General features: G+C 41.5%; 25 protein-coding genes, 7 long non-coding RNA genes and 6 other non-coding genes across 82 annotated transcripts; 24 read left to right on the top strand and 14 right to left on the bottom strand.

Moving 5' to 3' along the window:
- The first annotated feature begins 8,050 nt into the window (after positions 1-8,050).
- Positions 8,051-12,459, top strand: LOC112557390 (ovalbumin-related protein X-like). The gene is made up of 7 exons (XM_025227206.1): positions 8,051-8,416; positions 8,619-8,809; positions 9,122-9,273; positions 9,579-9,765; positions 10,725-10,967; positions 11,776-11,997; positions 12,214-12,459. The coding sequence occupies exons 1-7, from the start codon at positions 8,368-8,370 to the stop codon at positions 12,385-12,387; spliced, it is 1,218 nt and encodes a 405-aa protein (XP_025082991.1). The 5' UTR covers positions 8,051-8,367; the 3' UTR covers positions 12,388-12,459.
- Positions 12,460-14,674: 2,215 nt separating this feature from the next.
- LOC112556111 (nascent polypeptide-associated complex subunit alpha-like) lies at positions 14,675-22,881 on the top strand. Its single transcript, XM_025224790.1, has 7 exons — positions 14,675-14,754; positions 15,281-15,416; positions 16,185-16,278; positions 16,549-16,679; positions 17,099-17,230; positions 22,407-22,529; positions 22,786-22,881. Exons 2-7 carry the CDS (start codon positions 15,282-15,284, stop codon positions 22,798-22,800), a joined length of 630 nt encoding a protein of 209 aa, XP_025080575.1. The 5' UTR covers positions 14,675-14,754; position 15,281; the 3' UTR covers positions 22,801-22,881.
- LOC112558421 lies at positions 16,766-16,857 on the top strand. Its single transcript, XR_003098157.1, has one exon. It is a non-coding gene; the product is annotated as a small nucleolar SNORD12/SNORD106 (small nucleolar RNA).
- Positions 17,408-22,399, bottom strand: LOC112556112. The gene is made up of 2 exons (XR_003097624.1): positions 20,595-22,399; positions 17,408-18,645 (listed from the first exon to the last, which is right to left on the bottom strand). It is a non-coding gene; the product is annotated as an uncharacterized LOC112556112 (long non-coding RNA).
- On the top strand, positions 18,063-18,153 carry LOC112558426. Its single transcript, XR_003098162.1, has one exon. It is a non-coding gene; the product is annotated as a small nucleolar SNORD12/SNORD106 (small nucleolar RNA).
- LOC112558424 lies at positions 20,798-20,887 on the top strand. Its single transcript, XR_003098160.1, has one exon. It is a non-coding gene; the product is annotated as a small nucleolar SNORD12/SNORD106 (small nucleolar RNA).
- LOC112558422 lies at positions 21,247-21,337 on the top strand. Its single transcript, XR_003098158.1, has one exon. It is a non-coding gene; the product is annotated as a small nucleolar SNORD12/SNORD106 (small nucleolar RNA).
- Positions 21,691-21,781, top strand: LOC112558423. The gene has a single exon (XR_003098159.1). It is a non-coding gene; the product is annotated as a small nucleolar SNORD12/SNORD106 (small nucleolar RNA).
- LOC112558425 lies at positions 22,143-22,233 on the top strand. Its single transcript, XR_003098161.1, has one exon. It is a non-coding gene; the product is annotated as a small nucleolar SNORD12/SNORD106 (small nucleolar RNA).
- Positions 22,882-24,690: 1,809 nt separating the features above from the next.
- On the top strand, positions 24,691-77,414 carry LOC112556109 (arf-GAP with GTPase, ANK repeat and PH domain-containing protein 1-like). Of its 9 annotated transcripts, none has more exons than XM_025224780.1 (25): positions 24,691-25,185; positions 26,718-26,776; positions 30,596-30,683; positions 32,024-32,109; positions 34,877-35,018; positions 38,843-38,977; positions 41,104-41,294; positions 41,606-41,812; positions 42,495-42,593; positions 46,774-46,866; positions 47,518-47,616; positions 51,425-51,514; positions 52,847-52,921; positions 55,916-56,017; positions 56,364-56,508; positions 56,914-56,982; positions 61,863-62,012; positions 62,340-62,413; positions 63,470-63,547; positions 63,705-63,789; positions 66,356-66,473; positions 66,774-66,878; positions 67,227-67,314; positions 68,497-68,664; positions 69,028-77,414. In XM_025224780.1, exons 1-25 carry the CDS (start codon positions 25,005-25,007, stop codon positions 69,223-69,225), a joined length of 2,925 nt encoding a protein of 974 aa, XP_025080565.1. In that variant the 5' UTR covers positions 24,691-25,004; the 3' UTR covers positions 69,226-77,414. The 9 variants fall into 9 exon arrangements, with proteins under 9 accessions (XP_025080565.1, XP_025080566.1, XP_025080568.1 ...); XM_025224781.1 differs by having other exon boundaries at positions 25,005-25,185; positions 61,914-62,012; XM_025224783.1 differs by lacking the exon at positions 47,518-47,616 and having other exon boundaries at positions 25,005-25,185.
- Positions 77,415-106,629: 29,215 nt separating this feature from the next.
- LOC112557143 (sonic hedgehog protein A-like) lies at positions 106,630-210,399 on the top strand. 4 transcript variants are annotated; one of them, XM_025226798.1, is made up of 6 exons: positions 106,630-108,335; positions 157,052-157,585; positions 158,987-159,241; positions 161,419-163,287; positions 192,075-192,336; positions 203,934-210,399. In XM_025226798.1, exons 4-6 carry the CDS (start codon positions 162,976-162,978, stop codon positions 204,692-204,694), a joined length of 1,335 nt encoding a protein of 444 aa, XP_025082583.1. In that variant the 5' UTR covers positions 106,630-108,335; positions 157,052-157,585; positions 158,987-159,241; positions 161,419-162,975; the 3' UTR covers positions 204,695-210,399. The 4 variants fall into 4 exon arrangements, with proteins under 4 accessions (XP_025082583.1, XP_025082585.1, XP_025082584.1 ...); XM_025226800.1 differs by having other exon boundaries at positions 159,089-159,241; XM_025226799.1 differs by lacking the exon at positions 106,630-108,335 and adding an exon at positions 118,844-118,977.
- Positions 208,684-209,259, bottom strand: LOC112556066 (ribosomally synthesized cyclic peptide ustiloxin B precursosr-like). Its single transcript, XM_025224680.1, has one exon. The coding sequence runs from the start codon at positions 209,257-209,259 to the stop codon at positions 208,684-208,686; it is 576 nt and encodes a 191-aa protein (XP_025080465.1).
- A 7,143-nt stretch (positions 210,400-217,542) lies between the features above and the next one.
- LOC112557237 (poly(A) RNA polymerase, mitochondrial-like) lies at positions 217,543-227,348 on the top strand. 2 transcript variants are annotated; one of them, XM_025226977.1, is made up of 8 exons: positions 217,543-217,750; positions 217,943-218,127; positions 218,232-218,450; positions 220,602-220,811; positions 221,349-221,563; positions 221,998-222,224; positions 222,594-222,686; positions 224,289-227,348. In XM_025226977.1, the coding sequence occupies exons 1-8, from the start codon at positions 217,582-217,584 to the stop codon at positions 224,621-224,623; spliced, it is 1,653 nt and encodes a 550-aa protein (XP_025082762.1). In that variant the 5' UTR covers positions 217,543-217,581; the 3' UTR covers positions 224,624-227,348. The 2 variants fall into 2 exon arrangements, with proteins under 2 accessions (XP_025082762.1, XP_025082763.1); XM_025226978.1 differs by having other exon boundaries at positions 217,574-217,750; positions 217,893-218,127.
- A 1,204-nt stretch (positions 227,349-228,552) lies between these two features.
- Positions 228,553-231,173, bottom strand: LOC112557239 (prefoldin subunit 5-like). The gene is made up of 5 exons (XM_025226979.1): positions 231,013-231,173; positions 230,698-230,832; positions 230,447-230,521; positions 229,832-229,937; positions 228,553-229,431 (listed from the first exon to the last, which is right to left on the bottom strand). Exons 1-5 carry the CDS (start codon positions 231,100-231,102, stop codon positions 229,346-229,348), a joined length of 492 nt encoding a protein of 163 aa, XP_025082764.1. The 5' UTR covers positions 231,103-231,173; the 3' UTR covers positions 228,553-229,345.
- Positions 231,174-231,368: 195 nt separating this feature from the next.
- On the top strand, positions 231,369-240,571 carry LOC112557047 (putative malate dehydrogenase 1B). Its single transcript, XM_025226637.1, is given in 11 exon segments — positions 231,369-231,409; positions 231,626-231,738; positions 232,204-232,416; positions 232,977-233,210; positions 234,228-234,461; positions 235,046-235,198; positions 235,450-235,602; positions 235,604-235,706; positions 238,850-238,980; positions 239,263-239,473; positions 239,724-240,571. Coding segments are annotated over 11 exon segments (1,611 nt in total). The 5' UTR covers positions 231,369-231,387; the 3' UTR covers positions 239,768-240,571.
- A 1,358-nt stretch (positions 240,572-241,929) lies between these two features.
- On the bottom strand, positions 241,930-250,782 carry LOC112557046 (FAST kinase domain-containing protein 4-like). Of its 3 annotated transcripts, none has more exons than XM_025226635.1 (9): positions 250,637-250,782; positions 249,786-250,367; positions 249,304-249,504; positions 247,325-248,009; positions 246,608-246,735; positions 244,426-244,543; positions 243,465-243,543; positions 242,764-242,878; positions 241,930-242,305 (listed from the first exon to the last, which is right to left on the bottom strand). In XM_025226635.1, the coding sequence occupies exons 2-9, from the start codon at positions 250,323-250,325 to the stop codon at positions 242,195-242,197; spliced, it is 1,977 nt and encodes a 658-aa protein (XP_025082420.1). In that variant the 5' UTR covers positions 250,326-250,367; positions 250,637-250,782; the 3' UTR covers positions 241,930-242,194. The 3 variants fall into 3 exon arrangements, with proteins under 3 accessions (XP_025082420.1, XP_025082421.1, XP_025082419.1); XM_025226636.1 differs by having other exon boundaries at positions 250,653-250,733; XM_025226634.1 differs by having other exon boundaries at positions 249,786-250,738.
- A 138-nt stretch (positions 250,783-250,920) lies between these two features.
- Positions 250,921-266,151, top strand: LOC112557049 (decaprenyl-diphosphate synthase subunit 1-like). Its single transcript, XM_025226638.1, has 10 exons — positions 250,921-251,121; positions 252,511-252,705; positions 253,719-253,852; positions 257,033-257,171; positions 259,047-259,158; positions 259,923-260,032; positions 260,698-260,778; positions 263,443-263,556; positions 265,359-265,439; positions 265,786-266,151. The coding sequence occupies exons 1-10, from the start codon at positions 250,960-250,962 to the stop codon at positions 265,924-265,926; spliced, it is 1,269 nt and encodes a 422-aa protein (XP_025082423.1). The 5' UTR covers positions 250,921-250,959; the 3' UTR covers positions 265,927-266,151.
- LOC112557050 (putative hydrolase RBBP9) lies at positions 265,936-271,547 on the bottom strand. 4 transcript variants are annotated; one of them, XM_025226641.1, is made up of 4 exons: positions 271,293-271,327; positions 269,570-269,680; positions 269,073-269,233; positions 265,936-267,601 (listed from the first exon to the last, which is right to left on the bottom strand). In XM_025226641.1, exons 2-4 carry the CDS (start codon positions 269,673-269,675, stop codon positions 267,320-267,322), a joined length of 549 nt encoding a protein of 182 aa, XP_025082426.1. In that variant the 5' UTR covers positions 269,676-269,680; positions 271,293-271,327; the 3' UTR covers positions 265,936-267,319. The 4 variants fall into 4 exon arrangements, with proteins under 4 accessions (XP_025082426.1, XP_025082428.1, XP_025082425.1 ...); XM_025226643.1 differs by lacking the exon at positions 271,293-271,327 and adding an exon at positions 271,051-271,282; XM_025226640.1 differs by lacking the exon at positions 271,293-271,327 and adding an exon at positions 269,927-269,949.
- Positions 271,548-271,590: 43 nt separating this feature from the next.
- Positions 271,591-292,578, top strand: LOC112557045 (enhancer of polycomb homolog 1-like). Its single transcript, XM_025226633.1, has 15 exons — positions 271,591-271,782; positions 273,463-273,619; positions 274,557-274,702; positions 276,495-276,590; positions 276,842-276,949; positions 277,218-277,285; positions 277,435-277,515; positions 277,747-277,870; positions 278,266-278,445; positions 278,823-278,909; positions 280,463-280,608; positions 281,897-282,016; positions 282,152-282,972; positions 284,311-284,671; positions 284,995-292,578. Exons 1-15 carry the CDS (start codon positions 271,630-271,632, stop codon positions 285,065-285,067), a joined length of 2,721 nt encoding a protein of 906 aa, XP_025082418.1. The 5' UTR covers positions 271,591-271,629; the 3' UTR covers positions 285,068-292,578.
- On the bottom strand, positions 291,608-312,328 carry LOC112557044. 4 transcript variants are annotated; one of them, XM_025226631.1, is made up of 12 exons: positions 312,152-312,328; positions 309,185-309,494; positions 307,139-308,811; positions 305,317-305,434; positions 304,668-304,898; positions 303,889-303,995; positions 303,583-303,716; positions 303,136-303,298; positions 302,505-302,738; positions 302,138-302,251; positions 301,516-301,710; positions 291,608-301,101 (listed from the first exon to the last, which is right to left on the bottom strand). In XM_025226631.1, exons 2-12 carry the CDS (start codon positions 309,421-309,423, stop codon positions 299,699-299,701), a joined length of 4,611 nt encoding a protein of 1,536 aa, XP_025082416.1. In that variant the 5' UTR covers positions 309,424-309,494; positions 312,152-312,328; the 3' UTR covers positions 291,608-299,698. The 4 variants fall into 4 exon arrangements, with proteins under 4 accessions (XP_025082416.1, XP_025082417.1, XP_025082414.1 ...); XM_025226632.1 differs by lacking the exon at positions 312,152-312,328 and adding an exon at positions 311,894-312,117; XM_025226629.1 differs by lacking the exon at positions 312,152-312,328 and adding an exon at positions 311,821-312,117.
- A 4,132-nt stretch (positions 312,329-316,460) lies between these two features.
- Positions 316,461-320,347, top strand: LOC112557984. Its single transcript, XR_003098046.1, has 3 exons — positions 316,461-317,283; positions 317,707-317,826; positions 318,831-320,347. It is a non-coding gene; the product is annotated as an uncharacterized LOC112557984 (long non-coding RNA).
- LOC112557983 lies at positions 318,266-323,062 on the bottom strand. 5 transcript variants are annotated; one of them, XR_003098045.1, is made up of 5 exons: positions 323,015-323,062; positions 322,208-322,339; positions 320,676-321,800; positions 320,222-320,298; positions 318,266-318,716 (listed from the first exon to the last, which is right to left on the bottom strand). It is a non-coding gene; the product is annotated as an uncharacterized LOC112557983 (long non-coding RNA). The 5 variants fall into 5 exon arrangements; XR_003098042.1 differs by having other exon boundaries at positions 320,112-320,298; XR_003098044.1 differs by having other exon boundaries at positions 320,222-321,800.
- Positions 323,063-323,171: 109 nt separating this feature from the next.
- Positions 323,172-335,169, top strand: LOC112557981 (glutamate-rich protein 2-like). 6 transcript variants are annotated; one of them, XM_025228157.1, is made up of 12 exons: positions 323,206-323,257; positions 324,035-324,155; positions 324,618-324,688; positions 325,100-325,157; positions 325,432-325,539; positions 325,872-325,993; positions 326,147-326,186; positions 326,815-327,004; positions 330,304-330,361; positions 332,218-332,289; positions 332,423-332,523; positions 334,156-335,169. In XM_025228157.1, the coding sequence occupies exons 1-11, from the start codon at positions 323,239-323,241 to the stop codon at positions 332,488-332,490; spliced, it is 927 nt and encodes a 308-aa protein (XP_025083942.1). In that variant the 5' UTR covers positions 323,206-323,238; the 3' UTR covers positions 332,491-332,523; positions 334,156-335,169. The 6 variants fall into 6 exon arrangements, with proteins under 6 accessions (XP_025083945.1, XP_025083943.1, XP_025083942.1 ...); XM_025228160.1 differs by lacking the exon at positions 334,156-335,169 and adding an exon at positions 323,580-323,757 and having other exon boundaries at positions 323,172-323,257; positions 332,218-332,479; XM_025228158.1 differs by lacking the exon at positions 334,156-335,169 and adding an exon at positions 323,580-323,686 and having other exon boundaries at positions 323,173-323,257; positions 332,218-332,479.
- Positions 331,365-367,770, bottom strand: LOC112556067 (cytoplasmic dynein 1 intermediate chain 2-like). Its single transcript, XM_025224682.1, is given in 20 exon segments — positions 331,365-338,050; positions 338,293-338,418; positions 338,705-338,845; positions 339,828-339,972; positions 341,752-341,885; positions 342,209-342,322; positions 345,633-345,779; positions 348,144-348,269; positions 349,753-349,852; positions 350,256-350,415; positions 350,941-351,093; positions 355,035-355,118; positions 356,152-356,187; positions 358,441-358,464; positions 360,916-360,945; positions 363,766-363,841; positions 363,843-363,885; positions 364,423-364,513; positions 364,781-364,871; positions 367,580-367,770. Coding segments are annotated over 20 exon segments (2,046 nt in total). The 5' UTR covers positions 367,679-367,770; the 3' UTR covers positions 331,365-337,924.
- Positions 367,771-368,081: 311 nt separating this feature from the next.
- LOC112557982 (peroxisomal membrane protein 11A-like) lies at positions 368,082-373,727 on the top strand. Its single transcript, XM_025228161.1, has 4 exons — positions 368,082-368,259; positions 369,577-369,692; positions 369,801-369,964; positions 372,753-373,727. The coding sequence occupies exons 1-4, from the start codon at positions 368,186-368,188 to the stop codon at positions 373,098-373,100; spliced, it is 702 nt and encodes a 233-aa protein (XP_025083946.1). The 5' UTR covers positions 368,082-368,185; the 3' UTR covers positions 373,101-373,727.
- A 2,350-nt stretch (positions 373,728-376,077) lies between these two features.
- On the bottom strand, positions 376,078-387,219 carry LOC112556068 (methionine synthase reductase-like). Its single transcript, XM_025224683.1, is given in 15 exon segments — positions 376,078-376,527; positions 376,836-376,959; positions 376,961-377,075; positions 377,203-377,417; positions 377,564-377,780; positions 378,731-378,773; positions 379,517-379,697; positions 380,307-380,466; positions 380,905-380,987; positions 381,159-381,314; positions 382,155-382,773; positions 383,883-384,000; positions 384,281-384,431; positions 386,276-386,431; positions 387,087-387,219. Coding segments are annotated over 14 exon segments (2,412 nt in total). The 5' UTR covers positions 386,426-386,431; positions 387,087-387,219; the 3' UTR covers positions 376,078-376,447.
- A 220-nt stretch (positions 387,220-387,439) lies between these two features.
- LOC112556416 (limb region 1 protein homolog) lies at positions 387,440-411,784 on the top strand. The gene is made up of 15 exons (XM_025225407.1): positions 387,440-387,656; positions 388,975-389,068; positions 391,053-391,083; positions 391,610-391,749; positions 391,967-392,070; positions 393,249-393,375; positions 396,890-396,958; positions 398,427-398,491; positions 398,923-399,007; positions 399,532-399,618; positions 399,843-399,919; positions 402,140-402,217; positions 402,649-402,722; positions 403,523-403,680; positions 404,140-411,784. Exons 1-15 carry the CDS (start codon positions 387,594-387,596, stop codon positions 404,397-404,399), a joined length of 1,512 nt encoding a protein of 503 aa, XP_025081192.1. The 5' UTR covers positions 387,440-387,593; the 3' UTR covers positions 404,400-411,784.
- Positions 411,785-414,013: 2,229 nt separating this feature from the next.
- On the bottom strand, positions 414,014-415,748 carry LOC112556417. The gene is made up of 2 exons (XR_003097728.1): positions 415,006-415,748; positions 414,014-414,909 (listed from the first exon to the last, which is right to left on the bottom strand). It is a non-coding gene; the product is annotated as an uncharacterized LOC112556417 (long non-coding RNA).
- A 4,902-nt stretch (positions 415,749-420,650) lies between these two features.
- LOC112556127 (bone morphogenetic protein receptor type-2-like) lies at positions 420,651-461,090 on the top strand. The gene is given in 11 exon segments (XM_025224824.1): positions 420,651-421,606; positions 435,621-435,833; positions 447,673-447,849; positions 449,237-449,472; positions 449,851-450,169; positions 450,928-451,097; positions 451,591-451,657; positions 451,660-451,737; positions 452,079-452,215; positions 452,421-452,553; positions 452,880-461,090. Coding segments are annotated over 11 exon segments (2,475 nt in total). The 5' UTR covers positions 420,651-421,548; the 3' UTR covers positions 453,767-461,090.
- LOC112556128 lies at positions 421,616-434,609 on the bottom strand. Its single transcript, XR_003097627.1, has 3 exons — positions 430,216-434,609; positions 423,596-423,713; positions 421,616-423,324 (listed from the first exon to the last, which is right to left on the bottom strand). It is a non-coding gene; the product is annotated as an uncharacterized LOC112556128 (long non-coding RNA).
- A 4,311-nt stretch (positions 461,091-465,401) lies between the features above and the next one.
- LOC112554985 (zinc phosphodiesterase ELAC protein 1-like) lies at positions 465,402-471,854 on the top strand. Of its 4 annotated transcripts, none has more exons than XR_003097373.1 (9): positions 465,402-465,809; positions 466,861-466,976; positions 467,718-467,906; positions 468,071-468,165; positions 468,433-468,528; positions 469,343-469,442; positions 470,390-470,570; positions 470,958-471,104; positions 471,402-471,453. XR_003097373.1 is itself a non-coding variant. In XM_025223082.1 (9 exons), exons 1-9 carry the CDS (start codon positions 465,725-465,727, stop codon positions 471,519-471,521), a joined length of 1,077 nt encoding a protein of 358 aa, XP_025078867.1. In that variant the 5' UTR covers positions 465,403-465,724; the 3' UTR covers positions 471,522-471,854. The 4 variants fall into 4 exon arrangements, 3 of the variants coding, with proteins under 3 accessions (XP_025078885.1, XP_025078867.1, XP_025078875.1); XM_025223082.1 differs by having other exon boundaries at positions 465,403-465,809; positions 471,010-471,104; positions 471,402-471,854; XM_025223090.1 differs by lacking the exon at positions 465,402-465,809 and adding an exon at positions 465,817-466,415 and having other exon boundaries at positions 471,010-471,104; positions 471,402-471,854.
- On the bottom strand, positions 471,599-497,516 carry LOC112554973 (peptidyl-prolyl cis-trans isomerase 1-like). Of its 2 annotated transcripts, none has more exons than XM_025223070.1 (20): positions 497,450-497,516; positions 496,061-496,133; positions 492,385-492,459; positions 491,436-491,543; positions 490,830-490,874; positions 490,446-490,533; positions 488,139-488,168; positions 487,513-487,658; positions 486,720-486,930; positions 485,347-485,487; positions 484,644-484,773; positions 482,338-482,582; positions 482,119-482,187; positions 480,861-481,817; positions 479,188-479,289; positions 478,633-478,990; positions 477,538-477,612; positions 477,314-477,417; positions 475,778-477,028; positions 471,599-473,643 (listed from the first exon to the last, which is right to left on the bottom strand). In XM_025223070.1, the coding sequence occupies exons 2-20, from the start codon at positions 496,119-496,121 to the stop codon at positions 473,448-473,450; spliced, it is 4,392 nt and encodes a 1,463-aa protein (XP_025078855.1). In that variant the 5' UTR covers positions 496,122-496,133; positions 497,450-497,516; the 3' UTR covers positions 471,599-473,447. The 2 variants fall into 2 exon arrangements, with proteins under 2 accessions (XP_025078855.1, XP_025078846.1); XM_025223061.1 differs by having other exon boundaries at positions 477,314-477,420.
- A 225-nt stretch (positions 497,517-497,741) lies between these two features.
- On the top strand, positions 497,742-513,006 carry LOC112556655 (ankyrin repeat and MYND domain-containing protein 2-like). The gene is made up of 11 exons (XM_025225854.1): positions 497,742-497,896; positions 500,485-500,549; positions 500,910-501,048; positions 501,731-501,904; positions 502,643-502,728; positions 503,310-503,518; positions 504,699-504,834; positions 505,793-505,918; positions 508,041-508,113; positions 508,258-508,368; positions 511,394-513,006. The coding sequence occupies exons 1-11, from the start codon at positions 497,830-497,832 to the stop codon at positions 511,558-511,560; spliced, it is 1,353 nt and encodes a 450-aa protein (XP_025081639.1). The 5' UTR covers positions 497,742-497,829; the 3' UTR covers positions 511,561-513,006.
- A 975-nt stretch (positions 513,007-513,981) lies between these two features.
- On the bottom strand, positions 513,982-517,602 carry LOC112556657. Its single transcript, XR_003097801.1, has 2 exons — positions 517,446-517,602; positions 513,982-516,324 (listed from the first exon to the last, which is right to left on the bottom strand). It is a non-coding gene; the product is annotated as an uncharacterized LOC112556657 (long non-coding RNA).
- Positions 517,603-517,672: 70 nt separating this feature from the next.
- LOC112556656 (cyclin-dependent kinase 2-like) lies at positions 517,673-534,013 on the top strand. Of its 6 annotated transcripts, none has more exons than XM_025225861.1 (9): positions 517,673-517,935; positions 518,321-518,398; positions 520,575-520,695; positions 520,977-521,147; positions 522,620-522,721; positions 523,307-523,376; positions 524,380-524,513; positions 525,208-525,315; positions 533,461-534,013. In XM_025225861.1, the coding sequence occupies exons 1-8, from the start codon at positions 517,817-517,819 to the stop codon at positions 525,310-525,312; spliced, it is 900 nt and encodes a 299-aa protein (XP_025081646.1). In that variant the 5' UTR covers positions 517,673-517,816; the 3' UTR covers positions 525,313-525,315; positions 533,461-534,013. The 6 variants fall into 6 exon arrangements, with proteins under 6 accessions (XP_025081646.1, XP_025081642.1, XP_025081644.1 ...); XM_025225857.1 differs by lacking the exon at positions 533,461-534,013 and adding an exon at positions 527,081-529,515 and having other exon boundaries at positions 525,208-525,336; XM_025225859.1 differs by lacking the exon at positions 533,461-534,013 and adding an exon at positions 528,465-529,515 and having other exon boundaries at positions 525,208-525,336.
- Positions 534,014-540,538: 6,525 nt separating this feature from the next.
- On the bottom strand, positions 540,539-545,609 carry LOC112558163. 2 transcript variants are annotated; one of them, XM_025228438.1, is made up of 2 exons: positions 545,221-545,609; positions 540,539-542,808 (listed from the first exon to the last, which is right to left on the bottom strand). In XM_025228438.1, the coding sequence occupies exon 2, from the start codon at positions 542,560-542,562 to the stop codon at positions 541,144-541,146; it is 1,419 nt and encodes a 472-aa protein (XP_025084223.1). In that variant the 5' UTR covers positions 542,563-542,808; positions 545,221-545,609; the 3' UTR covers positions 540,539-541,143. The 2 variants fall into 2 exon arrangements, with proteins under 2 accessions (XP_025084223.1, XP_025084224.1); XM_025228439.1 differs by lacking the exon at positions 545,221-545,609 and adding an exon at positions 544,451-544,647.
- An 8,204-nt stretch (positions 545,610-553,813) lies between these two features.
- On the top strand, positions 553,814-555,752 carry LOC112556508. 3 transcript variants are annotated; one of them, XR_003097748.1, is made up of 3 exons: positions 553,814-553,960; positions 554,591-554,793; positions 555,548-555,752. It is a non-coding gene; the product is annotated as an uncharacterized LOC112556508 (long non-coding RNA). The 3 variants fall into 3 exon arrangements; XR_003097747.1 differs by lacking the exon at positions 553,814-553,960 and adding an exon at positions 554,226-554,372; XR_003097746.1 differs by lacking the exon at positions 553,814-553,960 and having other exon boundaries at positions 554,402-554,793.
- Positions 555,753-557,602: 1,850 nt separating this feature from the next.
- LOC112556506 (WD repeat, SAM and U-box domain-containing protein 1-like) lies at positions 557,603-570,147 on the top strand. 4 transcript variants are annotated; one of them, XM_025225585.1, is made up of 12 exons: positions 557,603-558,031; positions 558,623-559,048; positions 561,094-561,293; positions 561,642-561,740; positions 562,735-562,828; positions 563,513-563,546; positions 563,766-563,806; positions 564,180-564,286; positions 565,181-565,399; positions 565,958-566,053; positions 566,505-566,576; positions 567,499-570,147. In XM_025225585.1, exons 2-12 carry the CDS (start codon positions 558,630-558,632, stop codon positions 567,651-567,653), a joined length of 1,536 nt encoding a protein of 511 aa, XP_025081370.1. In that variant the 5' UTR covers positions 557,603-558,031; positions 558,623-558,629; the 3' UTR covers positions 567,654-570,147. The 4 variants fall into 4 exon arrangements, with proteins under 4 accessions (XP_025081370.1, XP_025081369.1, XP_025081368.1 ...); XM_025225584.1 differs by having other exon boundaries at positions 557,603-557,934; XM_025225583.1 differs by having other exon boundaries at positions 557,604-557,754.
- Positions 570,148-572,854: the final 2,707 nt, after the last annotated feature.

Consider the following 572,854-nt stretch of genomic DNA (forward strand, 5'->3'; position numbering starts at 1 on the left):
GAGCTGGAGTGACGTAGTGAGTGGTGAGTGAGCCTGAGGCTGAGGTGATGAGGTGAGCGTGGTGCTGACGTGACGTGAGTGAGTGAGTGAGTGAGTGTGAGGTGCTGAGGAAGTGAGTGTGAGGTGAGGAGTTGAGTGAGTGTGAGTGAGTGGTGAGTGAGTGTGAGGAGTAGTTGATGAAGTGAGTGATGAGTGATGATGAGTGTGATGTGAGTGAGTGAGTTGAGTGAGTGTGAGTGAGTAGTGAGTGAGTGAGTGAGGTGAGTGAGTGTGAGTGTGAGTGGGTGAGCGTGAGTTGACCTGGGTTGAGTGAGTGAGTGAGTGGTGAGTGAGTGGGTGAGTGAGTGAGTGAGTTGAGTGAGTGTGAGTTGAGTGAGTGAGTGAGGAGTGATGGTGAGTGAGTGAGGAGGGAGTGAGTGGAGTGGTGAGTGAGAGTATAGTGAGTGAGTGAGTGAAGTGATGTGAGTAGTGAGTGATGAGTGAGTGTGAGAGTAGTGAGTGAGTGAGTGAGTGAGTGAGTGAGTGAGGGAGTGAGTGAGATGTGAGTGAGTGAGTGAGTTGCGTGAGTGAGTGAGTGAGTTGAGTGAGTGAGTTGAGCTCAGTGAAGTGAGTGAGAGTGAGTGAGTGACGTTGTGGTGAGTGAGTTGAGTGAGTGGATGTTCTAGTGAGCTCGCTGAGTGAGTGAGTGAAGTGAGTGGTGAGACCTGAGTGAGTGAGCGTTGAGTGGAGTCCGAGTGAGTGAGTGAGTGAGTGAGGGTGAGTGAGTGAGTGAGAGTGAGTGAGTGAACGTGAGTGAGTGAGTGAGGAGTGAGTGAGTGGCGTGAGTGAGTGAGTGAGTGAGTGAAAGTGGAAGTTGAGGAGTTGAGTTTGAGTGGAGTTGATAGTGAGTGACCAGTGCATCCGATGAGTGATGATGAAGTGAGTTGGTGAGTTGAATCCCCGTGTAGTCGGTCTGGATGGTGGATGAGGGTGAGTGAGTGAGTGAGGTGATCGTACTGAAGTGAGTCACTCTGAGTGTATGGATGAGTGAGTGAGGAGTGAGTGAGTGAGTTGAGTGAGTGAGGAGTTGAGTGAGTGAGTGAGTGAGTTGGGAGTGAGTGAGTGAGGAGTGAGTGAGTGAGTGAGTGAGTGAGTGAGTGAGTGAGTGAGGGTGAGTGAGTGAGTGAGTGAGTGAGTGAGTGAGTGAGTGAGTGAGTGAGTACGTGTGAGTGAGTGATGAGGGATGAGTGATGAGTGAGTGATTTGAGTGAGTGAGGTGAGTGAGTGATGTGATGTGAGTATGAGTGAGTGAGTGAGTGAGGAGTGAGTGAGTGAGTGATGAGTTGAGTGAGTGAGTGAGTGGAGTGAGTGAGTGAGAATGAACGGAGATAGCTGAGTGAGTGGAGGAGTGAGCTGAGTGAGTGAGTGAGTGAGTGAGTTGAGTGAGTGAGTGGTGATTGGTGAGGATGAGTGAGTGAGTGAGTGAGTGAGAGTGAGAAGTGAAGGAGTGAGTGAGTGAGTGAGTGAATGAGGAGTGTGAGTGAGTGTGATGAGTTGGTGAGTGATGTGTATGAGTGAGTGAGTGTCGACGTAAGATGAACATAGAGAGTTGAGTGAGTGAGTGAGTGAGTGAGTGAGTGAGTGATGAGGATGAGTGAGTGAGTAGTGTGAGTAGATGTGAGTGGTGTGGAGTGAGAGTTGAGTGAGAGTGAGTGAGTGAGTGAGTGATGAGTGGAGTGAGTGAGTGAGTGAGTAGTGAGTGAGTGAGTGAGGTTGAGTGAGTGATGAGTGGTGAGTGAGGAGTGAGTGATGTAGTGAGTGAGGGTGAGTGAGTGTGAGTGAGTGAGTGAGTTGAGTGGTGCGTGGTGAGTGAGTGGAGTGAGTGAGTGAGTGAGTGATGGTGAGTGAGTGAGTGAGTGAGATGAGGAGTGAAGTGAGTGAGTGAGGTGAGTGAGTGGAGTGAGTGAGTGAGTAGTGAGTGAGTGAAGTGAGTAGTGATGAGTGAGTGAGTGAGGAGTGAGGAGTGAAGTGAGTGAGTGGAGTGAGTGATGAAGTGAGTGAGTTAGTGAGTGAGTGAGTGAGTGAGAAGTGAGAGTGAGTGAGTGAGTGAGTGAGTGAGTGAGTGAGTGAGTGAGTGAGTGATGAGTGAGTGAGTGAGTGAGTGGAGTGGTGACTGTAGTGATGAGTGAGGTGAGTGACGTGAAGTGAGTGAGTGAGTGAGTGAGTTGAGTGAGGAGTGAGTGAGTGAGTGGTGAGTAGTGAGTGAGGATGGTGAGTGAGTGAGTGAGTGAGTGAGTGAAGTGGAGTGAGTGAAGTGAGTGAGTGAGTGAGTGAGTGATGAGTGAGTGAGTGAGATAGTGAGTGAGTGAGTGAGTGAGTGATGTGAGTGAGTGAGTGCGTGAGTGAGTGAGTGAGTGAGTGAGTGGAGGTGAGTGAGTGATGAGTGAGTGAGTATGAATGTGAGTGAGGTGAGTGAGTGAGTGAGTGGTGAGTGAGTTAGGGAGTGAGTGTAGTGATGAAGTAGTGAGTGATGAGTGAGTGAGTGGAGTGAGTGAGTGAGTGAGTGAGTGAGTGAGTGAGTAGTGAGTGAGTGAGTGAGTGAGTGATGAGTGAGTGAGTGAGTGAGTGTAGTGAGTGAGTGAGTGAGTGAGTGAGTGAGTGAGTGATGAGTGAGTGAGTGAGTGAGTGAAGTAGTGAGGTGAGTGAGTGAGTGAGTGAGGAGGTGAGTGAGTGAGTGAGTGTGAGTGAGTGAGTGATGAGAGTGGAGTGATAGTGAGGTGAGTGAGTGAGTGGGAGTGAGTGAGTGAGTGAGTGAGTGAGTGAGTGAGTGAGTGAGTGATGAGTGATGAGTGAGTTGAGTGATGAGTGAGTGAGTGAGTGAGTGAGTGAGTGATGACTTGAGTGAGTGATGAGTGGTAGATGAGTGAGTGAGTGAGTAGTGAGTGAGTTGAGTGAGTAGTGAGTGAGGAGTGAGTGGAGTGAGTGAGTGAGTGAGTGAGTGAGTGAGTGAGTTGAGTGAGTGAGTGAGTGAGTGAGTGAGTGAGTGATGAGTGAGTGAGTGAGTGATGAGTGAGTGATGAGTGAGTGAAAGGGAGTGGTGAGAGTGAGTGAGTGAAGTGATGAGTGAGTGAGGAGTGAGGAGTGAGTGAGTGAGTAGTGAAGTGAGTGAGGAGTGAGTGAGTGAGTGAGTGAAGTGAGTGAGTGAGTGAGTGAGTGAGATGAGTGATGATGAGTGAGTGATGAGTGAGTGAGTGCAGGAGTGAGTGAGTGATGTGAGTGATGAGTAGTGAGTGAGTGAGTGAGTGAGTGAGTGTGAGTGAGTGGTGAGTGATGAGTAGTGAGTGAGTGAGTGAGTGAGTGAGTGAGTGAGTGAGTGAGGATGAGTGAGTGAGTGATGAGTTAGTGAGTGAGTGGAGTGAGTGAGTGAGTGATGAGTGAGTGAGAGTGAAGTGAGTGAGTGAGTGAGTGAGTGATGAGTGAGTGAGTGTGATGAGTGAGTATGAGTGAGTGAGGAGTGAAGTGAGTGATGAGTGTATGAGTAGTGATGAGTAGTAGTGATGAGTGAGTGAGTAGTGAGTGAGTGAGTGGTGAGTGATGGAGTGAGTGAGTGAGTGAGTGAGTGAGTGAGTGCAGTGGAGTGAGTGAGTGAGTGAGTGAGTGAGGAGTGAGTGAGTGATATTGAGTGAGTGAGTGAGTGAGTAAGTGAGTGAGTGAGTGAGTGAGTGAGTGAGTGAGTGAGTGAGTGAGTGAGTGAGTGAGTGAGTGAGTGAGTGAGTGAAGTGAGTGAGTGAGTGAGTGAGTGAGTGAGTGAGTGAGTGAGTGAGTGAGTGAGTGAGTGAGTGAGTGAGGAGTGAGTGGTGAGTGAGTGTGAGTGATTGAGTGATGATGAGTGAGTGAGTGAGTGAGTGAGTGAGTGAGTGAGTGAGTGAGTGAGTGAGTGAGTGAGTGAGTGAGTGATGAGTGAGTGAGTGAGGTGAGTGAGTGTGAGTGAGTGAGTGAGTGAGTGAGTGAGGTGAGTGAGTGAGTGAGTGAGTGAGTGAGTGAGTGAAGTGAGTGAGTGAGTGAAGTGAGTGAGTGAGTGAGTGAGTGATAGTGAGTGAGTGAGTGATGAGTGAGTGAGTGAGTGAGTGAGTGAGTGAGTGATGAGATGAGTGAGTGAGTGAGTGAGTGAGTGAGTGAGTGAGTGTGAGTGAGTGAGGGTGAGTGAGTGAGTGAGTGAGTGAGTGAGTGAGTGAGTGAGTGAGTGAGTGAGTGAGTGAGTGAGTGAGTGAGTGAGTGAGTGAGTGAGTGAGTGAGTGAGTGAGGAGGGAGTGAGTGATTGGAGTTGAGTGAGTGAGTGGTGAGGTGAGGAGAGGAGGGATGAGGATGAGTGAGTGTGTGAGTGAGTGAGTTAGTGTGAGTGAGGAGTTGAGTGAGTGAGTGAGTGAGTGAGTGAGTGAGTGAGTGAGTGAGTGTGGGAGTGATGTGAGTGAGTGAGTGAGTGAGTGAGTGAGTGAGGAGTGAGTGAGTGAGGGGTGAGTGAGTGAGTGAGTGAGTGAGTGAGTGAGTGAGTAGTGAGTGAGTGAGTGAGTGAGTTGAGTGAGTGAGTGAGTGAGTGAGTGAGTGAGTGAGTGAGGAGTGAGTGATGTGGAGTGAGTGAGTGAGTGAGTGAGTGAGTGAAGTGATGAGTGAGTGAGTGAGTGTGAAGTGAGTGAGTGAGTGAGTGAGTGAGTGAGTGAGTGAGTGAGTGAGTGAGTGAGTGAGTGAGTGAGGAGTGAGTGAGTGAGTGAGTGAGTGAGTGAGTGAGTGAGTGAGTGAGTGAGTGAGTGAGTGAGTGAGTGAGTGAGTGAGTGAGTGAGTGAGTGAGTGAGTGGACGGTTGAGAATAATAATAAATGGAAAATTTTAAAGCGCATACTCACACTCCTAAGGAGCATGCTTTTAGCGGATTAGAACAAGAAAGAAACATGGACAGTATGCAAGGAACAGGAAAACAAATAACAAATCAACTATAAAAGAATAAATAACCGTACTAAACGGAGAATAAAAATCAAATACAGAAAACACAAAGAGGAACCAAAGAACAAGAGCTGAGACTAACTTGATATTGCAAAAGGAAGGGTGTGACAAAGGACTAGCATTATGGGAAAGGTTGTTAGGAGTAATGTTTACAGAAGAGTAATGTTTACGTGTGTTCAGTGCACGTGTAAAGAATTCAATAGTGGGGGTAGGTGGCGGGTATGGTAAGGGAGAGAGTTCCATTGTTTCGCTGCACAATAAGTAAACATCCTGTGTCTATATATGTTGTTCTGTTGACAGGAAGATTCAGGAGACGATCATCAGACGAGGAGCGAGTTGTGTAGCTGGGGTGCAAGGGAAGAGCAGTTCAGAGAAATAATCAGGCCAGGTGCCAGCAAAAACAAATTAAAACACATTAAAACACAGCACGGACAGTTTGTACTGGATGCCAGAATGGATGGGAAGCCAGTGTAGACAACGAAGGAGAGGAGTGGGTGGTCACGTGTCCTGCTCTAAGCACCAGACGTGCAGCAGGGTTCTGTACTTTCTGAAGTTTGTGAAGAAGGTATACAGGGCAGCCAGCAAGCAAGGAGTTCTAGTAATCGTCTGGATAAAACAAACACACAGACAAGATGTTGGTAGCTCGCGCAAACAGAATGTGACGGACGGCGATGATCTTGTTTAGCTAATAATAGACAGACTGACAGGCAGTCGTGACTTGTCTATCATAATAGACAGACAGACAGCGGTGACTTAAATTGTCTATCATAATAGACAGACTGACAGCTGTAACGCAAAGGTGATGTTGGTTTCGCCAGCCTTGATGTGACTTGGTGGACAAACGAGTGAAGATGGATTTCTTCTTCTCGATTATAGGAGGACTTCCGTTTTATCCTCATTGAGTTTAAAACACTGAACATTGAACTTTTGCGAATAACAAATATTCAAAAGAAGAAAAAAAAAAAAACCAGATTAAAAGTGAAACTACGCTTGAAAGTCCCTACTGTTTGTTTTTACTCGTTGCCCTGTGGAACTACTGCCTCTGGGTGAAGACTTATACTCTCTCGATCTAGCATTGTCCTTATCCCTGTCCTCACTCTCACTGCATTCTCATCCTTGGGCAGAAATCAGCACCAGCACGGTCGATCCGTGACACAAGTACACCCTGAATAATCGGTGTCCAGCGGCATTCCACCAGTGCGGGAAGCGTGACGAGAACGTGACGAGAACGTGACAGCGCTACTTCCGCCTCCTTAGCACCTGTACGCCATGTCACTCCTTCCTCCCATCCCTTTCGCCGTACCTGGGAATAGCACACAGCTGTCTTAAGACGACATTACCAAGTCTAAAGTTTTGATATTTTTCATAAACATTGGTAAATAAAAAACAAAAAGCAAAACAAAAGTTAAAAGCACGACAAAGTAATCTTGCTAGATTATAGCCAGGCCTCCCCTGTATATGCACTGTGCGCATGCACTGAAGCTCATCGGACTCGCAGAAATTCATCGTGCCCAATGATCATTGGGCATTTGTGGTCTTGTGTAGACATGCAGCTACGTCAGGTTGATGTATGTTTGTGATCTGTGTTGAATAGGTTGATGTATGTTTGTGATCTGTGTTGAATAGGTTGATGTATGTTTGTGATCTGTTTTGAATAGGTTGATGTATGTTTGTGATCTGTGTTGAATAGGTTGATGTATGTTTGTGATCTGTGTTGAATAGGTTGATGTATGTTTGTGATCGGTGTTGAATGGGTTGATGTATGATTGTGATCTGTGTTGAATAGGTTGATGTATGATTGTGATCTGTGTTGAATAGGTTGATGTATGATTGTGATCTGTGTTGAATAGGTTGATGTATGTTTGTGATCTGTGTTGAATAGGTTGATGTATGTTTGTGATCTGTGTTGAATAGGTTGATGTATGATTGTGATCTGTGTTGAATAGGTTGATGTATGATTGTGATCTGTGTTGAATAGGTTGATGTATGTTTGTGATCTGTGTTGAATAGGTTGATGTATGTTTGTGATCTGTGTTGAATGGGTTGATGTATGATTGTGATCTGTGTTGAATAGGTTGATGTATGTTTGTGATCTGTGTTGAATAGGTTGATGTATGTTTGTGATCTGTGTTGAATGGGTTGATGTATGATTGTGATCTGTGTTGAATAGGTTGATGTATGTTTGTGATCTGTGTTGAATAGGTTGATGTATGTTTGTGATCTGTGTTGAATGGGTTGATGTATGTTTGTGATCTGTGTTGAAATTTTTTTTATCTCTGCTATTCGCTCTTTACTGCCACCTCGCTCTCTCTCTCTCTGTACTTCTACTTCCCTGTTTCTTGATGTGTTGCTGTCACGGCGAAAAACATTTTATAAGAAGAATAAAGCAACAGAAAAAATTGTATAACACATTATGGAGTATTAATAAGACTTGCATTTGTGATCTTCCTTCTGTTACATACCTTTTCTCCGCATTGAACAGCAGACTGTGATGTGAGATCGCGCACGCACACACGCACACACACAAGCACACACACCATTATTATCAGTACTACATACCAAAGTCAAAATCTGCTCTCTAACAGTAACATATAGTTTAAAGTGGGGATAGGGAGCAGTTATATTTCGATGCTGCTGCTGTTTCACTTGAATTCAGATTGCAAAATACACTTCGCCAAGACGTGGCACAACCCTAATGTTTATTATTAAAATTGTGAGGAAAACGCTTGAAGCCATAATAATCCTTTTAGTTGCTGACTGTAAACTTGTGACCTCAGAAAAGGTTTAGACACAAATATTTAAAAACAGTATGAATAGAGGGTCTTTAAACAACTGACAAAATTATCGAAGAAGCCTATCAAAATAAAATGTTTATAATTGTTAGCGTATCTGATTGGAAACTACGACCTTCAATACAAATGCTGTTGCTCCTGCGCACTTTGTACTCTCCAGAAAGGCTGTGGGATATCTGGGATGCAGATGCTAGTGCATCTTATTTTCTAAAGATATTTTGATTCTTTTATCACAGGAAAAACAAAGTAATGTGCGTAGCAAGCGTGGGGGCGTGTAAATAAACAAGCCTGTTAAAAATTTCAGTGTGAGAACCAATAATACAAATTCTGCGAATGCGTTGTTAGCGATATGAATATTGTCTTTCTAACTTATCAGATGTTTATGAGATAAAGCAATAATGAGAAAACACAGCAAGAAACAGTCCTCTGCGTTCTTGTGTTTGCGGCGTCAACATGGACCTTGAGCGCCGTCTGTCCTTTCCCAGGTTATCGCGGGCTGTCCATGACACCGGCCTGTGGCTGCCTCTATATAACCTTGGCAGCCGACCCCCTCATCATCAACAGTTGACCTCCAGTCATACTGTCAAGCTTCCTACATCATGGCGAAACTCTTTGGCATCTTCGTGCTGGCCTGTCTGTTAACTCTAGGTGAGTCTTTGGCGATGACATTGGTGGAGCTGTGGAAATAACTTGAGCTGTTGATTATTGAGTTTTATTGCTCAGTTTATACTAATAGTTCACTATGATCTGAGCTGTTGATTATTGAGCTTTATTGCTAGACTAACAGTAATAGTTCAATATAATCTGAGCTCTCTCTCTCAAGTTGTCTGACTGGACTCTTGTTTCGCAGGTGACTGTCATCTCAGTGTGCGTCAAGCATCATCGTCTCTGGCGCACTCGTCTGGTGACTTCGGCACCAAGCTGTACAAGAAACTCGTGGCCGACAACAAAGACAACGTGGTGTTCTCCCCCATCACCGTGTACACTGCGTTGTGCATGACGCTGCTGGCGGCCAAAGGCGACACCAAGCTGCAGCTGCAGGTACAGGCCACACCACACGTGCTGGTGTGCGCGTGGTCACACACTTGCCATGAAGAGATGGCAGAAGATGGATTTCCTTTGTTATTATTAATAACACATTAATAATAATAATAATAATTCTTAAAATATCTGTATTTGGCAGTTTGGACATCACCTTCAGAAACAAACAAACAAACAAACAAACAAACAAACAAACAAACGGCTTTCCTTGCTGAGTCTTCTTTAACCCTTTCTTTTTTAAAAATTTCTGTTACTGTTGCTACCTCTGTAAAGCTCTCTACGTTTACCCTCGTTTTGGATTTCTGTGAGCAGAAGGCCTTGGACATCAAGCCCGATCAGAATATTCACAGTGAGCTGCGTGATGTGCTGACTTCCGTCCTGAGCCCTGACCAGAACAGTGACGTCAAGACACGTCTGGCCAACGCCATCTACTACGATCCAGCCAAGATCACCATCGGTGACAGGTACAGCACGTGCGACACAGAAACAAGACGCAAGGCGCACCTGTCAGAGTCTGCGTCAGACGCATGCGCAGTTACTGGCACGCATTCATTGCCAAGAGGGCGGAGCCAACAAAAGTGGATAGGAACATTTGAATCCCCACTTTTTTCACCCTTCTCGCTTTGAACGTATGGACACGGGTCTGATCATTCTGGTTTGTTTTTAGAAAGTGCAGGAAGTTTATGGGGTCATATTGTAAAGTCCGACATTGAAAAATAGGAAAACAAAGGTAAAATTTTTTTATTAAGTTTTGGTTTGATTTTTACAGTTTTAGGGACGACATAATAAACTACTACGGATTAAATGCCCTCAAGCGTCTTCAGCAACAAAATCGAGAGAGAGACATCAACGCTTGGGTAAACGACATTACCAGTGGCGCCATCACCAAGCTGGTGGAACAAGGGGAGATTAGTTCGGATAAAGCGATTCTTCTTCTGAATGCTATCTTTTTCGAGGTAAGGCTTTGCGTCTTTTTCTTGCGGGCCCTTTTATGTGGGCAAATATAGGGTATTTAAAGGAATTATAGTCAAGTGGTTACTATTCCAAGATGGAGATTTATGAACCCCGAACAGAACAAACTTTCTTTGCCGAGGCCAGCAACGGATGACCCATTCGACCTAAGTCATGTAAGACAAATGGAGTGACGAAAATCGTATGATGTCACGTCGTCTGCTTCGTCCAGTGAATACCGTAACCCTAAACCCTATACCATTCGTTTTTAAAGCGCCACCTACAGTCACTTCCGCCAGACTTCAAAGCGCGCCATCAAACTGGTGAAGGGGTCCCTCCCTGTTAGCGACGTTCAGGAAAATTTATTCACCATGGGCCTTTATCCCAGACTCCTGTTCGTTTGTAAATCGTCTGCTTCTAAGCAGCAAGCCGCATTCATCTTCTCTGTTTCTATCGCTCTGTGACTGGTACCTTCCCACAATTCACGTGTCTAGCTTTTCCTCCGCTTCAGCTCACTTAATACTTCATATCTGGACACGTGATATTGTATCGATGGTCAAGGCTTTCATGCTGGTTGTGCACTTTTGTCTCGAACATTCGAGGTTTATAGGTATTACCCTTTATAGGTATTATTCATCAACCCTGGTCGCTTACATCTTTCATGGGTTTACTAGTAACCGAAAGCGTCCTGTCAATTAATCAATCAGTCCTATTCGGTAAATAATGTCTGGTTCATGTATTGCTTTTTTCCCACGACCATAAACTAACTCTGGAATGTCGCGAGGTTTCAAGTGACTTTTTCTTTATAAACTTGTAATATCTGCCACTACGGTTTGCTAACACTTGCCTATGTCTAGCAAGCCCACCGTAATAACTCAACCTGGGAATACCTTTTCCCCTCCGACCTCATTTCCATTAAATATTAACACATGATCACTCAATCAATCATGAATTACTAATACAGGGTTCGTGGGAGGCTATGTTCCCTGCGGAGCTGACGAGAGACATGGACTTCCAGAAGTCAGAAGGTGACAAAAGGAAGGTGCGCACGATGCACCAGGAAAACTTCTTTGCAGTCAAGCGCGTGGAGGATGAAAAGGTGCGGGTGCTGGAGCTGCCCTACAAGGGCAACCGCTTCAGTCTCTACGTCATCCTGCCGGACACCAAGGAGGGTCTGCAACACCTGGAGGGTCATCTCGATGGCCAGGTGAGACTTGAGACAGGTGGGCAAGGTGCTGGGAGTCTTCCACAAACTTCACTGCAATGCTTTGTCAGGTTCGCCTGGGACATCTGTGTGTGTGTGTGTCCATTGCAATGTTTCAGACTTCAGCTAATCAGGCAGCTTTTGTTGTCGTCATTGCTGCGCGTGTATTTCATGTTTCCTACTTGTTGTTGTGGTGCTGCTGACTGGTCTTCGTGGTGTTGACGCGCATGCGCTGTATACTGTTGCTGTTCTTGGTGGTGCTCCTGCTGCGGCTGTTGAATTTTAATGGCATATTAATGGTATATTAATGGTCTTGTTAATGGGACCGAAGTAGCATTTACTTTTGTTGTTGTTACTGCTACTGTTGTTGCTGCAGACACCACTTCCATTTACCGTTAGTCCTGAGTTTGATGTACTTTTGTTGTATCTTGGAGGACTTGCAGCGGTAGTTTTTTACTAAAGAAGTATAGACTCAACGGAAACAGCAGAGGCAGCTTTAGAAGTTCTGGCGACAGAGATGAAAGAAGAAGAGATACGGCTCATAGAACTAAATGAAGACGGTTGTACTAAGCAATATGCTATAATGAGCACTACTGTACTTAACATGTGGTAATGCCAGTGATGATAGTGACGATGACTGATATGTTTTTCAGGGCAGCATTGGTGTCGTCAAGCTCATCAAACTTATTAATTAAAAAAATAACGTTACCATATTTATTCAGAAATAATGTGGAGATACTCAGTTGAAGACCCATTAGATGTGACTACATAGCCAGGAGTAACCGCCGTGTTTTCCACCTGCTCTGCTTAGGTTCTGGACAAGATCGTCAACTCCATGCCCCAGCCCCGCCTACACAAAGTGTACCTGCCCAAAATGGAGCTAAGCTACCGAAAGAAGCTGGACGACAAGCTGTTTGACATGGGGTTGGACAAACTCTTTGACAACCGTGCTGACTTGTCAGGCATGCAGCGTGAAGGGGAGATCAAACGTGACCTGTACATCAACGGAGTTCACCACAAGGCCAAGATTGAGGTGAGTGGGGGGGGGGCGATGTCACGTGACTGCATGCCTGTTTGTGATGAGTGGTCTTCTTACTATTTTGGTTTTGATCCAGAGCATATGACAACACCAAGCTGAAATTTGGATGGCTGACCTTCTCACATCTTCTCTAATGTTTATTTTACCCTCGGCGAAAAGAACGCACAGGCACAAATGATTTTTAACTCCACGCGACATTTTCCTTCTCAGGTGACTGAGAGCGGAACCAGGGCAGCACCTGTGACAGAAATCAAAGATTCCCGCAACTTTGCCCTTCCTGAATTCAAGGCCGATCGACCATTCATGTTTGTCCTGCGAGAGAAGAAGAACGACATCAACGTCCTCATTGGTCGTTTCAAGGGCCCCGCGGCGAGGGAAGAGTAATGCGAGCTGCAGACACGTCAGTCGCTTCCAAGTCTTTGTCAGTGTTATTTTGAAGTCTAATAAACTACTGCGCAACCAACAGGGTGTGTCAGTGGATTCAATGTCTGTACCTGCATCTGTACACGGAGAATACTGATATAAACCAAGATATAGAGCAACACACACGAACGCAGGCATCCACGTTAACAGTGTTACATTGGTATGTTCAGTTAAATCATCTGTCGATCTTTTGTATACTGCAACACCAAAAAAACAACAACAACCACGACGACGAAAATATCAACTTCATTACTCCTAACAACCTTTCCCATAATGGTAGTCACACCGTTCCTCTTGTAGTATCATGTTACTCTAAGCTCTTGTTCTTGTTGTTTCCTCTTTGTGTTTTCTGTGTTTGATTTTATTCTTCGTTGACTACGGTTGTTTATTCTTTATAGTTCATTTGTTATTTGTTTGTTTTCCTGTCCATCGTATGTTGTCCATGTTTTGTTCTTGTTCTTAAGAGCTAAGAGTATGTTTCTTAGGAGTAAGAGTATGCGCTTTACAAATTTTTCATTTATTATCATTATTAAACCATCACTCTGCACATTTTCTCCAACGATTCGTTCCTGTACCAAGACAATATAAATTGTGTAATAGCTTAACGGATATTCATTATTCATACATTTATTAATATATGTCTTTTGCTCTCCGCCCACTGATATTTCACAATCAATGTCTGACCCATCTTAAACGACAGGGGTTTGGCAGGTTTTCTCCCAGAGATTGCACACAGCTAGCTACTCACCATCGCCAATACCCTCCATCTTCACATGGAATCAAGAAGAGCAGTGTGGCAGTCTCCAGATGCCCATAACCAAATCGACTTCCTGCTTTTGCCAAAGTGTTTCATGTCCAGCAAAACAAGGCGTTGATAATAACTTTGATTCAATAAGCCTGAAATTGAGGATGAAGGTAAAATATCACCCAGCTAACGAATGAATGCTCTTTGACTAGGAAAAGCTAAAAGACCCAGACTAAGAAGATGTTCAAGCCCCACTTTGGATGTTAATTCGCCGCCCTCCGCATGGTTGATGAAGGCAGCCTCGCAGGAAACATCAAGGATGCACTTTCAACAACTGAAGAGGTTCTAGGAAAGCACAGGAAGGAAAAACGTATGGTAACATATGATATCTCTTTGACCAAAGGAAAGCCTCGGAGAAAGAGAGGAAGAGCAAATCACAATTAAGCAGTTGCCAAGTGCAAAGCAATGAATTACGACATCACGAAGAGGATGAAGGCAGCAGAATTTGGATCAAGCTCACATGCCAAACCATAAAGGAAGGAAAGGCGCGAGGTAACAGCAAAAAGGTCTATCAGCTAATAAACAACCTCATCAAGACAGATCAACACAAGTCGTCTGTCATCAAAGACAGAAAGCGTGACTGCATTAAATTAATGGGTTGAATATTGCAACCAACTGAAAACAGACACCATAGTTTTTCAAAGCAACCAGACTAGAATCAGCGAGCATGCAAAGAGGCCAGTTCTATGAGAAAAGGCCAACAGACTGCAGGAACTCACATGGGAGACTAGCACTTACCAGAGCAGTCACGGTTAACAAACAGTGCAATAACAAAGCAAAGATGGAGTGCAGATCGAGGTCAGCGGCTTGAGACCCAGCTTTTTAAAAGTAGCTGTACTTCAGCCATCTGCATCAAGAGTGCAACAGCCACAGCGGTGTCTGCCAGGTTGGACATTATCTGGTTCAGTAATGGTTTTGATAGCAGAGGATACTGACACCTGCATTCTTTGCGAGCTTCTGTTATAGGCTTCATGCAGATTTGGATAAACAATCTCTCCGACATTGTCACTGAAAAGATAATCCATAATGACTCATATTAGTTATTCAGAATATAATTGATTAAAAAGTTTTTGAAAGCCGAGCAAGCGTGATAAGGATGAAATAGGGTTATATATGAGAGCGTGAATATTATTGCTTCGCATTAATGATCCTCAGGCGAGACTTTAAACTGACCGAATATACGTACGGCTGCGGTCTCATAAGATTATAGTGGAGCTGAACACTTGTCTATGTATTAGTACATTCTATGACATTAAAGTGCATCGCTAAAATCGCCTGACGACGCGTTGAGATATTTTCGTTTAGTTTGCTCATCATTCAACATACATGTAATTAAAAATCACAAAAACATCAGTTAAACAATATTGATAAAAAGCACGCTCGAAAACAAATAATATTACAGTTACTGTATGATATAGGCTGCAGTATTTTTTTTTTCTGCAGGCTTCCAGAGTTCAGTCCCTTGCCGGAAGAAGCCCCGGGAAGAGTCTTTTGCATCATTGTCGATCAAGTAGATCGAACATGTGAGTAGAAAATCGTAGGCATCCGAGCATTTTATGCTACAAATATATAATAATTTTGTAAAATGTTTATATAAAATTGGTTGTATATTTGATATATTTTCATTTTATAGCCGTAATACTTATATGTAGCTAATAATGTTAATATTGGTCTTTGCACTATTGCTCAGCGCTGCATTTTAGTGAGCATACCGATTGAGATTTGATGTGAATTGTGTATAAACTGTGAATTTAAGAGACCTATAAAGGAATACTACAGTTTTTGTAGAGGCATAAAGCACAACGATAGGAATTTTCATAGCCAAGTATTCGTCTACCGATCGCATTTGGACATGAAACTTGAATAGATGATGTCAAGTAAGGCATTCCCAAATAAATGAATTTTTAACAAGTTCACGTTTTTATTTTCAGTTCATTAAAAGTTTCAGATTTGAATAGCTTTGCTTCAGCCTTTACTGGTTGTAAACGTAGATTTTATTTCACCTGAAAACTATATTGTGATCAGATGTCTTAACGTTCTTTATTATAGCATGCCTACTGAGGCAGTAGAAAAGCCGGTTGAAGAAACCAAGCCAGAGGAGTCTGCGTCGTCAGATTCAGATGATGACGACTCTCTGCCAGAGCTGGAAGAGCAAGATGCTGCAGCCTTGCAACAACAGAGCCAGGTATAGCAAGACCTACAAGTACAATGCAAAACAATTCTTTGCATGTCTTTTTTTCTGAAGCCTCAGAATCACTAAATATCTATATTTTAGTAAGGAAATACTCGCTGCTGCACAAGCTGCAATTCAATTGCTAAATATTGTGCTTTCACCAGCAATTCAGAGCATAATATAAGGGTCGCCCTGTCGATTTGACCATGTTGGAACTTAACTAAAAGCCTTCAATAACCGGTTAATTCATGTTATTGGTAAATGTCCAGTGGTCAGATCAACTGGCTCGTTACTAGAAGTCAGCGATAAAGTTAGCAATACTGACATGATTGATAACCAACACCAGTATGATACAGATGTGGCATTTAAAAGGAGATGAGATACCAAATTACTAACTAGCCAGTCAGGCCATTATCATCTGAGCAATGGTCAGGAGCAGTCCTGCCTTTCAAAGCTGCTATTGAGGGTTTTTCATCCATTTGTTTTGATCAATACATACAAAACCGATTTAGGTGTAAAAAAAAAAATCTAGATAAGTAACCTGCTTTGTTTGCTACTTCCATCAGCTTTTGAAATTTTGGTGTGGAACTTTGTTTTGGTTTTTCTCTTGCAGAACTAACATAAGTTAAACCAGGTATTTTTAGTGATGTACCTGCTTCGTTGGGCTTGTGCTTATTAGAGCATATCTCCTATTGCACCAACATTGTGTCCTGTGTAAACCATATTGTCATGTTCCCTCAGTTTGCCACTGGTGTAAATTAGCTTTGTTATTTTACACAGGTGGCAGCTGCTGCTGGGTTATCTGAAGAGCTGGTTTCCAAAGCAAAGCAAAGTCGTAGTGAGAAAAAAGCAAGGAAGGCGATGTCCAAATTAGGTAACCTGATTTTTTTATGGGTTTGTATAGGTGATCACTGGCCTGTTTTACTCTGAAATTTATAGCTGGTTCTATTTCATTTTTGTGTGTATGTTATATATTTCATTCAAGGTAATATAACAGTTACTCTTTTAACACTTAGTCCTTTTTTATTCTAAAATTGATTGTAGAAGTGTTTAATTAATTTATAGTGTTTGGTGCATAGGTTTATAGACGTTAATCCTTGTTTTTAGTTGGAGCTGCTTGTACAACTTTGCTTGCCTCTGGCAGGTCTTAAACCAGTGACTGGGGTAACAAGAGTCACCATCAGAAAATCTAAAAATATTCTTTTTGTCATCAACCGGCCAGACGTTTTCAAGAGTCCTGCCTCTGACACTTATATTGTATTTGGTGAGGCCAAGGTATGCCTGTCCAGAAAATCTTGTGTGATTTTTCATTTGTTGATTCTGTTTGATTGTCATTCCTGAACTGTTTTTCTTGGATTAAGGTTGTGTGCAATGATGACAATTTTTTTCCCCGTCATATCGATAAATGCTGAAAAATCTAATATTTTCAAGCCAGTTTCACTGAGCACACAACCACAGGGAATTATTGGTCTTAGTCCTTTTGTTTTGATTAGGAAGATAATTTTGACGACAGTACAGAAATGTAGACTACACCTTTTTTAACACTACAATTTCATCATATCTACAGTGCTGTTTATTATTCTAGTAACATCTTGCTTCTGCAAACTTTGATTTTTAGAGACTAAAGTAAATGGGGATAACTGTGATAAATTTTTATCACCATGTCTTATGCCAGAACTCTGTTCTATTATTAGATAGAAGATCTGAACCAGCAGGCACAAATGGCAGCTGCTGAAAAGTTCCGCGACAAGCCACCTGCTGGGCCTGGTGACTTGCCTTCTACAGTATCACAACCCATACCAGAGGAATCAGAAGAGGAGGAAGAGGTTTGTTGTGATTTTATTTTTTTTTTAACTGATTTGGTTTGGTGTTCATTTTGTTTTCAGAGAATGTTTATTAAATAGTTTACAAATTTTTTATTTTACAACGGTATGAAGCTTGATTACCCCTTGATGGTATTTTCTTTGTTGTTTGGGGTATTTCTCTGTTGGTTTTTTTTTTTTATAAATTATTTTCATTAACATAAAGATCCCGTAGAAAAGGTGTATCGTCTGATGAATAAGTCGTCTGATTTTTATTCCTGTTTCACTTTAGGTTGTCATATCTTTATCAAAGTAGGATCATGTGCTTTCATAAAACTGTCTTTCAACACACGTTAAGCTAAGAGGATAGACAGCAAGTTCCGTGGCATGAACTGATGAATTATTGTGTCTGTTGTGATGACCATTTTTTCCCCGGCATATCGATAAATGCTGAATGACTTTAGTATCGAGCCAGATTTGTCTGAGCGGACATTCACAGTTCCTTGGTTATAGTTTTGTTAGTTTGGCTTGTTAGAATTTGTTTATTTTAAAGCTTACAATTTTTTTATTTTACAACTGTATAAAGCTTGATTACCCCTTGATGGCATCTTTGTTGTTTGAGGTATTTCTCTGTTGGTTTTTTTTTTTTTTAAATAAATTATTTTCATTAACACGAAGATCTCATAGAAAAGGTGCATCGTCTGATGAATATGACATCTGATTTTTATTCCTGTTTCACTTTAGGTTGTCATTTCTTTAGCAAAGTAGGATCATGTGCTTTCATAAAATTGTCTTTCAACACACCTTAAGCTGACAGGATAGACAGCAAGTTCCGTGGCATGAACTGATGAATTATTGTGTCCGTTGTGATGACCATTCTTTTCCCCGGCATATCGATAAATGCTGAATGACATTAGTCTCAAGCCAGATTTGTCTGAGCGGACATTCACAATTCCTTGGTTATAGTTTTGTTAGTTTGGCTTGTTAGAATTTGTTTATTTTAAAGCTTACAATTTTTTATTTTACAACTGTATAAAGCTTGATTACCCCTTGATGGCATCTTCTTTGTTGTTTGAGGTATTTCTCTGTTGGTTTTTTTTTTAATAAATTATTTTCATTAACATGGAGATCTCATAGAAAAGGTGTATCAGTTGATGAATATGTCATCTGATTTTTATTCCTGTTTCACTTTAGGTTGTCATTTCTTTATCAAAGTAGGATCATGTGCTTTCATAAAATTGTCTTTCAACACATCTTAAGCTAAGAGGATAGACAGCAAGTTCCGTGGCATGAACTGATGAATTATTGTGTCCGTTGTGGTGACCATTTTTTCCCCGGCATATCGATAAATGCTGAATGACTTTAGTCTCGAGCCAGATTTGTCTGAGCGGACATTCATAGTTCTTCTTTGTTGTTTGATGTATTTCTCTATTGGGTTTCTTAAGGTGGGATGCCTATACGGTAAAATGTGATTTTCTGGTGCCATGGTCGTTTTTGAGTTAACACCAGATTTGCGTACTTTGACATATATTAAAACAGATCCTGATGTGTTATTGTTTTAAAATTTGTGTTTTGATGCTTTATAAAATATTTTTTCACACCTACCCCCACAGATTTTGTCTCCAAACCTCGTGCTGATACGAAAATGGCTCTTGTTTGAGCCTTGGTTACGCACAGTTCGATCACGCGAAAGCCGACATGTTTGTATACCGTTTGAACCGGCATTCTCTCCCTAGTTCGCTATACAAGTGAAAGCCAATGGTAACAATAGTTTCTAAGCTATTTTTAACTAAATGAGTCACTCTTTTTTGTATTGTCACTGCTATTGGCTCACACTATAGTTTCCGGTGCAAAATTTGAAACGGCGCGATCCGATTGGGTCTTGACCCTAGCAATGAACACTTCCGTCGACATCAAAATGGCTGACATTTGTCGATTCATTCCAATTCAGTGTGATCGGCGCATAGTTTATTAAATATCGTTGAATTTATGAGTGAGAAAAATAAATCATGCCGTAAGAAACATTCTTTGGAGTTGAAAAAGCGAAATACAGCGACTACACAACGAAATAACACGAGTGTTGGGAAGTAGCACGTGCCGAAATGACATCGCGATGATGTGCAAGTAACGACAGTCCCTGACAATTTAATAAAATTCCGATAGTAACATCTTTTAAATGTGGGGAAAATTAAGATTTTAAAAGGTTTTTATTATAAATTTTGAAACGCAACGATACGGCACACTGTAAATTTTATTTAGCGAGTCCATAAATACTTTTTGTTCCCCGACCCTCCTCCATGCCTCGCTTACTGAGTACATTTGTTGTACGATATAATAACATTTCTGGAGATTTTTGCCCAACCTGTTTTTTGTGGCAGAACGAACTATAAAAGTTTTCTGATGGATATTTCCTGCCCATAACCATTTGATCACGATTACATAGAAATGGAAACTGAACAGTAGCGTCACTATCAGGTAAATCTTGGAAGTTTCAATAAATTTGGCTATGCGGTAAAGAAATATGGTAACCTCATAATAATATTGTGATGATAAACGACAAACCATTAAAATAAATAAGCAAATGTGCATGAACTCTTAAGTAAAATAGTGCTTAATCTAATAAAGACAAGCAGATTATAAGGCTATACCTGAAATCCAGGCACCGAGAAAGCAATAAAAGGAACAAAAAAAAAGCTAATGGTTTCCGAGCTAGAAAGCTGTTAAATTTAAATTATATAGTCCTGGGATACTGGATAGACTTAAATTACATAGTAGGATGCCAATTGTAACATATAAACTCAGTCATATATTTTCAAAAATAATCTGATACAGGATATATTCATTTTCAATCTTTAAACTTGAATTTTTCTGATTTCCGTTTTCGATGCAACGGCTTGAATTAAAAACACCAGATCTCAAGATAGGATCATGCTACAACATTCAAATTTTGCAGTTTTATTTAGAAATGTATAAACTAAAGATTCACAGAAGGGATATCCTGATAGAAACATTAATTTGGCTGATATTGACTTTTGAAAAGATAAAAAAGTACAATTGCCGAGTCGACAGGTGGGTACCATGTTCGACTGGTTATATCTCCTACACCTCTTAAGATAAGAGAAAGTTTCTTCTGTCAAGCTTTAGATTACTGTCTCTAGTTTATAAAAACACTAAAAGTTTTGTTGTATGACATATGGTATTGTGTGTCTTGATTTTTGAAATACTTGTACGTTTTGAATGAAAAACGTTGATTAAAATCAAAATTTTCATTGTAGGTACCCAAAAACATTTTTATGTGCGACATATATGGTATTTCAACACTCTATGGTCTAAAACTTAAAAAAAGATTAAAAACAAATATTTTAGTTCATTGGTATAGGCATCCCACCTTAATTACTTTCATTAACACGAAGGTCTCGTAGAAAAGATGTATCGTCTGATGAATAAGTCATCTGATTTTTATTCCTGTTTCACTTTAGGTTGTCATTTCTTTATCAAAGTAGGATCATGTGCTTTCATAAAACTGTCTTTCAATACACCTTAAGCTGACAGGATAGACAGCAAGTTCCGTGGCATGAACTGATGAATTATTGTGTCCGTTGTGATGACCATTTTTTCCCCGGCATATCGATAAATGCTGAATGACTTTAGTCTCAAGCCAGATTTGTCTGAGCGGACATTCACAGTTCCTTGGTTATAGTTTTGTTAGTTTGGCTTGTTAGAATTTGTTTATTTTAAAGCTTACAATTTTTTATTTTACAACTGTATAAAGCTTGATTACCCCTTGATGGCATCTTCTTTGTTGTTTGAGGTATTTCTCTGTTGGCTTTTTTTTTAATAAATTATTTTCATTAACACGAAGATCTAATAGAAAAGGTGTATCGGTTGATGAATATGTCATCTGATTTTTATTCCTGTTTCACTTTAAGTTGTCATTTCTTTATCAAAGTAGGATCATGTGCTTTCATAAAACTGTCTTTCAACACACCTTAAGCTGACAGGATAGACAGCAAGTTCCGTGGCATGAACTGATGAATTATTGTGTCCGTTGTGATGACCATTTTTTTCCCCGGCATATCGATAAATGCTGAATGACTTTAGTCTCAAGCCAGATTTGTCTGAGCGGACATTCACAGTTCCTTGGTTATAGTTTGGCTTGTTAGAATTTGTTTATTTTAAAGCTTACAATTTTTTATTTTACAACTGTATAAAGCTTGATTACCCCTTGATGGCATCTTCTTTGTTGTTTGAGGTATTTCTCTGTTGGCTTTTTTTTTTTTAATAAATTATTTTCATTAACACGAAGATCTAATAGAAAAGGTGTATCGGTTGATGAATATGTCGTCTGATTTTTATTCCTGTTTCACTTTAAGTTGTCATTTCTTTATCAAAGTAGGATCATGTGCTTTCATAAAACTGTCTTTCAATACACCTTAAGCTGACAGGATAGACAGCAAGTTCCGTGGCATGAACTGATGAATTATTGTGTCCGTTGTGATGACCATTTTTTTCCCCGGCATATCGATAAATGCTGAATGACTTTAGTCTCAAGCCAGATTTGTCTGAGCGGACATTCACAGTTCCTTGGTTATAGTTTTGTTAGTTTGGCTTGTTAGAATTTGTTTATTTTAAAGCTTACAATTTTTTATTTTACAACTGTATAAAGCTTGATTACCCCTTGATGGCATCTTCTTTGTTGTTTGAGGTATTTCTCTGTTGGCTTTTTTTTTTTAATAAATTATTTTCATTAACACGAAGATCTAATAGAAAAGGTGTATCGGTTGATGAATATGTCGTCTGATTTTTATTCCTGTTTCACTTTAAGTTGTCATTTCTTTATCAAAGTAGGATCATGTGCTTTCATAAAACTGTCTTTCAATACACCTTAAGCTGACAGGATAGACAGCATGTTCCGTGGCATGAACTGATGAATTATTGTGTCCGTTGTGATGACCATTTTTTTCCCCGGCATATCGATAAATGCTGAATGACTTTCGTCTCAAGCCAGATTTGTCTGAGCGGATATTCACAGTTCCTTGGTTATAGTTTTGTTAGTTTGGCTTGTTAGAATTTTAATGTGTTTAGTGTAATGCATTTTACTGTGTTAGCAGTCTAAAGTATATGTCTGTTAATAGATCCGTAATTTGATGTCAAAGAAAGTTTTAGCTGGCAGCTTATGTCGATTTGCCTATCTGTGCAGGAGGATGAGACTGGAGTAGAGCAGAAGGACATTGAACTGGTTATGTCACAAGCCAACGTTTCTAAAGCTAAAGCAATCCGTGCCCTCAAGAACAATAATAATGACATCGTCAATGCCATCATGGTACGTGAGCATATTTATATTTTTCTAAACCCTTTTTTGATATGGGTATGGTGTGTGTAAAATGTGAGATGTAGGTGTGAAATTTGTTTCCAGTTGAAGACTTTTGTGTAATATGTAAATCAATGTTAATCTGATAGGTCTTTCAAATTTTCTTTTTGAGATATTTTCTCAGACAGTGCCAAACGTAAGTGAACAAACTGCTTGAGTTGCCAAAAACATTTTGTGTGTGTATATATATATACTTTTTTTGTTGCAGGAACTGACGATGTAAAAAGGATGCGTGTTTTACCTGCTGTCTGTGTCTGCTTGTGTTTTGTGTTAGCTTTGTGATAATAAACATTTATTTACAGTTTGGCTTTTTTCTTCTTCTTTAGAAAGCTGTGGTATGAAATCTCAAAGTATTCGGACATAAAAGCACATGCTGCACAATTAGGTTGTTCCCACAATTTTTTCTGGCTGCTGTGCATGCTTATACCGCATGTTATAAATTTTTCCATCCTTGCATGGATAAAAGTCCCATTCGAAAGCACAGTAGACCGAACGTGGGAACACATCTTGGTGAAAAGATGTCATGTTCCACTACCATTATGTAATATGGTTAACACTAAAGACTTCTCTCTGTGCTAATGTCTGGCTTACTCTCCATTGAACCTCGGCCTCTGGCCTCCCAACTACTGCCCGTTTCACCAATACTGTTCCATTTCATTGGTTCTGTTGCCTTGGTGCACTGCTATGTGTGGTCATTACATGAACCAATAGGTCTTCTTTCACTTGACTTTGAAGATTGTTGGGCTCCAGTAGCACAATCTGGCTGTTTACAGGGCTGGCTGCCATACCAGGATGTAGTTGCTAATTCGGTAACACCAAACCCTTCACCCACCACAAGGCTATGGTGGCAGCTAGAGGACAGTGTTGCTGTCATCTAAAATTCATGGTTAGTGGGGGACAAAAGCGTAGAGGTAGCACCAAGACACTTTTTTTTTTGGGGTAGGAGAGATGAAATTATGCAGAAGTGTTGGGCTGGCTGCTGGCAACAATATTTCAAATCGTAAATGGGTGTACGTTCACAGATGTATTGTCTTCTAGGGCTTAAGATCTATGTGGATGTGCCCGCCCAAGCTCCAATACTTTTGAACTTGAAGATTTATAATGCATAATCTGACAAATGTAACCAACTTTTAATCCAAGTAACCATTAGTCAAATTTTGTGTTGACAGTGTGTTGTGGTAAAGCAGATTGTTCATAATTTGCGTGGGAAGCGAAGTGTGTAAAAGAGCTATTTTTTCAATCCTGATAAAGCGAGTACCCATTAGCACTGGGTGAACAAAGAAATTTTTACCATTACAAAAATCATGTGTCAAGCATATCAACCATGAATACTTAAGGTCTCACCTTTGATGATCCTGCCAGTGCACTGTACACTTCACATTCTTTTGACTGATGACAGCATAATGAAACTAATATCCCACAAGTATAAAACAAGCCATAATCAGCTTTGCATTAAAACTTGGCCACAGTGACAAGCATCTCCAGCAGCATTCCATGATAAGATGTTGCCATATTGAAGATAAAGATGGAACTTTTACTATCCTGGGTCTTTGGATTAAAAGTCCAAAATGCCTCCTACTACAGGGAGGTGGAGATGTAGCATGACAAATGGACATCATCAGAGAAAACTTGGCAGCACTGCATTTTGATCTTGAAGGCTGCCTGATAGCATGGGGCATGTTGACCAAAAAATTAAGTGTGATACAAAAGTTAAATTCTAATAACCTCAAAATGATACTGAACAGAGGTCACGTGGGCTTTTTCCCGCTAAGAACTTCCAAATAAGCGGTCAGTGATAGATCACTATAGATAATATTTTGCCGAATTTTATCGAAAAAGTAAGAGGTTTTAAGGTAGTTTTCCCGTGTAACCATATACGTTATGAAGTCTATTCAAAAGTTGACGCTGGTTTAGCGTTCACGGCTTGCTGTGATTAATAATCTATTTAATTATTAATACCAAAAAAACTTTCAACACCGGCTCCACTACTTAAAATACGATTAGGTTTTCAAAAGTACTGGCTGTTTGTGGACGTTGAAGATACTCAGGAAACTGAGTCTAAGATTCATGAAGCACTCGATGCAAACGCTACACACAGAGAATGCTGTAGCCAATTTAGTGTTAATTGTTCAAAACATGCTGACAACGACGGGAGGGTAAAAAGTGATAGATACGTGTGGCTCAAAGCACTGAACCTGACAACTCGTTGGACACCAACCGCGGTGAGGGGCACATCGAGCAAAAATTAATCAAAGGGAAGCAATCAGCCTTTTCTGTTGCGCATGATCAAGGATCGGTGCGCGCACGCGCAGTGGAGGCTTATCAGATGGCCATTTTGATGAAAGCGAAATAGTGTGTAGAGTTAGTTTCGAGGAAGATGTCTTCTTTAGGGTACGTTTGGTGCTGAAAGGATGACTATAACAAATCATGAAAATGAATGTGCGGAGCCCGATGCAATCGTACTGGAGTAATTCCCTGGCAATTCGTCAGGAGATCCAGCGATTCGAAAGCGTTCATCCCAGTATTTACGCTATTTATGACTTAATAGAAGCGATTCCAGACCCCCTGATTCAGCAGCAGATTCGCGAACATGTTGTATGCATCGAGGGTGAGTCATAATAAAGATAATTCTTAATACCATGTAAATATTATTTCTTCTGTGAATGCGTGCCATCTTTGTTAAAAAATATGTGTTTTAGAACACTGCAAAAGTAGGTGAGGTTGTGATTCCTTGATTGGCACCAGTACCTCGGCTTCCGTTCTGTATAGATTGGTAGCTTGTTTGACGGCTGATGTGTTTCCACGATATGTCGAAGAGTAGATATGTGATCATGAGAGAAATTATAACAGTAGATTTATTTAGTTATTTCTTTGTTCTTGGCTGGAAAGTAGATATTTAGTCTAACTTAGGGTCGAATTACAGAACTCGGAAGAAAACTGCTCCACCTCCCACTAGTTTATCGTTAAAAAGTGGCGATTCCTCAAAAGCTACCTATCACGTGACGTGGTTATGTGATCTGTTTTAATTGACTTGAAGGATAGTTCAATTAGTGACAGCAACTGTGTCTGGCAGAGTTTACATAAGTGTTATTTGGGAAAGGGTTCCACTATTTATGAATTAGTACAGGTTTGTGTGCCCATGAAGTGTGTATTACGAAATAGCAATCCATCCTACACAAATATTTCACAATCTTTCGCTAGTGATATTGAAATAACTATGATTACACAAAACTGCCTTCCTTAAAAAATACATTTGAGTGACCTTATTTTAGAACAGACAGCGAAACCTTTTTCTGATGGTAATATATAATCTTTCCATCTCAAATTAATAGGGATAGAAAGTTTGTAACATTGCTGTTTTCTTGTCTCCAAAAATCTAGACAACTCAGTTTTCATGTACTGTTTAACCATTTTTACAACATTGTCTGGTTCACAGTGCACGTAAACCCTTTGATTGGAGCCTGTTGATTTTTAGATCTTTCTGATTTCTTATTTTACAAGTTAATTTGACACACTGTAAAAGATAATAAAACATATTTGAACTGGATGTTTTCAACTTAGAATTGCCATGTTATACATGGATGTATTCTGGCTAGTTCATTTAAATTAATAGAAACATAAATAGAAAATATTTCATCATCATCATCACTTCTTTTTGTGTCAGTTTCTTGACTCGCATCTAACTATATTATTATCCTATTTTGTATTTTGGTTTTCTGCCATTCTCTAGTATGCACTGATAGGCCAGTCCACTTTTAGATTCTGTCCACCCATTTTCTTGTCTGCCTTTGTGTCTACCTCGCTATATACTGTTCCCAGCAGATCCTGAAGATCTTAAGATGTGCCCATGCTACTTCACAGTTTGTGCCTTTTCATCATAATTAGGAGATCTTTAAAGAGTCCAATTATGTGCCATATTGTTTTTTTTCCTCATTGCTGACATGGTGTTTGTAGGAGATTCATGTGTTAAAGAGTTTCCTTTAGTTTCTAATCCCCATATACTTCTTTAAACTCAGAACATCACGAAGTCACAAAGCATCAGATAAAGTCTTCAGGAACTGTATATCAAATAATTGTTTTCTTAAAATATGTTTGTTTCTTTAGTGTTGAGATCCTAATTCTGTCTTTGGTTTATTTCAGATTCTTTTGTTAATAGTCAAGAATGGACTCTGAGCAGAGCTGTTCCAGACTTGAAGCTGGTATGTAACCATGTTTGTCAATGTCTTTTGACACGCATGCTATATCACAGTATTTTTGACACATTTTAAAATGAGTTATAAAGTTGTATAATTACCTACAAGAATTGATGCACATTTTGTGTAGTACTGATAGAAGCTTAATGGAAGTTGTTAAGTAGTTGATAATGATATATTTTCTTAATTTTATATTAAAATGATGAACGATATGTAAATCTTCCAGAAGATTTTATTTTGGTTATAATTTGAGAATGAGCAATATGAAATTCATCACGTCTTTTTCATTTAATCATAATAGCATCGATAATATTTAATTGGAAGAAACATACCCAGGGCTTCTGCTAAGGCTAAATTCTTTGGGGTCTCAGGGACCCCTTCTTCAGATTTCTAAGGGGTCCCAGGCTAACTCTAAGGGTCCCTTTACAATGTGAAAAAAAACCCCAACAATCAACTACTTTCTTCAACTGCCTTTCACACACAAAGCACTGTAATGTCTAGTCAGAAACGGCGAGATTTCTGTGCCAGGAAGAGTGAGCAAGCTTCTGTGATGAGCTTATGCTCCCTGTGCTTGGGGTGCTCACTTTCTTTCCGTTTCTGAGACGATGATTCTAACCAACGACATCTTGGAAATAGGTTAATGGAACTCTTCCCGGTAAGGGAAAAAACTCAGTGCAAGAGAAGTAACTCTCACCTTGTAGCAGACAACAATAGATTAGGCTACGATGTCAGACACTACAGTCACCGTATTTTGTATCTGTTCTTCGCTCAAATTTGAAGGGGTCTCAGGGGACCCCATTGACGAAAATTGAAGGGGTCCTCCGAACTTTTAATGCGTACTGTACGCAATTTTTTGCGTAAGCAGAAGCCCTGATACCTGTGGCTATTCAGGCATATAATGTATATTATTAAAAACACTCAAAATGAAGAAATGATTACAAGTTTGGATAACCGTGTTGGGTAAGGAGTAAAACAGAAAAAGATTGAAAAAGAGCTTTTGTAAGTTATTTGGGACATTACCTCACTGGGCAATGAACCCGGTGTGCTTTACAAAAAGAGTAAAGCATAAAAGACATAAAATTGAAGAATTTTAATATGATAGCTTTGTGGAATGAAAGGACCATGGATTCCCAGCCTTGTCCATGCAGTCTTGTGCTACTTTTGTGCAATTTAAGATTCCAGACCTGTGGTTCATGATTCCATACGATAAATAATGTTATCAGATGACAACATGAACAATTTATATATATGCATAAAATGTCTAAGTTTATCTTGTTTAAATAATGAAAATGCATGCAAGATAACCATGGTGTCTATTAACACAGCAGTAAAGCACCAAGATATTGAACATCATAGGTCATGGGTCACTGGTCAGATCATTTAAGCTCATGTTGGTGACTATGTAAACACCAACAATAAATCAGATGTCTGTTCTGCATGTCAGTGCACTTGTATTACCGTTTAGGTGATTTTAGTCTTAAAGCAAAACAACTGCACTGTGCAATTTCAGTAGATTATTATTATTTAAATGCTGGTAGATATTAAAAATGAGTTAATGGGATTTTTAAAGGCTACTTTGTGAAAACGATCATTTTCTCTTTTATTCCTGTACTTTATCTGTACCTTGTGTGTGTTTGTTTGAGGGATTAACTTAACAATCATATGTGTTTGGAAGTGCATGAATCCATAACTATTTCATTCATTTTCTTTCTTTACCTCTCAGAGAACACTTACACATTCTTGCGCTCACATATATACATCCTAACACAACGATAAGGCTGTCATAATCTTAGCAATTTAAGTTCAGTGCCTGCATGATTGGAAGTGTTCAAATGAGTTAGATGTACGGACAACATGATCTCACTAAATTAAAAGCTCTAAGACATACTGAAATAGGAAGTAGAAATATGAACTGACTACAACGTAAACCATTCCTACTCTTGAATGGCAGTATTATTTGCCACTAGTTGAAGAATACCCAATGGGACATACCTTAAGTAAGCAGACATTTCTGTTTTTGAAATAAATCTCCCATTGCCTCTTTCTGTTTACAGATTGGGTATAATTTTTTGACTGAAGCTGGAAAATGATACCTTTTATTTAAAGCTTTAAAAAATGTGCATAGAAGTAGATTTTTAAAAACTGTATTTTGCATATGTCTGTTGCATTGTGCATTGTTGAACACATATACAGCCATATAGACGGTTTCTCCACCTCCCCTCAATTTTCTTTCTGCTTTCTATCATTGTATCTGTCTGTGCACCTGTATATTTACAAGCTTACAAGGATGCGTAGAGGCAGGGAGCTTCAGCGGCTTGACTTGAGTGTTGATCACTTCCTGTTCAGTGATGCGTTTTCAGGATGTCAGTGTTTATCCCAAGCTTATCACCCATGATATTGCTGCCAATCCCTTTTCACTGTACTGCTACCAGTGCTTCTCACTCAGACCAAGCTCAGGCAAAATGAACTGAGAGCTTGTCTTACACAAATATTTTGTGTGTGTGTTATACATGTTATGTATAGTATAGAAAATCTACTCTGTTGTAATGTGATATCACATGAAGTTTTACTTTGTGAAGGGAGGAGAATCAAAAGAATTTTTTATATTTTTTTAAATACATTTTGAAGCACAAACCAAGCATCATTTTTAGGTTTTAATATTCAAAAAATAAACACCAGTAAAAGAAAAACAAACTAGCAGGAGACTTGTATTACTATAGAATTGCAACTCTTAATTGCAAAAAGTTTCCGACTTTTGACAAACCCTTTACTAGAGCAAGCGTTTAACTATTTAAAGTGTAGAACAAGTTTTAAAACAGCCAAAAATAACTTAATAGATATGTAAATATAAAAAACATCATTAAAAATACAGTCCATGTCATATCAACCTTCTTGGGAAACCAGAAGTCTAACCATTTTCAGATCTGCAGCAGTGGTACACACCCTGAGGCGAAGCAGCTTCTGTCAAATGGCAGTGAGGATTATTTTTGCTTATCAGCTCAGCATGGCATCCTAGTTTTATCTCTGTTTCCAGAGACATGTTGCCTGGTCAAATTGATGCTGGCTGCATAAATTTCTCTGCCCAAATTCTTTTATAAACCTTCAAGTTTAATAGGAGCTATTCTGGTCTGAATTTTGGACTTAATGTTACTGAGGAACTAAGTTACTTTAAGTGACCGTTAAGAATTAACCATCTTCATCTTATAACAGTCATCTATGTGTCATTACACTATCCTCTTTTTAGAAAATGCAATTTCTTACATTATATATATAACCTGTACTTTTAATTTGTGATTTCAGTGAAATTTTTCTTATTCTACCCTGATTAGTCTTTGGATTGTTTGTGTGAGTTTCACTCTTAGGTGTTCAGCTATGTAGACTGTCTTTAGTAGGTGCTGAGACAGTATTATTCATTTCCTCTTTTTTTATGAGAAGACAGAGTAACTAGAATATTAGACAGCTTATCAGCTTTATCCAGACATGCAGAAATTGCACTTAATATCTGTAGATGTAAAATCTGAATGCAAAATTATTACCTGAATGTGAAAGACTACATTTAAAAAAGGAATTATATCAATAAGAAAAACATGCAAATAAAGAAAAATTGTTAGTCATGACCGTTCTTTGGGCTTTACTATTTATATTTCAGAGACTTTATGTAGTGTAACTTTCTGACTGCTTTTATTGTGATCACCTCATTACACTTTTTGTTGACTAGATTGGTGTTTTGTTTGCTGAACCTGACTAGAAACATGGGAATTTACAAATTACAAAGCTTTATTATTTATATGCCGATGTACAATTTGATGTCCAATGTTGGACCAGGGCATACTGGGAAGTGTTCAGAGTGGCAAGTCAGCGCTCGTCCACCGTTACCTGACTGGCTCCTACATGCAAGAAGAATCTCCCGAAGGTGAGCAGTGGTCAGAATATCTTGTACCTAGATCAAGCCCTTGTATTTACAGATGTTGTATTTGCCAGGTTTAGACACTGAGTGTTTGATTATATAAGTCACTTTGATCTTGTATGGCTAAGGATTAACCCTATTGCTGCTGGACCTAGGTTAGGTGATGTTGATGCTGGACTTTACTGATTGTATGTTGTCTTTAAGATTTCACTATCTAGGCAGTACACATGAAGTGATCGGCAAAATAAAATTTAGCTGCACCAAAAACGTGACAGTTCAACAGACCCCCCCCCCCCCCCCCCAAAAAAAAAAAAATCAAAGAAATGAGAACAAGACAGCAGATCCCACTCTGGCCGCAGCCTGGTAAGATGGCACCACATTGGTCAAAGTTTGTTTGCAGAGCCATATGTCAAAAATGCACAAACAGTCCGTTTTGTTTAAATGACATCACTGTGACCATTGCCCTTCAGCTCCAGTTCTTTTATGACAAGGTCACAGGCTTCAAATACCCAGTTCCCATCAGTTTCCTTTCTATTAGAAGGTTTGCTGTTTTCCCATAGTTGAGAGTTTGGTTCATGGGAATCAGTGCATGTTCACATGCTGGTGGGCCTGCCTGTCCACCCTATGTCTGGGTCCAAACATGCAGTAAGTTCTTTGCAGTTTAGCTTAGGGCCTTGCAAAGTCCAATTTATGTGTGTTGCCAAATGGAGGCACTGCAAAGGACTTGCTTTGGAGAGGCTTGCATTGCTGGCAAGAGAGAGGCTTGCATGCCTTGCTGTCCTTTTTGCAGTACTGTGAACAACAATGCTAGCTAGCTGTGAAGGCTGGGAACAAGATGTGGCAAGCATGACAGCACTTTGCTAACACATTAAATTTGTCACAGGCATTTTATGGGTGGTATAGCTGATTTAAGCACAGGTACATTTCTGTTCATTTTGTGATTGACATGTGGGTGTATTATATGTATACAAGCATTTTAAACAATCATATTTGTGGTACCTGTGAAGTTTATCCTTGACATCAGAATTAATAACTGATGTCGAACTTTGAATATCTAGTGTTAGGTGGGTAAAGAAATGTACATAGAATGTTGGGGAAAAAAGGTATTGCTATCATACATATTGGAGGAACTCTCTAGGTGTCTGGGATTTTTCAAAAGTTGACCTACACCAGCCTGCATATTTTAGGAAGGGATTAGTTGTTATTTACATAAGTTTTAGTTTTATCTGTTATCTTCATCTCTGTGGTTGCCATTTTCAACAGATTGTAAAGGTGTGTAGCTGTTAATGCTCTTAGAAAAACCACATTTGAAGACATGGAACCTCCTTCAAAGAAACATGTTACAGGTGGTCGGTTCAAAAAAGAAGTTATTATTGATGGGCAGAGTTATCTTCTCCTGATCCGCGATGAAGGGGGTGCCCCAGAAATGCAGGTTAGTGTTTTTTGGAGTTTTTCTTTTTTGGGAAATGGGTGGGAAGAATATTTAGAATATTTTTACTTTATAGCTATCAGGTTTTGCTAGTATATGTAAGCATTCCTACTACAAGTTGCTGGGTTTGTTTTTTTTTACAAGCTAATACAGACTTATAAAAGAGAGTGTAAATACACAAGTTGTCTTTTCATTCATTCTTTTTTCTGTTCTTTATAAAAAAGAGCAACGTAACCAGAACTTTCTCTTGTGGTTTATTCATTACATTGTTCAGATTTACTGATGTGCACAGTACAACATTCCAGTTTTCTGAATAAAATAGTGTGTGCATGTGAGGGAGAGGGGAAAAAAAACTAATGAAAGTATGTGTGCATGCATGGTCCAGTCCCTGCAAGACTCCCTATGAATATGTATCTAAAGTCATTTTTCATGCTTAGTGACAAATATCAGTACTGTATGCCTTACTGTTTTTTGTGTTGTTAAAATATTTGTTTATACCTATTGGTAAGTCATTTGTTGACCAGTTCAGTGCAAAATAAAACATCAGTACATTATTAAAGTCCTTTCATTTCTTTAATTACATAATATTTTAAAACTTGGATCACACCACATTGTTTATCATCAAAATAAATATAAGACTTCTACATCTTAAAGTATCAAATGGGGAAATCTGTCTGGCAGCTAATATGGTCCTGGATTTGTACACTTTTATCCAGTGCTCTAATATTTATAGTATTTAAATGGTTGTCTACCATCTCTTTTTATTCCATTTCTTTTAAATGTAATTTTTAATAAGCGTGTAATTTTAAATAAGCTTTATTCAGAGGAAGATTTCTCATTGCTAGAATTTATGACCAGACTTGATATTTGGAAAATTTATTTTGCTTGAGCTATGATTCAAGAATGGGCAGATACTCAGCACATGACATACTTCTACCAATTTATGGAAAGTGTGAAATGAAGGGCATGAAAGTTTTGCATTTGATGATAAGCCTTTCATATAAGCCACAGCAGACTTACCATGATCTTAGAAGTAGTTTCTTGAACCCCAGAAACTCATCATAGCAGGCATTAACTGTCAGCCATCATTCATCGAGTGTATGTTATCCATGCCCTCCCAACATAATTTTGGTTCCAGAGAGCAGGCCAACTTGGTTTCTGCTAAACTTTTCTTAAGTTTGTCTGACTACTTAAATGACACAAGTTGGGCTCTAAAAACACAGGTACAGGATGGGAAAGTGACATGCAGAATATGTTTAGGATGTTTGCTAACTTGTTAAATCATACAGGATTGCACAACTTCATTAACTGATGAAAGAAAATGCCAACCTAAGCAAAGTTAATGCCATTTATCCATTTACATCATGTAAAAGTAAGAAAAGCTCTTGAGACTCAATGAAAATCTTTTGACAGATTTGTTTAAATGTTCGTTAGCATATGATACATCACTTTCTTTAAAAAAATCAATACAAAAACAAGGAAAGAAACCTTAGCTTGAAAAACGTGGGAACAAATGGAAAGGTTAATACAAGTGCAAAACTATCACCAAAGTAATGTGTTTAGTTCATTGAAAAAAGTTTTGATTCCCAAGATCTGAGTGAAGAATTCTGTACTTTTCACAAGCCTTTGAACATTGCAGTTCTTTTATGGGTTTCGTGAATGAAGTCAAACCTCATTTCACATGAAGTCACAAATATAGGCCTGGTAATTGAGCAATATTTGTTAGTATATGCTCAGAGCTCATGCATCACCTATGGCCTTCACTGACATTAGAAGTACAGGCTTAGGTCAGCTCTGTGTGTGATTTTCCAAAAAAAAAAGTAAACATTTAATGTACATTTTTGGAATAAACTAATGACCACTTTATGTTTTGTGAACTTAAAAACAGCTTTGAGCTTCAGACAGTGAATAATATTTAGACAAAATAGGCAGTATGAAATTCACATACTCTATTTTATCCATGTTTGCCACCTAGACTGTTAAGATCTCAGCAGTTACCTTGTTACTGCTTTACAGCAATACTATGACATGTCTTATTCCTTTTCACCCCAAATGGAGCATAGGGCTGCAGCTACACACTATGACATATACCTCATCTGAAATACTTCACACAGTATGCAAGGCAGATGACCATGTGCCAGACTTGACCATGCAAGAAACTTAGCTCACTGTATGCGAGTACATATACTAAAGGGGAATGCATCACAGTGGCTAATGCTGTTGTGAGAAGCTTTAATAAGCAAAGGGGCAGTTTGCATCTCTGGTAAATGCAGGGAAAGATATGTCGCGTGTGACCACTTTGTAAAATACAGTTTAAGTTTAGGTCCCAATCAGTCAATCTGGAACAGAAGTTATAATCAGTTTGCAATAATTATAACGTTTTAAAGTCTGAAATAAAAAATATGTATTATCCTGTATGAAAGTAATGGTAAGAACAAAAGAATGTTAGGATCTACCAGTTAATGAAGTGTAAATAAAAAGGAAAACAAAATCCAGGTTTTCTTTTTATAGTGCCCAGATAAATCTTACCAGGAATTGGTATACGGTCTTAGGTTCTTGTGTGTTGTTTTTAAAGGTGGAGAGAACACTTGTGTTTGTGGTGTTGGGCTTGCTGTTCTTAGCCCGTCTTTGTTTTTCAACTTTCTTACTACAGGGTACATTAGGACTGGTAACGAGGGAAATGTATTGATAGTGAACAAGCCTGCATCACAGCTGTTCAAAAGAAGTCAGCAAAATAACATCACTGTCATTAGTGTGCTTGCCATTTCAGTTCACCCACTGGGTGGATGCAGTCATCTTTGTGTTCAGCCTGGAGAATGAGATGAGTTTCCAGGCTGTATACAGTCATTACGCCAAAATGGCACAGTACCGAGATACCAAAGAAATACCCCTCATCTTAGTTGGCACACAAGGTAAGTGCCATCTTCTGTTATTTTGTTTGCATTGTTCTGTTAGCCCATGTGTTTTAAAAAGTTATTTGTAGTCTCGTGACAGATGATGGCATTTTTGCTCATAATTTGCCATTCTGTAGTGCTTATAACCTGGAGTTGCATACATAAACACACTGAAGAATGTCAGCCACTCAAAACATTGTGGTAGAACAGTGTCATATTCCGTGGGAGAATTTTTTCTTGCATCTATATGATTTGCTGGAATAAGCATGCATTGCAAAGTGGCCAAGTCTCACTTCGCAGGAAATGATAACCTTGATAAGATCAAAACAGCTGAAGCTGAAAAGAATACTTTACAGAGGTTTCCTCCCTAACCTTAACCATGCTACTTGCATTACTTTGATGCTAGTGTTTCTAGCCGAAAACTACGTATTGTACATTTTCCTGAAGCTACATTCACTAGTAGCAGTTGATGGATAAGCCTGTAGTAGACTGTCTGTGGTAGCACGTGTTTACAAGGCTATCATCTGTCTCACCCTGTAGACCAGAGAAGGAAATTAGGATCCCAGTTCTATAGTCATGGTTGGGGATGGATAAGGATGGCGGTAATTCAAGCAAGATATACTTGACAAACTAAGAATCGCGAAACCAACAATGAAAAGCGTGAAGCGTTTTTTACTTCAGTAAACCATCAAGGGATGTAGCATAAAAACATTACACCCTCTTGGTAATAATAATGCTTTCATTTCTCTCTCGCGTACAAGCGCGCGAGTGTGTGTGGGTGTGAGAGTATATAATGCTGACGAGAATAAAATGTCTCATTGTCTGTTTTCATCGTATGCATTTTTCTTTTGTGGTTCTTGCCTTTCCATTTACTTTACCTGCCCGACATTTCTGCTACGTCCTCCTTACAGAAAGGAGGTGCTAAACACAATTCATTGTAAACCGCGGTAAGGATGGTCCACTTTAAGGCTTGATATGCAAGCATTTCCACCAAGAATGTTACATTCTACCTTGATTTTCACTTTCTCACAATCTCAGTCAATATCCACGTAAAGAGGAGATGCAGAATAGCCTTTCATATCTTGTTAGACTTGCAAAAGTTCCTCCTAGTTGGTATTTCTGTCACCCCTGAAGTGCCTAGCAGTTTTCGGGTTATTAGTCAAACAGCTGTCTGGAAAATGTAACCTACCCACTTGTGCTGGTGGCAGACCTGTCTAGGAGCACACTCCATGCAGATTTCAGGTATCAGCTTTATGCTGGGGAAACAGGCGTGGCTTACTCCCGCCTCCCTCCATACCGCCCAGACCGCGAGGAGATAGGAAGTGTTGCCGGGGGAGGGGGGGAAGAGAAAGTATCATGTAAGACAGACACCTCTTTGATGATAAGGCAAGGCTACCGCCATGGCCCGCCAGTGGTGTGTGCTGACACCAAGCAGTTAGTAGTATGTTAGTCTGTTAGTCGCAGGGTGCAGGTATGTGCTGATACCAGGCATTAGATAGTACCTAGTCTGCTAGTCACTGGGTGCAGGTATGTGTTGCCACAGGAAAAGGTACCATATGCTGCAGCCAAAGGTGAGTCTTTCTTATGCAGCATGGACCCAGCCACCAGATGCAGCCTTTGGTTTTGATTTTTACCCCATTCTTGACAGGAGGTGTGATCGCTGAGATTTTTGATTCATTCCTATATACTTAAGAACCATTTAGTAAAAGTTACTTAGAGAGCAGTTGGTTGTTGTGTACAACCGATAAACAAAGGATTACATTTCCTCCAGAGCACTTACTGCATCCTTAGAAAGATATGTAGTTTGTGGCCGCAGGCTGGGTGCACAGGTTACTGTGCGTGAGAGGGTGGGAGGGATGTTGACAGAGAAATGGAGATGTAAGGAATAAGCTGCCATTTAACCACTTTCAGAGGGAAGTGAGTGAGTGCTGATAAGGGCCCTCTCTTTGGATGAGGAGGGTCTCCTCTTGATGAATACAAAGCTGAGGATTTGATGGGCAACTCGATGGCCACCTGGGCAGTAGGAGGCAAGGAAAATTGTCAAGATCTGCCTCTCTCTTTCATACACACACTCACTCTCACACACACACTAACACACACTTTCTCCCCTCTTTCCCCCTCCCTCCTGTTTGCATTCTTCCTGATTTAGCTGCTGGCAAAACCTCATAGCTAGAGAGACTGCATTTGCTTGGCATTGTTATTAACCAGACCTGCAAAAACTGCCCAACATGTAGTAGCTAAACTACGATGCAGATTTCTAGCGCTTGCATATAGAGAAGGGTATTTTATTATTTAGTAAGTCTGTACTGACATAAAACAATTTATTTATAGTAGGCAGGAACCTTGTTATAAGATATTTTTAAGTCATTTTGTAAGTGTTAATGATGCTATTGAAACCTTGTAAAATGTTGATGAGACAAAATCTTTACAAGTTTGTGAAAAGAAGAAAAGAGTAGAAGGCCAAACGAAATAATCACAGTTTATGTACCTCACACTTTCACCTCTGATCACCCAGTCATAAACATTCCCACTGCAAAGAAGAATAATTTATGCTTTGACCATCCACCCAACATCTAGTCAGAGAGTGATTTTTACCTTGGATTCAATGCTTTTAATCAGGATTTGTGGGCTTTTTATGAAGATATTTTTATGTGTTTCATCACAGATGACCAAGCGTATAGTATGGTAAACTGCTGTTTGCTCCATTAGGATTTGATTGAGAACAGATACTTAGAGGTGCTACCAGAGAAATGTTTGACAGGTATGATTCAAAGGTGCATACTTGTTGTCAACATTATCAGAGGTAATGGCTGCTGGCCCTGACCTGTTTCTTGAATGTGCTCATCACATGAGACCTGGTGCAAGTCTTATAGCTGATTCCTTTTCTGCTGAAGAGAGCAATGGTGTCCGTGGTTCTAGGCATGTGTCTGCTTATAAGATAAGCATCTAGCAGGCGCACCAAGAATTTTCCGCCTTCAGACACCATCCTTTTCTGTGCTAGTTATCCACTACTTCTATATGATGTCTCACATCATAGGATGTGGCACTTGTTATCAGGGGAGGACTACCTTTGCCATGTTTACTGCCAGACTGCAGAAAATACTAATAATTTTTCAACCAGTAATCTTCAGTTAAATGAGAATTCCATTTTTCACTGATGGTTTGTCTGTTTGGCTGTTTATCTTTAATGTATTTATTTGTATCTATAAATTTCCCAAAATTTTTGCAAAGCTTCTTTGCTTCTTAAAATATAATTAATAATATCTGTAGTTAAAATATTTAAATTACTCTTAATTTTGCCCATTTCAAATTTATACTTATACATCTATGCTTCTTACCTTTTGGGGCTTAAATGCCTTTTAATTTTGTTTTTGCCTTTTCCTCAAGATCTTTATATTTAGGAAGGTTTGTATTTTTCACATTAGTGACCCACTCATCCCACATAAGAGCCAAGCACTGTTAACCACAACACAAGACTCAGGAGAACAGAGGCAACAACTGTTCCTGTGTAAAAACAGTTGTGATTGGGTCTTGTAGTCATCATGCAACCTTCAATTACTCCACATTAATGCAACAGCAGTTAAAATTATACAGTAAATTGCCAGTGTCCAGTGAGCTAAACATTGTGTTAAGCAGATATCCAGTGACATAGCTCATACTAACATACCTTTTTATCTACTTTTGTCAAATGTCTTAACTACAGAAATGATAAAAATGCATTTGCTTACACAGAAGTCAGTTCTGTTGTTGTCATTGGTAAATAAAGATGAAATTTTTCTGCCTGTGACTGCTGAGACAAGAGTGTGATGGATGCCTGCTGATTTGTTTTTTCTTTCCTTCAGATGCTATTAGTGAAAGCAATCCACGTGTCATTGACGACACACGAGCACGAAAGCTAGCCAATGATCTGAAGAGATGCTCATATTATGAAACATGTGCAACATATGGGCTGAATGTAGAACGTGTGTTTCAGGATGGTAAGAGACTTTTGGATATCAGCAAACTGATATTATTTATGTAATTGCCATGATTTAGTGCATGCAACAATTGTGTCCTGACCTTCCACAGCTAGTTATAAAGCATAAGCCATCACATGCCTGGTTTTGGGGTTGTTTTTTTTTCAGGTTGCACATAAGGCCTCAACCAGAGTCCGCCACCGATGTCGATCGGCTGAAACACGCTCTAGGTGACCCCATGTCCAGCGGGGAGGGCTGGTGGGTGGTATGTAAACTCTTCCTTGGACTTCTAGCCAGATTATTTATACCCCCTGGCTAATTTTCTTTACATACTCTTTTGCATGAGTTATACATTTTAATGCAATGGCGAACATTATACCATATCATATAATTTGTGTGTGTGTGTGGTTCATAAGAAGACATCAGATATCAGTTGCTACTAAATGTTCTGTTTTTAAAAACGTTATAAAGTGTTGACACTCATATAATTCTTTTTTTTAAACCCTCCTTTATATCATTTATGAATGTTTCAAACATGAAATTGCAAGGAAAAACATGAATCTTGAGAAATTAAATATAGAGTTTTCCTTACCTGTTCAAATCTCTCTCAGGGTGAAAAACTGTGTTTATGTTGGATTATGTGATTGTCCATTGTATGCTTCTAGTAAAGATGGCTAAGCACAACATCTGTGTTGCATAGAAAATACTGAATCTCAAAAGCAAAGGTGCAACAGAATCATGTGGCATTGCTGAGTTTGCAGGAAAAAAAACTGCACTATGTTGTGTTGGAGCAACACTAGCTGCTTTTGATTGCCAACCTGTAATACATAAGACACAAAAGCAGAAGAGTCTCAAAGTATGTTAGTGCTGTTCCCCTCCCCCATCCTTCATCTCATGTACATGAAGTACACTGGTAATAGTAAATATTTCCCTGGGTGTATGACAATGCATTGTGTACATTGCTATAAAAGGAATGCATTATATGCATTTATAGTGTAAGCTACATGTGGTATATGTAATTATTATTAATTTCATACTGTACTGACAGTTTGGACAAAATATTGCTTGAAGTTGTTTCCCCCTTGAACTCAAGTGAAAACACTGTAGTGCAAGTGTAAGCAGAGACAGGGATAACTAAAGAAGACTTCTGTCCATCTAAAGGTTGCAGCATCATTTCTGAATCTGTCTTTTAAACCCAGAGCTGTCTAAAGAATGCTATGCTTGCTTTTAAGTGTTGCTACATTACACAGTGATCTGTTTGAAAACCTGATGTTATCTAATTGTAATAATTCACTATTGTCAGTACTAGATGTGAACATTTGCACGGCATTTTCAGATGTTGATGGTGAGATGCATACAGATCGCAATTTACCACTGTTTTTAGAGATTGCTGAATGGAAGTTTCATCCCTTTTACTTTAAGATTAGTTGCAGTTTGCAAAATTTTACAACTGATGCTAACATTGATAATAGTATGAAGTCATTCTTCCTTTGTATTCTTCCTCTGATGCCTCGACGTCTACCTCTGGTAGCTTATGTTTCTGAACCCTCACAGTCTTCAGTCAGTATCTTGGGTTTCTAAACCCTCACATTCTTCAAATTCAAACATGTATGACTTAGTACTTTAAGATAATCAGAGTTTCTTCGCTGGAAAATAAATTAAGATCTTCCAAGGAATCTGATACATGGCTGTGACTGCTGGATATCATTTAATTGCTTATTGTGAGAGAAGGATAGGATGGTCATCACATGACACATCACATGACTGGTATACTAGTACATGCTGATTACAGACAGTATCAACTTGTAGACTGCATAATAATTAAGATAATGTAGAAATAGATAATATACAAATGGTTGTATTTCAAGCATTCATGTTTACACTATTTATATATATTGTCTCTATCACCTACAATATGTGTATAACCAGGGTCTTCTTCTGCCTGATCTTTAAGGAAATCTTTGTTTTACAATGGTCCTTCTAACTATTGAAGATGGAAAAATGGGCATGTTGTCCTTTTACTGACACTGTGCAGTTAAGAAGAAAATTGTTTTTTTTTTATTTGTGTACATTTTAAAGTATAAAATGATACCAATCATGATATGTGAAGAACTTTAGATTGTAAATTAGCAGATATTTTTCTACAGCTTGCCAGCGAATAGTGCAGATGCGCTACCCTAATGCTCCCAGTCTGCCAACGGCTGTTCCATCTACTCCCAACCATTCGCAGCGCTCATTCTACGCAACTCAAAGTTCGTCCAAGCCTTATGATAGTCACAGTACCAGCAGTCAGTCAACATCAAGCTCGGGCACTCTCACAGCTAGTCACCCACCAGGGGTAGGTCTGGCTCTTTTCCGTGGATACCAAGCAGTTAATGGGCATTCTACGAGAATTTATTTAATGTCACATGAAATATTGCAGGAAAAGGAAATAACAAAAATTAAGGAAAATTAAAAGAATCCATATTTGTCTCTATATAATTTGGACCAAAACCAGTTGCTTTCTTGTAAAATAGCATATCAACTGCACTGATAGCTGTGGTGCAAAAAATAAGAACATTTGTTCTATGTTTTTAACATGCAGACAAGAATTTTTCTACCTAATCAGTCAGAGATGAGATATGCTGACAAAGACATTGTATGCTGCAGCCAATCAAAGACAAGGAAAGCAGCCGCGAACCCAGAGAGAGCAGTGGAGGCAGCAAACCTGAGAGAAAGAAAGAGAAACACCTTCCACATCATATGCAACCTCCCCAGCCTCAGCCTCCTCCTCCACCCCAGATCCCCCCACCCATGCATTCTCATTTGCAACAGCAGGCCCCCCAGCCTGAACCTGCGGACCCCCCTCCACCTCAGGTAAATTTGGCAGATATGGACAGATACAGTCGTTTTGAAGGTTATTTTTGCTTCTAGTCACTTTCTTAATCTCACTTATTAGTGAGAAAATGTGTGTATTCATGTGCATGTGTATGTGCATTCATGTGTGTGTGTGCATGCATGCAAGGAAGCGAGAAGGAGGGAGTTGGTGAAAAGGAGGGGTACTAGGTGTTTATGTCAGGTGTATTTATGTGTATTTGTTACTATTATGTAGTGGTCAGCAGGCCAGCACCTGTCATGCTTAAAAACTTTGCTGTTCCTGTTTTTACAGTAAGGGATACTTATTGTGAAGACAGATCTTGTGTATAAGGGAAAGATAACAGTGTGTTTTGATTTTGCTTTGCATGCAGCAGAGAATATTGGGCTGTTAGCTGTTTGGTTGTTGTGCATATATAAATGCTTGTTTGTTTGTTTTCTTAAGTTCTACAGAACTGATATGTTTTTAGATGAGAGATTTTTAATAGGAGGCATGTTTCAAATATGGCTATGACTATTAGATTGGTAAATCAATCAATCAGTGGAATGACCATAAGATTTCTACTACAACTGCCTGTAGAGACTATGAATTAAATGAGACTGTGGAAAATTGTGACAGCCCTTGGCACTGATCATGAACTAGCCCTGACAATTCACTCTGCATGTGTATGTCCCTCTTGTGTAGGAGGACAAAGTGGATTTCAGGGATGTCATGGCTTCCACGCCATTGGCATCTCGCAAAAGCAAAAAAGTCTCCTCAGTTCACAAGTCAAATTCCTTCAGTGTAAGTTTTCAAGCCATTTTTTTACTCTGGCTTTGGGTACCGGGACTCTTGGTTTGGTCTTTCTCTTTTTGATCACATTACAAAGGCCTGAGACATTGACAGATTCTTAGAGGCGTAGATTTGTGACTGCTGCTTGTCATAGTTACCTTGCTTGTAACATTTCACAAAGTTCTATGAGCATTTGATCTTATCATATACTTACTACTAATTCTGATGCCATAAATTATCAGCTTTTCTCTCTCATTCTCTTTCTCCTTCACACATGCACTTTGATTTTGTTTTTGGGAAGAGCTTGCCAAAGAGCAATATGCTATTTTCCAACTAAAGACAGAGCTGAGATTCTTTGGAGACATAGTAAACATGCTCATTCTCATATGAATGCCAGATGTGTGGCAAGGAGCTTTAAATGATGGGACCAGTGATCAAGTCTTGTAAAAGTTGCTTTTTATGATCAAATAAAAGAAAAATGAAAGAGGTTGTGTGGGAACTTCATCTACAATTGCAGTTTTCTGGTTTAATATTTCTCAGATAATTTATAACTTATGTCCTTGTTGCATTGTTGCGTGACATGAATTGGTCACAACCTAGGTAAAGCTCAGCTCTGTCGTTCCATCAGAATGAAATACTTCTTTCAGGCATATACTTTGATTTATGTACACACATATACTCAGTAGTTGATTTTTCATGCTTTCTTTCATTCTCTTCTAGACTGCACATAATTATTTTCACTCACGTGCTAAATTTTAGTGAATGTAGCCTTCTCTGCTTCTTTTTATTTACATTTGGCTTACTTTTCAATGGATGAGTGAAGTAACTTTATTGAAAAGTTTACTTATCTTGTAAACTGCAGCTGTTTTCTCCAGTGTTCTTTAAACTCAAAAAAGAGTACAATTTATTGTAACAGTTATTGTAATCAAGAAATGCATATCTGACTCACAGGGGAAATTGGTAAATTTTCTGCTTATACTATATCTACACATTAACAGCAGATCCAGTGAATACTTTTGGTGAGGGTAATGATTAGTTTTATAGGTGTTTTAAATGTTGCTATCACTTGAGAACCATATGTTCTTTTAGCAAGCTAATCTCCTCTTTTGTACTGTATTGTGCTGGCCAACATTTTTTTCTGATATTTTGACTGGTGTGGATCTGAAATACCAATGAGTAGTTGTTTAATCCACTAAAGAAATGATAAGGAATACATTTTTTTAATTTTTTTGCCTCACTATTCCACCATACATAAAATTATTTATGCTGTATAAATAATTATATGTTAAAGATGTATAGCTATATCTAGACCAGTTATATATATAAAAGCATGGATATATTATACACTACAGTATAATTTATAAAGCAGTTTTATCATATGAAAGTGATTCTTAAAGTGAGAAGTATATTGCATATTAATATTTGTTACACATGTTCATGATTAGATTTGTTCTTTTATTTATTATGACAACCAACAATTATTACCTGAAGGAATGGTCTGGCATGAAAAATGCCTTAAGCTTATTCCAAAGGTTTTCCTCCATCACTCATCCACTGTATTTGCATACCATGTTTTGCATTTAAAAGAAAAAAATTGGATAGTAAAATTTTATAAGAGGTATACCAGCTTGCAAGAAAAGTCCTGAAGTAGTCCTCAAGTGATTGTGCCACCTACCTAAATGATATCCCTTATCTTTCCCCAAAAGAACATGAAAACACTATTTCCAATTTCTATCTTCAACACTGCACAGTACTTTTTCTAATAGTAGTATCATCTGTATAACATTGGAAGCAAGGTCTTAAAAATGTATTGAACACAGAACTCACAGACTTTGTACAGCAGAGTATAGCTTCATGTATCATCATTGTATTTCATTGACACAGAACTTGACACTTAGGAATATGATTTATAAAAAAATCAACTAGGTAGAGTGTATATGAAATATAAAGCAAGAAACAGTTTATTATCACTGTAATTGTGTATATGTAAAAGTATACTTGTGCATTTATGGACAGGAGTATTTGTACTTAAGTAGGAGTCAGAGGTCCTTGGAAACGATAAAAGTAAGAAATTTTCCTGATGCTTTGGATCAATTGTTTTTTTCCCCCAGTGCATCAGTCTTAGTCCTAATGCACCAGGGGATACATTTTTATTTGCATAAATCAACAGAAAACAGTTGTTGAATATTTATAAATGGGTACAGAACAGGCAGAAATGGTAGATAAAAGCAAAATATGTTTTTCGCACATATACATGATATACAAATATTGTGTTGTCACTATAAATACATGTTTTGTTAAGGAGTGTCAACACTTTCACCTTAACAGTTAGCATGGCAACCTAAAGGCAGCAACTAATAACATATGATTCAAAAATAATAGTGTAGTTCCGAGTTAAAAGCATAGCATAGAATGAGCCTACTATGTTACTATTATGTGTACTGAGTCAGAAAAATAATCTCCCTAAAGGTCTTTGAAAAAACGTGTACATCTACATGTATCCAAGCAAGCTTTTGAGGCTGAGTAAAGCGAGGTTAGGGTCAGATCAATTTATGATTAATTATTTCAACAGCTTTGATGTGCCTGAAAATAAATCGGTAAACATTCAAACTGCTGCCTGATCAGGGAACAATAAATGCATGTCACCAGGTGAGGTCAAGTATACTGGGTTCAGATCTTGTCTCTGACACACTGTTTTTCTCTGGATGTGGCATCTGTTTACAAAGTTGTGAAGGCCACTGGTTGATTCGACCATATGCTGGTTCGACCACAGCAGTCTAAACTCTGGTCTCAGTTGATTCACAGCCCTTAGTCAATTCAACCTCTGAGTTCAGAAGTTACTATTCAGTGTAATGACACATAAGTTGCTTAAAACGAAACTTCATTTTTTTCTTAGTCATGTGATAGACGTATGGCAGTCACGATTGTCATCAAATGAATAATGGACACTGTTTGAAATAATATTGTGTGTCACCCTAAGCGTGTGTGGGAAAAATACATTTCTGGCTTAGTTTAACTTGTGAAATAGCAGAGCAGTTGGCATGGCACAGCTGTATGGCAGCATAATGGTTGACTGAATATATGCTGTGTAGAACAGTCACCAGGATTGAGGATTTAAAAGGTGTTTAATTCTTGTTAGCAAATAGGTTTTCTGTTCTATAGTTTTACCTATAGCTGTGTTGGGACCAAGACGTTATGAAGAAGAGAGCAGGATTGATGTGTGCATGTCGATCAAGGGAGATCACATCACAGTTCACTTCATGGCTGAATTGTGACATGGATGATGATTTGGTTGAATTGACTTATGGGAGTGGTTGAATTGGCAAATGGTTGAATTGACCGGCCACCAGTTGCAAGGGCTGGCTGCTACTTTGCTCTTATAAAGACTTTATTACTGGGTATGGGTCTGGGTCAAATACTGGACCTCTTTCTCTTTGTCTCTCATATACAATATCTATGTGTTTTTCTCTGTCTGTCACATGCAGTTTTTTTTTTTTAAATGAAATTTCCTTCACTCATTTTATTTTGAAAAAACATTTAAGAATTTCATTGATGAAGTATGCTGAGATTTTAAAAGTGAAGGCTTTGCATTGTGGACATTCAGACACTTGAGTAATGCATAAGTGCATGCAGATGTGTATACACACAGTCATAAACAAGTGCATGCACACAGATGTAATGCAGTCATAAGCACGTGCATGCACTTAGATGATGTTCAGCTTTAAAAAAAAATCTACCACTGATGAATGCTGGAAAATTAGAGCACCTGTGTAATGGCATAATATTTTGTGTTTTTATTTAGAAGTAATTATTTATCAACATAGGGTTTTTAGAAGTATTTATTTTTTTAACATAGGGTTTTCTTTTCTTTCTCTTTCTTGCTTATGATAATGGAGTGTCTTGCTTAGAAAGAGAGCTTTGTTACCTTCAGTTATAACTGCATTGTTGAAGCAAGTTTTTAACTTAAAGTTTGCCTGGGTTTTAGTGAAGTTTTGTAATTTGTAACTATAATTATTCTGTTGTAAATGATTTTCTTCATTTATTTGCTTGCATCAGTTGGGAAATTTTGTGACCCTCCAGTGCCTTGGCTGCAATGGTAGCTTTCCTTGCTGATAATGTAAAATGGTGACCTCAGACCTTTGACCTCTAGCTTGTCTTTTGTTGTGCATGCATACCCCCTTCTGTCCTTCAGGGTGCCATGGACCAGCGACATCATGCGCATAGCTACCTACCCAATGCAATGGCTTGGAAAAACATACAATTTTTCAGGCCTAGTTTTCTCAGCGTAAGTTCTCAATCTTAAAATACACCCAAAATCCCCATAAACCCTCACAGCCAACAGCTGGTTGTGTGATACACCTGCCTGCATATATTATGCTGTAGACTTGGTACCTTTATTTGTATGCCATCTGTGGTACATTATATTAACCTTCTATTTATCCTGGAGACTTGGAATCTGTTGTCCTGCTGCTTTCTTATTACAATAACTGTAAGTGTATTAGATGCATATATTGCCTTTCTGACATGTGAAAAGACTCTAGATGTTGATTATGCCTGATGGTGTCAGTCCATATTGACATAATTGTCTTTATTTTTTGTTATTATATTATCACACATAATTAACCACTTTTGTTACAGTGCATTCTGTACGGTTGATTGTGTGTGCACACATGCGTGGGTGGGTGTATGCTTTCACCTGAGTGTTTCTGTGAGGGCATAAATTTAGTGTAAAACTGTAGTTATGCCATGATATGATCTGGCAACTAACCTCTTCACCTCTAGCTGTGATTCTTTTATTTGTTTATTTCGTTTATATTGTTCATTTGTTTTATTGGTAATTTGTGCATTTTTTGGGGGTGGGGGACCTCTAAATTTTTTATTTGAAAAAATTTCCTTAGTTCTTTCTTTCAGTTTGTATTTTGTTTTGGTATTTTAGGACCAAATGGATAAATGTTTGGACTTGAGCTTTGAGGACAGTGTACCTTCCACCCCTGTTTTGACTAGAATGACTCGCATCAGATCAAGCCTGGTCCTTGTAAGTTGGGTTGCCTTTCCTTGGGTTTGAGTTCTTTTTTGTCTGCCTGCTGCAAAAGAGTGTCTCAGGGGTTAGTGTCCTACCCATGCACAGCATGTTGTACAGTGTGGAGGACAGTCTGGAATGGTAGTGTGACCTGCTTCTTTGCTAGACAAGAGGCTCTTTCTCTGGGCCTGAGTGGTTTCTTGCAAGTTTCCTCCTGTACATACCATAGATGGCTGCTATGTCTTCTTTCAGATGGTCAGACTGTGTGTACTTATTTCCTAAAAAAAGGAGGGACTTGTATCCTTTCTTTTAATAGCCAGGATTGACTTAATATTTTAACACCAGACTTAATATGACAGCATGTTACAGTCTTAACTGTGCCTCTCCTGAATCAGCCGGGCATTGTCTTTTACCTCTAACTGTGACAGATGCTAGCCCAAAAAGAAATCTCTGCTTTGAATTTAGTTCTTTGTTGGAACTTTTTGAAAACAGCTGATCTTTTCTTAATGTTATGTATAAGTAACATAGAATCTTTACAACATTCAGTGGTGCTCTGCAAGTTCACAGTTTAATATAATATTAGAAGATGAAGGTCCATGCATGGATTTTTTTTTTTTACAAGAACCACAACCAAGTTGTTTTTTTTCCTTGCATGTACCTTGACATTTTGGCCTTTGGCTCTAATGCAGGCATGGAGAGATTCAGATGGGTGACTGCACATTTCTGGCAGTATATTCAGTGGTGAACATTTTCTGGAATCTGCCAAGTTATATATGTAGTGTAAATGAGAAGTATTTCAGAGTGGGGAAAAAACAGCATGCTTTTATTGTTGATCTGTCCACCCTATTTTTCCCATCCCATTTCTTGCCTATGCCTTCAGCCCTCATACTGAAGATCCGATGGCTCATATTTGATGTTAGTTTTGTCATTTTAAAAGCCACATTTTACAAATTAAAATGTTTGTTGTAGATCTGGACATCTTGAAAAGTCATTGTGAGCACTATATCAGATGAAAAGAACCAAAGTTTTGGCAGTAGATTCAGTAGTTTTTCCAGTCTGCAACTGAAATGTAGTATACTATTCAAAATCAGGAACTTACTACAGTGTAATGGCATCATGCTTATGAACTTATTACAGAAAAGGAAATAACTCAAACTTTGAATGTAATGGTGCTGTGCTCATAAAGTCACAACAGATAATGAACAAATAATTGTCAGTGAAATGGCTTCATGCTTCTGCTTTCAAACTGTCTTCCCCCTTTACTGTCAAATGGGGACATGTACATGAGATGTGTTCACATCATGTGGGGGCAGGTATGTGAGATGAGTGTGTGCACACACTTTCTCTCTGCATATATTTGCTCATTCTCGGTCATTTTCAAGGACTTCTGTTTTAAAATATGTGAATGCATGTTTGGAGGCTACTGATTACAAGCAATCATTAATAAAAGAGCTTGATGGCTTCATCATTGGTTACTGTTATCTGCCAGCATGACTGGAGGTTTCCAGTTCTCATGGCACATCTGTTTGTAAAACTGTATTAAATATGTATTAAAAGTAAGTAGCTGACTTTCTTTAACATGTCTGTTTTTGCTTGAGTATGTTATCCTATCATTTCTGCATTTCTGATTCATCAAAGTGTTGCTATATTGCCTTTTTCCTCACAAATTAGTTGTGCATAGGCTTTGAGACCATTAACTGAAATGTCTCTGGGGCTTCTCGCTTTTGTCTAAAATGATGTTTCAAGTATCAAGCATTCATATTTCTAATGAAATACAAGAGCTTTCATGAATGGCTAAAATAGTGATGAGCGTATGTATGTGTGCGCGCACACACATGCTTTAAATGATATTACATTTGCTTAGTGGGTAGTGTTTGAGATTAACTATGCTCAACTAAAGGAATTGTTCTGCAAACATAGGAGTGCAGAGTGTAATTTGGATTCTGATAACTTTCTCAGTCTGTCCACTGTAGTTTATCACCCACTTCATTATTGAGGAAATTAGCATCGAAAGACACTTTGTGTGCATTTAACGATTCATAAAAATGTACAGTAACACCTATTTCATGTCATTAACTTAGAGTTTAATATTACCTGGTGGAATGTTGCATTTATTAAAAAATACAGGAACAATATTTGTGTTAGCTTTAAAGCTATGCTTTGTAAATGAAATACCATTGTAATCAGCCTTGTATACAGGAAAGCACATCTACAAAGGTGTTAAAAGTATCAATATTTTTAATCTTTCGATTATATTGATAAATCATTTTTGATATGCACATTACTTTAGAAGGTAAGTTATTTCTCTTACCTTCTCTTATGAGCTGTTAGTACACTTTGGTGTTGGTACCTTTTTTTAAAAAAAATTGTCTAAAGGAGAAACGAGTTTGAAAATTGAAAGAATTTGTTAACGACATTTTTGCCATGTAAAAGACTTTTTTTCTTCTCCCCACTGTCATAGCAAAACATAATTTGGTTTCATTATAGATACAGTTGTCCAGTTCTAATGATGAAAAAGAGGTTAAAGTGATTTCTTGAATGGAGACGAATGTTTCGGGAAGTACAATATAAAGGATGTAAGCAGTATAAACACCTATAAGACACCTAGGTGTATGCAGTAGAAAAGTCAGTTTACATCCTAATAAATTGTTACTGTCTTTTAGAATATGTTGGTGTTGATAATAGGGCTTATTTAACATCAGCGTAGATGACAGAGAAGTCTGAGGTGAAGTGACTTGTGGCAGACATAAGCTCAGTATTTGATTTTATTACAATATTTTGGAAAATATCTGGAACAGCTGTGTACTCTGGCTATTAAACCAACAGCCAGAGATTTAGAGGCAAAACAGAAATAGTGTTTGGGGAAATAATAATAATTGTCCTGAGAGTATTGCATTCATGTAGCGGGAGAGGGGATAAACTGAGAGTGTTGTTTTCATGTAAAGTAGTAATAGTTGTACTGAGTGTATTGTGTTCATGTGTGGGGAATAGGGATGATTGTACTGAAAATATTGTGTTTATGTGTGGGGAATAGTGATAGTATTACTGAGAGTATTGTGTTCATGTAAGGGGGAATTGTGATAAGTTGTTGGAAAAAGGGATAAGTTTAGTTATGTTCATATGGGGGAAAATAGTGATATACTGAGAGTATTGTGTTTATGTGGGGATGGGGGGGATAGTGATAGTTGTGCTGAGTGTATTGTGCAGAATAGTTGTAGTTGTATTGAGAGTATTGTTCATCTGCAGAATAGTGGTGGTTGTATTGAGAGTATTGTGTTCATGTGTGGGGTGGATGGGGTAAATAGTGATAGCTATACTGAGAGTATTGTCTAATGGTGTGGGAGAGGAACAATGATAGTTGTACTGAGAGTATTGAGTTATTGTGTTGCGGAAATAAAGATACACTGAGAGTATTGCGTTCATTAAAGGGGAATAGGGACATTTGATCTGAGAGTAGTGTGTTCATGTGTGTGTGGGGTGGGGACAGTGATAATTATACTGAGAGTAAAGCATAATGTGGGGGGAATAGTGATTGTTGTACTGAGATTATTGTGTTTATGTTTCTGGAAATAGTAACAGCTGTAAGAAGTACTATGTTTTATATATGGCAAAGTAGCAACAGTTGTATTGCAAGTATTGTGTTAATGTCTGGGGATAATAGTGATGGTTGTGCTGAGAGTATTATGTCTGGGTGAAGTGTAATCACAAAATCAGTTTGTGTTAGATCCATATACACTGTACTCCCACAAGTCCATATTTTATCAATGTCTCTTTCTCCATCACCTCTGTATCTTTCACCAAACCTCATTGCCTGCTATTTCAGGACAACAAACCAGAGAGCAAAGACTTGCCTACTCCAAGCAGTACTCCAACTCAAAGTAGGAAAAACCGACGTCGGTCAAATCTTTTCAATGTAAGCATCATCATCATACTTGTCTGAGCAGTTTTGTGATTGTTTTCAGTCCATCTGTAGAGGTTCCTAGTTCCTCACATTAAGTTGTCAATTTGTTTAAGAGTAGTGTATGTTCACTTCCCTCCCCCCATTTGCTTTGAGTACTTTAGAGTAACATCTGCTTCTCAGAGTAGAAAATGCTTTCATTTCATGAGTTTTATTTTCATCAGTTTTACTGGATACCAAAACAGTATTTTGTCCTGGGTTTCTTAAGTTTAAGTATGCAGAGAATAGCTGTTTTTTCTGGATGATTTGAATGCAGTGTTATTTGGACAACTTGCTGTTACTTCATTGCTGTCTGGACAGCTAGTTCTCAATACAGTATTGTTCTCAGATCATGTCTGCAGTTGTTTTCCTATTTGAATCTTTCTTTCCAGTGTCTGCTCTTTGTTGAATTTTGTTTTTTATTATTTGAACTTTTTTGTGTATTTTTCATTTGCTCCAGTTCTTTAATGTGATGCCTTATTGTTTATTTGTTGCCATGATTTTTATTTTCCTTTTATTTACAACCTATATATATGTTAATGCATGACAAAGCTGTTGCAAAGAGTGTTTAAAAATTGATTTGCTATGTCCTTCACAAAACCACTAAAATACAGATACATGAAAGGCTTTTTTTTTTTTAAGTAACAAGTGTTTGAGAAGGGCCATCATCTTCTCTGGTATGCTATCTTGAACTATACTTGCTTGTTGCTGTTTCTGACCTGATACATGTACCAACTTTTTTGTGCATCTTACCATTATAGATCTATAGCCATATAAAGAGTATTCTAGCATTGAGGTAGCAAGGGATTACAAGCAGACTAGGCATTTTCACACTCAGTCCAGATGGGGAATATCAGGCTCATAAATTGTCTTTCATTTTTCTATAAATACAGCAGTAGTCAGCCGCTGTGACTATAATTACAGCTTACTGGTAAAGCATCATGTAATCATGGTCTGTAGCTATGGCTCATCTTCTGTGATGATGTCATAAGTACACAGATTTTTTTTTTAAATGGTTAAGCATGTGTTGTATTTAAAACTGTTTGATTTAAATAGAGCTGTGAATGTTTTCCACTACAGCCTTTGTATTCTTTGTCATTTCTATCCTTTATAACTTATCCAAATTATCTCCCTGTCTTCCTGGATCTTCTTGTGGACTCTGTGTGCTTGCGAAAGAGAAAAGAAAGGTCAGTCAAGGTAACACCTATTGTCCTTTTAGCCATTGGTTGACCTAACTGTCCCAGTGTTAAAGCTACATTATACTTTGGTTGAAGTTTGTGATGGCAGAGATGATCAATCTTGTTGCAGCCAAAAAATAAAGATGATGACAAGAAACAGGATGGAGAGAAGATGGGTAGTGGTCGTGCAATACCAGTTAGACAAGTAAGTAGTTTAGTTGGCTTGCATTTTAAAGTATTTTCACATTCAGACATGAATGTGAGAGAAAGTATGAATGTGAGATTAAAGTGTGAATGTGTGTGATACTTATTTGGCTTTCTAAGAAGTGCATTGTGTGTGTTAAAAAAAAAACACCTTTAACTTTCAGATTCTGTTGCCTTTATACATTTTTTTTTTTGGGGGGGAGTCGTAGATCATGTTTACAGGTGAAATCAAATTAGTGTCTAGTTGAATGTTCTCACATAGTTCTGCTGGGAAGTAATTACGAGAGAATGTAGCCTAAGGGAGAAGGGAAAATTATCAGGAAAAATACAGAAATATAACATTCTGTCATGTTTTTGTTGACGAATAATACTACTACTATTAGATGCAGATGTTAAATATACATAATGCATTTTTATACTGAAACATCTTGCAGGATATCATCAAGTTGAAACATAGTTTTGCTGCCTTTTTTTGTGACATTTGAAAATTCCTGCATTTCAGAGATTTGTTATATTTAGATATTTATTGTTTTAATCTTTCAAATTTGTAAAATTACTAGGATCTCGTAAACTAATAGCACCATTATTAAATCATAGTAAAACCTCATCATTAGGTCTTTCTGTATTGCGACCTCCTCCTCGACACAACCACAGAATTTTTCACTGATGTATTTGGCTACATAAATGTCATCTCTGTAACTGTTATTATTCACCAGACTGTATCACAACTAGGTTGAAATTTCCAAGGTGGATAACACTTTGCAGTTGACCATATGGTCAGCTTAGTCTCAAGAACTAGAATATTAATGTATATACTAAAGAAATTTGCATCAGTCAGTTGTCCCTTGACCGACACCTGTTGTTGGGAGGAGCACATGGATAGACGCGGCAGCTGACAAGGCCTGGCACTCTTGCTTGTTTTGGACGATAGTCAGCAGGTCCCGTACAGGACGACCAGTCCAGTCTTTCATGTTCGTAAGCCAGTTCTTCCTCTGGCTACTACGGCGTCGGCGTCCAGGGTGCCTTGAAAGATAATCTTCGACAAGGTGTTGTGCCGGGTCACATGGCCAAAAAAGGCCATCTTAGGTCGTCTGTTGAAAGTAGAGGTTCCTGGTGTCCTACGAGTGAAGCAATCTTGTTTTGTACAAAGTCAATGTTTCTATGTTCTTTGTATGAGATCCAGAGCAGCCTTCTCAGTCATTTGTTCTCGAATACCTGGATTCTCCTATGCAAGCAGAGTCCACATGTCACATCTGTAGAGCAGAATTGTTACTACCAGGGATTTGTACAGCTTGTACTTTGTAGTAAACCTGATCTTATGGCTATTCCAGATCCTGACTAGTTTACCCATTGCCGCTGTTGCTGTCGTGATACTGATGCAGATAACCTGGCGTGGAGCTTCCATCTTGGAGAGTGCGGCTCCCAACTATTTGAAGCTGGTGACCTCTTGGAGCTGTACCCCATTCATAGAGATCTCATCTGTACTTCGTGGTCTGAAGCCAACCTGTTCTGCTTGCAGCTTTTCTGTGGTAGTTGTGATCCAGTTTTGTTTGACTTTCAGCATGACTTTGCTTGGGTAGCTGATACATGTATGGTTCTGTAGTTCTGACACTGTTTGCTATTTCCTTTCTTTTTTTTTTTTTGGAAAGGGTATGATTAGTGACTGCGTCCATTCCTTGTGCCATTCCTTGCTTTCCCAGACTCTTTGGCACAGGATAGTGATGACCTTTGTAGTTTCTTCCCCACAGATCAGCTGGCACATCAATGCCTGTTGACTTTCCTCCCTTCAGGCTTTGAAAAGCACTTTTGACCTCCTCCTGTAGGACTGGTAGGTCTGCAGGTTCACTGTCTCTAGCCTGGTTGCTTTGGAGAATGTTGACGTCAGTCTTCAGCAGTAAGTTGTACAGGTCTTTGCAGTACGGCATTGCTTACTGTTAGAAGGTGGCCATTGCTGTCTTTGATGACTTGAGATCCTATGCTGATCTGTCTTAGTAAGGGTCCTTTATAGCCGGTAGGCCATTTTGCTGTCACCTCGTGCCATTCATCATCTGTGTCCCAGCATTGGCCCTCAGTCCGGTTACATCACACCCCACCAGGTTCAGCATGGAACATTTTCATCTTACTGTGGCCTTGAAGACTTCTGCAACGTGTGGGTCTTGCAGTTTCTCAAAATCAAAGCTAATTTGAGGCGGGGGGGGGGGGTTGTTTAAGAGTCGTTTTGCTTTCAGCTTCAGTTTGTTTAGAAAAAGTTCATGGTTGTTTCCTTTGTCAGCGCCTGCGTATGTCTTGTCTTGGCCTTGTTGATGCTGATTCAAAGTGTCTTTGCAGCAGGATATAGTCGATCTGATTGTGGACCAATCCATCTGGTGAGAGCCACTTGACGATCCTTGATTTCTTGTGGGGGGCATAAGGTGTTGGCTAAGGTGAACTTTCGGCTCAGTGCAAGTTCTAGGAGTCTAATACTCCTGTTGTTGGTTTCGCCAAGGTCAAATTTGCCCACCATTGCTGGTAGGCATCTGGGGCGACTTTGGCATTCCAGTACCAAGTACAACGAGGATGTCCTTTTTCAAAACTGCATAAGATCCTTGTGACCACTGTGTGCTTTTATGAAGAGTTAATTCCACTGGACATCTGCAGTCATGGCAGAAGAATATAGCATGACTTGGCAGAAGTGAAAACAAAATCGGTAAACACTATAAAATGGTTTTAAGTGCTTTGTTTTCAGCATTTAAATAAATTAACTTTAATTTATAGGTGTTTGAATAGTTTCTGGAATGAAAGCAGACTACAATTTCCCTATGACTCCTCTTAGTTACAACCTGATTTTGATAGGTTTTAGCAAGTCTTACTATGGAGGTTTTACTGAACAATATTAGTTCAAAGTTGTCATTATTTAATCAAAATACTATTAAGCATTCTATTACATACTGTCATTAGTTTTACCAGAAAGTTTATGACAAGATATAATTTGGCTAACATAAGTGAATTTTTGTAGGGTTATCTATACAAGAAAAGCCATGGTCTGAACAAAGAGTGGAAGAAAAAGTATGTGTCTTTGACCGACGATGGTCGGCTCACATATCACCCAAGCCTTCATGTAAGATTTTATACCACTGGTAAACTCGTAGTGTACATATATCATGACAAGTTTGTTAGGATTTGAGGCAGTATATTTGCCTTGTAGCATCTTGATTTGCCCTCATGGTTCTTTTAATGTTCATGCATCATTTTGATACGTTGTCTAGCTTTGAGAGATTTAACACAACAGCTTATTGTGTCAGAGATTTTATTTAGCTCTGATCCTATAAAATGTTTAATTGCCTGCATTATACCTTATGATCTTATTGCTTTATGCTCATGTCTTTGACAAAGAACACCTGGCTTACTATCAGGTAATATTTGAGGCTTTCATCAAGCCTGATATATCTGTACTCTGTTGTCAGGATTACATGGAGGATATCCATGCAAAAGAGATTCCTCTAATTCACACTACAGTCAAGATCCCAGGCCAGCGACCCCGAGGATCACGCACCACATCAGTTGGTTGTACCAACCAGCCTGATGGTGGTGATATGAATAACTCTACAGGTGTGTTGAGACTTTTTCTTGCATGTATCTGTGTATGCAAACAGGTGTAATAATGGGATTTGATCTTTAAAGTTAAGATAGAATATGATGGCTAGAAGTCTTCATTGTGATAGATTAAGTCTGGAAAATGGGTTACTGAGCAATTGCAATTATTCAGTTCATCCAAAAAAAAAAAAAAATGGAATTATATGCCAGTGGGTCAAATTTTTTCTCTTTCTCAAGAGCTCTCACATATTATTTAATATTAATATGGAGGCTTTGTATTTGAAGGAATCAGTGATAGCAAGGGATTATAATGATATGGAATTACAAGCACTGCTGCAAATGTTATATATATATATGTTAGTGATAAAGATTTTACTCCCTCTTTTAGTATCATTCTAAAAATAAAGTGGTTTGTTGTAGCATTTGAAATCTCACAAGAGGGACCCATCGACAACTCACTAGTTATTCAGAACACCTCCATCACTCCAGGTACTGTAATATACCCTACTCCTGTCTTTCTGCATCCAAATGTGTGCAAAAAATGTGTTTTAATGAATGCGTGCATTGTTTGTGGTTGGCAAATTTTTCAGTGTCCTGCTTTGAGTGTGCATGTAGGGTTTTACGTTTCAGTTACTTTTTACTGCATTTTTAAAATTGTGTATATGTATCAGCAGTGGTGTACAACCGTTTGTTTAACTAACCATTTAACAGTCTGTTATGAATTGTCAGTCTCTTGTGAACTTCTAATCAAACTGGTCTATACCTCGAGAATAGTTTCCTTTGAAATACTGTCAGAACAGGAAAAAATGTCATTTTACAGAAGATAAAACATCACCGTAGATTCCAGTTCCAGTTCCAGATTGGAAGATAGGTATTTGTGAGGGACTATCCATTTATCAGGGTTCATATTCATGAAGCACATTTACCCAGCCTTCTTGCCGAAGCTGGATAGATAGGCTACACAGAGATAGCTATGAAAACCCTGCATTATGAACATTGAGCCCAGTCTTTTTATTAGAGGTGTACCATTCTGATAACTTTCTCACCGTTGGTAAATATGATAGAGATGAGTAATTTAGTTCAATAAAGTGAACACCAAATTTTTCTAGACCTAACACAAACTGGACAGATATAATGGTGTACAACTATTTTGGTAAATACCATTTATATTGAATTCATTGTCAGAGTAGCAGAAACCATAGAAACCGAACATCTTGTCCCTCAATATTTTCCATTGGTCATTTATTTCTGAATAAAAATAAATTAATGCTTAAGCCTGTGATCCAGAAATGCATTTGCAATCTTTTTGGGGAATTTTTGACTTTGATCTGTAAAGTAACCTCACCCACTCAATGGCTTATGAATCAAGAGCTAGCTTGCCTGTCAGGTTGACTGCACCAATTTCTTATCCAAGTTAGGGCAGTTTACCCATGGGTAAATTTCCAGTGAATATGAGCCCAGAAGGTTTCTGCTTTGGGTAGAGCATTTCATTGCAAAGTATTTGTTTATTTTAAAACTGCTGTTTTTGAAGTTGAGATAGTCAGGTGGGAAAATCACTGAGGTCTGAAGCCAGAAATCACTCACACTAGCCGGTTCAATAACCATACTTGCCACAGTTAACCTAGCTGTTGGTGGGGTACCCACAAAGGGTTGAGGAAGGGGAGGCAACAGCCATGCTAAAAAACGTCTCTTGGCACCTTACTCTCCAACTACCTAAAGTTTTCATTACTATACTTTTTTTTAATTGCGATGTCCTTATAAACTACAATGTGATTATTGTTAATTGATTTATTAGAGACTGTAAGTCAGCATTTATTTATACTTCTCACTTGACCGACTATTGCCACATCGATGTGGTTTTTGCTGTCCACATATGATACACATCACCTTTGGTTCTGTGCAGAGTGCATGCAGTGCAGTATGCATCCTTCTCTTAACAGAGAACTAGTTCAAACACAGGTGTGTGTAAGTAGCGTTTCAGACCTGCCAGTGATAATAGAGTTCCAGCAGGGATAAGTCTTCATGACAGCTTGATATATATATAGACTGTCTCAGGACTAAAAATCTTTTGTTCTTTCATAAATGTAAGATGAGACATTGTAGCAGGTCAGGGTTGATGACTTTTATAGAAAATATATATGTATAAACTGATCTGCAACAAACGATTAGAACATTATTTTCCTTTAATTTTTTAATTTTTTATTTTTTTGGAAATTATTGCCTTTTTTCCCTACATTAAAGTACTTAAATTTGGTTCGTGCATGTCCAGTAGGTGTCACACATTTGCTTAAAGGGTTTTCCTTCAAGTAAACATTGACTAAACTCAGACTATTAATAATTTGTTATTGAGACCAGGTGGTTGTCATTGAAGGTAATGCTTGTAAATAAAACTTGTCACCCCACTGTTGTCAAGTTCACATTGGTGTATGAATATGTTGTGTTAGTATTTGTATTTGCATGATATTTTTATAAAAAGAAGCTGTAAGATGGGGGACCAAAGCTAAGAACCTCTTATTTCATTCCATCGTTACTAGCTGACTTACAAGGCCACCTGCTACTACTACCACCAATGTAGTGCTGCATGCTTCCAGACAGTGGCTGTTCTATTTAATTGGCTCTCATCACTGTTTGACAACAATCTCTTGTCATTAGGAATATGTGATCTGGCAAGCAGTTTTAAGAAAGCAAAGTTGAGAAATATTTGTAAAAAAAGAAAAACTTGCAGAACTGAGGATAAAGAGAAAAGTGGCAGTGATGGCTGTGTGAAAATTTTAATGCAGGAAAATTCAGGGTGGATGAGAGGGTTAGCAGCAAGACAATGTTAATAGTGGGAAAATAACCCAAGCCAAAAAAGGGCAAAGACAAAAATAAAACTGTCAGTTGCTTTGTCAAAGGGTGAAGGGTCATAATTTTCATTTGACTGCCCATTACCAAACAACTTGAACTCCCTGAGTAAATAAATATTTTTCAGCTGTGTACAGAAATTAGCAATCTTACACAGCTATATGCAGTATTTAAATGATTCAGTGGTAAGATTACTGAAGGCCTCAAGATATTTGATTAGCAAAAATAAATTTAACCTGCTTGACCTTCATCTTTAAGTCTCAAGATAGTTTATTAACAAAAAGAAGTTTAACTTGCTTGACCTTCATCGTTAAATCTGATATTCCGTTATATTTTCAGAATGATTTCTTCTCTCAAGCATGGGTTTTATTAAAGGTCTCACAAAACATTAATCTGTTTTATTCAGTTAAAACTGAAATTGACGAAATGGTATAATTTACATAAATTGAAAAAATGGTATCATTTACAAAGTAAACTGTAAATCTTTCGAAACAAACACCTGGCCATTACTCTTAGAAAATACCAGCTGATGTGTGATTGCATTACAATTTTTTTCCATGTGTGTGGCACTGACCTGGTGTTTTGACTCTGTTCGTGTACGGCTCTTGCCATGTCTTCGTATGGTAAGCTTTTTATGTAATGCTCAGCTTACATATGCATGGCATGCATTGGCTTGTCTCTCTTGGGGTTTAGTGGACAAAACTACAGTCATCTCTTGCTCTTCAGAGGCCTAGGATTCCAGACACCTGGAAGAGTGAAAACCATCTAGCTCTCCTTCCAGAGCAAAGTTTTCTTCAAGTTCCTTTATAACGATTTTCCCCTCTGGCACAGCAACACTGTAATAATTGCCTGTTCCATCTTATCATGTGGATTTCAGCATGCCAGATGGGCTGTAGCCAAAACCAGCTTTCTTCTTCAGTTCAGTATCCTACGTTTTCTTAAAAAGTGACAGCATTTGATTGTTTAAACTGAAGTGGACAGGGAGAACCATATTGTTGTGCTATTTTACTTAACCAGCAGCATAATTTCTTTGAAGCATTCAGAAATTCCAGAATTTTCTGAAATGTTCAGGAATTATTTCAAAGGCTATTCTCTATGGTGTAGCATTGCTGACTTAGCTGCTAAAATACATAGCCTGAAAAGCTAGGGATGACTATATGGGGGTAGCAGGAATTCATGTGCCACTTTTTATGCATTTAATTTGTATTTATTAAAAAACTCTTATTTTCTTGGTGTAAGATTTTTCTCTTTTTGTTATGTCTCTATACCTTTTTTGTAAAACAACATTAACCATACTTGGCTTGCATTCTGACGTAAAAGAAACTGATCCTGTTATCAAAGACATACCAGTATTTTATTGTATCTTGTCAACTATCTCCACACTTATTTTACTTACTATTCATTTATGTTTAGTATAGCATCCATGTGTACATCTTACAAAAGCCAATCAGTATTCACTGTTCAGTAGTGTTCCATTATGGCATCCATCAGAATCACATCACATAGTACGGCTGGCTCTTCCTTTACACTTTTCAGTATGAACCTGTTTCTCGCATCTTTTTTTACACACTGACCTCTTTTTACCTTTGGCTTGTGATGACAAGGGGTCTGCTTGATTTTTGACTTGCTATAGCAGGACAGCAATAACATTGACTTTATGGTGTCTTTCCTAATAAACAAGTTTTTTCTAAAAATAAGTAACCAAGATTTGTTTCATTATTAACAGAAACATTTAGTTTTGTAGTTTAACCAAATTTATGATCTTCAAAAGAAACGGAAGTAACAGTGAGTTCAAAAATCCACCCAAGTCAAAAATATTTACAAGGACTGTGTGTAGTTTATTGTAAAATACTATTTCCCAAAATTTGAGTGAACAAAAGGCAGATTTTAATGAGGTACAAGCCCTTAAACATTCACAGCCTTGTCTGTACAAAAGAGGAATAATTTATGATAAAATCTTAGCCATGTCTTGCCTTTCCAAAAGAGGCTTAATTTATTATATCATCTTAAACAGAGATTTGATATCTAAATGACAAAGTTTCCAGCTTTCGTTCATGTAGCCTTAATGATAGAATTCCATCCATGCTTCAGTATGGCAGATCAGTGTTTGAAAGTTTGTGGAAGAAAAACCTGTTCAAGAAATAGTTGGACTCTGAAGGGTTTTCAAGGGACATATTTTGCTTAATTCACCCAAAAGCACTATGTTGCTTTGCAGGCATTGTCTATGTGTTAAAGGTACAAACTTCTTTTTTAATCACTGCATATCACAAACTGATTGCAATGCTAGAAAAGTTTTAAACTAGGTGTAACAAAGTCTTCAAAAGAACAGCTTGTGATGTTTCTGAAGTTTTTTGAGGATCATTTGAAAATGGTCAAAATACTTAGACTATGATGTATTCACTGTAGTAAGTGATGGGCACATATGCATGCACACAAACACATATATTTATATATGCACACCCTGGCAGAGAGAGAGAGATTTATGGGATTACCACCTATGTTGACAAGAGTGCATGAATTTCCAGGTGTTATGGACCGACCTTGGCAATCCAACACTCCCAACATGCCAAAATTAGGCATCAACAGTTCAAACAAGGATACACCAAATGTCAAGAAGAGGCATAGACGGGCCAAAAGTGGGGGAGTAAAGAACGTGGACCAAGGAGCTGGTGACGGTAGGAAGCCAACACTCTTGTGTACAATTGTGTCTCTTTGTCTCACCTCTTGGCTTATTACCAGCAGATTTTGTGTGTGTGAGAGAGAGAGAGATAACAGAAAATTGCAAAGTGTGTGCATGCCAGCATGCATGCTGATAAAATATAAGGGAGAGAAATTTTCTTTTTGGTCAGTCCATGTTTGCAGTAACCTAACCTAAAGCTTATTTTGCATAAGTTTAGGTCTTTTTTTAAAAAAAAAATTTTTTTAAAAGCGAGGAATATACTGGCAGTATGGAATAGGTAAATGGATTGTGAAGTTGATTAAGTGTAAATTTTGTTTTCCAGAATCAGACGGGTACGAGTTTGTCATTGTTTCACTTGAGAACAAGCAATGGCATTTTGAGGCTCAGAACAACGAGGTAAGACCATTGAGAGATCATCCTAACCATGGCCCAGTAAAAGTAGTTGGAAATATATGGACCTGATAGTAAGGGCAGTTTTGTATTTAGGCTTCTATAAATTTGAAATCCTTGTTGAATTGTAACCTTTTTCTCCCATTTTTATTGCTTTGAAAATTGCTTGTGCTGCCTGTGCATTTTATAAAAATATGTAATTTTTTTAAATGATGGTTTTGTCTGTTTGCTTGTGTTTGTTACTTGTTTGTAGAAACAACTATGACACGGAGCTCTCCCCCCTCAAAAAAAATCTTGAATCTGATAGTGCAGGACTACAGTAATTAAAAGAAATAGCTGCTATATTCATTAAGCCTAGAAATTCTTCTTACATCCTCATAGTTGAGACTTTTGACATCGCTAACCTAAAGTATATCTACAGTTCAGTTTTGATTTTTGTATTTGATTTTTTTTCTTTTCTTCTTTTTTTGATACTTCCTATTATCAAGTCTGTGTCAGTTCATTGCAGGTTTTATAAACATAGAATTAGAAGCACCTTTCTGTACATGTTAACATGAAAAGTGTCTTTTAATCATATGCCTTGTCTAAGCAAGATTGTCATTAAACTGCTTTATAAAAGAGTCCTAAGAAGCAAAAAGGTCGGTGGTAGATGTAACCTCGTATTGCTTTTCTTAAACATTCTGCCCTGACAAATGTTGTCTATGGTAATTTCTGAATGACAGCAGCAACACAGTGCAGCTGGCAAAATCTCCTATTCTGGTAAATCTCTTGAAAACTTCCAAAGGAAATCATTAATTTTTGCAGTGTTATGGGGGATATGTTTGCAGTGGTTTTAGCACTGGCTAAGATAGGGAAAGTCATGTTCTGCTTATAGAGAGTTCATTCCCTTCACATCCTGAACTTAAGACCTCGTTTTTGTTGCAGTCGTATCATTTTTACCAACAAATTAGCTCTCTTTTAAAATATCAGCTATGCACAGTGGTATCTAGTAGTCAACATACAGAAATCCAGTTGGACAGTGATCTGCATTAGCTAATACATGATCATTTATTTTCTTTCCAGGACCGAGATGGTTGGGTAAATGCAATAGAGCAGCAAATTTTGTCAAGTCTTCAAGGAAATGACTTGGGTAAATCAAAAGTAAGTATCAAACCTTTTACACAACTTAACCTTTACATCTTTTTTAGGTCTGTTTTAGGAATATAGAAATTTTTGCTATTATGAGTTGCATTAGTTATTTGCCTTTAATCTATAACTAAATGTTGAATGGTAACTTACTAAGGAATTTGTCCTTCAGAAACAGCAAACAATAGACCATGCAGGGCTTCAGGGCATTCGAACAACAAGAGGCAATACAATCTGTGCTGACTGTGGAACACCTAGTGAGTCACTTTTTGTTACAGTGTTTGATATGTTTAGGTGAAACATTTTCTCACTGGGTTGATCAGACCTTGTCATATTTATGAGACTTTGACAAAAGTTTGACCCCTAAAATGGGTCATGGGCGGGGGAGTAAAATTAATTTCAAGATTCTTGTTTTTTTCTATATATGTTGAAAGTATGTGGCATGAAGTGTCCATAAATTAAGTTTTAAAAAAAAACCCTGCTAATCTGGTTCTTATGCTAGTACATTTTTAGTGTGGCACCCAGGCATCCGCTGTGCATTGTGTGAGGACAAAAATGTACAGCATTTACGCAGTACTTCTATCAAAGAAAAGCCACAGCACTGGTTTATTAATACTGTTTATCTACACATTTGAAAAGGAAATATTTAACAGCAGCCCATTGCATTGGAAGCATAATGAAAATTTTTTTTTGTCTCTGTGACAACCATCAGATATCAAAATTTATATTTTTCTTTCAAGTTCTCTGGCTCATTCCTGATTTGCTCCCAGAACCGACTTGCATATTTAGCATTTCTTTTTCGCCTTTCCCCCTCATCACCTTGAAGCTTCATTCCCAATGCTAGCATCAGTAAAAGAGAAATATATCGATGTAAATTTTATTTGTACAATGCACACTTTTGGTACTGAAAAAACTTTCTTTGACTACCCCTTCTTTCATGAGGGGAACACATAAAACATGTATTGCCCTGCTCCTCCTTTAAATGTCAGTTTACATTTGGTCTTGTGGCCAGCTGTACTTAACCTTAATCCATAACTATTGCCATGGGCCCCTTCTAAGTACAATAATAAGTAGCAGACAAGGGGAAAAGGATTGTGACAACAACAACAAAATCAGTGGTTTTAAATAACATTTTTCTTGTGCTACAAATCATTACTTTTTCAACAAAATATTTTGCAAACAAATTTAAGTTTTTATAGAATAAAGAGATAAAAATAAAACTTTTGAATGACAAAATTAAACAATTCTGAATCACCACCAAAGGGAGAAATAATGTTTAAAATTCATGATCATAACATTCTTCCTAGGGTGAGGTAGGGCTCAAAAATTACACAGATGTTCCCCTACACTAGATGACTAAGTAAGAGACAAAAAAGAGAGTCTGCTCGGATGGACACCACAATATACAAAGTTTGGCACTAACGGTCATCAGGTGGGAAATATTACCAGAGAGGATATATACACTTCCAGTCATCAGTAATAGTTTTCATAGGGTGTACGAAAAAGTGTACTATTGTACTGTTACAACAATAACTTTTTATGACCAGTTCTCTAAGTAGAAACATCCAACCGTTAACACAAGTTCACACAGCCATAGTGAGGAAGGTGATTATCAGTTGCAAATGAGGAAATTTAATGCATTTATCTTGATGGCCATTATAATCTTATGGTTGTCTTCACTACAAAGTAGTAAAAGGTAAGGACAAAGCGTAACACACTTACCACGCCATCTGAAAAGCGCCATTGTTCATGTGAAAGATGGCACATCCTTATGCGACATCACATTGTCAAGGTTACGCACGTGTAAAACATTGAAATAGAATCAAACGGTAGTCACCATTGGACAAAATCTTTCAGTTTCAAACAAAATTTATATATTGCTTTCAATCTGTTCATGTTTCTCAGATTCATAGCAGATGTTTAATAAAATTAGCATTCAGACAACTATTTTTTACACATGATTTGCGTTGTCTGCTAGACAAAAGCAATTATCTTGGTCAAAGTTTCCGCAATTTTGGGGAAAAGTATCATGACGCTCATCCGTATGAATTCAGATTCTTTTTATTTTTTGCAGGAATATGTTGTCAAATCCTTTGTGCGTGGAAATTGCAAAACTTTGTTTGGTTAAAAGTTTCACTGCACCCTGAATGTTCGAAACTTAGTAGTGTGAAAAGAGTTTGCATCAGATGTGATGCAACCCCAACTAGCCATTTATTTTTGTAGGCGATTACCCAATTCATGCATTGAAACACACAAAACAACAACACACAGAAGGCCAGTATTGTCATATGTATCTCCTGAAACCTTTATTCATCCATTGATGTAGTTTCAGGTTCAACCAAGAAAAAATACAGATGTTGTGAGCAATCTAAGTCTGACTGTATGCCAGAGGCGAACTTTTGTCAGTGTCATATATTTTTACTGTCCATTGTATGTTACTCTCATCTGTAAAGTTTTGACCACCCTGCTGTTGCCTGCCTGATTTATTTTCTCTAATCACACTTTATCACATCATGTCATTTTAAACCCTCAGTTTGTTTGTATTTTTTAGCACAAGGGGAAGTCACATTTGTTTCCTCATAATATGTGATCTACTAATATGTAAATATCTCCCTAATTAGTTCTATCCGTGCTTGATAAGCTCTCTGCATTTACAACATTAAAATCAGGAATCATACATTTGTTTTCTTATCAGATTTTTTTCCCCACCATCGTATGTTCTTCCCATCCATCACTCGAAATCCTTATTTAATCTTCTAAACCCTCTTATTATGGATGGTATCTTACTATTGAGATTTTTTTTCCCTTGACTTCTTGCTTTAGGTCCAGATTGGGCAAGCATAAACTTGGGTGCTGTAATATGCATAGAATGTTCTGGAGTACACAGAAACTTGGGGACACACATATCTCGGGTCCGCTCACTTGATCTGGATGAGTGGCCGTAAGTATGTAGCTTATTGTGAGACAGTTCTGAAAACGCCTTAGAGTATTGGGTACTTGATGTTTATTTTGCTGAGACGTATGTACAATTCAGATATATTTTTGTAAACTCATTCATACTGTTGATTATGCATTTTGATTGTTAATGTTCTTTGCAGTGGCATGCTACCTTGATTAAGACATTAAGTTAAAGATTCCTAACATATGTAAGAGTAAACAGTGTGCCAGAAACTTGTGAGCCAGTATTATCCATAGCGTGTTACCAGCAAAGTTTCTTGCAGCTATCTGAATATTTCCACAGGAGCGAAGTAACAAAAGTCATGACCTCCATTGGCAATGCTATTGCAAACAGTGTATGGGAAGCCAACACTAAGGGACGATCGAAACCCACCTCATCCTCCACACGGTAAACAGACATTAACACTTGTCTTGCTTGATCAAGCCCCTTATTCACTGTTTGGTTACTTTAATTTCATAGCATCTGACTTTACCATGTGTGTGTTTTTTCCTTATTGTTTTGCGTGCATTGACTGTTCGCATGCTTTCTAAATCTTAATAAACTTAAAAAGAATATGAAAGATGAGTCAAAAGTTATTTTATTTTAAATAATACTATACAAAGCTAGCAAACCCTATATCTTGCAAAGATAATTGTTGGTAATGGTGTTGTTACAAGAAAATGAGGTTGACAGAGAAGTGAAAAATGCCATCCTTGAACATGATGGCACCAGCTCAGTTGTGTAAATCTGTCACAGTGAAGAGAAAGAGAAGTGGATCAAAGCCAAGTATGAGATAAAGGAATTCTTGCCACCATTGCCCTATATAGACATCCCTGTCAATCAGGTGAGTGGGTATAATGGATGTGAGAAGAAGAAACTGGTCAGTGTTGTTTATGTGCAGCTCTTGTTGTGGGTGAGCAAGTTTTTTGCAATATCATGAAAACATTATAGTTTCTCTGCCATGCCACACTCAGAAGAAGTGAAACAATGTCTTTTCCTTTAAACAAAGCTTCATTTTATCCATAGAAATGAGTGCATTGAAAACAGTACAAAGTGCAGTGAATGACAGGAGAAGCAGAAGAAACTTTAGGTAGAATAGCAGTAGGAGAAAAAAAACGATGTAAAAGCAGTAGTAGAATATTAGTGATAGCCTTAGGAGTTTACCCAGTATGCAGAATAAAGTTGTTAAGTGTACTTGAATACCTCATTAGGTAATACATGGCATGCAAAGAAATCGAGGGCAACGTGGGTTTTTAATCCTAATACAATCCATCATTCTTACTGACAGATAAGGCAAATTACATATCTGCTCAAACAAGCACCATAATAGGCATACCATATGTAGAACCATAAAGTACTGTGCCACATCTCTTCCCATAGTGCTAGGTTTTAGATAATTTTTAGTAGATGAAGATACACCAAGTGCAACAACCCTGCCTGTTTTCTGTATGGGATTAGTACTTGCACATGTGTTTTACCTGATAAGATGATAATGGAAAAGATACCTAGAGTTTAAAGACAAAACAAGATCATTTGGTGTCCTCAATACAAAATACCAGTTGACTCAACATTGTATTATAGCCATTTCAATATAGAACATAAGCATAAAACATTATATCCTTTTTAACAACATTGTTAATTTGTCTTGTCCACCATTGCAGCAAAGATAAATGAAAGAAGAATCAATGTTTTGATTTGATGCCAAGTGCATAGCCATCATTAAAATAAAAACCGAAGTCACTACATATCTGGGTCATCTTAGATGAGAACATGACAATGTCTTACTTTCCTCTCTAGACTTCACTCTCCAGTAATAAAATGTCTAGTTTCCCCCATGTTAAAAACATCATACACCTTGAAGTTTGAAGTCTTTTGTCCATCAAATTCCCTCTTCTGCACATAGCAAAATGGGACACATTTTCTCCTTGGCTTAAAACTAACACTCCTCTCATGGTGTACCATTTTTGAATCAGGTCTGTAGGATATCCATCTGAGAGAAAAATATAATGTGGAGACTTTATTTCAGCAACTGATTGATGCTTTGGTGCGAGAGGACATTCGCAACATTGTCATTATCTTGGGTCATGCTGTGCCAGATGACATCAATGCTCCCTACAGTAAAGATGATGGTCGCACTGCCCTTCACATTGCTGCTGCTCTAGGCAATGTTGTTTATGTGCAGCTCTTGTTATGGGTGAGCAAGCTTTTTGCAATATCAGTAGAGTACTTTGTCATGTGGCTGTGTTTAGTACAGTTATCCCTCTCTTGCTTTCTTCCTCCATTTTCCTTCAGGCCCTTGCAGTGCTAACTGTACCTGCTGAATGGTATTAATAGCTAGAGGCATCTATACTTCATGTATTGATAGATGATATTGCTATGTTCCTCAATCTTATACTTCTTATAATATTTTAGTAACATTAGTAGGACAGGTTAGGACAGTGTGGTAATTTTGATGTCTTTTACCGTTGTACCATAATTCTAAAATATTGCTCACATTTTGTTTTTAGCACTGCTTACATTCCTGTAATTCTGACTTCTGATTGTTCTATATCTCTAGTACAATGCCAATGTCAAGGTCATGGACCATGAAGGACGCAACGCTCTTTGGTATGCACGTACCTCAGGGTCAGCAGAGTGCACAGATTTATTGAGCAATGCTGGCTGCCCTGATCACCCAACATTGCCTCGAAGACGTGGCAGTCTTCAACCCAGCAAGAATGATGTGTTTGACAAACTTCCTGCCAGCGTCATCTAGTCCAGACTTTCTGGACCGCAACTGTGTTTTATTTCAACTGCCATTATGAGCTGATGGAGAGAGGGTTAATACGGGCTTCTGCTTTCTTCATCTTGTACCACCTGCTCTATCAGGCATGCATGGGATCCTGCTGCTGTACCTAACAGGAAATAGAAACAGTGGGCTACCCAGTTCGCTGGCCTGATTCTTCCCCCCTGGCAGTGTGGGTGGATGGATGTGGAAGATGCTGATGGCTGTGTGGGTGTGAGTGGGTGGGTAGGTGAGCAGGCGTGTGCATGCATGTTCTTGATTTTAGTTCATGTACATTGACATGATCTCACCACAGCACCTGTAATATAGGCTCTTCAGCACTACCATTTCACAGGAGACTGTTTGGTTATCTCCCAGTAGTTTGATGAGTTTGATACTTATTTTATACTGACCAGCTTCTGCACCTGGAGACATACATGAATGAGTGCAACACAGACACATCTACTGTCATAACGATTTTAAGTAAAGATGTACACATTTTCTTGTGTTCCTAGTTGAAGTGTGCAAGAGATGTTAAAATAGAGGATGGTAAGCCTGCTTCTCTTCATCATATCATATCAAACTGCAGGTCTGCCAATTATGTTGTGAGTATTCTGAAAACTCCATCATACTTAAAGCACAATTCTTGCAGAAGTTTGAAGCATGATCTTAAGGTGTCTGCGGACCTTTGCCACTTTGTTGTCGTTGCAGAGGTGGTGGCTTAAGCTGGCAGTTCTGCATCTTGTTGATCTCGTGGAAAGTTCAGAAGTTCAAGCTACTTTTATTAGAGAGTATTTCTAGTCCCTCTTGTACTGGCCATATTCAGTTAAAAGTCTTTTTTCTGTACTTGCACACTGTTGGAGTTAGCTGACTTTTTTAGCATGGGACTTTTTTTAATTGAATGGGAAGACTTGTATGCTTTTTGTTGCCAAGTAAACCACAGGAAGACACTATCAGAAATGAGATTACATTAAGATTTTTATCATTATGCCCTGCAAATTCTGTGGGTAGAGATCATGTTACGCTGGGAAATCCTGTAGCTTATCTGCAGGCCAAAGCTGGAAAAGAATAATTCTAACCACGATAATTGTGCAAAAGAAATCTTTAGCCTGATGATCAGGATAATTTGCAAGTTTCATTGTCAGTCTGCTGCCTCCTGCTGTTCCATATCATTTTTGCTGGGTTTTGTTTGTTTGTTTTTTATGTTTTTGGTTTGGTTTGGTTTTTGTTTGTTTGTTGTTGTTTTTTTTGGGGGAGGGGGGGGGCTGCTTGGGTTTTTTCCTTTAATAGGAAGCAGAATTTCTGTGATCTTTCAAACAGAGAATTGATGATTATGCAAATGTAGACATTTGAGTTTTAAGATCCCTCAGTTGCTGACACACTAGTTTTTGATCAGAGTGATGTAAATATTTAACCTTAGTCATGGACATCTTATCATTTCAGTTTTAAGGAAACCAGACCATTTTTAGTTGATGAGCAAGCTGAGGGTGTTTGTTTGCTATAGAAATTATGGAGTCTGCAACTTCTCTTGTGTATGGACTACTAGTGCATCTTTCAATAGCACCTCATAGGGCAATAGTTGGGCATGAATACGTACTGTGTTGTTTCACTGTGGGTCCAGGTTGTCTGATATCATGGCTCAGTAGATAAACTGTTTTCAGTAAGAATAAAAAATAATTGTCTTCAATTTAGCTTTTGATGGTAAACTGCCAGTAACACAATCACGTCATTAAATATCATAACTTTTTTTTTAAGTGTCAAGATTACTTTGTCCAGACATCAGTACAGTCCTATTTGATAAAGATCATCTGCATTGTCCAGACAGTAGAGCCTTAGTTGTTACATAATTCTTGCATAGTGAAGACAGGATACTTGTTTTGTCCAAAAATCTGCAGATTCCAGATATTCCTGCTGCAGGCTCTTGCTTCCATCGGTTTGATATTTTTAATGATGGAAGGAAAGAGGACATTTGTATGCAGGAAGATAAGGGGTTAACTTGCAAGGAATGCTTCAGTTCTTCTTTATCATTCCAACAGTACAACCACTCTTTATCATGTCAGCAGTACAACCTCTCTTTGAAATGTCAGCAGTACAAGACCTGTGCTGTAGCAGCAATGTTTGATCTGGCATCATAAAGGCCAGAGAGGCACATGATCACTGCAAATTTTAATTAATTTTTTTACAAGAGAAAACAACTTTCTAGAGTCAAAATTATACAAATTAATTCCGATTTTTAAACGTTTTACTGTAGTGTGATATATTGTTTGTGATATATTGTTAATCAGTTAACGGTAGTGCAACACAAAGTGAATTCCGTTATCAGCTCCTTCAGCAAACCATAGGGGAGATAACTTCATATCATAAGAGACAGGTCTTTCTGTTAGATAATCTCCCCGCAATCGCTTTGCGTCTCTCGCAGTTAAATCTTTTGAGTGCAAAATAGAATTGTCATAAATATGGTGGCTAGTGTTATGGTGTCTGGTTTTATCTGTTTATACAGACAGCATTATATATTTAAGTCATGTACACTTTTATTTTGACTAGCAGAGTTTTAGAAACATTTCTTTTAGTGGCTGCACATAAACCGTGAGCCAACAGTGACTATTTGATTGTTTCTGATTTTATGAGGATGCTTCAGATAAATGTCATTTCATAAACAGCAAAGTTTGTGCCAAAGTTACATTTAATTACATCTCTCTGTAGAGGATCTTGACATTGAGAATCTTACTCAAAGCTGGAATCACTATGTACTTTTTCTGAGAACTCATCAGCACCAGATGTCTTGTCACCATTAGGAGGTCTCATCTGGATTTCATGTTTATATGCTTTTAGCATTGTTGTATCTCCCAGCTGTTTAGCTGACTGCCAGGTAGTTATGGCTTATTTTGTGGTGCTTACATTACGACATCTGTTAGGCAGATTTTTAACTTTGATGTGAAGTGGAAATTTTCTTGTTGAACATTGCTGTAAAACAACTATGTTGCAGACACCAAGATTTCCATTTATCTTATTTATTGTGGGTCCATGCAATTAAAATTTATTAAAACTAAATAAAAGAGTTGAAGCAATCATGTCCGGAAAGGTCCTTGTCAGGACTTGTTTAACCCTGATGCGCTGTTATAAACCTTTGCAATTGTTTTTTTTATCTGTCTCAGTGAAATTTATTGAGCGTGCAAGACTGCTAGACCTAGAACAGCAGTGTTGAATTGATGCTACAAATGCTTTACCATTGGTTGTGTTTGTTATTTGAGATCATAGTGTCTTGTGACCATGGATGTTGACACAAGCTGCAGAAGTGCTAGAAACTTCTTCCATTAAAATCAGCAAATGCTGATGAGCTTGAAAATTCAGTCACTTTTTGTGGTTTGCTGTATAGAAACAATAGTTAAAATTTGGTATTGCTGTTTATTAAGCAGTGGCCCAGACAAAATGGCATTTTATTAATAGAAATAACAAACAGCTAATAATTCCATTGAATGCTGCAGTGACCTGAAGGGCTGACACACAAGCACAAACTCTGCCCTGTACAAATACTGCATTTTAGCTTCCTTCTGGGGGTTTGCTGAATGATTTGGGATTTTTATGTATTTATTATTTTTGTACGTTATCAGCAGGCTGTAAAAGTGAAGATGTGTACATTTTGTTCAAGCTTGAAGAACTAAAATTATGAGATACACCTTGAGAGGCAGAACATTGTATGTATGGATATATTTTGTTTTTCTTTGTAAACAGGTCAGATGTTTTCTCAGTTTTATTGTTTTAGACCTAAGTTTATTTCCAGTGTAAAATACTTGCACAAATGAGCATGTCAGAATGTTGCACTTGTGTTTGTTTTCAGTAATGATATCTGGTGATATCTGTAGATTTTTGTTTCTCAGGACATATTACAGGTAAAACTGTAGATGTTATGAACAGAAAGCAGATGTGTATAAGTAGTTGATGCACTGAGTCGGGCTTTAGTATTTGATGTGCATATGTGTATCATGAATGCTGACCTAGCTGTTGTTGTAAGAGTGTGCAAGGAGCAGTCGATTAAAGGTGAGAGTGAATGAGAATGTGAGGTTGCTTGAGGCACTTGATGCAAATGTGGCCCAGGATGCTGGCAGCAATGGGTTAGGTTAAATTGTAAACATACTGCAGACTGTTTGTTAACCATTCGTCTGGTAAATATCATTGAGACCGTCTTGCATGGCATTTTGTCCCCAGACTCTGTGGCTGACCTGTGAACATAGATTGTTTTAGGATTGTTTCCTGATTGGAAGATAACACTGTATTGTGAAATGCAAGTGCTTTAAAAAAGCACAAAAGTTAATACTTATAATTGCAGAAGGTAAACTCAGATAAATTTGTATACTTGTAATCAAATACATTGACAGTTTGGGTTCCCCCCCCCCCCCACCGTTTTTTTTTTTTAATATCAGAAGCGAGATTCAAAAAACGTGGTTTTTATTTCAGAAGCGAAACATGTGGGGGAACTGAGCTGTCATGAGATGTGACGCACAGGCGTGTTTTGTCTGGATGCTTTAATATTGTATGAAATGCTGAGGCATTGTACAAAGGCATACACTGTCAGTTGCTGCTGTGAAATGAAGACCATAAAATTTTACAATACATAAGACTTTTTAGATTAGTTTTGGTTATGGCCCACAGCAATACAGAGTACAGAGCCTGTTTGTGCAAGTTCCCCTGCACCCTTGGTTTTCATCATGACAAGATAAACTGACATTAAGGTCGGAACGTATGTGTAAAGGTTGCTGCGAAATGCTATGAAGGTTTTTTTCTGGCCAGTTCCAGTTGTAAAAAGCGGTGAGTCGCTCTCCCTATGTAGTGCAGATTTGTTCCTCGCATAGGGTTTAAGGAACTAGCCAAGTACTATAGGGGAAGACGCAGGGAGGAACTAGGGGCCAGTGACTAAATGACAGCTGTCCTCCCACTGAGCACATCTTCGGTCATCAAAGGGTGAAAATGCGTGGACAGTTCCTAGTCAAGCAGTGTGTACTATATGTCTGTAGCTGTTATGTTTGTTGCATGTGGAAGTCAGCTTAGATGTTTGAGATCCAGAGCTGGAAGCATCCACTATCGGCAGTGTTACTGGCCACAAGTCTACAGCAGAGGTGCGTGGTTGGGACCTGGATGCGGTGCTGTCCATCTCTCCCAGTGTCATGCGATTCATCTAACGACCTAGGATCAGCAGTCTTCGTGACTTGCAGACAGCTGCATTGCCGGGAATTTCCACGCTGTGCTTCTGGCTTACAAGTCTAATGCTGTTACTGTAACATAGGAGGAGGGTGGGGTGGGGATTCACATTGAGCGTCAAACGCTTTCCGGTCTGAACAATCCGAGAAAACGGCGCCCTCGTGAACCCTCGTCTGGCTCGCATGATAAGCATCAGTACTCGGGTGACGTGTGTATGGTGTTATGGTTCCGGGCGACAGTTGTCTGAAGTCAGTACCTAATTGTGTTTTGTTTTTTTGTACAGTTTCCCTTTTGTACTGGGATGTGAAGTTGAGGACGACAGATAGTCGTGTTGCGGTAAGAGAGAGAGAGTGCCGTGCGTCATTTGCTTGCTTGATGATAAAGTAGAAGTCATGTAGGCGTCCGGTATCAGTGCAATGTATTTCTCACCACCCTGGCCCTTCACTACTCAGGCTGGTGATGAAACTTTTCTTTTTAATTGGTTGGCTGCCTTTTTTGGGTAGGGCGTGGGGATAACCTGGCGTTTGTTTGGGTTTTTATTATTATTATTTGTTTGTTTTGTACATACCGACATTAGTGTTATTCTTGCTCCTGAGTGCCATGTCCACAATTAAAAGTTGCGACAGGCGGGAGTTTATATATATACCTGGTGGACCTGTATACACGGAGAAGCGGATAGCGCACTGGCGTTCGAACCCAGAAGCGCCGGTTCGTTTGCCGTATGGCGTAGCAAGCTCTTTCCACACCACCCAACCCCCATCTCCAGTTGACCCAGCTGGCAGGAATGGGTACCTGACATCAGAGAATGTTGGGGAAGATAAAGCAGCGAGGAAGATGAGTTGGGTATCGTCCAAACGTAAAGCTGGCCCCGAGAAAAGTGAGGTCTCGAACATCTTTCTCCCCAGCGGCCACAAAAGGTTAGGGGGCGAACTTTATTGCCTTGTAGTCCGTTATCAGTTGATTCCACTTTTTCTGATCCTTCTTTGTCCGACGTTTTTTGTTTATTTCACTCCAACGTGTTTTGGTTTCTGTGGCAACTTTCGCTTGTTTTCGTTTTTCCACAGGTTATTGAATATCACGTGCAAAGGGAAGTAGGCCGTGTGATGTTACATGAAGTTGATACTGTGTAGCGCCACACAAGTTGAGACATCGCCGATTAAAGATTAAACACGGCAAGTTATCTATTTAGAATTCTGATTACAAAACTAGTAATAGTTAATGGCATATTTTTTTCTTAAGACGTTTTATAAAAATTGGGCGTTTTTCCCTTTTAATTGTGATGAGTTTCACGGAGGAGGTTTTGTGTAGGGGTAACAGCGACTCAAAAAATGTCAGTTTGGGAAATAAGCGCGAAAGCATGGACCTGGAGCACAGATAACATCACAGAAGAGAGAACACAAGATGATTTGAGGGAAGAAGAGACCACAAAATATTAGTTCATCAGCTGTGCGAGAGCACCGAGACCAGTTGGCTTTGGTGCATTACCCGCTGCTCCTGTGCCAGTCTATTGGAGCGAGTCACATGTACCACAAAATGAAATGGCCTCGCTCCAAGGCTGACTTGTGACACAGTAGTCTGTATTTCAGTAGAATTTCTACAACAATGGCGTTTCCTTTAGTTACTACTGAAAGTTTATATTTTCCCTGTGAAAGTGAGGCCAAGCTTCAGCCATTTCAGTAAGGCCCACGTAAGTTGTGGACGTGGCGTTTGACCATTCCAGTGTGGTCTGTTGTGAAGTTGGATCCAGTTGAGGAGATGGCGAGCCGAGGTGCCTCTACTGCCAAACGAGGAATCCCCAAGTCACGCATGATCCATGCGGTGCAGACAGAGGCACCTTCATGAGTCGACCCTAACTTTGCTGCCATTGTCGTCAGCAACTCACCCTTATACAATCCACAGTCCGCGAGGCTACTAAACACCAATACCTGTCAAAGTCCACCACGTCAATGTCTACACACCTTGGTCCATACAGCTGGAGCTAGCTGGCACTAGGATATAGTCTCGACATGAATAACAGCGGGCAATTACATCAAAAGGTAATGGACTTTGAACTGTCTTCATAGTATGTGTAATGTCAGCTCGTCCGTCTGACGCCAGCCACATGGTAGTCTGGTCAAAAGAGACTCGAGTACACCAGTGGGCCTGAATTTTTATGGCTCATTGGCTTTACTCGATGATTGTTGTTATTATTTACGGTTCTCGGCAGTAGGACGATCTCTTTGTCTGGGTATCTCAAAGTCTTCACCACCAGGCGTGTACGCTATTGGACGCGTGCGATGAACCACTGTCACTCATGATGCTGTAGAAATCTGCTGCTGTTGCCCTACGAGGACAGCAGAGTACAGCAAGCTGATACTATTTATCTTTAGAGACATTTTTGGGGTTTTGTTTGTATGTCTTCTCTCTCTCTCTCGCTCTTCTTCCAGTATGTACCTCTATCCGTTCTTCCCACCGCCAACCAATTCTACCACATATTTTAACTTTTTGTGTAAAAACACAGCCGAGTGGTTAGAGCAATGCAACTGTATTGGGGTCCAAACCTGGAGGCGCGCTGGTTCCATACCCGTATGGTACTGGGAACCTTTCTCCTCCAGTCGACTCAGCTGTCGGAAATGGGCGCCGGACTGAGGGTTGGGAAAGGCAGAGCAGCGACAGACTAGCTGGCTTAGAGAAAAGTTTGGTGTCTAACACCTCGCTCCCCCCTCTCCTTACCCAACGACCTTTAGTAAAATAAAAGCAAATGGTTAGGGGACGACCTTTACCCTTTTTTAATATAGAGAGGATTAAACATCTCAGAAGTTGAAAACAAAAGGTAGGATTTTTTTTTCTTTTTGTGAAACAAGATGTTCTGCCAAAAATCCAGTCATTCATGTTTTTGGGGTCATTGTAAGATAAATTGTGCTGCCTTTTACTTATAAGAGAATCGCCATGGAGCATGCTTCTGTCTTGCATACCAACAGTAATAAATACATCATTTGATGCAGTGTCAGTCTGTGTGTATGTGTGTGCGCTATAAACCCACACTCGGAGGTACATGGCGAGGTGTGAGATGGGAACCCAAAAAAAGGCATTCTGTGGCCTCTGATCAACTTTCATACACGGGTATGAAAACACAGCAAATCGCCAGGAAACAACTTGCACAGTGTCACCTTGCTTAGTAAACAACCTGCGCGAAAATCTGGAAATTCATATAATCTTTCTGCTCAAAGATTGTTAACATGTACACAATCTGCTGTATGAAGCTGTACTACATACCCTTCACCTTAAAGGTAATGCAAATGTTTGGTTGTTAGGGTACTGACAACAGTTGAGACGACATGCGCACCTAGCAGCTGCTGCTATAAAGTATTCACTTGTTGAAATTGGAGAAATTTGCAGAACAGCCCTCAATCATACACACAAATTTCACTCAAACCAATAGTCCACAGTCACCTCGGCCTAAGTCATCGTCATCACACGAGAATGCAAGACAGCGACACCAACTCAAATTTTAACTGAAGATGCCACCCTCAATCCTTCAGATTCAAACTAAAGATGTCACCTTTCTACCCTTCCGTGAATGTAAGTGGTGCGCACTGCCTGCCGACGTGGTCATGCTGTGTTGTCGTGAATGGCAGTCGGGTACAGACTCGCCTCCACATGGGCGACAGGCAAGAGTACCTAGGGAACCGACAGGAAACCCGTGGACGAGGTGTGAAACTCTCCAGGTGAGAGAGGGCGCAGGCTTGGTTCGGGGTGCACGGCCTGGCGCCGCTTTGTCTGGGTGTTCGGAGAGAGGTGTTAATCCACCCGGGGTACGGGGCATGTTCGCGGAGAAACTCTAGAAATACGACAAGTGTCGCTTCTCTCTTGTCGACAGTGGTGTCTGCTGCTTCACACCTAGCAAAAGGTCCGATACGGTAGACAGGCGAGGTGTAGATGCCCCCAGCCTCACCCAAGGCGTCACTGAGAGTTCGCCCTCATGCTGCAAGCAGCGTCACGTGTCCAGGGTAGCTTTCACTTCTTAGTCCATCTGATTCAGAACACGGGGACTATGAGAATAAAGCTCATAATTTGAAAATCGGGTAGAAATCGTCTGGACATAACAACTTATGTAACAAATGTTTCGCAGCTGTGTGAATGCCAGCCTCTTCGAACTTACAGATAAAAGCTCAACTTCTGCTAGAAGATTGCCTACCTTCTGGTAGGATAATGAACTTTTTTTAAAGCTGCTTTCATCCAACATACCGCACCATTTCTTCCCCTACTCGGGACAAATCGTCCAGATGAATGTCGTGGCCATTTTACGAACGAGTCGCTTGTTCTTGCCACCCGAGCCGACGAGCTGTTACTCAGTAAATGTGCGCTGTGACGGGTAGAGGCCCGAGGTGTTGAAACACGGGCTGCGCAAGGTCCCTGGCGAGACTTGGACGAGTAAATCAGACCGTCTTCTGCGTCTCCCTGTCAGTTCAACAATGGCTGCAGGTCGGTTTGAAGGACAGCCCAGGGCTATCAGCAAGGCTTCCCTCAAGGAGAAGAGCGAGATGGTGCACAGGAAACCACAGACCCGCCCGCTCAGCTGCTGCGTGTTGGAGATGATCGCGGTGACGTAGAAATCGAGAAGGACGAGCGAGGTCTTCTTCCTCCTCCGGCGGAGAGCGAGTCGTTAAGGACAATTATAGTGCCATGAATGCGAAGCAAGTACAACAAACCCTGTTAAGAATTTTCGCTCGAGCTTTATCGTCGGTGTTGTGTGCTGTCTCCAATGCTCTTGTTTCACGTGAGCTGAAGACATTGTCCAGGGTAATTTGTTCTCCAGACACTCGCTCACAAATAACTTGAATATTCAGCAGAGCACAGCGCCAATTTGCCACAAATCCCATTTTACGTCGGTCAAATACCACAGGCGCGTATTTGCATAGACTTTAGCTATGGCCGCGACCCGCCCTCAGTTGTTTGGCAAGACCTTTCAGCCTCAGGTTGCAGTTGTCTGGATAGGGTGGGGATATGGTGTACGCACTTATCCGCCCTTTGCTTGTTTGAGGATTAGTATCCTAGACAGTGACACAAGTTTTGTCAAGTAATTAGTAATACGCTATCAAGAGATTAGGTTCGGCTGCAGGAAACAGTGTTAAGAGAAATGTAGACAAAGAAATGACCTGTTGTCAGGTCGGTATCCGGTGTTTATAAGAAGGCTTGGAATCCTGTGAAAAGCACTCCACTTTGTAAGTGTTACAAGATTTACGACATTTTTAACAACACGAAACTTGAGGTTTCTTTCAGCAAATACATTTCGTTTCTCGTCACTCATCCGTTGGCCAGAAATATTCCCAGGGAAAGCAGACATGAGAATGAGGAGAGGGTGTAGCTGCTGAATTAAGGACGTCTCCTTAGAACGAAAGGGCAGAGGTCTGGTGTGCCAGGCTCCGACTGCCTGCATCCCTTACGACTTTCCTGTTTTTTAGCTTCAAGGAGCCAAGACCAAAGACTGGCACAGGGAGGTGCTCCCCAAACCGTATACCACAGACTGAGCGATGAAGATTCCACTTATGAGCGCAGATTACAGACGGGACAAAGAGTATCGCTTATTGAGGACCCAGACTACAGACTGGTCGATACCGCCTGCACCACAGAGGCCAAGGAACATCCAGGATGAATGTTTTCTGGAATAGTGAAGATGGATGTTTTCAGGAACACCGAGGTAGAGCCAGATCATGACAGCTCTGCGATTGGATTGAAGACGCCTCAGACTACTACTGAAGTCTCCTACCGCACTGCACATTCATCTTTTGAATATTAAATCTTATTATCTGGCAGAGAATTACTGAAACTAGTTGAGCTAAATAAAGCATATTTTTATGTCAATCATTCTTTACTTTTTGCCGCATTTAAGAATTCATATTCATCCCACCCTCCCACACACACACACCTTTTCTAATTCCTGTAAAACTTACTGTAGTGTGTATGTGTGTGTATATATATATATGTATAGATGTTGTAATGCAGACGTTGAAACTCGCAAAATGTACACAAAAAAGTCTTGAGGGGAATAATTCCGATCTCGTTCAGACAGATTCAAATTACCCTACCAACATTACATAAATTATACTTATTTCAATTTTTATGATAGCTATAAATAGACGCTCTCAGCATAAATCAAGTTACAAAGAAAAAAAGTTACAGAATAATTATCCACTAAAGAAACTTGAAGTTGAGATATTCAATTAAAGGATGGAAGAGAAGGATGTAGGTGGAGGTAAAGATCATAGTCAAAACTGGGTAGGTAGGGGCAGGAATTTTCCTCCAAACAAACAATGTCGATGGTGAAAAGTGCTTTTCGGATTTTTTCTCTTTGAAATACACTTTTCTACTAACGCACATCATATGAACAGATTTCTGCACAGCCTTTCTCAACCAGGTGCAAATTTTTGTTTTTGCCATAGATCGGGTGGGGAATCCTTTTTTTCTTCTTTCTTTTTTGATATTTATAACATGATCGCATGCCGTACAAAACTATCTAGTTAACAAATAGCCTGTTGTATCTGGTCAAGCTGTAGTTTTGCCGCAGTATGTTAACACGTTTTGCAACGTGTACAATCCCAGCCTGCCTTGCACGGCTGTTCTTCAAGTCACCTTGTGAGCGAAAACTGTGCTCTGTGAAAAACGAAACAACTGTTCAGTCTGTAAAATACATCTTTATAATTAAAAAGTTCCTAGTTTGGGGCTATTTAGTACACAAGTATACCTGATGGAGGAGTTCATGGCATTTACGAAGTGTCCACACACACTGACACACAAACACACACACACACAGATACATGCTTGCACATGCAAAAATGAACGAATCTTTTTCCAGCCAAAGCTGTTTCGTTTGCTTATCGTTTGGAAATCCAAGAAAATTGGACATTGTACACATAACAACGTCGTCGAACATTAAAAACATATTATTCTATAAACCGACATGGTTGAAGATCGCTACCCTTATCAACATCGGATATCAAACTGGAAGTGGTCTACCCTTGGTTTGAGGTTAAGGTCACATGCATACATAACTCTCCAAAATTTACCATAAAGACTGCAGGCAGCTGATGAGAAGCATACGTGTCCGTCTGCTCAACTCGTGTGAGTCCTATCCCGTAGTGGACGTTCCTTGCTTGTCCCTCAAAATTAACATTATTATGATTATTCACAATAAAAATTTTAATTGCTTTGGAAAACGTTTGTAGATTTCCTGAAATGAGCTGGATTAAATGACTTCGCGGACCTTATAGACGTTCTCCACCCCTGCCTTAGAGCATCAGAAAATCTACCTTAAGGATTTCAAGAAGCTAGTTATTCAAGAGAAACAGCAATACTCGGTAGATTGTATGTCTGCTCTAATTAGTCGGTATTTTCCAGATGGACATGCAGGACATGCAGGACATGGCGGTAGTCAACCAGCCCCCGGCATGATGTACTCACTGGATGGTCCCCCCCCCCCATACCACCACCCCCGTTGTTTACCGCCTTTCGCAGTTTAGTTAAAACCAAAAGATCAAAGTGTATACGATAGTCACAAAAGTCCAGCAAGATCGCGATTTCTAGAAGAGTTATGGTGAATAAGGCTGGCGAGAAAAAGAAAAGGCCGTCTTGTCAAGGGAGTCTACTCCAGGATTAGAGACTGCTAATGATGGCGCTCTAGAGTGCTCCCCCTTGGGAACGTCTGCCGTCGGCGGAGAAAGGTGGCGGCGAACATGGGGTCACACTGCGAGACTTGCTGAATTTGTAAGCGAGTGACTCAGGCGTGAACAAGTTCTACGGCTATCCTCTACCCAGCTAGTGGCTACAACAGGCCGCCATGTGCTGGCTGCACCCACGAGGTACTTTTCACAATCTCACAGTTTATTTTTCTCGCTTCCAATGTCCTGATAGCTTTCTCTAAAATTGAAATGTAAATCTTCAAAATCTGTTAAAATCGTACTAAAATATAGTTTGGTTAGATGAAAATAAAACTTACTCTAAGTAATCTTTCTCTTTTTTTATAATGTATGAAGTGTGATTCTTTAGTATGTTACTGAATATATAAAGTAAGGATCAGTGCATGCAAAGCAGAATATGTACATATGTATATGTATGTATAGTAGACTAATATGTAAAACCTCTCCGAACGTTACAAAGGGTCGAGAAAGAATATTAATTCGTCACAAAATGTTTGAAACACATTACCAACACCTGTTTACTGAGAATAATAATAATACTGCAGCAATCTAACCGCGACAACACACAAACAGACTTAAGCTTTTTGTGAAGCTCAAAGAAAATGGACTTCCAGACTTCCAGACTGCACTAAAAGGAGATTCAAGAGATAAAAGATGCATCGAAGATACCAGCAAGGTCACGGACAGTCTTGGGGAGGGAGGGAGGGATATGTTAACCCCAGAGATAGTAAAGGTAGTAGAGGATGGCAGGATGCCACACATTATTTCAGTTCATTTGCAGAAGTCATTGAAAGGACCTTCGTTTTGTCATAATGTCTTCTCAAGTTCACAGAGACATGTCACCAAGACCTGGACGCCTCCACACCAGTGCAGGCTATCTCTAGTCAAGACAGGCTGCCTATAGGTCAACCGCGTCCAAGAGGCACCAGCCCAGGAGAAGATCATCAGACCTGTAACCTCAGTCTACTACCCCCTGCCCCTGAAGATGGAGGCTAGAGACAACATAGCGACCTCTGTCAGCCTCGTGTGCAATGGAGACACGACGACAACCCACTGCATATTCCAGGGTGTGAGGTACTTTAAATGTTTGAGTAGTCTACTTTGTGGAATCAACAGATTGGAATGGCGGATCAAAGAATGGCAAACTCAGAACAGAGGGAAGATGGCTTTTAGACTGAGCCGTCAGAAGCCTGAGAAGTGTTTTGTAGCTGAATGTGTAAAATCAAGAGTTTGTGTTGTATGCTACATGTAACTTTGGTTGTGTATGGTTACACCAAGACTGTGCAGTCTTTACAACCTTCTGCTACTTGTGACACAAATCATGAGAGCTTCACTTTCGGAGGTCCACTTCTCTCTCTCTATCTCTGTCTTTTCCCCCTCCCTGTCCTTTCCACACTTGCCCTTCTGTTTCAACCCCATTAGGATTGACATGTACATCAAACATGTGCCGACGCAATGACTGCCTCAGAGATGATGTCCGCAGAAGTGCTGTGGCTGCTCCTACTGGTCTGGAAATCCAGAGGTGTATAACTAGAGTCGTTATGTCTCGGCCTGATTCTCGCCACTTGATTAATCCTCTGATATCAATCGAATCGCCCCCGACCAACTAGTTATTAGGACTGACCTGTGGTCACAGGCTGCTTTGGGGCAGGTGACCTCCACGATTGTTCGTTTGCAATTCCCCCCTCCCTTCCTTCACATCAAGTCGTTAAAGATGGCGTGGAAGAAGTGAAGGTGGATTAGAGTAGAGTAGGCGTGTCACTGGCGCCCTCAAACCATCTTACACAGGTACGTCACGCCCTACACGTGACACCCTTGTGACGTCAGAGTGAAAGCGGCATCGACACTTGACTACACTGACGTCATACGTAACGGCAAGTCATGTGACACAACAGTCACAGTATAGTGTAACGACAACATCCAGCGACAATAACATGCTACATTCAATGACTCACTGTTTTTTTTAAAATACATTCTGTCTATCCCAGAGCACTTTTTCCATTGTTTTTAACTACAGCTCCAGGGGTAAAATACCAGTTTTGGGATTCTGGACACCGCTTGTTGATTGTGGAAACAAGACGCTTGCCCTTGAGTTTTCCATGTTGCCCCAGGACAGCCACTTACCCTCGCGTCCTAAGTACCGCACAAATAATCATAATCATAATCATAATCATGGTTTTACGCCGTCAGGAACTAAAACTATATCATGACAAGGCAGTCAGCAGTGTAAACAGATGCCACACTCAGAGAAAGAACAGCGTGCCCGAGACGAGATCTGAACCCAGGAAGTCAGTCCTCACTGAGGTGGATGCAGGCGCTGACCGTGGCGCCACACACCGCCTAAGAGATGCATGGATCACCTCGCTTGACTGAATTCCGATCTTCTTGTCATGCTGACTGAACCTGACACAAAGTTATATCTGCCGACAGAACACTTTCTAGAATGTTCTAAATATTGTTATAGAACAATGTAGAATGCGCTGTTAAATACGCTATACAATGCTATAGTAGACTCGTGTGTGTGTTTGTGTGTTTGTGTGTGTGTTCATTCTCTCTCTTGCTCTTATGTTTAAGAGACTGACCTAAACGTAGAACAAAACTCAAGATTCAGTGGCAGACGAATGTTGGAGGTTTGACCGTCGTTGTATCTTCAGCCCAACCTCCAACCCTCCGACTGGTTACTTTCCATCTGATCATCGCTGCCCTGCCCTGCCCCTAGTCACGTGTCCGTCTGCCCCGCCCCTATAGTCTCGCTGCATCGCTTCATTTTGCATGCACATGCATGGCATCAACATTTGGCAGCAACTTTGTTTATGACTCTCCCACAGGCTGGTCCTTCCTCACCAGCCGACTTTTCAGTCCGTGAGTAGGCCTCACCCACCTCCCATCCTTGAAGTCTTTGTTTGGGTAGAATGGTCGTGGTACAATGCAGGCACCCATGTCACATTTGATTCCAGAAGTAAAACACATGTCAAATAAGTGCAACATACATTTGGTCTTTACTTGGTGCCACTGCTATAGTAACGATTACAACAGAAGTAAAACCGCCGTGGAACTAACCTGATAGACATATATCTATACTTTGAACGATTGACATGATATCAGTTCACAACACGAGGTTTTACTCTCAAACCTGCACTACAAGGTTTGAACACCCCTGCAAGACAAATATCAGACCTTGTGTCTCGTATAAATTAAACAAATTCTATATAAAACAAGAATAAGTTTTAAGAAATAGTTTATAAACTAAGAAAATGTGATCTGAAGGATAGTGGGAAACTTATACAAGAGTGAGAGAAGTGGGGGAGGAAGGAGATGAGAGAAGAATTGACAGAATACTTCTACAGACAGCAGGAACATGGCGTGGAGACTCCGCCCACTAACTGTCCTGCAGCCTTTAGAGATTCTGTTCTAGCATCCTGAACTCGCACGAGGCCTTCTTCACGCGGACGCAGCAAAATATAAGTGCCGGTGGATATGAAGGCAAGACAGTGGGACCCCAGGCTCGTGCACGCATGTGCCAGACTCCGAGTGGTGCGGGTCAGTGTTGGCGGGTGGTGCTGCACAGTCCACGGTCATCGCACGGATATCTCACCGAGGGTGGAGGTCCGAGGGAGCGAGTACTAAACTGTCGGAGCGCGGGAATATGACGCACAGTCCTGCAACTAGCACCAGACTACAACCAGCAAACCAGCCTTGACTTCAATCTCTGACCAATCTCTGATGTCAAGTCGACAATCAAACTGCGATCGTTGTGCCGCTGCAGCATTCTGTCTGCCGACAAGGAGGACCCGACATCGCAGACGACACCTCACACTTTGACCTCTGTAACCTTCGCCATCCGCCTCATTTGTGAGTTCAAGAACATGGAGGCGAGACTCCGGCACCAGCCGCTGGCATCGATTCTGCGAGTTTCTACAAGGGTGTAAACTTCACCGTAATCCTGGACACGTTGACAAGTGTTAATCGTCGTTGCCGAGCGCTAAGGTAAGTGAAGCATGATGATTATAAATGTCTGCCAGTGCTTGTCAAGTCTCTACTGTCCTCCCTGCAGAGAACACCTACTGGACATGACCCTCCGCTGCTAGGTGTCACAAGCAAAGCAAAGGTAGAAGGCGCCAGCGGACACACCAATGTGACGTCATCGACCCTCCCGTGTTACGAGATCTCGCGTTGACGTGAGTGGCTGCGAGAGCTGACGTGGGTGACCGTCGGAGGCTAATCATTGACTGCAGCACGCCGCGGCAATAGCTGCACACAGGTGCGCTGCGTCAGTCAGTGGATTAAAAGCTGAAAGTAATGGCCGCCTCCCCGCGAAAATAGACTGGCCTTGAGAAATCGTGACAGTTCTGCGTGGCTGCCAACACAAAATTTAATTTTAAACATGGACGTCCCCACAAAACGCTTTCTTTTCGATTGCTTGAGGCTACTCACTGCCCACAATACTCGAATAAACCTACTAGAGAAAGTCATCTGCCCACGATGTCGTGACGTTTTAATGAACTCTAAGAAAAGGTTGAGCTTCGGCCTAAAATTTCCCAACACGCACCCTATTCCCGGCGAACCACTTACTGTTCATTAACTAACTCATATCACAGAGAAAACGAAACACAGAAAATATACAAATCGCTTCAAAGTATACTTCACCTTTGCCCCCAGATAGTTGTGTCTTTGAGACATCAGACGCGCGTGCATCCTTGGACGCTCAAGTCGACGTCACGTGCGTGTGCGCACGCGCGCGCTGGAAACGATTGCGTCAGATATTTTCTGATAAAGAAAACAAGAAACTAACGACTTTGACAGTTACTGCAAAATTATTTTGAACAATACAGGGTTGAGCACAGTTCATTACAAGATGGTGGCGGGTGAAAGATGAACGAAAAACTCATTTTGTTGCCGTCTGCTCGACTCTGGGAACGTTGACAAGTCGCTGGCGTTTGAAACATTGACGTCACTAACGCTTCTGATGCGTCACATGTTGCTGCCTGTAACGTGTACCACTCCAATGCTTTGTTTGCTGAACATTGCCTCAATAGACAGCAAATAAACACAGTGGACAACATTCAAATGAAATAAAAATGAAATTCTTGAAAAACTTGACAGCAGGTAGTTTCCGTATTTTACCTTTTTAAAAAGTTGTTTTATCTCTAACTTTAACACCTCTCCTCCACCTTCCTTCTCTCTCGTCTCTCTGAAAACATCAGTCAATCATGTCTTGGCTATGTTTTAATTAGAGTGTGCGAGCAAATCAGTCAAGAATGTCAGCTGATTATTTACAGGAGGAACGAGCCCCTTGTCACCAGTTCTCACGCCCATTGGTGTAAAGGGTGTCACGTGACGTGACGTAGGCGCTAGGTGAGCGTGAGTCAAGCTGTAGCCACAAGAACTGGCTGAGGGAGGGATGAGAGACTAGTCATGGTGTTTGGGGTGAGACTTGTAAGCTTCAGCAATCATGTGATCGCTTTACTGTCTCGCCTTTCCAGTCATTCAAAGTGTTGTTGTTGTTGTTTATTCTGTTTGAGGGAGGGGGCTTTGTGGTAGGAACCGCTCCAGCCGTGTATGTTATTGCTCAACGACGACAAATCCGTGAAGCAAGTGACAGGAGCATGTTTGACAAAACAAAAGCCAAGTTCTCGGCACCAGACCTGAGGACAGATGCTCTCATCACAAACGAGACTTAAACTCGTGCACGTAGCACGTGATGACAATGGGGGCTCAACCTGGAGGCTTCAACTATCTCCGCGCTTACAACCGAAAACTTGGGTTAATCCCGATTTGATGTGTGTCGTGGTAAGTTTAGCTTTGTCTTCCCCTCCATTGCCTCTTACTTCCCCTTGCTGGCACGTGATGTCAACAAGGGGCTGGTGTCACGTGACGCTGGAGCCTCAGGGCTGAGCCCGTTGTGTCAGTGTGAGCCAGTCGTGAGCCTCTTCGCGTCAGCACACAACTAAATGACTAGCCTGCACACTAACATAAACAACACACTAACATAACACAGAGTAACATTAACAAAGGGCAGAAGTCGAGCTTGAGGACGATCACGTGGCTGCAGGACGACTTCTTCCTCCAACTCTCTCGTCGACCTCCGAGACTGACAGACTTTCTCTAACTGCCTCATCCTGTGAAGTTCAGGTCAGCATTTCACTGATGACCACTGGCTGTGACGGAGACAGAAAGACTGATGTAACGAACTTGCCTGCAGTGTGAGGAGGACTGTGATGTGGACCACAACCTCCTCATCATCACAATGCGCTCAGCGTTAGTGGCGCTCGTCTGGCTGCTGCCCTGAGCTCACCCACTCTTCTCCATGGCCCAGCGTACATACATAGTCTTTCACCACAGTCACCATCGTCAGCCACACAATCAACCTCAACTATAAACTAAATCACATAAAAATTAGTATTAAACTGACTCTTGTATTATTCTGTGGCTGAATTTGACGAAGTTGGGGAACAAAATCTGCTTTTCATAATTTTCGGGCTGATAAATCTGAGGTAGAGGTAGGTAGAGACAACTCTCCTTCCTAACCATTTGTCTTCTGTAAACAATCCCTCTGGTTTTTGTAAACTATCCTTATTTACTTGTAAACAGACCTGTATTGTCCTTGAAAACTATTGTTTATTGCTCTTGTAAACTGTCTTGTACTTTGCTTGTAAACTATCTTTTATTGTTTACGTCCTCTGTAAGTCACGTTGTTGTTTTCTGTTAGCCATCACCTATTTGTCCTCTGTAAACCATCCTTTATTGTCTCTGTAAACTAATCTTATTGCCCTTGTAAACTGTCCTGTATTGTCCTTGTAAGCTGTCATTTTTATTCTCATTTCTTCCTCCCCTTTCCATCCTTTTTTTTTTATCCTTGCTGCATTTGTCTGGCCGGCCGGCCGGCTGGACTTGTTAGTGTGCGGATGTACATGGAGTCTGCACACGACAACAACAAAGATGTGTTGTGGGGTCCGTGGGGTCGTGGGGCGACAATGGGGTGGTGGTGGGCTCACCTGTCGCAGTGTTGTTGTCGCACGACTAAGGTAAACAGTTGCTGACGGCCCACGTCACTCACGGCGCCGAACCCCAGCGACGACGACAGCGCCTGTGACAGCACGACGACTTTGTGCAGTGTCCCAGCCTCAGCAGCCCACAGACGATGCAGATGACATGCGCGTGTGTCACATGATGGTGGAGGAGGGGCTGCGAGTGTAACAGTTGCAGGGACAGACACACAGACAGACAGACACACACACACAGACAGACAGACAGACACACACACACAGACTGACAGATAGACAGGGGGAGGGGCAAGAAAGGGAGAGTGAGTATTGAACTCATTCACTTCTTCACAGCTCGCATCGAGATTCACTGAAACGGATAGAAGGACAAACTACGGTAGTACGGAACAGACTTAAAAATACAGATTTAAGCCAATAGATAAACGAGATGAAATTAATGGCATGCAAAATGTTTATCGCCAATTGTACAATCTTGAAAAAATACACACAATTTTATCAGGCAAACCTGGAAAGAAAGTTTGAAAGAATGTTTGTTTAATTAATTATCGATGTAACCCTGTGCTCGTCTGGGAGGAATTATGGGTTTTTGGTCTCCAAAAGCTGACACAGGTATTCTGTAGACGTCCAAGAACTTGTGGAGGTATCAATGTCCAAGAAATTAGGGAGACATCAATTTCCAAGAATTAATTGTACAAAGCAACCTCTAAGAACTGATATCATTAATGTCTAATTCGTCAAGAAATGCGTGCTTGTGTGGCAATGTTGTCCAGGATACCAGTCGGCCTGCAAGAAGTTTCTTGAAGATTGTGAGACCGCCTGTGGACTTCTGCTTCTGCTTTAAGGCAAACATGACACAGGCGTACGTTGGTGGGGAGTATGGTAGCATGGTAACATGTTTCATAGACAGAAAAAAGTTCTCATAGACTAAAGAAAGAGCTGTCTAGTGGCTGTAGTCTCCCCTGTCTAGGACACACGCTTCCTATTACCTCCCCTTGAGAACTCAGAAACACATTTCAGGCGCAGATGAGACTCGAACCTGCCATTCCGAAGAGGAGCAACTAACCTGTGCAGACAGCACCGACAGAATCCAAGTTAAAACAGTTAGCTCCCCTGTGCACCCTGGGTACACGTCCAGGAAGTAACCTCCAGGAAGACTTGAGGCTGGTCCTCGCACCGTCTTGCCCACCGTGGGCTGTCGGTCCTCTGCAAGCAGCGAGTCTCCTGCCCTGCGACACCAAAGGTTTGTCAGTCATCCTCCGCAGCAGTCTCCACTGAGGTGTGATACTGCTGACCCTGACCTCCCCCCACTCCCCACACCCCCGCCTTGCCGTGACACCCAGCGGTACCGGTGTCGGGTGGCCAGGGACACAAAACGGATCCTTTCAGGCCTGGACTCCGCGCCGTGTGACAAGAGCCGCTCTCGCCCTGTGCTCAGTCAGGAGAGGAGGCTGCAGGCAGTCGTCGTAATCCTCCGCTTTTCATCCTGTGTAAGCAATCCCGTGCTCAGCGCGCGGTCCCGCCACGCAGCCATTGTTACCTGGGACAAAGCCGCTGATTCTGTTGCCATTGTCGGTGTTCCGCAGGTAAACTGGGGAGGTGGGGGGAGAGAACAAGATGGCCAAGTGTGTGAGGCTGAGAGTGTAGTCATGGTGACCAAGGGGGGGGGGACAGGAGTATGTGTTAACCTCTTCCCAGAAACCATTCCACATCCAAACAACTGGAAAGTTGTTGAGACAAGAGGTGAGGACATCACACCTGAGTAAACTACAGAAGGTTACCTGCATCACGGCATTGTGAAATGGGACTTGTACCTGCGTCTGGACGAAAGTCCGAATACCCGAGAAGAAAATCACCGAAGACTGGAATGTCGCTAGGACCAGTCAGCACAAGGCAGCCTCTTTATCGTTGGTCTGCCTTCGATCCCAGAAGGAGGCTGATGAATACGCAAGATCAGATTGGGCGATTTGGTCCAATCACATCTTTGCTGTGTGCGCGGCATAAACAGTGCGGGTACCGTGTACCCGATCTGTCAGTCAACCCTCAAGTTCCAGTCCCGTCACCGCAGCTGGTCGTTGGTGGAGGGAGAGATGGAGGCATCAGGCGAAAGTTTGGAGTGCAACACTCTGTCTATTCCTTTAATATTTGCCAGTCATGTCTTCCTCTATCATCTACGGTACCCAAAAATGATCTGAGTGTTGTGCTGACCACATGGACAAACAACCTAACTTTGTGCCGTGTTGCTGTTACAGGAGGAGTTCTTGAGGTCTCACCTGTGAGGTGACCGTACTCCGTGCACCATTCGCTGGTGCTTCGCTAGTTTGGAAGAATTCATCATCGAGTCTCCATTGCCTGCATTCCTGGGAGCCTGCGTGTACGTCTCCCATCCACAGCTACCCGGGGACTAAGGGGGACTTGAATAGTCAGTACTGTGTAGCATCGTGTTCAGTCCACCCGTAGCTGCTGTCGCTGTTTGTAATCGTGGAGTGGATTTCTGCTATGCAGCTACCTTCATCAGACAGGGTGGCACCCAGGTAGTGGAAGCTGTTGACCTCTTCAAATTCTGTCCGTTTCTGTAAATGTCTGCTTTCTTGTCACCATCAGTATTCACCCTGACTTTGCTCTTGTCGTCGCTGTTGTCCAGTCCACGTGCGCCTGAAGTTCGACTTTGCAATCAGTCGGTCTCGACAATCGAGAAACTGCCGCCAGGGAGATGACAACCTCACAGCTCCTCCACTCGACTGTGGTGCCAGACAAGTGCACTGCAGCCAGTAAAACAAAAAGACAAAAGCCATTTGCTTTATCATCGTCGTTGTCATCGTGGGCTTTAGTTTGTCATCATGTGAGTTCAGAAAGACTTACTGGCAACTCCTAGCGGCAAAGTCCTTCACATAAAGCAACCATGGGGATCGCAGGTAGCGGCAGAAGCTGAGGAAAACTCTTTGAAGAAATACTGGGAAAGCTCTCGTAACTCGGTCCATTGGCATCCATCATCTCACACAACAAACACACAGGGAGCTTAGCCTCCATCATCTCACACAACAACAACAGGACCACTAGTCTCATCATCTCACACAACGCACCAGCACGTGGAAAACAAGAGTTGTGGATAAACACTTCTCCTCACCCGCCTCCACAATACCCACAATTCCTCCTCTCTGGCCTTCTTCTCTTCGTTCGTCCATCCCCCCTCCACACCACACCCTCACCCACGCTTTCAGACACAGATACTAATATGCGCGCACGCGCACACCAACACAGAAAGTACTCTATTGCAAATGTCAGCGGCTGACATGGCTGACCATCACGTGACCAGTGTATCTGTGTGAGTGGTTGGTGATAACAGATGAGGCAGCATCACTCAAGGGCAGGCTACCCATTACGTCTGCACACTCCGCTTGGTTGATTTTCAATTCCAGCAATTACGTCCCCTGCCGCCCACTCGCCCCGTGCTTCCCACTGCCGGCCATGGAAACGAGTCTCACAACAACTTCCTCCCGCCACACGACTGCGGTGCTGGGCCCTGCACGCGTATTGACATGTCTGCGCGCTCCAGTCTCGTGCGCCCCTAGAGGGCGCGCTGTGTCTGTGCCTTGACCTCACGTCACCCTAACGTCTAGACGTGGCGGCCATTTTTAGCACACGTAGAGGCGGAGGATGAGATGATGGAGGTAGGGGGATGATGTAGGGGGTGGACCGAGATCTGTGCGACACTCGGCTCGGCCTCCACGGGTGCCGGGGTGGAAGGTCAGGCCGGAAGTGACGATACGGCGCGTGGGCAGCTAATGTGGCGTGTGAAGCATGTCACAACCTCTACTGTCTGTCTGCTGGCCCGCGCACCACGGCTTCCGCTGACGGCAGCATTGTGCGATCACATCGAGGCTGGTGACCTCCAATCAGGCAAACAGTCATGCGCAGGACAGCTGCCAACGGAGCAAATGACGGAGACACACAAATGTCTTGTCTTGCTTCCGGCACTTTAATTACAGCGAGCGGCCAGCACCTGCTCAAGTGTGGTACATACTCTAATCTCTACAGTGGTCATTCACAGTTCACCTGTGATCTCACTCACTCACAAACACATAGAGTTACACGGCAAAGACACCAGAAACAATTATATCTTTCTTATTTCATTCGCACTTTTCTTCATGCATTCTTTCTTTTGTTTTTATTTATTTATTCTGTCTGTCTGATTAAATGTAACGTTTTGAAGCTAATTTTGGGCGCTCTTCTTATTTTCTGTTTTATCTTTTGTTTCCAGTTCTATCGTTAGTTACTCCATGGATGTGTAGAGGTGAATCGCTGTCTGCCGAGACCAACGCCTCTTGCCAAGTGATCCGCCGTTAGTCTCGGCGAGCCGTAACAATGACTGTGACTAAACCGGAAGCTATCTAGTATCATGCCTCGTTTTAGTAGTTATTCCGAAATGCGAATAAACCGGAAGCTTTGTACCCACAGCCTCGTTTCAGTAGCTAACTGAAAACATGGTGTGCCAGCAGTCCAGTCATACAAGTCGGTGGTTGCTCACGAGTTAGAGAGAGAGAGCGAGTGTGGCAAGCTGTTGATGTTGACGTTGGTGTGGCATTGTGATGGTTGTGTGTGACGGCGACAACATGTCCGTATCCCAGGTAAACAATCTGTTGCTACAAGTGTAACACAAGGGCGAGAAATGGCGAGAGATTATGTCCCTTTAGTGATTCTCTTTTCAAAGAACGACACCGGAGGCTTCGACGTCTGCTGGCGTCGTCGCTGTTATCGGAATGGAAACCATCACAGACCCGCAGTCTGTCACCTCTAGCGCCGCCTCCTGCAGGCGAACGAAGTGGGCGGTGAAGGGAGGCGGCGATGATGGGGGGACAGCGAGTGTCAGAGGTGATTACAGTCACAATACTGTGCTAACATGTCACTGCGCACTGACTGTCATTAGTGTCACGTGATGAGGGCAGTCGAGTGTTTCATTCACTGGCTTCCATCCCTTTCTCTCTGTTCGTGCTTTATTTTCCAGACATTCTCAAAGGTCAGGTTCCAAAAGCTTGCTGCATCTCAATTCACTTTCCGCATTTCTTACCTGAGTCTATCTTCTCTCTAACACGTCGCACCTGTCGTTACCTGGCCTGAACGGCACCTTTACTTTGACAGGTAGCAGTTCAGTCCAAAGGACCGCGACACCCGTGAATGTGAACATGTCATCCCCCAGTCAAGCAGTGCGTGGTGTCGGGGGAGCACGAGCAATAACTGTGATGCTACAGTCTTCCTTTGCTTTATTTCCTTCTTTCTTTTTATCCTGCCTTCCTTTCCCTCTTTCTTCTATTTTGCCTTTTTATGTTTTTATTATTCAGCCTAGTTAATGTGTGAAATTTAATTTATCAAGTGCAATGAGACAGTCGCTAACATTGTAACAGACAATGTACAAAGACAACAACAACAACAGCTGACATGTCTGACGGAGTCGATACACAACATCGGGGCGGCTGCCTTCAAAGGAAAAGCTGGTTTTAAAGTTTTATTTTCAGTGAATTCAAACAACTTGACTTTACAAATACATTCAGTAGGTAAACACCATTATCTTCCTTTGTTGTCCACTCCATTATTTCTCGATGTGTTGTGTAGTCACGTGACCTGGGCTACTGGTGTTTGACCGGCCCGCCGGATACTTCTGTAATGCAGTAGCCCGAGACAGATAGATGATAGATAATAGAGAGATGATAGCTAGATGATAGCTAGATAGATAATACCAAGGTGTCGAAGTGTGTGTCGGTTATCGCTAATAAAATGTCCTGGTACCCAGCAGTCGCTCCGCCTCTTATCTCGACAGCATCAGGGTAGAAGTGTTTTGTGGTGGGCAGGGGTTAGGTGTCTGTCCAGCCCTCTCTCTCCCTCCTTTTCTCCTCCTCTCTGGGAAATGTGGGGCGGTCTCCTTGCACCTCGCCTCAGCTCCCCCACCTCACCCCACCCCACCTACCCAGTGGTGCCCCAGTCGGTCGATTGTCTCCCCGCATCGAACACAGTCTCAACATTGCAAGAGGCACCGGAGATGTCTATCTTAGGAAATAAAAGTTTATCTCTTCTTTGTGGCTTTCTCATTAGAGTTTTAGTCAGTAGACAGTAGTCAGTACTTAGCAGTCCACGATAGACAGTAGTCAGCAGTCAGTAGCTAGCAGTCTGTAGACAGTAGTTAGCAGTCCAATAGACAGTAGTCAGCAGTCAGTAGCTAACAGTCTGTAGACAGTAGCTAGCAGTCTGTAGACAGTAGTCAGCAGTCAGTAGCTAGCAGTCTGTAGACAGTAGTCAGCAGTCAGTAGCTAGCAGTCTGTAGACAGTAGTCAGCAGTCAGTAGCTAACAGTCTGTAGACAGTAGCTAGCAGTCCAATAGACAGTAGTCAGCAGTCAGTAGCTAGCAGTCTGTAGAACAGTTAGCAGTCAGTAGCTAGCAGTCTGTAGACAGTAGTCAGCAGTCAGTAGCTAACAGTCTGTAGACAGTAGTCAGCAGTCCAATAGACAGTAGTCAGCAGTCAGTAGCTAGCAGTCTGTAGACAGTAGTCAGTACTTAGCAGTCCAATAGACAGTAGTCAGTAGTCAGCGAAGTCCAGCAAGATTATAAGTCCCAAAGCTCAACTGTTAGCGGGCACTAAGTTAAGAAATGACTTTTCTAACTGGTCAAAATCATCATCGTCGTCATCTCGTCATCATCATCGTCGTCGTCGTCGTCATCATCATCATGGTATTTCGATAGAGTGAAGACGCAGTAATTAAGACTTTGATTTGCCAGTTCAGTGCAAGTGCCAGTCAGTGTCAGTGCCCAGTGTACAGTGTCAGTGCCAGTGTCGCCAGTGTCAGTGCCCGCACTGCTCGTGTCCCTCCCGACTGTCACTTGCAGTTGTTGTGTCTGTCGCGATGTCGGACATGTTGTGGAAGTGCTTTGAACACGTGGACTCGGTGACCAGACCACAGAGAATTCTTGTCTCAGACACTTGCGCCCCTCCTCCTCCTCCTCCTCTTCCCCCGTCACACACGCTGCCTGCGCTTTGTCCAGCATCACTTGATCACCGGCCAGCCTCAGTCTCCTCCAGCCTCAGTCGCCGGCCCCCGCTGGGCAGCACATTCTCCATTTTTATTTGTACGGGTGGCCGTGGGTACGTTGTGCAGCAAGAGGGTGCAGACTGTAGAGGGTGGCTCACCGGCCACAAAGATGCTAACAAGTCTCTAGAACGGAGCCACGTTGACTTCCATGTTTATTCAAGCACTCTCTTCCTCCTTCTGTTTTCTTGTCTCCTCGTGCGGTTGCCTTTCATGCCGGGAGACTGAGACAGGTCACGGCTCGGATCTCAGGCCGGGGTCAGCGCGCTGGGTGTGTGGGGTGGGTGTCCGACTGCGCTTATCTGCCATCAGTCCTTAATGTCTTTACCAGGCTCCTGTCTTCTCTGGCTGTAGACTTAATTGTGAATATGAACACCGTGTTTGTCTGTTTACCATAATATCTGGATCGCATTCTGGGAAGGTGGGCGTGTGGGGTGAGAGAGTGGAAGATGCAGAAAACATGTTTTATGATGTTGTAGCATTCTTGGTCGCCATCAGGGCTTTGACACAGAAATGTATTCCCTTGACCGGAACTGGAGGACCTCTGCTGTCGCCATATTGTTGTGGGTCGACACAGCGACTGGACGACTCGCCCACAGAACGATGGTCAGCAAGTCCTGCATGGTGGTCACACCATCCTCCATGATCGGTCTACTTCTTGACGACACAGTTAGACATTCCTTTATGTTTATTCCTTGATGTTATTATATTATTCCTTGTGAGAGAACCGCGTACAGTCGGTGTTGGTAGCAGGCCTGATGGGATCGCTGCAACAAACACCTTTAAAAAAAGTGTCGCCCAGGTGCTCCACGCTTTGCTTCCTCCACCTGTTGTCCGTTCTCTGACTTGGTGTCGGTCTGTCTGTCTGTGTGTGTGGCAAAAAGGCGTTTGCGAGCAAACAGAAAGCAGAGCGAGGGGCAGAAAAAGGAGAAATGAACCGTTTTCATCTCAGTGACAAGACTGCCTCTGTCACGTGACAAGGAAGCTGTGACGTCACAGCAGCATCCTGTGGTGAATGAAGCAATGCTATTTCTAAACCTCGCCTTCCATTAACTCTCCACCCGCCCACGCTGATCGGCTCGCTTGATCGGAAACGGGCGGCAGCTAATCAAAGGCCTTGTGATGACCCCAGGCACGACAGTCCTCGGTTGACAGCGGAAACTGTCTGTAAACGGTCGTTGAGTCTGTCACCGCCATTGCGTGTCCAACACAGTGGAGCCCGAGTGTCGCCGCCGCCGTCAGCAGCACGTTGCGCAAGACACTGTGCAGCCGTCGGTGAGGTCACTCGGACCTCAACACCTCCACATTCCCGACAGGTGCTCGTGGACTTCATAGGAGTACTTTCACCTTTTAGCTTCATGGCTACTTGGACAAGTAGCTTAGTAAAGGTCAGCAGGTCACTGCGGTCGCTATGCTATCAGTTGGTTGGTGAAGCGCATGAACAGGGCTGTGAGAGAACTTCTCCCTGTGGAAACACCTTGCTGCAGGAGTACACAGGCACAACTACTTTGTCAACAAACAAATCACACATTTCACACAAAATCAGTGACTAGTGCTCTTGTCATGCATGCTACACATTCGCTGCCGTGTAACGTGGCGCCCTCTATAATATTTAAGCCACGTGCTCATCAAAGTTCTCTCGCCACCCTCCCTGATGGAATGTTGTGTCCCTTGCGATAACTGATCTCTGTTATCACGTGGGTGGCAATGTATTTTGCAGTCTCCCTCCATGGAATGTAGAGCCAGTGACCTCCGATACAGCGAGGCCCAGGTACTCTCTCTCATTCCTGTCTTCCTTCCTTTCTGTTGGACCCCGAACACAGCTTGTATATACATCGGAGAGATAGAGAGAGTGTGTATGTGTGTATATGTGTGTGTGTGTGCGGGAGAAAGAAACTGAAGAGAAGAAGATATACAGTAGACAGCTGTGCACAAGACAGAGGAGATGCCGGGTACAGACGCCATTTGTGTGATTCTGTGGCTGTAACACAATGCCCCCATGCACCAGACGCACAAGAAAGGTTGGTCATAGATTAGTCCAGTTCTTTGACTCATTATATCTACGTGTTGCTGTCTGCGAGCCTGGTTCGCTCTTGCTACATTTGCATTTATTTTTAGGTTCAATATTTGTTTACACTGTTACTCACTTTAAAGACCTTTCGTTCGTTAGTTTTCATTAAAGTGTTTGTACAGCATGTGCATGGCTGGCGTGTTCACTTTCTCTGTCGATTGTTTAAAGAAGAGAGGTTAACTTTTATTTTATTTATTGTTACCTATTTTATGTTTTGTTGTTGTTCTGCTTATGAATAAATGAAACTGTTTTTCCGCTATTGTCTCATTTTCTTTTGTTTTTAAAACATGAATGGCTGCCTCGTGACGTCACAATTCCTGGAGTCAAGGGGAGGCTGTGACGTCGTGCCCTGACGTCACTGTATAACGTCCAGACTCGTGACGTGGCCTGGAGGACAGTCCCCTGGAGATGAGACACTGCATCCATAGGTCACAGGTCACCGTGTCTGCCGGTCACGAGGACAGTGCAGCTGACGCCACGAAAGGGAGGAGGTGGATGGGTTGGTGGGAGGGTCACCCTGATAGCCACTGCAGCAGACAGAGAGACAGAGACAGAGAGACAGAGAATACAGGCAGGGAGGGGAGAGGGATGCCGGAGGACACACAAGCCCAGCAGCAGTCAGACGACATTAGGATAACTCGTCCCGAGTCGCAGGAAATCAAGTCTCGCGACTAAAGGGACGTAATCGGGAGACGACTTTTCTCAGCGGGGGGGGGCTGCACGTGGGGGGGGGGCTTTTGTGTTTTCTGTCTGCTTCAGACAATAGTCTGTGCGTGCACACGACACCACAGGAAGTAACAATATCATCTTGTGCACACGACACACGGGAGACTGTACCTTCACTCACACCCATTCTCTCCCCTCGCAATGTGCCGCCGACTGCCATCAAGACTATGTGTTGTTGTTGTTGTTGTTGTTGTTGTTGTTGTTGTTGTTGTTGTTTTGTTGTTGTTGTTGTTGTTGTTGTTGTTGCAGCATTCAATTCTGAGTTTTTCCTCCTGGGATACAGCAGCACACGACTGCCAGGCTGTTAAGTGTTGGTTTTTATGTGGCCAGAAAAAAAAACTCGGTTGAGACCAAGGTTGATTGTCGACAACCAGGTGGACATCTTCGCGCATGCGTAGAATAAGTCAAAGCCAAAATGTGGAGAAAATATAGTTTCAAGCGGGTATCCAGGCAGGGGGAAGACTACCCGGTTCTAGACCCGTGTGGGGCAGCGCACCGAATGACCTCGCTGTTGACGGTGTTCCCGGGTGGCATGTGATGGAAATGAGCTATTCACCTCACAAACAACTGGACACAACAAAGCTGCGGCGGCTAACACCTCTGTCCTCTATAGTTTAAGGAACTACCTTCACCTGTTTAACTGTTCTGTTTATAAACAACTCAATAATACTGGTAGCTGTATGGTTTGTTACAAACCTCGCGGACATCAGCTTCCATCGGGACAATGGCGACTTCACTGCAGCGAGAAAATAGAGACATAGAAGGCCGCATGTTCATTTGTGTTGACCACATTTGGACAGTTTCTTGTTAGAAATAAATAATCTGTTTTCTCGTCATTTGGCTACACGTGTCCGTGGCGGGTACATGGGCACCAAGGGTGGGAAGGAGCGAGTCAGGGTAGGTTAATAACGAGGAGTGCTAAACACCATCTCGACAGGTCCACTTGTTCATCGAAATTATAGTCTCCTGAGTTTACTGGGCTTCGCTGCTTCTGCTTCGTGTTTAAATGGTTTCGCTCCACTGACTTTTTAACTCCCTTTACAAAATCGTCTGATGTCAACAGAAGGAGAGGAAAAAGTCATTTGACGGCGCCTGTACCCGTCAGTTCTTTGCCCATGATGAAGGGAGGACACTCTTACGTACCGCCACCACCGGGCAGACAACTGTAACTGCAGCAAATTACTCCAGGCGCGTTTTGCCGTCTTTCTTTTTTCTTCTCGTCGTTATTACACGTCTTGTCCGCCGACCACTCGCGGCCTGTCGGTGAGGTTTTGCATTCACTCGAGTGGTTCTTGTCAAATCCACTTACGAACTTTCTTCTCCGCAGCCCACCTCGAGGTGAAAGCTGTAATGGGGCAGAAGGTGGTGGTGGTGGTGGTGGTGGTGGGAGGGGATCAGGTGTCAGCACTGGTGTCTGTGGCAAGCTTGGCGCCTCCTGTGAGAACAGAACATCACTTGTGTTCCGTGCAACCCTCACAGTCCTTACACTCAGCCCTTCTTACGAATTATATTTCTACTACACACCTGTACAGCGGACTTCTCTTACACCTTCTTGCAGATTTAATAATAATAATCATAATAATTAATAATAATGGATTATTTACCCTTTTTGTCACAGAGTTGGGTGCAATGAGTTTCACAGTCACCTACCCACCCAACACCACACACAGCTGCCAATGACCAAAGGACCAAGAAAGAAGTCCAGATTATAGTGGGGGGATCATAGGGATATTCAAGAGCTGTGGGTGTCCAGCAATATTCTACAGTTCTACACCAAATTGTGCAGAAATATTTGGTTTTCTACCCTAAAGACGGGTGAATGTTGGTCGGGAACATGTTTATGTTTTCATGTTTATTTTCGCCATTCTATCAGTGGCTTGGAATCAATAAACTCTAATGTCAAAGAACATTCCGACAAGCATTTCACCTACACCACACAACAAACTCGGACAATGTTGTACTTAGAGAAGGAATGAGCCTCGAGCAGCTTGACAAGCTTCTGCTCCAGAGGAGAGTAGTAACGAGCAGGTTAAGGGTGTTACCCAACAGCAAACACCACATCCCCAGACACGAGTGGCCACATGTACCCGACACAAGAAAGAAAAGCACCAACAGCTTGGTCTGTTGGGAAAGAGAGAGGGAGAAAGAGGCGAGAGAAGAAGAGAAGGAGGACCATCAGTCCGCGTGTTTAATAGCGGTGTGGCATGAAGGTGAGCATGGCGACAAATCGTTCTGTCACCATCCGCCGCAGAAGCGGGTGGCGCTCACCCGTAAAAAGGGTGGCAGGACGGCGAGGACGAGGTGAGGCCAGGTAGCAGCCATTCACCTGTAGGCGCACACCGCCAGGTGCTGGCCTCCCTGGCGCAGGTAGCGGAGGGGTGTGAGCAGGCGGAGACAAATTTCGCCGCCAGTCGCCGTCGTGGGCGCGCGGGGCTTTGTGTGGGGCTGACAGCCGCCCCGCCGTGTGTACACAAACATCACCGGCCGCCATTGCCCGCCCTGCTATTACCCAGCAGGAGGACATTGCACAGCACAACGGGGCGCTGAGGGAGGGCGACTAGCTGTTGACGAGCAGTGCCGAGCGAGAGAAAACACAGGAATTATAGGTTCTGATCGTAGTTTGCGTCCTGACCACACGAGCTGGCGAGGGCCGTGCTCTCCGTGTCTCCCACAAACCCCTCACCCACCCCCACAGTCCTTCGGCCGCCTTCAGAGCCACAAGTAGTCCCCCAGGTCATAAATATTCCGCATGCCTTCAAAATTTTCTAAGTCCCATAAATATTTATCATTTCCAAAAAGAGCCCTGATAGTAATTAGCAGCAATCATATTTACTAGCCGCTGATACTCAGTAACAATACAGTTTGTAGACTTTCCCCGCAAACACTCACCAGAGGGACATACTTGCCTGCAAAGCCAACCAATGAAAACGTCGGACGTAGCCGATGAGGTGAAGAAACAATCAAGGCAATCACAATCACTGTTGACTGTCCGACTGTGTCGGGTGCCAGTGTGTAGCAACTGGGTATCCGCTCTCCTGATCACACCTACCTAATTATCTGATACTAATTGTCTCAAGCCCAGCCACTCATTTCCTGGTGTAAACAACAAGAAGTCGCGGACAGACATTCTTGGCATACACTTGACGACTACTTGTCTCTGTGAAACTCTCGTGAGACAGGTGAGGACAGCAGGTGAAAGTCCGCTCACACGTTCATGTTCGTGTAGCCTTCATCTCCCTTCAATCGTTTCCTCGCTCATCTCATCTCGTCAGAGTGCAGCAGCTCTGTGAACTGAGTGTTTATTTTATAACTTTCATCGCTTCCTAAAACTTCCATTACATTACTTTAACTCTCACCAGACGAAGTCAGCGCCAAGGTCCGTGCTCCTGTCCGCCCCTCCATGTTGTTGAAGTCTTGTTATCCTGTTTATCCCTCAATAATTTGTTTACAATTCTGTACCTAGACATCCTTCATAATTTCTTCTGTCTTCACTCCAGTATCTGCTTACAGAGTCTGCGACTTTTTCTTCGTCCATTTGATGTTAGAAAACTTTATATGAAAATTAAATAAAAAAGATTTTTCTGTCAAGAAAAGCTATGTTTAAATGCAGGGTGCTAAATACCGTGTCCACGACCTGTGACATTTTCAAAAGATTTATGTTCAGGGACTCTTCTTCTTTCTTTTCTTTTCTCTCTTTTTGTTTTTTCTTTCTTTTTTTTTTTTTGCATGTGTGTGTGTGTCAAATATTCGTGTTTCACCCACTCGGTTCTCGGCTTTGCGAGTGAGTTGTCGAGTGAGCGGGTGCATGTACCCGTGTTTACCTCACTCTGTACCCCATACAGTCGCCAGAAGGCCCCAGTGCTGGGTAGTGAGACAAGGGGTGGCAGCAAGGAGCAGTGTTTGTGACTGGACGAACAATAATATTGGCTTTAATGAGATGAAGCACAAGTGGGTAAACGATGAACACTGATGGATAAGAGATGATGATGACGACGACAACGTAGATGATGACGACGACGATGATGATGATGATGATGATGATGAGTGAGTGGATCAGTTCACCGGATTATGAAAACAAATTATATGTCTCTCTCTATATATATATGGGTGCGCCCGCCTACCTGCTTTCTAAAGAATTTGCAGTCGATAACAACAACAGACCTGGGAGCAGGCTTTGTAACAGAGGAGGGCGAGGTGACTAGTGGATGTCGACCTGCTCGCCAGTAACAGGCGCTAGTCTCTGACAGGTGTTAGTCTCTGTCAGGTGCTAGTCAGGTGCTAGTCTCTGTCAGGTGCTAGTCAGGTGCTAGTCAGGTGCTAGTCAGGTGCTAGTCAGGTGCAGGCCCTGCTAACGACTAACACGTGTTTATGCCGCCTGGCAGCAGCCAGGTAGACAAAGCTTGGGAGGGAGGGGGACAGGGTGATCTCCGGGGGAGGGAGAAAGCGTTGCATAGTTGTGACGAGCACGATGACAACATCACCAAATCAACAACGATGTTGTAACAGTGGTAAGGCTCCCATCATGTCGGGGATGTCGACAGTCGCTGTGACCGGCACAACGCCTCATCCCCTTCACGATCATCCTCGCTCGTGCATTTCCTCCTGTTAGATAAGGAAGGACAAATAAGGAAGGACAAATAAGCAGTAAAGAAGGGAATGGCATCAGTTGCACTTGCAGCTGACGATGACGGAGATAACACGCCGACCCTCGCTGCGCTGAGTAGAATGTCTGCAGGAGTGGCTACGCCAAGCAGGATGTCTGTAGGAGTGGCTGTGAAGTAGCATTTTGTCGACCGTGTGATCCTGGGGCAGGGGGCACTTAGCTGGTGATTATACGCACACACACACAGAGTCACTATGTCCGTGTGTGTGTGTGATTGAGAGAAAGGGGGGAGGAGGAGGAGAGAACCTGATCGTTCAGGGAGGTTTCTTGTTTTTAACGAGCGGCAGAGAGCGGGGCCCGTCATGAGGAGAGATGTAACAGATTAGGACAACTGAGACTTGAAGGCCTGCGCCTCCTACAAGGGCTCGGTGGGGATGAGAGGGGCGGGGTGCGGGGTGTGGGGTGGGGTGGTGATACCGCTGTAGCAGCAACAGACACTCAGCCCTGACCATGACCACCAGCTCCAGATGGAGAGCGGACGCACCTTCAGTGGAAGACTTGTTGTTTTAATGTGTAGCTTCCAATAAAAAGACAGGAGCTCTCCATTACTGTGGCCACCACGACCGAGGAGTACACGAGGGAGCTGTGATGGAAGGCTGTCCCTTACAGGGCCGACAACATCTGGCAGTGGATGACGTGTCAGCAGCGGCCGTCTGTTGTCTCCCAACCTGTTTTCACCTTTATTGAGGCCGATTTGTTTGTTTGCGACCTCCGCCAACCTGCATTTGTGATTGTGATTGTGATCTTGCTCACCCCTGTGTCGGGCACTGCCGCCATCACCCAGTCACGTGATTGCGTCTCGCTCGTGCGAACCATTCGAGCTTTGTTGTCGAGTGTCTGTGGTTATCAAACAAGTGACGTCAGCAAAGTCATTTGCATAGAATTCTACGTGTGGTGCTGGTGCTGGTGTGTGTGAGACAGGATCCACAAACAGCAGACGTCAACAGGAGGTTGCGAGCAGCCAGGGGTTGAGACCACTCCATGCACGGGGCTTTGCGTTATTGTTTCCCCTGACTGCAGTGCGCTGACCCGCATGAATAATTTCGTCTTTTTATCGTGGAACTGAACATGCGACACTTCAAGCGTAAGCAACAGGTTCCGCCTCCCTGTCCTCCTCTTACGACACCAAACAGTAGCGAGCACCTCCTGGGGACATCCTAGGCTACCAGCGGCCTACTTCTGGGGCAGCCTACCTCTGATGTCGACACAGCTGTACAGCAGCCTACCTCTGATGTTGATATAGTTGTACAGCAGCCTACCTCTGATGTCAACTGAGTTGTAATGCGGTGTACACATGATGACGACTAAGCTGTAATGCTATCTACCCATGATGACGTGTAATGCAGTCTACACGTCATGACGACTGAGTTGTATCACTATGTGTGATACTACGTGTGATGGCGACTACCGAGGTGTGCTGTCGTCTGTATGCGTCTGGAGTTTTCGCTGTGCACAAATATTCTCCAGGTTCCACGGCAGGATATGAATCTTTGCACGAACGTGTTTATAGTTTCAGCAGAAGGGTTTGAACTGAAGTTTTATCCGAAACCAGATACGAGCCCTGCGGCCCACGAGGGGCGAGCACTCAGCGCCTCGGCCTCTGCCGTCGTCAGGAGACATTCCTCCGAGCTTTGCCCGAGTCTCGTGCCGCCGCCACACAATCAACTTCGCCAAAGATTCGCTCGACGGGTCTTCAGCTTAAATCGAGAAATCAAAGTTGATCCCGCACAGATAGCTTGACCTCTCACCTCCCAGCGTCACGTGCATGCAAATGAAGACACCTATTCATAATTTAAAATTGGTGTTTTGTTGGGGCGCGCGGCACGCAGAAGCTAAGGGCAGTCATGCATGACAGATGGGAGGATAAGCGAAACGACATTCAAAGTGCTAAGTAAAGCTTGCCAAGAAATCATTTATGTGCTTTTGTTTTATTGCCTCCTTCATCCTCTCCGGGCTTTCTTTTCTTATAACCGCCCTTTACGGCATTTTGATATATTTTTTCTTTTTTCCTTATTTATTCTTTTCCAAACCATTTAAGGTATGTCGCTAACATTTTTGTAAAGGTCGCCAGTAATTGCGTGGATTGTAATCCTGCGCCATTTTGACTGCTCCAATTGTCTCCTTCTTCTTTTGTTTATATTTGTTTCCAAACCGAACTGGACTTGCAGGCAAGAGGTCTTAAAAACTCTAACAGGGTATCGTCATTGGGCAAAGCTGAGCAGTTAAAGCCAAACCATTTCGTGCACATTTCTAGAGAGTGGCAAAGGGAGGTTACTCCTCTTTTTTTAAATAAAAGAAAGTGTCAGAAAACGGCTCCGTCGACTTTCCTCAGGTACGCGAGCGACACCTGTAACAGAAATGTTTTTCCCGAAAGTAAAAGCTTTTTAACAAAAGATACTTTTTTACTTTTCTTACTATTTATTTACTATGTAGCTAATTACTTGCCCTTGTCGGTAAACTAGTGAGCATTCTTGCTACTCAGCTAATTTCAACTCAATGAGGTCGTGACCTCAGTGCTGAGTTGACCTTTCATCGCAGTAGGTAGCATGGCCGGAGACCTTCTACACAGAAAAGCTTTTCAACTTCGCTTTCTTGGACGAATAGCCAGGAGGAGGAGTGAAGCACAGGGGCAATAGTCTCCCCAGCGACAAGCTTCCTCCTTGCTCCACCATCGTGGTTGTGGTCGTTGTTGCGGTGTTGTTGTAGTCAGGACTGCGACACCTGTCACGTCTGCTACAACAGTCTGTGAGCACAAACACATTTCAGGAGGCAGAGATGATGTAAGGAACTGATGAGGATGGTTCTCAGTTGGTGCTGACCAAAGATGTGAGGCAGTGTGATGTCACCCACTTCCTGCCATCGTCTGGGCTGACAACAGTGACGTATGAAGGCTACTTTCAGTTTTATAATGTAGAATTTCTCCTATAAAATGTAACTGTTGTCATGCTACAACTACCAAATGTAACGTACTGTCTCACGACTCATCGTGCAAGTGGATCAACCTACTTTGTGTGGACATTGCTTTCGTTCTCGTGTTCACAAAAAGAAGAGAGAGTCCCTCCATGGTGAAAAGTCTGGCATTGACAGGGGAATTGCAGACAACTGCATGGAATAAATAAGGGAATCTCAGACAACTGCATGCTCACTCAATCAGCAGTCATCGATCTATTTTTTCCCAACTCCAATTTTCTGTGGACGTAACATCGATTTTACGCTGAACTTTGCCCTCGGCGATGACGACTGTTCAGAGGAGGATGTAAAGTCAGTGTGACTGTGGACACTACACGAGGACAGTCTGTGCTCGTCATGCCGCCCCCTTAAGACATGCTGCTTCATGTATTTTCTGTCAGAAATCCGTCTTAAAACAAAAAGTGCATCTAACCTTTCACTGGAAATCAGCGGAAACAATTAAAATGGCTTCCGCGTGTCGCTATTTCCACCAATCAGCATTCTTGTTTCTGTAATTCCTACCACCGAGTGTTCCAGAGAGGAAGAACACCAGACCCACACCCAGCCTGCGATCGTCCACCCGACCCTCGTGAGGTGGCGAACAGTGCGCGTGCACAGTCCGTGTGATTGGTCCTGACCGCCCATGTCCCACCCAGCCACCGCCTCCTCGCCTGACGTTGGCTGTCGGCGATGTTGTCGTCGTGCTGTGGCGTGCACCACAACGTCGTCTGGCCAGTGCGTGCACCTCAGCATGGAGGCACTGAAGGAGAACCCCGGACGCTGAGATCTTGGTCCCCCCTCCGGTTCCACCCCTTCCCCGAAACCTTTCCCGAGTGAGTGTTTCCTCCGGGTGGAGAACCCGCAAACCACCGGGTGGCTGGACAAGGCTGGGAGTCGCCAAGGGTGAAGGCCCAGCGGGTGGGGTGTGATCCTTATCGGCTACTCCAGGGGCCTCGTCTGGCACGCCAACCCGCCACTAACGGCGCTAAAACAATTAAGGACAGCAGGCCACGAGGCTCGGGGTGCACAGGTCCCTCCCCTGGGGGACGACCAATGCAGACTCGCTACCCACGTGCAGGTCATAGGCTGGCTTGTTGACGTACAAGATTTGAAAAGCCATCGGGATGTGAACCTGAGAATGCGCCATAAATCAGACTGTCGCTGGTGGAGCTTACGCACGCGGGCGGTTAGTTAAAGCGACACAAGATTAAAGAACATCAGGTGAGGAGCCACCTCATTGTGTGTATCAGTGCCGAGCTCCGGGTGGACCCCAGCCACCAACAGTCTACGTGTCAGGGTTGGACCTGGGTGGCTTTGCCGGGTGTCCCTGGGAGTGCCTGTTCGCCATCAGCGGGTAGCACGCTTGTAAACTAAAAACAACATCTACTTTGAAGCGGGTGGGAGGGAGCCGGAGGGCACGCGTGTGATTGACAGGAAGCGTTGGGGGCGAGGAACCTGCTGTTTGTCCTCCTGCTTCACGACACAAGCTTGTGGGCGACTGGCGACACCCGGTCACTGAGCAGACACAGGTGAGTGGCTGGAACAAGCAGCATCCACAGGCTGCAGGCCACGTGTCGGTGAGTGCAGTCCAGTCCACGGATCCTCCGCAAAGCTCGGGAGGACAGCCTGGGGTTTGTCTCCTCCTCACACGGGGCTGGCGCTGGGGCTGTGTTGTTGTGTTTGTGTCGACTCGGTCGTTAGTACGGATTATCGTTGTCACCCGTCAACCTACCGACACACAAGTAAGTTTTTTTTTCTTTTAAATTTATGTTTTTCTCTTTTCTCTCTGCTTCCGCCTCGCGGTTATTTGCAAGTCTGATCAGCTCATATCGCTGTAGCAGCCAGTGGTATGGAAATCTGTTTTGACGGGCATTTCTCCTCCACTTCTGCGCTCTCTCTCTCCTTCTCTCTCTCTCACACACACACAAATAAACACACATATATACATATATTAATTTTAGAATGTTTTCTTTTTTTCTTTCTGTCTCATTCGGTCTCAATCGCTCGCTCAATTTTCCTCAACTTCTTTCCGCACTCACTGTCCTCCCCATTCTCCTAGTCAGTTCTCATGAAATTTTATTTATTTATTTTTCATTTTACACGCTCTTAAAACTCCTGGTTTGTTTTTAGTTTCCTTTGCAATGGTTATTTTGTTGCACAGCCTAACTGTTTTTTTAAATATCACCAAAAACACAAAAACTGCAGTTCAATCCCTCGCCGCGCACTCAACAAGAAATCAGACGAACTGCTGAAAAGAGAAATCATTTTGTCACAAGGATAAAAAGCAGTTTTTCTACAAAAATCTTGTGAAATCAATAAATGTATCCACCATTGTGGCCAGGATGTGGCCCGTTATTTGCGGTAAAACACTGGAATTAGATTGCCGGCCAAAACCTACAAAGCCTTCGCCCTCGTGTAGTCTTAGCCAGCCTCCCACAGGTTCCTGCAAATCTTTGGCCAGAAAATCGTAGATGCCATCTCGTCCCCGCTTTTCTTTTTCGTTCTTTTTTCCTTTTTTTTTTTTTTTTTTTTTTTTTTGCGATTTTAATCTATTTCTCTGTAGGGGTGAGTGGTGCGTGCGAGGAGGTCGTACTTTACGGGTGTCCCCACCCACCCACCTCTAAAAACAAAGCAACAATCATAAATCAAATGAGTTTATTTTTCAATATTTTATTTATTTTATACTCATACTAATTTTTGTCGTTGTTGTTGCTTAAGCAGCCGGAACATTTCTTGAAAAATTATTTGTTCGCTTGCATTACATTTAAAAAAAATATAATTCGAATTCTTTCGGGGTGAGGGGGGTGGGGGTGGTTGAAAAGGCAAACAGCAGTAAAAGCACGATGGCTAGTTGCTGCCCCTGTGGTTGGACAATACACTCGGGGTAGATGGTAGATGGTAGATGGTAGATGGTAGATGGTAGATGGTAGATGTAGACATTTGTCATGTCTAGCGCAGACCTCCGGACTACAACATCAAACAAGACCAGTTTCCTAGGTAACACTGTTTGTTGCTTACCTGTAGCCATGGCGACTGCTGTCACCTGATGTCCCGCCATGAGTGATGTTCAAGGGAACAATTTAAAATTAGAGTTCAAATTAAAAAAAAAAATGTTTTATAATGCATTTCACAACATTGACTTCGCATAATTGCAGACTTTTACAACCTTCTATTACAAAGTAGATAAAACACTGCAGTACTGTACACCTGTATACCAATCAGGCAAACCAATCAAGTTTACCTGTACTTCTGTATGGCGGACTGAAAGCTACATCATCAAACAACATTCTCAGAATTGTCCAGACACCCGGCATGTCGCCAAACTTAATTCGTGCAAAATTCTTGATCCAGAATAAAATACAGACAATGCCCACTTCAGAGCAAAGGACAGTTTCACGGCAACAAAAATACAGTTGTTAGAGTACATCACACTGTCACAACATTGTGAATCACACAATTCACAAATCATGGCAAAGGTCAGGTGTAGGCCAACATGTGTGAAGACACCCGTATACAGCAGCAAACGAGAATATTGCGAGGAACATACAACATTGTGACTAATCACACTGTGTGATTGTGTGATGTACTTCACGTGATGTAATGCAGTGACGTGTGCAGACTTGTAACCCTCTGTAACACTGTTACATTGTAAAATGGTGAGAAGACAGCCAGTCTATCACACACACACCGCACACACACACACACATACACACAAGATGCGGGTCGACAGACTGACAGACACACGTGTCACTGTATTGTGTTGACCACTTTGCCTGCCCTCATCACCTGTTGTTTGTGCTGCACTCATCGCCGTTATTGTTGACGACATCGTCACATCGCCCTGCATCGGGCCGCGACTGGTTGGGGCGGGGCGGGGCGAGGATGGGCGAGGCGGGGCGAGGCGGGGCGAGCGGATTAGAGATATTAGCGGGAGGTCCTACAGAAGTCTGCGCTCTACACTTCTACTTTCTATTATTAATGAACTGCTCAATGAAATACCTTTCATTGACTAGTCAAGATACCCCACGTACCCAGCATTGCACCGATCGTGTTGTCTGATGTCAGTCACAAATGTTGCCCACGTTGTCTGGCAGGACACCACGCCTACTTGTCTAGGGTCCACCCACGTGGTACCACCTACACTTCGCTGGGCGGAGCAAGAGGCGGGGCTACCAGCTGTTAATTGCCCAACTAATAATATGTTTAAAGACGATAACATTCAATTGCTAAGTGACAATTAATGAGAAAATAGAAGAATCGGCTCGGTCTATCCCCCTGTCAAGAAGAAAGATGTTTTTCCCTTTATTACTTTTTTCCCTACTTTGATGTGAGAGAGAGAGAAGGGGGTCGAGTTAGTGTGTGAGAGGGCGCTAGTTGTTGTTGAAGCATTGGTCCATTATGTTTCAGCCGTTGTTCATAAACCGTCAAAAAATGGTTGTATGTGGGTGAGATGAAATCAGTCACATACAAGACGTGCAGCAGTTTACATTGAATTACGTGAATTTTACGTGCTGCTTGACATGACGTACACTCCCTCACTTTGAAGTCTTTGTATCTTTTTGTTACAACCATCTCTCTCTCTCTCACACACATACACAATGTATATAATTATATATATGATCATTTTCTTCAGATATATCTGTGATCGCTCTTCTGTATTTGTGTATAAATATACATGAGTAAAATCATTTTCTACAGATACTGTGATCGAGCCTTAATATGTATTTATATACATGAGTAAAATCATTTTCTACAGATATTTCTGATGGTGGTTATCCTCTACAGAGATATAAGATTGCGAGAATCATCTACGGATATATTGATAACCGTTATTTACAGAGATATATATTTATATCGTGTGTACCCACTACACATGTCTTGTTCATTTCCACACACCTCCGCTCTGTGCGGGGGATGTGCAGGGGTCAAGTCGCGAGTTCTGTTCTCTTGCACTCAGAATTTCATGCAGCTGACCCCACGCCGGACAGTCAGGTCTGTAGAGTATTTGCTAGCATTGTCTCACCAGTGAACACCTGCAGCACTCAGGTATATTATATATGCACCACAAATATAAAATAGCTGGTGCTGGTGTTGATACAGTGTGAATTATAAGCCATAAATATCTGTTATGTTATGTGCGATCACATAAATAATTGCAACTATTGTTTGCAGAGACATTATGATAATAACAACATCCGTTGAATGTGAAAATATTATGTGCGATAATCACTAAATGAACACCATTGATAAAATGACAATGTTAATGTTAACTCTCTTCCAAGATAAAAATCGTTAATTATCTTCACGTGCAAAACATAATTATTAGCCATGCTTCCAAGGTAAAGTAAAATTGCTGATTAGCTTCACATGCTTGCAAGAAGCTCGCGCTGTATTCAAGTTGCCCTCAAGAGTTCATGCTACGCTCATTCACCTGCCAGGTAGAGTACCCCATGGAAGCTGTCGCCTACCCTACCATCCCCTACAAATAGAAGACGAGGGGGACTCCAAATATTCATCTCTTGACCACGTGATAAACGATTAGACTGATCCTCCAGTAATCGCTGTCGGGGGAAGGGGTGTAGGGGTGGGGAGGAAAACAACTGGGAAATGGCAGCGACTGGAGCCGCCAGTTTGGTCTGTCAGACGACAGTCATCGTCCTGCATGGAACCACCACCCCGCTCCTTTACATTCACAAGCTGGTCTCCCTCTGTCCACCCCTGCGTCTGTCCCCACCCGCAAACACCACCCCATCCCCGCCCCCTGAAGCAGGGCTTTAGTCAGAGTGTCGTGCCGGGTCACGTGGTCCAGCCAGAGAAGCTCGTGTCGTGTGACTGTTGCAAGGTGTCCTGAGGCTTGGTCTTCTGTTCCCTGCATGAGATTCACGGGAGGCCCTGGGGAACTCGTTCTTCAATGCGTGGATCCTTCTGGCTGCACCCGGGCCTCCCACCCACGGTAACACAGGCGCGGTACCTTGAAGGGTTTCTTACATAAAACTCAAGCAAATGTTGATGAACAGTTCTGCAGACAGGGAGGACTCGATGGAGGTCCACTGCCTTGTGAGAGACAACTCCATTTAGTTGTGAGTGGTGCTGCGCTCCTGGAGGTCGTGTAGAGAGAGTCGATGACCTGAACTACGCTCTCCTCGTGCTGAGCGTTCGCATCACGTGACACACATCTCGTGCACGATGTTTCAAATGTCTTTTCTGAGTCGATGAAGTTGCAGTACATGCCTGCTGTATGCTGTATTGTATTGTATTGTTATCAGGAAACATTTGAGGGTTTGATTGACTGAGCTTCAGCCTGTTCCTGCTCCTTGTTTGTCCCTCAAACTTGTTATTCACCTAATGTACGTTTATGTTGTTATGACAACAGCTGACAGAGATACTGAGACCTGCCGTTGCCTTAGCCGACCCCATACGACCCGCGGGTCACACGTGATCAGACATGTGACCACTTTTCACGTGCTGTTGTTGCAGCTCATGGGTGAGTTGCTTCCCCTCGTGGCACCGGTGTGCTGAGTGCACGCTGCACGTGTGGCTTTGTTTAGTTTTTCAGTTTTATAACTAGCTGACTATCGCCACAGCACACTGCTCACTGTCCCTGGACTCCGTGGTGCCCGGTCGCTGCTCAACTGATGTAAGACGTTCCTTGTGCGTCCATTACCCAATTACCCAATTACCCTCCTTTCTCACCTCATACACAGGATTGTACACGTATAAAGACTCTTGGGCATCCCTGGAAACAGCACTGGCTCTTTGACCTCAAAGCAGACGATCTGCAATGATTCATTCGTCACCACCGCGAGACTAGTCGTGACGTGTTGCGCCACCACCGCGAGACTAGTCGTGACGTGTTGCGCCACCACCGCGAGAGAAAGACTGAGACACGGTCCTGTGTTATATCATATACATTGTGTAATTATTCTCGTTCAACCGCTCGGGGATGGCGAGGGTCGGATGGCTGTAGGTGTGGTGCACTGGGTCACCCCCAGGAGACTTTAGGAGATCCTGCACGACAGGGTGAGACCCTGAGGGTGTGACAGTCTGCGACAAGCTGCTGACGACTGCGTGACAGGTCACACGATAACCCTGTCACGAGGCTCTTTCTCGTCGCCCCGGACGCTATCTCCGTCAATCACAAAACGTCACGTTACGTGGTGACATTCATGCGGCCATCTTGTACAACATCGCCTGGCATTAACTCCCCTTGTTTCTCTTTTGTTTCTTTCTTATTTGTCTTATTTGTCATTTTCTGTGTCGAGACGAGGGGCCGACGGCAAGAATGGACGTTTTTATTATTTTTTTCTGGACACAATTCATCTCCGGATGTGTCCTCCCTGCAGACAAGGCCTCGAATTGTCAAAGAAAAGTTATGATTGATTCGTCAGTTCCGCACACGCCATGTTTTATTTGGCCGCTTGTCCTGTCTGCGAGGCATGTCAGAGTTTGAGAGTAATCTCCCCGTAACGGACACAGTTCACTGGATTGTGGATCACACCGGAAATGAGGCTTGTAGGTGTCAGGCGTGACGACTGAGTAGTACTCGGCCCACTGCTCACGTGCCTCTACCAGCCCGCCCCCTGCTCCTCCCTGTCGCCTGCTCCGCCACTGTCTGGCCTGTGCAGCATGCTAGCATCTTGCCAACATCTTGCCAACATCTTGCCAGTATCTGCCGCCTTCATCCGCGCCTGCAACTGCAGCACTGAAGCCTGTGGTCTGGACGATGTGAAGGGTGCATGCCAGGGGGTCAGATGCTGACCTCTGATGACGCAAGATGAGTTACTGGTTTGGGGACAGCAAGGGTGGGGGTGACTATAGGGTGTTGATGTCTGCTTTTCCAAGTAGTATGAGGCCTGCTGGGCAACGACTTGATCTTGACATTTTTCTCATCCGAGCCTGGGAATCACATGAAATACTGCTGTCGTCTGCATCCATGTGCTTGTGTGTTGTGTGTGTGTGTGTGTGTGTGTGTGTGTGTGTGTGTGTGTTGTGTGTGTGTGTGTGTGTGTGTGTGTGTGTGTGTGTGTGTGTGTGTGTGTGTGTGTGTGTGTGTGTGTGTGTGTGTGTGTGTGTGTGTGTGTGTACGTGTGTTTGTGTGTGCGCTAGCTCGCTGAGTATGCTGCTGATCCACTTTACTTACACAACCATACACTATCAGCGCTGAGTGGGAAGGCAGCGAGCGAGGTGGTTGGTCTGTCACTAAGTCCGCGACACCTGGCGGTTGATGACGAAGTGGTTGTCGCCGTCCGTCCCCCCAAGACGTGGTGGTGGAGGTCGCTGCTGGCCGACGCCCCCGTCACCACGTGGCCCGCTGTCCTTCAGCGACGTCGACGATGCGCCCGCGGCGATGTCATAAAGTCGTTAACGTGCGATGAGAACACGGATCGCTGGAGCGGCGACTGATGGTTACGGCCCTTGTTTATGGCGCTCGCCTCTTGTTTATCGGCGTCTTGCAGCCCCATCATGTCACGAATGGAAATCTGCTCCTTCCTTTGTGTGCCAGGGGCACTCGGTGCACCTTGCGTGTGTCTGCTCTGTGTACCTCCACTGCCTCCCTCTCTCTCTCTGTCTTTGTCCTTCTGGTCATTGCTTGGCATTCACTGCACCAGGGCAGGTCAAAGGGCATGCTGTAGCTTTTATCGTTCTAATCAAATCTTTACTTTCTCCCAGGAAACAGTTTAACCTTCTACTGTTACAGAGGTTGGTCGGCTGCTGAAGCGCGCGGACAGGACAGTTGTAAACATCTCGTCAAGTACTGAGGTCAAGGGTCACGTACAAACGCTGTGTGACTAGTGTGACGCATGTTCTGGCCGGAACCTACAGGTGTTTGTTTCTCCGAGGTTTCGCGAGACTTTCCGAGGTTTCGCGAGACTTTCCGGGTTTCGCGAGACTTTCCAGGGTTTCGCGAGACTGGCTTTAGGAAAGTAACGAGGACGCGAGGACTGACTGCTCGTGTTACTGCTCGTGCGTGGTGTGTGTGTGTGTGAGTGGAGGACAGCTACAGTACAAAGTGCAGAAGCTAAGAGTACAGTACAACTGTGTGCAGGGTACAGGAGACGGGGGGAGGGACAATTATCTGCGAGTCAACTGATCGTAAGGCAGGGAGGGGATGCAAAATGTCGGTTTGGAACAAGCAAGGAGGACAGACATCAGACACCCATGAGGAACTGCCGGCTTAGTTCCACCAAGACGAGAGGAACCAAGGCACGCACGCACGCACGCACACCACACGAGCGCGCAGCTGCAGGGAGGAGGTCAAGAGGGAGGGAGGACATGAGGAGAGAGAAGGGAGGGAGGGGAAGAGACACAAAAAGCGGGAGACAGAGACAGACCCACAGACCTACAGAGACAGCCACACTCACAGACACGCAGACCGATGCTGCATTGACGTATCCTACTATTTATTTTATTATTTATTGTGCTGTTGCCCTGTGCATCCTGTCTTTGTGTGTCAAAGTTCACACAGGATCATTTATGCGAAGTTTCCAGACTTTTTCTTGCTGGGCCGAGGCTGTGGGGTGGCCGTCGCCATCTTAGTCCCTTCATGTTAATCTTCCAGCGCCTTCACCAGCTTTGTTGTTTCAATGGATCGCACATAAAATATCGGTTTCCAGGGATGCTGGCGTGTTTTTAGCTGCTTTATGGCGAGGGCTCTGATACTGTGCTCACTGCTGGCGGGGTGGGCGCCGGGGGGTGTGCTGCACCAGTCTCAGGCTGAGTGCTTCCATTGATCCGTGACATATGATGCCGAGCCCGCCATGTTGATACCCGGCCACGCTGATAATCACAAACTATTATCAATATTATCAAGCAGGTCGAAAGCGTTCGTGAAATCTAGACGAGCGAAGCCTATAATTGAGCCTTGCTTGGCTGGTGCTGGTCACTAGAAGCATGGAGGCAAGAGCTATCAAGCAGCATCCCAGCAGGGGATACAGGAGTACATACAGGAGATAAATGAGTTACAGCAGATACAGGAGATAAATGAGTTACAGGAGATACAGTAGATACAGGAGATATAGGAGATAAATGAGTTACAGGAGGTGCAGGAGATGGTAACAAATTCAGTGTCAAGTGTAATGACATACTGTGTGTGGCAACTGTACAGTAATGGCAGAGTAATGACAGTGACTGTACAGTAATGACATACTGTATGGCAAGCAGCACGTGCTGGAGGCCACGTGGTCAGGTACCACAGACGTTGACCTCTCTGTTGACCTCAACGTTAAAATGACGTCAGGCTAAGAAATCCAACCAATGGAGGGAGGACAGTGTGACGTCAACATCACGAGCAACTGCTTTGTACCCTACAGGTGATTGTTTCTACTCTACACCCACTACAGAGCATCAACAAGCCGACATGTTAAACTCAAGATAGGTGTCCATAATGTTGCTCTGTCTATCAACCCTATTCTTCAAGAAGTTGACAGATTTTTCAAGATACCCGTATTTTAAAAGAGAGTTCCTTTTCAACAGTTATTGACTGCGAGTTTGCGCTTGTTGTTTCTCCCCGGGTATGTACCCGGCCTGCTGACTGGAGAAACAGGTTGAAGTCAGTGAAGGCGGATTGTACTCAAGCTGTAGCTAATCCTGTTTAGAAGAATGGAAAACAATTAGAGATTTCAACCCTCACACTTAGCATAGAACGGACCTCGCCTTCATTTCTTGAGGGTGGGGCCGGCCGCTTGCACGAGACGTGTGGCCGCTAGCAGGGTAGGTCTCCTATGTTGTGTGAGTCAACTGTCGGGTGGAAACACCATGTGAAGGCAGAAAGTCCTGTCCTCACCTCGCCAGGTACGTGTAGCGAGCACGGAGTGGGGTGGGGTGGGGAGTGGGGGAAGGGAGGCTGTCCAGGTGTGTGGAGTGTGCGGGGGCTCATCATATCTTGTCTTGGAGTGGTCCTCGAGGTGACGAGGCCGAGTGCCGTTTGCAGTCAGGCTGCTGACAACTTCAGGCGGACCCTCCACCATCGCTAAGTGCCTTCGCGGAGATTTCAACGATAACGATGTTTCCAAGCCAGGACTTTCTCTAGCCCCACACCACAACCCTCCCTTCACTTAGTCACAGAGACTTCATTCGCTCGCATCTACCCGTACCCGTAACACAAACAAACGGGTAGCGTTTAGCTCACATCCACACCCAGTTTTGTACCATTCGCAGTAACTTGATTGTAAGTTTTTAATTACCTAGACTATTTCACTATTTGTTTATTTGTGTAGAAACCGGAAGTTGTAAGAACACAAAAGCGTCCGTAGATCCACGTGTCCATCTGCTGCTCGTGCCCTCACGTGCGCCGCACACTCCTGGGGTAGCAGCTACTCTCGTGGTAGCACGCGGCGAAAGATAACTCTGTCGTGTGTTGACAACACCGGCACGCCACCTAGCGCCTGACTTGTTGTGACGGCAGGGGCACTTCCGGTTGATACACGTCACCTGATGACCACAGTGTTTGCGTAGCCTTATCTTCAGTTCATTGTCCGTTAGTCATTACGGACTTTGACCCCGGCATGCAAGTCTCGCGCTAGAAGCTGTCAGCGCGTGAGGACGTCGCCCACAAGTTGTAACAGTTGCGAGTTTGTAATGAAGGATATCTTTAGTTTGTTTTGTGAAAGTAGATGATAATCTCACCTGTGATTATCGCCTTAGCAATGAGTAGAAGTGAGGTTGTCAGAGTGGCCGTCCACATGCCAACAGGTGTAAACTAGTAATGGGCGACAAGTGCGAGCGCGGGTGGATTCGTGGTGAGGGTGTTTGGTGGGGTGGTGCGTTCTAACACGAGACATTGTTAAATGCAAAACTGAAAAAGTCTGAGACTGCAGACTGTTTGTTCTTCAAACTACCGGGTAGCCACATACAAGCTACTTGGGTAGCCACATATAAAGTATCTGGGTAGCCACATACAAACCTGGGTAGCCACATATAAACTACCTGGGTAGCCACACACAGAGGAGAGAGCCCCTCACACGAGAGCGCGTCCAGGTGAAATGCGAGACCTTGTTACCAAAGTACCCGAGCAGCACTGCAGCACGATAAACGACAGTGCACCCAAAGTCTTGCACGTGAAACATTTTTTGTGCAAGTAATTAAACAGCAAAGGGTATTAACTTCCAAACTGCAAAAGAAAGTCGCCGTACCTGTGTTTTGACGCACCTGAGTAACGACACGTGCTGACGGCTGAACAGGTGCACAAGAGACAGCCGTCGCCTGGTTTTAGTGCGAAGATATCCAGGTATTGGTGTGACGATAGGTGGCAGGTGAGTGTTTTGTGTTGTTGGTGTGTGTGATCGGCAGAAGCTAGCTGCCCGAGGTCCTCACCACATCCTGTGAGTGAGTCACCCACACCAGGAGCAAGACATTCTGTAGGTGTGCATCTGGACTGCTGTACAGGTAAGTCACCTGCTGTGTGTCCACCTGCTTTGCTGGACCCTCGGGTGGGTCTGGCCCTGCATGGCTGACACGAGTGTTTATAACTGCCTTCCGTTGGAGCTTTGGTGGGTTGGACTGAGTGTTGTGAGTGTTGTTGTTGGTTTTACGGCCAACACGATGCTGATTACAACAATCTTTGTAAGACAAGCAACAACCTTTGTGGCTGCTGCTGGGTACAATGGGTATTCTGGGTGTTTGTGTTTGTTATATTGTCTACTGGCTGATGGCAGTCAGCTTCGTGTCACATCTCACTCTTTAATCTTACTTTTCGCTTTGCGCGGCTCTGAATAATTCGGTCCACCCGATGGAAACATTATTTTAAATATTACCATGGTAAAAATGGGGAAGGGGTAGCATCATGAATTGGTATTGAATATTGTTTATTTTCCTTTTCATCTTTCATTTTCTCCACAAGCTGTAGTTTTATGCCAGACGCATTTTCACTCTTAAAGATTTGAACACCGGGACTCGCCCTAAGGAAGGTTCCTTTGATTGTTACTGTTGTTATGATACAAGTGGGAAGCAGTTATACTCGGTTCAGATCTCGACTCGGACAAGCTGTTCTTTCTCTCCGTGTGGCACTATTTTACAGGGTACCCTGCCCTGACACACCCTGAATGTTTGCCCTGCTTATACCCCTAATACCCCTTTCTGCTCCACCCGCTTCCCCTCGGACCCTCGGGGCTTGTGACTGGACAACTGCACAGCAGACAGACACCTGGCTTATCAGGCAATGTCCTCCACATGCCATGCTTTAGACACTGTGAACCACTTACATTTCATTGTCCTTACTGGCTCAAGTAAGTGTTGACCTTAATACTAAACTAATCCACACTTTGTGCTGAGTGCAGCTCTAGACAAGGAACGAATGAGAGAGAGAGACTGAGTGAGGGGAAGCTATTTAGAGACGGTTGACAGCTTTATTGCTAGAAATATAATAAAATAATAAAGTTGACACTGATGTTGGTGTTAGCACAGTGATGTCAGTGTTAGCACAGTGATGTCAGTGTTAGCCCATGTTAGCACAGTTCCTGTGGAAGCTCTGTGGCCTGGACTCAGTTTACAACTTGGTGTCCGACAGTAAATTTGTAAAGAGATGAGTGACATAAAAGAGAAATCGCTCAAAGTTGAAGAAAACAAAACAAGGGAAGACAACTCTGGCGACGAGGAGCGCGAGTTCTGGTTATTTATCTGCATTACGACTTGCCTCCCCTGGTGGTCCGCAGGCTGTCGCTGGTGTAGCCCGAGGGCGTGCTCCCGGCAGACAATGGCGAGGAGAGAATTTATTAGTTTTACAATTTTCCTCGGGACCCACGAGGCGGAAGGGGAGACGGATGTTGTCAACTGTCAATATTGAAGAATTTCACGATCCACACAACTCGTCCCTGGAGCTGATGACCGCAGTTGTCCGGACTCACTGCAGGACGGATTTGCCGCAGTTCGCCCCGCATTGCCCGCAGGAAAAGAGAAGAAGGAAGAGAAATGAGTTGATAAAGGCGGCAATAAATGTACGTGTCATTCGTTTCTTTATTTCTGCTTCTCTTCCACTACCAACAGAAGCGGGACACAGGAATGCAGCAGGTTTCTTTAAAGTATGTTGCGGCCTGAACAGTACTTCCTGTCGCGCTAATCCCCGCCATCCCTCACGCTGGTCACGTGACGTGCACCGTAGGACTAGCGGCCGCTGCTACAACATTGACTTGGGTGATGGCGACCCAGCCTCTGATGTCAGAGAAAGACTCAAGCTGATCGTCAGCATGGGTGAGATTCCCGAGATACCTTGCATGGCGACCGTATGGTGACTGATTTAAAGTGTGTTTACCATGGTGACCGAGAGAAATTATGTTCAGCATGGTGACCGAGACACCTCTCCTCTCTCTCTCCCCTGTCTCTTTCAGCCACGTGACACCAGAACGTTAATAAACACCAGTAGGTAGTTAACATTGTAATAAACACCAGCAGTTAGTTAATATTATGATAAACACCAGCAGGCAGTGAAGCAGTTAGATAACACTGTAATAAACACCACAGGAGTGTAGGAGGTAACAAGACCCGTATGTCGCCATCACAGCGATGATCATAAGGTCTGAGTTCACATCTTGTCGCAGGACCGTCAAGGCCTTTTCTCCAGTTACCGTGGAAATACCTGTCTTAATCCACCAATCACGTCCATTCTCTCCTCAATTCTTCCTGCTCGTCCTTCACTTCCTTCATGTCTGCCAAAGTGTCGTCTGTGTGCTGTTGCTTGGTCCACTTTGTTGTCTAGTTCATTGTCGGCTCCTTGGTAGTCTCGTGCACACCACACTCAGCTCCCTTTACATGGGGAACGCTTGTTGTTGTTGATGTTGTTGTTGTTGTTGTTGTTGTTTGTTGTTGTTGTTGTTGTTCCAGCTTGCTTTCCTTCATTAACACCACATGACTAATCTACAGGTAAAGGTAATATTGAATATCAACTTCTCTGATTATTTATCTGTATGTTCAAGTACATGTAGAAGTAAATATAAGATAAGCACAGGTTGTGTGTAAACATTCAAATAAAAGTAAAACTAGCCTGCGGTTTATCTGCGCTAAAATAAAAGATTGAGTGTGAAATAAGAATGAGACTGGACTATACATACAATATAAGCGTACACACCAACGGGTGCACACAGTGCTCGGAATCTCACGATGGTGAACACAACCTGGTCCTTGTGGCCGCCGGGTGCAGAAGTTGAAGCGAGTTTAGATGTTAGCGGGATGTTAGAATATCTAGATATCTACATCACCTCTAAACCACAGCAGCTGAATATCTACAATATCACCTCTAAAGCCGTGATGGATAATTAGTTGACCTCGTGGTCGTCGTGGTTCGTGGCCGATGTCGCATTCCACTCCACGCGCACCACTGACCTTGTCCTCCCATCTTGCATTTCACCCTCAATGGCTCGCTGTCCACCCCACGCCCACCCGTCGTCCTCCTTGCTGGAGGTCGCATATTTGCCGCGTAATACTACTGACCCCCACACCACCACCACCATGACCCACCTACCCCCACCCCAACACCACCATGACCACCATACCACCACCACCATGACCCCCCTACCACCACCTCAACACCACCATGACCACCCCACCACCACCCTACCCGCGTTCCTGGCCGCGCTGACTGTCGTGTGTCTGTCGAGGTGCCAGCCTGGAGTAGCGGAGCCTCGGTGTGGTCTCAGCCTCCTGACCAGCGGAGGAGCACTAATGTGACGTGACACACGCATCACGAGCGCCCCCCGGCGAACAATGGAGGCCATTAAATGGCCGCCCGGGCGCTGCGAGAACGACAAGTCTGGTGCGAGAAGCTTCTTTGTTCCCCGCGGACAGCCCCACCGCGCGCCGCCATTGGTGAACAGTCGGTGAGCGCGGTGACTGCGGCTCCTGGTGTGCGCAGGCTGTGGTGTAGGACGACATCCACTACTCCACATTTCTAACATCGACCTCACGGTCTGACATTTGTCTCCTGGTTATCAGACATTTGTCTCCTGGTGATCAGCCATTTCTTGTGGTCCGACATTTGTCTCCTGGGGATCTGACATTTGTCTCCTGATGATCAGACATTTCTTGTCGTTTGACATTTGTCTCCTGGGGATCTGACATTTTCTCCTGATGATCCCACATGTCTTGTGGTCCGACATTTGTCTCCTTGTGATCTGACATTTGTCTCCTGCTGATCCTAAGATCTCCTGCCAACGATGTCATTTGTGTTGATAATATTGTAAAATCTCTTATGTTTATAATAATGTAGAAGCTATTATGTTTATTGTTTCACATTTTTAATATTTATATTATTATATAATCTATTATGTTCGTTGTAAAATCTTTAATGTTTATAATATTATAAAATTTCTAATATTTATAATATTGTAGAATCTTTAATGTTTATAATATTATAAAATGTCTTATGGTTCTAATATTATTGAGTCTGTTCGTGATGTTGTGTGTAGTATCTGCGTGTGTAAAGCTGTAGTCATGTATTTATAACATAAAATACATTTTTTCGTTTTGAACATGGAAGAATATATTGTGTTTGTAATACTGGATCACTCGGTTATGAGAATTATACTGTGTTGTTATTCAAACTTACTTCACAGCACACTGTCCACCACTACAGTCTCAGTCAACTCATTAACATCTCAAACTCCAACTCACAAAAGCAATAACGGTTTTCTATAAAGGCAAGAAAAACTGTTTTCTCTTACGATCTAAAAATATCCGAGACCAAGCTTCAGACAGTCCACCTTACCTGAACACAGCAGGTGTGTTCATCTCTGTGTTGGTGTGTTGCTGTATTAGTGTGTTGGTGTGTTGTGTGTTGGTGTGTTGCTGTATTAGTGTGTTGGTGTGCTAGTACTTACAAATCCACAACCCAAAACTTTTAATGGACACTCGCCAGTACGATAATTAATAAATGTTGTCTCCCTTGGCCGGAAGTGGACGCGGTCTCTGACAACTGGAGTGTGGTCAACATCGTTGTTGTTGTTGTTGTTGTTGTTGTTGTTGTTGTTGTTGTTGTTGTTGTTGTTGTTGTTGTTTTCGCTTCTCACCTTGTCTGCACCACGTGACTTACCTTCTGACCGTGTACACGTCTCTCCTGTAGGACAGGCAGGTCAGCGCTGACTACTTCTCGTCTGGTGGCCATGGTGACCGTTGGTGCCTTCAGCGGGAGGTCACACAGGTCACTGGGGTGGACAGTCCGTCAGCTTAGTACACCCCGGCTCTCTGTAACCGGGTGTCCGTGTCCCTTACTGTCTTGGGCAACTGAAGCTTCGAGTAATGTACACTTGCATTACAAGAATATTTACAGTTGTGTCAAACGACAGGAAAATATTGTTGTTGTTGGTTTTAAGTCAAACATCATACACGTCACGTAGTCTCACCTGACACTCGGATACGTCACAGAGTGCCACGTGACACTGGCTTGACTAGCTTATCTCTATGTGTGCGTTATAATTGATTGATTGGAACGTTTGGAGACACATTACTGTCATGACTGACACGTCAATCATAATCACCAGACAGGCACACCAACACGTAGCATGCAGGCGTCAGATTCTGGCATCATGTCGGCGCCATCATAGTTGCTGCCACCCCTACCCTACCCCTACCCTCCCCCTTCCCCAAGTGTAACCGCTGCGCCTCGCTCTGGCTTCGCAAATCAAATTATTCTCCCCCCCCCTCCCCTGTCCTCGCGAAGCCGCTGGGCAAAGACGTGGACTGGAGGGCGAGCTGGCGAACACAGAGCAAGGGTCGCCTCTCTTGGCTTCCTGCTAAAGGCTGGAGGTATTTGTTGCTGAAGCGCCCCCTATGTAAGTGGGCCGCCGCCCACGGTCGCCCTAAGCCCTCATGATGGATCAGGGGGACTAGTGGTGTGGGACTGTAGCCTTGCAAGACAAGCAAGCTTTTCCGCCGCACTTGTCTCCACAAAACACGTGGCCGGAGAAAAATACATTTAAGATGCCGGCGACACGACAGCGGATCATGGCGGATTACTTGTTGTTTAGCCGCGGACGTGGGAATCTGCGAGTGCCTAGCGTGTGGCTGACGATTATCTGCTAGTCTCGCCAAGTCTCGTCTAGTCTCGTCTAGTCTCGCTAACTCTCGTCTCTCTCTCCACCTCGGCTAAGTTTCAGGCTTTCGTCATGGATAGACTAGAAAGTCGATCCATTTTTTTTCTTTCTTTGCAAAAAGCTACAATTGCTGCTGGAGTTGAAACGCGAGAAGTCAGCGAGCTTGGTAGAGATTTGTTTGGGAGCCAAGCTGCTTCTCCTCCTTGTCAGCATGGCGAGCGCGTGATGGACGTGGTCAGACGACATGAAGGTGGCAATGGCTGAGGTCAGAGACATGCCACGTGACTGACATAAGCAGTACCTACATGAAGTAGGTGTCACTGCCATCACAGAGGGCAGCACCTCACTGTCCCTGTTGCTGAAGTCGGACTTAATGGCAGCGGTGGTCTGGATTAACCAGGAGAAAAAGGTGAATGTCCAGGTGAGGCTGCCACTGACAGTAACTCACTCCTGCACCTGGCATTGTAGTTGTGTAAATATTAAATATCAAATATTAAATATTAAATATTTACATTTACCATGCTACGATGAGTCTCGAATCACCCACCGCTGACTGTAACAACGCACTGACCAGACAAGTAACAGCAACATTTTTGTCAGTCTAATAATTTTGTATCTCCTTCTTGTTCCCACTCACCCCCAGTGGAGCGCAGGGCGTCACTAATATGTATAAAAGTCACTTAAAATTCTGCCTTAAAACTGGACAGGTACCAGGTTACTATGGCAACCAGAGTCAAGTCAGGAGAACCGGTGTTGTTGGCAGCCTCTTGTCCTGCTGCTGTCCTTCGGGCAGAGTCATGTGACCAGTCATCTGACACAGTTATACAGAAGCAGAACATAAAGAATAATTATATCAATCATCTTTTTATTTAATACAAATTTTTTTGTTGGAAGTTATTGCGCATAATTAATTAAATCAGAGAACAATTAACTGAGCTAAATCATGGCGAATAGTCATTTCAACTGAGTGAAAGAGACTAATCAGGTGAGTAGAGAAACAACTGGACAAACTAGAATTAGTAAACGCTTCGCATCATTAAATAAACAGAAAAAAGCAAAACATAAAAAGTTGGTTGAATATTCGTAAAATAAAACATAAAGTTAACCATAAAGACTAATTGATGCCTTAATCATAAAATAATTTTAAACTAAGCCATAAATAATAATTATAAAATAAATAAAGTAAGCCATGAATAATAATTATAAAATAAATAAACTAAGCCATGAATAATAATTATAAAATAAATAGATAATCTAAATCCTAAGAATTAGTGAACTAATCATAAAATATACAGATAGTGTAAGCTATACTAAAATAATCGTTTCGGCTAACCATCCAAACCTCATCATAAACAGGATTACGAAAAAATAAAAAAAAGGCCCGGGTGGCTGGCTACCCAGACAGAGAAGTGGGAGGAGAAACGGCGAGCGTGGCAACGCAGGGGGCGGGGCACATGCAGCTGTCAGTCATGGGGACTTCATTACTGTTACAACTCCCTCCCCTCCCCCAACCGCCTCACCCGCCAACCGACAGGAACTGGGTCACAAGATGTCTGACAGGACGGAGGGGTCCGTGTAGTTTACCTGCGGAATCTCACCTGCTGTCCCACAGTCATGGCGGCATTGTGACAAGGTTCTGTTTCAAGACTTTCAATCCACTTCATTAGTTTATTTATCCACTTCATTAGTTTATTTATCCACTTTATTAGTTTATTTATCCACTTTATTAGTTTATGTATCCACTTTATTAGCTTATTTATCCACTTTATTAGTTTATTTATCCACTTTATTAGTTTATTTATTCACTTTATTAGTTTCGACCCTTGGGACTCCAGGCTCCGGCGTGTAAACATCTCAAATAGTTTTGTGTCCATGCTGGAGGAGTTGCTGGTAGACATGCACCTCCGTCTTTACAAGGCAAGGAATGGTCAAGACTTCTGTGCCCTCCGGTCCCTGACTGGGTGTGGTCAAGTGTATCTTTGAGTAGATGTAGTGAGTCAGGCAGTTGTAACACTTGGCCTGGTGAGTCAGTGAGTGAGGTTCCTGCCTGCTGACTGTTGTTGAGTAGGAAATGGTCTATTCGGCATCTCACACAGGGAGAGAGAAGGGAGGAGGAATTCGACACACACACACACTGTTTTTTTTATTCACAAACTGAACCAATACTAATTTCAAACATTTAAAAACATTCAACAAAATCATTGAAGCCCTGTAGGACTTTCAGAATGTGGCTCAAGTGCTCTGTTGTTTAGTTTTCCTAAATAAAGTGATATCATATAATTTAAATTAGTCATCGCTTGGATAGATTGGAGTGGTGCTGGAGTCCTACAGCAAAACTATTTCCCACGTGACGTATGGAGAGGTCAACCCACGGAGGTCAGAACGACTTTCAACTGTTCTTGGCTATTCTACTCTTGCCCACCCTCCTTCTTGTGTCTGGAAGATTCGTGACAGACAGGGTCCGGAGCAGCTGATGGCGACCTCGGGCATAAAGACGGTAAAGAGTCCAGTCAGACTGTTTCCATGACTACCAGTCTCAAGACAGGTCAAGTGTCCAGTCAGACCGTTTCCATCACCCCTGCAAGTCTCAAGACAGATTATTTCGATTGCAACTTGTGGTTTCGACTGACTTACAGGTAACCATTCTATTAGATTGTTTGGATCCGGATCGCTCGTAACGACTTGACTTACAAGTAAACCTTTGAATCCGATTGTTTCCATAGCAACTCGACTAAATTACAGGTAAACTTTCCAATTAGATTGCTTTGATCGCGATTACTGGTCTCGACCGATCCACAGGTAAAGTTTCCAGCAAAGACGACCTGCACGTTAAGGCGTCCACTCTAGATGTTTCGATCGTGACTATGTGCCTCTCGACCAATGTGATCACGTGACCCGTAGGTGTGCGTGCGTGAATTTTTCGTGCTCCACCCACCCCATCCCCCTTCCCCACGTACCCTGCGTGCCGTAGGAGCTTCTGTCCGTGAGCGGCGCCATACATTACAGCCTTTGTTCCTGCAGACACCCAAGACGGAGCAGGCGACGTCCTCAGGTTTCCCGTCAGCCATTGTCTTGTCGCCATCTGCGAGCCGGCGCCGGAAGACGTGGAGCAGAAAATTGCTAGGAACACTGGAGACACGTATGGGCGGCCTCTGGGATCGTGCGGCTGATAGGCAATCACTTATTGGCTGATCTCCTGGCTACCTTACCCAGGTCAGTTGTTGCCAATGAGAGGTCACGTGACTACCCGATGGTGGCTGGCTTGGATTCCAGTGGGCCAAGGACCAGCCATCTACGACAGGTGAACCTGGGCTGCTGGAGTCTCCTTGGAGCAAGGACAAGGACTCGGTCCCAGCCCAGAATGATCCCTGTACGTGTGTACGTGTGTACATGGGGGAGGGGAGTGTGTTTGGGTGGGTGGGTGCCTGTGCACTGAAGATGGCTCTGGGAGACCTTGGAGGATGGGTTACCCTCTCCTTCCCGATGCTAGTTGAGAAATTTGACGAATCATTCGCATGAGACCGATCAGCACGACGGGGATCTGTAGACTTCAGGTAAAAGGAATGGGGGAGGGGGATACAGTAAAGAATAAAAATATTTACAAACCGGCAGCTCAGATTCACATATATTTATCACACTTTTCCTCACAGTCCAAGCATCACCATGATGAGTCAGGCCGATATTGCGAGGACGTGCTCAACGTCCCCAACGCTCTGTCCCCGCAGTTACTTCCCCCTTAGCGTAATTCCTGTAATTGGCTTTCTCTGTTCTCCACTGAAGGGAGACCATCTGTCAAGCTTTTGTTGCGTGTGTCGAGAGATATGTACGTGGGTCGCGGAGAATGAGCGATCTGGGGCGGGCAGCCATGAGAGGTAATTTCATAGGTGGCACTGACAGCCAAGAGGACATTCAAGACGAGGCTTGTGATGCAGGCAGACTTAACAGCGTGTCACACGAGGGGTTAATATTCCCTCCCTAAACACTGTTTACAATAATGATGGCGGGGTAAATACAAGTAGACATTTCAGCAAGTACTTCACCTCAGCCACAAAAATGTTGTTTACTTTCAGGATGAGAGTCGTACTGATGGTCGTACATAAATCACAGCCATAAACAGTCGTACATAAATCACAGCCAGATATAGCAGTCTTACTAATTTACTTTCCTCCTTTAACAACAAGAATAATTATTATTATTAGTTTATTAAATATTGTATTATTAATAATAAATGCGGGATTTGTATAGCGCATACTCACACACGCACGGAGCGAGCTCGGCGCTTGAGACAAGGAGACACGGACACACATGTGAAGGATGGACAACAGCAATAAAAGACAAACATAGAAAAGACAAAGAGGAGGCAGGTAACAAGAACATGTTGTGACTGAGGAAGACAAGGAGGGAAGGAGCAAGAAAGAGTCAAGGGGTGGGGAGGTTGGAGAGAGACGACGACTGTGTGGACTGTGGTTACCATGGTCAAGGATGAGGTTCTTCATTCAAAAGATTCAATGATGGGTGGATGGTGGGTATGGAAGGAAAGACTTCTCTTTTTCTCTGTCACTCCTTAACGTGGACCTCATATAGAGAAAAACAGATGTTTTATTTCCTCCGTCAGTGCTTTTCCTTTTTCTCCTTATTCTCTCTCTCTCTCTCTCTCACACCTCAGTTGTCATTCGTCGCATTGATGACAGTCTTTAAGGTGGTTACTAGTTTGTTGTGTTAACTCACCGCGTTGTTGTTGTTTGAGGTGTTTACACATGTGTTTTCTATTGGCTATTTTTAGTTTTATAAACTGTTGGCCGTGCGTGACTGTCGTAAATTTTGCGATTGTTTTTTAATTTGTGGCAGGAGACCTTTTCTTGGAATTGTTAAATTATTAGTTGAGCAGGAGTGTCGGCTTTGTGTTGTTTTCTCCTGTGAATTTATCCTGGGAAGTTTTTGTTAGCTTCGGGCCTTGTACTTGATTCAAGTTTATTCAGTTCAGTCAGTGACGTGGGCGGCGATACAGTGAACACTGCTCCCGACAAGTGTTGTTGTTGTTGTTGTTGTATACTTGGTGTTATTTCTGTTTTGTCCCTCCACTTTCTCTCTCCTCCCTCTGTGTACCTCCCACTTCACTCTCTGTTTCTGTTGTTTTCTCCTGACACACACACACTCTCTCTCTCTGTGCTAAAGACACCACACCTGGGTCACCTGACCACCTACCACCAGGAGGTAGTCGTGATGTAACCAGTGCAAACCTCGTCTGTCGAGAACAGGGATATGATCGGTCATTATGTAATATCATATAAACCTTCCTCTTGTGGAATGTGAGCGGTCTGCTGTCAACATTTCACACAAGGACTTCCTCTCATTTGTGTAGTGAGGAGGTTTATTGAACACATGAAGCCTGACACTAAGTGTTGTACATTAATAACAGTAGACATGTGCTCACCTGTCACACACCAGGCCATGGGAGGAGTGGGGCCTCATCAGATCCACCACACCCTGTTAAATAATTAAGTGTGAAAGCTGGGAATGTTTGTTTTTGATAGAATATTATTACCCCTACTGTTGGTGATGGAGAGGAAACTGACAGTATTTACTGTTTACTATTTACTAACACCTGTTTAAGTTGTTCTCCTGTTTTGTTTGTTTGTTTTCATGACACTGCCAGCCCAGGTGAGGTGGTAAGTCTGTCACACACGTGCATGTAGGAGGGTTTGCAATCTAGGGAGGTATTTTCTGTTAAGCTTCATTCTAGTTATTTTGGTTTGGTGGGTGCTACTTGATTTAAAGAAAATCAGGATATTACTAATATTGTGTCTAATGTGGGGTTTTGGTTTGTTTTGTTTTTTGTTTTGTTTTGTTTTGTTTTTGTTTTTGTTTTGTTTTTTTGGTTTTTTTTGGGGGGTTGGGGGGTATCTATACACTAAACCCATTCAAAAAGAGGCAAAGGTCCCACTGAATGAATAAATAAATCTCTGACTGCTGTTATTGTATTACTTTGTTCACAATTTCAGTTTTCCCTCATTAAGAACAAGGCTTCTGCCCCACACAAAGTGCTTTCTCTAAACTGTCTGCCATCAGATGGTGGACACAGCATCACGACCTCGGTCAGAGGGAGATCATCGTTGACTATTAATTTTACCTGTGTTTTTATTTTAATATCTTAATGTCATAAACATCTGATTTTAAAAAAATAAAGAACTGGTAATATTGTGATTTATAACAAGTGTAAAATAGAATTAAACCATGGACGTGTGTTGATGGACTGCTGTCTGTAAGCCGAGACTCACTCGGCCTCTTGTGAAGTGATCCGCTGTTAGTCTCGGCGAGCCGTAACAAGCAATGTGAATAAACCGGAAGCTATGTCGTCTCATGCCTCGTTTTAGCAGTTAACTGGAAAAAATCGTCTGCCAGCAGTCCAGGGATATTCGTGGTTAAATGTAAACACTAGACCCTGAAGGAATGAATACAGATTGTGTATTGTGTAGGTGAGTCTACTGTGTAGGTGTGTAGGTGAGCAGATTGAGCAGAGTGTGTAGGTGAGCAGAGTGTGTAGGTGAGCAGATTGAGCAAGGTGTTTAGTTGAGCAGAGTGTGTAGGTGAGCAGAGTGTGTAGGTGAGCAGGCTGTGTAAAGTTGTATAGGTGAGCAGGCTGTGTAGGGTTGTGCAGGAGAGCAAGGTCGTCAAAGTGCAATGAAGTCTCGCCTCACTTTGATTGTGGACTGTGATGTCATCCTCACTCCTGACTCAGGTGCCTGGGGGGACTGATGGCCCTCGTTGTCTCCAAATCCTGTGCTTTGATTGCTTCGTTGTTAGAGTCGATTACTGTCACATCAGCTTCAGCAGGAGGACTCGGCACCTCCATCCACACCGACCGTAAATATGGCGGCCGAGGATAAAAGTCTAGTAAATGGACATCACCCTTAAGCCCCAGCCGTCCGTCTGCGATGTTGCGGTGACAGGGGCATGTCAGGGGAAATCCGGGCCGCATACTTTAGGTGGAGGCCTCTAGAGGGCGCTGAGTACACGCCAAGCAAAGGTTTCAGTCCTACAATAGATTTACCTGTTTTACCTGTTGAAAAATAGCTCCCCCCAAAAAAACCCGAAATAATTGTTGTCCATTGGCGGCCTTCTGCTTTATTCTTCTTTGGCAGCCTGGTAACCTCCCAGGTTTTGTTGTTGTTTGACTGCTTTGAACGATGTTTGCGGGGATGACTGGCACTAGCATCCAAGTGAAGACCACAGCAGTTGCAAGCGGAATCTTTAAAGAAAGAATACAACAACGACAGCAGGGACCTCTACCACAACCAATCCTCTCAAAGCAGCAGAAATAATGTCTGCTCATTTCTCAGTAGCTTTGCTTCATCGGCAGAAGTGTCATCATGAAAAAAGTTTTCTGTGGTACGAAAAACATTCCTCAAGCTTCATTTTCCTTTTGCCCGACAAGTTCGATGACAGATTTTGTGGCTGAGCGGAGCTGAGGGCAGAGGTCATTGACTTGGATTGTTTAGTCGATGATGAAGTGTACAGTGTAAGCTGTGTATGGGGACATCAACGACATCCTTGTCACTACTTCAAACAAACTCACCGACCTATTCCCTGTTCATTAAAATCTGTTGAGACTGATGAGCAAGTGCGAGCTGTGAGCCACGTGGAGCTCAGGCAGGCGAGTAGAATGTTCTCTCCACACTGACGGTGGCCACAGTCAGTCCCACAACCCTCCCTGCTTTCTTCCCCCTTTCGGCCAACACAGAGGTTAAAGGTGAGATCGATAATCTCTTGCAATCAATCAGTGGCAGGTGATGTGTCTACCGCAGCCAGTGTGTCGTGTGCACCAGTCTGTCCATCACCGTTGCCAGAAACTTCTTTCATCCTTGTCGTCAGTGTCCTCGACGACAGATGACAGACCGACGACGACAGCCTGCGCCCCGCTACTAACCCAAAACAAACTGTGTTTCTGGTGTAGAAATGTTGTAGCTGTTGTCCGGCTGCTGTGTGTAGTAAGACTATTGTAGCTGTGATACAAGTCTTGTACACTTGTTACACTGAACAGTTTATGGCTGTTCACTGTTTACCACTTGCAAGTACACAACATTTTTAGATATTCTCCGACTAAGCGGTTTGTTTCCAATTGTTTTCCCCAAGAGTCGCAAATAGTCAAGAAAGTTTCCAATATATTTACTGGCAAAAAGGTTCGCGTGAAAGGAACAATGCGCGGTTCAAGGGTCAACTATAATATTTATCAAATTCAGTCAACCCTTGCGTTCATTCAACATCATCATCAACTCTTGATTCTCGACAGCACCTTTATTTTATACCGAGCACACACACAAACACACAAACACACACTTCAGTAAGTCCCAGCTGCACAAAGAAGCTTTATTACATGTAATATAAAGAAAAAAAATTAAGTGGTCACGTGAGCTGCACTGGAAGTTTAAAGGTCATGATGAGTTGATTGCACTCTGAACATAAGTGTGAATTTTGCGCCAGTTTGCGAAATGCCCATAATCCCAGAGATTTCAATTTGTCACAGAAATGATACCAAACCTACAGGTGGAGATCGCTATTTGATAAATTGTTATTGTTTTTGTTATGTGCGAGCCTTCTTTCACTCGCGAGCTCAGGAATCTTTAAAGTGGTTTTAACGGTCGCAAATTGCAGAGCGTGAAACTGTTTGGTGATTGGGTTACCTCATAAACCTGTCTTGATTGCACTCAGACCATTTGTGTTGGACTTTGTCAACTGCGCCGGCTGTTGCCGTAAGTTGAGAGGCCAGGTGAGAGGCCAGGTGAGAGACGGAGCTACGACTTCATGGTCTGGAGCAGGGGCTGTAATAGCCGCCAATTGTTCACAAATGAAATTTTTTTCTAATCTTCTGTGGATGCACATAAATACATGCAACAAAAGGCATTCAGCCGTGAAAGGTCAAAGCATAGGCATAAACACCTTTCTGTAACACGCACGCACGCACATACACGCATGAATGCACGCACGCACGCACGCAGGTAATAAAAGGAAAAGAGAAAAGACAGACCGGTGGACTGACAATAAAAGATCTTTGTAAAAGAAACATGAGTGGTCGTAGATCAAATCTCACAGGGATTTATTTATTTATTTATTTATTTCACTGTATTTCTTAAAACTGTGGAGGTTGTGGTAGCTGTGGTTGTTGTAACTGCTGGAGTGGGGATAGTTAGTCTTGTGATGTAACACTGAAGTCCGAACTCCAGGCGCTTACAGGCCACTTGACACACCGGGCGTCCCTCGGATAGAAACTGTATCTCTCTCAGATAATAAATGATAATAATAACAACAAAAACAACAAATTACAACAACAACAACAACAACAGTTGGCTTGTAGAGCGCCTTATCTCCCCTGTGAACAAGGTCCAGGCGCGTCACAACTGACAGTAGCAGTACACTAGCACGTCACAACAGCTGGCTGTGAGGTAGGTGAGGGCACCAACACGTCACAACAACAACCCTCTACCACCACCACCCCCACCCAGGTGGTGAGAGAACCTCCCCTCCCCAAGTTTAATTGTTCGCTTCGCCTTCGTTAAGACTGGCAGTGATTGGAACTCACGCGCTGCTAATAAACACGCCCTCCTGTCGCCTGAACACATCCAGTCTCTACCCACAATCCACATCCCCTCCACCCCTCCACCCCTCCACTCCCCTTGTCCTCTTGTATTCACAGTGTGTGCAGAGACTACTAGTGCACTATGTACACAGGCATTATTACACAAATAGATAATACCCATAATTGTATAATATAAATGTACGGACATACGTTACTAGCACAAGATAAATAGAACTAGTACATACTGTCGGTTAGTACAACATTACACAGACAAGTACAGTGTACACACCGACATTATCAACACTAGTACACAGTACAATATATACACACCAACCTGACAGTGTAATATACACATGTTACTACCTGTACCCAGACAATGTATTGTTTGTATTGAGTACCCAGGCTGCAGCACAGTTGTTGTGCCGGGTGTACACGTGTACACAGTGTACTTGTACTTGTACAACCTGTACACGCCGCGAGGGAGGAGACAGATAAACACACAGGAGCACAAATACACGGAATCAGGGTCATTTCCTAAGTTACATCAGAACTGACCTCTGAGGTCAGTGGAGGCCCCGAGGGCTCAGTGGAAGGACTGACTGTCCAAGTTGCGTTACTCCTGCAACACCCGTTTGGTATCGATCGACAGTTATTTCCCCTCAGTCGAGGCTAACCTCGCGCCACCATTTACACATTTTCATCGTCAGAACACAGGAACTGTTTCATATCATTGACAATTTTCTTATTTTTAAATCTACTCTGTCATTTTCTCTAAAGCCAAGCATCGGTTCTCTGGTCTGAGTTTTACTGAAGGCGGATTTTTAAACCTGACTTTTCATTGAAAATCAGTGCAAAAATCACGAAGGTTTTTTTTCCATATTTTGTGGAGTAGCAGTCGTTTGTAGAGTTGTGTCTGACTCAGGCAAGAGACTCCACGGTCGTCATGAGATGATCTCTTCTGTGAAAGTTGCTGAGGAGACAGGCTAGTCCCAGTCGTGCGAGTGTCACCAGAACAAGGAACTTTACAAGCCTCCCCCAGTTTACATACAGCTCCCCTCCCAAAGTTTGTGGCCAAACTGTTCGTATAAATGCTAAGTATTTCTGGCTGAGGGCTCTGTTTCCTCAAAACAAATTTTCTTGTTAGCAGCAATAAGCCTTTATATAGGTAATAATATAGGAGTTTCATACAACCAGTCACAAAGTGTTGCTATGGAGACTTGAAGAATTAACAGTTGTCCTTATCTCCGATCCGTCGAAAGATGTGATAAATGGGGGAGGAGTCTTATCTTGGCCCCACACACATTCTCAGATGAGTGGGTACAAGCTATTTAATTATCGCCTTCTATCATCTTGTACCCAGATATTCCTACAAACTGACCCCCGCCATGGTGTAGAGCAGAGATGAGTATTAGTCTTCTCGTCTAACACTTCGCTCTGAAGGAAGTGATTATTAAACACATGTGTGGTGAAATAGTTCTAGAGGGTATGACTAGAGGTATGACTAAAGGTATGACTATAGGTATGACTATAGGTATGACTATAGGTATAACTATAGGTTGTATAGGGTATGACTATCATAATTACACGTGTGGCCTGGTATTTAGCTGTAAAAGCTATGATGACTATGTGTACTGTATTTACCTGTAACCTAATGTTTCTCTAATATCCAGACATTGACTTTTTCACCTGAGAGATGGAGGTCTAGCGATAGCCCTGTAGACCCTCACTGTCAGGTGTGCCACTTACATCCTGTAAGATAATTGTGTTTTTTTTAATTTCGGCTTAATTGCAGGGTGGGTGGGTGGTTGTTGTTTTGTCTTGTGGTACCCGTACGACACAATCAGGGTACATGTGCAAGCCAATACAGCGCCGGGTACCTGTGCGATCCGACACAAGCACCCGAGGGTGAGGAGCACAGGCGGAAAACATTTCACCTGCTGCTTGATAATTATCGCCTACCTTGTCGTTCTCATTCACCGTCATCGCTGCCGGTCCTCTGTGCCCGTGCGTCAGCTTTTTTTCCTCTTCTGTATTTTTTGTAGCGGTTTCATGTGTCGTGACACCTATGGCGTTGACGAAGCCAAACTATCGGGTATCGAGGTACTGTCAGTCTGCTCCCGGACCCAGACACCCTGACTGCGATCTGTGAAGGGTACAGGCGGCTCCTGGCCGCGGCTTCCTACCCGGAATCTTTTCGCAAGGACATCCTAAAACTCGCACCTTCCCTTTATGGACAAGGCGTCGCACATCTGTACACACCTGTACACCCGGGGTGCGAGCTTTGGTGTGGGTGGACTCTTGCAATATGTTCTTCTTTCCGCTAGTCACCAGACAGTCGACTGGCTTTGGGGTCGTGGTTCCAAAGTTTAAAAGAGAAAAAGGTATTGGTTTAGGGAGCTATTACTCCTTCGCTTGAAGTATTCGTTCTCTTGTCTGTTCACTTGTCAACGGCTGAAGTCAGAGAAGAACGCCGGAAGTTGCTAATTAGTTTTAATAAGGAGTATGTCATTCCACGTGTCCGTCTGTAGTGGAAAGTGTTCTTTTTATCTAACCTTTAAGCCGAGGGAGCAAAATGTAAAAGTCAATAGACTTTTCTCCGATTCTTTAGTTAGCATAATGTTGGTCATCATTTATTTTCAGACTTTAAACAATGGCTGCATGTTGGAAATTCAGAAAGGTGTCAAAAAGTAGTGCTAAGTATTCTTCACACATGGACACCTCTATGTCCTACAATAACATCATACCTCTCCCTCCCATTTTGCGCAGGTGAACATGTCGACTGGAATGTAAGCTAGCATCCTGGCAAAGAAATGTGGCGATGAAAGGAAGGAAGGAGAGGAGGAGGTGTTAGCTTGTGATGATCACATCTAGTCGTTGGGGAACCTGCCGCCTAGCGGGTCTCTAAACACCTCAGGGTGGCTGGTCAGGGAATTCCGTGTACACAGCGAGCTAAGGGTGGCCGCCAGGGAGCGGCTCATGAGAAGCATTTAACGGTGACTGGCTACCGGGTGTCGCGCGGAACCCAGGTGAATACCCGAGATCGGGGAGGCAGCGTGACTATCTGAGGCAGATACAATCCGAGTATTAACAAAACACTTCGGTGATCTCCCTTCGTTTGAAGAAGGTGAGCGAGGAGAACGACAGTGAAGGGCGCCCTCGATTAAGGGTCTTCTTACAACAACTGCTACCTTCACACGACGTGTTGTCGACGGCGAGGACGGGGTGCGGAGGATATTACCTTCCCGGCGATAGCCATCGGACGAGCAGAGGTTTTGTGGAGGACTACTTCGACGAGTACATGAAATGAAAAACAGATACAATAAAAGTCAATTTGCTTGTGTCACGGGCTTGTCAGCCCCAGCGGGTTATCGCTCTTAGACAGCAGTCGAGAATGATCTCCCCTTACCCTCGCTTGGTCACACCGGGTGGGATGAACCACTCTCTGTGTTGAGACATTGGTCTTGCTGCCAGTGTCACCGGGTATCTTTGATGTGTCTCGGGAGACAAGTTTTCACTCCAGCATGCTAATCGCTGAGTGGTGCAGGAGGTTGGCTCAGAGTTTAAGTTAAACACAGCAACTGGCGCAGAAATATGGAAACACTAGTCAGAGTTAGCGCTGTCACTGGTCACGTGATGTCTTGAGCGTCTTGTAAGGTTTTTAACTTTTGAGTTTGTGGTTCGTTCGTGTCCCGCTATAGGACTTTATACCTGCAATATTTTACTCAGCTCATAACCGCTGTAAAGATTAAGAGGTAATTCGGCTTTCAACCAATCTCCTTGCTTCATAAATGTCAGTAAGTCAGATAGAGTTCAGGCAAAAACAAAAACCAAAAAAATGTTATAGCATTGTGTGTGTGTGTGAGAGAGAGAGGGAGAGAGGAGAGAGAGAGAAATACATAAACTTCAGAGTGATGTGAAATATTACCTTTATAAGTCGGCTAAAGAAATGTTCCGTTTTCTATTGTCGCTTAATGAGGTATATACCCACCCACCCACAAATGTTCCCCAAAATAAATATTAACATGCTCTTAACAGGCAGGGGTGGCCTTTAACAAGAGGGCAGAGGTCATTTATTGCACGAGTGTGACGTCACTTCTGTTCCCAGACCCTGACGTTGTGTCGAGCTCTCACGAGACATCAGAGTTTTAACATTCTCGACACCACGTGAGCCGTCACCAACAGCTAACCCACCCAAACCACGGGAAATAACTGAATTAACCCACTCACTTCTCGCAACTAAAAGATTTTTGAAATCTATTTGGATGTAGTATGTATATTTACTCCGTGTTTTATTTCTTCGTCTCTTTGGTGCTACTAGGTAATGTATTGTTCTGCGTGGTTGGTGTTTCTCTAACGGTTCATTTGTGTTGCACGGTCACAAGTGTTCTCCAGAATGTTCACGCCCTCAGTGTTCACGATGTCGATGTTCAAGTCCTCAATGTTCACGTCGTTTATGCTCGCGCTCTCTCTGTTCGTGTTTGCTTCTCGTCTGCTAGTCTCACCCCTCTCTCTCTTTTCTCATGTTCGTGAGTTATGTCTGCTCATTCTCTGCGAGTTTAACATCGTAACCGAGGTGACGGATGCGGGAGGACGCCATCTACTCGTGGTGCAGCGACTGCAGCAAGACCCACACCAAGCTCTGTAACAACGGTTCACAACTAACTGTCAGTGGAAGCATCAATAGTCCTGGGTCACAGCGACACGGACATCACAGTCGTCGTCGTCTGACCTCTGATCAAACCCGCTTCCCAACCCCCCTACCCGCCAAAGATGAAGGATGATATTCCGTCCGTTAGTCATCGCCGGAGAGCCGGCAATAAGATTCTGTAGTCTCGGCTAGAGCTCGTACGTTGCTATGTCTTGGCAAAGAGGCAAAAGCCATTACCCAGTGTCTATGCCTCCGTCTCGAAAGCTTTGCCAGCAATATCGGAGGGCGAGAGATGGCTGGCCGGCAATCAGGCCGGCGGGAGGAGATAGCGGGGCCATGGGAGCTTGTCCAGGGCGTAAGCGGCTCACCTCGTGGTCGCTCCTGTGGCGAGCAAATGTGGCGAGAGGGTGACACGAGGACATGGAGTTCACGGCGACAGACAGTCGTTAAACTCTGGAGTCCGTGAAGTCTGAGTGGGATTCAGGGACTGGGAGCCCCTCGTCCTGTCAACAACCAGTCCACTTCCTCCCACTGACTTCCGGTCTCGTGATCGCTGAGGTGCACTCACTCTTATCTTCACCAACACGACTCACTCTCTCTCGGGGTGAGGCTCAGCTCATCCTACACATCCGACAGGACTCATGGCTGAAGAATGATATTTTAGCAATAAACCGCACAGCTTAACGAAAATAATTGTCATTTCGCTTGCTTCCGAGGCGAGAGGCGAGCACTTGCGCGATGCCACGTCTGAAAGTACAGACTGTAGGCGGGGGAAGCAAGAAAACATAATTGGTGGCTTCAAAGGGCAAACAACTCGACACACGTTTGCACTCCTCAGTAAGAGGAGTCGCTCTCATCCCCTGCCTCTATCACTTCACACAAGCTTTCACACCCTGGACGCCCTCGTCTTAAAACTTTCAAGCAGCTGGCGGTCCCCTCCTCGTTTCATCGTTTTCCCTCCCTTTCCTCCCACCTTTGTTACAGGAATTTGAAAACTGTTTGTGTGTTTGCTTCTCGTGATGCTCTTAAGGCGCTAGATAATTACCAGTGTCCACTTCGCCCACTGTCAAACAGGAAAAGAGGCTCTCTAAGTTGTTGTTGTTGTTGTTGTTGTTGTTGTTGTTAATTTGACTCGCGTCTACTAGTCTGTATAAATTAAACGTTATAACGACAGCTCCAGGGGCAAACAATCATCTGCAGGGTCTGGAGACCTGGACGCTTCATAACCTCGAAAACAAAAGGGACAGGCATTCAGCAGACTCTAGAATTTACAGTCGAGAGATGTCGTAATATGCCCTTCCAGGTTTTTGACGGAAAGTAACACAAAAAAATGATGATGATGATGATGAGGAGGAGGAGGAGGAGGATGGAGGAGGACAAAGAGACATTGCACTGTGGTCTGTGAGAGTTGGGATGTGAGAGCTGTAAATGATGAGTGGTGAGATGGTCCTGCCCGTGCCAGTATCCATGACGACGTGGTCAGACAGTCCGGACAGATACAGAGCGAAACACACGCGGTGGAGCGAGGGAGGGAGGCGAGGGGTCAGCAGACGAAGGAAGCCAAAGGTTCGGGGGGATGGCAGCGGCCGACAGAGAAGATTACGCATGGTGGCGACACCGTCGTGGGGCAGTGGCGGTGTTTGAAGTTCGCAGGGAGCAGCCGGTAAGTTCCCGTTTTTTTCACGGCGCTCATCATCCCGCGCGCATTTTTAACTTCGGCGGGTCATGCGCAGTCAGTCGGCGAGCGCGGGGCGGACGGGAAGTCAATATTGGACTTTCTCACTTCTCCCAGACCCTGTTTGGAGCAACTTGCTGACTCCGGTGAGCGGAAATGTCAGGAAAAACAAACATTCAATCACAGACTGCTCTCATTACTTGTACACGGCTTTATAACACCTTACACTGATGCCCCACACAGCACTGATAATAGCCGCCTTCATTAGTGTGTGCGCGCGCACTCCCCCTCCGTCACGTGTGGTCACGTGCCGCTGGCGTGCCCTCAGTTCTTGTTGTTTTGTCGTCAAGTGCGTCTTCAGAACAGAGACGATGAAAGTGTAAGAATGTCAACAGTGTCTTGCTGCCATGAAAGTCCTCTCTCACCAGCGTTTGTACACCTCGCCACCCTGTAAACAATAAACTGTCATAAACATAATCTTGTGTACAGGATAGAGTGCATAATAACTTGACATTACACTTTCAAACAATCGTCTTTATTTCTTTTTGTATCAATCGTTGGATGACACTTATTATCATGTTATTTGTAGTATAACAAACTGTCTCAAATTTTTTTAAAAATCTATTAAGTTAAAATAATCTTTAGTGGGTTTTTTAAAACTAAATAATAAATATTTAGCATAATAAATCATTATCCCAAGAAGCAATGGAAATTATAATTAAGTAAATTATTATACAGCTAGATTTTACCTCCCCTGATAAATCGGTGTGAGGGGTCAGGGGTTAGAGGCCAGGGGTTAGGATGGACAACTCCTGGGTAGGCTGAAGAAGTTTTCAGGCCTCTGACTAGAGACTTCTTCTCCACATCGGAGGCACCAGAGGAGGGATCATGGCCAAGGCTCCTAAAGAAGGATAACTCGCTTTATTTCAGTCTCTTAAAGAGCCGCAACTCACAGTTCAGTGCCGTCCATGTCCGTCTCTCTCTCCCATGCTACTAGACTGTTGTGATTATTCTCTAATGTTATCGTCTTCTGTGTTGCTGGCTTTCACTATTCTCTAACAATGTTGTTATGTTCAGTGTTGCATTTATTTACTGTTGTTATTGTCTTTGCTTACTCACCACTTTCCTCGGTCTGTGGTATTGTACAGACACGTTGACATCCAAGTTGTCATAGTTGATATCCCCTTACCTGTCCCTCCAGGTGACACTAGCGTATCAATAGACCTACCGCCGACTTGCCACAAATTTAATGTTTACAGCAATTCTCACAAGAGGACTTGCATGGCAAAGACCTCAAGACAATCTGGTAAGTTGTGATTGCAACAGCACGAGCTGACAGGAGGAGGAGCACACTGGACTCATCGCAAACCTTCAACACCGTCAACAGCAAGTGGCGCACAGTGAATGTCGAGATGCTGCAACTTGCTCATAACTCACACCCACCCCATCCCACCCCACCCACCCACCCCCACTCACTCTCTCCCTCCTCCTGTCGACGAGCGCGCGAACGCGAGGATGTCTGAAAGTCTGAGATCGGTTGTCGACAAGACTGATACTTTTGTCGGATTATTACCGAACTTATCTGAACAAGACTATCATAGCACTTCTGGAATGTTCTTTGACATTCTCAAGAGAGTAATGAAAACAGTGACCCCATGCTCGACCCCAAGCAAGGCGGTTCAAACATTAAGCAACCCACTGTAGGAGCCAGAGAATGGATGGCAGAGAGTCTGTTGTGTCATGACACTGGCTTCATGATGGCAGAGTTGACTGATGTTTACTGCCATAGTTTACTTTATAATGGCATGAAGAGGTGGCTATGTTATAATATAGAGTTATAATATAATTAATTATAATATAATGAAGAGTTGGCTATTTCTACAGTTGTCTGTTCTCCCCGCCACCCGCCTGTCTACATGTCTACAGTCGGAGCTGGTGCGTGCGGTTGTGAAGGTGAGAATCTATATTTGTGCAAAATGTGGGTATATACACTGTATGTATGCTGGTATATACACATCTGTGCACAACACAGGCGAGTGTGCTTATTTTGGGTGTGATGAAGCGTGGGGTGGTGTGACTACTTGTGTCAAATGTGGGCTGTGGGGTGTGTCATTGTGTCCTGACCCCTGCGATGCTCGTGACACCCGACTGCTCGTGACAGCAGCTCGCCCTCGCCATTGTGTGAGCACATTCTTGACACGGCAAGGTGCCTCCACAAAAATGCCACTTATGTCTTACAATACACAGATTAGCTCCCCCGACCCGCTGCTCACTTCACAAGCCCCCTCCCCGCCCCCAATTATCGTTCTTAGTCGCTTGGCCAGGGCCAGGGGGAGCCACTCTCCACACGGGGCGGTGAGTGGCGCGGGCAGCTCAAGCACCCGCTTATAATTGGTCCCGGCCACTGCCGACGGTCGCTAAGAAGGACTCTGTGACGGTACCAGGGTACGGTACCTCGGGTACGCACACGTTTATTGGCCGAGATGAAGGAAAGTAAATTTCCTGTGTGGGCTTGGCATCCTGTTGGAGTAAAACACTCGAGTGACTGAGCACACACACACACCCCTCTCTCTCACTCAGACATACCCGACCGTGAGGCTCAGACAATAGCAATCAACCACCACACACACACACAATCACATTCATATTCACTCAAATCAATTCAAAGAGAATGATGGGATAACGAGAGGTACCTATGGTGACTTCAAAGGGCGAGAGCTATCAGTCGGTTTGATTGCTGACTCGGTTTTTATGTCGGGGATAAAACGATATGGACGTCAGATCACCTGTTCGCACGTGTGTGCGCATACCTGGTTATGGCTACTACAGATGAAAGGGTCGCACACTACCTGCCGGCTGCCTGAGATGAAAAGAGACCAACCGTTCCTACCTGCGCGGTAAAATAATTAACAAATGTCCGGCAAGGGAGGTGTTAGCGCGTAATCTCCTCCACCCTGACCTTCTGACGGGTGCCGCTGGCCACCCTGGCCTTTGTGGCTGCTAATAGATTCATACTCGGGGCTTTGTGCCAAGATGTTGGACCAATAAAAGCTCCCATCAACAGCGGGGAGAGCCAGCAAATGTTTGTACAGTGTGTATACAATGTTTGTACGGTGTGGTATGCAACTTACGCTTTGTTTGCTTCTGGGGAGTCCACGTCATAACGGCCAGACTTTCTTCTTTCCTTCTCTCCTTCTGTCCCTCCTCCGTCTCTCTCTCCCTCCTCCATCTCTCTCTCCCCCCACTGTGGGACTGGAGGAGTGAGGGGAAGGCACAATGACCAGTTGTAAACATATTTGTTGACTTCTTCGCCCTGTGAATCTGTTCAGACCGTTGCTGGTCCCCACTGTACAGTGTTCATAAACTACATCTGAGCTGAACTTTCAAATGTAACAACTTCACACAGCTGATGTCGCTTGCACTGACTTGTCTTGAGATGTTCAGGGTGCAAAAACTGGAATCTGAAATGCTGCAAATCGATGAGGTACCCGTTATCTATCGCTGTCATCAGGGACGGAGGACTCGCTGGGGTCCTGGTGTAGCAGCTGCAGGCGATTCTATTCTCAATCTTAAATTTATTTTGACAAACAGCTCGATGGAGGGGAAGACAAATGTTGCGATGTTAATGGTTAATGAATGTAATGGGGTAGACAACTGGGGAATAAAACTGTCAAAGGTTGACCGTTCGTCCACCCTACCCACCCTCCCTACCTTACTAGCCTGCGGTCTGTACCTAAATAATAATGACACACACGTTGTATGAATAAAAATAGTTACCATGGAAATGATGCCAATATTTCTGTGCAGGGTTTTGTCAAGCCGTGTATTACTCCACGTCTGTGGCTTTAATTAATTTGTCTTAAAAGGGGTGGATGTGTGGGGTGGGCAAACCCACGACTAGCATTCTATTTTTAGCTCCTCAGACCGTGGGTAAAGTTTCCCGAACTACAATTCTTCCTCCTTTTATTAAAATAATAGACAAAGTAGCTTAAATAAAATAATGTTCATTTCAGTTTACGAAAAGTTACCTCTTGATATTATCGTTCGTTTTATTTTTATTTATAATTTATTTTTGAAATCCAAGATGGCACTTTAAGGCCCCTACAGTCCAAGTGTGAACAAGGGCCTGACCACGTCTGGCAGTTGTCATACAACCGTTTGAACCTCCCGGTGTAAATACCATCTGTCCTGATGGTCACAGGGTTGGTGTTGACACCACTTACACCTGAGACTTCAGGGGCAGCCTGCGATGACACTCGGAGCGAGGGTGTAGCAGCCCTGTTCACAAGTCCTGTTCACACAGCCCCAGCACGCTCACACAGGGCCATCCAGCGTTCACAGGAGTCCAGCCAGCGTCCACAGGGTCACACAGTGCATCGGCAGACAACAGGCGGAGGACTCAGTTCACTGAAGGCTGAAGACTCCATCCTGTAGTCACTGACTTCGTCTGACAAACAGCGAAAACAGACGAGAAGACCAAGCAACTGATAAAGACACTTGCAGACAGACAGACAGACAGACAGCAGGCAGGCAAGCAGGCAGAGAGGCAGACAGACAGACAGACAGACTGGCAGAGAGGTAGGTATGCAAGCAGACAGACAAGCGCAGAGACTGTAGCATGTTCAGCGTGAGACAGAGATGGAGGGAAGGAAGGAAGAACTGATAGCCCGCGTACTTGTATTTCCTACATTCAAACGTATTTGTGGCCTTTTCCCTCCTTTTTGTAACAGGCTTTTCCTGGCACTCTAACGAATCTGATCTGTGGCTTTCTCAAACGCAACTCAAAGGCTAAAAAAAATGCGCGTGCAGACATTTTTTCTTTTTCTTTTTTTTTTCTTTTTCTTTTTCTTTTTTTGTGCGAAGAAAGCAGCGGGGTTGAGAGTCACACGCCGGGCTTTAGTTTATCTCCCCGTTTCGCTGCCACTGCCCGCCTGTCCTACCCGGGAGCGGATTTTGCCAAATGCTGGCAAAAACTATTTGGCGGCGAATTACGGAGTTACGGCCAGACTTTCTCATCTTCCGGACATATCTACACGCGAAACAATTTATAAGCCAAGTCGCGTGAACAACACTCACCCCGAGTTCAAAGAGTTCACCTGCAGCTTGTCGAAGTCGACCCTCGAGCTGGCGGTGCCGGAGGTAAGTGAACCGTTTGGCGACTTGTTCTGTTTGCAGACGAGACTTGTGCATGGAGCTTTGTGTGTGAAGCCAGAGGTCTGCGATCGTATCTTTACATTTCCATTTCCGCACGTTCGTGAAACTAATAAACACGCAAGTCTTTCTGACCCAACACAAGCGGGTGGTCACTTGCCGACACTATGGGATGCCGCGCTCTCCTTCCTGTCTGCCTGCAAGGGGAGAGAAGTGAGTGTGCACCGCCAACACGTGCTACTGATGGCACGTGCGAGGCACGCGGGAGGTAAACAAACTGCGCGCCATGATGCCAAAACAGCCATCCCGACCTAACGAGGCGTACCCGCGACAACAAACTCGTCACCGCCTGACCCGCTCTACCCGGCAACCACCTCCAGCCCCGCGCACGCGCAGGGGGAAGCAATCAGCCAAGAGGCGATAACTGCTTTCCACGTGCGGCGTTTGTGAAGAGTTGTCAAGTCTGAGAGTAGGTACCAGTCAGTCGTTAGACTGGCCTGCGGGAAAATGACTGTTGGGGAGGAGGGAGAGGTTGTGGGGTGGGGAGGGCAGATAACTCTGGCTACCTCTGGGCTCAGCGCACCCCTATTATCAGCTGCCATGGCAACGAGACAGTGAAAAGCTGGTGTAGGACTGGGCTTTGGTTGTCGGCGTGTTCACTTTGTGATACTGAGTGGCGTTGACAAACATCACAAGTGTGTCAGCTCACGTGGACAGTGTAATGGTGGAACCTGCCTGTCGACGTGGCATGTTACATTTTGTGTTTGTACCTGTACAGGTGGGACTGTGGAGAGAGGAGTGGCACATCACTCGTGTGAGAAGAGGAGGAGAGGAGAAGTGCTGCACAGCATGTAGCTATGAGGATGCTGACTGCTGACCTCTTCCTGTCCTCATAGTCTACAAGCTGTTTAGCTGATTGCTAGCAGCACGTGCGCACCTGGCCTCGGGTAGCAGAGCTGTAGGTGACAGCCACGTGTACAGCGGAGTCCGGAAACTCGCTGCTGTGCTTACACCTGAACACCTGAACACATGAACACCTGAAGGTGCTACTGTATTACCTCACGCCCTCTACAGTATTACCTCACACCCCGTTACCCCTGCAGGTGCAGGTAACACATTCACGCTCGCAAGTACAGCGAAGTGTACAAGTGACGCACAATGTCATACACATAAACAACATACACACATGTACAAACACACCGATGTTGCAGTATAAAGCTTTTAAAAACATCTGTCTATCTGTCTATCTGTCTATTCCTCTTCGTGCATCAGGTTGTACATAAGGCCTCAACCACAGTCCGCCACCGATGTCGATCGGCCGAAACCCGCATTCTGTGGGCGCTGGTAGATACGGGTACATACTGGTAGATACAAGGCATCGTGGTGGGCGCTGGTAGATGAAGGTGTGTAGAGAATTTCACAAGGTGTGGAGCTGTGGCTAGCTTGTGAAGAGTTGCCAGAGAGCCGTCAGACATACCCGTCAAGCCCGTGAAGGAGCGACACCTGTCTTTATGTTGCTGAGTCCCACACAAATATATATCCACCCCACCAAACATAAAGGTAGATGTCGCAGACGATATGAGAGTTAAGACGTCAGTGTCTGGTCGGAGCGGTTACCGGACACCTGATGTATGTGTAGCTGATAGGTGTGCAGGTGAGCGACACTGAATGTGTCACGTGACATATATACACAGGGGTGGCTAGACTAGTGGTCTGTGTGGCTACTGCCATATAAACCCTTGTGTATGCGGTCTACAGTCTAGTGAGGTCATTATGGGATGCTTGTTTTTCCACGTGCATTGGTGTACATGATGTAGATTCTAAGGCGAGTTCTGCACGTGCACTGGTCACGTGGCCGCTGCTTTGTGAGCTTGGTGATGCTGCGTGGTTTATGTCTCCAGCTCGCGTGTCCATGTGAGTGGTTTATCGTGCCAAGCACGCCAAAGGCTTCTTAGCTCAGATATGTCCGTCTTCTGTCCAGGGGACGATCTGGGAGTAGTCTCCCTTTTTTACTTTTCTGAGCGAAATTCAACTTTCGTGTGCATCTCGAGAGCCAGATCATCATGCCACATTTTTAGAACTGTCTCGCGTTGTCTCGCGCTGTCTTGGTGTTCGTGGAGACGACCTCCATCACCCTTACAGGACGGCGGCTCGAGAGAGTGACGTGAGCTACTTGTCTCCCTTTATGGTCGCCATGCTGTTTCTTTGATATGGGGGGCGTGTGTTTGAGCAAGGTTTACGACACCTCAATCAAAACTCTCGTCTTTAATTTACGGCGGGCCAACCATCGCGCTCACCTCTGGCCTCCAGTTGTCAGGGACCGCCGAGGGGATATCACTCTCTTGACCCAGCAGACGTTGCTGAGGAACAGAGAATAAATAATTAAAGCCTCAACATAAGCACCGGAAACAACAACTGAAGCTTTCACGCCTGCGCAGTCGCACAGAACATTTATTTGTGCGAATTTGTACATGTCACACTCACTTTAAGTTTAGACTGTGGGGGTGACGTCTTATGAGGAGTGATGTGACGTGCGTGTTATGTCGGTGACGTGTTGTGTGGTACGTGACGCGTGATGTGTGATTTTGGTGATGTGATGTATGATAAGTTGGTGATGTGAAGTGAGATTGGTGGAGTGATTGGTAGCATGATGTTGGTGACAGGTTTTGTACATGCAGTAGTCTTGATGTCCTCAGCTTCGTGCGTAGAACTCCAGTGACGGGCCAGTAGAGATGACTAGTGACGTCTCAGTCTGTGTAGAAACCAGTGACGGGCCAGTAGAGATGACTAGTGACGTGTCAGTCTGTGTAGACCCCAGTGACGGGCCAGTAGAGATGACTAGTGACGTGTCAGTCTGTGTAGACCCAGTGACGGGCCAGTAGAGATGACTAGTGACGTGTCAGTCTGCGTGGAACCCCAGTGACGGGCCAGTAGAGATGACTAGTGACGTGTCAGTCTGTGTAGACCCCAGTGACGGGCCAGTAGAGATGACTAGTGACGTGTCAGTCTGTGTAGACCCCAGTGACGGGCCAGTAGAGATGACTAGTGACGTGTCAGTCTATAAAGAAACCAGAATGCCAGGCCAGCATGGAGGGCCAGTGACGTTTACCGTTGTGCGTGTCGAATGCGCGTCATGCATTGTAGTGACCAGCCATCGAGTCGCTGAAGACATAGATTCTCGACCTTTGACCCGGACCTTTCGCCTTCTGCGCGATGTTTGTTCGGTGGTTTGTAGCCGACCTTTTGGAGTCTGTACGCGGTCATACCCTCGGATAAATATTCCTCCTTCTTAGTGTCAACACCAACACGGCGACGTCACTACAGGTCTGAGGCACAATGTCATCTCACAGCACTATGTACACTGTGTCACTGACGTGATGAGGTCACATGACAACCCTATGTCGTCTGATAGGATGTTGTATGACAGTGGTGTGTCATCTGGTAACGCGACGTACAAGTTGTCATAACAACCAACACCTACAGACCGGTGAAAGATGTTGCCCTGTCAACCATTTTACTGACAAATGTTAGCTTTGATATTTGTGTTTCACGTCTGTCTGTCTGTCTGTCCGTCTGTCCGTCTGTCTGTCCGTCCGTCTCACCATTGACAGATGCGAGGCTGAGTTGTCCCACCTGTACGCCTCTACGCATGTCTGGGGCTTGTATTTTTATATTTTCTATTTGTTTACGATAGCCTATAAAATTAGTAATATTTCATTTGTAGTTTGTGTAAACAATGTTGACTGCTGTACTCAGCATGAGTGAAGGGACGTAATTAAGAGCTAACTGCGAGACTAATCTCCCTTTGTTGTCTTTTTCCCTCTTCTGTGTTCTGTTTGTACACCTTACTCAGATGCTACAAATCTTTAAAAAAAAACACTTATGACACATTTTTATTTGGTTTGATGAGCCTGGCCCATCTCTGCTCAAACTCATTTAGTGCAGCCAGCAGATAATTGATGGCATCAGTAGTTAGAAATACGTCAATAATACGGCAAGTATTAGAAATACGTCAGTAATACGTCAAGTAATGTATCTGGTACTAGAAATACGTCACGTACTTACTCTAGTACTAAAGGTACGTCAGCAATCTGGATTGAAGTGATTGAGGGGCGGTGTAGCGTGCCGTGCCCTTGTCAGTATATGCATTCCGGAGAAATACTTACTGATATCCCTTTAATACGTCACTGATATCCCTTTAATACGTCACTGACATCTCTTTAATACGTCACTGATATCCCTTTAATACGTCACTGACATCTCTTTAATACGTCACTGATATCCCTTTAATGCGTCACTGATATCCCTTTAATACGTCACTGATATCCCTTTAATACGTCACTGACATCTCTTTAATACGTCACTGATATCCCTTTAATACGTCACTGACATCTCTTTAATACGTCACTGATATCCCTTTAATGCGTCACTGATATCCCTTTAATACGTCACTGACATCTCTTTAATACGTCACGGATATCCCTCACATACGTCACGGATATCCCTCACATACGTCACGGGCATCCCATGGCACGTGACGATGTGTATCGACTGTCTACTTGTCTGTCTCTCCCCACCATCCCTGCTATCAGCAAGTATCTTACGAAGGCAGACCGAATAATGACAGTTTGAATGTTGTCCTGTCTGCGCGGTTTATCTTGAGGCAGTTCTCGCTGTTTGTCTGCGCGTGCGTCTTCCTCTCTCTCTCTAACGAGTTTAGACTTTTGTCAATGGGGCAGACCGGTGTCTACTCAAATCCCCATAAGTGCGACTAGTCTGGCCGAGACTTGCCGAGGTTTGGCTGCGCTGCATGGCGTGTTTATTTGTCTCCAGTTGACGCCTTTACTGCTCGCATGGCATCTGGAGAGTATTTTGCAGACACAAGGGGGAGAGCGGTACCAAAGCTGCCCGACACCTTGGCAAACTTTTTATTCTGATCTAGACGCCAGATTTTCAGCTGCAAATAAATCGAGGATCAACTGCACTCAAAGCCCGATCTCTCAAAACCTAAACTAAAAAAAAGATGAAAGTTGTTCACGAAGATGGCAAGTTGTGAAAGGAATGTAGCATGGATGTCTGCGTCTAGTCGCCATGGTCTCGTCCTCTGGCCTCACGGTCCGTGTTTATCCACAGCACCTCGTCTGTCTTCATCCACACATGCGGCTCTCGTGAATCCAGCTCATGTCGTCCGTCTTCATCCATCAAACTTTGTCCGTCCTTCATCCATGGCACCTTGCCCGTCTTCATCTATTGCATGTCGTCTGTCTTGGTCCATCACAAGGGTTTCCTCTGACTCGAGCATGGTCCATGCGATCAGGGTGGACAAGCCTGGGTGCATGATGGGAAGTGATGGACAGGTGATGCTGCATTGGTCAGCACGTGCAGTTCTCTCTACACGTCATGTCCATCTTTCACTAAACAAAAGGTTAAATGTTAAGGTGAAAATGTCCCTGTCGTATTTTTCTTTCTCTTTTCTTTCTTACTCTCTCTCTTCTTTCTTTTCGAAGATGTAGGGGCACTTGACCACGTGATCTGTTGCAACGTTTAATTGTATTGTGCGAAAATAAATACTATTTGATTTAATTTTTCAAGTATTTGCATTTATGCCAATTTTTTTTATTAGAGTCCAGATTTATCTACTTTTTACTTTGTACAACAAAATGATCAACAATTTTAGAAAAAACGTTGTTTTTTTTTTTTTAATGTGACTGTAGTATTGCCGCTTGCGTGGCTCAGTCCAACACTGGACTTGTGACCATTGTCCGCCCACACCCCACTAAGCTGTCAAAGGTCCCCACTGTACCCACTGTACCCACTGTACCCACGGCACTGTACGAACGGCAAGCCCTCGTCTTGTTTGGATTTTCCCACTTTTACGATCGTATTTCATGAGGGGAAGCCCTACTGGACACTAAAGGGATCTGACTTGTCGCGGCTTACCCACCGACACTCGTCTGCCCACCCTGGTGGTTTGAGATGTGAGGCTCACCCGGGTGTGTGACCGGGCAACTGCGCACCCAGGAGCAATCGGCATCTGATTCAACAGGAAAGTCCGAGTGAAGGAGAACTTGGCGAGAGGATTGGCCACAGACTATCTATTAAATGTTGTGCCCTAGACACAGTGAACCACTCGTATATCGCTCCCTATCGCACACTAAGTTATAGGAGAGGAACTTTATTCACAGAATGCGACAGCAGGAGGTTCTTTGCTTTATTATTTATTCTATACAGTAATGTACTCCACTCTGTTTTGTAAATTTGCAAATGGGGTGATCTAGAACTAGGCATCACATCCGGGTTATCATCCAAGTTTCGTCAGCTTTAATTTAAAAAGATAACTGTCTTCAAATGGCAGGACAGTCATCTGCTAGCGACGACTGTGTGAACTTATCCAAATTATTGTCGATTGTGTCAGGCCCTAATGTTCTTGTTGATTACATCATAATGTCATTGCCGACTGTGTCACATGTCATTGCCGACTGTGTCACATGTCATTGCCGACTGTGTCACAACATGTCATTGCGACTGTGTCACAACATGTCATTGTCGACTGTGTCACAACATGTCATTGTCGACTGTGTCACAACATGTCATTGTCGACTGTGTCACAACATGTCATTGTCGACTACATGTGACAATGGAATCCTATTGTCCTGCAGGACTTAGAAACAACCAAAGTTGTGTCAGAAGTTTGACTTGATTGCAGGTTGGTGTGTCGTCTGGCAGGTTGTCACCATCTTGTCTGGAGAATAATGTGGCGGATCACACTCACTGCATGCGATCTCACCTGCTGTCTACCTGACTAGCTTCTTAATCCTCCTTTTTCTGAACAAATTGGCGAAATGATTGTGTTCCTGACATGATAAGTGGTGTGAAAACTTGTTTCCTGTAATATTGTTTTCACGATGTCGCTATTCAGCTTTGGTGCGACAGTGATGCGACAACATTCTCTACAACACTCTCTCCACTGTCATCGTCTTGTTGCTACAGGCGGCAGGCGGGAGGAGGCCGCAGGGTGACTCACAAGCTGAAGGTGTTGAAGGAATATGTTTCTTGGACATCAGTCAAAATACGATGCCAGGAACCTGTACCATCCACAAAAACATGCCCTTTCCTCTAGCACCATCACGACTACCACAGCTCCCCCCACAGCCACCATCACTACACCCACCCGCCACCACGACAGCCACCACCTGCCAATTAAGAAGGCGATCAACATTCCTGAAGTCTCTTTCCGGGAAAGTTGAAAGCCAAGAGCAGCAGCCCCTCCTTGCCTGCTGATGGTCGCCGAGATCATGAAAATCTCGCGGCGTCCAGGAACTGCGGCTACAGAGGCGAGTGGCGCTAAGGGGCACCGATACCCGGCAAATGAAAAAAAGGAATGTTGTTGGAGGGTAAAGGAAAATACTGCCGTAACCTGCTTTTTTCTCACTCTGCAGTGGAGCCTTCAATGTGCACAGCATCCTTTGTTCCCAGGGAAAGGTCATTCGCCTGAGTCCACCAAGTCTTGTCCTCGCTGACCTTTGCACTCGAAACCAAAGTGTCATTCGTGCACACTTTAAAAATGGGGTTTAGAGTGTTGAATATGTTCCAGTTGGAAAATATGTGTATATATGCAAATGTATTTAAATCTGTAGAAGTGTTATTGGTCAGCGTTGGTCAGGCACAGAGTGCGGCCTGCTTTAATGAAAGCGCTCGATGACGACGATGACAGCGACGACGAGGAGGAGGGCATAGTTTAACACTCTAAACGACATTCATGAATGCCAAAGGATGTGTCGTGCTGGTAACAGAAAAATGTTTTTGTAGAAGCTTTTGTATCCGAACAAAAATGACACCACAGCACGTGACCAACAGTCGTCCTTCCTGTTCCATCTCTGTTTGTATCAAGAGGTGACAGAGTTGTCTTACCATTTGTGTGTCAGAGTTTTCTGTGCACTTTATGGAATTCTTTTCCATCGCTGTCATGACTCCACACCTCAGGCGTCCTTTGACCTCAGTGTCAACGGTTTCTTGCGCTCTGTCTTCGCAATGATGACGTGGCCACAGAAGGGACAACTCTGGCTTCACGCGGAAAGTTCTCTGGGACAAGAAGTGGCTTGTGGCTTGACTAGGTTTGTTTTGCGAGACAATTGACAAAATGACAAAACATTTCTAGACATAGTTAAGGCTGCAATGCTGTCTGTGCTTTTCTGAGCCTTTCTTGTCAACACAGGCTGTGTACAGCAGTGAGTGCAGCTCACTGTGTGTCTCTCTGTTATAGATGTAGTCAGTGGACCAGTGATCAGGGGATGAACAGCACAGAGTGAGGTCCTGGTGGATGTCCTGTGTGTGTGATGTGCAGCAACACCCAACCACCCAACCCATCCATCCAATCTGAATTAACAAACCACTTTACACCCAGGAGACTGACCAGCCTGATGGTTCACACGAGCACAGTGAACGTTGATACAGTGTTCAGCTATATCTGACATGCAATCCCAGAATGCCTGTGCTCACATTTTCTTTCCTAAGGTGACCAGACGTTTCGGGGGCGAAAGCGGGACACGTGGCGATGATGGTGTCGTCACCGTCAAAGAACGCCGAAAAAAGTGATTTTTAAAGAGAACGGGCACATTTGATGGACTTGTCAGAAAGCCAGAAAGCGGGACATTGGGCGTCCCGCCCGATATTCAGGCGGGACACGAGGTCAAAAGCGGGACTGTCCCGCCTAATGCGGGACGTCTGGTCACCTTATCTTTCCTTTCTTTATTTCGGTCAAGGCCCGAGTAGGTCTGAGAGTTGTCCTCCCTCCCTGTCCCCACACTGCAAATAACGACAACTCCGCAGGTGAGTGGGCAGCAGGAAGCATGTCAAGCAGACGTGAAGCAGTTGGTCAGTCTAGTGGCTCGCGGCTCATGACCAATATTTGTCCACCTTCTCTGTCGGTGTTGACTGTGCTGACCGCACCGGGCGGCGAGCTTTGTCTCCTCGGTGACCGTTGTGTAGCGGCCAGTGTTGCCATCTTGCCTGTCCTTTCCGCCGCCGTCTACAGCTCTTACAGCCCTCCACAGCCCTCCACAGCCCTCCACAGCCCTCTTCACCTTTACAGCCCTCTTCTCCCTCTCTATGGTCTCCACAGCTTATCGTGTTCACAGCTCGGTGCTGGGTGGACATACACACGTAACTCCGGCATGGTTTGTACTTTCTACCCCTTTGTGTCTTTCGCTCTCTCTCTCTCTCCCACCCCATCTCATTCGCTACAAATAAACATACAAAACCACACATTTATATACGCATTTACACACACGCACGCTACACACACAAACACATATGAACAAGCACAAAATGCACATACTAAGCAAAGACACATGCATTCACCGCACGCACGCACCCCTCCCACACACACACACAATATTCAACGTCCACAAAATGGTGATCCGGACATCCCGGGCAACTACAGAGGAAGAACATTGTTAAACATCTGCAGTAAAGGTTACAGCTCTGTACGAAACAAACGATGAAGTAAATAGATGGACGAGAATTTAAAACTGAGTTTAATTCCATTAGAGAAAAACTTTAGAGGACCTTAGAGACAAATAAACTAAAGGGTGGAATGTATCAGTCAATAAAAGGAATGTATTACGTTGTAAAAGCTAAGGAAAGGGTTGGAGACAAGGTGACTGTTATTTTTATGTGCTAGGGGTTAACACAGGGTGAAGTTTGTTGTCCTCTTCTTTTTGCTTCGTTCATTGACGAGTTAGCCTTTGACATTATCAACGGCGGCAAACAGGATGCTCAGCTTCCCTCTGATATTATTGAAATTTGTATCTTAAGTTGGCAGGTAATGTAGTGTTAATCTCTGATACTGTTAGTAGTCTTCAGAAGCAAACTAAATGTAAGAAATGCATAATATAATTTAGGTTTAGTCCAGGGCTTCTGCTAGTCCAGGGACCCCTTCTTCAGATTTTTAAGGGGTCCCTGTTCTTCGCCCAAATTTGAATGGGACCCCATTGACGAAAATTTAAGGGGTCCCAGGGCTTCTGCTTACGCAAAAAATTGCGTACAGTACGCAGTAAAAGTTCGGAGGACCCTTCAATTTTCGTCAATGGGGTCCCCTTCAAATTTGGGCGAAGAACAGGGACCCCTTAAAAATCTGAAGAAGGGGTCCCTGGGACCCCAAAGAATTTAGCCTTAGCAGAAGCCCTGCGGTCCTCCGAATTTTGAATGCGTACTGTACGCAATTTTTTGAGTAAGCAGAAGCCCTGGCGGTTTAGTAACTAACAGATAAATCTCATATTGTTATATTTCGGAATGGAGGCTCTTTATATGCTCATGAGAAATGACTATGTGACGACCACGTTTCAGCTGTTGTTAATATATACAAATAATCTTAGTATGTATCTACTCGTCTGTCTTCCTCTCACACTTGCCCTGAGCCTCACAGTCAACTCTGTTGCTAGGGATCGTAACTGACCGTTGTCGTGGTGTCGAAGAACAGAAATATATTTTACTTTTGTTTTCGGGATTCACAAGTCTCCAAGAGAAATTAATATTCATTAAGTTTCATAGCCAGCCTTCTAGTTTCCAGTTAGCTTTGTTGTTTAGCACTACAAACGCTAGAACACTGTCTGCCTGTCGCTGTTCGTGTTTTGAGGGCATCTACAATTGTCTACAATTATTGTGGATGTTTCTGGAATACGAATATTGTCTGTTGGCTTGTTAGCTTGTGATAATTGTTAATGTAGTTGTTGTCAGCTTGTATATGTATTGATTGGTGTTGCTATGCCATTCATGACTTAAGAGCTTATCTATTATGTACCTGTAAAATCACACGCGCGCGCACACACGCACACAAACACGCACACTCACGTCACCGACCATCGGGAAAATGACAAGCGAAAGTCTAAATAGAAGCAAAAAAGGAGAGATAGAAAGAAAGAGATCTACAAAGAAAGAGAGCACGATGCATGCAGCAGAACAGGAGGAAGGAAAGTGTTCAACATGAAAAGAATTATCACAGAAGTAGAGGCGCAGGGAGGAAGAGGGAAAGTTCTCAGCAGGTTACCTCCTCTTCCATTAGTCAACAGACCAGAAACTGACCACACACAAAACATACGCAAACACAAACACACCAAACAAACAAACATGCAAAATAAAACAAAGCAACATAAACAACAAATAAACATACAAAAAAAACAAATATAAAACAAAATAAGCACAAAATAAAACAAAGAAACACACCAACACACAACAAAACACATATCGCCCATACACAGCCAGCAGCCATATTTGTCAACACAGAACAGTCCAGAACCATCTTGCGAGACAAGGAGACAGACAGCTAACTAACTGCTATATTTTCATCTTTGACAAGGAGACAGACTGCTAACTGCTATATTTTCATCTTTCAGATTCTCTTCCATCCACGAGCAGAGGAGCGCAACTTTCATGTCGTCTTCTCGGCGATGACAGCCAGCACGTGCGACCTTTGTTCATCGAAGTCGTGTCCTGGAAGACAAGACTGCATTTCAAAATGTTTACAGAGAGCTAGACAACGAGGAGGCACGTGGCAACTGTGAATTGACTGTCATAACAACTGTAAACATGGCCGCCATGTAAGAATGTTCTTGCTGTCTCCACCGTGTCTCCAAAAGGAAATCGTGAAAAGGTTGCTGGAGGATGCTCACCTCTGTAGGGTGCGCTGCCACCTTCAGGCGGCTGTACCAAGCTCGCAGGCCGTGAGGAGATGCTGGACACACCGGGCATCTGCTTGGTATCATCACAAATTGCTGCTCACCTGTGTTTTTCTTGGAGACGTCTGCGTCACTGCAGGGGACAGCACTCTGTCTGATGCCTCCACACAAGGACTTCCGGAAGCTGACGGCAACACCAGCCCCTCCTCTCTAGACGGCACCATGGCGATTCACTGACATTTACATGGACAAGTAGGGAAAATTCAATACTTTATTTCTTCTCTATGAAAGAATGATTTCACGCAGTGTTCACAACCTGTCTTGCTAAATAAAGTGGACTGCGAGCCTTGCTAAACCCTTTCTCCTTACAAAGTACCCCACCCACCCCAGAGAGAATTTCAAAAAGTGTGTTGATGATGTCTTGTTGGTTGTCTTGTTATCTAACATTACTTATCTTTCTTCTTTCACGATTCTTGATACAGTAGCCGCGTTGGTTCTCTTAACAGTTGATTTTGTCATCTACTGTCCTTTGTTGAGAATTATTTTGTTGGATACCCGTACCCTTCTTTAAGTGAAGCTCTCTACAGCGGGTAGACCACATGGGTTGGGTAGACCCAAACGTCAATCGTTAAGCACCCGGTTTGTTTGGCTGGCGAGTACGAATGAAGTCAATGCAAAGTTTTACAAACAAATTTGCGGAGAAGGTGTGCTTGATCTTTATACAGCTGTCAGAGAGGTGCATTTTGACCTTTCCCCTTTTGCACAGACGACTGATACGAAAAGCGATGTTAACGCGGGATTAGCGGGTGAGTGGTGAGTGGAGCTCAGTTCTAAGACAGCGCGGAGAGGGAGCCACGAGTGGAGGTGAATCACCGCCCTGCAGTTTCACGGTCGACATAGAAGGGAAAGATCAACGACAACCTTGTGTTTGACAGAAAAGACACGAGTTGTCCTTCCCTGCTGTGGTGTGCCTGGTGGCGCTCACCTCCACTCCAGTAGTTTGCCTTACGGGAGGAAAACTCGGAGGATCGCGTGGGCTTGACGAGGAGTAGTCCACATCGTCTAGCGCGTGATCATAGTGCAGCGTAGTTCACACACAGTTTACTAGTGCTGTCCACAGGGGACAGAACTGTGAGCAAGACAGAGCTAGACAGTCTATTGGCAGCTAGACTAGCATGTACTAGATAGTCAGCTATACTAGACTAACATGTAGTAGACAGCTATACTAGACTAACATGTACTAGACAGTCGCTTTTACAGAAGACATGCGAGCATGCCTTCTTGATTTTGTTTTCCTTTTCGTGTGGTCGCTCTTTGTATGAACATGAAGCTTGACCCTGTCCCTTCATAATACAAAGTCCACAACCAAAGCCTCCAATTTATAAAGAGCCTGTAGTTTAAGCTCAACCCTGGAGCTTGTACAATTCTTGCACTCTGGATTCCAATCCCACTCCCCTCCCCCATCCTAAAAATATAATTTCCATAGACCCAAAAATTTCGTAATAAAATGTAAGAATTTTTTCTTTGAATGAGGACCAACAAAAGTGAAGTCCCTGACACAGCCCCTGCTTGACGTGTAATGAAATCTTTGATTACTTCCGTTTGAAAGGCAGACAGACAAAGATTATTCTAAACGAGAAGTTTGATCTCCAGAACAACTCGCCAACAATATTTGTGGCTGGACTTTTATTGATGAGGCTGAACCTTGCATCCGACTGCCGTTACACTGGAGATTCCCTGTGTTTTTATGACCAGCGGGAGACCACTCCACGATGCGTCCACAACAAGAGTTGTGCCGCTTGAAACCCTTGTTTTACCCCAAAGATGACGAGACGTGATGTCACGTGATTTCTGACGTCATCCCACGTGACCTGCGCTCTGCACACTTGACAACTACATTTCCAGAAGGTGAGTTTTTTTTCTTGGGAAATTCCTTCTAAAAAAGTGTTTGTTGTTTACTTCTGAACACTGTTGTTGTGGTAAGTTGTACGATGTAACGATGTACAATGTAACGATCTTGTAACGATCACTAAACCGTGACAGGCAACGAATTTAAATTCCTGTCTCTTTGGACAGAGAGCCAAGCGCTGTCAACTCTACTGTCACCTCAGACACTATCGCAAAATTACTTTCGAGTTTTTCTTGCGGGTTTTTTTAATTATGTTATTGTTTACTTTTTAAAAAAAAAATTTTTTTTTGCTTGTGGTTGTTTTTTATTTTATTTTAAACCTCCCCCTATTTTTATTATTTTTGTGAGTAAATCTGGAAACTGCGTACTTTCAAAAGCTAAGATGTCGACATGCTGTGTAATACCGTTCAGCTCCATGTTCCTGTAGCCACAGGTTGAGTCCGGACCGTTGAGCCTCGCACTGGTCTGTGAGCCACGAGGTAGTTGGAGAACCTTTCACGTGACACTTGAGCCTCAGTCTGCTCTGTTAGCCCCGTAGTAGCTAACGAAGCTGTCACGTGACACTGGAGCCTGTCCCGCCCCCCGGGCCAGTGGCGGTGTCGCTGTGGTGGTTGTTGTCAACTCCAGTGGAGTGCAGGCCACGCCGCCGCCGGCTCCCAGCCACCAATCATAAACCTCCATAACTTTTTTTTGACACACCCATCGTATCAGCCCAGCCCCCTGCTTGTACCAGCAACCTCTTCTGTCCCGTCTACTACTTTATCACCACCCTCCTCACCCTCCCTCTCTCCCTCACTCCCTCACTCCTCTCTCTCTCCGTGTGTATGTTGCTTGGACTCCTGCCATCTCACTTTCGCCAATGATCCATTTCTAAGCCGTTGTGAATGACTGGTACATTTGACAGCTCCATTTTAACCATCTTGAGTTTACTTCTGTTGGCACATCGGGCCTGTTGCGTCTGTACCTCCACAGGTCGTGAGCACGACCCCGTCTCCCTCTGCCCTTCGCTATTTATTGTCTTTTGTGCGCGGCGATCGCTGTAGTGTGACCTCAAATAACCTCGTCGCAGCCGATGTACACGGATCGTCAATGTAAATGTCGCTTTTAAGGCTAAAGTTAAGCAAACGAGCCCCCCCCCCCTCCTTCTCCCCAGCCCCCTCCCTCCCCGGGGTGCGTGCGCAGTGCTAACGTCCATTCCTACACACGCACGCACGTACGCACAGATATGCTACCCCCTCCCCTTTCCTGCGCCCCCCTCCGCCACTAGCGGTCCCGCAGCCTCCTTCTCCTCCCCGCCCCATGTCCTGCCTCCCTCCCCTCAGCTTTAAACTGCGGTCAGCCGTTAGCCGCTGCAACTGTCTGCGACCATCGCGGCCTGCAGTGCTCCCCCCGTCTTGGAGTGCAGCGCCGGCCACCGCAGTGTAAGGGGCAGCGCACTCTTGTGTTGGTGTCGCTCACACCCGGCCCCTCACATCTCCCTGGACCTCACCTCACCCTGCAGACAACCACCAGCACCACAACTCACCCGGGTAGTCCTCAGCAGCGGGTGGCGCTGACGGACAAGAAAGAGATTACCTAACTGTCGTCCCCAGGCTACAGCCACAAGCAGCACGGGCCGGGGTGGATGTGGATGTGGTTGTGGTTGTGGCTGTGGTTGGCCAACACCAGGCCGTCCCTGTGTTTGACTTCACACGTGGACAGAGCTGGTCACAGAGAGGACATCCTGCTCCAAGTTCCACCACCGTGTGGAGTGTGTACCCGTGGCACGTACGGCTTCAGTGAACACCTCTGTCCGAGTTCACGGCAGTGGCAAAACTTTCTGTGAAACAGAAAAAGTGAGCGAGTAATTTCTAGCAGCAGTCCAAACAGTCGTCGACTTGTAGAAGTGAACTTGACACTTAGAGAGTTTTCTCGGAGCGGTTCCTCTCTGAACATGGCCGACAATGTGAACATGAGCAAAAACATTGCTTTTTAAAGTGAACACGGTTACAGAAATTCCTTTTCCCTGTGGGTTCACTGGGTCGGGTTACTGTCACATCCTGTGACATCATTTAATTACTTGATTTTTTTATTTCTTGGTGTATTTCAGTTTTTTCTGGTCTCTGCGAGATGTTTGAACACTTGCATGTTCTCTGTAAAATAAATCTTCTCTGAACGCTTGTGTTTCTCTCGGCAGCCCCCTCGCTAACACCCATGACGTCACAGTGCGGGACACCCGTTAGACGGCGTCGTTGACTGGAATCACACCTGGCCACGAATGGTTGGTGAAGAGAAGTTGGAACTGCCCCCCAGGTATTCCATTTGCTCAGCCAAACACTTCGAGACGAGTTCGGAAAGTGAACCCCCCTCCTTCGCCGCCCTGTCGGCCAGTCCAGCGGTCCTGCACAGCGACAACGCCCCCCACCCAACGCCCCACCACCTAACGCCCCCACCACCACCAACCTTCCACAAAACGCGTTGACAAGTAAAAGGCAGCTTTATCGTTGGAGGAGGAGGGGGGAGGAGAGAGGGTGCTAGTCTCTTCCACGTCACCTCCCCAAACACCAGCAGAGGGCGGAAGGTGCGGACGGTGCCCAACTCTCCAAGTTATCAACAGGCACTGGTTGTCGCCGTCCACTGCTGCAGTACAACCAGTGGCGACGTGAGCAGACGACAGAATCGTGTGAGTAGTCTAGAAATGGCCGCCTGTCGGTGAAGGAGGGTGGAGAGAGAGCTGACACGAATGGACGCCATCTTATCGGCACGGTCCTCCTTGCTACACCTGCGCTGGACGCCGTTCTGGACTTACTGGCTGAAAGGTGAGCAGGCATTTTCATCTCGAGTTGTATCGAGGGTTCTCAGGTAACCACATTTATTTTCCACTATTTATCTCAAGAAGCCTGACTTGTCTTCATCGCCAAAGCCGTCGTTGATGTCGACTTTGCTTTTCTACCAACAAAAACAAAAGCTTTTCTCGTTGTGGTTGCTGCCAACAAAAGCAGCTGAGGTCGGTCTCCACCTAACGAGCCAACAGTGACGGTCATTGGCAAGCTCGCTACTTCAGTCGGAAGACAACTGTTGACGTTATACCTCCGCCAACAGAAAGTTGTCTGTCCTTGGGATCAGTGTACTTTCTTCGCTGCCTCCGAACGAATACGAGATGCCAGTCAGTCACAAATTGTGTGGTTTTATTTCCACTTCTTCAAACTGAGCTTCGTGCAACTTCGCGCCTGGGACTAGCGAGGTCGGCGAACTTGAAAAACAAACCACAATCCGAGTGAGAGTGTCTCTGCCAAAACAGTCGAGCTTCTAACGTGTCTGTGATAAACATTATTGCACATTCTGACATTCACCTGACAGAAAGTTTGGAAACCAAGGACCCGATGAATAAAGGTGTAATCGTACGTTTATTTGTGAGCGCTGCTGTCGTCCCTGCTGCAACACAAGATCGTGCGAAGAGTGTTGCTGATGGTGTGACGCACACAAGTTGTTGTTGCGATATTGTCACGAGGGTGATCTCGGGATTCAGCCACAACTAAGCTCCCAGCGTTGTACAGAAACTCAAGCTTCACCAGAACACGTCTACAACATACCTACATGTAGTAGTTGGGGGGGGGGGATAAGTTCCACTTTGGTTTCCGTCACGTGGACAACAGGCATCGGACCTAGCGGCACCAGAGCTCGACAGTAGTGCTCGCCGGCCACTCGCCAGGAGTAGACAAGTGTAGACGTGTAGACGTGCGGCCAAATCACCATGGTGACCCCAGGAGCGCGTTCTCGCCACTTGGTGGCCGTGACCCTGCTGGTCCTTCTACTGTCCACTGTGACGCACGAGTGTGGCCCCGGGCGGGGGTCGGGCAGACGACGACGACCCCGCAAACTGACCCCGCTAGTGTTCAAACAGCACGTGCCTAATGTGTCGGAAAACACTCTCGGTGCCAGTGGCATTGCAGAGGGCGCCATCACCAGGACGGACCCCAAGTTTAAGGACCTGGTGCGCAACGACAACCCAGACATCAAGTTCAAGGACGAGGAAGGTACTGGGGCTGACCGCATCATGACACAGGTAAGACCTCTCACCGCCTTCATCATTTTTTTGATCATCATCCTCATGATTAGCGTCACCTTCCTTTTCAACGACACCATCGCAGCAGCAACCTGTAGAAACTGTCTTCTACCCTGGCTGTCAATGTCTGCTGTGCCGCTGTCACCGTGTGTGTCTCCTTCGCTGATATTACTGTAAATAAATATATAAATACTAAAATATAAATATATAGATATATAGATATCCTTCACTGCTATTGCTGTCAATGTCTTCTGTGCCGCTGTCACCGTGTGTGTCTCCGTCATCCTATTACTGTAACTAGAAATATAAATACATATATAAATATTAAAATATATATATGTCTCCTTTGCTTCTATTACAGTAAATGTCTTCTGTGCCACTGTTACCGCGTGTGTAACTTCACTGATATTACTGTAATTATAAATATAAATATATATATCGCCTTCACTGCTAGTACTGTAACTAGAAATATAAATATATAAATATTACTGTCAATGTCTTCTGTGCCGCTGTTACCGTGTGTGTCTCCTTCGCTGATATTACTGTAAATGTCTCCTTTATCTATAAAAATATATATACTGCTATTAGTGTAACTAGAAATATAAATCTATAAATATTAAATTATAAATATATATGTCTCCTTTACTTCTATTACTGTAAATGTATATATATCCTTCACTACTATTACTGTAACTAGAAATATAAATATAAAATATTAAAATATACATATATATCCTCCACTGTTATTACAGTAAATGTCTTCTGTGTCACTGTTACCGTGTGTGTCTCCTTCACTGATATTACTGTAATTATAAATATAAATATAGAAATATATATATATCTCCTTCACTGCTTTACTGTAACCATAAATATAAATATTAAAATATATATATAAATATTAAAATATAAATATATATATACATCGCCTTCTCTGTTATTACTGAAATGTCTCCTTTACTAATATACATAACGCCTTCAGTGCTATTACTGTAAATGTCTCCTTTGTCAATAAATATATATATCCTTGACTGCTATTACTGTTAATACTTCCCGTACCAATATATATATATCCGTCAGTGCTATTACAGTAAATGTCTCCTTTGTCAATATATATATATATCCTTGACTGCTATTACTGTTAATACCTCCCGTACCAATATATATATATCCGTCAGTGCTATTACTGTAAATGTCTCCTTTGTCAATAAATAAATATGTATATATCCTTCACTGCTATTACTGTTAATATCTCCCTTACCAATATATATGTATCCGTCAGTGCTATTACAGTAAATGTCTCCTTTGTCAATAAATAAATATATGTATATATCCTTGACTGATATTACTGTTAATATCTCCCTTACCAATATGTATATTATATATCCGTCAGTGCTATTACTGTAAATGTCTCCTTTCCCACTATAACTGTTTATGTCTCCTTCACTGTAAATGTCTTGACATATTACCTTCAAGATTTTATAAAGCTTTACAACATCAAAAATTATTTTTCGCCTGTATTTTTGATTTTGTTAAAAAAAATGATTTTCGGTCTGTTGACCTACGGTTCTAGTCCACTGCACACACTGTGGTAGTGATGAGACAGTCTGTCCGTGTCCCCGTGTGTAGGGAACAAGTGTGATACTAAAACATTTATTTGCTTAAATAATTCATCAGGAGTATTTCAGAAAAATTCGGCAGACTTTTTCTTCTTTGTTTTCGTCGTCTTGGTTGGCTTTTTTTTTTTAATTTGTTGGTTTCTTTGGGGTTTTTTTGTTTTTGTTTTTAAGTGTTTATATTATCATTCTAGCAATTCTCGCTATTATCGCCTTATTTGTGTTCACTTTCTGTGGCGACATCTAAAAACGACTTCGCTGGACCTTCGCCGTTGCGATGTGACTTCTGACACAACAACCTTCTGTGTTAAACAGTCTGTGCGCTTGTTACTTTAAAATATTGTTGCGGGTATGTCACACCTTTGCAGTCGCTGATAACTAACAGCCGTTTGCCACAGATGTTCAAACATTTCGCTAGATATGGCAGTTTCAATTTTGACCGTTATCTATTTTACCTGATACCGTGCTAAAGGTGCGGGTACAGGCAATGAAACGCGATGTCTAAAATTGTTTTCCACCTCCATTCATTCAAAAAGAGTTTTTAATCCAGTGGGCAAAGATCAGCAGGTTATCGTCAGGGCCTCTTGCAAGGCGGTCGACGTTGGGTACGCGAGTGCGTGTGTCCATGTCAGTGCGTGCGTCTGTGCGTGCGGAGAAAGTGCGGTTGACGCTGTGTGGTAGTGTGTGTGTGTGTGTAAGTACCCTACATTATACATTTGTAGTAGCTGCCATCGCATGGCCAGCTCACCCGGGGTAGCTGTGGTGGAGAGTAGCTGTACACGACAGAGTTGCCGGCCCGTGGCTAGCCGGACGGTGTCGCCACTGACGCTGTATTTCGTGTCACGCCGAGGTTTACAAGCCGTCAGCAGCGGCCGGCGGTAAACACGGGTTTTACAATCCCCCCGCGCCTACCCCCCGATAAGCGGGGCACATAAAGGGCAGCAAAGGGGCCGACGCCGACAGGAAAGCTGTCTTATCGACTTGCAGCAGGAGAGCCACCCTCAACACTTGCTGCCAACCCAGCCCTCAGCCCACCCGACCTGTTGAGCCCTCGCGAGCTACTGTCACGCCGGTCGTCAAGGTGCGTGACGCCATTGACGCTCGATTTGACGTCAAGCACCGAGTCAATCATGCGGTGACGTCAGCTTCATTTTCCGTCACGGGAAATTGCGTCACAGTTCCTGTCTGTCGTGACCGGAAGTCACGAAACCTGAGGAACCGTCTTGTGTCCGCCACGCATCGGTAAACAACGCACAGCCTCCGTGTGATGCCACGTCATACAAGTAGACAAGTGTCTACACATACTGGCTTGTGATGTCGTCTGATCGGCAGTCAGTACAGGCACGTGCCGACGTCACAGCGCGTGAGAGGTGGGAGTGAGTGAGAGGAGGAGTGATTGAAAGTTGATCAAGTATTTTGTTGGGTCACGTGCCGTCACACGCTGACTTCACGAGGTTTAACGAGGGATGTGAAATGTGTTTATCTGCACTCACTACATTATTTATGTGTGACTCACGTGAAGCCCAGGAGAGAGATTCACGTGATTTTGTTGTGTGCACCGTCAGCAGACGATAAAGCAAATGTTCTGGATTTATATGTTTTTACATTAGGAAATTTGCGCGAAATAGGAATTTTTTATGTCTCTTTCCCAAATTTATTTTATTTTTCAGTAATTTTTTTATTCATTTATTTTAGGAGTTGTTCATAATATTCCTAGCAAGAGCTTTCACCTTTTGATATTTTAAAGCCAAAAGACAGTTTTAGCTTTAATATGAACATGCGTCTTTATGGTAGTCGGAGTGCAAACCGCGGTTCACACGCACACGTGCGCGCAGACTATTAAAACTAAAATATCTGCTGGTGCTTGCTACAACGTCTGCGCCAAGAGAAATTAAACGAAGACATTTCCAGTTCTTTTCTAATCGCTTGTTTTCCATTTCTCTCACCATTTTTTTTATTAGTAGTAGCAGTATTCAGATTTAGAGTCCAACGAATGCTAAAACTTGAATAAACACGCATTTTGTGTGCACACACACACACACATACACACTATTCTATCGTCTGCTGTAGGTGGACCTGACGGTTTGCAGTTTGTAGCAGATGACTGTGTCGTCCGTAGCTGTCAGTGCTGTGTGTAACACCTTCCTTTCTAAACATTTTCCGTTGGATGATTTTGTCAACAAAGAAGACGTTGAATAAAGAGAGTGCTGAAATGTCATCGCTGTCTCTGTCATCACTCATCACTCGCTGACTTAGTTGAGAAGATGGTGAAGACACAGTAGAGACAGTAGACATAGTAGACACAGTAGACAGTAGACATAGTAGAGACAGTAGACACAGTAGTAGACAGAAGCAGCTTTAGTTAGATATTAATTTTTCTCTATTGCTAATCACGTGGCTGGCTCTCTCGTCTTGGTGGTAGTCACAAACGTCTGTCTGTCTGCCTGCCTGCCTGCCTGCCTGCCTGTCTGCTGTCTGTCTGTCTGTCTGTCTGTCTGCCTGCCTGCCTGCCTGTCTGTCTGTCTGTCTGTCTGTCTGTCTGTCTGGGAGGAGGGTATTCAGCACAATTAATCTTGACAACTTTGTGATTTTAAAAAGTCACAATTTTCTATTTGTGATTTTTGTATAAAGCAGTTAGCAATGTGTATTCTGTATTCATGAAGTCTGTTTATTCTGTCTCATGTTTACAGTTGACCAACTCACTTTTTCCTTCGTTCTTGGTTTGGTTTGTCTTTTCTTTCTTGATGACTTGCTTGCTTTCTGTCGTTACTTTTTTTTCGATATGCATTAATATATTTCTGAACAATGCGTGATCACTTCTGTTAACAAATATAATTAAATGTCTTAATGTCATCTTGTTTCACTTTACCCGACAGACAGTTACAGATCAGAGGACACGGTTCACTTACTCACAAAATTCTTTTTCATTCATCCCATCATTGCATAATAATAAAGTGAGAAATTCTTCCGAACAGTCCGCCGTCTGCTTTTAGCGAAAATTTCTTCTATACTTCACGTGAATCCTTTGTGGACAGGTGAATGTTCAACTTGTCTATAGTTAGTCTCACAATTACCCAAAAGCTGACATTTTTCACTCTTCACGTAACACTACACACACACACACACACACACACACACACACACACACACACACACACACACACACACACACACACACACACACGCACACGCGCACACACACACACACACAGCTCTCAACTGCTTCTGTTTTGCTTGCACGCTCTCCCTGTTGTTCAGAGGAAGTGAACAGGATGCAGTGTTCACTGCTCAGGTAATTCAGGTAATTCAGGTAACCCAGTCCGTGGACTAAATGTCGAACACGTTGCTGACGGTCCGATCCCCTCCAGACGATCATTCAGTCCAGCAGGGCCCCCATCACCCTCCACTTGTCCCACCAGTCCCTCCCACACCCCAGTCCAAGTCTCGCCTGGCCGCCATGTTATCGGCCAGCGGGAGGGTGGAGCAGGGGGAGGGGATGTAAGGTGAACAAATGATGTGTTAATTGTACACAGGGCCCCGCTGGTCAGTGCCACCCGCCCGGCCCCTACATTGTACAATAAATACATCATTGTTAAGGGCCGTGTCCCGAGCGGGGTGTAAATTTCTACCCATGTTCTCATATTTGCTCAAAGTCGGGTGAAGTATGGCAACAAAGTCATGCCAGCTCCCCCCGGGAGATTTAGCAGCCTGCAGTCCGCGCCAGGCAACATCAGGAAGCCCGGCCATCAAAAGAGGATTTGCAGGGATTAGGGTTAAAGGGGAACGGGTGGACCAGATAGCTGGCACAATATGCACTGGCTGGGCCGGGTATCAAGCCTCTGTCCAAAGATTACGGGTGTGAAGACGTGAGGTCAAGACGGGAGGGGTGTGAAGATTTTGGGTGATGATGGGAGGAGAGGAGGTTAGTGTGGCTGCTGGCGAGGGGAGGGAGAAGGAGGGGAGGACATTGTCAGAGGTTGCACTTCTCCTGCCTGTGCTGTCAGGAGGCGAGTACGCGTGTTGCTATGTTTGCTGAAAGCAACCTCTGACCCCATCACCACGTCACGTGTCTTCTTTCCTTCCTGTCTCACCCTCACCTCACCCACCCACTCTCCTCCTGTAGAGAGAGGGGGACAGTAAGATTCGAGCTTTGTAGTGAGTAAAAGTGTGAAGAACTGTGAACAACAACAACATCATCATCATCATCATCATCATCATCATCATCATCATCATCATCATCATCATCATCATCATCATCATCAAAGATGAAATCGTTAAAGGGAAAGTGAAGTACAATCATATAAAACACTAAACAACAAAAATAATTATCAGTTATCATAAATTAGTGTCGACACGAGCTGATGTGCCTGCCAGCGCTAGTAAATTAAAATGTTTCATTAGTTGAGTCTATTTGTACAGCGACACGTCACTGATGTAAACATAGACCAAGGTGTACAACGTCTGTCACGTGTCTAACTAGATGCACGCGCACACACATAGAAACAAAGATTGTTTGAGTGTTAGTCGACTGAACCTAAATCTTCGGACTTGTGTGTGTCTGGGGTGGGGTGGGGTGGGGTGGGGAGGACAAGTGGGGCTCAGAAGGAAGCCAGTTGCTGACACGGTCATCTCCCCTAGCCACCATCACTCAGTCTGGCTGAGCCCCCACCGTGCGTGCGTGTGTGAGTTTGAGTGTCCGTGAGTGTGTGTGAGTGTGTGGAACCGTGTGTGTATGTGCAAGTGTAAGAATGTGTGGCTCGAGTGTAGGAGAATAAGTGTCTGTGTGTGTGAACATGCGTGTATAGATATAAAAAGGTGTGTGCGTGTGTCGTTACGTAATTGCATGTTTGTGTGTGTCTGTGTGTCTGTGGGTATATGTCTGGTCAGCGGGTCAAAGGCCACGTGAAGGATCCTACACAAGACTGTATGGGTCGCACCTTCATACGATGATGTCGAGGGTCAGGCCAGGAAATGTCGCCATGGATGTGACACTCGAGTGACCGGCGCTCGACACGATCAGGGGCAGCTCACTCTGGCCTCAAGGCACGCAATCGTCAGCTTCCGGAGACATGTGCGCATGCTCCGGCACCAGTGTCCACATGATTTAGGGTAGTCAGCTTCCGGCACCAGCGTCCACGTGACGGCTGTAGAGTAGTCAGACTCCGGCAGTCACGCGCTGTCGGCTTTTGGCTGACAGACTGGCAGACGTGACTGGGTTTGTCGTGTCTTCTACACAGAAGAAAGCAGTGCCTCTACCCGGCATTTCTCGTTCCGGTGTTTTCTCCGAATAATTTTGCTCGTTGTCGGCTTATCGGTCCTGCGCTTCTAGTTTCCTCTTTTTCCTCGAAATTCCAGTTTTATCTGCTGCATGTCCTGTTGCCCTCTGACCCCGCTTTGCTTTCCGTCGTGCTTGTCATTTTGTTCCATTCACCGTCCTCCACTTTCTTTAGTTCCGTTTCTCCTCGTTCGTCTTCTCCTACTTTGTCTCCTTTCTCCTACTCGTTGAGATCTCTGCAGTCTCCTACTAAATGATATTTAGCACACTTTTCAAATGCTGGAAAAATGAGGCAGCAATATTTTTGAGGAATGTGTCTATCCAATATTTACCAGTAAAATTCAATGTCCTTTGAGCAAGAGGTTAGTGTCTTTGTTGTCAGGATCAACAACGCAGACTACGGGGTTGTACATGAGTAGGTTTAGTTTGTCAATGCTGGTGCCAATGGTGGAGGCGGGACTACATGTTAATCAGTCGTCTGTGTGTACAAGCATGACGTCACGTGTTTCACTCTTTTTTGAGCACGGTCTGTGTCTCGATAACAGAAAGGTTAGGTCATGCACCGAGTCATTAAACCAACAAGTGCACCTCGCTAGACCTTCACGTTTTTTTATGGCCAATGATTTGATATCTACCCGGGATGTGGCAATAGTCGCTGTCCTCAGCTCACCAACCTTGTGGCGATGACCAGCTGCCGATCAGACTGAGTGTCTGGGCCCGGCCATTGTCACTAATTTGCCACCTGGATTAGGGCCGTGAGTCGCCGTGGACATAAAGAGATGCTATCCCGACTCTGGCCCTCTATCGGGTAGGTACCCCGTAGTCGGCATCAGCCCACTGAGTAGAACTGCTAGGTGCCAGCGGATGTTGCTGTGTATCTGAGTGCACGTGAATCTTCGGTCTCAAACATCTGCCAGTGCTTGCTTATTTACTCATGTGTAAACCAGTTTTACCGACACCTACCTGCGCTGACATGTCTGTGTGTACTGTATACATACATCTGTATGTCTGTCTGACGTGGAGACACTAAACCTACTATAACATCAGACATCAGACATTAAAACAAGATACTAAACACGCTGGAGGTCGATAAAAACAATAACCGACGAAAGAAAGCATATCATTGATTATGGGAGTGTCTAGTGCTACCGGACTGCCGCCGGCCAGCCAGACAATGGTTTCTCTCTCTGTCTCTGCTATCACCCACGATGGACCGCGAGCTCGTGGATGATCAGAGCCGAAGACGATGGTTGTTCTAACGACGATGGTGATGCGATGAGGTGTCGTATTGTTTGTGGATGTATAAGGCTACCGGGGTACATCGCACGGACCAAAGGTCCAAACACTCGGAGCCGAGGTGGACTGAAATGGGAGTCTGCCCACAGGTCAAGGGAGGAAACTCTTTGACACTTTCATTTTGGGACAAAGGGCGCCGTCTGGCGGCCAGTGCACGAGGCTGGCTTCAAATGTGAGAGGTGGAGGAGGGGGATGAAAATGGATTTGGCAGTGTCAGCCCATACCCATAATACATTGCGGCTTGAACTCGCTGTTCTCTTGTCACGCGTGGGCTGGCTGCTGCGGATGATAGGTCTGTGACATGGCAATCTCTTACTTTCTGTCTGCAGCGCTCTTACCAAGTCTCCGAGTTCGATACCAGACGAACCGACCGACCTTCACACTTTCACCTCTGACCTCCACAATATCTCTCTGGACCCTGACATTAAAGAGACCGTCTCTGACTTGTTGTTGTGTCTCTCCACCCAACAGGTGGATTAGCTCGTGGACATTGCGATAAATCAGTTTGTCACTTCATGTATTTGTTTTCTCTGCCAGCAAATTGTATCAACGCTGTTTATTTAAAAACAATCAATTGCAGCTGTAATTAAGACCAGGCCGTATATTCCCACTTCCAAATGCACACAACCTCGGTGTTAGTCACCAGAGTCCGGAGGTTTGCTACAAAGTCCAGTCACTAGTCCTACAGGCAGCACCTTCAGCAGGACAAGATGCTACTTGCTGTCCGTCACGTGAATCCTTTGTTGTTTATAAATCATCTTCTGTGAATACTTTTGATGTAAGTGCATCTCATCCCTGTGAATACCTTCCTTCTATTGTTATAATACTTCTACTTCGTCTGCGACTACTTCTGCATGTCACTGAATTTTCTTGCTCACTTTTTTTTTTACTTCTTAATTTTTCAAAAATTTATATTTTGCTCATTAATTATCTCGTGTTTACAATCTGTTTACAACCTTTGTGTGCCGATGTTCTGACGCTCTTCGTCGTCCCGGCGTCTCACCCTCCACCACCAAGACGGCTACCCCGGGTGTGGGCCTGTCCTGCCAGTGCAGGGTAGATTTATGTCTGTCAGACGTGCAGCGTTGTAAACGCCGTTGAGTAGTTTTATTCTTCCTAAGTTATTGCATCTGTTGATTTGAGTGAGCGCCGCAAACACACGAGAAGGAGTGCTTCCATTAAGGTGGGAGACGATGACGTAAGTCGAGTGGTCAGCCGGAAACAGGACAAGAGTTACTCCGCGCCACTGCAGTTGTGTCCCTTTGACACCGGGCAGAGAGAGGGCGCTGGTCACTGTGTCCGACTGTCTGCAACATGTGCTGTGGTGCACCCACAATGCTGTGTTTTGTGTGTAGGTTGTGTGTAGGTGTGTTTATAGGTGTGTAGGTGTCTGTGTCTGTGTGCTGTAGTGCTGTAGTACTGTAGTAGGTGTGTTGTAGGTGTGTTGTAGGTGTGCTGTAGCCAGTATGTAACATGTAACATGTTCGCATGTAACAGAACGTAACCAGTTAAAGGCCAGCGGCAAAGTTCCAAGACTCGGGACAGGCCCGTTAACCGGCCGCCGCCGCTGTCTCATGGAAAACACTTTGGCGGATAATGTGCACCCGTAATGTGCACCCGCTATGGATTTTGTCTCGGATTTAGGGGTTACAGACAGCCACGAGGAAGAAGAAAATATTGTAAAAACAAATCGCCTTTGATCTTTAACCTCAGATAAAAAAAAAGTTCAAAAAGTACAGGCTTCAGACTTCTCTCCCCTGTGCTTCTCTTGTAGCCTCCCTTCTCTCTCTCTCTGACTTCTTAGGAAAAACATTTTCTTGTCTTCGTGCTCTCTCTCTCCCTTTCCCTCACTCTGTGTGTGAGTGGGTGAGGATGGCGAGGTTGTGTGTGAGACAGAGCATCAGTGTGTGGACTGTGCGTGGTTGCATTATTTCAATTGACGATAGTCGTGTACTTCCCTGTGTTGGTTGGTTGGTTGGTTGGTTGGTTGGTTGGTTGGTTGGTTGTTTGTTTGTTTGTTTGTTTGTTTGGTTGGTTGGTTGGTTGGTTGGTTGGTTGGTTGGTTGGTTGTTGGTTGGTTGGTTGGTTGGTTTAGTGCATGTTAGTTTGTTTGTCACTGCAGAATGAAAGTCAATGTGGATCATCATCTACCTAATAACCTGCTCAACATCACCCAAAGCTCTCGAGCTTGTGGATTAGTTTGGGACGGCGACAGTCTAAATGAGTTGGCAGTAATGGCAGTAGTTGCAGTAGTGGCAGTAGAGGCAGTAGAGGCAGTAATGGCAGTAGTGGCAGTAAAGGCAGTAAGGCAGTAATGGCAGTAGTCAGTAAAGGCAGTAGTGGCAGTAGAGGCAGTAGTGGCAGTAGTGGCAGTAGAGGCAGTAGTGGCAGTAAAGGCAGTAGAGGCAGTAATGGCAGTAGTGGCAGTAATGCCAGTCTCTAAACTCACTCCCAGTCTCTTGTTCATTTTGTCAGCTGACCTAACGGAACTCACGTCAGTTTGTAACGCCACTGTGTACGTCACTTCCTCCGCGCGTTGCCTTTATCGACCCGGTAACACCGCGGACTGATATTTATGTTACGTAACTTCCTGGTGTCGCTCTGCTCGTCACCTCTGTACGAAGTCAGTGGTCGTGACACTGTACGTCACCTAAGCAAACCAGTGGGTCACGTGACTCCTCTCAAGTCCCACAATGCTGTAGTCCAAGCTGTAAGGTTTGACATCGCGAGCTCTTGTCTTGGCAAATAATTATTTCTTCTATTTTTCTCTCTATTTCTTGTCAAGTGTCTGTCGCTTGGCGTTATGCTTCAAATAATGTTTCCGTACAGAACTTCATTTCTAGTGTGAAGCTGCGAGCTTTGCCAAGTAGCAATTCTGATTTAGTGTTTTAGTGTGTAAGTTTGGTTTTTCTGTAGTTTTTCCAGTATCTTTTCACTCGCCGCTACACTTTATTGCTGTTTATCTGTAGTTTGTCTACATCACTAGCCTGTGTGATATCTGTAAACACTAAAATGTGTTTATCTGTAGTTTGTCTATATCACTAGCCTGTGTGATATCTGTAAACACTAAAATGTGTTTATCTGTAGTTTATCTATGATATCACTAGCCTGTGTGAAATCTGTAAACACGAAAATGTGTTTATCTGTAGTTTGTCTATATCACTAGCCTGTGTGAAATCTGTAAACACTAAAATGTGTTTATCTGTAGTTTATCTATGATATCACTAGCCTGTGTGAAATCTGTAAACACTAAAATGTGTTTATCTGTAGTTTGTCTATATCACTAGCCTGTGTGATATCTGTAAACACTAAAATGTGTTCATCTGTAGTTTGTCTATGTCTCTATGATATCACTAGCCTGTGTGAAATCTGTAAACACTAAACTGTGTTTATCTGTAGTTTCAGCACCAGGATGCTGTCAGTGCCTACAATACACATTACTGCTTACAGTAAATATTTCCCTCCCATTGTCTGGACCTAAATAAGTTTGTCAGAGCACTACAACAATGACCATTCATTGTTCCTGCATCCTCCGCTCTTGGAGAAAAATACAGACAGTTTATGGAGGATGGGGGTGGCGGCCCGGGAGGAGAAGCCGCAGGGGGAGATCAATATGATGCACTGAGGAGAAAGGATGAGCAAATCTCGATGTGCTCGACCCTTTATGTCTCCCCCTGCTCCTCCATGCGGTAACGCCTGTCGACTGGACGCAGGGTACTTACTCTGTCCCTCCCAGTGTCTGCCCCTCCTCTGCTGACTGACTCACACACACGGGAGCAGGGGGAGTAATTACGCATGGCGGAGCAAGCAGACGACATCGATCAATCTGCAAAATGGCGACACTTGGAGCGCCACTTGTCTTTCTATAATTGGGTTTAATGTCGTCTGCTCGGACACCGATACATTGGCTCGGGGGCTGCTGGGTGGGTGGGTGTGGGGATGGGGGGTAAGATGGCGGCTCAGTGCACGGGGTGGGGGGGAGGGAGGAGCAGTCTGCCAGGGAGGGCATCGCGATGACGAGGGCGGACGGCATCACTTCAAGGGTACGTCCTTCATAACAGCGACTACAACTACAACTACAGTCCAGTGGGCGGCTGTCCGGCTCACACATACAGACACACATGCATATATTCACACACACATACACATACACCCGTATCTGATGGTCTCAGACCGTTGTCTAACAGAAGTGTTCAGTGCTCAGACTGTGGAGACTGTCAACTTTAAGAAGACAAAACACCGGACAGTGGAGGTGACGGGTGACAGATGACGAAACGGTTCAGTTGTTTCCGTGGCTGATGTGCGTGCTACTGACTGTGAGTTGTAAGAGAAAGCAGCTGAGAGGGGAAGATGCTGTGAACAAACACCAGCCTGTCTGACGCAATTTCCGGGGCACGTGACAATATGCAGTGCCGAGCAAAGAAAAGGTCCATCATCCCTCACTTAGGAGATGTGTCTGTTGATGTTGATTTGTAAAAGAAGCATGCCTGTATTATTTAATTGCAGCCTCTCCCCGCTCTTTGTTACAGTGAAAACACTGTCTTCATCCTTTATGTATGATTAGTCCGGTGGTGACGTCAGTGGTGGGTGTCGGACAACCGACAAGCGATGACACGGAGCTTGGGGTCAGAGGTCAGTCACCTCGCACACGCTCGGACAACACCTCGGGTCTCATTCAGCTGTCCACTGTCTCAGTCAAACTCAATAAATCGTCAGGTCACACACCAGTGAGGGTTGGCTGTCCTGGGTTCAGTTCTCGTCTCGGGCACCCTGTTCTTTCTGTTCATGTAACCTCTGTTTACAGGGCTGGTTGTTTTTCATGATACAGCCGTAGTTGCTAGGTCGGAGTAAAACACTAAGCACCACCACCATTGTCATCAGTTTACAAACCATACCTAGCGGTTTTCTTGATGTGTATTCTGCTGTGGAATTGTCAGTGGACAACGACTACAAAGCTGGTTGAAAGCTGGATTTCAACAGCGGCACTGAGGATGGAGAAGTCACAGCTGGATTCAAACAGCTGAACTCGTGTTAGGGAGTCAAATGGGATTTAGACAGCTGCACTCAGGGAAGTCAAGGAATGAATATGAAGTCACAGAAGTCGTGAAACTTAATGAATTATCATGTGCATGTCAATGTCGTACGGGTAGATAAGACTCCACGTGAGTAATTTCCAAACAGAACGGTTTTAAAACTGTTGTGCTGCTCAAATACCTCAGTAGTGTGTGAAAACACGACTTGTTTACTGTCGCTCTCCCAGTGCCCAGCGGTGTTTGGAGGACCGGGTACAATGGGCTCCTGGCCCACCCGACTTCACGTGCTCACAACGGGCGCTTGCGTCACCAAAGAGGGTTTCAGCCTAATATTCAAATTGTGCGAGTTGTGCAAACTTGGTTTCCCTGAAGGCCGAGGCATTGGCACGTCAGTGTGCATACATAATTCAGGCCGGAGCTATGGGCAGAGTGAGTAACGGGACAGAATGTCACAACCACACCTGGTCTGGAGCCCCCAGTCACGTGACATGGGATGTACGTACAGACGCACTGTTTGTTCATGTACTGCTATACTGCACTGTAAGGGATTAAAGGATCTTTTCAAACTCTGTCAACAAAAAATACTTGGAAGACAACACACCTGTGACATGACACAGCACATCACCCTCCGTCACACATTCCTCAAGCCTGACTGTCATCGTACAGAGGCTGCGGCAAGTGACAGTCAGTTGGACAGATGTGATCATTCCAGTAATACAAGTAACAGAAAACTAAAGTAGTCCAGTGTTTCAAGTGGCGCCATTGATGAGGGAAGTGTTGTGTCGACCTTAGTGAGGGTTCCTCCCTGTCCCCCCAGGTTAGTGCAAGAGACGTGGCTTTTCATTCGCTTCCTCCCCCTTGACCCTCAAAACTGTTCCACTCCCCTCCACGCACACCCTCCCGCCTTATATTTAAAGAAGTGGATTTCAATCTCTGGATTCGCAATCAATAGCTTTCAGCGATCTTTTTTCTCCTTTCATGCACGTGCAGTCTCCAAGTCGTGGGGCTGTTTGCTCGTCCGCAGTCGTCTTCATCCGCCAGACGCAATCACGTGACGAGAGCGCGTGCGGACCAACAGCCGTCCTACCCACACATCACGGCGCTGAGGATGCACTTGGATGCCTGCATGCATGCGTGTGTGTGTGTCCGTGTGTGTGTGTGTGTGTGTGTCCGTGTCTCCCCGGTAGATGGCCAGGATGACGTGTAGACAGGCAGCACTCCAAGACCGGTTGCGCCGCTTGTGTCTGGGTGTCCGCGGGGTGGACAGAACAAGGGGCAGCACTCTCGCACCCAGCACCCACCCCAGTGCGTCGCCTGGAGAACTGACAGTTGATGGCGGCTGCTGCGACTGCACGGGGTTAACTGCTGTCCTGTAGGGTCCCCCTCCCTCCCTTGACATCGTCTTCAACCTTTTGACGCTGGCTACGTGCGGACTTGACCCCGTGGCTGTCCACAGTTGATATTGCAAACACCACGCGCCGCTTGTGTACTGCAGCAACTGCCAGTCCGGACAACTAGGAAACCTTTCTTCTTTTCTTCCTGCTCCTGACAGAGCGACAGCAAGTGCACATCATTGTCAAGTGTGTGAGCTCAGTGGAGGACATTTGTGGACTGAGACTGGAACCTCCGGCACCGACTGCAGTCACGTGATGACAGTAGTTACACTAAAGAAGTCCTCTAAAAAACTTAAAACTGACATTCACCATGTATATTGTAAAAATGATGGCTACACTATACAATGCTAACTCTTCAGCACAACTTTAGCCTTATTGTAGCCTGAGCTGACTAGTCTTACAGCAAGATGGAGGTGACGTGGACATCACTGGTCTTCATTTTGTTTGTTTAGTCAGTTCACCGCGCACACCTTCCTTCACGAATAGCCTGGGTTTACATTTCTGTAAGTTCTCATCACGACCATGCTTTATTTGATCACGAGGACCACAACATTGTCTACTCACCACAAACACACCACCTCTTGACCTCAAGCAAAGGTCAAGGTCGCGAGTTGTTGCGGACGTTAACCTGGTCCTCGAGAGCTGGGCAAGAGGAGAGGTCGGCAATAAACAGGATTGTGGATGGGCGACCTGACCAGAGGATGTATCTAAACAACAAGAGACTGAAAGATGAAGGAGGCTTACAACCAGCTGACTCCTCTGTCTGACGAGCTCCACGTTCATCTTGAATCGCTGTTGTTGTTGTTGTTGTTGTTGTTGTTGTTGTTGTTGTTGTTGTTGTTGTTGTCTTGAAACTTTACGTCTTAAAGTTGTTTTTCCTCGATGAAAATAAGTCAATTTGTCACGTGACTTAGCTTTCTTCAAGCTGCTGCTAGAATAGAGGGAACACAAACAGTCAACCTTTCTTTCTCTCCTTGTTTCTCAAGTGCTTTTTTTTCATTTATTACACTCATGTGTGTGAGTGTATGTGCGTACGTGTGTGCGTACGTGTGTTCGTTGACTGGTTGGCCTGCTGACTGGCTGATGCTGTGTCTCGTCGTGTTGGTGAGTCAAGTTATGATATCAACCTCATATCGCCTCTGGTGTGAGATGAGACCACAGACGACGACGAGAGACAGTCGTTGTACACGTCACAGGGCGCAGTCATCATTCTAGAGCAAGACAGACTGTTTGTTTGTTTGTTTGTTTGTTTGTTTGTTTTTGTTTGTTTGTATATTGCCTATATTCATGACACATTGAAAACATGGAAACTCCCGTCTTCGCTGATTGTATTGAAGCGGAACTTTTTATAAAATTCTGTGAAGGTCTGGGTATCTATGTCTCCGTTATGAAATGTTCACCTCGCTGCACCGCTACATCACGTGACCTGCCAGTCGTCCCCAACTAGTGTCGAATTGTCGGTACATGTGACAGTTTGTGTGACATGGACCTGGCTGTCTCTGACATCAGACGATGTTTGGCCAGTAAATCACAGTCACGTGGTCGGTTCCTGCGCTTGAGCAATGCTCTTCACCTCCCTGACCTTTCGGTGAAGCTTTTCGCCCAAAAATAAAACTTGAAAAAAAAAGAAAACTGAAGGGTAACTGTAACCAGAGGCTGAGGTCCGACATCACGAGCTGCTTCTGTCGGGTGATTGTCATCTGTGCCGTCAGAACACAAGTTTCCCTCAATCCACCCGGCTTAACTGCTCGTAGTCGGGATTCCATCAGCAGCAGGGTGTGTCTAAAAATAGCTGCAGCCTGCGGTGTCACGAGGCGCACGTCACGACCACCGGGTGGCCTCGGCGGGTGTGTCGGCGTCACTTCTGTTAAGTGGGTGTTTGTTTGGAGACATTGTGACATTAACGGGTTTTTTCTTGGGGATGATTCCGCTTTTTATGGGATGTTAAGAGCGAAGGTAAATTTTGTTGGGTGGAAATGGGTGCAGCGAACCTCGGACCGCATCAATGAATGTTGTTGAGCTGAGGAAAACGGTTGTTGAGACTCTCATCTACTTTTCTCTCTAGAGAACAGCAGAGTGTGTTCACTCACAAACTCACAGCTTTTGATCAACTCAAATTAGTTGTCTGCAGTGTGAGGATGCTAACACCTGTCCACCCGGCAAGGCCCCTGAAGGCGGTACTGAGCGCTCTGCCGGACATGTGATCTCTAGAGCCTGGTAGGACAGGTGTGGCTGGTCAGCTGACCCATGAACTTGCGTTAGGGTCAGGTCAGCTCTTCTTGTTATCGCAAGGGGATGAAGATCAGTGGACCGTCGCGGGCCGTCAGAGGTGGTGTCGGCGCGTGACAAGGCATCGACTACTTGTGCTTACAAAATTCTTCGATCGCTGGAAGTTGTCAGCGCGACAACTGCTCCTTTAAGTGACCTTTTGAAGCTCAACTGTCCCTTTAACCTGGAAACCCGCTTTTCCACTTATTTATTTATGAACTTTTAAAATTTTTGTTAATTTCTTGGAAATGAGTTAGTGAAGTGATGAGGGCGCACACATGTGTTATCGATCATGGTCTCAGACAACATATTTATATATTATCTTTTTTTCAACATGGCGCCCGACAACAGGTTTCTGTCTCGCACCTCTCTCTACCAACCCAAGCTGTCTCCCTGTCTCCCTTCCCTCTATTTCTCTCTCGTTGTCGTCAGTCTCGCATTTTGTCGGACACATAACGGCCAGTCTTTAATGAAAACCACTGTATCTTCGTCTCGGCAGATGTACGGCGGTTACTTCGCATGGCCCACCCTGGGTGGAGGCGCAATCAGCATATTTCAATTGGTCGACACGTTTATTAGTTTGAGTATCGGCTTAACCTCTCGGGGTACGCGCCGCCTCTGAGCTTCGTACCTTGTCCTGACACCCGATCCCTCACATTGCTTCCGCGGGTGGCAAGAAGTTAAGGAACCGATGGGTGCAGAAAACAAAATGTTCTTCGATGTTTTCGTGTTTATATACGTGTTTATATATGTGTGTTTGTGTGTTCGTGTGTATGTGAGAGAGAGAGAGAGAGATGGAGTGAAGTAAACAGAGAGAAATTAGTTGTGGCAGATGCGAGATACGAACTCATGTCGCCAGTTTGTTACGTTGCAATGTCTTCTGTTTGCTGCGCAAACGTTTTGTCCGTTGACGGGTCTGGAATATTTGATATCAGTTGCTACAATCTCGATATTCTCTGAGGCCTGGAAGACTAGAGAAAAGGGAGATGAGGGCTGTCAAAATAACTTTCCCAACTTTCATTCCGTTTATGGTGTACTGCGCAGGGATTGGCTATTCAAACAGGTGCCGCTAGAGGGCGTGTCATGCCTGCCACAAGATGGCGTCTGTAAAAATTAAACATGGCGGAGTGCGGCGTGTCAGGTACAAGTTGTTTACTCGGCCACTTGGAGTCCCGGAGATGTACAAACTCAATGGCCAAGCCACAGTCTACCACAAGGGGAAAGGACAGCTCTTGGAATGAACACAAACACGAGATGTGGACGGCTGACCCGCCGCCTATTGCCGCAGCCCCTCGACAAAGCCTCCAGTGCTGACTCTCACCCTCCCTGCCGTCCCATCCCACGCTCCCTGCACCGCCTGACGTCGCGCCAACGCATGGCTACGCCTGTGACGGTCACCAAGTGCGAAAGAAAAAGGTATGAAAACAGTTTTAATCTGTTAACTGTCGGTGCTGGCCGCGCCTCCATCATCAGGAGGTGGTGTGGCGTAACCACGTGATGACGATGCAGCCAATGGCAGTGCTGTCTTGCCTTGCTGCTTTTCACAGAACAAGCTTTCAGGAAATTAAATGCCAGACCTGCACAGGATCGTGGACTGTTGTAGCAATAGCTTACCTGTCACAAACTACAGTATTTCCTTCATCTTACGACTGTAGCATCTCATCCTAAAGTGTATAGGTTAGGGGTCACGAATATCTACTGTCCTTCTCTCTCTTACATCTTGATGTAGACCTTTCCTGTAGTTCTCCTGTCACAGACCTCTCCTGTAGTTCTCCTGTCACAGACCTCTCCTGTAGTTCTCCTGTCACAGACCTCTCCTGTAGTTCTCCTGTCACAGACCTCTCCTGTAGTTCTCCTGCCACAGACCTCTCCTGTAGTTCTCCTGTCACAGACCTCTCCTGTAGTTCTCCTGTCACAGACCTCTCCTGTAGTTCTCCTGTCACAGACCTCTCCTGTAGTTCTCCTGCCACAGACCTCTCCTGTAGTTCTCCTGCCACAGACCTCTCCTGTAGTTCTCCTGTCACAGACCTCTCCTGTAGTTCTCCTGTCACAGACCTCTCCTCTCCTGTCACAGACCTCTCCTGTAGTTCTCCTGTCACAGTCCTCTCCTGTAGTTCTCCTGTCACTTCTCTCCTGTCACAGTTCTCCTGTCACAGTTCTCCTGTATCCTCTCCTGTAGTTCTCCTGTCACAGACCTCTCCTGTAGTTCTCCTGTCACAGACCTCTCCTGTAGTTCTCCTCTTACCACCCATGTTAGCATTGCTAGAGTCTAGCACTTGCCGCCACTAACTACTGTCACGATTACAGCTGTGTGGTCACGTGTTATGTCAGTACCTGTCGTGTGACAGTCCTCTTACCTGTGTTGACACGTTGCTGTATACAGGCCAGGTGTGCTGACCGTGTCTGGCCGCTGCCATACCTGACCTGCACTGAGGTCCTCGCCATGTATCGCGGAATCTCGCGGCTGTCCTGCTCTGCGCGATTACAGAGAGGAAAACAAACAATCGTGGCGTTCATGGCCGCCATAAAGCTTGCTGGCTAAAGCTCGTCTTAACTCCTCACGTCCACCTTGTCAAGGGCGGTCAACATGCAGGAGCAGGGGACATAAATCGGAGCGACTGGGAGACAAGGGAGTTGACTCAGTTGCTAGACTTCATCAGTACCCGCGTAATCCAGTCTTTATGTCGTCAGGACCAGGCGGGTAGGAGTCACAATGGAGAGAGGGGACAGCTGTTGGGAGATCGAAATGTGAAAAGACAAATTTGTTTTAATAAAGGTTTGATGACGACTCGGCGAGCACAGCCACCGTTTGTTCTGGCATTAGGTACCAGGAGCCACCCGTGTCGCTACAGGGGGAGAGATAGCCGGGTGTAAGCTCTCTGAACAACACGGGTGTCCCTGGCACCCACCCACTTCCTGCCACATTGGGTGTTGTACCCAGGATCAGAGAAACGAGCGCCAGTCACACTTCACCTCTTGTCCTCCCTGTCTTCCTCTTTCCTCCCTCGGACGTTCTCTCGTCTTTCATTCACAAATTGATTCATGATTCACTTTCACGCACACATAGATGCACTAGCGCGCGCACACACACACAGGCATACGTGTATTTGTGTGTCTGTGTGTGTGTGAACAGACGAGAATGTACATTTGAGCTACATGTTTATACAGTGCAGTGTAGTGCTGTGATTTTAGTGTTAGGAGACTGTAATAGCAGCTATCAGACTATCTATGAGACTATGTGTAACAGTAGCTATGAGACTATGTGTAATAGTAGCTATCAGACTATCTATGAGACTATCTGTAACAGTAGCTATCAGACTATGTGTAACAGTAGCTATCAGACTATCTATGAGACTATCTGTAACAGTAGCTATCAGACTATGTGTAACAGTAGCTATCAGACTATGTGTAACAGTAGCTATCAGACTATGTGTAATAGCAGCTATGAGCCTAGTGCTAGGAGGCTATCTGTAAGGCTAGTGCTGTGAGACTTGCGGCTAACAAAAGTCGAGTTGCCGAAGTAGAGTTGTCATTTTGTCTTGTGAACAGTGCCGCCGTCATTTCAACTATGTTTTGTTGTTTGTTTGTTTGTTTGTTTGTTTGTTTGTTTTGTTTGTTTGGGATTTTTTACACGGTTTCCTAGGAGAGGCGGCCAGGGACTGGGGAGGGAAGTGTTTCTCAGGGCTGAGGTCTAGGACAGCTCCTGTCGTCAACAGATAACACGGCGACTCATTTTGCGGATTCTCAAACAGTAGACAAGAGGAGGCCACTCTGTGGATGTTTGCATTGTATTAACGCTGCTTACTCACTTATCGCCCCATTAAGTGCCGCTCGTTGGGCCCTGAGAGGGGAAAGGGTCGACACCGGCACCGGTCTACCCGCTGCTACCCGCCTGAACGAGGACTGGGTACACTGGGCTAGTGCTGCTAGTCCTGTCGGCTAGTACGGGGCTAAGTCAGGAGAGGGTTGGCGTGTGGTCCACCCCTCTGGTACCCCTGCTACCCCTGTGTCATGTTTGTGGTCCACTCCTCTGTTACACCTGTGTCATGTTTGTCATGCAGCTTGTTATTCTGCTTTCGTCGTTTGCGTTGACAGGTCTGCCATCAAATTATCCGCTTCTCCAATCCTCTCGGACACCCTCGGCGCTCAAACCAAATGGTCAAACCAGAAATGGTGATGACTTGGTGGCGAGGTCAGTGAGTCTTAGCGATGGTCGTCGTCGTCATAGTCGTCGTCGTTCCCCTCCCCCACCATCACCACTCTTCCGTCTCGTCAGGCATCGTCTTTCTCTCGCAATACCGCGTGACGTGTATCCTGCAGTATCCTGTAACCCGTTGACCGGCGTCACGTGGTGTAATGACCAGCGACGTCATTTCTGACCGTTATTTCCCAGGTGATTGCAGCTAAACCTTTGAGCTCGACTTCATCAAAACGCGCTTTGGACGCCGACTGGCAGCGTGGAGACCAGTGGAGGTCAAAGTGCATGAGCAGGCTACTACGTCTGTTACACGCACGAGCAATGTTCACTCAGACGGTTTTCCCTGGTCACGTGTTTCTTCACCGCTCACCTTAAGCCGCTCTCACCCTGGGTACCTCCTCTGGGACCCATGAAGAGGTTTTTTAAAAATAAAAAAAGGTCAGGCGGGTCATCGGCAGGTTCGAGGTCATGAATGAAGTAATTAGACTAAGCGAACTGCTGACACACGTGGTTCCTGACACTTATGTCACGTGACAGTACCACGAGGTGATGACGTCACCGCACTGTCACTGCAGGAAAATGGCGGCCACACTCTGGCCCTCGTCTGACGAAAGGGACTTTCATTACGGAGTCTTGCTTTCATCTTTTAGTTTATTTGTCTCTTTCTCGTTGTTCAGCGTCTCGCCTCTTACATCAGAGCATCGAAATGCCGGATTCTGAGTGTTGAGATGTTAAAGTACTCACAGCTAGTCTGGCTTGACATACAGTACTCTCACAAAAACAAAAAAAAAAACGATGGTGAAGATGCAGGTGACAGTCTGTAGACGTAGGTGAAGATGCAGGTGACGTGGATGAAGATTTAGGGTGACGTAGCCGAGTGATGACAGCGAGTTGTCAGGTAAGCTGTGCCAACCCAGTTCCCAGCGTGCCACGCGGCCTGACATCAGTCGATGACCATAAAGACAACAGTAAAAACATTGAGAGGCTGCTCGTCGTTTTATGATCTACTTCTCGTGTGGTGGTGGGTGTGTGGCAGGTGCTCTAACACATCCCCCACCCCACTGATAACACCCCGCGCATGTACGACTACCCGGGTGTATAGGGGAAAGATGGGCGGGTAAATACACAGATAGGACTTGGTGTAAGCCAGAGCACTAGCAGCATGGCCAGGTAACTACAGGTAGACATAGCTGTGCAAGTCCACATTCTTTTCATGTGAACATCTTTTGCTGCGACTTTGTTGTGGCTGCATGCCGATGGTGATGATGGTGGTGATGATGATGTTTATGCTGAGACATTTTTGCGGCTTGGTCCTCTGCAGTTCTTTGTTTTCTTTTGGTTTTTATTTTCTCCCTTCCATCTTTTCTATTCCCTGCCTGATGAGACCCTGGAGACTACCTGCTTCCTTATCTCGAGTCTTATTCCACGTGTTTTGACATTTTTATGACGAGCAAAACAACAGGTAAAAACGTGTGCAGGTGTCACCGCGTGCACCAAGACGATCGGCAAGACTCAAGTGCCTCCGGGGTAGTTACCACACCCACTGAGATGAGCACTGCCACGGCTCGCCCACCATCTGTCTCGCGCCAGAAGGAGATATTAAAACTATAGTTACCTGGCAGCACATTCCTACCCCAACCTCACCTTGATTCGAGTCGGGGGAAATCTTAGCATCTCGAGGCAAGCGAAATATTGTTGCTATGCCAACGTATCGCCAACTCTCACGAGACGAGACTATCGCCAGCTCTCACGAGACTTGCGGCGGCACTCGGCTCACCTCGGACTGGCGTGACGTAGGCGCGTCTTGCAAGTGGTCCGACGTGCCAACTGGACTTGCACTTGTCCTCAACAAGGTAGCATCAGCGTGGTCTCGCTTCGCTGGGTTCGTCTTCGGGTTACTGTCCGGCCAGTCCAAGACTGGACACAGTTGAATGGCAAAAGGTGGGGGTGGGGTGGACTTTGTGACTGTCCCGGATGATTGTAACGAACATGTAACTGTGCTCCATACCATGACATGAGCAGCTATCCGTCACATGACATGGCCAGGTGCTCACATCGAATTGTAACCTCCTTAAAGCCAGGTTGAGTCAAAGGTTAGAGGTTAGTCTCGTCGGTATGTAAATACTCTGCTTGATTTTGTTTGATCTTGCCGACAGGGGAGAGGGGAGGAGAGCTTGGCTCAAGGGGCCTGTTGTCCTAGCCCGGCCCCCTGTCCCTCCATCATTCTGTCCGTCCTGTCGTCCTACGGGGCCGTTGGCTGGGTCTGCACGTGCCGCGTGTCATGGTGACGCCGACCTGTGATGAGCCACTAATTGCACTCGTCACGAGTAAGCTAAATGAGCCTAAAATAGCAGCAGTTTAGCTAATTGTCTGGCGTTAGCCAACAAGGACGCAGGCGACTGGCGGAGGTTGTCTCAAGGGGAGGGAGTCGGGGTGGGTGGGAGCGAGGTGTGGAGGTGTCGGACACCAGGGGCTGTGTTGACCAAGTGAGGGTAAATCCTTATCCGCGGGCTGCAGGTCATCAGGAGGGGTGAACATCTCCAAAGTTTAGATGATGTACCCGGACCGAGCGGAGACTGTGATACAACTGTGATACAAGTGTGATACAAGTGTGATACAACTGTGATACAACCGTGATACAGATGGTGGTTAGATTGTTGTTAGACAACATGGGGGGGGAGGCAGTCAGGTACCTAGGAGGCTGAGATGTGTGTGTGTGAGTGCGATAAGAAGTGTGTTTGTTGACAAAGTAGTGTGTCCTTTAGCTGAGTGTGTGTCACTGTGTGTGTGTGTGTGTCACTGTGTGTGACTGTGTGTGTGTGAGTGTCACTGTGTGTGTGAGACTGTGTGTGACTGTGTGTGTGTGAGTGTCACTGTGTGTGACTGTGTGTCACTGTGTGTGTGAGACTGTGTGTGTGACTGTGTGTGTGTGTCACTGTGTGTGGGACTGTGTGTGTGTGTCACTGTGTGTGTGTGTCACTGTGTGTGTGACTGTGTGTGTGTGACTGTGTGTGTGACTGTGTGTGTCACTGTGTGTGTGACTGTGTGTGTGACTGTGTGTGTGTGACTGTGAGTGACTCTGTGTGTGAGTGTGTGTGTGAGTGTCACTGTGTGTGTGTGTGACTGTGCGTGTGAACTGAGATGCCGTGCACGTTGTCAGCGCGTGAGAGGGAGGCGAGCTGGTGTTCACAGCACACGTTCATGAGCACGTGCTCAGACACATGAATGGAAAGGCGCAGTGAATGGGTGAGCGGGTGGTGGAGGCATTAGTCCCGTGCTTGCCGGGTGTGTCGTATGTTGGCCTGTGGAAGCTGTGGAGGCTACGGTAGCTATGGAAGCTGTGGAGGCTATGGAGGCTATGGAGGCTACGGTAGCTATGGAAGCTGTGGAGGCTATGGAGGCTGTTGAAAGCTACGGAAGCTGTGGAAGCTACTGAGGCTACGGTAGCTATGGGGGCTATGGAAGCTGTGGAGGCTATGGGGGCTACGGAGGCTAAGGTAGCTATGGAAGGTATGGGGGCTATGGAAGCTGTGGAGGCTATGGGGGCTATGGAAGCTACGGAAGCTGGTGTGTGTGGGCCTAGCCGCGCCGTGAAATCAAGTGGCTATATATAGCCGCGATCATAAATGTAGTCTGATATGAAATGGATTTTTCCGTCGCATTACCGCCTGATTAAAACCTTGCGCCGCTTATCGGAACTCGCAAAACTGCTGATGTTAGCGGCAAGCACTTCTCTACTTTTTTTTCTTCTTCTTTTAGAGGTAGGGGGGGTGGGGCTCCTTTCTCTCTCTCTCGCACTCTCTCTCAGCGATAGCGTCCCACGCACACCTTAATGGGGATTGTAGATCGCTTTGTGGCGGTTAGTCGGGGGCAATCAGCGGAAATGCACTGTGCACATGGGCGTTGTGCTCACCGTGGAGATGACTGCACCGCTTGTCGCTCCAATCACGTGACCTTTATTAGCCACTGCGGGTTTCGGCATGTCCGTCGCCATATCCGCCTTGGGTGGCCATTGTCGGGCGCCGGTGGCCGCCGGCCTCATCAAAGGCCAAATTATCGCCGGCTCCTAAATTAGCGCCCCCGCTGACGTCACCAGCCCAGAGAAACCGCCGAGAAAAGCCGGCTTCCGGTGCTTGCGGGCTCAACTGTAACCAAGCAGTGGGCGCCATACAGGCTTATCCTCATGTCGGGATGTTGAGAGGGACGAAGCCACTCTTCCTCAATTACTGGGAGATGCGAAAGCTTCCGTTAAGTAAATCGGATGCTTAGGCTATTTTTAACCACAGGGGCAATAACTGAAAGTGTCGCACATTGTGAGGCCAAGCAGCGTGAAGAAAGATGCAATCGATGATTTCCCTTTTTTTTTCAAAGATCAAGTAATGTTATAAATGTTCAGAAAACATCGTGTTGCAAGGCGCGGGTCTCATCGGGCAGCTGACCTCCCCCACCACCCCCGCCGCCATCGTCCGTGCACTGGGAGAAAATGGTGGAGTAGTCCAGACTGAGTGTAGCTTACAGACCGACATGAGTGAACATGGAGTTAAAGATGCTGCTGTCTGAATAGTTCATAAAGCTTTCAGCTAATCAACCCTTACCCGATCAGTTAGCCATGTTCAGAGACTTGCGTGACATGTCCGCTCCAATTTTATGAATGACCATCTTTCAGTGAATGAAGGCCACGCACTTTCACATAATTTGCTCTCGGGTTGGCCTTTAAGGGTCAGCACCCTCGGCTTGAAACGAGGTCGGTAAAATAACGGCGCTTTAAAAGTAAAAATAACTTTATAAAACAGAATAATTTTTAAAAAGAAAAAGAGAGACTTTTCAAGGAGAATCTGAAACAGGGAATCATATTGAACTGTTTTGAATCCGCATCTGTCTCTTCACATCTCTCCGAGCCTATCGTTGTTAGACGAGACTTGCGATGCTAATATTTCTGTCATCGTTGTGATTAGTCATAAGGCCATCCAGCAGTCTACCTGCTGCAGGAGCTAAGCCGCTGTGGCCGGCCACCAAGCCACTCCATCATCAAACTGCATTAGACATCACCTGTGGGTATATATGTGTTTGTTCGTTGCCTTGGTGACCAAACGTCTTGAGCGCGCGATGTGTGGGGCTAGCGTAGGGCGAGCCTGGGTTGCCATAACTCTCGCACTTTCTCGCGGCAGTCACGTGGCGCCGGGCTCGCCTGGCAGGCTGGAGAGGCAGGAATGCCGTGACAACCATGTTGATGTCTAGCGCCAAGCCTCCAGCTCCACCGTTTGTGCAATCCATCATCTGCCGGCCTGTAGTCGTCATTTCTCGCTCTTTCTATCATCTCTTTTCTCTCACTCTCCATATTTTGTCTTTTCTCTCTCATTTTCTTCTCTTTATCTCGCTCCAGCCTCCATCCCCTCATCCTCTCTCTTACACACTCCCGCCTCCTCTCTTCATCCTCTCTCTCTCTCTGTGCTTGTTATGTGTGAGTGCCTAAGTGTAAACCTGTGTGTGTCTGTGTAAATATGTATGATTATGTTTGAAAGTCGTTGAGTGTGTTTGCTTATTTATTTAATGTGATTGCTTGTGTGTGTGTGTTGGTAGAGGAGGAGGATGATAAGAGAGGATAAAACACGGCGCTTAGTGAGGATGTGCTTAAACACCTTACAGCAAGTGACAATTTACATACTATAGTGTTGTAATATCTACAGTCAGTTGTTGTTTACATACTATCGTGACTTACAGTAAACTACTGTTTACATACTCTAGTGTTGTAATATCTACAGTCAGTTGTTGTTTACATACCATCATGACTTACAGTAAACTACTGTTTACATACTATCATAAGTTACAGTAAGCTACTGTTGACATACTATCATAAGTTACAGTAAGCTACTGTTTACATACTATCATAAGTTACAGTAAACTACTGTTTACATACTATCATAAGTTACAGTAAACTACTGTTGACATACTATCATAAGTTACAGTAAGCTACTGTTGACATACTATCATAAGTTACAGTAAGCTACTGTTGACATACTATCATAAGTTACAGTAAACTACTGTTTACATACTATCATAAGTTACAGTAAGCTACTGTTGACATACTATCATAAGTTACAGTAAGCTACTGTTGACATACTATCATAAGTTACAGTAAACTACTGTTTACATACTATCATAAGTTACAGTAAGCTACTGTTGACATACTATCATAAGTTACAGTAAACTACTGTTTACATACTATCATGACTTACAGTAAACTACTGTTTACATACTATCATGACTTACAGTAAACTACTGTTTACATACTATCATGACTTACAGTAAACTACTGTTTACATACTATCATGACTTACAGTAAACTACTGTTTACATACCTCACTTTCAGCCACTGTTTGACCCATTCGTACTTTTCACTCCTTGCTGACTTTTACACTTTGACCCGCTGACCTGTAGTTGAGGTGGACAGGTATTTGTGGATGAGACACAATTTGTGGTTTGTAAGTGTGATGACCGTCGCCTAGTCTGTGGTCTTCTGTTGCCTGTATGACATCCTAGCAGCCTCCAGACACTTGTCCTCCAAGGCTCGAGCTCGTCTCGGTGTCGGCGAGCACAGTCCGCGGTTCCCATCCGTGAGGTGGAATCGATTCTGTGAGGGACTTGTACAGACTGCACTGTGTAACCCGGATGTCGGGGGCACCAGACCATGTCCAGTCTCGCCATTGCCGCCCTGCTGCTGTCGCGATGCTGGTGTGGATGTCATGGAAACGCCATGTTGGCGAGGCTGGCTCCCGAGTATTCAAGCTACTTACCTCCTCCAGCTGAACTCCCTTTCTGTCCATCTCTGCTTTGCCGCTGCCCATGACTAGGACTTTACTGTTATCAGAGCTGTCTGTCTGTCTGTTCCTCTGGATGTCTGTCCCTCTATCTGTCAATCCCTCTACTCCTTTGCAAAGCAAACCTTTCACCGATAGAACTGGAAGTGGTGGTCGTGGAGGCGTTCACGCATGATGCTGTCCAAGATGTTTAAGGTGACACCGTGGACGTGTGCCTACTGGAGTGCGACAGTGAGCTCCCATTGGTTATCTTACATCACTGCACTCGTTAACCTGACATCACTGCACTCGTTAGGCTTTCCTCAATGCTGAAGTTTGGCATCACATGCCCTAACCCCTGTGTCAAGGCTTGCATGAAAGACATTAAGCAGACTTGAATTCATGCTGATGTTAATGAAGAGCATTGAGGATTGCGGTATCTCAAAGTCAGATACTATTTCATGCCATCGTCATCGTCATCGTCATCGTCTTCTTCGTCATTTTTACGTTTCGTTGCGCTGCGATCAAATCTTGTCCTCAATGTTTAAGTAAAAGACTTCTTAATGTCTCTTCCTCACGTCTTCCTTCGTCCTGTACAGTCCCCTCGTCATCGTGTACTATGAGGATGTCAGGCGCTGTTCTTCGCTTCTCTCTTTCTCTGCTTTTTATGTGATCATCCCTGTCCAAGAGCAACATTTTCTCTTTTGGGGCAACAAGAAGTGTTTTTACTAGAGTTCTAAACAAGTGTTTATCATCGGCCCCCAATATTTGTCTGTCTGTCTGTCTGTCTGTCTGTCTGTCTGTCTGTCTGTCTGTCTGTCTGTCTGTCTGTCTGTCTGTCTGTCTGTCTGTCTGTCTGTCTGTGTTGCTGATCACTCACTAACCATCTGTCTGTCTGTCTGTCTGTGTGCAGCGGTGCAAGGACAAGCTGAACACGCTGGCCATCTCGGTGATGAACCAGTGGCCGGGGGTGAAGCTGCGCGTGACGGAGGCGTGGGACGAGGACCACCTGCACGCGGAGAACTCGCTGCACTACGAGGGCCGCGCGGTGGACATCACGACGTCAGACCGCGACAAGGCCAAGTACGGCATGCTGGCGCGCCTCGCTGTGGAGGCCGGCTTTGATTGGGTGTACTACGAGTCACGTGGCCACATCCACTGCTCCGTCAAGTCGGGTAAGTAGCAGACTGACGTATTTGATGACGTATTACTAAGGATGATGATGACGATGAGGAGGAGGAGAAAAAAAGACAAAGGTCTGCCTCGAACAGGTCATCACTCTACCCCTCTCCTTCCTACTTTCTTCCCTCGTGATATGAAATCAGCGGTGGGAGGACCACGTGGTTTATCTGTGACATAAACCATCTATATTAGTGACTGACAAACGTATGGGCGGTGTCGTCGCTGTGACTAACACTGTTGTCTGTCTCGTGGTGTACAAGCACCTACAGAGGGTGGCTACACGGTGACTCGGTCTGTCAGCCACTCTCTTGCCGCCATACTTCAGTCACACCCTGCTCACTGCTTGTTCCCTACAAAAATATTCATTAGTTAGGAGGATAGTTCCACAAATACATTCATTAGGAGGATAGTTCCACAAATACATTCATTAGGAGGATAGTTCCACAAATATATTCATTAGGAGGATAATTCCACAAATACATTCATTAGGAGGATAGTTCCACAAATACATTCATTAGGAGGATAGTTCCACAAATACATTCATTAGGAGGATAGTTCCACAAATACATTCATTAGGAGGATAGTTCCACAAATACATTCATTAGGTGGATAGTTCCACAAATACATTCATTAGGAGGATAGTTCCACAAATACATTCATTAGGTGGATAGTTCCACAAATACATTCATTAGGTGGATAGTTCCACAAATATTCATCTATCGTCACTTGTACAGAACGCTACTTTCCCAGTGAAGCTCTCGGGTACTTTTCCTCGTATAACCATGAGGCACACTGAGCCTCGTTCTGGAAAGCCGGAAAGGCCGGATGTGAGCAAGGTCCGTGAGGACCTCAACGAGAGCTTCCTTCAACATCTGGTGATTATCTCCCCCTGGTGGCCTGACAGCGCCGCGAGGTTGCTTTCTACCGCCGCCCCGTCCTTTCCAACACCCCGATAAGCGAGGATGTCCACCTACCCGACAACATGAACGCCATGCCCGCCCACCCCTTTAACCGAACTGCTACCCGCAAATCCTCTTTCTGAGGTCTGTCAAAACACAGTCCGTTTGCATTTGATCATTTCTAACCGCTTCAGCGCTGGCGTCCCGAGTGCTGACAAAAACAAGAACACCCGTTTGTTCGCTATCCGCTTACCGCCATTGTGGGGAAAGGCCGCGCCAAGTCCCAGTGTCAACACCCAGCGATTAGCGCTACCCGTCTTCGTGCTGTTGCCCCTATTCGGGGTGGACAGAGAGATCGTAAAGTGGGGGAGAGGTGAAAGGGCAGGAGACGCTCGCGTCACGTGACCAATCCGTGTTGGCCCAGCAGCACCCACCTGAGCTCAGGTAGAGCTTCGTCTCACGCATGCAGGGTGTGTGAGTGCGCGCGTGTGTTTGTGTCTGTTTCTGTCTGTGGATACGTGTGTTTGTTTACGACTTGTGTGGTGCAGGTTATGGCAGTAGCGGCAGATCACTCTGGTCACTGTTGCCATCCTGTGCATCACCTTGTCGCGTGCCCAGGTCTTGTAGAGCGGGGGACTGAAAGGTTGGGTTAGCCACAGAGTGCAGCTACCTCCAACACCTCACTGCAACACCTTACTCCAGTCCCTCACACCAACACCTCACTCCAGCCCCTCACTCGAGTGCTTACTTCACTGGACACCTCACTCCAACACCTCACTCCAACACCTCACTCCAACACCTCACTCCAACACTTCACTCCAACTCACCAATACGCCCACCCGCTTGCCTCGTGAGGTCACTGCCCCTGTGGCGCACGCCGATGTCCGTCCTCGATTGACCTTCGGGGTCATCCAGTGACATCCATCTTGTGGTTGATGTCTGTTTACAACAGTGCAGCAAAGTTTGACAACATCCTTGTGCTTTGTTGTTTATTTGTCAACACATTTACAAGGGTTACCCGGTGCGCTCAGTGCTATGTGAGGATGTTTGCTGATGATGTGAAGTTTACGGGTGTTAATATGCTGACAGTTGTAAATGACACTAACAGACTGTGTCACCTGTTGCCTCAACACCCGACAATGGTGTGGTGTATGTGTGGCTATCCAACAACAGCAGCTATGATTAGCTATGATCATGTCATCAGTATCAATGATGTAATTTCAAAATGAAAGTCTTATTATTTGAAAAAGATTTAGGCGTTTATTCTGATTATGCGACAGTCATGTCCATAAATTATGTTGGTAAGTAATCAAGTTTTTCACAGGATAGAATTCATAGAAAGACTTTTGGATTATTGAGAGAAAACTATTTTAAAAGTTATGTAAGTCTTTATTGAGGTTGTGCAGCTTTCATCTATAGTCAAGTAAGTCTCCCAGAAAAGACATCAACAAATCAGAAAGTTATCAACACAATGTTCTTAACAAAAGCTATATAAACCAATGGTGTCTGATGTCTGATAAACATGTTTATTGTGTTGACTGTGGAGCCCTGGTGTCTGATGTCACCACTTCTTATGTGTACACAGTACACAAGTGCTTCATTCACTCTCTCTTCTCTTTCATGTCCGTTCACAGCTTGCCCAAGTTTTATATTTCGATGCCCCCCCCCCACCTTGTGTTCACTCAGCTCACACTAGTTCACTGTGTTGCTTTTCTCACGTGTTCACTCTGTCCACGGTCATGCACGTTCACTCTACACTGTTCACTTTTCTGTTGGCTCTGCCGCTTCAAGCGTCTCTCCCTAAATAGATGTTTGTGCGCGCGTCTGTGTGTGTGGCTGTGTATGTGTGGTTGTGTGGGTGTGTGTCTGTGTGTGTGTGTCTGTGTGTGTGTGTCTGTGTGTCTGTGTGTGTGGTAGCCTGTATTGTAAGTGTCGGCAGTGAGGTCTGTGTGTCTGAGCTGAGTGAAAGCCCAGTTTTTGTCAGTTTACTTAACCTTTGTTAGCGAGAGGTTGGGGCAAGTCTGTGATGGTGTTGTGGTGGTGTTTGTGTATTACTGAGCCCCTGCCAGACATGTAAGGTGTAGGGCCCACACTGTACTCCCCTACAAACCCTATTTGCTGTCATAGAAGCATTTAGCGGCGCTAGAAATGGCCGCCACACACTCCAGACCTGTGGACCCTCGTCCGCCGCGCGTTGATGGCGAAGATGGGAGCAAACATGGGCGCCGGGGGGGAAGCTCTTGTGGTCGGGGCTCCGGGGCGCAGGCTGGGAGCTGGGGCTCACCTCGCCCTCAGTCGTCTTCAATGGCCGAGTGTGGGGCCACAAAGCTGCGGGCAGATAGAGATCTCACTGCCGACTGAAGGTCTGGGAGGCCGCAGGCTGGGGGACAAGATTCAATACGACAGACAACTGCGTCCGTCAGAGTTGTGTGCCCCTGACAGGGACGTGGGCATTGGCGGCGTGTGACCTGAGCACGCGCACATGTGTGTGTGTGTTGGTGTGGGTGTGACGAGCACGCGCACATGTGTGTGTGTTGGTGTGTGTGTGACGAGCATGCCCACATTTATGTATGTATGTGTATGTGTGTGTGTTGGGGTGTGTGGCTGATGCTGTGTGTGTGTGTGCTTACGTGTGCGCTTGGTGCTGAATGTCTGGTGGTAAATAAGAACATGCCCGCACCAATGTGTGCCGTGTTCTGATGACTAATTCAAATCTTTTTTTCACGTGGGCCGGAGACAAGCACAAGCAGTGTAAACAGACGCGGAGTAATATCCACACAATAAGCTCACGAGGTTTGCACAGTCACCGTCCGTGCGCCATGGAGGCCTTTTGCCGAGAGTTTAGCGGAGACCACACCAAACATTCGCAAGTTTTGTTGATAGCAGGCTTTTCATAAGGCTGGCTTTTAAATTATAGAGGGCGGGCTTTCAGATTATAGAGGGACATTAATTTAGTCCCTGCTTGTGCGTGTAGCGTGTACCAGACACGAGTTGAGAGTCGGAAGGCCTCACGAGGACACTGGGGGCAAGAAAAGTTTAAGCTGAGTAAGAAACTAGGTCCCGACTCCCGACTGAAGATGTCGCCACATTCGTCCAGCAGCTGTCCACAAGTGAAACATCTGCAACATTGTCCAACGAGTCCTAGCCGTAGTCCATCAGGTCTTTGTGTGGAACATGTCCGACAAGTCAAACACTTTTTCCAATCTTTTTATCCCGAACACACTGACCAACAGTTCTTTGTCTAGAATATCTTGTCCACAAGTTCTTTGTGCCAACACTGTTTCTCAGGAATCTGCACTCTTCATTCCGTTTGTCGAATTCCTGGAGGCCGCAAGAGGCAGGACCAACAGGTGTAAGACCCAAAGACCCAACAGAGTGGACGGCTTCTGGACAATTTTCTAATTTTGAGAAGGTCAAGTCTTTGCGAGGCGCGTATGTGTTTTAACGGGGCGAGGGTTTGGAACAGAACCACATCTGTCCGGACCGCAAACAGTCGGGTATCTCTGACCTGACCTACCCTGATGGTAAGAATGCAAATAGTCCTTGAAATGCGAACAGTGCTTGCCTCACCCTGACTGTTGATGGAAGTGAGAAAGTAGAGTATTGCTGAAGCAAACAATGGCGAGGGTGAAGACGACTGTTGATGACGTGGATGAACGTTTGCTGGACATTGGCGAGCGATCGTTAGACATCAACATGTCCTCGCTGAAGCTGAGCTTTTCACTGGTACAGAGGGAAGTGGGACATACATCCGAGGTGCCAGGTCGGGACTGAGCCCCGGATGTTTTTTCTTGACAATTTCCTTTCGATTTGTTCCTACCTGTGACCTGCTGGCTGTCCTCCTGTTGTCCTCCCCAATCCTCCTAAAGCCGAGCACTGCAATGTGAAGACCGTTTACTTCTGGGTTTTGTAACTTGTGTAAGTAAAGCTGTACTACCACATAGGTTATAAACAGTTTTTGTCGAGCTGAGTCTTCAGACGGTTGTAACCGTGGGATGGCGGCGCTGTGTCAATACAGTAATCATGTGGCGGACGTCAGATGCCGAGTGTCGGGACCGAGGAGACATTGGTGCCGACTGTCCTGTCACGACACAGCCTCATAACTGTCAGCAACGAGTGGCACGCGCTGTTTGTACAGTCCTCTGCCCTCCAGTATTACGACGCCGTGTCAACACCAGGTCAAGTGAGGTCACAGGACACCGGCAGGGCGCAGTCGCTGTGACGTCACGAGGGGTCCAAGCTGAGTGTGACCCTCGTGCAGCTGCCAGGCAGCTGCAGCCTCTCGGCACCTCGGGCAGCTGTGCTCTTCAAGTTTAGTTTATTCTTTGTTGCTCCTTGAGGACCACAGGGCCGCGTGCTCTTCAAGTCCGCCTCCAAAACTGTTCTTGAGTTTGAAGATCATCTCGGCGTACGACAATAACGGTCATTTCATAAAAAAATTAATCACTGTCTCAGGTAATTAGCTAAAGCTTGTGAGCTTAGTCTTATCGAAAAAACTCGATATCTAGGAATGAGAATGTTATTTAATTCGTTACTGGCGGCTACGAGAATGACAGAATATTGAGTATAATTATAATACGGTTAGGTGTTACTGTAATGATCAGTGACAAGTGTACAGTCAGCCTTGTAACAGAATAAATGATTATCTAAAGCGGTTACATTGATGGAGGTCCATTTACTTGATAGATGATGGATGATGTGTTAATATACACGATGAGCGATCTTATCGTGATAAATGCCGGTGTGAGGGCTTAACATCAGTTTAGTCTACACTGACACAAACGCTACTTGCGGCAGGTAGTCGCAACCCCCGGGCTACCTTATCGTGACAAATGATTGCCCCCGGTGTTATGGCTGAAAATTGATTGCAAATCTCGCGATAACTTATCCTCCACAGGGTTCGCGGCATTTTCTCTGTCTTCCTCTCACTGATGTTATCGTGAAAAATGACGGTGACCGAAGGTGTGCTGCAGTCACTTGTTATTACCTGTGCTCAGTGGACAAACTGCTGCGCATGCGTAGTGAGCATATGGGGTACCCGTGTTCTCGCTTGTCGTGTTCTGACAGGATACTTTCTCCACCTTAATCACAATACTGAGAGCAGTGGTGAGGTCGGCACCACCAACACTAACGTGCGCAGCGACTACAGCCGACAGTGGGAGGTCACTGAGTGCACTTGCAGACATTTGGTGTAGTGATGAGTCATCACTCGGTACTGCCAGCTCCTGGTAACGATAAATACTAATCCTGACACTCAGCTGGTCAGCAAGAAAACATTTTGTGGCACATAGCATGCCGACAACCATTTCCAGTAACTCAAGTTACCGGGTATCCTGGTATCCTTACGCCATGGCCTACACCCGTCCACAGCTGGCAGTAGAAGGTCAAGCCATCACTCGGGTATGCAGCTACTTTACAGTTGACTCCTCATCGGGATCAGCGCTCGTCTCAATCTTCTCTGTTTATAAGGCTAAAGGCGGTCGAGAAACTATCTTCTGAAAGGTATTGCAAGGTTAAAGTGGAGGAATGGCGGCAGGACACGTCATCTTGTGTGTCTCGTGTTACCTTCCAGAGAGAAATGGCCAACTGTCTGTGTAACCCTGTAACCCTGTAACCCTGGCGGTGTACATCCCCACAGAGAACAGGTTCTTGACCTGAACAGTCAAACCCTCGACTGAAACACTGCAAACAACACTCGTGTACATCAAACAGGACTGAAAGGACAGGTCAGCTGTCACGTCACGTGGTACTGAGAACAGTGCTGGTGACATTAAATTACTGTAATTACTGTAATGCGACTAGCCGTCTACGTCAGATTCTCATGTAATGCGACTAGCGGTGAACGTCAAGAAGCTCAGAGGTCGGATGACGTCACTAACATCACGAGAACAGAGGTGACGTCAGGTGGGGAAAAGATGGACAAGCACCTGTTGGAGGAGCGATGGAGAAATGACGGATGTGTAGACCACGTGACCAGCAGATCTCGCTAACGTTTTCAGCTCGTGCATCTCCCTCCCTCCACAAAATCAAAAGCCAAGGCGGTCACAAAGGTCGCGGCTTCTGGAGTCGGGTGGCGTGACGAGCTTTTCGTACTGAATGTCGCTGACGGTGACGGCTAATCATCGCTCCTTAGAGACGATGTATCATGTAGGACAAAGTCGGGTACCCTGGCGTCCACCCGAGTAGTGCCGTGAAGGTGACCATGAGTGACCTCAGCTGTCCGTCCTGTGGCCCTGCGGTCAGCTGCCGGGTGTTGCGTTCTCCGGGTGGACGTGTTGCCAGACCTCGTCAGTCTGCAGGCGTGTGATGACTGTAGATAACATCTGTGTCAGGCTGACACTCGCGACTACAGATGGCGCTGAGCACGCGTAAGGTGAACATGGTGCAGTGAGCACAGCTCACACATTCGCCTCCTCTTGTCTTTTATCCAACGCTTTGCCTGATGCACTCACAATTAGCTAAGCCCCATCCTCATTAAGCAAACATTTTTAATTTTTCCATAGTGTGGTTCGTCGGGTAGCTGGTTACACCCGCACTGAACCTCTTCCCATCTCATCATAACAAAAAAAAACCATTTCCTCTCTTTGGAACCATGGAGATGCGAGTTCCACTGATGCCTGCTGCAAGGGTCAGCTTACACTGGTGCTAGCAACCTGCAGTCACGTGACTTAAAGCTCGCCGTGTGGCGGCCACCTCGCCCTGCTTTCCCCCACCACTGGGAGGGGGACACACAGACAAACACACACAGACACACACACACACACACACCCAGGCCTGGCAGATAAGCTCGGCCACACGAGGCAGACGACAAGATTGCGGGGCCTTCACCTGAACGAGACAAGTTAATCCCTCGCCAAACATCTGTCCTGTGCCATTCCCACACCGTCAGCGGCCCCACGACAGGCGAGTTGTCGGCCCTCGTCTGACGCTGCACTGACTGTGCTGCTGACGTCGTCCTCCCACACACACACACGGCGAGTGAACAACGGTACTGCGCTGGTCATCACCAACAGATCCCCACCCCACTCCACCCGACATTGAATCACAGAAGTCTACAGTGTGACCGCTAGTCCGCCATCTGACCGCAGTCCAAGGAACCAACATCCGCAACAATCAGCAAACCGTGAAGAGCCATGAAGGCACACAATCAATGGTTGTTGTTGTTTTTTGTTGTTGTTACAAAGGGTATTTTTATTACATATATTCAGGGTGGGATGGGTACTGAAGTAGACATATACATGCATACACAGGTACACAGGCAGACGCCTACACAGGTACATGCAGACATAAACAAGTAACTAAGCGCATACCTAGGTACATACACAGGTGACACAGGTCCATGACTAGCGGCAGGTAGACGGGCATCTGCCCTGGGCCCCGCGCTTGTGATTAAACTGTGGGGTGGAGGGCCCCGCGGGGGCTGAGAGCGGGGCTGGGGGTGCATATCCTCCCTTAGACAGCTGCAGGTCAAGCAGTATTTTAATTTCCCAATGCATGATGTTTGTTTTAAGTCTGATCTTGATGGAAGTGTTGTGCAAGACGAAACTTTAACTTAGAAGTGTTTCCTGTCAGCTGGGAGACATGGCTGTCCTGACGACTGTCCTGACGACTGTCCCTCCTCCCCACGCGCACCCACTGACCCTGGAACACCCCCTGGCTTCTCGACAAGATGTTTGCCTCCCCACCAGCAGTGTACATGTACTTTGCGATGTAGACAGCATCAACCGTGCAGCACAGTTACCTCCACAGAACAAGTCAGGGTCGCTTTGAGTACCCGGCCGACACCCGGGTGTCACGCCTGACCTGCAGGCGACAGGTGTCGCCACTGACAGCAGCGGACGACAAAGGTACCCCCGGGGTAGCTCGCTGACCTGTCCACATCGCTTCACGACCAACATGCTAATTGACTAATTAATTAGTTGTAAAGGGCAGCTTACTCTACGCTGCATGTCACAACCACTGACACGTCACTGTGACGTCACTGTGACATGTGACGTGCCGAGTGTCACGACCAGTTACGTGTGACTGAACAAGTGTTGCAGGCGTTGCTGGGCTCAGGGGCTTGAGAGGGAGGGAAGGGGCTTCGTGTCCGTTAATTCGCAGCATGCAGTCGATGGTGTGGCGGTGCACTGACCTCCGCGTGCTTTTCCTGCTTGACTACAAAATAAAAATAAAAAAGGAAGAGCGCAGTCTGAGAAATGCGAGAAGCGAACACAGAGCAGTAAGAAGTCGTTGGCCACACAAACACTTTGTCATTATCGCGCCCAGGTGTGAGAGTAGCGGCGCCTAGCACCTGGAGCAGGGCTGGGGGAGGATGATCGCGAAAAATGAACATTAACGAGCTGGGGGTAAAGGTCGGCCTCTGTGAGGGGAGGACAGGGGAGGACAGCGGAGGACAGCGGAGGACAGCGGATTGTTTGTCATCTCGCCGTCTCGGTCAACACAGGCCCCGCTGCCAACAGGCCTTCAGTCGTCTGCTCACACACTTGCACGTGCATACAAACACACACGCGCCTGCACGCGTGCGAACTCGCACGTACCTACAGACGAACGAACATACTGACTGACATACCTACGTACAAACGAACATACTGAAGGACTGTTTGATAAGAAGTAAAGGTCGTGATACGCTGGCACGTCAGCGACAGGTAGGAGACAGTAGGAGACACTGCTGCATCCAGCTACTCATGCTGCCACAACTACACACCAGGTGTTTAGTCGTGTACAATGTACGTATATGTACGTTCTGATGATTTCTTGTGACGTCATTCACACGCTCCGCCTCCCAAGCTGACCCCATGTCTGGGGTCAAATCAAACATTAGCAGGTCAAATAATCGTTTAGTCGCAAAACGTTTTTAAGAATTAGATAGAGTAAAGAAAAGATCGCACGTAAGATCCAGGCCACCTGATGACCGGAAATGACCTTTACACCTCTGACCCAGCCAGTCACCCTCACGTTTGCGGGTCAAAGTCCTGCAGGAGACCAGCACGTGGTGAGCTGTGAGAATGTACAGGTAGCTGTCTGCTGTGTGCTGTCACCATAGTCCACACTAATCAACTACACTTACTACAGAAGCCTCCTGACTGAGGAACTGGCTGCATCACCGGCAGGTCGCCTTCATTAAGAAACAGAAACTCGCAGGAGGCTCACCTGATTAGAAATTAAATTCATGTCAACTTGTTCATCGTGGAAGTGAGTCGGTGAGGTACAAAGAAAAAGAACAACAAATAGTCTGGACATACATGTCACGCATACGAGGATGTTGAAGTGAAAAAAAAAGTCTAACTAATCGGGTAGGTGGGGGACTGTTTACTCAAACACAAACACAAACAAAAACGATTGCTTGCTTCATAACGGAGGAGGGTGGACAGGGCGAGAAGACAGACGAGTACAGAATGTCTGTCAGTCTAACAACGGCACATGTAGTTGTGGCAGTGTTGTGTGAAGGTGGCTGAGAAAACTTGTTAAAGTATCAGTTACTTCTGTTATTAGTTTTTAATTCAGTTTTCCAGAACATGTCATCCACAAAACCATTCATAAATGAGGAAGAAGAAAAAAGATGACGAGGAGGAGGATGAGGATGAGGATGAGAATTCAAAAGCTGTTAGGAAAACTGAAGACAAATACAACTCAAGCGACAAAAGGAAAAGAAAGACAGTTTTCTCTTTGATGAAGAGTAAAAATGCGACAGCTATTCTCAGAAAGACACGAAGACAATCACCTCTACCCTCTGTGACCTGTGGCCTCAGGAAGCCGAGAGCAAACGTGTGGCTGACCACGCCGTCGACAACCAACATGGCGGCCAGTTAGCACCTGAGTGACAGACGGCGTGGCTGCTCCATTCCGATGTTTCCGTCAAAGATTGGCGGTTGGCTGACCTTTGAGGCTCCCACCTTCAGTGTCGGCAACAACCTTAACAGCGACTCGCCGGCAACCATCTCCACCAACCCTGTCCTCGCGACCTGTCATCTCACTGAACCTGAAACTCACGTGTCAACCGTTGTGAAGTCATGGCGGCACATCAAAGCTCGAGCATGGCCGTGCTAATAGTTCATCACAAATGAAAATATTAGAAAATATTACACCACAGAGCTCTCCGAGGGCCACCTGAAGACTGCGCATGCGCCATAAATCTACTTTGCGGCTGTTACCTGATTGTTGTTTGATGTTAGAAGGTGGCCGCACTCTGTTTTTGATGTTAGTCATTGCCGTATGAGTGTAAAATGACCAGTGTACAAAACGCAGGAATTAACCCTTTCCCCAATGAAATCTCAAGCAGTGAGCGAGAGACAGAAAGTGGTTTTGCCACGTGTCCCTCGACAAGTTTGTGTCCAGCAAGTGCACCGGGGTATTGCTGCTGCACTCTGCTCTTGTATCCAAATAAAGAAATTAAAATCGTTCTTCGTGGGATCTGCTCCTTGTCTTTCTCACTTTCATCACGTGTCCTTGCAGACAACCGCCTCCTGCCCTCTCATGGCTCAAAACAAAAACAAAAACATTTTAGTGAACGCAGGTTGACACGTGTTCACGACACTTCTAGAGTTCAAGTTTGGCTGAAGCTCTTCACACTCATTGTTGTTGTTGTTGTTGTTGTTGTTGTTAATATTATTATTGTTGTTATTATTGTTGTTGTTGTGATACAAACTGCTATTGTGACCTCATCTCGTGCTGTGCTGTGTTGTTGACAGACTCGTCAGTCGCCATCAAGATCGGAGGCTGTTTTCCCGGCAGCAGTGACGTCACTACCGCCGGGGGCGTGACCAAGTCCATGAGTGACCTGACGGTGGGGGAGCGCGTGCTGGGGGTGGATGGAGAGGGGCGCCTGGAGTACACGGAGGTCATCGCCTTCCTGGACCGGGATGAGATGGAGGCCGGCCACTTCTACACGCTGACCACTGACTACGGGCCGGCCATCACGCTCACGTCCAGACATCTGCTCTACGTCGCGGAAGGCAACGCCACGTACGGACCACGTCACGACGCAGTGGCAGGAAGTGACGTCAGATTCAGTGACGTGGTGGAGTTCTCGCGCTACAAAACGCTCTTTGCCGAGGACGTGAGGGTGGGTCACGTGGTGCTTGTTGCAAGAGACCACGGGAGGGTGGCGCCGCACAGCGGGGCGGTGGCAGGAGGGGGACTGCATGCTGCGCGTGTGCTGCACGTGCGAACTGGCGTGCGGCGAGGCGTGTACGCCCCTCTGACGTCGTCGGGCCGCATCGTGGTGGACGGTGTGGTGGCGTCGTGTTACGCCGTCGTCAGCAACCAGGAGCTGGCCCACGCCGCTTTCGCCCCCATGCGCGGCTGGCACGCGCTGGCCACCCGCCTACCCTGGTTGACCACCCTGGTGTCGACGGCGGGTGGCACGCTGCCCCAGCAAGGCATCCACCCGTACGCGCAGCTTCTGTACCGCGTGGCTTCCGTGTGTCTCAGCGTGCTGCACGTGCCCTGACCTCGGCCATAGACCTCCCCGCCACCCCACCTACCCCACCCCCCTGACGCTTTTGGTGTCGAGACTTTGTAGCTGATACTCTCGCCCGTCCTTCACCTTGTGTTAGTACGTCATACCGGTTGGCAGTCGTTAGAAGCACGGACTGCATACTACACACCTGTGACTGCACCTGTACTCCAGGCCACGAGTGCGAGAGAGAGCGCGTGCGTGTGTTCCTGTGTGCGTGCGTGTGTCCGTGCGTCCAGTGTGGGAGGATGGCAGACATCTCCACCATGCGCCACGAGAGACGAGTACATCTGTCGTGGCTGTCGTCTGTTGCTGATGTCGTGGATGAGTTTGTTGACGACAACAGCTAAGTGTTCAGTGTTGGGGAGCTTGAAGCTTTAAATGTCTCCGTCGTCTACACTCTGTCCTTGCGTTTGAACACTCGTCAGTCTCTGAGATTCATCAACCAAAGTTTTATTATTTACTGTACTGCCTACGACCTCAGCAACTTTTACAGCTTGTTGTAGCAGTCAAGGGTAAACACAGTTGTACAACTATTTTAAATATTTATTGCTTCCTTCACCCACAAAGGACATTCCTCGTCTCTGGAATGTCATTCATTAACCTCTGACCTTTCAATCAAAAGGACCTACACTACCAAGTCACGGACAAGGACTGACCATCCAATCAGAAGCAGAGACGAGCAGGAGCACGTGCAGCTTGCTGCTAACGAGGTTTCTCTCTGCTCTCGTGCTGATGAGGATGGAACTACCACACCTGAACAAATAAAACTGAAATAACAGATGTTGACTTTCCTGTTAAACAACAAAGTTGTCGTGCAAGTGACATTGGAGACAAAGTAGAGAAGCTACATGCTCTCAACACATTCTAAGTTGGTCTTGCTGCCTGTGGTCCCCACTGACTCGACTCTCCTCCTGTGTAGGCAGGCTAGGAGGGAGGCCAGGATGGCGGCAACACACTTTCCTCTCAAAGAAAGATTTCATTTTCGATCGATGCTAACTTTTATCGTCAACGAAGACTTCCTAAAAACACACACAGGCGATGTGTAGTAAGTGGTTATCTGTTACAAACTGACCTCTGGTCACGTGACCCACGAGTTCAAGCCAACTGTCAGACCAGCAAGGCCAGCGCCATCTTTGCTGTTGTCTCGCGAGTGTATCACAATTTTGCGAGTGCATCATAGTCACACATTCTGTGACATCCCAGCTTTGCAAATAATCTCAAAACCAGATTTTGTGAGACACTGGGAGACAGGAGCTGCTCCTGCCACTCGTTCAAAAAGGTCCCAACTACTACATCAGAGTCTGAGCTGCTATGAAGGCAACGATTGACAGTGTTGGTTTGTGACAAACACTTATAACTGACTTTCCGCACATATTTATTTTGTTTATATTTATGTGTCAGGACTGGTGGTCAGGTGATCCACAGAGAGTCGGAAGTCTGATGAAGTCGGGCATCCAATGGTCCGTTAACCAGGTTCCACTGAGTGTGGACGACACCCGGGCGAGGAGACTCATCTTGTTTATTGTTAGCACACATCAACTTGCTGCTGAAACCCGCAGGCTCGTCCCACCACGTGACCACAGCAACAGTTGTGACTGCATGTGACAAGTGTCAGTGACAGACACACTGACCATGGCCACCACTACCTGACTGTGGTGACACCTGAGGTTTGTAGCTACTTGCCGACTACAGGTGTTTGCTAAAACAATCTGGACACGGAATCCCGCAGGTGTAGGACACCTGTACGCATTACCTCTCATTACCTGTACCAAAGATTAGCTGCTGCACAGTGCGAACTACACTGTCGTGTACTCAGTAGAGGACACCCGCCTCTCCACGTGTACCTGTAGAATATTGTGTCCACGTCAACAGCTTTTGTACATTCGAAATCTTGTTTTACTTGTACTTGTATAATTTTGTGAAAGAGTGTAGAAATATTTATATGTAGGAATATATTATAGGCCAGGCCTATAGTCTATACACATGTCTCCACGTTATTTGCGGTTATTGTATCGGGTGGGGGAGGGTAGGGAGGGGAGGAAGGGGTTTAGCTAATCCCACAGACGGCAAGTGTTGACACCAGGAAGGTCATCAAGTCCCAGAGTTTTGCTGAAGTCAACACATGGACTGAGGTGTGAAATAATAGCTGCAGCAACACCAACATCTCTCGCCATCACCTCAGGTAGGGTTCAATGGCGGAACCTTTTCTCTTTGAAGACGTGAGGCGACGCGTAGTGATACTGCTGACTGTCATGAGTGCTTGGCATTATGTCATGTCATGCCACGTGACACATTCATATCGCACTTTGCGCAGCAAACTTCCGTTCTGGAGCCATGGCCACTGGGACTGTGAGCTGGAAACAAAATATTTCTGAGAACATGGCGCTGACTACCTGTCGAGGGATGTAGCGTTTATCTGTCTACTCAACGCCAGACCGTGGAACCTCAGTGTGCGGTTACATGCTGTAGCAGTATGTACATTATACTCTCTGTCTATGTCTACAGGTATGTCAATGTTCTACTTGTGTGTAAAGGTATGCCGGCATGTAACGGTGTACCCTGTGTCGCTAGCATAACACGAGTGCACCATGCCTACTAAACTAATGTCGGCCATTGCTTGCTGTAGACTTGTTCATGGATTTACTAGCCGCCCATCAGTTTGTGTGAGAGAGACCTAGTACACCTCTCACACCTTTCTTTCCCGTATTTCTCCACTGTTGGCATTGACCGCAACATCGTGGCTCAGGTGGGGAGCGAGGAGGTAGATGTCGGTGTCAGCTGATCACCTGGTCCTCAACATTCTGCCCTCTTCTTTCTCTCCGCACTGTCCATGTTCATTCTGAACTGCAGTGAGCGCTTGTTCATCCAATGTCTGTGTATAGGATTATTCTGTTACAAGCTGAGTTTAACTGATTTTTTCAAGCAGGATTTTGTGCTACACGCGTTGTCTTTTGAACACCCGGCTGACCCCAAGAAGCGACGACAGCGACGACACTCGCCAACAGTCGGGTACGTGCCACGTGACCAGGCCACGCAGTTGTCGTTGTCCATGGAGTTGTTATCGCTTGCTTTATCACCCTCCACCTGTAACCCCTGCAGCGGCTGTCGCTGGTCAACCAACACGTCTACCTGTGGTAGTCACACAGGTGCAACAAATAGCCATAGTCCATAGCAACAAATATTCCAGCTACAAATGCTGCCGACAGAGATACACTGGATACAAAACTCCCCACCAATGACAGAAATACACAAAATTACCAGGTGAGAAGATTACCTGCAGAAATACCCGGGGTCCACTTGCGTCGTCAAACACCCGTCACAGAAAACACAAAATTGTAGAAGTTGTAGGAAAATTATAAGTTGCAATCACATGTGATTGAAGAGGCTACACCTGACTACACCTCCACTTTATGAGTGCCAGATATTTGTTAAATACTTTCAAATAAAGGCTTTTTAAATTTCGATAGCTGCCGAATTAAACTCTCGACAAAGGATGTAGAATAGTGAAAGGTAATGTCACAACGAAAGTTCCAAAACCAGAATGAAATAGAAGATAAAGCTTAGCTTGTAGAAAGATTACAATGAGCGAAGACAACAACGAGTTTTGTAATTTCTAGAAACCATTCCAGCTATACGAGAAACCAGCTGAATAGGTTATATCTAATTGGCTGACAACGGCAACGGTAGATGACATCCAGAAAAGTCAACTGAAACATGACTAACAGTAATTGTTTTCCTGACAAACAACAACAAAGTTATTGTCTACCTGGTCTGTGTCCTCCCACCGCTGGACCAGCACTCAATATGTTTTGTTATGCTGCTAAACACTGAAGTCCAACTGGTATCACTGTCAGTAGTGCCGGGTACTGTGGCACCCGACTCGTGGTGTGACACCATCTGCAGACAGTCGCAGGCTTGCTGTAGTCATTCCAGTCCTGTGGGGCTGTGGGGCTGTGGGGCTGTGCTAATCCTGCTAGACATCAGACTCTCATCTTCCACTTATTTTTGTCCTTTTGTGTTGTGTCAAAGTTGGCATCACAAGTGTAGTCCATGGCACTGGTGACTGGTGTTATCACACCTACAGTGTAGTCCATGGCACTGCTGACTGGTGTTATCACACCTACAGTGTAGTCCATGGCACTGCTGACTGGTGTTATCAGACCTACAGTACAGTCCATGGCACTGGTGACTGGTGTTATCACACCTACAGTGTAGTCCATGGCACTGCTGACTGGTGTTATCACACCTACAGTGTAGTCCATGGCACTGGTGACTGGTGTTATCACACCTACAGTGTAGTCCATGGCACTGCTGACTGGTGTTATCACACCTACAGTGTAGTCCATGGCACTGCTGACTGGTGTTATCACACCTACAGTGTAGTCCATGGCACTGGTGACTGGTGTTATCACACCTACAGTGTAGTCCATGGCACTGCTGACTGGTGTTATCACACCTACAGTGTAGTCCATGGCACTGCTGACTGGTGTTATCACACCTACAGTGTAGTCCATGGCACTGCTGACTGGTGTTATCACACCTACAGTGTAGTCCATGGCACTGCCAGACCTCACGAGGCTGCCTCACGTGCACTGGCTGCTCCACCTAGCGGCGATCGAATGCACACATCTTCTACTTATTTCTGTTCAACCTGAAGAGTGTACTGGGGCAATGTGAGGTTGATGGACTAATGTTCGACACAGTGTACACTAAATCCTACACTTCCATCACTATCTACCCCTACAAACCTGAGCCACCCTTTTACCTTTGACCTGCTTGCACCCTTACCTGTGGAACCTGGGCGCGCGGCATACAACAGGTGCAACCACATCTACGACGATTCTTTTATTTTGTACGTTCGGTTCTTCGTATGTTTTTTTGGTTTGCCTTTTCGTTTTTTTCTCTTTTTGTTCTTTTATTTTTTCAACTTGGATGGACTGTGTAATGTAGGTATTGTTGAAGACATGGCCATAATGTTTGCTGTAACATTTCAATGGATTGATTTATTTATTTATTCTTTTTTTAATTCTTGTCTGCAGCTTTGTGCTGTTATCCTCTTTTTCACTGAGATCTTTTCCTTCCATCTCCCCGATCCCCATCCCTCCAGTCCATGTAGCCCTTCTTTCATCTTCTCTTGTCCAGCACCCACGTGTTGAAAGTGAGCCGCGTGTCGGATGAATGTTCTCGAAACCAAAGAAATACCTTCAAGGTGCTCACGTGACCTATGTTGGACTGAGGGAGAGCTGCGCCCGCTGTGTGTAAGATCTGCAGTCAGCAGCACATCCCAGTCCTTTCCCTCCCTCCCAAACCACGTCGACAGAATCATCAAAGATGACTTTCAGTTTAGTCTGTAGTCCGCCATGCTTGCAGCTTGCGTACAGAAGTCAGTGAGTCACCGAGCCACCGCCACACCAGACCCTGTGCGGGACTCAGATACCTCCATCCCAAGTATTTGTGAGTAACAGGGTCTGCTGCTTGTGTACAGAATACAGATGTCAGTGTACAGTAGTGGCTGTCAGGTGTAGAGGAGCCACGTGATGCGGCATCCTTACAGACGAGGTCAGAAACTACCCGAGAGCAGGGTGAGGGTGCAGGATACTGGTTATGGCACAAATGTTCTGTTTCCTTCATGTTCGCCTTTGAATGCTATACGACTGCAATTTTTAATAAAAACTTGATCATTTTGGCAGAAAAAACATTTTTTGCCTTGAAACATGTGTGCGTGTGCGTGTGCGTGTGGCATTGTGGGAAGTGTTGTGTACAGTCGACTTCTCCTTCATGTCCATTCACGGACATAGACAATCACATTATACACCTCCAGTTACTCACAGTCATACCCAAAGTAGACAAAATCTCACGGGTATATAAATATATATCTTCGGACCTCGTTTGTCTGCATTTACCTTTGAGGTTGTCTCACCTGCAGTCTGTAACTACCTCTTCAGCAGATTACTGAAAGACGAAACAAGGATGTGGTAGTAGTCCTCCGTCCTGATACACCACATTGCAAACTTATAGCAACTCCCACCCATGCTACAAACAATGTGAATCAGTATTTGAGTAGTATGGTAGTTTGGATAGTGCTACTGTAGTAATAATACCAGTTACAGTAGTCACTTTGTCGTTTTCTCCTGATACTTTGCCCATCCACAAAGACACAATGACAAAGGCAATGCTCCATACACTAGACTGCAATTAAAACTTGTTTACAGACACAAAAACTGACACAAACATCTATTATCACCAATCGTCGTGTCTGACCCTATGAACTGATCAGTTGACTTTAGTACCAACGACACGCATCATTCTTTCAAAATGGCTGACAGAAATGTCCGTGAGTGTATTGCAGTAAAGTACATGACTTCTCATCTTGCAAACACTTCTTTAAAGACATGGAACTGAAACATTCCGTTGCAGACAACGAAATGAAGACGCCCTGCTAGCGATATGTCAGGACAAAGATGCCGCTTGTGGTGTGACACATGACACATGACATGGCCAGACACATGACAAGTGTAATAACCACGTGATCTAGTCTCACCCTGACATCTTTGCTCGCAAGACTTGTGTTCTGCTCCCTTCAAAACACGAGGTCAGAGGTCTGCTGGACAGATGCGGTGATAAGGCGTTGGTCTCTGAGGTGTAATGGTACTGAGACAGCAACTTCTTTATCTTCAACTTACACCAGTCAGGCTCCAGGGGCTGTGAGTTCAGATCTTGTTGCGGCACTGCATGTGTCACGTGATTACAGGGTCACCGTGTTCACTGGCAACCATCCCTACAGACCACCCAGCCAACTTGAACCAAGACTGTCACACAGCACAGTGAAGATCATTATGGTCAGCAATATTTCTCTTCATAAATATACAAACTGCACATACGGGTATGTCTGGCAACTTCCGGTCGGGTATGAAGCATACGACATATTACTATGGCTTAAGGGGCTGAGATAAGTAAAGTATGGACAACAAAATGAGAGGCATGGCCTAGCTGCCCTAGCATATCACTGTGGACCCTGAACAAGGGTGTGCAACCTAATCTAAATATTAATCCATAAAAAGAAAGGTAAATACTTTCATGAAAGGTTCGGGAGGGGGTCACTAGCACTTCTCCCCCTGACAATGAGGACTGGGCTGCAGGCCCTGAATGTGGGGCCTGATGATAAGGCCTCCAGCTGCTGACTCGGGGCAAAACACCGACAGCCACCCGGCCATCGTTAAGGGGCTCACGGGCACCGTTGGGAGGACGGCACCATGCACGGCTGCACCCGCTGACCTACCAGTCTGTCACGTGGTCATCAGCCGCTCCACGCGCGATGCACGTCACGTCCGTCTCTCTGCGCACGCGCAGACCACTCGCGTCCGCCATCTCAGAACCTATCAAATTGCTGAGTGGTCCACCCCTGACGTTTCTCATTTCGTGATTCCGCCGATTATAGCAACCCCGAGACTTTAAGGGCTGGAGTGGGGGTTGACATCTCATCGTCCTCCAAGTGCTGCAAGTCCATTTCTATCTGGCTGTGAGACTAGACGCCGTCCACTGCAGGGATTTGGCATAAACTGTTTTCCCATTGTGAGCACACTGCTGTCTTATTATAAGCCAGACTTCAAAATAAATCTAGACCACCTCCCTGGAGGGTGCTGGTCACATGCATTTTCATCTTCTCCACTCACCCTCCGCCTTCCCCCTTCCGCTAAGAAAGGTTAGTTGCTCCTTGTGGCATCGCCGGGCTTCTGTCGAGAGACGTCAGGGTGCATGTGATGTAATCACTCTTAACAGCTCTTCCTCGGATACCCGCGCTCGCAAAGGCCCTCTGGGTAATGTTTTCATAAAAATTACTCTGCCGCTTACATCGTGACAAAAAAGAGTCCCCAGGTCTGTTTTTCATCTTTCTTTTTTATGTTATTCTTTAAACTGCTCTGCCTGTAAAAAAGTATGAATATTTTCTGTTTTAGACAAATTTTTATTCTGCCGAACTAAAATTTATTCAATCTTTCTTCTTTCCTTCTTTCGTTTGATCCAGAATGAAGGCGCCTCTGCTTTTCCGCAACAATTTAGCCGAGAGGGCGCTGTTCTAGTCGGTTCTCGCTCGGTGTCCCGTCCAGACCTGTCTTTCCCAAGCCTTGCTCTGTCCTCAGACTAGAACGACATCAACTGAACTTACAGACAAAATGTTTGGTGCTGCAGGACTCAGCACACCAGTTCATATGTACTCATCATAGATGCTCATCATCTTTGGTTCTTATGCTCCACCCGTGTGTCCAGGATGACTGGCATTGCTACACCGTCACAGCTGCAGCTGGTCCCACCCTGTAGACAGGTGCCACGTGCAGACGAGACAGGAACCTACAACCCACCCCCTTAAATGATTTGGTGACACCGCTGCTCGTACAGCCCTGAGGTACCCTGCTCGTACAGCCCTGAGGTACCCTGCTCGTACAGCCCTGAGGTACCCTGTAAACATTTCTAACAAGCTAAGCCTGTGGTATCCAACTCAACATTTGATCTCAACGCTTTACCAGCAGTCTTGAGGTTTCTGTGATCAGATCCTGAACACGATGTTCATAAATGCCACCAAATTGGGACGACAAGATCAGCTTGGAATTTTCTAGAAATTTGAGCCCATTTCTTGTTCCCCAATGATGATGATAGCCTGGTGCAGGAAGTGCCTTTAGAAAAAGATCCCCCGGCGTTGAATACTACTCAGACATCGTCTGACATCGCTGCCGGACTAGCAAGCCTCAATCGGAAGTAGGGGTCGCTGCCAGCAGAAGCAGACGACGACTGATGAAACTGACAATTGACAGACAGGGGATGATGAGAGGATAATGAGCCGCCCTTTTTAAGGCAAGGAGCGGATGGGGATAGACAGAAGTGAGAGGAAATTTGCAAGAACGAACAGGGTTAAGTTAGAACTGGATGAGAAGGGGTGAGACGGAGAAGAGCGGTAGCTACAAGAAAATTGGAGACATACAGGGGCTTACATCTCTCTCTCTTCTGTGTGTGAGCGGGAGAGAGGGTGCCTTTGCTCCTTCCTGGGAGGCCAAGGTTTCCTTAGATATATCTTTATTTCTTTTTATCAACACTAAAAGCGCCTGCAGCGATGAAGTCTTTCTTTCTGCCTGACTTCTTCTTCATCTCTGCGTATATTTCGTTGTCCTTTTTTTTAAACGTTTTATTGTCTGCCTGAGAGATTTCAGCCTCACCCATATCTATTACACAGTCGGTTCGTTCGTTCATTCGTCTATTGACTGATCGTTGAGGATGTTGGTGAGGTGGAGGGACACCTGCATAGATGCAGCTGTTGACAAGACTCGACAGTGAGGTCTATCTCGGTGAGCAGGTCCTGCATGGAAACCCAGTCCCGTCTTTTAGGTTTACAAAGCCAGTTCTTCCCTCTGTCCCCCTACAAGCTCGCCTGAAGTGTGGTTTTAGACAAGAGTGTCGTGCTGGGTCACGTGGCCAAACCAGACCATTTGATTGTTGAAGGGGAGGAGAGGGTCCTGGTGCTGCCCGATGGTGCTACGTATAAAGTCATTGCAAACCATCACATCAACCTTGTCTAGTAGAGGACAAAGCCATCACACAGCCCTGTGTAGTAGAGGACAAACCATCACACAGCCTTGTCTAGTAGAGGACAAACCATCACATCAGCCTTGTCTAGTAAAGGACAAACCATCACATCAGCCTTGTCTAGTAAAGGACAAACCCCGGCATCTTCCCAGTGAACTGCTTCATGTCTCGCGCCCTCTCGCCTCGACCACGTACGCCAAGGGACTGAACTCACTAAACAGCAGTCTGCAGTACAAATGTGATTTACTTTCTTCGAAATTGGACGCAATCTTCTGGGCAGACGCACAATTTGGCTATAGTATCGGTGATGAGGGAACGATTGTTGTAATGAGATCAAGTCCGCATCGCAGACGATCGCTCGAGTCCTGGACAATGACTTACACTCCACCTCGCCGTCTGGTGTCAAGAAGGCTGTCAGCCGACATCACAAGTGAAATTAAGCTCAAAGTTTCTAGCAAGTTAATTAACAATGAAGTGTCATTAGTTGGTGAAAAGTGGCTTTTTAATTTTAAAAGTACACCTTGACGTTTGTAAGTTGTAGCTTCTGACCCCATTGAGTTCAAAAGGTTCCAGATAATGAGGCGTTGCCCCTGATTACTGTGAAATGAGGTCATGACCTCTTTCCAAAACACACGTGACAGCGATATTCATGTAAGCAAGATTGGAATTTGTCACCAGATTTGAGAAATTCTTGTCTTTCAAACTTTAAATTCGTCTAAAAATAATTTTGCATTTGAGCTTTGCATGCTCGTGTCGTATTGGTAAAATGCAAAGTTATCTTTATCTGACCATGTGTTTTAACATTTATTTCTCGTCGTTGAAGTCAATATTTATATGTATGTTTAGTGTCAATATTTTCGCCAATGTTCTCCATTATTTAGGAAAGTCCCACGCGGACAAGTTTCTTGTTACAAACGTGCTGGAATGAAACACTTTGGTTTTATTGCTGTGTATTGGGCTCGAAGCTACTTATTCACAAGCAACAGAAAGCAGTAATTAAAAGCATAAATATTCTTTCGATATTTTATACAAAAGTGCATTCTAATACAAGATTAAAAAGTAAGAAGATAATCATGTTTCACGAGACCTCCGCAAGATGACGACAGCTATTTTTAGTATCCTCGTCAACCAATTCCCAAAAAAGACTTTCTTCTTTCTTCTGCCGGACAACACAACATCAAAGGCATTGTAATTAAGTTAGCGCTCCTTTCATGCCGCCCAATGGAGCAGCTTACAAACTCATTATCTGTAAGTCCCCGTGACCATGCCATATTCTGAAAACCTGAAAGGGAACCAGCGTGAGATTTATCTGCCTTCGCTGGTTCAAGCGCCAAAGACACAGAAAATCGTTTCAAGCAACATTGTGTGTTTGTGTCGGCTCCACATCTGCTGCTTTTCCTTGTGACCAGGCATAAACAATGCGGATCTAGGATCTAGTAAGTTTCTGTAGTGAACAAAGTTATTGGTGTAATGTCGAGACACTCTCCGCTCCCACTGCCGTTCGCTTGCTCGCGACCTTTTCACGTGGGGTCAGCTGGTGGGCTTGGGGCGGGTGTCGAGTGCGAAGTGTGTTATTGCACGTCCGAGTGAGCGCACGTTGGCGCATAACTTTCTTAGATTGGAGGGGTGGAAGGATAGGTATGAAGACAGGGGCGGGTAGTTGTGGTGGGGTCAGTGATGGTGCTTGGGACCTCTGTTCCTCTATGCCCTGCGTTGTTGTCGCTGTGGTTGGGGTCACTAGGTTTGTTTGTTGGCAGCTGGTCTTCCTGATGCTGAGGCGAGATTTAAACATCAAGGCATCGCGCTATAGGATGATGTGCCAATGTCCTGTGTGGCTGCGTGCGTGCGTGCGTGTATGTGGTGTTGCGTCGTTTTTGTGTGTGTGTGAGTGAATGAGTACGCCCATGCATATTCCCAGCTCCCGTAATCCATAGCTTCTGGGTGGTCCGGCCCAAGGCCTCCTATGGAATGAACTTGTAGTATGTTCACCAGTCCATGGCGATCGTGTCGTAGAAGTGAATGATGGGTACGTTGTAAACGGGTGAGAAAGGAAGAATCCTAGAGTCCACTCATACAGCAACTGAGAAATAATGTCCTCACGTTCAACAAATTTTAGCGACTTTTTTATTTCATCTTAGCATTACTTTTATTGTTGGCATTAACCGAAATCCGCTTACATAACACTTCAAATACCTGTGTCTTCGAGTTCTTTACTTTGTGTGACTTACTCAAAACAAAAATTAAGTGTCAGTAATTAGTAATTACCGCTCTCGTGCAAGCTTATTCTTTGCCAGTGCATTCTGACCTGCATGTGTACAGGAAAGAATATGTTTCATTATTTGAATTTAATTTTATTTAGTGTCCAAACTGTATATTTTAAAACTTAAATAGTATCTTAGTAATACACTGTAGTACTTTCACAGCATTCCCAATACAAATATTACAAAGGGAACGATGTGGAAAAAAGGTTTAACTCGGATTCAAATGAACACAGCAAGAGCTATGGTCCAAGGGAAGCAATCTTGCAATCGAACTGATGGCTCACGTTGATGTTACTTCCCTTGATAAATAACCTCCTCAAACAAGCTGACCGCGGGGATGAATTTAAGTGTTTAAATATAGTCTGCAACGCGAGCTGATCGATTTACAGTGCAACATGGTATTGAAGGATTCTTTTAATCCCCCGAACCTTGTCCAGTTCTTCAAATCGCTAAGAAAGAATACTTTTCCAAATTTAAAAGCATTTCCCAAAGGAATGGTGGTGATGTTAAATCGACATGTGCGTTTTTTTGCTCATAAAGCAGAGCAAGTCCCACGTACCTGCGTTCGCGGATGACAAACGAGCATCTTGTTGCATTTCTGCAAATTTCCATATCAGGAACGCGGCCAGATTTTGAAAGGCTTGTAAGTGAAATCAAACAGCTTCACCTTTCACATGAAGTTCGTTAAGTGACTTCCACTGTACGCGTGTTTTCACCCCATTTTCACCGGGTTTGTTGAATATAGTTAAGGACGTGGGATTTGGGTCTGTTACTGGCCCGCCCCATAGTTTAGAATGTTGAGACCGGCCCGCGAAAAAAAAAAAACCTTTGCCCACCTCTTCTTCTCTTCTTTAGCTGCTGGTTCGGTGTAACTCCCACCCCCCACTCCAACCTTAAACTTATACTACTGTACAGGGTGGATTGTACCTCCGAGCTTGGAGCCCCATGTAGCATCCCCACCCGCTGCAGTCAGTTTAGCGCTCGCTTCAACAGGGGAGCGAAGCATGAAACAAGGAAAGTTACCTACCTTTGCTTACACGTAAAATGGCGTCGTCCTTGCATCGTTGCTGTATATTGAAATTTCGATTAGTGACTTTCATTCCTAGTCCTCATCCCGGTCAAAATTATTTAATTAGACATAAACATGGGATTAAAGAGAAACAAAAAAAAGTTCCTAATATTAAATCCATGTTCAAGAAAGACACTGCTAACGGTAAGCCTTTTTGTCCTATCGGATATCTTCAGTTAGTTTGGTTTCGTTCTCCTCTGCCAAATTATTATAGTTCTTTGTTTGTTTGGTTTTTTTAATTAGGTTATAAATTGATTATGTTATAGCTTTTATTTCTACCTTTTAGCTATTTGTAGCTAAACGAGGTGAGGCTCAGCTTTTGGTCACTGTCAACAGCAGTCCAAAAAAGCAAGGGGAAGCAAGCACAAGGAGTGTCATCATACCAAACAATGCTAGACAGCCGCAAAGACGAAGCTTCACGATCAGTGATCATCCGCGCTCATTCCCCGCAGACTGTGTCGTTCAACTCTTTGAGAGCACATGGTCATATAAATAGAGCAATTTTCTACCAAGGAGTTAAAGTGAGTGACTTACCATACAGGGAAAATTTTGGTGTGAGTTACAAGATTTTTAAATGCGCTCTGATGGCATATGGATTCTAACACAACCCCTGTTATACTTGCAGAACAATTTGCTGGTGGAGTTTGAACACAAGGACAGTGTCAGGCACCTGCTGGAGCAGGTGTCATATTTTTCAGACCCTGGTCAGATGCCAGTGCAAAGCCGACTGCTGTATGCTGTGCATAGTTCCAATGTCTACCAGCAGCATTCGCTGCCACCAGCGTTCATACATACTGTGGGTACAAAGAACTTCACACAGCAGCAGTATCAGGCTGCAGACAGTGTATGTGTAAATGCTTTATGTTACTTGCTAATTTTTTTTACCACATCTTTAATAGTTGCACACTTAAAGATTTTAAGGCAGTGACTGGACAACAAATTTGTCAATCTGTGGATACAGAGATGAGAGCTCATACAAACTGATGATGGTGGCCTTAACCACGAACTTGTATTACTGGACTGCTGGCAGACGATTTTTTGTCCAGCTAACTACTAAAACGTGGCATGAGACTACAAAGCTTCCGGTTTACTCACATTCTTTGTTTTTGCTCGCCAAGACTAACAGAGAACTTCGCAAGAAGCTGTTGGTCTTGGCAGACAGACAGCTATCCACCCATACACATCCTTGCCCTAATGGCAAAGAAGATGCCAAGACCTGCATTGATCTCATGAAATAGCTTGTCAAATAGGACACAAAGAAAGAACAAAACATCACTTGATTCTTTTTTTGATCTCCCTCCAATGTTGTGAATAGACTCATGCTTCTCAACCATTTTGTGATCTGAAGACTTGAGTGATAATCTTCCTTTTAAGTACTATAAAAATTCGTTGGAACAGAGGACTTATGGCTTCTTGTCTTCAAAACTGGTTATATGGTAATGCAAGCAATAATTAGTATTGTTGCTAGTGAGTGATCAGTGACAGTTTTAATATGACTGGGTAAGCAAATATTCCTTTTAACCAAATATAAATGCAGTTTATGTGATGTTTAACTGGCTGGCAATTAGATCCTTAAACAGATTACTCAGACTAAACATATAGACACATGCAAAATGACAAAAGGTAAATGTATCCTGATGATAAGATGTCTCTAAAACTGGGCATTATAATTTGCTAATGCCAGTAATGATTGGTGGTATTGGTAGTGAACAGTGACATTCTAAGTGAGAGTAATGTTTCAAAATTCATGTGCTACAAAAGCTTCCATTATGTTTGATAGTGTCATTTTTAAAATGTGCATGCATGAACTATTGTTCTAGAGTCTTCAGTCTACACCTTTTAGAAAAGTTTTTTTTTAACACAGTGCACATTAGAGAAGTGATAAAGCACAGCTTAGTAGGCACAGCAGCCAGCAAGCTATAGTTGTCACCCTTTGCCTTCCTTTCTTTGCTGTTTACATTTTGCAGAACCATTTACCTTCATTTCCATCTGCAGACAGATGGCTCTCTTGTTGTGATATATTCCTAAGCATAATCCTTCTTGTTTTGCAGATAGTTTCCTCCGCTCAAGCAGACAGCATAAATTAATTGAATTTATTTAAGAAAACAGCAGAATAGGGACTCCATTTTTACTTAATTTTCTGTGTTATCTCTGCTCATTCTATAATGGAGGATTGCAGAAAATGAAGAATGGCTAACTACTTGTATTGATGCAACCTGTTATTTATCTGTGCTAAACTACCAATGTTACACTTTCTGTCTCTACTACATTATCTCTACTACACTGCTAGTGCTACACTTTCTTATATTTACTCATCCTTACTACATTGCAAATGTTACACTTGCTCATCGCTGCTACACTACCAAGATTACATTATCTTTACTACTACAGTGTTATATCATCTCTACTACATGGCCAGTGTTTTGCTTTCTCACCTTAACTACATTACCAATGTTACATCATATCTACTTCACTACCAGTGTTACACTTATCTCTACCTCACTACCAATGTTACATTATTACATTGCCAATGTTACACTTTTTACCTCAACTAGACTACCAGCGCTACATCATCTCTACTTCACTACCAATGTTACGCTTATCTCTACTACTTCCAGAGTTACACTTTCTCATCTCTACTATCAATATTACCCTATTGCACTGCCAGTGTTGTATCATCTCCCAACCACTTGATGTATTTGGTCATTAAACATTAGACTCTGGATCTACCTGTGTCAACAATGTGAACTGAACCCTCTGATGTCTTGTGTACTGTTTTGCACTGCTGTTGCATGGTAGATAGAAATCAGACCCTAGTCTTCTGCCACACGTTGCTTTTCTTGATAAATCAGGTGGCCACCTAGTAGATCCTGGTAAGCTGGTGACTTGCTCTGAAGTCTGGAACCAGCTGTCAGGTTCTAGTTTCTCATTGTTTTAGTGGGGCTTTTTAACTCGTATTTTTCAAACTGTTTCATGATAAAATGAACTGTTTCAGATCTCAGCCCAGATGAAAGGCCTTCACAAAATGAGGAGTTTGTCAGATGATGGTTCACGCTTACGCTATTTCATGTGTACTCTCATAGAAGATATGTTACGTACCACTTTGCCTCACTGCAGAGTTGACCCTTTTGGGTCATCAAGCAATGGTTTTGGCTGGGAGGGCAGTGACCTTGACATGATGCTGACTTTAATGCATAAAAAACAGGTCACTAGAGGGTTTTTTCCCATTTCCTTCTTAATTATTTCAGTAAATACAGATTATTAACAAAACATTTTAAATATATATTTTAGTCCAGATATTTTTTACATGCTTGTGGAGTTAATAAGCGTAGGTCTCATTAATTTTTATGAAAAAGGAATTATTTTTACAGAATTTTCAGGTATTTGTAAAAGATCCACCTGACACTTTAACCCCTTTAAATATACAGGCCAGTTTCCAGCTTGCCACAAATAAAATAGTTTTTTTATAGGAGATAAAAATGAGCGTTAAAGTTCTGGAAGCCATCTTGTATTATTTTAATTTTCAAGTTTAAGGGATTTATTTTTCCTAGACTTTTTGTATAACACCAGGAACCCCTTAGTAATGCAAATGAAAGGCAGTTAAGCCCAGTTTGAAAAGGCTAAGAAGCTTCTGGCTGATAAAGCTCTAAAACTCTTTTCTCTTCGTGTATATGTGTGTGTGTGCTCACACACATGTGCACCTGTATGCATACAAATATATGTTCTTTACTGTGTTTGACAGCAAAACCCTCAAGCCAACTTCTGGTTCCTGACAAAGCGTCATGCAGAAGATGAGCGCACCTTTGCCCAACAGTGCTTAGATGTTGTTGGAGACATGATCCGAGTACTCATGCCATCCAGTCATCGAGTCTCCAAAATCCTAAACGCACGCGTGCCTATTGTAAAATTTCATCATGATATCACAGACATCGAATGTGATCTATCCTGTGTAAATGTGTGAGTTGGAAGCAATTATTTTATTCTAAATGCATGCCTGCCTATTGTGAAATTCCATTGTGATATCACAGATATTAAATGTGATCTGTCTTATGTCAATCTGTGAGTTGGAAGCAGTTATTTTATGGTGTCAACACCTGATACTGGCTACACAAGTGCCGTTTAACAGGGTTTAGGATGGCATACTTTTGCCAATAACGATGTTTTGTTCTCTATTCTGACTTACTATCAATCCTATTGTCTTCCTTCATCATTTTTAAGGTTTTTTGGGGTGACATCCCTTATGTGTGGTGGAAGACATGCCAGCCAGTTTGGTGACTGTTTTTGGTCAGAATCCAGTGAGACTTGTACCAATAGTTTATGCTGTTTTCCATCACCATTCACTAATAGATCCACAAACAACAGCAAAATTCATTTGAATTTTTATTTTCAAGGTCTGGTGCAAAAATGTCTGAGCTGATGTTTTTGATGGGAGAAATGGATTCGCGTGTCCGTCTGCTGATGACAACAATTAAGCAGTGGGCAAAATCTTGTGAAGTAACTAGGAGCCATCCAGGTCCCTGGCCATCAAACTTCATGTTGTTATCTCTCCTGATCTTCTTTCTACAGACACGGTCAGTGCCAGTCATACCGTCCATCCGACATCTTCAGGCACTTGCTGGTAAGGTCATGTGATCATTGCAGCATTCAAATGATTTTAGGTTTTGTTAGGTCAGTAATCCACAATATGTAGAATTTATTAATAAAGTACAGGGGTGTTAAAATGGTGGGAGGTGGGGTCTGTTGCCAGTAACAACACACACAGACCCATTCTACAAGACTCTCATCTCTGACATAGAAGGTATCATGAGGGAGTTATTTAGATAAATACAAACATTATAGAGATATGTTCAAATATTAATGAGTGTAAAGAGTCCCTTGGAAGAGTTCAGGAATAGAGGGTGTGTAGTGTGAACAACATGTCATCAGATCTACATGTGAGCACCCTCTTTATTCATATTAGTCAAAATCAGATGCTTTTTTCTTTCAGAACCCGAGGATCACTTCCAGGTTGATGGCGTGGACTATGCCTTTGTCACGGATGTCCAGAAATTGACCCCGTCAAAAAACAACCAGAAGCCAGGTGAGTTTTACATTTCAACAATGAATATTGCCCAGGAGACCAAAAAAAATGCAGTAATGCTAGTTATTCATGTAACCAAGCTCTTTCCTCTGGTTTAATGTTTTAGCAAACATATATAAGCAGGGCTAATCATAAGTGGCTGTGAGATATGTGAGACCGTCAGTCATAGCTCCTTGGGATCTTTATTTTAGAGCAATTTCATGAAAAATAGGTAAGAGAAAACAATAGAAGGCAAACTTTCTCTGAGCAAACCAATTAATTTTTTTCTCCCCTGTTCACAAAGGCCTTTGTCGTACAGTCAAATCTCCTTAATAAGACCTTTCCTGAAACAGGTGACACTGCTCAGGCGTTCATGCCTGGATAATTCGATTTTTGGTGTTGAGACAAAGTGGTTTTACGTGGGATGGTATGGTCATGACAGGGTCAATTGCGGAGGCCAATATAGTTTCTGGTGAAAATGACCAGCCCCCATTTATTGTTCTTATCATCACACATCAGTTGATTGTGCTTCATTAATGACCTTTTGAGAATTCACTTGTTACCTATAAAAATAAAATTTTTGTGCTTGCAAATTTTTTTCAGAAATATAAAAGTATATTTAAGAGCACGACTTTGATAGATTGCTCTGACCTGCTGTTAGTTCCTCTATAAATCTTCAAGTATGCAACAATGGAAGAATAAGCATGACCAAGTGAAAGCAAAAATAGTAAAGAAAAGCATCATGATATAGCTTTTAAGAGCTTTAAGATTTAAATAAAATTCTTTGAATTTATAGGTGCGGTTGCTTGCATGAAAGCAGACTTCCTAATACAACTTATCTGAGTTAGGTTCTAATTTTGGTGGATTTTAGCAAGTCTTAATAGGAATATTGTACTGCAAAAAAAATTCTCAGATTGTATGAATGTGTATATAGAAAGATTTCAATCACTGTAAGTTTTCTTTTTTAAACATATCTCCAACAGTGCTTCTCTGTGACTTAATCCATTTGTTCCTTGCCTCTCCTTTTGCTGGTGTGACCAGAAAATTAAACTAATCCACTAGAGGCTTCCATTTGAACAGCTGTCCAATTATTGCATATTCATGCACAACAACCCTTAGCAGGCAAAAACATGGCCTAAAAAAATGCACGAGAAAATTACCCAATGGGCTTCAGTAAAGGAGGATTCTTGATATTCAGATATCAAGAAAGGCACACTTCTAGAGCTCATTTCTGATCTTAAATTCTGGTCTTAATTGCACTGGGTATCAGATGTGTTGCTACATAGAAAGATCATGTTTGCTGTTTAATGTGAGTGCTCTGTATGAATGCAGGATATAGCCAGGTAAACAATCTCTCTAAATAGTATAAAAATAATGTGCACACTCAAGGAAAGGGACATTAATTCCATCTTTGCAGATTTTATATAAATGGAGAAGATGCTGTGTAAACTGTTTTCATATGGGACAAACATTTTCAACTGTGCTATGAGTTGAGATGTCCTAGTAGGTCAAGACATCTCCCTAAGGTTATCTTCTCTAGATTTTTCTGTGTTATGTCCAGCTAATATGTCAGTCTTTTTTTTCCACTTGTTTTTAACATTATAAAACTCTTGATGTTTCCAGAGGAGCTGCTGCTGGAGTTTTTTCACTACTATGCCCACTTTGACTTTGAGATGAATGGCTTGTCACTTATCGAGGCTGCCACATTTCCCAAACCAGACTCTGCTGCTGTCTTCATAGAGAACCCACTAGAGGTGGACCACAACATTAGCAAAAATGTTTCTTCATCCTGTGCTGATAAGCTTAAAGACAGCATGCTGCAGGCTTTACGCTGCCTGGAAACTAAAAGTGTCCCAAACAGAGATGAACCATGGGGATTGATGTGTTTGTTTCAGCCACCTGTCAATTCTGAGAAGAGTTGGTCCTATAATTTGATGGGTTTATTTGCAGATAAGTAATTCTGTGTCAGAATGTGATGAGGTACATTCAGGCACTTAACTTAACCAGACATCAGGAAATGATTGAGCTCTACAGACCCGTAAGACACTACTTCATGTTTCTAGACCCCAGGACACCTTTGCCGCCGCTTTCTAACAGCTCCAGTAGTAAAACGTCTTTGGGGTCTAGATATTGCTTTATAATTTTGGAAACAAGACACTCATCCTTAAATTCCCCAGACTGCCCCAAGACAACAACTTACTCTCGCTTCGTACGTACTGCTTCTGGTGAGGTTGAGGTTTAAAAGGTTGCATCCTGCGGGTACAAGCATGCAACCAAAGATTCACAGCATAAAGATTTATTAAGCAGAGAGCATGGACACAGAGTGTATTGTGGCTTTTTGCTTTAGTGTGGCCAAGTTGCAGACTTCAAACTTAAAGGAATCGTGATTGTTATATTACACAGCATTGAATTTAAATGTCATTTTATCATCTGTAGAAAGAAGATACTTTCATATTTTTGGTGACTGCAGTGTTTCAAACAATGCACGAATTTTGGTAGTTTGAAGGCGACGTAAACTTTTGTTAGAGGAGTACATCAACTGTTTTGTGACTACATAACCTTGGTCATAACAAAAGTTGTCGGTAAAACCATCATACAATTCTTATCACTGTTTTTGTGGCATGCTTGTGTACAGCATTCTATTTTTATGTCTGTTGCTATGTCACCAAAACAGAAAATATTAGTATGTGAAGATGTTTGGAAAGAAAAGTTTGGTGAGGTGCAGGTTAAGCTGTATGCATTACCTTCACTATTTGTTGAATAGGGTGATAATAATGAGTGAACTGTGTATATGTGTTTGAGAGAGAGGCATAAAGACTGCAATAGTAAACAGAAGATGGCACACACAAAACTTATTTTCAACATGCAAGCAAGGTGCATCCCTAAGCTCTCTCTCTCCAGCAAAGAGTAACTGGAAACAGAAGTACAAACAAGCACACCTCTTTAAACATGAGAACCTTTTACAGGTTTAATTTTTCTTTTAAACACTTCTCAGGGGAAACAATTATTGTAGTCTTTCATGGTGAAATGAAAACATGATCCAAATTTTAAAGTGCATATTTAACTTTCTCTTTGAAAATGATGTGTCCAATTTTGGTTGTGAGGATCTTCTATATGCTTGTCAGTCATGAGTAAGTTGCATTTCAAGCCCTTTGCAACACTGTGAAGACTGCAAGAAAGATCTACTCAGCCTCCCTGCATCCCTGTTGAATTGACCTTCTTCATAATAATCTTGTCAGTAATATACAGAATGACATTGTCACATATCTTTTCAAACATTCCCTTTTCTCTTTGATGTGGCAGTGAGATTCTGATTTCTCCCATTAGCTAGATCAACCTTCTCTGAGAATTTTAATTCAAAATTTCTCTGTTGTTGCATTTGTACAAGTGTTTCTGGGGGCTGTTCTTGCTGCTGAACTTTAGGGTTATTCAAAAATTTGTCAATATCCTCTTCACAGTTGCTGTTATTTCTGCCTACAAATGTTGGATATTTGATTTTCAAGGCAGTCCTGATTTTGCCTACTTGTGAGTAGAAAGGGGAAGCCATAGTTTTTGTTCAAATTTGCCTATTGAGGCAAAAGTGCCATTATAGCCATCTTCCCACCAGTGAGACAGACTATAACCTGCTTTGCTTTCTTTTGCACAGCATCCATCTACAAAATTGCTTCCATATATCACATCTAAACGAACACAAAACCGGTTTTCTTGGTCTGACATGTCTCCTCTTCCACAATACAAATATTCAAAGCAAACAAACGAATTATACCTTTAAATTCTTATAGTCATCATGACATAATGGAACATACATAATCACAAACATCAATCCCAACACTGGGCACAATCTTCATAACATGGTAACTTAGATTACCTCACCTCCCTTGTGATCGATGCTCATCTGCTCTTTTAAGACTAATTTTGCGAGAAGTCCATCGCTCAAGACTGCATGCAATAAAAAAAGTTTTAAACATGTTTATATGCAACTCGAAGCCTTCTCTTCTATAGGTCCCTCATAGACCAGAAGCTCTGATGAGGTTACAAGAAATCTTTCATCAAGTCTGCCCCAACCTAAGAATTCGCCCACACTGGAAGTATGTGGCTGCCTTGTGTCTCTCTTCAATGACAAACCTGTTGTCGCAAGATGGTGCTGTCTTTACGGTTGTAACCTGGCAGCTTTCACAGCCTGGCACCAGTTCACCTGGTCAGCCTTGATTCTGTCTCAGAAATGCTCCCATGGTCTTCCTATGTCTCACCAGAGGACCGCATGTTGTCATATCGTGATGGATGCTCATCTAGCAATTTTGCTATCAGACTGGCTGACATTCTTGTGTATATATATGCTTACTGACACCTTAGTGAGCAATGCGCCAGACACATTTAAGGGGGGGAATTTCAAACCATCTCCACAAATGAAAACCTACCTTCACACTGTACTATGAGCAAAGGCTATTTTATGAGTGGGTTAACTAGATGTCATTTTCTAGAGGGCCATCTATACATTTACCTGGCGATACATGCCGTGACACAGCACTATGTACATACTAATGCTAACTACAATGAAATAACTCGTCATTGAACATTTCTTAAGCTGTCTTTCTGTACCATCCCAATTTGTTCCCTTCACGGTTATACACAAACTTTCACTGTATTGAACATAATTTGCTCAGTTAAATGTTTGAAAAAGTATTCACATGTACCTTGGCTAGTCCTTTGCAAATCTGAAAAGTGAGATTCCTTTGCAAGATATTTTGATACAGTTATTCCAGAACAATGTTTTCCACATGCTCTTTCATTTTGGGAGTTGACAATTCGCTTGCAAAATGATATGATTTGAAAGCCAGTGTCATATCATGCTATAAATAATCACTGGTACATTGCATGTACATAAGCTACCTGCTTATAATGGGCTCCTGGGGATTAGCAGCATCTGCCACCTTCTCTCTCCACAAAATAACACTAGTGTCTATTCATTCTATCAATGCTTGATTACTACAATTCCTAGCTCTCGGGCTGCCATGCACACTGCCTTAACAATCTTCAGAAAGAACAGAACTCTGTTGTGCATCTGATACTCAAAGCAATCCTTTGCACATGCTACCCATTCGTGTTCGTATTCAGCACAAGTTACCTGTGTTCAGCCTTAATTTCTTTGAAAGCACTTGTTTTGCCTATTTCTCTAAACTTCTCTTTTCCTACATCCCAAGCAGAACCCATTCAACTTGTTTGTCAAAGTCAGCAGTGATGACGAAGACAAGATTCCTAACAGAGAGTTCAAAGGGAACAAATTTCAATATTTCTTGATGTTTCTTCAACTCTGGGTTTATTTATTTCTAAGTTCATCAATGAATATGTTGGTTTATGTAAAGTCAGCAAAATAAAGTTCAATAACAGTCAAAAAATCAGCATGCACTTTAAAAACCCCTGAGAATCATAACAAGAAGACCTTAATTTGCCAGATTTACTCAGTTGTGATGATGTTAAAAAAAAAACACTAATCTACAGCACATCCACTATGCTTTCATTTACAAACATTTTTCATACCTAGATATCAGAAATTGAAAAGAGCAACTGTAAAAGGGGAAACAAAAGTTCAAGCTCAAAGTCCAAGTATGTGTTCATGTATATTCACCTGTCTGTGTCAGAATGGACATGCGAGATAACCAAGACTTCAGATCACTCCCCATCTACATCTTTTATGGCCCAATACATGACAAACAGTAAAATTTGGTCCTTACTGGATCATCAGGCAGTCCTTTTGTTTGCTGCCATTGACAAGAAAAGAATACAAAAGGGAAGAGATGTGTGTGTGCATGTCAGAGTTTAATAACTCCACTGAAAATATATATAATTGTATTCCCAGAAGCCAACTAATTTTTAAAAAAAAGTACAATTTCACTTGCTCATTGCACATTTATTGACAGATGTACATTACAATGCATACAAAGGTGACGCAAAATGTTCTGTACAATATATGAGTGACGGATAAACAGGACTGAAATGATAAACTACACAACTTTAGGCAAAGTAGGCAAGAGGGAGACAGGGCACACACAGCATGTTTGTTGATCTGTCTGATCACTGGAAGAAGAACTGGGGTGTGGGCATAACAGTCTAAATGGCTGCCAAGAAACTTCTATGTTCAATGTGCTCCAAACATAATTCTTGGGTCTGTACATGTTTTAATGGATTTCCAGCATGACTTTACTACCGGGTGTTTAATAAGTTATAATAATTTTTGAAAATTGAGGCTTGATCACTCTTTCATGCTTAAATTTTAAACGTCCGATTTCTATTTCTCCTTTAATTAAAATAACCATTTTTGTTAAGAGTAAACGAGCATTGTTTCTGTTCTGCTGTAGCGTGTTCCAAATACAAGTTCTCACAAATGTTTGGACCGAAATTTATCAACAAGAAAAGAAGTTTACCATACTGAAAGAAGGGAGGGGTGGGGTCACAAAGTTTGTCAAGGGGAGTTTCATATCAGTGCACCTTCTGATCATTACTTTTTACATTTAGTCCAATATTTTGGAACCAACACTAAGGATCAAAACAGTCCCCATTAAAAAAAATTGTTCTCTAACTTTTAAAAAGCAAACTATGCCTATACAAAGAAAGCTGCTGGTTTTCCTGGACATGAGAGGTCAGAACATGACAGATTAGAAGAGGACTGTACAGGCTGAAGATCAGGACTGTGCTCCACTTGCCCCCTGAGGCTGCTGCTGCAGTCCCAACTGATGCTGCACTTTGACCTGAAGTGCATCCATCACCACTGGAAACATTCATTGATACTTAGTTCTCATTTTCCAATATCATCTTGTGACTGAGCTGACCCATTCTACTCTACCAGGTGTGAAAAGAATGTAAGCAATAATATAATTAACTGCAGACTTGTGCCCCCTTCTAAACAACAAAAGCTACTGACAGTTATGTTGGTCCACATGAACTTCAGTTGGTTTAAATTCTACCGAAATTTCCACTTTATAAACAAACGTCATATCAACTTTAACTCTATCAAGCTTACTGTTTTTCTTCATACATAAACTGTTATGCATAACTTACCCAGCTAACAGGTACAAACCTCTTTCTAACAAAATACAAAGCCTCATTTTCAGCCAAAGACATAGCTGTTTATGCAGAAAACCAGCTTAATAGTTTATGTTCATTCTCACCTTGTTTTGTTCTGTACTTCTCCTGCAACAAAGGCTGAATTTTCTCCATTTGTTTAGTGATGAATTCCACCTTTCTATCAAAGTACTCCTTTGCTTTTACAGGTGACTGCAAATAAAAGAATTCAGTATTGTGAGTTAATCAAAATGATAAAAACATTTCACTAACACCAAAGAAAATTCAGTTTTATGCCCAGGAGTATTTAACTAATTCATTCAAGCTACCTCAACATTGTTGAAAAGGTCACCAGATGTGACTTGTTACACTGCTAGCACTAGTGACAATTCTTTCAATGATTTTGCTTGTATGAGTTCCAATTCCATAAGTATCTTCAAATGTTGTAAAGGAATTAAACAGCACAAGAGATTACCACCATCATATCACCATTGTATTGCTTTTGTTGTGTATTTTTATTAATAAAATGTGTTGTTCATCTCCTAAGAGTACTGCTCATGCATGACAAAAGTGAGCAATCTTAAGAAGACAAAGTTTTTATAAAATAAGGGAAACTATCAGTACAAGAACATTAATAAATATAAATGCAAGAAAAAGTTGTTAAATACTACTTTTTATGCACCCTTAATTGGAATCTCACAAAGTGCAAGAACAAAACTCACCATTTCAACATAATAACCAGTTCCAACATCAACTAAAACTGAATCCACATCTTGAAGCTGACCTGGAACGTACATCTTGCTGGGTCAAGGAGGCAATATTTATAATAATTATTATACAAATATAGTATCTTTTGCTTCTACCCCAAAATAGTGGATAGTTATTAAATCCAATACAATGATGTGATAGTTATGATATAGTATATATGCGAATATCTCCATATTTATTATTATTTCCAGGTTGAAAAGGATACTGAGCTGGTGAGTGGCACAAGGATTTCCCTGTCTTCGCTTTCCCGATTCATTCTCCCTAAACATTCTTCAGACTCGACGAATTTGCTTTGAGCCATCTTTAACTGACTCAGAGAGTTGGTGAAAAAGTCTATCTCCTGTATTAAAAAAAAAAAGGAACACTATGAGAGGTATTTCTGAGTACTATGAGAGGTATTTCTGAGTACTGTTAACGGTAAAATCAGGTAACAAACAACTATTAACGAACAACATAACATTAACTCGTTACTTTATTCAAGGATATCATCGTCATATCTCTAATAAACGTAAGATTATACCTGCTCCAACTGCTGCGACAACTGATTCAGCTGGGGCAGTGGTAGCTGATAAAGATCGATCTGTTGAACACTGCTCTTGCTGGAAGCCATGCCGAAACTATGATACTGCTGAGCTAGATGAGGTTTCTGAGTAAGAAAAAGCCAAACCAGGGAGATAACTCTCTATAGCCATGTGGGAAAACTAAAAGTCACAGAATTAAAAACACAAATTAATGGTAAAAGACTTTATTAAAAATTACATATATAAAATATTTACATTTATATTGATGTTAACTTAAATATAAAATATAGAATATTTGATATTAGTTTTTTTATGTTATGTCTACTCTATGGCTAATCCTACTTTTATTAAAACGCATAGCAACCGTAAACAAGATGGCGACGTTTGTGATTGCAGGTGACCAATTTTCTTTCCAGTTTTTTTTTTAAATAGATAGCTAGGCATCAATTTATTAACATTAAACATCAAATTTAATTCTTTTGTTTTATCACTGTGAACACAGTTTAAAAATAATTCATTTGTTATTTTCGAAATTACGAATTTTCTGGTATCCCAATTTAAAGGCAAGAAGATAATGTTGATGAACGTTAATGCATTAGCCCATTTAAACAGGGAAATGCAACTGTCCTTATTATGCAAGAGTGGAACTTCTTGGAGACAGCCTGGTCAAAAATTTGCCTTCTTTTCGCTTGCATAAAATTGTCAAAACATCTTCAGAATGGCAGGTATGATTAAAAACTGTTACCAGTTTCGCTGTTAACATTACTTTTTAACTTTTCGTTAAGAAATGTGCGTCGTTCTGATTATTTTCTTTTTATTATACAGTGCAATCATGGTGTTTTTTTCTTTTTAAGTTGATATAGCACTTGTGCTGTCCACACATTAAGAGGTATATATAAATTCAAAATTTAGTTTACATTATTTACACCTGCATGTTAAAGTACTATTCTACTAATACAAAGGACCTGATACTAATAGCTAAATTCTTCTTAGTAAATATTGGTACATAACAACTAGTACAATCGGTCAATAACAACTGGTACCAGCAGGTCAATTTAATACAATATTAATATAACTGATGATAATATAATATTAAACAATAATTTGCAACATTCTCATTTTTATGAAGAAATGTAACCTATTCATTAGGTTTTAATTTGGGATTTTATTTGTTTGTTTCTTTTTTTAAGACTTGGCTGGACAAAACTTGTGAAGATAATGGATGGAACCACAAGACTTCCCCAATTATTTGGCGAGAACTGATTGATCGTGGAGGTAAAGGTGTACTAGTTGGAGGTGCCAGTGATTTTCAAGAGTATGTGAAAGGATACTATGGACTCGAGTCCCACCTTACAAGCTATGACATGAGACTTATTGCAGAGGAAAATTACAAGACAAAGCTGGTATCACAAATTTCATGTTTTCTTAAACAGCATATTTTTAGCAGCTTAATTGGCTCTAGTTGATACTAATTTCATGAAACTGAACTCAGATAACTCTTAATGTTATACAAGACTTGACAATGTACTGCTAAGTCACACAGAGTCGAAGTTAATAAAGCAGGAAGAAAAATATAAGGTTTCAATCTCTGCTGGGGCTGAATTTGTTGGATTTGTTTGTGTAATATTGAAAAATCAGCATGTGTAGTGGCATGTGTAAAGGTTTGAAGGGCATAGACAGTGTGTATAAAGTTGTTGTAACTAGAGACAAAATGTGGATTTTAATGAAGGGTTGGATGCCATGATGACAACATAATATTTTTACTTTCTTTGTTGAACAATGGTAAAGTGACTGGGCTGTGCAAGTATCACAATAACTATACATCCGGTATGGTTTAGGATTGGACAATGAGCAGTTGTCATAGATTAGATGATGTGGTACACTAGAAAAGGTTATCAGGAGCTATGGGTGCTTTATTTTAATCAAGAACTTATAAAGAGTATTTTGCATTTTCTTCTGTCAGGAAACAGATGTACAAAAAGCTGCCATCAAAGCACTGTCCCAGCCCATTCACATATGTTTCACAGCAGCATCCACGGTTTATTCACTCATCAGTTTGGTTGCCAGTGGACAAGTTTTTGGTCCGAACACAGAGATTTGCATCCATTTGTATGATGATAAGGCTGACTTATCAATGACTGAAGGATTGAAAATGGAAATTGAAGATTTGTGCTATGGTATAGTGCGAGACATAAAGGTAATGTCTTACCTCTTATAAATGGTCTCCCTTTTGTTGCCTTGTGTGTGTGTGTGTCACGTCATCATTGTAGATCTAAAACATGCCTGTCCCTTAAGAGGGCTATCAAGCACAGTATAACATGAAGTACAGTACAGCAAAAATGTTGGGAAATGTAAAACATTTCTTTTCTTGCTTTTACTAATGTGCTTCATATCTTATTCTCCCATAAATGCTCATCACCTATCTTAAATTACAACTTAGTTGACCATCATTTTTATTTTACTATAAAGAAAAAGATAATTTTGAGATCCCACCAGTGAGCCTTAACACAATGTCTTATAAGTAAACTAAAATGTTTTTCAAAGGGAAGGTCATATACTGTTTAGTTATGCATTTAGGTGTGATTTTTTTTTATATATATATTTGCTTTACATATTGTAAGATGTTTCTGCTGGCTCCAAATGAAAAGTTACAAAGCAGCTTTGACATCACTCTACTAATACTAGGAGACTTGCATACCATACTGATGACATGAAACAGTTCAAGGCACTGTACGTCCTACTTAAAGCAAACTTTGAAAATGAAAAAATTTGCAAAGGTACCCAAAATGAGATAAACTGAAGGAGAGGGAGGGAGCGAGCTAGAGAATCGTATTTTATCTCCCCTTTCACTAGATGGCAGCATATTTATGTAGTTATTGTGAGCAAAAGAAAAATTTCTGTTTTGGACTTCCTCGAACAGACAAGCTTGATTTGCTCTTTTTCATAAAGTACTTATTGTATCTTAACAGCAATAACTTGCATAATGTGAGGCTGTGACTACTCATGTTTGTTAATTATTTTCTTTCTTTTGACACTAGCATATGTTTATTTGTAATGAATGAAGACTAATCCATTGATTTTTGCATCAATGAATCATTGATCAGTCTTTATTTGTTTGATAACCCAGTTATTTAATTTTATCATTACTACATTCAAGATCGTCAGGAAATAAAAAAAAAATCTGGTATTTTTTCTGTGATTATCATCCTTACAGATTTCCATGAACATTGAAGAAGCATTCAAAGACTGTAGCATAATCATTCTGACAGATGAGTTGCCTAAACAAGAGGATGAACAGTTCAAGGAGTGGGTTGAACGTAATGCACAGCACTTCACTCGTTATGCCGCAGCCATCAACAAAGTGGCCAGAAAGAATGTGCGTGTGTTACTGGCTGGGTCAGGTCCCATCAATTTCAACACATTCATCATGATCCAAAATGCTCCAACAGTGAGTTCTTATGTGATATAAAATAAAGAAAATTCCTTGGTGGAAAAAGCATAGGAGGGTTGCTATGAATGGAAAAGGGGGCAATGTTTCACAAGTGGTGCCTATAAAAGGGAAGTAGCACAAGATATTGCAAAACAAATTCCCCGAATACATGTGAAGTGTAAATGAAAATTACATGCATTGCATGTAGATCATAGCTAATAAAATGAATAAGTATTTCTTTATAGCTTTTGCATAACAAATATATTGTTTAGATGTTCAGTTTTGTGTATAATGAAAATTCATAACATTTAAGACCTCCACATTAGTTAAATTTTCACTTCTCCTCTTATCATGTAGAAATCTTTAAGTGTTATATCTTTTTATTAAGTCATAATTAGGATTTTTTTTCACTTAACTTACTGTGTGACTAAAAGAGGGAAAAGTTTATGATGCCATCAGATGTATGTAGGGCCCATCAGATGTATGTCAGAGACTGATATGATGATAAAGGAAGATGACAAATACTGTGCTACAAAATGTGTAATCATGTACAGCAACTATTGAAAAGTAATTACAGAGTAATGTTCTCCTGGACTGCACAGATACCCAGACAGAATTTTGTGGCATCAAGCCGACTTGTAGAGAACCAAGCAAAATCTGTCCTTGCTGAACGTCTGAAAACTAACACAGCAGGAGTTGTTGACCTTATTGTCTGGGGCAACATTAATGGAAATCATTTTATTGATGCTAGCAAGGTAAATTTGTTGATACATTGATTTCCCATTTTATCTGTTTACTGCATCATCAATCAAAGCAGACTGCTTAATTTTATTCTTTTCAAAATGTTGCAAATAAGTTTTAGTCAACGTGACAGTGAGCAGGCTGTTTTAGGGAAACATTCAGAAAACTGGGGAAGATGCTGGATTTCAGTTTTAAGATTGTAATATGTCACATTTAAGAGGACTGCACTGTTTTCTATGCTACTATAGACTCTGTTGATCATCAGACACGAGTGCATGGTTATGATGGTGCGATATGGGGCCCCCCATCCTACTCTGTATCTGCTGTGGAGATGGTGCATGACAACAAGTGGTTGGACAAAGAGTATCTTGAGATGCTTCATCAGCGCAAACAAGTTTTGGAGGTTGCTATAAAACACGAAACCTGCAGCCAGCCAAGCCAGAGCCATTGCCACAGTGCTGGATCACTGGTGGAATGGATCACCATTAGGCCAAATTTTTTCACTAGCTGTCTGTTCAGAAGGTGATAAATCCATCTAAAAATAAAATACAAATTAACTTCTTGTTTCTAAGCCAAGCATTTTAAGTCGTCTGTTAAACACATAAGATTACGTCACAAGCGTCCTACTCCATTCTAAGGGATTTACAAATGCGCTGTCAGATTTGGGTTTACATTTGCAGTACTGTAGTTTCGATTTTTCACCTTCATTTACACCTTTTCTTCCTAAAGTTTCCACTACTACACTAGAATCAAACAGACCATCAGAATCTTCTAAAATTGCTAAATCTCAAATGAAAAAAATGACATTTTTATGTAATTATTTTATTTAAAAAATAGCATTACAAAACAGTATCTCAATGTTATTATTAGTTCTTAATTGTTAAATGTTTTCCTGTGACTAAATTTGGGATATTTCAACTGTCCATTTTGTGCACCTATTTTTTTCTCATAGGTTTGACATACTATATTACATAAATTTACTTTATACGTTATCCTCATGGAGTGTAAGCCCCACATGGAGAGGAAAAGCAACCTGAAAGCAGCTTTTAAGCACAAAGAAGTGAAATCTGCTATAAGGAAAGGAATGGAGGCAGCTAGGAAGAATTGAATTTGGTTGCAGCCCTATGCTCCACTGGGGATGAATAGGAACAAGAAAGGAAGAATTGGATCAAGGATCAATGCCAGACCATAAAAGAGGGAATAACAGAGGTTGATCCCAAGAAAGTTGACTACTAAAGACATTCACCAAGACAAGTCAACACAAGACCTCAGTCATCAAAGACAGCCATGGCTACCTTCTCAGAGAAAACACTTCCATTCTCAACTGATGGACTGAATATTGCAAAGACCTGTACAACTTCCAGCTGAAGATCCTTCAAAACAACCAGACTAGAACTAGCAAACCCTCAGACCTTCAAGTCTACAGGAAGAGGTCAAAAAAGCAATAGGCAGTCTGAAGGGAGGAAAGTTACCTGGCAATGACAACTTCACAGCTATGTTGAGACAAAACAAACAATAAAGGCCCTCCCTACTATGTGACAAGGAGTCTGGAAATGGAAAGAATGTATGCAGTCACTAGTCATACCTCTTCCAAAGAAAGGAAACCGCAAACATTGCTAGAACAAAAGTCGAATCAGTCATTCAAGAAAAGTCATGCATAAAGGATGAACTTTTACTGCCTGGAAGGAAAAGATGGATTTGATCTGGTGGAGAGGTGAGGGTACTTTCAAGGCTAGAAGGAAGCAGTCAATGAATAATGACCATTAAGATGGCTGGAACTGAGTATGATGAATGACCACTAGGGTAGCTGGAACTGTGTTTTCCTCACCACCCTCACTTTTATGTTGAACCATTCTTTCATATCATAAGCTAACAGTTGGCCTTAAAGATCTAAAATCCTCTCAACATCACTTCAGATCATACACCTAGTTATTTAACAGTCACACCCCACAATTAAAGCATCTACTATGCCTAAGGAAGTTCCTCCAGAAATTTCATCAACTTTGAAAAGGTATTCAACAAAGTCTGGCATGAAAGGCTATGTGAAGCAAAACAGCGTTTTTGAAAGTGTTTAGATTTGTGACTCATGAAGGACGACGAGCAGTTGAACATCTTGAAAGTATCACATCAGTTAACTTGTACAGCTTCCCTTGTGATGCCTTTTGAACTCATAATGGTTTTTCAAAGAGGCATTCTGCAGGCAGCCCTATGAGCAGCAAAAAAATGTCTTTGTGTGACTGTTCGTAAAGCACCATTAGCTCACCCACAGGGCCAGGTTATGGCGCTATAAAAGTTCACATTATTATTAAAATTTCAAGAATAAAGACAGTCACATCCAAGTGCTATATAAGAGCTCAATGAGCACAGTACTGCTGAATAACTAAATGGGAACTTTCACACAACAACAGGCATCTCCCTTCAACACACAACAACAGGCAACAGGGTATTCCTTGTCACCTACACTGATCAATGTCTTTTATAGAAGCATGCATGAAGCCCTCCACAATCATCACACCATTTCCACCGGTGGAAGGCCAATATGCAACCTACACTATGCAGATGATATTGATCTGACAGCGAGAGAACTAACAGAGAACTACAAGTAAACAAACTGACAAATTTCAAATGCATAAGGAATGGATATTAGTATTGACAAGAGCAAAGCCATGGTTATCAGCAATGGCAAACCAGAGACCTACATGAACGGAATCCAGCTTGAAGAGATCAGCAGCTTTAAGTATTTGGGAGCCACCCTTTCCAAAGATGGCAGATGACAGATATCCACATCAGGATTGTGACACGATTAGGCTGGACATGGTCTGGTGCAGCCATAGCATCAGGTTGACTGTGAAGTACAATCTGTGCAAGTGTCTCCTAGTAGCAATCTTGCTTCTTGGGTGTAAAATATGGACTCTGCTTGTTGATACAGTTAGGAGAATCCAGGCATTTCAGAACAAGTACCCAAGAAGGCTGCTCCAGATCTCATACAGGGAGTGTTAATGACTTTGTAAGAAGCATGACCACAACTCATAGAATATCAAGAACCCCTACTTGCAACATTCAAACAGTGTAAGCTGGTCTGTTTGGCCATGTGACCCATCACAACACTTTATTGAAGACTGTCCTTCAAGGTACCTTTGAAAGAGGTTAATGGTGTGGTAGCCAGAAAAACAATGGGCTTACAATCATGAAGGATTGGACTGGTCATCTCATGCAGGACCTGCTCACTCAGGCATGAGTGGCAGACTTTGTCACTGCCACATTTTTTTCAAATGCTCCTCCCAATTACTGGTACTGGTCAAGGGACAAATGAGTGAATGAAAACCACACAACATACCAATATAGATCATTAACACATTTTCAGATGTCAGTTTAATAGGTACCAGCAATATTCATCTGAAAAGTAACCACTGCGAATGAGCTGTAGTGCTATTTACAATAGCATAATTAGCTATATGCTTTACCAGCTGTTTCCACTCCTAATGACAGCATGCAGTATCAGCTGCTTTGTTGCAGTGTTAACATTGCATTGAGATATTAGCTACTACATAACATTACTGCCACTAGGATCTTAGGGAGCTTGCACCAGATTGAAGGTTATGACTAGAAAATTTGCCATACACTAAAAATACTTGAACTTGTGCTTTTACAACACTGTTTATCAGGTTGGTATGGTGTACCAGAGGGATTGGTGTTCTCATACCCTGTAGTGCTATCTCCAAGTGGTTACTGGACAGTGGTGCAGGACATTGAGCTGACTGAAGAAGGCAAAGAAAAGCTGCAGGAAGCAATCAAGGTCTCAGGGTTCATTGTACAGAAGCTAAAAGTTTGAGCTCAATTATTCATATAGGACTTTTCTTCATTTACAAATTTTCTTTGGGGTGGGGGGCTTTAGCAGGGGTGGGGGGAACAGATTAAATGTCAACAATTGTGATACATTAATACAGATTTCTTTCCTCCATTGCTAGCAAACGCCTCAGAACTAAGCCTGCACTACTGTGTGGGCCACGAAATGTGATAAATACCATAGATGAATAAGCTTCCAGCACAAAAATAAATGTGGTTTTTTTTTTTATAGGATTTACAGAAAGAGAAAGAAGTTATCTACCCTCCACCAAGGGTTCCTACATCTCCAGAAGAGCCCACAACACAGGAGTCCGCAGAGGAAGTAGCTGTAGTAAACGAAGATGCTACTATAAATGAAGATGTTACAATAAATGAAAATTCTACAAAAATAGAAGAGACACATGAAGCACTACAGATGCCAACAAGAACAGAGAAGTTAGAAGGTAGTCAAGTTTTGCAGTAATGGTAGTAGAGTGTTTGTAGCAGATGTTGATACAACAGAGGTGGCACACCTCTTAGGTTTTGCTTGGCTCAAAGAATAAAATGAATAAAAACCAAGTGAATAAATCCCGGTAATAATACAAAAGAGACAAGTCCTGCAAAAGTTTGTTTCCACAAGTTGTTCTTTTAGTTTCTTAAATAGATTTTGTACAACTTGTTTATTAACATGTCATAATTTGATATTTCTTTCAGGTGGGGCAGAAATTGAAGATACAGAGAAATCTGGTTTGATCTAAAGATAAGACACACAAATCCTAAATCTTCGCACACTTTGTTACAAATACTTGAACCATTCCTTTGAACTGACATTTGACAACTTCCTATTCAAGAGTGAAATTTGCAAGTGGCACAAGACCGTCTTTAAAGAAACCAAGAACATATTCTATAAAGTATGCTTTTATCAAAGTAAATGTGTCTTTGAGAAAAAAAACTGAAAAAGTTCAACCCACATTAAAAGGTCTAAGAGATTACAACTTCATTACTGAAACAAGATGCTGATTTTATACCTTCAGAAAAAATGAAAGTAAGCAAACATGCATAAGCAGCATAAATAAATCACTACCTGTCTCAGCAACATCACAATTTTGCTTTAGTAAAAAAAATTAGATGGAAGTCCAAATAATGCTGAAGCAACTCATTGTATAAATGTTCCCAAGCTTACATGCAACAGAGACGAAAGTTATAGTTCTGTGTAAAAAATAAGACTTATAGATATACCTAATGTACATAGTAAATGGCACATGTGAAATATAACATCACATCCCAGAAGAAATTAATCTTCCATGCATCCAGGTGCCACATTGCTAAGAAGACATTCTGATTTGTAATGACTTTATTGCAGCTCATAGAAAATGGTATCATAAGACATTTTGCAGGTTGGCAACCAATGTGTCGAGCATACCTATAGAATACAAATGCAGTAAAACCTTCCAATTAAGAATCGCTAAAACCCACCAAAATCAGTTGATAACTTTGAGGGCTCTTAGTAGGAAAAATTCAAGTTCATTTATTTTAAAGTTGAAATAAAGCTAAAAACCAAACACTTGTTTTTGCTTTCACTTGGTCATGCTTATTGTACTGAAGATTTAAAGGGAAACTCTCCAGGTAAGAGCAGTCAATTAATACACATCTACCATGTCAGAGAAAGATGTTCTTTTGTTATAAAGCACAAGCAACGTAATTTTACTTTATTAAAATATACTGAACTTCTACAAAAGATCATCATCGTTAAGCATAATGGATCGATGCGCTCTTGTAAGAATGCAACAATGACCAGGGGGGAACGGCAGTCATTTCAACCAAAAACCATTCTATCAACCTTCCACCTGAGTCGATTCTGTCATGACCATATTGTCTCACGTAAGACCACATCGACCCAACACCGAAAGTCAAATCAATCAGGTCCCTAGGCTAAATGAATGCCTGAGAAGTAACACCTGTTTCAAATTAACCGAGCGTATGCATAAACATTTAATAAGAACCTCCAAAATAGAAAATGATGACAAAGGCTTTTAAAATAAGTGATTTAAAGTAAAAAAATTGTATTTATGCGCTGCTATGAAACCAAATGTCAGCAGATACATTTAAAATGAATTTCTAAACTGAAGAATAATTAGGACAAACGCTTTGTGAAAACAAACTTTAAAAAAAATTAAATTACGTAATGTGTCATTGTGTGATTTGTTCTCTGAACATGCATTGCAGAGCGGCCATTTTTGTTTAATACGATGGTAGCTGAATTTGTTCAAACAATGGAAGGCTCTATTGATAATAAGTGACTCTAATAGTTACTCCTCTCACTGGCGATTGATCTGTCTTTTTGAGTCAGGATGGCTTCCACTTTTGGTGTTCGGATGATATGTGACTGGTGTGACAAGGCTTAGGTCAAAATGGCAGATGACCTATCAAACGCTCTCAAATGTAATTATTTCACATGGTTTCCACAGAAAATAAAAATATAGGGTAAGTGGGCAGCCAGAAATAGCTTATTTTAAAAGGAAATTATTTTTTTCAACAAGCAATTTTGCAAAAAACAAGTCATAATAGAGCATATATTATCTGTCGTAAGTCGGATTGTTGAGGTAGTCATTATAAAGATGACCTTTACATATATATATAGCAAAATATGACCATAAAATTTTGGGGTTTTGGGGTCATAACTAAGAGGGGGAGGGGTCGTAATTGAAAAGATCAAGTTTTACTGTATTTACCTTCCATATCTTCTAGACTAGAAAGTATAATTTCAACAAAGATGGTGGTTAGGGGGCACATTCTTTTCATAGGTTACTGGATTTTGAAAGTTAATTCTTGTATAATTATTAAAAACAAAACAAAAAAAGGATATAAAGAAAAGTCAGAACATTTTGATGCAGCTTTCTGTAAAATAAAACCAAACAAAATCGGTCCAAAGTGGTTTACTGTCATGAAAAATATTGCACCAGTGGATGGAAATAGTGCAGCATGAACTACAGTTAAAACTAGTTCACATTTATTTATTCATGAAAAATAAACTTTAATGAAAGAGCTGAAATTCAATGCGTGCAATACTCATCTTTTCTCACCACTGAAGTCCTCACAAAACATAAATTATTAAAAAGCTCATCTAGCACTTGGTGGCAAGCTACAAGATTTTTCTAAAGTGACAGTTTGCCACAAGATTTCAGTCAGCTAATAGGCTGGGAAGTCCTATTCTGCAGTGCTGTCTTGATCTTTTGCTGCAAGAGCTGTATCATCTCCAAGACCTTGTTTTTATTGGATATTTCTGTATGCAAAACCTGCAGAAAAATACGAGCATCTATTTTTTATTACCGATCATCTATTTCTGTCTTTCTTGATAGGATTTAGCATATGAATTATGTTGAAACTACACTGCTGGTGAAGGATGGCATACAAGTTGCATTCTCTTGGGTTACATCTCAAAGGTGTTCCCATGCACTTAACTGGCTAGTCTTGCATTGGTTAACTGATAAAGTTTATTTAAACTAAAACAAACTTTAAAAAAAAACTACACAGTTTGAAAAAGCAAACCTTATGACTAAGATCTGTAATAAAAAGGAGATTAAGACTATAAGTGAGTTACAAATATTACTGCAGAACTAAAAGATGGACAAGAGAAGGCCCATGGTCTTTATTATATTGTTCAACCTCAATAAAGATTCAGGATTTAAAGTAAAAGCAAACTGATGAGACCAATTTCCAGTAACAAACACAAACTGAAAATGTAAAGTCATACATGCACAACAGTGAATCCTTGATAGCTGAGATGGCGAGCTTCCATAGCATGAAGGCCTGTCATTTCTAAATCTGGCAACGTCAAATCTGGAAAATCCAGAACTTTCAGTGCAACCCTGAAATTACAGAAATGACCAAACTGTGAGACAACAGATGTAGGTTAATGATTATGGGGAGGGTGGTTTTAAAAAAAAACCAACAGAATTAAATCTTGATGTTTGATAGCAGTAAGGTGTTTAAAATGTTTATAGCTACCTGTCCATACTTCCTGCCAGTAAGTAGAATTTTTTCCTCTTTCTGCCAAGTTGCTACAATCATCTCGCATGAGTTGCAATTATGCAAATATGTGTGTGCATGTGCGTGTGTTAGAAAAAAAATTAAAAGAGACAAGCATGCAGCATTTTTGTACCACTTATTGTAATCATCCCTTTTGATCAAATAAATCACCTACATTATTAACAAGCATAAATCACCTATGTTAATAAGCTTGCTTAGTAGCTGAAATAATTTGGTTCCTTTACTTTCATTTGCACCAAACATCTACATCAAATTTTTAAACAGTACGTGAGACCTCCATTCCAATACTAAATTGGTTATGCCTGTTGCCACGTATGTTTCAAAACAACATATTTTTCTAAAATCTTTTTACTTTTTTGAAGAACAAGAATTTTATATTAAAATATTTTGTAAATGTCCACTCACCTGTGAAGCAAAGAAGAACTTTTCCCCACCTTAGTTAATGGCTGTGGTTCTCCACTGTCATCAACAAAAAATTCTGCATCTGCAATATATTAACCAACAAAGATCAAATTAATACAGCCAGCACAAGCAGCTCCATAGCAAGATCTAATGCCATGACCGACAAGCAGTTGTTATAAGACTTGGAAGTTCTACTAACTGAGACTGTGAAGTTGTGAACAAAGAGCTTTGACTGGAAAATGCAGAGACCAAGGTAGTTGGGACATGCAGAAGACATAAAACATGTGTTTGAAAAGTCAGTATTGCTTCCCAACTAAGAAAAAAAAGAAAAGAAGAGAAGAGAAGGAAATAAGTAATATTCTAATTATTAATGTACATCTTCATTGTTTATCAATTTATGGGGCCTCCCTGTGGCTACCAATTTGGCTTGTTCATCAACTTATTATAGGATTCTCAAATATTTGTTCTCATTTTCATGAACCAAACATTTTTTCCTATTATTCCAACCTTTTTATAAAGAAAATTCTTTATTACTACACAAATTACTTTTAATTACAAGTAAGAGGACTCTAGTAAAATTGCTGGGTAGATCTGTAAGTTGTGGAGGGTTGGGTATTAATACTATGCATAATTATAAGTACTGTTTTGTCCACTCTTCAACTCATCCGTGTTTTGTTTTGTTTGTTTGTTTGGTTTTTTTTTTTGTCATATTGTTATCTTTTTGAAGACACTTATATTTATTGTATACTTGACTGTCAGATTATTTGCAGTCTTTTGTGGGCAGGGCACTGAGCTCATATCCACACAAGGAAATGCATTTTACAAACCCATTATTATAATTATCAAAGGTCTAATAAGGTGCACATTTTTAATGAGTGAGTTAAGCACTGTGCAAATATTATTTTCCCAAATCTAATGGATTAAAACCTGTACACTTATGGCACACATCACCACACAAGTTTACCAATAACATATCCTCCTTCAACTGTGGCATCAAGAATGGCATATGAGTCCCTTGGAGCCATGTGTAAAAGAGCAGAAATGACCTTCTCTGCTGCCTTCCTCTCACTACGTAGCAGCAGCTGCCAACACAAAATGGACCACTGTAACTTTATTGATGGACACTATCTCATCTTATTCACAGACCCATAATGACCTTATTTGTAGACCCATTATCACCTAATTCACAAACTTACCATTACATTATTCACAAATCCATCATGTTATTCTCACACACACACACACACACAAATATGATTTATATAAAAAAATAATGTGTTTTTGACAGTTGTAAATATGCACATTCCTGCAGACTTAAATTTGTAATATTGACAGCCAATTTATTTTAATCTTTATTACTCAAACTGCACCATGTGTGTGCACATGCAAGTTAACTTCTTACACTAGGTACCAGAACACAACATTTTTTTTTTTTTGTTAAATGGGTATTTTTTTATATTCATGTGAAAGTACAAGATAATATTAAAAAAAAAACCAAAAGCAAAAACTGAGTCTATCTTAATTAGATTTGGAGATACTGATGTTTGAAGTTTGTGATTTGCATCACAGCTATAACTATTTATTTTGGATCATGATTGAAGATCTCATATGTAACAATTAGAAAATCTTCAAAGTCCATAAGTACTTTGCATGAGAAGTTACCAACAATGATTTTCTACTCAAGTGACTGACAAACTAACTTGCAAAAGGACATACTGGAGAAAAACACACTACCGAATTTGAAAAAAAAAAACGTTTTGCGCTTGGTCTTATTTGCATAAGACACCATATTTCATTCAAGTACTCCAGTTCAAATATTAGTTTAGTAAATAAACCTAAAACATTTTTAAAGTAACCACTAGATACTGTTCTAACTTTTTCTGAAAACTTGCAAGGTCTCTTTTGTGAGATATGCAGTTTCAAATATCAAATCAATTTTTCAGGCCGAAAAATGAAAAGTTTTTGGGGTAACAAACTTAAAACAGCTGTAATTTCTAATCTACTGGACAGAGTGAGTTCAAATTTGAAACACTGATAGAAAACACATTAATCTGTTAATCCATGTTAGTTACTTTTACCTATAGTGGAAGGGGTAGTGGTTAAAAATTATGAGGAACTATTTAATATTTGCATGGGACACTCAAGTCTTCGTGGTCAACCCAAACTGTTACTTGATGGTGATGAGAGAAATAACATACACACACACGCGCGCGTGAAATTCCAAGTAAAAAGTAAGTTAATACCCCAGAAATTTGTGTGGGTAATACAGTCACTCCCTCCCCCTTTTGATTAAAGTGGGTGCTACTTTTTTCTTTCATTTTCTCAAAATATACAATGTTGGATAAACGTAAATGCAGAAAACCAAAAAATTCCCACAACTCAGGACCCATGTTTCTTCTTCTTCTTGTTCCTATTCACCCCCAGTGGAGCAAAGGGCCACAGGAGAGATAAACAAGTCCCATGCAAATATAAATATATTTTCTACCTTGTCTGTATCAGAATTTGAAGGCCAAGAGTATGTATTATTTTCTAAAACAAGTTTCTTCCAAAATTTAATAATTGCTTCATGTTCGTTCTTTTTTTACGTCACAAACAGTTTCAATGTGGAAAGTGTTGTCATAATAAACTGCAACACTCTGTCCAGGTTTTATAAGTGTAAACTGGGGATCTGATCCTGAAGCAGGTTCAGCCACGGTTGCCCCAAGACAGGCAGAAATGTCACAAAATACATCAAAAGTGAAAGCTTGTGAACACAAGCACAAATACCAAACCCAATCATCAAAACATGTTACATGGCACACACGGAAAATGGTCACTGCGCAGCTTGTTAATTTTCATGACAGGTACCATTTATCCTCACAAAATACACATTATTCTCCCCGTTGCACAAAATCAAAGACATAACCTGAACACATGATGAAAAGTTCAAAGTTAAAGTTATTGTTATTTTAAAGTGATATTTCTGTTCCTGATAGTCCATGAAATACTTTGAAGTGAAAACGAGTGATTTTTGTGCAATTGCCCAGTTTCAACCAGCAGGAAGGCGTGTGTGCCAATACCTACTTATATATATATAAGATGTCTCTGACCATGCAAGTGACAGGACTAACTTGACAAATTCTTTTCTGACTGCAAGTACTTCCTACCTTAGCATCACTGGGACAAAAAGTATCAGGAAGGTATGGACCCGTGTATCCTTGTATTTCATACTTGGCTGCTATATTGATGTTGTTAATTTTGGTAAAGTTAACAATTGACTGGAAGCTGTCTGAAACTAAAAACATAAATGAAAGCTTTAAGAAATATGTAAAAATCTTAAGTATATAATTGTGAATCATGCTAATATAAATGTAAAATTCCTTGAGAAAGAAACAATTTCTTATTTAAGCAAACAAAAAGTACAAATATAAATTATATATCAAATCCATGTGTTTAGTGATTGTCACCTTGGGCAGGGCATTTCAGAAAAGAAAATATAAGGTAAGCTACTGTGGAAACCATACAATCAACTATTAATATAAACACAAATAGTGGAAGCTGGAGTGTCCTCACTACTTCTATCCTTCCTTCACTCTCTTTTTCTCCACATCCTTTCTTCCTACTTCCATGTCTACCTGTTTTTCCTTCTATACTTAATGAATGTGTTTTTAAAACTGAAGTGTCTTTGAATGACAAGTCTGTGGTATAGTAAATGTCTTGTACATGTTGAATATTGTACTTATTAAAAAACAAAGCAAAAAAACTAGATGGCCAACTACAAAAAATAACCAAAAAACAAAAAAGTTGATATGAATATTTAGACATATGGACAATCTTGCACTCAAACACATGAGACAGGACAAGAAATAGAAAATGTCCCTTACCTGGTAAACTTCCCCAAAAATCCTCTGTCAAGACAGAGGCAGCTAAATTGGCATTTAGAAGTTTTAGAACTGCCAGAGACCATACCACGTCCAGCCACAAAAAAGGTGAAGATTTCTGCAACTCACTGACATCTGGTGTGGCTATGACTTTGTGAACAAGTTCACAGCACATGGGATTGTTCTTATTCAAATTGGCTAGTGACATGACAATGGCCACCCTGTCTGCTCTACCAAGTGACAACGATAAGGGAATGTCTTTGGTTTTTGACACACATTCATCGTCAGAGTGAAACAATGCAGAACTCCAGTTTCTGCAGTTTAATTGGTCTACCATATACTGCACTGTCTGTGAGTGACCCCATCTTAAAAGTGACATTGATGTCAGAACAGACTGGGCCAACTTTGGTGTAAGCTCCCGTTGTTTAGTCTGCAAAGCCAAGCTAGTCTTTTCCAAGAGAGGGGTGTCAAACACCTTTAACACTGCACAGGCATATAGCAGGTTACTAAGCTGAACTGCGGAAAGGTCTGATAGATCACTTTTGTTTAGGTGGTATGACACAGCTCGTATCAGAGACATGTTACGATGACGATGGCGAGACAGGATATACAGGATGCGATACAACTCTTTGACAGATGCCTGCTCCACTAAATCCAGTGCTCTCTCCTCTAGTCGATCTGTAAAAGTCTACAAGAATTGTCAAAATGATGAAAATAAACTGCATCCAACATCTCCTGGGTATCAAGTTGTTTGTGAAGCTTAAGCAAAAATGCTCATCTATCACAAAAATAGTGTCCAGCATTATTTCTGCAGCATTTAGCAGATTCCTTGGTTACAAGATATCTAAATACAGTTAAAACAAATGAGTATTTTTTTAACTGCTGTACTCTGGCAATGTTTAGCAAATTTGCTTACATGTACACGTAGGAAAAGATTAAATGGGTATCCTTTTAATCTAAAACACTTTAAATCTAAAAAATATAGGAAAGCTATGCTTATTCTTCCATAAACACATTCTCTACAGTTTAATAACCTACTCGAGTGGTCCAAGTTACAAACATATTCTGCTAAGTGGAGAAAATATAACATATTCTGTGAATTTCAGCATCTAAAACACAGCCATTTATTATCCTATTTCAAAGCTGGCAATATGCAGCTATACTCAGCAAGCCCTGCAAAACCTTGCTCCCATGCACAAATAACATGCTGCCTCAGAGCTTGTTCCAATCTAAGCTAAGCATGTAAACAATGCTCAGTGGTCAGAGCAGTATATCAGATTCCTTGGAAGATGTTAATTTTCCAGCTGCTCCAGGAAATGGCACCATGTTATTGCCTCTCCTTCATTTTCTGCACCCACTACCCATCTGCTCTTGCTTTCAGTACAAATTGTCCGCACTATGTTTTAATTTCTTTGCAGGCTCCTGCCCTGACTGTTTCTCTGAACTCTTCCCCTATAGCTCAGCCAGACAACTAAACTATTTGTTTGATGATCATATTCTAATTATTCCTTACACCAAAACAGTAACAAACGGTCACAGGATTTTTAGTTGCTGTGCAGCGAAACAATGGAACTCTCTCCATTTTCATATCTGCCATAATACTTTGTTCCTCTATACTTGTTGATTATTTGTAGTCAGAACCGTTATTCTTCTGTCCCTCATGTGCTGTCCTTGTCTCATTACAAGCATGCTATTTCCTATACAAATCTTTCATTTATTAATATTATTAGAATATACACAACCTATTTATAAAAATGGAGTTGAAATGAAAACCTCACTAAATTTTTCTGCCATATTTTATGGCAGTCATTTGTCTTTGCCTTGTTACTACGCACAAAAAGAAAAAAAAAATTACAAGGTCTAAGTACAGATTTTTTTTATTTATTTACTAGAAAAAACTGGAGCACAATACAAAAAGAAACACCATTATTGAGTGGTAATATGAATGAGAAGATGATGATTACAAGAGGATTACAACCTACCTGAATGCTCGGTTGGCCACCTTCCTGATACATGAGAAAAATAATATCTTTTAAATGGGTCAGTTCAACCCAGCGCCTTTCTAGTACAACCATGGCCTGCTGAAGAGCATTTTTGCGCACAGGGGTTTCCTGGTGGCTCAAATGAAGTTGCAACACTTGGATAAGTAGTGAAATAGGCAACTTCTTCATCAACCAAATAACCTAAACAAAGATAAGATGTCAATTACATTCTAGTTTTGACAAAACATTCATGCAAAATTGTAAGATATTTATATATGAATTGGATGTAGATTCAAACAATTTGAATGAATATATAGATGAATAATGCAAAGAAACATTACACAATTTTTTTTAATATGCTATTATGAAATTTAACCAAAATTATCTACTTGGTTAACTATCTTTTTTTTAATTTCTTGTAATTTACATTCACTTAACATTTCAATGCTAGACTAAGACTGAAATAGTAGATATTTTGTTACCTGTGTGATCAGAGTCTTGATAAGAAATATATCCCGAGAAGTTATTTCATAAAGCACATTCAGGCATGAAATTAGCAGTTTGGGAGGGATCTTTGAAATGTTGTTGTCGAAAATTTCAACCACTCTTGACATACATGGATCTTCAAGTATCATCACTGGGTCAAAGTTGATATCTTCTTTATGCAGGATGTTCAGTCTTTGTAGAACAAGCGATGCTTGGAATGGAGTCCCTACTGTGGGCGCAATCTGCATCAAATCTTTAAGTGACGCTGATTTTATAATTTTTTCTTTTTCGCTTTGTTCTTGCATAGTGACATTCCGATTTGATTCTTCTGGAAGCTCATGTGCTGGATCACACCCTAAGTGTATGTCTGAAAATGACCTCCAGTTATAACGAATGCAGCTGGAGTCACAGTTTTCCCCAGAAATATTAAAAGAACTGCTTGATGGTGACTGTAATGCTGATACTGTCGTTCTTAACGAAAGTGCTGTCCGAATGCACTTGATATGCTTTAGCGATGGAAGAAGGATTCTCTTCATGATAACTGATGTATTGTCATTCAGCTTGTAGTTTCAGTAATACTGTCAAAAGTTAAATGCAAGCCAGCCAATAATGCGCACACTCACAAACACAATATTTATATGTATATCATATAGCATATTAAATGTGTGAATAATCGGTCAATTTAAAGTTACTATTAGAATCAAGGCAATCAAAAGTCAAAAGACCTTGACAAACCTCTATAGCACTTAATGATATTTATGGGGGTAATTTTTTTTTATAAAAACGTGTTGTTAAATAAACAATACACTACAGATTTTCAAAAGACATCTGTCTACGTGAAATTCACCATGCTTAGTCCTGACCGGTAAAAGTATCAAGTCTCCTTGGAAATTGTTACACCAATACACGAGCCACCATAAGGATAACTCTTTAATGTTACATAAAAGCTCCTGAGAGTTATCCTAACATCCGCCTCGTGGACCTTCGTTTTCGGAGTTTTTCGCCTCATATTGCTTATTTATTTCAAAATGCCTCCAAAATACACTGTTTCATATATAGAACTTAACGTTTAAATAACTGACATTCAAACGTGCATCAATATTTTATATTTAACCACGCTGATAACCTTTCTACTTTTGTGACCTTGAAAGCATACTTCCGGTGACAGGAATGTCTGCTGTTCGAAGCAGACTGCTTAGCCTGTTTTATTCATGCAGCTACCATTCAGGAAAACAACATGGTTCGACACTTTTAACGACACATAAAATGCGTACAGCTATCAGCGGCACATTATCAACATCCAGTTTTTTCGCATGGTTCGTTCGACGAGCGGTACGTAACGAATCCTCGTGCGATGTGTTCGACCTTTGTAAGCAGGAGTGTTGCTCTTAACACTAAAGTGTATCAAACATATAGTGAACAACAGTCAGTTGCATTCCGGAAACACAGTAATACAACTGAGGAATTTGGATAAAATGCAGACAATTGTGTGTGGCTGCATGTTTGCGTTTTATACCACAGACTTTTGAACTGAGTGAGCGCGTACAAATGCTACAATGAGGGTCACAGCAATCTCTGTCGTTTAGAAGTCAGCTCATACAGTCCTCTTTAATTCTGGCAGGTCTCTCTCTCTCTCACACACACACACAGAATAAACCAATGTTTCACATCTCATATAATATAGCTAACAACAGGCTTCTGCAATAATCCATACTCTGAAAATAGCTGGAGAAAATAGTTGCAGCATTATCCAAGTCAGACTAATCGAAATAAAATGGACCACAACATGTTTACATATTTCATGGCTTATAAACTATGAAATCTTATGTGAATCTATGTGTGAGAGACAGCAAAGAGAAGGCCTGCCAGAATCAGTGAAGATTTTTACATCTCCCATTAGCATGATGAGAGCTTGTGCATCATCAGCTCTTTTGCTTCATTTATTCTCATTGTCAGCCTGGTCTTTGTTTTTTGCATACCAGTGTGCATAGCTTTTTTGCTACTGTCCTTAAAATGACTGTTATCATGAAAATTACTTCTACTTCTGCCATGCAGGACTGGAGGTTGTGGATCATCAGGAGCTTGTCAAGTAGAATTACACAGCAGGTTATTTTCATTAGTGATCTCATGCATGGCTTTTCTCCTCTTCTCATTCATTTGGTTGCAGGCCAGCCTTCATGGTAAATGATGTCCTCCTCCAAGTCTCTTTCACTCTCATATGGCCATGTCACATCTCTGTTTGACTTCCACAAGGTTCTTTTTTTCATGGAAACTGATGTTGATGTCAAGTTGCTATGTTTTTGACCTAAGTTTGGCAGCTGAAAGCAAAAGCGGGACACATGCTAATCATGGTGTTATCACCTACAAAGAACACAGAAAAAAAGCAAAAAGTGGTGGGGGGAGGGTGTGTGTGTGGTGGTGGTGTGTTTCCTCTGACAAGGAAACGCCAAAAGGCAGTAAACTAGGAGACAAATTTGAAATTATTAATCAGACAGCAATAACCCAAAACCATAGGCATAGATGCAAATCAATCAGATTTTTAAATGCAAGCGGGACATTGATAGACTTCTTAGATGAAAGGAGATATTTTATGCGCATAAGGTCAAAGGTGGGACTGTCCTTGTCCTGCCTAAATTGAGATATCTGGTCACGTTACCTTCAGTCTTTTATCTGAGAAGAAGATAGGAAAACTCCATTAAAACTTACTTTCTTCTCCTTTAGATATGTCACCATTGTCATCACCATCATCCAGCTTCACCAAAGCAGATTAGATTACTGCTAGCACAAACCACTGAGAAGGAAAGACTGCATCATTGCTACTCATCGCATATGCCTTCCTCCAGTTCAAAAGCTGAAAGTGACCCATACAAGCTTGTGCATGATGAAATGGCTGTCCTTTGCAGTAACATACGAAATGTAAGTTTCTGTCTTCATGTTAGATTATTTTGTAAGTTTATTATTTAGATCATGCATGTTGTTTCCTTACTGACTCCGATTATCTGCTGATTATCCTGAAAAACCATGGTGCATTTCTTGTGCGACTGATTTATTGATGATGGTGATTTGGACAGGTTGAGTATAAATAAATCTCCAGTTATGTGATTTTTGTCAAAATACCTAGTATTCAATATTGCAGCAAAGATATGAACCAGGATGTTCCAGAAAGTATCGGTTTTGGTCAAGTTTGAGATAACAGCAGATTTTGATACTTTCACATAAAATAATATGGTTCAGATACATTTTGTTGACAAAGAATGTTTACATGCCAAATAAATTAATTTTCACATCTACCCTCTCACATTAGAAAAACTCCATTTTCTCCGATGGCATTTTTTGGCCATGCTGTGTTCACAAAGAAAAAAATATCAGGATAGATTAAAACTACAGTAACGAAATTTTGTAGTCATTCTCACATATAAATAATCTACAGTTACACACATTGACCTGATGATATAAGCATTATTTAGGCTGTATTTGGCTTTTAAAAAATAATTTTCCTGTTGTCTGACTTAATTTTAGGGAGTCCCCACTTTGACCACACATATGTCCAAGACTTTCAAAGATATCAAAATAAGCATTTAGAAATTTAGATAATAGTTTGTACTTTACAAAGACACTAAAATCAATGATCTATGATTTTTGAAACTGAAAGTTATTTTTAAAAAATAATACATTAAAACAAATTCTTTGATAACAGTCAAAATTCTCATTGTAACCAATTAAAAACATATTTTTAGATAGTAATTCTGTTTGATTATTCTGTCACAAAATGTTATTAAAAAAACTTTCAAACTTAAACAAATGTAATAAAGTATACTTTCACCTTAAATATCTGTGCTGCCTGCTGCCTTCTCTGTGGTTACATTCATTTGGATGTAGTTTTGCATGCTTGTATTAAATATAGTTCATTAAAAACACACTTATTTCAGGAACTTGGAACAAATCAGGGCGACTTGGGCACAATAACTCATTATTACTTTGATGGCACTGGAAAGGCTTTTCGTCCCCTCGTTGTTCTTTTGATGGCAAAAGCATGCAATATTCACCAGAGGGCAGAAGATTTGTGAGTAGTCTTTCTGAAGAATTTCATCTTCTCCATTATCTTTTAGTTAAACAAAGTCCTGAATGAAGTTTCACATTAAACATTAATAACAGTGAAATATTTATGACATATTTATCGTCACTAGACAGCTGTAATTTGCATCTTATTTTTGAAAGAGAAAGTGTGATTCATGTTCTTTTCAAGAAATGTGAACTCCTGTCATCAGAGCAGGAGTTAAGCAAAATTATGAATTCGGAGTATATCACAGTGTTTCCATAAATACATTTTCAGCATTCAAAAATCAAAATTCAAAATTAGAATTATATAATTTTCTAATTTTAGTGGTAATATTTTTCTTCCTTAAAGACCAACCTGAATGGTTTGCGTTTTTTTCAGATATCAGTAAATATAGGTGATATAAAACTAACCTGTAAATTTCAGCCTCCAAAACTCAGCCATTAATTATCCACTACAATTTGCACCTGAGATCAACGAGCGCTGATAACAGAGGAGCAGTCAACACCAATCAGAGAGAGAGAATGAGTGACAGTTTGGATTATTTGGATGCTGGAAGTCTGCATTTCTCGTGGTTCTGAAAAATGAGAAATTCAGACTTTCAATGTCCAAATAGTCCAAACTGTCGCTCATTCTCTCTTTCTGTTTGGTATTGACTGGTGGCAACTTTGTGAATGGTGCACTAGGTGACATAGTATACTGTTAGTGGCACTCCATGATCACAGGTGCGAATCATAGCGGAAAATTAATGAATGGGTTTTGGAGGCTGAAATTTACAGGTTAGTTTTATATCGCCAGCGTCAGGTTGGTCTTTAACTCTTACGTTCACCAAAAGCATCAAACTTAGGAGATGGATGAGGAGGAGAGTAGGTGAGAGAAATGAACCAAATGTAAAATCAAAATTCAAATTTCACCAGCACTGTTGTGAATACTAGTTGTTACAGTAAACATTGCTGTATTTCAGCAGCACTGCATTTTACACATTTTCATATACAAATGTTTCGTTAATACAACCAGTCCTTCCTTCTGCTGTGGATTTTCTGCAACAGCTATGGATTTAAACACCTGACTATGGAACTACTTGTGTTTTAAAAAATAAATCCTGTAAATTTTCTGTTACTAAAACTACGATTGTTAGAATTTCAATGAGGAGGCACTAAACTAGCAGGAATGGAGATGAGCAATTACTGAAATACACATGTAAAAAATTATAATAGTGCAGTTTTCAATTTATTTGCCTGGGGCTTTATCACTTACTTCTAGTATCTATCACTATCCTAAAATCATGAAGGGGTATTTCAGGGCTGGGTTTATAAATGCTTTGACATTCTGCTGGCTTAAAATAAAACCATTGTGCTGCAGATTTCTTTTTTTATATTCTTTCCTCAGTTTACAATGCAGTTAAGTAGTACAGAGCAGCATATATTTCTATTTATCCATTTCCAATCAATAAGTCCAAATACAAATATTCCAACACCAAGTAAAACAGAACTCTGCAGGCATAATAAAAGGCTTGTCAGGGGACACTTTGTACCAAGTGCTACATGCCAAATTTTTATTTGAAAGCACTGTTGTATGCCAAACAAATCAATATTTCATTAATTTGCTTGACATTATTATATTAATACCTTTGATTTTCAGAAATGCCTAATTCCATTTTCACTTTCTGTGTTTTATATATTTGTTCACTTTTTTGATTTTTTCTTGAGCATTCTTCTGCGCGACATCGACATCATCATCATCATCATCTCCCTTTAATATTAAAGATTTTCCATCAGTGTATTGAAAATAGTTTTTCACACTGTCAGATGCGGGTGTACAACATATACACTACATCTCTCATGCATGCTATTTCATTCTACAAAAGACAAAACATATGTATGTGGGTTTCTCATTTTTTGATGCTTTGGTCACTCAAAACGTGACTGATTTAGTCTCCACTTTTTCTTTCTTTTCTTGTTTTCCCCCTTTGTGCACAATCAGAAAAAATACTCTTATAATTATAATTTCACAAAACACACAGTGATATGGAGGAGTACTCTATCTGCACTGACATATAAACACTGCAGGTAATTCCCTAGTAAATCACTTCACACAACACATCGCAAGTAGTTTAGTTTATTCCTTGTTACTCCTCGAGAAGCATAGGGCTGCAACAACAGCTCACCAGCGGGACCGGTTTTGGGCAGCACCCCTCAGTTGGGCCCATGTGGTTCTAGTGTCCTTTGCCTCGCTCTCTACTGTTCTTTTCTAAGTCTGCTTTGGTTTCCCAACTCTCCTTCCCCTGAGGGTTTCAGTGCCTGCCTGGCAATGGTGTCAGCTGGTTTGTACAGGGTGTGTCCTATCCAGCCCCATTTACGCTTTTTGTTGTCTTGGCTAGTGGTTTTCTGGTTGGTTCTTTTCCACAGGCTGCTGTTGGTCACAGCATCTTATTCCCAGAATAACATCACAGGTAACCTTATTTGAATTCATCAGGATGATCTTTGTGTGGACTGAATTAATGTATCTCATCACCTTTTCGATACAGGGATTCTTAGGGCAAACTTCCTCTGGAAAGCACTCATCTTCCCCACTTCATGCTCATACACACGCAGCATTCCCACACAAACTAGAGGGGTACACCGTACAGTCTTTTTGCATCTTGGCTGTGAAGAGTATAATCAATTCCCAAGTGATTCCTGAAAACTCATTCTTCTATATTAAACCTTTACCAAATTGCTTTGCAACTCACTCCTCCAGTTAACATTGCCTCTTTCACACACTTGTTACAGAGTTTAGCTAATGCACATTAATATTCCCTTTAAATTCAAAATACACAAAATAAAACTTTATCTGCTATAAACCAAAATTTAGAATGTCTGCAAATCATGTAAAAGATTACCTTGACTGAGCTAGAAATCACTAAATCTCTCAGCTATTGATTCCTGGTCTCTCCTCTAAACACTAGTCTCCAGCCTCACAACTACTGATTCCTGGGCTCTTCACTAAGCGCTAGCCTCTAGCCTTGATGGTTGTCTCATCAGGAGTGCAAGACTTTCGCTCACCTCTTTAGCTATTCCTGACACACTGAGCTGAAACTCGTTTGCTGAATGGTGACCTGAGCATCATCTATACACTAAGCAAAAAATGCTTGTGAAGTATTGCTGTTCTGCAAGATGAAGCATCAAGTTGTCTGGTGTGTTACAGTTTGGCAGAATCTCAGAAGAAGATTGCTATGATTACAGAGATGCTTCACACAGCAACCCTGATACATGATGATGTCATTGATGCATCTGACACCAGACGAGGCAAGGAAAGCATCAATTATGTCTGGGGTCAAAGAAAGGTGATGACACTTACTGTAGCTAGCCAAATCAGTCAGGCAGTCATAGAATTGGACTAATGAGCCCTGGGATGACATGAACAGCTTGCACTTTTAATGTTATTGTTATCATTAGAAACCAATCAGATGGGAAGAGCCTTCCCAGGTTACTGTTTTGGGTTTATTCGAGCCCGCAGTCACATTATTGACATTTTTTTTAAAACCTGTTGCTTTCATGTTGTTTGTTCTGGGGAATTATAAAATTTGTTTTTTCTTGACATGACCATACCAGATAATAGGCTATATTTGATCTTAAACCATTGAAAGTTGACATTTTGATGGTGGGGTGTCTGGTAGTATAATGGTTAAAACAATTTTGATCACTGCAGGGAGAAACTCAGGATTCAGATCTTGTATCGGGACACAGAACACTCTCTGTATGTGGCACCTGTACGAAGACCTAGGTGCTGTAGGAGGGGGGAGGGAGGGGTGTTCTCTGGTTACTCCAGTTTTTGGTGCGAAATCACCTCAAGGTGGAAGCATCAACCAACCTTAATAGTGAGCTAGCACATGCCTGGCATTTTGGGTGCTTCATTGGTCAGGTTAGCAACAGCCCTTAGACAATTATAAAATGAAAGCAAAGCCAATACCACAGTTTTTTTTTCCATTAGTTACATTGGCATTTTCCATGTTCTTCGCTGTCTGCTCCTAAGCTCCAATGCACCAGTCTGCCTCTGCATGTGTGTGCGTGTCTTTTGTTCAGCTTTTATTTTTCCTGTTCAGCCTTTTTTGCTTTTCTTGAGCTTTGCTCCTTACTGCTGACTGTGCAGACATCCTCAGCAGGGCGACATGCAGTCTCTTACTGGTCCAGCATTAATTTGATGCTGGCTGGTCATTAATTGGTTTGTCTGCTTCTACTGTGTGACAGGATCACAATTTTATGCCTTGCCTGCTTGCACTATTACAGAACGACCCTAAGATGCTCAGCTTTGTTGTCATCTTTCGAGTTTGCAGGTGCCATTTCTGATGTCTGCAGGTAGGTTATAGCAGAGATGTCTGCTAGTGACAATGCCTTCCCCTTCCCGGCACTTTCAGCAGCAGGAGACATTCCTTTCGCATGAACCTGCTGCTTTGCCAGAGAACAGAGCTTCTCAAGTCTGTGCTTTTTTCCAGTGTCGGTGTCACCCATGCAAGAGTCATCATAGTGAGATGTCTTAGTCAATGCTCCTCCCTCTTCCTGACCACTTTACTTCAACAGTCCAGGCTTGGGTCTATAGGGTTGACATGAAGGCTATTGAAATTAGTCTTGCCTTCTGTCATTATATAGCTGACATTTTTTCTGCATTGCTGGCATTCTGACTGAACCTTTGGGACGTTCTGTTATAAGACTTTGTGTACACTACTCCTGACACTTTTGGGTCCAATCTCAGTGGCACTGCATGGTTGATACACAGGTGAGTTGTTTGCTTCCCTCCTAATTTCTATTCTGCTATGGTCATGTCATATGGTAAGATGAAAGAAGAAATGAAATTTTTACTGTAAATTTTCATTTTTCAAGACTTACTAAATGACATCACGATTAGACCCTCCCATCCTCTTCTGTTTGATTTGGTTGAGTGTATTGAAAGAAAAATGCTGTAATGGCATTTCTAGTTGTTGAGGGCTGCTGCTCATCATGCCTGACATTTATATGCTATCATGGAGCTTCAATAATTAAAGAGTTAATGTAGCCTATTATCTCACGTGGTTGTGTCATCTAGTAAGCTTTGAAGAAGGAAAATTCGCAATAAAAGTATTTTATGGCATAATACTAGAATGCTAAGAAAATTAGTTTACAGTGTAACGCTAGAATGTCAAGAAATGTTATTTCCTTCCTCTTTGTCTGTTGTTTTTTTGAAGGCTATCCTTGCTGGCGACTATATTCTCTCTATTGTATCCAGTGTTTTAGCTCGCATTGGCAACACAGAAGTTGTCTCAATTATGTCGCAAGTAGTGGAGGACTTGGTCAGAGGTAAATACACAATATATAAATATATTGGTGGTGAGAGGTTTATCAGCTTTACTGGATGGTACCATTGTTTTTTTTCCATTGCCTGTTAATAATAAACTTGTGAGCAAGACTTTACAAAATTTGCACTTTTTAAAGTTCAAAGAAACTATTGGGCAACTTTGTAGCTTCCTGCTGTTCTTTATTCTTGAAGCACACAACAGTTGACTGGCACATTAGTCAGACGCCAACTCTGGGGTTGATAACCACTTACAACTTTTTCTTGCTAATAAAGAAGAATAAATGCAGTATGGAGCAGTCTTGTCATATCTGCTTTGAAAAACTTAAAATAAGGTTTTGTGAGCTGGATGAAGTGATGTCTACATTGGATTTCTAAGTGGGCATGCCTGAACAAGAACAGGAGAAAAGCATGGCAAACAGCAGTAGCAACGCATTATGGCATAGCTCACTACGACAAATACAAATAACTGCTAAAAGCAGTGATAGACTGATTTAATAAAAAGTAGAATAAAAAATAACATGAACAAAGACATTCAGAAAGGAGTTTGACTTTGAATGGCCTGAAAGTAGCTTGACTGAAGCATCATTTGAACGGCCTGAAGGCACTAAATTCATACTTTATACTTCAAATTCTCTTGCTAGTACATGTTCAGGTATGGACAAAAAAGCAGGAAACCTTTGTATATTTTGTAATTCTGCATGTATGTATGCATGAGTTTCTATTTTATTTTATTTATATGAAAAAGGCATTGAATTTTATGTTTCAGGAGAGTTTATGCAGCTTGGTTCGAAAGAAGACAAAAATGAAAGATTTGCTCACTATCTGAACAAGACATTCAAGAAAACAGCCAGTATGTTAGCAGCCAGCTGCAAATCAGTAAGTCTGTTTTGTCATGTGTTACTCCCCTAATCACCTTTACGGACAATAAATCTCATAAAATAGCTAGCATGCTAGTACTTTTGTGTCAGTTCCTTTGTAGTACATGGCTAGTACCTTAGTATTCTTTGTTGTATTTCATTATTACACATTTAGATGGAATTACACCCAAGTTTTCTTGTTATTGACCTATTTTATTCTCTGTAGTAACAATTTATGTATTTCATAGTATTAATAGTCCTGTAATAATTTTCTTTTCTTTATCTAATTTTTGTGACTTTGTGTTTATTATGTTTCATGTACTTGAGATTTATGGCACAGTCCTGTAAGCTTAATGAAGAATGGAATATGAAAGGAAATTTGCATGAATGATCTTTGGCTCACCTTGTTAGTCTATAGAACAGCAGACTTACTCTTGGAACATGCTGTTTTTTTTTCTTAGACCATGAGAGGTCAGCGAAGAGAATTATTACTATGATGGTCTCACTTACTTCTCTAAAGTACTGCAGACATTTGTACTTTCCATTGATGGAAAACAGGCCTCCTTATTCTAATTTATTACACTTTAGTTATTTTAAACGTTTACAAGAGAGATAGTATTTTGCTTTATTCACAGTCTGCAAATTTTATGCCATATCTTAATTATTTTTTTCAAACAAATGCAGGTTGCTGTCCTTGGACAATGTTCAGAGGAAGTCTCCAACACTGTTTACCAGTATGGTAGAAATCTTGGCATAGCATTTCAGGTGAGCAAAGATAACAAAAACACTGTTTAAAAAAAAAGTTTTATTTGTTAACTTAAAGTTGATTTTTAATCAATGTGAGACTATATAGCCTTAAATATAGACTATGCAGAAGTTTTTTTTCTATAAACCACTTTTGTAGGTTATGTAGTTTCCTAAAATATTTCTGTTGTAAAATATATGCTTATTATTTAATTGGTAAAGATGATTTGTGTAAAGGTCCTTTAAATTTCCCATTAGTTCAACACATCTTTAATAAAGATATACTTCCTATTTATAGATATAATAATAAAAAATCTACAATTGATATAGTGTAAAATCATGCACTAAGCACTTGAAACAAGGTTAATTTGAAGTACATGAAGGACTAGAAGGATGGGCAATGATGATGAAATACAAAAGACAATGAAGACAGAGATAACAGACAGTATCGACAAAGAGTAAAATATTATCAACAAAGGGATACCAACAAAACAGACTAATTAAAAGATAAAAGGAGGTGGGTGGAGAACTTAGTAGTGGGCTGTTGTTAGAACTAGTGTTCTAATACACATTTTAAAGACTCAATTGTGGGTAAGTGGCAGATATAAAAGGAAAGGGAGTTGCACAGCTTTGCTGTGCCATAGATAACACGCTAGTGACCATATGTTAATGTTTTGGTGTCAGGATAATGTGCACTGGTCAGATGAAGAGGGAAGGGTTTTGGTAGGGATGCAAGAAAGAGAAGTTCAGAGAAACAGGCAGGACAGGTGCCTTCAAAAAAATCAAAGCAGAATACAGGCAACTTTTATGAATGTAAGAGCAAGTGGGTAGCCAGTCCAAAGAATATTGCAGTGAGTCAGTGAATAGAAAAACTGAAAATGTTAGTAGTGATTCATCTAATTAATATATGTACATGTATATTAATTAAATCCATATATTCTCTTGTGGGGCAGCAGCTGTTATCATCTTTTGGGATATGTTTGCTAATGTGTAATGTCCACTGTTTTCTCTTAGTCCACAAATACTTCTTCAACGCATAGTCTAGTTTCCATATATATCTTTTTTACTGGCAGTTTTTAACAAATGTAGACTGTCCTTTAATTGAACATATAATTTTATTGGGTGACAGTCCCAGAACCACAAGCATACAAATAAAAGCAAAAGCTTAACTCATTTGCAACAGGGATAAGATGGAGTTACCGTAGAATGCACAAAAATACCCTCCCCCACTTAAACAAAGAAAAAACACAGACTTTTAAAATAAAGAGATAGAAACTAAAATAAATATATAAGAAATGTACAAATCAACTGTTCTTACCTCTATCCCATGAAAGTGTAAGTAGTCCAGTGGAATTTTTAAAAAGTTCTTCCCTGCGCTTTCTGCTGAATTTTCTTTATTTTCATCAATTAATCCTTCTGAAAAAAAAAAAAAGAAAAGCTTGCTTGTGTTGCTCTTTGTCATTTTAAGTCTCATTTTGTCTAGAGGTCATGTGTCTTTTACTGCATAGCACCTAGCATGTACAGTCCTGCTCAACACTATTTTTGCAGTGAAAGTGAGGTTGTGTTCAAAAAGTTTGAAAACATCTTGTAGATGTCACCCTTTATGATATAAAGGAGATAACATTGATTGCAAATGATTAAGCAAGTATAACTGTTGAATTTTTTTCATATTTCATATCATCCGTAATTTTATTTTAAAAAATTTGAAAAGCATTTAGTGTACATACATGTGAAGAAGCTACTTTTAGCTTACGCCATATATGTGGGTGAAGAAGTTTGTGTAGCACTCTAGTAGTGTACTAAGTTATTTCTTTGTTTTCTAGAGGGTAATGGTTGAACAACTCCCAGAACTGTCCCTTTGCCACACCTGCAGCATACATGATAGCCAGTCTTGAACTGTCCCACCTCTGGCTACTGGACCTGTTGTCACACCCACAATTAAGTCGCCTGACCCACTTGGGACAGCCATAACCACACAGTGTGGAATTGGGGCCAATAGGGCCAGGGCAAGGTCGAAGCTGCGTAACCAGGCCTTGGGAAAAAGGGGGGGGGAATGGTTGCTGGAACGTTTGATGGAGATGGGTTAAGTAGCGTAGCTTTTCAGATGAAAAAGGCTTTTTTGAATTTAGAAGTGAGAGAAGGCAGGTGGGCCGCCGAGTGAAGCTCTGAATAAAATCTACAGTTATGCGACGAATTCAATCTTTCTTGTGTTCTTGTGCGACTAGCCCACCCCTACATAGCTATCAGGAGCTGACTTGTTGGTTACATTTGCATAAGTTAACATTGCAAGGGTCATTTAGAAAAGTAAGGTTTTTGAATTTGTTCTAAGTTTATAATATTAGAACTGCCCTTTCCCTGTATTCCTTTGTTCAGCACCGACAATTCTTAGGCTAACAACAGATTTATTTACACCCTTCTCACTAAACAATAGGCTAACACATCAGCTTACCCTTTCTTCTTACAAAGCAATAAATCATTGTCGCCCAATGGGGAAATTTAACTGGCCATGTATTCCCATGGGTGGTCAAGCATGCCCTGCTGACATGTCAAAAACTGGTTTGTACAATTTAATGTCTTGTGTGGCCTTTTAAAGGTGCTCATATTATCAGTCCTTGAATATTTTCCAACTGCACATACATTATCCCAGAAATATAGTACTCAGGTTTGTTTGTTTTGCTTTTGCAGCTGATGGACGATTTGTTAGACTTTATTTCTAGTGACTTGCAGCTTGGGAAACCCACAGCGGCTGACCTAAAGCTAGGTCTGGCCACAGCACCAGTTCTGTTTGCTTCTCAGCAGGTATGCTTGTTTGAACATGTTTTGATATCTTTCAGTTTTAAAAAACACTGGCTATAGTCAGATATTGCAAAATGGTTTGTCAAGCTGTAGTAGATAAAGTTTCTACAAAGTCTGGCTATGAATTTTTCGTGTGCTTCAGGTGGTCAATTTGATCTACAGGTCCATCCTTTTTCAGCTTTATAAAATAAGCACACCAAGATTCTTTCCAGTTTTAAGAATTTGATAAATTTTTTCCAATGTGCCACAGTAATTTTGCTCTAAACAACTAGTAAAATATTTTGTCACTAAAGCTGTGTAGTTGTCTTCAGGTTGTTTTTCTGAATTTTGATCAGCATTGAGACCTTTATTGTGACTACTTCGTAGAAATGAAACATTTTGACCAACATATTTTGTTACATAAACAATATCTTGATTATAACTCTTTCTCCAATGCAAGTTAAGACTGACCCTTTGTATTCTGTTATGTAATCATTTGTAAATACATTTTAAAACAGCAGTTTATGGTTTGCTGTGACTTTTTGCTGAAATCACATGTTCAAATACATTTTGAGACAAACTGCTTGTGCTTTGTCATAACTTTTAGCAGAAATTTTGTACTAAAGATACCTTTTGAAAGAGATTAGTTGTGGCTATAAAGCTTTGACTCTTGAAGAGTTTAGATAATAAAAATTGCATTGCATGGGTATAACACTTTAATATCAGTACTGTTATCAGTCCTCTAGATTTTTCCTATACTTCTTCCAAGCAAAAGGTTTATTGTTAAGGCTTGAGCTACAAAGGCTTTGAAGTTCTACAGACTGAGATTGTAATGAGGTGCAAAGAAAAAAAATCATCTGACTGGTGAGAACAAGGGGCTAAGGCAGTTGCAATGAGGTTGGATTGGAGAGAAGTTCAAATTATTAAGATTGGAAAGTTCAGATAATTAATACATCCTTCATTATGTGTTGATATGGTTACATTCTTCACAGCAAGGAGTTTCATAAATGTGTTAAAACACTTTTTCACTTATCAGCCACTGATTATAGGAGTCGTTTCATATTTTATTTTTATTTCATTTATTCTTACTGCTTTACATCAGAATACAATTTTTCTGCTATTATGATTTTCTTATTTGACAAGCCTGGTGCAGGTCATAATTGCTTAAGGGAAGCAACCAGATTATTCAGGGATTATTACCTCCCTTTGACATCTTAGCCCCAGTAAAATTTTAGATTTACAAAGAGCACATTTTCTGGCCGTGTTAATTCCTGTCAGTTTCAGCTTCAAGATTTTTGAGGGTTTTTTTTTCCCCATTCATGACCTACATTCCTTCTTTTTACTTGCTGAGAACTATTTCAATATTCAGCATATTTTTACAGAATAATGTAGTTGCAACAGATGCTGGTTTCATCTTCATTTTTTTAATTGTTTTTGTGACTCAATCTTCCAGTAAAGCACATGGTAGGTAGAGAGGAAACTGAAGGAAGCTCATTTTTAGGAACAGGAAAGTTCTATAAATAGTACACTATAATATTATTATTATTGTATTTCAGTGGGGTGGCACGGTAGAAAAGTGCAGTCTAAAATGATATGATTTTTGTCTGCTTCTTTCATATCTGTACCAACCCTTCTCTCTGAAACACGCACTCTCACACTTTCTTTCTTAAACCCTTATGTTCTGTCTTTCTCAACCAGCCAAACAAAGTTACAAACTGTGCTGAAAGAAAATTTTACCAAATAACAATTATATTAGTTTAGTCCTTGTTACTCCTCAAGGAGCATAGGATCGCAACAATTATATTAAAGAAACATAATATTTGCAGTTTCCAGAGCTCAACCCACTCATAATGCGGAGATTTTCTGAAGATGGTGATGTTGAAAGAGCTCGGTATCTTGTAACAAAGGTAACTAAGATATGTGCATGCACATGTGGCTTACTTCCCCAGTGCGCATATGTGTGTGCATGCATCTGTGTGCTTGTCGCTGTTATTAACCTCGACTCCCCCTACCAGAAGGTAGTAGATATCTTAAAAAAAAATTAATCTTTTACATGACTGTACATGACAATTGTTTTATAATCCGTGACTTGCTTTAAACAGATTTGCTTGTTAAAGATGTTTAGAGAAAAATGCGCTTTACATGAAAGATAAGGGTGTTCTTACAGTAGTTTGTCACCAAGAAGTTAAGCTGCACATAGTCCTGATCCAGAGCACAATATTTTAGCATGAACTGGTCTCATTCTTGTTCCAGAGTGAAGGAATTGAACAGACCAGATTGTTGGCAACTGAGCACACTAAGGAAGCCATTCGCCATCTCAGGAAACTTACTACCTCAGTTCCACAAGAAGCTTTGATATCACTGACTTTAAAACTGCTTCAGAGACAGAAATAACAAATGGCGGCATAGACTTTTTTTTTAATTCTTGTTATGTCACCAGTATGAAAGTATCATAATTAGTTAAAGCATTTTACTTTTCATGGTTACATACCTGGAGTAGTTGAGGTGTGTTAGTTGCAATTATTCACATACATCATGTAACTATGACTTTTTACAAATTCTTTAGCATGTAAAATTTTTTGTCCACCACCCAACAGTAAAATAAATGTTTATTCTCTTGATTGGTGAGACTTTTTAATTTCCTGCAGCTCCACATAGACTTGATCTAACTATACCCCAAATAATGTCTATTTTTCTTGAAAATAACTTCCAAACGATGCAAACATTCTAAGACATAAGACACCATAAACAAAAGACATACCACAAATGCACTTGACTATCATGTTAAAACCTGCATGAGACACCATGCTTATCCGTGAAGCTTTAGAGAGGAACAATGGGAAAAGCATCACTGTATATTTAAGCAGTAAAGACCTGTCCTGGTAGCGACTATATTTTTCCCACAAAACATGCACAAACCGTCTCTTAAGTTTTGTACATTTTTCTCATTATGAAAAGCTTATATGTGTGTGCGCTTATGTATATTTTGTAAACTCAAGAAGTGTACACAGAAGACACGTTGGCATTTACCTTAGGGTTAGCATTTGGGGTAGACTTACAATACAATACATCTTTATTGTCTATGTCTGGTTGCAACAGAGATAGAAATTTTCCTTTGTTGCTGGGAGCTCCCACAGTCAACTGAGAAAAATATACATAATAAACTGGAGAGATTATCATTACACCTCATACACTCAGGTAGTTATACTCATGCTTAACCCTTTCATATGACACAGTTGTCAGATAAACTTCCTCTTACTCTCTTACACACACACACATTCAGACTAGGTACATTTGGGAGATCTGTTTAAGAGTTATGTTAAGCTTAAGGGTTAGTTCCAAATTTTTGTTTAGGCAGAATGTGCAGAGAAGACACTAGATTGAGGTCATGGTTTGATTGTCAGCAGCCACATTGGGATGTTCAAGCAAATCAGTCACAACATCATGGGGAAAATTTAGTTGGGTCCTGTTGCTGCTTTCATGATCACCTTGTTTTGTTTTGTTTTTTTTTAATAAACCAAGTTAAGCTGTAATATACCTTAAACTGTCCTACAGCAGTCTTGTTTAGACAAGTTAGCTACTTCAGCGTGGAAGCTTACCAGTTCAGCTGAGCAAAATAAGAATGTTTACACTAATGTTTGTCATGATTTTTGTTCCACAAAAGAAAAGTACATGATTCAGAATTGATTGTGACAATAACCAACATATGCACTTTATGATTAAAAATGTGATAAGCAATTCTGGCTATTGCTCATTAACACTGCTCTGATTTAAAATGTGGGACATGCTAAAGCACAGATTTTAAAAAAGCAAGTAGTTCAGGAAATGCTGTGTTCATGAAGTGACCTTTGTCTTCAAACTTAAACAAATTGCTGTTGAGTTGGTCTGCCACCTCCTTTTGTTCCAACCATGGAATGAAAGGGTCATCAGTTGAGCCATACTGTGCTATGAATCCAGTATTTGCACGAATAGAGTCCCACTGCCAAAGGCGGTTGTAATAACCACTGGCTCGCTCATTAGCATCACCCAAATCTGTCACACAGGCTGACACCAACACAATCCCCTTCACCTGAGAGAAGACAAGAAGTATTGCAAGTACATAGCCTTCAGGACACACTGATTATATCATTCTTTTTCAATGTTTTATTGAGATATAAATTTAAGGATCTACAAGGTTGCGAGCATTTTCAAATTTCAGGGTTAGCTGAGCAGGATACTATTTCCCCAAATCTGCATGAATATCCTGACTCCATTTCCCATGCTCAAGACCAGCTCATAAACATCACCATGCACAGAAAGGAAAGAGGTAAAAACAAACACCATGCACATAAGAATGGCTTGCAAACACCAGTAACAGAAGTGGTCAAATCAGTAAAACTGATGTCTGTTGATACATTAACATATGCTTTCGTTCTGTTGCTGGCAGTTGCCTGATGATATCAATGTACAATAAACTTTCTCTTGGCATGGGTTTAACAAGCTACATATAGGGCATGCTTGTTCATTCAGACAAGCCTCCATAGTGTATGTTAAAATGAGGCTTGGGATGCACTTTTAGCGACTTAAAAAATGATCTGGATACGATCTGTTTCTAACTGTATCTGACAGTTTCTATATAATTATTTTTTATCATTCATAAATACTTCAGCAACAGATTTGATTCCAACTCTTCAACATGTATTTAGTAATGAGAAGAAGAAAGCGAAAAGGCTGAGCTTTTTAAAAAGCAGAATTCACATGACAGATTATACTGGTGGGACAGATGATGGCCAAGAGCACTGACTCAAAATTGTGGTAACTTGCACATTAAAACAGGTGAATCTGATACATTCGTTCTGTAAATCAGACAAATCTCTCTCATTGCTATGTTTTTAATTCTTACTAATCCTAACAAAAATCTTTTTACTATCTCTGCCTCAGAGAGGTAACTGCACATTCATGTCATAAGCAGGAATGCTCGTCCCAATAAAGGTAAGGAAAAGTGAATTAAAACACCACCAAAAAGACTGCCCATTGAGAGCTATTATGGGTATTTGAATAATAATAAGGCAAACTATAATGCGCAGCATCTTCATCAAGATAGATCACTCTCTCTGTACACACCAATAATCATAAATAAAAGATAACAGCCAGTGGACACTGAACAACATAAAGATGAGGTACAAGAGTAAAATGTAAAGCAATGAATGAAGGGATTTAGGTACTGTACACAGTGCGAGATGGAGTCATTACATGATGATTAGCATGACAGACAGGACTGCCAGGAGGTTAAGAATAGTACTTTGTGAAAAGATGTTTTCAGGGAGTTTTTGAATGTAACCTTCCAGTCGTAGTGGTGAATGTGATGTGGAAGAGAGTTCACTGCTTAGCAGCACAGAGGGAGAATGTCCGTTGTCCGTATGTGACTGTCTTTGTGGAGGGAGAGAATGATTATTCAGTAAAGTAACTAAAAACAAAATCCCTGCCCCCAAGCAAGTCAATGTGTAAGCTAGTAATTAGTACCTTCTCCAGACACCCGAATAAAATGACCTAAAAATTACCTTATGTGTCTCTGTATATCTCATGGCTGCCTCCGCACCTGAGCTATGACCAACAATAATGGTGTTTTCATCACAACCCAGTTCATCCTGCATGAATGGGAGCCACACAGATTCTCGAGCTGTGATGGGATCTGGCATGTTCCTCAGAATGCTCTTGACATCTGAGAGACAATCTTATCATGAGAGAAATCACCAGAATGAAATAATTTTAAACCTTTAATATCCTTTTTGCTTTCTTTAGACAGCAAACTGCTGTACTGGTCTGCCACAGACATTCCACTTAATGTTGTTACCAGCTTTGGCTTTGACAAAATGGTTAGCAGTAAAGTGCAACCCCTGACCTGCTCTGGTCATGAGGAAGATTTGACATGTACTGTTGCTTGTTAGCAGGAAAGGACATCCTAAACATGTTTATATTAGAGGTACTATCTGGTAAAAGAAGGTTGTATCAAGTAGAATTATGGGTACTTCAAAATGTTGTGACACAAGTATCTTACTATTTTCCTTCAACTTGTAATGAAGCCATCCATACCAGTTGGCAGCCTCTACATTTCCTGCACCATTTCCTGGAACGATGACTACTTTGACCTCTTCCATATCCATGGTGTCTAAACAAAGTTTTTGAAAAACACAAATGCATCCAAATAAAAATCTGTGGATTGCTTTGAAAATGTATCAATACACATATACTTTTTTTTAAAGGGAAAGGATTGTGGGTAGATGAAGATACAGAAGCAAAATATGTACAGACCAGATGTAAGGTGAGATGACAGCATGAAAAACTGGTCCCTCTATATTATTTAGTTCCACAAAAAAATTGTATCAGCAAATCAACAGTCATAAAAAATTCTGACTCCTTTCATATGTCCACATAACCTTTCCCACACACACTGGTGAAGAAATGAAAAAAAGAAACCATATATGTCAAAGAATTAGCAATGGTGCAGTCTCTAACAATGCCAAAAATGTAATGGAGCTATATAATGCATTTAAGTCTTCTTTGAGATGCCAAATTTTGCCTTTGAATTGTTGGTCATCATAGTTTTTATACAGAAAGGAGGGACTTTGAACCAGTGACCACAAGCACACTAACCTTCAGACTAGTGAGCCTTCCTGTTAAGCAATGTGCATTGTTAAAAACTAATTATCATGATGAACATGCATGTGCATGCAGTTACTTATGACATTAATCACAAGCAGCAACTCTAGAACTGTATCAAAGGTGGGAAGTAAGTGAGTATGATTACGAACATTTTATCTTTTGTTTATGTTTTCATCCATTTGTTACTTCTATTATAAGCCTGACTTGCTGTAAAATTCACAATGTTTCTGGTATGTGTTGGCAAATGCAAAAATCCTTAATTATGCACCTGAAAAGCATCAGCATTTTCCTAAAAAAAAAAAAAATTGAACATACCTAAATTTTTAATTACAAGACCTTCAACTATCCGTTTGTTTTCATAATAAGCAACACACAGCTATTTGCCTAAATTCAGATTGGATTACAATGAAGCTATATATATATAGGATCCTGCCCCTGTTTAGATCTCTTATAACTCTTTGTTTCTATTGAACGGCTTATATTTGCAATTAGCCTGTTTGGTTTAAATCATGATAAATGACTATTTAGCCTGATTGCAGTAGATGTCATCTGATATTTGGATGAATTGCTATTATCTTAAGTTAACCCTTTAATTTGCATTTAACTGTATACTTTTAACAATTAAGTAAACACCACAATTGTTTTCTCTAAGTTTCGAATGTCTGTACAGGTGTTCATGCATGCATATGGCAAAATAATTATGTATATTCACAGTGATGACAGACTTATACTGATAATAATGTACTTTTTGAAAAATAATGAACAAAATATAAGGACTAATTGAAGCTGCATGTATGACATTTAAAAATGTGAATCTTGCAACAAATATATCAAGAAAATCCTATTTTTGTTAATTGTGTCGTTTAATGCACATACTGCGCTTTATTGTTGTAAAATATTTTCTTTGTGCCAGAACCACGTGGTTTATCACTTGTGTCTGAGCGTGTCGAGAGCTTCTTTGTCATGCCACGCCCATCGGCATCAGGGCGGTTTGTGATTAGCGGATATCCTTACGATGCATTTACAAAGATAAAAGAATATTCCTCTATATACAATAATGAAGAATTTGCTCATTAGTTAGCATGTATGTGAACGATCCCAATATTTCTCTAACATACCCAATATCTAATCGCGTGTGTGAGTGCGTGTGTGAAAACGAACCTGAATGGACGAAGAGATATGCGCGCGCATAGTCAATCATAGTGCATATTGGGATACCTTGATGGCTTTGTGAATCCGCCATGATGGATCCGAAAAATCCTGGCTGTTGTAAGACATTCGAAGACATTGGGTGACATGGAGGAGAGTTGTGGCTACATCTAAGTGAATGTATCACCATGTATGGACATTGAAGTATTCTACAACGGTGTTAAAGTCCTGATTTTAGGACTTTATACCCCTCTTTTTCGAGGGAGAACATTTGGACTATCTAATTAGCATATTTAGGGCGAAAACATGAGCAAAGTGTCGTTTCGAGCGCGGGCGCTGGATGTCTCCAAGCCCATGCCCATTTACCGGGCTGAGGAGATTCCAGACCTGCGTGATTTCGACAAGATCAACCGCGCCGTTGTGCAAATGCCAACAGGAATGGAAAAAGAAGAAGAAACGGTATGTTTCATTGCTAAAAGTCTTTTTTTGCATGCCGCCATCTTGTTTTTTTCCGCGCGCTTCCAAGCTAAAAAATGTACCGTATTTGCCTGCTGTTGCATAACTGTTAAAGGCTGCAAACAAACCGTAACACCTGTCTAATAATTCTCTGTCTTTTAGAGGTTCCTTTTATTAGTCCTTTCTTTTCAAGCGTGGAAAGAAGGCGATTGTCCTCTGGTCACGTGACTATTACCACCATGCCTATAAGTAGGTCATGTTGACCCTTAGAGTAAGCATGGCCTACATGGAGATTTCTTGTTTACTGCTAGTGGTGTTTGTTTTGGGTGGTCACTTGTAGACATAAAAGTATTAAACAATAACTGTCTTGTTTTCTTTTATTTCTTTTTCGAAAGTAAAACCTGAACTAGAGAAAATCAGCTTGGGGAATTCCCGGCGAGTGCACTTGTACTCCAACATACATCAAAGGGGACATAATAGTAAACTATAATAGTTCGCAAGTTGTCTGCAAAAGAAATTGAACATTAACAGCATATGGCTTTTATAACTCTTAAAATACCTTTCTTTTGGCACAGCCTTATATTAGCTTGACTACTAAAAACAAGTAAGATATGTAAAGATATTGTTGTAGCATAAATCATGACCCGGACCATATCTGAGTTAGGTAGACTTCCAGAGCAATTTAAGTTAATACCTGCAAAAATCTATCTCAGATATAAGAATTATTCACTGCATATACTTGTCTACCAAGGATGTGAAATTTTCAACCACAAAATACTTACCTACATGCCAAAATTAAAACTCTGCCAAAAGTGAAGTCGTTTTCAGTCAGAAAACTCATTTTCCCTTCTATGAGCAGCTGTGAAAGTGATTAAAATCCTTCTGGCCTTTGATTAAGTGGGAGGGAAGCATTTTGGTTTTGGATGTATGTTAATTTATTGGAATTTTGTACCTGCTATGTCAGTTGTTTGGAAATTTACAAGGCATCAGAGTTATTGAGCAGTTATCTGGAAATCGGGGGATCATTTCCTTAAAACAGTCATCTGAAATAAGAGTGGGAAAATAGAGTCTGCGTGAGTTTAAATAAAACTTAAAAATTTCTTTCTAGTGATCGTAGTATATTAGCATTAACTGTGCAGCAACAACCATGGACCTGCCAGGTTTAAGACATTAAAAATCACTACAATTCCTCCACCCTGGTCACTCTACAATCTTAATCAAAATCATGTTGTGCTTAATATTTAAGATTTTTATCCTTAAAGGAATGACTGTTGTTGGTTTTCTCTGGGCACTCCAGCTTCCTCCACCCTGTGTGTGCGCATGTGTGAGAGTGATCAATTATGATCTAAATGATGGTGATTAATTTGTAAGATGCATTTGATGTCTACAAATAAATATGTGCTATGCAACTTCATGTAAGTGCTTTGTGCCAGTTTTTGTTGGTGGCATAAGATACTCTATAAATAAACATTTATCATCATCATTAACAATGAAATTGATCTTTGACGTGTGGTATCATTGTGATCTGAAGATGGGATTTGTTTATTTATTATATTTGTAGATATCCTTTCCACTCTTACCTAAGTTAGAGGTAGGAGTACCACACATGTCCTAAAAAATACCTCATTATATTAAGCAAACTAGAAGAACAGTAGTTGACTTTTGTATTTTTTGCTCAATCAGGAAACACATCTACAGAATGCACTAACTGCCCAGCAATTCTATGGAACAGCTGAAGTTCAGGCGATTCCTATCCCTGAAATCCAGGGCATGGATGAGCGCTACAACAAGCTGTATAAGCCTGACTTTAAGCCCACCAAGCAGTATATCCACATCCAAGGTTAGTCAGATAGGTGGACAGTTTGAAACTAGTTTCTAATAGAGGATTTACTCAGTCTTAAGGAAAGTTTTAAGTGTTATGTAGGAGTCCATTTATCTTAGCTGTTTTTCTACAATAAACCTGAAAAAAATGTTTGACTTTTGCTGTATACCTCTGTTGTTATTGTCCAGGGTAAAGACCGCAGCTACAAGTACTAGCCTGTCTTAGTTTAATACTACAGTCATTACATACTCAAGTCTAATACAGTAACTCCTGGAGGTTGTGCATGTTAAAAGAATACTGTGTAGGAATTTGGGATAAGATGCAGCTTATGAATTTGACATTTAAAAAATCTCATTATTCCTAGATTTCAGTGAAAAAAATTGTCTTCAGGTGTCATTTGTTTATTATACATGCTAAGATTTTGTGTGTGTGTGGGGGGTGTGTTCCCTTTATATTTAATAAATATTCTTGCTTTTGCATTTTAGTGTTTTAGCAGTGTAGTACTAGTAGTAATTTCTGTATGGCAGTTGACAGGAATTAAAATAATCTTTCTGTAGGATGTTGATACAAGTAAAGTGTTTGGTTCAGTTGTACCTCATGCAAATAGAATTTGGCATTTGAGATCAAACCAACCCATAATTTAATATGCATATATGTGTGTATATATGTATAATGTAAAAGTATTGGAGATAATTTTTACATTAGCGTTGATGATTACACTGAGGTTTTCTTTCCAAGTCATATATATTTCACACGGACTCTTTATTATAATAATAGAAGATTCATGTTAAAGCGAGGCTACAGACAGTTTTTAAAGTTAGCATAGGCTTTCCTGCTGGTGGAAACTTGTTTTGTGCCTTCTTAGATTGATTGGCTGACTACCATTTTTATTTAAATTAAAATGATTTTTCTAAATAAGTTTTGTAGATTAAAAAAACTAAAATTTTTACTTCAGCACTTGGCATGGAACAGGAGATACCAGATTATGACCTTGACTCTGAGGATGAAAGTTGGCTAAATGAGCAGAGCAAAAAGATGGAGATTACCCCACTCAAGTTTGAAGAAATGATGGACAGGCTGGAAAAAGGTTCAGGACAGCAGGTCAGTTATTGCTATTCTTTTTTCTTTCTGTCTTTCAGTTTGTTTGTTGTTTGTGAAGATATTGCTATCATTTTTGTTTTTTTTTGTTGTTTCTACCACATGCATAATGTTGGTTTTTATGCATATATATATATTTTCTGAGATGCATTTGGAAAGCAGACTTTGTGTGCATAATTAAAGAGGATGAAGGACTTTAGTGATCTCTGGTGCAGTCAGAAAAAAAATGTCATTTAAGTGGCATTTTCCTTGACAAAATTATTTTAGCGTTTTAAAGAGGTACACAAATTGTTACCTGGGGATTAAGTCTGTTGTCTGCTTGTCTGATTTTACTTTGCTTTGTGTTATTTTGGTCCTTGACATTTCATCTCTTCTTCTTTGGTCTTGAAGTCTGCTTTTGCTCTATTTCAGTTTCTTAATAGCCCTCAAAACAATATGTCTTTTTGTACCAGCATTCTTCCAATAACACTTTTTTAAGGCAGAATTCTTTCAGCTTGTTCCAGAGCAAAATACATAAACTAAACATACCACACTCTGCTTTCTCTGGCAATCTACCCCAGTGGAGGTCATACTATAAATTTTTGCTGTTCTTCTCTATCATAATAGCTTTTATTTCTCCTAGGAAAAAAGACTTATGTACCTTTTATCCTTAAAACTGGCCGAACATATTCTATGACTGTCAGAGTACTGCAAAATTTGGTTATTGATTAGACCAGTGATGCCCAACCTTTTTTGGCCTGCGGGCCATATCCATTTCGGACAGCCGTGTCGCGGGCCACTTCACCGCAAAAATACAAAAAAGAAAAAAAAAATTGAGCAGATACCAGTTTTTATTAGAAACAAGTTGTACTTACCATTAATTATGTAGTAATTAGTAGGATATTTGAAGTTGTTTTCCCGAAACCAACTTCTGAATGTCTGGCCTCATTGTAGAGACAGCAAGTCGGAGCACTGAATCGAAATGTTCGTCCATCGAAAAAAAAGATTAGGAAACTCCCCTACGTAGGGATAAATAATTTTTTTTTTTTTTTTTTTTTTTACTAACATGTCGATTTCCTGCTGTGTGGGCAGAAGTTTCGCGGGCCGGATATGGCCCGCGAGCCGTAGGTTGGGCATCCCTGGATTAGACAATAGAGATTCGCATAGAGCATATGTACATGCATATTTGCATACACACACTCTTTCTCTTTCTCACTTTTTATGCACACGTTTTATTTATGTTATATACAGAAAGGGGAGAGGTGTGTAGTAGATCCAGTGAAGGCATTGCAAGACTTTAACCCCACCCCCCACCCCACCACCACAATTTTTTGTTGGTGTTGGTGTTGGTGCCACTGTATAGTGTACATTACGTCACTTGTAATTTCTTTCAAATTTTTTATCAGTTATTTGAAAAAATCATTCATCAGATGTGACTATATTTTCACTTTTACTGCACATTTGACAACCATTTTGTTGGTGCTTTTTTTTTTATTATGTGGCTGCCAATATGTTCAGACAGAAGATTGCCATTGATAGATTTTAGGAGAGTAGACTTTTTTTTTTTTTTTAACAGTTGAGATGGAGATATTGCAGTTAACTATCGCAATTTTTTTTTTTCATTTTTCTAAAGTAACAGAATTTCATTTTTGTCACCTTATTTACGTGTTGACTGGCAAAGATGGGTTACTCATGGCTTTTAATTAATTTGCTGTTTATTTGTGGATTGGGAAAATATCAGATACATCTACTTGTTTGTACATCCATACAAAAAGATTTGTATTATTACTTTATTATATCTTGTACCTCAATACAGGTAGTAACTCTCCAAGAAGCAAAGTTGCTGCTGAAGGAAGATGACGATCTCATAATTGCTGTCTATGACTACTGGCTCAATAAACGCCTTCGTCTGGTGAGTATGGCTGATCAAGTAAGATTTGAGTTGTGCTACATCAGCTTATTTTAGGGTTTATTTGTCTAAAATGTAGAACATAAGGTATTTACATAATTAAATTTCTTTATTTGTATGTTATGCCTGCAGTAAGGAAGCATAGTTGGGCTGTTCTGTCTGTTATTATAATAGACAAAATACTTCTCAAATGTTTGTTCATACTTTACTAAAGAAAACAAAAAATTGTGTGGACTGATTGATGTTCTTTGCAGGAGATGCCTTTGATCCCTCAAGTGAAGTCTGAGAAGAGAGATGGAACAACTACAAACAATCCATATGTGGCTTTCCGCCGAAGAACAGAAAAGATGCAAACAAGAAAGGTTACAACTCTTAAATATCTTCTTTTTATAAATTAATGTTATGTTTTGAAATTATATGAGAAGTAATGTTTTAATAAATAATCCATAGGTGAAGTCCATTTGGAGATTTTGTACACTGTTGCTGTTGTTTCAGAATAGTGCTTTTCTTTCTTCAAAGTCTCTGCCACAGACTGCATTTTTTTCATTAAGTAGATGGTGTCTTTTTTCCTACTTCTACTACTTTTTCTACTTATTTTTGATTTAATTTTTTTTTTTTTCTACCCTACAGAATCGAAAGAATGATGAGGTCTCCTATGAGAAGATGCTGAAACTGAAACGAGATCTCTGTAAAGCTGTGTAAGCCTTTTTTTTTTTTTTTTTTAAAGTGGAACAATGATGCTTTTTTTTAATGTTGTTTGTCATGGTTTGTTCTTTTAGCAGAATGAAACTTATAAACTGTTTCCATTAAAACAAATGTGTAAGTATTTTGATATGTTGCTGTACAGGACCCTTCTCGAACTGATCAAGCGGCGAGAAAAAAGCAAGAAGGAAATGCTGCAGCTTTCGATAGAAATTTTGGAAAAACGGTAAGGCAGGATATTTACTCCTAGAGGCAGTAGGATGTCACGTATTTAAAATGCCTAGTACTGTCCAGAACCTCAGCTCCCTCCCTGTTGTCTCAGGTTTACATTTAAATGGTATCTTATATCAGAAGATCATACTTTATAAAATTAGTTGTTTTATGCTGGGGGCATTGTTTCCATGTTTTGAATTGAATTATTTATTTGGTGGGTCAACGACCCTTTCATTGTTCCCAGGTATCAGATGGAAGATTTCAGTGGCAGTTCATTAGCGGAGGCAGAAGCTGAACGTGACAAGCATCCTTCTTTTATACCTCCCTACACCTTGACTGCGCGAGGCCAGCCTGGCTCCTTTAATGGAGTGAGTTTTGAGGACTGTTTGGACAACTTTACTGGGCATTTTCTGCATATCATAAATGTAATCTTGAATGGCTTGTATTGTCATCTGCTAACGGAAAAGCAAAAGTTAAAGGGTTGTATGCCAAAATCATGAGATGTGAACGTTGTCCTCATGTTTGCATTTTACAGGCAGTATTATTTAGTATTGTTGACACAATTTTTATTTGGTTTGATAGTTGGTTTGTCTTATCAAAGGTTGTATTTATGCTACAAACAGATCTGGCTTTTACTGTTTGGCCTAATTTATGTGTTGTTCAGAGCATAGCTGTGTCATACCAGTGATTATGAACCCTTTGGCTCTTTTTATACATTCTGGTTCGCTCCATATGTCGAAGAATTTTTTATTTTTGGAAACAGGAAGAGGTTCCTCCCATCCGAAAGAAACGTCCTTATAGGCGCCGCAACAAGCAGCCTCAGCAGCAGCACCCTAACACTGTTGCTTCCACAGCCGCTGTGGCAGCAACTGCGGCATCTTTTGCAGATGTGGATGTTTTACATCATGAAATGGAGAGCTCTGATGATGACCTTTTGTCACCTGTAAGTTAGATATGGGATTGATTCATCTCTTTACCTGTTCTGTCTAAATATAGAAACATGAGAAATACATGTGTGCATACACTTATATGTGTTTCCTGGTCACTCAGATAAAGATGTGTTTTTGTGCAGTACATCATATAGAGGTACACGTTTCCATATTGTGACTTTTTTGTTGATTTATTAAAAACGTTTTGAAGGTAGCGTAAGTAATTAAAATGCAATAATAGGAATTGTTGGGAACATTCCAAGCGCATCTAAGTATATTATATGTGAATAATTCATCTAAATACAAAACATATGTTGGATTACTTCAAATATCAGTTTACTATTATGCAAGATCATGAAAATTTCCATTGTAAATTTTGACTCTGTATTAGGCAATGTCCCCGTCTGATCATGAAGATGATAATGATCCTGATGGCCCATTTGCTTTCAAGAGGAGGAGATACTGTGCTTATTATGCAGTAAGCATTTTTACAGCTGTCATTCTTACAGTATATGGCTCACAGAATCATATTTGCACCTTATTTTTTTCCACATTTTTCTTTTTCTTGTAGTTCGTCATGTATGCATTGTGCTGAGTTTTATTTGCCCTCAAATAATATAAGATGTAATGTTAACCTCTTCATGGATTCTAGGTTACTACAAGAAAGCAATCCATTAATCTTCCAAAAGTATGCATGTGATATACAGTGCTACTAGTTAAGTAGTGCATGGAAAAAGTTGGGAAAAGATTAATTTTACCCCCTCCTACAGACTATGATCTTGTAGTTAAGGCTAGTTCATTTGAGATGAAAAGACAAGATTGAGCTACTTACCCTGGAATGCAGGAAATTATCCTATTGCTAAGAAAATTATAAAAGGAACTTAACAGATAGACCGGACAAACATAAAATAGCCAGAAATCAACCTTTACTACTTTTTCCCATCCCAAAGTGTACTTTTTATGTAAAATATAAAAGGAATGAGGAATGTACAATATAATTGGGAAAAATCTTTAAAATGTAGGGTTATGCAGACAACACCTGGCATTAATAGGCTGTTCCTGCAGACAGTAGAGTGAAAATGGTTACACATCAAGTACTATTAAATGAACATTACAATTGCTTTTAATAGGTTATTTAGTCATAGCTGTGCACCATGTTAAAATTGTACCTTTCATTTGTCAAAATTTTGTGTAAATATGATGTGGAGACACATACAAGATATCGATAAGCTATTTCGGGAAACAACAATCTACTAAGTTAATTAGGAAATACTTAAGAACTTAGAAGCTGCAAAATGCTGCTATGAATTTGCCTTTGCATATTCAACACAAACTAATTGATGCAGCTGAGCTGTAGCTGTGAAGACGTTAGCTTCTGCTGGTGCAAGTTAGAGTTAAAATGTGAAGATGAATCATTAATTTTGGTATCAAAGAAGAGAATGTCCATTTTTGGTAAAAAAAAAAAAACCCAACAAATTAAGCATTTATAAAAGCAATTATCTTTTTTAAACAAAGCAAATTCACTAACAGCACTTTACAAGCAAAAAATGTTGATGGATTGGCATGGAGATGATGTATCTCCTGTTATTTTGCAAGATATGTGTTTATTGCTTGCTCATTTATAATTGAGGGAATTTATGGTGCTTACTTTAAACTTGAAGATAATTGAATGTTATAAAGTATATTTTGCTGTAATAAGGTTGTTTTTTTTCCCTCCATAATTGATTGTAGACTTATGAATATTAGAGTTTCACCATCATTTTGAGTTTTGTTTATCTAGGAATTGTTCCTTAACAGCATGAAGCTGACATTGAAAAGAGGGGTAATCTTAAATGTGTATTGTTCATCTTTGACCAGTGATTTTCGGTGTTAATCTGCTAGCCATACAATCTGCAATTATATAGGGTGCAAGGACACGATTGATTGAGTTATAGTCTGAAGTGTCAGTAGGACTTAGTGATCAGCCTTGCACATATAATGGTGCCCATGTCACCTCTGCCCAATTGCACGATCCTTTGTATGCATTTCCAGCCCCTGTTCAACCGACTAGGCAACTGGCCTTGGTGTGACCCTGCAGAGGGTGGTTTGGGCGATAAACGACACCGTTTTTCCCTCACCATGCTGCCGGGTGGCCGATGTGTTGGTTATGCTCGTCAGCGAGTGGGGAGGGGAGGAAGGTATGGCATTACAAACATCAGCTGGCACTGAGTGCTAGTATGGATGTCCAGATGTCATTTCCCTTGACATGAATACCAAAATCAACCCTCACAGCAGTTGATTTTAATGGCAAGCTTTAATTTCTTGTTTACTGTGAGAAATGTATTTAAAATGTGAAGAAAATCTAAGCAACATGTTCAAACAAAGTAGAAGAGATTTCCAAAGATGCTTCTAGGAATCACCCTTTCAGGATCTCATTAGAATCTCTGCACGGAGAGTGCAAATCAAAGGTCAGCACTAGTACTTATTAATTAGAGATCCCATTGCCTTGCATTTTAACCCTCTGAGCACAACATAAAGTATAAGTATTACAAAGACTGGCTAATGACTGAAGACTGTGAAGATGAAAGTGGATGAAGTTTTTTTTATTATTATTAGTAGTAGTAGTATTGCTGCTCTCTGGTAAACATTAGACCAAGAAACCTATACATTTTTGAAAAGGAGAAAGTTTAAACTTTGCAATAAAAGTAATGAAAATAACCTTCCCCATGTTTCCCAAGCAAAGCCACAATTATGCCAAGAGGGTTACCACATACAGGAATGTCAGAAACAAAGAAATGAAAGCAAAAAAAAAATTGCAGTGAAAACTGTTTTAAAATCGTAGTGATGGATAATGAGTGGGGAAAGCTGTTTAAGTCTACTGAAAAACAGCAAAAATGTATCGCAGGACAACTTAACATGACATTTATGAGATCAGAAAAGGCTGAAGCCTGATGGATGCTGCAAACATATGAAGACAGTAAATGTTTCTCAGACCCACTTGTGCTGTAGGTGGACAGCAGTGATCAAAAAGGAAAAACTATGACGTTCAATTAAATGGGTCTCCGACATCTAAAGCTTTTTTAATTCTCTTAGGCCTAGTTTTGTAATATCCTAGAAGCATCTTTGCTCTTCAACTCGTTTGTTCTTTTGCACGTCGATTTTGCAGATTCCTGTCCCGCCAGGTGTATATGGCAGCCAGATTGTATTTTAAGCCTTGCGGTGTAGGATCGTTGATCAGACGAACTGTCTGCAATATATTCTTCTTAGAATAAATACTAAAATGGTTTGTTTGAGGATGGTGGCCATCTTTTTCTCCTGTCAAAATTTCTGTGAAGGATGTCTGGTATCAGTGTACAATTTTTATCACAGTTTTCTAATGCATCCATTCACTTATTTTATTTTGGGTCCACATATCATACATACAACATAGACCGATGCCAGATGAGCCTTTTTTAATGACAGAGATATTTCTGTGATTATTTTCAGGGTTATATTGGACAGAGCACACTCTCCATGGGACGAAGCTCTTGAGAAAGTTGATCTATCTTCTCATTCTTGTGTGGGACGAACCAGCGAGTACATCACATATATACGAGAAAGAAAAATGTACGTTGTATATAATGAGAAAATTTAGTTGTTTGTAGGTTTTGAGATGGTATTTTGGTAAACATGTATCTTCTCCATGGACATGAGTCTTGGCCATCTTATTCATAACTCCAAAACCTTATTTTCTTGTTTCAGTCCATTTTACCGACCACAGACACCTCCACCAGAAGATGATGCTTTACGGGAAGAACAGTGGTCATCATCACATCCAGCTACCATGGCAGCATGTCCAACAGCAGCATTAGCGTCGGCATCAGAGATGAACCAGGAAACATACCAGGTGCACTATGAACAACTGCTGCAGATGCAGCGGGATCAAGAAACCCGCCGGCTGAATCAGGATTTGTCAAGTGCTGTTGTCATGGGTGATGAAATGGGTACTCCCAACAATAAAGTGCAGCATTCCTTTTCTTCACAACCTACCTCTCGTTTTACTCTAGACTCTGCAAGTGCTGAATTTGCTGCAACAGCAGTGAGAAGCACAGCACAGTTAGAGACAAGCGTTGTCAAAAGTAGCAGTGAGCCAAACTTTGGCATTGTGTCCAGTTTGTCGAACCTTGTGACAAGTAGTGCAAATATAGCAAGTGTAACTACCGTGGTGTCAGATGCTGCTGTCACTATTCCCTCTTCATCTTTAATTTCTTCCATATCAGCTGTCACACAATCCCTTGCTTCACTGCCATCGTCCACTCATTCCTCCATCATGGTGGCGAAACCTCAGATTGCATCTTCAGCATCTTCATCTGTGACTCTGAGTCTGCCACAGATGTTGGTTTCTGCATCATCAACACTTCCGTCTGTGGTGTCTGTCTTCACCCCTTCGCTGCTCCAGTCACATCCACCTCGACATCTGCTGTTACAGACTGCCGCAGGCCAGCAGCTTGCAACATGCAATGGACCAATAACAGCATCACCCGTTCCTTCATCATTGTCATCACCATCATCTTTGCTACAGAGTAAGTTGTGCTCTCATTGTAACTTGAATTTGTTTTTAGTAGCTATTCATAAGAAACCTGTTAGTGCATTCTTTTTTTTCTTTTTTTTTCTCCTGTGTTTTGTTTTTTTCAACAACCATTTCACAGATTCCTCTATTGTGCTGAATGTGAAGATATAGGGTAAAGATTGGCCACATCCATGTGGCACACCATGAATTCAAGTAGTCTTTATATTAATTTATCATAAGAACACTTACAGGTAATTAAAAGTAGAATTCAGGACAAAGTAAAATGAGAAAATTGTGTTGTTGATGTAATGTTACATAATCTTGCTATAGAACATAGTTATTTTTAAGTGCTAAGAGCATGTTCCTCAGGAGTGTGAGTATGCGCTGTATATATTTTGCATTTATTATTATTTAAAGGTACTTTGGATTGCATTTAATTGTAAAAATGAGGGCATTATGCATTCTGCACCATCAAAAAAACAGCTGTAGTTTAATCAATAATAAGAGGTGTCAATGCCAGAGGAAATTTTATATTGTATGTTGGGATTCGCCTAATTATGACTCTCACGAGTCATTGAATACTTTCTTCCTTCATGATGACAGTCACAACGATTTTTATCTACCTAAAGTCCAAGTCCACATGTTGCTAAGACATAAGGATAAGCTTATTTGATCCAATGTACTTGACATTCTGTGCCTCGTAGCTTGCATTCTTTCCTACATGCTTCCTGCACTTTTTGAAACAACTTTTACATAGGTTTATTATAAATAAATAAATATTTCATAAATAGATAAATATTTCATGCTTAGAAATTTACCATTTGAAAACAAAGCTCCTTCCAAATGATTTAAATCTATTTTGTCTCATGCTCAATAAGATATATTGTTATTAAAAACTATGTATATCATGTGTTTAACAAATTTCAGTACAGAATACTTGGGGAGAAAATCGTGTTTGGCTGTGTAAACTTTTTCTTTTCTGTGTGCAGTAATGTTTACAATTTGCTGTCCGTTCTTTTAACACACACCACCCCCCTCTCTTATGATAGTATAAGTTTCTGTTACTTTTCACTGCCTAGCCTTAGTGCTAAAAATATTGTAATGACCGCTGTTCTGTTTTTGATAAACTTATGAACTTGGTTAGTGTACATTCATTTCTCTTCTTCCCGCAATATAAGGTTAAGGTGTCAGTGAAAATTGAGAGAGTGTACCAATTATTTACCACCCTGATGGATTTTTATTATTCTGCTATCCTAATAAACATTAAATATAGTATTTAACATACCATTTGAACTATTTTGTAATAATATTAACAGATGTGCAGGGAACTGAGGCATTTATTTCTGTTCAGACAAAAATGGTGGACTTTCGACATCACCAGCAGCCTCAGTCCTGCAGCTGAACTTCCCTATTACTACAGCTATGGCTCCTCGGGCTACAGTTCCTTCCTCAACTGCCATCCCTTCTCCATCTGTTGCACCACAAACTATTCTTTCTCCTGCTCTCAGTTCTTCACCAGTCTGTGCAGCGACTGTCCAACCTCTGGGACCAGGTGGGGCTACGGCATCTCCTTTGACCATGGGTACTGTAGGAAACACTGGCGTTAGTGCCAGTCTACCTGTTGGGAAAATGATGGTCAGCAAAGTCTTACCCCAGGGAGTGGGAGTTTCTGGACTGCTTCCTGCTGCATCATCTCCCATGGATATTTTAAAGTAAGAACAAATGCAAACCCTTATGCATGCTTTAAGCTTTCTATAACTATGTTAGGCTACAGTTCTATGCTGTACAAGTTCTGTTATTACTTCTGCTATTACAGATCAACTCGGACTTTTACAGAACTTTGTGGCAAGCTAAAATGGCTGAGAAGAGGGAAGGGTCATTAGAATTTTATTTCATTATTTAAAAACATGGATTATTATATATTTCAAAGTTGTTTAAAGCTCCTAAACTTGGAATTTTTCTATATTCAGGAAAGGTGGTAATTTTTACATAAGACATGGAATACTTAAAAATATCTTTTCTGCTTAATTTACAGACAAAATCATGAGGATGGAAATGCTGTTCATATGTTCAACTCTGACACTGCAATGCCTATGGATGTATCCTGACAGATGTTAGAAGCTGACCTGGAACAACAACCGCTGCAGCGTTAAGCGCTTCTCCGTCTGCACCCAGCATCAGCATTCTCAGCTGCCAGCCATGTTTAAAGAGCTTGGGAGGGGAAGAGAGCAGCTGGTGCACAAAAATAGCTGCTTTAAGTTCTGATGGCTGTATCAAGAGGCTTGAAGGACATCAGTGGATGTTACCTTAACAGACCTGGCTGTGGACATAACTCTCGTGCTGTTGAAGAGCTCTTGGTGTAGTATCTCAGATGTATGGTAGTTAAGAAGCTGTGCCCCATGGAGTTCTAATGGTAGGTCTTGCCACAAAAGTAGTGCTTTTATACAAGTCTGTAGAATCTGTTTCAAGTCTTGCCAGTCTTGCACTCCAGTCCTTGTTGACTCTACTGAAATTGAAGGGGCAGAAGTCAAATTCTGATGTTGAATTTTCACTCGGGCACTCCAAACAACTAAAAGAAAAAAGTTATTTTTAAAAAAAATTGTAGAAATATCATTATTAAATTATGATCATTTGTAATTCAGTTCTTTAAACAGTTTATGACTGCAGTAAGAGCAAACAGAGAGAAGGATAAAGACAGTAATGAGAGTAATAATTATGTTCCTGTCTTTTATTGACTCTTGTCGTCATACACTATCACTGACTTTTGGTCAGAAAAGGAAATTATTGGAATGAGGTTGAGAAGAGTTCAGAGTTTTGGAGACAGTGGAAGGTTGTCTTGATCTTAACATTGCTTTTGAAAGGCATTCTGTAATACCAGTTAGTCACATCTTTTGTCTGTGAGGTATGTTAAGGTTCATTTGCCATGTAAAACACTTGTGCACAAGATGTACATCGCGTTATTCTCTTGTTCAGTGCAAGAAAGCATTTTCTGGAGCTTTCGTGGATTTTTAGCAACTATTGCATATAGTAGTAGTCCATTCGAAATGTTGCACCAGGAATCATAGCCTACTTCAGTTCTCAGCAGATCTTTTAAGCCAGGAGTCTGTTACAGTTTCATGCATGTTTTTGTTTTTTTTTAAACCAGAAAAATGAATAAGTGTATACTGGCATGTACTGAAAATAGATTAACAGACTTTCTGTCTTGACTTTGTGCAGCTAAGATTCTAAATGTTCTACAGATTAAGCATGCCGCTTTTTTTTAAATGTGTCATTTGAAAATTTAATCACCATATTAAACGTGACCTAAATATTAATTTGAAAGCTTATGCAAAGTGTTCATATTTCTAAATTTAGAGTTTGAAAAAAATCATGTGGTCACAGCCATCCTTTTTATAGATACTGACGTGTTTTTCCATACAAAACACCAAGACCACCAGCAATGTGTTCAGCTTTAAACAAAAAAGACAAGAAAGCACAACATTCTGTTTTCTAATTTCTGCTTCTCCCCTTTATTTTTTTGCTAATTTCTCACTGATACAATAACCTTATATTTTATTTAGGCATGAGACCTAGTAATGCTTATTTTGTGAATTATTTCACAAAGAGAAGCAGAGTCTTAATAGGTGTGTGATGATTCTTTAGAGCTCTTCACTCTAGTCAAGTTTTCAGATTAGCACCATTGGATGTCTGGCTGTAACAGATTGGTCCCCCTATTCCCCCATGTGTGTGCACTTGTGCACTTAGCTTGTGACAGTTCAGTCTTAGGCATCCTGACACCTCGGGAGTTGATGGCAAGATGCTTCATTTTCCCTCAAGCTCATGATATGACAAAGTAGGACAAAAAAGTAGCAGAGCATGTTAGGAGGAGTAGGCCACCATAAGACAGTGTGTTATTATTCAGTTATTTTAGTCTGTTAGAGGTTGTCTTATAGTTAAGGACAAACAAAGGTACATTTGTCCAGTACTTATGTGAATAGAACTGTGGACTTGCTAATGATAATTATGCAATATTTCTTAATTTGTGTAACTTTTGAAACCTCAGCAAACCATAAGTGTTACAAAAGGCTTTTCTGGGGGTTTTGCATTAGTGGTGTTTATATGGCACTTAGGGGTACCACTGCTTGCATGCTTGCGTTGAACTGTTGTTTAGGGGAAGTTACTGAACCACTCCTAGATTTTGCTAGAAATGCACGTGTCTTGTACCAGGTTGACTGGTGCCAAAATGTCTTGGTTCACTGGGTTGGATAAAAACATAGTGTTTGTAGTAGTTTGAGGACTGTGTGCATGTCAGACATTGAATTTCAGCTCTTTCTCTCTTTTTTTTTTTCATGCTGCAAGGAAAAGTTAGGCTAACTACACCTACCCCACCCTTTCTCTAGAAATGTGTTGTTTATTAGAAAGGGAGTAACTTTGGTTTGTACATACTAAAAGTATTAACTTGACCCCAAACAAGATTGCTATGTGAATTAGTGATTTAAGGTATATTTGACATTCGTTGCAGATCTTTTTATGGTACGGGGGGGGGGGGGGTGCAAAAAATGCAAGTTGCAGAGGAAAGTCAATGCGTTTGTGCCTGTCGCATCACGTCACTTTGTATGGCTTCAGGCACTGCAGCGCACATTTATAAAACAGGTGGAAAACACTGACTTCTTGCGCCAATTGCAAGTGGATTTCTTAAGGTTTCTGTTCACCCCCTGTTCAATGTCTGCTACAACAGCCGCCGTACAGACAGACAAGGTACAATTTTTCTTTGCGTTTCCCGCTTACCACTTCTTCAGCAGGTTTTGAATACACCTCTTTGCTGGCAAACCAACACCAGGAAATTCATCAGGAAAAATTTCCCACATTTCCTTAATGGAATCACTTTGCACGTACACCTCCACTATTACAAATTTTTCAGAGAGTACATCTTGTCAACACTGTCAGTGGTTCGAAGTGACTAACACATCATACCATCTGAAGGTGGGCTTCTTTTTTGCTCGCCACCATGTAGCATAGTACTGCTGCAAATCCAAAGTTGAGAAAACTATATGCCTAGCAAAACTGCACTCTTGTGTGCCTCACAACTTGCCATGTAATACCATCATATTCTGTTGAGAGCCAGAGGTTAACTGAATATATGTGGAACAAGATAATGTACTGGGATACTCTAAATCCTAATTGTTATTGTATAACTGTCGCTGCCAAAGCCACAGTAGACAGTAAGCTTACATCATAGACCATGGTGTACAGCAAGTGTGTTAAAGGTCTTGCCTTTGTTGATGTTCCATTTTTCACTTTCATGACTATTTCTGGAGTTTGTAGGCTTTGAAAATTTAACATCATAAATTGCTGTGGAAAAAGCAAGGTGGTGTGTATGGTGCATTGTAAACTCAGCACATTCCAATGGCTGTGTATATAACAGCAGGTTTATAAAGAAAAGAAAAATCTCTTCCAGGAAGGGCAGAGTTAAAATGGTAATTTAAGTGCAGACTGGTAAGACTTGTTTTACCTTTGGATGTGCAACAGCAAGGTGCAGGTAGTATAATCTGATTCATCCTTATCTCTTTTAAAAATGACATCACTACTAGCTACCTCTCGGTGCTATTTTTTAGGCTTATCTCTAACTGCAGCATGGGTTTATCTTGTCCTGTCATTCTCAGTGACTTTAACCCTCTGTATTTGTTTTGGGGTTTTTTTGGTTAAAGATTGTGAAACCAAGAGAAAATGTGTGGGTATTATTTTTAGATCAAAGTGTAGTGTTCATGTGAGTAGTTTAATCTGATTTTAGGAATTTGCACAAGGTGTGTGATAAGCTCAAGTTTGATTTACTTTGGAATAGTTTCATTTTTTAAGTGCTTCAAGAAACAGCTGGAAAAGCCTACTCTTTTTGTTGAGATATAAATGCATCAGAAACACTGTGTCAACTGAACACAAACAGGTTGGTTTGCTGAACCTGACTTGACAAAATTTATTAGGTTTATTTCTGTTTGGGGTACATTTGTGGTGTTTTGACCATATTGAACAAAACATATTTTAGGGTAAGAGACTGACACCATAGACCTGCAGATAACTTTTTGGAAAATGGTGATTTTTTTTTTTGGCCCCTGCTCTAAGTGTATGTACTAGTTCTCTGTTCGTGCCTTCTGCTATATAGAACAAGTGCTAGAATAACCAACATGGTCGTGTGCTAGGTACCATTTTTTGCATAGACCTGCTTCAAGTGCATTGGTTTACCACCTTGCTATTTAGTTGTGCTATTTTTCCACACTTCCTCTTGTAATGTGTGGTTATGTTGAAATCTGGACACGTCCATTGCTTATTGGCTTGTGTGCTGATGTACTTCTCAGGGCTGGCTAGGAAAAAAAAAGGCTTGAGTTGACAGTGAGGGTGACAACTTGTTTCTGCTGTGATTGTTCAGTGTGTTGTGTGCATTTCATTATATAACATTCTAAATATGACTGCCAGAATAGAGAGGCTCTAAGAGATGAAACTTGAAGCAGCAGACTGCTGTAGCTCAGTGACTAAAGTGACACAATAGTTTAGCACCTTTCTGCCGCTGGATAACAGAGATAAATGCTCAGTCTAATATTGTGTGGTTTTTTAAGGTGCCTATAACTGTTCTACTTTAATTTTTCCGTAGGCTACATTATTTTGTGAGTTGTTGTGAGGATTGATAATGAAACCTTGCATCCTGATGCATGCTTGTTGGTGTTTGAGGCAGCAAGCTTTTGAACAGCTGCCTGTACTTGGTGACCTTTTGTTGCGCAAGATGTGTTTCCTGGCAGTATTTTTTTCCCAAAGATTTGAGTTACTGTCATTGTTTCTACATTTTGTTACATGAAATCTAGTATGCAGGTGTGCACAGACAGACATGTAAGGCTTTCTTCTCTGTTCTTGGCACGTCAAAATGTTTGAAAGGTTTATTTTCTAGACGAAAAATTTTATTTTTATAGCAAAACTCTAATTCTCTGCCATCTTACAGGTGATTTTAAGGATCTCATCAACAGTATAGATCATTAATGCACAATAATAATAGCACAAACTGCAGCAAATAAAATTAGTAGTAAATACCAGCAGCCATTTTTTGAATGATCCCGTGGTATGAAATGAAGGATTTAGAGTGAGCATAATGCTGTTTTTTTTTTTTTTTATGAGAAAGGGCACAGTTGGAGAAGGGAAATGTTTTCCCCTTCCCTTTCTGGATGCATTAAAGATGTCAGTTAATCTCTGTGTTATATCTCAGTAGAGAAGTTGTGCTGGTGGTGAAGATAACAGCATTTACATTCATCATGCATTAAACCAGCTGACACAGTCACTGGCCTGTTTTAACATAGTGGGTACAATTTGTTTTAGACTAGAAACAGTATTGTCACAAGGGCATACTCATCTTGGAGACGAAAATCATGTTGAAACATTTCCTGCACACATAGATCTTTAAGGAATTCTCCATTACAACACCTTGCTGTCAGCTAGACAAAAGCTAGTGATACATAAGCATGAAATAGCAAGAACTTGGTGTTGCTTATAGGACATTTTCAGCAAAACTGGCTGCATGTGTGAGTTGATCGCTTAAATGGAAGTGTCCTGTCCTTTGTGTCTTCTGTTTTTCTCTGCCCTCTTCCCAGCATCTTTTGTTGATCTGTTTGTTGTGGACTCACTGTGCAGATCAGCCTCGCTTAAATTGGGTGTGCATATGCATTCTCGCTATAGAGATGCTGATGTTCTTTCTTGTGTCCAAGGTTTCTTTCATATTCTGCTTTTCTTGTACCTCTGCCATATTATCCTCTTTTTGTGAACTGTTAGCTGTCTTCTATAAACAGCTAAATCTGTGTTCATTGGTGTGTTTGTGAGCATATAATTTGGTTTACATTATTAGTGTGTGGTCTTGCAGCATCAGTTCTTTGTGGACTCTATTTCCAGGACATAAAGTCAAAGTGATTGTCTGAAATCCTGTTAAGGCAATCACTTCTTCTTGTTAAGATAGATGTGTAATTTTTAAATGCATAAACCATGTAAAAACCATCTTATTGTGTTGTTCTCCTCACTAGCTATAATTTGTGGAGCTCTCATACAGATAAAGGACCATTTTCTTCCCCACAGAATCACATCAGCTGTTGTTAAAGATTTGTAACTAAATGGGTCGAGTAGGAAACCACATAAGGTTTCTGGGCTTCCACTCAGTGTTGTGTAGACATCAGTTGCAGAAGCCTGTTGCCATTCAGCTGACAGCCGGTGCCTAGGAGTAGGATCTTTTGAGTGAAATCAAAAACAATATGATAAATCCCCACTGAAAGATTTTGAGATGACTTTGTGTATGGTGACATTTTCTCATCAGGACTTCAAACTCTTGCTACAAACGTGAATTGTATAAGTTGTGGTAGATGGTCATTTACATTATGGATCAGGAATACAATCGGCAGCTGTTCAAAGTCCTTTAGAATTGTGGATTGAAGCAAACTTTAACATTTTGAATTTCCTTTTTCCTAAAGATGTCACCCTTTTTCTCTTTTCACGACTTAACCATTGACAAAGAGCTCTCGGATTTTCCTAAGCAAAGTCCAAAAATAGATATTGCTCTTTACTATTACGTTTGCTTTTACATAAGCTAGAAATATGAATGGAGGAAAGGGTTCGAAAAATGTTTTTATAAATAGAAATGGGAAGTCTTTTTTTTTTTTTTTTTCCATTTATGTGCATGGTTGTTAAGGAAAAAAAGTGATTAGTTTTGTAGATAGTACTAATTGCAGCATATAGCGATGTGGAGTAACCTGATCTGCCTTTGAGCAGACAGCTTGTGCTGCAGACATGCTAATGATACTCCTTATTAAGTGCATATGCCACTTCAGTATCTTTGCTGTTCTTTGCTTTGACTAGTGACTTCTGCCAGTGACAAAGTTTTGGTGGTCAAGCAACAAGATAACATTTCCCACCTGAAGATGGCAGTGAAAAATTGTGCTTTTAAAACATGTCTTGTCTGTAACGGGTTTTAAATGTGTTTCCTGCTGGTAAGGGACAGCCAGGTATATGTATACTTCTGTGAAGCATTCTGATGCTAGACTGAAAAGTGTGTTCTTGATTTTTCTATGCTGGAACACTGTAAAGACTGTGCTTGATTGTTGGGAGGGAGAATGGTTTAGTAGTTATGCAGGAGAGAATTCCTGTACCGAGAAAAAAAATATCTGTGCTTGAGTGTTGCTGCTTGATTGTCCCTAAAATTGGGTTAGTCTCTCAGTTACTCTGCATTTTGAGGGAGTACTGCAAATTAGTGACCACACCCAAAGTATGTTGAGATGTGGAGTTGGCTAAGATGCAAGCAGACCTACGTTTTGTGACTATGAATTTTGTTCAGAATATTCATGTGGATGTGTACCTAGCAATGTGTGTAATGTGAAGAAGCTTGGTGATTTTTGTGGAACTTATTTGTATACCTGGATGGGTAATGTGGTGTGCATGGCTTGTGCCACGACGGACCAATTGCAGCAGGGCGTTAGTGTAGAAGGGCATGGGCGGGGGGTGAGATTGCTAAGATGCAGACATGAGATGGGATTTGGGAATTAAAAAAAACTGTGATAAACAAAGAGAAGGCAGACTTCCAGTCATGCCAGTTCCTTTCAATAAAAGTTGTACAGAAATGCTGTAACACTGCTGTTTTGTGAATGGATGGCACACAAAAAGTCAGACTCTGCATGCTGATCTGACAATGTATTTTTATTGCATCACAACAGTGGATGAACAACAATGCTGATGCATCCTACTTTCCTCCCCACCTCCCCAAAAAAGGTAATTTTTTTTAGTTTTGTTTGACTGCAATGTCTGTATAATGGTCAGGACAGCCATTGTTCATTCGGTTGTCCCTATTTTGATGCAATGTTAGCTCACATGCTAGACAAGACACCTGACAGCTCACAAGTACTGTAGTACATGCATGTCCCATTTCAACACCAAGTTAAATGAACAGTCAACGTAAAGAAGAAATTACCTGTAAAGTTCTCAGTTTATAAGTAACCTATAGATGTTGAATTCCCTTTACACAAGTACATGTTACCAGGTGGTGGTTGGATAAGTCCTTGAAACAATAGCAAGATGTGGTCATGTCCTCCCTTCTCTTACTCTTTAAACTCAGAGGGCATACCACAATGCTAATGAAGCATTACCAAAATGCAGCATATAAGAACCTATTAATATAGTTTAGGAAATACTTGATGGTAGAAGTACAAGCTCAACATGGAGCACTAAAACACAATATGAACTTTACAATTTCCACTACAAGTTTAGATTGGGGAATCACAACCACAGACAACTACTGGAGAAAAACTGGTTTTCTTTTAAATCATGTCTGCCACTACTTAAAGTTATTTAATCTTGGTGTAAAAATTCTCTTTCTAGTAATTTTATTTCAACATTTTTGTTGTTGTTTTTTTAAATGTCCTGTGAGTCTAAACTAGGGCCAAAGGTACAAATTCAAGAATATCTGAAAGCAGTTTATGCATTTATAAAAATTAGGCTCAAGGAATATATTGAGTATATGCTGCCACATTCTTGACCACTTTAATCTTGGTCTGAAGTCTGTGAAATGACTATAATTTGGTTGCCTAAACAAATGTTACCCACATGGTTAAAGATACCTGAAAGGGTAAAGGACATTCCCTTACCAAGTTAAGGCATTAGAGAGTGGGGTTTCTCCAGGCCTGCTTTATGTCAGTGCCCAACTCCTTAAACTGCCTTAACTTCACCTAAACCCTTTTTGGAGTCTATCCCTGACAGCTGGGTCAACTAGGGGAAGTTTGCGGCGCCATTTCAGGATCTTACCAGTGCACCTCAGATGTGAGTGCTGCAGCCGCTGATTGTTCAGTTTGAATTTGATGTACATAATCAACTATATGCCAAGTCTACAAGCAAATCATTATTTGGGATGGTCAGACTTGCAACACAGGAACATGCACAAACAATTGGTCCCATCTTATCCTCATACAGATCTTTTGGCATGTAACCATTAAATCTTTCTTATTTTCTACAGGTGACAAAAAACTAGTTCACATTGATAGACTTTAGATGTAAAACTTGCTAGCTACTGCAACTGACAAGTCTTCTCCCAACCCTCCTCCAACGTGTTACTTTATGTTAATGATTACTTCTTCACTTAATTGCTTTCTTTTTTCAGACAATTCCAGTGTCAGAGCATGATTCTAGAATGTTGAACTGGTGTAATGTTTCTTTTCTGAGATTGTGTAAGAGACAAGCTGAAAGAAGTGGCAGTCAAACTGGTAAATGCAGGATGTTTTAGCAGGAACAGCACAGTGTCAATGACCAAAAACAAGACTGATCATTATAAAGATGCTGTGATGCTACTGATGTTCAGTAAAGACTGATAAATCTCAAGTGCACGATCTCTGACTTGCTTTATTTTCTGTCTACATTTTGCCAAACATGCAAAGCCAACCACATGCAAACATCAAGCAATACCTCCCCCCCCCTTTTGGGTCCCATGCCCAAACCAGAGCAAAATTTACACCAGTCAGCAGCACTAGTGACAAATTTCTGCGCCTGATTGCTTTTACAAGTCACTGGTTTCCATGCGTGCTCTCCACATTACAGAAATCCTTTCAATTGAAGCACACTGTTCTGACTGACAGTGAGAGTTCTGGCTGTTGATTCCTTTGTCAATATACATGATCTACACAATTTGCTTCACACACACACACACCAATATCTACTAGTTTCTGCCATGTCTTTCAAATCAGCTGCCTTGCGAACAATGAGGTTAGTCTCTCCAAAAAATAAAATCACATCAACATAGAGAATGAGAAATGTACTAAAAATAATGTACACAATGAACCTTGCACAAGACAAATTATATATATATGGCCAATGTACATAGGAACCTCACAGACAAATCTACAAAAAAGAGTTGCACTACGAGACCGTAATGAACCCAAAGGATGAGGTATTCTAGACACCTCAAAAAAAATCCTACCCATTGGTGTGATATCAGCAACATCCCATACATTGCTGTTATATTAGCAACATCCAACACATTGCTCAGTTACAGGAGGAAGCTCAAAGAAAATATGACCTCAAGGACATGGAGGTGGTTGAAATAGGGTGTGTGGGGATAAGGGAGAAGAAAGGGCTCAAGTTAGCATGCCATTTCTCAAAGTGACTCAAGCAGGAAATATAGTAAGATGAAGTCACTCTTGAAGAAAGTTTTTTTTAAATGAATTCAGCTATCACAGTAAACTACTGGTTCCATGATTTTTGACAGTCATATCTGTATGGTCAAACTGCCTAGGATTTTTGTGAACTCTAGAGTCTAGTAATAATGTTTCAAAACATTTATTTAGCTCTAGATCATATATCTCTTTAATATGTTTAGATGTTAATGGTTAGAGTATTTCTTGAATACTTGGTCTGATCACATGCATCTGGATTTGTCATTACCAAGTTGGATTTATACAATTATATATTCACCCCCCCCCCCACACCTCAAAAAAAAAAAAGAAAGTTTAGCTGGCGTATTCATGGGGAGAAGAGGGGGTGGAGATAAAATGGGTGTGGGGAATGTGTGGCAGTAAGAAACATGTTTACTAGTCTACTACACAACATCCAAGTACACAGCACAAAATCTCATACATTTTCTCCTGAGATCCTCACAATTCTTTTGAAGTTGTCAACAAAAGGTGTGTAACAAGTTTTAAAATGAAAACTGGACTCAGCACCAGAAGACTGTCACATGTAATGGCATCTGCTAAGTGAGCGCTGTTCAGTGACATTAAGAGCACAAGACGAGAGGAAACTGCCAGCATACTCAAAACATCACGAGATATGACCATAGATCCCAAGAAATGTCAGTACTGTAATTCTATCCAATCTTTACGGTTACTTTCCTTCAGAATAATCACAAAATATTCTCCCTGACAAAACATCACAACTGTCCACTGGTCTTTGAAAGCACCTGCCAAAGTGTCAAAGTTTTTCAGCTGTTTCCTACAAATATGTTTCTTTACAGGTGTGTATATTCTCCAACTTTAAAAGACTAAAATCTTCCAAGGAATTCCATCTCATCATTCAGCGAATTCCATCTCATCATTCAGCAGCAAGGGAGAGGCAACATAGGGACAAATTAACCCTGATCGGTCCAGAACTTAGTATTTCCTTCATCACAGGATGAGCCACAGATGTTCAAGAGAAGGTCACCTGCCTGGTAGAAAAGAAATGTAACAGTTGATAGAAATTCTTTCAAACTGAGTATGTGTTTTCAATGAAGCAGCTGACCATAAGGAAGCCCATTACATGCTCTTTGAAGACTGGGCAACAAATTTGTCATCAAAACAATTCTTGTGACTCAACATAGTTTTCTCCATTGCAGCATTCTAAGTCACAAAATAAGTGTTTTAGACCAGAGGTGCCCAGCGTATGGTCCATAGGCCACATCTGCCCCATAAAGGTACCTCATCCGGCCAGCTCATTTAACCAGACGCAACATAATTTCATTTTTAACATCATGATTCTGGCAAAACTGCCATGTTTTGGCCCATGAGATTTTATATCATGTCCAGTGCGGCCCTCAGGCGAGAAAAAGTTGGGCACCACTGTTTTAGACCTTAAGAAAGCGAGAAACATCTCTATCACAGGTACTTTAGAGTTGAATCAATAGCTTACACCATATGCTGGCAGTGATTTCTTTGCACAAACACAGGTTGTACAGGATTAAAAATGGTGTCCATCAATAAAGTCTTCAGGTTCAAGAATATTACAATATCACCTTCCATCTATTAAAGCAAATTTTAAAATAAAAATTTTATTTTAGTCACCTTGATAAAAATTCTTAAAACAGACCTCTAAAATCAACTAGTGTACTGTGCGTGTTTAACTCTGCACAATGAGCAGACAACTGGTGAGGTTGGAGTTTTTCTTCTGAGCATGTACTATTAGATCCTGACCAAGCACACAACAGCAGCAACAATGCTGGAAGACTAGATCATGAACAAGTGAAGAAGCGGATATGAGAGCATACTAACTCTACAAGAATGGCAACAGTGTGCAGTAGTCATGCCTCTAGAATATTGCTCTTTGGTAAAATCCATTTCCTAAATCAGCTTGCACATTTGTCAGTCTAGTTTTGTCTAACAATGGTTACAGTATGCAACCACACAGACCACCCGGTTCCTAACTAGTAGTGTCAATTGCTGTAACTGTAAACTTTAAAAGCAACTCTAAGGTATAAATAAAATGATTCCATCAAATTAAAAAGAAGTGGATTCCTTGAATATCACCCGACGGGCCATTTAACATTCTAAGGGCGTATATCAAGTGAAATCTGCCAGACAGCAGTCTTTCATTACTACCCGTTTCATTATAATAACCACTATTAGGATCATGATATGAAAACCTTATGTCCAGCATGTTAACATAATCTGTTTTGCGGAGTGACCATTGCACCTCATTCTAGGTACATCAGTCTAAAAGTAAGTCTAGTAAAATACCACTTGTAACTTAATCTTGAGATGTAAATGAGTAATTTGTTGTTGTGGGGGCCAGACTTAAAATGTTCCTATTCAGTGTTATCATAAGGGGAAAACAATCAGATGATCTTGTTATGAACTTCTAAGCCCCCACTACCTAATAAAATCCTAGACAGCCTATTATCTTTCAAAAATGATTCAAATCACATAATTTAATCTAAAACAGGAACATCGCTGTCCCCAGCCCTTGACTTCCAATGTGCACTTGGGTTTTCTCAACCCAATAATCTAAGCTGGCAGTCCTGGAATGCAACAGCTACTCTCAGCACAAAATCTACAGTCTTTCAAACAGTAAATAACACTATAAACACAGAGACCATGTATTAAGTGGACCAAATATGTTCTCTTACGCAACCCTAAATACAAATCCTGTGCTGGGCAAGATACTGAAAATGGTTAAGACATATTCTGTATCACCCAGGACTCTGCCAATGGAGTAAGCATGAAATCTGTTAAGATTGTCCCCTGGTCAAGAGTTGCTTTGGGGTTGTTGGGGAGTAAGGTGTCAGACCTCCCTTTTCTCAGCTTTATGTGAGGGTGCTGCCCATCTCCTCTCCTTCGCTACCTTACCCAACCCACTATGGAGTCAGGTACCCATTCCTGCCAGCTGGGTGGACTGAGGGAAGTTTGCTGCACTACGCAGGTATTGAGCTGGTGCACCTCTCACCAGTCGACACCAGCGACCTAACCACTCGGCTATCTGTTTCCTGAATCTGTTGTGTAGGACACTGTAAATGGATGTATTTGGTGTTGTGTAAGACCATGTACATGAATGACAATGACAATCTTTGTTGTAAAAGATAATGCAGCAAACAAAACATCATCTGGACCATCAGCTATGATCCGGATGCGAATGCCCCACATGTGTAATCTATCGCTAACTAAACAGCAAAGTATAAAGTTAATGACAAATGAAGACAAAAGAACATCTTCCTACAGGACAGCCTCTCAGCATGAAATCTTCAGTTAGATGTCCACAGACAAGAGACAGTCAAGGGCTATGTGAACAGTAGTTCTCTTACCAACATATTTACAATAAAGTGAACAAGCAAAACCCAATTGGTTTAACACCCTGAGTTTACTCCACATACACTGCTTTGTATGCAATAACAAGATCCTCTCCTGTGACTGTACATCTAGCACAAGCACCAACCTCTGATCTCACAGTTGCTAAGTGTGTAAGGACACCACAGTTCAGACTACCACTCCCCTTGTTTAACCTAAATGAACATCTCTATGGCTCTCTCCCCCACCTCTCCCCAAATTGAAAATTTTGCTTTATCATTTTTTTAAAACTTGATACAAAGACTCTAATTCGGCATCACTGACATGATTTCACACAGAAACCACCCACAAAATGTATCTATAATAAGAACTCCCTATTCAAGCTCTGCGCTTCCTTACGCATGTTCACCAATTCCGTCTGGATTGCTGATTTTTGGCAAGTCAGCAGTTAAGGCTATATCTGGTGAAACTGGCAAGCCATGCAAACAAGTGCCACATCCAGAGAGAAAATGCGTGCTGGAGACAATATCTGAACACACTACACAAGATTCTGTCTTGGTGAGAGGCACTCTACTGTTGCACCATGGGACCATCCACTAGAACTCTGCCTTGAAAGCAATAACTTTCATGTAAAATTTACACTTTTGCATCAGTGGTTCTGCAAATTGTAAGTCTGGAAATACTTGTATCTGTCCTAATGTGGTTATTATTAATGCTTTCTGCTGGTTTTAATCTACTACATCATTATGGATGGACTTGACATCTGCAATGCTCTTAAACCTCATATCTTTGCAGTTCAAACGCAATTTTAAGATGTTATACACAGATATTTTCCTACCAATATTGGTCCACTTGTACCAGACAATGGGTCTCTCTTCCTCTTTTTCCTACTCTCTCTCTCACACACACACACACGTGGGGTCACAAGGGGTACACAGTATTTGCTGATTGTGCCTGAAGCAACATAATGCACATTATCACCCTCAACATGAGCAGCTTACAATTCCAGAGATCCTGCTGTTCTTCTTGGCCAACAAGGCCAATTTTTATATGATTATGTCTCTACTTTCTTTTCCTGGTACCAAAGGCACAAAGCCACAGCAGCCTCCAAAGCACTCCTAACACTGACATCCCTTTCTCTCAGCACTTATAAGAGAGTAGAACATCTACAGTACAAATACATGACAGTAAGTGAAGAGCTGTTCAACAAAACCTAGCAAGTACCCACTGCTAGGAAGTGCTCCCAGTTCCTTGCTGAGCAGGCACAGCCAGGGGTAGGGAGGGGGACACTGTTTGGGGGGTGGGGGAGGGGGAGTGGGGCCCAGTATAACCGGGCAGTCCAGCAGGTGACCCGCTACGCATAACACCAATGGAATGTGAGAGAGCAGTCAGCCGTGGATCTTGTTTGGGTCCAGTTACCATGGTAATCCCAGTGGCCAAGCCAGAGACCTGGTGGCCAACAGCTCCCACCACCAGCTGCTGATTATGTTTTTGAACTGTTGATCCTGTCAGGCTACCAGCCACCAGTGCGTGGTGCATGTTTTGCTGTGGACCAGCGACTAGGCTATTGCTAGTCTGTGCAGTTAAAGTGCTGAACTTGGGCAAGGGGGTGGAACTGGATGGAACAGCTGGACTTGCACAGACCACAGGGTGAACATATGCATGTGGGGTGGTTGTGGGGAAACCATTGATGTGGTAGCCTGTGCCAGTTATCTGCTGCTGTTGTTGTTGGTGCTGTAGACCAGAAGCTTGGACCCAGTGGGTCTGGGAGCCAGCAGCAAGGTGTGCAGCCAGAACCGGCTGTGACTGGGTATGCAGCTGAGCAGTGGTCACCACAACCTGATGCAGACTGCTGCTGCTGGTACTGCTGTTGTTGCCAACATCAAGCTGCAGTGTGCCCCCAAGAACCTGAGGCGGGGGAGTATTTGCCACAGGAGAAGCAAGGCCTCCTGCTGTCCTCAACTGTTGGTGCTGTAGAGAAGGCAGTGAGCGAGTCAGTACAGCATGTGGAGAGTGTGTCAAGTCCCCAATCAGCAAGGCAGATGGCAGTCCCTGAAGGCTGGCTGCAAACCCTGCCAGAGAGGGAAGGCCTTGGCTTGCCTGACTTGACTGTCCTGTTACAACCTGGCTTTGAACTTGACCTACGGTGGTCCCCACTGCATGGTACACCGGAGGCAACCTCCTGTCTGTGTAACTCTGTGTCGCCGTTGCACTAGCTGCCTGTTGGATGGGGGTGGTACCTGGGTACCCACCCTGAAGAGATGTTAGTACTGTCTGAGAAGGATAGGCACCAGAATTCTGAGCTGCTACCCCAGGTGCCAATGGCAAATTTAAGCCATTAATAGTTGTCACAACAGAAGGCAAGTAAGCTGCCATGCTTGTTGGAGGCTGTTGGCCTACTCTACTTGTGCCAGCAACGCTCACCATATGGCTGTAGTCTGCAAGTGAGCCTGCTGGGGATTGGTTCACATGCTGCTGCTGCTGTTGTATATGTTGCTGTTGATGTGGTGGCTGTTGAATGGACAGTGACAGGCCACCCACACTGGGGCTTCGCGTCACACCATTGAAAATGTCGAGGCTAGTGGCACCAGCTGTGGTCATGTCTGCCTGATGCACTGCATCTACGTTAAACCCTGAAAAAACCAAAACATTTCAGTTCTATATTAAGCCCTGTACACATAGGAGATGTATATGACACTACATTTGTATGTTAAACCCTGTAAGACATAGAAGACATACTTCATACACATCACTGAATGTCTCTGTACCAACCGGATAACATGTTATACTTCTCAGTACCTAGTCAAATCATTCTGTACAAGACTATAACAGAATAATTTTCAATGCTGACATGACAGCATCAAGCCACTGATCATTTTTGGTATGGACACTACAGTATGACTGCATGATAAAATCATGTTCAGGTCTGATACTGGGAGCAGTTTCATCGTGCTAAAAGCCATAATAAGATCTAACACCATTAAGTCATTTTCTGCACAGATAAGTTTGACAAATATTCACCCTAAATTATACACATCCAAACTAACCTTGAAGGTTTGAGGCAAGAACCTCCACAACATGCTGCTTAGCCTCCTCATTAAGGTCATCCACGTGCATGGTACCTTTAAGGAGTTTGTCTAGGTTTTCCCGTGCCTCCTGAACGTCTTTAGTGGCCTCGGCAAGAGCCCGCTCCAACTCCTCCACATCTTGGGTAACATGGTCCCCATTCTTGTCGGCCATACCTGCAATACACATAACTTCTTCAAATTTTGTATATACGGAGATTAGAATCATTTCTCATGTATAGAGATTAGAGTTAATTTTTGTATGTAGATAAAAAAATTATTATTTGCTTTTTTTTTTTTTTTGAAAGTTCTCAGGCAGAGGGATGAGAAAAAACTACTAAGCAGCCCTAGTACTGATTTTCAGTAGTCTTACAGCAAGTTTCACAGTAACATGGTGTCTCCATACACTGTTCACAAACACTGCAATAGTCAAGCACAAAGGTGACTGGCTAAACATCTCTGACAGCAAGCATGGTATAGTCTTCCTTGTTAGACAAATAAATCTGATCCACATACAATCAGGCGGCCCTATGCTCCTCGAGGAGTAACAAGGACTAAACTAACTACATACAATCAGACCCCACTCTGCTACATTTATACTCACTGAATATATCAGTAAAAGCATCATCTGGAATCTTGTTAAAAACATCCTGAAAGTCTTGTTCTTCAAGCAAACGTGATGCCTGCTCCAGTGGCAACTCAAAAGGCTTGTCAAAGTCTGATGCAAACAAAAAGAAATAGCATGTCAATAGCTCATGGCTTTCTTCTCCGGTGGAGAAGTCTTATCAAAGTTAGAGCAGCCAGTATTCTCCAGAAATTTAAGATAACACATTGAAAATATTCATGATACACATAAAATATATCTCCTGACAGTGCAGGTATGGAAAAATACAAATGCTGCTGCAGAGGAAATAATCAATGTACACTGTTCCTGACAGTCTCATCAAGGTCTATAAAAGGTAAAAATATACCTGGTGAAAGAGTCTCATCAAGGTCCACAGAAACCAGTGCCTGTTCCAGGTGCTTGGGATCCTTTATGACACGTCCCACACCCACAACATCCCCCACACTCTCTTGTGAGACTGCAGAAGGCACTGCACACATGCCAACACCTGTAGGTGCAGGCAGAGAGTCCATGGAAGTGGTGTCTGCGTGAGGATTGACTCGCGTCATGTCAACATCCATAAGAACTGTCTCTGGCATACCTGACACAAGATGAACCACTCACTTAAGCATGTGGCTAAAAACAACTAACACCTAACAAAAAACAGCCAACAGCTTGCATTCTTGAACTTCTAGAAAATAAAACAGCCATCAACTGCAAGATGATCTTTAGAGTCAGTGCAAAAGATCCTAATTTCTTGTTTTTTCCCTCCTACATAAAGTAATAAGTTGTTCACACAAAACTGGCAAGCAGGGTTAATGATTAAAACAAGGATACTCCCACAGCTAAGAGGAGATTCTGTCAAAGTGATATTAGTTTACTGGTGTCTCCTGTCTTAAATCAAAGCAATATTTACTTAATGGCAAGTTTTGTCTTATGTCAATGCAAAATTAGCTTGCTGGTGTCTCCTGCTTTATGTCAAGGAAATAGTAACTTACTGATGTCTCCAATTGGACGATCTGGGGGTAAAGGTTTTTGTGGTCGAGTGTATTTGGATTTTTTCTTTTTTCCTTTCCGTGGCGGTCTTGTGAGGGCTGGGGGCTTGGTTTTCTTGCGCGGTCGCTTTTTTACCTCCTGAATCTCTTCTCTCTGTGTTTTGTCCTGTTACAGACATGGTACCTAGTATGTTTTTCCTAAATGCTCATACCATTATAAAAGCAAAAATTAGGACTCCATCATTAATCCCCAGAGAATGACTTGCTTCTAAGAAAAGATGGGATTTACAAACCATTTGAGCACACTCTATAATACTACAAGTTTGCACACAATTAAATTCAGAGTAAATATTTAAATCAAAAAAGGGTATTTAATTGCTCTTTGCATTTGTTACACAAAGTCAAAGATCAAAGTTATTTAATCTCCAAAATGCTTTTCCACAAACATACCAATGTGGCCCCATGAGGGAAGCAAAGTGGCACATCACGGCGAAGGTCTATGACAGGCATGCAGCACTGGGTGTTGTCAGGGAGCTTGGCAGTACAGAACTGAAAAAGCTGCTGGTCCACATTGTACATAATGTCTGGTTAACAGTTAGGGATAATCTGTCTTGGACACTTCGATTTGAAGCAATATATCAAGACTTTTCACATAACACACTTGCGTAACTCAAGCTATAAAAAAAGTCTGGTAAACCATTATCTGCATAAAACAATATACAAGGACACAGATGACACAATTATTATAAAGGATACGTTTGCGACAGTGATTGGCATAAGGTAAACACATGCTGCTGCACTGTTTGTCATCAGCATCTTTGTACAGGCATACCTTTCTCCAGATTGCTTTCTGTTTCTTTGGTCTGAAGTGGACAAAAAAAAAGTCACTTTCACTTCAGCATGAACTGAAAAGATGACCAACAAAATGTTAACATGTACCGTAAATTTTAGATTATAAGCCGCAACTTTTTCCCACAGCTTTAAACCCTATGGTTTAAACAGCGATAAGGATTGTTTGCAGATTTTTCTGAATTTTTCAGATTCCAATTAATTTTTTCCATAAGCTCTATTTTAAAATGTTAACTGTTAAAGTTGTTACAGTGTTAACTGTTCGTATTTTAAAATCAAAGCCACATACAATTGAAGCCTTCAGATCAGTTGCTGAAGTACACACCCTCATCATGCCAAAAATGAGATGAAATAATTACGATGCAGCTTTCAAGCTGTATTTATGGCTTATAAACTAGTGCGGTTTATTTGTGAAAAAGTACAGATTTGAACAAAAAAATTAAGTGGATGCAGCTTATATACATGTGCACTCAATAGACCAAAATTTACAATGCGCTCTCTCTCTCACACACACGTGCACAAAGTCATAAGCCAAACAAATATAAAGTATCATCAGCCATCTCATTTTTTTAAGAAGCAGTTTGAAGTGATACAGCAAGAAAGTTTGGGGAAAGTAATAGCAAAGAAACAAAGAACTGCATTTATTGAGAATAAATTAAATTGACATCATTGTTAATTATCCTTACTTTTCTCCAGGCCAATGCAAAGGTCTTTGAAGAATTTCAGATAGAGTTTGGGCTGCACTGCGTGAGTTCTCCTTGGCTAGGCGAATGAGAGACAGTGTAAATTTGATGCTTGCTCGTGTGATGCTGGTGTTGCTTCGAGTGGCATGCTTGATTTGGCTGCACTGACGCCGTAGCCTAGCCCTCAATAGTCCCAGCTTTGCTGTCCGCAAATCTGAGGGCAACTCCCCATCTCTAATATCAAAGAAGAAGCAAACATGACGGATTACTTAAGCACCTTAACAATGCATAAAACCTAATGCTGTAGACTTTTTTACAAACTTAAAATAAATGTGAAAAATGCCAGCTGAACCAACTAAAGGTATTGCAAGGATATAACCAGGTTATAACTAAGGAGGTCATGCAAGGGGAGAGTAATCATGAGTACAGGCTTCCCTTGTTTTACAAAAATAATTTGGTTTTTTAAATAAACATTTATTTGAATGGGAAAATTGATTGATTCTTTAGCACTATAATCAATTGTATTAAACATCAGGACAAATATGAAGCATTCTGTGTTAATGGGTACAATAGAAGCTCTATATCCTCTAAATTAAAATAGGGAAAATTTGATGAAACAAAGTCTAAAATAAAGGATATACAATCCACCCACGCATCCAGCTCATTTTCCTCTTCGTCATCAGAAATGACACACCAGTCAGACTGCCAGGGCAACATATCAGAATATTCATCTTCATCACAGCTGTTCTCTTCATCTGATGCACACAGACCTGCAGACCAAGCCATTTATCATTCAAACACCACTTACATAGTAATGACCATAACCGTAAGGTCATAACAGCTTGCTTCTGCAATTTAACTAGTGTAGCGTCTACAGCAGACCTGGGCAAAGGCCGGCCCGCCTCATGTCTCTGACCAGCCCGCCCGCTGGCCCGCCCGCCAGTATATATACTATATATACAGTATTGGGTAAAACTGAGTTAACTATATTAGTCCGGCCCTCTAAAACCATCCCAATTTCTCATGTGGCCCCTTGGGAAAATTAATTGCCCACCCCTGGTCTACAGTCTGTTTAGAGACTTCTAACCAATCAGAGTTGGAAAGTCAACGAGGATTTGCAGGGACGATCCTGAATGCACAATTTAGAGTTATTATAAAAAGGTAAACATAGACAAGTACATGATGACATATCCTAATTGCTAATTATTGTTACAAATATCCTAATCATCAATACTATATCTTGAAAAGCAGACTATAAACTACGTCTGTTAAAAAATATGTATGTGTATATAACTATACTATTTCTTTGCTGGCTCCTCCCCTATTTCTCTGAGTTACTCTAACATTTCAGCTAGACAACCAACACCTCCTAACTATTCCTGTCATCAGAACAAAAACACATCGTCACAAACTTTTTAGTTATTGTGCAGCAAAATAATGGAACTCTCTCCTTTCCATATCTAACACCTACCCACTATTGAATCCATTAAATGTGCACTGAAAATACATCTCTTCCTTAAGCATTACTCTTAACAACAGTTCACACAATGCTAGTACTTTTTCACACCTTTCTCCATTTTCTGCTTATTGCTACCTCCTTGACTACCTTTGCAAAATCAGAATATTTTCAGTCCTTGTTACTTGGTTCTTCTTGGTATTTTCTGTATTTGTCTTTTATTTGTTTATTATTTTTACTGTTGTTTATCCTTTCATCATTCATATGTTGTTTATTCTTCTTCTAGTTCGTAAGCACTACAAGCATGCTCCTTATGAGTGTGAGTATGAACTACACAAATCTTGCATTTATAACTATCTTACAATTTCATTTATCACAATAAATCACACCAGTAGCTGGTGGAGGTGAAGGAAAGAGAAGATAAACAGACCATCTAAAGATGTGAATGCTTGAAAGAAAATCAAAGCAGAGGCTTAAATAAACATTTTATTCAGATAAAGAAGAATGCCTATCATAACGCCTAGGTAATCATATCAGGAAAAATGTTTTAAAAAAAAGGTAAAGATCCCATAGTCTCTCTTCTGCTGAGGAACACACACACAAACACACAAAACACTGGTGGCCACATCCGTGCCCCCTGACACACACGTACACACAGATGCACATGACACGCACACAAAAAAACTAAGGAAGTGCAAAACAAATGCGAAGAATAGATATGAGCAATGAGAAGATTAAGCATGAAAACATGACATAACCCCAACAAGAGAAATGTCGTTTTTTTGTGGCAAATTTAAAATAACCACCCTGATGTTAATATCTTAAGTAAATGTATTTCATAAAGCCGACAATGATTACAAAAAATCCCCCAGCCACAATAAAGCCTTTTTCCAGCAGATCAGGATCACTAGGAATCAAATCAATCCAATCAAATCACATTTATTCCATTTTTCAGAGATCCTGTGCCCAAAGTGTCTTCTTCAAAGGCACAAGATGTATGCAGAAACATTGTACTTACTCATGCTGGAGCCAACAAAAACATGGTTCCGAATCCTCCTGCGTGCGTAAATGGCATAAACCTTGACAGCTAGATCATTTTTTAACCACGTCCGTGCATCTTTCTCTGACAACAGTCCTTTAAGCCTTTGAGGGCGAGTAAATAATACTGATGAGCCAGCCGCAGGAGTAGTAGGCACAGAGCATGCCACAGGTCGTGGCATGTAAGGAGGCGGAGGAGGAAGATCTGAACTTGGACTGACCATACCACCTGGCAAAGATGTAGGCAAATGTGAAGCAGTTGAGACCAGGCCCACTTTTGATGTCAATATAGCTGAGGTCTGAGGATATGCAGTACTATTTTCACACTGTCTGTTCACAGCTATCTGATCTACTGCTGGAGCAAGATATTTCTCATGATCTGAACCTTCCACTGAAAATGGAGCAGGAGCCTTTTCTTGTTGTTGATGCTGTTGATGTTGCTGAGGATTGCGCTGTAGTAACTGTGGAAGCAAATGGTTTGATTGATGATGTACAAGCTGTTGTTGCAGCTGCTGATGCACCTCATGTGCCTGATGCGTCAACTGTTTATGGTGTGGCGACTGTGTCAAACTAGAAGCAGAAGCTGTTGACAGAGTTTGTGCCGATGGTCTTGAGGAGTGTGCAGGAACACTGGATGGCACAGTGACGGGGACAGATGCCATACTCCCCGTTGACAGTCTCTGGTTATTTCCCCGTAGCTCTGCTGTAGAAGAAAATGGTAGGGTTTTGTGAGCAGAAAGGCCTGGGTATGGTGGGGGCAGGGCACTACGAGAAGACACAAGCGGGGAGGGCATAGAGTCCCGGTTCAACTGATCAAGTCCAAGCAGTCCTGCTGCATTGGACCCCCCACTGTATCCAATATTTATGCCTCTCAAGTCCATGTCAACACTTTTGTGTGGCAACACTTCCAAGCCTGGGATTGTCAGGGAATCTAAGCGAACAGAGTTTAATCCAACACTACCGGCTGAAGCATTCAAGTCAACTGTTGGTATTCCAAGACTAGCAACTCCAACATTAGCCAAACTGGTTGGCTCAGGACTAGCCACTTGGTTAGGGCTAAGTTCTGACTGGTTGGATTCTTGTGACTTTCGAAGCTTATCCTTTATTTTGTTCTGTGCTATTTTTGTCTGCAATTTGTTCATAGTACGTGAGCTGCGGGCTCGTGATTTAGGGATCTTACTTTCCACATTTGGGCGTACTTTCTCCAGTTTTTCAGCAAGTTCTGGATACAGTTTTGCTTTGGGTAAACCACTACTGCTATCAGCTGAGGGTCTGTTTTGCAGTGGAGTTGGGTTAGTCTGAGGATGGGGGGATCTAACAGGTGTGTCACTCATTAAAGAAGAAACACCAACACTAGGACTCATCTGTGTGCAGTTCATCCCAGACTGTACCATATCTGGAGCTGCATCATGGAAAGCATATGGATCATCAGGGTCCTCTGGTGATTCTACAACTGTTCCCAGAAGGGCTGAAGGCTTGGTCAGTTTTTTGATCTTAAGTCGATCACCAAACGTCATCTTGTTGACTTCTTGAGAGGAATTAGCATCTTTTTCCTTGTTGCCTATCTTGTCTTTTTCTGAGTCCTTCTCCTTTTTGGGTTTTCGCTCTCTTCGTGGTAGCATGCCCAACACCTGCATGTGGTTGTTGCAGTACCTGCACCAAAATATTAAGAAAACTTTCAATTAGCCAAAATCAAGATAAATTATTTGACAATATCTATCAAAATCCAGCAGTAGGTCATTATTTTCGGTGTCTTTATAGCTTCCATAGAAATAATCATGCCATTATTGATTTATGGCCCAACTTCAAAAGTAGTTTTTCAATACCATCACTTTCAGTTCTTGGCCAGCACTCTGGCTATTACTGTGTGATGTCTCATCGGATGTTATGGCTAAAAATGCCCCCTTGGCTTATAGCCAATAAATAAATGAAAAATCAAAGAAAATAAATGAATGCATACTCTGAGAACTTTTGGTGTTCCTGAGGACATCATATAGTTTTGTTAAATATAGCAAACAGTACTCACTGCCTGGACTCCCCAAGTGGTATGGCCTGAGTACACATCTGCTGGCTGGACTTGGCCACATATGCACAACGCCGAAATGGAGCAGTGGGATCCTCCAAAATATGCCGCACGCAGAATCCATAGCCACTGAGGCGCCGCTGGTTGCACTGTTTGTTGCTGAATGAACATAGTGGCTTGTTGTCCACCGGTGAGTAGTGAATGTTTTTTCCTTCGTACATCTCACGGCCTGACTGACACATGGGTGGCGTATGGGGAGGATTTAGAACTGGTGTACAGAAACATATACAGTGGGAGAAAACTCATTTCCCACCTGCAACACAGATGTAATAAAAGTATTATGAAAAGCGGTTCACAAGAACAATCTAACAAATTTTTTAAATAGTGTATCTAAGGAATGCAGTAAGCACAAATATTGGTAAAACATAACTAAAAAATGTAAAATGTTCTCTTTCTTTTCCTTTCTTATATACCTGCACCCACTACCAACAAGCTCAACATTTAATTCTATGTAAACCAAATGTCACATTTAAGACAACAGCAATATAAAACAATGTCTCCACCAGAAGCACATGAAACATTAAAACTGAATTTACATGCACCCATGCAGGGCATATGCATGACATATGAAAAGCAAGAAATATAGCATGTACATCCACATCATAAATATTTTCTTCTGCAAAGGCCATCGTACACAACTCAGAAAGGCAACTTTCAATAGATAAGGCAAACCCATCCCCTAATCAGCTAATTAAGCTAAATCCACAGCCTGGTTTGTGCCATGTGCAAGACTAAAGAACATTTTACAATCAGATACCAGAAAATATGACAGAACAAAGACACTGGAAGCTAGATCTAAAAATAAAGAAATGCTGTATGTTTGTGCAAGTCTTTATTTGATTGATTCTGTGACAACTATTGGCACACAATTCACAACAGCTGAATCTGAAGACAGGAATACACTTCATCTTTCTTCTAACTTTATTTTCTTCTGTCTACAAGATACTGCTGCGATAATTTGTCTACAACAACATATTCTTCTTGTACAGTTACTCACAGGAATAAAAGTTACGTCAGGTTATGTCAGCCCCGAGTTACAGTGTTTCGTGGTTACTACACATCTCCCATTTACTGTATAAAACCTTTCCACTTGCACGGCTTTGCGTTGTAAACGTCCTAATGCCAACTTAGTGTTTGGTGTGCGCAGCGGAAGAATTAAACCTATTTTATATGTGGTTTTTTTTATATAATTACTGTTTTAGGATAGGATAAGTGCTTACAGTATGTTATTTACATACAGTTTGTATGTATGTTCCGACTTACAATGAGAATCGGTTTACAACGTGACGTAGGAATGGAACAATGTCGTAAGTCGAGGACTGCCTGTATTGTGTTTAAATATTTAGGTGTCAGCCTCATCTAATGGCGTGAGGGCACAACACTGACATTTTAGCTTATTAATGTTCCAATCATTAAGTTCATAAACAAATTATAGATACTCCAATGTGTATGGCTGTTGTGGTCCACAAAGGATGTATGATGTTTGTTTAAACAAACATGCATATAAACATACACAAAACTGGAGTAACTGTCAGATTTTAGTGAAGGTCATTTTGCAACCTATTTACAACCTTCTGCATTATTGGATACAATAGGTCATGGTTAGGCTACATTTGTAGAGTTTCTTACTTTTTTCATATTTAAACATGTTAGAAAGTTATTTCTTAAAATGTGACATCAATTGTATGTGTTATATTTCTGAATGTTATCTGAATGTGCCTGAAACGACCGTACATGACCGAAGCTTAACGGTAAATGAACTTGCTAGTAGTATCTGCTTTACGAAATTCACATTGATGATCATGTGCAAAATGCATTACAATGTATCTAACATAGCCTAACTGTGGTCAAAATAAAAGATTTTCAAAGTCTCGGTCTAAACAGAATAAAATCAAAGACTTCGGTCCCAAAGACAACAGTACTTTTAATCATCAATTTGATAAAATTATAACAGTGTTGTAAACGTATTCTGAATTTTCTATTTAATCTGCCATATTACCTGCATAATTACATTACTTTAAAAAGGAATGATTTATTTTAAATTTTGATCTTTGCCCAGAAGTGCCAGGCAAAAAAATAAAGCGGAAGTAGGTTTGTTTTGGTAAGAAACGGGAAATGCCTAATGAACTTTGCGAAATATATACAATCAGTACGCGTTTTTCACATCAGATACCAATCCGAAAGTTTCCATATCAATACTCATTCATTAAAAGTAACCAAAATCATTATAATTAAGCCATTTATTCTAAACTCCATATGCGTAGTAAACATGAGGAGGGGTGCATCAAATACACGCTAATATTTTTAATTCTTCAACAATTTTAAATAATTTAGGTATGTAAAATGTTTCTTAATACTTTCGTTATTCCAATGAACTCACGTACCTTTAGGAAAGAATGTAATATACACACAAATATCAGCAATATAAACCAATTATCTAGCGATTAAGTTTCTGGGGAAAATTTGCCGAAATCGCAGGAACGATAACCCTATTTCTGTCTGCGCCGGGACGAGACAGGAGAGAAATATGGCGTGTGCTCGACTCTACGTGGGCCGCGGGACAACTTTTCATCGCTTACCTTCACATATTTCAAAAATCATACATCGGTCATTCCTCTTAAATAAAGTTCCTCATTGCAAATGGCTACCTACAAAATGGCCGCCAGATAGCAGCGTGTAAAGTATGCAGATTATTTATTCACTGAGTGACAACAAAGCATGGATGAGGGAGGTATGCGGCTTCGGGCTTTCATGTTACCGGGCGTTCTGACCATCTTGAAAATGTAGGACATGCACTGATATGTCTTTTACGATTTATGTCTCTTCTGAAACGAAACAAGGCTATCTGAATGCACAATTTACAGAGAAAGTGGCAAAATTTTGTCCTCAAAGTTGTCGGCGGATTTATACCTCACATTCTTCCGCTAGAGAAATAAATTTTCCAATTTCAGTCGACATACAACTCGCAGGCATAAAATCGTCACAAACGGCCATGATGGTCGATGTTTTACATATCAAACAACGTTTAAATACAAATGAATTGCACGATGACTCATTTCTTTACTGGTGTTTCGACCGCCTGAGGTGTAAGTAGTACCGGGGTGAGAGTATTGCGGCCAAGAGCAGAAAGGAGCAATCCAACGAAACGCCACCGTTTGATCGCAAACTATTTTTAGTAACACAAGCCATGTTGATAGTATGTCCTTTGACAGCGGATTTGTTGCAATAAAGAACGTCAAGAGTAAACTTTCAATGCATGCAATCGATGGTTAAATGCTTGTTGAAATGCACTATACGTCTTTGCCATTTTATTATAACATTTTCTCTAAAGTATTTGGCGATTAAAACTGACGAAAATTAGGACGCTTCGATAGTAAAAGAGCACCGAGGCACATCGTTTCGAGCTGTCCTTTGATTGGTTGAGGGAGAAGGGCGTAGAAGTAGCGAGTGTTTTCATTGGTTCTTTTCACGAGGGCATTTGTGTTCGGCCAGCGCCAAGACAGGGCCTACAGCTGCAGGCCATTTCCTTCCTGCTCAATCTTTTGTTAACATTGGAAACAAATCACAGAGACATTTTTTTAACACATGAAGAATAATATTTACAAAATAAATTAACTAGGATGTCTCTACACATGAGCTTGTTCATCAAAAGAACTATTGACTTTGATTGCTATTCCAAATCTTCATGTGGTGGTGTAGCACATGCTGGAGACCAAACTCGCGGCCAAGAAAGTGAGATGGTGGACTGAGGTGAGGAGGGTGAGAGGATATCACACAACCGGTAGTGAGTCAGTGCAAGCAGCGTGTCATGACACCTGCGATTCCCCGCTCTGTGTTTTCTGATTCTTCTTGCTCGCCCTCTATCATCGCTGGTACAATTGATGACGTTCGCACAGGAATCAGCTGGTGAACAGCCACATTTCACGGATCGAGTTATTTAATCTATCCATATCTGTCATATAGTACAATTCAAGGAACTATAGTCGTATTTGAAGAAGCATCTATAGAACTCTATATATATAGCCTTTCACTTTTCCCCACGTGACATAATCACGTATATCGCACAGACTGATTTAACATTGCTGTCTTCGGAAAAAAAAACAACGGTTGACTTCAAAGACATCTTCACATCAAGAGATATATAAATATATGTCTTCGGTCCTGAAGAATTCATTTATGCTTAAAGGGGTTGGTTTTTTTTGGTACAGATTGTGTTGGTCGGGTGGCATGCGCAATACAGCATTATACAGGGGATACGTACTGCATGGCCGGACTTTTACTCAAAACTAATCGCGGGCTCAAAACGGTTTACACACAAACAGGCGCACAAACACTAACAAACACACATCTTTTCAAGGTAGGTAAGTGCACCTCTCTGAACACGCACGCGCACGGTTAGCCTGGTAAACAGGTGTTACATCCAGATAGAGCTATATCGGAGCTGAGATAATATGAACCAACGACACCCAATTCTCACTGTCATATCGTGGTGACAAGAATTTAACGTCAACAACCCACAAGATTAGGGTGCTGGATGGAGCATGTATACTGTCTCATTGAGCATGCAGAGAGTGGAACTGTGTATACTGAACAGAGTGGAGTAGGGGTAGAGATTACCGTGTGTTGACAGTGTTAATTGTTACTGAACTGCCTTTAATGAACCGGGTGATCAGGGTATCTTTGTTTTGCTTTTTATAAAATTTTGCATCGGATAAATTAGATTCGTGCACGCGATCGAGAGAGGAAAGATGAGTCCTTCATTGATGGCCTTCTGGTTACCTTCCTTGCTGCAGCGGAAGTGCTTTTCATGGCACTCAGGCGTCCTCGTAACCAGGTTCTGATCGACTTCTGTCAGGTGTGTCAGGCCAAGCACTTGTTCTTATATCACGTGACGGACTGCTGCGTAGACAGTCTTCAAGAACCATATGCAATGTGTTCAAGAGAGAGCTTTTTTATTTCTCTTTTTCCCATTCTCCAATTTATGGGTTCCACGAGAGTCTATCGTCTAACCTGACACCAAGAAAAGTTCGTGCCTTCACCTGAGCATGCGTCCCCATGCTGGAAGTTTTGAACCCTTCTTTTGAGGCACAGATCGAGGGAAATTGTGGCTTGCGTTTGTACCTCACAGCTGGAGACTCCAGTCTTCCGTCTACCGGTGAACGCTTTTTCACGGCTTTCGGCGCCCTGTCTCAAATTACGGCATTTATGAACATTTGGGTAACATTTTTTCGTTTGGATAAAAAGTGAGCATGCTTCAGAGAAACATACACCTCCTACCAAGCATAGCTACGACTCAGCAATAATAGAAAGGAATATTCAAAATTTGGTTGGGATCAGACAAACAGCGTGGATTTTACAAAGTGTCAGCGGCTGCCCGCCACAAAGATCACCATAGTCTACGTTATTTATAAGATTACATTTCGACATTAAGGTAGTATTTTGTCCAGCTCTCAACATGCATTGTGCAGGTTGCCAAGTGATGCATCGCGTCTTCACGGACTTGGCTTTCTTCTGCGATCATTATTCTGTGCTGTGGGGATCATGATATGGCCTCCATAGGACGTATCATGAGACCTGATTTTGTTAAAGTGAGGAAAATGGGTGCTGCATCATTCGTGTCTATGATTTTGTTTACATTCCTCTCTAGTAATCTGCGCGTTAGTGAGCAGACATAGTTGTATGGTGTTTGCCTACTATGCACTACAAAGTGACCTTGTGTCAAACAAGAAAGAAGGTGAGAGAGTTGCATCGCGATATTATCTGACAAACAAACGGCTGTCGGTCTACAAGCCGTATGACATACATGGAGATCAATCGACAAGAAAACAACTCTTTTTGTAAATTGTCAGAAGTGGAAATCACTACACGTGCATCTTCTGGCATTTTGCCTCTTCGGCAGTAGCATGGTCTGTTAATTCTGTGTGTAAGAGAGGGAGAACGCTTCTGTGGCGTTGCCTGCAGTTACTTTAGATGTAACTACTGTGCTGCAGTAAATCGAAAGGGCGGGCCATAGAAATAAGTAAAGTTAGCAATTCCACGACGTGATGTTGTTCTTGTATTTTTAAAATTCTCTGTAACATACACTTTTAAGATGTATCATCAGATGAACACCTTGTACTCGATCAGTGACATCTGTTTAAGTCGTTCAGTGACATCGGTGAGACACATTTACAAAGGAAAGCTTGTGGCGCAACAGCTCTGTCTCGATCATGTCAGGTATGCGTCAGGTTTGGTCTGCCTGCAGCCCGTTGCACGAGCTCTGCTGAGTGGGATGCCTATGCACTGTGCAGGCGAGAAAGTTTTTCTATTATCTCCCTCCTCTCTTTTTCATCTCCCATTGTGCTTAGTGCTGTAGCACCTAACCTCGCTGTTCTTCTGTTCAATCGATGTTAGACGACATTTTGGTCGCGCACACAATCTCGGCAGAAGAGCCGCAAAAGAAGGACGCGGTCCTCACTTTAGAAAGCTTACACACAATAGCATGATATGTGTGAGGAACAGCTGGCAACGACGAAACAGGCAAGCAAAGTAATGAGCAGAAGAAACACAAGACAGTGTCAGCTGTCCTTACACGTGACCATATTAAGGCTCATCTAACTCACCACCTGAACAAACTCCATCTTGTCTACATTTTAACGGAGCTGATTTCAGAGCACATCTATGATTGCAAGAGCTTCATGTCTTTATGCAAGAAGACATGGTCATGATCGACTAGTCTGACTCGATCTTGAGAGGTCGACTCATTGCTCTTTCCAGTAAGCTGTTCATGGTTTGCACACATCTAGCAACCGCCCAACTGACGACCCACCAGGTACTCATGCTGTTCATTCCAGGACAGCGCCAGAGGGGATACATTTTGGGTGGAAGAGACGAACCGCCTGAAACGCGAAGATGGCAACAAATATTTCATTGAGGTGGAAGGGAGTGGGGTTTGACTTGGTGTTTCACGCTACGCCGAGCCAGCAACTAAGGCTAAATCACGATAGGCAGCCAGCTACGTAAACAGATGCCACCACATGCAGAGAAAGAATAGCGTGCCCAGGACGGGAGCTGAACCTCGGACAACCAACCTTTGTTTGCATTGGTAACAGGCGCTAACCGTTGCGCCATTGGATCGCACTCATTGAAGGTGGTAGGAGCTGATGGATCAGCTCCCAGACAGAAGTCTGTGATGTGGTGGGGCGATAGTATTGAGACAAGGTCTGTGAAAGGGCGGGTTGGCTGTTAATGGATGAGGTTTTCAAATGGCCAAGGCCTGGGGTGGGGTGCTGGACTAGCTCGATCAGGGATATATATGTATGTCCGTAAAAGTGTGTGGGGATGGAGGAAAGGTTTGCATAAAAGTTAGTCATATATTTTAGCGGGATTATGAAACCTATTTCTTACAAAGGCGTGTTTTTAGGCCAGAGTTCAAAACTTTGAAGATAGTAACAGTTCAAAGAGAAAGGGGCAGAACAATTTTTTAAGTGGAGCCAGAAAAAGATTGTGTGGCACAAAATAATGAGGTCAAAACACAAGCAGAGCAAACAGACCAATTCAGATGGCAAGAAGACAGCAGCTAAAGGGGGCTCCACACGGGTTTGGCAAACACTGTTTTCTTGAACCATCAGTATCCCGAACGCAAGGAAAATGGGTTCATGGAAACAGTTTACCCGCTTGCGATGCCACACGGGCAGACTTGTTTGCGAAAAAGTTAGAAAGTGCGCGACAGTAGCGTCCCTTGATTTCTGCAATGGCGGACTCAGCAGACGACGAGATGTTGATGCTTGCAGCAGCACTTCGTTTTAAAGAAAAAGAAGACAAAGCGAAGGTGGTGGGTATGACCATAGCTTAAAAGAAGAGCCCAGCAAGGCGCCTACAATGCTCTAATAAGGAAGCTGTGTGCTGAGGATTCAGATTCTTACAGCAACTTTGTGAGAATGGATCCGCATTTGCTACTCTCACGTAGAGAGTCGTACATCGCAAAGCAGATAACAAATAGGCGCAAGTGCATCTCACCTGGCGAAAAGCTTATTGTGAGACACTGAGATTTCTAGCCACAGGTGAGATTTTGGGTGTGTTTTTTTTTTTATCAGTCAGTTAAAAAATTGTATAAGGACTACAAACACTTCTACTTTTGGCTAAAATTAAGTCTTCTATTACAAAGAAAACAAGATGCTGTTACAATAATGTTTAAGCTGTATATGCAGTATGCGCAAGTCACCCTGCGGAAGTCTTTTCAATGTTTCTCACATTTGTGATTAATGACCTGTTTGTGCAGAATGCTTTGTCCTTCATATTTGAATTTAAAGGGTTAGTGTCCAATTACAGTATATTTAGTATTTTTTGCAATTTCAATGGCATCTTTTGAAGTATCAGATCGCTCATAGTTATATTGTACAGATAAGTACTACAACATATAGTAATACTATTTTTGGGGAAGGAAGAAAAGGAATCACATCACATGTCAAAACAATTTGTTTCAGGAGACAGTTACCAGTCCTTGTGTTTTATCTATCGTCGGCAGATCGAGATGTACCATTGGGGAAATCATTCCAGACACATATAGAGCAATTGCTATTGCTCTGAAAGATCAGTATTTGAAGGTAGGTGATGGTTTTGTTTGTTTAAAAGTTACTTCTTTATTGAATGTGTGTTTTAAAGCTTTTCTTTTAGTTTTCCCAGTATAATCCATGGAAAGCTAATATGGTTACTGTTAAATCTAAATAGAAATATAGTATTTGTTTTAATAACAGTTATTCAATTATCAATGAAACTGTTTGGGTGTGTGTGAATTACTGCTTGCATGAGCACACGTGACATTATTCATCTTTGAGGTTATGGATGTTCATTGATTTTCTCTGTCTGCTTTTTCTTTTTGGAGTAAGATCTTTTGTGTTTGAACCATTTGTTCGCTATCAAACGTTAAAGAAATTTTTGTTCGTTAACCGAAATATTCGCTATCCGAGGCGTTCGCTAACCGAGGTTCCACTGTACATTCAATCAGACACAATGAGAAAATTGTGACTCACAAGACAAACAGCATAAAATGCAAATGTTTTTATTTCAGTCAAGGTCATTGACGCATAGGCACCCAGGAAAAAACCCCATGAATTCCTTTAAGCGTAGAGGTCCTAGTCAATATCTAGTTTTATAAGCTTCCTTTGTGTAATATCTGGTAATTCTGAAATTTTTTTTAGTAAGAATTTTTGCTCACATGAGTTCAGGGTCCACTTTTGGTCTATTTTTATTTATATAATGATCTATTGGCATACTTAGTCAGATCATCCCCCTGATCTTTTCATGCTCTTTTTTCTTGCCTTTTGCCTACATCTGAGTAGTCACTTCTTCACCCGCAAGGGCGTGAAGTGAGTGAAAGTGCTGGATCATCCTCTTTAGCCCCTTCAGACTGAGTTTCAGTGAATTCCTTTTCTGTCTGGCACTAGTAGAAATAATCGTGTTCGCCTTGCTGTTGGTGATTCACCACTTGTGTTTCCTACAATGCAAAACCAAATAATTTGTTATAATGGTTGTGTAAAAGGTACTTTCCTGTTCTTACATGCATTAGTTTAATTCATACTGTTTCACTTCTGGTCTGTTATGTTCACAGGTTCCCAATACAAAGCAAGAATGGGAAGCCATTGCAAGAGCCTTTAAAAGAAAAATGGAATTTTCCACACTGTATTGGGGTTATAGATGGAAAAATATTGCTATAAAGGCCCCACCAAGAAGTGGTTCTATGTACTTTAATTATAAAGACTTTCATTCAGTTGTTTTTCTGGCCGTGGTAGATTCATTTTATCGGTTTATTGGTATGATGTAGGGGAAAACAGAAGAAACAATACTGCCGGAATAGTTGCCTGCACTACACTTTCCAATACACTTGAAAGTAAGACCCTACAAGTTCCTGCACCAAGGGAACTTGCTCATTTACATATTAAGATGCCTTTTGTACTTGTGGGAGATGAGGCATTCCCATTGAAGGAACACCTTATGAAGCCATATCCCCAACAAGGACAAGGTGATCATGAAAAAATTTTCAATTATCGCTTAAGTAGAGTGCAGTGTGTCTCTGATGATGCCTTAGGCATCTTGGTCAACCGATTCAGAGTGCTGTCAAATATATTAAATCTCTCTCCTGATGTGGCTGCTTGTGTAACAGAAAGCTGTGTAGCGATAGCTCTGTTGAAAGAATTTTTTCAAAGGTAATCATTCTACTCTTTCTGCAAGAGAAGTGAGAGACAAATTTCGTGACTACTTCTGGGCTCATGGTGAGGCTCACTGGCAGTGAGATCAAATATAAAACTATTTGTTGCAATGTATCTGCCTAAGAGTCCATGGTCTTTAAGAATAAGATTTTTTCCTAAAATAAACTTGCTGAGCTGGTCAGAAACATTTCATTTTTTTAATTTATTGTCTGTTTATAATAGTTACAATCGACATACTATTTGTAGTGTTTTTATATATCTGATTTTGATAGTTTTGAGCAATTATTTATAATTGTGGCAATTGTAGTGACATACAGCCATCTCCCACAGTCATTTAAGGTCTGTATAGTCATGAAATTAATAATGTTTTATCCAAATAAAGTTTTATTTTTTTAATAAATGTATTTTGCAAATTACAGTGTATGCTCAGAGATCTGTTTGTGATATACAATTTATTATCTGGTCTGTGAATATTTCATGACAAATATAATTGATTGTAGACAAGTTGAGTGGAAGGAGGGTGGAATGCTCAGCATTGTTGAACTTGACGACAAAATTTTTTATCAAACTGTTCGCAGTAGGATATTTTGAGCCACCTTAAACAACCTTTGTGACAAGATGTAATAAATTTATTATATGTTGCTGTGTGTATATATAGAGTATAAATAAACCATTCTGTTTACCAAGTTTTAAGATGTTGGTGCCACTAGAGACATTACTGGCAACAGGAATTTCAACTGCTGAAAAAAGGCCATGAACTGTTGTAGGCATCACATGCTCCAGCCCCACTTACTATAGTTTTATTTATTTTATGCATTTCCCTTGAAAATGTGTTTCGGAGGCTGGCTACCTTTGCTTGGATATGGGCAACTGCAACATAGTAGTAGAATCTTATGAAATAAATAACTAGCTGCCCAAATTAACATTGTTTATTTGTGATGATTTTGTATACATGGCTCTGCATTTGATGTTTTAAATGTTATGCTTTATGATGTACCTTTAAATTGTTATGAAAACGATCAGATAAATTTAGCAGTTTTCCAGTGCTGTCAAAATCTGTTCATGTTCAGCAGACTGTAATTTTAGAATAACAGCAGCCAAAACAATAATAGTCACATTGTGCTCATGCAGGCTGTATCAGAACTAATATGTACTTAATTCTAAAAAAATTCTAAATAAAATATAGGAATAACTTCATTCATGGATTTTAATGATACGATAAAGCAATCATCATTTAAAATTAATACCTGTGCACTCAGTCCCTGTCGTTGATGAGAACGAAATCTGTAAAGAAAGCCAAAGACCCATTTTCAATATTATTGTCTGTTGCGATATTGTGCTCTCCAAGGTTCCCACAATTCCTGGTGGCTTTGAAAAAGCTCAATTAAATAGCAGGTATTTTCCTCATTTAAATTTCCAAGCGGGCTGTGGCTTTGGCAGCCTTGTTGAAAAACCGCCCTCCAAAATAGAGCAAGTTCTAAATGTGCAAACACAAGGAAAACCAGGTTTCCTTCCAGTTCATCAAACGCTTTGCGCTGTATGCCAGACGGCAAACGGGGAAAACAAGGCTGTTTCATAAGAAAACAGTGTTTGCCAAACCCCGTGTGGTGCCACCTTAAGACAAGAACTACAAGAGCAACTTGATAATCTGGTATAAATGAGACAGTTTGTTTCCTTCACGTGCTGATATTTGAGGTTGAGGAGACATGGAAACACCAATTAAAAGGGTCCTTCATCAAGCTAACTAAAATATTCACCTGATTAAAGTTATCTATATGCTATGTTTATGATAAACAAAAATGCTGTACTCTGGGCACTTTATTTCTGCTATGCATAAGTCCATAACAAACATGCACAAAAAACATCAAATCACACACACACACAAACTTAAGGGATGTGTATGTTCTAAGTGGTATGATACACAGAGTTCTTCTGATACTAATATGACCGACGCAATTATCCCAACAATCAATGATAGCTTGCTGTACAAAACAAATGATTTTTTTCCCTCCAAGAACATTTGCAAATTTAATAACCTTCCCCTCCTCCAATATTGGCAACATCATAGAAACTTCCATTTCCCAATCATTTCAGTCTCAGAATGTTTTCACACTTCACAATATTTCATATAAAACTAACAAGATGTCCCATCTTAAGAAGCAACTGCATATTTCCAGAGATGATCACTGAAATCCATGTGCACAAATGCCTGATGCTGAAAACCATTTCAAAAACTACTAAAAATACTTAAGAAACAAGTTTTTCTGCTTCCCGCTGTCTTCTAAGCAACTCCACTTCTTTTTCAATTTGTTCTTTAGTAATCATTTCTTCTGCAAGTAGCCTCTTATGTTCTTGCTGCATGGGTCGCACGTCTGAAACAAAGTCCAAGACAATTAACTTCTTCTTGCGCAGTTGTGAAACTATAAATGTTGTAGTGTAGTCACTGGTCCATCAATAGCTACCGAATTTAAATAAATGATGTTATAGTTAATTATGACCAAGCTGGGGAGAGTGGGGGGAAATTAAACCACTTGGCTACAATGGATGGCTTAAAATTAAGTTAGCTTTCAGAAATTTTAAAAAGTTAAACAGCAAAATGTCTGCATGTCAAACTTGAAAAATTACTTCACTTTATAATGCTTGAATGTAAAACTGAAGTATCTAAAGTACTCGAAAATGGTTTGGTGACAAATTTCCTTACCCACAGCTTACACATCCATTAACCTATTCCTGCGAACAAAATCTGAATTACATATGAAATCAGATAATTTCTGCTTACGCGTGAAATACCTGTACGTTCTAGCAGTTAGCAAAACTGCACCAAAAGCAGTCAATCCCAGCATGCTAATAACACCTGCACGGTGGATAACATCAAACAATTGGGCTCGTACTTTCATCGTTGGTATCTCACCTAAAAATAGAGTAAAATTCTAGTAAACAAAGACATATAATAGGAAAACAGGCAGATATTCTTTTTTGTTAGTTCATGTGATGGCGTGTTATACTGAACCGAACAGACGGTTCGTCATGGCTCCTAAACCTACTCCGGTCGTACACCCGATGCTAAAGTTAACAGCTAGCGAAATTTTTTTTTTTTTGTAACTTAAAGCGTCCTTCCTGTAACCAGAATGAAGATCTAACAATAAATGCTCTCCAGAAGCCACGACTATAGTATAACGGCTCAATGGTACGTATAATTATCAATGCTTCATCATTTAGCGACTGGGAAAGTTGTGTCCATTGCTTGGCCTTTTGGATTCTATCAAAATTCACGGTTTGCATATCTAGGTTTTAATTATTACTTTATCTATTAGAACTGAACATATTATAATGAAGAAGTTGTGCATCGTCGTATTTATAATTGTTAAATAAATACATGCACAACCCACACAGACGACATGAGGCGATAGTGATACTGCATCCACAAACATACTACCGCCTACTAATCTCCCCTCACAATGTAACTGCGAGTTAATTAAGTTTTCATAATCACAAAAGACTTAATAACCTAGCAAACGTCGTTAAATAACATGATAGAAAATGGAAACACAGTTCCTGAATCACTGAAGCAAGTCACTGTACATACTTTAATTTGCAGATGCCCTCTATCTTAACATTCGAAACTAAAGTACCCTGTATACAGGTCAAAAGGGAACACATTTGTGTTGGAATGCATTGAATTTAGAAACATTTCATCTCTACTCTGTAAGTGCTTCGTTATATTAATTTAGAAGTCTAACTAATATTGTTAGCTTTATATAGGTATCCAATAAGAACGCCATTTTTAAACAAGATGGACGCTGCTAACCGATGTCTATGTTGATATGGGGTAAAGTTTAAAAAAAAAAGGAGGACGAAAGATAGTAAGACTGTGAGATATATATATATTTATCATGGTTTATTTTCCAATTTAAAAATCTACTTCTTGGCATTCAAAATATAACAGAGGGGTGAGGCAGTTTTGTTTTTCACCGTTATGGCTGGTTGTCGGTCTGGGATTTTTTCCCGGTTAGTTTCTTTCCCTCTCCATTATTCCCCACGTGCAAAACCCTCTTTAGGTAGGCGCCTTTCTTATGACCCATTATTACTTAATAATCTGAGATAGACAGTTCCTGATGCCCAACAGTAATTGCTATGTCATTGCTTCACAGATATATGTGCGTTGCGCCCAAGACGTCAAACGCCAGGGTCGCCCGGTAGTGTCTTCTCATAGTGCAAGGTCGAAATACTTTCCTATCAAACCAGCATTGATTAGATGGTAGGTATACAGTCACTTTGCCAAAGTGCACCAACCTGTCAAGATCAAGCAGCAACAGCATATTTGCACTGGGAAGTAACTTTGTTTCATACATTTCGATCCCAGCATATGTGCACTGGGAAGTAACTTTGTTTCATACTTTTCGATCCCTTCTTCAGGGTTGGTGTTGATGACATTGTTCAAGATAATGGTATTCTGACAGCATTACACACTACTCTCACAACTATCAGAAAGGCAGGTCAGAAGGAAAGCAAAGAAACAAAAATTAATGTTATGATAATCAAGAAAATTACAAATCTGTGGAATATTATAAAATATAACCTATTTTGTGCATCTTTATTTCAACAGATTTAGATCAGCTTCCAAGTGAAATGTCGGCAAAGAATAAACCACTATCAAAGCAAACATATGAAGCTGCCAGGGATGAGGAGAAAAGGGGGAATGATGATATATCTGTCAAATATCCAAGGTAATATATGACATGATATATCTGTCAAACATTCAAAGCAATAAGTGACACACATAGATCCACATGGACCTGATATTTAATGGTTTTTTTCCAATTGCTTTTGTTAGTTACTATTGGTGAATCTTGCTATCAACTAAATAGAAGCTAAAAGATTTTCATTAATATATTTTATTTCCTTTATTTTGCATCAGTCCTCAGGTAATCATTTGTTGTGCTTAGAAGTCTGTGTTTGTGAGGAATTATAGTTACAGTCAGATAATTTTTAACTTTTTACCCTTTGTTTTACCAGTACTCCTTTTATCTCTTTTATATATGCACACACTAATGCATGCACTTCTATGGCTACAGGGAGTAATGAGTTCACATCATGTCAAGTATTGTGAACATCCATGGTAGAATTTTAATGTGTTTTTTATGATTAATTTTCCACACAAGACAGATTGTTTGCCCTCTTTATTGCAGACCTGGGTCTGGGCATTTAAAACAGTCACGTGCTTTGAGTTCACTTAGTATGGAAATATTAGTTCCAGCAGGTGAGTCTGCTCTCAGTAATGTTAATGGATAGATTTGTTGTTTTGTTCCTTAGTAACACTAAGTATCTTTTTTATAAATAGTGAAAGACAGTGTTGATGTGAGATATCTGAACCACATAAGAAAGTTTGTGAATGATGAATAAGCATTTATAATAATAATTTTAACAGTGAAATATGTTTATGCATGTTTGTGTGGTGTGTGTGAAGAAAGAAGTGGGCAGGAGAAGATGGAAGGGAATGGGGGCTGCAGGGGACAAGCAGAAGCTCTCTTTGAAGGAAAGCAAATTAATTGTGCAAATAAGATAACAGCACATTTATTTCTTGCTTAACTCTTATTAATACATATTATTAATATGAAAATTTTAGATGAAGCTAGTGAAAACTTTGTATTATGTTTCCTATCTGTCACAGGTGGTGATCTTTGGCCTTCATCTGGTCCGAGTTCCCCTCAGAATAGATTAGATCCTAGGTATACAGTCACTTTGCCAAAGTTTACCCATAACAAAATTGATGAATGTTTAGGCACATTTTCTTCTCTTCATATTTTAACAGATGATGTCCATTGTTAAGAAATCCTTTTTCTGGCTGCTGCGTAGGTGGTGATATATTAATTTTGGTGCAGAAAATTCTGAAATCATTTGAAAGCATTTTCCAACTAAGAAAGTGGGTCTCTAAAAGGCTCACCTGCTTAAATCTATGACTATGAATTTTGTTAAAATGATATTTGATATCTTTGAGCATAGGTCAAAGTCAAATATTGGGCAGGCACCTCCAAGGGCTGATTCTATTCCAAGAGTGGGAACGCCAACAAAATACATTACCCTCACTGCAGTGAAACGAAAACAAGAAAGGTAACTGAGAACACTTTTAATTTCAAGATAGATTACTACGAGCTCTCTCTGCTGATAATGCTATGTGCTTTGTATGAAAACATAATGGTTTAAGCAGAATGTGCACAGCAGAAACCTGATGCAGCTTTATTTCACTTCCCACACTGGCGCTTAAAGCAGTCTGTCATGGCACAAGCTAACATTTTTGGCAATTTCATAGTCTTGACCATAAATGAGAGCAAGAAGCTTAAAGTTTTTAGAGTGTTTCAGTGAGATTGAATATATGTGTGCATTCGCGCTTACATGCAGTCTTGATCTCTGTGTTTGTGTGAATTCTGTGGTTTATTTATCAGCGAGACACCTTTTAGGCCAGAACTGGATTGGCGGGAGTTTACACACAGCACACAACAGGCAGTGGATGGTGCCAACTCCAAGACACAAACCATTTCATCTGCAAGGTGTCGGTATACTGAGGGTGAGATTAATGTGATCATGCAATTGCTCAGCTGCACACCCATAATCCAGTAAACTATTCACATTGTGAAAGCAATCTTTAGGCACTATTCTCTTTGTAAATATTTATCAGCTCAGTCAACATTTCCATGCCATGGCTCAAATTTTGTTTCAGATGAGAAATCAGCTCCAGATAGCAACTTGCAAGTGGACAGGTTAGTTCAGTTTATTTGTGATATATTTTGCATTCTAGTTATGTTGCCTGTAGGAATATCTTGGCTATCCCATCAGAAACAGGGGCTATGTGTGAAGCAGGCAAGTAGCCTCAATGTAACAACTTTTGCAAATTTCTCATTCTGACAAAAACCTGAAATTTACAAGGAGGCAATTTTATATCAGTTAATTGCTAAAGTCTTATACTTTGAGGTGCTGTCATTTGCCAGAACCAAGGACATTGTGCTATTTCACACAACATACTTTTGTACTGGCATGATGTATACCATTTAATTTCTTTCTCAAATACTGTACCACTATAGTGATCATTTAGAAAGACAAGGATGGCGAACTTGTCCCAAAAATAGTCATCTTCAAGAAAGTCTATATCACTCTGTTGTTTTTCACATACCTGAACCTTGATCTAGATCTTTCTGTTATTTGTATGTGTGTACTTCATGAGGGACTGGATTGCTTTCAGGAGATAAAGGTAGCCATAATGTCACTATCAGTTGGTATGCCACAAACCTGCAATATGTTAATGTAGGCATTTAGTAAATATCAGTATTACTAGAGTCAGCAAGTGTTTTTTTTTTAAGTGCAGTGACAATTCTACCTAATCTGCTACAGGATGAGCACCAACCCAAAGATGCTAACATCTTTAACATCAGACAGCCAAAGTCTGAATGCTGATAATCAATTTAGCACTAGCAAGTTCTGTGATGAGAGCTCTGATGACGGTGATGTTAATAACGATGTTGCTGATAATGACCGTGAAGAAAAAGAGATGCAGAAAGCACCGAATGAGCTGTTACTAGAGGTACTGTTTGTACATAAAAATTCATCTTCATTATTTGCTTTTGGGAACTTTTAAGATATATTAATGATTGCCTGTTGTCCAAGATAAGACTTTATTTATCCTTGAGCGATGTTTGGGGCAGCTTGACAAGAAAGCACAAAAAAATATATTATCATAACATAGTCATATCCGCCAAACAGACTCATACATTCATGGTTCAAACCGCTCCCTTCATTTGCACACAGTAATATTTTGAAGTTGCATAGCTGAAACAACAAAGGACAGTCTCAGTCTGTTGGTTCTGCATGCAGGTACGCAGAATCGGCAGCCCTCGACAGGACATGCCTGTCATGATAAAGGATTTCAGATACTTCCAGAAGTGTCTGCCTATTACATAGTGTCTGAAGAGCACTCTGGGTTGTTCCAAAGACTTTGCAGCAGGTGGATTCAACCCAGTGTAAGCTGCTTTTGTCCTTCATTGATAAACTGTTGTCAAAACAGATAAATGAGAAAGACAGCACTCTCTGTACCTGTGATCTATGAAAGACCCGAAGAAATTGCTGGAAGACAGAGAAAGACTTTGGAGAAGGAAGTGCTGATGAGCCTTGTTCACAACAGCTTGAGTGTTAGTATCTCAGCAAAGTCTCTTATCAAAGATGGTGCCTAGGTATTTAAAAGTACAGATAATTTCCATCTCCTTGTCTTGGATGACATGGGACTTGATGGAGAATTCAGACAGAAATCAAAGGCCCTAATCCTGACAATCTCTTTAGCATTATATTAAGTTTTAAGAAAAGGTCATTGCACCAGGCAATAAATTCATCCAAAGCTACACCATAGGTATCTACTACTGTTTCACTAAGAAGAGAGAGCACTGCTGTGTTATCAGAGAATTTGACAAGATATTTCTCATAGTTACTGTGATAACTGTTGGTATACAGAATAAACAGAAGCAGGGATAAAACACAGCCTTGGAGTGAGCCATTGCATGTTGGGATGGAGTCAGAAAAAGTGCCATTGACAAGTACTCGTTGCCTGTTAACCAAAAAGTGATCCATGACACTAGCTGATGGTCAAGGAAAAACTGGTCAAATGGTCTTCTAGAAAGGATCTGTGGTTGGATGGTGTTGAAAGCTGCTGAGAAGTCAGCAAACGAAAGTTGTATATCAGCAGGTGGATTATCCAGGTGTTGTTCAAAAGTAAGGAGGGTAAGTAATTTAACATCATCAAAACTTTGTTTGGACTGGTAAGCAAATGGCAAGGGGCCAAGACATTTGTTAGTGGCATTTAGAATCAGTGCTTTGATGATTGTCTCCAGTACTTTCATGACCACCGATGTTAACGCCACTGGTCTAAAGTCATTGAGATGCTGAACTGAAGCTTTTATCAGAACTGGGACAATTGTAGACAGTTTCCAAGTAGCAGGGATGGAGAATAAATCTACAGTGCACTGAAATAGGTGTAAGAAAATGTCTCCAAGTTGGTGTGCACAGAAATGTAATGTTCTGTACTAAATACCCTCTGGACCTGAAGCCTTGTGAATGTTTACTCTCTGAAACAGCACTACAACTTGTTTTTGACAAATCTCAACCATCTGGACAGGATGAAGAGAACTGGGCGCATATTTGATGTTCATGGAAAAGTTATGTGTCTCAAAACAAGCAAAGAAGGCATTAAGAGCCTTAGGCAGGGGTTTACTGTCTTGAGATGGAGACTGCCTTGAAATGCCTGAGATGGAGATTTTGGCTTTAGAGCCCTATGCTGATCTTCAACATTGGCCATGTTCTCATGTCCCTGCCAAGCTGCTCGGATGCTAACCTGTACCAAACTGACACTCTGTTTTAATCTTCTATTTCACCCTGGCCTGACGGATAGCATTGTGGACCTCTTTATGTACCAGTTTCTTGTCATGGCCAGAACCCATGAAGAACACATATTTTTGTTCAGCACTGCTTTTAAGCCCTTGGTCATCCAAGGTTTGGGTAAAGCACAACTGTTTCGATGGAATAGTACAATCTACACAGGAGATATATATATGACAAGATGGTGTCATCAAGTCAGCTAATGCCAACAGACTTAAATATCTGAAATTAATGAAAAGGACTACTGAATACTGTGCACACAATAATCATCATCACAGTCTCCACACTTGAAGTATAACACATTAAGTACACAGCACAAAAGCAGTCAAAAAACGAAGAAAATGTAGAAGGTTGAGAGCTGCAGATGTCACATACCAAGGAGCAGCCATCTTTTCATTCTTAAGAGGCAAGAGGAGTGCTTGTTTTTCATATTGTAAAATTCACAGCTTTTACTAATTTGCATTTTGGTAAATGTGTAACCAACATGCCAGTCCCTGATGGCTACGTAGGGGTGGGCTAGTTGTACAAGAACACACAAAGATGGAATTTGCCGTATAACCATAGATTTTATTCAGAGTCTCACTTGGCGGCTGGCTGCTATCTCTCAACTGTCAATTCCAAAATCAAAACTCCTTTCTCAGCTGTAAAGCTACACTACTTATTCTATTTTCCGTCGAACCATCCACCTCCTTTTCCCGTCTCATCATGACCTTTCTCAGCTCCCATGGTCACTCCTACCCCGCCCTGTCTGGTCATGGTCTCCCCAAGTGGCTCAGGCAACTTCGTAACCTCTGGTGTAACAATTGGTCCTGTCGCTAGTAGCCATGGGTGGGCAGTTCAAGGCTGGCTATTATGCACGCAGCTGGCGTGAAAAAGGGACAGTCCTGGGCAGGGCTTCTGCTAAGGCTTAATTCTTTGGGGTCCCAGGGTACCCTTCTTCAGAATTTTCAGGGGTCCCTGTTCTTCGCCCAACTTTTGAAGAGGACCCCATTGACTAAAATTGAAGGGGTCCTCCAAACTTTTAATGCGTACTGTACGCAATTTTTTGCGTAAGCAGAAGCCCTGGTTCTGTGAGCTGTCAGTCCCTAACGTCTACAAAAACATCTTAGTACACTACTAGTGGTACATTTAAATCATTTTAAGCACTTCAATTAAGTCATTATCATCCTGAAATTGGTTTGAATCTTTTTTAAGATAAATGATTAAGAAAATATTGAGTCTTAAATGACTTGTGTGGCATCTCCTAAAACATCAACAAATTTGTATCTGGCTGGAGCTAAATTGTACATTTAACTTAAACTGTAAATTAATGCTTTCACTGTTTGATATCATTGTAGCTTTGCTTTGTGTATGAAAATTTATATATTTCATTTGAAAATGTGTGTGCCTGGACATGCATGCATTCACATATATGTGCATGTGCCTGCTTTCACATTCATGCGATATGTTCTTCTGCAGTTTTTGCAGTGTCTGATGAAAAAGGATTATGTCACTGCAGAGAAGTTGTGCAGAATGAGTGAGCTGAACTTTCTTCTTTAAGAGTGAAAAAGTCTACAAACTTATGATATATTTTGAAAGTACATTTCACATTTTTGTATCTTCAAGTACATGACATATGGTTAAGTTTGTCCCCTAACCTTTTTTGTCCAATGAGGAGCAAGGAGTAAGAGACCTCACTTTTCTGGAGGCCAGCTTTATGCAATTGGCGGTGCCTATCTCCTCCTTGCTGCCTTACTCCCAACTCTTCTATGGGATCAGGTACCCATCCCTGACAGCTCACCTTTTGGGGAGTTTGCTGCACCAAGATATGTATTGAATGGGTGAGGCTGTGGGTTCAGATGACCCAACCACTTGGCTATCTGCTTCACCATGAAATAGATATTTGATGTCTGTAAAAAGGATTTTGTACTGATTGAGGCTGGTGACAGCTGTGAAGTGCAATATCATCTTATATCTGCTTTCTACTGTTTGCAGTTTCAGCTGCAATAACAACCTGAGTTCAAACACAGATGATAATCTCATGTCCTATAAGTGAAAGTTGTAAAAGTGCAGGGCTCATATTCATGGGCATCAGCAGTTTATTCATGGGTAAAATTGTTCTTACTTAGCAAGGGAACCAATGGGTAAAGTTAACTGACAGACAAACCATCTTCAGATTTATGAGTCCTTAAGAAGGTAAAATTAACTGGCAGGATATTTTTTTAAAAAGAAAATGAGGTCCTATATCAGGGCTTCTGCTAAGGCTAAATTCTTTGGGGTCCTAGGGACCCCTTCTTAAGATTTTTAAGGGGTCCCTGTTCTTTGCCCAAATTTGAATGGGACCCCATTGACGAAAATTGAAGGGTCCTCCGAACTTTTAATGCGTACTGTACGCAATTTTTTGCGTAAGCAGAAGCCCTGTATATGTTGTTCAGCTAAATAAAGCATGAAGCTTTAAAAACCAAAAAAGGTAACTGTAGAAAGTCCAATTTATTCACCTTGATATCTGGTACCCCTCATGCAAATATTACACAACAAAATGATTGGTTTGCTTTTATTTGTGGGTGCTTTCATTTGGAAACAAAAGGACATACAGACAAAGCCGAGGCATGATTGATAAAATTTAACATTGGAGTTGGGGAAGGGAAACATTGATCAGGGTGATGTTTCATATTTTATTATGGCATTTGTCTTACATTACAAAATTAACAAAAAATGGTATTTACTAAACAATGCATCATCATATTTGCCCAGTTGGTAAGCTATACAGTAACAGGTGGTAGTTGTTTGATTTGATGAAAAAAAAGCCGCCATTTTTACCAGGCTAGTTCTATTTTATTGGCAGGGCCACATCCAATAAATTGAGGTGGTTTTAGTCAACCTAACCAGAGGCCACAAAGGGTTTTACCTGTGTGTGCGAGATAATCTAGCCCGAGTAGTACAACAGGCAGTGTAAACATACTTCATGAGCATGTAGTGAAAATAAGTGACATCAGTTAAGATGTCTTCTAAACTTCCCTGTCCTTCATAAGTATTTAATAATTTCTAATGAAAATTATTTGCATATTTTGCATTTTTCAGAGGGTAACAAGATCTTGTCAAAAGTTTCTTGAAAATGGATGTTGATTAGAATGTGTTAAAAACTGTTGCCTTATATGTTGTAGTAGATAAAAGCTCACAAACAAGATTGGACACATTTGCAATCTTGTGATGATGTATAAAATATTCTTGGTACAAATGAGATAAATATTTGAAATGCTATACAAAAAGCAAGAGAGTAAAATAAAAGATATATATATATATTTTGCATGCTCTGTCACTTAAAAACAATAACCAAAAACCCCTTAATGTCATGCAGATTAGATAAATGCCTCTTTATGTATTTTTTTTCAGTCCTAATCTTTGAGCCAGACAACCCAGAGGCCTTGAAGTTTCATCCCATCATTTTAGAGAAGATTAAGCTGGGTAAGAACTGTGACAAAATTAATCTTGTATTAGAGCTGCATTTATCAATGAATTGTTTTCGTTTATTCTAAGTACTGACACACTACCAATTTTGCTAATTTTTTTTGCATCACTTTTATGTTCGAAACATCAGATAGATCAAGTGCATCTGAAGATGATGACATTGGTGATGATGACAGCAGTGATGATGATGACGGATGACAGCAGTGATGATGATGACAGCAAAGACACAAGGTGATATTTCTTGAGACTTTCGAGGGGAGGGGAGGGTGGGGGTTAAGCCTTTGAAATCCAAACTCAGATGATTTTGAAGCAAGTGCGTGATATAGAAAAAAATGGGAATGTGTAGTTGTAATGGTTGTTAGTGTCCAGTACTGATGTCATCTTCTCAGATTATAATAAAGGCTGATAGTGATGAGTGACTGACAAGCTGGCAATATCAGCATGCTGGTGTCCATCATGTATGTTCTCACACTGGTGGCCAGTCTGAGAGCCTGCAACTCATCATTGCTACCTGCTATCATGCTATATGGAAGATTAGCAATCTTTCCCTGATGGACACAGTGTGGTGTTAAAGTAGTGTATTTCACATGATTCTCCTGAACAGCTTCAGGGTCAAAGGTCATGTTTGGGAGAGTACCACTGTTGCAGGATAGCACATTTCCACTGAGCAGAACAGAGCTTCCACAGTCGGTGTTTTGGACTGTCCTGTCTTCAGTGTTGAATTTCTGTATCACATGCCACAAAACCTTGTGCCCAACCCTGTTGAAGGCCTTCTTGAAATGGTGCTGATCTTTACCTTGCTGAAGGTGTTTTTTTGATCAGAGTGTGACTGTTGAAGAATTGTTCAACCGCGCTCCTGCTGGCTCACTCTTCTGAGAACAGTTCCTTTGTCATCTGTGTGAGATGATTTTGTATCACCTTCAGCATAACTTTGCTTCGGTGCCTGATCAAATTTATCGTCACATGGTAGTTCTGGCACTGCCTTGGGTTCCCTCTTTTTGGCAGGGGTATGACCAGTGACTGTGTCCGTTCTTTCAGCCACTGCTTGGTCTCCCAAATTTTGCAACACAGGTCAGTACCTTCACTGTCTCTTCCCCTCCACGTTTTTGCAAATTTAAGCAACTCCATTAGGACATTGTCAAACCCTGGAGACTTCACACCCTTCAGGCTGAGGCTGGCCTAAAAATTTCTCTCATAAGAGCAAAACAATGGTGAATGCTATCAGATAAGGTAAGGCAGATATCCAGTTGAATGGTATGCAAGTTGAGGAAGTACAGAGTTTCAAGTATCTGGGTGTGACGCTCTCCAAGGATGGCAGTTGCATGGCAGATATTTGTCAATGAATCACAGCAGCAATGGCAAGGCTGAACAAGATCTGGGACAGCATGAGTACAATCTTAAAGACGAAATTCAAACTATACAGGGCTGAGAAATGCGAGCCCTGTGTCCGAAATGGAGAAGATGATTCAGGCATTTGACATGAAATGCTTCTGGAGACTGCTCTGAATAGCCGCTACCCTAGTTGGTCCCCAGAACCTCTGCTTGCCACTGTCAAGCATCGAAAACTGGTTTAGTTTGGGTATGCCACTAGGCATGACGCACTACGGAAGATAGTCCTCCAGGCACATATGGAAGATGTTGACAGCAAACAAAAAAGTGTTGACTAACAAACATCAAGGGGTGGACAGGCTGCCAAATGGGAGACCTACTAAAAAGGGCACAGAATAAGCCCCTCTGGTGTGCCTTCACCATTGGTGTGTCTCACCGTGTCCCCTTCTCCCCTAATGACGCATATGAGAGATTTGTATAGCTTATTTGTTAGCTTATTATTATTTGGAATAACTGTCTGCTTCTTCTGTGCAGTTCAGAGTCTTCAGACGAGGACAACAGTAGTAGTGACGAGTCTTTCATTGATAGTGTTCCTCGACCTGACTCTGGTATTGGTATGTGATGGCCCACTTCAGAGGCAGTTTCCTGCATGCGTGCTGATGCTTATGTGGCAACTCTTGTCAAGTCAACAATGATCTGTAGTGGCAAGCATGTCTGACATGTCAAACACTTCCTGTATACAGCTGGACTCTGGCACCATCAGCTGCAGATACAGTTGTACAGCATGCTCATCTCAGGATACTGGTTGTAAGTGCTGCTGAACTGCACAGTTTGTGATGCTGTCAGTTGTATCCAAGATCCCTATAGGAGACACTGCAGATATTAGGTGCCTAAATGGATACGAGTTTGGTCACACATTTCATGGCTAGCATGTAGAATACCTGAACAGTTAGGCACTTTCCCAACAAATTTTGTCACATAGAGTTGACTTTTTAGTAAACTTTGTTGTACTAAGCCTAGGAAATTGACTAACCACAAATTGTGTCCTTGTGCATTTAACTCCAGCTGCTGCCCAACACGTAATCCAAGAAGGCACCATGAGGCACCAACATCTTCCCATAATTGCCTAAAGGTTGAAGTTGTACTTCCATTAAATGGGGTATACTGGCAAAAGTACACAGGCCTGGTATGTGCACTATCTGTGAAAATGGCCCTTTGTAAAGTTATGTATAAGTCAGGTGCTCATCACCCAGGCAACGAAAGTAATACCTAAGAAATTATCACCTTAAACTCCAGTGTGTTTCACTTATCCAGACACATCAGCTGACAGCAAGTGAAGGATGCCAGGTGTCTTCATTTCAGCAATATAATGGTGGCCACAAGTCTCCCCGTTTCAAGGGAACAACAGAAAACTTGAGTGCTAAATATCTCAGACTTCACTATACTTAATACTTTTGGACTTGATTTGGTTTAAGTGCAAAGATAACCAACTGGAGGACCAAATGTTGACTGAATGTGTAAGCTAGTTTGTTCAATGTTAAATTTTTTAAAAAAAGTGTACAATATTGATTAAACATTTGATTTTCAAAAAGTGAAAAGTTGACTACTCTTTTAATTGGTGCCAAATGCCACAGTCACATTTTATGAACCAAGAGGAAGAACTCTGAAATAATTTTATTAGTGAAACATGATTTGTGGGAGAAAAGATATGGACCAATGAGAAAAGATGAATGTATGACAGCAAAACTTTGCTGGAATGAGCAGCTGCTCAACCCTTTATCAACAATTTATGAAGTCTGCTTCAAGATTTTAAGTGTATCTATTCCTACACTTTTCTATATTAACAATCTTAAAGGTGTTTAAGAAGTAAGTCAAGTATTTCATAAACTAGAAGGGACTGAAACTAATGCAATGTACAATGCAACCACCTAGTCACAAACAGCACAACTTATGCCCGTATGACCCCAACCTTCAATAGAAGATAACCAAAGCTTCGTGCCTTTGAAATAGGAGACAATGATGTTCCCACCACTTGAAAACTGAAGCTAGCAGATGTCCTGCAGGCTAAACTGGACTACAACTGCAAGGAGGGAATAAGTGTTTTATGCCGAGCCAGCAACTAAGGCTATATCACGGCCAGGCAGCCAGCCCTGTAAACAGATGCCACATACAGAGAAAGAACAATGTGCCCGAGACGAGAGCTGAAACCAGGACAGCCAACCTTCACTGTATTGGTGACAGGTGCAACTGCAAGGAGGGCAGTGTTATGGGATGAAGGGTAGGAATAAAAACACCTCTTGCATTTTTTAAAAATCAATTCTGTTTTATGTCTATTCTTGCACTCATATTGCTGTAGATACATCTCCTGTTTATTCTACTGTATTGAGTCAACACCATCTTTTCATTCACTTAATTTAACAAGAAAACGTTTTCCCATCATAGCATTTTAAAAGCCAGAAGCCTGAAGCAGTTTATTCAAGCTTTTTAATAAAGCCTGAGAGTTATACTTCATGCAATACCTGTAGGAATCCCAAGGGTAATCTGAGAAATCAACACTAACAGAACTCATCTCTACTCTCCTGAAAGTTCAGCCAGATAAGCATTACAAAAAGAATGACCTGAGACTGTCAGAGATGCTGTGTAAACAGGCCTTTTGAAGCAGGATGCTACACCAGCAAAATTGTTTTGTGATGTACAACAAAGCAACTCTACCCTTCATCATCTGGCCCCAATCTATCATACTGATGCCTGAACAAGCACACAGAAGGGAAAATGAAGAGAAAGTCACACACACAAGCACATGACAGGCCAGCACATAAATGAGAGCATATTCTCTGGCTCATCCTGTGACCTTTTCACACAGCAAACAGCGATGCAGAGGAGGGGGGGGGAATTGGTGTTTTACGCGGTGCCAGCAACTGAGGCTATATTACGGTAAGCAGCCAGCACTGTAAACAGATGCCACGTGCAGAGAAAGAACAGCGTGCCCGAGACGAGAAATGAACTCTGGGCAGCCAACCTTCACTGTATTGGTGACAGGCGCTAACCTTTGCGCCACCGGACCGCTGTGATGCAGAGGAGGATTTGCTTGTGTTTAACAGTGCCAGCAACCAAGGCTATATTACGGCAAATGCAGAGGAGGACAAGAAGCAGGGAGATCATATAAGTGCAGAAAAACCTGCTTTAAACACAATAACTGCAGTATGTTTCAATTCAATGAACCCTGAATGAGTGCACCCTCAAGCAAGTGAAATAATGAAAACTACTTCATGAAAAGCTTTGTAAGCAGCTATGCATTTAGCAGGAATAACCCTGTCCTCGCACAGACAGGCTGCATACAGACTTCTGTGCACAGGAAGTCAATAAGTTTTGCAAGAGGAAGCAAGAGGGGGGATTTGGTGTTTTACGCCGTGCCAGCAACTAAGGCTATATTACGGCAAGCAGCCAGCCCTGTAAACAGATGCCACGTGCAGAGAAAGAACAGCGTGCCCAAGAGAAATGAACTCAGGGCAGCCAACCTTCACTGTATTGGTGACAGGCGCTAACCGTTGTGCCACTGGACCGCTAAGAGGAAGCAAGAGGAAACATGGGGTGGGGGAATCATTACACTGATGGGGCTCAAGAGATTCTTGCCCTTTAACCTGCAATATTTGTTCATGACCTTGCCCTTCCTCAAGTGAGTCTTGGGATGACAGTTCATACTTGTCATATATTTATTACTATGGTGCATATTCATTGGTATTGATATATATTTTTAATAAAATAGCTTGACTTCTAAACATATGTTAAATATAAGGTTCCCCCCCCCATTCCATGCATCCACAAGGTCACACTGATAACAGAAGTGCCAATATTTCTTGGCCCTGTCTTCCGTCCCATTCCAAGAAATAACTTAATAATTTTAAAGCCTACAGAAAACAACACTTATTTTGATATTTCAAGTTCTAATAATAAAATACATTAAGGATGATGACTACAAGACTGCGAACTTTCAGCAGCATTGGATCTACTGCAAAGGAAGTGCCCAGGATTATTTTAGCATCCAGTAACCCTGTCACTGAAAAAAAATTGATGATTTAAAAAAAAGGATTTTTTTTGTTTTGTTTTAAAGTACATGCACACATCATGAACCTTCTTCAAATAACATACAGGCAACATACTGAATCTCAGTATTGAACGCTCAGGGTGTAGTTGTTAAGTGGAAGCGTCCACAATTAAAGCAAATGTCTGAGCACCAAATGCAATAATGCAGGGAAGGGTGGTGACAGGTGGTGTATACATCTGACAAGTCTTGAGCATCATTTCACCGCAGTGGTGCTGTCATGCTGAGTACATTGCTCTCTTCCTCTCGTTCGGCAGCCTGCTGCTTCATTTCCTGTAGGGTGCGCACAAGCTTAGACCATTCATCTGCTTTAGGACTGGCAATGTGCTGGAAAAAAAGAGATTTTATGTACTCACATTGCAAAGGCAACAATTTTTTATACTTGAATGTAATGCAGGCAAAAAAAAAAAATTATGTCACCTAACAAAAATGACTAGGTCACATGTCACAAGCATGCTCTGCAAACTCTGATAAAGTACACCTGTCCTGATAGCGATGACAGTAACCATGAGATGAGCTTACTTGTCAAACACGTCTTATTAGAAACATCACATATATGACAAGCTTACCTCTGCAACATCATAGAGATAAATTCGTCCCATATCATCACCCACAGCAATATGGCTGCCTGTCTGATGCCACCGGCATTTGTTGAGGGCAGCATTAGCACCCACAACCACAGAGGCCACTGGTACCTAAAATATCAATATATTTATTCAGTCTGCCTGCTACTTTTTTATACATTACTTCTACTGCTATTCATGGTTATCAGCAAACTCACATTTTATGAAAGAACAGACGCTATATTAAAATAACATTAAACCTAAAGAGATATAGCTTCCTTTACCATAAGATGGCAATTTCCAAAGAATGCTGAATGCAATCTGGATAACAGGTGAGTCTCTCAGCCCTGCTAAAGCATTAGATAACAAGGAATGTGTAGATCCCCAGCATTGAAAATACCAATGGAAAATATCTCACCTCTGTTTCATGGTTTAGATGCCAGAGGTCAAGCCGTCCCATGATATCAACCCCTGCAAAGAGGGCTGGGTGGGTTGGAGACCACTGCACATCACTTACATAGTCACTGTTGTCTTCAAAAGAGCACAAATATTTCTGCTCCTGAAAAAAATCCAGCACAACAGTAAAAGGTAATTTATGGAATGCTTATGAAATTTTTAAAATTCACAATATAAGCATAAATATATGTATCCAGTATGACGTCTCCCCGACATGATTACACATGAATGGCCCTGTACATGGAAGCACCACACCCCTCCAAAAAAATAACAAACAAAACCAACACAAACACATACACTTTTTTGTAGAGAAAAGAGCTGGTCTATTATAATGAATTTTGCATCATTCACACATTTATTCTTTTGTGGTGTGGTGGGAGGGCTTTCCTTCTAAACAAGGGAGGCAACAAAAGAACGGCGATAGCTAACAGCTAACACACACACACAGCAATTATTCATATGGTGCCCATTACATCGCCTTTGAGAAGGGGACGTCCCTACCTAACTATAACCTTGAACGCAGAATGTTTCTTAGTGTCACCAAGCTAGTTTCCACAGGTGATTCCACAAGATAAATACGAAGGTTAAGGGCTACAACTCAGCAAGTGAGAAAATATTACCCACAGGAAGTTTTAATATCATTATCAAATTAAGTATATGTATATAAAAACACTCTCTGGGCAAGTCTCGAAAACTTTTGCTCTGTCACAATGGTGAATCCAGAACCTCCCCAGTCCTCCATCTAATAAGGCACCGTAATAACATCACCACTGTGTAAAGCAGGCTACAAGTTAAAGTACTGCTCCCCATTAAAAATATACTACTACATGCAAGTCAGTTTATACTGGTAATAAACTATCATGGTGTTACACTTTCCCCTGTATCTATTCTTATAAGAACAAGTTTGGTAGCACACTATCAAATGAGAACTAATTTACTTGATGGAATTTATTATTTTCATTCCACACACCTCTCCAAAAAAAAAAAAAAAGAAGTTTAGTTCAGCACAATCAACATCTCTAATAATCCTGATATTCTGGCTCCCACCTACTGCAATAGAATGTTGACCAAAAAGTCTAGCTCACTTTTATGCTCCATAACTTGATGGTCCAGTCAAAGGATGATGTCAGAAAATAGGGTGAGAAGTCAATCTGTCCTGCTCCATGGTGGGTATCTATTGCAGTAATAGGCCCCTGGTGTCCTTCAAAGGCTTCATTTATGCCAGCTTTACTGTAGTGAAAGCAATGGACTACCTTAATACACAAATGATTGACCATAATGGATGCAACAGACTGATCTACAAGTTCTCATGTAGTGAAAGCAATGGACTACCTTACTGCACAAATGATTGACCATAATGGATGCAACAGACTGATCTACAAGTTCTTATGTAGTGAAAGCAATGGACCACCTTACCACACAAATGATTGTGTCACAGTCAGGTATAGAGGGGGATGGGGTAGTGGCACCCCTGTGTATATACCCCTCTCTTACAAGGAAAACGTGGGACCCCAAGTTTGTTGGACCCGTGGTCTGTGCTATGCTCATCCCATGTCAAGCTTGGCTGGGGTGGGTATTTAAGGACAGCTGCATGCAGCCAGTGGGCTGACTGATTTTTGCTGGATCCCAGAGTGTTTGCTGAGAGGCCACTTCACGCTGTGTGCTGAAGTGGGAAGAAAAACAAGCCCAATGCTGAGGGGGATAGTTGTCGGATGACCACCTATATCCCGATGCCGTTGAAACTTGCAGATACAAAGTAAAAACTTTCCTTTTCGTAGAAGAGGTGGGACAGTCTGGTTCCTGCCTGACTTAAATGAGACACTGTTAACAAGAACTTTAGTGTGAATTGTATTGAAGTATACTGAAAAAAGCCTGCCCAAAACTGGGTAAGCTGGTGACGTGATGTTGCGGCCCTATGCTCCCCAAAGAGTAACAAGGAATAAACAACTTAATTCAGGGACTGCGTGTTGATGTGTAGAAATGACAACCATGTGCAGAAGAGTGTAATCAGTCATACAGTTAAGTGTAACCTGCAGCTTTGTTGTTTAGTTCATTCCTTTTTACTTCTCGAAGAGCATAGGGCCACAACAATACCTCGCCAACCCTCAGTTGGGTCCATGTGGTTTTGATGTCCTTTGCCTTGCTCTCTACTGTTCTTTTTCAAGTCTTCTTTGATCTCCCAACTCTCCTTTTCCCTGAGGGTTCAAGTCAAGTGCCTGCTTGGTAATAGTGTCAACTGGTTTGCGCAGAGTGTGTCCTATCCAGTCCCATTTGTGCTTTTTGATGTCTTGGCTAGTGGCATTCTGGTTAGTTCTTTTATGCAGGCTGCTGTTGGAGATCTTTTCAGGCCATCTTAATTCCAGAATATGGCGTAGGCATCAGCATGGAGCTTGTTGTTAATGGTGTTTGTCACTCCCTAGGTTTCAGAATCATACAAGTAGAACTGCTTTCAGATTGGTGTTGAAGATGCGGTTCTTACTGTGGAAAGATAATGCTCACGAGTTCCAGATGGGGCACCAACTCAGTGTGGTTTGTGCGTGCTGCTGCCAGTGAAATAGGAGACTAATGTCATCTGCAAAGTCCAGGTCCTCTAGCTGTTTGGTGAAGGTCCACTGGATACAGGTAGTGTTGTCTTGGGTCGATTTGTGCATAATCCAGTCTATGACCAGTAGCTTTGTTGTATGAATACATTTTTGTCAGTCTGGGCGGGTACATTCCCCTAGAAAACGCTTTTGTGTTATTTTGTGGAACGAGTGCACACATCTTAGCTGTGTGGTGTGACAGATTGACAATAATGGATAGAACAAGTTTTCATGAAGTTAATGAAATAAACCAATTCACATGTGAAACTGTTTCCAATTCTAGCAATTAAACAATTTATTATAATGAATAAACTAAACTGACTTGTATACTTAACTGTAACAGTGACTTTAAGCACACTTCATAAATCTTATTTCAGTCATCACGTCTTTGAGAGAAAATTCTGCTTTTGCAGCTGAAGATATATACCTGCCATGACGAGACCCAGAATAAACCATACACTCTTCTGAGCCAACAATAAAGTTGTTGGCATCACCAGAAAGAAAACTGAAGCAGGTTGCTGCAACAGACTTGGATTGCTTGTGCTGTAGCTCCATGCTGTCCTGCAAGGTAAGCACAGGTAGCGGCCAAATGCAAAATACATAAAATACTAATGAGATAATTAGCTTAACAATTAAACAAATTTTAAAATGAAGCAGATGGCATTTCACTGGATAAAAAAAGAATCCTGGTTTAGTTACAGTTAAAGACAGCAGCAACATGTGATAGTCCACTGTAAGAGACATGCTACCGACATGCTATTTTTCATTGGCAGCAGACAACAGGGTAATGTAAATGCCAAACACTGACTATGCAATACTGTAAATGATATAGGAACCTATCTAGTTAAAGCATAATGTCGTGACAGGAAAAATCTTCAACATACCTGAGGTTGAGACAGCATATCTAGACTCCAAGAGCATAGTTTGCCATCATTCGAAACAGAGATCAGATTATGAGCATTTTGTGTGCCAACAACCGTCACACAATAGACCGGGTGCTGGAAAGGAAAGGAGTACATATGAATGATTCTGACACCATTTTTTAAATCATAAGACAATTTCGCCACAAATAAAACCACTTCATAAGATTATTCCATAAATATGATATTTTTATTGTATTTTATTTCTTCATGACTTACCAGATCACCAGATTAATGATAATAGGGCACATTTGCTTTTTAACCATCAAAAGCTGACTCCCTGACAGCTAGCCTGTGGGTGGCATGCAGGGCACGCCGATGGTCAGTGAGCAACAACGCTCAGACAGTGAAGACAATATAGTTTTTGTCACCAACATTTAAGAATTAACCCTACCAAACAGCAGGGAGGTCAGAAGAACCTCAACATCATATCAGTTTTAAAGAAAGAGAATTTACAATAAAAATTTAATGTCTTCTTTGACCTTACCAGATGACATGACCACAGGAGAACTGAAATTAGAAAAAGAGAAGAAAAACAACTCCCCTATGTATCAAACATTCAGTGCCACTGAGACTGGGCTCAAATATGCCAGAGAAGCAGTGTGCACAAGGTCTCTTAAATAGAATTTTCCAAAGTCAGAATGCCAGCAGATGGTGGACAGTGTTCTATAATGCTACATAACTCAGGAAGATGAGACTAGCTACGATTATCCATATGTTGTGAGCATGCGCATGAAGCAAAAAGTTGGCCTTTGGAGGAAGACTACCACAAAAATCATTTATCACTTCTTTAATCCAGGGTGACAGGCCTGGGGGCAAGACCTCATCGTGATCAGCTTGGAAAGAAAAGAAAAGCTAAGCCTATATCACCAATTTAGCAGTAAGCACTAAATGTAGATCAGGAAGGCATGGAATGGCCCAGCTAAAAGAAGGATGACAGAATTGCCTTGTAGCCTGTGATGGTTATGGAAGCAAGCTTCTCATGAAACAACCAGAGAAAGAAGTCCGCTAGATAAGATGAAGTAATCTTTTCAAGTGACAGGTGAAGCTCATGTTGCTATTTAGATAAGGCTTTGCATTTGCCTCCATACCTCACTAGAGTGGAAGGCTGGTGAGCAGTCATGATTCTCGCCACTGTTTTCGCTGAAAAATAGCTTGCCAACAATGGCCACCCAATGTAGATTTAGCTTCTCTGGGGCCACATGAAAAAGCAAAAACTTGAGCAAATGGGGGAGGCACAGCCCATGGCACCTTTAAAAGTAATTCCTCCGGATCCATCATCCACACTTTCTCATTTCACCAGTCCAAAGAGAATTATCTTGGCCATTAACTCGTGGAATCTGCTCAAAACCAAAACCTGAGGGTCTGGCACTGGAGACACAAAAGTCAGCAGCTTTACATTCCTATGAGTGGCAAATAAGTTTATGAGCTGAAGATAAAAAGTCTGACATATCTGCTAAGACAGAGGGAAGTCTGACTGATGTGTGTGATCCCTGTGCGTTCCCGCTGAGGGTGTCAGTGAGAATGTTCAAGCACCCAGGAATTTAATTTAGTCAGTGCATTTATATAGCATCTTTTCCTAGCACCAGCCAAACTCAATGTGATTAACATACATACAGGCACATGAGCACATACCTTTTAAGGGTAGGCATCAAATGCATTCTTGCAAAAACACAACACACAAACATATTGCATACATGTGCGCATACGTGCACACACACACACACAGTGGAGAAAACCAAAGCATCGAGAGAAAATCATCAACAGTCAGATGCCACATCCAGAGAGGTATGTCATAGCCAAGATATAAAGCCACAACACCTGATTCTCACTGTTGTGATGACAAGCATTACCACTGAATATGATGGACCTCAAGCTGAATCTTAAGATCCCTATATCACATAAAAATCTTTCAGACACAGGGACAGACTGTAGGGGACTGAATGCCCCCTCTCTGTGCAGATAAGACACTACCATGAAATTGTCCAATTAGAAGCAAAACTCCCTGGTGAGTTATCAGCTTGGTCCCTGTTAAAAAACCTCTCAGGTTGCCACGATCTTGAAGAAATGTAGGGGCTACTCTGTGAAGACCACGAACCCTGACATTAAAGAAAGGGAGGGAACAGATGAGCTCCCCAACCTGTCCTGCTGGTACTGATGCAGAGGATATTGTAGGTTCTTCCTGCAGAGGAATGCCCACCTGTGCTGTGCCCATCCAGCACTGAAAGGAGCATTTGGAAAACAGTAGATGCATACTTGCTCCTTGAGATGAACCTTTTTCAAGACTATGGTGGACACATCCAAAGCTGACCCAACAGAAGGTAAGCTGCAGCATGTAGAAGTGTAGCAACTCCCAAGCCATGTCCAAAAGGTTATGGGCAAAGGAGGAAGCTTTCATCCAAATTGTGAATGTCTGGGCCAGATGAAGACAGACCTGGTGGTTGCTGCAAGTAATGAAGTATCTTCCAGAAGATCTATGCTGATAGTGACATATCCAAGTGGGATGGCACATTGCACAAACATATCTCCATGTAAAAACTGGGAGCTGACAGGTGTTCAGGATGCTAAGATCCAGCATGGAGTTTCAAAGGCAAAATGGCACAGTATCCGCCTGTTAAAGAGCCCTTCCCCATCCATCTATATTTTGTGCAGCCAGGGACTGACCATGCAGTTTATGCCTAACCCACTTCCTCAAAATGCATTCTTCTGGATCATCCTTGGTTTCCATACCATCAGAAGCACTGGAAGAAGTCAAGCCCACCTCCCAAGCCATCAAAACCAAAGCAAGGGTGGATGGGACACAAAAGACAGTTCAGCGTTAACTGTATAGAAATGCTAACACAACCCACTCAGTAGAGGTAAACCAGAGATAACGGCAACAGAAAACAATGAACAAATTAACCATCATAACGCAAGACCCTCCCCCATTCAACCAGAAGCAGCTGATTGGTAATTCTCAACAAAAGTCTCTGCTGCACAAAGCAAAAACAGCAAAAAAGGCTGGAGAGTTGGGATACAAAAGCTGAACAGTCTATAGACAGGTTATTCATGCAGATAGCAAAGCACATTGTAAATACCACTGCAACCATAGGAAAAAAATTGATAGATTGGCTTTGCTGTCATTTTTATAGTTATTTGAAGGCTGCTACTCACCTGACCAGTCAAGTGCCCCAAATAAACTTTTAAAAAAATTTAATAGCACTGATTTAAGTTTTTCGATCAAAAAATCTTTCCAACCCCAACAGAGAAAGAGAAAATAAACCCCTCTTCTTTGTCTTACTATCAAGCCAGCTTTTAAGATAAACGAAGCAGAGGCCTCCAAGTCCCTCTTGCTTCCACTGAGCCTTCTTTGAAAGATAAACCTGTAATTTTACTGCTTTCTACTCACCGTGTGGGCCGAAGCTGAAAGTGGAGTGCGTTGAACAGGTGTGCGCTTGTTGACACGATTATCCCACAGCACAATCTGTCCTGAGTAGGTACCACCCAGCACCAGATTGGGGTGGAACTTGGCAAAGCAACTTGACATAACTGGAGACTGCAAAAACATGATTTTGAGCATATTATCAATAAATGTCTTTAACTCATAAGAGACACTTTGTAGACCACTGTATGAAAGCATGCGTGAGTGCTAAGATCACTGCATAAGGCAGTGTTACAAATGCTACTGACTATATTTTTTGTCCATTTCTATAGGTAGACTCAAATATGTAACTGCAGATGTTGCTTGAGAAAACATTTGTCTGCAGACTACTTTTCCTGGCATTGCTTTTTTTTTTATTGCCTATTTCCTTGCAGTAATTTAGAATTTTCTAGATTTAGTCACTGCCTTTCAAAAATGCTGTCGGAGATCAAAGGGTTCACATCAATCCTCAACACTAAAATCACTCAAACTTTAATAATAATAAAAATAATAATAATGAGTACATCTGTATAGCGGGTTTCTCCAGTATCTGCCAGACTCAAGGTGCTTTACAATCCATTAGAAATGCTTTAAAATGTAAGGAGTTTACAGGCTGTAGCGCTTGCACTGTTTATATACTTTTTCTAAGTTACAGGGATAGTTTGGCTTCCAGGTACAAGCGCTCGTGTACACACACAAATATGCACATACACACACACTCCTTCCTCCCTTTTTCGCTTTCTTGTTTTTCTATTTTATTTGTGTGTCGTAGTTGTGTTTCAATTCGGATGTCAAAGATATCAATCTTCATGTCTGTAATTGACCTTCACTTTGTTTCTCTACTTTTTGTAGTTGTTTGTTTGGGGGTTTTCGTTGTTGAAAAGATGAATAATAATAATAGTTGGCTTGTATAGCGCCTCATCTTCCCCTGTGGATGACCTCAAGGCTCTTCATAGACGACAGATGGTGTGATGTGTAAATAATGTGACGCCAGAACAAAATGACTGTACTCCAGGCCAAAGGTCAGCATCTACACACAACATGAACACAATCCGCAGGCCAGATATCAAACATGTCATACAAGCTGGAATACACTTCACAGCAAATACAGTTCTAAATAGCACATCCAACAGACGGCATCAGTCGACATAGAATGACGAATAACCCCAGCATATGCAAAAGTTCACTGCTCGCTGAAATGTGCCGATTGTCAAGTCTGCAGTTGACAAGGAATTGTAGCAACCAAAAAGAAGAGACGCCAAATTGGTCCTCATGCATGATGGCAGGCCTGTCAAAATCATTCGCAATCACAAGTCCATCACGAGGAAGACGTCAGATAAGACAAAAATACAAGTGCTCTGCCCTCTCCAACCAGTTAGATGAGGGGACATCACTCTATCTGTGCGTTTCGATTCCTTATGAATCATTCCACGTGTATTTTTGACATATATGTAGAAAATCTATTTTCTACTGTTATTAATGTTGGGGAAAACCAACCGCGAACTAGTCAAACTGGCGCCACATCGGGCACGGCTGATGCGGCAGCCGTCTTGCTGTCCTATTCAACACCGGTGGTTAGTGGATGGCGGTGAAATTCTAACGCTGCGATTCACGCACTGCCGGGGGACATCAATAGTCCAGTTAATAACAGGGAACGACACGAGGCAGCTGGAAGAAAGAAACAAACCAAGTCTGGTACAGAGGTAGAAACCTCACTTTCCCAGGGGGCTGGCTAATGAGTGGCCGACAGGAGGTCCGTCTTATAGAAGACATTAAAGGGTCCGAGGGACTTGGAGTATTATTGTTACCTTTAGTGAACTTGCAAACATTGGAATCTGTGAACTCTAACTTGTGAACTTTAGTGAGCTTATGATTGGTGGAATTAATAGCGAGTTGTGATCTTTAGTGAACTTGTGAACATTGGAATTTGTGAACTCTAACTTGCGAACTGTGGTGAACGTGTGCACCGTGGAATTATCACCAGGAGAACAGTGACACGAAGAAACGCCTGAGAAATAAGTTTCATGATTTATGTAGCCACTAATGTATGACATATATATATATTCATGTATTGTTTAATTATATTCTTTTGATTAGTACTGTAACATCTACTAACTTATTTCTCGTTCCACCATCTCTAGCCTGCGAGGTCAACTCTCCATTCTTTTGCCAGACTGAACAGAGACCCACAGTTGGGAGGCAGGAGGGAACTAGTGGTCATGTCATCTGGTAAGTACTCAAAGAAAGGAATTTTACCATGAAAAATAGTATTTCTTCTTCGTACTGTACCAGATGACATGACTAACAGGAGAATAAACTCCATCAAATTTTAAGACATACCTCAATTCCAACCAGGCAGCTGAGCGGCAGGCAATACCAAGCTTATTAAATGATCAGAGTAGGCAGGGGTGTGCTGCTCTATATACTTGTGCATAAACACATCAATAATTACACAATGATTCTCTCTCTTGTGGCTGAAGACTGAAGTTGGAGTCTCACCTGACAGTGAAAGACATATTCAGGTGTTTCCTTCTTGTAGCGAATGTTCCAGATCAACGCAACTCCATCAGGCTCATTTGTGACATCTTCATTTGCACTGTAGGAGGACAATAAAAGCTCTGGGTGCTGAAACAAACAAGTTCCAATAAATACCTTTAAAAAAATGCCAACATCCAAGGTTATACAAATTTCTACAATTGTTGTCCTTTTAACCTACTGTAATTCCTTGATGTACCTCCTATGCTGAGTGCCCACACACATTATACGATCATTATTTTATTTTTATACAATTATCAAAGAAAAATAAAATGTGAAAAATGATGCACCACCACCAATTATCCCCCCTTGACCATAATGGAAGCAAATCTACAGGAAGATTTCAAAATCTCTCACAACATTCCCTACTTTCACTGAAAAAATGGCAGAAAGCAGTACTGAGCATGCTAGGTGCCACACAGTAAAAGCTGGGATCGTGCATTGAAGAATTTTTTTTGTCAATACTTTTTTTGGTCATTAAAAAAAAATTTTTATTCAAAAAAGGCATTTTCTATATTTTGTGCTAACTAGCTCCATCTCATCCTTGTGTTGTGAATGAGTTAAAGATGTGGTAACTGCCAAGATCTTATACATTTCTACAAATGATCAAGTTTTGTCACATCTTAATACACAGTATATGATCTTGTGACAAAAGTTTGCCTCTTGGCAAACAATCGAACTTTTTTCTTCTTCATTGAATCTGAAACTATATCAATGAACAAATAAAGGTTTCAGGAAATATATATGATAATACTGGCCTTCTGTGTGTCATTTATGTGTTTTGTGTGTTGAATGCATAAATAGGGTCATTACCAATGAAAAAAAAGGCCGGTTGAGGTTTTGTCACGTTTGATGTAAATTCTATTCACACTGCGAAGTATTAAACATTCGGGGTGCATTGAAACTTTTCACCTAACAAAGTTCTATAATTTCCACACACAAAGTATTTGTCAACATATTCCTGCAAAAAATTAATGCATTCTGAATTCTTTCTGTCATGATGGTTCTTTGTCCCAAATTAATGGAAACTTTGATCACAAAGATAATTGCCTTTGTCTAGCAGACAAAGGAAGTCATATGTAAAAAATAGTTTTCCGAATGCTTATTTTAATATTTGAAAAGAATCTCAGAAATATAAACAGAGTGACAGCAACATATAAATTTTCTTTGAAACTGAAAGACTTTGTCACATGATGATGACCGTAAAATTTCACTGACACTTTGTAGTGTGTTGACTTTTTACAGGCACAAGAGCCACTTGAGCAGTTATCTTTTTAACTACATTTATGGACACTTAATGCCACATACTTTCAACAGGCATAGCATAAAAAAAAAACCAAAAACAAAACAAAAATGAGTATTAAAATTAATTTTACAACACGACCCATTTTAGGGGGTCGAACTTTTGTCACAGGCTCATTTGTATCTTAGGGCAGATCTATAATGAAATGTCATCTGTAGAGTGATATGTGTGTATGGGAGGCGAAAGTGAATGTATGCGCACATGTAATCATTTGTCTGTGACGAAAGAATATGCTTATCAATCAACAAACTGACATCTCCATTCATATACCTGTGAAGACCAATCCAGGCTGGTTATTATGCGATGCTTTGACCAACGATCATCATAAAATTCTCGATTCAACTTCAGCCGCTCTCCTGCCATAGCCTCACTTCAACAGAGGTTATAAACTTTATGCTATGCCCATTTCTCAATCACATCTTTCATGTACATATGCATGTATGTATAATTACATATGGAAAATCGAATGTCCATCAACATAAATAACACCTGGAATGTACAGATAACATATGTACGTGTGTGTGTGCGCGCGCGTGCGTGCGTGCGACTGAATATTTGAATGACTGAAAGTACTTGGTTACAACATTATGAGAAGAGTGGATTAAAAAGTAACTGATATGCTAACATTCTGCTCTGAATGACATTAATTTCTTTTCTTTTAAGTAATGTTTTATGGAGAGTAGAATCTATGCAGTTAATGCAGAAGCTTCTTTATGCTGTGTTTGCATCTTTAGTCAATATATTTCTCTGACAGTAGGAATGAAGTCACTTACTCCTCTTTATTTTCTCCCTCTGTGCCAGAATAGTCAACAAATATATCAATGTCCTCAGCCAGTGCGCGTTCCATGATGCGAGAAGCCCGAGTGAAAAACTGCAGGAAGTCTTCAGACATCAACACTTGTTTTTTCTCCTCCTCACTCAGCTCTGGAATCACTACAATAAAAGACAACTTCAAAATCAGACTGCTTCAGTGTGCCCAACTCCTTCTCTTTCAGGGACGATCATTGCTGTATTCAGATTAATATTTTTTTCTCAATTTTGCATGCTTTTTCAATACTCTTTTTCTTCTTATAAATGTTCTTAAAGATTTCATTATATGAGATAGGCATGCTCAATAAATTATTCTTCTTTCTGTGGAATTTAATCCCAAATACATTCCTCACACTATCATAGCAAGTAATAATTTTAATGTAGAAATTACCTATAAAACATTTTTGTTAGAATATTAATATTCTAACTTTAGATTAACATGGTTTTTCAACTATGAATGTCTGACTAGACTATGAATTGTTCTTATTACTATGATAGTAGATATTGAAAGTCATCACAAACCTTCTGTGGATGCCACTGCTATAATAAACATGAACAGATCCAAGAATAACACCAGGTTCAACACAAAATCCTCCAGCCAGGTATGATAAGATCAGCAGATTCAACACATTTCTCCAATTCACTCACCTTTTTTCTCTTTCTCCTCTCTCAAGGAGTCTTCCTGGGTAGTTGCTGGAGCAACCATCTCCACAATGGGCATTCGATGATTGACCTGGCTGTGACCATGACCTCTAAATTGTGACCCCTCCAGATCGCCAAAATCTGCATCTGTGTCCTCGTCTGAGCGGGCAACATCATCATAGACCAACACTGTTTGGTTAATAATTTTACATGGCTGTCCCAAAACATGAGAATATGATGAATATCATATGTGCAACTAATACTTTGATGCTTAATTACTGCATCAATGAAGATCCACCCATAACAGAACAACCAAGCAAGACAAGTTATGAGCATGAAAGAGGTGGTGGGAGAAGGGGAGGCAGGATGGGGAGAAAGAACACTAAATTATAATAAACAGGATAAAATTAATTATCTTTCTTCTAAATAATGGCCACTTCATGAACTATTATTTACACCAAATAAGCAAAACATAGCAAGTTCTTCTATCTTAACTTCCTCACCCTAACAGACCGACAAAATCCTTGAGATTTATTAACTCCAGGAAATATTACAGAAAACTTAATTTGTTCTTTACCAACATGGAAAACATATTCAGGAAACAATTACAGGAAAGAAACAATGTCTTGTAACCACAGATAACAGATTGTCAAGGCACAAGTCAATGTTAGTGCTGTTTGTAGTGGCCGTCCCTTTCTGTTGACTGTGTGAGTTTTTCAGTTTTTAAACACATTCAGCAACTCAGCACAAGAAGCATAGATATATTCACTGCCCGTGCATGAAAAAAAAAACCAAAGACATGCACTACATACACTGATATGCACACTCTGTACAAAAGCCATGCATACAAAACAGCTGCTACTTAATTGCAGGTGCATTTTTACCTGCATGTCTCTTGCATCAAAATCAATTATCTCACACTATCAGGCACACATTTTCACCTGCACCTTTCATGCATTATAATCAAACTTGCCCTCAAACACCAGCCTGAGCTAAGTGTTATGCTTGCATTGTCATTCCAAAGAGGCCACTGAACCCATAAACAGCTGCTAATACAATGTGAAAGCTAGCATACACATATTTTATAAGCCTATGAGGGAATTTCTAACTGTTTCTCATCATTACTAGCTGTAACGGAATACATCCTACTTTAAGTATAATATAGCTGACTGGTTTAGTACATCACGCATAATTGTAAATATTTTATGATGATGCCTGAAAACAACAATACAGCTTTCAACAAAGCAATTTAAAGCACAACACAGTCTTATACAGTAATCTCTTACTGGAATTATGGTTAACTTAAAACAAAAATTCCAATTCATTTTGAAGACAAAGGCACAGTTCTAGTAAAAGGTTTATGCTAATGTAAGATAACACTAATGGTTATTGTGTGGTTAAAGAAAGCTCAATAACAACCTGTTACAAATGTTGAACTGCAAAGCATTTGGTTTTTACAAACTTTAGACACAGGTCTATCATAAAAATATGATTTAGCATAATAAGAACAGTGTACTTAAATGGTTGCAATGTACAGCAAGGGGGTTACACTTGTGCTGACTTTACACCTCTCTCTGCTCTAAAAACTGCTTATATCTTACCAGATGTTGCTGCTAACTTGCTACAGGTATGACTGCATGCTGTTTACTAGACAATGGAGTTAATGAAAAAAATGTTTTCTAAAACATTTCAAAGTTGTGTAACAGATATTTGAGGACTACCTTGTGACTGAAGAAGTGGACAACATTTTGCATCTGCTACTGACAACTCTTTAGGCTTAAGTTCATGCTAAGTCCAGGCTACCCTGTCTCTCTTAGGTTTAATTCAGCACCTCATTACTGACAAAATAATCCCTGCCAACAGTTAAAAACATTGTAACAAAGACATCTTCTGCTTACATGGTAGCAATGAACATTGTGAAATACCACAAATTGTATCTAAGCATTCAGCATCTTCACAACAAAACATGTTTATAACGAACTTCAGCTGATTAACATGCAAGTATGCAGTAGAGCTTTTCACATTTCTGTAACACACATTCATACACAAGCTTATTTACATATAGGCATCACATTCCAAATGGAAAACAAAGGTGTAGAGCTAAATAATGAAAAAGGGAGAAGAGTTGCACAAGGACTACTCCAGCTGGAATAAGCAATAATTATTATTAAAGATTCAGCCCTTTTAAATAAATTTAATGACAATGGACTCAAACATTAAAAAACAGACATAGACATCCAAACAGGATGATCAGAAACAGCAGACAGGCACCATGTAGCATGTGTCAGTGGGAACTGAAACTTGTGGCACAGAGAGTGTCATACTGCATTGATCAAACTTTACTCTAAAGTCACTCTGATTTTTAAATAAATGCACCTTCCAAAACAAGCCCAACTCATCTCACATTTACATGCATTTTAATACTGCATGCAAAGTTGAACAAATTCTAAACCATGCACAAAATGCAGTAATATTAAGGGGAGTGAGTATTTGTGAAAACTTGAAAAAATAAATACAAAATCAGACTGGTTAGATTATCATCTGGAATATAGATATAATATGTAAAAAGTCAGACACATTCTGAAACATTGACCTATTTTCCTTATTACCTGGTAATTTCGTCTCGTTTTGAAATGTTAGCGAAGGGGATAGGGGAGTATAATGAACATCTACACTATTAGAATACTTCATTGAAGGATGGATGGCAAACCTCTGAAAGTGTCTTGGACAGTTTTAAATGCAGGTATCTGAAAAGCATCACCAGTGAAGATGCACTCACCCAAAATACTATGACTGTTCTAGAATAAGTTATAGAAAGTTTCAAGCCCACTATTCACCAGAAGACCATGAAATGACACTAATCATCAAAATAAAACCTCCATGGAAACTGAACAATACATAGCCCTTGAAAATGACAAGAATAGAATCTTTTTATGATCTAAACAAAAGACCATGCAATCAAAAGTTTGCTATCGCACATGAGCATTTATAAAGCATTTATGATTGACTATTGGAGTGTTCTCAATGGTACCAGGCAAAGAGACTCAGGATATCAGGAAATGAAGCAGTTTTCCTTTCACTACCTCTGAAGCAACTGACAAGTGCAGCCCAATACTAAAATTCAGGTTCAGAGACTCATTGTTTCACAGGGGGAAATATGGGAAATAAACAACAGGCAGCTCACTGACTTCCCTTTAGGGGGTTATACTGATACTGCTAATGAGTACAGCAATTAAAGTTGTCCACAGGCACCACAATGAGCCAAGCATTGTAGGTCTGTGATGGAATTATCACACTTTTTGAACCTTCAATATAAATTACACACAAGGCCAGTGACCATGGCAGAGGGTACAGAGAGGAGAGACATGATTCAAAATATCACGCTGACAAAGACAACAACAATGCTTTCATTGAAGTAATAAGATCAGCAAGCAAAAACAAAACAAAATAAAACCCCAACAAAATCTATACAAGCAAAGAGTGCATCTAAACTGCTACATAAAAACCTAGCTAAGATAAATATAAAACAAATAGTTATCAAGTAGTAATGCCAAAATGCTTAGCAGGAATAACAGAAATAGTATTTCGTAATTTACAAACAGGAGATTGCAATATAATGCCGAAACAGCAAGAAGGTACACTCTAAAGTGCACAAGCAAGAAATATCTCAGGACAAAGAAATTGAAACAAACAAAAGGACATATGGGCAGGTCAACCTCTTTTCTGACTGGAAAAAAGACACTAAAGCAATGTTCACTGCCCACTTGAGGCACTGAACACTGTGAACAATGAAACAGGAATCAACAAGATCTTAACTGCAGGAGTTGTACAGCTATGCAGGAAAGAGGAAAACAATTAAAAAAAATAAAAAAATTACTGGAAGTACCAACTTCTGGCTATGTTTTCATAATCTGTCCACACCTAGCATTACCCCTCATGTTTTCACTGGCCATAGCCAGACATCAAACTCCAGTATTCAGTTTCTAATTGTGTGTTTCTAATTTTCCTATGAGGTTGACCTGGCCTACAACAACATCATCACAGCCAAGAAGCCTGTGGGGACAAGGCTAGGGAAGAAAAGGGCTGAAGCAGGGGCATACCTTCATCCTCAAATTCATCATCCCACTCCAAATCATGGAAGACAAACCTATGTGCGTACCCGTAACCGCTAAACCGTGGGGACCCTGAGCAGCCAGCGCAAGGGAAACAACAAAGCAATAAAAGTCAAGTTCAAGCATTGGAATAAGTGTACAATCCCCACTCTTATTATCAACCTGCTGAAGCATGATAGTCCTTTCATGAACAAGTGTCTGCATTTTGATGCTTGTTTGACACACATTATTACATCCAGTGACATATATTTCAAACCAAATTGTTTATTCAATGCCAAGTAAATGCTAAATGGTTAAAGGCTAACCCAAGTTCAACAAGAAATCAAGTGCAAGATTCCTGACAGGTCAACAATACACAGCACTGTCACTCATTAGATACAAAAAAACCCCAAAAAGATGCCGCGATTTTTTTGACAATTGATTTTGTGTAAAGGTGGGTCATTATCTTCATTCTCACTGAAGGTTGCAGGCAAGTCAATAACTTAGAGGATGCGCTTCTTTTGTGGCATAACAGTAAACAAGTCTTAATCTCTTTCCAGAATGCAATGCTCAAAGGGTTGTATCTCATAAGTCGAAATATCATTTGCTAAGACTTGAAAGTCTGCATCTTCTAATGAGATAAACACATTTCTTTTAAAATATATTTCGCACTTGGGTTAGCCTTTAAAAAGATAAATGACAGAAATGACTGGCCCATACTACTCCCAACCCTCATGTCTCTGCTGGAATATTAACCTGTCACATCGGCTCCTTTACTTTTCATCAAACTTCAAACAAAGTTGCCAGCAAAACCATGTGTACAACTGGTGGTCAAAAATAAGGAAATGAATACACCATGCAGAAAAGCTGACAAGTGCACAGCCACAAATGAAACAAAGTCACAAAAGGTCATGAGAATGGGATGTCCCTTTTTATGGTTTTCAGTGCAAGATGAAATGCAGAACCAAGGGAACAATACCAGAAAAAAACATGACAGCTAATGTTCAACTCAAGAATGACTGCTCTGAATCTAGAAAAGGAATGCACAGAAAGTGATGCTGGAACATTTGACAGCTTGCGGCACGTGGCTAGGAAACAAAAAGCACAACACTCCAAACACACATACCCTGTCGTGAGCTGCTGGATTCCGATAGGGAATGATCTAGAACATGTATGTAAAGTACGACAATGAAAATCACCTGCTTCTACCAATATCAAAAAGTGGGATCTACATTATTTTCTGTTTTATGTGTGATTTTATAATGAAAATTTTTGCTCTTCTGCATGGACAATATACCTATGGTTTAAAGATGCTCCTCAGCTACAGGTAGGTTTGCTAACATAAATGTTAAGGGTTTGGGCAAATTTAATATAAAAAAAAAGCAAACACTAATTGGAATAAAACTAAAAGTGACAAATATAACTTTTTAAAAAGCAAGACTAACAATTTATTGCAAGAAAAAAAAATGTGCATGAACAGACAACACACATGAATGAACATGCTTGCACACACTCAGGCACTCACACACACACACAAAAACAGAAGTAGAATCCACTGAAACAGAAAAGATCCAGCAGCTTGTTCTATGTTGAATGTGTCAATCATCTATAAGGTTTTTGATGTGAAAAAAACTAAATGTATCACATTGACTTGTGTCATTTCTTCGTTGCAAGAAATGGGAGACATAGCAATGTATGTCTGCACACAACATAAATCTCCACATTATCAGTACAGAGTCTCTAACAAGGGTTAGTGTTAGAACACACTGCCTGATTTAGATCTTTCACACCCAGCTAATAGCTGTCTTTTGTAAAGGTAAGAAAAGATAAGGCTATATCACGGTAAGGCAGCCAGCCCTGTAAACGGTGCCACGTGCAGAAAAAGAACAGCGTGCCTGAGACAAGAGCTGAACCCAGGACAGCCAGCCTTCACTGTATTGGTGATAGGCGCTAACCATTGCACCACTGGCCTGCTCCGTAAGAAAAGACAAAACCAATACAATAATCTGACTGAACACAAAGGTGCCTAGTTTAGATCTGGTGCCAAAAGGTCGAAAGGGGTGTAATCACTTATCCTAAACAAAACATGTGAAGACACTTAATCTTCATCTTAAGTTTTACCAAGGTTTGGGTTTACTCTGAGATCTCCAAAACACTAAACAAACATACTGGTCCTTTCAGCCAATTTTTAAATATGCAAGCACATAACAATTCTTAATCATCCGTGGCTTGCTTAAACCTGTCAGTTAATCATTCATGTGATGACACAGCAAAGAAATCACATTCCAAACTGAGCAGAATGCAGTGATGGGGAGGTGGAACTCTCATTCCAGAAGATGTTGTGTTGTCTTGAGAACCTGAGAACTATTAGTTGTATGAAAACCTGTTTCAGAGGGGATGCTGGTATTAATTTGCTACATAAACTGTATGTGAACTATTTTTCAGGACATACCACACACTTTTGGAAAACATGGATCAGCAGGGATGCTATCCAAAGTCCAAACAGTCTGTAGGTCATGGTTTTCCAACACCAAGAACTAATTAATTCTGGATACCTATGCATATTTAGGGTATTAGTGTTTTATGTTCAACTGAAAAATTATGAACCATAAATGCTGCCACACAACCGGTTAAAGTAGTTGTTTTCAGGTCTTAAGCTTTGTTTTTGGTAGGGATTGGAGGGAAGCATTGCAAGGCATCCTGTTTTCACTGAGCCAAAGAAAAGATCTACATTTAAGGTATTGCAAGATGATGTAATTTTTTGAAATGATGAATAACAATAAGTATCAATCACAAGTACAACTGACATGCAGCATGATGCCGTCAGCTGAAGACATTTGGAGACATACCTAACCTAAATGTTTGCAGGAGAAATGTTGCAGTTAGTGGTTAACATGACCTTGGCTCTGTCATGAGTGGCAGCATGCAAGCATCACCATAGCCAACAATAAAATCCACACAATAAATTAATAAAACATAAATACAAATAAAAGAACATAATGACATTCAAAATGCACCAGTGAACAGAATAAAGAAGCACTTACTACAACAATGCAAAGAACAGCAAAGGGAAGGTCTAGAAATTGCACACTTTCTAACCCCGTCATAGCAGTTTTAACACTTGCAAGAGACCAGCTACCACACATCAAGCTTTGACAACACCCCTTGTCCTTACTGAGTGAAAGAAGGAAATAACGGAAAAAAGTCATTTGGACTGGTGCACTTATTTAAAAATATTATGTGAAAAAATATATTAAACAAGTATCAAAATAACTCTTCCACCCTACTAATATGTCCTGTCAAGTCCTCAGATGGTTAAAAAATTTTAAATACCTGGAAAACCCAAACCCATATGCCACTGAGCCATTAAGAAAAAGCGCAGCAAGTAAAGCCTGCCAGCATGAAACAGACTTACCGTAATAATCCAAAGGTCCACGTGCTTTGATGGCATGAACAAATGACAGGATAGTTACAACAATGTCAAACAATGGACTGCATTTTGGCTCAGTTCTACTTCTAAGAGTCAAATAATTAGAGTTTTTTTTCAGGGAATGCTGACAGTCTCAGCATTTGATATTTAAAAAAATGCTGGTCTTCAAAATTCCATCACTTACTTATCTTTCCAGTTATGAAGGCTTCATTATAGAACCCTACAAGACTACAACAATGTATAACTGAACATTACAAGAGTCAGGTGAAATTTGCCATGACAAAAAGTGTCACCACCCTGGTGGATAAATTTGTGATGATGGCACTCACAAAAGTGATCAGATTTCAAAAGACTGGGCACACCACACAAACAGCCTGAGCATGAGGTGCTTTATATAAGTAGTAATCAGTACAGTGTGCTTTACAAACTCCAGTGCACAAATGATCTGGTATACAGGATTTGATCTGGACATATTGACACAACTGAGCTGTAGCTAGGAAGAAGTTTGAATTCACAAGTGTGAACTGTATAAGAAAAGTTAAGGTATTGTCATGAAATCTGTCCTTTACTACAGTTCAGACTAAGAGAAAAAGCAATATGGTTAGCTGATATGCAAGAAGTGCGCTGTTGAGGAAGGATATCTGTGGAAGGAAAATGGTGTTTAGGTAGGTTCTTTTTCAATCATCTCCATATAAACAAATAAAATTGTAAGGTCTTCAAAGCTTTTTGACTATGAATGCACAATCATACCTCATAAACTGCAAGCATGCTTATAGTTACTATCACTGTTGACTGCATCCCCATGGATCAACTGTTTTCTTTGGCCAGAAAAATTGCCAGCTCTTAACATGCTGCTAGCCACAACAGCTCCCGTTACATCACAGTCACATAATTCTACCTAACATTATCTAATAACCTCTTTGATCCAGACAATGCAAACCTGCTTGCTGGGCTGGTTACAGATTTACATTCAAATCAATGAGGACAATGCTACAGAGGACAATGTTAGGGAAAGAGGAAGGCTGAGATGAAACTAATGAAGACAAAGTACTGACTGAAACTTTAGTTGCAGCCATTAGCACAAAGGCAGAGTATAGTCCTTCAGCTGGGAAATGAGAAGGCAGATCTGTTAAGCATCAGACTGTTACATTCCAGAATCATGAGCATTAGCTTGTAAGACACTGACCAGCTTCACTCTAGCATAATGAACATCATCTTGTGAGGAAGCCACCCACTAGCGACCAGCACATAAGGAAGCTATAAAAATGTAAGAGCTATTGTCAAAAAAGATTCAGATGAATGACAGCACAAGAGACAAAAAACAATAACATTAATCACCCATCAGCAACAATAAAAAAGCACTGACCAGCAACAATAACAAATAGTAAAAGCTGAAACTAATGCTAGCAAATCACAGAATGCCCAAATAGTCAAAATATAGTGATTCATAAAGTACTACTGTGCATGTTCGTCTCTTCAACTTACAAGAATGTGATTAGTTCCCCTTCCCTTTGTTTATTTCTCTCAAAATTATGGTCATTTACTGACACCTGCACTTAAACCGCCCAATACAAACTGTTAAGGAAGGGTGGTAATTGCTCAGACCAAACATTTTAACTTTAATCTTCTTTACAAACTGTTCTGCTGACATGAAGTCTCTCCAGGTTCTCATATGCACAAGCTACCAGTTCTCTCAAAGTAGTCAGACCTAGGACATTCCTAACAACTGCAAGTGTCTTGAGAGGATCTATAATCATGCCTCAAATGTGTGAGTCATCATTAACACACAGCACATAGACAGAGAGGCATATACAGTTTCAACTAAATACAATTCACAGAGCCATCGCAAAAAGGATTTTATTATGACACTGAAAATTCGTCTAGAATATAATGCTTAGAAAGGATGTGCAGATTACATGTTTTAAATGTGCTTAAGATCTTTTAAACAGGCCTTTATATGCAAACATTCATGCATGTTATCATGCATTTCAGCCCAAGAGCGATGAAAAACACATTGTACTGGAGATAGAAAGAAGAAGACACTGTTTCTGAACAGTTCTCTTCTTAACCTTATATAAAGTTTAGATATATTATCTGATAGTCCTATACAAATATCTGATGCCTATATACATAACACACCAAGAACTTTTCATAAAGGATTCTGTTCCCTGAAAAGGGCAGAAGTATGAATGACTTGCACTTCAGCTGAATAATCGCAAGGCAGGTAAATGTTTTCTTTGTAGCACAAGACACTGGCTATAGAAATACGACATGAACCAGCATACAACACACATCACTACTGTGAAATAATGGTAGCACCAGAAATCAGGTCACTGATTTACATATTTCTACAAGTTCAAACACAAAAGAACTGGACACAAGCAAATAAAATCACAAAAAGCACAGCCTACTAGAAAGTGAACAGCAAACTGTGCAAGTTACAGATGGACTGGTACTTACAGTTGTGACCCTTGACCCCGTATCTCCCGCCTAATGATGGTGAAACAATGGCACCATACTATCAATAAACAAGTTTCTAACAAGCTGTGTGTACACCTGGATGCATGCAAGTGTGTTGTGTCTGCAAACAGATGCATACATCAGCAGTCAAGGGTAGAATGGTAAAAGAAAGTGCAAAATTTATGAGAAACGTAAGGTGTGTTGTGGACAAAGATGTCTTTCTTGGGCTTTTAAAAGTAGGTATTCAAATGTATGCCTGTGCACATTCCCCATTAAAAAAAAAAAGTTGACCATGAATCAGAAAAGCTCTGTAAGAAACACGATAAGACTGCATACTAATTTATGTATTCTCTCACTAATTCGCAATATTATAAGGCAGGCAAAACCAAATCACATTTACGCTATATTTTTGAAGTATTTGAAATTTTGATTAAGCTTGAAATAGTTACAAGGTATTATGCTACCAAAGTTTACACACAAAATAAGAACTGAAATCCATAAATCTAAAGATGACTCTAGTCACATAAAATTAAGCCTTATGGCAATATAAGCAAAATACTTTTTTGTGAATTAGTTTCATAAATAAGAAATTTGTAAAATATACAAAAACTTCAAAATGTAGCATACATTTTTTTTTAAGTCAAACAAAAGTGACTTGTATCACAGTACACCTTGCCATGTTCTACCTGTTTATTGTTGCTGGCATGGCATTAAACACCAAACGCAATAATTTGGTAAATTAAATGTATATATATCAATAGCATGTTTTAATTCTAGTTAGCTGATATAAATATAAAAAGTTTTACGCATAAAAATCTAGATAACTGTGACCCTCTTGATTAGAAATAAATTTATAGTTAAAACTGCTTTAGTTGCATGCCTATAATTATGAGACTGTATTAAAGCAACCTGAGCACCATAAATTATCTTGTTTTTCCTCTTTTATACCTTTCACATTGGTAAAAGACCATAAAAACAAATTTCTGCTAAACTAAGTGAAAGGAAAGGAGCTAAAACACAGATTTTGCCCTGAGGTTTTAAATCTGTAATAGTAAGTTTGTTTCCCAGATGTGTCTCTTCATTTATAAACAAAGATTGAGAGCTAGTCACTTTCTGAAGTATGGTAATGTTGCAATATGTATTCAGAACAAAAGTACAAGAATTTCTAGATGTCTTTAATGAGTTTCCACTTTACTTAGCATTTTATGCTTATAACCAAATGATTATGCTTTAAATAGTGCCAAATATTCATGGCTGAGAATAGAATAGAATAGATGAAGATAGAGAACAGGAAAATGAACTTTTACTGCTTAGGAAGAAATCGCTGTTGCTGCTGCAAAATGAGCAACAAATCCTAAGAGTTCAACAATATCAATTACCCAACAGAAAGATTAAGGAATGATTCTTGAAAATGCAGGGACAACTGGTCAGAATCAAGGTCTGCCACTTTTAGAATCTGTCAATAAACATAACCACCACGGGAAGGTGCTTTAAAGTACACACCCACCTTCTCTCTCCCTTTCTCTCTTACACACACATACCACTCCCTTCCCTCCATCTTAAAAATGCAGAGAACACTGGTCAGAATCAAGGCCTGCCAATTTTAGAATCCTGTTAATAAACATCACCCCCACCAGTCTCCTGTTTCTTAATATGAGAATATTGCAAAGGATGCCTATAATAATTCTGGAAATGTCTATCTACATCCTTAACTTCATTTTTTCATGTTCAGATGTTCAGTTTAAGCACATGAACTCTACACTTGATGCTCCCAACAAAGGACTTAGTAGATTCTAGTGGCTAGGGATAATAAAAGCAAGGACTAGCCTAACCAATCTAACACTGCACACAGATGAGTGTGTGCATGCATGTGTGGATACTCTTAAAAGAAAGCACCCATATTTTAATGCAAATAAGCTTTTGAGTGAGCATGTCTGTATTATGCATTGAGTAAATGATAAAGCCAAAAGATTTTACAATGGAGTTTAAAAAAAAAAAAAAGCCTACAAATCAGGAAACGATCTAACAGCAAAACCTTTGTAAAACATTTATAATGTGTCTAAGAAAAAATATTTCCACTTTTGTAGAAAGTTGTAGAAACATATCTTTCTAGTAAACTTGTAAAATTTTCTAACATTTCAAAGATGGCACATGGTCAAGCATACTCCTTAATGGATGTAAGCAGTTAGAAAGTCAATGGAATATTGCAGTCACATTCTGCATTTGTGTGAAATGGTTTGATACACGAGGAGAGTGAAGGGAAACTATAACATGGTACAATGATGCTTATAAAACCAATGTAAAATGAATTTGGGAACATTAGCCCACATCTATCCACCATCTCCACATCCTGACAGTGGGGAACTTGCATTTAAAAAAGGAATGGAATAATGAAAAAGTGTTCTAGAATGCTTGACTAAGTATAGTTATTGCTTTTCTCTGAATTGCAAACTTTTTAAAGCCAATCTAACCTTTTGAAATCATAAATAGTTCTAACAGTTCTGGACTGGTAACAGTATCTCATCCAACAGGATAAGTAGCTGCATATTAATAACAATACCTTATAATCCCAAACAAACAGTAGCTAATGCTGTTTTCTGGGACAGAATGGATTAAACTAAAATTCACACAAAGACCATCTATAAAAGGATGGACACCAACATAAATGTTAGCAATGTTGAAAGCAATAATATTAACACACCAGTTAACCTAGTTAAAACACACCAAACAACAATACACTTTTTTTAAAAAGCCTAATGGATCTCTACAATGAAAATTATTTTATCAGTTGCCTGTAGTGTAAACAACAGACATGTCCAAAATCTACAAGGTAAGCCATGAGATACGTACCATCTTTGTCAACAGGTTCTGCTGTGATAGTCTGTGTCTCCTTGGAATATGACACACTTTCCCGAGGAGGTATACTTCGTTTCATTCACTTTAGCTACACTGAGCCGCACTTTGCGAGGGCTATAGGACAAAGATTCAAAATTAACTTGCACAATTTACAATTTCTGTTGTATTTTTGGCAAATAAATAGAAACCTATCCCCCATATTAGTTCAAGATCAGCTTTAAAAAGAAACCTACAAGATAAAAAATTATAAACTAAAAGTGAAGGATATTTAATGCTCCTGTCCATCCAAGATTTTATAGCAAATTCCTTTTTGTATGTGCTCCTCTCTTTATGATTTAAGTGAAAATCAACATTGGCTTCCACCTTTGTAGTTCAGAAGGCCACCATGGTATTCCAGTCACAGACGCACAGCCTACTCTTTATTCTGTGTATAATACAATGATGTTTGATTTACAGTGAGAAAGAAAAACAGAGGGAGATAGAGATGATGTGTGTGAGTGCGCGCACGCACGCTGCATGTGCTATAGTGAGCTGAAGTCTTTTCTGTCTGATGTTTCCAGGAATATGATGACTATATTTGGAATAGTAGCTTCCCATAGTGATCTTTATGCTACATCCATCACTGTATTTCTGAATCAAACAAGTACTCACGTGGTGTGGCTGATGCTTGTAGATGTGACAATAGTGTCCACAGATGACTGACTGATAGGACTTGATTTGACAGGAGAAGCTGAAGTGCTTTCTGTAAATCAACATACACAAATGGGGTTACAAAAGCTGCGACTGAGTTAACAAATTAAAGAAAGCATATTCCCATTGTGTCACATACTAGTTTGTGTAGCTTTGCACCTATTTATGTAAGCCAACAAAATTTATCATTTCTCAAGTAGTCACAGCAGTTTCACGCTCTCTTCATTTATCTAGCCATTTCATTGGTTTTCAATCTTATTTTAATAAAGTAATTTTTTTTAAAGGAGTATAGTACAACTTTAATACATAAAGCAAAAACCTGGTGTGGGGGCAATACCAAATTGGCGAAGTAATTCATCTGGATCTATGCTTGAATCTCCAGAAGTCTTACTTTCCTTAAAGTCTTCCCCCTGTAACAACAGTAAAGGCAACAGTTTTATAACACAATACTAATGAAAATCCTATTTAGAGAACTATCAACTTTCGTTTTTTTTACTTGCCATGAACTATTTTTGCAGCACAGCAGCATGTCTAAAACTATATGCACATGCTTGCTTGCTTGACATTCAGGCAGCATCAGTCTTTATAGTCTTTGTCTAAATGGAAGGTTCCAATGCCTAGTAGTGAGTGCACAGAAGCATGGAGCAGATGTTTGTGGTTTTCAAGATCGAAGGCTTGTGAGTGAGAAACTCCTGCCCAACTACCAGATGTAGGCACCTGATTATGAAGATGGCAGGACAGGGTAGAGCTCCCTCCTCAGTCTGTGCCCTTGGCAAGGTGAAGCACTGCATGACACAGTACCTAATCTTTCTAGGCTAATGAAAACTACCTTTTTTTCCTATCTTGTCCAATAAGCAACTGCTTGTTTACAATTTTATTTTTATGTTATCAAATTTAGCAAGGACTAGATATCTGCTTCCGATTGTCAAAGTTAAAAGAAATGCTTGACAAATATTTTGACAAAATGAAATAACATGTCTATGATTGATTTGCAATAAAACCACAATGGCTCAATAATAAGCCTACAAAATGGAAGGCAGAACAAATATAAACCACGACTACATACAGGAATACTCTAAGCCCGCGGTTCTCAAACGGTGGGGTGCGCCCCCTTCAGGGGGGTGCGACGTACTTACAAGGGGGCGAGAAGGTGGTCATTTTTTAAGTTTCTTATACCGGTATTAGTGAAATTAGCTTACACTGCTGCTAAGTGGGGCGCGCGGACATACCTTTGTTCGTCAGGGAGGTGTCACAAGTAAAAGGTTGAGAACCGCTGCTCTAAGCCATATATTTCTGCCAGCACAAGAATATGCAAGAGGGAATTGATGCAGATTTTAGTTCACACTATGTTTTGCCTTCAATCGCCATTTTCTATAGCAAAACATTTAATCGATCATTAAACATGTGGAACAAATGCATTATATATGGGCACATGCTACCATGACCATTACCTACCACTAGTAGGGTGAAACTCACAAAGTAGATGTTATTATCATCCTTATCCACCTGTAGTTGTAAGGACTGGCTATTGTTGCCCAAGTCTTGCAGTCTATTTAATATTCCCTCAAAGCAATTTTAAATCGAGTCTGATTTTCATAGGCATGCTTAATTGCCCGTCAAAGCGGAAAAAGATAAAAGTTTTGGAATGTTGCCTAGACAGTTCTTAAAGCTAGTCATATTGATGTATATTTGTAACGTTATCCAGAACTGAGTTTTGGATAGTCACAACTTCGAGAAAAAAGAAATTTACGTTTAGTGGCAATAGGTTTCATAAAATTTTTTCCTTCTAAATTTCTAGCAATGTTAGCTTTTGATGAGAAAAAAAGCCCCATGCATATCGATGTCATCCACATAATATAAGGCATTTAAAACATCTAGCAGATGACTTTTAGTAGTCTTCACCATTGTGGCATGGTGGGAATGACCTTCTTCTTCTTGCTCCTATTCGTCCCCAGTGAAGAATAGGGGAATGACTGCAGTTGTTGTCTTTTTTGTGGACTTCTTTATTTGTCTATGGAACAAGTTCCCTGCAATCCTAGATATTGTCTCCCACATTGACTGGACAAGCTACACATCATAAATTCAGGTACAAGTGCTCTTTAGGAAAGCCCAGATCTAATTTCAACTAATACAACAACAAACAAATCCCTATCACCTGGTTCACTAAAAGCACGTACACAACTCCATGCCCTACTCTGTTCAATCTGCCAATGTGTAGGTACCAACTGCATTACTTCAAAATATTTTTCTGGTCTCTCTCCTAACTAAGGGGATGAATGCACAGTGCTATAAGCTTCTGGGCAGAACTTTCTTATGGAGTAATGATAGTATCTCAAGGCTGATCCTATTGAACATAGGGGAATGAAGTTCAGGTGTGGTTGTGTGTACCATTAATGAACTGCCTTTAATGAACCAGGTAATGGGGATATTTAAGTTTCTTTTGGATCCACTGGGGTAAGCATGCAAGAAAAATGGAGTGACATCACAGTATTTGCTTAGCTCTACCTGTGTAACCTAAAGTGTAAACCCAGTGTCTACCTAAAGATCGAGTGTATGTGTAGACCATGAGGATTCTACCTGAGACATTGGGTCTCATTACAACTGCAATGGCCGTTTGACAATTACTCTAAAAGAAAGCTGTACCAAGCTCAGTCTACTCAGTTACTGATATAGCTGGCGTTTCTTTCTGGCTTGACATTCATTTGCAATGTTTGTCTTCATAATGCGCATATTCTACCGCTTTTGCAAGTCTTATGATTATTTCAGTGCACTTGCTATATAACAGTCTTTCACCAGCAGCTGGTCTCGAATATTACCACTCAATTAACCCACGTCCGAAGGCTTTTTTGCTATGTTTCCTTTTGGGTGTGACTGGATGGGCACAGATGTCCCATGTTCAGCAGAAAAAGTAATAAGAATCGATGTTGCAACACCCACTGAAAGATAAACAAATATTCAATAATCCCCCACCCTCTCCCTCAAAAATTCAAGAGATAAAACTCACTGCATATCAACATGTGAAATAAACATAAAAAATCGGCAAGTAACATCAATACATCAGCACTGTGTACTATAGCGATAAATTATGCTAACGAATCGATGGTTTTGAGTGGATTACCCCTTTTTCCTTCTTAGATAATTCCTTTTCCTTCCTTTCACGGCGCATTTTCTCTAAACGAGCTTTTTTGCGCTCAAGTTCTGCTTTTCGGTCCGCCATCTCGAAATTCTTCACAGAATATCAGCTGCGTTAACACATCAACTTGCTTTGAAGTGACTCACATCCCTTCAGCAGACACCATTTACTGCGGACTGAATGTATATAAATCTATATGTAGTAAACGAATAAAGACATCCTAAAATGTACTTATATATTTTTAAGTCATCTCTTGGGGCCTTAATAGGTAGCAAGTATTTCAGTATTTTGTTAATATTAAATAGTTAAATTTTCGTTTTAATTAATTGAAATTTCGAATAATTATCTTTTAATTTATAATCAGAGTGTAAGTCCTTTGCAGAAATTTTTATAACGTTCATTTATAAGCGTTACATTTAACTTACCCCATATTGTTTTTTCCTTGTTAAATGTAGTGCTTTTTCGGTGCGGCACTAACTTTGTACGAGTTGTATCCCTTGATGCCAAAGTACATGCTGTCTGCTACAGATTAAAAGAGGGGAAAATTTCGGTGAATGTTTTTCCTTGCTGAGATTTTGTAACACAGCCAGAATGTCTTCTATGTCATTTCCAAAGGCAATTGTCAAATTCAACTCACACACACAAGCAAGAGACAAAATCTACAGGTGAGACTGTCTTGCACCTATCAGTAGCAGAATTCGGATCACGAACACTAGTAGCATATAGTTCATAACACGGACAGTAAGACATTAACAGTACATGTAACATGGTTACTACATTGTTTTAAAACTGATAGTTACAGTAACACATTAATAGTGCACAGTAACGCAAAAAGTGCATTGCAACAGGCACTAAAATGCACTTTAACTTAAAAGCACATAAAGGTTGATAAAAACATACTCTGGTCGCTGAACTAAATAAATGTTGAGGAAACCTGACAAACCTGGAAGCATGAGCACAGTATATACAATAGTTTAGTTGGCAAGCGATATTGCATGAGAAATATTTCTTAATGATGGCTACCATTTTCTTGAGTATCACCAATCACACACTCACTGTCACCATTACATGCACACAAAAAATATATATTTAACATTCTGAATTGTGCCTGAGCAAAGTTTATAGAGGTTACTGCCTAAGTGTAGAAACTGTTTTCTCAAGCAAGATATTCAGCCTGGATATGTCTACCTTTCCTCAGAGGCCATGCAATGAAATAAACCATTGACTGAGAGGGATTGACTTGTCTGCCACTATCTTATGCACCCTGCACAAACTATGCTAGGCACAGATCATGCCTGGATAGGGAAGATTTTCAGCCAGTAGTTCTGCTAGTCACAGACTATTGTTATTGCATCATGTCATCAGGTGATCAACCACCTGGCAGTAGGCACACTCATAATCTTTAACCATATTATTAATGCAAATATCACCATCCAAGTGGATTCTTGAAAGGAAATGCAGTCATTCATGAAGAGACAGTACAAGAGTGGAGAAAGGATGCAGCACTGGCAGATGCCATTGTGGGTTTAGAACTTTAGTCTTTTAAGAAGATTGCATTGTAGCATAACAATTTGCAATGTAGCTTACCTTCCAAGAGTTCATAGGAGAAAACAGGGTCCCATGATGTTTGCTTCAAATGGAGTGAGATGAAATAATGCTACTCAAGAAAAAAAGTGTTATTGAAGGAGTTTCTGTTGGTGGAAAAAGAAACTGAGGGCTGTTGAGATAAGAGCTGAAACCTCAAGGGTTAATGAAACACAAAACAAAAATTATCTTGAATGTGGTCGATGTGTTGGAAAATACTCTTTGTCTTGGAGCTTTATTGTCCTTTCTTGATTTTCTGGTGAATATATGTTTCAGTAAATCAAACCACAATGCTTTTTATCCCTGCTGGTTCTTAATAAGTGACACTGATGCATGTTTTTATATATTTAGTAATCTCAAGTTATAGAATAAATATTAGCTACACTTTTGTTTTGCAGAACAGTACAATATGGATCCAGATTTGCTTTGTGGTACCTGTCACAGCAAACTGGTCACAGCAGACTGGAGGAGAAATTACAGAAACTGGAAGCAGCTTTGGCTTTATCAAGGAAATGTAAGTTTGTCAAAGAAAGTAAGCTTTTGTTTTAAAAAAATATGAGCCATGCACTTTTACCATTATATCTGACTTTGAACACATATGATGCTGCTTGGAACTGTGCAGTATTTCGAATGGGCAACTGTCTGGAACTCAGTCAGAAAGCACTTGAGGCACTTTCAACACCTCATCACTTAATGCGTTTGTTGGGAGTGTCAGCTCAGGGTTTCAAGGCCATTTGGCTTATCCTGGACCACATAATATGGTTTGGCAAAGTGGACATTATTCAGGTTAGTAAGAATGTGATTTGTTGGAGAATTAGCTTTTTCTTTTAAATATTATTTCAGGATGTTCCCACTGCACTGTTTGTATTGCCTTGCCAATGTATCATACAAGTTTGTATTTGTTTCTCTTAGTTGCCAGGTATCACGAAAATCCATCTGCTTCTTACTTCAATTTTGACAGTGTGCAGGAACCCACATAATGAGTGCCCTTAATTCATGTTATGATAGTTTAATTGGTGGCATCAGTGGGACATGAGTCTGAAAATTTCACAGTTTATTGCAGTGTGCTTTTATTAAAAGATTAAAAAAAAAATTATATTATCTCAGGGCAAATGCATTTCATGATGCAAGCACCAGCCAGAGCTAGTAATCGTGTGTCCACATGCTTGCAGTTGACATGTGCTTTCTAGTTGAAGATATGAATTGTGTGCTGTCAGTTCTTATTCCCAAGATAGACTATTATCATTATCCATCCCTTAGCCAGTACCAGCTGCTTACAAAGCAACTGTGGGGTTAGCTTGCTGGTACTTGTTATCAGGGGAGAGGGAGAACCCGATGAGATGCAGCGGTGATGCAGTAGTAACCATGGGATACAATTTGGGCCGGTCTTGGGCAGTGGGGAACAATTCTTGCATGGAGTGATCAGTCCATTCCTTGAACTTTGGGGGTTGGTTGTGCAGCGTTTCACTTTCAGCTTCAAATTCAGAGATTGCGGTGGATATTTATACCTGCACCTGGATATAGCCTCATCTGGGCCTTGATGATGCTGGACCTGAAGCGTCTTGGCAGCAAGATGTAATCAGTTTGGTTATCTTAGTTTTCTGGGGAATGCCTGGTCTCTAGCCTCAGTGTTTTTTTGTAAGAATATTGGCTTTGATGAGTTTGTTGCTTTGTGTGAACTCTAGAAGCCTTTGTCGATTTACCTAGGCACAATTTGTCAGCTGTTCTTGTCCACCGGTGATATGTCTGGGCCAACCTTTGTGTGCCAATACCCAATCATTATGAGGATGTCCTTTTATGGTACCGCCCTTATGACTTGCTCCATCTGTTCATAGAACTCCTCCACTTTGTGATTGCCATGTATGGAGGTTGGGGTGTACACTTGAATAATTGTGATATTGTGGGGTCTGCCAGCAATGCAAATGGAAATCAGTCTGCCAGAGACATGGGATCAGCTGATCAGCTCCAACCACTTCCTTGCTTACAAGGAATCTCGTGCCATTATTTGTTTTGGTTTTCACTGTACCAAAGTTTTTTGTCTTTGTTGCTGCCTCTTCAAACATTGTCCATTTGATCTCTGCCAGGCTTATGAAGTCCCATTTTGATGATAAATAGCAATATGGAGCTATTTTAAGGCTCTGTTACTGCAATGATTAAACTTTAAACCCTTTGATGGGGATCTGTTGGAGTGCAAGTCTGGTGCCAAAAGCCACTGTAATTCCAGATCTAATATCAAAGTGGTTGCAGTTTAAAAGCTTGTAGTTGGATCTGGATGTGTAAGACATCTGGGTCAAAGGCTTGCAACCTGGGCTGTGGGTTCATGGCTACCATATTAACTGCATACAAGATTATAGCTTGTAATATGTGTGGATGACTACTATTTGAGTGCAATTGAAAGCTCACAGTGAAACTACAAAAGAAAGGCTACCACCAGAGCCCACAGGACAAGGCATGCCCATGCTGCAAATTCTCTATAAAACTTATAGTGTCAAACCCTGGTGTGCCAGGCTGAGTAATGGCACAGAGGTGAAGGCCAAGATCCTTGTTGGTTTTCTGGAACATGACTTAAGGGCAGAGAGAGGCAATCTGGTATCAGCAGAAAACCTGGCCTGGCATTCCTGGTATTTTGAAATATGAGATGACAAAACAAATGAAATTCATGGTGGAAAGGAATAGTAAATGCTTGAAGACACATTCCACCTTCAGAACTAAAGGAAAAGTGATCCCACAACTTTGTGGGCAATCATGGGAAAGATGAAGGCTAAGAAAACGTCTCACCTAAAATGGTCCCACTTCCTTGTGGGCAACCTTGGGAAAGATAAAGATTATGAGAATAAACCCTAACTGAAAATAAGCATGTTAACATCTGGGTGACAGCTGTCCATGATGAAAATACCGGCCAGGGCATTGCATCTCCAGGGACCAGTGCCTGATATGGAGAGGAGAATCCAGGCGTTTGAGAGCAAGTGCCTGAAGAGGCTACTCTAGATCTCATACAGAGAACATAAAACCAATGACTTTGTACAAAGTAACCTTTGCTAGCAGCAGTCAAGCAAAGTAAGCTGGTCTTCTTCGGCCATGAGACCCGGCACGACACCTTGTAAAAGATTATTCTTCAAGGTACCTTGGAGGGGTAATTGAAGGAAAAAACTGACTCTTCTTCTTCTTCTTCGTCGTGGGACGAGCCTGCCGGTAAATAACTGATATACAAACATCAAAAACTGGACTGGTCATCCTATGCAGGACCTGCTCACCATCACCCAAAATAGGCAGGAGTGGCGGGGTCCTGTCAGATAAACACAGATGATCTCAGAACCCACTTATTAATAAATATCTTTTTTTTATAATTTAGCCAGCTCTTCTACTCACTCTCAGTTCTTCATTTTCATCCATGCATTTTATGTTTGCTTTGGTAAAATCGTTTTTTTGACTCCTGTTTGTCTCCGTGGGTTTGTTTGCAATCACAGCATATAGAATTTGCAGCCCCATGAGGAAGTGTGCCCTACAAATTCTATTATTAATTAATTGATCAATATTGGCAGATAAAATGTTCCTTGTACTTTTCCCTCATCAGATCAACCATGCTACATGGAACAAATGGTCTTCCTGGTCTTGGCTCATTGCCCTAGCATCAGCCACAATCCTTGACCTGATCAAACTCACCAGACTACAGGCCAAGGTAGAGGCTGAGATGTTGCAGCAAAAAAGTGCTGGATCTCACCCAGAGGTCCTCAGCCAGTTCAAGATCGAAAAGCATAATATGCAGCTGACCTTTTGGCGAGATTTTTGTGACTTATTCATCCCGTTGAGTTCTCTGCATTATGCAAATTCTGGGTTGGGGGCATTCTGTGGCCTTTTGTCGTCTCTTATTGGTTTCCAACAAGAATGGGAGAAACATGTTCATCCTTTCAAACCGAAGTAGGAAAAATGACACTACAGTTTCCTGTCAATGGTGAGGACAAGCATTAGTGGGGTTTATTTTCTAAATATTGTATAAATGTTACAAATCTGGTATTAGCACTGGTATTTTATAAATTTTTTTTTTGGTCATTTACCAATTGTTTGTATGAAATATTCAGTCACTAAGGTGTTTGCACTGTCTTATTGCTGTAGCAAGTAATCTCATGCAGTTGGCAAGTTATCCAGCCTGCTTTAACCTGTATCTTTTACATTTTTACATGTTAGTTTCAGATTTATTTCATGTTTGATAATTTCCTGCTTCAGAGAGATTGGCATATTCAAAATAATGAAGGCTTATTTTACTGTAAGTTTAGGTCAAAGAAGATTGTCTAGAAGTGCATCTCAGATACCAAAGTTTAAGAAGTGGGCAAGGTGCCCTTTGAGGCACAAGACATTTTAGCCTTACAGTAATGTTTTAATAATATTAAACTTATAATAAGCTTGCCTGCCAACATTATCTTGTCAAATGTAAGCTGGTTTTGTGAAGGATTATGAAAAGTGAAAAGTAATTGCTGGTTAGCCAGCCATCATTGTTATGGTGGTATGGTTCTAAAAACTAGCATTATAATCTTGCTCTATTTCGATATTCAAAATTATACAGTAGGTAGAAACCCATCATCAATATCCAATGTCAATAGAGTTCTTACCAGTTAAATCCCTGACATACGCACAGTTGTTTGAGATACAGCGCTGGGACGAGATTTTCGAGCATATTTTGCTTCAAGAGATAGAGCACATGGTTGAGACGAGAGAGGCACACTACCCGCTGCAACACAGTGGATTTTTGACCCAACAATGCAAGGGGCGGATATTAGGCGCCCTGCATGTTGCATACGCGTTTCTAACAGTTTTTTCATAACACACACTTTAGTAGTTAACAATGACGTCCAACTAACCTCTTGGGAAGTTCTGTTGTTAAAAAAAACTGTAGTTACAATATTTGAGTTGCATCATAAGAACATGCATTCGTTTATGTCACACCATTACAACTTAATCTATGGTTGAGCATTGACAGAGGTTGTCAAGTCCCGCTTTTTTTTGCTGCTTTTGTACATTTGACAAAAAACATTTCCTGACAATTTGCTGATAATCCAAATTTCTGTGTTACACCAATTACCTTAGAAAGGATGACAGTATGGTTCAAACTGTTCTATTGGACAGAATTAAAACCAGATATAGGAAAAAAGTGAGCACTGAGCTCAATGTTGCTTGTGACTGAAAAACTATTCAGCTGAAGGTAACATGCTGATCATGTACACATTTAGCCTGCAATCAAAACAGAGCCTAATGATATTACTGTGCTCAACAGGTGATAAAACATTTTATTTCCTAAGCTAGTGTTAACAAGTAAAAAATCTTCTAGAGCGATTGAATTGGTCTCCTGACATTCTGACTTTCAGGAAAATGTCAAAGTTACTATGTTGGCAGGGTGTGGTTTCTGTTGTGACTGTCTGTGGGTGACAGAGAAGCAGCTTCAAGGAGGAACCTGATTAACTTTTTTGTGACAGCATTCGGCAGCATCATGTTTTGTTTTTTTTTAGAGAAGCACGATGCGATTACGGTGATTTGCTGAAGCAGAAAATCCCACACACTTCCACAAACGAAGAATTAAATATGTTTTTATAGGAATATGTATTTGTTATGTCATCATAATATTAAAGGTTTCTTGTAAATACACAGTTTTTCTTATTCACGATATGAACACTTAACAAAAACAACTGAAGGTGGTGACTTTTTGGGAGCTGGAACGAAATGTGCAATTTCAATGACAATTTCAATGGGGAAAATTGCTTTGAGATACGAGCAATTTGATACGAGCAAGTTACACGATAATTAAACTCGTCCGCAAATGTCGATGAATACCACTGATATAGATCTGCGTTTTCAAACCCAAAGTTCCCCCAAGGAATCGGCAACCTGCTTTCGCATTCAAAATTTATGGATAGCTTTTGTGTATTGACATTCAGAAATGTTTATGGCTAGAAACCAACCCGACATAATAACAAGCATCGTCATCAATACGTGTCACAATGTCGCGAAAGTAGAGTTTGCTTCTGCATACCAATAGGGAGTTAAATTTACCGGCCCGCTCGGAGCGTGTCTCGTGTGCATTTAACACTACAGATGCTTCATAGTATGCACATCTTCTGGTCCCTGTTTGTCAGATAGTCCATTGCTTCATGAAAGTTTTGAAACATTATTAACTGCTGTATTGTGAACTGACAAACAATAGGATTGTTGAATGTCCTCCAGTCATGTCTTCCATCTGCAGTAGATGAGCATCTGGTGCTATGGCCTTGTGTGAGGACATTAATAGATTCGGCTACTGGCTTTCTGTTCACCAGGAGTGTTCTGTATAAACTGTATGCAAAACTCTTTATAATTTAAGGTTCTGGGTATCCAAGGATTCTACATTGTAATTTTTCATTCAGTGTGTGGGTGCAGTGTAGGTCTTGGGTTCATTGTATTACACATGTAATGTTCATCTGGTATTCTACATTGTCATTTTGTATTCAGTGTAGGTTGAGCTCTTTGTATTGTACATACAATGTTCATCTGGTATCCTATATTGTGGTTTTGACAAACTTCCTCGGGCAAAGGTCAGTGTCAAAAGACTTTCATGGCAGCATGAAACTAAAGTACGCAATAAAAAATGTTTCCTAACTACCCTCTAGAAATATACCTATTTGGTATGACTATATATCTCTACATCAGCTCCCAACCCCTTGGGATCTAATATATCTGTCCTAAATTATTTCTCTAATGTTATTATTTTGTGGCTGTAAAACTGTGATCAGTAAACTCTTCACCAAAGCAGAAAGCTTCAAGCTGCTGATTACATCTGTGACCAGATATGTATATGGTAAAGCTTTCATTCTTTACTTTCCATAGCAGCTTCAACATTCTCATTTCTAAAACCAAGTGGAGGCTTACTGGCATTCCAAATTATTTGTCTTTTTATTATTAAAAAGTCCAGCATAAGACAGTTTATAATTATGTTTAACAACACACAAATAATATCATAACTTCCATGATTTGCAATAATCATGCACATGTAAGTATACTTTGATAAATGATTTCAGTCTACAGGAAAAGACTGCAAATTTTCGGGGTGATTAAAACTAGAGGAGTATTACCCTCAAACAAAGCAGTACACATAAACATTTAAGCACAATAACACACAAGATCAATGTAATATCACTTCCATGCCATGAAGATGTTAAAATCCATGATGAATATCATAATTCAAGTTTCTCTCCATTCCTTACTTTAAAAAAAAAAATTGTCATCATTTTCTTCAGTCTGGCCTCATGTCCAAACATCCTCAAGATACCTATGATGTATCTTCATCTTCATTAGATAAGCCCTTGCCTCCTCCTCATTCAGACCTAAAAAAAAACATTTGCAGCTCAACATTAGAGCAACATAAAAGAGCAACTAATTCACTTAACATGGTCTCCCTGTAAGATGGTGGTGACAAAAAAAAACCAAAAAAAAAAAAAAGATAATTAAAGCAATTCCTGAAATAAATAAATTTGTATAAATCATTATAAACATTTGTATAATCCATCATAAAACATTTGCCTCTGGTAGACTACAGACTTGTGCAAATTAACCCTGGAGTGTTTGGTAAAATCTCATTGCCAAGATATGTCTACTCTACCTCACTAATGCAGTTTGAACATAACATACTTACCTTTCTGTTCACGTAGTATATTTATGAAAGCAGCACTGACATCTTTAGCCATGTTCCTTGCATCTCCACACACATAAATAATGGCTGCCTTCTCATCAATCAAATGAAAAATGTCATGGGTGTGCAGTTCGGAGGTTGTCATACACATATTTAGCACTGCCATCATGAAGCTCCTCTCGAGAAAATGACAGCAGGAATCTGGTCAGGGTTCCAGACTGCTGAAAGTCTTCAATTTCTGATCTAAGGAGATGATAAAGACCACACTGGCTCATTGCGCATCTGATAGTTTAGCCAAGTAAACACTCTGATCACTTTTTAAACAGTTTATAGACATGAACATTATGTATATTTAAAACACAAAACATACCTGAACAAAAAGTCTTTATCCCTGCTTCGACAGCCAAAAAGCAGCCATGTTTCTCCATATTCTTCTTTGTTGGCCATTTCCCTTCTTAGCAGTTCTCTTTCCTGCAGAAAGCCAATGAAGGGGGCAACACCAGTTCCTGGTCCAATCATAATTATGGGAGTAGAGAGATCACTTGGTGGTCGAAAATTCTGGTTGATGCGTGCAAAGATAGGAACCTGAACAAAAATCTTAAGTAGACAAATGTGTAGCCACATGTGCACGTCTGAGTATGCTATAGTCATATGCAGAATCTGAAATTTTTTTAAAAACATGAATGTGAAACAAATTGCCTTTATGAGATGGTTGAAAAATCTGTGTCCACCTGTACATCCGATAGGTGCAGTGATGTCATTTGAACCCAAAAGTCTTCAGTGAAGCGGTGATTCTCAGCGTTTGTTTCAGCGTCCTGCAAGTCCCTTGTGATATCGTCAAGCCAGCCAGTGCACAATCCCCTGCGAGACATAACTTGATAGGCAGTAGGAGGAATCTCTACAACATTAAATGCTATGTCCAGATGGCCAGGGTTCCAGTCCCTACAGCTGTCATACAAAGAACAGACAACAAGATAAAAAAAAATCACTCACAATTAAAAGATAATATGGTAGTATAAAAGATAATATAATAACAATAGGATTTGTATAGTACATTTCCCCACACTGAGGCGAGCTCAGTGTGCTTCACAAAAGACCAGGGGCAGTGGGGAAAGGCCATGTGATGTAGACATGACAATCAAGTACAAAGTACACTAACAAACATGCACTGGTTAGCAATACAAGAACATAAAGGAACAAAGAGATAGGAGTATGAGGGAGAAAGGACAACAGGTTGGACTAGTAACAGTAGGTATTTCCGAAAAAGATGTGTCCAGATCGGAAGGCATGTACCAAGTCCAATGTGCATAGAGACAGAGGCAGGCCATTCCAAATACTGGGGCCAGAAAAGGAGACAGAGCTTACACAAAACCATCTTCATGTAAAGAATTCTGAGAAAAATATGTATTACGACATATAGCAGAACAGTCCACACAAAACGAGAACTGTCTGTACAAAGAAATAAAAGATGCAAAACAATTATAAAAATATTAAACCTTTTACACAGTAGCATGTACAAGGAAACACATCAGAGTATATATATATATACATTTTTGAATAGAGGCATATGAAAAATGCTGTACAAGTTAACAAAGAGTCTCCACAAAGGAAGTTCACTGGCTATATAAAAGGCAATTTACATGAGCTAAAGGGCAGACAAAACATTAAAACCTGGAAATTACAAGTTATTAACGAGCATTTTTACATATATTGCCAAAGGGCTTAACATGCTCATGCTAATCATCAATTAAGGATCTTTGTAAATGTAATTCTTTTAGGCTGGAAGAGGGGAGAGATACCTACATCAGATTTCAATCTCTGTACACTTTATCACCTTAATCATAGAGATTGTAATCTCTGTACCCTTGATCTTTTAAACAGGTTTAAGTGTACTTTACCTGCAGGCAGAATAGGGTCGGGGTTGCAGTCGAGACAAGTGCTCTGAGGAGGGAAAATGTGACATTAGGTTACCTACCAATCTGAAATCAATAATATCTGAACCTGTTTTAAAAGCATAAATACCCAAAAGTAATTTTCTTTTAGTCTGAAAACTTATTTCTAGCATTAACTCATTGTAGGTTTCTAGCATTAACTCATTGTAGGTATTTAGTCAGGTCTGAAATGAATGTTTTCTTATGCAGAATCAAAAACATCCAACAAATGCAGCAAATCATTTTTGTTTTACAGCCACAGTTCAGTTGAATATGTGTAGTTGAAAAATGATGTTTAGTTGGTGGCTAAACAAGCAGCTTGTAAAAGTGTTAACGTAATTGTTGTCTCAGCATGCATGTGTATGGGCCTAAAGAAGGTGTGGCACCAGGAATTACAAACTAAGGCAGCTTAAGGCTATATTAAAAATATATAACCTTAAATAATTAGAATTTATAATTTGGATTTATTATATCCTTTGTATCATGTATCTGTGCACAGGTTTGTAGGCATGTATTTTCAAAACAGAAAGGAAGTGGGGACAGGGCATTATTCCTCAGATTTGAGGAAATATCATCTTGCACCAAGCACTACTCATTCCTTTAAAAAAAAAAAGCACCCCACCAGACCTTCAGCAGGCAGTTGTGTCTATTGTTCACCATGTCTCAGCAGCCACAATATTCTGCACACTTAAGTGGTTCTTAATGAATCATGATCACAGAAAAGTCATACTTAATTCTGCATACAAGGTGTACCTAGTAGTCTCTCTACAGGTGGGCTGCAGGATGGAAAAGCACGCAAGACATCAAGAAGTGAAACATTTGCACCCCTCAGAAAAGTAGCATAATCATCTCCTCCTTCTTTGCTACACAGCTCTTGAAGACGTCGCTTTTCTCCAGGGTTGGAGGTGTGCTCCACCAGCACTCTAAGCAAAGCCTGAATCCAGACACATTCAGCACATCTTAAATCCTGCTGCTTTATCAGCATTCTACCTCCTTGTTAAGTTTGAATGATAAGATCTTAAGTCCATACACTGCTGTTAACCCGCTTAGCATGATGAGCCACGATCGTGGCTTTGTTGGGAAGCACGAGGAAGGTGAATTTCATTACTTTTATTGCAAAGTTAAAGTTTTCTCCTTTCCAAACATGTATAGGTATTTTTTGTCTAATGTTTACCTCAGAGCAGCAATAATAAAAAACAGACTTCACCCATTGTAATCTTCACAGTCTTCAGTTATAGGTAAGTCATTGTAATGTTATATTTTTATGTCGTGCTAAGGGGGTTAAGTATAAATGATAAGACACGAACTCTATACACTGCTGTTGAGTGACTTGTTTAAGGAACATTTTTCATTAACACACTGCTTAACAGAGGTGCATTTTACTTTTGGTACTTTCATTACTTTTTAGAAGAACTAAAACAAGAAACCTATTACTTTGGTGTGTGTTTATCACATTCGAATAATAACTTTGCATACTACTACAAACCTTTATGTGAAACTTCTAGATATTTAAGTGACACTGCAACAATTGTAAACTACAAACCTTTTTTGGAACTTCCCGAATATCTACACAGTTTCTGAGAATATATTGAAGTGATGACACCTCTTCAGGCAAGTATCCAGGAACAGCAGCCCTTCTTTTCTGAGTGTTAGGCAGAACACTAAGCCTGAGGGGTAGGTCTGCAACATCCTGAAGACCAAGTCTACAAGCAAGATGAGCAGCAGCTTCATTAACCCTGGATATGACTTTGTGTTTGGGGTTGACTAGCATGGAAATGTAAAAATCAGTTAAAGATTCTGGGCATGAAATTCAAAACCACTACATAAAGTAAAAGTTAGCATCATGCTCGAGTAAAACTACTGCATATAAAAAATTAGCTTCATCTTCTGATGAAATGCACAGCAAATTATCAAGTGAAAAATGTATATATTTAATTTGTCCATATGAACAACTCTTCAACTTAATAAAATACACAAATCATCCTATAATACACTCATGTAAGATCCAAACCACAAGAAACATTCACCAAGCTGAATTTTAATGCATGTAAAGCTTCCCCATTAAACAAAGGACCATTATCTGGCAAAACCTAATGTTAACAGAAACAAGTGTGCCTAAGCACATCATGCAGTACTCATACCTGTCAATGATCTGGATGACATCATCAGGTGTGTTAGAACAAACTATAGAAATGGAATCCCCAGGACGATAGTCAATTTTATTCTGTGACCACAAAGAAACAAGAAACCAAACACTGACAAAGACTTCCTTCATTAGGATAACAGCTGGCAAAACTAACATTTTATTTTCAGAATGGCACAGGTCAAGTAAATTAACATCATCATGTTATCTGTGCTCATATGATCTTTTGGTCAGCATAACTACAAAACTTACTCCAACATCCAGTCGTATCAGCAATGTCTTTTTTGCAGCATCGCTTGATGTAAGTCTCCTGGCTGAGACAATTTTTGCCATAAAAATGTCACAGGCAGCAGATGGCAGCTTTAGATTGTTTTGCCAGGGTAGCTGTTCAAGCTTTCTTGGCAAATCCTGCCACACAAGCAAAACCAGGTTATTCAATTGTGATTACATTATGAATAATGTCCTTTTAACAAATGTGACTATGAGCAACAGCAGTGTTAACCTATTTCACACCTATTTAGCTGCCAATCATATAGAAGACTTTTGTAATGGAGATTTGTTTTAATTAATACTGGAAGGTATGCAATATCCTGCTTTAGGGAGAAAGACTTGGGCATAGGGAACATAATTCAGGATTGAGAAAACTGCTCCAAATTTCCTTATTTTGAAGATAAAATTAATGAATAAACAGGGCAAATCCCTTTCTTGGTGGGATGGCCCCAGAAGAACTTATGACAAAATTACAATATCAGAAGCCTGCACATGACTCACTACAACACACTGTCTACAACCATCTTTCAGGGCACCTTGTTGAAGCTGAGGATGTCTGAAGAAAACTAGGTTGATTAACATCAAGGGTCATACAAATATTTCAACACCCCAACAACTTCAATAACTCGCTTGCTAAGCTCTCAGTTATGAGCAATGACAGTGCTAAAACTCAACTGTCTTAGATTTATCTTGGTCATCATTCATCAAAATATTTCTACAGTTTTCTGAAAGAGACCAGTGGAATAACCAGTGTATTTCTGGAATCCTGATCTATTCTACAAGAAGAAATGAAGATTTTATAATTCCTTTAATAAAGAGAAAGATTGTTTAGTAAATATTTGGAATTATTGCTATACTCACTCTCCTGGAAGGCACTCAAGCTGTCTTTATCTTGCATGCTCCTTTTTCCAGCATTTAAACTACTTTATAAATGAACACACACAGAATCAAATACAACAACAAACACATACCTTATCAAGCAGGTAAGTATTCTGCAGCCAGAAATGCAGGAGTCACTGCAGGCAAGGTCAAGGAACTCTCTGACAATGGAGGTATAGATGTTTGCAAAGAAGAATGCTTTGATTCAGCTTCAGCCTCCGCAATGGTAGATTGATCAGCATTTTCTGCTGAACTTTTCTTGTCAATGGTATCTGTAACAGCATTACTGGCTATCAAGTCTACTGCATCCTCAAGTTTCACTCCTTCACTGTCTGATAAAACCTGTGGCCCTACACCAGACAGTAAAATGTTTTTATCATCAGTGAATTTCCTTCTGTTCACAGTCATGCTATTGTTTATGTCAGCACTGAAAGCATTCTCTTTCATTTTGCTGTCAATCAACATATTATTTGAAGAAATCTTCAAATCACTGTGATCAGATGTCTTGGCATTAAAAGATTCATTTTCTATGATGGCCTCTGTTTGCTTCTGAGCTTGCTTAGATTCATTTCCAGAGTCAGCAATGTCTGTGCTATAGGCAGCTGAAATGGCTGAAGACACAACCCTTGATGTGATGCACACAGCTGGGTCAACATGTAGAAAATTCTGAAGAGCAGGGAACAGGCCCTCTATCCATGGGTCCACCACTACTTCCAACCTTTAAGCAGACAATGAAATCAATTAGCAACGGACACCTGGTTCATAATAATACAACAAGCCTTGGGTGACAAAGGGTACTGAGGGAGTTTTAAACAAAACGAAAGCAGGCTTTCAGGAATGCACTGAAGGCAGTCCATGACATGACATGACATGACACAAGGCATTACAAAATGAACTTAAGAGGGCCATTAAGGAGAGAAAGGATAAATATATAAATGATCAAGGAGAATTTTCTAGGGCACAATATGACGAAAGTCTGGGAAGGAATAAAACTGATGAGTGGGCACCAGGGCAAGCAGGGAGATAATTCTGATCAGAACTCAGAGAACAAGGATATTGCAGATAAACTGAATGCATTCAATTGTTGTTTCAACTGACACAATTTTAAGGAAGAAATAGAAGATCTGAAAGAGGATGGGGGAGTGACAACAAAGCACTTTCACCTGCCAGCCTTACATTTGCTTTCAGCTAAAACTTATCCTGAAATGGTAGTGACTGTCATAGCTTAAATCATTTTCATCAACCTGAGTCCCATGATAAAGGACAGCCAGCATCACAGAGAATGATAGTACAGTGCAACAAAGGATAACAAAACAAGAGCACCGCATAACAATCTCTAGCACAAGGATAACAACAGCCAGTTTCTAGCAAGAAGCTGTCCACAGCAAAAGTGAAGTGGCCAGGAAACACAATCAACATAGTTTTAAGCTAGGAAGAGTTGGGGAGTGAGCTGGATGAACTTTGTTTACTGCCTGGTCATTGGTTTGGCCAACCAGGAGTAGAAAGCTAGAAATGAAGTGGCTAACAGCATGATCTCGGTACAATAAGGAACAGAAATAAGCACGAACAAATGCAGCAAAAGAAAGGCAGTCAAAGACCTAAACAGGAAGAGAAACACTGGGAATCTTGGGGCATCTGCCATATGCTGAAGAATATTATGATTTTCCATTTTACTTGAAGAATATTTATTTGTGGCACTGAATGGACTAAGAGTCAAAAAGTAATTTAAAATGGGCAACTTCTGTAAGCTTTTACCATAAGTTTATACATGATAAAAATGACAAGACAGTGACATGAGCACCATCAACTGTCAAACAAATAACCTACCCAACAGCATCATCTGCAAACCCTGATGGATAGAATCTTTTGGCTCCTAGCTCCTGCAGTCGTCGATCAATATTTTTGGCATTGTTGCAAAAATTGGTGTAGTTGGTATCACCGAGACCTATAATCAAAACACAAAAGACAATTGTAGGCTCCATGTATAAAGTTTAGCAATAACATTTGATGGAAAGAGAGATGTGAAAATATTTAACATTGATCAAATCCTACACTGATCAAAGTTTTGGTACAAGATCTGTATTTAAAACACAAAGAACAATTTAGGGTCCCTATGAATCATAGTAGCAGCATTTGATGATCTGAGTCAGATCCTATAATATGGAAAACTGAGCGTAACCCTTTCCATAAACTACTAAGAAATTGAAATCGAGCATAAAACAAACCCAAAACTGTGTAGTTCAAATGAGCCAGAAAGCCATCACGGAGTGTTTTCTTATTGATGCGTCGTACAAATTTCTGAGCTGTGTCAGGTGGCTCACCATCCCCAGTAGTCGATGTAACAAGAACAATGCAGGCTTCTTTTTCTATGCTGAACTGGAAAATTTCAGAGAAACTGAACAATACTAGTAACAGACAGATTCTATAACATCACTTTAATTAAAATCATTTGTACTCTGAAGCCAGTAAATATTCATTCTTAAATGAAGATCTTCTATAAGTTTGCAATTCTTTCTTTTCAAAAGTTAATTCCTAATTTTTTCTATCTTTGTGGAGTGAGGGAGCACAGTTTTCTGGGAACAGCTATATGTAAGGGCAGTGCCCATCTCTCCCTTGCTGCCTTATCTTCTTAACACCCACCGAGTGGCTAGTGAAATGAAGCCGAATGCTCAATACTTGCTCAGTCATCTCAACTTGCCTCTCTTCCATATCTGACCATGTCACCACTATCCAAGTCTACACTCAAACCTGCTCAGGAAGATGAAGGTGTTTTAAGGGAGATAGGTGTTTTAAGCATTTAAGGCTATATTATGGAAAGGCATCCATCGCTGTATACAGATCGATGCCACATGCACAGAAAGAACAGCATGCCCCAGATGAGAGCTGAACCAAAGACAGCCAACCTTCACTGTATTGGTGACAGGTACTAACCGTTGTGCCACTGAACTGTCTCCACTCAGGGAGATGATAAAGTAAAGGAATTTTATAAACAGCTGGAAATGGTCATAAAGACAGTACCATGAAAAGAATTCTTGCTGTACTCAGTGACTGGAATGCCAAGATCAGCCTAGACTAGCAATAGCCAGGAACAGCAGATAAATTAGGCCAATGGGAAACCAATGACAGGACTTCAGACTCCTAAAGTTTGCACAAAGCTACTGGCTTATCTTAGCCAGCACCCTCCATCCCTGCAAAGAATGCAGGATGATTTTATCTATAACCAAACTGACTTCATCCTTCTGTCTAGATATTTTAAATCCGCCATTAACAAGGCCAAAACAAGGTAATACCCAGGAGGTAATGTAGGCAGTGACAATAACTTTGTCCTAACAAGCCTAAGTTGCAGTTGATGGTGAGATGTCACTCAGCAAAGCCCCTAAAATAACTGTGACTTAAGGAAGCTGCAAAATCTAACAATTGTGGTGAAATTAAAAGCCCAAATTGAAAGTAAATTTACCCCCTTGAATACGATGGACTTTGATGTAGACACAATTGGACTATAATGTGGACATATGATGTAGACACAATTGGACTATAATGTAGGCACAATTATAAAAGATATGCTACTTTTAACAGCCTATGAAGTGTTAGGGCATCAAAGGAAAAAGAATTAACCCTGGGTCACCCATAATATTCTAGATCTCTAAGACTGGTCATTCCAGGCAGGATCTGCTCACCACCCAGTTCATCACACGCCTATGTGGCAAGGTATATGAGCTGCTGTGACTATGCAATTGCTCCCCCTGATGACAAGAACTGGAAGATCATTATAACTGTTTGTCAGCTGGTACTAATCAAATGAATAAATAAATGACTTTCCCTCTCTATGTCAACTACTCGTTCCTGACAACTGGGTTTATCGAAGTCTGTAGACAACACGAATATCAAACTAGTGCACTTCCACGCTCTTATCATTTTACCCAGGCCTGTTCTTAGCCCCTGCGGGGCCCGAGGCAAAGGGCATGTGCGGGGCCCTCACGCCACGATCACATGGTTTTCCATATGCCTAGTTACTATATCAATCAAAAGCACGGGGCCCCTTGAAGCGCGGGGCCCTAGGCAGATGCCTCGTCTGCCTGCCCCTAAGCACGGCCCTGATTTTACCTATCTGCTTTTCTAGTTCTTTCTCTATATAATCAGTTAATTTTTCATGTTTAGACTTTTATTAACTTTAGTCCTTACTGGAAATCCTATTTTCATCATTTGTTGTTTTCACTAACCTTTTTGTCCGTTTCACTTAGACAGTGGAGTTCAGCTAGGAGGCCATGCTGGCCAGCATGTTCACAAATTTCCTCAGCAATAGCTTTGGCCTGCCCAGTCTGTGATCCATACAGTAGCAAGAAGCGATGTTGTGTGCCACAACCTGACATTTTTTACTGCAATGCAATTTTTGTAAATGTAATAATAATAAATGTAAAATTTGTAAAGCACATACTCCTAAGGAGCATGCTCCTAGCACTTAAGAACAAGAAGGAAACATGGACAGCATACGGGGGACAGGAAAACAAATAACATATGAACAAAAGAATCAACAACAGTACTAAACGAAGAATAAAATCAAATACACAAAACACAATTAAAGAGGAACCAAATAACAAGAATAAGAGGTGAGAGTAACATGATATTGCAAAAGGAAGGGTGTGAAAAAGGACTAGCATTATGGGAAAGGTTGTTAGGAGTAATGTTTACGGAAGAGCTAGTGCGTTTTCAGTGCAATAGAGGGTATGTGGCGGATATGGAAAGGGAGAGTTCCATTGTTTCGCTGCACAAGAACCAAAAGTCCTGTGGCCATATGCTGTTAAAAAGAAAATTTTACTAGATGGTTGGTTTGTTTGACAAAAAAGTGCGTCCACTTAGAGATATTGTATTATAAGAGAAGAGGGGCAAATGTAGGTGCGAAGGATTCAAGAAACTCGATCTAGAATACCCGACCGTTCGATCGCAACTTCACAATAAGAGTCAAACATAATTAAGACCACAATTTACTCAACAAAAATGAATTTTTTTTAAAACGTGAGGAAGTATTTTTACTTTTTAAAAACCCCTATGTCTTTTTCAGTTTCGTCAGTTGCGTGTCGCACTGCAATCACTTCACAGTCACCCAGCTCCGATCGTCTGAAATCATACACGTGCCATTGTTTGCAAGGGGAGATAAGTGTAACTCTCTCCCCCCCACCACCACCCAAACTTACGAACGTGAATATTTACAGTGAATTGATCGACTGATATCAGTGAATTACTGCTGTCAAAATTTATTCATGTGAGCAAGTTTAATAATCTCACATTAATAACGGAAAATAGATGTTATATAGTCAATGATAGAAACAGAAGAATAGCTCAAACCCACTGTGCAGCAGCCGACGAGCTCGGCAGACGACTTTACGAAGGATTGTGGGAAGGGTTTCTTTAAATGGCGGAATGACAACAATGTGCTGAACTCAACTCAAAGGCGAGACAAAATTTATTATTAAGCGTGACACTTTTCTTCAAGTCTCCTTGCTTTGTTAGATACTCGATCTTTCATGGAAATAGACAACAATGGACGACCCAGAAGTTACGATACAAGAGCAACTTTTCCATAACGCTGTTCGAGAACACATAGTAAGTAATGGATGATAGACGAGCTTGATTCAGGCACAGTAAATTAGTACAGAGCACATTGGAAAGTATATGATTAAAGCAGTTATTTTAATTTATGTGTTTCATTTAATATTGGAGCTACTCTGAATTAATTCTGATATTGCAATTTTGTGTAACTGTTTGATAAAGTATGAAATCTAGTGTTTAGTTTTAATGAGTTTACTGCAAGCAAGCTATTCCAGTTGTCGTCTGCTTTTATTTTGCCAATAATTTGAAGAACGTACACATTTTTTAAAGACATTTTTCGCCTTTTTTTTCCCGGAAGTAGTACTAGACCAATGCCACCCGGAAAATATTCTAGCAGCGCTTATGTAGGAAGCCACGTTGTGTGCCAGCTACCCCACTTTTTTTTTTTTTGTTGGCGTTCACTTAGTGCTAGTCTTTCGAATGAGAGTTTACTGGGAAGTGATATTAATTTGATGCATATTTCAACATGTAATGCATAGACAGTTTAAGTATGTTTAGTCATAGAATTAATAGACATTTACGCAATGGAAAAAAAACAAACTATAACTGAAACACACCTTCATCCATTGATATATTATGTCTTATGTGTAAATGTTTAGGGCAAACTGTGTGTCTTTGACGATAAGTTGCATCTTTTAAAATTTGGACACATGGCTTTATGTTAGAAGTTGAGTAATTATAAGTGCTACTGAATTATAAGTGCTACTGAAAAAACCAGGCTTCCTTCTACCCTAACATATTAAAAGTTCTCTGCCAAATCTCTTAATCATGCAGCATAGATAACATTGGGAGTCATATTTCTATAGGTTTATTGGTTTTCTTTCACCAGTATCTGACTAGCCTGTTTAACTAAGCTTTCCAGAGGAATAATTATATTTACATTTATCATGAATTTAAAATCCTGATACTGTGCCGGTCACTAAAGTTTTATCTGTATTTTCCTTTGGCCTGATCAGTTACATGAAACCTAGGATTTTCATATACAGTTATAAAAAGGATACTTGCAAGGATACTGATACATGCATGCATATGAAGATAGTTCAGATTTATAAATATTTATAAATGATTTCTATTATTATATAGTACTGACTGTTCATGCATGTGCATGTGTGCATGGATGATAGTGGAGTGAGTGAGTTGGGAGTACTGCCGTGGGACTAGTTCTGTAGTTTCTGGTTAAGACTAATTTATCTTTATTTCTTTCTTACCCTCACTCACTATAGATTTATGTCTTGATTGCAAAATAAATGAGAGCAGGGTTAAAAAGAATTAAGCTATTATATTTGACCATTGATTTTTCTCTTTTTTTCAGATTTCCTTACTGCTCTTAATTTTATTGTATGTCAGCTCTTACATTACCATATGCCAGTTTCGAAGGAAGGCTGACAATGAAGATATGTATGCAGGTATGTCATACATTTTAATAGGTGGGTCTTGATTAATAAACACCTTGGTGCTGTGCATGTCCATGGATGCAATAAGAAAATTGTTGTATAATTGTTTTTACATATTTGATTTATGTCAAAGGCTATTTCATTCATTTTATTTTTCTGTTTATAAGCAGTTAAGTAATTAGATTATAGTTTTTGTAATTGTACTACATGTCAGCTGTAAGCTTGTTAAAAGGAGAGTTTATAGGCAGAGCAGGTCACAAATTGAAGGTTTACCGAGGAAACTGACTATAAATGCATTTTGTCCACCAAGCAGCAAATGGTTGCCTGACCTCCAAGGAGGGTAATAGCAGCATAAAACAGAGTGCTGAGGTTCATTTGTTAGACAGTTCACAGCCTTTATAGTCACCAGGCTCTGTAACTTGACAGACATTTTACTGTCCAGCAGATAGCTAAGTCCATAGGCATTAGTTCTGGTTCATCCCACACTGTTTTAACTGAGATCTTGGGGATGGGCAAGCTGTCTGCAAGATGGATCCCAATAATGCTGTCGCGAAGCAAAAGCTGCAAAGTGTTGACATTTCCAGGACTTTTCTTCTGACTCGCTTCCTGGCTGACCTTAAGAATTGACACTGCAGATTAGTCACTCAAAATAAAACCTGGGTTCATCACTTCAAACCTGAATCCAAGATTTAAAGCAAACAGTGGAAACACAGTGGTTCTTCACCCCACGAAGAAATTCAAGCATGCAACATTGGTTGGCAAGTTGATTGCTTCTGTTTTTTTGGATTCTAAGGGCGTGATTTCAATACGCTATCTAGAAAAGGAAAAACCTATTAATGGACATCAGAATTAACACAACTGAAGGAAGCAGTCAAGTTGAAATGCAGAGGGAAGCTGAGAGCAGGTGTATTCTTGCTCCAGGATAACGTGCCTGTTCACTCTTCTCAGGTTGCAGTAGTTAAAAAACAATTGTGGCTTTGAACTGCTACCCTGTTCCCCTTACTCACCAGGACTTAGCTCCATCTGACTTTTACCTGTATAGTAAAATCAAATCCCACCTATGTGGTTGCCATTTTGGAAACAATGATGAGGTCATATTTTCTGTAAGGAGTTTTTCATAGTCCAGGACACCACCTTCTTTCGTGATGGGATTGAAATTCTTGAACATCTTTGGACAAATGCATTGATGTTAAGGGGGACAATAAAGATATAAGCAACTCATCAGTCCCTGATGGCTACATAGGGGTTGGACTAGTCATACAAGAACACAACAAAGATTGAAATTGCCGCACAACTGTAGATTTTATTCATAGTTTCACAGGGCGTCTGGCCTACCGTCTCTCCACTCTCACTTCCAAATCAAAAAGCCCCTCTGAACTCTACACTACTTATTCTCTCCCCGTCGAACGTTCCAAAACCATCCACCCCCTTTTCCCATGGTCACGTCATGACCTTAATCAGCTCCTGTGGCGCCAGTAGACACCCTGACCCCGCCCTTTCTGGTCATGGTCTCCCAAAGTGGCTCAGGCAACTGCGTAACTTCTGGTGTAACAATAGGTCCAGTAGCCAGCACCCACAGGTGGACAGTTAATTCCGGCTATTACACATGCAGCCTGTGTGAGAAAGGGAGCTGTTCAACCCCTACCCTCCACAAGCAAAGAAATAACTTAGTACACTTCTAGAGTGCTACATAGAAAAATTGTGAAAAACTGTCTTGTTTCTGCAACTCTTCTGGGTAAAGCTTAGAACTTTTTGAAGAACCCTTCGTAATTACCCTTTTCTCTTCTTGTAGTGCATGTGTGTGTGGGTTAATATGCACATGTATCCATGTTCTTTTATATGTGTGTCATGAATTGCTGTAGCAAGAATGGATGCTTAATAAATTCTTTAATTATTATTAATACAACATGTAACATGGTGGGCCTTTTTTTTTCTTTTTTGCTTTATAAAAATAAAGGAAGTGTTGGTGGCAGTTGTCTCATTTGTTTTATTTCAGGTGAAGAAGATGCAGCTGTATATAGAATATCGTGAGTAGCCAATATTTCCATAAAAAATATGTAGTTATTACAGAATATTGTGAGTAGCTAGCATTTACATAAATTTATATGTAGTGATTGCCATTGCTGTCTCTCATTATGTCCCCCAGATAACTGGTCATAGTTAAGATATGCATATAGATGAATGGTGATTGCTTCTTTTTTCAAAATAGTAATTAGACATTCTGCAGCATGATATTCCATCTTTTTGGTATAATGACAAAATGGCTGTTTATATAATTTTTTCTTAATCACTCAGTATTGACACACAAAGTAAAGTAGTGTTAGATCTTTATTTTAATTTATAGGTTCAGTTTTAAACTCTTGACATCTTATTTGACTGTTCTTGCAGACTTTGACTGTGTATCTTCATTAATACTCTTTGTTGGTGTTATTTGTAGTACTAGAAGACATCTTTAAATTTGTTAAACTTCTGACTGATATTCATAAGCTGCGTCTGATCAACAGTCTATGCTGGGGCTAAATGTGCTTGTGATGTGAACATCTTCTGTTTCAGTCTCTGGCTCTGCACATTCACTCTCTCCGTCTCAGCTGGAGCAGTGCTATTGCTGCCAATGTCAATTGTCAGCAATGAAGTCTTGCATTTGTATCCCAAGAGTTATTATGTTAAATGGCTGAACACATCTCTCATTCAAGGTAGGGTGCTGAAAGGTGTGCATGTATCTTATTGTGAAGTAAAGTGTGTTAACATTACACATGACCATACTACCATTACTACTTTTGAAAACGTGAAGTTGAATTAACAACATTGCATAGTGCTTTATGTATTTTTTTTTAAAGTAAAGAGTGTTGGCAGATGAAATCAGCCTCATTGTAGAATTAGTAATCGTTAAAAAAAAAATTTTGTATTCAGGTCTTTGGAATCAGATTTTCTTCTTCTCCAACCTTGCTTTATTCATCCTCATGCCTTTTGCATACTTCTTCACTGAAGCAGAGGGCTTCTCAGGCTCTAAAAAGGTCAGTTCTTAAGGTGATCGTATTCATCTGCTACATTTATCTTTGTTCATGATGTGCATCCACATCACAGTGTGCCTATAGTTTTATTGATGATGTACACCCACATCACAACGGGCCCATAGATTTTTCATAATGTACACCCACACCACAGTGTAGTTGTTTGGGGTGGGGGAGGAAGAGCAGCAGGTAAGCTACACACATACTGCCTGGTGTCCAGTCATTTAATCCCCAGACACTTCATCCCAACACTTAATCCCCGACACTTAATCCTCTAGACTTTTAATCCCTAAGCACTTAATCCCCAGACACTTAATCCTTTATAAATCAAGTGCAACCTATAATAGATTGTTGGATGCAGTTAGAGAGCTAATGCCTAATGCAGCCCCAGAGACTATAGTAACAGACTTTGAGAAAGCTGCGATGACCGCTTTTCGAGAGAAGTTTCAGTCATGTAGAGTAACGGGATGTTACTGTCACTTAAGTCAAGCGGTATTACGCAAAGTCACTGAACTGGGGATGAGAAGTGATGATGACGAAGACGACGAGTGACGTGGAATGGTCAGATGCCTCCCAGCACTTGCCTATGTACGTGAAGAAGACATTGTCGATTCCTTCGAATTGCTTGCAGTCAATGCCACAACATGATCTCATGCCTATTTTTCTATCCTATTTCGAGCATACATATATACTGTATATATTGTTAAAGAACATTAAATTTACTAGCCTATATGAACTTTAACTAATGCTGTAGATGTTCAAATGACATTGAAGTTAATAGCATAATTTGAATTTCAATTAAATTTTTTGCTGACTTCATAATTTTTATAATTAAGGATTTAGTTTAGGGATTAAGTGTCTGGGGATTAAGTGCTTAGGGATTAAACATCTAGGGGGTTAAGTGTCGGGGATTAAGTGTCTGGGGATTAAGTGACTGGGAACCATACTGCCCACTTTCTTTTTACAACCCTTGAGGGCAAATTGGATACACTTGCAGTTGTTGGGGCAACGGAGGAAGTATGCTGTGCCACATTGCAATTGACCTGTCCTCAAACACTGTTCCTCTGACTAGTTGGCTATGTGCTTTCCAAATTAAGATAAATTATGTTGGATTGAAAAAAATAATAAGTAAAATTTATTTTCTCATGCATTTCTTGAGGGAACAATTTCTTATGTTACAGGGCATAATGTCAAGAGTGCATGAAACAGCTATGGTCTTATTTTTACTGGCAGTCGTGGTGTTTGGCATTGCCTGGGTAGCCTCAGCTCTCATCAATGAGGATCACTACAGCAAACAGCAACTATTTGGTATCTTCCTTTTCCCTTTCTTTCTTTGTTTTTTATTTGTCTCACTGCTATTTATAGGTGTAAAACCCCCAGGGCCACAATATTTCATATCATGTATCGATGAATTTAAAGCTCAAAGGGAGACAACTGCTAGTAGGTAAGATTTAAAGACTTGACAGTTATTTTCCTCTTTCTCTGTCACATTCTCGATAATAATCCTTTTCTCATTATTAGTTTAGTCCTTGTTTCTCCTCCTTGCATAGGGCCGATGCATTTCTCATTATGCATGTCTTTATTTTTTATTGCAGGCATGTGCACACATTTTGATTGTTTTTTGTATCTGCTATTAATATTTGTCTTACACTTTTGACAAATTTAATATGGAGATCACTGTATGTTGATGCACTTGCCTCTTAAATATGCCACAGAGATTATTTTAGGATCTAGCCTTTTGTGATCCCCACATTTTTTCTGTAGGTCACATCGTATAAGAGCCAGCGTGGCCATGTGCCTGCAAAAGTACATTGACATGATTTGGCAGTTACAAAATTTTTGGCTTTCTCTTACTGGTTTGAAACCAGCCATACAATTGACAATAGAATTGATATTATCTTTTCAATCACTGAACTGTTTTTTACTTACCAGCCATAAATTTCACAGCATGAAATTGGTTCAGCATCATAGGAACAGTTTGAACATGCATGATTGTACATAGTGTTCTAGGGCAGTGGTTCTCAAAATGTGGGCAGCAAGCATAAGTCAGGTTGTCCTGACAGTCATCATATGTCAGCAAAGTGATGTTTAAATTGCCAGATACATTAATTAGTCCCGTACTTATTTCACACAAGTTTTAGTTTTATCAATGCCAAACTACTTGCTGGCATAAAATGGTCGCTTACCAATTAAGTCTTTACCTCACATTGCGAGTATTTCATTTAAACATGTCATCTGTTACCCTTTGTAACGCAGTGCACTTCCTTTTTTTTTAATTTTTATGTGTACTTTGTGAAGTATGTAATTTTATGTAAACTCATTGCTATACTACTGTCACAAAAGTATATTTAGTTTTGAATTGTAACGAACCAAATGTGGCAATTTAAATTTGAAATTTATGGTACAGAGTGATTTTAGGCCTTGGTCCATGTATTTTTTTTACTTTAGTAAAGTGGTCCATGGTCCAAAGTACTTTGAGAAACACTGTTCGATGGTAATTGTTGTTAAGTAGAAGAACTTGGCTATTTTGGGGGATCAGCAAATTGTCAGAAAAGCTGCCAGCATTTTGTCCATACTAGAACATGTCTGTCAAGTGTCCCAGTTGTAGAGGGAAGAACATAGATGCAAGAGCTGAGAAAAACTGCGACTTGCATCTGTGGACAATAGTGATCAGGTCTTGCAAAGGACATCTTGTCAGCTCCTTCACGCCTGTAAGCCAGTTCTTCCTCTGGCCACTGTGGTGTCAACTATGCTCCAAGGTACCTTGAAGGACAGTTATGTTAGGTCACACAGCCAGACCAGACCTAACCAATTTACACCATTTTACTGCTGCAAGAAGGGGTTCCTGGTGTCCATTGAGTATTGCAGCTGTACCTCATGCAAAGCCATTGGTTTTATGATTTCCTCAGAAACTTGTTCTTGAATGCCATGATTTTCCTCTCCATATCAGCAAGCACAATCTACCTTTCACGTCTGTAAAGCAAGATTGGTACTATGAGGAACGTACAGATTAGTAAACCTAATGTTAAACCAGGCTGCATACCCTGTCCAACATAGCCATTGGTACTTCTGCTGTGCCAGACCCTGTCCAACCTATCCATTACCTCTGTTGTTGTAGCCATCCTGATACATCTCTGTCATGGAGATGCCAACTTTGAAGTGGGTGCCTCCAAGTACTTAGAACTGTTTACCTCTTTGAGCTATACTCTTTTTATGAAGATCTCTGCTTTGTCGTTGCCATTGATCATGATTTTGCTCTTGTCGGAACATGCACTAGCTAGTGAATTAGTTTTATTAACTGCAGTAAATATAATGCTATGCCTGTATGAAGAAGTAATAGCCTCTTGAAATCTTTTGCACCCTTTGCAGCCAAGCTGTTCAGCAATAGATGAATTGTTGGTTTTGTTTGTGTGGATGTATGATGATGTGCTTTATGAAGGTTTTTTTTAATATTTCCTGTTTTTATGTTTTGTTATGATCCACCACTTTCCATATCCTTGTCTTGGGCAGTCCAGTGGTGGAACGGTTAGCACCTGTCACCTATACAGTGAAGGTTGGCTGTCCTGGGTTCAGTTCTTGTCTCGGACACACTGTTCTTTCTCTGCATGTGGCATCTGTTTACAGGGCTGGCTGCCTTGCCGTGATATAGCCTTAGATGCTGGCTCGGCGTAAAACACTGATTTCCCCCTCCTATATCCTTGTCTTATAACTAGCAGGTTTTTTTTAAACAAAAGACAGTTCCCAGGTTATAATTGGCCAGTGGGATTAATAAAGTTTGTCATTTGTCAGTGTTGCCATCCTTGAGAGTAAAAATGTCTGAGAGGTGTTTCCAAAGGTGTGCTCAGGAAGTTGAAATCAAAGGCTTGCACCAATGAACAGAGACCCATCCAGTAGAGGGGTGGACTGGTGGATGATGGTTTTGGTTGAGGAAGACTTCTCACAGCAGGTCCTATCAATTTTAAAAAGGACAGAATTTGACTTGGTGAACTGAGGAAGCAAATAAATTAACATTGCTGAATTTGTCAAAGTTATATGATATAGTTTGACAATGTTTTGGCAAGTGTATTCAGTTTCTTTTGATATATATATATAAAAGAGAACAAAAGGCAGTCTACAATTCAACAATATCAAAAATAATTTGAAAGGATGAAGCCCCGAGGCAGTTATAGCCGTGATTTTTTATTTATTCAGGGTATTTCATTTGTAAGCAATCATCTTTGGATAAAAAATGTAGACTGTTCAGATGGGAAATTAGTAATGGAGAAAGACTGCATATCAGTTAATAAGAAGAGATTTCGTATTGATTTATTTCATCGACTACTACTTCCGCTTCATTGAGATTTTGAAAGTGTTGTGCAGTGTTCTGATCCATGTCAAATACATAGAGAAAAAGGTAAAATTATCAAAAATGCTTTTGATGCCCCTTTTTTTCCAGCTGTGGAGACCTGTGGCCCTTTTGTTTTTAAAATCCTTAGAATAATCTCTGAGCTGTTTTATCCATATTTTGATGTTCTTTTTCTTTAATACATTAATGGATGCATTTTTATTTTTAGGTGTTGCAAAGGAGAGACCTAATGCTTTAGTGAAATAGCTAACAAATAAAAAGACATGTAAACTGATGTTCATTTTACCGCACAATTTGCGTAATAGCCAAAGCTATTAAAATAAAAAAATGATTTATTTATAATTTACAATCATTGTTTTAACAATTATTTTTACATGGACATTTAGACTGATGGTGGGATTTGTTTTTAGTGTATTGATCTGTCACCAATAGCAAAAAAAAAATAGTGCATTAAATATTTTATCCTTTTATTTACAGATGTATGGCATATCTATCTTCCTTATCTTTATTCCTTCATCTCATTCATAGGCGTCTTGCTTTTATTATGTGAGTATCTCATTTTTTTCTGATCCAGATTGGTTTAATAACTTTGATTGATCAAACACAATATCAGGGCTTCTGCTTACACAAACAATTGCGTACAGTACGCATTAAAAGTTCAGAGGACCCCTTCAATTTTCGTCAATGGGGTCCCATTCAAATTTGGGCGAAAAACAGGGACCCCTTAAAATCTGAAGAAGGGGTCCCTGGGACCCAAAAGAATTTAGCCTTAGCAGAAGCCCTGAATATGTATGAGCATACAATGCAGCTGCTGGAATAGACATTTATTTTTTTAATGTTTCCATATTCTCTCTTTCTCAGTGGTTTTCTTTTGACATTTTCTGGGAAAGCTTTTATCTTTAACTTCTTAAAACAGTTCTCATTTTCATGAACTTCCTAAATACCAGGCATAGCATTTGGAATTTCTTCTGTGTATTAATGTACCCAGACCAACACAATAGATCCTGATTATATGTGTTTCTGGTTAGAAAAACACTGCTGACAGGTTGAATCAGCAAAAACTATAACTTGAGCAGGTAACCTACGATAGCAGGTATTGTGGAACATATTAAATAATAACAACGTGCACCTAGTGGTGGTTCTGTCTTATTGTCATTATTCTTAGTCAGTGCAAAAGCATTGTACCTCTTCTGTTTACATCTGCAAATGCACATGCATTCTTGTCTGTGTATTTTGCGTTAAGACTTGATGACGAGGTATTTTTCTTTAATTTTATCTAAAATTAAAGATAGTAGCTGCCTTTATGAAGTATTAATAAAAAAAAAACTATGCATAAGGGGTGATCTTGTTTGATGTTTCTCCAACACTTTAGCATTGTTAACGGGGGCAGAAGTTGTTGTCTTTGATACCTTCCTTCTCCCAACATAGTTAAAAAAACTGCCACTTAGATTGATTCATTTCTGTTGAAGTGGATTAAAAGATTTCCCATGTTAAGGGGTAAATCAGCAGACATGGAGGCTGACCCGATGTTTGAGTAGGTCAGTTTCACTAAAACACCCAGCTGCATCTGTTTTATATGCTCATAATCATGGACATTAATTTTCCTGATAATTTTAATCCTTACTGTTGTAGTATTATTTCATTCAAGAGTTATTTATTTTTACCTGAGACATTCTTCCAGTATTAATAGAATTCTAAGAGGTACACGAAATGGGAAACTTCATGCAGTTGATGTAATGCATGTCAGGCTACAGTACAATACACATTTCAAATACAAATCTAGTACAAGGTTTCAGATCTAAATGTGAAAAAGGATAATGAATTTCTGACAGCTGGTTTATGGGATGAGCAATTTACTTACTCATTACTGGTCTGGGGATTCCAGAACAAGTAACACTATACAGATCACGAGAGGATTTCTGATTTAAGTTGACTTGATTAGTATTTACTTCAAAGCTTAGTAGGCAGATGGTAAACATCTTGTTAGACTGAAACTAATATTTTTGCTGTGCAGCCTGCACCCCACTTGGTGTATCCCGAATGTTCACAGTCATGGGGGAGCTTATTGTCAAGCCAAAGGTTTGCATGTCTCTATGGTGTTTGTCCAGACAAGAGAAGATCTTAGTGTGATGTGAATGTGTTAACCATGGTTAGTGCAGCACATGGCTGTTACGTCTCATATACACATGCATGTGTATGAATATAGTTGATTTCTGCTGAATTTTCCATTTATGCATGGTTTAAGGATTGCTTTTAGCAAGTTGTGTATGTCAGTTTGTTGCTGTGAGTTTGAAATCTTTTTAGTAATAAGCTGATAACACATATACACAAATATATGAAAGAAAATGAATGAAAACCATTGTTGCTTGTATCTCTTAGAGTTACAAAGAGAACTATAAGTAGATTTTACTTTTCCTGTTTCTCACTTTCTTTCTTTGTGTAAGAACACGAAAATACAAACTTGAATATACAAAGAAGAATATGAAAAAATTGCTTTGTTTTTTTGACAGTTTTTGCATGATATTGAAGAGGAGCTGAACATTGTGAGATTAGAAGAAGAGAATCTGAAGCGCAAAATCCAGTGTAAAAATTTAGGTAAGGTTTTATAAGATTATGACCTAACCTTGAAACATTGTCATCCTAGGTTGATTGGTTACTTGAATCATTCTTCTTCTTGTACTCCTAAACTGCTGACTTTTGTCCAGTCTTGATGTTATTATGTTGAGCTTGAATGAGGTTATAAGAAAGTTAATGAGAACAGTTTTAAAATATAATACACTGTTGTAGATTAGAATCTGATGAACCATTATCAGTTGATAGTGCTAGGGTCCCTTGTAGCTTACACAGGACTGTATATTTCAGGCAGGCTTATCTCATTAGCAATTAACACTCAAACACTAAGGGAAAAAAAAGAGGGAAAATTATTGATTCCAATATATTAATATCATCAGCAAGCTAGCTGATATGACTATCACTTATTGTTTTTTTGTTGTTGCTGTTCCTACTCAGCTTGATGACTGCCATATTGGTTTAATGTTTTTCATTTTCCTCTTGGTCTGATAATGGTTATTACAGCTTGAAGTTATTTTTATGTTAATTTTTGTTAATTTTATGTCTAGCTCCTGGCCAGATAGCAAATGGTCATGCCAACATAGACCTCCTGTTATTCCAGCTAGAGGAGATGCAGTCCTGCCGCCAGCAACTAGGTTAGTGGAGAAGGACTTATTAGAAACCTAAATCTAGTTCATTAGGTCACTGGAAAATAGACCTCAGTAATTTTAGTAACTATTATGTTCATTCTTGTAGCTGTTGTACATAAATATAGAGACTGGATTTGCCTGTTTTGTTTTTGGGTCTTGAATTCTATTGACAGAAAGTAATTAGAATTATTTGATGAGGGGAGATTGACTTTTCTCTTTTGGATTTGTAGAGAAACGACAGCAGGTCTCCTCATGGCGGAAGAATCTGGTCTACCCTGTTGTTATGTTACTGCTTCTAGCCCTTACAGTGAGTACTAATTGGTGTATCAGTTGGCAATAACTCTTTATATACGTTAGACCTATGATCTTAATGTCAGCATTAATTACACAAAGTAAGCATTTCTATAGGGGTCAAGATAGTACATGAATGTGCTTGCAAGTAAGTAGTGTCACAGGTGAACTCATAGTTGCTCCCCATCTATGTACAACACTCAGTTCTAGGCAGTCTAAAGCTGGTAGCTAGGGAAAGCCATTTCACTGGCAACTTGAAGAGAGGATGATGCTTCAAGGCTCACACAGTGACATTGTCCCCTCAAAAATAATACTGCCTATGGCTAGCTAGAAGCCACTGAGCAGTCCCGCCACTGCTATTGTTGTACAGAGCCAGATGTCAGCAGCAGATATCAGGCAGTGCCAGTGATATGACTGAAGAGTGTAACAGAACTGCACACAGCTTCTCAGCTGAAGGCAGGACCAAACATCCTTGTACACAGTCACCTCAGTTTATACATTCTCTCCTCTCAGCTGAAGACCTGTGACAAACGTCCTGGTATACATAGTCATCCCACCTCATAAATTCTCTCCAGCCAAAAATCTGTGAACTCACGACATCACTGAGTACCTGTGCTACACTGTAAATTATCATTGCTCAGAAAGATTTTTCTAGAAATGCCTTAATACTTTTGTGTATACATAAAGGTACTTTATGGAGTTGACACCGACATTTACCTAAAATAGTACACAATCTATTACAAGGATAGCATTCATATGAATACAAAAAACAAAATTACACCTTTACACACTTTCACTAACTCATTGGAAGTAAAGAAAAATGTATTAATAAAATAATAACCAGACTGGGAAAGTGTTTTTTTTTGATGGCACAGAGATACATCCATTCACACAAAGAGAGCAGTATGCCCCACTGATCCATTTGCACTTATGCTACTGACAACTGTCATTTTATTGATTCTCTTTTCATTCTTTCACTTTCATGTCATGATACACATTCATGATATTGTCTGTGCTACATGCCCTATTTAACTCATTTGATTTATAGGCTTCAAGACATGCCCTTTCATATAAGATTGTGACATTTAAGCAGAAATATAACAAATGGTAGCAGCACATCATTGTTTTTAGAATGAAAAAAAATATTTGATGAACTTGAATCATTAACTTGAATGTATATTTAATTGAAATGCGAACTGTTTAGTTTATTCCTTGTTACTCCTCGAGGAACATCGGGCCGCAACAACACCTCGGCAGCGGACGCGGTTTTGGGCAGCCTCCCTCAGTTGGGCCCATGTGGTTCTGACTTCCTTTGGCTCCCTTTCTGCTGTTTTTTTCCAAGTCTGCTTTGGTCTCCCAACTCTCCTCTTCCCCTGAGGGTTCCGGTCAAGTGCCTACTTGGCAATGGTGTCAGCTGGTTTGCGCAGGGTGTCATATCCAGTCCCATTTGCACTTTTTTTATGTCTTGGCTAGTGGCATTCTGGTTGGTTCTTTTCCACAGGCTGCTGTTGGAGATCTTTTCAGGCCATCTTATTCCCAGGGTATGGCATAGGCATCGGTTGGTAAAGGTGTGGAACTTGTTGTTGATGATATTTTGTCACTCTCCAGGTTTCAGAACCATTTTACATTCACACCTGAGATGAAAGAGCGCCGGTAACAATGGACGACATCATGGTAGTGCACCATTCACAAAGCTGCCAGCAGTTAACACCAAACAGAAAGAGAATGAGCGACAATTTGGACTATTCAGATGTTGAAATCCTGCATTTTTCATGCTAAAGTATCAGTTTTTCAAAACCATGAGAAAGGCAGATTGTCAGCATCTAAATAATCCAAACTGTCGCTCATTCTCTCTCATTCTCTCTCTCTCTCTGATTGGTGTTGACTGCTGGCAATGTTGTCAGTGGTGCACTAGTGTTATCAGCACTCGTTGATCACAGGTGCGACTTGTAGCTAATAATTAATGGATGGGTTTTGGAGGCTGAAATTTACAGGTTAGGTTTATATCGCCTATGTCTACTGATATCTGAAAAAAACACAAACTGTTCAGGTTGGTCTTTAGGATAAGATTTTATTTATCCCAGAAGGCAATTAAAAGCAGTTATTGGCTCAAACAATAATCCTCATCCAACTGCTTTTCCTGCTTTGCCATGATAGGAAAATTTCCATTGGAAATTTTGTTTGTTCTAATGATAATTTATTATTGTTATTACCATCATCTAATATTATGTTGCAGGTATTCTGCATTTTAAACGTTGCTCAAAACACCATTTTGCTTCTTATTGGAATAAAGGCTTTGCCCACTGGTGCCAAGGTCAGGCAATTTTTTTTTTATAATTGATACAGATGGTCCTGTTGTTTGATTACATATGACTACGTGCCACTTTTCTTTCTCCAGCCACTGTCTGGAATTTCTTGTCACTACTGCGTCACAATAACCTTCAAAATTTCAAAACTATTTTATAGAAGACTCCAGTGGTTGGTGAGCACCTTTTCCCTCTTCCTCCCCTTTCTCTAAATGTTCTTTTTTGCAAACAGTATTTGTTTTTCATGGTGCATTAGGCTTGCAGCCAAGCAAAAGAAATTGTGCTAAATAAGAGCATCTATTCATAATAATAAAAATGTTTTGTTATAGTTCAGTAGGCATGAAATAAATGGTCATTATGAAATCTGGAGCACTTCAGTGGTCACTATGTGTTTTAAAGTGGAGAACTTGCCATGACTGTTGATACCTAATATCTTTAGGACACTGTCCTGGGCTTGTCATCTCTGTCCACAATTGGGCCAGTGGGAGCTGCCTTGGAAATTGTCCTCATTTTGTATCCTTTGCAAATGAGCTTTGACAGAATGTTTGTTTAGGAAGGTGTAACCTGGTTTGTTTTAGATGTGATGTGGTGCCCTTAACACCTGTGACATGTTGAGAGATATGGGCTTTTTAAAGTTTTTGCAGAAGTATGACATAGTGCCCTTCATACATGGGACGTATTGGATGGGAATGTTTGATGTGTTGGATGATGCAGACTTTTTAAAGCTTTTGTGAAAGTGTGATGCAGTAAATTGGAGAGGTGGGATCACAGATGTAAGTGGACTGCTGTCTGTCTTCTGAGACCAACGCTTAGCTTCTTGTGAAGTTCTTTGCGGTTAGTCTTGGTGAGCCTGAACAATGAATGTGACTAAACAGGAAGCTTTGTATACACCAGTCTTTATTTTAGTAGTTAACTGGAAAAAAGATCGTCTGCAATCAGTCCATTAATAAAAGCTTGTAGCAAGAAACTGTACTCTACATATGACCAGGCTTTGGATGCCAGTTAGCTCTAAACAGTGAATCTGGCATATGTTGATTACACCACAACTGTCTGTTTCACAATTTTTAATTTAGTAAATATTTTCTTAATTTTTTCTAAGGGATTTATATTCACGACAGATGGTTGTATTTTTTATTTTTTTTTTTTGGCTCAAATAAGTTTCCTAACTTGTTTGGTGTTGTGTTTGGCCTATAAGATGTATGGTTTGTTTGCTGTAATGGCAAAAAAAATGTCAAATTGTGAAAGTAAAACATTAATAAAGAAAGCAATGTGAAGAAAGTAATGTGTAATGAAAACCTTAACATTGTTACTAGCTACTTGATCAGCACGGCTGTGGTTGGATTTTATGGCCTGCCCTATCTGTCTCAGCTTCAACCTAGTCTTGGTGACACATCTATGGGCAAAGTTATGTTCAACTGTAGTGTGCTCCTTATCCTCAGCTCTGCTCTTCCTGTTGTATCCAAAATGTTAGGTAAGATGAAAGAGAATTTGCCTGTGTGTGCCTATGCATGCATCAGTGAAAATGGATACATGCAATATTTTCAGTGAAGTGTATCTAGAGGCTGGTTTTACAAATGCCATTATGATTTCTGTGCAATTGAGCATAAGTTGTCTGTTTTGTAAATGCACCAGGCTTAGTGATATAATGACCACACATAATTATTGTCACCAGTTTGTTTGTGTACTTGAATGCAAATGCCTGAGAAGCTTTGTTTCTTTTTGTTACATTATTTGACCTGAGATTTTATAGCCTAATTTTTAAATTTTGTGAAAGCGGATAGCTTGGGAACTTTTTAATGATGGCTAAGGGAGCATAAGTCTATGATTCAGTGATATAGTGTTCCAAGATGACAAGATGAGAACTTTGTTGTTTTGGAACAGATTTACACATGTTGCTCACTTGATCATAGATCTTCCATTTCTTGAACAGGTATCACAAATTTTGACCTCATTGGGAACTTCGGCAGCATGGACTGGCTAGGTCACTATTATCTCATTCTCTTCATCAACATCGTCTTTGCAGCAGCAACCACAGGCTCCCTTGTCACCAAGTTCACAGCCACTGTGCGGCGTGAAATTTACCTTCGATTGAAGGCTGTTGTTTCTCATGACAGTAAAGGACAGATGGGAGAGAAATACACAGCTGGCAGCCGACCACACACAGCTGTGAAAGAAGAGAAGGCAGAGTGATCTGATGCATCTACATCGCTTATGTGCTTTGTTTTGTTTCTTTTTCTTTGTTCTTTTGTAAATGCTTACAGGCTTGACAATCTCTTATTGTGTAGCAATATGGCAGGAGGGAGCAACATTGCTGGCAGCTTAGCTGCTGGACTGTTTAGGCTATTGCATTTGCATGTAAATTGTTTGCAAGGAACATTTTCATGAGTCATCCAGCAGCAAGTTGATTTCACTTGTGCCAAAGACAATTGTGATTGCTTAACAAGACCATTCTTAGACATGCTTTCATTTACTCAGACATCTTTTGGGGGTAGCAGACAGTACAAATCAGTATTCACACCCTTTGTCAAAGGATCCATTTACAAGTTTATATTTTTTCCAAGGAGCATATTAGACTCAAATACCTGTCCATACTGACCATGTTACTACAGCCATTTTTGTCCACAGTGATCATGTTATAATCTGTTCAGTGCATCGTGGTCATCTATGGGCTCTTTTTCTCTTAAATAAGTGTCCAGAGAAGATAGGGATAACAGTTCTGACCATTGAAGTGTTCCTTTGTGCAGTTAAAGTGATCCCAAATTATCTGTGATATTTTTCAGATTAAAAGAGATTTGTTTCACCTTCATCCGCTCATTAAAAGGCTTAACTAGAGCAGCTGAAAACATGAGACTGAACTTAATGCATGAGACTGAGCAGAAAAACAGTGTGTTTTGTGGTGTGTAAAGCTGAAGGACAGTGTGTGATGTGTTTAGAGCTAAAGGACAATGTTGTATTATAGTTTTGTCTAAACTGTTGCGTCTGGGGCTGGTATGAGCCTATGTCAGGCATATTTGCAAGTAGACTTTGAGTTATTCTTGGAAACATTTCTATCATGATGACCTGGAAAAATGTATGATGCTATATTAATGCAGTCCCTAAATAAATTTGTGAAGATATGGGTAGTTTTGTTAATACTTCCCATAGTGTGAAAAACCTATCTAACACATTTAAAAAGTCATTCTAATCTTTTTCTTATACTTGGTGCTTCCACTGGAGCATAGGAGGAGAGGAAAAAAGCTGCCATTCTTTGAGGTTACCAGAATAACCATTGACCTATAGTGCCTCAATTCTCACATCCCTTGAAGGATTTCTTTTTCAGTAATGATGTGGCATTTTGATTTGTGGCAGCTTGTAGTTTCCCATTAAATGCATTTACTAGAAACCATGATGGTAAGAATGATGCAGAGCTCAAGCTACAGTCAGTAAATTAAGGTAATACGTTGTGCAAACAAAGTGAGGATAACATGGCTGTGCACATTGATGTGCACTTATACATCAGTGCAAGGGGATGAAAAGGGTATTTTTCACATTATTAAAGAGCAAATGTATTGTTTTCTCAACGATATTAAATGGTGGTACTTACTAAATATAATGGTATCGGGGATGCATGTGTGTGTGCAATATGAACACTTTTAACATCCTGTATAAAATATAGAAGTTGTCAATGTTCTTAAAGACTGAAAAATTTGACCTCATTGGTAACTTTGGTAGTAAGGTGTGATCTTCTTTTAAAACAAAGTGTGTATTTTTGTCTCTTCTCCTGAAGGTTTAGTTATGTAGATGGTTCTTTCACAGCTATTGCCATGAAAGTACTATGTTTACATAGGATGAAAACACACATTATTGTGCAATTCAACAAAAATGGCTTCAAGCCAAACAGCACATTGCTTGAAATTTCAGTTTTATCAATGTTTATTTATTACTGAAGAAAACAAGCATTACCCTTAATGTTCTACAAAATATTCTGAAGCAGTGATTTTGAAAAAGACTGCAGACTGGCAAAGCCTTGTAACCACAAGTATCTAGTTTGTTTGGTTATTTTGAGGTGTTCAGTGCAATAGAAAGTAAATATGCAGTATGCCTCTATTGTAATTTACTCTTAAGTATAATGCAATGACTTGTGTTTGACATTCTTGTCGATGAAAATCTGAATGTACCGATCCTTGCTTTGCGAAGATCAACTTCAAAGCTGGCAGGATGGGAGTGAGTGTAAACAACAATGATAAGAACACTGAAAGCTTACAGTTTTTAGACCAGCATCCATTATTATTATGTTTGTGTGTTTCTCTTCTTAGTAAAGCGCTTTGAGCCCAACTTTAATGGTGTGGAAAAGCACTATATAAATCAACTTTATTTTTATTAATGTCATTTGATTCTTGTATTTTAGATTGGATTTTCATGACCTATTTGAAATCTGTATTTGTCTTTTAGAGCTACAGTTTTCTTTTAAGTCTGCATTTTTTAGTATATGTTTCTGCCACACTGCCCCCTCCTTTCTGCAGTAGATAGTGTGTACTCTTTTGTTATTAATCTGTTAGCCAGTTATCAGCTTTTCTACTTGAAACTAATAGAAGTTTTCTTCTGCTCTTAATCCAAATGAAGCCTAATATAGTTCTATAGTTTATAGGTTCTTCTCATGCATATTGGTTCAAAATGTCTGAAGTATGAAGAACCAAGCACCTTGTTGGAAAATTTCTACTTTTCAAGTCTCCCAGAAAGTTGCTAGTGGGCTCTGAGAGCTAACCACATGACTACTGTAGAACTACTATCTCATTATTTCCTGCCTCAAACATTATGTTTTTCTGAGCTTGTTTCTGGCCAACACATTAATGTAACAGAAGTGACAAGACATTTGTTGCATTCATTTGATTCTTTTTTGCAGATGTTTATTTTAAACTTTGTGGTAGCGTAAATGAGTCATGCATAATATAAAGTTATACCAAATAATTAACATGAAAAGTATACATTTTGAAGTTTTGGCTGCAAGTTGTATCATTTACTTGAGGAAAAGAACTGATTTGTAGTAAGTAAAATTGATGTGCATGGACTTGCAGAGGAATGTAAATATCATGAAAGCAAACTTCAGCTTATGCAATCAAAGTATCAAAAAAGAGGTGAATATGGTCGCAAATGATTTTCTGTAAATCTTTTACATGATAAATCTTCAGGGGTGCTATATGTCTTTAAATTTGTCTCCACAAAGATGCTTTTTTCAATTTATACACATGACTTGTAAGCCTGTGAACAAGAGTGTCTGCATGAAGCAAAGTACAAGATAAAATTGCTTAGCATTTTCTTTGACTGCATTTTGAAGAAACACTTTATACTCCATAACTAAAATGGACTATCATGGAAGGTAGAAACAAGCTCAGTGTCATTCACTATAAAGGGTAGTAGACATTGGAGATAGAAACAGTGTAGATTCCATTTACTAGAATAGACTTATCATTAAACATCAAAACAGTACATTCACCTGACAGCATCAAAAACAGAAACAGAATAGATCATATTAACTAAAATAGCACTGGGATTCTACTATGACCAAACCCCAGTAGATTCAAAAGTAGCCTGGACTAAATCTTATTAAGATCTGTGATTTCTAGTCTGCACACTTGGCTATATGCAATGGGTTCCTTAATGAGAATCTCTACAACATGATGTGCAGTGAGATATGTTCATATACTGATTGAATGTGTTGCAGGTTGTTTGGCAAAATTCATTTGTATTTTTCACACTTTATTTGGAATTTTGGAGAAAAGGTGCCAGTTGCTTAGCCAGAGCCCCTCTCTAATGTGTAATGCAGGCAGTGGCCATAGTGATATGTCTTTCCACACACAAGGGTGTCGGGTCACGCGTTATTTGCAAGTTTGTCGTCTTTCCACATATCAGAAGGGAAAAGAGTGGTTTATTCCTGAGACATCAGAATCTATGGTATATTGTGCTTGTCTTTCTCTGGGATGTCTCAAGTGAAGATTGTTTTTGGGAGGGGCAGGTCTCTTTCAGGTGGTAACAAGATTTTTGCGAAGAGAGTTGCTTATTTCCTACTCAGACATCCTAAACAGGGGTTTTAACTCATTATCCTTCTGCTTCCTTTTCAGGTGTCTCAGAAATTTCAGAAAGATTTGGTTTTCACTCCCTTCAAGATGTGAGGTTGTGCTTTGGTAAGAATTTTTAGATCTTCTGGTTTTAAGAGTACGGAGACTTGGAGCTCTGAGGTGTATTTATAGGTGTAGAACACAGTGCAAAGGGGTTTTGGTTTATGCTGATGGGCAACTGAACTGCTACAATTATTCAGCCATTGATTACGAAGTTGAATAAAAGGAAAACATTGGAAAAACACAATTTTGTTTCCTTGCCCATCACTGCTTTTTTTTCTTCTTTTTTTTGTAAGAAACCTGATTAAATAGACACATTGCTTTGTCATTCTGGTTGAGTATTGTCCCGTGATGTTTTAGCACATTCCACTTGTGTACAAGCTGTAATGGGCAGGGCCAGTCAAACAGTCCTAATATAAAGTTTATGAATAGTGAAAACTGTTCAGACTGATGCCAGTCTGGGGAGTTATGCATGTACTATTTGTTGGGTTTGTGCTCACATAAACAAGACAGTGAGTGTGTCAAGCATAGTAACATAAACTGTCATTTGCTTTACATTTTCTGCTATTTGGTAAGTTGTTTACATGTTCTTGTTTTGATAACAGTCTTTTTTGAACTAATTTTTGTGCAAAATATAATTATTTTTAAACCATGTTTTAAGCATATAGGAGCTTACAAAACACATTTTTCCAACCAGTCATAACCACCGTCTTTATTTTAAGGTTTACTTTTTCTTTTCTCTTTTTGTTGTTGTTTTTTTAAGATTGTTTAGTTCTTTGTTTCTGTGGTGCATGAATGAAAATGTCCATAATCCCAGAATTATGACATTTTCTCACTCAGTTCTTCATTTTGGGAACCTTCTGCAATAGAACATCATGTTGTGTTGTCAGCAGTTGCCATTTAAAGTCATCAAAGAGCTTCAAAAAAATTGTGTATTTAACCTGAACAAGTTGTTGCATGGTGTAACAAGCAAGGTTATGAAATGAGAGAGAACATTTGCATGCAGTCTGTAGTTTTCTTGTATTTTATGCAATGAGTTAAACTTGAGCTGTTTGTGGATTAACTTACATTGATTGTGTAATTAATTGAATGTGTATGCTGCCTGCCATCCAACATCTCTCTCCTGCCAATGTTGAGGACTTACAAATCCATGCTTTAAAAAAAGCGCATCTTTACTTTGTGTCATCGTAGATAGAACTTGAGATGTTGCATGCACCTCTTGCTTTTCTTAATGATGTGTGCATCGTTTATGGCTTGGTATCCAAACACCCTGATATATGCAGACTGCTTGGTCAGATCCCCTAGGGTTTAGAGGAATTATTGGTATACATCAACCTTGCCTGGTGAGAGATTTTTGCAAAGCATACATGTACATAGTGAAATGTATGAAGCTTGTTTGATTACCAATGAGTCTCATACCCTCCTACAACAGGGTTATGATCAGGTTGGCCTAGTTCACTGAGCCCAGCAACCATCTATAGTTAACAAGTGGCCTTTGATCACTGCCTGTTGATGCAATGTTAGTATTACACAGTAAATATCCAGGGTGCATATGTTCTGAATTTTTTCCTCTTTGTTTTAGCATGATAATGGTAGTTTGTGACTTTAAAATGCTTCAGACTGTTTTTATTTCCAATGTGTATCTGTCAGTGAGGGATTTCATGTGGCATTTAGTTTTCTGTGTTTGTCATGTTGCAGCCAGCACAGTGAATAGGCTTATTAGCTGATTTGCACTACTTGTGAAAACTGTTTTGTTTTGACGGTAAGAGTAGGTGGGGTGGATATGATGTTCAAAAGCCAAGAGTAAAGTTACAGTTCATAGCATATTTTAAAAGAAGTTAAAATTAAAGATTAAACGTTTTCAACCTATACATTTTTCTTCTTTGGTATTTGTTAACTGAAACTATAGCAGAAAAATTGGGCAGACAAGAAAAAATGATAAGTCGTAGACAAAAGAGAAACTAGTAAGAAGCAGACTAAAACAAACATACAGAGAGCGATTCAGTGCAAAAAGAAGCAAAAAGTGTTGCACTCGAGATGGAGGTATACTGGTTATAAGAATAACAGAGAATGCACTGTGCTCAAGCTATCTGTGTTTACACCCATGCATTTTGATTGCAGTAGACTCACTGATACATGATTTAGGACAGAAGTGTGCCCTGATGGTTTTTGTGCATCTTGATAGTTGAGTGGCCTAGAGCTTCTATTTCAACCAGTGCTCAGTGGAAAGGTGTGTTTGAATCCATGCAGGTTCCATGACAGTAAAAATTAATTAGGTTACATTTCCTGCAAATTACAGTGTGCCCCAATGGTCGAGTGGTCGGCAGATTTCCAGACGAGCTCATGCAAGCTTGAGGAGGAAGAAGAGGTTTCCTCTGCAATAAGTGCACTACCCTGCATCATGGGTTACTGGCTGTATGGATCCAGAACACATGCACCCTGAGTATTTACTGTGTAATCTTGGGGAGGATGACAGGATAAAAACTCCTACAACAAATCATGACTGGACAAAACTAGAAAAGCATGTGTTTGCAACCAAATACCCATTGAAGGGTCTCAGCTATGGTCTTGCTTAGAGAGAAGATGGTCGCCAAGGACATAGCAGAAATTATATATCGTACTGGATTGGTCGAGGTCTGGATTAATAATGACTACATGCTCTACTGGCTAAGCTCCAGGGAGGGAACAGCAAAAAATGCTTTCTGGCATGTAAAGAAGCGATGGAAGCCGTCGTCATGAGTACAGCATCTCCATTTGCATGTCTTTCAGGCTGCACAGTATCACGCTCTGGCTTCCAGGTACATTGATGAAGTTGGGGAGTTCTACAATCAGTTGCAAAATAGCATAAAGACATCATAGAAGAAGGACATTCAAGTCGTACTTCGTGACAGGAACAGTTAGCTTTGCACCACGTGCCAGCGCATGGGCAGATACAGTAGGTACATTTGATCTAGGTACAACGGACAGGGCCCTAAGACTCCCTTCCATCCTTATAAGGAATCAATAAGGAAAAAAAGGGATGGCGACAGCAATATCAGATGATTTGGTCTGTAACTAAACTGCTTTCATCTTACTGCCATGGCATTCCAACTCTAGTATCATCAAAGCTAAAACTAAATCACTTTCAAGCATGGACATAGTTAAAGCTTAAGGAGAAATGTTACTCGATCAAATGCCGAGTTCACTTTAACTTGGAAAGGCTTCAAGACCCAAATTGGAGGCTAATTCACTGCCCTGAACATGATAAACTGTGATGTAGAGACAAACACTGGAAACACCAAAGAAGTGTTGCTTTTAATAGTCCAAGAGGTTCTATGGAGGAGGAGGAGGAATATGAGATAACCTGGGTAGCAAATGATCTAGATTTCTGTCACCAAAGGAAAGTCTTGAAAAAAAGGAGAGTCAGCCCTGAAGATGCTTCCAAGCTGGGACATTAGCAGGGGACGAAAGAGAGATGGAGTGGGGACCAATGCTAAACCATGAAGTAGGGAATGGCATGAGGAGACCAACAAAAAAGGCCTACCAACTAATGAAGACTCACCAAGACAGGGCAACACTAGACTTCAGCCATTGAAGACAACAAGGGCCACCTTCTCTTAGAAAGCACTGTTGTACTAAGCCGATGGACTGAATCTTTTAATAACCTTTACAACTTCAGCTAATGACAGATGCCAACGTCCTCCAAAGTGACCAGAATACAACCAATGAGCTTGCAGACTTACCAATCTACAGCAAGATTTTGAGAGACCTATACACATTCTGAAGAAGGGAAGTTATGTTGACAACACCAAAGGCCCTCAGTGCTCTGTGGCAAAGAATCTGGCAACACAAAGTACTTGTATACCTCACGCAGATTTTGTCCACATTATGTGAATAAATTTTACCTTTTCTACACATCCATGAAAAATGTGAATTCATGATGGAAACAAATTTATTTTGGGTGGGCCATACCTTGCATATGCACTGATGACTGTATGTTGTGAACACTTGGTGTAGGCATTATATCAAGCACAAGCTTGTGTTTCACGGTGATCTATCAGAGCAACGAATTCACTGGCTTCAAAAGTACTTCCATATGTAGATGGGAAGACATTCTAGAAGGATGGCTGATTTGCTAAGTAGTGTGCCAGCCGGCCTGGGGAAGACTTGCTAGTATTATGCTATATGTATGCCTGCATGTTATCTTGATGTATGTAGCCCACCTTACACCCTGTACATGTACCTTGAATATTTCACAAGGTGGAAGCTAGCGAAGAGTACCCTGATAAATGGTCGTTATTATCTCATTTCACATAAAACTTTCACTTATGGGTGAAATAGAATTAAATCCAAAGATCCTCATACTTGATAATATTTTTGGCTAAGCAGGTACAGCACATGCAGACATTTACTGTACTTGGGTCAGTGCTGCTGCAGTGTTTTCTTCAGTAAAGACCTGCTCTGTATGGAAGATGTAATTCTTGATCTGTTTAGTGATATTCTGATTGCCATGGTCATCCTGTGTGAGCTACTTGTAACTGAATACACCCCTAAATGATGACTACTTGACAGTGGCATAGGAAGATACTCGGCTGTGCGGGGTGGGGGCGTGCTGACAGTGAACGATGTTCACATTCTTGCCTGTGTATGCCCCCTTGTGCCTTTGGTTCCTGTGCCACTGCTTGAGCAGTTAAGTTTGCTTTACAAGGATAAACAAAAGAGGTTTGTTGGCTTTTATGATCGGAGCAATGTATGCTCGCAACCTAAGTTTGCCTACACGGATGCACATGAATAAGCAAATGAAAGGAAACACAACATTGTTCAACTTGTACCATTGAATTGCTCAGAATATATGCCTGCATTACCAACAGATGAGTACAACTCAATGCGTGAATAGTCCTTTATTCCTCTTCCTTCCGCATTGGACTGGTTGCGCCTTATATCTTCTGTCCCTTGCGGCCATGAAATTCATTTCATGTTCATTTTGACAACAAGAATAAGTGCATTTATGTCTGTGTTTATGTTGGTATCAAATGTAAATTGATTGAAGCTGTCTATTCACTCCCACTTCCGTGTGTAATATTAACTATAAATCATCTACATGTATTATTTGAAGTAGCTCTCTGGACAATTTTATTCAGCTTGTTGTTTAACCAGGAATACTCTTGATAGGAAAAAAACCTTCCTAAAGATTAACTTTAGAAGAGTTAGTATCCTATTTTGATTTTGTTTCTTAAAATGAGAGATGTCAATAAGAATTCGGTTGGAAAGTCCACTTATAATAAATGGACTGAATTCTGTCAGTTTTAGGAATAAGTATTTTGTAGCAGTTCACAAAATGCATATTGCAAAAAGATCATCATCACATACAGGAAGCAGCAGACATCAACAAGAAATTTCATGTGGCCGTGCATGCTAACACCCCAGACTGAATGTTCTTTTGTTTGTTTGTTTTTTGACTGTGTGATGCATGTGTTTGATGTGGATTGAAAACATTCCTTTATATGTTTATACAGCTGCTAAGGGTTGGTAGTATGGTCAGTATCTGTTGGTCATGCCTTGCTCAATTTGCTTTGCCGGCCTCGCTTTTCCTTATTTGGCTGAAGACTCACTTTGTCCATTGATCGACAGTGGGGCTCAGTGGACTTGACAAATCACCAGGCTTTATGTTACGGTTGTCTGACCACTGTGTACGAGTATTCCTTGAATGATATCAGGTATCCATACCTCATTCAGTTTTTGTTTCTGAGAATGCTGTTAATCCAGAATCTTTGCATCATGGTTAAAGTTGATAGAAACTGCTTTTTGAAAGCAAGCAGTGCCTGTGATCAACATCATGTCTTAAACATTGAGTGCAGTATTTTATCTCGCACTTGCATGTCAGGTTCATCAGTGACATAAATTATTTTGTTTGCTAGTCTGTAATGAAGCCATGAAGGTGAGAAGAATCATGTGAGACCCTGTTTGCTTTCTCTTGTCTCTGCGGTAACCATTACTGATTTATTTCCTTTCCATCTCTGTTGCAGGGTTAGTGACAATGCTGCCACTTTGTTAGTGGCCCTGGTTTGTTTGTTTTTGTAGTCCAGCAAACATGGCTTTAGCTTCTAGTAATGATTACGCCTTGGTAGGCAGCAGATTGTACAACATAATTATTCCTGCACTTTAGAGGGACTGCACGATGTGTTTGCACCTGTAACTGAGACAACAGGTGTAAAGAAGGCTTAGCTAGGTGCTTGAGATTCAGTGTTTGTCCCTGTAACTGAGCGGTACACTGACGACTCCAGGCAAAGGTTCACCGTGGATAACATTTATATTTGCTTGTTTTTTGGATTGAGTTTCTGGAAACAAAAACTTATTTGATTACCAACGAGTCAGACTTTGTGCATTTGTGTGTGAGCAAAAGTTAAGTGTTATTTCCGTGCAATGAAACGACATTGTAATGCATTAAACGACAATTTCAAGTGACTGGAATCTCTTCACTCTGTGTGAGTGTGTGTGTGTCCGCGCGCGTGTACTCGGGTGAAACCACAAACTCATTGAAACTAATAACCACCTTTCTGTCTGCTGCTGTGATGGCGGAGCTCCAGCTGATACAGCTGCTACCTTTCTGTGAACGTGGAAGTCACCTGACACTTAAATTGGCGAGTCAAGGCCCCGCTCGGGGGTAAGAACGGGTGAACGGAGAATATCATGCTCATACCAATCTGTGAACGGGAAGTCACCTGCTCATACGTCATCTGTGAACGGAGAATATCATGCTCATACCAATCTGTGAACGGCAAGTCACCTGCTCATACCACAGTTCGTACAAAGTATTATCATCAAAGGGAGGACTGCAGGGAGCAGGACAGCACGCTCATCTCGGTGGCTTGTCATCACTAACCCTGAAAAGCTCCATGAAAGCGGGACATTGGTCATGTGACTTTCACGTAGGTGCAGGTGTTGTTGGTTCATCCAGAGTAGGTGTCTCGTGTGTAGGCGGTGTCAGTTCGTCTGGCACTCTAAAGGGTCGTCGTGACCTGTGGTGGTGTCGGTTCATCTAACAGTCTACAGGTGTTACTAGGGTGTAAGTGGTGTCTGAATATGTTGCAGCACACAGATGTCACAAAGGTGTGGTGGTGTTAGTTCCTCCAGCAGTTGACAGTGGTCACGTGGTGTCAGTCCATTCAGCAGAGACTACTGTCACTTGTCTGGTGCACGTGACGTATCCAGCAGTAGACAGACGGTGTCATCTCTGACAGACAGGTGGCATCAGTTTATCCAGCAATAGACAGACGGTGTCATCTCTGACAGACAGGAGGCATCAGTTTATCCAGTTATCCAGCAGTAGACAGACCGCCTCAGTTGTGACAGACTGGTGTCGTTTGAGTCAGCACTAAGCAGGCGTCGTGTGGATGTTGGTGGTGGTCGTGTTCTGTCATCCAGCACCAGACAGGCTGGTGGTCATTTCTCTGTCAGTGATCTCATCATCGTCACCCGCAGTGTGCAGCAGACGAATATCTCCTCCGACACCAGCACCGGACTGGTGTCTGGGACTTATACAAGCTGTTGTCACACTCTGACCTCTACTGCCTTAGCAGGGTAGATGCTGTTGGTGCTGTCGTTGGTGTGTAAGCGTGGTATGTGTGTGTAAGTGCGTGTGTGTGTGTGTATCATGACATCGACTCATTTTCAGAGTTGAGCGATGTTGTCAACCTCAGAACTTTTCAAACAAAACAAGAGCGACAATGTGTTTGCTTTTCATGTGGAAGTGGAAGTAGACAAAGTATAAAGGTTGGGTTTGTACATTCAGCTCCACTCCGCTGGGAACATCTTCAGGGCCGACTGCAAACTTGCATGAGGCTGAGTGAGGGGTCAGGCAGGGTCATAGGGTTCAGAGTGCACTTGAGGGGAGTGTGCGCTTACCACTTAAGCTGTGCGTGTAACTTCCTCCGCCTAGTGCCCCCATCCGGACCCTGGTCGCCATTAGGCCTCCCCCCACCCCCTGCAGCCAATTAGCCCCCCCCCCCACTCGCGCGTTTTCAGCAAACCTGTCTGTGAACAATGGCATTTCAAGTGGACGCCGGCTTCGAGTTGCATCTCAACCCAGACACACGCTTCCGTACTGTGATTGGCCAACTCAAAGTCCTCTGTCCCTGCCCCACCCCCAATACCTTCCCCCATCTCCTTGATATCTCATTCCTGTTGGTTTCTCCATTTGTCGTCGGTTGTTCAGCGTTCTCTATGGTTACAGCTAATGACCTCTACCACTCGTCCCCTTTCCTCCCCTCTCCTCCCTCTCCACATCATCCACGTCTGGTAGTTGCGGCCACAACCGCTGTTCTCCTCTTGTGGACCGTTGAGCCTCTCGGCAGGAGGGGTTGGGGGGAGCACAACGAGCCACTTGAGCACGCGCACGTGAACAGAAAGTGACCCCAAGCTCAGCCCACACTGTGAGCTTACAAATGTCGCCATCACCATTAGAAACATCGCCATCATTATTACAAATATCGCCATCATTATTACAAACTAGCACCATCATAAAAATACAGCCCTCGCCACCAGACTGTCGCCTGTTGTTGGAAGCATGGTCACAGAAATGTTGCCATCATTCAACTGTCGCGACTAGAAATGCAGCCAAGGCTAACAGTTCGCCCGGGAAACACATCTTAGTTCTAAATATCCCGATGCTTCGACACATCATCAGAAATATCAGTTTTATTATCGCTACCTGTATCGCCCTCGCTCTTAGAAATATTGCACGAGGACGGACTGTCTCTGTGAGAACAGAAGAATCTTGTAGATAAAGTTTATCGAGGTTATAAAACATTTCAGTACTTTCAGTTTCGACACGGACCTGTACACAAGTTTGGTTGTTTGAATGAACAGGAAGACGGACACCAGTCGTGACGTGTCCTCGTGAAGTACAATTGACAGTGTGTGTGTTTGTGTGGTGCGAACGTGCGTGCGTGCGTGTGTATGAGAGAATATGCTACAGTGTACTTGTGCTGATATCTGTTAACTGACTTGCAAGCTGTGAAAGTTGTGACTGCTCCTGTCTATGTGTAGACACAGGTCGCTGATTATTGCCGTGTGTGACATCACTGATGCTTGTCTGTGTTAGGTGTGATTCACGTTTGAGATCACTGAGTTTTGTACGTGATGCGTGTGATTCACGAGTGTGATGAGATCACTGATGCTTGTCCGTGATACGTGCGATTCACCTTTGAGATCACTGAGGTATGGTTTCGATGGCTGATGCCAAGACTTGCAGCCCGGCACTGACTGTGCTCACCGCCACCACAGAGATTAGTGAAATGACAGGCTGCAATAGACGTATCAGCTTACATGTAGTCCCGCGAAAACACACAAAAAACTTCAAATATTACCAGCGATACCAGTGGGTTGTCATTTGAGGTTTTAGTTCTCTGGTAAATGTCAGAGAGAGAGAGAAACATAATGGCTGGATGTTTTCTCTACACGTGTGTGTGCGCGCGCGTGATCTTGAGGTGTACAAAGTGAATACACGTGCTTCACATCACGGTCACACACTGGTTTTCACAAGGTTTTCCATTGGCCAGTGGACTCTGTGGGAAGCGGGTCACAATTCACAATACAAAGAATCACCTTTCACTCCAGGTCTGTCTGCTGGAGGCCGGTTACATGGTTTTCTTATAAAAAAAAGTTGTTTTTCATTTCAGAAATGCCATCCATGGTAATTACTTGATAATAAAGGTCCAGTTTACTTTGTTTACACGTGTCACGTGTCAACGAGCTGCTGCTACAAGGGGTGGAGACCAGGGAGGGGAGAGCAAAAGGGTGAGGGGGGACTTGTTTTGGATGAACGTCACGTGGCAAGGTGGGTGGGGGGATATATTCCACTTCTCCCTATGTGGTCACATTCTTGGGTGGACTAACTTAAGACCAATGGGCTCCGGGTGTATGCACTACAACACACAATGTCGACTATTCAGAACACTTCGGGAAGTCGACTATTCAGACCACACATATCCAAGTCGACTTGCACTTGAGACCGGCGACTAGAGTTTACAGATTATTTTGATAGGCTTTGTAGATGTTTTATCAGAGTTTGTAAGGGATGCTAGCACGATGTGTCACTCTCCGACTGTGGTCAGCTTGTTTAGACAGCGCCCACCCAATCGTCACTGTGCCCTCGGAATTGTTGTCCGTTCGATCAGCTTGATTGACAGATCGCTTGACTGAAGCCAGCAACTGTGGAGAGCAGTGAAGTCCATCCCAGTAAAGGTAGTGTGCATGTTGGGGAATGGGAGGAGGAGGAGCACACACACACACAAACACACAAACACTATTGGCATTACCCGGCTTACTGACATTGCCCATGCCAGCCTCACCCATTTCTTCCCTCCTTCGTCAGCGACACAGAAGAACGACAAAGATCAAGGACACAGATCGAGGGCCGATCAAAGATGAAAGGCTGGAAAGGAAGAAACTCTGGGAATTAGTCACCGTGAGGTGAGGTCTGCAGGCCTCTACAGCCATCAGAATGAAAGACCTGCTTGTTCACCGCACCCCACAACTCTCACACCCACCCCTGGCTGACTGCCACACATGCTAGTGTCAGACCTCGGAGATAAAACAACCGATGAACATATGAACCTTTTACAGTGTGAACACAAGGAGACAAGAGATTCACAGTCAAACCTCACAGAATATGTAGTCGAGATAAACAGCAAGTCGAACACTTCTGATCGTGATGCACTCGACTGACATTGTCTAGCAGCTCGACTTGAAGAACCTTGGCACTTCTACGGCCATCTTGTCTGACTCCTTTGTCAATTTGTTCCTTGATTAGTGGGGAATATCTCATACACTTGTCATGTACTAGTGGGAATATCTCATACACTTGTCATGTACTAGTGGGGATATGTCATACACTTGTCCTGTACTAGTGGGGATATCTCATACACTTGTCATGATACATGTAGTGGGGATTTCTCGTGTACATCTCATGTACTAGTGGTGATTTATCATGTACTTTTCATTTACCAATGGGGATTTCTCCAGTACTTCCTATGTTCCAGTGGTGATTTCTCGTGTACTAGGAGAGATTTCTCGCGCATGTTTCATGTACCAACGGGGGTTGCTCGTGCACTTTTCGTGTAGCAGGGGGGATGTTTCATGTCCCAGTGGGGATTTCCTATGACCCAGTGGGGATTTCGCATGCACTTTTCGTGTATTGACGGGGATATCTCTTGTACTAGTTGGGATTTTCATACACTTCTTATGTACTAGTGAAGATGTTTTATGTAGCAGTGGAGATTTCCCATACCCTTCTCATCTACCCTTGCATTGGTGGGTGTTATACAGGTGGCATTGAAGTGGGAGGGGTGGGGACAATTCCACTTGTAATCAGGTGTCAAACCAGATTAAGGATTAGCTTTACTAATAGTAAACTGTCCTTCTCGAATGGTAAAAGCAAAACGAAAGTTTCCCCCTCTCACAAAAAAAAAAAAAGAAGCCGTGACTGGTCAAAGGAAAACCAAATCTCATGTCTGCGAATTAATTAAACTTTTGTGGTCCGTTTAACCCTATATGACACACACATATCTATATATAAACAGGTAAAAAAAAAACTTACTAGTGATCGAGTTGTTTTGTGTGATGAACTTTTAGTATTAGACAGAAGAAAAGTATATTATAAACCTTTGTCGACATTGAAGACATAAAGAAGACTCGCTCCCACTGCTTTGTTTTGTGCTTTCTCGTGTGTTATGATATGTCCCAGTCAATACATGCAGTGTTCACATTCCTCACAAATATGTTGTCGCTAATTTCTGACACATTAATCAGGCAGACAATTAACAGCACTGAGTGTTACTCCACGTCAGCTCAGTTTATGCTTTTACCCTTTCTAAGGCTTGAGAAAATCACACTTCCGTGAAAAATTTGTCCAAAGATTATGTTTTAAATTTGAAGTTTGAATATTTTAAATGTAATGGTGGAAAATAAAGTTCCTAAGTGCCAGCGCTAGAAAAGACTCGATCATTATTGGGAGGTTAGAGCGAGGAGCCAGACCCATGGTGTCTACCCTGTGGTGACTATGGCAGGGTGGGTAGTGAGGGCGAGAGGAGGGAGATAGGAGTAAGGCTGGGGAGGAGAGAGGAGGAATCCTAGCTAAGGACGGAGCGGTGTGAGTGGTGACTACAGGAGGGTGAGTAGTGAGAGGGAGTAAGGTTGGGGAGTAAAGTAGAGAGAGAGGAGAGATGAGAGCTGAGGACGGAGCGGTGTGAGTGGTGCAGTAGGAAGGCCTGACAGACAGAGGAGGAATATCATAGCTAAGGACGGAACAGTATGAGTGGTGACTATAGGAGGGTGAGTAGTGAGAGGGAGTAAGGTTGGGGAGTAAAGTAGAGAGAGGAGGAATGACAGTGTGACTAGCGGTGTGAGTGGTGCAGTAGGCAGGCCAGACACGGGGAGAGGAGGAATCACAGCTAAAGACGGAGCAGTGTGAGTGGTGCAGTAGGCAGGCCAGACAGGCAGAGGAGGGTGGAGGGCTGTAGTCTGGGTCACACTAGGCTGTCGGCGGCTGGAGGGCCGAGTGCAATGGCGGCTCACACTTAGTCGTCTGCTGCGCCGTGTACTCTCCTCACTCACTCACAGTCTACTCGCCAGGCCTGCATGGAGGGCGACACAACAGCAGCAGACCCCAGCTCGTGAAGCAGTTAGTCGTGCGGCGTTGGACCGTCTGCTCGCGGCCATGGAGTGAGAAGTGAAAGCACGACAACCGAGGGCTCGACACTCAAGCCTGACGGTCAACGTGCAGACGACCACCTCATGGAATGGATAAACCATGGTCACTACACCGCTTGACCTCGCTCTCCCTCTGCTAATCTGTCGGGGGGAAAGGACCCCTCCCCTGTACTGCCCCCGTCAAGCCATGTTGCGGTGAATTACGATGGCTGTGCAAGTGCAGAGAAAATATGTGCAAGTGGCGAAAGCTGGAGGCCAGCCATATTGCCTTGATAAACACAACAATCTGAATTAAGCCGTCTGTCTCGCTTCTCGGGTCCCTGTGCCACACACACGGCCAATGGTAGGACTGCAGGGTCGACAAGAGAAGCTCTGCATGCATGAGAAATGTGTGGACGGCGAGAAATGGTGGTGTAGGTCCCCCCAGTGACACTCACTTGACATTCTGCGCGCTGGGTGTGTGGAGGGCGAGCGTGAGTCTCAGTGTTTGTGGCCTTTGTGGTCGCCAGGTGCTGCAAGGTTGTTGTTGTGTTGGATAACAGTATGACACCACCATGAACTGGAGCAAACTCTCCATTCCTCTCCTGCTGTTGTGGACAGTACTTCCACAAGGTCAGTAATATTACACTGTATGTGTGTGAGAGATTGAGTAAGAAATGAAATCTTGACATGGAATACAAGACTCACTGAGACACTAAACTTCTGTTCAGTTTAAGATGTCTATATGACTTAAATGCGGCATACTTAATCAATATATATTTAGGTGCATGTAAACATTAAAATGGATGCATAAATGTGTATTGAACACTTTGAGATTTGGTGGTGTATGGACACATCTTGAAATGCATAGTTCTGAGCACATAGTTACATAGCAGACTGAATATTCATGGAGTAGTGTGCGTGTGTACATGCACTAGTAGTTGCTTATTCTAGTAATTGTATAATACTAGAATCAAACACATAGTATAATAGTCCCCCACCCCAAAAATCCTGCATAACAGCATATTTCAGATCTTGAGCAAACTGTGGTGTACAATATATGATGGGCAAGAAAGCATGTTGATTACCTTTTCATAGTAAAGTCATTGTAATCATTGGATATGAGTACTAGCTTTTAGCCCTGTATACTGATCCCAGGATTAATCGCCTTTTCCAAGTCGCAGCAGCATGGTTACATGTTTCATGCATTTGTTCTGAGGTCATACTGTTGAATATTCTTTTTTTGCTTTCTCTGTCTCTCATATTCAGATGCTTGCGTTATATGTATGTATGCTAGTTTGAAAAATTAGGGCCAAGAGGGAACTCAGCAAGAACCTGAGCAAATGCTAGAGAACAACTTCTCAAGGCTTTGTTGCACTAAATAACATCCAGAGGAATTTGTATTTGTGTTTGAAAGTGATTTCACATTTTTCATTTGGTTGTAAAAACCAGCATCAGGCTTACACATCCGTACTAACAAATATGAACACCAGTCTAGTAAATATAGTAATAACAACACTTGCAGTAACCACACCATATTTCAACATCATAGTAATAAAAATTTCAGGTCAGTGTAGATATGATCACTGCAGACAAAAAAAACACAAAAAATTGATCATTCTGTGACAGTAGTAGACTACGCCTTAACTTTTTGTACCCATGCTTGACATGAGAGACTGAGATTAACATGTTTTTCCTGCTTCACGGCATATAGCTATAGATATGTTTGACTTTGATTAAATCACTATTTTTACTAATTAACATAAAACTTGTGACATGAAAATAACATTCTAATTATTTTCTTCCACTATTTCATCAAGGACAAATTAGAGGAACAGAATACTTTTGTACATATATGCAGTAAGAAAAAAAAGGGATTAATTAGGAGCAGACTGTAAATTGTGATACTCTGTGACAATGAAGAAAATTTAAAACACCATTGTAAAAGTTTAAAGAATAAAAATTAAGTTGGAGCCTTAATGCTATTTTTAGGCGATGAATACTAAATGTTAATCCAGTGGGATAATGTCATAAATAAATAGGTTTTTACATAAAATAGTACATTGTACAACATTCTATGATGAGGCTAACATCAGCCCTGGGCAATACCAAATACTGGGAAAGCAGGATTTTTTTTTAAAGCAAGTGTCTTGTGGTAACCTGACAGAGCCAGACAGTCAACACAGCCAAATCATCAGCACTACCTCATGTGGTCTCCTTGAGGGTCCTTGTGTAAACCATCTTGTAAATGCTCCAAGGCACTTCTTTCAGAACTACATCACTATACTCGTATTGTTTGAAAGTGTGTGTAGTTTAGAAGTGGTAGTTATGGAGCTCACATCCTACATACACTGTAACATGCAATATAAAATGATTTAGCAGCTATATATATATAAAGAAGTCACACACAGAAACAGAAGTCATTATTTGCCAAGGGACTTTGTCTTAGTGATCGCTGCCACTCAGCACATACTAGGCTAACACACACTGGCAGACAGCACTACACACAACCATATTTATGCTAAAAAATGAAATGCATAGGAAAATGAAAATAAAAATTGCTGTAACCATGGAATTCCCATCCTTAATACTCTGTAACTTGTGTAACAGGAAATGACTTACCAGCCTAAGTAGAAAGAAGTCACGATGGTCATTAGTGGTGGCTGACACACTATATGTCATGTTGTAGTCTGCAGTAGTAAACATCGTAGTCAGTGATAGTTAATACTCTTGCATTTCCCTAGTCAAAACAAGAAAAAGCAGCTGTGTCAGCTTTAGAGCTAAAATATACACTTAACGAGTGGTGGGTGTTGTGGGTGTTGGATGTGAGCAGACATATTGGGCACATATCCGAAGAAACAGATATTTTTACTGGGTTTTTTTTTTTTTAGGTTTATAAGGCAGTGCACATTGGAGCCTCGTTGATAGAAATTTGATGTAGTTAGTGAACCACACCTGTTAAACAATATCTGGGTTGTGGTTTAGTTGCATGCATGGCGGATCAATCTAGTGGCTATGTACTAGTGGCTATTTACTGCAATGGTGTTTATTATCCTCCCACAGCAGCAAGGTCAACGTTCATGTACTAAATGCCTTTCACATCAGGCTTGTAGATCAGTATGGTCAGACAGGATGCTACAGATGTCAGTGTGCAGTTGACACTGTTGAGTTTTTAGAGATGCAGCTGCAGATGAGCAAAGTCAAGTGCAGGTTGCCATAGTGACTGTACACTTATTGAGATCAGGTTGGTGATAAATTGATGATGAAGAATAGCAGGATATATGACAGCAGCAGGTTTATGTCAGTGACATTCTGCAACATCTACAGATGTGCCAGCAGCAGGTTTATGTCGACGCTATCATCGCTATGCTAGCTGACAAGTCAAGTCATCTGAAATAAAAGTAGGAATAGGGAGCAAGACATTTTGAAGTGTATCAGACTGTGAGGGCTACAGCTGTCAGACATTTGGCCGGCAGAAAGCATGGTAGTAAGTCTGGCCCGGCCTGCCAGGGAGCTTGAGAAATGTCCGCTCGGTGACGAGTGACTAACGGTCCGTGACGTGGTGGGCGGGGTGGCGTGGGTGTCATGGGGGCTCATCAAATGTGTCGCGCGCGCTGGACCAGCGGTTTCCAGCATCGCATGTCGCTTTACCTGATGCGTCACGGGCGATTGAAAACTCCCTGGCACGTCACACAGAGCTGGCGGGGAACATTGTGATGTCACACACACCGAGTGTCGTGTGTTAGCCGTTGCACCCTTAAGGTTCACTGGGGTTCCTAACCGGAGACTAAAATAAGTCACTAGCACGTTGGCCAGTTACGGTCACCAGAGCGACTGGGCAGTCGTGGTCACTAAAAGACAGGCGTCGTAGTACATGTATACGCCACGAAATGTTGACCATGCTGTTCTGCAAGGTGGACTAAAGCAGGTGTCTGCTCGTAGTAATGTTTACACACGACAAAGATCGAGTGAGTGAGCCGTTGATGAGCGAAGATGTCTGCTCCTTGCCGTGTATGCACATGAAGATTGAAGGTGGGGTCGAGGACGGGGAGATGTGAGGATATAAAATCAGATTTGTTCCATGCGTTTGGACCTATTCTTGGCCACCTGTCTTATTTGTCGATGAGTATGCGAGCTTGGCTGTGGACATGCACTGCTGGGCTTGTGGATGGACAGAGCGCACTAAGCTGACCACCTGCTTCCTAAGCTTGGCCTGATCTTGGCTCAGTCTTGTGTCTTTGCTGTGGGGTTCTTCTGTGTCAACAGACCACTATACGTATTTTTTGTCGTACATGAACAAGGTCACAGAAAGTACAGTGAACTTGTCTTTGCCAGTAAAATAGTCAACGAAAGCAAAAGGTTTTTAATTTAAATAAGGCCGCTGAAATGGCCAGTACAGTTATGGACAAGTACATGTCCTTGTACACGACATGTAAACACTAGTTCATGTAATTATACATGATAGCATGTCAACATGTTCACATGTACTGTAACAGTCTACCACATGTAAACACTAGTTCCTGTAATTACAGACAGCATGTAAACATGTTCACACATACTGTAACAGTCTACCACATGTAAACACTACTTCCTGTAATTACAGACAGCATGTCAACATGTTCACATATACTGTAACAGTCTACCACATGTAAACACTACTTCCTGTAATTACAGACAGCATGTCAACATGTTCACATATACTGTAACAGTCCACAACATGTAAATACTACTTCCTGTAGCTCTGTAACATCACAAGACAGCATGTAAACATGTTCACATGTACTGTAACAGTCTACCACATGTAAACACTACTTCCTGTAGCTCTGTAACATCACAAGACAGCGTAGGAACACAAGGTCATTGGGCTTCTACAACACAGAGAGGATCATTCAGTAGGAGGCAACAGAAGAGTCCTGTGTGCAGGGAGGAGATTGGAGACTGAGAGGGAGGGGCTCATAGAGGAAGCATTTGGAAGAGGTCTAAGGGAGCAGTTGGAACCAGTGGAGTTGGTGGGGGGATTGACAGACCTTTTGGAGAAGGGGGCATGGGGAGGGAGGGGAGGTCTGCTAGACATGGAGCTGTTGGAAGACTTGGTGATGGTGGGACATGGAGCTGTTGAGTACTTGAAACTGGCTGTGACGTGCTTGCAGTGAGATTATGGTTATTAATGTTATTACTGTGTGCTTATTGAAGGCTGCTCAGGTCTGATTGTGGTTATTAATGTTATTACTGTTATCACTAAGTGCTCGTTGAGGGCTGCTCACATCTTGCAGTGAGATTATAGTTGTTAATGTTATTACTCTGTGCTCATTGAGGGCTGATCATGTCTTGCAGTGAGATTATGGTTGTTATTACTGTTATCACTGAGTGCTCGCTGAGGGCTACTCATGTCAACTGGTGTTGCTGCTACGTCACTTTCGTCTTTGGGGCACCTCGACGACTTCGACAACGACACGAGAGAAAAAAGGAAGTGTCGGGTTAGCGTCCCGTACTCACTGACACGTCTCCATTTATATATATTGATATATATGTATATCATATAACTGTGTTATGAGTGTGCATGCACCTCGTTGTCTTTGGGACTGGGCTTGGGTGGGGGCGGGAGGAATGAAGGAGGTTTTGTCGACATTTTTATCAACTTTACAAAGAATCAGGCGTGCAGGCTCGAGCAGCAGCAAGTTCGGGCGGTTTTAGAAAAGAAACTTGATGTTGGGTCTGACCCTTGACCCCATCACACACCCCTTCCTTCCGTCCTTCTCTCACTGAGGCCTCTTCAGGTCTAATGGGCGGCCGGCTGGGCTGCCAGTCCTCGGGTTTTTTTTTTTTTTGGTGGCGAGCTGCTTGTGCGTCATATGCTTTGTGTGCTAATTATTCCACTGCGCAGAAACCAGCAGCCGCCAAGACTGACCCTCACACTAACCACCCTTTGTCGAGTGTCGAGTTTTTTAAAATCAGGTTTTGCTACTCATCCTACCGATCCCATGTCATCAAATTTTAATGTGGCGTCAACAAGAAGTGCTAACAGTGATTTCAGTGTATTAACATAATTAACCCCAGTCGCTAATTTGAAATATATTAAGGTATTGAGTTCTCTAGTGTAGACCACTGGCGGCGCGGTGGCTCTCTGACCGTCAAGCGGCCAAGTAGGTGTAGTCAGCTCTGATGTTTTCATGGCTAAAGGCTATAAACACCCTGCACTAGATAAACGGGTGGATTATCCGCCACAACTTTATAAAAACATAAGATTTGCTATTGGCTTCGGTCAGTCTGGCCACGAGCGTCAAATGTGTTCTGGGGTCAGCGTGGTAGGTCATGGGTCAGCGTGGTAGGTCTGGGGTCAGCGTGGTAGGTCTGGGAGTTTCCAGGAAGCGTGAGGCAGTGTCGCTTCTCCAGTAAGTGGTAGCCCAGTTAAAAATATGTACTGACACATTTATTTCAGTTTTAAATCTTATCATGACCTTGCATCTACCACACAAATATTAAAATAAGGGTAAAAGGCTAATGTTTCAGTTTTTTTGTGGGTTGGAAGCCGATGGCGTCCTGTCTCATGAATGCGGCGCTCTGCTGGTGCACGCATGCGCAGTATATCGGTTCCAGCAATACAGGAACTGGATATCCTCCCAGAGACGATGCGCGAGACAGTGTTGGTGTTTTGTCAACGAGGTGTCAGGTTATGGGGTCAGAAACAAATCACTGCCATCATTGTTTGTGGCTCGGTGGGTACAGTTGGTGGAGACCTGATGAGGTCATCGCTTGCTCACGCAACCAAGCTACTGGTGCCGACAGCGTGAGTACAGTTCAGGGTAATGTTCCACCCTGATGCCTACACAGGACTCGGTTGCTGTGGGTCTGGTGGGCTGCTAGCTGGCTGCATACAGATAGTCTTCGATCCCTGGTGGCATCAAATGAAATTCATGGACATGAAAGCCATGAAATATGTGCAGCGTTGACACGCGAGCTTGGCGCTAGGCACCGAGGCTGATGGGAGACGAGAGACCCTCGCACTCCTTCCTGTCTCCCAGCACGGAGGACAGCACGCTGGCGGGTTCCATTTGCCGTGTGGCGCAAAGTACTCCCCCCCTTGTTGACCTTAGTGTTGAGTAGAGGCCGACCCCATAGTTTGTTGGGGAAGGTATGGCTGGTACTTAGTACCCACCGTTTATCTTGTGCTGTGCCTGTAACTTCTGTAAGTGTTTAGTACTATACACTTGATGTTACGTAGAACACACACACACAGGCGCGCGCACACTACATCTATATCAGTTGTACCCGCTTGCACGTGACCTTTAAATAAAACGGAGCAGGTTCTCATTATCTCGCAAACGGTTCGCTTTCGAATCTGCGTGTCAGTCGTCGCCACGTGCAGTCTGTCGTCACAGTCACCACGTGCAGTCTGTCATCACAGTCACCACGTGCAGTCTGTCATCACAGTCACCACGTGCAGTCTGTCATCTCAGTGACGACGTGCAGTCTGTCATCATAGTCACCACGTGCAGTCTGTCGTCACCACGTGCAGTCTGTCATCACAGTCACCACGTGCAGTCTGTCATCACAGTCACACGTGCAGTCTGTCATCACAGTCACCACGTGCAGTCTGTCGTCACAGTCACCACGTGCAGTCTGTCATCACAGTCACCACGTGCAGTCTGTCATCACAGTCACCACGTGCAGTCTGTCGTCACAGTCACCACGTGCAGTCTGTCGTCACAATCACCACGTGCAGTCTGTCGTCACAGTCACCACGTGCAGTCTGTCGTCACAGTCACCACGTGCAGTCTGTCATCACAGTCACCACGTGCAGTCTGTCATCTCAGTGACGACGTGCAGTCTGTCATCATAGTCCACGTGCAGTCTGTCGTCACCACGTGCAGTCTGTCATCACAGTCACCACGTGCAGTCTGTCATCACAGTCACCACGTGCAGTCTGTCATCACAGTCACCACGTGCAGTCTGTCGTCACAGTCACCACGTGCAGTCTGTCATCACAGTCACCACGTGCAGTCTGTCATCACAGTCACCACGTGCAGTCTGTCGTCACAGTCACCACGAGCAGTCTGTCATCACAGTCACCACGTGCAGTCTGTCGTCACAGTCACCACGTGCAGTCTGTCGTCACAATCACCACGTGCAGTCTGTCGTCACAGTCACCACGTGCAGTCTGTCGTCACAGTCACCACGAGCAGTCTGTCGTCACAGTCACCACGTGCAGTCTGTCGTCACAATCACCACGTGCAGTCTGTCGTCACAGTCACCACGTGCAGTCTGTCATCACAGTCACCACGTGCAGTCTGTCATCACAGTCACCATTGTTCTGAAGTAGAAATTGTGATGAGGTTAGGAGGAACCTGGCAGTAAAATACAGGTCACGAAGGACACGATAGGTAACCCCATAAACCGAGTTATTTTCTTTGAAGCATCTGATTCTTGCTGGACGCACCCTGCAGACCTACCCGTCCTACAGGAGGTCGAGATGGCTGTACGCAGCCTACAGGAGGGAAGTCATGTGACTTCAAGCTGACCTGCTCGAGCAGGGTGAGACAGAAGGGACAACGGCGCGTACTTCTCTGTACCGAGGAATCCGGAAACGCCAAGAATGGATGTAATCAGCAGTTTTATTCTGTTTAAAGGAAGTAAACAACAACAAAACGTGTGAACAATAAGTCTGTACCCGCCCAACCAAAGTCATGCTGACCGTCGGGTCAGAACGTAGTGTGCACATGCGTGTGTGTGTGTGGACGGACGGCGTGTTGCAGGTGTTGTCGCCTGTCACCGGCGGTTGTAGGAGGCCGCCCATAAAGTGTAGCCACGAGGTCGTTAAGATGTCGGCTTTGTGTCGACGTGAGCCGCTGCAGAGGTGAAGGTTGCTGCTGTCGTGGGCTACTACAGTCGTACCACGTGGTCGTACCGCCGCCACAAAATCAATGGGTGGTGTGGCGGAGTGCATGAGGGCGCTAAACCTTGCCTCTGTCTCCACCCTGTCTCCACCCTGTCTTGGGGTCAGCCTGGCGGGCGGGAGGGAGGGAGAGAGCGATGGGTGGGGCGGAGAACAATTCCACTTTGTGGTATTGATCACCACCTCGCGTACTTCCCCAAGATTCAGGTAAAAATACATTATTTCAGATAGCAATCAGTGTAAGTACGAGGAGCATGCACGCACGCGCACATAGACCAACATGCACGCATAGACAAAGATATGCGAACTCACACACACACACACAGAGATCAGTATAGTGCACAGGAACCTACAGACACACGTGGCGGTGGTGGTTGTGTTATCGGCGTCAATAACAGACGACATCAGCGACCACATCGACTATGTCGTGCGTTGCCGAGCTGCCAACACCAAGATTCCCTCCATCTTATGGATTACATGACATTTGGAGAGTGTCAACGTCTCAGAAACAGTGGAGCGCGAGGTGTGGTGGTGGTGGTGGTGGTGGGAGTGGTGGGTGGGGTAGGGCGGGTATAAAAAGGTGGCGACAGCGCGGCGTCGGGGGGCAGACGCAACACGTTGTGGCGCCGCGCGGCTAAAAACGCTCCAGCGTCTGACTTTCTCAAATTGAAAAACGCAGCAAAGCCATGCACATCGTACCCCAACAATACAAGCTGAAGCGAAAACTATTTCTTGCAGACATGGTTGTCATTCTCTGGCACCCGTCAGGGCATGCGAAGAGGCGCCAGGCGCAGTTCCCAGGCTTACAGCGCACCCGGCTAGTGGCTTGCAAACCCGCCTTCCTCCACCACCTCATTTATTTATTTATTTTTTTTGCTTTATTTTCAAGATGTTTGTTAGTGTGCTCGCCGTAAGGGGGATAGACTCGGGATTTAGCAGTCGTTGACTGACATGGGACTACTTTAATACAGGCTGGGCTTGGACCTGCTTGGACATGGGTGCACTTAGCACAACTGTTCACAGCCTTCATCAGCTCACTGGATTTTTAAGGCTGTAAAATTCAGTTGCTCGTGTGCTTTTTCCAAGATGTACACACATTTACACATTTTCGTTTTCTTCTTTTTTTTTTCGTCTTACGGAAATGGTAAAATATAGTTGATCACGTTTCCTGTAACTGCAGTTCTGCCATGTTGCACCTTAGCCGACAAGAACGAAGACAGACTGGCGCAGGTCGTCACTTCCGCCAAATTACAGAAGCTAGCAGTCGTGTCATTAACATGTCAGCAAAGCCAGCCACACCGGCAATGTAATCTTCATTATCAGGTAAGAAAATAAGCCAGCATTTAGCCGTCTTCACAGTCTGGCACAACCAACTAGCCAACATGGCTGTGTGCAGGGATGAGACCCTCGATGTTTCCTGTTGGCTTGTCTGATGGACCACTCACTCTGCGTGCTTTGCACTGCGCTCTCGACAGTCGTCTTGAAAAACTAATGACTTTTCTGGTGGTCAGCAGAAGAAAACATCTGTTGGTTTCTTGTTAACTTGGCATAGTGGTCAGCTGCTGACCATTGTCAACTTGTTGGCGTGTTAAGTGTGGTTGGTCGTTAGTACACGCCGAGTGTTGTGGTCGGACCCTCGCCAAGCATTATTTGCGTCGTTTAGTCACGTGGGGCGATAGTCTCCACTTGTGTTTGTGCTTAACAGACTCGCCCGCCTCGCCATTAATCCTGTATATTTTGGTTAAAAGAAAGGATGGGTGTGGGACACAGTCACCCAAACCCTGGGGTCGGCTTGACCGAAGTCTAGCAAGAAAACAGAGCGACAGATCCCTGAGTGACCTGTGGAACAGGTCCGTCACCAAATGACCCCTGTGTGTGGTTCGTCAATGGATGGCCCTTGTGTCAGTTATGTGAATGATCCGTTTAACAGCTCCGTCACTGGATGGCTTCAGCGTGGGTGACCTGACAGATGACCCCGTGTGGGTGACCATCACTGGACGACAGGCGGAAATGTTTGTGTTGCCGACTTGGCGATGGTTGCAGACTCTGCTCGCTGCTCGTGAGGAATCCGCCTGGCACCAGGCCTCGTGGTGCTCCCAAGGCCACATCACTCATCCTGTGGGTAGCGTGACGTCACTGTCAGGGTCGTCTGTAGACAACATTTTAATAGCTTATAGGATCTGAATTCACAGGAGGCAGACGCAGCTCGCCAAGCACTTGTCCCAAGCACACACGCGCGCGTGCCGCGAGCTGATAACCGAGGGAAGAAGAGTTTTACGACATCCTCTGCACCTTCCTTGACTTCTATCCCCTTCCTTCCATCCAGCCGCTGGCTGCTTTAGCTCCCTTGCCCGTTTCCGGCAGTTGGTGGATAGCGTGGGGAAGTCACGGCAAGGAGTTGTCTGCTGTTGGAACAAGGGGTGCCTTGTGTCGCGCGGTGCCTGCTGGGTATGCGGCCGTCGCCAGCGTGTCGACACCCCAAGCCGTCTGTACCCTCTGTACCTTTGCTACCAGCGTCGGGGTGGCTGCTGTGAGGGTCCCCCAGCGCTGCTCTTCTCTGAAATCGCTGAATCTGCACAATCTGGTACCCACAGGCGAATGTGGAGACAACCGTCATGGTGAGCCCCGCCCTCTTACCCGCTACATGGAAGTCGGGTGGCGAGAAGCGAGACATATGGTGCAATGTGAGTAGGTCTTCGGGTGGCTACAGCACGTCATGGGTAGCAACGGCGCTTTACCCGGGTACTGAGATATCACTCTTCAGGGTGGGACGAGGACTTTGTAGCCTCAAATCCAAACCTCCACCCGCAACACCCATCCACGGTAGATAGAATTCGCGAGTCTATAAATGAGTATGTGTGACTGTGCGAGAGAATGTGGACTTGACCAACAATAAACTTTTCCAGTCCGACTTTCTGTAGTCAGATGTAAGCAGACCAGGGTCATTGTAAGGTGCTCAGTACACCTGTTATATGGGTTAGGACCGTTAGGTCATCTGGATTGTCATCATCTATCTTTTCTTTTTGTCTCTGCCTCTCCCCCCCGCCACACGCACATGCGTAGAAAAGGGGTGAGACCTCAGATTTCACGGTTGGGTGAGCCTGTCTACGCGCTGCTTGAATGATATCGTGACCTTTGACACCTCGCCAACGCTGGAGACAACACATGGTCGGCACTTAGCTCCGCGAACAGACGGTTAGCGTGTCTCGGCTGCGGCAGTGGCGCCAGATACCCCGATATCTGTGAACACGTGACCTTCCGAGCGGCAGCGGCAACCTGATGCGACCTGCGTAGCTGCCGGGGCTCAGCATTAAGACCTCGGGGGCAACGAGCGGCAGCTTAAGTCGACTTAAGTGCTGCGCCCTGAGTGGCAACAGACCCGAGATACAGCTGACGATGACGATAGGTGAGGACGCACAGTGCAGCATTACAAGCAACACAAGACAGTGGCGTGTGTGTTTGTGTGTGTGTTTGTGTGTGTGTGTGAGTGTGAGAGAACGATTGACATTGTTGTCTCATCTGCGAGATTTCACTGAGGTATGTTTGTAAGATGTGTCACGTGCTGGACGTAGATGTCTGACACTGTCTTACCACTACCACCACCACCACCACCACCACCACCACATCAGTGGCCGTGCAGCCTTTCATCCCTCCGTCAGTCGTCGCGAGTCACCGACCTGTCCTTTGTTCTTTGTCTTTTGTCCGCAGTCAGCAGGTCGTCCTCATGCGGTCAGGTGGACATTTTTGTTGAGTCGAGTGGTGTGGGCGATAAACATTTAGCTGGACATGCTTTGATTTCAAGACTGAGAACTGTGCGGGGGATGTGCAGGTGTTGTGTTTTGTTTAAAGTTGATACAGTGTTTGTATACTATCCATGTGTGTGCATCATATTTGTTTGATTGCTTTAGAAACAATGGGCGCCTACAGACAGCACAATGTCAGCCGGCGCCATGTCGTCAGTTGTGACCTGACCTGTAGCTTGAACTTTACAAGAGCATTACAAACATCTTTCTGAAATGTGGCAGTCAACACTTTCCTCCCTGTGTCCCTATTATGATGCAAATAGCGATATAAAAATGGTGTGGGAGGTGGTGGTGGAGAAATTCGAGCGAAACCTGTAACAAGTGCTTTGATGAAAGGTGATGTGAGTCATGTGACCTACAGCAAGTGCTTTGATGAAAGGTGATATAAGTTTAGAGAGGCGGCTTTAAGGACCTCGTTGTGTGGACAGTGGTCATTGTGGGCTGATCTCCATCTTGGCGCTTTGTTTTTCTAAGTTATGATGTCAGTTGGGGGGAGGGGTGGGCAGGTCAAGGAAGTCGCTACTTTCGATGTCTAGCATTTCCTGTGGCGCCCTCGACGATATCAGCGACGGTGGGGAACATGCGTCTTACTTGTGCCGACCTGCAGCCGCATTGTTGGCCCTCGGTGATCCGCAGGCTGCTGCTGCTGCTGATATTTGTTAACGGCTTTTTCCCTCGTTGCCGTTACTGGAGTAGGAGTAATTTGTTCCCCTCCCTACTCTTGCTTGTGTACGAATAATATTCCCTCATTGCTGCTGTGCGAGTAGTATTCCCCTTGGTGCTGTTGCTGGTGTACAACTAACATTTTCAACCCAACGTCACACGGTTGACGGTTTGAGTCATGCTCTTTGATCTCTAAACAGTTGGAACCTACAGCCACCCAACACTCACACCACCGCAGTCACCATTCCCACACCACCAGCCACCATTTTCCACACCACTGCAGTTACCATTCCCACACCACCAGTCACCATTCCCCACACCACCAGTCACCATTCCCACACCACCAGTCACCATTCCCCACACCACCGCGGTCACCATTCCCCACACCACCAGTCACCATTCCTACATCACCAGTCACCATTCCCCACACCACCAGTCACCATTCCCACACCATCAGTCACCATTCCCACACCACCAGTCACCATTCCCCACACCACCGCGGTCACCATTCCCCACACCATCAGTCACCATTCCCACACCATCAGTCACCATTCCCACACCACCGCGGTCACCATTCCCCACACCATCAGTCACCATTCCCCACACCATCAGTCACCATTCCCCATACAACCGCTTCCAAACCCAGCTACGATGTTTTAGCGGTGTGTCGATGGCTTGTTGCTGCTTCCGGTGTTTCTCTGCTCTTTGCTCTTATGCCGTCTGTGCCATTTGACATCATTATCATTATCGTCATCATTGTCGTCGTCGACAACGACCTTTTGGTAATGTCCGTGATGTTTGATGCTGTTGGTGAGTAGTCACACATCCATGGCTGTGATAGAGACAAGCTGCGAGAGTAGCGGATCGTCAGAAAGATAAAGCACGTGCATGGCGCAGACGACACTCGCTTACTCACGTGCCAATCTGTGAACGCGCGTCTTAAGATATCGAGGCCAGGAGGTCACGTGATATTGTACACTTTATTAACTTTCAGGAGCAAAGGAAGCAGCAGTTTGTGATAGGTGCAAGAAACAAGTGAACAGAGTTGTTGCGTGAGTGTGTGTGTGAGAGAGAATGTGACAGGTGCAGCAGAGATAACAAGACAATATGTTTGTGGCAGGTGCAGCAGGTGACAGGAGAGTATGTTTATGAGCAGAAGGTGACAGGACAATATGTTTGTGACAGGTGCAGCAGAAGATAACAAGACAATATGTTTGTGACAGGTGCAGCAGGTGACAGGACAGTATGTTTATGAGCAGAAGGTGACAAGACAATATGTTTGTGGCAGGTGCAGCAGAAGGTGACAAGACGATCTGTGCTCATCGTAATGTCTTTCCACTTGCGGATGCGGGGTCGTCGTACAGCTCGGAGAAGCCGCTGTTGTGGGGCGCTGAGGTGCTGGACGACAACCTGACTATCCGTTGCCATAGCAATAGCTACTGCTTTACCCTGTGGACGTCACGCGCAGACAACCGCTCCCAGATCACCGTGGTCAAGCAAGGTAAGCTACGTGTGTGTGTATGAGAGAGAGCGTGCGTGCGTGTCTCTCATTAGCTGTATTTTGTCTGAGCTTTAGTGTGTACTGAATAATCCAGATTTTATTTCTCCGCCTATCCTTTCTCAAGTCCACTTTTTACAGGAAATCTTTCATTTTCCTTACTGTACTTATCGGAGTTCTGGTGTGAAGGACTGGCTTGTTGATCTTGGCGCAAAGGTGCAACTCGCGAACGATGTCCGCTCGGCTTCGTGTGAGCGTGGTAAGCAGTTGGCGGCCGGTCTGGTGTGAGCGTGGTAAGCAGTTGGCGGCCGGTCTGGTGTGAGTGTGGTAAGCAGTTGGCGGCCGGTCTGGTGTGAGCGTGGTAAGCAGTTGGCGGCCGGTCTAGTGTGAGCGTGGTAAGCAGTTGGCGGCCGGTCTAGTGTGAGCGTGGTAAGCAGTTGGCGGCCGGTCTAGTGTGAGCGTGGTAAGCAGTTGGCGGCCGGTCTAGTGTGAGCGTGGTAAGCAGTTGGCGGCCGGCCGGTCTGGTGTGAGCGTGGTAAGCAGTTGGCGGTACACCCTGACTGATGACGTCAGCCTGCCTCTACCCATCACACCCACCCTGCTGATCCACCCTCAATATATCTGCTTGTGTCACGACGTGCAAACATCCTTCTTCCTCTCTTTCCGATGGTTTCTGGACAGGAAGACTGTCTGGTTGTCGCCCTCAGCAGCAGTGTCTGTAGACTGCACGCGAGTGTCAAGAGTGGGAGTGGGAGCAGGTGATGTGTGCGTGCGTGTGTGTGGGTAGATGTTACCATGTTCACTTCTACTTTATACCAATTTACAAATGGTAAGGTAGCTGCATGGTGGCTTCAACAACTACTAGTTTACGCTGCACATAATTACGGTCTAACGGTCTAACCGGTAGTTTGAGATCAGTAGGATTGGCGGACCTCGTAACCACGTGACATTTTCTGACATCCTGGACCGTCCGTCACTCGGCAGCGTGTTGATAATATTCTTTGTGTCGTACTGAACATCCTGAACCAGCCAGTTGCCTTCAGCAGCTTTGTTTGCAGGATGCATCTTACAGTTGTAATTGTCCGTTAAAACCGATCAGTTGACACTAGTTGATGTTTCACAATAAACATAGCAGTTCACTACATACTACAGTACGTTTCCTGACTACCACCCCTCCCCCTGTCATTGTCAGAACAGTCTCCGGGAATCCATGGTACACATGGACATGATAGTCAAGGGAGGGAACTCTGGACACAAGAGTTGTCTGTTGGCGTGGCTGTGCGAGGGTACGGGCGTGTGCCTTGTGTAGTAGCAGTTGTAAGCTGTTTGAATCAGTGGGGGACCACAGAGGAGCTTATTGTCAAAATCTCCCGACCCAGTGCCCACCCAACCTCTCGTGCCCCACTCTCCCCGCCATAGCGACGCCAGACCTCGTGCCGACGTCACAGCTCGCGCTCCCGGCCCCATCCTTTTCCCCCTCGCCCTCCTCCGAGTGTCTGACTCTTTGGTGCGGAACCCCAGTGAGTTGCGTAAATGATTTCCACTTCTGTGCCGGCGATAATTTTCAATTTCTCACGTTGTGAGACTGAGGCATCCTGGGCCCTCGCCACGCTGGGCAGGAAAATGGCGGCCTTGTGGCTCGCAGCGCCCTCGCGGTTCCTCCTGCAATCTGATGAAAATTACCTCCCCTACGTCCCAGCCAGTCACCTGCACACAAGACCTCCTTTGTGGAGCGAGTGTGCATGGTTGTCTGCCTGCTCGGCTCGTGCACGGAGCTCAGAGATGAGCGGGGCTCAGTCACTCAATCGCTCGTGACTAGTTTTTGTACTGACTTGTGGGACACGTACGTGGGCTTGCACTCTGACCTTTCACACAAACAGTACTTCAGACACTGGTGTCTGTTTTGTTTTTGTTTTTTTTTTGAAACTGCTATGAGATTAACATAATGAGTAAACAAGTTCGTTTTGGGTTGTAGCGTTGCAGGCAGTGCGCATGCGCAGGGGTCACAGGTAACGCATGCGCAGACATTGTATTACTCTGCACAAGCTTTAATATGTATTTGTAAGTACGCAAGGCAATACATATTTTCTTTGTCAAGTCAATATACAAGCACATTAAAAGTAATATTCTTTCAATCCCTCATCCCAGAAACAACTGTACAAGTTTTACAGAACGTGAAACATACTTCCAATATCATCTTTACGTGTTTGTGTGCGCGCATACGTTACCTGTGACCCCTGCGCATGCGCACTGTGTGAAGGACAGCTCACCACTGTCATCTCCATGGTTACCTTTAGTACTGGCTGGACTGCCATGGACTTTATATCTATTGTCCAGAAAACTGCCCTTGAATGTCAGAGGTTGGACAGACCGTACGGACACGTATGTGGATAAGACCATCAGACTTGTGTGCAGGTGGCGCTTGTGACAGTGAGCGTGTGCAAGACGGTGTGGATGCTTGCGAGGTGTGAGCACCACTCATTGCCCACCACCCACCCCGCTTCTTATTGCCACACTTGAGATTAATGCACTGTCTGCGATAACACCCTGCCCTTTCCACTTGTCATATCCCACACTCACCCCTACCCAGCATCACAGTTGGGTGGAGCCACCCAGGCTGGGATAGAGATGTCTGTTATGATGGCTGATGAGTCGATAGCTCAGGTCGTCCTAGTGAATGGCGAGGACCTGGTGTGTCGGGTCTTTCCCTTCATATCTCGCCATTGTCCCACCCAGCTGCCAGCTGGGAAGGTAGAGGAGCTGTGCAGGTGACGTCATGCTTGGCAACGCTGAAAACGTCCATGGGTGACGTGTGACAGCGAGCTTAGCAGTCCTGGGGCCAGCTGCACGCTTCAGTCCTGGACCAGCTGCACGCTTCAGTCTTGGGGCCAGCTGCACGCTTCAGTCCTGGGGCCAGCTGCACGCTTCAGTCCTGGGGCCAGCTGCACAGGCCTCAAGCTAGCTCGTGCTAAGCTGTTTTATTGTTAGGAGGCTCTTAGCTGTCACGCACCTACCGCCTAGCGACAAGTGCTGCTGGCCCGCTGCTTTGGTTTGTCCCCAAACTTCTCGACACTCGTCACCCACGTGGTGCTGCAGGTAGCCACCCCGATATGGGAGCCCTTGACAACAGATGTCTAACCCTGTGTTCCGGTAATCTCCAGCGTTCTCTTTAAGTCGTTTGGGTCTGAAGTAACTTTGCCTGCCACCATTACACCGTGAGCTGTGTGCACCTAGTAGTTGTGAGCGCTGTTCACTAGGCGTCATCCTTGTATTTGTCAAGTGAACGATGACTGAATGCAAGGTTTCGCTTAGCGCGTGGTGTCAAGGTCGCGTGATGCCTCCAAAGATTACCAAAATTGTTCCCTTCTGTGGCATGTTTAGGAAAAACCAAAAAGTCGGCTGCCGGCTCCACAAGCCCCGCTTGTTGCACCCCACCCCACCCCATCGCACCCCATCCACCTTCAGCGCCTCGCGAGTCTTCACCGCGCGTGGAAGGAGGGGTGATGACGGGTGGGGGGTGGGGTCAGATCGCGCCCCGGGAAGGGCAAAGGTCTGTTTTGCTGTGGGTGGTCAAGGTTGGGAGCGAGTAAACCAAGACCACACGGAGCAGCACAAGTGTGGCGAGTGTTACGAAGTGAGATTTGTTTCTGGCTCGCGATGCCGTAATGTTTATTTCACCCCCTCTCCCCACACACACACCTCACCATCGGCTACTGTGGTCTGTACATGCCATCCACCCAACTGTCGCAGCTCAGAATGTTTGGCGCGAGTGACCGCATGCATGAATGGTAATTAGCTTCTCGACTTCTCGGTAAAACATGCCAGGCGACCCGACTTTCGTAAGCCTCGACAGTTATGCTTCCGAGAAATACACTTCTGGAGAGAGCTTACCTGGCCACCCCCCTCACTGCACGTGCAGTGCTCAGTCCTCGATGACTGCAGGTCACTGTTCCTCAGGTGGGAGTTGGCTGACAGCTTCGGACACATGTTGGTAATGTCTTCAGAGCTCATCAGATTAAATACAAATAAAAAGTAAGCCGGGTGGTGGAATGGGTGTTTTACACTGAGTCAGCAGCTAAGACTATATCGACAAGGCAGTGGTCAGCCCTGTAAACAGATGCCACACGCAGAGGAAGAACACCCTGCCCGAGACGAGAACTGAACACAGGACAGCCAACCTTCACTGTATTGGTGACAGGCGCTCACCACTGCGCCATCGGGCCACCCAGTCACGTGTCAAAAACCAAATAAAATCAACGTTGTCCAGATTTTTAAAAACTCAGGCAGTCAAGCAAGAAAATACAACACAACAACATGCAAACAACAGCCTGGAGCCACGTGTTTGTTGTCACGATTAGTCTCCTGACATGTTTCAAAGGAAGAGTGTTTTGTGTGTTTGTACATAGAGTAGAATGTGTTGGGCGGACATGTTAGAGGAATGCATTTGACTGTTTCTTGCATCGATTATAAATATTATTGTGTTGTTCGTGTCGATTATAAATGTTTGTCTTTTTAATTAATCTTCGTTTTAGGGATGAATATTTCTTGTGCTGCTAATATCTTTGATACAGATTCGCCGTTTTGTTTTAGCGGAAAGTGCTGTCGACATTGCATTCGTCGGAATCCTGCAGGGAGCAGTGAACTTTGTTATTGTACTTATTGTTATTGTACTGACTTGCTTGACATCCACTGGGTGCAGTCTGTACATGTATATTTTGTAGTTTAAAAAACAAACTTGTAACCGTCTCTTGCCGACCATAATCGGGACGATGGGTGTATACAGCCATCTGTAGGTTCAGATTTTGTAGTACAGTAAATTGGGACAGGATTGGGACAGGATTGGGACAGGGAATGGTCATGTTGATACGGACGACGTGTCATGCTGTCGTCTGCTGCTATTGTTTACACGGCAGGTATTTTCCTTTCCTGTTATTTTGAAAGATCACAAAAGACAAGACTGGATATGCAAACATTATTATGGTTCAGTGAGTTTTGCAAATAACTCGATATTTTGTTTGTAGTGAGCAGTGACAGGGTTCAGACACTGCACACAAAGCAAGCAGCCGACAAAAACCGGAAGACGGCTTTCCTGCTTGGGGGTTAAAGGTCACGCATTCATCTTTCTTTTACAAAAGGCGCCGTTGTGTGTAAGCGTGCGTGAGAGAGTGAGAGAATGAGTAAATACATGTAAAAATAGGCAGAGCAACAATAATTATAGAATAGTAGAACAATACAGGATAGACAGCAGAACAATGCAGAATAGATTGTAGAACAATATGGATAGTAAAACAAAAGCGGATAGACAGAAGAACAATACAGGATAGCAAGGGAGGGAGAGTGTTTTATGCCGAGCGAGCGACTGAGGCTACATCACAGCCAGGCAGCCAGCCCTGTAAACAGATGTCACTTACACAGAAAGAACAGCGTGCCCGAGACGGGAGCTGAACCCAGGACAGCCAGCCTTCACGGTATTGGTGACAGGCGTTAACCGTTGCGCCACAGGGCCGCCTTGTAGAACAATACAGAATAGACTGTAGAACAGACTGTAGAACTATATGGAATAGACTGTAGAACAATACAGAATAGACTGTAGAACAGTATAGAATAGACTGTAGAACAGACTGTAGAACAATACCGAATAGACTGTAGAACCGTATAGAATAGACTGTAGAATAGACTGTAGAACAATACAGAATAGACTGTAGAATAATACAGAATAGACTGTAGAACAGACTGTAGAGCAGTATAGAATAGACTGTAGAATAGACTGTAGAACAATACAGAATAGACTGTAGAACAATACAGAATAGTACAACAATTCAAGAGAGAAAGGTTTCTGTTAGTGTGAGGTGTACAGCTGTACACGGTCTGTGATGTCTCGACCCTTTGACCCTTACAAACTACGGTAGACGGAAAGCGCCATAAGTTACTTATTGGGTTGTTGCTACAAATGTCCTCCCTCCTCCTCTCCCCCTCTGGTTTTACGATGTCCTGTTGTTTTCTGTCTTTAAAGGTGTCTTGTGTGTGGAGGTGCGCAAGGGCTCAGGAGGAATGTAGATGAGGTGTGCGCACATTTAAACAGCATCGACCTTTCACCCTGACAGTGTCCTGTTCTTGGTCAGCAGCCCTCCCCCACATTCCTCTTATAAAATGTTGAATGGTGTTGTGTCTGATACAGTAATCTGGCCTTTTGTCGATTAGGTTGATTGATATTAAGACTAGTGTATTGGTGTTGGTGTGCTTATGTTGTCTGCAGTGTGTTTAGTCAGCTCTGTTGGTGTGTAGTTCACAAACCACAAACATACAAAACTGTGGCGAGGTCTGTCCACGGGAGTTGGTACCAACGACTGTACAGGTGTTGTTTGAGGAGGTGCAGACCTTCACACGTACACACGTCCAGGTGTCTGTCAAGTCCACACACACACTAATTATTAATCACTCAGTAGCCTTATGACACCAGCTAGCCATGGAGCTCCATGTCGGTGATCTGACCTCATTCTGTTCCTGCTGACCTTTGTTGGCTCTTATCTTCAGAATGCACAACTATTGTTTACTCACATTTCTGTAATTAGTATCTCGCAAAGAGTCATTTGGAAACTAATTTTCACTTTTCAAGATGTTTTAACCTGTTCACGTGAAGAGTATGTATGCACATGTACTTCTGTAAATGCTTGCCACAGGGAAATTAAATGTACTGAGGTGCTGAACACACACTGTCATGTCACTGACATAGCTGGTGACAGTCTGTGCCACTCACATAACTGTACAGGGCACACGAGCGGACTTGTTTTGGGAGGGCAGAGGAGGAGGAGGAGGACGAGGAGGAGGACAGCAAGCCTGTGACCCAGTTGCTTTATCACCGCAATCAAAGCCCGCGATATCAACACAGCACACAAGGCCCGTGTGCAACCGCTGAGGAGGAGGAGGGACTGGGCTTGAGTTTGAAGAGTGGCCCACATTTTCTTTCATTTAATTACCTTATCCTGAAGGCAAATCTTGAAGCAAGAATTAATTTTATGTCTTATGGGAAAGCGACACTTTCTGAGGGACACTTAAACTGCCTTGGATTTCACCGCCCGCTAAGTGTTCTTGGAGGGAGGGGCAGGGGCAGGGGTGGTAGCTTTGTGTGTGTGTGTTGGGAGAAACAGTTGGTAAAGATTCTTGCTAGAGTGTTCGGCAGTTTGTAGCTCGCGAACAGTCAGCCAGTGTCCAAGTGTTCGCACGTGCGAATACCACCTGCAGTGCACAGAGGAGGGGAAACTCGAGCTGGGTATACAGTGTAGTCTTGTCTTGATCATGACTTTGGCAAAAGACTTCTGACGAGGTCGTGGGGAAGCATGTAGCTCCACACTTTGTCTTATAGTTTATCAGGGGAAGACTTAGGCTGTCGCTTCCAACAGCAGTGTTGACACCTCCTACCCCTCAACCTCCTCGTGTTTCTCCTCACCAGCAGCTTGTTTAGGTTGCACTTAGAGATGCCCACGAGCCGATGACACAAGGCCGGCCTCCTGCTGACCATCTCCCCCTCCCTCGGTGAATGTGGGGCTTGCTGGATGCAACGGACACCGCGTGCGGACTACAAAACACGTGCACGTGCAACTGCATGAATACAGACAGACTGACAGACTGCAGGAGGAATACAAGAGACAAAACACGTGCAGCGTGCAAACAAATGGCGGGCAGTGCGCGCAGGGTGGCAGCAGGCGTCACATGACCTATCTTGTGTGTAAACATACTGCGCGTGGAGCGGTTCTTTCTCTCAGACGGCTAAACGACTTCCACTGCAGGCAGCTCTCCCCACAGTCTTTACTTCCATGTATTTACACGCACGTGAGATGCAGGTGCCATATACACACGTTACGAGGACGTACATTACACTCTTCATTTGCCAGAGCAGGTGGACTAATTATCACCCTCCACTCCTCACACCTCTGTTTGGCAGATCCGGATGTGACCGGGTAGATGATGGTTGAGGAGAGAGAAAGAAGGTGAAGCAGGAAAGTGCTGGGGGCAGTCGATGGCGCACCTGCTGCAGGAGACGGATGTTGAAGTGCAGAACAGTTCTGCGACTTGAAAACTGATTCCAGTTCTCAGCTGACGAGAGCCTGGGGATGGGATGAGGTGGGAAGAAAGGCAGTTGAACATTGTCACGTGATGACGCCTTTCCGTACTGTTTGACCCTTCTGAGTTTTTAAAAATCTGTGTTGTTGTTGTTGTTGTTATAATGGGAAACTTTGCTGGTTTCCCGCAAGTCCATATCAGCATGAGTTGAGATACGAGTACGAACCTAAAACTAAAGGCCACAACTTTTGATAACGAGAACAGATTCATTAGGACGGAGGTTATAACTGTCGACTGTAAGACGTGGGACATCAGTAAGCAGACTGGAGGAAGAAAGAAGTGGGACCTCAGTAAGAAGAAAGAAGTAGGACCTCAGTAAGAAGAAAGAAGTAGGACCTCAGTAAGAAGAAAGAAGTAGGACCTCAGTAAGAAGAAAGAAGTAGGACCTCAGTAAGAAGAAAGAAAGAAGTAGGATTTCAGTAAGTTAGAAGTAGAAACTGTAGACTGTAAGTATCGAATGACCACGCGGTTTCTGTCCACTGACCATCAAGGCTGTGACCCCAGCAGGTCACTGTGCCGCAGCGTTCAGGTGTATGTATATTTAGTGTAGTCTTCACAACAACAATCGCTTGTCACCGCAAGGCGAGAACCAAGAGGTCACAGGTTCAGATCTCGTCTAAGGACAATAACTTTATGTCATATCTAGCATCATTTCCTCTGCCCCTATTCCCCGCTCATCATTCGTCTTTCCTCGTAGTGTATATAGGTTGAAATCACCGGTAGGTTGAAGCACTTTCCCGACAAACTAACCAAGCGTGTAGAACTAGAGGACTAGGCGTGCAGTGTTGGACTTCTTTAGGGCATCCCCCCCCTCCCAAAGCAGTATTGCCAGCTGTCAATCCCCATTGATCCCTTAAAGATCTTCTTAACAATATTTGTTTACTTGTTGTTGTCCTGTTCACTGACTAGGACTGTAAAGGTTGAGCAATGGAAGATACAGTACTGGTGACCGACACATAAAGCACTGGATGTACATACACCTATGACTGGGTAATGACAGTGGTTGTGCTGTGGTCTCCCACATTCTGTCGGTACTGGGGAGTGAATGTCATCTCCTGGCCATCATTAATAACGCATTAATGAACACATTGTTCTGTTGGGCCTTGACCTTAGACTCCACGGTATGTCGCACCTCCATGACCTCGTTTATTTACAGCTTACATGCACGCTCTTTTGTTTACTCGTCGCCTGAAATATTTGATTATTTAAAAAGAAAAGGACGCGAGCCTCCTCTCACTTTTTTTCCTTTTCTCTCTCTCTCCCCCTTCCTTCCCTCTCATGCACGTGAACTCGCAAACACTCATACATTCGGTATGTGAATGTTTCCCTAACAAAAACAAAAACAACAAAAAAACAAAAAACAAAAAAAACAAAAAAACACAAAAAAAAAAAAAAAAAAAAAACACGCTTGCAAGCTTACCTGAATGTTTAATAATGACACGTGACATTGCTCGGTCATCTGGGTACGTTGCATGCATCACCTGTACCCGCATACATTAATATATCTCGGAGTGCGTCACATGTTACGTTTCTTGTTCACGTGTGACGCCACGTTCTCTCGTCTGTTCGTTAGTTTATCGGTGATGCTTGCTCGTAGGATGTTGTTTGTCATTGGTTGTAGACCAGCACGTGCGACTTGCTTGGCGTCTGAAAGTCAGTGAAGCAAACAGGCGATGTGGCCGTCGATAGCGGATGTTGACGTGGTCCGCTTTCCGTTAGGTAGGGGGCAACCTCCCCCCCCCCAGTGAACAAGTTGCTCATGTGGAAATAGCACTTGTCAGGGCAAAGTATACCCACAAGGGGGGTTGGGGTGGGCAGGGAAATGCTAGCACGGGAGCTTGGACCATTCCTTGCAGAGAGTTTGGTGGGCAGATAAACAGGCGGCTGCGTGAATGCTGTCCTTTGTTACCGCTACAAAAACACGGCCTGTGATGGCAGGCGATAGTGCGCCATCTACGGTACAGGCAAAATATTAGTCCAATCGCACTTCTTTTTCATCTCGCGCGCGCTTTTTTTGCCTAATGGCTCCAAGCAGGCATGTTGATACGACTCGGGTGACAGCACTGTCGAAAGACGTGTTGCATTCAGCAGTTATCTCGCTTTGCATGCTGGCTTATCGCCCTTTACCCGAGGTGCCACACAATGGCCCTTCAGTCTTGGTGCTGGCTTGTAAAGAAGCTTGGTGCGGGGATGAGGAGGGGGGGCCGGTCATTTAATCGGAATTTTCGCATGCGGCGGGCGGGAGGGTAGCGGTTTCTTTTCCTTTTCTTTGCTGCCCCTTCCTCCCCTGACTGATGGCGTGGCATTGCTGCTGTTGTGTTTACAGGGGGTGGGGGTGGAGAGGAGAGAGCTGCTGCTGCAACAGCCGTGTGTACAGAGCCTGATTGTCAAGGGAGAATGGACGAGTGTTGCGAAGCTGCAGTCAGACATAAACAGCTGCGTGAACACCTTGCAGTCCATCCTCCCCTCCATTTTTTAAAGTATATATACAAGCGGAAGATAGAGTCTGCTTCTCCTCGTGTCATTAACACGGAGATTTTGCCTGCTCTCTCTCTCACAATGAGAAGTAAAGACACATCTTTCTCTCTTGCCATACACAGGCGCCTAACTGTTGCAGCAACAACACGTAAACCTCACAACAGCTGTAAACACTGTAACACACACACTTTGGTCAGGACAACAAAAGGTCTTGTGGTCAGGGTTACACAATGGCATCTTAACGTGAATATATATTGTCGTTGTCATTGTCGTCATTGGTGCTAGTGGCGCCTCCGACATTCTGCACACAAAATGTGCATGTGCGTGGACACATGCATTTGAGAGTGCGTGCACGCACGTGTGAGAAGACAAAAATTACTTTGGAAGTGTGCCAGAAAAACTCTTGGGCGATGGGAGTGAAGTTGGTGGATATTTTATTCTCCACTCTCCCTCTCCCTCCATCATCTGACATTTGCACTGCTGCACATGGAAGGGGAAGCGCGCGCACGCGTACTTAGGTGTTTGTTGTCATACGAGCGTGTGTAACTGCGGACATCACTCGTTTGATCTCCAATTACTGCAGATACCCGAAAATAAACCGCCGACACAGGGCGTGATTATTGTACCTTGTGTTGTCCACATAGGTCAGCAGTTGTGTGTGTGAGAGAGAGATTTTTGTGTTTGATGAGGTGGGTATAATGATGTAGTTAACCGCTATGATGGCCAGATTATCAAAGACGAATGCTGCCCAGGTTGAAATACTAACAATAACACCGGATTGAGGCTTTGTGTCAAATAACTGATGCTGAATCAAGATCAGTTGGTGAGGGGGATCAGTGGTGAAGATGAAATAAAAAAAAAATAAGACAACACTGGGTTGGGTGGGGGAGAGAGATTTTGTTGTGGGTGCCAGTCGGCCTGCACCAAGGGGATTGGTCTTTGGGGCTCTTGCAGCCTGCACTATATGGTGCTCTCCCAACACTTGAAGTGTTTAACTGTGTGCTGGTGTAAATATCAGTACCTTTGGGCAGACATGTTTTGATAATAAACTGAACATGACAAACATTGACAAAAATCCCCATGACAAATGAAGGTTATAGTTTTCATTATGTCTTTTCCTTTTCTTCCCATCCCTATCTACAGATTTTTCTGTCTGGATATTTTTTTCCTCTTTCTCTGTTTCGTAGTCATAGGTCAGCCTGTAGAAGAGTGAAGTAACCCTTGTCATGGCTACTATTTGCAGGATGCTGGATTGGTGAGGCAAATGTCTGCATGAAGGGTTCATGTGTGTCTGATATGGCGCCCAAGAACCACTCTCATTTTTGCTGCTGCTCTGGTGACATGTGCAACCAGAACTTCACTGATGGCTATGACCCAGCAGCACACACCACAACAACTTTCACATCAGCTGAATCACAAGGTGTGTGTTGATGTGCATGTGTGCCTGAGCATGTTTGTTTGCTTTAGTGTGTACTTTGCATTTATGTACATGTTCATGTATAGTATGACTCTTACAGGGACTACACTCTGTAGGTTCTTTGTGAAATATTTCCATTGTATAATCTTATCTGTGCTATTTTTATGTCCTCAACCTCCAACACAGGGGAAAGTACAATATCTGCTTCTTTGTGAAGTTCAGGGCACTAGTAGTAATTACAGTGGAACCTTGATTATCCAGTCTTCAATTAACTGTGCGATCAGTTATCTGGAATTTCCTTTAAAAAAAAAAGCTAGACCACCAAGATTTCACTGCCAAGAATTCAGACTACAGGAATGCACACTATATGTGTCACACCTTAAGTTTTTTTTCTTGAGCAGGAAGCAGATTCAAATTTTAGCGACATCCTAACACATCAATAAAATTGAAGCTGTAAGAACACAAAGTAGCGTCTCCTGTCTGATTATTTTGTTAAGAAAACTTCATAAACAACGCTAGAAAGGTAAGAGTTTCACTGTACAGCACCTATTCTAGCATTTGCAAATTTTTAATTATCTGAATGAGAGGCGGTGGTCATTAAACTGGATAATGGAGGTTCCACTGTACACCCATTGTCCATCTTTGTAAAAATTAGATGCGCCCTAGATGCCTGCAGGAAATTTATATGGGCAGCATGCACATGCACATGTATATTATTATACGTGTGATATTATACACATGCTATACTCATGTGCAACCCCCACTCTCTCACACAAAGAAGCAACAAGACAGCAGTTGGCTGTGTGCCACACTTGTCTCTATTTCAGTGCTTCAGCACACATGGTGCCTGAGATCTGTAAAACACTACCCTTTTCCCTCATCTATACCTTTGGCATAGTTTGTGAGATCTGTAAAACACAAACCTTTTCCCTATTTCTTGACCTGGGTCATAGTTTGTGAGATCAGTAAAACACAACCCTTTTCCTTTGGTGTAGTACACAAAATCTGTAAAAACTGAGTCCTTCTCTTCCTTTCTCGTTTCTGTCCCTTTTAGAATTTTTTTTTTTTTAGGTTTGCGAAACAACCCTTCTTTCTGCTCCTCCAGCACACACTTGAAAACAACCCTCTTCTCTATTTCTGTCCTACTGTCACACAGTTTGTGAGATACTTAAATCCTAATCCTATTTATTATTCCATTCTTTCAACATGAATGATTTACATGTATAAGATCCATGAAACAATTCCATTTTACTGTTTCGGCATGTTAGGTATTTAAGATAAGTGAAAATTCAGTTTTGGGGATGGATTAAATTGGAACTGTTTTACTTAAAATGTAAAGCTCTGATCAACATGGAAGTAAACTAGAATCTTCTGCTGATCTGCCTTACAGGTCATCCACTGCAGGACCAGAACTACAAGGTGAAGACAATTATTATCTCCCTTGTGTCGGTGTTCTCTGTGGCACTTTTCATCACTGCAGCATATTTTGGTTATCGTATGTGCATCAGACCAAAGCAGGCATCTATTGAATCGCTTCATAATGCTGAGGCCACACCTCCACCAGCAGAGTTTGACATGGACGACCTTAAGCTTTGTCACATGATCAGCAGAGGGCGCTATGCAGAGGTATGTCTGGACAATTTCTGTTTATTCTTTTACTAAAGTGTCTGTGGTATATTTGCAGTAAACCAGAAGCTAGTTCATGAAGTGCAATTTCAAAAGCAGTTTATAGTCTTCTAGCTCAGGTACATAAGTAAACAAATCATTGTTAATTTTCATAATTTTTAACTTTATTTCTGTTGATTCCAATCATAAAAAATTTCTTGAAAAGGATAAATTTGCATTTATATTTATATTGATGTATATTTATTGCTACATAACTGTTGCTTCTGATTTGTTTTAGCTGTTCCTTTTAATGAAGGAATCCATTCTGCTAGATTACATGGGGCAGTTACAACACTGATGATTCTTTGTGTGTGTGATATATAAACATTTCTAATCTAGGTCTGGAAGGGCAAGTTAGAAGAGGAAGATGTGGCTATCAAGATCTACTCTTCCCACTACCGTGAATATTATAACAATGAACGAACACTCTATCGTCTTCCTTTCATGGATCATGATGGACTGGTTAAGTTTTATGGAGCAGACGAGCGGATATCACAGGATGGCACAGCACAGCTTATGATTGTTATGGCATACATTCCATTGGGATCACTCTGCAGTTACCTGAAGAACAATGTGCTTGACTGGCCAACCATGGCAAAGATGCTGCAGTCTGTATCAAAGGGCTTGTCCCACTTGCACACTGACATCCAGAAGGGAGGTAAGTTCTGTTGATGGCTGACCCATATAGGTATGTGTTCATATTCCTTCCTTTTCTTTAGTGTTAATGAAGGTCATTCAGATCTTTCATATCACAAATTATGGGTTGAGTGTCACGACACGTAACTAAATGTTTGGTTTTGACGTGGTTTCTCACAATGCTGTGTGCTGAAGGACGACCTTATTTACAAAAATGTTCCCCAGAAAGTGTGTGTGTGTGTGTGAGAGTTCATGCCTTTGGATTAGGGCGCTTGGTAGTGTAGTGGTTGAAACACTCACTTGTCACCACTGCAGTGAGCGGTTCAGGGTCCAGAGAATGTCCCGAGGTCCAGACCTTGTCTCGGGACATTCTCTGTATGTGACACTTGACACCTGTTCGCAGGGCTGGGTGTTGGGGATTTCCTCCCTCTCCCTCTCCCCCCATAGTGCGAAATTGCTGCAAAGTGGAAGCCTTTGGATTGTATGTTTCTATGCAGTGAAGTAAAATGACCTTTGGACATAACAAACTGGTCTGTGAGCAGTTTATTTACATGCTAAACTCTGATGACTAGTAGAGTCTTAGAAGCATGCATGTATTTGTTCAGACTCTTCACGATTTTCAAGTCCATCCTTAAAAGTTATATATATAATAAAAGAGTTTTATTGCTATAATTTCATAAGAAGTCTAAAGTTCATACCTTATTACCAGCAGATAGTGGGTTATAGTTGTGTTTGTTCAAATGTTTAAGCTGTGATTTTTTTTTTATTTACTTTCAACAGACAAATTTAAACCTGTGCTGGCTCATCGGGACATCAATACTCACAACATCCTGGTTCGCTCAGACCTGAGTTGTGTCATCACTGACCTGGGGTTTGCAGTGGCCACAATGGGCTCCAAGTTGATCAAGAGGGGGCATCCAGAAATTGCTGAACAGACTTCGCTAACAGATGTAAACATACTACTTTTAATGTTTTGCACTTTTTTAATGTCTTTATGGCCTGACCTGTGCATGCTCAGAAAATGTTTGCATTTGTTGTAGTTTTCAGTACTTTCTTAACTGTATAAACCTGCCATTCCTAGAGCCTTTTTTATGTTTTGCTTTCTTTCTGTGAACATGGGTTTTTAGATAGTTTGATTTCTCAGACCTAGACATGTAAATCATTGGATTTTAAAAGGCATATATGTATAAAAAGCTAGATTGTAAAGGCATATCTGTACTGTAAATAATGAGTCTGTGTTGTTTTTCTTCCATCAGACCAGGATATGTCTATGCACGTAGTGCTACAGACTACAAGCCTATGAATGAAAATAAATGACCTCTATAAGCTCAGTAGTATTTTGAATGCAATGATGTTTCATTTTGGCATTTTGTCAGTTTATGACAAGTTTATATAGAATGAATTACTGTCGGTCAGCTAACAGAAGCTTGTGTGCATCAACAGGTGGGAACACTCCGGTATATGGCCCCTGAGCTGCTGGATGGAGCAGTCAATCTGCGGGACTGTGAGGCATCCTCAAACAGATTGACATTTATGCTCTGGGGCTTGTGCTGTGGGAGATTGCCACACGCTGTGTGGACCTATACCAGGGTAATAGTGCTGGACATTTTAGTGATTGATTATAGTTTCTATAGCATTCTTCTCTTGGAACTCAGAGCATGAGACTTCTGAGATATCCAGATACTGAGAATTCTATACAGAAAATACCAGTTTTGTATGAATAAATTCAGGCATATTTAAAGAAGTAAATCTGATTCTTACAGAATTTTATAAATTTATCAGTGACCTAATCCTGCAGCATATGTGGAGGTGGTTTCATGAAAGTGTAATTTGAAATGTAGGTAGATTCAGGCTTTAAGAAGTATACAACATACTTATAAAATCCGTGTAATGCTATGCATGCTGACTGCCTTGTTTGCTTATTGTTGCAGGTGCACCTGTGCCAGACTATGCAGCACCATACCAAGCAGAAGTGGGTTCAAGTCCCACGTTTGAAGAGATGCAGATGATTGTTGTGAGGGCAAAACGACGACCTAAATTTCCTGAGGTGTGGAAAGACACAAATCAGGTAGGTCAATTATGGTTTGTTTTTCATCTATAATTTATATGAAGTACAAATTTCCATGGTGGTCATCGTCGAACTAATGGTGCAATACAATTTGAGGCATAAAACAGAAGTGATGGGCACTTTCAGCAGCAGCACATAAAATGCAAAATTCTATTAATAAAATGGGGTTTACACTATTATCATGTTGTTGTCTTTTTTTATGCAGGCAGTGCGTTCATTGCGTGAGACAATTGAGGAATGCTGGGATGCTGATGCTGAGGCAAGGCTTACGGCTCTGTGTGTTGAGGAGCGATTGGCTGATCTCTCAAACTTATGGGCACAGGAGTGTAAACATAGAGGTGAGACATTGGAAAATTAGTAGTCTTCAGTTCCCACCAAAACTAGATTATTATGTAATGCTTTTTTTTATTCAAGCATTGTGTACAGAAATATGGGTGAAGGAACTGTTTCCTTTGTTAAACAGTAGGTAGGAAGAATACAGATTAAGTTTGCAGACAGTTATACACAGCTGTCCTAGTCTTGCTGTTACATGCTCAGGAGCTTGACTTTTAAAGAGCATGATCTCCGTTTTATGGTCTTGATGCTGAATGCAGTTTATTTCATGCTGAATGCAGTAATTTGTATGAGCATAAAGTGATATGACGGTAGTGTTTATTTGTTTTAGGAATGACACCGACACTGAATGCAATGATAAATGTGGACCAGACAGCATTGGTCAACACAGACAGGCCTGTTGCAATGGATTTCAATGAGAGTTTGCCCTCTGATGTGAACCCTCCATCTCACCTGGATGCCTTTTCCACAAACTTTGATCCCCACCCTGAGACTGTTGGTGATCCATCTCCTACTCCTCTTCTTGGGTTAGGGTTGGTTGGTGGTTACATGCCTAATGGAGAGGCTTCTTTATCTCCATCTGTGTGTACCAGGCAGATACAGAGAAGTTGGCTGCAAGACAACAGCATCTCCACCTCAACCACAGATACAGTTGTGGCTATAACTCCTCTTGAAAGCCGTGCTCCCTCGGTGAAATCCAGCAATCTCACGCAGGAGCGAAACAATGTAACGCTGCGGCCACATCAAGGCCGTAACCCCACAGTTGAGAGAAATACACACAAGTGTAGTGATGAAGAACTGCGGGTCTCTGGCAACACTCTCATTTCTTCTGCTCGTCGGGATTCACTGAGCACCCAGAGTGCTCCTGCTGACCAGCCAGTGACTGAAAGCCCTCCGGAGTATGTTAGTGACAGCATGGACACCTCCTTGGTACAGAACGATGCTCTGAGCCATAGAAACCCTCCAATTCCTTACCTGCAGAACCAGGTGCATGGTGAACCTCCAGCAGGGCGCCCTAAGGTGGCCAACACTTCCAGCTTGCATGGGTTGGGGAAAGGTGAGCGATCACTCCGGGAAAAACTCACCAGACTCATTCGCCCTAAAGAGCTAGGACTACGGCTGAGTAGCCTGAACTTTTTTGGCAGCAACAAACGTCATGTGTATTTTCGTGCAGATGATATGGAAGTGGACGACTTGCAGCAATGGGCATACAACTAGTAATGGTGATGAGACACAGCAACCATCGACAGCAGCATCAGGCTTGTCACATGCCAGCACCCACCCCATACACACAGAAGTGTGCATGCACAACGGGACAGCAGTGATAAGACCTACCAACCTTCCGCTAGAAACACGACCTTTGGCAAACTCGCCTGCCTTGACTGGCAGGTCAGATAAACGAGCTAGGACTCAGGCTTCACATCCTCCAAACCTCACAGCAGATGGTACCAGTAGGAGAGAGACAATTTCGTCACAAAATTCAAATCGATCAGCAGTTCACCATCCTGAGAACCAGCTGCGTTTAGCTGAAGTAGGTGTTGCTAAACTGTACATCCCTGAGGTGGGGCAGCACCATGTTCAGCATCTGCAAGGTCACTCTAAAAGCACCTCTGAACTTTTCCACTTGCGCCGACATAACAGCTCAGAATCCTGCTGGCAGGAGACAGAGCTGTGTTCAGTGACAGGTGAACAGCTCAAGCAGCGTAGGCCCAACTCTTTGTCATTAAAGGGCCATAACTACAACACAGCTTTCAGACGGTCTCCTCCAAAGAAGTCCTCCTCAAAACCAGATGTAGTCTCCATTGCTTTTGAAGAACCAGGAGGATATGCTAGGAACGATAACATGAAGTTGTCAGCTCAGGAATCATCACCTTGGAGACGTCCACCAGCAAGCATCAGCTGAAGCTGCAGTATGATGACATGTCAGACCCTAGTGAAAAGATTCGCCGTCGAGTCAAAACCCCTGTCATGCCATCAAGGAAGCAGGCTCGTCTCTCCTTGTATGATGACAGACTGATGTCAAGTGGACTGGACTCTATGATAGACGCAGAGACAAAGGAATCATCTGTGAAGAAGAGCTCAACAGTTTGCAGGCTTACCAACAATAATAACAACAATTTTACTGTGAAGACCTGTATCCAGGGGGGCGAACCATTGCTGCTTCAGATAGGGCAGATGAGGAAAGATGGCTGTCACAATATTGGAGAAGCTCCAGTTCTTGTGTAATAACATAGTCACTGTTATACTCCAGTTTGTGTAACAATCCTTTGATGCCCTGCAACGAATTTGCAAGCATCCAGAGAGATTCGGTAGACAGTGTGCGTTCCCAGCTTTCCAATATCCTATAATTCCTGTTCTTTGTTTGGCACCCTAGTCTACAAATTCATCATGGAAAAGCAAAAATGCAGACTGTAAAGCACTAGTTCTCTGTGATGTACTATAATTCATCACAGAACTGCATAAAATGCAGACTGTGAAATACTAGTTTTCTGTAATGTACTATAATTCTTCATGGAACTGCAGAAATACCAACTGTGGAACTTGCACACTTTACCATAATTCATCTCAAGTCATTTGTGCTGCAAGAAGAACAGCTGTAAACAAACTGATCATGGCTTATGAGAGGACTGCACAAAAGAGACTGTTAATAGATATGCATCATCCTTTATTTGTATAAGTGTACTTGTAGAGAGAGCAGGTAGCTACAGGAAGAGGTGGAGTGTTGGGCCTGTTGTACACATATCTTCAGCAGCCTTCTGATGCCTTACACACCAACACCTGCTTTGTCATAATTGTGTTGCTACAGGTTCCATGAGGATGGTTAAAATGGCATTAACTTTGCTATAATGTGAAGAGTAAGTGGTGGTTGCATAGTTTGCTTTCATTCACAAACAAAAGCACCTTCATTTCTTAATGCTAACCATGAGATGTGTGCCGCCTGGTTATATTATCAATCATTAATGATGTCAACGCATAATGACAACAGGGGTGTTCAGGATATTTCACTTTCAGTGTTATAGCTGGAGCAGGCAAAAACTGTTGGTGTGAATGTGAAATATAATTTAGTGGGGCCACATCAAAATACTTGATAGGTACTGTTGTATACAGCCATGTAAAATATAAAATAAGTGTGAAGCGCCAGTTCAAGCTGTCAAGAAATTGGGTTACCATCCACTAGAAGACACTGTTAGCTTCCTCTGACCTTGAAACTTACCATCCAAAACCTGGCACCATAGCTGCATCAAGAGTGTCAGATGATGTTGGAAATTAATGTAATAAAACTTAAAATACGATCCTGATAGTGGTCAGCACATAAAGCTTTAAGGCACAAACATGTACAACCTTTCAGCAATTGGCCATGCAGTTCAGCTGGAGTGGACTTCTTTATCAAAGGCTGAAAAATAGTGTTTGAGAATGAACTTTTCAGTCCTGTGAAAGCAGATTTTACTGTTAAAAAGAAAGTTCACAAATTAATTCCTGTTTTCTGCAGCTTTCAGTATAGGTGTTGGATTGGATGTCTGACTTAAACAGTTATGATTGCATGAATGCCTCTCATGGGTGCTTCTTGTATGCCATATTCTGTCACATGTTTACCTTGCATTAATGTACAACATTGCATGGATGCTTGACGTAACTGTGTGACTGTGTGTGCCTCATAATAGTGCTGCTTTATGTGAATACAGAGAAAATCTTTGACAACTGCTCTTTCTTTTATGCAAAGAAACTGTTTATTTTAATGATACCTTGAGTCAAAGTGTCAAAAGTTTTATTATTTTAGTGACAAATTGTCTTTTTTTCTGTCACATATACATTTTTCTTTGTATGAAAACTGGCAGTTGCACTTTTAGGGACTGCATGCTGGAGAACTCAGTGAAGTGTGACTTTGTGTGGAAGCAATTATATTATGAGTGCAGGCTTATGCACAGTGATGCTTCGTACTCTGCATGTCCATTATGCATAACTAAAGCCTTGCATAGTGAGCACTCAGTGAAGTGTTATTTGTTTGTGCACAGTGAGCACTCATGATGTGTTATCTCTTTGTGCATGATAAGTACACAGTGAGCACATGGTCAGTGTAGAGTGTATGTGCTTTACACATTTTTGCAACTATTATTATTAAAAGTGATTAGTTATTACTTGTAAGTGCCAATTGCAGGCAACAAATAATTTGCAGCACAAATCTTCCCAGGCTTTAATGTTCTTGCCCCCCATAAGTTTTTTTTTTCTTTAAAAATTGTTGAAACTGCTGACTACCAGTGAAATCTGTATAATTTTTGCATTGCATATGCTTCGCAAGGCATAAAATGTTATCTAAATAAATCTGGACATGTATACAGCACGAAGAAATCCAGGTTAAGCTGGGGCCTGTGTATGGTAGTTGCCAGTCAAGGTAATTTGAGATAAGTGTAAAGTGTTAGCTGTGGAGACATGATTAAGTATGTTACAGGGTTTAGCTGTTGAGACAGGCTGATGTATGCAAGCAGGGTTTATTCTGTTCGCAGAGTTAAATTTACCAGTTTAACAATACATGCACAGTGGGTGGAAACATAGGATACATTGTATACATAGGACACATTGAGGCAGATGTGATAGACAATTCACTTCTCTGCTTAATATTCATAAAAAATAATATTCATAATTCATAAAGAATATATCCATCTCAGTCTCCAATTTGGGTGACCACAACGTGCATCCTTTTCCAGTCATGCAACATGGCTGCTATGGTGTGTAAATATATTCTGGAAAAACAGGGTTATTCCAAAATGCCTCAAAAAGGGCATATTAGTTTGGTTTTTTAAAAAAAATAATCATCAAGATAAAGATCACATGCTGTGAAGATGATAAAACTTTATCTGTCTCTGTGATGCATAGGTGGGAATTGTACATATTTGCTTGTAGGCTGCTTGCCTGCAGAGGAACAGTGGGACAGTCATATTATATCTCAAAAGGAAAAAACAAGGTTTTGTTTCAGTTCACTTTAAAAAAAAAAATCACTTCTTCGTAATTCTCTATGCTCAGTAACTAAATTTGTAACTAAATTTGTCTGACATGTCACATCTGTGCAAACTTTGTCTTATTTTACACATTGTACATAAATAGCCTTTAAAACAAGCATAAGAGATTGAATCTAGTGAATATTGGGAAGAGGATAAAAAAAATGATGACATTCATTTGAACAGTCTTTAAAACTTCCCACTTTTATGGTGCATTTTGAAATTGAAAAAAATGGCATCTAACAAACTACTTTGGGTTGTTCATGAGTAACTTTGAGATGTGTAGCAATGAGAGAAATATAATGTGGGTTACATGTTGATAGCAACCTATGTTTCTAAATGTTTTTATCATGTCATTTAAACATTATGGATTTGGTGACACCCCAGCTTGTTCACATTATGCTGCTATGTGAGAGCTGTGCAGTCAGCGATGATCCTGCTTATTCTCCATGTTGAAGTTCTGTAACACACAGGTGGAGGTCGAAGGTTATAGAAGGGTGCAAGAAATCTTGACTACAAATGTCCAAAGGAAATGACTAAGAAAATAAAGAATATATGTAAAAAATGGAGTAGTCATGCAGGCTGTTTCCCTTGAAAACTATCTTCACTGTCTGAACCAGAAATCTAATAAATAAAAGCAGTTTTATGTAACTTTCCCCTGTATACTTCAATAAATTGAATTTTTGAATTATTTTGTCTTTCCAGCCTAACATTTACAAGCTTTCTGTAATACAGAGTATTAGAATGTGAACTTGCTGTGAGAGAGCCTGAGAGAACCTGTATTTTGAACTAGGTGAAAATGGATGATTGAAAGGTGATGATTTTTATAAATAAGATGCTACTTCTTTGGTCACATTTTATGCAGTAATTTCATCATTACCTGTTTCTTGGGACAGATTTTATGCAGTTAGTTTATTATTGACTGTTTCTTATATGCAGTAGATACATATGGACATTTTCCATTGTTTTGGATATATGAAAGCAAAGATGATCTTGTGCACTTGGGCAAGGTTTTGTCAGTTACTGACTTTGTGGCACATCACAAATTGTTCATATTTGGAAGTGGGAGGGAATTCTACATTTTTGTTAATATCTGGTATCTTAATAAAAGCCTAAGGTAATGCTAATTATCATGTAATCACAAAGCTACAGTTACAGTGTACAGCAGAAAGTGTAGCATGCAAACATCAATAATTGTCTTGCAAAGTTATCACTGGTGCATATTTAGTGCACATACCATACACCAGACTAGGCAAGCATACAAACCCTTCCACCCACACACACCACCACAGCATCTTTGGTACACTGGCTCACATTTATTTTGGCAGGGATGTTTAGCCTGTTCAAGGACCATGTACAATATATAGTTATGGTCTGTGGCTTGTCTGACGCACAGTGGCACACTGTAAAGCTTTGCTTTTTGTTTTGAGGGTGGAGAGCTGTCTGAAGCGTGTGGCATATACATGTCAAGTTAATGTGTTACTAGCAATCTAGAGGATCAGAGTCTCTTTAAATAATGTTTTAATTTTTTTTATTTTTACTCCACAAATTATGTGATGAACTGACTGGATGGAAAAGTGAAGTTGTATATGATTATTGCCTTATCCTAAACAACCCATCTTTAGCAAGAAATTACAAAGCAAAAAACAAATGCATGTGTAAACTTGGTCAAGTGTAGTGGAATTGACCTAGTGACCCAGTGGAACGAAAACTTGAGGGGGTGGGGACTGGACGAGTGGAGGGTGGGGTGAGTAATTGAGAGGGAGGGTGAGAGAGGAAAGGACTGAGTGAGAGAGGGAGGTTGGGGCAGGGAAAGGAGCAAGAGAGAATTCTATCATTGTATGTATCATTTACATTATGAGCAAATATACCACAAAAATGTTCTCAGATATGGTCATTCTTTATTAGGTTTTTGTTAATTTATTTTTAAAAACATTTTGCTGCGATATTTTTCTCATTCAGCTTCATGCATGTGTATATACATGCGTGCACACAAATATTTGTCACACTGTAGCTATGATGACACTGTGACCTTTGACTTCTACATGACATTGGCTGTCTTCAAGGCCATGTGTCATCAAACCACAACTTTTGTCCTTCTTTGCATTAGCTGTTGTGTGTTATGTGCTAGCTGTCAGACACCACAATCTGTGTGAGACCGTTGTTCTTACACAAACACTGGGCGCTACCATCTTGTCCCTGGTGAAACAGATGAATATTTAAAACAACCTTCTGGCATTACTTTTCTGCAATGGTGAAGTGCTTCACTGTGAAGGAACTATTTTTTGTGAAATAATGATTTATGTCCGAGGATGTGGGAAGGTATATTTAACAGAATAGTATACTATTATGTTATTGCTAGGGTGGAAGGTTTAAAGCATGATTTTTCCACTGCATGCAGCAGGTTTATTTAGATTTTGTATCATCACTCTTACAAAAGAGGACTTTCCCCACAAACTCCCATTCTGTGCAACAACAGCAAAAAAATGGCCATCATTGTTGTATACAATTAAATTGAAATTAACAGTTTATTTGTTGGTTGCTTATGCTGTCACATTAAGAGTTCTTAACAACAGTGGAAAGCTATTCTCTGTGATTATTGTTACTGCTTGAGAACAAACAGTGCAAGATTGAACAAAATGGTGGCCAGTTTAGTGAAATGGTTTTAGCTTTGGTAGAGAGCAGAAACCTCATTTAGGGTTTGAGACTAGTTGCTGAAATAGAACTTGTATTTCCCCTTTCCCCAGTCCCAGACATGCATTGTGCAGTTTATGTGTTCAGTTCTATAACCGGTGCATTTGCTCAGTTTGCAGTAAATATGTTAATTTGGAGTATCTGAAATAATGTGTTTTCTGTTGTTGACACTTACGTATAATTATATGCATTTGATTCTGACATATAAGCATAGAAATACTAAACTTTCAGGTGAACTGATCTGTAGTCCTGTTTACTGAGGTCTGGGAAAAAATCTTTCTTACCAGTTTTGTAGCTGAAGCTGCATGCACATCAGTAGCTGAACATCTAGATAGCAAGAAAGACTACAAAAAGATGCAGAATGAAGCTTGTTAGCCTCTGCTGTTGCTGAGGATTTTTTGTTTGTGTTTTGGCAGGAGGGGAAGGTGTTGGGGATGGTTATGCTATAACAGAAGTTACAGGAAAACTGTGCTAGCCTATTAGTCTAGTAAATTGAAAAATGTTTAGCATAAATTGCTGCATGGCAGGTTTTTTCACAAATCTGTGTTTTGGAACATGAGATATGCTCAGCAAAATGCATTCTCTTTTTATGTCTACAGATTTAGTTTTCAGTTAAAAGTTGATGAGAGTTTATGAGTGTAGTTTCAAGCTGCAGAACAAATACACCAGTGAAGGCTTATAGAGTGGGTGGCCTAGAGGGTAGGATTATGGCACACAAGTTGTAGGCTTGGGTTATAGAACTTGAAACGCTTTGTCTGCTCATCAAGTGCACTAGCCTGTCTTTTATCTGTGGCTTGTCTTACTTTTTGTGCTATTGTTGGCTTGAGAAGGACAATTAAATTGCTTTCTCTTCAGTCATTGTATTTTCTCTGTAAGTTTGAGAGAGAGCGACAAACTGCATTGGGAAAGAATGAGAATGAAGCAGCAGTTAATAGAACCATGTGACTGACCAGTGTCAACTTCAGACATTTCAGACGTTGAAAATTATGACAAAATAGCATTTAGTATTTTCTAAAACATTTATACTTGAAAGGCACATGCCTAAATTCAGTTATTGAAACTGTTGTATTTTATAGACAAAAATATTTATAATTTCCATGCTTTCATTCCTTTGTTATAATACACAAAACGTGAATATCCTTCAAGTTCGGAACTGATAATTTAAAAAAAAAATCTATCCACAAGTTCATTTACCCTAAAGACCGATTAGGCATTATTAATCTCCCTCACTACCTTACTTTCCCCAGTCTTTTTTGGAGTCAGGTACCCGACAGCTGGATTACCTTCACCTCCCCCGCTTAGAGGCTTCTGCGCTAGGGACAGGCCCCCCATCATCTCCATTCACACAGTGGCCACACTTGCTTGCAGCATCCCTCCCCACGCCCAGGGCTTCTGCTAAGGCTAAATTCTTTGGGGTCCCAGGGACCCCTTCTTCAGATTTCTAAGGGGTCCCAGGCTAACTCTAAGGAGTCCCTTCACAACGTGAAAAAAAAATATCAACAAATCAACATATTTTGTTCAACTGCCTTTCAGGCACACAAAGCACTGTAATGTCTTGTCTTTCTGTGCCATGAAATCTGTGCAAGCATCTGTGATGAGCTTATGCTCACTGTACTTGGGGTGCTCACTTTCCGTTTCTGAGACGCTGATTTTAACTATGCCGTCAACATCTTGGAACTCTTCCCGGTAAGGGAAAAAAACAAAACAAAAAAAAAACACTCAGTTCAAGGGAAGTAACTCTCAGCTTGTAGCAGACGACAATAATAGATTGGTCTACGACAGGGGTGTCAAACACCCGGCCCGCGGGCCACATCCGGCCCGCCATGAAATTTTGCCTGGCCCGCGAAAGAATTTTAGTTAAACATTGTTAATGGCCCGGCGACGGTGACAGTTAGAAGGCTAAGAACAGAAAAGTTCCCGTCGAGCACAGCAAGCGATGGGATGAGTTTAGTGAAGTTTGTACAGACCACCAACAGTGCACACTGGTCAAATTACCACCGCTCCTGTTGATGACCTGAAGGGATGGTGAAGGCGGGGCCCATAAATCTGACCTTTGACACGGGACACGCTGGCCTGAACACGGGCCGCGGTTCGAAGATTTTTAGTACCTGTTAACTTCCGGTCCGAGATCAAAGGGTGACTAGGGTCAACCCACGTGTATGATGAGGCAGCTCAGCAAAAGACTAATAGAAACTCATCACTGTCTGAATGTGCGGGCTGGCGAGCGGAAGTCGTCTCGATGAGACGTTAAGTTTTGAAAAGCAAACTTGTGAATACATGTTTACTAATATCAGCGGTAAACCAGTGTGTCTACTTTGTGGAGATACAATATATACCTGTGACCAAAGAATATAATCTGAGACGGCATTACGAGACTAAACATCAGGACAAGTTGAAAAGCCTGAATGCAGAACAGAAGCTAAAGAAAGTGGATGAACTTAAGAGGAATCTGAGATGCCAGCAGACATTGTTCACTATAGCAACATCACAAAGTGAAGCTGCTGTGAGAGCAAGTTTTATTGTGGCAGAGGAGGTCGCTGTCAGCCCGGCCATTCAGTGAGGGAGAGTTTGTGAAGAGTTGCATGATAAAAGTGTGTGAAGTCTTGTGTCCAAACAAAAAGCAAATGTTTGCAAATGTAAGCCTCAGCAGAAACACGGTTGCTAATAGGATTTGCGAGAAGGCCACTGATGCGAAAAGACAGTGATCGAAAAAAGCTAAGACTTCGTTGCCTACTCTCTTGCAGGCGATGAAAGCACTGACACGACGGACACGGCACAACTCGCCATCTTCATCCGTGGAGTCGACTCCAGTCAGAATATCACAGAAGAAATATTAGACATAAAATCCATTCATGGGACAACGACAGGAAAGGACATTTTTGACAACGTATGTCACAGTATAACTGACATGAACCTGCCCTGGGACAAACTTGTTGCACTTACAACAGATGGAGCGCCGGTGATGTGCGGCCACAGAGTGGACTACATGTACAGTGATACCTCGGTTCTCGAACGCCTTGACTTTCGACCAAATCGGTATTCGACCAGGAAATTCGAGAAAATTTTGTCTTGGAATCCGAACAAATATTTGGAACTCGAACATCCGAACATCCGAGATGAGCCGAGTTGAGCCGAATGGCGTTCATTCGGCCCAGCGCGCCTTGCTTGCGTCATCAGTGTGAGTGCAGAGAGAGAGAGTCACGTTTTTGTGGAGAGAGTCATGAAATGTGTGCAAAATGGGCAGAAATCGCAAATTTTGTTGAACATCACCCTGATAAAGTGGTAGCAAATAGAGCAGTTAACATTTTTAATGACAATGTTATGTCCACTTTCCGCAAAATTTTGCAAAGGAGAAAAAAACAGCAAACAATTGACAAATTCTTCCGTAAAGAAATCAGACAAGCAACTGCAGAGCAAGATTCTGATTCTCCTCAGCAAAAGATACAGAGAACAGAAACACCCGAAGAGCAGTTACCCTCTGTTTTTATTGAAGAGGACTCCCCTTCAAAACAATAACCATCCCCCTTCCCTCCTCCCTCCACATTCATTCCCTCCTGCCATAAAGTTTGGTACAGGTACAGTAAATGAAACACAATTTACTGTACTGTACATTTTATTTTTTTATTTTTTGTTTTGTTTTAATAAATACACTTTTATTTCTTATTTCTTGTTGAGACTCATGTTTTTCTACATATTATATACAAATTAGGCCAGTAAATAGGCATTTTCTGGGGCTTGGAACGAATTAATCCAGTTTCCATTATTTCCTATGGGTTTCATTGCTTCGGTTCTCGAACAATTTGGTTTTCGACCGTCCTCCCGGAACGAATTATGTTCGAGAACCGAGGTATCACTGTAGTTGGAAGGATGCGGTCACATATCCAAGAAAATTGTAGTGGAGAGAAGAAAGCATATCACTGCATAATACACCAAGAATCGTTGTGTGCTAAAGTCCTCAACATGGAGCTTATTTGTATGAGCAACTTTTCTCTGTGATGAAGATCAACAAAACATCACACAGGAGTCGTCTTACTGATGTACACTTGCAGTCCATCCTGAGAATCTCCACAACACAGAAACTTCAAACATAAACGAACTTGTTGCCAAGAAAAAATGTCAAAACGTCCACTTCTGACAAAGTAAATTAAGAAGAAAAACTGCTAAGCCTTGGTTTGTTATTACTTTAATTTTGTTTTAATGTATGATTTTGTTTACACAAAATTAATAACAAAACGTTTAGTTTTCTACTGTTCAATAAAAAGTTATCGGACTTAAATAATAACCTTCGGCCCGCCACCTTGTGTACGATGTGATATTTGGCCCCCGGTGTAATTGAGTTTGACACCCCTGGTCTACGATGTCAGACACTACACTTACCCAATTTTGTATCTGTTCTTCGCCCAAATTTGAAGGGGTCCCCTGGGACCCCATTGACGAAAATTGAAGGGGTCCTCCGAATTTTTAATGCTTACTGTACGCAATTTTTTGCGTAAGCAGAAGCCCCCACCAATAACATAACTCCAGCAATCTCAGTGCACGACCATATTCTTGTAGACCTTCATGTGCGATAAAACCTCGTTGTCCAGCGGCCTTCCGACTCCAAGCGCGTCCAGCGAGAATGATACCACCCCATCCCACCTATGCTCTTCCCACCCTAGGCCCGTTACCCCGACGGCCACTTGCCTTAGGCCTGGAAATGGTATCCTTCACAGATTTGACAACATCGATAATTGGCAACAACAAAAAAATCCTCTTAGGGTCTACTTTCTACGCGGATCAAACCCTGTGATTTGACAGTGTGTGTGTGTGTGAACGTTGGTGTACAACGCAGGTACGTGTGATTTACATATTTAATTGTGCTAAGACTGGCGGACAATGTCCGATGATAGAGAGTCTGGTGGCACACTGTCACCAATACACTGAGGGTTGACTGTCCTGGGTTCAGCTCTCGTCTTGGGCACACGCTATTCTTTCTTTGCCTGTGACATCTGCATGACCTTAGTTGCTGACTGCCTTGTCGTGACATGACCTTAGTTGCTGACTGCCTTGTCGTGACATGACCTTAGTTGCTGACTGCCTTGTCGTGACATGACCTTAGTTGCTGACTGGAGTACCCCACCACCCCTCCCTCGTCTCTGAGGGCCGGTGTTTCGTGCATTCTGATTGGCTGAAATTCCGTCCAGTGTGTGTGTGTGTTTCAGCTGCTAGAAGAAGCAGACGACAGAAGTGAAGTGACTTCAGATCACCTGCGTATTTTACTTATTAGCAGTAGACTAATGTTGTGTAATGGCGCATACCGCTGCTGTTTAACCAATCTTTACAACTATTGAAAATGGCAATAGGCGACCACAATGTTCCTATCAGTGATATGGAGCTCTGAGGTCGCCATCTTGACGCATTTTTAGACCCAGAAGGACCTCCGCTTAATTGTAGGCAGATTTGTATGCATTGAGTCAAATCCCTGAGGCGTTCAATCAACATCTCTTCAATGAACATGGAATTAACTTTCCTGGGAACTGCATCAGCATACCCAACCCCGACACGCAGCGTGTCTTGCACAGCTCTTCGTTACAGTAAGATGTTGGCCGCCTTGGTAGTTTCGAGTTGGAATATTGTTTGCACATTTCGTGCATGTACCTTGATAATTATTATAAACTTTCATCTTTCTCAAACTTTATGAAAACAAAATGTATGTATATAGTTATGCTACTCTATTGTCAGTCCTATTTAAAAGTGCTATCGTACTTGCTAAGGAGAACTGGGCAGAAGCACTGTACGTACAACTTTAATTTTTAAAAAACACATACACACAGATGATTGGCGTCTTTATTACCTGTCACTATTGAAAACTATGAACCTCCAAAGCCTGGCCTGAGCATGGCAGTCATCTGTGAGGTGTGAGGTGTGAGGCCTCCTCCTCTTTACTATCCCTTAACTCCTTAAGATTGTAGCCTGGCAATTCCATGCAAACTGTTTCCCTAGCATTAGAAGTTTTTCTCTGGGGACAGAAACATTACCACCTGGCTCTTTGTAGCATCAGCATCTTAGCTGAGTGCTTCTCGATAGCCATCTCACAGGATTCTGAAACCTATACCTCTGATGGCTGCCACAAGTGACGAGGGCTGCCAAGAGCCAGCATGGGCCCTGGTGTAAACGATCTCTCCAGGCCCCATGCAATTGTAATCATCAATTATTTTCCAAAAATATAATATGTTTACGATTTGATTGTCAATATGTTAATTTCATTCAGTAAGGTGTTATAGACTGTAAACATTAGGACAAGTGCACTAGGATTATTATCACCACTTAGTGGTTAGTAAATGAGGCAAAAGGACATTAAAGGATAAAACTGTAGTGCCCTGCTCCATAGAAAAAAAAATTCCCAGAGTGAGGAATGTTAGGTGAACCTTTCTTTAAAAGGAAAAGAATGAAAAGAATGGAAAGAATGAAAAAAAAAAAAAAATCCACTGACCAAGGCCGGGCCCCCTTCACAGCCATGGACCCATTTTTATCAGACCCACCTGTTCCCTCCCTCTCTTCTGGCCTGCAATTGACTTCACATTAAAAAGTCACTGAGTAAAATGTCATACTGTCTTTCTGTCACAATTGTATTTCTTTATGCAGAAGACTGGGTGTGGCTTTTTGACTGTGGTGAGGGATCACAGATTCAGCTGATGAAAAGCAGTCTTAAGCCTGGTAAAGTTAGCAAAATTTTCATCTCACACCTTCATGGGGATCATGTAAGTAGATGGGCTGTCAATATTTTTATGGTATCTATGAAATAAAAATAGATACAAAAGATAAAAAATCTCTAGCCATTATGCCAATTAGAAAATGCCTGTATGTTCAATATGGAAATCATACCATTATGGTTGGTATTCGGCAAAGCCTTTATAACAATTTTCATGTTCTTTGCAAATTCTGGGGACAATTTTTGCTTGATTTACTAGTAATCTTACAATGCATACCTGCTAGTTGTTAATCTACCTGGTAACTACTAATCTTTAACATCTACCTGCTAGTTTTGAGCAATCTGCTCAAGATCTTTGCTTACCACACAATGTTAGGATTCATTTTGATGTCTGCTCAGTCTAGAGAGTATTATTGTTTTCTACATTCTTACTTTTGCCAGAAATTCTTCCTTTAGGGTCTGTTCACTTCAACAACAGGAAGTCCAGATTTGTCTGTAGAATTTTCTTTGCTCATAATGTGTTTTTCTTCAGTCTTAGTGATTTAACTCTTATTTGCTGCACCGTTTTTGCATGTTCATTTTCTTCAGGCATCTTCCATTTTGTTGCCTCACTGTTGCATCTCCAGCATCAGTATTCACTATCCTCTAATTTCTACATTTCAGTACTGTTTAGTTCAGCTTTTAATCTGTGGGTGCACAAAAAAATGCTATTATGTTGTGAATGCCTGAGGTTTTGCTGTTTTCCAAACCTTATTAGAGTATCAGTGCATCAAGACTTTCTCTGTTCCAGCTCTTTGGCCTTCCAGGACTCCTGTGCACTGTAAGCCAGAACAACCAACGATCAGAGCCTGTGGAGATTTATGGCCCTCTTGGATTGCGTGCATATCTTCAGACAACCCTTGGGGTATCCCATTCAGAGATGGGCTTTACATTTACTGTCCATGAACTGGTTCCAGTATCACAGCAGCTGCCACCAGATGTCAGTGGTAGATGTCATCAGTAACTGGTGTTGATGTTTAGAGCACATGCTTAGTCAAATTATTGTAAACTTGAAAACAGCTTTTATCCTTAATTGCTGTAGATGAAATGCAGTTTTCCAAAGTTTTCATGACCATCATTAAACTTACACTGGATTTCTTTTAGATTTGGGAAATAGAAAAGACTGCCAACTCCTTGCCACATCCAAATGAAGTACCAGGAAAGAGAATTGAATGTAACGACAATTTAGTCTGGAATGTGTAAGTCTGTGTTGCTCTGATCATGGGTGCAACTTTAGGATTTGGGTTTGAGATAATATTTAAGAAATAAAGGCTGGATGTAATATTAAAATGAATAACAGGCCAAATGCTTTATTAAAAAAAGCAATTCATTATCAACCACAAGCTCAAGGATCAACCATATAAGAGTGTTAGTTGGCAATTTTTTTGCTTTAAAGGAATCAATATCTGTTATGTTGATGTTAGTGGCTGCTGTAAGTAGACTTAACAGTGTTTCTCATCCCACAGTTTCTCAGACAAGGGTTTTGTGGTGCAGGCAGTATGGGTTAAACATCGAGTCCCAAGCTTTGCTTATGTTGTCAAGGAAAATGATCGTCCAGGCAAGTATGTCTCTTTAAGAAATTTCAGTCTTCATACAGATAACCATCTGATTATTGTTAATATTAATGTAGAGATCACGACAAAGTGCCTGGATAGTGTGATTCTGTAAGGAGAGGTTATGGTAACCAGTCTGCCAGCACAGTATTTTGATACAAGTATCCAATTCTTTCAACTCCTTAGATAAAATGGAAATGTGATAAAATGATTGACGATAATGTATGGGAAATGACGATACAGTCGGACCTCGATAAGTCGAACTCAAAGGGACCCGAAAAAAAAATCTACTTACGGAGTTTTCGAGTTAGGGAAAATGGCGTAGTAGGTGCAGGTATTTGGCCGGGAACTAACAATTTGATAAAGGGAGGTTTTCGACTTAGGGAAGGTCAACTTATCGAGGTCCGACTGAATTTTCAAAAGTGCAGAGATTGTCCACCATATTCATCAGTCTCTGATGTGAACTTGGTGGATACCTTCCCCAACCCTATCTTAACATCTTTCTGAGTGTCTTTGATGGCTCTTTTTAAGCATCAAGATACATTTGTAAATGAACACTTTTAAGGAATGCGACTTTAAGTTTTTAACCAAAAGATAAAAAACAGGAAAGAATGGATTTTGAGGGATGCTTTGTAAAAAGGATGAAGCACTAAAGTCGCTAGTGACTGTCAAGAAAGACTGTGAATGGTTGTGCCAAATCACAGATGAACTCAACAGCTAACCTTTAAATAATGCTCAAACCTCCCACCCTCAGCCAACAATCACATTTAGGTTAGAGAAAAGATATATCAGTAGCCATCCCTTAAAACTATTATTATTTCAGACTAGATGCAAATAAACTGAAATCTCTGGGTGTACCTGCTGGGCCTCTTTATGGCAAGCTTAAAGGTGGTGAAGTTGTACATCTGGCGGATGGCACTCAGGTAGGTCATCACAACATTCTTGCTTTTAACACACAAGGAATAGAATAGTGATGTTTAATGCCATAAGCCATCTGCAACATGCATCATTCCCCTACCTTATTGCTTCTAGAAGTATTTATCACGTCTTACCCATCCCACTCACACTTTTTGATTCTTTATCGAGTCCAGTTTGTACAAAAGAAATAAAATCTTTGATTTAGAGAGAAACGTAGATATATGGTTTTTTAACATACACACACAAAACAAGATTTCTTTTGAGGGGTGCATCAGATGGAAGAGCATAAAAAAAAGCTCGATGGCAGGATGGAGTTGTTGGAGTTCAGAAAGAAGAATGTTACTGTGCTGTTAATGAAGAGATAGGATTTAATGATTTAATGGTCTACAAACATTTTGTAGGTTGGAGGAATTAGAAATTTGTTTTTAAAGGGATTGGAAAGGCCAAATAAAACTGCTTAGAATCTCATAAAGAGTAGGATCAGTTGGAATCTCGTCTATTTTTGTGTCTGTTAATGGGGAAAAAGTTGAATGTTTAATAGGATGTTTTGTTTAATAAGAGAAATTACACAGGACTCTTGTTTGCTTCAACGAAGTCTTTTCCTCCAATGATGTCAACTTGATCTCAGTCTGAGTTGATGCAATGATATGGTTGGACATTGCTCATAGCCATTTTGATTGTTATCACTAATCCAACTAATGACACACCACCAATCACTCAAGTTCAAATCGTAACAATGACCGACACTTCCTCTCCCTCACTGACGTCACACAGCACGCCACAGCCTTATCACTGCCGTCACAGCCTTTACCTTTAAGTTAAAGATGTGCAACAAACCCTACCCATAGCTTGGTGGAAGGAGAACAAGTACATTGTGGGTCAACATGTGAAAAACAACCCTTCATCAATCGGTCAAATGTAACATTAAAATACATTTTATACTATGTCCTAGATCAAGCCAAAAGATGTGATGGGACCACCCCAGGCAGGCTATATTATTGCCATTGGTGGCGACTCCAGTGATTCCTCAGAACTCCTAAAAATAGCTTGTGGTTCCCATGTCCTGATACATGAAGCCACTTTGGAAAATGCTATGGAGGAACTCTGTATACAAAAAGGGCATTCCACACCTAGTAAGTCACGTCCTAAGGCATCATTTTAATTTACACCATTTACCAGAGCTGATTTGAACGAGTCTAGAGGTTACTCTAGGATTTGTTAAAAAAAAAAACCTCATCAAAAAGACTTCTACTTTTTAGATCCATTTTATGACTGGCCTATGGTCTGGAAAGGACTATTTGCAGCCTGGGTTACAGTTTTTCAAATAAATTGTGCACGCTAGGAACAGTTTTTGGCTACATATCTTTCATCTCATATGGCATTCTGTTGCGTGTCCATGTATGTCTTTTACTCTGTAAAGCACCATGAGCCTGCCCACAGGACTGGGATATGGTGCTAGATAAGTTCACTGTATCATTATTATAGTAACTGGCAATAATGGAGAGTAAATGTCTTTTCAGACAGCATGAGGAAAAAGCATTGAGAGCAGCACATGATGCCTATTATTTGCAGGAATGGCAGGTTTGTTGGCAAAACAACTGGGAGTAAAGCAACTCATTTTAACACACTTCAGTCAGCGCTACAAGCCCTTGTCATGCAACACTGAGGTATGTTTCTTAGCTGCAATATTCAGCCTTTCATGGCATTGCAGTCTTTGGAAGTTGTCATAGAAATATATCCTGTCAGAAGTCCCTTAGACTCTACAGCGTTGCACTGTATAAAAGTAAAAGTAGCAGAATATAAACTGTACAGAAGTTTTATAAAAGATGGTTCTTGCTGACCAAATAAAGATGCGTTCATGAAGCTAGCACCAAAGCATGTAATACATGTAATACAGAATTTGAGATCCTGAGGCAGAAATATACAACATGCATTGTTTTACTAAGTCTAATTTAACATTGTAGCCAGGAGAGGCCAGCGTGCGGATACTGCTTCAGGAGGCTCAAGAAGCATTTGGATCCAATGAGGTCATTTGTGCAGAGGATCTTGTAACATTCTGCCTGCCGAGACTGGAGATGGGATGACAGTCCAGCAGCCAAAGAAAATCTTGCATTTCCACAAACATTTGTCCAGATTCTAGCACACAAACACCATACAATTCTTTTTTCTAAACAATTTTAGTATTTTCAATCGGGAACATTCATTCCATAGATACAAAGATAGCTTCAAATACCGTAGGTGAATGTACTACACCACCACTTGCTTGACGTTACAGCTTAGGTTTCTGCAAGAACAAAGAGGAACATCTGCAAGTACATTTATTTTCAATATTTGCTTTTCACCATGGCTTTTGTGTCATGGACTTAATAGAAGATTCTATTTGAAACTGAAACCCAACCTTTGGATACAACTTCAAATCATTAGATTTCAATAAAGGGGGCTTACATGTTCTCCTTAGTGATAAATGTTACTGAAACAGATACTACATTTTACAGGCATCAAGCCAGAGCATTGATCCTTGAACAGATATGCCAGGTCATTAACCCTAACATTTGCAGGATATTGTACTTTGGCATAACCTCACTAGAAACGTATAGGATTTACATTCAGAGCGACATGAGTAGAACTTTAAGGTGGTACATATAAATGTATACAAGGCAATGAATGGTTTAACATGAAGTAGTTTGTGATGTATGTGCCTAGTGATGGCCTGAAACTGTGCCTTGTTTGGTGCCTGTGACTGAGTGCAGAGATGTGTGGGTTTCTTCGTACCAGTTGTTTCTCTGAACACTAAGGAGTTTGAGAGAGAGAAAAAGTCAGGGATTTTGCAAAAAAAAAAAAAAAAAAAAAAAAAGATTTAGAAATGCAAGATGCTCGTAATGTGAAGATGATTTATTCCACAGAGCAAATTAGAGTTAACATATACAATTCTTTTACCCCCTAATGTTTGTCTGCGACTGATCTATACATTGGTAATAAATATTTACTGTTTGCCTTTTTTAAAAAAAATGTGCATAAGCCAAAGAAATTGATATCAATACTGCTGTGTGGTTTGAATGTCAGTTATCAGCAGTATCACTATGCTTATGCACAGATTTACTCGCTGTGTCCGAAGCAAATAACCGTCCAACACGACTGAAATTAGCATTTTTTTTTAAAGGATGCCATACAATAAATCTGAAACAAAGTGACGAGTCTGAGCTTTTTATGAGAGGATCTTGTCAAAAGTTTAACCTTTTCAAAACAACATGAAAGAAACCTAAATATATGCCTTTTTCATTAATTTCTACCCATGACTTTGGTTTTGCACTTGGGTCACTTGAAAATTATAAGTTAACTGCATGGGCATGTTACAGACTGCTCCCATGACTTAGTCTTTTCGCCAAGAATCACTAAGGATATGAAGCCATTGGTGACCAGCAAATAAACATACTTGCAGTACAAGTCTGTAGCAGATGCCCAAACCCATTGTTTAAGTGCAGAAACTGACACTTGACACTAAGAGAACAAAATGGCTTGCCATCTCCTTTTCTGTTCAAGCATCAGCAATTTTAAAATTTTTCAATGTAAAGATTTAAAACATAAATGCATATCTAATACTTGTCAAAACTTAAGGCTGTGTGTGTGCATGCACATGTGCAATCAGATGCTGTACTTCAAAACAAAACAAAAAAACCCCTAAAATGCCAGGGTCTGTCAGAAACAGATTTTATAACATTACTCCATGCATAATCAATCATTATCAACTCGTGAGTGGTTCTGATAAAGTAAAAGCTTATTAACTCAAAACATGGGTGTAAAAATCTACAGCGTTTAAATTGCCAGTCATTCTCTTAGATAAAAAGGCCTACGATAAATACTCCAAACACTTCACAATGGCTACTCTGTAGATGTTGAAGGCAAACAAGAAATGAAAGCTCCCCTTTATTTCCAGCATTCCCTAAAGAAATACCCCACCCCCTCTAAGTATGATGGCTGGTCTTTATTTGCATACAGCAGCAAGAGAAACTTCAATCTGAAGACGAGGATGAAGATGATGAAGAGGATGATGCACGCTTTGAACGTTTTCTGCTGGGGCTTGCATTGCTGCTGCTGTTGCTACTGACTGAGGCAGACCGCTTGCGTCCACGTCTGGTGCCAGTACCACGACTGTTGCTGCGTGAACGGCGAGGCACAACATGACGATGCCTGGGTGATCTTTGACTCCTGTTAAACAAGAATCAAACAGCACTTACCATTTATTAGGCAATTTTGACCAGATTAATGTGGAGTGAGCAAAAGTCACAGTGTATTATGGCCTAACACGAGAAAACAACTCCATGGCACAACTTATAAGATATTTCACTGCTAGAATTGGCACTGTTAAATGAGAGAAATTGTTATTCTTGAGCAACAGCTAGAAGCTAAGGAACTTTGACTATAAACTTGTAAAGCACATTTCCTGTGTGGATGCAAGCTCAATGTACTGCACATGAAAGATTTGAAAGACTATAAATGAAAAGTCACTCAACTACAAGAAACGTAAGCATCAGCAAAACATGAACTAATGAACTGAGGAGTAAGTGGTATAACAAACGAATTCCTTATTGAATAAACCTTTTGGTTTGTTTCATGGGGAATTACAGAAAAAAAAACAGCATGCAATATTCCTAATAAATTCCTAATCAATGCATACTAACATTTCTTTATGTACTTATTTCATTCTTATTTTTAAATACTTGATACAAATATCTTGAGATTTGTCTGATAGTTGTTTCCAAGTTATCTGTAAAGACTTGCGTACTTCCATCATTGCTCTGTTCATATGGTAAAGAGTAAGTGGTATAGTATTCTTGGTTTTTTTTTAGGCCCTTCGCCCCTCCTGGGGCATAGGCCATCGACTACAGTCTTAACTGTTGTCAATGTTTTGGTAGCAAGGATTTGTTTTACGGGGTGGGGGTGCTGGCCCACGCCCAACCCTCCTCCTTTTTCAGCCGGGCTTGGGACCGTCCTTGGCGGAGGGCGGCCAGCCCTGTAAACAGATGCCATGTGCAGAGAAAGAACAGTGTGCCCGAGACGAGAAATGAACTCTGGGCAGCCAACCTTCACTGTATTGGTGACAGGCACTAACCGTTGCGCCACCGGACCGCTTTTGACTAGTGAGGGCAATAGGATGGTAAGAGTTGAGTCAGAAGGATCTTTACCAGGTTTTGGGATGGGCTCCACGACGGAGGGAAACAGCCGGACACTCAAATTAAGTTAAAGATGGCTAGAAGGAGAGAGACCTGTGGAAGACGAGTTTGCAGCTGATAAGAAATGTTGTCTGGGCCAGTTGCAGAGTCCTTGCATTCTGAAGGACCTGCTGCAGTTCAGAGAGGGAGTAAGGTAGGTTGTACTGTTCAGTCATTGGGAAAAAAACGTCACAGCAAGAGGATTCCTGAACAGACTTGGTTGGTTGGTTGGTTGTTTTATGACGTGTCAGCAACTATGGCTATATCATGGTGATCTTGCCTTAAAAAAAGTTTAGGGGAAAATTCCCCAAGTGATATAACCACAAAAACTTCAAAGCCAACCCAAGTTCACCAGACTTCAGGCACTGGAATTCTAGAGAAAGAGGATGAAGACCATATTGACAGTTGCAGCTAGGGCAATACACGACCAGCCAGTTGATTGGTGTGGGCCACGCCAACCTCCCGTCTAGGAGAAATCCAGGCCAAAGAGGTCTGTTGGTATGATAGGCAGGGACCTCAACCTCCAGGATCTCATCCTCCCTCGACAACTATTGCCCTGCATGGTAAACACAGGGGGCCTAAAGAAGGCCACAGAGAAAAGAGCTACATCAAATAAAAGGCAAGATGGGGGAAAAAAAGGGCAGGAGAAAGACCAGTGGCGACAGAAAATAGGAAAGAAAACTGTACTATAATAGGGAGATGGTCGGTTGGAAAAGGCGTATAGGTGAAAGGGCCAGTGAAGGAGATATAAAGGAATAGCATAAGGAAAGGGGTAGGCCAGCTTAGTCACCCAGTCAAAGAGAGGCTGGGTGTTCGCCCTACACAAGGTCTGGGGCCTCAGCCATGGAACAAGAAATGTTGTGCACTGGTCAAGGTGAGACAGTCTCAATTTTTAGAGTTTGAGGGTGTTAAAGTTACCTTTGAGATAACAATGCACTCTTTCAACAATTGTTTATGGAGGGATGCAAATTCTTCAACGTGTGACAGCACAGGCTGAAGAGAGAACTTTCTCTGATGACAGGACAGAAACCAATTAGCAGGGAAGCTACACATTTGTACAATTAGTGCAGAATTCAAAGAACTGCCATGAGCACTTACATCATATTCCAAAAGTAAAACTTTAGACAAACCTGCGTTTAGAGATGGCTGGAGATGGTGATGGAGATCTCCTCCGTGAAGACTGCGATGGCGATTTCCTAGGCGGGGATCTGGAACGTCGCCTACCTTGACGTGGGGACCTGGATACTCTTCTGATAGGTGATCGCCTGTATGACCTTATTGGTGATCTTCTTGGAGACCGTCTGAAAGACCTAATAGGTGATCTTCGGATAGGAGAGCGAAGTGGAGATCTGCGACCGGATGATCTTCTAGGGGAGCGAATTGGTCTTCTGGGCGATCTTGAACCTCTACCTTTGTAAGACCTTGATCTTGATCTCTCAGCTTCTTTTGGTCGCACCTTGTCTGAACGTGGCCTGTCGCTATCCTTGGCTCGAGACCTGACTTCTTCCGGACTCTTCTTTCTGGGTGGTGGAGATGATGCAGAAGATCTGACCCGACTGCTGTGAGTGTCCCTTTTCTTCTCTACCTCTGGGGATTTAGCTTTAGCAATAACAGTCTTCTTCTGTTTTTCTTCAGTTTTTGCAGCAGATGCAGATCTACTGCTGGCACTGCTAGAGCGGCTTGCTGGACTTGAACTACTATCACTGTCACCTTCACTGCTGCTGCTACTGCTACTGCTGCTAGAACTGCTGCTGTCTCTAGCTTGTCGCTTGGGACTGCCAGCACTAGGTAACTTTTTCTCTGCATCTTTCTGGCTTGTTTGCTCCTCTGGGACCACAACCTCTTTTGCCAACTCTGCTACTGGTTTGGGGCCTTTGGCATCCCATCGTGAACGGGCCTTGGGTGGTGGTGCAGTTTTATCAGGAGATCTGGGACCATGCTCTGTGACCTGCTTTTCTCCTTGAGCTGGTGGATGCACAGACGTGTCTTCTGGCAGCTGCGTCTTCTGTGGGGAAGGAGACCTAGATGAGCCTGAAGAAGACACAGATGATGAGTGTGATCTTTGCTTATTACTGGGATCCCTAACAGGGCTTTTCTCGCTGGCCTTGCCAGGACTGTGAGGCTGTTTTGTTAGACCTGTTTCTTGACCCTTGGACCTGTCTCCAGTGTCTGACTCAGAGTCTGTGCTCATTCTGGAGCCACCACTACTGCTGCACTCATCACGTCCTCTGGGCTTTATGGTCGATGCAGGTGGAGGAGTGAGAGGTGGTGGGGGCAGTGGTGGGGTGACTGGCCGTAAGGGGGCAGAAACTGGTAGCATTGAGTCGCAGGGAGGAAGAGGTATGCTTGAAGGATTATTGCGACTCATTTCCTCTCGCTTCCTGCAGTATAAGAAAAGGTTGATGGATCAATACAAAGAAAGGTTTTCGAGTCCATTGGTGACTTAATATCATGTTGATAATGGGGATATGAAAAAAAAAAAAAAACAAAAATGAGACATTGGTAAATAGAAAAGCAATGTAGAACAAAAAAGCTCTCTCGACATTTTTTTTGTTGTTGGCATGTACATACAATATTGTTTCCATTATGCTGAAATCAGAAATTAGCGTGTCCCAACAGTATTATTTACACTGAGAAAAAGTCATGAAACAACAAAATCTACCAACCTGGCCATCTCAGAAGCAACAACAGCTACCTTTTCTAAAGGCGGTATTGGAGGTGTCTTCATGCGAACTGCTGGGCTCTCAACCTCTTTCACAAGAGCTAATGCCTGCTGAGTGAAGCAACCAAAGGTTTTCACTTGATTGCAACCCCACATAAACCAAGACAACCAAGTTACAAAACAAGTACTTGCACCATTACAACAACAATAATAATTTCATGTGCTCACCTGGACTGGTGATATATCCATGTCTTCATGGTCCAAATCTTCTGGTTCTGGGGGAGGCTGCCACTTAAGTCGTTCCTAAATCAAGAAAAAGCTACCATGAGATTTGCAGACATTTTATTGGTCAGACATAAGTGAGACAGACATGCTAAATAGTAGTGTGGGTGTAAGCATTGCACAAAACCACCATTATTCATGTCAAAATAGTTATGATAGTTGTCATTGCTAAATATCAAATTCTGTTAGGGTTTTCTTAGTCTGAAATTTCATCCCATATGAAGATGAAAATAGGGTTAATAATAATAATAAAAAAATTGAATCAGCCAGTCAACTATCCCCTGACCACCATCTTTGGTTGGGGGTATGATATGGATAGACGGGGAGCTGACAGGGCCGCCACTCTTGCCTATAGTGGGCAATAGTCAGCAGGTCTTGTACAGGACGACCAGTCCACTCTTTGACCAAATCTCCCTCTGGTCACCATAGGGTCAACTACCCTCTAAGGAGCTGTGGAGGATAGTCTTTAACAGAGTGTAGTGCCAGGCCACATCGCCAAAAAAACCCAGCTTACATCACTTGGCTGTTGAAAGTAGAGGTTCCTGATGTCCTGCTAGTGTGGGCATCTTGTTTCATACAAAGTCGTTGTTTTTGTGTTCTTTGTATGAGATCCGGAGCAGCCTCCTAAGGCATGTTCTCAAATGCAATGCCTGGATTCTCCTTTCCGTTTTGGCGAGCAGAGTCCACATGTCACATCCATAAAGCAGGATTGGCACTACCAGGGATTTGTACAGCTTGTACTTGGTAGTGAACCTGATCTTACAGCAATGCCAGATCCTATCTAACCTACCACTGTTGTTGTGATCCTGATGCAGATATTTGGCGAGGAGCTGGCATCATGGATAAATACTCAACATACCACCACATGTAATGCTAATTTGTTATCCTGATAATGATAAAAAGAAAAAAAAACCTAAGAAGAGTGAAAAACATGGTAAGACAGACTGCAAACTGCCAAAAGTGGAATAGCATAGCATGTTAACAGTGTAGGGGAGATAAGCCTGAACAGGCAACCAGTGTTGCTTGGAGCAGTGAACTCACCTCCACTACTTTCTTCTCCTTCTTGGCGTCCGCATCACTGTCAGATGAGGCCCTTTTTTTAGGTGGTGACCGTGAATCGCTGCTGGAGCCTGAACGAGACCGAGAACTGACAGAGGACGAGGACGACGACCTAGATCTCATGGCCTTCTCATTTGTAGGCTGTGGTGCCTTGACAGGTATTGTAGTCATAGGCTCCTCAGCATCTAAATCATAGAGAATTTTTGGTTTCTCCGATGTTTCCAATTTCTCATGTGATGTTTTGGAGGAAGCTAGCTGCTGAGATGTGGTTTCTGGCAATGGCAGATCTTTTAACAGCTGTTGGCCATGAGCAGGTGCCTCACTTTCCAGATGCGATGGTCTTAAAAGAAAAAACAAAGTGGGTAAGATAAATAATTCAAAACAGATTCTGCAACCCATCCTTCCTAAAAAACATAAAACAAAAAACCCCCAAAACTGCAGCCATTCTTTTCACTCTGACCAGATGATGGATCACAAACAGAAAAATTAATCAGAGTTCACCAATGTTAGAGACCATGATGACAGCAAAGCACTCACGCATCTAAGGTGCTGTTAGAAGCCGATTTACCAGCCAGTGGCTTCTGACCAGGCTTCCAATGTGTTGGTGGTGGGCTTTCAGATTTACGCATGACAGGCCGACTGGAAATGGAAAAGTAGTTGTTAAGCTGATGATACACATGGAGACAAACTTCATTTCAGAAGACACGATGTAGGCCACATGGTTTTCCTTCTGGACCCTATACAGTCTTATTGTATATTATATCGTCTCTTATAGGAACATTATTCAGGCAATGGCTTTGCATGCACAAAGTACCCTTTAGATTTCTTAAAAGCATCCCATCTAAGACCCAGAAACTTCCAACATGCTTCCACTACCCTGCCTACCAGTCCACCCCAAGGTCCAGCACACTGACCTTTCTCTTTGACTTATAATGCTTAATGAGTGCTGTAAGCTTTGCTGAAAATAAAATTTAAGAAATGTATATAGTGAAATAAGAATTTAAACATATTTTGTGTAAAGATGACTAAAATTGGGACTGTCAGGTGCTTTAATTCTTTCTTTTAGCATCAGAGAGAATAATGTAGTTCAGAGTCTTTTGTGCAGTGGTCTATATCCTTTTTTATAAAATAAGGAAAACATCATACAAAAAGTATGGCAAAGGGTGATGCATTAAATAATTTGTGTTATATACCTCCCCTCTGATGTTATGTCACGCCATACCATGCCACACATGAGTTATGCTAATGATACACAGCTTTATCAGTCAGCTCCACTTACTGAACTCTCTGGACTACTGACATGGACACAGGAATGCATAGATGATTGCAACTTATTGACGACAAGACTGAACTGCTACTTGTCCAAATAAATTTCTGAGCCATCCTTCTCTCCCCCATCTCTGTCAATAATAAATAACTCAACCATTCCTGTCACTACTTCTGTCTGCAGCTTAGTGTGTCATTCTCCATCAGAGTTAGACTTTTTCATCAGCATATTTCTCATGTCTGTAGAACTGCTTACCTATCTTACTACTGATGCAACTAAAACTCTAATCTGTGCCTCTGTGCTGTCAAGGATGGACTATTGTAATTCTTGAGTATTTTCTTGACAGACTTCAAATGATCCAGAATAATGCTACTCGCCTCATCTGTAGACCATCTAGATATGAACATATATCACCCATCATTCACTCTGTTCAATGGTTGCCAGTCGTAAACCATACAGTCTACAAACTTTCCACTTTACTTCGCCATTTGTGGCACTGGTCCTCAGTATCTTTCTAAACTCACTCCCATCTATGCATGATTTTTTCGCTCATCTTCTGACACCAAGATTCTGCAAATCCTAATATGACAAAGACATATTGACTGAGGTCTTTCTCCTACCAAGCCTCATCAACTTGGAACGGATTACCTGTCAGTTTTTGTCACTCACTGTATTTATGACCTTTAAGTCCAAACAAGACACATTTCTTGAGAATGACGACTTCTCTGTGACCCTGTCTTGACCATGAGTGTGCACAATGCATGTATATAATTTACTTCGTGTGTGAGTGTATGTTATTGAAGTGCACGAGTCTGTTGGTACATGATTTTGGATGATTTAGACTATGTATGATTAATGTAAAGCACTCAGCAAATTTTGGCTATACAAATCCTCAGTACTATTATTATAATAATTCCATTACTGTGCAGCCAGCTTTTATTACCTCAACAGCCTGGCTTTTCGAGCCTCCAGTTCACGCAATCTCTTGCGTTCAGCATCTGAATCTGACTCTGATGAACTTGATGATGACCTGCCCCTCCTTCCTCGTGGTGGAGAGCGTCCCCTGTTTGGACCACTCCTGCGTGCTGGGCTTCTTCGGAATCCTGGACTACCCCGTCTCCATCTGTTTGCATAACCAACTCGTCTTTCTGGCAATGATCTACGCTTTGTTTCGCTTTCCTTGGATCTTGAGCGACGACTTCGGTTTGGTGAATGTGACTTGGAATGCCTGCGATCACCTGAATTGGATCTGTTGCGGTCATCATGGCTGCGAAGTGGTCTCCTTTTTTCTGGTGACCAGTTTTGTCGTTGAGAAGGTTGTCGTTTATCTGCTGAGCGTGACCTGCGAAGCTGAGCACCTTCTTTTGATCTTGAGCGCTGCTGAGCCACTCGCTTTTCTCGTGACCTTGATCTTCGTCTGTCTGCTGATCGTTTGTCCTGTGAGTCAGAATCTTTTCTGTCTCTTCCACGTGTTTTTTTATCTTTTTTCTCTACAGGAGGAGACTTTGAGTGACTCTTTTTCTCAGAATCTCTACGACTATCTCGCCTGTCTCTTGAAGAGCTTTTCATCCTTTTTTGAGTTTCTGGCTGAGCTCTCTTGTCACGACTGCCTGAACGACCATGTTGACCTAACTTCCCAAGTGACTTTTCTTCTTTCTCTGTACGTTTCTGTACTCTTCTTTGCTCACTCTTTCTGTTCTTTGCATCGCTGTCACTCTCAGCACCACTATTGATTTCTGCCGGGTCCTGCATAGTCTTCTGCTTCCCTTTCTCTTCATCAGACTCATCCTTTTGTCTTCTACTCCTTTCCTGCTTCTTGTTTTTCTCCTCATCCGTGCCAACATCTTTGTCATTTTTATGCTTCTTCTTGTGTTTGTCACTCTTTTTGTGCTTCTTGTGTCTAAAACAGAACAAGAAAATGGGTGTAAAGTAACACAGATGGATTCTTTAGAAACTCAGTTTAGGTGGTTTGTTTCTCAGAGAAAGAATAATAAAAAAAAAAGTTTCCTAAGACATCTGATACATACTTTCTATGTAGTGTAGCTGTATTTTCATAATTGTCACTTACATCAATAGGCAACACTTACGTGTACTGTCTATTGAAACAGATGATCAACCTGTCAAACACTGAGTGTCATGCTGTGTTTAAGCTGCTTCACCTTAGATACCTCTTTTCACTCAGAGATGTGATAATCACTTACTTCTTGTTCTCGGTCTTTTCCTTCTGCTTTTCTTTCTCCTTCTTCCCTCCTCTGGTCTGTTCTTCTTCTCTTAAAGCAGGGGGGAAAAAAAGTAAATTAGAGGAATCATGCTACACTTTGTGGTAAACATGGTCATACCTTTAATTCGGCACAAAATGGTTTCCCAAGATTTTTTTAGAAAAATGTAGCACTTCATGCTATCCACACACAAAGACTTACCCATCGTCTTCATCGTTGCCAGATCTTCCTCTTTCAAATTGCTGTTCCTCCATGTGTTCTGACTCCACACGGATTCCTAGTCGTGATTTGGCCCCAGGACGTTCGTTTTGCTGCAGACGGTCACCTTTGACCCAGCGATCCTCTGTCTGTGGGTTTGGCTGCTGGGTGGGTTTGATGATGCGATTCAGTTCACGACGCCAGTGAGGAGGTGTAACACTGCGTGACCGACTTCGGGACCGAAATCGCTTTAAAAGACAAAAAGATATTTTTTTGTACTTGTCCCAACCTGTAAGTGCAAATATGTTTACTCACTCCATTTACCAAGCTACAGAAACAGCATATATCTCCCTATTAGTACTCGCTAAAATCCAACATAATCAGGTCATAAGTGAGACAGAGAGGGATCATATTAGGGAGATTAACCAGTCTGCTTTCATTCCATTTACCCCGACTTAAAGCATCTATAAATTCAAGTTCATTTACAGTAAAACCTGCTTAAGACCTTCCCAATTACATTTCCCCTCAGTTACAACCCCAAAATTTTTCATGGACATGTTTTGCTATATAAATGTAATTCCTAGTATGACTCTCCCCAACAAGACTTACGACCAACAGTTTACGCTCTATGACAACGTTTTTTTGCAAAATGTTGAGTGTTGAAAAAATTAAATAGATTTTAAAATGACTACATCTGGCTTACTGTATATTAAGATTTTCTGCAGAAATCATGCAAAATAAGTACATTTTGATGGAGACTGCTTGTTCATTGGGGACACCAGTTATTTTGACCCAAACCATATTACTGCTGTCCTTTATTGTCCCAACATCAAGACTCAAAAGACAAATCAATCTCCAATGACAGGAGTAGCTATTAATATCAAATATTATCAATAGAGCCATACATTCTTTTAAGAAGTTCAGCTACCATCATTCTAAACAATAATGGTTGCTCTGCAATGCACACTCTGAGAACATATCACACAATGGTGAATAATGTGATTTTCTTTTAACTGTTTAAAAAAAAAGCCTTTGTTGTCAGTATTCTTCAGCTTGGAGGTTCGTATTAAATGTATCTGCAGACGTTTGATTAAAATCAAGCCCATAAAAAACATTTTCTCTTAAATTAACAACTCAGGTGGTAGGCCGATATAGCCGAGGTGAAATGGTTGGTTTTTGACTGAAATGATCAACTCCTGACCCTGCTCATTATCTCTTTATCAGTGTACATCAGATGATTATGCTTCGTTTATGATCTTTGGCAGAAGTCAGGTGACTATGAGATATTTGTAACTAGTTGTGCTTTATTGTGACTTCAAAAATATAAATAGTGCATTTTTAGAAAGCATCTCTGTCTGCTGTGGTACATATATACTGATTGCTCATACCTGGAGAGTTAAAGTGTGAGTAAGTGAAAGTGAAAACCACAAAATGGCATTATGATATCGTTTTAAAGCATTATTTCAAAATTTCAATAAATGAACTTGAATTTATAAGGGTTTGAAGTCATGGTTCCTGAAATAGCAGACTTCCTGCTGCGACCCCTTTAAGTTATGACCCAATTTTGGTAGATTTTAGATTCTTAATAGGGAGGTTTTATTGTATTTAATTGTATTGAAATGCAACTTGTGTCAATGCTTTGTCATTTTTGCTAAGGTGGAGGTCCTTGGAACAGCTGTAATGCCACAGCTTCTGAGGGATGAGGCAGAAAAGCTGCTGGGTGGAGAAACCATTTGGGAAAAAACTATCTGCCTCTTCCTGCTAAGAAAGTCCATGAGAATGTTGAACCTCATGGGAATGTGACACACATGCAGAATTACCTGGGGCCATAGTCATGAAACGAGGGGGAAGTTGCTGCCATGGGGCAACATGGGGAACTCCAGGAAAAGCACCATGTTTCTTAAGTTATAAAGCAGCAAGCAGTGAGCATGACAGCCGGCAGGAGACTGCCACATATCATGCAACATAAGGCTTCTTTATGTTGCCATAAAACCTGCACCCAGTGAACAAGGGAGTGGGAAAAAAAAAAAAACCCCAATGAGATCTTAGTCAGGTTAGAAAGAAACTGGAATGCTAAACTCACTTGCCAGAGAGGAAGCATTTAGGATTTGGTTGATTTTGAGGTCCCCCCTGTTCACTGGTCATTTCTGGCCAATTAGGAGTGGACAGCTTCAATTGAGAGGTAGCTAGTAGTGATCACCATATTATCATATATGAATACTAAACAGCATCTATAATACTGACAGCTAGTAGGGTGATCTCCATGCAGTCATACAGTATGAAAAATAAACAGCATCTCTAATACTCACAATGCTTCCTCTGCCTTTGATGCGACGACCAGTTGAAGAATACTTCACTCTTGAACTGTAGGGCCTGCCATCCTGAGGGCGCCGTTTCTCATACCCACGTGGTGACTGCTGTCTGTCACGGTTTGTTGGCCTGCAGCACATTTTTATCATATCGAAAAGATACAGACAGCTATGATCTGCTTGAAAGAAAATTTCAGAAACGAAATCTGTTACATTGATTTGAACTGTTCAACTTCCAAATTTTATGCAGTACTCACAACAGGAAATTTGTTACACAAAATCATTAATCTCATCTACTGAATGTGAAAGAAATGCTTGAGACTAAACTTTTACAATGGATGGCAAGAGAGATAAGCCACTGAAAGCTGCAATAATAATGAAATGAGATTTTTCTAGTGCATGATCATGCTCACGAAGAAGTACAACCAAGCATAGACAAAAAAATTGAAAGAAAGGGTTACAAAATGGACTAACATTATGTTGATCGGTGTAATGGGGTAATGCCCATGGAACAGATGTCTCTTTAGTGCATGTTTAAAGGATTTGAAGATGGGTAGGTGGCGGATATGGATGGGAAGAGTTCCATTGTTTTGCTGCTGAGTAGCTAAACGTCCAGTGACCATGGTCATCAGATGAAGACATCTTGGAAGGTTACAAGAAAAATTTGGAGGAAACACGAAGTAAGTCCTTGATATCACCTTACCTTGAATCTCCACCAGCATTAGCATCTTCATCAGGTTTGCCACGGTACAAAAACTTCTGAAATGGCACATCAGGGATTTCATCTCGTCGGATGTCAGCAAATACGGTCAGAAGTTTTTCTTTCTCAGGCTCTATTTCTCCTCTGTGGACAAAATTAACAACATTTAGCAGTATATCATAATTCTCAGTGCATCGCTAGTTAAAGTATCCTTTACCATATCTGCTGCCAGACTTGTTGTTTTAGACAGAAGCCTAATTTAAAACAGCAACTAGCAATAAAAAATCAAGACACGAGATACAATGTAATATTACAGAGCAGAGTGTGGAGGAAAGTGCACACAGGTCTGCATGTGGTCAAGAGAAATAATCCGAATGAAATAGATCTTTTTCTTCTTATCAAATGACATGCCATTTGCCTTCATTATCAGTCTTTCTATCTTAAGGTCAATTTCACTCCCAATACATTTTTTGATTCAGCCTCATATCATTTTCCTCTTTGACTACACTGAACCCATTTACCCTCTCAAGAATATGTTCCCTCTCAAAATGGAGTTAGATAAATTCTTCTCTCTTTAACTGTTATTGAAGGCATCTTCAAATTAGCAAAATATCAAACAGCTGATAATGTTGAAATCAAAGGGTGGGATGGGAGTCAACACCATTCCTGAAAATGAATTATGGTCAAATGCAGAGAAGATGAAAATGAGAATATTTTCCTCCTTTAATATATATGATTTGTATGAAGTTGGTGGAAGGTCTAGCTACAAAAATGCATTCATTTCTCAGTTACGAAAACTATGACAACAAATTTTATAAATTTTATGCGATCGAATTTAGGCATGTATACGATTTATGTGGCATTTATTTAATTTTTCTCCAGTTTTAGATATCCTGCTTCAACTGAAATGCCCTGCATGAATAAACAATAATAGCTTTTAGACACTGCTGTTCTCTTTTTAATGTCAATGAAGACGTTTTTCTTTCATTGAAACATTAGCTAACTATATCGCATCAATTGATTAATCTATTTTGTTAGGTCCACATTATTATTTTGTTCTCAGTTCATCTTCTCTAGTCTTGTCCTTTCTTTAATTCAGTTTCTGCTTTGCACAAAAGCATTTCTGAAAGTTACAGACCATGTCTAAATACATTCCTGGCATGCTTTTTTACCCTTAGGATGGGAACAGATCATAGTTACAAATGCTAGTGTTGCATCATCATCCTGCCAGAAAAAATGTAGAGATAGTAGACAGACAACAGCTGAAAGGACAAGCACAACTCTCTCATTCTGATGCTTCAATTTTGACTTTTTGTTAAATCACACAGGTCACACAGTGATGCTGCAGTCTCAAGTTTGCAGCGAAAACAACTCACTCTTCAATTTCCCCTTCTTCAGATGCTGCTCTCTCGTCACGTGACTCCTTTGTCTTCTTCTTGTTCTTTGATCGACTTTTCTTCTCCTTTTTCTTTTTTTTCTTCTTCTTTTTCTCTTGCTCAGAATCGGAGCTTGATGACTCTGACTCGGAACTAGAGGACTCCGAACTGGAGGACGATGCGGAGGCTTGAACATTCTTTTTTTTGGTTCCTGGAGATACCACAGATTATTACTGATGACGATACATTTGTAATGTTCTCTACAGAACTGCTAATGACATTAGAATAAGCTACCCTTGACAGAAAGAACTTTAAAATAATTGTTAACAGATAGTAAAGGTTCTGATAATCCTAAGCTTTTTACATAAGAATTATTTCATTACTGTTACTCATAGTGTTTACCTCTGCTGAAGAAGCACCAACTTGTACAAGAGTACAAGACAAAGCCAGATCCTGCTGTTAAAGCTGACATTGTTTCTGAGCTGTGGTTAGGGTTAGGGTTAGGGTTTACTTCACAGCACTTATCAACTCGCCTTTACCTGTATCTTTGTTCAGCATTTTCATTCAGACAAGTCTATTTGCTTTTGAAATGCCACGAAAATGCACACTACTAGGACCATGTTGTTAAAACAAAATCATAAGCTTGCACAAAGCAGTTTTAAATCACAGCAAAATTCTTTCTCGCAATATATGGCACAGGCAAATATATTTTAAAAGTAAAATTGTCTTTCAGCAATCAAAGCTGTAGAAGGCACTAGACAATGTTGATCTAGTGTTAGACTAGTAGACACACCTTTTCTTTTGTATTGAAGGACCAGTTCACCACAATTTGAGATGGCTACAATGGTACTGGGTCGGCTCCGGGCATCTGTGGGAAGACTTTCAATCTTCTTGACAATATCTTGTCCACTCAGTACATGGCCAAACACAACATGGACACTGCACACATAACCAGCATTATGAATGACAAAAAAGAATCCCTTTTAACCATACCTTAGAATTAACCCAAGGTATTACTTGAGTTCAAAAGTTAGTGAGCACCACTCTGGGCAGTGCTAGCTCGTGACTATTTTTTGCACTAATAATCTTTGGGGATTTGGGGAGAGAAGGATGTAATGCTAAAGAAGTTCATAGCTCTTTGTAATACTCGCAGGTGCTTAAAGAAGTTAACAGCTCTATGTAGTACTTGCAGAAGCCTAAGTAGAAGCAACAATGTGTGGTGGTAGTCATTAAACACGCAAAAAGTACAGTTTGTGAGCAGCTCAAACTGTGATATCTACTGTCTTAAATCCAGTTGTATCACTGTTGCAGGTCCCCTCCCTCTTCTGGAAAAAAAAAAAAAACCCCAAAAAACTCCAGCAGTTAGCTAATTTGTACAATAAAAGTCCTTTTGAGGAAAGGAGAAACAAGTTTACATACTTGTCCAAATGTGGTGCTGGCTTTGTGGTTCTGAAACAAGAAACAGATGTTACATTGTTCAGCACTTCAACCTGAGGGTAAGCTCCTATCTACATCCAAAGTATTCAAATCATTGATTAATAGCAAGATTCTTGAGAAGACCACGCACCTTCTTCCCCCCTCAACCGCCAGCTTTAAAAATCATTATAATAAAGCAGGTCTACAAGCCTCACAACTTAAGTCAGGATGTTGCTTTTGTATGGAAAACCATCTTTCTTTTCTCTGTGTACACAAATACTCATGCAACAGCTGATTTACTTTTTAATTACAATTATCTCATTCCACCTTCCCCACATCACCTTCAAACCTTTTAATGCTGGTATTATACATTTTGCAGCCTGGCAAACTAAATATGCTCATTTATGTGAGAAATGCAGGTTGCTGTTGGCAGGTTTTCTCTTCAAGGCTGCTTATGCGTTGGGGCTTCTGAATAAAAGATTTTCATCTATTTTTAAAAATGTTCCCCATACTTTCCTATGATAAAGAATAACTCTCTCACCTAAGCATCTTATAGAAGAAAGCATTTTTTCCTATGTTCTAAAATATTACGTGTAAACACACACATCAGGCGTAAATCACTAAAATGTCATACTGAAAAATAGAAAATTAAAACAGTAACATTCTCTGATGAAAGGTTTATCACAAACAAACCCCAGAACAAATGGCAGCTTAAAGAGCCCATATGCAACAGCAACAAGAGTTTCTCAAGTACATAAGACTCCAATGCCTATAACATGTATATGGTAAACCCTCCCCCAAATACAACGAGAAAGTGCATGTGCAGCGATGGTAAAGCCGATAATCCAACGTTGCTTTGGAGCTTGGCCGACCATTCCTTCAAACTGTTACCTGCATGCCAGCGGAGGGTTTTAGGCGGTCGGCTCTGTCAGTGATGAGACACAGGATAAAAATCTTATTAACATTCATACCCAGGACTTACTCACCTGTTTCCAGACATGATTCAAATGCAAGACAAGTGAAAAATTGCCTGTAAGCATCTGAGAACAAAATAAACCAGTGTCAGATATGTTTGATATCTACTTTCTCAATATTTGTAACCAGTTTCATGCTGCCCAACCCCTGGATCTTTTATAAGTTTCTGCACTGGTGCAGATTAGATGAGGCTTCTCAATCAAAAGCAGTCGTCTGAGTTTCCATCTAAACAACTGTTGTTCATCTAGAGTTGAATGCACTAATTACTGTAATATTTTTGTTTTATATTTTTATTATTATTATTATAAAATACCAGTTTGTGAGGTTTGGATCCAAAATAAAATACAGCCAAACATTAGTGTAACATGTTTATTTCTCCCAAATTAAAGATCATTTCTCAAGTGAAAACAAAAGACAAATAATCTGTTGAATTTTAGGAATGTTTTCCTACCATGTAATGATTATCAACTATATTACATGTATCAAGATCCTGATGTAAATTTTTTAACGAAAGACAATTTATCTGCTAAGATATAGCATAATGAATCTCTCCTGTACACAAAAAACCCAGGTTTTTTTAAGGACAAACTCAAAAACATATACAAATGATGTCCTTCTGTACTGTTAAAAAAAAACCCAAAAAACAAAAAAAGAAATAACCTTGATCTTAGATCTCATAATTATCTTTGAACTTTCATCAAGATCCTTCTGACATTTTAATAACTCAGTAAAATTCCTGGTGTTGGCAATGATGCTGGAAAGATGCTAAGGCACCTTATGTCCTTTTTTTAAAAAAAAAAACTCTTCCCTGAACTTCCAAATTTAGAGCTACGACAAAAATTGAGATATAAAAAGTGGATTCACAATAAGTAACTCTGACATTTCATAAAATTGTGACTATTACAAGGCTTTAATCGGTGAAATGTTTATGCCAGTCACAGTCCCCCCCTTTCCATGCCTTCTTTTTTTCTTTTAATTCTTGGTTCTGCTAAGCTGGCTGCTAACAAAGTAGTTAAAACTTACAAATTGATCCCAATACCAATGGCTGATGCTTGGATGTGAAACATTTGGACCAATTTAAAAAAAGACATAGTTAATTTAAGTTTCAAATAATTATCAAAATCCAATAATTTTTAATACATACACATTTAATTGAGTGAAAGATCTCTGAAAAAAAGAGGCTGATTATATCTGTGAAAAAATGCTGATAATACTTATGCGATAAACAAAAAAGTACCCACGAATGAAGGTGATTGATAAAGTGAGAAGCCAAGAACCTTCACCTTTAAAAGGTTTTATTCAAGCGCAATATTGCTTCCTGTTTTTAATACTTACATGAAAAATTGGGATCCATTTGTGTCCTTTCCACGATTAGCCATGGAAAGGAGGAATTCTTTATCGTGTTTGATTTTAAAATTCTCATCTGTAAAAATAATGTAAGAAAATTAAATACACATGTTTATGTGATAATAATTATGAACAAGGATGAATATGTTATGCCTTCTTTCATATTTTACAAAATTGTTTCTAATTACATATAAACTTCATAACATGTCAGAGGTCTAGGAGAAAAGACACTGTGTGTAGAGAGGAGAAAGGTTGCCAAAACTTAAAAAAAACAAAACAAAAAAACAACCCAACCACAAAAAAAAAAAAAAAAAAAAAAAAAAAAAAAAAGCAAAATAAAACAAAAAATGGAGACAATCCCAAATAACCTACCTTGGAAGACATCTCCATAAATAGATTCACCCCCTGTACCATCACCTGAAGCAGAAAATTTAGGAGAAACATAAAAAACAAGCCTTTTAATAATCAAAGTCTACCGAGAACAATCATTTTTCAAAGAACTGGGATGAGTTGTGAATTTTCCTTAATAAAATCTGAACAGGCATCCCTCTCAAGAAGTGAAGGTGGTTATTCACTTAGATTTTACAAATAACACACTCATATACTGTTTCAGTTTGGTCACGTCATCAGAAGGTGGTGTGGGGAGGGGAGTGCATTCTTGTACACATCTTAAAACCCTCCTCATTAAGTAACCACTTACTGAATGGAGGCTAGTCCCCCACTATGCACACAGAACTGCTTTTAATTATATTTCAGAATTCAGAAATATTTCACAGAAAATGCGATGTCTATGTAAATCATCATATACTATGAGACATCTAATACATTTCATGCTCATACAATTTAGATTATAATCAAATGTATAATTTTGTAACGAAATTTACTAAAGTAAACTGCAGTTTGAGTTTGTAGAACATTTTTGACAGTGAGCATTAACAAAATGGGGATCCCCAGAGTAAATATGCTATTGTTACTGACCTTTAGTAAAATCGCCTCCCTGGACCATAAAGTCCTTCACCACACGGTGAAAGGGGGCGCCCTTGTAGTGGAGAGTCTGTCCAGTCTTCTCACTAGTGCCCCTTTCCCCTGCAGCACATTATTTTCTTGATGAGTTAGACATTCAACTAGGCAACCCTGGATTGCATGAACGACCACAAACACAAACTGTCTAAAGTGCTTAGGTATATTTGTAATTTGCCAGAATGGCCAACCATACCTTTTATCATGCTTATTTTGGCAGATATCTAATAATGATAATCATCATAGGATCGATATAATGCATTTCCCTACAGCTCTATGTGCTTTACAAGATGGGAGGTAGATGATCATGTGATAGAGATGGACATCACAATCAAGCAGAACATACACTTACATGCACAGTCAACTACGCCAGTAACACAAAGAAATGCAGAGATCCGAACATGGTGGAAAAATGGTGTGGGCAGAGATAGCTGACCTGCCAGGCTGCTAGGGTGACACAAGCTCAGACAGACAGATTGGGGCAAGGCCAAGAATAGTGTGATAGCAAAGGATAGCAATCTTGAATTTGATGTAAGCCTAAACTGGCACCCAAGAAAGACAGACTTGCAGACTAAATTAATGTGATTCTTGAAGGACAATGATGTGTCAAAAATTACTGGGATTCCTGACAGAGTGGGAAAGAGTAATGGTGGATCGAGAAAAAGTGACTGATGTGGACAGAGGCAGATGTTTAAGCATATGATCAAAGTCTATTGCTAGCTTGCATCTACAAGACCAAATGTGGTTTTTCTTGTTGGCATATTGTTGGTCTGTAAGTGTGCATTGTTTCCAACTACAGTGATGAGGCAAAGAATGCATAAACTTCAGGAGAGCTCAATACAAATGTAACCAGTATGCATGGAGACACTGAAATATGGAGAGTATGCAATATGCTCAAATAAAATACCTGTGCATAGAGCTCTGAAGTTTTCACAGGTCTTAGGGCACACGTCATTGAAGAGTTCAAACACAATTCTCCCCGCTGAAACAAACACCAATTGTTACAGTATTGAAGAAATTCATAATTTCAGCATGGTAAACTCCTTTAAGAAGGGGTAGGGGCGGAAAGACTCACTAAATTTATGGTTCTTACTGGATGCTTTAATTTTAGCTTTTGCAGGATTTTTATGCAAAACCTTGGGCAGAGTTCCTCTCTTATAACATGATACGTGTTGGCTTCTCATCTCAATTATTCTCAAGGTCTTTTATACAAATTATGCTTCAAGGCTCATAGACATATTTTGGTTGGTATGTGCAATGTCAAAATCTTTACATAGGGTTAATGACATGGAAATAATGGCAACCATCAAGCAATCACCTATCCTCATCAAAACTAGATGTATAAGCTGCATAATATGGATAATTTCACACCAATCTGCTTATGGTTCCAACAGTGCTTGAATCATATATCTCCAGCACCTTGACATTCTGCTTCCTGTAATAGTACGCATAGTCAATGCTAGCCTTTTCTCTGCCTCTGTACCCAGACAATTTAAAACAGCTGTGATCAAGCCTGTCTTAAAGAAGCACAACTTGGACCCGAGCTCGTGTAAAAACTATAGACCTGTGTCGAATCTGCCTTTTGTTTTGAAACTTGTGGAGCGTGTCGTTGCTCAGCAGTTGACACTCCACCTGGACCGCTACAGCTTATTGGATAAATTCCAGTCGGCGTATAGACCCAAGCACAGCTGTGAGACAGCCCTTCTGCGTCTTATGAACGATCTTCTGTGCAGTGCGGATGCAGGGAAAGTGACTCTTGTGGTCCTCCTTGATCTGAGTGCGGCCTTCGATGTCATTGATCACTCCACTCTACTGACTCGTCTCCAAATGGAGGTGGCATTGGTGGTTCCGCCTTGCAGTGGTTCCATTCCTACCTCAGTGATCGCACACAAAGGGTGATGGTCAATCAAGCTTCTTCAGTGACAGTTTCCACTGCTGTGCGGTGGTCCCGCAGGGCTCTGTTTTGGGCCCGTTCTATTTTCTATTTACACATCTCAGCTTGGTCCTCTCATTGAGAAGCATAATGTGAACCGTAAGATGTTTGCAGATGGACACTGAACTCTATTTTCATTTAGTACTGACAGTGAGTCGGTGCGCGGCATTGTGCTGTAAAGATTGTTGCTTAGAGGTCAAGTCATGGATGCTGAGAATAAACTCAAGCTTAATGATGAGAAGACAGATGCGATGCTATGTTTTCCAAGCTTAGCCTTAGTAAAGTCTCTCTAGATTCCATCCAAGTGGGTCAAGCTAGAATTCCTCTCTCCAGCTCCGTACGGAACCTTGGACTCTATTGACAATCTTCTAACTAGTCTGATCATGTCAGTTCTGTGGTCAAGCATGTTATTTCCATATCCGCACTCTTTGGACGACTCCGACCCAGTCTTAATAAGAAGACTGCAAATGCAGTTTGCTGTCCCTCATCGGTTCTACATTAGACTATGCCAACAGCTGCCTCTGTGAGGGGATTTCAAAGAGCGAGTTGTCGAGGCTACAGCGAGTGCAAAAACGGCTGCGAGGATAGTGGCAGGAAAGAAAACAACTGACCATATTACTCCTGTACTTCAGTGACCTACATTGCTTCCTGTGGAGAAGCGAATTGAGCATAAATTTAACCTTAACCTATGGCTGTCTTCACGACCTTGCGCCTGCCTATCTGCAAGAACTCATTCGCTGTCACCAACCCCAGCGGAACCTCGTTCAGCAGCACACTTCAGACTTGAACGACCGAGTGGTTCAGTCAGGGATGCTAATAAGAAGACTGCGGGTTTCAGATCCTTCTCCAATGTAGCCCCGCTTTTGTGGAACTCGCTTCCCCTCTCGACCAAGAGTCTGATAAGTATTGGATCTTTCAAGAAAATCTGAAGACTCACTTGTTTAAACTTTGAAGTTTTCATTTGACCTGCAGTTTGGTGGCTGCTGGATCACCGCGCATTGAGCTCAATCTTTTATGATGCGGATACTGGCGCGCTATAAAACACTACATCATCATCATCATCATCACCACTCTACTAACTCGTCTCCAGATGGAGGTGGCATTGGTGGTTCCGCCTTGCGTGGTTCCATTCCTACCTCAGTGACCGCACACAAAGGGTGATGGTCAATCAAGCTTCTTCAGTGACAGTTCCATTGCTGTGCGTGTCCCTGCAGGCTCTGTTTTGGGCCCGGTTCTTTTTCTATTTACACATCTCAGCTTGTCCTCTCATTGAGAAGCATAATGGAACCGTAAGATGTTTGCAGATGACACTGAACTCTATTTTTCATTTAGTACTGACAGTGAGTCGGTGCGTGAGGCAGCTTGTGCTGTAGAAGAGTGTTGTTAGAGTCAATCATGGATGCTGAGGAATAAACTCAAGCTTAATGATGAGAAGACAGAGGCGATGCTATGTGGTTCCAAGCTTAGCCTTAGCAAAGTCTCTCTAGACTCCATCCAAGTGGGTGAAGCTAGAATCCCCCTCTCCAGCTCGTATGGAACCTCGACTCTATGTCGACAATCTTCTAACTATGTCTGATCATGTCAGTTCTGTAGTCAAGCATTTATTTCCATATCCGCACACTTGGACGACTCCGACCCAGTCTTTAATAAGAAGACTGCAAATGCAGTTGCTGTGTCCCTCATCGGTTCTAAATTAGACTATGTAAACAGCTGCCTCTGGGGGATTTCAAAGAGCGAGTTGTCGAGGCTTCAGCGAGTGCAAAATACGGCTGCTGGAATAGTTGCACGAAAGAAAACAACTGACCACATTACTCCAGTACTACGTGACCTACATTGGCTTCCTGTGGAGAAAAGAATTGAGCACAAAGTGTTAACCTTGACATATGGCTGTCTTCACGACCTTGCGCCTGTATATCTACAAGAACTCATTTGCCGTTACCAACCTCAGCAGAACCTTCGTTCAGCAGCCCACTTCAGACTTGAACGACCGAGTGTTCAGTCAGGGAATACTAACAAGAAGACTGCGGGTTTTAGATCCTTCTCCAATGTAGCCCCGCTTTTGTGGAACTCGCTTCCCCTCTCGACCAAGGAGTCTGTTAGTCTTGCATCTTTCAAGAAAAATCTTAAGACTCACTTGTTTAAACTTATTTGAAGTTATCATTTGACCTGCAGTTTGGTGGCTGCTGGGATCACCGTGCATTGAGCGCATCTTTGTGATGCGGATACTAGCGCGTTATAAAACTACATAATCATCATCATCATAAAGAATGTAAAGGACCATTGGCACTTGCAGTAGCAGTCCATGCCATGTTGTTTCACCAAGTGGCGTTTGCAAAACACAAGTAGGTCCCTATCAACTAGGTGCATCACATCATACTGATTGAGCACTTTGGTATTCAGGAAAAGGGACAAGAAACTTCAAACAGCATCCATATTTCTTCCTACATTCAAGCCACCTAATATGAATTCTCCCTCTGCAAGAAACTGCAAGAATTTTAAGCTTGGGGCATGTACTCATTATGAAACTGTCAGTAGTGTAAGGGTCGTAAAATTGTGTTATTTATTAGTTACAAAACTGTCAATGGTCAAAAGAAGTCTTAGCTCCTTATATCATTTGTATCTTCTGCACTAACATCTTGAGGGTGTTTACCTGACTGATCTCCAATTGTAACATCAAAGAAACAGCGGGGACGTATTCCTCCGATAGTCATTTTTCACACTACCTGCAACATAACAATTAGTAGGTCACTTATAGATGGGAAGGAATATGGTTTGCAGTTGAATTTGTACCATGGCATAACCCATTTTATATGCCATACTCTTAAGTACAAAACATTGCCACAGCTTTTACTTTGGTTTGCCTTCATTCAGTGTTTTAAACTAGGATCTAGTGATTAAGGAAGTTATCATGCAGTGTCCACTATCTGACATCAGAGATTTCAGATACCTAAATGCAAAGTCAAAGTGTTTAAACAAACTCATATATCGAGCCCTTCTTGCTGACTATGCTCTCCTGGCACCAAGAATAAAGACTTCAACTAATGCTTCACAGGTTTTCTGAGGCATCCAAAGTGTTTGGACATACTATCAGCCTAGCAATGACTAAGGTGTTATGCCAGTCTGCTCCTGATACTAATGCAGTTGACTCCTTCATCAACATTGATACTACTACTGCACTACTGAACACATATTAAATAAGTTGTTGTATCCTAATTTACTGTGCAAATTGGACCTCTTCTTTCCTTCCCATAAGATACAAACTATCATTTCCAATTATTTTCTTAGGAATAATAATAATGAAGTTATTTATTTTATGGCACTCAATGTGCAGCAAATGAAAGACTACATGTGACCTGACGGTCAACCATATAAAAAAACATAAGCATCTGCAAACAGATGACAACATATCAAGAACATGGATCAAATGCATGGATAAAGACCTGAGAAGTGAGCAAAACATTATACTACAATTTTATAATCAATGTTTCATTAGGATATTTGACTTTTAGTGCTCTTGTTTTCAAGCAATAGGGGTATTACAATCAGACTTCATTTATTATTAACTTTGTTTCTGCATGAGGCTTTGATCTGGAAGTCTAAAGTAGGGTTCAACTGATCGAAATTGCCAAGGAGAAGTTTTTGATCTCTTAATGTCTGATACTGGTTTAGACAAGCTTGAAATTATGTAGTTGGTGTTGCTAATACCATTGGTAGTCTTAAACCTGTGTACTTTAACCTTTTGTCATTTTTTAAAAATAATACTTGAATTTGTCATTATTACATAACTAAAAGTAATAAAAAGGTTAAATCATCATACAGCACTAAAGCTCCAACCCATTCTACATATGCACCGCATGAGAAGCTAAATTGAACACTGCATCATACACAGTTATGAACATTACTGACCTATATAAAACAGATACTGAAATACCTCAGGTAATCAAAATATTATCACTTCATTAAAAAATGTATCAATTTGCATTTATTCGTTATCATTTACTTCATATTTCTTTAGCTGCATGTGATAAACTTTATTTACCTCACATCCAACTCTACTCGATAGACCGGAAACGACAAATCCGGAAGTTGGACTAGGAAACTTTAATATCAATCTTAAAAGTTTCTATAATCTTAATCAAATAAAGTATTATAAAATATAGGCAAATATGTTTTTCATATTAATTGGTTCAAAATTATGTATTTTATTTTATTATCTTTCGTGCGTGATTTTTGATATGAGACTTTACAATATATTATACTCTGTAATTCAATATCGAAAATTGTTTTTCTTGTAGTAGAAAGTCTTTATACGCGAAAAAAAAATTTGGTTAGTGTTTGAGGAATTCTGTCTAAAACTTCTTTGAAGCATAATTTATTGATACCGAGGCTTCGTATGCTGGAGAAACTGCGAGTCGCGAAATGGCGCCGGTTGCGAAGGGGAACCTAAGCGAGTCTGAGCAAAAACTTCTAGATAACATCCTAAAGGGTTGGTGTATATCAACACTTGAGAATAAGTCGTACACCATAGGGTGCGCATGAAATACCGAAGTGTCGTTTTCGTAAGCGGTTGCGTGTAGATTGGAAGGAGTTTCAGCTAGCGAAATTTCGAGATTAATCGTAATATATAGTACTAGTGGCAATGACGATTCTTTATTAAAGTGAGTGGTAGTACAAGTAATGCATGCTTCTCTTTGTCATATAACCCTCGCCTAATGCAGAGGAAGAAAATACAAGACTACGTTTCGAAACTTACATAAGAATAAGATTTCGCATTAAAAGTGGATGTATAAAAACTTCAATGTATGTCCTCACTATAGTGATGGATAAGAGGCTTCAACAAATGATCATATTCATAAGTTGTGGTATAGATATTTCATTAATTCTTGTCGGAACCAGAGTTCATATTTTGGAGAACACGAAGGAGGTTATTCCACAGTATCTTGAATTGCCTAGGTTTCACAAATATTTTTGCAGTCCTCATATAAGAGTCAATTTACAGTGGCATAGGAAGATGTACGGCTTGGTGGCGGGGAACTCGAACCATTCTGACAGTGATCGACGTTCACATTCTTGTCCCCTCGGTATAATTTTTTTTTTTTTTGCGGGGTGAGCGGATAATCCCCTCCCTTTGGTTCGTACTCTGTTGATTTAATCTTAATCTACGTCTGAAATTACCATGCATGTGTGTACAGCATGTTATATGTGTCATGCTGCTTTCTGAGAACTCCACACATCCTTGAAAAAAATTTATGTAACTGAACAAGGAAACTCTAATTGTCCTTCCCACAAGAAAGCGGAGTTGCATATACTTGAATCTTTCAGGTTCAGACATAATTGTCCTTGTGGACTCATGAAGTTGTATCAGAGACATTTCTAGATTTTACTGGCACTTAAGTATCATGTTTTTGCAGCTAAAAATCAATTGCCTTTTCAAGAAGAGACATATTTAATTTAATTGGCATATTCCATATGTGAATGCACAGATGTCTTATACAAATTTTAAAGTCTTCCTAAAAATACCAGCCATTTGGTTAGCCTTTACTTAACATTATTTATAAATGAGAATCAAATAATATTTCATTATCAAAAGTGGCTGGAAGTCCTTTTCTTTATCACAGGCTTTTATTATGTGAGCTTCATCATGCATTTTAGTTAGTTCTGTACTCACATTTTGGATTATTTTTAACTACACGCATAACACAACACTTTTTTATATTATTAATAATAATAAAGTGTCCTTGTAACGCACAGCATTATGACCAAGATAGCCGCACTTTATGCACAGACCAGTAATGATGAATGAACATAAGATAACAGCCAGTAGACGGTGACATACATAAGGCATATACGTAACAACATAAAGGTGAAGTACAAGAGTGAAATGTAAAGCAATGGATAAAGGTATTAAGAGATATGGGGACTGTAAACAGTGTAAAGATGGAGTCGTTACATGCTGGTAACATGACAGACAATATTACAAAAGGAGTTAAGAATAGTAATTCATGGATAGTAGTAGGTGAACAGATATGTTGTCAGAGAGGGTTTGAATGTAGCCTTGGAGTCAGAATGGCAAATGTAATGTGGAAGTGAGTTCCACTGCTTAGCAGCACAGAGGGAGAACAACTATCTTTGTGGGAGGGAGGGATAGAATGCGGGTCTGGGATAAGGAGTGAAGGTTTGGAGCAGGAGCGTGGACAGACAAGATTTCAGTTAAGTAATAGAGAGGAGGAGCCACCAAAGAATCTGTATCATAGTGTTGACAGTTTATAGTCTATTCTAGCTGCAGTTGGTATCCAATGAAAAGAGTGAAGAAGTGGTGTGACATGCTCAGATTTGCGAGTCTGCAATATAAGACAAGCAGCTGAGTTCTAGACTTCCTGACAGTTTATATATTAAAATATAATTTCCACTAGTCACTACTCCAGATTAATGTCATAATTATTAGTGTGCTATTTATGGTGTCATCCAATTTCAGTTTGGAAAAGAACTATTTTCTATAATCTAAGTCTTAGATAAATCATCCTGCAAATATGCATGCATGTGTGAGAGAGGGAAAGTGGGGGGCATTTTCTGTGTAAAACACTGGATTGAAATATGTTAATATTTACCAAATATTAAGTGGAGGAAAACATTAAAATTTCAGTTTTAAAATTAAAAATTTTGCTTTCCATTCATGTTTGGTCATGACTGCTTTCACATGCATTGAAAAACCTCTCATAGAATTACCAGAATCCCAATAAACTGTAAAGCCACAGCTTTATGGCGAGCAGAATGTTTGGTTCTTGTTATTTGCTTATTGTCTTTTTTGTGCTTGATTTCATTAGAATATGATCACAAAGTTCTTATGATCATTAAGAATAAATTCTGCTCTTTGCTATTTTTTTTTTTAAATAGTGATGTTGGCTGTGTGTTTGAAATGTGGCAGACCTGCTATTGCCAATTTTTCAGGTTGTTGCTATGTTACTAAAAGTACAATGTTTTATGTGGACAGATTTAAATCTTACATCTATGGCTAATAGCATTTAACAATCATCCTGCATATTATTATTAAAATGTCACACCTTTATTTTCTAGGTTCTACCCAAGAGATAGCAGCATTGTTGAAGCAACCTGATGTTTGTGTTGATTGTCTTGATCAGGTGGGAAAGATTTCACTCTTTGTTGCAGAAAGCTTTAATGCTAAATGATCTAAATCCCTAAATGATTTCATTCTCAGTAGCACAAAGCCTTAGTCTAACCCTAAATGCCTGCAACCAAGTTTGTGATAAGGAAGAGTACTGTTTGTTTTCTTGTTGAGGATTGATGTTGATGTTCTAGCTACAACTAAGAAATTATTTTTTTGTCTTCACTAAAATTGCAGCAGTCATTTGCAGTATTTTTAGTTTTAAGTTAATGGCTGTTATTTATTATGAATAGTTTTGGCATTAAAATTTTAAACCATATGCTAATAAACAAGAATTTGAGAACAACCACCACATTTACTTCTGATAATGTTTTAGACAGGGATGACACCACTTCAACATGCGGCTTTCAAAGGCAGAACTGATGTTTGTCAGCTGCTTCTGGAAAATGGAGCAGATGTGAACAGTAATCACCATGAAAATGGCTACTCAGCACTTCACTTTGCTGCTTTGTCTGGTGTGTGCTTTGTTGTCCATATGATATATGTTTACAAATTTATTTGCAATGCCATGATTACTTTCATGGACTATTTCTTATCAGCATATTGTTTTATGCCTGTTGCATTCAGTAGATGCCAGGCTATTGACATGTAGCCATATGTTTACATAAACTTCAGCTTTAGAAATAAAAGAAATAGGTGCATAATGACTTTCCCACATCTGCTTACTTGCCCTTTTTCCCATAAATTTTATATTAGAGTATCATTGAAATTCCTTTTGTATCCATAGCAAAAAAAAAACAAACCAAAAACCTAAAAAGCAAAAGTAAATAAACTAAAAACAGTTGGGAAAAAACAATTATTATTTAATCATCTCTCAGATTTTTAAAAATATTTTTTTAGGTTTTGGTGCATTGTCACAAGTCTTGTGGCTAGCACATAGAATGTGTTTGGCGAATATGCAAGTCAGGTAGAGAAAATAAGTGGAAAGTGAGAAAAAAATATCCTTTTTAGAATGGGATAGAGACCTAGATACAACTATTTAATAATGATCGTGACTTTGAAAAAAAAGAGTTATTTAAGATTTGACCTTATTGTCATCTTTATTAATTTTTTTAATGCTACTCAGAAACGTTAAAATTCTGCTTGATATTATTCAGGAGATGCAGAACAGATTTTTTTCAATTTGACACATTTTAGGTAACCCTGCTGTGACACGATTAATACTGGAAGCAGGAGCCAAGATAGATCATCTAAATTCTGTCAATCGCACAGCTGCACAAATGGCTGCCTTTGTTGGTCAGCATCAGTGTGTACGGACTATCAACAACTTTTTCCCTAAGGAAAGGCTCGAAAAATTCACAAAACAACAAGGTAATAAATTCTTATTAACAAGATAGTCTTGAAAGAAATGTTTTGATAACCTGAATCATTGAGATGTTTGCACGCAGTTTTCGTCGGGAAAATTCTGAGAAAATTGCTATGCATGATTATACACTATCTGAAACTTTGCTTCAAGAGAAAAGGACAGTAATTTGACATCAGCCATGGCCACAATTACTTGAGCATTATTTACTTTACAGCTGTCTAGTTGCTTCTTTCCTCCTTGATAACAGATTTTTTAATGATATTCTGTGGAGCAAAATTATTAGGAAAGACATGATAAGGTTAGTCGTCAAATAACTGCACCATCTATATAAATCGTTGTCTGTTCCTATAAATATTTGTGCACTTGAAGGTTAAAAAAAATAAAAAGCATATAAACTAGAAACCAAAGACTTCTGTAATGTGCACAACTATGTGCCACAAATGAAAGGCATTTGAACTCTAAAGATACTAGCATGCTTGAATTCTGAACAGTTTTTTTTTAGCCTTGACATTTGACATTGTGACACTAGCCAATCCATCTATATTTTTCATTGTGAAACAAGGAAATCAGTTTAAGTAATAATAGGCTCTTTGTGTAAATGAAATGTCAATCATATAGCTCAAGCTAAATGTTACGTGTTCATTCATCAGGACTGCATTTTTATTTTCTGTCTACTCAGGTGTTGTCATTTTAATTTGGTGCATTGCTTATAAAATAATGTGTTGTCTGTGTGAATGTTACAGGGTTTGAGACAGAGCCAAAGTTGCCACCAAATCTACAGTTGCCCTTTTTACGATTAATCAATTCCACTAACATTCACCCTGTGAAGGTCTGTTCTGAATAACTTACTGTGTGCTTGATGAAATGCATGCCCTCTGAATTATGTTTGTTAAAGAAGCTTAGTCTGTTGAAGGGACTGACCTTATATTTGCTGGATGATTGATTTGACAGGAAAGTGCTTCACTTAGTATTCATTTTTTCTTTAGCATGGAGAATAGGGGCTATAAAGGGGTGGAGTGGGGAAACTAGTACCCAAAATACTCCTGGTGAATGGTGTGCCCAAGAAACCAAACAGAAAACCAAAGCTAAGACCCTTTGATGCTCAGACTGTTGACAAGCACCTTAACACTGCCCAGAACGCTTAATATTCAAGAACCAAATTATGTTTTTAGCTGATATTTTTTCGTGATGTGTAGATTGTTTTTTAAATCCTTATTGTTTAATGATATAGAATTTTGACTCACACTCTGACCAGACATTCTGTTCTTTTCTTGCTGTGGCTAGCATCATAACACATGTCAAACCTGATCTGATGAACAAAATTTAGAAAAAAGATATTTTGTTTTTTGCTTGTTGTATTGTGGCATTGGATGCACTGATGCTAGAGCCGTTTATTTTATTTTGATTCAGGTGGCCATGTTTTTGAAGGACAATAAGGAATTGGTGCTTGATGCTTATAAGGTAGCCAAAGTCCTGGATATTCTTGTGGAAGAAAGCATGAAGTCCCGAGATACAAATGATGTGCTGGCCATTAAATGCCACTATTTTGCCACCCTCATTCGCCAGGCCAGCAAGTTCCTCAAAAAACCAGATGACACGCTTGATGGCTTTGTTAAAAGGTTACTCCTAAAGCAGTACATTATTGAGTCTTATGAGTGATCCATGTTTTTAAGACCTTATTTTAGATAAACTTTTTGTACAGAAGATGGAAAATTAAATTCTAGCAGCAAGATTTTGTCTTTTAAAAGTTTCCAGAAAATAATATGAGCAACGGAGGATTAGCTATTGTCATATACCACTTTTTAGTTTCAGATAAGGCAGAGAACACCAACAAAAATCTGAATTTAAGAGAATTATTAAACAAAATGATTAACTAATTTTACAGACATACGTTAAGACCCATTGAGCCCCCTTTAACAATAAGTCATTCGTTATAGTCACTTCTGCAGAAAGTCCTCTTTAAAGCTGCTGCTGTTGGGTGAGGAGCTCTAGTGTGGAAAAGACATAGACACAACAGTCTTTTTTTCAGCTTGCTGCTCCACTTTCGCCCCATCAAGATCCGGTGCACAAATATACAAAGAACATAGAGAAAAGAAAAAAACTCGGCAGACCATAGTCCTGAAAATCTAATAATCAGTTAGCTTAAATTTACAATACTTCTAATCAGATATTCCCCAATTAATAGGGTGGTCCAATGGCACAACGGTTAACATCTGTCACAAATACAGTGAAGGTTATGTGGCCTGGGCTCAGCTCTTGTCTCGGGCACGCTGTTCTTTCTCTGCAATTGGCATCTGTTTACAGGGCTGGTTGCCTTGCTGTGATACAGCCTTCGCTGCTGGCTCAGCATAAAACACCAATTTCCTTACCCCTTCCCCAATTAGTAATTTACATTCAGGCAAAAACTTGCACACTTATAAAGAGTCAACAATAAAACTGACTTACCTCAACAGGTTTAACATGAATAAATTACACCCTTCAAACATGTGGTAGGAACTTCATAGATAAGTCTGTTCAGGACTTAACAACACAGGACTGAGGAAAACTGTCAGGTTCCCCTATCCCTGTCAAGGACAAAACAGCAGCAAAAGTCACTTTTTCTTTTCTCAGCCCTAATCTTTTACAATTTCTACTCGTGGAACTTCTCGATGATGCTGTTACATTAAAGAAAAAGTGGCCATGATGAAACACACCTACCCGCATTACTTTCCATTTACCCACCTTTACTGTTGCATTCCTATTTGACTTATTGAAAAAAAAAGGATGTAGGTTTGTGACAGCTAATATTTTTGCTTTCAGTCTTGTTAAAGGCCGAGATGTGGACGGATTTCCTGAAATGCAAGAGAGGATCATACGGCAGTGTTTGAAAGAATTTCCATATATAGAGTCACAGCTGCTGCAACAGCTTGTCCAGCAGATAGCGCCTGTTAAAATTGTAGGTTTCTTACTAAATTTTGTAAATACTTTTGACGATCTGTCATAGAGTTCATGTGATTAAGATCAAAAATGTCATTCTTCCGTTACTCCTTTCTCCACCCTAGCCTATAAGAGTCTGCAGAGTCACTCTGTCCCTACTTCTTCACACATTCCCTCAAGGTATGGTTATGTATATAGCTATGTACTGTTGGGAGAAACATTTTGTAAATTTTATTGAATGTAAAAATCTTTGCAACTGATAATTTTGTATATTTCTTTTAAAATGTGAAATACTGAAGTGAAAGACTTGATTCTTCTTCTTCGGCAAGTTACATTGACTTCTCTGTTTTGAATCTCGTTTTCTGGGATAAAAAAGTGAAGTATTCTTTTGCAGACCTATCTTTTTAAATCAAACATAGTCACAATATGTGAAAATACGATAATGAAAGTAAACTTTGGACTACTTGAACAGCTCAAATGCTAAAAACAATAATTAGTGCCAGCTGTGAGTGCATTTCACTTGTACTTAGAGCATCTGAAATGTTTTCATGTTTATAGTATTTGCTGCAATGCAAATTTACATGAATTTCACTTAAAAACATTAAAAACTGTGCCCTGCAAGAAGCCGTCTCCATTTAGACATAACGGGCCGTATAAACATTGCTGTAAGTTGTGACAAACTACAATTCCAGCTAGGTGGAATCAGAGTTATCCTAGAGGTGATATGGCCTTAAGCTTTTCTGGAGCAGTTGTAGAAGTAAGGTGGACTCAATTATTGATATGTTGCTGCCCTACTTTTGTTTATATTGTAAATAATCTTTTCAATGACTTGAGCTGCATGTAAATTATGGGAAGAGTATTGCTTAGCTTGCATTCTGCAGAAAGAGCATATGCTGACAGGGAAGTGAGTTTACAACAGTTGTGACTGAGATGCATTTCTTCATTGTTGTGTTCAGCATTTTGTGATATGCACACAGGGGGATGCTCCAACGGCATTGACAACACTTGTCTCGGGGATATATGGACCTGTGTGGGAGGATGACAGCAGCTGTTGGACATGTGGAGAACTGAAGGCAGAGAAAAAATGCAGTGCCTGTAAATGTGTAAGTATTTGTGGGGGAAGTTGTGCGTAAATGTTGTCATGGATGCTTCTTTCAGGGGATTTGCCTTTTATTGTCCTCCAAGGGAAAAAAAGTCTTTCGAGAAACATTATTAACAGGGGAGTTTGTGGGAGAATTTAGAAGATTAAGAATCCTCAACATTGTCAGGAAGTTTTGTGTGTTCATGAAGGTACTTTTTCTACCTGCAATTTTGTAGTAAATTTAATCTGCTTACATTTTAGATTGATTTATTTTGTGTGCGTGTGTGTGTGGTTAAAATTAAAATAATATTAGCAAGTCTACCTGGGTTGATTTCTGCCATAAACATTTCTGAGCTGTAATTTTTTTGTGAAATTTCAGTCGAATGTTTGAAGTAAAAAATTGTTGCTGTCAGTGGAGCAAAATAGTAAATTGTGTTCCTTTGATGTCCCTTACCTAACTTAACAGCTTATGTTCAGCAGTGGGTGTATAATGTGTCAGGTGGAGCTATCTATCACAACCACATAATTTGACATGCATGCTCTCTCACTACACCAAAAACGATTTTGTCAGGGCTTTCCTGCCTAGCACAGTGGGCAAATATATTCAAATTAAGCAAACAAACATTTCTTTAAATGCGTTTAGCCATCGTGGCTTAGTGGCAGGCACATAAATAGATAAAGTCGCAAATATCAATCTAAACATTGGGCAGAAACTTGTTAACCATTCCTGAATAAAGAGTCAAGCCTCATGGTAATTTCAAATTTTTTAAACTTGGTTTACCTCCTTTCTTATGTGCTATACTTCTTGCAAGACCAATTTTGCAAAGAGTTCATTTCTTGGGACTGGATGTGATTAAAAGTTTTAAATGGTGCTCTTACATTCAACTCAAAGCTTTCTCTTCTGTAGGCCCTTGTAGACCAGAACCTCTGACAAAGTTAAAGGTTCTCTCTTGTTGAGTCTTTCATAACTGAAGACTACTCCTGTGCTAGAAGTGGCTGTTCCTGGGGTCACAGTCTTGTGTCTCTCTTCAACAATGCAAGGCTGTTGTCAGAGGCTTCTGCTGTCTCTACAGTTGCAGTCTGATATCTCTTGCACATTCCTCACAGCGTCACACTGGTACATCTGGTCAGCCATGTCTCCATCTTAGACATGTTTTGTTTTCTTTCATCTCTCTCAGCAGAGGGTTGGTGGCTGCTCATTTAGCCATCTGGCTATCTGACTGAGACATCCTTACTTCGGCTTCTCTGACACCTGGGTGATCATTGCACGGAATGCATGGGAACTTTTGTCTGCACGCTTCTTTTGTGCCCATGTATTTTCTAAGTTGTTGAGTGCTCGGGATGTGCAAGACACATGTCAATAAAAACCTACTCAAGCAAGGGTTATTTTACAAGTCAGACATGACGAAACATGCAAACCATCATATGACTTGCTTGATTTCTTTCCCTGCCCTTGCTCCCATTGCACCCCTTTCTTTCACATTATTATTATGTTTATTATCATGTTGTCCACTTTTGTTCTGCATCATACAGGTTTGTTGCAGTTTCTTCTACATAGTAACATTTTAGAACAGAAAATATGAAAGGTGTAATCATGCTCTGTGCAAACACACACCTGCTAAACTTAGCACCTTTCCAAGTCTTAACTGAAAAAAAAGATTTTTGCCAAATTTGGTGAAGATTGGACAAAGAGTGTGGATGTGACAAAGTTTCAGCTGCCTACACCTGCATGCATACAAACAAGCATCACCAAACTCTGCTTAAATTATAAGATAATCATGAAACTGGGTTGGGCTGACTCGTAATTGAGCCATAAGTGTAACCAAATCAAATCAAATCAAATCAGACTTTATTGTCTGTCGAGGAGACCCAGGACAGAAATTTTTCTTCGCTCACAAGGGCAGGCATACATACTCATGCAGACATTTAACATACAGTTAGGAGTAAAGATACCATATTGCCAATAGTGCCTGTCATGTCCCACCAGGTGCTAATCACAATGGCCATTGTGCCACACCATTTGATTTGACAATAATGCCATGTTGAAATCATTTGAGAATGTGTGAATATATATATTATAAAAAATCTATATTTATTAGTAATACTATGTGCATTGTTCTCATATCACCTTGTTTTTGTGACAGGTGAGTTATTGTGATCAGGTGTGCCAGAAATTACACTGGCCCACACACAAAAAGTTCTGCAAAAGCATGGCAGGTATGGTGCGGAAATTAAATATGCAATGAGTACTTAATGTTAAACGACTTAAGTGGAAGTTGTCACAAGTTGTTTTTGAAAGATCATGACCAGAATAAATATGCATTACCACAATAGGTAAAACTCATCTAAAATTTGTCACAGAGGCATACCAAACAAGAGAACAGGAAAGGCTGAAAGAGGAGGCTGAGAAAGAACAGAGCAAGAAAGAGATGGAAAAGCTTGAGGCACAGATAAAACAGACATCTGTATCAGGTACACACATACACAGCTTTTTGCAATAAAGGGAGGCAAATATTATGCCTCATAAGTAAATCGGAAGATGGAATGTCTAATTTCTGTTTAGATTTGAACAAAACCCAACTAAAAAACAGTTTTGTCTGTACGAAAACATGGTGCAGTATGTAAACTACTGAAACTGGGATATTAGAGTAATGCATTATTTATTGGATTCAGTTTATTTAAAAGCTGCAGTAATGCTTACCAAAGAAAAAAAAAACTCATTAAAAAATGCTAAGGCCTAAATGCTAAGAAAATTAGGATTTTGAGTGGAGATGCTACTGGCGAGGAATTTAGGCAGATAGATAGGACTCTGTCAGTTACAGTGGAGGGCTGCATATTTCCACCATTTCTTTATTCGCTCAGGAGTCCACCAAGGTTCTGTACTTGGTCCCATCCACTTTTGTACATGAATCCACTTACTACGCTAATTCTGCCTCACTCTACATCTGATCAATCCTTTGCTGATGACACTCAGCTGTATGCCAGCTCAACTGTTTTTCTTCTCAGGCTCACACTGCTATCCAGAGCATCCAAGATTGTATTTCTGATATTGGACTATGGATGACCCACAACAAGTTAAAACTTAATGAAGAAAAATACTAAAGCTTTAATTTTTTCAAAGAAGTGAGACAGAGTTTACCCCTTTCTGCCTGTCTTTGTACGGGTATGCGATGCCGATGTTCCTTTTGTTACCTCAGCATGTGACTTAGGTTACATAATGTCTGCTGGCATGTCTCTTGATAAGCACTTTTCTCACATCGGTCGTTCTGTATACTATGAACTCTGGAAGATCAGCTCCATTCACCATACTCTGTCCATCTCAACCGCCAAAATTCTCATCTGCTCATTTGTCTGAACTAGACTACTGCTACTCTTTTCTTGCTGGCTGTCCACAGTACCTCATTTTCCGGACTCGCAAATGTGAAGCATTCGGTGGCGCAACGGTTAGCGCCTGTCACCAATACAGTGAAGGTTGGCTGCCCAGAGTTCATTTCTCGTCTTGGGGTTCTTTCTCTGCATGACATCTGTTTACACTTCCTACATGCCCCCCCCCTCGCAATGTGAACATATCGCAACTTCTTCATTCTCTTCATTGGCTACCAGTTAAAGCTAGAATAGACTACAAGCTCTCAACTCTGTGCTATGGATTCTTTGAAGTCTCCTTCATCTACTACTGTACTGAAATCTTGTCTGTCCGCACTCCTGCCCGAAATCTTCGCTCCTCATCAGACTTGTGCATTCTAGCCTCCTTCCCACAAAGACAGTCACAAATGGACAACAGACGTCCTCCCTCTATGCTGCTAGGCAATGGAACTCTCTTCCACATCACATTCACCACTCTGACTCCAAGGCTATATTCAAGTGCTCTCTGAAAACATCTTTTCACAAAATCCTATCCCTGAATATTCTTAACTCCCTGGCAATGCTCTGTGTCATGCTAACCGTCATCTAACGACTCTATCTTACACTGTTTATATCCTTTCATCCATTGCTTTACATTCTACTCTTGTGCCTCATCTTTACCTTGTTCAGTGTGGCTATGCATACCTCACTGTCCACTGGCTGTTATCTTTCATTTATCATTAATGGTCTGTGCAGAGAATGCAATCTATCTTGGTCATGCTGCTGCGCATTATTTTCTTCTTATTCCTTTATGCCTCCAGTAGAGCATAGGGCCACAACTACACCCTGCCATCGAATCCGGTTCTGGGCATCCCATCTCAGTTGGGTCCATGCCATGCCATCTGCCTCAGCCTCACTGTGGACCGATCTTCTCCATGTCTGCCTGGGTGTCCCAACCCTGCGCCGCCCCTGTTTGTTGCAGCCCAGAGCTTGTCTCGTTAAATTGTCAGCTGGCTTTCGTAGGGTTTGACCAATCCAGCCCCACTTCCACTTCTTGATTTCTTGGCTGACAGGTTTTTGGTTGGTTCTCTCTCGCAGGTCTGTATTGGACTCACAGGTCTGTGTTGGAGATCTTCTCTGGCCATCTGATGTTGAGGATGTGACGCAGACATCTGTTGACAATTGTCTGAATCTTGTTAGTGATGGTATTTGTTGCATGCCATGTCTCAGATCCATTTAGGACTGACTTCACATTTGTGTTGAAGATGCCGATCTTGGTGTGTAGAGATAATGCCTTGGAGTTCTAGATAGGTCGCAGGATGTGGAATGCAAGCCTGGTTTTATTTGACTTCTTACATCTTCATCTGCACCTCCATCATTGCTGACTATGCTGCCAAGATAGGTAAAGCGGTCAGTTTCGGTAATACATTCTCATTGAAGTTGGAGTGGAGCTTCTTGCTTGTTGTTGACCTGCATTGCTTCGCTCTTCTTGATGTTAATTGTCTGGCCAGTATCACTGCTTCTTTTAAGCTGAGTGAGCTTTGTCTGTGCACATGTTGCTGCTTTTGGGACAACAGGATCCTCAAGTTGTGTGGCGAAGGTCCACTGAACACCTGTGTTGCTGTTGAAGGTTGTTCTTCTCATGATCCATTCTATGATGATCAGGAAGATTGTTGACGAGAAGGGGTTGGTCAGCTTCCCATTGTGGATCACCTGGCATGTCGATTCCTCATACAGCTTCTGATTATGGCAATGAACTTTGATGGAAATTCATAGTACTGCATCAGCTTAATGGTTGCCCTGTCTACAGAGTCAATAGCCTTCTCAGACTCCACAAATGTCATATGCAGTGGCAACTGCCATTCGATGGGTTGTTCAATATTTATAAGTTCACATTATTATAATGATAGAAAGTTCTCCACGGCAGTCATAGGTGAGATGTGGCATTGCTGTAATGTGTATACTTAACATCTGTTGGCTGTTGGATTGTTCTTCAACAGTCAACATTGTTAAGCTGCTCTAACAGATTTGTAAGAAGTTGAAGAGTGATGTATTGTGGTATGATCAATAGATATATCTTGGCATCTAAATTGAATTACTTTGGTTGCTGCATATTGAAACAGAGAGAAGTGAAAGAGTTTCTTTTTCTTTATAGAGGACAGTGAAGGGAATATGCGGAGTGGAGAGACTGCTGTCCAGCAAGAGGAGGTGGCTTCCAGTCAAACAGAGCTGAGGATGGTAGCAGAGACTGATACACTGACAGGCTCAGCTGAAAATGATAGGAAGGTGTTGGCCGAAAACATCGAGAAATCAAAAAGCTAAAAGGCTTGGATGAAGATGACAGTAAAAATAATCAGCTTAAAACTGAATGTGACACTAAGTTCACAGAGTTGACTTCCTCAAATATGATGCAGAAAATTGAGATTTAAGGAGACATTCAATGAGAATGAATGGCTGAAAGGTCTGAAACATTAGGGTTTATTTATCAGAGCAAACAAACAAGGGAAAAAAAGAGGGAGAATGTGTGCATGTAAACATTTCTTGACCACATGAAAATCATGTCATTTATTAGGGTGGAATTTACTGTTATCATAGTACTATCACGTTAGTGTTACAGGCTGCTGCTTCAAATGGTTGTAAGAATTGTGCAATAGTTGGAAATGCAGCAGTAAGAAATGTTTACCTTGATTTTGTGTTGCTGTTGTATTTATTGGTGCTTTCAGCAAGTGATCATGAATGTCTTATTGCAGGGATGTTTCTCTTTTTGTTTTTCCTGTTTCAGAGGCTTTGTAGAGCAACCTTATTGTGAGGATCCTGTATCACCTTAAATTTCTTCTTTTTCTTTGTTCTCATTTCTTTATAAATACAGCAAAAAATGCAAGAAGCAGGGACAGTACAAAGGAGATATGGACAGATCTGCAGTCAGAGGCTGAAAACTAAAGCATTTCTGACTTATTTGTTGTTAAACACTTGAGGTTAAGTTCAAACATTTTTATTTCTCTGCATTTATATATATATAAAAATCCTTTTGATGTTCTGTACTCACAATATTCCACTTTTAAATGTTTACATGAGTGCCTCTTTCACTTCACTAGTTGACAGTTCTCCACTTCTGGCAGTCATAGGTGAGATGTGAAAACCTTAGTAACTTTTGTTTACTTAGCAGCTGCTAAAATGGAATGATGAAATTTAACAAAATAATTTCGCTGTCACTAGTTACAGATAATGCTCTCTGGACACTGGCAGCTTCTTTACCTTGCACAAGACTTTAATAAAGACCACATTTTGTCTATCACCGGTTCAACAGTTTTATTAAAATAAATCTGGTTTTTATCATGTGGCTTATTGTTTTATGCTTGAGGCCATTTTCAAATGGGCAAAGTGCCAAAGCATTGGACCCCAAAGTCTCCTTAGGTTTCATTGGCAAATGTTTGAGCAGGCAAGTTTAGACATAGCATATTGATCAAAGCTCCATGGTCCTGAATGTTTGCCCCCAAACATTATGACTTTTACCGACAACTTTGCCAAACCTGGTCAATGATGCTTCAAAGGGCCTTCCTTTTGCAATAAACTTTGATATGGTTTATTGTCTGCTGATATTAACTCCATTTTATTGTGAGTTGTTATTCTATGTTTTATGGTTCAATTAACAGGATAGCAAATATTTTACTCACTGTTCATGGTGTGATTTTTGCCCCTTGTTACTTTGGAGCAAAGACAACAAATGCAGATTTCTAGAAGTAAATAAAGGGTTCAAACCACTGAAAATTTGTGTTTTAATTGCTTGCTAGGTGGGGTAAATGTCCTCTATAAAATCTCAAAACTATCTTTTGTTCATTCATTGTTTCTCCTATCTTCTTAAAACGAAAATGGTGCTGTCTGCATTAGCAGCAAGCGTTGGAAAGATGTACCAGTCATTGTATAATTCAAACTGATTTTTTTCTTGATTAATTATAATAATACTAATGCAAAATTTGTAAAGCGCATACTCACACTTCTAAGGAGTATGCTCTTAGGCTTAATGAAACATGGACAGCACACAAGGGATTCTATTCTTCCCAAAACTATTTTATTGTAAAGATTCTCCAATGTCAGCAATTAATTATCCGAAGCATTGGTGGCATCATTTAAACTTTTCGTGAGGCTCTTTGTTGACTTGGATGCAAGTTGATGCTGCTCGTGCTTCTCCATGAACCTGTGACACGTAACCTTAAAACACCCTTTGTTTAACAATGTTACTGATATTAGATTTTTTTTAAAGTTATGCTATAAAAATTATTTAATAGTTCTTCATCAGCACAGGATGTTGCAAAGTCTATACATCTACAGCTTGAGGTAGTACTTTTCATGTAAAATCTATATTCTAGAGCATAAATCAAGTGGCTGTCAGCATGCTTGCATCCTGCTTGGTGCATAGGGCCTCCAAACATTATTGCACAATCTTTTTATTTTTGTAACATTGCTTCCTCTTATGTGAGAGATGTTTTCTTTTAGTTTAACATCTAATGCTGAAGGCTGGCACATCTGAGTTGGCTTTACATTTACTGGATATTTCAGAGCCACTAAGTTTTCAAATGTTCTCAGGCGAAGCCATGCAGCAGATTCTTTACGTAGACAACATAATATTTACTCCACGCCTTCTCATTTGTAAAGCGAACAAACATCTTGCCCAGCACTTCTGGGCTGGATTTTTTTATGAACTTCATCCACTGAAAGTATTAAAAAAAAAACAACAGATGCAAATGTAATGCAATCATTCAATACTTAAACTAAAACAGTCTTTATGCTAGTGTAGCGAATCCCATAACGTACTCAGACCCTACAGAAGTATGACTCTTTAGATTTTAGAAAGTGTACATTAGTGAGCAGAAGTTATATTTCTTCTTTTCTACTCTAATGGACCTTATTTATATACAAGTGCCATCTTGATGCCAGAATGAAACCTCATGTGCCAGTATAGTGGCTACCAAGGCTAAATGATCCTTGATACAAGGAATTCATGCTATCAAATTTACAATTACTGAAGAATTAACACTTAAAAAAAAAACAAAAAAAACAATAAACACTAGACTGGCACTGCATTAATTTTTCACTTACAAGATAATAAAATTATGTTTGTGTGACACTTTGTAATTGATAGTATGATGCCAATGAATTTTTTTCTTGGTAATGTGCTCATATTTATCATGCTTTTCTTAACGTTTGAAAGAGTGAAACAAGAAATTATCATATATGTTAGGGCTATTTTCATTCTTGCCAAGGCCATTGAACACATGGTACTTAGATTCTGCCATGGACTTGAATAATTTACCTTACCCGCACACTTGCATATTACTCTGTGTGTACATTCATACTTCTAGTATTTCTGGACCAGAAACCTGTTTGCTATACCTCATGTCACTATTTTCCACATTGTGTACACATCTCTTAGATTTGTTACCAACCTGTATAATTTGTTTTAAGATAAGATAAGATAAGATAACTTTATTGTCCAGCAAAGGAGATGTGTCTTCCAGCATGCAAGCAGTCAGAGAGAAAATCAAAAACATCAACAATAACATCAGCAATGGCAGAAGTGAGCACACACACACCCACGCCTGCATCAAAAGGACAATACATCAGTTTCCATGACTACATAATAACAGTGATAACAGAGATGGGATTACGTCATCCCCCTTGTGTGTAACACTACTAGTCGCTTATAGTTTTTTGTTGGTTGACAGCAGAGATGGCCGATGGGACGAATGACCTTCTATAAACGTTCTTTTTCGCAAGAGGGACCCTCAACCTCCGTCCTGAGGGCATAGGCTCGAAGCGGGGGTTGAGTGGGTGGGTGGGGTCAAGCATGATTTGTGTTGCTTTCCGGACAAGGGCTGAATCGTACAGGTGGGAAAGGGTCAGCTGTTGTGAGCCTACAATTTTGCTGGCTGTGTTTATGGTGCGCCTCAGTTTGTTCTTGTTTGTCACGCTTGTCTGGCCATACCAAGAGACAATATTAAATGTAATTATGCTTTCTACCAGCGCACGATAGACATCTCCCAAAATGTGTTCACTTACCTTAAAACTGCGAAGCTTCCTGATCAGATACAACCGTTGTTGTGCCTTCTTATGCACTGTCCATACATGTTCAGTGAAATTCAAATGAAATTTTGCTTATGTATATTGCACAGTAGTACATTTCTCTTGAATTTGTGTTGCCAGCTTGTATAATTTGCTTTGCTCTATATACAGTGGTGACATATCTCTTACATTAGTCTCTATCATATTATCTTCTTTACCTAATGTGTATCTGTTACACAGCGTGCACACATTTTCCCACATTTGTGTGTCACCATAGTTTGCTGTTCCTCATGTGAATATACTGCTAGTCCTTTTTCAACACCCCATACAGTTGTTGATAGGAACATTTATAAAAGACCCCAGATGACAGGAGTTCTTTTCACATTCAATTTTCCTTGCTATATGCTTAGGTTAGTTGTAGAATTATAAAGAAACAAAACTATGCCATAGCACCATTTCTTGAGAACACCACTGGTTGTCTCAATGGTGCTCCTTGTTGAGCAGTGGGCATGGTAAAACTCTCCTTGGCTCTGGTGTCTGAATTTAGAAAGGGGTGTGATAAGCCAGTCCCTCAGTGGGTTCCATTGTCCCCCAGAATAACCTCCGGCAGAAGGTGAAGATTAGTCTTTATGACCCTGAAAAGGAAGCTCTCCTGTAGTATCCTGGCATCATGAACATAGCCAGGCCAGTTTACAACAGGCTGGTGAACAAGTCGGTATCACACAGTAATTGTGTGTTGATCCTTGTGATTAGCATGCTGGTATTCACTTTCTGAAGGTTGCAAGACAGATACATGAGTGCACTCAATGCAGCTGATTACATGAGGAAATCCTGCCATTGCATACAATTTTGCTGTTCTAGCAGCAGTTTCTCCAGCAGCTAGCAGGCACACATATTCACATAGGCGCCTTGCAAAGGCAGCAGACACTGCTGATTACTCAGCTGGCTATGGCTTTGTCAATGCAAAACGTCAGCAACTACAACTTGCATTGTGCCTTTTGCATAAAATCTTAATGCCACCATCATCTGAAAAAGACACAAGTTTTGTTAACAACTATAAGCAGAGTTAGAAAATATTATAGACCTTCATGATCTATATATTTCTATTCTATCTATCTATCTATTCCTCTTCGTGCATCAGGTTGCACATAAGGCCTCAACCAGAGTCCGCCACCGATGTCGATCGGCTGAAACCCGCTCTAGGTGACCCCATGTCCAGCCCTTTCCTTTCATCTCCCTTTCCACTGTTCTTCTCCAAGTTTCCTTTGGGCGGCCTCGTTTTCTTCGGCCGTCTGGAGTCCATCGTAGGGCGACTCTGGAAAGGTCTGCTGTCTGCTGGCGGAGCACATGTCCAATCCATCGCCAACGCCTTCGTTGAACCTGCGTGGTGATGGACTCGGTTTCAGTTCTTCGGTGGAGTTCTTCGTTGCTGATGGTATTTGGCCAAAAGATGTTAAGTATGCGCCTGAGGCATCTGTTTTGGAAGACGTCAAGCTTGTTACTGATGGTTTTGGTCATCTTCCAAGATTCTGATCCGTAAAGGAGGGTGCTGATCACATTTGACTTGAAGATTCTCAGTTTGATCTTCTGGCTGATGTTTTTTGCCTTCCATGTGCTCCTGAGTGAGGCGAAGGCCTGGCTGGCTTTCGCCAGTCGGGCTCGAATCTCCACCTCTGCATCCCCGGTGTTTGACATTTTGGACCCAAATATATTTCTATTACTCACATCTAAATAAATCTGCCCCTTTTGGGTTAAGGACAAATGTGAACATAAACTTAACTAGGATTACTTACCTCTTGAGCCACATGTTTACAATGTGGACATGCATATACTACTAACAATTACTCTGTCAAATTGCTTAACATGCATTAACTCTCACTATAACTAAGGTTTCGGGCTCTCTGCTACTTTATTTTGAGTTGCGTTACCTGAGTCCATTGACATTAGCATTTCAAATTACAGTTATTATATATACTAATATAATGGGGGAATTCGATGTTATAACTTAGATTCTACTTTAGAAATCGAGGGCGAGGAATAGTGAGAGTTAATAATAATAAAAATTATAAAAAAAAGATGTTATACAATACCATCTGTTATGATGACGTATGAGGCAGATCAGTATATGTAGTAGTGACTAGTCTTACCTGCAACAACGGTGGAACGGGTGGTCAATCTCATTTTCCACTAGGTCGGTTATATAAGGTCGACGAATGGAAAACGATTAAGCAAATCTACGTTGTGATATATTTCAAAGGGATGTGATGGATCCCTGAAGATCGTGTCGTGGAGAGTTAAGCCCAGCAGCGTTGTCCAATGGGATGAAAGCACTCAGCGCTGCTGTCCAATGGGATGCAAGAGAACGCCGTGACGACACAGCATGCGCGGGAAGTTAGGCCGCGATCAGCGTCTGGGACCAGCAACCACAATGCCAATACTTTAAACCTAACGCATTGTCAGTCAAATGATTAAATGACATAAAAATTGGAGGAAGTTAGGTCACACTTTTCCAAAGATTATGGAAAACTTTCAGAAAATTGAGAAAATTGGAGAAGGAACGTATGGTGTTGTGTACAAAGCTCGGGATAAGTACAACCCAGAGCGCTATGTTGCTTTGAAGAAAATCCGGCTGGATGCGTAAGTTCATTTGTTTTTGGGTAATTAATTATGAATTATTATACATAAATATTTATATATTAACATATAGTGCATCCGAAACATTTCTTGATCTATGTTATGGACCCATTTTCCCACTTGGAATAAGAAATGAAAATATGGCACAGATTTTAGCTCTATATGCCTGTTCATGGAAATATTTCGTGTTGTTATTTATTGAACTAACCACATAGCTTAAGGAAAGGTATAATCGTTGTTCTCATACAATCATTAAATTATTGAATGCCGTGGAGCATTGTATTAAGAGTAACAAATGAAGGAGATAAGGTGAACTTAGGGCAAGTTACTTAAAATGCATGATATATATTTTTCTTTGTTGCACATGCACTTATTTGGACATTTGCAGTGACTCTGAAGGTGTGCCTAGTACAGCAATACGAGAGATCTCTCTCTTGAAAGAGTTAGATCATCCAAATGTTGTGAAGTAAGTTTTACATTTTTGCCATTTATCAGGTGCAGGGCACTAAATTGTCATTACTGTGTCTTGTAAAAACTTCATTTTTTTTACCAGTTAAAATTGTTAGTAGCGTTCTCTATAGCCAGTATGGAACAGGATATTTTAATAAATTGCCCTGGAGCAACATGAGGAATTTGAGAAAAGGCGCTCTCTGAAGTTACACAGCATTTCCCGAACCCTACAGATGTTTTACTCTTAGAGCCATAGTCATAAAGTGATGACAAAGATACTTTGGGGTAAAGAAACAGAAAGTAGTGTACATGGGTTAGCAAGTGCATGGCACTGAACTAGAAAATCTTTTCCTGATGCTGCTAACCCTTGTTTTTTGGAGTTGTCACTGTTGTGTACAGTGATTGCCCTTTACTACTGGAACATAGCATCTTTGCTTTGTTCTACATCTTTGTGACTGATTCGTATTATACAAATTAACTTATCATTAATAAAACAAGATGCTTTTCCTCGAATTTCCTATTTCGTCCTGGAGAGATGACTTACTCTAACATTATAACAATGGTTCCAGGTCACTTTAGCAGACCTGTGGAAATTACTTTTTAACAAAATGTAACTGATTGTTGATGGGTAACCATGCGTACCTCTTTGACCTTTCTTTCACATGTAGTCTTCTTTCATGCAGGGTTGCAGGTAGACATATAACAAAAATGTAGTCATAGTTCAGTTGCAATCTTTATTAACACAGTGGCAACAATGCCTACAGCCCATTTGCAGAAACTGTAGACATGACAATTGCACACAATTTTATTTTTACAGCAAATGCATAATACATGCAAAAGAATAATAAAGGGAATGTATATAGCACATTTCCTGACTTAGTATAAGGCTCAATACGCTTTACAAGAAAGGCTAATAAATGTGCATAACACACATACCAACACAGTCCAATATATGTTAGGAGACAATGAAAAAATAAAAACATAAAGGAAAGACTAAAATCCAGCTGTGCTGTCATTGACATTAGTGGAAAGCTTAGATCATTGCTCCTCTATTGAGTTGTTACCAAGATTGAGTTGTAGAAAGGAATTGTGTAGTTTGGGAACATAGAGTAGGTCAATAGAGACTCAGGCCAATGGAGAGGAAATCGCCAGACGACTTTTGGTATCAATGCAATCACAAGCAGAGAAAACTGCATGCAAATGTTAAAGCAAATGACTGATCCTCCAGTTATGGAAAGTCCATGGTAGCGAGGACTTGGAAAAACAGAAACTGGTATGGCGCCAGGCAGAAAAAGATCAACAGTCATCAGGAACGTGAAAAATAGACACTATCATAGCTTTACCTGAACATTTCCGAATTGAGTTACACCCCTTCCCACACCAATACAGGTGTCAATTAACTGAATTTTATATATTTTCCAACCTTTTTCTTTTAAAAAAATATGGCATCTGGGTCATGAACTTGCATTTTATACGTCAGTGATCTGAGTGATACATTTCACACTGGTAACTCAGTGAGAAAGAAAAATTAAAAATCTTCGATTTAGAAATACAGAAGTGCCAAATGAAGCAACATTTCTGATACAGAAGACATCAGGGATTTAGATCTGCCCAATCTTTCTGATTGAAATAAAGCTTCCAAGGAAAATATTAATCACTTTCCACCACTACTAAATTTCATTGCTTCAAAAAGTTTACAAGGCCCACTTGATTGGCTGCCATGGGAAGGCTGAAAGCACCAAAAAAATGTGAAAGCTATGAACTAATCAAAAGTCAAACAAATCTATGCATGGCAAGTTAGATTTGAAACAGAAATTGAGTCCATTATTATGCAGATGAGGGTTGACAAATTAAGAATAACGTGGCTAATTTTTGTTAGACTTGTCAGAAAGTGCCTTACCAGGAAGGAGCGATATAAGAACAGTTCTGTGCATTTTGAACATAAGTTGTAATTTTGATTTGTTTTATCACTTTTAGCTTTTTATTTTTTGAGCATGCTTGAATTTTTTTTTTTTTGCATATCTGGGTATTTGTTTGATGTTCATTGTGATGTTGCCAATATAATGAGTTGAAAATTGTTGGCAGTTTCTTTTCCATTTGCTGCTTAGTATCATCAAGATGTATATTTGGTGTTAGTTTTGCTGATCCAAGTGCATCCAAAGCTTACTTGGGTGTAAAACATTTGTGTGCAGATTGCTAGATGTTCTTCATTATGACAAGAAATTATATCTGGTGTTCGAATACCTAAACAGAGACCTCAAGAAATACCTGGAAAATGCCCCACCTGGTGGACTTCCACCAGCACTTATAAAGGTTACTCATTAATTACCGATTTTCGTTGCAAAGTAGAGGTAGTGCTTAAGTTGTTGCACTGTTGTTGAGAGTTCATGATGAGCTTTCAAAGATGTTATGTCTTATTCACAACAATAACGTCCTTTAAAATTTTATTGTTGATTAATTGGACTTGTTTTCAAGTTAGTTGTGTCTTATCTGCAGAAATGATAAGATTCTTTATTTTGGATGTACATATGACATTTTTTTTTTCAAGTGCAGTGTAACGTGTGCCTTTGGCTTTGTTACATTTGTACAAACAGAGCTACCTACATCAGCTTCTGGCTGGAGTTGCATATTGTCATGCCCATAGAGTGTTGCATCGGGATCTGAAGCCTCAGAATTTGCTTATTGACATCAAAGGCAACATCAAGTTGGCAGACTTTGGTCTGGCTCGGGCTTTTGGTGTGCCAGTTCGAACATACACTCATGAGGTAGTGCATTTTGCTGGTTCAGCCTTTATTTTAAACATATTTGGAGAAAAAGTCAACATTTAATGACAAAGTACATTTTTGTTTATCGTTATGTTCTAATGTTTTGAATATTCTTCAACTTTGGCACTATAATTAAGTAGAGGAAAACAGACTAGAGGAAAACTTATATTAGGTATTTCATCTGTACCACCTGTGTTGCACATTGCATAACCCTAATCCTACTGTGCTGTGGCATAAATTATTCAGCTTAAAAAGAAACACTTATTTGCAAATACTGTGGTTATGTTGATTGTAATTGATTTTTAATTCAAGACCAACATGTTAGTTACTGATGCTATGCTTGTAGTTTGTGAAAACAGTTTCCGTATTGGCAACCTTCATTTACTAACCTAAGTGATAAGGTTGCCAATCTTAGATATGTTAAACTTTTTGAACATGTAGTGTGTTGTGACTCCAGTAGTACATGGCTTTAATTGGCTGTCGGTTTCAGCAGTCAAATTCAATTACAATGTTCTACATATCGATTGTTCAGCAAAATTTGAACTTTCTGACAATGCCCAACATAAACATGCAATTTCCAACAGATTTTTCATGAATGCTTGTCAAAGTTTTTCAAGATTTTTTTTCCTAAAATCCATAAATCAAAAATTATTTTTGAAAAATACCAAGTAAAAGCATGATATTTCCACTTTTTGTTTGCTGTATTTTTTAAGTCCTGATCTATGTAATCAATGCACATCAAGGAATTTTCCAATGGTCCTGTTTGCACTTGTTAAAAATGGCCACTGACTGTCTAGGATACAAGGCAAATTAGTGTCAAGGATAGCATTTTGCTTTTGTCTTCAATACACAGAAAAATAAACAAGATTCCAAAATACAATACAAAATGTGACATCTGAAAGTTAAATTTTTGATTTTATATATTTTTCTTGTAAAGAAACAGGTATAATGCAACAAAAAAACAGCTTGAAAATGTATTTTAAGTTTTTTTGTGGGTTTCTGTGGCTCGAAAGTACTGCCTACATTTAGAAGCTTTTCTAAACCAGTCTTTCTTGTAGGCATGTTACAATGCCTTAGTATCATTGCACAGCAAAGAGTAGAATGTTAAGAGTATTAATATGTTATTAGACCTCCAGAATCTGAGTAGTAATGATGATTTGACATCTCACATCCTCCCCCATCCCCTATATATGCTGAGTCATGACAATGTGACGGGACAGTTCTATATAATGTGTCAAAATGAATTGACACTAGACCCTGGGAATCTGTTGTCACTAATAATAATGTAACACTTGATTGCAGAATGTTTTAGTAGAAGTAATTAAATGAGAATGTGTCTGTAACTTAAAGAATATGACTGCATGTTTAACAAATATCAGCATTGTGCTTACCTTATTGAAGTCTTATACATTTAACAGTTTGTGGCCTTTACATTTGGTGCCTTGAAATTTGATGAAATGTTCTTGTGATAGGTTGTGACACTGTGGTACCGTGCCCCAGAAATCCTGCTTGGAAGCCGATTTTACTCTGTTTCCGTCGATGTCTGGAGCCTTGGCTGTATTTTTGTGGAGATGGTAAAGTGCTTTATGCATTCTTCGACACCACTCATTCCAGTCACAGAACTTTTATAAATTTGCAAAGAAAAATCAGTTTTCTTTACATTTTGGAATTCATGTAACTTTTTATCTGAGAAACAAAGTATGTATTTTCAATACAGAGGGTAGAAGCTCTGTTCACTGGACACTGATATCTTTAGACATGGAAAGCTTAGCCAGCTGTCCTTACATCTGCCTGCAGTTGCATAATATCATAATCTGTTAATAAGTATTGTATGCTGCTTTTTTCCCCATTCGCAAATTTTAAGTCCATCAAATACAAGTATAATGCAGATCATTTTGCAGGTATATTGCTAACATTATGAATTACACCAAGAATGGAGTAAAAATTATTTACAGGACAAATGACTGTTTTAGATTTATAGAATGCTAAGCAACTGGCTACAGAATGTATTTGATAAAAAAAAAGGTGTAAGTATACTTAGGTTGTAACAGCGTTTCCACTAGTAGTTATCATGCTTTCCAGCTGTTGTTATCTGATTTCTTTATGGTTCTCTTGAGATATGAAAATAGGATTTAATTGTGTGTTTCCTTGTTCAATAGATTATTCGCAGAGCACTATTTCCTGGGGACTCTGAGATTGACCAGTTGTTCAGAATTTTCAGAACTCTTGGTAAGATGTGGCATTTCTCTGTTTTTGCACATAATTTTATTTGAATTGTATGAAACACTAATATTACTAAGCAAAAGATATTTTGACATCTACCATCTACCAGCACAGATGTTTTACATAATTATTTGTGATAATATTCTATGACAGCGAAAGAGAGAGAGAGAAAGAAAGGGGGTGAGTTACATGGTGGCAGCTATTATCTCACACTTTACTAGGAGCAGTTTGCTATTTTCCTCTCCCCGCTGGTCAAGTCTTTTGATGTGTTCTGTGGTCAAAAGCCGTGTTACACAGGCTCCCCTTGCCTCAAGAGGAATCTGTTGCTCCCTTTCTCCCCTCCTATTATATAAAATGAGTTGTCAGCTGCAACGAATTATAGAACAATAAGAGTGCAAGATTACAAGTGTTTTGCTATTGTGTTATACTGTAGTCATCAGAAAAGAGGATACTCGGCAGTAATTGGCTAGTGTTAAAGCTCCTAAGTGATCTGGCTGTACTGGAGCATCTTGAACAGTTGAGCCTTGCGAGAGGTATATAAGGGCAGAGCTGAAATGGTGGCAGATGAGTGAGAGAGCACAGACATACAACAGAGAAGAGACAGCCATGACTTTTAGCACCCCTGATGATGCCATGCAGTCGTGGCCATTGTACAAGCCTGTGAATTAAAGTGTCACACAATTGCTGGCTGTTCCTGCCCTTTTCGAATGTATTGGAAGTTTGTTGCTGTCACACCACATCCCCACCACTCAGTTACAATGCATATAAAAATCTGTAGATATTGTGAAAAGGATGAATATGTAGTTTTATAGTTTGTCATATACAGAGTTTCACTCCTATTAGATATATCAATCAGGAGCACTGCATTCATTGCAGGGTACTTAGATTCTGCATGTATACTTTTAATATAGGGTGTTTTTTACTGTGATAAATGGTGATAAATTACTTTTGAAGTTGTGCTGTGACTTTTTGTGGAGCAGTAAAAGACAGTGGTTTCTTTAAACCACAGGTACTCCTGATGAAAGTACATGGCCAGGTGTGACAAAACTGCCTGACTATAAATCGACCTTTCCCAGGTGGCCACCAACTAGCATACAGGAGGTGGTTCCATCTTTAGAAGCTCAGGGCTTGGATTTACTGGATGTAAGATTACTATACATTGATTACCATTTAAATTTCACTATTTGCCTTATTTTTTCTGCTGATTCACCACGTAGTGTATGTGGGTGTGAATGCTTGTATTAGTACAGTATTTATGTAAGCTTTATTATGTTTCCTATCACACATTACTGAGTTAAGATAGAGCTGTCATATACGAGAATATAACATGCAGCAAATATACTTCATGGATAATACTTAATCAACGGTTGGATATGATGGAGGGTTTATAGTAAAGGATCTCACTGTTTCTTTTTATCATTATCATCAGTCACATAGCCTGTTTGGCTGTGAGGCCATCCAGTGTTCTAACAACTATATTTCATTGTCTCATTTGATGCTTTGCTGGTTCTGCTTTTTTTTAAATGTCATTTAATATATGTATGTTTCATTTGCATGGAAAATGATTTCTGAAAGGGACATAATTTCTATAAAGTTTTTATTCCAGAGGTCTCCAGTTGTGATTACTTGTAATACTAATACTGTTAAGCACAAAGAGTCTTGTGATAGTTTTGGTTTAAGAACCTCTCTCATTCATGACTGTTTAAAAGTAAATTGGTATGCTATTAAACTATGCCACATCATCACTATTATGGTGTAGTTACATATGAACATGCGATATAATGCTGGTTTGGTTTCTTGAAGGATCTGCTAAAGTTAACTATATCTTTTGTTGCAGCGGATGCTGACATATGAGCCTAGCATGCGAATTTCAGCACGCAATGCCATGAATCATCCGTACTTCAGCGACTCTGCTATCTGGCGGAGTGATACTATTGCCTGAGCAGTGAGTCAGAAGCTTATCAAAGTAAACACCTTTCTTGGGCAGACAAATGAGTAAAACTGATACTTATTAAGTCTATCAAGAAAAGTTATAATTTACACAGACTGCATGAATAAAGCAGGGACTTGCTGTACCAGTCACATTAGAGGACCTTGCTTTCTTCCCCAGTGGGATGAAGACTACAAGATAGTTTTAGTGAGGCACAGCATCTGACAGCAGATGTAAAATTATCAAAGGAAGTGTAGGTGGTGATGTTGAATGGTTTCATATCCATGCCTGTATATTTCACAGACTAAAATATTTGAAATAGCATTTGTGACTGTAGCTTCAGGAGGTGCATGTCAAAGCAGCAGCATTTCATCTCCAGGAACTTACATTTGGTAGCAGATCTTGGAGGGCTATGGTTTCCAGAGTTTCCAATGCTAGCTTAGTTAAAATAACTGAACATACTGTTGTCAGTAAACTTCCAATACTTGTCACATGAGGGCTTTTCTTTAGAATTGATTGTAAGCATTCAAGATGGTAGTTGTCCATTAATTTCCACTTCTCACTTATAGTGTCAGTATCATCATAGTGGGGCTAATCAGATATGGTGACTTGAGTACTTAAGTAAATTAAGAGTTTCTCGGTGCACCAAGACATAGAGATTGTCTCTTGATAAGCACCACAAACCATTATCTGAGATTCATTCATTTCATTTTTCATTTTGTTTTATCTGTTAGATATAATTGATAGTGGAGTTATTCTTTCTGAAGCTTACTTGCTCTTGTCCTAGTAGGTTGTTGACTTCCAAAAAGATGTATAATTGTGTTAAGAATACTAGTAAATAGCTTGTCAGTGTAGCTCAGCCTGGTTATACCTAAGCATCACCTCTACCCTTATACAGTAGATGGATCATTTGGATTGACAGTGTTTCTGAGATTTTGACACACTGTAAAACAAGGTTGAACAATGAGGTTAATATACTTATTTATTTTAGCAAAGAGGCTTTATAAAAATTCATTTTGAATAGGGGTGCCTGTCGCAACTCTGGGGCGGAGTCTGTAGATTTGGTAGGCGGTATGATATCTGACACTCGGTCTAACACACCATCGATACCCCCACCAAATCACGTAAACATTTCACTGCATGCGCTTGTACTAAATTGCAGATCTACACTCTTATAACTAGCTTTACATGAGCCTCCAGCATGCATCACCCCAATGAAAGAAAACTCAAGGCAATTTAGTACGTTTTAAAGATTACTATAATTTACCAGCAATATAACGGAATAAAGTATCTTGGTAATAAGTTGTCTCCCCTAACTTGGCTGGTCCCCTAGGTCGTCCCGTTCCCAATTGTTTCCCCTTACATCTAATGTGTCCAGATAACTAATGAGTCACTGTTCAATTAACTTTAAATCTAATCACACACACAATACACTACTTCGCACAACACATGCTCGTCACTTATCTCGTTACACCAATAGTCACATGCACGTGGAGGCCTCCGCAGTTCGACGTCCCAGAACTGTTTGGGTCACGGTCAGTTGCGACGGCTTCTCTGTCTCCAGCGCAGAGACTCTGGCACTGTCTTGTTTACCACAGACTCAGTCGTGGCATTCTTACTCTAGTCTTGCCGTGTGTCACCCCGGCTCTTTTGTCCCTTTAGATCTGGGCGTTGATTCAACTGCAGCACCTCTCGGGGACCGACGCTCATTCACCAGATTCAGCTTCTGCTGGTTTCATCAACAGCTGTTGGTACTGAAGCAATATATACTCTGTTACAGAGCGGGTCAACGCACCTCTGAAATCACCTGTTAAGTTGACACACTTCTCAGGCAGGATTGCAGTGAAGACTTTAGGCAGCTTTGAGCCGACTTCAGTCAACTTTACTTGACAAAAATTGCATGTGAAAGACCCAGACGCTGATGTCACTCCCCAGAAGTTTCTAGCCAAAAACGCTCCGCTTGCCTCTAGATCTTTCTGTCCAAACTAACCCCGTTCTGTTGGCCCATTATGCCACATGACACACCACAATCAATCACGCCTCACAGCCACCACGAGCCTAAGCTTCCACCCGCACCCACGTAAATGACGTAATTTCTCTCTCTACCCCCACTCTTTCACGACAGTGCCTAACCTAAGGCCTGGTCATTTTAACCAGACACAACATAATTTCATTTTTAACGTCATGATTCTGGCAAAGCTGCTATGTTCTGGCCCGCAAGATTTTGTATCACGTCCAGTTCAGCCCTCGGGCAAGAAAAGGTTGGGCACCACTGATTTAGAACATTATCAGCACTACATACCAAAACCTCCTTGTACCTCATCAGTAGATATCTCTATTTTCAGTAAATCATTAATAATTGTATCACCATCCATGTCCAAGGGCTTTATCAGGGAGGATATCTAAATATTTCGAAGTGGTGCACAAATTTCACATGATTATTCCTATTTGTAGCAGATGAGTTAAGATTTGGGATTCTTACATTGCATGGTTTATAGCTTCTTATGGCAAAGACTTCTGTATTTGCCATACTCCTTATTTAGTTTTGTTTGATTTGTTATTTTTGAAGGCTTGTTTAATATTGTCACAATTAGGTTGCTTGGCTTTACGGAGCTCCTTCCGTTTCTGGCTACATTCATAATCAAACTAGCGGATGCCCTTTATTAGTAGCTTTGTTGGTTTTTTTTTTAACACTGATAAGTATTTGCCATGAATACATTTTTTCTACAGACATAATGATATTAGTTTTTCAGACACTTCATTTACAGTCACTTGGGTAACATGAATATTTTCTAATAGTCTGCTTAATAAAACAGCTGTATCATTAACATGATCCTCGCTGATACTATTAAGAAAATTCCTTCCTCCAGGCTGGTCTACTTAAACCACATGTTATTTTTTTCTGATTATCACATGTATGCTTAGGGTTGTCCGGTGGCATAATGGGAATCTTAGTGGTTTGTTTGTCTTTGCTATTTTTAGAAGTATTTTCATACTAAACAAACTTGAAACTCCCATTCCTTGCTGTTGACTTGTGATGGAGTGTCAAAAAACCCCCAAAAAACAACAGACTCCTGTTATCAAATTCGCTACCTTGTGTAATTGTGGATCAGGTTTGCCACAGAGACTGATACTAAATCTGTTATGAATTAAATGAATTGCAGTGACTTGAACACTCAGCTAACAGCAAGTGCCTTGCATTCTCCTGTCCCTACTCTACTTTGTAACAGCTGTAATTATTCATGCAGACAGCTGACACAAGTTGTTGCCATATTTTGTTGATTGTGACGCAGCCGGTGCTGAGAAACTAAATGCTAAAGTGCATTTTTTTAATTGTGTGCATATTTGCATGTGCCTGTGTGTGTGTGTGTGTGAGAGAGAGAGATTAGATACAGATGTCTTACCACTTATTCTGCAACATCAAGCAGTGACACCAATGTGTCCAGAACTCTAACTACTTTAACAAAACTTAAGGCTTGTTGGCTGGTTGGTTACTTCATTTCAGTACTCAGTTTTGTAGCTATAAATCAACGAATAGTAAACAATCCATTTTGTGTTCACAATCATTTGACATTCTCCACTAGATAGAGGAAAGTACTGACACAACCTGAGCTTTCTTTGTTGTAGGATCAGAATGTGCCCCTTTTATTGAGTGCAAGTTAAGAAATGACCAATATGTATATGCTTCTTCAATGTTTGAAAACCAGGTTTCCAAAGCTAAATATTTTTTTTATGAATTTCTTTGACACAGACAACTTGTCAAAGATATGCTTGTGCCTATAATTTTTGTTTTCCAGCTGGCATTGTCCGATCTTAGACTTATTTTTGCAGTAGCATTTCAGAGGTCTGTCTACTCTGTGTGTGTGTGAGAAGAGAGAGAGAAACAAGAGTGACACTGGGAAAAAGAAACCCAATTTCTTTGACATTTGAACTACAGACCTTACAAGATGTAATATTTTTATCAATGTACATGTTGTCTGACTGAGAACATACAATGTATTAAATGGCAGTCATATTTCTTTTCTACTTAATGATGTTAAATCTCATGTCTGGTTAGTTATGCTATAGTTTGCATGCTGTTAAGTGTTGCCATAAATATGATCATTCATATTGATGTGGTTATTCCTAGACCGATGTATCTCCACTCGGCATTCAGGTGCTCTTTTAGCCAGTTACTTTATCAGTTAAAATAAATATTATTGTCTGGAAAAGCTTGTTATTGCATGTTTGTTCTTCTTGAGTACTTTCTCAGTAGTGTGTTCACTGGTCCGAATGTGACTGTCTTGGAGTGCATGAGACAGCGCCAACTCTCAGGATGGCGCATATTAGCTTTGGTGTCAGGTACATGCCCCTGTGGGACCCCGGGGTATGTTTGCCTAGCAAGCATTGTAAGAATAGGGTCCCTGCCATCCAGCCAGGCATGTCGTAAGAGGCGACTAAGGTGGACACCTCACCTAGAGGTAAAATAGGTTGTGGTAGGGCTAACAACCCCACCATGTAAAAAAAAATCATGTTACAGAAACTAAAACCAGAGAACTCGTCACAGATGGCGAAGGTAATGAAGCACACCAGGAGACTGGACTAATGACGGACGACAGCAAACCCGAAAGGAGCTGGCGCCCCGACAGCAGGATTTACTGAAGCCGAGGCAAAAGTTGAGGGTGGGGTGCTGGAACGTCCAGACCTTGTACCAGACTGGCAGGATGCTCCAATTAGTCAAGGAGTTTGACAACTACAACTTGGACATCCTGGGAGTCAGTGAGGTCAGATGACCGGCACGGGAAAGAGGAGACTAGCGTCAGGACATACCATCTTGTTCTCAGGAAGATCAGACGCTCAGCACTCTGAAGGAGTAGCTCTACTCCTCAACAAGAAAACGGAAAAGGCACTGCTGGAATGGAAGCCTTATGGACCCAGGCTTTTGAGAGCAAGATTCCATTCAAAGTACACCAAGCTGACAGTGCTAGCTTGCTATGCACCAACAAATGACTCTGAGGCAGAAGACAAGGATGCTTTTTACGATCAGCTCCAGGCAGCCTCAGAAAGCGTTCCAGCCCACGACATGTTGCTCATCATCGGCGATCTCAATGCCAAGGTGGGAAGTGACAACACCTACAGGGAGCATGTCATGGGCAAACATGGAATCGGAACCATCAATGACAACGGAGAGAGACTGGCAGACTTTGTGTGAAAAACAACCTACTGATTGGAGGCACACTCTTCCCACACAAAGACATCCACAAGGCAACATGGACATCACCAGATGGGATCACAAAGAACCAGATAGACCATGTCATCATCAACCGAAAATGGAGGAGCTCACTTCAAGATGTTAGAGCGTACAGAGGAGCAGACATTGCCAGTGACCACACTCTTGTGATAGCCACAGTTTCTCTGAAGCTGCGTCGATCACGAGGAAAACAGGCACGTCAGCAGAGAGTGGACTCCGGCAAACTAAAAATCCAGCCACCGAAAGGGCCTTTTGCTATGGAAGTAAAGAACAGGTTCCAGGCACTAGGAGACCAACAAGAGATGACCTTAGACGACTTCAATCGAGTCTTACAGGAATCAGGAGAGAAAATACTGGGCTTCCAACGGAAAAAGAAAAGAACAGTGGATCAGAGAAGAGACATGGAAGAAGATAGAAGAGAGAAAGTCAGCCAAACAAAGAATCAACAGCACCAGATCTGAACGCCTGAAGGAACAACTCAGACAAAGATATACAAAACTAAACAAAGAGGTAAAGAGGATGACAAGAACCGACAAAAGAGACCATATAGAGAAACTGGCAGATGAAGCAGAAAATGCAGCAAGTAAAAATGACCTGAAGACACTGTACAAGATAAACAAACAGCTAAACAACGGGTTTAAGAACAGTGATGTGCCAGTGAAAGACGTGAACGGTAATGTCGTCGAGGGAGAGGCAGGAAAACTACAGCGCTGGAGGGAGCATTTTGAGTCAATTCTGAACAGACCAGATCCCCCTCAGCTTGCAGACATCCAGCCAGCAGCTATAGACCTTGACATCTGCACAGACCCACCAAGCCTGGAAGAAGTGACAGCAGCAGTCAAGACAATGAAGAGCGGCAAAGCACCAGGGGCAGATGGAATAACAGCAGAGATGTTGAAAGCAGATGTGAATGTGACAGCTCCCAAGCTGACTGAAATCTTCAGGCAAATTTGGGAATCAGGGCAGGTCCCTGTTTCGTGGAAGACAGGGCTCATCTTCAAGTTACCCAAGAAAGGAGATCTTGGAGACTGCAATAATTGGAGGGGCATAACACTTCTTTCCCTCACCAGCAAGGTCTTCAGCAAGATTGTTTTGTCAAGACTGACGGCAACTCTTGAGAAAGACCTCCGACCACAGCAAGCAGGATTTCGCCCTGGGCGATCCTGCTCCGAACACATCTTCATTCTGCGACAGATTCTGGAGCAGAGCAACGAATGGAACACACCGCTGTACATCAATTTCATCGACCTGGAGAAGGCTTTTGACAGCATCCACCGCGAGTCCTTATGGAAGATCCTGAGGCATTACGGAGTCCCTGCAAAACTGTTCAGGTCATTGCAATGCTGTACAGCGATTTCAAATCCCAGGTTGTCTGTGACACGGAGCTCACAGACCCCTCAACGTCAGTACTGGGTGAAGCAGGGCTGCATTCTGTCGCCGTTCCTCTTCATCCTGGCCATGGACTGGATCATGAAGACTTCCACCGACAGTGAGAGGAGAGGGATCAGATGGACCATGACTATGACAGCAACAACAGCGCTGGAAGACTTAGACTTTGCTGATGACATTGCTCTGCTGTCACACCGCCACCAAGACATGCACGAAAAAACAAAGGCCTTCTCAGAAACAGCTGGAAACCTTGGCTTGAAGTCAGCACAAAGAAAACGAAAAGTATGAGAGTGAACGCCAGAGTCCAAGACAGCATCAAACTAAATGGAGAAGAGATTGAGGAAGTTGACAGTTTCTCCTATCTTGGGTCCAAAATGTCAGACACCGGGATGCGGAGGTGGAGATTCGAGCCCGACTGGCGAAAGCCAGCCAGGCCTTCGCCTCACTCAGGAGCACATGGAAGGCAAAAAACATCAGCCAAAAATCAAGCTGAGAATCTTCAAGTCAAATGTGATCAGCACCCTCCTTTACGGATCCAAATCATGGAAGATGACCAAATCCATCAGTAACAAGCTTAACAAAACAAGATGCCTCAGGCGCATACTTAACATCTTTTGGCCAAACACCATCACCAACGAAGAACTCCACCGAAGAACTGAAACCGAGTCCATCACCACGCAGGTTCAACGAAGGCGTTGGCGATGGATTGGACATGTGCTCCGCCAGCAGACAGCAGACCTTTCCAGAGTCGCCCTACGATGGACTCCAGACGGCCGAAGAAAACGAGGCCGCCCAAAGGAAACTTGGAGAAGAACAGTGGAAAGGGAGATGAAGGGAAAGGGCTGGACATGGGGTCACCTAGAGCGGGTTTCAGCTGATCGACATCGGTGGCGGACTCTGGTTGAGGCCTTATGTGCAACCTGATGCACGAAGAGGAATAGATAGATAGATAGTCAGGTACATGGTACAGCATGGCAAATACCACCGAGCTTTGACATTCCATGTCTGAAAGCCAAAACTTTCTTTTCGCAACATGATCTCGACAGGTTGACTTATCATTTAGTGAAGTCAGGTCTGTAACAACTTCACTGAAATCGCAATGAGCAAAAAGTTTGTGGTCGGTCAACTGCAGCCAGAATGATTTCTTGTAAAGGTTATTAAAGAAGCGAAGACGTGCAGTTTGACTTGACAGTCACCAATGACTACAGAGCAGCCGCTGAAATGATATCACTGGTGATAACTGTCCTGGTGATGTCAGGCGTGCAGTTGTTCACTGGGGCGCCCCTCACGTGTACGTCTGTGCTGTCGCAGCCCTGATGGTGTCAGTGGTGGTCACCATTTCACTTGCCTTTGCTGCGAGTGTGTGGGTGAGGTCTTGATGTTTGTGTTGCTGCATGCCTCGGTATCAACCGTCTGTGTGTGTGTGTCTGTGTTTCTCTGTGTGTGAGGTGTTAAGAGAATTAGTGTTGGAATTACAGACTGGTGTCAGGGCAGTTGCAGGGAAGAGGCCATCTTACAGCTCAACTCTTTATTCCGAGCAGATGCCGTGTGCGCGCTGCCCACGCCAGGTCGCAGCCAAGGCTCGAACCCAATCAGTTGAAGTTCTTGTCGCCGACCCAGCGATGCACTTGAAATGAAAATTGTCAATGGGGCTCATCGTTGTCCGTGCGCTTGTTCAAGTCACGCATCCACTTCCGGGAGGATTCACTTGGTTAGGGATGGGAACAAGCGGGTGTCGCTCAATAGGGAGGGGGAAGAAGGTGGAGACACGATGTGACAAGAGAACGAGGACAGAGAACATGATAATTTGGCTATGATAGAGGCATGAACACCTTCGCACATGAATATCCTTCATGTTTGTTTGTTTGTCTTACATATATAATTGTCACTTGCCTGTTTTTGCCATTGCTAATATTTTTCATGTTGACATCTTTTCACGCTGCACTTTGCGCGAACTTTATTCTTTTATTTCTAACTTTTATTTTTGTGACTACAGCACCTTCCCATGTTAAATTGCTCACTGGGCCAAATAAAGTTGGTCATTGTCATTGTCATTGCTATGACAGAAAGAACACCTTTGTTGTGACAAAAAAATAAAAATAAAAGGAGGATTAGAAACGATGTATATATAATAGACAAAAAGAAAAAAGAGAGTAACATTGAAAATAAACAAGAAATAAAGAGGAAGAAATGAAGCGACAAAGTGACAACAAACACTACACCAGGCTTGACAACAACACTACACCAGGCTTGACAACAACAACACTACACCAGGCCTGACAACAACAACACTACACCAGGCTTGACAACAACAACACTACACCAGGCTTGACAACAACAAACACTACACCAGGCTTGACAACAACAACACTACACCAGGCCTGACAACAACAACACTACACCAGGCTTGACAACAACAACACTACACCAGGCCTGACAACAACAAACACTACACCAGGCTTGACAACAACAACACTACACCAGGCTTGACAACAACAACACTACACCAGGCCTGACAACAACAAACACTACACCAGGCTTGACAACAACAAACACTACACCAGGCCTGACAACAACAAACACTACACCAGGCTGACAACAACAACACTACACCAGGCCTGACAACAACAAACACTACACCAGGCTTGACAACAACAACACTACCACCAGGCTTGACAACAACACTACACCAGGCTTGACAACAACAACACTACACCAGGCCTGACAACAACAAAACACTACACCAGGCCTTGACAACAAACAACACTACACCAGGCTTGACAACAACAACACTACACCAGGCCTTGACAACAACAACACTACACCAGGCTTGACAACAACAAAAAACAACAACACTACACCAGGCTTGACAACAACAACACTACAAACCAGGCTTGACAAACAAACAACACTACACCAGGCTTGACAACAACAACAACAACACTACACAGCAGGCCTGACAACAAACACTTACACCAGGCCTGACAACAAACAACACTACACCAGGCTTGACAACAACAAACACTACACCAGGCTTGACAACAACAAACACTACACCAGGCTTGACAACAACAAACACTTACACCAGGCTTGACAACAACACTACACCAGGCTTGACAACAACAAACACTACACCAGGCTGACAACACACCAGGCTGACAACAACAACACTACACCAGGCTGCTGACACACAAACACACACAACAAACACTACACCAGGCCTGACAACAACAACACTACACCAGGCTTGACAAAACAACAACACTACACCAGGCTTGACAACAACAACACTACACCAGGCTTGACAACAACAAACACTACACCAGGTTGACAACAACAACACTACACCAGGCTTGACAACAACAAACACTACACCAGGCCTGACAACAACAAACACTACACCAGGCCTGACAACAACAACACTACACCAGGCTTGACAACAACAAACACTACACAGGCTTGACAACAACAACACTACACCAGGCTTGACAAACAACAACACTACACCAGGCTTGACAACAACAAACACACACCAGGCTTGACAAACAAACAACACTACACCAGGCTTGACAACAACAACACTACACAGGCCTTGACAACAACACACTACACCAGGCTTGACAACAACAACACTACACCAGGCTTGACAACAAAACACTACACCAGCTTGACAACAACAAACACTACACCAGGCTTGACAACAACAACACTACACCAGGCTTGACAACAACAACACTACACCAGGCTTGACAACAACAACACTACACCAGGCCTGACAACAACAAACACACACCAGGCCTTGACAACAACAAACACTACACCAGGCTTGACAACAACAAACACTAACCAGGCTTTGACCAACAACAACACTACAGCCAGGCTTGACAAACACTACACCAGGCTTGAGGGTCAAGCAACACACACTTACACCAGGCTGAACAACAACAAACACTACACCAGGCTGACAACAACAAAAAGAACAACACTACACCAGGACTTGAACAACAACAAACACTACACCAGGCCTGACAACAACACTACAGGCAACAACAACACTACAACCAGGCTTGACAACAACAACACTTTACACCAGCTTGACAAACAACAACACACACCAGGCTTGACAACAACAACACTACACCAGGCTTGACAACAACAACACTACACACTTGACAACAACAACACTACACCAGGCTTGACAACTAACACTACACCAGGCTTAACAACAACACTACACCAGGCTGACAACAACAAACACTACACCAGGCTTGACAAAACACTACACAGCCAGGCTTGAAACAACAAACAACACTACACCAGGCTTGACAACAACAACAACACTACACCAGGCTTGACAACAAGCGATGACACTGTTCCACTAAAGAAAAATTTTTTTTTTTGAAAATGGCGATTAATTACACTTGTCACACTGTGCGCCTGCTGGAGGCGAGCCGACAGAATATTTTACACAAGATCATTAGCGCGAAGGGATTGATTGTAAAAGCCATGTCAACCCGCAGAATGAAGACTGATGGTATCAAAGAATTTTGAAGCATTCTAGAAATAAAAATATCTTGGCAACAAAATGGAAAGGACACGAAGCGCAGGATGCTGGAGACACGTGGTGAGTGGAGCGCGCTACAAGTGGAATCAAAAGCGACTAGTATTTCAAGCTCACATAAAACTTTTTTATCAAGCCCGAGGGTCCGCATATTTCTCTTGTGGAAAAAGTAAAAATCAGAAATCAGATCCAGAAATAAACCCAACTTTTAATATTCCTGCGCGCTTTTGGTGTCGCGCTTTGATGGAGGAGAGAACAAGACCATTGTGTGGAGGGGCGCCATGCCGAGGCCTGTGATTGTCCAATCCTGCCCCTTGGCTGTCTCCGCTGGTGGTCTGCAGTAAGGGGAAACGACTTTACACCAACGAACGCAGAAAACTCTTTTGATCGCCTGCCTGTGGGAAGACGAAAACAAATCTCTATTACAGAACGTGGGCGAGGAGAGAAATTAGTTCTGGCCAGCAGCAGCAGCAGCATCACAAAGACCTCGGTGCCTGGCGATAACACATTGTAGACAAGGAGGGAGGTGCGCCTTTGTCATCTCTGTAGCGAGTCCCTCCCTTCATCTCACCTGAGGCTGGTTTAGAGGGTTTAGTAAGAAACTCGCCTGATGTCTGAGTCTGGCAGAGACGGGGGCGAGGTGTTGATGGACTGCGATGTCTGACTGTCGTGACAAGGACATTTGGCAGTGACTGTGGTGAGTGTATTTGTGGGGAGAACAGACCTGTGCCAAGCACTGACATGTCAGTAGTTGAAGCGACGTACGAATCGAATGTCAGCGACTACACACGACTGGCGACTATTGAACATGTCACTACACACCGCTGCCAGCCGACATCAAGTGTCGTAACGGCTTATAATGGCGTACGAACGATGCCAACTACCGTACGTGACACAGATATTAGCATGTCAGTAGATGACAGATGACATGCTGCCAGCTACTGTAGATGACAGTGACTGCTATATCAACTATTCTGCACTAGAGGTGACACAGCACAGGTGTCATGCCCCACTACAGATGACAGATGACATGCTGCCAGCTACCGTAGATGACAGTGACTGCACTAGAGATGACACGGCACAGGTGTCATGCCTCACTGACGTGGGTTTAACGGGCTTTGACCTTCTGTCCTGATGTTCAACACTTGTTTGACACTGAGCACAACTAATCTCATTAGCCCTAGAAACATCTGCAGCCGTTCAATTATTTTTATAAGATAATTTGAGCATAAAACAAAACTCAAAAAAAAGATTACAAATAACAATAAAGAACAAGCGGACCAAGAAACGAAAGAAGAAAAAAAAAATCAAATTAAGGAACATAGACAAATGAAGAAAAAAAAAATAATAAAGAAGGGAATAAAAAAATCAATCTCCACGGATGCAGGTGCTCAGTGAGAAAGGTGTCTATTGTAACAAAGGTAACAACTCTGTTAATGCAAACATATAAAGAAGCTAAGCCCTGTACAAGAGATTACGATAAGGACGAAACCTTTCATGACAATCACAACACCTGTTTAAATTTGTTGAGGGCTTTAGACACTTGTGTTGCGAGTTGTCAGACCCTAAATTGACCTCCACATCTAGAGAACACGTGAGTGAATAGACAGAATTGGGTACAAGCTGTCAGACACCATAATAAAAGACAGCCCACCCCAAGTGGCTAAAGAGTAGTCAAGCCAGTCGGCCACCATGGTTACGTGTGACGGACAGAAAACATCCGAGTTTATTTTACACCTGGTGGGCGGGACTTACCTGCAAAAAACAGTCTCCCGACCTCGTCATGTGTAGACAGAGATAGCAGGGGGCTCAACTGGGGCGTGGTCACTGCTCGGGGGCGTGGTCACTGCTCAGAGGTGTGGTCACTGTTCAGGGGCGTGGTCACTGCTCACTGATGCGGTCACTGCTCTAAGGAGTCGGACAGCCGAGTGGCTAGAGCGCAGGTGTCCGAACTGAGAGGCGTGCTGGTTCGATACCCGAGTAGCGCAGCTGGGTCGACTTACAGAGAAACAATTACAGACACGTGTTAACATTATCGCCATCTCGATCGCTGTTGTCAAGAGATCAACTAATAATTCCATGTTTTCATGCATGTAGAACTGCATCACTGACATTCCATAACAAAAAATAACGAGAAAAACATGCATTTACACTCACATGTCGGTTTTACTGCAAAGTATCCTTCTCTTTGTGACCTCTGACTTGAAGTCTTGTACAACTTCAGAAGGCCCCCAGTCAGATTAAGTTTATGCTTTCAGGTCAGCCCCGCCCCCCGGGCAGAGTTTGTTCACGTGATTTAGAGTCTTACACAGGTTGTGTACGTCTCTCTAAAAGAAACTCTGAGCCTGGAGACAATGTGGGGCTCAGTAAGGTGCTGCCAGCTAAAGAGGCGGAGTTGGTGGTCAAGCACGTCCAAAAACCTTTAAAAGGCAACAAACAAACAAACAAACAAACAAACAAACAAATAAACAAACAAACAAGACAAATAACGCCAAAACAACAGGATCATCAGCATCGGCCTCCAGGCGCCTGGAATCGCTGTCCACTCCCGCTCCAGCCGTCCAGTATTTTTGCCCTGCCCTCTGCTCGGTCCCTAGGATGACACGATCAGCAGTGAGTTGTAGTCTCTTAGGGCTCAGGGCAGGACACTGACATCTGTCACATAAAGAGTTGGCCACGTCACACAAGATGTCGCTGCCAGTCCCTGATCAGTGGCATAATACCGAGAGTGGCATAGTAGCGGGGTGGCATAGTAGAGAGATTTGACTGTAGCAGCACATTCAAAGTATTCATAATACAGGGTAGAGGGTATGAAGCATGACTGTTGATAGATGTAACGTATGTGATGGACTGGTGGTGCACACTAAACGCTAAGCGGTGAGCAGGGGAACCATGGCAACAACCAACGGATTTTTACGCCATGAAAGAGTTGTGCGACATTTTGATGGCTTGTCTCCCTCCACATTCCACAAAAATATAAATGAAGGACGCTTATTGGCCTTTTCCTTGTTGTTATGTTTTTATATTTTCGTGAAGTGGGAGAATAAATGATATTCAAATAAACAAGTCAGCCATGGATTACAACTCGTTTAGCTCGGGATCTGTGAGGTGAGAAGGTTGAAGGGTCAGAGGCCAGCTCCTGCCGCTCACACTTCAACTTGATAAGATTTCCTGTCACCAGGCATCGGCAGATACAAGGCGAGAGCCATCATCCCCCTGGAGCACCAGGGTCGAGGGGCAGATGTCGTGTGAAGCCAAGTTTGCGCCCTCTCCTCAATCATTGTCCTCCAGGCCATCTTGGCCACCGAGCCCTCCAATGGCGGCGGTGCGGGACGTCGTCAGCAGCTGGCGTTAACGAGCGATGCCACAGCGAGAGGCTGAGGGCCCATGTATGGCTTCTCGGGACAGTTCCGGCCCCAAGCCCCTGACAAGCACCACAGAATCTGTGCTCCGGGCGACAGACAGAAATATCTGATTTCAACCTGAGACGATGTCTGTAAGAACAGACACAAGAACATGAGCCGTGGAGAAACAGCCGAGAGGAGGAGGAGGAGGAGGAGGAGGAGGAGGAGGAGGAGGAGGAGGAGGAGGAGGAGGAGGAGGAGGAGGAGGAGGAGGAGGAGGAGATTCCTGTTAGATAGATACTGTGCTGTCTTTATCGCCACGAATTATTACAGTTAGATAATGAATGCGCTGTATTTATCACCATTAACTAATACAGATAATGACTGCACTGTATTTATCACCATCAACAGATGCTTGTCATTTGCTTCTTACAAACACTCCGAGTAAGAATTTTAATTTTATGAGTTGGCAATGTTTTAATAAAGACAAGCGATCTCTCTCTCACACACAGACAGACAGACACACGCACGCACACGTGGGTTGCTAGGATACGCAGCTGAGCCAGTGAGAAGCAAACATTGTGTGTCCTGTCTTTATGTACAAACAACACAACATAACCTGTCGTCTCGCTCACAATATTGTAAACGCTACTCGTACACAGGTGAAACATTCTGTACACACTTACAAAAGCAACACACAGGATGAAGTCAATTAATAATTCGTTTAATTTTTGAGATGTCATCCATTGTATAGCTGAAGCTTCCATGTTATTACAGCTTGAAGATCTTGACTGCAATAAACTGTCAAAGTGTTTACATTAGCATCTCGCCATGGCAGCTTGTTTTAATGCCAGGTACCTAATCATCTTGTTTACCAATATTTCCAATGCTAATAAAGCAAAAGGTCGAAATATTGTGATTATTATGTGTTTTTCTTTCCAGTGGGATGCTGATCTGTGGAAGGGGAGGACACCTGCTCCAGGACCAGCTGAAACTATAATATCGCGGCCATCCCATAATTGTCTTGTGTCTATCGACAATTTTGTCACTAGTCACTAGTGTCTTTTTTACAATTTTATTTCCTCAACAGATTCCTGAAATCTCGTGCCACATCTTTAAATAACGCAGTTTGTAAACACGTTTTTTTAAACTGTGGATCACAGTCGACATCATTATTCTGTCCATGAAGCGAGTGAAGTTAGTTGCCTACGAGCGGTCATCACGATGATTTAACAACATTTCATTGCTGAAGTAATCCCTCCTCCTGCCTGAAGCACTGGAGAGGGCGCTGCACGTCAGCATCTGGCAGTGCCACCCGACTACTTGCCTCCCCAGGCGCTGAATCCTTGTCGTTTGGCGCTGAGCACGTGCCGTCCCGTGTCCTCGTGATCCACATCCAGCAGTGAAGACCTTTTGCCCGCCCAGGCACTGAAGGCAGCACGCAGCGCTCGGGTGTGCATTGCCACAGCTGATGTCTCCTCAAACTCTTTGTCCAGCTGCGGTCGTCTCAGGAAAGATGTCGATTCTTGAGAATTCCCCTGTGCGTCCCAGGAATGTCCTTCGTCTGATGCGCCCGCCGGCCGTCCCTGTCCCCACAACTGTCGCCAAGACCTCTTCCCGCCCCACGCGTTGAACGCTTGCCGCTTCTCCTTCAGGCTTAAAGCATCTTCATCAAAGCTCGACTGCTGGTGGTCTTCAGCGACACGTTGACTTTCATCATCTCCTTCATAACCAGCATCACCAACACCGCCATTGTCAACATCCAGAGCTATTTGAAGCATGTCACGTGGGCCCACCCTGCTCCAGGAGTCCGAGCGCTTGCCACCCCACGCGCTGAAGCGACGCTTGTGACCTTGTGCACGTGCTGGCTTGTGCTTGTCCTTCGAGGCCATCACGCTTCGCTTGACGACCCCAACACGAGCCCTGCCTGCTTCTGAAGGGAGGAGGACACCCTTTGGGGACCAGGCTCCGAGAGCTAGTCTTTTCTCAAGCTGACCATCGTGACAGATGCCGAGGGCAGGTCTAGTTGTGGCGACCACATCATCCTCAGACCTCTTGCCGCCCCAGGCACTGAATGCCGGTCTTTTTCCTCGGTTATCATCGACATCACCATCGTCACCGTCATCGCTGGTGCGCCGCCGTATAGCAGCTTCAGCGCGGTTGTGGAAATGTGGAGATCTTTTTCCAGCCCAGGCACTGAAGGCTTGTCGTTTTTCTGAGTGGGTTGGATGTCCGGATACTTGGCCAGTCCAGGAAGTGAAGCCTGGCCATTTCTCTCTCGGCCTGGAGGGTGCAGATGGCTGCTGTGTCCAAGTCTTGGGCGCCAAGGGAAGTTCTTTGGCTGACCAACCCCATCTCCAGAAGTCGGGGTCAGCTTCATTCCCATGTACCCCAGGTGTCCCGTCCATGAGCTCTAAGCCTTCCGAAGCATCCCGAAGGTTTTCTACAGAATGGTGTCTGTGAGTATTTGAAGGGTAGACAGCGTTCATATCTGTGTGAATACTTGGACTGTGTACAGTGTTGATGTTCATGTCTACTTCCTGGTCACTAGCCTTGTCCCCATCATCAGCCAGACCTCTACGGTCCTTAAAGGAATCATTCATGAAGTGGCTGATGTCGTCGGGCGACGACCTCCTGTCCTCAGCTGACACTCGCACGGCGTGGAGGAGGAGGCAGACCACAAGGGCACCAACGATCCAGCGCATGCGCAGTGGGGATGGAGAGGTCATTGTGGACATGAGGTCAGCTGGCCGGCTGTGTGAAGGTTGTGATGTGTGTTGTACCCACAGGGTGCTAGGGGCTGTGCTCCCAGTCTGCTGGGCTCTGACTTCACTTGCACCCAGACTTTGCGAGGGTTTGTGGTGTCAGCTCGGTCACAGTTTGCTGACTTCTGATTGGATGCTGAGGTCGCTGGGGGGCTTTTCTCAGTTCTCAGATGGGGGAAAGGATCAAGGTTTCATTCACTCCCGCTTTTCAAACATTTCCTGAAAAGAGATATAAGCATGAAAAGCATTGACCTGACAATGGTAACTCAGTATTTCTATTCATCTTTAATTGTTATTACTGTAACCAACGTGTTTATTCTTTATCTGTTTCTGAAAAGAAATTTGAACAGTATCATTAGAGACGACCCACTCCATCAGCTTTGCTTTACCATAATATTAAAAGCAGGGTGAGTGGTCAGTCGTGAGCAGTGCTGTGTCGAGTGAGTGTCGGGTGAGAACTTATCTAGACTTCATGTGAAGAACATTTTTTGCTGCTTCCTTGGTTTCAGTGATTTCAGTTGGCTTGACTGAACCGAGTCAGACAATTTTTGTCGCTCGATTGTAATCCTACTTTTTTCGCTTGATTAAAGGGAGTGACATTATTTAACAAATCTGTTTTTCTTGGTTCTCAGCTACCATGGGTACAGGGTGCGGACCACCCCATGGATTTGCCGATGATGTTCAGAATTCACTTGTCTCAATGTGAAGCATGACTGAGCGGAGGTATAAAGTTAAACACCTCCCTTGAGTCCGGTCCCCATCTTCAAAAGTTTAAATTGCAATCTCCAAGCGATTTCTTCCTCAAATAATCTTTGCCGTGTTTTATGGCCTCGGCGGTACAAATTCAAATGGGTTTTTTGTTTGTTTGTTTGTTTGTTTGTTTGGTTTTGATTAATTTTTCCAATAAGTCGATGCTGTGGATTAGCTTGACAGCAGGCGACAGACATCAATGTGTTTGTCATCTGTATAGTCACAGGCTTTATATGTCAGACACCAACAGGTATCAACTATCATGATTAGATTAGTTGTACGAGGACAGGTAGCCGGTCAACGTGTATGTCAGTGTCACAACACAGAGTTAATTTTATAGACATGAATTTTAATCTATTCTTTACTTACTTTATAAATACAGTACAAGCAAAATACAAACACCCACCTAACAACAAAAAAGGGTAAAACACACGGACAGCAAAACATTGAAAGTTGTTTTTGAATTTCACAAGGACATGGCTACTATATTTTTGCAATGAAAATAAATTTTTACGATTTTTTAAAGGATTTTTAAGGTCAAGAAGACATTTTTCTAGTTGTGCAGGTGTATGTGTAAAAACCTCACAGAAAATAAACCTGAAAAGGTAAGACAATCTGCAGAAAAAAAGATTGGGGTATATGTATACCCTGTCTTTGGAGAAGTGTAGGGCTTATTTGGGCAACTGTGGCAACTGTGGCAACTGTGGCAACTGTGGCAACTGCAACTTTTTTTCTCGACGTGTAAGTCACTTGACTGTCGGCATAATCAGAGCCACGTGGTCACCGTGATGAGTGAGGTGGTCACCAGCGATTCCAGTCACCACCACATCTTACTGAGTACTTGTAGTAGTTGTTCGTCTAGCATTTCTGTCAATCACTTCTATCGTGACCGTCTGTTACTGGAGTTTATACACAAAGGCGGATATAACGAACACCCGAAAAATTGAAAGCAGACTTACCAGCCAGGAAAACTACTATCCTCTACTTGTAAACGTCTGATATCAGGAGGCAGCTGTAGCAACACGTACAACAACAATATATTGACACACTTGTGTACAAGTAGACACATACACCACTCAGTCTGTCAATACATGTCACTCGCTGGTCTCACCATGCTTGTCACGGGGCGGACATGTCACATTTCCACGAGAACTCCTTAAATTTGTCGGCAAGTCCTGGAACATTCCATGACACAATGGCAAACACCGGCAGGTCCGAGATGTTTGTAGGCGAGAAACTGTCGCTCGGAGTGTGTTGATGTTGGAGTTCTTCTGGCAGCTAGTGGCACTGTCAGTGTTCTGTCAGACAGTGGCAGTGTCAGTGTTGTGGCAGACAGTGGCACTGTCAGTGTTGTGGCACCTAGTGGCACTGTCAGTGTTGTGGCAGCTAGTGGCACTGTCAGTGTTGTGGCAGCTAGTGGCACTGTCAGTGTTCTGTGAGACAGTGGCACTGTCAGTGTTGTGGCAGCTAGTGGCACTGTCAGGGTTCTGTCAGACAGTGGCACTGTCAGTGTTCTGAGGTGAGGGTGGATATTGTTAAATGGTTGTTATGTATTTATGTCTTCATTCCATCCTTTATCACTTATGGATGTCACTGACATGAAGAACATTATTTCTCAGCGCAGTGTGGCCGCCATACCGTGGTCATCACAGGTGCGCAGGCTTGTGACAACAACATATCAACACATCCTCCACTGCCCCCGGAGCAAGGGTGGAAACTGCCAGCACCGTTGCCGTCAGTGGATCCACAGAGACCGAGAGCGTTAGAGTAGAAATGAAAGACAGGTAGACAGGTAGGCAAGGAGTGAGAGAAGACAGGCGACGGTTAGTGCCCTCAGCAAAGCACCAAAGAACAAGAAAGAATTGTATTCAAGAGACAAACCTGTCCAAGTCTGTATTGTCCTGGCGCTTGTGGGCTGAAGACTACCTGCACCACCTCAACACATGGCAGTGAAGTGCTCAGTGGTCAGTGTCCCTCTCGTGCAGCAGCACGTGTAGCAGGTTCAGTCCTTTATACCCCCTGGTAGTGGGGGCGCTGCTGGCTGCACTGGGCTCGCAGTCAGCACACGGCGCACCACAGCGGGCTGAGTCCTGGGCTCGCTCCCGTGTTGCACGTCAGGCCGGCCAGCGCCTGTCAGTGGGGTGGGGGAGGGGAAAGGGATGACCTCACGCGCCACGTGCCTCCGCCTGTTACTGCTGACGTCACAGTTGGTTGGTCAACTCTGACCAATGAAAAGCGTTGGCTGCTCCTCCTACCACCAGACTCGGTGTCAGTCCTGCCATCCCGTTACAAAGAAGGGCGGGGCCATCGAGGTGGGAAAAAGTCTGTAAGGAGGAACGGTCTGTCATTCTCAGAGCTGTCACTGGGTAGACGTACACTTACCAACAGTACAATGCTCATGGCAGTGTGTTTAGTTGTAAGCTTTTACTCAACTTCGGCAATACTTTTACACAATAATAGCTATATAAACACAGCATATCACCTATTTATACATTCTTTCTTTCCTATCAGGCTCTGGTTTGTACAGCACAAGTCAGAGAGCAAAGACAGAGCAAGGAAGGAGACAGGGAATTGTTAGGATGAGGAGTCAACGCAAGAGGGAGAAAGAAGGAAATCGAAAGGCAAGGGGAGGTAATGATTGACAGCGCCAACTCATCATGAGTGATACAGTTGATACAAAGGACTATGACACTATGTGAATGTACACAGTGAATGTACACAGCACTATGTCACAGTGCATGATGCAAGTTGATACAAAGGACTGTGTCACAGTGAATGTACACAGTGAATGTACACAGCACTATGTCACAGTGAATGTACACAGCACTATGTCACAGTGAATGTACACAGCACTATGTCACAGTGAATGATGCAAGTTGATACAAAGGACTATGTCACAGTGAATGTACACAGCACTATGTCACAGTGAATGTACACAGCACTATGTGACAGTAAATGTACACAACACTATGTCACAGTGAATGTACACAGCACTATGTCACAGTGAATGATATCAGTAGAGTTCACATGATTATCTCGTTGTAAGGCTTCTATAAAAGTCATATCCACCCAGGTTAATTGTTGCACAGCGCTATCTCTCTAGAATTGTATTGATACAATTTAAAAAGAACACAGGGTGTAAAGTCATTCCACACATATATGTCTATAAATATATGTAAATACATGTATATATAAATATATAAATAGATATAGTATTTTGCCAGCTAAATGACCAAGTGTACGACTTTAAGTCTCTTCCTACCCACCAAATAAACCCAGAAATAACAATGTCCAGTCGAATGTGGACTTATTGACAGACTGTTTGCTGATGTCCAGAATACACTAACCTACTGGCACTGCCACCACAGAGGCCTCGTTGTCTGCCTACTCATTCCAGCATTTTATGCTTGACTTCTAGCGATACCCGGCTGATACCCGGCTTTGGCCGGGTGGATGTTTCCCGCGAACTCTCCCGACTGTAATTTTACTGTTGACTTTTTTGCCAACCCATTTCAGTCAACTTCTTCTTTCATTCAGTGATTATCTGCATGGGGTTGGTGCAGCGAAATAATGAAACACTTGCTGTAGTGTTGATGTCGCCTCACTAGCTTGTTGTGGTTAACAGCTTTGTCGTCCTCGCTAATTCCTTCTTCGCTTTCTCTCTCTCTCTCTCGTGAACTCACGCGCTTTGACAGTTGATATGCTCGTCATGGATCAGTCTAAACGAGGGTTACACGAGCTGTGAAGGCTGCAACAACATCCGCCCACGCGATCTGTTTAGTGTTTGTGCAACAGGAGCTCCGTAGGGAGGGGGTGGATGACGTCAGTTTAGAGCAGCCAGTGATGACGTGGACATGGAGGGCAGGGAGCGGGTCAGAGGTCAAATGACTGGGTGTCACGGCTGAGTACCTCGGCAGCCACAAGTGTTCAGTCTCTCGGAAACGAAGAAGGGTTGGAATGAGTAAAAAGAACGCTTACTGGACCAGAAATCTCTCGAGAAATAACGTAAATTCTCGCAACTTTCTGTGGGAGACTGAGCTTCATAAATCAAGTGACTCCTGTAGCAAAACTGAGGACCGAGAGAATGAAGAATCGACATCGAGATGTAAATCTGGGTTAATGGTGACGAAAGTTTGAGTGTTGCCAGGTCCTTCTGTGTGAATGTGTGAATGTGTGAAAGCTCAACTCTGTGTCCTAAGCTTCTCAAGGAAACACAATCAGACGCTGCGTGCAAACACCTGAGGTTGGAGCAGCTTACAGAGTATCCCCTACACTTATCACAAACCAAACATGTTCAGGGAAACTGCCATCACATCTTGTCATTCCCCAGACTGCGGGACGAGTGGAAAAAGAGAAAGAGCGATCTGCCCAGTGACCACCGTGGCGAGCGATTGACGGAGAGACAAAGAAAAAAAGAAAAGTGCGCCAAGTGCTCTTAGCCACAGAAGCGAGAGACGACAGTAATGGATTGTCGCCATTGAGTGAAAGAGCGGAAGAGACAGATGATACAATAACAATAAACTTGCCGACAATCAGTGTAAAATTGAAGCTGGCGAAAAACCGGTGATTTGACGGTGTGGAGCCCACTTTCCCCTTTTCCCTTTTCTAGGTTTTTTTAAAAGCAGGCGTGGTCATCTGACAGGGGCTGCTTGCATGACGGACAGTTTTTCTTTCCCGTACATAAAAGAGCCCATAAATGTGAAAGAAGATGCTGATGTCACTGTTGTGGTTTTGACAGGACAAGTTTGGCCTACTATCTGACTAAATGTCGGTAATGTATAAATTGTAGATGTTACACTTACACTTGTAACTTATCACTTACACTTGTCACTCACACATTTTGTAATATCAGCTGTTCTCATGTGACATTGACCCCCAGTAATGTTTCCACTCTGTCCTTAGGACGATTATGAACTCTAACAGTTCCGCCATGTTACATTCCACAAAGGTCACGACTCACTGACCCCAGCTTTCCCACAGTTTTGTTAATTTACAAATTGATCTTCCTGAATGCAACGGCTACATCTTTTGACAAGAGAGCTTGGAGCAAGCTGTGGAGGATTAACAAGGGTCACAATGTCAAAGACAAGAGCGTTTGGAGGATCAGCTTGGCTTTAGGACTTCAACCAGCAGCCGGTCCCGGCGCCACAACATGATGTCAACATCAACATTTCCGCTCCGACAGACCAGCTACTCAGGCAGAGCCCACAGGCCTGGCACCTCCTTGGCACACCATGCCTCATGTTCTTCAGCAACATGTTTTACAGACAAAGAGATAGTGTGTGTGTGAGAGAGAGAGACAGAGACAAACTCCTGCTTTATTGCTGTTTCCTTTGTCGGCTCCTCATAAAAGCTCTGTAAATGTGGAGTTAATGCGGTCTAAGTAGACAGAATAGTCTACTCGAAGAATAGTAGACAGTCTTTTGTCAGGTTCCAGTGTGGGCTGCCATATGATGGTTGGCCTTCCCTTTTACTCGTCTTCCCTAGGGTTCGCAGTGCACGGCTGCCGACAGTCTGCTCATGGGAGCCTTTGTCTCTCACTCACTCACAGTCTTGGCCGGCCCCTTACTTCTTGCTTCCACCCCTCACACCCTTCCTGGAATCCTGGCTGGGCCGACAGACATGATGTCTGCTGATAAAGGGTGTACCAATAAAGGGTGTACCAATGCAGGGTATCAGACAGACTTTATTCTCCTTCCTTCCTCCTACACTGATGCTAACTACTCGCACCCTGTCCACCCGGTAACGATGGCCACGCTGTGGATGGTTAACACCAGAAGGGTCCTCCGGGTGGCTTAGCGAGACCCAACAAAGCAGGGAACCGATTGTCAGTTTGGATAAGACTGTGCAAGCATCTATCAGTCTCTCATCATGCTGCCTTTGGCGAGCAGTCACGTGACCGCGCTAAATGACGGCCATATTTGATAATGTAATGGTGTCACATCCGGGTGCGCATCTGGACGCCGCACAAGTTCAACATGCAAGGGATGATTCTCCTGTCATCAAGTGTACCAACAGTTCCAGAGGTAAAGTGCAGTGTTGTCCAGGCCTTAATGGTTCCATCCTCACCCCGCGATTCCACGTTGCCCACGTGACCGGGAAATTGAGTCGCCGCAGATGATTTGTCCAGCAGTTGTCAGCAGCAGCAGCCGCCAATGGACAGATGATGTCTGCACACAACATACACACCCGTGCATTTGTTTTCAGCGGATTTCATACATTTGCTGCCGACAGTGACACCAGCGCTGCTCTCTCCATGTTTAGTCTCATTGTTCTCCAAGGTTCGATTGAGCAAACAAGGTCCACCCAGCTCTTCTACAGCCATTCTCCATGGTTTCAGTCGACAAAGGAAGATTTGTTTCAGGGTTAGATGAATCCTGTGGTGTAGTGTGCATGACCATAGTTATTGCCTCTAACGGTCTGTGGTCGTGTTTAAAATACCAACGGGCGTTCTTGAGGCCAGTCCTGCGGTAATGCAACATGTCTCGGTTGACTGCTTCTGTCTACAACATAGAGAGAGAAGATCTTTGCTGTGAGGTGATATAAGTAAAAAATAACAATATGGTCACACCTTAACGGGTAGATAAGGGGACCTCGCACAGTGCCAGAGCTTCAGTCTCAGTATTTATCACAGACTATAAAATTTCTGCCTGGGCTGTCACAGACCTTTGGTCGACTGGGGAAATTGAACTCCACACTTTGACCGCAGTTTATGACAGGGATGGGGTCGGCCGGCCATCTTGTGCATTTGCGGACATGTGGAGCTTCACGGGAAGACCTCCCTCTGCTCTGCAACTCAGAAAATATGCAGATAAAACCTTCTCGACCATAGAAAGTTTGCTGTGAACAATCTTTCTTCTCAGTCTACAAAATGTGCACTAAAAAATCCCCCCCCCCCCACTGGAAAGCCCTCCCCCCCCTGATATTGTCAAATAATGAAATAAAAGATTAAGTTTACAGATGGGCATTGTGTTGACATTCGCACGCTTGTATTCCTCTAAAGAAGACGTTTGTAAAGGTTTTGATAATCTTATATTTAGACATCATAGTCCCAGCAGTTTGAAAATGTAATCTCTCACGTACTATGACTTACAAGAAATACAGAGCACAACATGGAGATGTATCAGTCATCAGTCTACCCATGATGCTTTTCATGACACTTTATGTAGCAGTCAGAAATACAGAGCACAACATGGAGATGTATCAGTCATCATACCCACGATGCTACACTTTATGTAGCAGTCAGTCCCCCGGACTGAAATCCTCATTTTTTGGACGATGCTTTTCTGTTCTTGAACTGCTAACTCTTGTAAGTCAGCGCTGACAGGCGATGATAGGACAGACGATGGAGCTGACGGAGAAAAGACGAAGGCGAAAGAAGCGGAGAAGAGAAGGATTCAGAGACCAACAAAATAAAGTTTATAACTAACAAGTTAACAGTGCAACTGAAGTGTAATTTCTAACTGAAAAGTTAACAATAATAAAAGTGTGGATTATAAAGTGAACAATAAAACTAAAGAGCAGTTTGTGTGCAGTTTACAGACATTTACAATAAAGCTGATGTAATGTTTATAACTAAAATATCAACAATAAAGCTGATGTAATGTTTATAACTAAAATATTTACAATAAAACTGATGTGATGTTTATAACTAAAATATCAACAATAAAACTCAAGTGCAGTCTACAACTAACAAGTTAACAGTCAAGTGGAAGTGGTTTATGTGCTATTTATAGCTAAAACGTTAACAACCTAATTATCAACATTGAACAGTAATTTGTTGAAGTTTTCCACTTTAAATGGCGGCAAAAATACAAGGTACACGTAGGTAAATGTAGCAGCTACATGTAGGTAGGAGTATAAGTTATATGTAGGTAAATGTAGCAGCTACATGTAGGCAGAAGTATAAGTTATATGTAGGTAAATGTAGCAGCTACATGTAGGTAGGAGTATAAGTTATATGTCGGTAAATGTAGCAGCTACATATGTAGGTAGGAGTATAAGTTATATGTAGGTAAATGTAGCAACTACATGTAGGTAGAAGTATAAGTTATATGTAGGTAAATGTAGCAGCTACATGTAGGTAGGAGTATAAGTTATATGTAGGTAAATGTAGCAGCTACATGTAGGTAGCAGTACAAGCTACATGTAGATAAAAGTGTTAGACGAAGAAGAAAGTACACATGGCCTTTATCTAGGGAAGAGAGGACGAGAGGAGAGAAGGAAGAGTGGAGAGAGAAGTGCAAGTGTTAGTATGGCCACTCATTTCCAGTTCCTGTAGGTGACAGGCCATGTGGAAGGTTCCGCCTTTCACGTGATTCCACGTCACCGGAAGTGATTGGAGTCTGGCGCGCCAAGCGGAAAAGGGCATCGGAGACATGTGGAGCGTGAAAACTGTGATCTTTCATGCGAGAAGGCCAAATGGCGACACGCACAGAAAGCAACAACAACACTAGACATGGTGGACAAGTCACGAGGGCATGGTGCACCTGGCGAGTGTTGTGAGGACTGAGCTCAGTGTTTATAGTTAGCCCCACTACTGTGACTACTCCCTCCCTCCATCACACAGTCACTTCACATCATCAAACACATCCGCAGCCTTTGTGCCAGACTGTCAAATACATTCTGAAAGTCAGGAACAACTCCTGCTGATGTAGCTGCTGCCCCATCAGGATGCGCCAAGGAAGAGCTGTTCAAGCGTGCTCCTGTCAAAACACAGAAACTCCCGGTCTTGCAGGCATTCTTCCACAAACTACAAATGGTGACCTCCAGACGTGGATATTATTGCTGGGAAATATGTATTATTGCACACCACCACAACAAAACATGTCGAGCAGAAAGCTTTTAGGTTTCCTTCCGCCAACACCGGGTGGAACATCATATTGAAGAACAGAAGAATCAGAAAAATATACTGTTGACAAGAACTGCGGTTAACAAGATGGTTCTCAGAGTATCACTGATCCTGGTCTACCACATAAACACCTGAGAGTTGACAGGTATTCTGTGAAATGAGTAATGACGAATGATGAAGGGAGTAAGGAAAGACAGAGCAGCGTAGATACACTGATAGTTATGTAACACCATACACCCGAGGCTCTTTCTTTTCTCTGTTCCTGTCGCAATGGAAACAGTGACTGGACACAGCAACAAATAAATGACAGTTGTCCTCAGTGTTTACTCGACTTTAGAAGACTTTGTCCACACAAACAGTTGATGGTTTGAGTTTGCTGCTAGTTCCTACTCCAAGACGATTACCTACCTCCCACATTCTTCATACCACAAAGCATCTTTCTGCCTCACACCTCAAGCCCATCCTTCTACCTCGAGCCTACAGACCACACATCAAGATCATCCTTTCATCGCAAACACCTTCAGATGTCTTCGTTTGTTTATTTAACAATTGTTTGGTTCCCTACTTTGGTTAGTGTCTTTTGGAAGATGTGTGGAAGCTGTAGCTCAGACTTCCTCTTGTAAGCTTCATCTGGAAAATACAAGAATTCCCGCTCAGATATTTCTGAGCTGATTTTTTTTATTCAAATCGATCTCATCGGCAGCGAGCTGAAGGGCTTTTAAGGGACAGTAATCTCCATGGTGACGCCTCTAAAGCACACTTCTGGCAACTTTGGGGTCACGTGACTGGGAAAGACGAGCGGAGGCCAGTTCAACGAGAATTACTGAGGAACACATAGTGTCCACCGCTTTGACTCTCCCTCTCTCCTCCCACCTTTCAGTCTACTTAAAGAACAACTGCATTCATTTTTTTTCTGAAAATGTTCAGCACATCTTCCTTTGAGACTGGTCTTGTTCACAAGTAATAAAACCTACACCACGTGGACATTCTAGAAGAATCTAATAATCAAATAATTTAATTTGTACAGGCGAGCTCAATGCACGGAACAAGATCCAGGAGATAGACAGACCGAGGTAGTGGGAAGAACAAAGCCAAGACTCGCTGTCTTCTTACAGTAAAGATCCATCACTGCACATTTAACTCCAGAAAACTCGGGCTGACATCAGGAGAAGATTGAAAGTGTATTAAGAAATCGTGAGAATATTAAGAAATGTTATCATACTAAGTAACAAAAAGGTGACCGTCACGTGCTCAGGTGAGTGAAGCACACCAGAAGGGAGTCCAGCCAACCAGTCTCACTTCAAAAGGACCTACATACAAGCTACATACAATCCAACTGCGAGACAGACGAGGGAAGCAAACGCAGCAGAGTGAACACGTGAACATAAAGATCCAACAGGGTCATCCAAGTGGAAACAGGACACAAGTCAGAAATGAACTCCAGGAGACCCGATCCCCTCAGCCTGTTAGACATTCTCTCCATTTCACCATCTGATGCCCTCTGATGAAGTGCTGCTGGTGAAACTCACAGAGTTGTCTGGGTTTTTAACAGTTCACGAGAGTTTACAGGATATGTTCTGGCACCGCAAGGACAGGTCAACGTTCATGTCACGTGTTCATGAATACACGACAAGAACAGTTTGCGGGGGCGACAAGCGAACGAACAGGCCGTGGAACGAAAGACAAATACATGTACCTGGGGAATCAGGAAATGGTCAACATGTGATGTGGTCAGCACGGGGCTAGGTGTGACTGCTCTAAAGGCAACTGGTGAGTATATTAGGGTGGCTTGATGTGTACCCAAAGCCTCAAGGGACCTTGTGAGCATATTAGGGTGGTTTGATGTGTACCCAGGACCTCAAGGGATCCGGTGAGCATATTAGGGTGGCTTGATGTGTACCCAGGGTATCAAGGGACAGTCAGCAGGGTCTGGCATGCAGTGTTGTGTGCTGACAGGTACATATGACACATTACATGGTAACATACTCTAGGAGCAGATAGCAGCTAGTGTGCCAAACATCTGGTGGCACCAGCTAACAAGATAAATAGATAACAAGTAGTGACGCAGTCAGAGAAGTCAATTTTCATGGTTCGTGTGAAGACAGACCAAAGTTCTTTGCAGAAGAATGTCATCACCACGGCCGCCTCCAACCCTGCAGTGAAAGTGCTCCTTGCAAACTAAGTTGATTTTTGTATTTGTTTACTGTCTGCTCCATTTGACTGCGTCTAGTCTTGTGACACGGGCTTTACACCTCCACTAAACATTCCCGCCACCCCGCCCCATCCGTCATTCCTCTTGTCTTCCCGTGATAAGCCCTGAAGTCACGTGACCCGAGTGGACAAGAAACCTGTTTTCGTCGCACGCTTCAGTGAAATATCGTTTCTTTCGTTTCTCCTCAGCCTTAAGATGACGACGACAACATTGTGGCTGCTGGCCCTGCTGGTGTGCGGCACGGGAGCTGCACCTCGCCAGCTGGACACAACCTGCACCCCCCTGACATGCGCAGTCATCTTGTGTCTCCGCCCAGACTGCCCCCCGCCCTCCGTCCTGGTGACCGGCGGCGACCCATGCGGGTGTTGTCCTGCGTGTGCACAGCAAGTCGGTCAGTTGTCTACCTGTACTCCTCCTGCTCCCCTGGCTTGGTTGCGTGGTGTCATATACAGAGACGAGACGAGATCTGAACCCTGGGCGTAACCCTGAAATACACGTGTCACGGTTTTCAGGATAGGACGCTCCTAGTATCCTACACTCATCTATCAAGAGTCTCAATTCTTTCCGCTGTGTGATTATGTGACTATGTGACTATGTGACTATGTGACTATGTGATTATGTGACTATGTGACTATGTGACTATGTGACAATGTGACTATGTGACTATGTGATTATGTGACTATGTGATTATGTGACTATGTGATTATGTGACTATGTGACAATGTGACTATGTGACTATGTGACTATGTGATTATGTGACTATGTGACTATGTGACTATGTGACTATGTGACTATGTGATTATGTGACTATGTGACTATGTGATTATGTGACTATGTGACTATGTGATTATGTGATTATGTGACTATGTGATTATGTGACTATGTGACTATGTGACTATGTGATTATGTGATTATGATTGCTCAGTAATTTCTACTCTACACGCTATTATTATTTTTTTTTTACACTTTGTTCTGAACTCACAATGACAATGTAGCGGCGTAGGAACCGGGAGACAGGTCTGTCACCACAGACAACAGACAGGACTGTCACCACAGACAACAGACAGGACTGTCATCACAGACAGCAGGCTCACTATACGTATCTAAAATGACAGCTTGGTTGTAATTTTATTATATTTTTGCAGGTGAGGGCGCCTTGTGTGACAGGACTGTCACCACAGACAGCAAGGTGTGCATGCCCGGCCTGATCTGTCATCCCACTTCTCGCACCTGTGTCGCTTCAAGCTAAAAGCAAACATTCAGCTGAAGTTCGAGGTTCAAGAATTGCAGGTTACTAAGTATGACAAGTCACTGCCTTTCAAATCAAATGCATTGGTTTCTCAACTGTGACGTTGTTGTTGTTTCTCATTCACCTTATTTTGTCACACTTGGAGACCAGGTCTCAAACTAAAACTGGCAGTGTTACACGTGAGTTGAGAGTGTGTATAAAGTGTGTTGTAAGCGTGTATGAAGTGTGTTGAGAGCGTGTATGAAGTGTGTTGAGAGCGTGTATCAAGTGTGTTGAGAGCGTGTATGAAGTGTGTTGAGACCGTGTATGAAGTGTGTTGAGAGCGTGTATAAAGTGTGTTGTGAGCGTGTATAAAGTGTGTTGAGCGTGTATGAAGTGTGTTGAGAGCGTGTATGAAGTGTGTGTAGAGCCACCTGTACTGATAACAGGATCGACACCTTGTCAAGCTGCGCAACGTGAAACATCATGACTTCAGGGAAATAATTGTCACAAATTCACATTTTTTCCCATTCATTTCAATATCAAACATATTTCTGTCATATGCTGCGATCTAGCCAGTGCAAAGACCAACTCAAAGACCTGTTGCCTTACGTGTAATACAGTTCATTCAGTTACGTAGTATCTCAGTGCAGTTCATTGGTGAGATTACTACTCTATGGGGGACTGAATCCAACATTGGGAGGGAAGGAGTGAGGGAGGGTGAAAGGAGAAGGATCGGAGACGTCAATGGTACGAGTGACCCGAACTGGCGTTAACAGATAGAAGAATTCTTGGAACATTCGAACATAACGAACCCAACAAATTTGAAATAGCGGTAATCAGCTAGTACACAGATGACCACTGCCCATAGTCGGTTACATTTCAGTCAGGAGTCCATTCCACAGCAGAAAAGTCGATTAGACCACCGATTACAAAATTAGTTACTATTCAAAATAGTCGTCTGTGGGCGCAGGTGTACAGAGGAAAGGACCACGTGCTGGCGGTGTTGCAATGATCGTGTCAGATGACCCAACCACATTACTTGCAGTTATCAGTTATGATAGAAAAGTGCATGTATAAAAGAGCATTACATTTGTATTGTTATATGGAAACATTCAAATTGTGATTGGTAATTTCTCTTTTAATCACACGTTTTTAGCGTTACTTTTGTACAAGGTGAGACAAACATCTTGTGGATATGGGTGGGGAAGAGGTTGGGACGCACACACAAACGTAAGGTGTATTGTGCAAGCTTTGATGCCTGGTGTATTGACCAACGATTGGAAGCTTCCTATACATATTATTTAAATAAAATTATATATAAAATATAAAATTAAACACGCACGCAAGTCAACCAACGCTGATAAAGGAGATCGATTAAATCAAAATTTATTTTATGATCGAATCATCACATGGATGGATTGGATCCATATGGTCGGATCGACTATCGGCTGTAGTTGAGTCGACCGGCCTCCCAGACCAGCAACCACAACACACACACATGCATGGTCAGTGGATTATTTATTAGTACTGATCGATGGATGAGCGAGGAATTTACTGCTGGTTTATTTAAATTATTACACATTACTCCAACATCTCGGCCTGTATCATAAAGCACTGACTCCTGTGAATCTAGGGGCTTTCATGACCACCTACGTGTGGCAGTGTACACACAAATTATCGGCGCATCCTGCGGAGATGTGTCAGAGGTCACAGTCAATGGAATCATTAGTACGTTTCCAAGACGACAGGTAAACAATTTACAAGATTTAATTGAAAAATAAGTCAGGTCATGAATTTAAAGTAAAAACTCCCAGAGTGTGTTTAAAACGTCAAACAAAAGTTGACTTATGGTGGAAGGGGAAGCGTGAAACAACAAACAAACAAATCACTTCTAGTAGACAAGCGGCCTCTTAGTGCGAAACTGTGGCTAACAACTCGTGACGCTGACCGCACAACATGTCACGTGAACAATGGCGGGGGCGGGGCACGATGCGGGTTGTGACTTGCAAACATTATTAGTGAGCTGAACATGGCTACTGATTTGTGACCTTTCTTCATAGTACCAAGCTACGCACTACTATCTGTACTAAGGATGGTAATATTTATTGTGTATATCCACAGGTAGGGGCATAGATTGTGAAAGTCTCTGAAGTAGGCCCCATAGCTCACTGTCCTCAATGGCTAACATTGGGTCATCACTGTTATCGTGATCGTCTGGCGGTGTTGCAATGATCGTGTGCGATGACACTACACCACATGACTGCTGCAGAATATAGACAAGGATACGGATAACACAGAAAAGTGCGTGCATAATAGTTGTGTTTGTAGAGGGGAAAATTTGCCGTTGGTCACTTTGAGTTTTACTTTGGTGCAAGGCTTTCCGCAGGTCCAGTTCCTTGTAGGTTTATGTGTTGTGTTTGGTGTCTGTATTATTTAATAACTCTTTTGGCAATCAGTATGACATCGATTCTGTCATTTAAATAGTTACAGCACAATGAATAGATATATAATATATATTAATGATATTTTCTTGCTAAAACCATTTACATGAATCTTTTGATTGAGGGAAATCACATCACGTTGATTGAAAGCACCACTTGGCATCATCAGGACATATTTGATGTGCAAATACTGTAGACAAGGCTAAAATTACAAAATTTTTATCATATAATAACAATATGTTGATTTGTAAAGCGCTTTTCCCCACCATTAAAGGCAGGCCCAAAGCACTTTACTAAAAAAGGAAAATCACACAAACCTAATGAGAATGGATGTTGGTCTCAAAAACAGTTGTAAAATCACTGTATATTTGTGACCTTTGCCTATCACAGTCTATACGAGTTGTGATATCTTTTAAAATATATTTACTTAATTACACAAAAAAACTATTGATACTATGTGGCATATTTGTATTGAGAGTTTGTTACATTTTATTATTTTGGGTTATGTTGATGACATTTAAATATATTTGATGTTTTGTTGCTGTCAGACCTCCAATGATGCCAGCAAGCAACATGGTTGCAAGTCTCATTCACACAATCACTGCGCATTCAGGAGACATCACTTGTCTTTCTTTTACACATGACCGATTGGCTACTGGCTCAGGTGATAAAACTCTTCGGCTCTGGAGTCTTGATGATTTTTCTGAACATCAGAGTTCCCCTTTGCTAGGCCACTCATATAACATCCATTGTTGTGTCTTTTCACCTTTTGGGTCAATACTTGCAACATGCTCCACTGATGGCAAGCTAATATTATGGGATGTGAAAGCATATGAAATCACTGCCATTCTGCAGCACCCAAGCAAGAACAGCATTCGTGTGTGTCGATTCTCACCAGACTCAAGTCACATTGTATCAGGAAGTGATGACAATACCATATGCATGTGGGAGGTAGCTACAAAGAAGTTGATTAGGTAAGTGATACAGTGGCAGCATTATTAATGTTTATTAACACATTCTAACTCTTATACACTTATATAGTTGATCATCTGTGCCTACACGGTAGCGCTCGTGTGTGCATGCATGACACACTATTTTTATGCAGATATGAAATATAAAAAAATTATATAGTTACTGTAGCTGTCATTTCCGAACATGGCTGTATTCCTTAGACCATAAAGAAAGTGACTTTGATGGAAAGTTTCTGAAATTTCTTATCACAACCCTCCTTTCACTGCAAAAATGGCATCAAGCATGACTATACATGCAAAGCCTTCTACAGCAAAGGAACATATTTAAACTCCTAGGGATGCTCAATTAACATGATAAGCTTCTAAGGATGCTTTGATTCACTCAATGAACTGAAGATGCTGGGTGTTGGGGCAAACTTTATGCTGACAGTGAACGACGTTCACATTCTTGCCTTCTCAGTATCTTTTGTGGGGGCAGCTCCTCGCTTACCTCCCTGGTTCCTATGCCACTGCAGTAATACACCAGTAATAAATGATTAAAGTATTGGTAAAATACCAGTAATTCCCCAGTATACCAGTAATACACTCAGAAAGACTCTAGCAAGTATCTGAATAAGTGTTTGTGAATGTGAAATACTTGAAAAGCAACAGAGTTTAAACCTTATAATCTACAATTTATTAACTACTGAGCAGTTTGTGTTACAAAGAAAAATGGTGGCATAGGATGAACAATACAGTGTGGACATGTGTTTTTATGCTGGCGTCTTCAAGTATTTGCATACTTGAATCTTCAACAGAATCAGGAAAATTTCATCATATTGTGAAACATGTATCACTCATTACAACTGATGTGCCTCATCCAGTATAACACCAAGTCATTTCTTAAAGTTTTATTTTATTCAGAAAGACTTGTATGAAACTAGGTGATGATTGTGTTCATGCTGTTTACATTATATGACAGTGAGTGGAATTATACTTTCACATTTTTTGGCATCATTCTGGAGCCTGTTGAATGGATTACAGCTGTTTTTAATTTCCGTGAGTAATGTTCATTTATCTCAACTGGAGGTGTGACCATTTACCAATCTACTGTCTGCAGAACAAGACTATCAAAGAATGACAGTCTGTGTTCCCCCTTTGAAAATTCCATTGGACCTCATTTGAATTGACACAAAAGTGTACTTTCAGGATGGTTGGGTGTAGGAACAGTTGATTTCTGTGATTTTATGCTTTACTAATCTCTTTTGTCCTTCTATCTGGTTTAGATTTTGAAAAAAAATGTTTGGACTCGGGAGTATTTTTGTGGATTCCAGAGCAACAAGCTTTATCACTTCTTCACTTGTGGCACAAATGTTCTTTTGCCTACTTGTGCTTTTGAGTGTCAGACATATTGTTTGCCTGACAAAATTAACCACTTTTATATAAAAAAATGCATTAAAAATGATCAGTCATAATGGGATGTAACTCCACAAACCTTTAACCTCACGTTTCCAAAATGAGTAGCCTCCTTTAGCTATTGCAAATGGTGGATTCCAATGAAGAGGAAAATGGACAAACTGATATGGAAATCAAATATCAAGACCATCTGATAGCTTCATTGCTAAATAATTATGAAATAGTTGCAGAAGATATTTCTGACTCTGCAAATAGCAGTTTTCACACTTGCTGATGCAAAGGTCTTCAGTATTTTCCACCTCCACCTCCATTAAATTCACCGTCTTATCTGGTTTTGATCCCGTTCCTTGTGTAACAGTGTGTAGAGAACTAGTTTTGGAAAGTCCATTAGAGATGCTCATTTTTTTTTTGATTTATAAAATAGTGGTGTGTCAAAAAGTAGTCTTGTATAAAAGGTTAATTTTTGCATATTTTGATCTATAATCATAGTTTTGTTTTGTTTGCCTGTCATATATATTGTTTATATATTATGATTTATTTCAAATAAAGTGAATTTTGTGTGCACTAGGGTAGCAAAGTCAATGTCGACATTCTTGATAAGTTAAAGTTTGAAATGGAGAATAGAAGTAATAAATATTTGGTCCTTGTTGCAGGTCATTTTCAGGCCATGAAGAATCTGTTGTGGCACTAGCTTACAGTCCTGATAATAATTACCTAGTGTCTGGCAGCACCTATGGTGACCTCCATGTGTGGGACGCCTGCTTTGGACATGGCCGATACCTCTTTCTAGAGGTGGAAGGCCATGACCTTGGGGTCACATGCTGTGAATTTTCACCTACTTATGGCTCAGCAAGTGTGTTCATTTAAGTTCAGACTTATGTTGCATTCATTGTGATGTGTCTTTTTGTATTTTGATCGTATAAGCAGGTCTTTTCATGTTTGCGATTGTGTAGTTTTACATATTTTAGCATTTGTTTACAACAAATAATTTTCTTATCTTAATCTTGTGGTTGAGTTTGGTTATTCTTTCCTCTCAGTACACACAACATACAAATTAATAATTTCTGTCTCCCTATCCATGGGTGCAGGCACGAAAGAAAGAGACTTGTGAGAGTAGACAGGAAGAAGAAGAATCTCCATGAGCTTTGTATACACCAGACTTTGTGCTTTTGAAATCTTTATTTCAATTCTTTTCCCACAGGAAACCCACAGAGTGGAATAGCCAATTTTCTTCTGGCAACAAGCGGTAAAGACAATTTGATTAAACTGTGGATTTTCACAGCACCGGTTGGCTCAGCAGGTATATGGTCTAAATACCTTATTCTAAAAAAGTTGTATTATTGTCATCATTTTAAGCTGGTTAAATGTTGAACAAGAGTTCTCTCACTTTCTGGTAGCTGTCGGTCTGTCAATTGACACACGCTGTTGGATATTGTTGAGAAATATGTTTTGACCTGTTCCCTCTTGCTCAGTCCCCTGTTGGTTGGTTTATTTAGTAGGAAAGTGCTTCCACCTTGCACCGATTTCACACTATGGGGGGAGAGGGAGGCGGAAAGAAACAGGAGTACCCAGAGAAAACACCTGGCACCCAGCCCTGCAAACAGGTGTCACATACAGAGAGTTTCCCGAGAAGAGATCTGAACCTTAAATTGCCCATTGGGACTAATAAAGTTGGTTGTTATTGTTATTGTTAAGTCCCCTGTTGCTATTTTGTCTTGGATTAAGTCCCCTGGTCAGATTTAGTTTCTTGCTGGCATTCTACCTGCTGACATTTGATCAGGTTCAGCTCCTGTTGACAAGAAAGCATTGACATGCTACTTCCTGGACTCAGATGTGTTATTAGGTTCTTATTATGATGAGTTTTCAGATCGAAAGCTACTCTGTACATCTGTGCTAATCCTTAGCTTCATTAGCTTGTGGCCATGCAGCTAGAGGGAGACAGATCAGCTAGTACTTGGATGCTGCTGCTTTGTTCTCAACAAAATTTGATGTTGCCAGACTAGTGCTTCATATTGATTCACATGCTGCACATTGGTAAATGTTAAGAAGTGGGTGTCATTCATTATAAAAGAGAGAGATTAAAAAAGAAACTAGTATAAATTTTGAAACATATCAGCCAATATTGCCATATTTTCTTGGTTTCTGTGTTTTAAAAAGTGTTATAGCTGTTCTGTATGCTATTATTTTTCATATGATTATTTTTATAAAATGAATTACTCTTGTCCTCTATTTTGCTCAGAAGCATTATTAAAGTTATTAAAATGTTAGAATTAAGATATTATCTTGTGTCGCAGATGTTGTTCTTAAGTGTCACAATACTTTGCCTGGACACTCGGACACGGTCACATCCTGTGCCTTCAACCCCTCAGGAACTATTCTTGCCTCTGGGTAAGTATTTGTACAGCTATGTGTGGTAGGTTTATAGAAATGTGTAATAGATTAATACTAATATAAAAATATTTTATACTAATATAAAAGTATAATTGAGTTTTTAGTGCTGAGAGATGTCATGTTTTGCTTGTAACCCTGTTTTTAAGAGAGAAGAAAAGGATTGTAGAGAGCAGTCAGCTGTTGTGCCACATGTTGGTAACGGATCATTTATGCTGTGTTTTAAAAACATTTAATAATGTTCTTTTAATTTTCTTCTGCATGATATATTAAGGTGTATAACCTTAAGAATTTTAAGATATTTTATCTTAAGATATCTACTCAGAATTATCCTTGTTAACCCATGATTTCTTTTTATTACATGGATTAAAAAAAGTTTAAAATAAAATCAGCAAACAAACTTCCAAAACTGTGAATGAATTCAACATAAAGCTGCTTCTATTATTTTGTGATAATTAGTCTCGATTGTAGCCAAGTTTTGTGTGCTCTTATTTGATGCCATTGGCTGAGATGAAATGTGCCAGTTTCGAAAATATACATTATTTTGGTTATATGTGCTTTGCATAAAAACGTGTATTTTGCGGATTCTGATCTTAGCATAACGCCTATTTTCACATAATGAACATGTATGTTGCTGATTTTAGGATAAACCATATTTTCGCATAAAGAACTTGCATGTTGCAGATCTTTGGACAAGACTGTACGTTTGTGGGACCCAGTAAGTAGTAGTTCTAATAATTCAAGTACTGTTACTATTTAAAAATTCTTTTTTTAAATTTAAGTAATATTGTGGACTTTTGATTCCATGTCATTTTTTATTTCGGTATTTGAGTATAACTTGTTGACAGTGACCAGCATAGGAAACTATTTTAAGGTTGTAATGACAGTGATCAGCGCTGAATGCTATATTTAGGATGTACTGTTTCCTATGTGGCAGGTGAGAGGCATACCTTTGTTCACCATAGATGCTCACAACAGGTAAAAACTCAATGGGAACACTTTTATGCTGTTATCTGAAGAAAAATTGACATGCATTGGATAGGATTTATTTTCACTGTTTGAATTTAAAAAAAAAAAATTGAACAGTTCTCGGGGATCGGGATGTCAGATGCTCACATTATTTAGAAGATAGTAAACAACATGTCTGCTGAGGGTAACAATGATAAGAGTTGCAGAAATGAACCTTCAGTATTTAAAAAAACATGTGAAATCTAGCTGACTGTTAGCAATAGTGTGTTACCTACTGCTAGTTTTGCTTTGTTTTGGTTTTGTGTTTTCTTTAGAGAGTTATGTACTGTAGTAAACCATAGTTTGTAGAGAGCTGCGCATTCTTATTAGCCATCTGTTGCAGGTTTGTCAGCTGCTGTGCTTTCTCTTTAGATGGCAGACTGCTAGCCACAGGGTCCATTGATCGAACTGTTAAGATTTGGAAGCTAACAGATACCAGTCATATTATGGGTAGATAGATCTACTTTGTTTTCTGTTGTGTTTATAACTATGTGTGTGCATGTGTGCACGTGTGTCAGTATACACATAGAGGTGTGCATGTGTGTACAAGTGTGTGTGCATACATATATGTGAGTCAGAGATAAAAGAGACTAAAGAGCAGGGTTGTCCATGGGACATATTTTTCTATCCCGTCCCATCCCATCCCATGGCAATTTATGCCTGTCCCATCCCGTCCCATCCCACGGGATGTTTCCCATGGATTCCCTATGGTATTAACAATCCTATGGACAACACTGAAAACCACTTTTCGGCTTTTGTTCTATAATTCCTGCTACTTCACATACAATAGATGATTCAGAGGAAAGATTTAAATCCTTGATGAATGAAATAACAGTAAATTTATTTTGCAATATCAAGTATCGACTACCATGGGAAATACAAATGTGTGCTGTCCCATCCCATCCCGTCCCATGGGACGTTTCCCATGGGATTCCCATGGGATTCCCATTCCTATGGACAACACTGCTAAAGAGTCTCACCTGTCATTTTCGTACGGTGGTTTACATGAGGTGGACACAAGATGTTCTTACTTTGCATAATATCATGATTTTGCAACTGATATCATGCATAGTACTTGAGGGAACATCAGTAATGATGGTGATATGGGTTGGAGGACAATAAGACTTGAAGAATGTTGCAAAGTTTAGGGAAATGGAGACGAGGGGTAAAGTCAGCAAGACTTTTGTTTTTCCATTTTCTTGAGGTGAAATGGTAAAGAATAGCATGACTAATGCTTTATTGTTGACAATGATTTAATGATTTTCAAATTTAAAACTGAACTAAATGTTTTGTTAATGGACGAGCTTGATTCTTAAATTTCATTTTGCTTATGTTTCACTACAGAAGGTTTGATGGGTTATGAAGCTCCTGAGGAGGATGTGAAACCGACAAGCTCTGCAAACCCTGTGTGTGCCATGGAGAACTGGACTGTAGATGATGTGGTTGCTTGGCTTGCAACCTTTGGGCTGGAGCAGTATCAAGACAGATTCCGTGAAAATATCATCGATGGTTCTGAGTTGCTGGCTTTGACCTCCTCTGATCTAGAGACAATTCTTGGTGTTGGTGAGTCAAAGTATTTATCCTGAAGACTTGCTTTGCCAGGCAGGATGTCCACTAAAATGTGGCTTCACTTTAGAAATCCAGGGAAGAGGTTGTTGAGTTGGCTATTATCAGTCTTTGCTTGAGGGGCTGATTGTTTTGAAACTTTTTTCTTTGAAAAAGTTTGCTAAAACTTTAAATATTTATTGGATGAAAATATTGAACGTGCTAATAAAAAAATAAGGATATATAGTTTTGAATTATGCAATATTAAATGTATTTCTTAGACTAAACCAATGAAAAGGAAGATTAATAAACACTTTACTTCCCGATTGTACAGTCATCTCAATTAAAGAGATACCATTAGTCACAGTACATTGTACTTGCAACCAGCCAAAACATGTTCACACTAGTAATGATTCTTTTTTGAATGACACCTTGTAGTTGACAGAGAACATCTCTGCCTGGATACAGAAGAATGCTGCAAAATATTTAATACCTTAATGTATATTTTGCATTTGTATTTGAACGTAAATTATTGATGAAACCGTCATATTTGTAAATGATGTTTTGTTGTTGCAGCACCATTGGGTCACAGAAACAAAATTTTGAGAAACCGGGAGGTGAGCAAAATGCAGATGGTGCCCAAGTCTGAAGCAAAGGAGATAAAGCTGCCAGGTAAGCAAATGTTACAACCCTTTTTTTTTGACAATAGAAAATAGTTGATAGTTTTGTATATTTTTGTAATATTTATATATTACATATCTAGTTTTCAGATAATTTTGGTGAGAGGAAAATGTATTGCGAGAGAGCTAAAAAGTTATAAAAATAGGTTAAAATTCTCTAATGAGTTTCAAACCAAACTGATGACATGACTTTCACCTGATTTCCTGAATTTTCTGCATTTGAAAAAATTTCTTGTAGTGTTTTGGTGGCTAAAGGTAATCTCAGTGAGCAGTTAATGTACAGGGTAATCAAATCATCAAGAAAAAAATTCTCTGTTGTTGGCACAGATCATGTCTTTATGTTCATCATTTTCTTTGTGCCAAGGCATAACTGCAAAAACAAACTGCAATAACTGCGCCGCAGTAAGACTACTTTAGAATGTTTAATTACTTTTGTTGAACAGACCTGAGCAGTCATGATGAGCTGCTTTGTCCCATCACTCGGGAGATTATGAAAGATCCAGTTATTGCTGCAGGTCAGTCCATTATTCTGGTGCTCAATAGTTTGGCTGATCACTACTCCCCATTGACTTAGGTAATTGCTTGTCCATATGAGGCTTTGAGAAATCAATGACGGGGTGAAAAGTAGGCACACATACATGATCACTGTGGCAAGAGCAAGGACAGATAACGGCATCATGGAAATACCTGGTACAGGACAAGAAGAGGTTGAGACCAAAGACATAAGATTCAGCACACAAAATGATTATGCTTGAGACTTACTTTACAATGTCCACAGTACATTGTTGTTGATTACATGGACATTATTGTGATAATACTTGGTCTGTGAAAGCAGAGAGGCATATTATCATCGCAGTAAACGTGCAGTATATACTGATCAGTGAAGGTTAGGCTAGACATTATCAGGCTATGATGGGCAATGGCACAACCAGGCATTGGTCATAGGAGCAAAGGGGATACCAATCGACCACTGTTATACAAGGGCTGGAAGTCAGGCCGCGGTTATGGTGTGTAGGGCCACGCCCCTATAGATGAGTAAAGGTCGCTAGATTTGGGCATGCCGAGCCTTTCTACTGGCAACTCACATAGAGGAGTGCACACTTTCATACTTTTCAGAAATACAGCTTGAAAACATTTTTCAAACGTGCAACTTCTCTAATTTAGGAAAAAAAATTAAAAAAGATACATTTCAAGTATACATTAGCATTTTAGCATTGGTTTTGCAAGTTATTTTAATTGGACAGATTTTTTTTGGGACTGATATCACTTCCTACTGCCCCTTGTATCTTGTATCTCTGTGTGGGGAAATGCTCTATGTAAATTGCATTATTATTATTATATGAAGGCAAGAGAAGATAGTTTTATACCTTAGTACTTATAATTTAGTTGCTGGCTTTATACAAATCCCTTCATTATCTGCTGATTGCTCTTTTGCAGATGGGTATACTTATGACCGTAGCGCTATCCAGGCCTGGCTGGAGAGTGGGAAAGATCGCAGTCCTATGACCAATACAGTACTTGACCACAGAAGCCTCACCCCCAATCGCACACTGAAGATGGTCATTGAAAGGTTCTTGGAGCAGATGAAGTGAATGGCCAGAAATGAGGCCAGCATTGTGTTCCTGCTGTGAGATCTTCCCACAAACATTACTTTAGGTGTTTAACCTACTTTGGCACTCCTTGCTCTCCTAGCACAAATTTCTCTGGTGGGCAGTCATGGCTTGGCAGAAGACAGCATGCCTGAGGATCCCATCACATATCACTCTGTGTTGTGAATCAGAAATGGCAACAGTTGTTTAGGCAGCACAGTGTTAATGTCTCATTAAAGAAACTCATGACCGCAGTTTGCTGCCAGGTTTTTACAAGAGACAGAGAAACGTGAAACAGTAAACAGTGTGGAAAAATGAAACAGACTATTGCAAATGAAACATCTTCCAGTCATTAAATACTGTTGACTATATGACATGCAACATGGAGAGTACTGACAAAAAAATAAATTAGCATTAATCCCCACTCATCCCCCTCACACACCCATAACAACCTCTTACGCATGCACTCTGTCAAGCCTTGATGATGGACAGGTATAATGAACAAAAGAATAAAACTCCTTTTTGCCCTATCAGTTGATACTTTGGGCACTCGATATCTGTGACCAGAGTAAAATAACTCCAAGCATGCAAAACGTTTTTCTAAAGAAAGTCAGGTCAGTTTCCCACAATGGTGCATCACGAGAACAAACGTCTTGTCTTACGAAGAGCAGTGCCATAAAGCCCCGTGTGACCTCATGATTGTAGTACTATGTGTGGAGGGCTGGGCATCAGCATGCCACCATTATTGATCTTTTGTTCTATGAACTGTGCTGAGCCTACATAGACAGTGCATGATGCAGATGTTGTGTAGCGCAGCACACTTTTTTTGGCCCAAAAAGAGCCCCACATCTTACTTTGCACTTTGCTCTCACTCACAGTTCCTCCAGTCCCACTTTATACACAGTCATCACTGAAAATACACAGTAATATAATAGCTATTACCGACTATTGGCAATAGTCATTGGCAATTTCTGGTTTTCTCACATATGATTGTGACCACTGGGAATATTGCATGGAGGTCTTAAACACAAGACTGTGACTGTTGGGAGTATTACATAGAGCTCTTACCACAAGACTGCGACCATTGGAATTATTACACAGAGATCTTAAGCACACAGACTTGATCATAGAGTTTGCATCAGAGGGAAACAGAGGTCTGTGCCTTTCTATTTGTTTTGCTCCTGTTCTGGATTATGTCAAAAGATTTTAGCAAATTGGTCTTTCAAATTCACTGTGATACTTTTTCATTCTTAATTTCAATTTTTGTAACAACAGCAACAGCAAAAAAATTAATGCAGTCTTTTGATAATGTGATATTTTTTGTGTTTATATGAACATCCATCCAGACTTTTCGACAGTAGTGTCATGGTCTATGCATTGGTTATTGCAGAAAACTTGAAAATATTTATATTTCAAATTGGATTGTTTTCAATTGTTTTGATTTTATATAATCTGATTTTTTTCTTTTACATTTGCTGATTCTTTTGTAAAATTCAGATTTTAAGGTACAAACCTGAAAAATATTTTGAACTCTTTGTGCCTTCTAACAGCCACTCTTACCTTGTGTTCATGTAGACCACTATGTGTTTACTTGTTTTGGCGCCGGCCCTTAAATGTTAGATGTGTTCCTTTTCTGTAGCTCACACCAGTCACTATAGTCAACAATCCATGAAGTTTTATAGACCATCTTTCAGCAAAGCATTCCTAATTCTTCTTGACAGCTGTATCTCTCAAAATTTTAATGTTAAACGTTGTTCCTATGAATTTTTTGACATAAATCCTTTTTTATATCATTTCTATAAAGTTGGTGGTGTAATTTTGTTGACCAGTATGTTGGTGTTGAAATGTTATTTGGAGCAAGAAAATAAATTGCTAATAAATTGTTGTGGAAATTTTTTTAAGGATTATAATATTCTTTTATCCACTGACCAGAATAACAGATAATTTTTGCCTAATTGTGACAAGCATGAATGTAAATTTCATGTCTGTGTAGTCTTGATAATTTTTATATTTAAAAATACTGTTGTGTCAAGAAACAACAAGTTGATGTAAACAATAAAATGATAATTAGAATGCATTCATTGTTATTTTAGCTATACAGACATTTGTGTAAAACTGTTTGTTTGAAACAAATAACTGCTATGATTAGCATGTAATGGTGCCATTGTATATTTTAATTTGTTGATGATGCTCATTGGTATCTTTCATAATGTCTATTATGGGTACATTACGGTATCTGTCTTTTATTTGCATGCTATAAGGAGCAATGGATCCCTTTTCTTTCATACTTTATACATTGATAATCTGTGATGATACCTTTACATTTTCCAGTAGAATATGAAGACTTGTTGATTAACTTTGTGGCTTATGCATGCAGCTATCATGTTAAACTGATGGTTATTTGTGTCTTGTAACAGCTCATAAGACCGTTGATTATCTTGGAGGACACTAATTTGTTTTCTTATTGTGTGTAAATGTAGCTCCATTGAGAGACATTCGACCTGAGTTGTTGTGTTGTGACTGTGCATGTCAGGGAGCAGTGACCTTCACTGTCTCAGTGTTGGGCTATGTTAGTAATACTTCATTGTTATGTTTCTGCCCTCTTCATACTCTGCTAAAGTCACAGCATAAGGAAAATTCTACCAAACAGGATATGCTGCAAGTCTCAGTAAGTTTTACAGAATTCTCTCCCTTTTGTGACTTTTCTCTCGCTTGCTTTCACAAGGTTTTCTGTGCCTTATGGTTTGTTTCATATGGTGTTTTGAGACAACACTTTATCAGAATAGAAATGAATTATTTTAAGTGGTCCTCGGTTCTATTCTCCAGAGTTGTGTGTGTGTGCATGTGACCTGCAGTTGTCCAGCCTAACCCTGCTCATCCATGTTTATGCCCGCAGTGGCTCTATTTGTTAAAGGGAGGTAAATGAGCTCGGCACAGACATTGCGCTTTAGTCTGGTTACTGCGTTACTTCCCTTTGACAAGGACACCATTGCGAGACCTGGCGACATTCTTGTCAGGTACCAGAAGTAGACACAATTCACTGATTTTGTGCTAAATTTATTTAATCAGTGCAATATAAATCTACAAAACTATCATTAGCCTTTGCAAAGTGTCGTTGATAAATTTGCATATTAAGTTTGTTTCATCTACTCGTGTATACACACGCAGCTTTCTTGCAAATCTGAAGACCATTAATTTATCGACCACTTGCACACCTTGTACAACATATCAACAGTTCAGTGATGTTACAATTACAAAGAAGTTCAACCCATCTGAAATTAACTGGCCAAGGTATAAATTCTGCGATTTTCTTACTGCCGACATTACAAAGATTGAGGGAAACAGTTATTGTTGGTGACTAGAAGCAGCGCGAGGTCCTGTTGCTGGTCTTGGCCATCACTTGGGGGAAATGGCGGCAGCTGGCTACTCCCTAGTGATTAACAATATGCAGACAGAAGGTATATTCTTTGTGTCATGGAGATTTCACAGTAGGAAGGTTTAGCTTTACACAAGCTGCCGGGACTTTACGGACTGCTGGGGTGGGGTAGGGTGGGACTGGTGTTTTACACCGAGCCAGTAACTAAGGCTATGTGACAGCAAGGCAGCCAGGTAAACAGATGTCACGTGCAGAGAAAGAACAGCGTGCCCGAGACGAGAGCTGAACCCAGGACAGCCAACCTTCACTGTGTTGGTGACAGTTGCACCGACGGGCCGCCAGGTACGGACTGCGGGAAAATCCTTACATAAAATCCTTCTCCTCTGTGAGAGAGAGAAAGAGACAATACGATAACTCGGTGATCCAGTCTGCTGTATTATTCATAATATTCTTTTCTATGGCCTTTTCTTTGTCCTACTAATGTATGTAGAAATGTCAATCTGTGGCCATGCACTCTGTTCCATCAATGTGCAGAAATGTCTGTACCCGGTGATGGGGCTGACTACACCCAGTACTTTTTACATTTGATGAAATGCTGCCATAGCAACCGAAAAGTGTGTTTAACATTTCATCAGTCACAACACACACATACTTAGCTAATTTCATGCAAACCTGATAGTAACTGCTTTTAACATGTGCAAGGACTAATGAGACTGGCACAATAGTTCTATCAACTAACTCAACAAATATTTGAACAAATAGCAAACGGTTTGTCTAAAATTTACCTGAGAAATCCCATAAACAAATGTTAGTCCTGTCGGCTAGCAGACCAGTTTTCAACATGGAATCAACAATCCTGTAGGAGACAAACCTCGTCAACAGTCCTGACAGCTGAGGCCATTTCCCTCTTAACAGTCTTGATGTTTGAAGCAAACGTGGAGACAACACTGTCAGGAGGGGCACAGCCATGTCTTTGTGTCAGGGACACTTCAAAGGAGACATGACACAACCCACAGCTGACCCCTTTACGAAGACAAGTCGAACAGTTTGCTGTCAAACAAGGGAGTTAACAATGAAAGTATGTTTGCGTCCACATCGTTCACACAACATCAGGTTCTATCTAACATCAAAGATGTGATATCACAGGTAAACTACTTTCAATAAATAGCTCCGCCACTGACCACCATGACAAGCAGTGATTGTACTCGTCTCTAATCAGATCAGCGACAGCAGTTCGACACCGACATGTTGTCCGAAGGTTTTGTCCATGTGGAACGACGACATCCGAACTGAATGCATCCAACCGTGAAGGTGACAAAAGTCTGGAGGTGTTTGCTAAGTAGCAAAGTGCAGCACTCCGGGGGTCAACAAAACACAGGGAAGTGCAAGTCCTTTACTACAACAAACAACTGAAAGTACCGAGCTCTGACATTTCACCAAAGACTTCAGCCCATGGAAAGGCTGGGAAGCTTCAAAGCTTTTGGTCTTGCCAGACTGACGGAGGGCGAGGCTCAGTGACTTGAAACTGTTAGCAAGAGGAGCAATTGTTTGGCGGCATGTTACAAACTTCCCCAGATGTTTCCAGCCGGCATGCTGCCAAGTTTCCAACATGTTTCCAGCTGTTCACTAGGTTTTTCGCATTGTTACAAACTTGTCCAGATGTGTGAGCGCTGTCGCTTCTCACGATGCATCTCGTCTTAGTGCATCGTCATGTCGGCTCGATAATTCTGGGTCTGAGTGAATCACCGGTACACTAATGAAAACAATGATTTATTCAACATGTCAACAACCTTTGACAACATACTTCAGCAAAGGGGTCGAGAAAACT

The sequence above is a fragment of the Pomacea canaliculata genome, linkage group LG2, assembly GCF_003073045.1.
Source record: "Pomacea canaliculata isolate SZHN2017 linkage group LG2, ASM307304v1, whole genome shotgun sequence".
In the NCBI taxonomy this organism is placed as follows: domain Eukaryota; kingdom Metazoa; phylum Mollusca; class Gastropoda; order Architaenioglossa; family Ampullariidae; genus Pomacea; species Pomacea canaliculata.

Excerpts from the sequence above, each read along its gene's own strand:
- LOC112557390 (XM_025227206.1), top strand. The coding sequence starts at position 8,368 with ATGGCGAAACTCTTTGGCATCTTCGTGCTGGCCTGTCTGTTAACTCTA. Across the intron at positions 9,766-10,724 it reads TGAATGCTATCTTTTTCGAG|GGTTCGTGGGAGGCTATGTT; the intron begins GTAAGGCTTTGC and ends TTACTAATACAG. Across the intron at positions 10,968-11,775 it reads AGGGTCATCTCGATGGCCAG|GTTCTGGACAAGATCGTCAA; the intron begins GTGAGACTTGAG and ends TGCTCTGCTTAG.
- LOC112556111 (XM_025224790.1), top strand. The coding sequence starts at position 15,282 with ATGCCTACTGAGGCAGTAGAAAAGCCGGTTGAAGAAACCAAGCCAGAG. Across the intron at positions 15,417-16,184 it reads CCTTGCAACAACAGAGCCAG|GTGGCAGCTGCTGCTGGGTT; the intron begins GTATAGCAAGAC and ends TATTTTACACAG. Across the intron at positions 17,231-22,406 it reads AATCAGAAGAGGAGGAAGAG|GAGGATGAGACTGGAGTAGA; the intron begins GTTTGTTGTGAT and ends CTATCTGTGCAG.
- LOC112556109 (XM_025224780.1), top strand. The coding sequence starts at position 25,005 with ATGAAAATGAATGTGCGGAGCCCGATGCAATCGTACTGGAGTAATTCC. Across the intron at positions 35,019-38,842 it reads CATCTTAGTTGGCACACAAG|ATGCTATTAGTGAAAGCAAT; the intron begins GTAAGTGCCATC and ends TCTTTCCTTCAG. Across the intron at positions 68,665-69,027 it reads ATGTGCAGCTCTTGTTATGG|TACAATGCCAATGTCAAGGT; the intron begins GTGAGCAAGCTT and ends CTATATCTCTAG.
- LOC112557143 (XM_025226798.1), top strand. The coding sequence starts at position 162,976 with ATGGTGACCCCAGGAGCGCGTTCTCGCCACTTGGTGGCCGTGACCCTG. Across the intron at positions 163,288-192,074 it reads CTGACCGCATCATGACACAG|CGGTGCAAGGACAAGCTGAA; the intron begins GTAAGACCTCTC and ends GTCTGTGTGCAG. Across the intron at positions 192,337-203,933 it reads CCACTGCTCCGTCAAGTCGG|ACTCGTCAGTCGCCATCAAG; the intron begins GTAAGTAGCAGA and ends TGTTGTTGACAG.
- LOC112556066 (XM_025224680.1), bottom strand. The coding sequence starts at position 209,259 with ATGGACTACACTGTAGGTGTGATAACACCAGTCAGCAGTGCCATGGAC.
- LOC112557237 (XM_025226977.1), top strand. The coding sequence starts at position 217,582 with ATGGCGTCGTCCTTGCATCGTTGCTGTATATTGAAATTTCGATTAGTG. Across the intron at positions 220,812-221,348 it reads CTTTAATGCATAAAAAACAG|CAAAACCCTCAAGCCAACTT; the intron begins GTCACTAGAGGG and ends TGTGTTTGACAG. Across the intron at positions 221,564-221,997 it reads GATCTATCCTGTGTAAATGT|GTCTGGTGCAAAAATGTCTG; the intron begins GTGAGTTGGAAG and ends TTTATTTTCAAG.
- LOC112557239 (XM_025226979.1), bottom strand. The coding sequence starts at position 231,102 with ATGGCTTCCAGCAAGAGCAGTGTTCAACAGATCGATCTTTATCAGCTA. Across the intron at positions 230,522-230,697 it reads TTGTGCCACTCACCAGCTCA|ATGTACGTTCCAGGTCAGCT; the intron begins GTATCCTTTTCA and ends TGACCCAGCAAG. Across the intron at positions 229,432-229,831 it reads GAAGTACAGAACAAAACAAG|TGGTGATGGATGCACTTCAG; the intron begins GTGAGAATGAAC and ends GAATGTTTCCAG.
- LOC112557046 (XM_025226635.1), bottom strand. The coding sequence starts at position 250,325 with ATGAAGAGAATCCTTCTTCCATCGCTAAAGCATATCAAGTGCATTCGG. Across the intron at positions 243,544-244,425 it reads TGAAGGAGGATATGTTATTG|ATGCAGAATTTTTTGTTGAT; the intron begins GTAAACTTGTGT and ends AATATATTGCAG. Across the intron at positions 242,879-243,464 it reads AGTTCTTCTTTGCTTCACAG|GGTTGCACTGAAAGTTCTGG; the intron begins GTGAGTGGACAT and ends CTGTAATTTCAG.
- LOC112557049 (XM_025226638.1), top strand. The coding sequence starts at position 250,960 with ATGTCTGCTGTTCGAAGCAGACTGCTTAGCCTGTTTTATTCATGCAGC. Across the intron at positions 260,033-260,697 it reads TAGCAGCCAGCTGCAAATCA|GTTGCTGTCCTTGGACAATG; the intron begins GTAAGTCTGTTT and ends AAACAAATGCAG. Across the intron at positions 265,440-265,785 it reads CTCGGTATCTTGTAACAAAG|AGTGAAGGAATTGAACAGAC; the intron begins GTAACTAAGATA and ends TTCTTGTTCCAG.
- LOC112557050 (XM_025226639.1), bottom strand. The coding sequence starts at position 271,513 with ATGGTGATACATTCACTTAGATGTAGCCACAACTCTCCTCCATGTCAC. Across the intron at positions 269,681-271,335 it reads ATATCTCTTCGTCCATTCAG|ACACCATGGATATGGAAGAG; the intron begins GTTCGTTTTCAC and ends AACTTTGTTTAG. Across the intron at positions 267,602-269,072 it reads GATATACAGAGACACATAAG|GTGAAGGGGATTGTGTTGGT; the intron begins GTAATTTTTAGG and ends GTCTTCTCTCAG.
- LOC112557045 (XM_025226633.1), top strand. The coding sequence starts at position 271,630 with ATGAGCAAAGTGTCGTTTCGAGCGCGGGCGCTGGATGTCTCCAAGCCC. Across the intron at positions 273,620-274,556 it reads GCAGTATATCCACATCCAAG|CACTTGGCATGGAACAGGAG; the intron begins GTTAGTCAGATA and ends TTTTTACTTCAG. Across the intron at positions 274,703-276,494 it reads AAAAAGGTTCAGGACAGCAG|GTAGTAACTCTCCAAGAAGC; the intron begins GTCAGTTATTGC and ends ACCTCAATACAG.
- LOC112557044 (XM_025226631.1), bottom strand. The coding sequence starts at position 309,423 with ATGTGTCAGTCAGGCCGTGAGATGTACGAAGGAAAAAACATTCACTAC. Across the intron at positions 305,435-307,138 it reads TTTTGTTGGCTCCAGCATGA|GTCTGTGTGCATCAGATGAA; the intron begins GTAAGTACAATG and ends CTTGGTCTGCAG. Across the intron at positions 303,299-303,582 it reads TCCCTCATGGGGCCACATTG|GACAAAACACAGAGAGAAGA; the intron begins GTATGTTTGTGG and ends TGTCTGTAACAG.
- LOC112557981 (XM_025228154.1), top strand. Across the intron at positions 324,156-324,617 it reads ATATCTGTCAAATATCCAAG|ACCTGGGTCTGGGCATTTAA; the intron begins GTAATATATGAC and ends TCTTTATTGCAG. Across the intron at positions 324,689-325,099 it reads GGAAATATTAGTTCCAGCAG|GTGGTGATCTTTGGCCTTCA; the intron begins GTGAGTCTGCTC and ends TATCTGTCACAG.
- LOC112557982 (XM_025228161.1), top strand. The coding sequence starts at position 368,186 with ATGTCTTCTATGTCATTTCCAAAGGCAATTGTCAAATTCAACTCACAC. Across the intron at positions 368,260-369,576 it reads GCAAGAGACAAAATCTACAG|AACAGTACAATATGGATCCA; the intron begins GTGAGACTGTCT and ends TTTGTTTTGCAG. Across the intron at positions 369,693-369,800 it reads TTTGGCTTTATCAAGGAAAT|TATTTCGAATGGGCAACTGT; the intron begins GTAAGTTTGTCA and ends GGAACTGTGCAG.
- LOC112556416 (XM_025225407.1), top strand. The coding sequence starts at position 387,594 with ATGGACGACCCAGAAGTTACGATACAAGAGCAACTTTTCCATAACGCT. Across the intron at positions 389,069-391,052 it reads CAATGAAGATATGTATGCAG|GTGAAGAAGATGCAGCTGTA; the intron begins GTATGTCATACA and ends GTTTTATTTCAG. Across the intron at positions 392,071-393,248 it reads GCTTCTCAGGCTCTAAAAAG|GGCATAATGTCAAGAGTGCA; the intron begins GTCAGTTCTTAA and ends CTTATGTTACAG.
- LOC112554985 (XM_025223082.1), top strand. The coding sequence starts at position 465,725 with ATGAACATGGAATTAACTTTCCTGGGAACTGCATCAGCATACCCAACC. Across the intron at positions 466,977-467,717 it reads CACACCTTCATGGGGATCAT|CTCTTTGGCCTTCCAGGACT; the intron begins GTAAGTAGATGG and ends TCTCTGTTCCAG. Across the intron at positions 467,907-468,070 it reads CACAGCAGCTGCCACCAGAT|ATTTGGGAAATAGAAAAGAC; the intron begins GTCAGTGGTAGA and ends GATTTCTTTTAG.
- LOC112554973 (XM_025223061.1), bottom strand. The coding sequence starts at position 496,121 with ATGACTATCGGAGGAATACGTCCCCGCTGTTTCTTTGATGTTACAATT. Across the intron at positions 492,460-496,060 it reads TACAATTGGAGATCAGTCAG|CGGGGAGAATTGTGTTTGAA; the intron begins GTAAACACCCTC and ends TGTTTGTTTCAG. Across the intron at positions 487,659-488,138 it reads CCAGCACCACATTTGGACAA|TGTCCATGTTGTGTTTGGCC; the intron begins GTATGTAAACTT and ends TTATGTGTGCAG.
- LOC112556655 (XM_025225854.1), top strand. The coding sequence starts at position 497,830 with ATGGCGCCGGTTGCGAAGGGGAACCTAAGCGAGTCTGAGCAAAAACTT. Across the intron at positions 500,550-500,909 it reads GTGTTGATTGTCTTGATCAG|ACAGGGATGACACCACTTCA; the intron begins GTGGGAAAGATT and ends ATAATGTTTTAG. Across the intron at positions 508,369-511,393 it reads AAAACAGACATCTGTATCAG|AGGACAGTGAAGGGAATATG; the intron begins GTACACACATAC and ends TTTTCTTTATAG.
- LOC112556656 (XM_025225861.1), top strand. The coding sequence starts at position 517,817 with ATGGAAAACTTTCAGAAAATTGAGAAAATTGGAGAAGGAACGTATGGT. Across the intron at positions 521,148-522,619 it reads TTCGAACATACACTCATGAG|GTTGTGACACTGTGGTACCG; the intron begins GTAGTGCATTTT and ends TTCTTGTGATAG. Across the intron at positions 522,722-523,306 it reads GCTGTATTTTTGTGGAGATG|ATTATTCGCAGAGCACTATT; the intron begins GTAAAGTGCTTT and ends CTTGTTCAATAG.
- LOC112558163 (XM_025228438.1), bottom strand. The coding sequence starts at position 542,562 with ATGTCCACAATGACCTCTCCATCCCCACTGCGCATGCGCTGGATCGTT.
- LOC112556506 (XM_025225583.1), top strand. The coding sequence starts at position 557,726 with ATGGTAATATTTATTGTGTATATCCACAG. Across the intron at positions 557,755-558,622 it reads TTTATTGTGTATATCCACAG|ACCTCCAATGATGCCAGCAA; the intron begins GTAGGGGCATAG and ends TGTTGCTGTCAG. Across the intron at positions 566,054-566,504 it reads AAAGGAGATAAAGCTGCCAG|ACCTGAGCAGTCATGATGAG; the intron begins GTAAGCAAATGT and ends TTTGTTGAACAG.